Source organism: Pinus tabuliformis, chromosome 7 (assembly GCF_031772625.1).
Source record: "Pinus tabuliformis cultivar Carrire ecotype Pingquan chromosome 7, CPIR1, whole genome shotgun sequence".
In the NCBI taxonomy this organism is placed as follows: Eukaryota; Viridiplantae; Streptophyta; class Pinopsida; order Pinales; family Pinaceae; genus Pinus; species Pinus tabuliformis.
In genome coordinates this window covers 1,495,973,307-1,496,550,022 of record NC_142293.1, presented here as the reverse complement: position 1 = coordinate 1,496,550,022, position 576,716 = coordinate 1,495,973,307, and the positions used below count along the sequence as shown (strand labels likewise).

Here is a 576,716-nt window from a genome sequence, read left to right as displayed (position 1 = left end):
CCCCCGGATCCCAAAACCGGGACTACTAGCTTGATTTTTCATTATATTCCTTTCAATGTTACAATACATATTTATACAAGCTGAAGCATCCAATACCATGGACCAAAAACCATCACGTCTAAAACCATGGACCGAAAACAATCATGTCCAAAACCATGTGCAAAAATAATGCACAAAACCATAGGTAGGTTCGCCCAACCTAATATAGCGTCCAAAAACGAAATTTTCTGGGTGCTGTCCCAGACCCCATAGAGTGGGATTACCTGCACCCCTCAAACCCCCTATGATCTCCCCGCTACGCAATCGATGCAACAAAGAGGGGGCTCCGCCCCCCTCTAACCCCATGGTTAACTACGTGGGATAGTCATGGAAAGAATATAACACAACCCAACATTCTCCCACGTGTTGTTTTATTTCCACATGGAGCCACAAGAGAGCATAGTCATTTATACAACCCTACAACACCCATTGTTTCTCTACACCAAGAGAACTTCTCAGATCTCATAGATTTTGTCAATGCATATGCAGTATTCTTCGAAGTGTCCACCTTTACTAGCAACACATTTTTGTCTTCTATCATATCTTCACAAAGTGATACTGAACATCAATGTGCTTTCTCTTTAAATGATATGCAAGGTTCTTTTCCAAGAAAATTTCACTTTGTCTATCACATTATATCCTTATAGCTCCCTACACTAACCCCATACTTGAACACAATCTCTACACCCAAACTACTTCCTTGCTTGAATGAGTGGTTTCCATGTATTCTACCTCTATAGTTGATAGTGCCACTACAGGTTGTTTCTTACTCATCCAATTGATTGCACCTCCAAATAGGTTAAACACATACCCACTTGTAGATATTCTCTGATCCAAATCTCTAGCCCAGTCTGCTTCAATAAAACCATGAATATCCAACACTCTATCCAATCCTAGTCTTCGTTGGTATCACAAACCATAATCACTAGTGCTATGTAAACACCTAAAAACCCGCTTCACTATTGTCCAGTGCTCCTTCCCTGGTTTTGACATAAACCTGCTCAATACTCCCACTGCATGTGCAATGTCTGGTCTAGTACATACCATTGCATACATCAGGCTACCAATTTCACTTGCATATGGAACACGGGACATGTCCTCTTCCTCTTCTTGTGTCTTGGGACACTGTTGAACAGATAACCTCACACCTACAGAATAGGAACCTTCACCAGTTTACTATCCTACATATTAAACCTCTACAGTATTGTCTCAACATACTTCCTTTGGTTTAACCAAATCTTCCTCTTTTCCCGGACTCTTTTAATTTCCATGCCTAAAATATAGTTTGCAGCACCAAGATATTTCATGTTGAATTTGGAGGAAAATTGGGTCTTCAAATCCTAGAAAATTTCTTTATCATTTCCAACTAGCAACATATCATCCACATACAAGACCAAATAAATAACACGGTCACCAATTAATTTAAAATACACACAATAGTCTGCTTTGCTTCTGGTGAAGCCAAGTCCCCATATAATTGTATCAAATTTATGATACCACATCCTTGGCAACTATTTTAACCCATACAAAGACTTCTTTAACTTGCATACCATTTCTTTCTTACTCTTCACTGCAAAAACTTCAGGTTGCTTGATGTACATTTCATCTTCCAGATCCCCGTGAAGAAATGTTGTCTTCACATCCATATGTTCTACCTCAAAATCAAAAGCAGCAGCAATAGATAAAAGTGATCTAATAGAAGTTACCTTGGCAACAGGAGAAAAAATATCAACAAAATCAATTCCCGACACCTAGGAATAACCTTTTGCTGCCAACCGAGCTTTGTATTTCTCCACCTTTCCTTTTGCATTTGTCTTCTCCTTGAATGCCCATTTTTTGCCAATGGGTTTCCTTCTAGCCGAAAACTCCACCAGATCCCAAGCCTCATTTTTGTGCAAAGATGCCATCTCATCAACCATGGCCTCTTTCGAGAGTTTTCCATCCTCTGAATCTAGTGCTTCCTTCACAGTTTTGGGATCATCATCAGTAACAGATAAAGCAAAATTTGAACAGAAAGCAGATGGACTATACCTTTACGACTGCCTCCTTTCTCAAACTGATCTTCTCACACCCGAAGTTTGTGGCTCTTCATCTTTTGATTCCTCCTCTACTATAGAGTTTGATTCTTCCTCCTTAAGCTCAAACTCTATCTTCTCAGGTTCCTTTGGTTGGACTTCATATTTAATAGCATCTTTCACCTCTCTGAACACCACATCTCAGTTGTACACAACCTTCCTTGTTATTAGGTTTCAAAGCTTATAATCCTTTAAACCATCCTTATACCCAATAAAGATGCACTTTTCAGATTTACTATCCAACTTGGTTCGTTTCTCCTTTAGAACATGTACATATGCATCACATCCAAATACCCTCAATTGTGAAAGAGAGGGTTTATTACCAGTCCATACCTCTTGTGGAGTCTCATCCTCCAATGTTGATGAAGGTGATCTATTGACTAGGTAACATGTTGTCTCCACTACCTTTGCCTAGAATTCTTGTCCTAACGTAGCACTACTGAGCATGCTTATTGCCCTTTCCATCAACGTCTTGTTCATTCTTTCTATAACTCCATTTTTCTCAGTTTTGTCTGGAGTAGTCTTCTACCATGCTATACCACACTTCTTACAAAATTCTTCAAATTCCTTACTCCAAAACTCTCCATCATTATCTATCCTTAACACCTTTATCTTCTTCTTTCTCTGGTTTTCCACCAGAGCCTTAAATTCTTTAAACCTGTCAAAGACTTCAAATTTCTTCTTAAGGAAATATATCCATGTATTCCTTGAGAAGTCATCTATAAATGATACATAGTACATAGACTTACCCAGTGATGGAACCTTCACAGGTCCAAACACATCATTATGCACAAGTTTTAATATCTGTTTTGCCCTCTTACCACCAGAGGGGAAACTCACCCGATTCTGCTTCCCATATACACAATTTTCACAGAAATCAAAATCCAAAGAGATATTAGTCATACCTTCTACCATACCTTTACCATGAAGTATTCGAAGGCCCTTCTCTCCAATATGTCCAAGCCATTGATGCCACAACATGGTCTTCTCTCCAGAGACCACTAGATTTTCTGCTCCACTTTCAGGAACCACAGAACTGTTGCACTGTTATAGACATATTTGGGCATTGCAACCCCAATCTTATATGTCAATAAACCAAGGGCTATTTAACCCCTAAAAGTGTTGTATCATACCCTAAAAGAACATGGTCAACTGATTACATCATTCTCAAAAAATTTCCACCTGAAAAACCACTCAGAACTGGCCAAAACTAGACCATACTGACTGCTCCACTCTCAAGGCGTGATGCATACTGACTCCTAAACTAGCCAAGTGCAATGCATACTGAAGAGGCCTTCTGTGGGGTGTGATGAGAAAGAATGTACAAATGTCAGAGACAATTTGCTAACTGGATGATCATGGAATCTTCTAGAAACTTCTCCTATGACACTTGCCTCTCTGAATTCGCCCAAGGATGAGTAAGAGATCCAAGAAATCTCCAAGTGGAACCAAAACAACAAGTGGAATGACACTAATCAAAAACCCAGAGATGACTCACACCCTTGTAGACATCTATAAATGGATCCCTCATCTGAGAGATCTAGAGGTTGGAATTGGGTAATTTGTAAGGAAGTGTTGATAGTTTGGATGTGAGAAAGAGCATTGTATTGTTGGGTGATCTTGCTTTTCATGAGTTGAAGAGGGCTTTGATGCTGGGAGGATGATGCTAGATTAGATAGTTGGGTTGTAATTCTCCCTTCTATTATTAATAAAGTTCTTTGAGTTTTCCTCCATACAATCGTGTGTTTGTAAATGTGGTTATTTGTGAATGCTATTGTATGTTTAACATATTTCTGATTCTTCATTTCTTATGATATAATCGATCAAGATTCTTTGATGGTGTTTTGTTACTTCATCTCTACGGGCATTCACTGAGCGGGATAAGTAGGAGAAGAGGCGCAAGCTCTATCAAGGGAGAGAGAAATCAAGAAAGGAATTGAACCAAACATCCAGGTTGGTCCCTTTTCTTCTCTCTTATCTATCATACATAAAGGAAATCACAAATTGCTTTGATTGTTTGTTTCTAGGATAGCTACCAATCCTAGTGGGACTAGCAGATTGAAAAGACACTAGTTTTCCTGGAAACAAAATGGTGACTCCACTGGGGAGTGAATAGTTTGTTTGTTTGTTTCTAGGATTGTTTGTTTTATAAACTATAGATGGAGCCTAAAGTTAGCCAGATAGCCTTCGAACTGCTCTTGCTCTGCAATTGCAAAGTAGATGAATGTTGCTTTAGTCAATCTCTGATTTATTTTATGAACTGAACATCTGACTTACAAAAATTCTAGATTCCCTTGTGGTAGCTCAATAACCTCCCAAGATCATACCTCTGTACTTTTCTTTTTACTGTCTATCATAGCTCAGCTTAACTCACTGAAATCAACTGTAAATTTGAGCCAAAACCCACCTCAGTTGTGCTCCCTGGCCCATTTCATTGTCTATCACTGGAAGCTAGTATGCATCGCACTTCCCGAGTGTAGCAAGTGAGATGCATCCATGTTTCTATGAAGCATAGGTGCGATGACTGAGTAATCCTATTTCTCTCCTTGAAATTTGGGTTTTTTTGTCCTTGTTTTCAGCTCTGTTCAATTGTTTTGCTGCTTATGAACAGTATCTCATTGCTGAAGCCTCCTTGCTTTACACAGTTCAGCCTCCATTGATTAGGATTAGCAAATGCTTTTATGTATTTTTCCATCATTTTCAATCCTTTGTCAAAAAGTTGCTTAAATCGAACTATCGTTTTGGTGCAAAAAGTGTCGTAATTGTCGTTTTGTACCAAAAAGAGAAGTGTCATTGAGTCTTCCTTCCTTGGATAGTAAATTGAACTTTTTTTCATGTATTTTATTTGATTTGTTGATATTTTGAAGTATCGAAAGCATTTTCTATTCGAAATTGAAAAGTGTCATTTAAGTCTTCCTTTCTATTTTGAAAAGAAATTGTCGAAATGTTGCTTTGAAGAAAATATTTTAGATCTATACATAGTTTTCCTTTTTGGCATTTTTCACATTAAAGGGAATGAAAAACAAATACATGCATTTGCATTTGCATTTAGACTGTGTGCCAAAAATGATTTAGGAAAAGTGCATTTAGTATGTGCTCTTTCCTCTTTGTTTGAAAGAAATCGTAATCTTCTTTCCTTAGTAGCTAGGATTTTCATTGCTAAAAATAAACAATGATTGTTTATCATTTTCGATTTCATATTTAGGAATTTTACATCTACATCATGCAGTCAACCATTGAAAGGCAAACTTCTAAACAAGATCAACTTTAAAATAAATTTCAATGAACTTAACAACACTTTGGAACCTAACACAACACATCTAGAGGTCTAGGCTAGAGATGTGCTCCGGCGTCGTAAAATCTAGTAACTATCATTTTCATTGAAGGTTGGGTGATTCCTCCTCTTTGATACGACAAGTGCTAGTATAGATTTGTGCTCCCCGTACCGTCGAGTATATATTGGGAGACCATAATAGGCTTATATCCTTTATCCATAGGAAGCCGTGTCTGCCACCCTATCGATCGCAATGCACTGAACACGGCATTCAGGAAGGTTGACTACCATACATAAGTCCTTGGAAATTTCTCTTTAATTTATCACCAAGGTGTATTTTGCAGTTTTGTGATTGGTTTGGTAATCCCTCTGTCTAGATCTCCAGAGTAGTCACTTCGTTCCTTTACGAATCCTTAAAGAAAAGGTCCATCTAAGTACTTGTCACTTCAGGCTCATTAAAAATCGAAGGGGACTAGAGTCATCTTTAGCTTTCTCTCGAATCTTAAAAATTGAAAAAGAAAAGTTGTGTCAAAGCATCATTAAAATTTATTAATTTTGGAATAACATCCTTGTTCCTTCATTGGTCTTAGGTTGAGGTAATGGAGTCCACCAATCAAGGAATCCCTTTCGATGGGATTCCTAGTCCTTTTACATCTTGGGGAAATATTGGTGCACCTAATATGACCACTTTGTCCCTTTCCAGACTTATTATTGGCCTGCTAGTATGGCTATTCTCAACCTCTATGGTTCAAAATAACGTGATTCCTCAGCAATCGAAACAGCATCCAGTTGATACTAAAGTTGACCCTTCATCTTCCTCTTTGTTTGTTTCTCCCTCCCTTTCTTCATCTTCACTTGGTGAAAATAGTGATACTAGTAACCAAGTGCCTGAGAAGAAGAAGAAAGGGAAGGAGAAGAAGAAGAAGTCGATTAAGCAAGGCAGCAACCATGCAGCATCTTGTGAAAATCTGCACACTAAACTTTTCAAACCTAAAGATCCATGCATAATTTGTAGAGGAGACTATTTACATCGAGAATGTCTATGCATTCCTTGGATCTTGAGAGAATGGTGCCCCCGTTCACACCAAGCAGTGTCGTCAACCTCTGGTGATAAAATTCACAACACACCATCAACTAGTAATAATGGTTGGAGAAGAAAGGTCCAAATTCCATGTAAGTTATGTGAAGGGAACCATACTCTTCCCTGTTTCCATTTTTTGGATGAAGCCAAAGAAGTTTTGCATAACCATCCTGCTTCACTGCAGAGACTTCCCCCTGGATATAGGAAACTTTCCCCTGATCCTTTATTAGTTGAAAATTCGACTGACATAACTCAATTGTTGGTCGAAACACCTATTGTTGAAAGTGAATCTTATTAGTCCATATCATACCAAATTCAACAGGTCGAAATGGCAGTCAACCCAGTTTTTCCTTCAGAAGGTCCACCTTCAGATGATACCACTCCCAAAAGGAGTAAGAACCATACTATTCAAATTCTTTTTGTTACTTCAGAGTCCGATGAACTTGGGGGAAATCCACTCGTTCCTTCACAATAGGAAGAAAATCTCCCAGTTCCCACGACTCAAGAGGTTAATTCAACCATTTATTTGGTAGCCCTTCCAAGCAGTCTAGTTACATCCTTTGATTGGAATCAACTAGCAAGATCCAACGTTCCTTCTAATGTACCATTCCGGATCATAGTACGAGTTTACAAAATGATCGTGTCTGGAACTATCATAGATGAAGGGGCTTTAGTGAGTATCCTTTCCTCAACTGCTTGGAAAGTGCTTGGTTCGCCATTGCTTATGCCTGTTACACAGAATTTGTCAAGATTTAATAAAGGAACCACTCGACCATTAGGGATCCCTCCTAAGTTGCTGATAACTTTGAGAAGGAAAACTGTTCACTTGAACGTGATGGTAGTCCAAGGACCATTAGATTACAATCTACTCCTCGGACGTGAATATGTTTACAACATGGAAGCTATTATTTCAACACTCTTTCGAGTGATGTGTTTCCCGCATGAAGGAAAAATTGTCACTATTGACCAGCTTTCATTTCTTGGTTCAAACACAGCTTCAAGTCAAACATCATCCCTAAATGCTCCTTTAGCATTGAGAATGTCTCTTCAACCTTCATTCCATCCACCTAATTACTGCAAGTAATCTAGTGAATGTAATGAAGCTTGGGGGCATGCACCCTGGTCTGCTTAGGCAGACGAACCAAGCTAAAAATAGGTTTCTCTATAGGTTAGGTGATTGGAAGTGTTATCTCACACCATTCACCTTTGTATATTCGATGGACAAAGCCAAGGAAGTGTTTCGTTATCTCCGCTGAAAAAAACAATCCTACTTAATCGCAATGATTTCCATATGGTTACCTAGAGACTCTCCTTTTCTCAATGCCTAGGGACATGCAAACCTTCTTATGCAAGCAAAAAATGACCAATTTCATTTTTTTTTAGCTTTTTAGTTTTTCAACTTTTTAGGTTAGGTGATTCGTCTGATCCACCATTCACCTTTGTCTGCACCGTAGATGGAGCAAAGGAAAGGTTTTGTCTAAACTGTTGATAAAACCATCCCACCTAACCTCGGTAGTTCCTTAGATTTTTAGTGTTTTTTTTAGCTTTGTAGTTTGGTCATTTCTAGCCTACATAAAAAAGCAACGAGCATAGTTTCCGCGAGGTTCAAGCTCGCTAAAAAATGAACCCGCCTTCAATGAGCATAGTTTCCGCAAGGTTCAAGCTCGCTAAAAAATGAACCCGCCTTCACTGAGCATATTTTCCGCAAGGTTCATTAATATTCAACTCCAATTGAAAAGAAAGCTCCAAATTCCTAGAATCTAGAAAAACATTCTTCTCCAACCCCCACTAGATGGACACTCCAACACCCAAGATTCTTTAGTAGTCAACTGAACGGATTCCCCAACACCCAATGAGCTACAATTCATCCTAGCACCACCCTACCACCCTGAACTTTTCATAGGCTTCAACCTATTGGTGACTTCATACACCAACCTAGCACCACACTACCACCCTATATAATAATAAAAGAAGAATGGACTCTCGTACCAGGGAAAATGGTCAATTTTACAAAGACATAGAATGAGGTAGAAGAAGAAGACACACTAGACCATAAACCTAAAAATGACACAAACACCTAATGATGATCCAAGACCTCCCGACACTGCCTCTTCAACTTTTTGGCAGATAGGCACTTGTACAAATTTTACAATGATGCTTTTACAATGACTTTGTACAATGATACTTTTACAATGACTGTATGTAGTGCTGCCCACTTGAAGACTTCATGTGGTGAACTTATTGTTGTTGTTTTGCACCTTGATTGCTACTCTTGTCATGCTACCACTTCTCACTCTTCATAACATTAGATTATGCATTGAGTCTTCTCTTGATGAATATGTAATACCTGCAAAAAGTCTTCAAGGAAATACCTATGACATGATAATAGCAAAACTCAACTCATCTTGCAAAGCATATGTCAGTGCTAAACAAAAACAACAAATTAGAATACAAAGAACCTAATGCAATTAAGAGATGAACATGCATATACAAAATATACTTACCTATAGCTTACCTCTGCTGCATCATTTTTCTGCACCTTTCTCTTTGCTGCCCTAGAAATTCTAGTCCTTTGCAGCCCTTGAAAAAACTTGATATAGTTTTTTTTCTTGCCTTCTAGGAGCACGATATTGAATATGATGAATCTTTGTAATTTCAAATCCCCGGTATGTAATTTTTGGTCTTGTAGTATCCCTTTGAGTCTTGTTTCCAATGCCACAGGTCTGACTTGATTTGGATTCTTGAAGGCAAAGTTATGCCCAATCTCTCACAATGGCCTAATTATGGACTAGTTCAGTAGAGAAAACTTGCACGACGTTCCACATGTCATTGTTTCCTCCTTCGGCTCTGAAATTGATACACCGAACATTACAATCCATGCACTATCCTTCAATTTTTATAGAATTCCAATTCACTTCTTAGAGAGAGAGTTATGACTATTTTCCCTTGGTCGCCTCTTTGAGATGAAATTCGGGGCTTGCAAAACCCTAACTTCCACTGATCATATCTCTGAAAATATAGCGAACCAAGATCTAAAATTTGGACACGATGTTCATCAGGATTTAGGCTCAAATGAGTTTTAATTTTAGCATCTAAGACTTCACATCAATAATGTTATAGCAAAAAATCCACGATCACTACTTTTGGAGGATATATGAGATTTGTTTTTATAGAGTTGAGAAGGGCTTCTATAGAGAATGTTAGAGGGATTTTAGGAGCTTAAAAAATTATTAATTATTGACTATTCAATGACCAAAATCAATGATAAATTACATGCCACAACCCCATGGGTTTTTAGCCCACTAATTTGGGTTACTAAATTCAATCTTGAATAACTTACAAAACGTGAGGAATTACGAGGAGAGCTAAATACCAACAGAAATATATTTTTTAGTAGAGTATTCCTATAATGGTTATGAGACGAGAAACATGAATGATGATGCCCAATGTGCCATGGAAGTTCAGGGTCATCCTTGGTCCTACTTGGGTTAACATCAATGACAACCTCAAATCATATTTAGATCAACAATCTCCCCCTTTGGCATTGATGGCAACACAAGTACTCCCCCTACGATCAGGGCACCTCTTCCTACTACCTTCTCTCCCCCTTTTGACATCAATGGAAAAGGGTAAATCCCCTTGACACACAACCATCCTGCGGACCTATACACACTTCCACTCCCCCTTTATTTTCTGAATAAGGAAAATCTAATGAGAACTTGGGATAATCCCAAGCTTCTGGTGAAGATATTCAAATGCTTCATGAGGTAAGGTTTAGTGAAGATATCAACGATTTGTTCTTTTGTACCAACATATTCAAGTTTGATATTCTTTTCAACGACTTGTTCTCTAACAAAATGATATTTGATCGGAATGTGTTTTGTTTTTGAATGCATGACAAGATTCTTAGAGATGCTGATGGCACTGGTGTTATCACAGAAGATGGGAATAGGCTCACTAAATTGTATTTGAAGATCTTGTAAAGTTTGTTTCATCTAAAGGACTTGAGTACAACAAGCTGACACTACAATGTATTCTGCTTCTGCTGTAGATAATGAGATTTAGATTTGCTTTTTTATCGACCATGATACGAGACAACCACCTAAAGAGAATGGTGCTCCACTAGTACTCTTACGATTATCAATGCTTTCTGCCCAATCTGCATTTGTAAAGGCCTGAATAATGATATTGTTGCCCTTGGGATACCACAAGCCATATTTTTTTGTGCCCTTTAGATATCAAATAATTCTTTTGACGACAATAATATGTGATTCTTTTGGTGCTGCTTGGAATCTTGCTACTTGTCCAATTACTTGCATAACATCTGGTCGGGAGGTTGTTAAATATAGAAGACTACCAATCATAGATCCATACAACCTCTTATCCACATCCTTAGATAAGTCATCTATGCTCAATTTGCAACCTGTTATCGTTGGAGTAAGGTCGGGTTTGAAATATTCCATTTTTAATTTCTTGAGAATTTCCTTGATGTACTTGGATTGACATATAAATATTCCTTTCTCTTGCTGAGATATTTGAATCCCTAAGAAGTATGTCAACTCACCAAGTAAATACATCTTGAACTCACTTTGCATCTTTGTAGCAAATTTCTTACTTATTTGATCATCATTGCTACCAAAGATTATATCATCCACATATACCTCAATGATTGTTAAATTATCTTTATCTACTTGTACATAAATATTTCTATCAGAAGTACATTTCTTGAACCCTTGTTGATGTAGATATCCATCAAGATGAGCATACCATGCTTTGGGACCCTGCTTGAGACCATACAGAGCCTTCTTTACCCTACAAACATATTCTTCTTTTTCTGATAGTAGAAAACCTTCAGGTTGTTTGATGTAAACTTCTTCTTCTAATTCGCCATTCAGAAATGCTGACTAACATCCATTTGGTAGACTTTTATTTTTATTGAACATGCATAGGGGAGAAACATCTAGATGGCTTCCATTCTGGCAACTGGTGCAAATGTTTCTTCGAAATCAATTCCTTGCACTTGTGCATAGCCTTTACAAACCAATCTTGCTTTGTTTCTGGTAACCTATTCATCTTCATTCAATTTGTTCCTGAACACCCATTTAATCCCAATGACATTTTTTATCTTTTGGTTGTGGAACTAATTACTAGGTGTTATTCTTCTCAATTTGATCCAATTCTTCATTCATAGCTACTACCCAATGTTCATTCTGGTTGGCTTCCTCAAAACTACTAGGCTCAAAGGTTGCTAGAAAAGCAATGCGAGCTTGTTGTGATGAACAAAATTGTTGACCTTTTCTTGTTCCAATTCCTTCATTTATGTCACCAATGATTTTATTTGATGGATGGTATTTTGAATCCATTCTTTTGCTCTCTTTGGAGGAGCTTCTTGTTGTTGTTTCTGTATATATTGTTGACCATTATTTACTTCTTCCTGTTTGACAATTGCTTCTTGTTCTAGAATTTTCTTTGTACATTTTTTAGTCTCTATCTCAAGTTTCAAAGATTCTAGATCCTCATCATTATTCGTTAGAACACCATCTTCGTCAAATGTAACATTTATGCTCTCCACTATCTATTTTTGTCTTAGATTATAGCATTTATAGGCCATTCTTTTGCGTGAGTAACCAACAAAGATACCTTCATCAACACGTGATTCAACTTACCCAACTTTTGATCCTCTTTTGATATAACATTTGCTTCCAAAGATTTTTGAAATATTTTACATTAGCTGGTTTTCCTTTCCATAATTCATATGGGGTCTTGTTGCAATTATTTCTGAGAATAATTTTGTTGATAATGAAGATTGTCGTACCAATTTCTTGAACCCAGATTTTTTCATCCAATTTTGAGTCCTTCAACATTGTTCTACCCATTTCCTGTACAGTTTTTTTCTTTCTTTCAGCAACTCCATTTTGTTGAGGTGTTCATGCTGTTGAAATTTGTCTTTTTATTCCATTTTCATCACAATATTGCTGAAATAATTTGGAAGTGAATTGTCCACCATTATCTGATCTTAGATATTTTATTTTTAAATCAGTTTCATTTTCGACCAACTCCTTGTAGATCTTAAAGCACTCAAATGCTTTAGATTTTTTCTTTAGGAAACTGACAGTTGTCATCCTAGTATAGTCATCTATCATTAACATGAAATATAATTCTCCATCTAAGCCTTTTGTTCTCATAGGACCACATAGATCAATATGTATCAATTCCAATGGATGTGATGCAAAGTGTTATTTTGTTTTAAATTCTAATTTTGTCTGCTTGCCATGCCGACAAGCCTCACATAGTGTGTTGGAAGGTTTTGAGATTTTCAGCATTTCTCGTACTGCTTCCTTTTTGCTTATCCTGGCAAGATTGTCAAAATTTATGTGACCCATTCGTTTGTTCCATAACCAGCTTTCATCTTCTTTAGCTAGTAGACATGCTTTAGTTGCTTCATCCAGAACATATATGTCGTTTGGAGTTCGACTTGATGTAGCCACAATTTTACCATACTTGCCTTTCCTGATTTCACATTTTGTGGAGTTGAATAGCATTGTGTGTCCTTGATCACACATTTGTCCAACACTGAGCAGATTGTGATTCATGTTTTCAACCAATAGAACATTCTTGGCTAAAGCATATTTTCTTACGAGACTGACAGTACTTGATCCTATAACATTTTAATATCCATCATTTCCAAAGGACACGGTTCCATCCTTCTTCTCTTTCAAAGATACAAATTTCTTTATATCTCCAATCATATGTGTTGAGAAACTACTATCAACATACCACACATCTTTGTTGTTTTGAGCCTTGAGAGAGAGAGCACAATTATCTGTCTTCTTCTTCTTCCATGTTTGTTTGTTCTGTGGATTTGAAGATTCTTCTAGATGATTTTCAAGTTTGCATTGTCTGGCTATGTGTCCAAAGTTTCAACATTTGTAAAATTCAATATTATTTCTTAAATGTTCAAATCTATTGATGTTTCGTTGAGCCCTTGGAGGTTCATATTTGAGAGATCTCTTGGAATTGTATTGGTTCCTAGGGTACGTGTGACATTCTACAACTTTATGACCAAATTTTCCACATGAATAACAATAACCATGAAAAATATGTTGGTACCTGGATGGAAATCATCATCGGGGAATTGTATTCCAAGGCTGTTCTTGCGAATCTTGTCCAATGAAGTCTACATGTCTGTCAGATCTTGTAGGTTCATTTCATTTTGTTTTAGAAGGTCCTGCTTCTTCTTCTTTATAACTAAGTCCAGTTCTATCATTGTAAGATCGTTAATTGTTGATGAGTTCTTCCAATGCCCTTGAGTTGTGGGCATAGTTTTGGACAATTTTTCCCTTTTTCACTTCCTTACACAGCGAGACTACTTCGACTTCTAATGCTTCCATTTCTTGGTTGCTTTATTCCAACTTCTTTTGAAGTGACTCTTCAACACATTTGTGTTCTTCAACTTCAATTTTGAGACCTTTAACTTGTTATTCAAGAGTATTGGAACGGATCTTCTCAACCTTGAGCTCTTTTATAAGCTTGATTTCCTCCTTAGAAAATTCTTCTATGGTCAACCCTTCTTCTTCATTGTTTGATACCTCTTGTTTATTGTGCTTGGCCATAAACAATACTCTATCATTGGCTTCTTCTTCACTGTCACTGTCTTCATCGGATGATGAGCTATCTTCTTTAGAGAGAAAGTTCCTTTTGAATCCTTTATTCTTGCCTTTCTTGTTGAATTTATTAAAGCCTTTCTTTCCTTTCGAATTTCCATCACTTATGTTCGGACATTATGCTGCAAAATGCCCAACCTCACCACAAATGAAACATATCAATGGAATTTTGCCTTTGAATTTTACCTTACCAGTTTTTAGCTTTCTCATAAAATAAGCATATTCTCCATCTGAAGAACCTTCTTCATCATCTTCCTTTTCTTCACACTTGCAGGTGCAGGTCTTTGCCTTTGAAGGTCGTTTGTCCTTATCAATTTTATTAGATGCAGTGAATGTAATTTCTAGATGCGAAGTACCCTCATCTTCATCAAGTCTCATTTCATATGCTATGAGAACTCCATGTAATTTCTCTTTGCTAAGTTTGGCCAGATTTTCACTGTATTCTAAGACCATACCTTTGGGTTGAATCTTCCTATTAACGTTTAAATAATCTTTCGTATAATAGTCTTCTCGTCAACAGGCTCTCCCAATCCTTCCAGAGCATTGATTATTTCATCAACGTGTTGGAAGTATGCAACAATGTTGTCATCTTCTTTCATTTTGAGTTGCTCAAATGTTTCTCTGTAGATTTGAAGCTTTGCTTCTTTGACATTTGAGTCACCTTCATATATATTCTCAAGCTTGTCCCATACATTTTTGGCAATTTTACAACCCAACACCTTATGATAAGCAGATTCAATATGTCCACTGATAATAATATTCTTTGCTTTTGCATCATTTACCATATTCTTCTTACCTTGTTCATCTGCAGTTGGTGTAAAGCCATTTTGAACAGTGTCCCATCTTCGTAACCTTGCGCCAAGAGATAAACCTCCATTATTCCTTCCCAGAGTGCATAATTATTTTCATTAAACAGAGGTACACCATTCTTGGTATGCTCCATGATCTCCTTCCATTTGTTAAACTGTTATTGAAGGAACCAAGCTCTGATACCAATTGTTGGAAATACAAAGAGGCGGGGGGGCAGGGGGTGAATCAATATTCCTTTAAATTTGTATTATTATTAATCTTTCAGAGCATTAGTGAGTCTTCAATTATTATCAATGTTTGTACAATGATAACAGTAAACAAAAGGAACACAAATGCACACATTTTTTAAGGTGGAAACCCCCTCCGGGACAAAAACCACTTGAACGCTTTTCTAATAATTCTTTAATCCTCAACTCCAATTGAAAAGAAAGATCCAACTTCCTAGAATCTAGAAAAGCATTCTTCTCCAGCTCCCACTAGATGGACGCTCCAACGCCCAGGATTCTTCAGTAGTCAACTGAATGGATGCCCCAACACCCAATGAGCTACAATTCACCCTACCACCACCCTACCACCCTATAGAAGAATAAAATAAGAATGGACTCTCATACCAGGGAAAATGGTCCACTTTACAATGATATAGAATTATGTAGAAGAAGAAGACACACTAGGCCATAACCCAAACAATGACACAACCACCTAATGATGATCCTAGACCTCCTGACACTACCTCTTGAACTCTTGGAAGATATACACTTGTACAACTTTTACAATGATACTTTGACAATGACCATATGCAGTGTTGCCCACTTGAAGACTTCATGTGGTCAACTTCTTGCTATTTTTTTGCACTTTGATTGCTTCTCTTTTCATGCTACCCTTTCTCACTCTTCATAACATTAGATTATGCATTGGTTCTCCTCTTGATTAATATATAATACCTTCAAAAAGTCTTCAAGGAAATACCCATGACTTGATAATAGCAAAACTTACCTCATCCTGCATAGCATATTCATGCTAAATGAAAACAACAAATTAGAATACAAAGAACCTATTTCAATTAGGATATGAACATGCATATACAAAATATACTTCCCTGGAGCTTACCTCTATTGCATCATTTTGCTGCACCTTGCTCTTTTCTGCCCTAGAAAGTATGCTCATTTGCAGCCTTTGACATCACTTGATCTAGTTTTTGTTTCTTTCCTTCTAGGAGCACGATATTGAATCTGATGTATGTATGTGATTTCAGATCCAAAATATGTGAAGTTTGTTCTTGTAGTAGCCCTCTAAGTCTTATTTCCAATGCCATAGGTCTGACCCGATTTGGATTCTTCAAGACAAAGTTATGCCCAATCTCTCACAATGACCTAATTATGGATTAATTCAATAGAGCGAACTTGTACGGCGTGCCACGTGTCATTTTTGTCCTCCTTCGGCACTGAAATTGATAAAAATAAAACTACATTCCATTCACTATCTCCCACTTTTTACAGAATTCCAATCCGCTTCTCAGAGAGCGGGTTATGACAATTTTCCCAAGGTCACCTCTTTGAGATGAAATTCGGGAGCCTGCAAAAACCCTAATTTCCACAGATCATATCTCTGACACTATAGCGAACCAAGATCTAAAATTTTTTCACGAAATTCATCAGGATTTCATATCAAATGGGTTTTAATTTCAACATATAAGACTTCTCAGCAATAAATTTATAGCGAAAATTCCACGATCACTGCTTTTGGAGGATATATGAGATTTATTTTTATAGAGTTAAGAGGAGCTTCTATAGAGAATTTGGAGGGATTTTATAAGCTTAAAAAATTATTAATTATTGACTATTCAATGACAAAAATCAGTGGTAAATGCCATGCTACAACCCCATGGGATTTTAGCCCACTAATTGGGGTTACCAACTTCAATCTTGAATAACTTACAAACCGTGAGGAATTACGAGGAGAGCTATATACCGACAGAAACATATTTTTGAGTAGAGTATTTCTATAATGGTTATGAGACGATAAACCATGAATGATGATGCCCAATGTGCCATGGAATTTCAGTGTCATCCTTGGTGCTACTTGGGTTGACATCAATGACAACCTCAAATCGTCTTTAGATCAACATGGAAGAGCTGTCAATCTCTGCTTTCCAACAAATATTTGACACTGTGCAACTCCTAACATTTGCTCCCACCTGTGCAAAAAGAGTAGGCCAATAAAATCCTTCCCTTAAGATTTTGTATGTTGTGGCCCTCCAAACATAGTGGCCTCCACAAATTCCTGAATGAAATTCATCAATAATCCCTTTTGTTTCATTCTCTGTTAGGCAAAGTAAAAGGATATTAAGAGGATCCTTCCAGTACAAATTTTCATTTACAATACATATACAATACATTACTTTACAACCTTCAATTTCAGTGCTTTACATTGATTTCTACTAAATTCAGCTCGACATTCAAATTCTCTAAGGATGTTCACAATGTCAAAGTACCAAGCTGATAACAAAAATTTTTCATCAATGTGAATCAAAATTGTCTGATCAGATGCATAAGGTTCTTGTGTATTCCACTGTATGGGGATTTCAAAAGGCTCTTGTGGATTCCTCTTAGTTGGGCTCTTAGAAGGTTCTTGTGGATTCTTCTGTGTGGGGGTTGCAGAAGGTTCTTGTGTATTCTTCTCAGCTGGGATGTCAAAAATAGAATTTATTCCTAAGATATTGCAATTGGATTTAGCAAGGAGCTCGGCCAAGCCTTGACCTTTTACTAATTTGGTAGTCTTGATGATGAGGTCATACTCTAAAATTGTATTTTTCTATCTCCCTATCCTTCCATCAATGTCTGGCTGAGTTAGAAAATTTTTTACAACACTATTAGGTACATAGGTAATGATAGAAGAGTGGAGGAGATAGACTCTAAAGGATTTCAAAGCATGAACTAAAGAGTAGGCTTGTTTTTCAATGATGTCATACTTTAGTTCAACATATCTCATAACCTTGCTTAAAAAGGCAATGGGTTGGTCATCTCCATCTTTGTTCTTTTGCAAAAGAACAACTAATGTGGTTTCAGAAGCAAAAGAAAAGACACTGAAAGGTTCAAAGTAATCTGGACTGGCTAAGATGGGGGCTTCTGCAATGGCCTTTTTAATATGATCAAATGCATACCTAGAAGGAAAAGTCCATTTGATTTCATGATTCTTTTTCAGCATATTAGTTATGTCCTTAACTATTTCAGCATAGTTAGGGATAAATCTTCTTAAAAAATTACTTTTGCTAAGGAAAGATTGAACCTCCTTCTTGTTCCTTGGTAATACGAGTGTCTGAATTGCTGAGAATATTTTAGGGTCAATGACTACTCCTTCTTTGGAAATGATGTGGCTGAGCAGGTTTCCTTCTTGGAGTACAAACAGAGAATTCTTGGGATTAAGGGAAATCCCAAATTTTCTGCACTTGTAAAAAACCTTTCTCAAATGAATCAAATGCTTTTCATAAGAATTAGAAAAAAGATTTAAATCATCTAAATAAATAAATAAAAAATTGTTGGTCTTACCTACAAATGCTAGGTCCATGGCACATTGAAATGTGGCTCCAGCATTAGTTAACCCAAAAGGCATCCGATTATACATGAATGTGCCCCATGGAGTTGTAAATGCAGTTTTTTCTCTATCCTCTGGACTAACCATAATCTGATTATATCCAAAAAAACCATCTAACATGGAAATTCTCTAGGCTCCTGAAACTTTCTGAAGTAATTGATCCATCTTAGGTAATGGATAATTTTCCTTTAGGGAAGATTTATTCAAATTCCTAGAATCCACATATAATCTAATTTCACCATTCTTTTTTCCCACTGGAACTAGATTGGCTACCCAATCTGAATATCTTAATGGAAGTATTATTTTAGCATCCAGTAGCTTCTTTAGTTCTTTTTCAATTATAGGAAGAAGGACATGATTAATTCTCCTCAATTTTTGTTTGAAAGGTTTTGCCTCTGGTTTTAATGGAATTTTGTGTTCAATAAGAGATGTATCATATGTTTTTAATTCATTATAAGACCAGGAAAAAACATCTTTGTAGGATTTAAGGAGGGCTAAATATTTGTCTTTAGCTTCCATTGATAGGGATGCAAAAATTTTAACGTTTTTGATCTCTTCAGAACTTCCAATGTTATAAATTTCAATATTTTCATCAAGTGAATCAGAAAGTGGATTTTTGGGGACATCATTATGATCAAAGAGCTTCTCAAGAGGGATTAACCCTTTTGGAATAAAATTGTTAGAGAGTTGGATAATGTTATGATCAACAATTGTAGAATCAAATTGTGGTGTTTGATTTTCGTTGTTAATTTCAAGATTATCAAGTGGTTCTTCCTCAATTTGCATGTTTGAGAATCCATCTATGACTTGAAAAAAGGATTTTAGTTGCTCATCATCATCAAAATTTTCCATTACTTAAGATTGTAAAGAATAGATGGTCTATACTTGACTTGAATTTGATACTGGACAATCATTTTATCAGGGATTTCAAGGGAACTTGCAGAAACAACCAAGGAATCTGCATGCATGTTTTGATCTCTAGGAATAGTAGTAATATTGAATGTTGAAAATAAATTTTCAATTGAATCCCAAACTTCATTCCTATAAGATCTTAGTCTGTAGTGCTTGGTTTGACATTGATTCCTAACTTGTCTCACAATAAGTTCAGAATCACTGTATACACTTAAGTTATGCGCCTTAAGACTTCTTGCTAACTCCAACCCTAGCAAAAAAGCTTCATACTTTGCGACATTATTGGTTACATCAAATTCAAGTTTGTATGATTAGGTAATGTTTTATTTATCTAGAGAAATTAATACAATTCTAGCTCCTGCTCCTTCCTTTGAGCAAGAAGCATCAAAGTACATTTTCCAAATACCAGTTTCAATGGTTTTAGGTTGATCAAAAATATCTTCAGTAGTTAGTGGCATAAGATATATCCATTTGTATGCTTCCTCCTAACTTAACATAACAAGATATTGACAGCAGCATGCCAAATTTTGGAGGAATGTCAGGGACTACTATGTCTAATTCCACACTTTTGACAGGGATTTGAGCTAAGGTAACCACCAAATATTTAATGAGTCCAAGACAAGGAAATTTCTTGTGGTCAAAAGTGTAAAGATCATGGTAAGTTCTAGTGACTTCTAATTGCAGTTGATCCATGATCACTTTAGGAATTCAATTATGGGAAGCCCCATAATCTAACATTCAATTATATAGCAAGAAATCATGAATTTTCTGTCACATAAAATGGTGGTACATTCTCATCTAGCAAGTCAGAGTTAGGAAAAAAACTACTAAGGGTTTTTCATCCTGCAAGCTTATCACATCCCCTTCAGCATCCACACTGGATGATTGAATCCACTTTGAAAACTTGGTTCTTATATCCTGGATTTTTTTGACAATTCAGCTAGGGGAATTGGTATTTTAACTCTTTCCAGTTCTCTTTCAACATTGAAGGTTGTCAAAATAGTTTTATCAATTTGACTTGGTTCACATGTTTGATTCAATGGTTGAATGATAGTTGTCTAGGTTTCAACAGATTTTATCTGAGATTCATTTTGAATGGGACCTTTTGAAGGTCTACTAGTCCCTACCCTAGTTCTAAGATCATATATTTTGTTCAATTCTCCAATTAGGAATTCAGAGAAGGCCTGGTATTTAGAAATTTGATTGTCTTCTTGATTTTTGGAAGACTAATTTGAAGGGTGAGGAACAATATCATTATGTACAAATTAAGGATCAAAATTATTTATATCTTCAGAGATTAGAGGACCAATATCATATGGTTGTTGGTCATCAATCATCAGAGGAGGTTGTATCTATTGATCAGTGTTAGGTCTCTATAAAATTTGAGCTTGAGTCGCTCTTCTAAACTAATTATGTGGTCTGACAGTAGTTTGTTGTATGGTTCTAGGTTGAGTTTCAATCTTAGAAATCCTATTAGATAGGTTTTTAAGTAATGATGTTATCTCATCTATTTTTTATCATTGTTTTTTGACTTTGAGGAAGAACCTTCCTCCTTCGCCTTCATTTTTCTTTCAACCTTTGAAACCTTGGCTTTGAGTTTAGATGAAGTTGATCTTTTAGCCTCAACTTCGATAGCATTATTTTTCATATCCTGAAGGGTAGGAGATATCCTTTCCCTTAGCATGACTACAAAGTCATCATCAAAGGCTTTGGAAAACCTAACCTTTTTTGTTGCAACAAGAGGTTTACAATCAGGAGGCATTTTGTGGTAGAGTTTATTAAATCGTTTAATGAAATCTGCCATAGGTTCTCAATGGTTCCTTTTAAGCTCTTAAAACTCAGTAAGGTAGTAAATTGCATCCTTTTTGACACCTCACTAATTCTTGAATATAGTAGTTAAATCATTCCAGGACTAAATTGAATCATCCCTCAGTTGCCTAAACCATATCCTAACATTTCCCTCTAAAGACTGAACACATAAACACATATATACATCCTCATGCTCTATATTCATATTATTTGCAAAATCTAGAAATGCAGCTAGATGATCTTCTACAGACAAGCCAATTTCACCATTAAACTTGGGCATGTGTTTCAAATACCCATAAGGAAAATTGTTTAGCTGGTTGGGAAGATGCAGGGCAACATATCTAGCTTTAATTATAGGTCAAAATTTCATATCTAAAGATCAAGAAGAAGATGATTCAGTGGAAGAGGTAGGAGAGAATGTAGTGGAGGATGATGAGGCACGTGGTGAAGCAGTGGCTGAAGATGGAGGTGTAAAGGGGGAGGGAGGAGAATGCAAAAGAGGAGGATCCCCAAAATTTTTCAAAGGTGTTTTTATTACTAACTCCTGAACCTCTATTTCAACCTGCTCTTTACTTTCAAACAAAGGGTTTGAATATTCAGAGAAGGCTTCTTCAGGTTGGGTAGAAGTGGATGAGAATGTATAATGAGTGGGGGAGATCAAATCAGTTGGTTTTAGCTCCAGTAAATGTACATCTAGTTCTTCCTCTGACTTGGGAGAATCTGAAAATATTTTAGGAAGAGAGCTTACTATAGATCAACTCCTTTAGACAAAAATTCTAAGACCCTAGGTGTTAGATCAACCAAATCTAATTGGGATGGAATAGATTTAAAGGGATCAAAAGTTGGAATATCTTCAGGTTGTGATGGTACAAAAGAATAAGAATAAGCTTCAAGTCTCCTTCTAAATGAAGCCTCTCTCACCAGTCTCTCAGGATCAGATAAAGGAGATATAATTTGAGAGTTAGAGTGAGATCTGGTATGTTTTGAAGGAGTCATCTTGGTCTAGTGGAGTCACCAGGTGAATGGTTTTTAACCTATAATTTATTTATTCACCTTAAAGAAAGAAAAAAATTAATCGTTGTGCCATAGCATCTAAAATATTTTGTTGGTTTTAAATTTTATGGATGACCAATGATATGAATTATTGAAAACATGTGCTTAAGCCTTAACATTTACTAAGCTAGATGAAAGGGCTACTATTTGTCTTGCTATAGTTAATTGATCTTAAAGTGAAAGAATAGCAGAATGTTGTTGAAGTATAACTTGCTAAATATTCAAACAGAATATTTGATTTGTTATAAGCAAAGAATACATGGAAACAATGTTTCCTGTAGAACAAAATATATTCAAACGAATACAGATTTGTGTGACAATTAATTGATATAGGGGAGTTTAAAATAACAAAGTCTTATAAGCTAGTCCCTAGTTATTGTTGATAACTTCACAGGGGATTTAAGACTATCTAATACTCAGTATGATCTTACCCGGATCTCTGCATAAAGACTTAAATATATGAAACAATACATACTGAAATAAGCACATATGAAAACTTACAAGAAGACAAAACTATAGAAGGCAAATTTAGAATCCTTTCATTAACTTGGAAAATCTCCAGCTCGGTTACAATTCTATTCTCAAATCTCATCCAAGGGTTCAACCCTTAATAACTCGAAGGAGGAGTTATTTATATAGAAAATTCTACTAGATATTTTCAAAACAAAATTACAAAAATAGTACAAAATTGTAGGAATTTAAAAACTGCTAAGTGTTGGCACTATCCTTTAGGAATCTGTTGATGATGTGGTCCCCAAAAAGTGTTGCCCAACTGTCCTTTAGTTGTTGATGAAAGTTACTCAATAATGTCACACAAGTGATCCCATCGGTCTTCACTTGGTAAGGCAAGATTTACCAATTTTCTATAAACTTCATCAACCTCAGTGTATTTCTCAAAAGTGGGCTTATTTACAAAAAGACGTTTAATTTCGTGCTTAATATTCAAATCAAAATCTAAATATTCTAATGCTTGTTTCCCCACGATATCCCCCTTTATACCTTCAAAGTTTTATTTATCAGTGGCTATGGTATAAAGATTCTAGCAGTTTTCTTACAGACTGATCAACCTGTAATTTGGGGCCACTAATCCTGGCAGTCCTCTCTGATTTTAAATTAAATTTAAAATGAAAACTTTGGACAAAATTTTTTAAGGTTTGACACTTAGTTTCTAACTGAGTCATCAAGTTCTTTTTTTGCACCACCTTCTTGATTTCCAAGATAGTTGTTGTTCTGTCCAGAATTCAAATTTGCTCCAACTCAACCCTAATTTTTGAGTTAAAAACTTTGATCAATTCTACAACCTCACTTGTTTTATCTTTGAGAAGCTACTTGAATTCATCAATGGCTACTTGAAATATATTTATGAGTTCCTCCTGCTAAAAAATTATCTAAATAGAAGGCCATACTTTAGTTATGGCCTGACTGATATCTACCCATATGCTTTCCTTAGCTTGGGCCAAGGTCTAAGCCATCAATGACTGACTCTAAAACTCTTCAATTACTCTGTTCAACCTGTGTGTTTTCTTCATTTCCTCAACATACAAACTATCATTCTTTATTTTCTGAGCTTCTAGATTCTGGAATTTCTTATGAAGGCTTTCATTCTCTTGCTTCTGGTGAGTGAGCTCCTGTGAGAGTTTGTTCAAATCCTCTGTTGTCGATGTAGATTCGCCTATTGTTCTGGACACTGTGATAGGAATAGTTGTGATGGGGGCTATATATAACTAAGTAAATTGATCTTTTTCCTTAAGAAATTTCTCAATTTTCTCCTCCGTAGTTTCTATTTGTACATTCTACTCAATTATTAGTTTGAGCATTTCTTCCTTGTGCTGATCATTTTCTACTATCTCCTTGGTTTGAGGGTCCTCTATAGAAGGAAGTTTCAACTGTTTTCTCAATAATGCAATATTTGTGTTCTTATTTTTGATAATATCTTCAGCATCTTTGACATCAGTAGGGTCATATCCAATTTTAATTACTAAGTCCTCCAATGACTTAACCCTGTTGTCCTTAGCTAAAGATGACATTTTCTCAATCTTTAATTGTGACTGCACATTTGACAGAGCAGTTTTAAGCTTTGACAATGCCATAACAGTGTTGTTCATGGTTGAGAACAACATCTCACCAGACTTCCTATGCATGTCCATTTGATCAATTGGATGTATCTGATTTGCATCAAATGTAAGTATAGTTTTCTTGTAATTAGAAGAACCTTTAGGAAAAGGCACTTGACCCTGTAGAAAGGCCATTTGCATTCTTCCCTTATCGCTATCAAATGTTGTCAACAACCTATGCTATGAAGTGGAAGTTGACTTCCAAAACTGTGCATAAACATTAGCTTTCAAAGCTTCATTCTTCTGCTTGATTTCAAAGAAGTTAGTGAAAACATTCGACCCCTCTGTTTCACTTGCTTTTGCAGACTGACTAATTTCTATCAAATTCTGTGAAGTAGTAGAAGAAGAAGTAGTAATTACAGGTTCTTCTATCCTTACAGAAACCTATGAATCATCCAAATTGATGATGATAGGCTCCTTCTAACCCTGAGTAGTAGTAGTTGTAGTACCCTTTGATTTAGTCCTTGATTTCATCTGATAGTGGATGAATTCCTTTTCTCCAATTGCTGATGATAATGATCCTTCCCTAGGCCTTTTGTCACGCTTACTTTGAGAAGTAGGAGCCTGAAGAGTAGAAGGAGGTAAAACCTGTTCTTCTGCTTCTTGAAGAATATTCTCTTCCCACTGTTCCTTATTTATGAGCTTCTAAATCTCTGGCCTAGGTGTATGATTATAAGGATTGTTTTTGAGTTCCACCCTTAAGTCTGAAATAATGCTGAATAGATCATAGGACCAAGTGAAGCTGGGTTGGAAACCCATCTGTTTTAATATAGCATATGCCTCTAAACTAACTGATCTAGTGTTACAAATGAATGATCCAACCTGTGCCTTTATCATGAACTGTGATCTCCTCTTCCCTGAGATGAAATGAAACTCATTCATATTCATCATTTTCTTGATATATTCCAGAGAGAAAATTCTCATTGGAACATATTTTTCCAACTTATATGGAGCCAACTCGCAACCATATACTTGGATCTCTATGTAGTTCTGGTAAAGATACCAGTCTCCTATTCTGACTTGAACACTGAGGTGCAGAATCCTTTTAATTTTTGTGTTGATTCTGGGTTCACTCTGACTGCTGAGAAACTGCGCAACTAGGTGAATGAAACAATCTATGAAGTTAGAAAATCTGAACTCAATCAAGTTCTTTCTAATCAATGAGGTCCAGTGAATAATTGCTTGATTCTCTTTCTAATAATCCTGCTTGTGAAAAACAATAGGAAACATGTCTCCCTGCTTAAAAATAAACATATGAAATAGGATAGAGGAGTATTTAAACACTCCTTCAGTAGTGAGGTTCATCAACTTCTCATGCATAGCTTTAGCCAAAAATTGACTATAGTTATACATGAAGGAAGGCCTTTTTTCTTTAGAAAAGATAAACAAATAGCCTAGGATAGCTTCATCTACCCACTAGTTTGATTGGTAGCCTAACAAGCAAGAAATTAGGGAAATGATGTGCTTGGCTCTTTCAGTGAACATAAATGTTGGGTAAGGAGGATTCTTCTTAGGGAGCTCAACATCTTCAGGGAGAAAGATCTCAAAGATTTGAGCTTTCTAAGAGAAGGTCAACTTGTGATATAGGTCGATTAAGGCTGCAATGGAGAAAAAGCTAAGGGAGTCAATCTCGGGTATCAGAAACATTTTGTTTATGGTTTCTGCAGTGATAGTTATCAGAATGTCTCCATTCTGAGCTACTACTGTTCTCTGTAAAGGATTATACTTGGATTGGCACTAGATAACTTAATCAGGAAAGGAATAAGTCTGGGGAAACATGTATAGAGGTAGATTTGTTTCCCACAGGTTTATTTCATCCTTAGAATCAAAGTATGTATGCTTTAGCCAGTTGTGCAATTCAAACATGTTGAATTCACATTCAGTGTCTACAGTTTTAAAGTATTGATCGACTGATGGGATATGGTCCAGGTCCAAGGCATCAGAGGCCTTTGGGGTTTCCTGCATAGAGGGCTTGTCCTTTTTCTTGGGAGCCATGGTATCATAATGAAATGATGAATGGAAGAAAAGTGCAGAGGTAGGCTAAGAGGATGCTTACAGATACAGACTCAGCTTGGGCAGAGAATTTGCAGAAAAGAAACAGAGAATAGAAACAATGAAGATACATTTAGGAAAATCTATTGTAATGAGGGAAATGGATTAGGCTACCATTACAATAGAGGTCGTTTCATATTTCTAATTGGGAATTTAATACATTAATGAGAAAGAAGATCAACAACGTGAGGGAACTAATGGTGACAATGGATACGTGGGAACAGATAGGCAACAGCAGGTGAGGGCACGTGGCATGGAGCAACTGGAGGCAGATGGCATGGGAGGAGTGACCGTTGGCGCAGTATCGGGAAATGCGAGAAGTGTAGATGGTGTATTTCAGAGGGGGGGTAGCAGTAAGTGGTATGGAGTGAGGGGGTGCGAAGAGATGAGGAGGTGACATGTACATGAGGGCCTGCATGGGAAAAACCATTGTTTACACCCCCCACCACCACCCCCCCGCCATTATCTCATTTCGTGGTGAGGGGGTGCGAAGAGGCTTCCCCACCGTTGATCTGGGCGGGGAGGCCTATGACCGTCGATTCTTGCTCGAACTTTATCACTTGCCGACAAAACATTTTGTCGCATATGAATTTGACTAAAAAGCATTAGAAACATATTTATTTACAACGATTAATCTCCATTTTAACGAGGTAATTAAACACTAATGAAAAATTAATCTAACTAGGGTGCGTTTAGACTAGCTGCCCTTAATAAACTATTTGACTAATCTAAACCTAATCTAATATAACTTTAGGCCAATTTTTAAGCATATTAGGCCTTTTATTTGTCCTAATCTAACCTAATTTATAATGTTCAACCAAGATTAAACTATTTGGTTGAACTTATTCTCTAATCTAGAACAAAAATTTAAATGATCTGATCAAGGTTGAACAGTTTGATTTAGATCAGAAGAAAAGGTTGTGGCATAAAAACAAGCTCCACAAAGAAATTTATTTATTACAAATGGAATTTATTCATGAGGTGACATTTAAATAAGAACACTTATACAAATCTTTTGATTTATTTTGATGGGGTTTTATTTCATGTCTTTTTTTTTCATATTTTCTTTATTTTTTCATACCCTCTTTTATAAAATAAAAACTAGCTTAGAAAAAAATAAAGCATGTTACAAAAGGGACCTTTTTGGTCCCTCCACTCTCCCTAAAAAAATATTTTAGTCCCTCAAAACAACTTCGAAAGTTTAGGAACCGAAAAAATGCCAAAAATAGTAAGTTGTGCTATAATTAAGGAAACTTAAAAGAGATAACGGTGGGGGTCTAAGTGGAATAGGCGGGTGGCCAGTAATATACACCTGGATCAACACATGTACAACTCTAAGAATTCGTGGACATGGGATGACAGTATTCCCTATGTGTAACACAACTATAACAAAGCTCTCAATAGCTTGATTGGTCACAACCCCTTCGAAGTGGGCTTGGGATTTCAACCATTATGTCCCCTTGATGTTGCACTTCCTTTTGCAACTACAAAGGAAGAATTTTCCCGTGTTCAATCTGAATTTGATAAAGCCACCAAGTTTATTGAGCACATTCAACACATCCACCAGTAGGTTCATGACATACTAGAGAAAGCCAATGCCAAATACAAACAACAACATGATCAACATCAGGTGCCCTATAAGTTTTAGGTGGGCGACAAGGTTTGGTTACATTTGTAGAAAGAGTGCCTCATTGGATCCCATCGTAAGCTTTGACCACTTTGATATAGGCCTTACACCATCACCAAGGTTGTGGGAGACAACAATTTTGAGCTTTCACCCCGTATTCAAAATGGACTGCCTTCGGCCATACTTTCTACCATTGTTGGACACATCAAACGTTGTTGAGAAGTTGACACCAACAAAGCTCAACCCGAACTACATTGTACATTCCACAACTTATTGTATCATAGACACATAGATTAAGAACCCTCACAAACAGAGGATCTAACTGCATCGAGTTTTCAAAGCTGACAAACTCTTGCACTAGGGCAAGTGGCTCACTAGGGACCAAGTTTAGTATAAATTTCTCCATCTCATGGAGGCATTCAACGCAATGGAGACCATTTCTTCCTAAGGGTAAGGATTGATCCAGGTGGATATTGGTGGCCACCCACCTATTCCACTTGGATCCCCATCACTATTTCTTTTAGTTTCCTTAATTGTAATAAAATTTACTAATTTTTGTAGTTTTTCGAGTCTTTAAGTTTCGGATCCATTTTGAGGCCCTAAAAAACGTTTTTTTTTGGAAAATGAGAAAAATACTATCTTTTGTTAGGGGTTTTTAGTTGAAAATTGTATTCCTCGTGTTAGTGTCAGTCTTTCCAGCCTTCCTCCTGTTAGCGCTTGAGATTTCACCCTAGGCTGAGGAAGGTAAACCTTCAAGGCAACATCAAACCATTTCACCTCGTAGCTAGCCCTACGGGGTATGAGAAGGCTCTCTCCGGTCAAACTCGATAGATCTTTCAATAGGATGAGCTGACCCAATTAGGAACACTGATATTAGGCTAGTAAACTGATAAGGAGGGTTGATTTAAAGTTTTTTGGGGTTTTTGGTGGCAATTGCAGGGAGTGCAATTCAAGGTGCGGGGATTGAGCTCAGTTTTTGCAGGTGGGTCTTTGGGGCAAGGTAGGAGTTTGTGCTGATGCCTTTAGCTAAGATGGATGATCAAGGAAGAAAAAAGAGAAGCTAAAAAGGGCAAACAATGACTTTGAATCCTCTCTAGACAGTGGAAAACATAAACATTAAACAAATTTGAAAGCTGAGCATGGCAAGCATGAATTCAAACTTTATCACTTCATTTGTTTAATAAGCTGCAGTAAAGAAAGAGATGGAACACATAAACACACTTACAATTACAATAAGAGAACACACCATCAACACAAGAGTCCACAAGAATCCCAATGATGTCTGCAAAACCCTGGTCTTCCTTTTCCTCAAATTGCAGAGATACAAGTAAAATATACAATAGGAGCTTCTCCCTCAAGAGTCCAACCTTCCAACCTCTGAAAATGATTGAGAAAATACATAATATAGGCAATCCAACCTCTTCCCTTGCCTCTAGGGGTCGAACTCATCCTTCTAGGAGATGTTTCAACCAATTCTAAACTGAGCACTAAAATCTAGGCAGTCAAAACAACTTGCCTCTATAAGCTAGGAAACCAATCCATTCATTAAATATTTACCCTTTACATCAAAGAATCTTCTAGAAGTGATGAAGGAGAGTAAAAGTATCTAAGTGCCATGAAAATTACATAAAAATCCATCATTTACATGCCTCAAAAGTCAACCAAGATGAAAACAGTGTTTTGCTGGCCGAACTGGTCAAAACAGGCAAATTTCCCTGACAGGTCGCGCACATTCACAGCTCTGTTTGAGGGCCTTCCCCGTGTCCAAATCAGGTGAAAGATAGCTCTTTGGAAAGGTATATGAGTCTAATTTCCAACCCCACTGGAATTTTTGAATTTGGAGTTGATTGGACCCCTCAAAAGTTATTTCTCCCAAGACAGCTTTCTGCAACTCAAAATAGGGGCAGAAAGTCAAAATTTGCATATATTTTGAGCTTTTGGAAGCCCAAATCTCCATAAAATCTGAAACCCATCCATAGGCAAGTGTATTTTTGCATGAAAATTCCAAAAATGCAAAGTTTTCCCCGTTCTGAGTTGCCCCCATGTATGGTCGCGCGCGGGGTGAGACCAGTCAAATGGCCAAAACCTGTAAAATTCCCAAAAATGCTAAAAATGCCTCAAAACTCTCAAAATTTCTTGGGCTCCTCTCTTTTATGATGACCACCTTTGCCTCCCCTATGAGGCCTCCGCTGTACCTCAACCTCTGTGGAAGAAGACCGGTCATCACCTTGCTCATAGGTTTCAGTGGTTGACATGGTGCTTTTGAGCAAAGTGGAGAAAATAGATAAAGTAAACTGCTGCCCTTGCCTGCAAAAACACTGAGTTGTATGTTGTTTTCAAGGGGAACAAAATCATGAAGGAAATGTTAGGGGAGGGGATTTTTCATAAGGAAAGGGAAACATATAAAAATAGGGAATTTCTAAGGGACAATTCACAAACTGTCAAACATACAATCTCATCTTAATCACCGGGAAATCATTTGCAAAGAAATGTTTTTATTAGGGAAACATGGATGATAATAACCAAGGGAAAGGGTATACATGCTCAACAGGGAGTAAGGGACAGCATGTATAATAGGGGTATGGGACAGCATTGTTCATTTGATTTTTTGTCTTCTAATGTACATCATAGCGCAAACTCTGTTTTTTCAAAGGGATTCATGTACATTTGATCATAAGGGGAAATGGGATTTTATTTAAACAGGGATATTAGGGATAAAAGGGAAAACAGGGCTTATGGTTTTGGGAGACACAGCAACATGATTTTGTAATCACCATTCACAGCAATATGTCCTCTGTTTTTGTAAGGAACATGCACAACAATCTGTGCTCTGTTTTTTGTTTTATTATTTTACCATTATATTGCTCTTTTCTTTTTGCACATCATTTTATTCTTGCTGTGTTTATTTGTTATCCTTGTTGTGTGAAGGACGTTATGGTTTTGGGTAGATTAGATGGAGGGCATTAGGGTTTAGGGAATGTATGTGAGGGAGGGATAGGGTTTAGGTATTGGGGATGGGAAATTTAACATTCTTTGCAAATGACATAAGATAGAGACATATCATAACAATTGTGAATTTAATGGGAAACAATGGAGGGAATAAATGGGAGTTTAAAACCTTGAAAAAGAACACCAACCCTAGCATAATGCCTACATGAACAAGCAATAACTAAAATCCATTCCTCTTTACATTTTGGGTAGCAAATATATATAAGCACAAGCCCAACATCCTTGATTTCAAGCATCCAGCATGTTAGAAGACCCTACCTCGATCAATTTAGCAAGCAAGAAGGCGATTGAGCAAATTTGAAGTGGTTTTGTGGAAGACAGTTTGATTGGTCACGCACGGGCTTTGACTGGTCACGCACAGCCTGACTGGTCGCGCCCGTTAGGAATTAACACTGCGGAGGAGCTGCTGACTGGTCGCGCACTGCCCAACTGGTCGCGCACAGCTCCTAAGTGGTCGCGCACCTGAAAATGACCCAAATTCTCTGCAATTCGCCTCCTTTCGCCTTCTTCGCCCTCTCACTCTTCTTTGCAAGCTCTTAGATGCACAATGAGGGTGTTTTAGAGGGAATTTGACTCTTTATAAGCCCAATTTGAAAAAATTTACTTACCAAACCCACTTTCTAATGTTTTGTTTTGGCACTTTCTTTTAACACTGTTTTGAGTTTGCTTTGTCCTGAATTTGACTTTTTGGGTGCTTTAACTCCGTTCTTTTTGCAGGTTGACCATCTGATGGACTCTAGTGAGGAGACCAGGGTTATTGCCGGCATTGTGAAGAATTTTTGAAATTTCCTTATTTTTTACAAAATTGACATGACCTTGGCTTTAAAAACATGGTTTTTAAATCCAAGGTATAAATGAGCTGTACCTGATGAAAATATCCATGAAACATATTTACATACCTCCTTCCGGCTTGCTGGGGACCCATGGACCTCTGACTCATGATCTTGCAATGACATTTGACTGAAACCCTAGACCTAAGACTTTGGACTTCAAGACAAAACAAAACAAGCGTGACACAAGTTCATTAGCTGATATGACCTGATCCAGCAAAGCCAAGAAGGGAACAAGGACCAGCTCCTCCATCAGTTTTATGGCATGCCTAATGGAATGCAAAACTGACATCGATGAGACACCTACTTATGCATATGCAAAGAGTTTTTTGATCACTGATGGAGGGCATCAAGACCGACACTAACATTGGCTCCAATGGGGATGGTAACTCCTTGGAGGTGCCAAGAACCTTAGACATCTGGGAGAGCAGACCAGTGCTTTACTCATTGGGCAATGGAGTCATAAACTCAAGCTGAAATGCATGACTGAAAACTGACACAAACTAACTTAACAACAAGACTAAAAATTGACTCATAAAGGACTCATGACTCAACTAGAAACTGACTCGATACTTAAACACAATCGACAAACTGAAAATGATGCTCAAAGTGGAGCTTATTCATCACAACCTACTCTAACAGTTTCATTCATCACCTGATCAAGTGAAATGAAACAACCAATGCAACCAAGTAAGTATCCCGTCTGCTGTTCGAATTCTCCACAAGTGTTCGCTTATGAACAACAAGAGAGAACTACTGAAAGGCAACTCTGATGGCAACTTAGAAACAGATCCGTTGAATGATACGAACTCTCGATCTGCCTCCAAAAACACTGCATAAGGATCTTGAAATTCAAGCTCACTAGAACTTAGCTCATCCAATGGATTACTTCTCGTTCCCTCATACCATGAATGCAAGCTTTGATCTGAGCCTTGTGATGAGACCTCTGCTGAAAATGACAAAGAAACCGGTTGCCGGATCAAATTCATATCAGCACATGTTTCAAGCTCACATGTTAATGGAGAAAGACTTTGACTGCAAACCTCATCCAAAACATCAGCTATTGGATCATGAAAAACTTGAAAAGACTGCTGTAATGTATCCATTGAAAATGCATGACATCCTTCTAGCTGTTCATCTTTTTCTTGAGAGATTTTATGAGAATTCTGCCTTATAAACTGAAATGCTTCAAAACAAAAGGGTATAGAATCTTCCTGTATCATCAAATCATGTATTTCGGCTGCCATACCTTCATCTATAATCTGCCCTTCAAGTTCATTTGGTGGCTGCAAATCTGATGCTACAGGCTGCTCAAGCATTTTGTTATTTGTCTCGTCCTCAACATTAACACTGAGAGATTGCTGATTTGTTATAGGCTGTCCATTTAAAGATTTACTATACAACCTACCCTTCAAAAACTGAAATGATTCGAAACAAAAAGGTAGGGAACCTTCTTGTATCATTTGATCAAATATGTCAACTTCCATGCCTTCATCTGCAATTTGACAACCAATGGCATTTGGGGACTGCAAATCTGAATATGAGAAGTCTGGAACACGGTTTTTATTGCCTTCAAGATGGTCTAGATCAAGACTTGTTGACAGCTGATTTCTAATTTCATGGAAGTTGTCTCTAATGAACTGACATGAATAAAAAAAAAAAGGCAAAGATCCGCCACTTACTTCAAACTGTGCTGCACTTTCCTCGTCAATGTCATAGCTGATATGTGATGGCTGAACATTGTATTCAAGCTGCTGAAAATGAACTTTTTCCTTCCACAAACTAGCTGCTTGTTTGATTGCAAAATTAGCCTCTGTTTGGAGAACATAATCATCATCATACTGATCAAAACGAGGCAAATCATCATCAAACATACACATCATATCAACAGCTCTCTCTTCTTCACAATGATCTATAAAACAATCACTACGACAACTAGGGTAAGAAACAAAATGTTTTGGATCAACAACTTGTTCTTCTTCAATCAGCGAGCCATGGGCTTGAACATCAGAAGCATTTCTTGCGTTGATCTTGTCCATCATCTTTTCCACTGCACTTACCAAAATGTCAAGCTTTACCTCTAAAGATGCCGATTTTTCCGGATCTATGTTTTTCATTTCTTCTTCCTTCATCCTTTCCCTTCGGATCAGCAGATGAGCTTCTACATTTACTGCGCTGTTCTGCATCTCATGAAGTGTTGCAATATCCCTTTCTCTCAGCTGAAACTCCATCTCCGGATCAAAGGCACCCGGGTAGTGTAAGAGAGCAGATCTAGGAGTAGGTCTTATATCAACTGGCATCGCATAATAAACTTGGTTAAATCTGGCCGAAAACTGTTGTACTGTCTCACCTGGCAATCTTTTCAGCTGGTTATACTCTTCTACAATCAAGAAAAGGTTCTGCCCGATCATCCACCTATCGAGAAAAACTTTGACGAACTGCTGGAAATCTGAGATGCTTACATCAGGCAGGGTTTTGAACCAACTCTTAACTTCAGCTTGCAAAGAAAGAGCAAAAAGCCTCATACTAACATCTTCATCATCGACTTCAAAAAGGTCAAGAAATAACTCAAAATTCTGCACATGTTGCTCAGCGTTGACATCCTTACTTTCACCATCAAACCTCGGCAAGTATAGATCATAGCTTTTGGGGAAAGCATGAAGAACCGAAGGTAAAACAAGAGGTTTATACCGATCTGGAATTTTACAAGGTGTAGGGTTATGTACAGCAGGTATAGGATCAGTCTTGGTCTCTTGGGGCTCATCAATTTGAAGATGGTCATCACAAAATTCGGAAAAAGAATCTTGATCAAGCTCAAAGGCATGCAAATCTTTGGTATTCACAATCTTCGAAGGGAAAGAATCAACTGCAGGTCGAGGATCTCTTCTCAAATACAATATGCTTTGCAAAACAGTCTTGACATTCTCGGGAAAAGAGAAGAAATAATTTACAACAAAGAACAAAATGTCCTGGATGAAATTCCAACTTGAGTACCTGATCTTGCCATATTCTCCTTTCATGTTTCTGCTGGTCGGGATCATCCTCCAGTGGAGTCTTTGGATCTGATCTTGAAACTGATTTAGAGTCGCTAAGTGAATGATTTCAGCCTTTCAAGTGTCTGATCGTTGTCCACTATCAACAATCAGATCTGAACTTGATACATGTACTGGGGTAAAATGCAAATGAAGTGTTTCATTCACAAGCTCACGGAGGTCGACCGAAGGAGCGTTTATCTACTTACGCTGATGTAAAACAAAAGCGTTTTCGAAGGCTACCTGGCGTACCTTCAGACTCCGTCTAAGCTTATGAATTAAACACGCCAATAAGAAAACAACCAATTTGTTCTCCCCAGTATGGTCGCCACTATGTTAGCGCTTGAGATTTCACCCTAGGCTGAGGAAGGTAAACCTTCAAGGCAACATCAAACCATTTCACCTCGTAGCTAGCCCTACGGGGTATGAGAAGGCTCTCTCCGGTCAAACTCGGTAGATCTTTCAATAGGATGAGCTGACCCAATTAGGAACACTGAAATTAGGCTAGTAAACTGATAAGGAGGGTTGATTTAAAGTTTTTTGGGGTTTTTGGTGGCAATTGGAGGGAGTGCAATTCAGGGTGCGGGGATTGAGCTCAGTTTTTGCAGGTGGGTCTTTGGGGCAAGGTAGGAGTTTGTGCTGATGCCTTTAGCTGAGATGGATGATCAAGGAAGAAAAAATAGAAGCTAAAAAGGGCAAACAATGACTTTGAATCCTCTCTAGACAGTGGAAAACATAAACATTAAACAAATTTGAAAGCTGAGCATGGCAAGCATGAATTCAAACTTTATCACTTCATTTGTTTAATAAGCTGCAGTAAAGAAAGAGATGGAACACATAAACACACTTACAATTACAATAAGAGAACACACCATCAACACAAGAGTCCACAAGAATCCCAATGATGTCTGCAAAACCCTGGTCTTCCTTTTCCTCAAATTGCAGAGATACAAGTAAAATATACAATAGGAGCTTCTCCCTCAAGAGTCCAACCTTCCAACCTCTGAAAATGATTGAGAAAATACATAATATAGGCAATCCAACCTCTTCCCTTGCCTCTAGGGGTCGAACTCATCCTTCTAGGAGCTATTTCAACCAATTCTAAACTGAGCACTAAAATCTAGGCAGTCAAAACAACTTGCCTCTATAAGCTAGGAAACCAATCCATTCATTAAATATTTACCCTTTACATCAAAGAATCTTCTAGAAGTGATGAAGGAGAGTAAAAGTATCTAAGTGCCATGAAAATTACACAAAAATCCATCATTTACATGCCTCAAAAGTCAACCAAGATGAAAACAGTGTTTTGCTGGCCGAACTGGTCAAAACAGGCAAATTTCCCTGACAGGTCGCGCACATCACTCTGACTGGTCGCGCACATTAACAGCTCTGTTTGAGGGCCTTCCCGGTGTCCAAATCAGGTGCAAGATAGCTCGTTGGAAAGGTCTGTGAGTCTACTTTCCAACCCCACTGGAATTTTTGAATTTGGAGTTGATTTGACCCCTCAAAAGTTATTTCTCCCAAGACAGCTTTCTGCAACTCAAAATAGGGGCAGAAAGTCAAAATTTGCATATATTTTGAGCTTTTGGAAGCCCAAATCTCCATAAAATATGAAACCCATCCATAGGCAAGTGTATTTTTGCATGAAAATTCCAAAAATGCAAAGTTTTCCCCGTTCTGAGTTGCCCCCATGTATGGTCGCGCGCGGGGTGAGACCAGTCAAATGGCCAAAACCTGTAAAATTCCCAAAAATGCTAAAAATGCCTCAAAACTCTCAAAATTTCTTGGGCTCCTCTCTTTTATGATGACCACCTTTGCCTCCCCTACGAGGCCTCCGCTGTACCTCAACTTCTGTGGAAGAAGACCGGTCATCACCTTGCTCATAGGTTTCAGTGGTTGACATGGTGCTTTTGAGCAAAGTGGAGAAAATAGATAAAGTAAACTGCTGCCCTTGCCTGCAAAAATACTGAGTTGTATGCTGTTTTAAAGGGGAACAAAATCATGAAGGAAATGTTAGGGGAGCGGATTTTTCATAAGGAAATGGAAACATATAAAAATAGGGAATTTCTAAGGGACAATTCACAAACTGTCAAACATACAATCTCATCTTAATCACCGGGAAATCATTTGCAAAGAAATGTTTTTATTAGGGAAACATGGATGATAATAACCAAGGGAAAGGGTATACATGCTCAACAGGGGGTAAGGGACAGCATGTATAATAGGGGTATGGGACAGCATTGTTCATTTGATTTTTTGTCTTCTAATGTACATCATAGCGCAAACTCTGTTTTTTCAAAGGGATTCATGTACATTTGATCATAAGGGGAAATGGGATTTTATTTAAACAGGGATATTAGGGATAAAAGGGAAAACAGGGCTTATGGTTTTGGGAGACACAGCAACATGATTTTGTAATCACCATTCACAGCAATATGTCCTATGTTTTTGTAAGGAACATGCACAGCAATCTGTGCTCTGTTTTTTGTTTTATTATTTTACCATTATATTGCTCTTTTCTTTTTGCACATCATTTTATTCTTGCTGTGTTTATTTGTTATCCTTGCTGTGTGAAGGACGTTATGGTTTTGGGTAGATTAGATGGAGGGCATTAGGGTTTAGAGAATGTATGTGAGGGAGGGATAGGGTTTAGGTATTGGGGATGGGAAATTTAACATTCTTTGCAAATGACATAAGATAGAGACATATCATAACAATTGTGAATTTAATGGGAAACAATGGAGGGAATAAATGGGAGTTTAAAACCTTGAAAAAGAACACCAACCCTAGCATAATGCCTACATGAACAAGCAATAACTAAAATCCATTCCTCTTTACATTCTTGGTAGCAAATATATATAAGCACAAGCCCAACATCCTTGATTTCAAGCATCCAGCATGTTAGAAGACCCTACCTCGATCAATTTAGCAAGCAAGAAGGCGATTGAGCAAATTTGAAGTGGTTTTGTGGAAGACAGTTTGACTGGTCACGCACGGGCTTTGACTAGTCGCGCACAGCCTGACTGGTCGCGCCCGTTAGGAATTAACACTGCGGAGGAGCTGCTGACTGGTCGCGTACTGCCCAACTGGTCGCGCATAGCTCCTGAGTGGTCGCGCACCTGAAAATGACCCAAATTCTCTGCAATTCGCCTCCTTTCGCCTTCTTCGCCCTCTCACTCTTCTTTGCAAGCTCTTAGATGCACAATGAGGGTGTTTTAGAGGGAATTTGACTCTTTATAAGCCCAATTTGAAAAAATTTACTTACCAAACCCACTTTCTAATGTTTTGTTTTGGCACTTTCTTTTAACACTGTTTTGAGTTTGCTTTGTCCTGAATTTGACTTTTTGGGTGCTTTAACTCCGTTCTTTTTGCAGGTTGACCATCTGATGGACTCTAGTGAGGATACCAGGGTTATTGCCGGCATTGTGAAGAATTTTTGAAATTTCCTTACTTTTTACAAAATTGACATGACCTTGGCTTTAAAAACATGGTTTTTAAATCCAAGGTATAAATGAGCTGTACCTGATGAAAATATCCATGAAACATATTTACATACCTCCTTCCGGCTTGCTGGGGACCCATGGACCTCTGACTCATGATCTTGCAATGACATTTGACTGAAACACTAGACCTAAGACTTTGGACTTCAAGACAAAACAAAACAAGCGTGACACAAGTTCATTAGCTGATATGACCTAATCCAGCAAAGCCAAGAAGGGAACAAGGACCAGCTCCTCCATCAGTTTTATGGCATGCCTAATGGAATGCAAAACTGACATCGATGAGACACCTACTTATGCATATGCAAAGAGTTTTTTGATCACTGATGGAGGGCATCAAGACCGACACTAACACCTCCAGTGATCAAATGTGCTCTTACAAAGTGATTTTGAAGTGTCAAGGTCAAATTTTGTTATTTCAGTGAGTCTTCAAGCAAAATTTGGTCACTAGGCATTAGGTCTAGGGTTGGCTCTCACTCTTTGCAAAGTTGCCCAAATGCCAATCTATGTCACTATTCAGCTGAGTTTATCATCATTCATAGGGTTGTCACTATCATGTCAATGTCTAATGAGTCATTTTACATCTTGTTCATGCTTCAGTTACGCCTAGGCAAGCTCATTTCCCTCTCCTAGGGTTTTGATGGCAATATCTCTTGGACAGTCAAATCATTAGCAAAAATTGTATCCAGATGTTCATACACCTTCCCCTATCCTTAAAATACCCTATCAAATGCTTCCCATCCCTTAGATCCCCCAAATTCCTCATTTTTGCACAAACCGTAGTTTCTAGCTACAACCTGGCAATTTTCTAGGTTTGGCCTGTGTTTTTCGCTTTTGGACTCCTTCCCCTCGCTCAATCTCTGAGATTTCACTTTCCCCTGCTTCCTAACATCCCTCCCTACTTCCAAAAATTTCCCCAAGAATTTAGAAGCCCCTTATCCCCTTCATTTCGCTTCATTTCGACAAAATTCCTTGTTTCACACATCGGGATAAGTTTCACTCAAAAGCTGTTTCAGAGCAATAAAAGATGAATTTTGGAAAACTGAGAGAGGTTTTTGTTTAAAACATGCCAAGGAATAAAAACCTCCTTCACTTTTTACACAGGTGTCATGGTTTGAGAGAAATGTCAAGAATACCGTTGCTTCAGGAGAATCAAAGACACCTCTGAAGTGACCTTGGGAAAATCAAGTTTTCTCCTAGATTGGTTGGCCAAATGATTTTCGTGATGGGTAAAATTATAACTAGACACAAATATCTTTCCAATGAGCTATCATGAGCTCAATTTGGGGTTGAGAAAGGCATTCAAAAGTTGACTGCAACAGCACTCTTCCTTGAGGCAGCCTCATTTGGCACTTTTTGACCAGTCTTGGGAGATTTGATTTTTGACAGGACAAATCAACTCCAAATTGAAAAATTCTAGTTGGGTTGGAAAGACTCAAAGCCCTTTCCAACGAGTTATCCTGCACCCCATTCTGACACTGGGAAGGTCTCCAAAAGCCTCTTGCAAAAGTGCACGACCCGTTGGGGATTTCTCCACAGAAATTTGCCAGTAAGCTGCTAAATAACCCAGGATTGCTTCAAGGTTGCAGGTAGGCCTCTCCTCATGAAAATACATTGTTTACCAAAGTTCGAAAAGCATGTGAATGTTGTTTAAGCCAATCATTTTGAAATAATGAGTCCAATGCATATTTGCTCAAGAAGGTCAAAGTGTTGGTTGAGCTAGGGTTTGTCTTGTTGTTTTCAAGGTTATCCTTTTCACCCCCACTTTTTCCCTACATCCTATTTCCACCTCCCTCATCATTTTACTCATTCTCCCTACCAAAAAATACCAAAAGCACTAAACCCTACCTCTCATAAAGCCTTTGCAAATCATAAATATGTGATGGGGTATATATCATGATTCCTTCCCTTAACTCCCTTTCATATGTATTTTCCCTAAATCCCTTCAAAAGTCCCCCTCCCTAACATCTCCCTTGTGTTTTTGTCCCCTTGAAACAGCATCTCAAACAGTCAAAACAACAGGGTATCCCATGGGAGGATTTTATCTCTCGTGAGTTTTTCACAGCACCACCGCCACATCCTGAGGTTATTCACGAGGAGGGAGGACCATCACAGCAGCATGACATCCCCGTGACTAGACATGTCACCTCCTCACCATTGGTCACCTATCAGAGAGGCCAAAGGGCCTTATTTGCAGCAGCTCGGCGAGTACTTTCTCCACAGCATGTGGAAGGGGTCTCGCCTTCTTCATCGGCCCAGCGAGTGTTATCTCCACATCAGGTGGAAGGGGCCTCGCTTTCTTCAGCAACACAGGTACCAGGGAGGGGCAAACAGCCCAAGATTGATGAGGGACCATCAGGTGTTCCGGATATAGAGCTTATTGATCTTGATGTCAGTTCTCTTAGCCGAGAGGCAAAGGAGATCATTCAGCACCTCAGAGCTGAAAATGATGCCTTGCAAAGGAGATTAGAGGGGGCACAATGGACCATCACATACCTCGAGCAGCGCAACAAACAGTTGGAGGATGAGCAAGCACTTGATGAGCTGTGGAGGATTCGTAGTGACCGCATTTTGAACCGGAGAAGACCCGGTGATCTATTGCCCGCTGAGCGAGAGTCCATGCTCATCTAGGTAAATGCACACTTGGAGAGGTTGTTGGCTAGGGCCAACCAAGAGAAGAAATTGCTGAGGAACATGAAGAACCATTATTGGGCAAGAGTGCACATGTGCAAGGCAAAGATGAAGATGTTCCAAAGGCGGTTGGCCAAGGCACAAAAAAGGAGAAAGAGGCCCGATCCCCTCCATATCTTGGTCGAGGCTTCACTAAAGGACCAAGGCACTAAATAGCCTAGCCACAGCACAAATCCCAAGAAATTTTGAACATTTTGGGTCAATTTTGATTTTTCAGGCAATTTACAGGTTTTTGTCCATTAACGGGTCTCACCCCCGGCGCGACCCTTCATCCCGGCAACTCCATTTTGCAAAAACTCAGCATTTCCAGATTTTTCATGAGAAGTTACATATGCTCATCAATGGACTTGAGATTTTATGAAGTTTTGGGCCTCCAGAAAGTCAAAAAACAAGCAAAAATTGACTTTCTGCCACATTTTTGAGTTGTAGAAAGCAGTCTTGGGAGATTGCAATTTTGGAGGGGCAAATGACCACCAAATTTAGCAATTCTAGTTGGGTTGGAAAGTAGACTCATAGACCTTTCCAACAAGCCTACTCTTGCTCAATTTGGCCACCTGGAAGTGCCCCAAATGTGGTCCCAAAGGCGCGCGACCCGTCAGGCAAACTTCTCCAGATTTCAGTGTACAGCTCAGAAAAACGCAGTTTGACCCTGTTTGACTTTTTGGGGTAGATTATTATCCTATTTGATGTAATTAATGTACTTTATTGACACTTTTACTCTTATGTACCTCTTCTAGAAGATTCATTCATGAAAAAGGTGAAAATTAAATGAATGAATTAGTTTCCTAGCTTATAGAGGCAAGTTGTTTTGACTGCCTAGTTTGTAGTGCTTAGTTTAGAAGTGGTTGAAACAGCTCCTAGGATAGTGAGCTCGACCCATGGAGGTAGGGAAAGAGGTTAGATGATCTATATTATGTACTTTCTTGCTCATTTTCATGGTTGGACTCTGGAGGGAGAAGCTATCATTGTATTATTCACTGTATCTCTGCAATTTTTGGCTAAGGAAGACCAGGGTTCTGCAGTCCTTTTTGGGATTCTTGTGGTTACATGTATTGATGGTGTGTTTCTCTATGTACTTGTAAGTGTGTTATGTGAATCATTTCCTTTCTTTTCCTTCTGCATATTAAGAAAACGAAGTGTTAAAGTAAGAATTCATGACTGTCATGCTCTGCTTTTAAGTTTGTTTAATTTCAATGTTTTCTACTGTTTAAGGAGAATTCAAAGTTATTGTTTACTCTCCTTAGCTCCTCACCTGTCATTCCTAATCATCCACCTCAATCAAAGGCATCAATACTGTCTCCTACCTCGCCCCAAAGAACCCCCTGCAGAAACTGTGTCCAATCCCCGCACCCAAAATTGCCATCCCCTCAATTTGCCACCAAAACCCCAAAAACCCCAAAACAACCTTTCTGATCAGTTTACTAGCCTAAAATCAATGTTACCTTATTGGTCATCTCATCCATTGAAGATTTTACCGAGATAGACCGGAGAGAGCCCTCTCCTGCCCCGTAGGGCTAGCTACGAGGCTAAGTGGTTTGATGTTGCCTTGAGGTTTACCTTTCTCAGCCTAAGGTGAAATTTCAAGCGCTAACACCTCGGATATATATTTCTAATGAGGTATTGTACGCGTCAAACATAGATTGTATGCCAAAGTTATGACCCAGGGAAGTTGGTGTACTGACTTGTTGAAAAATCTAACTAGGTTCAGTCTTCATAAATGTCTATATCAAAAGAATGAAAAATAATTTATTATTATTATTATGACTTATTAAAGCATGGGTTTCATGCTTGGGTCAACATGTTTTGGGTCAAAGTCCCCATTGAGGAATTCTAGGATTTATTTTGAGTCGTTAGGGTCATTGTTCGTTAAAAAACACCCTTCTTGGGCTTTTGAATCATGTAAAAAGAATTAATATTGAGTCAAAAAGATCCCTCCACACCAAGTCAGCCTCAAGGAGATCAACTAGGCCTCAATCTGGGTAATTCAACCTCACCATAATCCTATATATACAAGCAGTTTGAATTCATTTGGAAGATTTTCTGTCTCACACACAAGTTCGATATCCAAAAGAAAGATCTAGAAAAGTGTGAAGTAAGAAAGGAAGGAAAAAGCAGTGCAAAATTGGAGAAAGAGGAAGAAAAGGAAAAAAACAAAATTTTGGACAATCTATCTCTCTTTCATGTGGATTCCTTTAGAAGAACGAATTCTCTATTATCAGGTCGAAATTGTTGTTGTTGTTGTTGCTGCCAGCTATTGGGTTGAAGTTTTTGTTGCTAGGTCGAAGTTGCTATATTTGCAAGAAGGAAGAAAGGGCTAAATTGGTGTGGAGAAAGTGTGTGTCTAGGTCAAGAGTCTTTGATTATCTCAGGAAGTTATTAAGGAAGAGTTGTTGATTGGGTTTTCCCCTAGATAGGGGTTTTTCCATGGTTTTCCATCTATATATGGTGTCTATGATATTTGTGCTATTGTTTTGGTAACTGCTTGATGAGCTAAAAGATAAAATAATCACGAGTAATTATCTATATAAAGAAAATCCTTCTTCCTTTCTGATTTTCTAATATGGTATCAAAGCTAAGGTGAAGAAGGAAAAAGACAGTTTGAGGATCTATTGAAAGGAGTCTAAGAAACCTGAAAAGGTTGAGCAATGGATCATATAAGGAGATCCTAACACAATAAATGGAGAGAAAAAATTAGAAGGAGCATCAAATTACAGGTCATGGAAGAACATAATTGACCTCATTCTTGAAAAGAATAAAGTCTTGGATTTGGTCAGAGGAAAAGTGAAGAAACCTATTGAAGGATCTAGTGATGCAGATAAAGTGAAGTTAGAAAGTTAGAAATATTGGCTATGACACTAATTGTAGAAAATATAAAGGGCAATCTTGTCCCATACATTTCCAACATAGACCATGCTTAAGAAATGTATGAAGCCTTATCAAAATTGTTCACTATCAAGAACATTGGTCAAGTAGCATGTCTTAAGAATGAACTAAGGACCAAAAAAATGACAAAATATGACATTGTGGCTTCCTTCTTTGTAAGGATAGTTAGAATTAGAGATGAAAATTTATCCATAGATGAGATTGTACTGGGAAAAGAGCTAGTGATTACTGCATTATTGGTATTTCCACCTACATGGAGTGCTTTTGGTTCAAGACTCAATAGCTGGAAACAAACTCCATCATTTGAACAATTATGGAATTCCCACAGCCAAGAAGAGATGAGAATCTCATTAATAACCAACAATGAAGGAGAGAAAGTTTCAAATGCATACTCTTCTTATCACAAGAAAGGAAACTTCAAGAAGTCAAAAGGGCCAAGAAGGAAGGTAGACATGTCCAAAATAGAATGCTACCAATGTCATAAAATGGGTCACTATAAAAGTGAATGTCCTAACAATCCAAAGAATAAGGAAAGGAAGAGGGACCAAGCTAATGTTGCTGAAGAAGGATCTCCAAAAAAGAATAAAGCCGAAGTATTATATATAATGGACTTACACTACTAGTTGTTTCATTTTTTATTTCTAGTATTTGTAGGTTTAACCTATTTTGGAAAAACATTTTTTGTTTTTGTTTTATAAGGTTATAGGTATCCCTCAAGCTTGGAGGGAGCCCTCACCAACTTCCAAAGATAAATATCTTATTCCTTGTATTATCTTTTCATTTTTTGTTTTCCTCACTAATTTAAGTTTGTTTGTATAAAATACTAATCACATTTCTATTCATATTTTTCCTTTTTTAGGAAAAGCTTGTTGAATGCTCAAGGATTTTGGAGGAAGGTCTCACAAGACAAAGCATTGGAATTACAAGGTTTTTTAAACAAAAGGTATGCCTTAGACTACAAGTTTTTCTCTCTTCATGATAAAGGTATATTCATTCTTTATAAACTATTATACATTACTAACATTATTGTGTATAGCTCTCTTAAATCATAAAGATTCTTTATTGGGTGATTCATCAATAGATAAATTTGTCCTCCTCACATCTTTGATTATTCTTGTGGAACCCTTAAACGGTTCTTTGTAAACCCCTAAATTAAGGGTATGTCGATGATAATGCGTGAACTCCTAGCCTACTTAGGGTTATTCATGAGGTCTAAAGAAAATTTTTGATGCTTTGATGATATCATGTTTGTGGTTTTGGTATGGTTATGAAAATCGTAACTTTTTAGGGTTGAATGGTGATGTCTGAAATCCCAAACCTTTGAAGTATTGATTAGGGTTTACCGTGTTATGTATTGAAAACCTATATCGTTAGGGTTTGGTAGGGTGTATAAGCAAGAACCTTAATTTAGATAATGTCTTAGGAATCAAATCCTAGGTATATGTGTGTTTGTCCAATCGAAACCCTAGTCTGATCAAGTTTGTTATATGTCTAACTTTAATATATTGATATTTGTGTCAGTGGATTTGACTAACACATGTTATGATATGCTTGTGCATGATGATGGAATCATAGATATATGTGTTGACCTAATTGTTGATGATCATAAGTCATAGGTTTTGTAACTAAGCCCTAGTCGAAGATTGATTCTCTAGGATGATAATGTTTGTGAATTCTAGGGTTTTGTAACTAAACCTTAGTAGAAGTTCAATTCTCTAATATATGATGACAAGTGTGATAATTTGAGATTTGTGAAAGATTTTTGAAATATGAAATTAGGCTATGATTAGTTTTGATTGTTGAATCTTAATGGTTCATGTATGAAATATAGGATCTTGTACTAAATCCTAGTAGAAATCTAGCATATGAATTCAGAAAGTTGTTAGATGCATTGTTGAATTGTACTTGTTGCTTTGAGGGTTTTAAATGTGTCATAGAATATTTTTTTCATATCTCTGAAGGAAATATAGAGGCTCTAGATATAATAAGATTCATATCTTAATTAAGTTATTAGGGTTTGTAACAAAACTTGGGCAAGAAGTTGAAATATATAAGTATGGTCTCTTGTTGATTATGTGTGAAAATTCCTTAAACCGGAATCCCTACTGCAACAACTGATGATATTTTTGCTACTTGTTAGATTTACATGAACAAGTTATTTGCAGTTTCCTACGACAAACATCAAAATACATACACTGCAGCCTACACCATTTAAATAATATGTCAAGACAAGAAACTGAATAATAGAGAAAGATACACACAAGTGACATAGTTATTTTTGGACAAATGTCCCCAGAAAAACCTAATGCAGGAAAACCGGTGAAATAGATATAAGGGTTTTTATTATTATGCAGTAGTTTTGTTATGAAACCAGCTCAAGAAAAGATAGAAAAGATAGATCAAAGCCTTAGAATTCAGCTTCTTCGAGGGGGCAACCTCCTTTACATTACATAAATGAACAATTCTTGGATGATTCAAATGACGAAACCTCCTTTCTATATATAGGAGTCTAAGGAGTCACAATATAACCCAGCCGACCTAACAATAATAATATAAAGCCACCAAAATAACAATAGAGGGATTCTATGGGGCACAGTAATAACAATATAGGGACAATAAGGGCACAACAATATTAATAAGGGATACAACTACAATAGTAATGGGGTAATAACTAGTATTATAGGGACCCAACATGCCCCTCTCCTTCAAAAAAGTGTTGTCCTCAACGCTTGAGTAGTTTTGGATGCTTCTGTATAAAATTATCTTCCTCCCATGTGGAATCTTTAGCGGATAAGTTCTTCCACTTGATAAGATACTCCGAAATTGATCAATTTCGTAGCTGTCGAGTTCTTGTTTCTGTGACTGCTTCTGGTTCCAATATAATTTTTCCTTCCTCATCAAGTTCTGGCAATATTGTTTGAACTGGGAGCTTGTCGCCTATACCCTTCTTTAAACATGAAACATGGAAAACTGGGTGTAATTGAGAAACTGCAGGAAGCTCCAATTTGTATGCCATAGTACCAATCTTTTGCAACACCTTGTACGGACCATAATACTTTGGTGATAATTTATTATCCTTCTTAGCTTGCTTGAGGGAAATTTGCTTATATGGTTGTAGCCGTACGAATACCCAATCACCTACATCAAAACTTCTTTCGTTGCGATGTTGATCTGCCTATTGTTTCATTCTATTCTGTGCCAACACGAGGTTATCCTTTAAGAGTTGGAGGACTTGTTGTTGATGTTCGATGTGATATTCCACTTCTTGAACCTTAGAACTTTCTCTTAAATATGATGTGATGGATGGTGGCTGATATCCATAAAGTGCCATAAATGGGGTCATTTTTGTTGATGTATGGAAGGAAGTGTTATAACACCATTCAGCTAGAGGCAACCATTTGACCCATTATGTCTGTTTATCAAATACAAAGCAGCGAAGATATCCTTCCAAACATTTGTTTACTATTTCAGTTTGCCCATCAGATTGAGGATGATAAGATGAGATATGAGCTAACTGAGTACCAAGAAAAGCAAACAATTCAGTCCAAAAATTTCCAGTGAAAATGGGATGTCTGTCACTTACAATAATCTTTGGGTTTCCATGTAGCTTTTGAATTGTTTCCATAAATGAAGTAGAAACTGTACTGGCTTTAAATGGATGTGATAATGCACAAAAGTGTGCATACTTGGTAAGTCTATCAACTACCACCATGATGACACTCTTTCCCTCAGATTTGGTGAACCTGTGATAAAATCCATTGAAACCTCCTCCCAACATTGGCTTGGAATGGATAAATGTTGTAATAGACCCAGTGTCTTAATTGTTTCAACTTTATTTTGTTGGCAAACCAAACATTTCGTTACCAACTTTTGAATATCTGATTTAAGACCATCCCAAAAAAAATTCCTTCTTAACCCTGTGGTAAGTTTTTAAAAATCCTGAGTGCCCTCCTAAGGGAGAAGTGTGAAATTCCATAAGAATATTTTGTTTTAGCTGGGAAATCTTACAAAGGTATAAGCGATCTTTGTACCATAATGAATCATTTTTCCAGCTAAATGTATCAGACGTATTGGAATCTTGTTGTAACTTTCGAATAAGTGCCCACACTTCTTCGTCATTCTTCCATTCTTCCCTTGCTTTGTTTATCCAATCTGGTTGGATAATAGAAATGGCGCACAACAATGCTTCCACATCCTCATCCTTTCTTGAGAGTGCATCTGCCATCACATTTTGCTTCCCTTTTTTATAGATGATTTCAAAGTCATAACCCAACATCTTTGTGACCCACTTTTGTTGCTCTTCAGAGGATAATCTTTGTTCTAAAAAGTATTTAAGGCTATCATGATCCATTTTTACCTTGAAATGTCTTCCCATTAGGTAGTGTCACCATTTCTTAAGTGCATGGAGTATTGCCAACATTTCCTTCTCATAAATAGTTTTGTGTAAAAACTTTCGCTTGATTGGACGACTTTCAAAAGCAATGGGTCTTTCATCTTGCATTAAAACAACACCAATTCCATTTCTTGAAGCATCACATTCCACAATAAAGGTTTTTGTGAAGTCCGATGTAGCTAAGACCGGTGCTTGGCACATTTCCTCTTTAGGATGTTCAAAGGCTTTTATTGCTTTTGGAGTCCATGAAAATGCATCTTTCTTCAATAATGTTGTTAGAGGTGCTGCTATTCTCCCATAATTCTTAACAAACTTGCAATAATACCCTGTCAACCCGAGAAATCCTCGTAGATGCTTTATGGATGTGGGGATTTTCCATTCCTTAATGGCTTTAATTTTGCTAGGGTCTACCTTAACTCCTTCATGAGATACAATATGACCTAGATATTCCACCTCTTGTACTCCAAAGAAACATTTGGATCTGTTAGCACTCGAATTTGCCTCAGGCTGAGGAAGGTGAAACTCAAGGCAACATCAAACCAAGCTCAGCCTCGTAGCTAGCCCTACGAGGACAGGAGAGGGCTCTCTCCGGGTCTATCTCGGCAAAAGGTATTCAAAGGGGCTGAGATGACCGATATGAATACTGATTTTAGGCTAGTAAATTGATAAAGATAGTTTGATTTAAGATTTTTAGGGTTTTGTTGGAAAACAAGGAAAGGCAATTTTGGGTGCGGGGATGTGACACAGTTTTTGCAGAGGTCTTTTTGGGGCAAGGTAGGCAATCGTCCTGATGTCTTTAAAGGAATTGAATGGATAGATATGACTGGTGAGGAGCTAAGGAGAGCGAGAAACTTTCAGGAGTTCTCCTTAAACAAATGAAAACATAGATATTAAACAAACTTAAAGGCAGAGCATACAAGATTATGAATTCTACCTCAACACTTCATTTTTTTAATTTGCAGAAGAGAATAGTAGGAAAATGATACACATAAAAAACTTACAAGTACATGAGAGAAACACACCATCAACACAAATAACCACAGGAATCCCAAATAGTGCTGCAAAACCCTGGTCTTTCCTTTGCCAAAATTGCAGAGATACAATGTGTAATACAGTCTAAGCTTATCCCTCAAGAGTCCAACCATGAAAATGACTAAAAAAATACATAATATAGGCAAGCTAACACATTTCCTTGCCTCTAGGGGTCGAGCTCATCATCCTAGGAGCTGTTTCAACCAATTCTAAACAAAGCACTATAATCTAGGCAGTCAAAACAACTTGCCTCTATAAGCTAGGAAACCAATTCATTCATTAATTTTTTGCTATTTTATGAATGAATCTTCTAGAATAGGTAAATAAGTGTCATGTCAACATAAAATTACATTAATTACATCAAGGAGGGCAAAAAATCCCACCACAAGTCAAAACTGGTCAAACTGGCTACGTTTTCCTGAGCTGAAGATGAAAATTTTGGAAAATATCCTGATGCGTAGCGCGCCAAAACCCTACGCGTAGCGCGCCTTTCCACCCACTTTTGGGGCACTTCCAGGCATCCAAATTGGGCTCAGGTGGGCTTTTTGGAAAGTTCTGGATGTCTGCTTTCCAACCGAAGTGGAATTTTTCAATTTCGTGCCCATTTGCCCCTCCAAAAATGTATTCTCCCAAGACTGCTTCCTGTGTGTCCAAAAAGGGGCAGTGAGGTCATTTTTTGCATGTTTTTTGACCTTTTGGGGACCCAAAACTTGATGAAATGCCTTGGCAGTGGCTGAGTAGATGTATTTCATCATGACAAATCCAAAAATGCAAACCTTTCTTGAATTGGACCTCCCCATCTTCATGGTAGCGTGCGGCGCGCTACGCGTTGAGGGCAAAAACCTGTTTTTAATACAAAAATTTCAAAATTGACAAAAACTTCTCCAAATTTTTTGAAATTTGAGCTGGGGGTGTCTCATCAAGTACCATGCTCCTTCAAAGAGGCTTCGGCCAAAATTTGGAGTGGATCGGGCCTTTTTCTCCGTTTTAGTGCCTTGCTCAATCGCCCTTTAAGGATCTTCAGTTTCGCTTTGCAAACATGCATGCGGGCCCAGTAATGATTCTTCATATGGCGGAGCATATATTTGTCTCTTTTTGCCTTGGCTAACAATTTCTCTAAATGAGTGTTCACCCGGATGAGCATAGACTCTCGCTCAATAGGTGTCAAATCACCGGGTCTCTTGCGGGCCAAGTTTCGGTCTTCTCGGATTCGCCGCAACTCATAAAGAGTGTGTTCATCTTCTAGCTGTTTGTTGCGCTGCTCCAAGTAGTTGATTGTCCAATTGGACATTTCCAATTTCTGTCGCAACAAGTGATTCTCAGCCTTTTGTTGTTGAATGACCTCCTTTAACTCTAAGCTAGGAGAGCTGATATCAAGGTCAATAATATCCGTGTCCGGATCTCCTGAAGGTCCCTCATCAAACATGGATTGCTTGCCTCTGTCCTGTACCTGTGCCTGTACCTGTACTGCAGAAGGCGAGACCCTTTCCACCTAATGTGGAGATAATACTCGCTGCGCTGATGAAGTCAACGAGACCCCTTCCACCTGATGTGGAGATAATACTCGTCGTGCAGATGCAAATAAGGCCCTGTGGCCTCTCTGATATGTAACATATGAAGGAGCGCTAACATGCTCGGGCTTAGGAATGTCAAACTGATGTGAAGGCCCTCCCTCATCATGGACAATCTCGGGAGGTGGCTGTGGCACTGTGAAAAAGTCGCGAGAAATGAACTCCTCCCAAGCAATACCCTGCTGTGCCAACTGATGCATCACTATGATCTTAATCAGTGCATAATGATAGATGCTCTTATGCTGCTGTGCTGGGGCCTTCCTTTGTACTAAGGGCACCATCCTCTCTATGTTGCGACACATGTGTTAGACTCGGTCCTGTCAGTCCCTTGTCAGAATCAAATTCTCCAAGGTTCATTTCTCGTCATTCATTGATGTTACTGTGTTTTAACTGAGTTAGAGGAGGAGTTGCACACTTGCTGGCGAATTTCTGAGCAAAAATCCCAACGCGTAGCGCACCTCACCCAACGCGTAGTGCACCCCTGGTGCGTAGCGCACGAGTAAATTTACACTGAGAAAAGTGTGCTGATGCGTAGCGCGCCCCTGGTGCGTAGCGCGCCCACCCTGATGCATAGCGCGCACCCAGCTACATAGTGCATTTTGTAGGAGGCTTTTGGAGGCCTCCCCGGTGTTGACATCGGGCGCAGGATAGCTCGTTGGAAAGGGCTTTGAGTATAATTTCCAACACAGCTATAATTTTTCAATTTGGAGTTCATTTTCCTTGTCAAAAATCAAATCTCCAAAGACTGGTCAAAATGTGCCAAATGAGGCTGCCTCAAGGCAGAGTGCTGTTGCAGTCAACTTTTGAATGCCTTCCTCAACTCCAAATTGAGCTCATGATAGCTCATTGGAAATATATTTATGTCTAGTTATCATTTTACTCATCAAGAAATTCATTTGACCAACCAATCTAGGAGAAAATTTGATTTTCCCAAGGTCACTCCAGAGGTGCATTCGATTCTCCTGAGGCAACGATATTTTTGACATTTCTCTAAAACCATGACACCTGTGTAAAAAGTGAAGGAGGTTTTTCTTCTTTGGAATGTTCTAGACAAAAACCTCTCTAATGTTTCCAAAATTCATCTTTGATTGCTCTGAAACATCTTTTGAGTGAAACTTATCCCGATGTGTGAAACAAGGAATTTTGTGGAAATGAAGCGAAATGAAGGGGATAAGGGGCTTCTAAATTCTTGGGGAAATTTTTGGAAGTAGGGAGGGATGTTAGGAAGTATGGGAAAGTGGAATTGCAAAGATCGAGTGAGGGGAAGGGGTCTGAAAGGGCAAAACACAGGCCCAACCTAGAAAATTGCCAAGTTGTAGCAAGAAACTAGGGTTTGTGCGAAAATGAGGAATTTGGCAGATCTCAGTGATGGGAAGTGTTTAATAAGGTACATTAATGATAGGGGAAGGTGTATGAACATCAGGATACAAGTTTTGCCGATGATTTGACCGTCCAAGAGAAATTAGTTTCAAAACCCTAGGAGAGGGAAATGACCTTGCCTAGGTGCAACTGAAGCATGAACAAGGTGTAAAATGACCCAATGGAACCTGTCATGATGAGGAAAACCTATGAATGATGATAGGCTCAGCTGAATGATGACATGGACCGACATTTGGGCAATTTTGAAAGGAGTGAAAGCAAGCCCTAGACCTAATGCCTAGTGACCAAATTTTGCTTGAAGACTCACTGAAATGACAAAATTTGACCTTGACACTCTGAGACCACTTTGTAAGAGCATATTTGATCACTGGAGGAAGGCTGGAAAGACTGACACTAACAGGATCTTTTTGCATATAATTGTTTCTCCTCCAATAGTTGTAGCAGCCTGTCAACATGTTCAACATGATCCTTCCAAGACTTGCTGTAGATTAGTATATCATCAAAAAATACTAACACAAATTTTCTAAGGAATGGTTTGAAAATGGAATTCATCAAACCTTGAAATGTTGAAGGTGCATTGGTAAAGCCAAAAGGCATGACCAAAAATTCATAATGACCCTCATGAGTTCTAAATGTTGTTTTCAGAATGTCTTCAGTCTTCATTCTGATTTGTTGATATCCTTAACGAAGATCCAACTTGGTGAAGTAAATTGATCCATGCAATTCATCCAGTAATTCATCAATGGCAGGAATGGGAAACTTATCTTTAATAGTGAGCTTGTTGAGCTCCCTATAATCCGGACACATGTGCCATGATCCATCCTTCTTGTGCACCAATACTACTGGAGTAGAGAAAGAACTTTGACTCGGTTGAATTATACCAGCCTCTAGCATTTCTGCAACCATATGTTCAATTTCACTCTTTTGGGCATAGAGATATCTGTATGGCCTGATGTTTGGAGGAACACTTCCTGTAATTAGATGAATAGCATGATCATGATCACGAATAGGTGGGAGACCTTTGGGAGTCTCAAATAACTTGGAATGATTGTCCAAGATTTTTTTGAGATCTAGAGAAATAGATGATTCCAATGTGGAAACATTTAGAGAACATAATTGTGCAATTACACCTCTTTGTTCCTTTTTTAGAAGTTTTGTCATACCATTAGAGCTGATTATATTTCCCGGTTTCCCTGCAATACCTCTTAATTCAACTTCCTTTCCTTCCACAAAAAATTCCATGAAAAGTTCTTGAAAATTAAAAGTTATTGTACCCAAGGATTGTAGCCATTGGACTCCTAGTACAACATCAACACCTCCCATTGGAATGGAAAGCATTGGGCTAGTCAATACATATTCTCCCATGGATAGCTTGATATTATGGCACTTTCCAGAGCAATTTATTGTTCCTCCATTTGCAACCATCACTTGACACTCTGGTGCTAGATATAAGAAGCAATTCAATTCTTTTGCTACCTTACAATGAATAAAATTGTGGGTACTCCCTGAATCAATCAACACTATTACTTTTTTCTTCTTGATTTGTCCTTCTATCTTGATGGTTTGAGGAGTGGTAATTCCCACCAATGCATTACAAGATATGGTCGGATTCATTTCTTCTTTATCTAGGCTTTTTTCTTGGAGTATATCCTCTTCTTTTGACCTTTCTTGCTCCTTTTCTTCTTCCTCTTCACAATCTATGTAGAATAATTTCTTCTCGGCACACTTATGACCTTTAGTGTATTTGCTATCACAACTGTAACAAAGCCCTTTTGCTCTTTTTTCTTCCAATTTTTGTGGTGTCAACCTTATAGGTTGTGGAAGACTAAGGGCAACAACACTTCCATATTTATAGTTGTGAGTGGTATGCTTCCTGGTTGCCATAATTTTGCTTTCCATTTTTCTTGCTAACATTAATGCCTTCTCTAATGAATCAGGTTCCCAAAGGCGAACATCATGTTGGATATTATCCTTTAAAGTCCCTATGAACACATCAATCCTATGCTCCTCTGGAATATTTTTTACCCTTATGTTCAATTTTTGGAACTCCTCAATGTGCTCCATTATTGAACCCTTTTGTTTGAGACTTATCAATTGGCTAAAAAAAGTGTTGCTTTTTGTATCCTCATAATTTGCTGTCAATTCTTCCGTAAAAATTTCCCAAGTGATAATTTGTTTACAAGAGCAAAGCCATTGATACCATACAAACTGATTTGGCTCCAAATATAAAGTTGCAATATGTAACTTTTGTGTGTGCACATTATTGAGATCGAAAAATTGCTCCATTTGTAATATCCATGTTGCGGGATCCTTGCCATCACACTTCCTCATATCGATTTTTGGAATATGGTGGGTCTTTGAGCCCACATTAGAGTCTATGAAATCATGATTAACATTTCTTTTGTTCGCATCATGAGTTTCCTTTACTACCTTTTCACCATTAGTAAGTATTTCTTGTAGAAAATTTGTCAAATCTGTCTTCAAATCTGCCATGTCTCTCTTCAAATATGTATTTCAAATCTATCTACAAATCATCCATCTTAGCTTCCACACCCTTTATCTTAGCTTCTATTAGCTTTTGTGAGAGTTACATTTGTTGCACTTGGTCTTGTAATTTTGATATATCATGTAGCATTTCCTCCTCTTCTTCATGAGTCATGCTACAGCTTTCAGGTTGCTTACTAGGTGTTTGCATTTTCTTTCCTCGGGGCACCAGTTACCGATAATAATGCTCTACTATGCCCTTTGAATTCCTTTAAAATAAATTTTCAAACCAAACGTAAGCAAAAATTTAAAAAAATCTACACACCTTTTTTTCACTTTGTAGGAGCTCCATATTGCCTCTGATGTATCTATGTAGTTTCAGATCACCCAGTTCTGAAATTGTGACCTGCAGTAGCCCTTTGTGTCCTCTTTCCAATGCCACCAGTGTGATCCAAATAGGATTCTCCAAGGAAGAGTTATGCGAAATCTCCCACAGTGACCTGATTATAGACTAGTTCAGTAGATCAAACTTGTATGACATTCCACGAGTCACTGTTTCGACAAGAAACTACAATCCGTCCTCTTTATGTACCTTCGTACGAAATTTCAATCCGATGCTCAGAGAGAAAGTTATGACGATTTTCCCCAGGTCACCTGTTTGGAATGTAATTCAGGAGTCTGCAAAAAGACCAACTTCCTCAGATCATATCTTCACAAATATAGTGCGAAAAGATCTGAAATTCGGACCCAAGAATCAGCGCAATTTCTTCTCAAATGGATTTTTTTTAGCTTTTGAAACATTGCAGAAAAAAGTTATAGCAAAAATGCCACGATGACCTGTTTGGAGCAACGAAACCCTAGAATCCAAAGCTCTGATACCAAATGTTATGAAACCAGCTCATGAAAAGATAGAAAAGATAGATCAACGCCTTAGAATTTAGCCTCTACGAGGGGGAAACCTCCTTTACATTACATAAATGAACAATTCTTGGATGATTCAAATGACAAAACCTCCTTTCTATATATAGGAGTCTAAGGAGTCACAATATAACCCAACTGACCTAACAATAATAATATAAAGCCACCAAAATAACAATAGAGGGATTCTATGGGGCAAAGTAATAACAATATGGGGACAATAAGGGCACAACAATATTAATAAGGTATACAACTACAATAGTAATGGGGTAATCACTAGTATTATAGGGACCCAACAAGTTTTCTGAATACAAATGGTAGAAGAAATTTGTGGGATTACCTCAGTCTACCTAGTAAGTCCCGGCTGATCTGATAGCTGAACCAATGTGTCATCGGATATTTTTGTGCTGCCTCTGTGTAGGTTCATCATCAGCCTCTAAGGCTCTGTGTCTTCTCAACTGGGAATCGATTTGCCTTTTGGAGCAGTTTCTAGCCCTCCCGGCTCATAAATGTGAGCTCCCTCGGCAAATTTAGACTTTTGCTTAGAGAATTGCGCTACCTCTGCGTGAGCCCTTCTGGCTCGGCGTCAGCCTCTACGTGAGCACTTCTGGGTCAGTATCAACCCATCCTAGGTATACGCTACCTCCTTCTGGTGTCTCTTTGCCTCTTTGTTGCACATCATGGCTCAGGAGAAGATTCTCCAACCAAACTATCCTTGCCCCTCACTGCAAAAGCTCGCTATCGAAATTCTCCTGACAGCTACTCTGCTTCAGAAAATGGAACTTCTGAACTCACTTTGTGTCTTTCCAAAGCGCTTGAAATTTCACCTCAAGCTGAGAAAGGCAAACTCCAAGGCAACATCAAACCACTTAGCCTCGTAGCTAGCCCTACGGGGAAGGAGAGGGCTCTCTCCGGTATATCTCGGCAAAGATCTTCAAAGGGCGGAGATAACCAATAAAGAACACTGATTTTAGGCTAGTAAACTGATAAAAGGTTTGATTTGAGATTTTTAGGATTTTGCTGGAAAATCGGGGAAAGGCAATTTTGGGTGCGGGGATTGGACACAGTTTTCGCAGGGGGCTCTTTAGGGCAAGATAGGAGACTATATTGATGCCTTTGAAAGAGTTGGATGGATGAGAATGACTGGTGAGGAGCTAAGGAGAGCAAGCAATCACCTTGAATTCTCCTTAAACAGATGAAAACATTGATATTAAGCAAACTTAAAAGCAGAGCATGGCAATCATGAATTCTACTTTAACACTTCATTTGCCTAATTTGCAGAAGGAAAAGTAAGAAGATGATTCACATAAAAAACTTACAAGTACAAAGGGAAACACCCCATCAATACATGTAACCACAGGAATCCCAAAAAGGACTGCAAAACCCTGGTCTTTCTTCCTTTGCCAAAATTGCAGAGATACAATGAGTAATACAATAGAAGCTTTCTCCCTCAAGAGTCCAACCATGAAAATGACCAAGAAAGTACATAATATAGGCAATCTAACATCTTTCCTTGCCTCTAGGGGTCGAGCTCACTATCCTAGGAGCTGTTTCAACCAATTCCAAACTGAGCACTAAAATCTAGGCAGTCAAAACAACTTGCCTCTATAAGCTAGGAAACCAATTCATTCATTAAATTTTTGCCTATTTCATGAATGAATCTTCTAGAAGAGATAAATAAGTGTCAAAATATCATAAAATTACATCATTTACAACAAGGAGGATCAAAATCCACTCCAAAAAGTCAAATCCAGTCAAAACTGCGTTTTGCTGAGCTGTAGGTGCATTTCTGTGAAAATTGCCCAACGCGTAGCGCCCTGATTCTGAACGCGTAGCGCGCCTTTGGAGAAACTTTTGAGGCACTTCCAGGTGTCCCAATGAGGCAAAAGTAGGCTTGTTGGAAAGGTCTGGATGTCTACTTTCCAACCCAAGTGGAATTTCTGAATTTGGTGTCCATTTGCCTCTCCAAAATTGCAATCTCCCAAGACTGCTTCCTGTGTGTCAAAAAAGTGGCAAAAAGTCATTTTTTGCATGTTTTTTGACCTTCTGGAGGCTCAAAACTTGGTGAAATTTCTTGGCAATTGCTGAGAAAGTGTATTTTTGCATGAAAAATACAAAAATGCTGAGTTTTCCTGAAATGGAGTTGCCCATCTTAAGGGTCGCGTGCGGCGCGCTACGCGTTGGTGAAAAAAACCTATTTTTAGCTCAAAAAATTCACAAGTGACCAAAAATGCTCAAAATTTTCTGAAATTTGTGCTGGAGTTGAGTCATTTAGCATCATGCTCCTTCAAGGAAGCCTCAGCCAAGATGTGGAGGGGATCGGGCCTTTTTCTTCGTTTTAGTGCTTTGGCCAACCATCCTTGGAGCACCTTCATTCTCGCCTTGCATACGTGCATTCGGGCCCAATAGTGGTTCTTCATGTTCCAGAGCAGGTCCTTATCTTTGTTAGCCTTGGCCAGCAACCTCTCCAAATGAGCATTGACCTGGAGAAGCATAGCCTCTCGCTCAATGGGTACCAAATCACCGGGTCTCTTACGAGCCAAGTTGCGGTCTTCATGGATCCTCTGCAACTCATCGAGAGTGTGCTCATCTTCTAATTGCTTGTTGCGCTACTCTAAATATGTGATTGTCCATTGTGCCCTCTCTAATTTTTCTTGCAACAAGCGATTTTCAGCCTCCCGTTACTGAATGATCTCCTTAAGCTCCGAGCTAGGAGAACGGGTGTCAAGATCAATGATGTCGATATCTGGATCACCTGACAATCCCTCCTCAATCATGGGCTGCTTGCCCCTCTCTGATACCTGTGCTGCTGTCGGAAACGAGGCCCCTTCCACCTGATGTGGAGATAACACTCGCGGTGCTGATGAAGATAACGAGACCCCTTCCACCTGGTGTGGAGAAAATACTCGTCGAGCTGATGCAAATAAGGCCTTGTGGCCTCTCTGATATGTGACCAATGGAGGGGAGTTGACATGTCTGGGCTCAGGGATGTCATACTGCTGTGAAGGTCCTCCCTCCTCATGAACAACCTCAGGGAGTGGTGGTGCTGTGAAGAAATCTCGAGAGATGAAATCCTCCCATGGGATACCCTGCTGGGCCAACTGATGTATGACCACAAGCTTGATCAAACCATAATGATAGATGCTCCTGAGTTGCTGTGCTGGGCTTTTTCTCTGCATCAAGGGCACCATCCTCTCAATATTCCGGCACATGAAAAATGGTATGTTCATCATCCGTACCCGTGTGAAATGCATCAACAAGCGGATATGGTACGAATACAAACGTGAAAATCTACCCTCATAGGTGAAATAGAAAATGATGAGCCTCATCAAGGGAGCATACTCATCCTTCAAAAATCTGAAAGGAAATACACCAGTCATGTGCCTCATGTATACAGGTTTAATGTAGGGCTCATACTGAAATCTGTCCAACAGCTGGCGCTTATTCCACTCTTCTCCAACATTGGGTATCCCTGTTGCTTGAGCAACAATCTCAGGTAATAATGTAAAATCCACCCCTGCAAGATTCACATGCCCGTCATGCAAATGCAAAACAAACAAGCGGACCAATTCCCTATGGTGCTGAATTTGAGAAATCCTCTCGCAAAATTCATAACATGATTGATAGCAGAAACATGTGACTGCAAGTGGACAAGCCTGTAAATAGGTCAAAGAGGTGGGCTCCTCTCTCACATGGTGACCACCCTTACCACCCCTGTGAGGCCTCCTTTGTACCTCAACCTCTGGTGTTGATTCACGGTCATCACTTTGCTCATAGTCGGTTTCGGTTTCTGACATGGTTTCAAGAGCAAAGTGGCTGAAATGTACTGCTGCTTCTGCTCAAAAACCTGTTGTTTTAACTGTTGAAATGCTTCTTCAAGGGGACAAATAACACAAGGGAGATGTTAGGGAAGGGAGAATTTTGAGGGAACTGAGGGAAAATATAAGTAAAAGAGGATTTAGGGAAGGAATCATGACATATACAACATCATACAATTATAATTTGCAGGGGTTTTATGGGAAGTAGGGTTTAGGGTTATGTTATTGAATTTTAGGGATAGGGGTAGGGTTTTAGGGCTTTTGGTATTTTTGTTAGGGAGATTAGGTGAAAATGACAAGGGATATGGTAATGGGATGTGGGGAAAAAAATGGGGGTGAAAAGGGATAACCTTGAGCAGCAAAAGCAAAACCCTAGCCTTACTTGCACTTTGACATTTGTAAGCAAAATACACATGAACTTCTCATTTCAAAATGATGACATTTAAATGCTCATTCAAGCTTTATCAAGCAATATACTTTGATGTTTGGAGGCCTACCTGCAACCTTGAAGAGAGTTGGGGTCGATTTGAGGTTTGAAGGCAATTTTTCTGTGTGTAAACCCCAACGCGTAGCGCGCGGGTCCTGACGCGTAGCGCGCGCCCAACGCGTCGCGCCTGTGTCTTTTTCCCACTGCGATGACTGCCCCAACGCGTAGCACCTGCCCAACGCGTAGCGCGCAAGTCCTAATGCGTAGCGCGCGGGCTCTCACAGCAATTTCGCCCAGTTTTTTCACTAAGTCGCCTTTCACACTTGCTCTTGGAGTCTTGGAGGCAAATAATGATAAAATGAAGGGAGGGGGCTTTTATAAACTTGATTTGAATTAATTTCCCCTCAAACCCACTTTCTAATGTTTATAACATGACACTTTTCAAAATTTAAATGCTGCTGACTTATGGTTTCCTTTTTGTCCTGAAATTGGTTGAAATGATGCTTTTTCTTGAAAATTTTTGCAGAGGTAGCTTCTGAGGAGTCTTGGCAAAGGGGACCAGGGCCGCATGCTGACTTCCGAAGAGTTTGAATTTTTACCAATTTTACAAAAAATGAGAAAATGATCTTGTCTTCAAAAACAGGGTTTTTGAACTCAAGGTAAAAATTAGCTATACAATATGAAATCCTTTGAAGTGATGCTTTGATGGACATCCCTCTGGCCTGCTGGGCACTTATTGACCTTAAAAAGACATGACCTTAAAAGACAAAATTGGACTAAACCCTAGACCTAGTACTTTGACTTCAAGACAAGACCAATGACCCTGTAAAGAATTTATTGACTGAAACAAACTTAATCCAGCAGTGCCTAGAGGGGAATAAACGACACAAGCTCCCCCATCAGGGTTATGGCATGCCTAATGGAATGCAATAAGATGACACTAATGAGACACCTACTCATGCAAATGCAAAGAGCTTTGATCGCTGATGGAGGGCTTCTAGACCGACTCTAACATTGGCTCCAATGGGGATGGTAGCTCCTTGGAGGTACCAAGAACCTTAGACCTTTGGGAGAGCAGACCAGTGCCTTACAATCATTGGGCAATGGAGTCATTATTTACACATGTGACCCAAACCAGAACAGCTTTATTGACTTTGACAACTGACTGAAAATTGGACTAATTTTGACCCAAACTAACTCAACTAAAACAAGAACTTACAAAGCTTATTGAAGGGCAGCAGTCCATCAAGATTTGAAATCATGATGACTACCACCTGTGTTTCTTACAAGACAATATACATCAAACTATATCAAAATGCCAATGCAACCAATCAAGCATATGCCTTCTTGATTGATTCTCCTGATTAGATCTTCTGGTCAACAATGAATACTGGCAACTGGGCATCCAAAAATATAGTCGACCATATTCTCCTTCATCACTGAATACTGCAATAATCACCTTCACTGTTGACTGCAACAGGTCTGCCACTGGATCTTGAAAAACATGAAGATTTGCCACTACCACCTCCTACTAAAAGATCAAGGTGTCCTTTGTTTCAAATTCTGATCTGCTTTCATCATGTGCTTCAGTAAAAGTATGCTCATGGGCTTCAAAAAACTCCGAACAAATGGATGAGCAGATCTCTTCTTGGAAAAACATTTCAGCACATGAAACATATGAAGAATCTGAAAGGTAATCCTGTATGCTCTGATCTTCTATAGTCTGACAATATGGTAGGTCATCTTCAAATGATATGACAGCCGGATTATCATCTTTGTGAAGGAAAACATTATCTATTTGCTGATCTATAAGACAGTCATCTTCTTCAACAAAGGAAGAAGTTTCCCCAACACTTTCCTGACTATGTGTGCATTGCCAATCTGTTGTAGCTTGGGCTATAACAAGACCTTTCAAGAGCTGATCTATCTCCTCTTCAGACAAAGGAGACAATGCCTTTTGTTTTCTTCTACTTAAACAGTAATTATCTCCATATGACAGGGCACTCAGACTATCATTTATTACTGAGTTATTGAAAGGAGATTCATCACTTACTTGCACAAAGATCTCACCTTGCTGTTCATGAACTGACTGGATTGCTTCTTCATGAAGGCCGTGTTCTAATGATGGACTAACAGTATGAATTACTGTGTCTTCTGCATTCCAAATGATTTCAACAGAACCTGGAGTAGCTGACTAGACATTATCACAATCTACAATCAACACTGGACTTACTTGCATGCTGTTGTCTTCTATGGGCAGATCTGAAATGTCATTCTCCCTTTCATCATTTTCAGCCATATTATCTTCAACCTGCTGATCTTGATTTTGCTGCAAAATGTCCTGATCATCTTGATGGGAATTCTCTAAGTTTTCTTTATGCTGCTGAAATGGATTCTCATACAGAGCCTCCATAATCTCAACGTCCATAAAATTATCATCTTCATAATATTTCTCAAGGCTTTCAATAAAAGTTGAAGCATGTTTGCAACAGTCATGAACTAAATTTAATGATGGATAAGATGCTTGATATCTTTCAATAAACAAGGCATGAAAATCCTTTAAACAATAAATATAGGCCTGCGGAAAATTTTCATACCAGGATTGAGTTGCACCTTCCAGAGTGGCCAAGAATATCTTCATCAAGCAATCTTCAGGAAAATCCACCTTCAACTTGCGAATATGCATATGAAATCTAACTAGATGTAAAGCAGCATCCTTCTTACCATCATCATTAAATGTAGGCAAATTCCTTGACCAATCTACCTTCGGAATTTTATTTGGAAAACCAGGGATGTGATCTCGGCTCAGGGGAGCGTATCTTCTTGCAATCCGATCCATCTTGAAAAGCTCAAAGCTACTGATCTCTCTATAGTGAAGTCACCATGAAGCACAGGTGGCTGGATTCTTCAGTGAAAAGAGTCGCCAGGTGAATGATTTCAGCCTTGTCAGTGTCTGATCGTTGTCCACCATCAACAATCAGATCTGAACTTGATACATGTACTGGGGTAATTAACAAGTTAGATGTCACGTTTACAAGCTAGACCGGAGATTGACTGAAGCAGCGTTTATCTACTTCCGCTAATGCAAAGGAAAAGCGTTTCGAAGGCTACCTGGCATAACTTCAGGCTCCGTCTGTAGCTATAAAACAAATGACAACAACAAGCAAACCATTTGTTCTTCCCTAGTATGGTCGCCAATATGTTAGCGCTTGAAATTTCACCTCAGGCTGAGAAAGGCAAACTCCAAGGCAACATCAAACCACTTAGCCTCGTAGCTAGCCCTACGGGGCAGGAGAGGGCTCTCTCCGGTATATCTCGGCAAAGATCTTCAAAGGGTGGAGATAACCAATAAAAAAAACTGATTTTAGACTAATAAACTGATAAAAGGTTTGATTTGAGATTTTTAGGATTTTGGTGGAAAATCGGGGAAAGGCAATTTTGGGTGCGGGGATTGGACACAGTTTTCGCAGGGGGCTCTTTGGGGCAAGATAGGAGACTGTATTGATGCCTTTGAAAGAGTTGGATGGATGAGAATGACTGGTGAGGAGCTAAGGAGAGCAAGCAATCACCTTGAATTCTCCTTAAACAGATGAAAACATTGATATTAAGCAAACTTAAAAGCAGAGCATGGAAATCATGAATTCTACTTTAACACTTCATTTGCCTAATTTGCAGAAGGAAAAGTAAGAAGATGATTTACATAACAAAATTACAAGTACAAAGGGAAACACCCCATCAATACATGTAACCACAGGAATCCCAAAAAGGACTGCAAAACCCTGGTCTTTCTTCCTTTGCCAAAATTGCAGAGATACAATGAGTAATACAATAGAAGCTTTCTCCCTCAAAAGTCCAACCATGAAAATGACCAAGAAAGTACATAATATAGGCAATCTAACATCTTTCCTTGCCTCTAGGGGTCGAGCTCACTATCCTAGGAGCTGTTTCAACCAATTCCAAACTGAGCACTAAAATCTAGGCAGTCAAAACAACTTGCCTCTATAAGCTAGGAAACCAATTCATTCATTAAATTTTTGCCTATTTCATGAATGAATCTTCTAGAAGAGATAAATAAGTGTCAAAATATCATAAAATTACATCATTTACAACAAGGAGGATCAAAATCCACTCCAAAAAGTCAAATCCAGTCAAAACTGCGTTTTGCTGAGCTGTAGGTGCATTTCTGTGAAAATTGCCCAACGCGTAGCGCCCTGATTCTAAACGCGTACCGCACCTTTGGAGCAACTTTTGAGGAACTTCCAGGTGTCCAAATGAGGCAAAAGTAGGCTTGTTGGAAAGGTCTGGATGTATACCTTCCAACCCAAGTGGCATTTCTGAATTTGGTGTCCATTTGCCCCTCCAAAATTGAAATCTCCCAAGACTGCTTCATGTGTGTCAAAAAAGTGGCAGAAAGTCATTTTTTGCATGTTTTTTGACCTTCTGGAGGCTCAAAACTTGGTGAAATTTCTTGGCAATGGCTGAGCAAGTGTATTTTTGCATGACAAATCCAAAAATGTTGAGTTTTCCTGAAATGGAGTTGCCCATCTTAAGGGTCGCGCGCGGCGTGCTACGCGTTGGTGAAGAAAACCTATTTTTAGCTCAAAAAATTCACAAGTGACCAAAAATGCTCAAAATTTTCTGAAATTTGTGCTGGAGTTGATTCATTTAGCATCATGCTCCTTCAAGGAAGCCTCAGCCAAGATGTGGAGGGGGTCAGGCCTTTTTCTTCGTTTTAGTGCTTTGGACAACCGTCCTTGGAGCACCTTCATTCTCGCCTTGCATACGTGCATTCGGGCCTAATAGTGGTTCTTCATGTTCCAGAGCAGGTCCTTATCTTTGTTAGCCTTGGCCAACAACCTCTCCAAATGAGCATTGACTTGGAGAAGCATAGCCTCTCGCTCAATGGGTACCAAATCACCGGGTCTCTTACGAGCCAAGTTGCGGTCTTCATGGATCCTCCGCAACTCATTGAGAGTGTGCTCATCTTCTAATTGCTTGTTGCGCTGCTCTAAATATGTGATTGTCCATTGTGCCCTCTCTAATTTTTCTTGCAACAAGCGATTTTCAGCCTCCCGTTGCTGAATGATCTCCTTAAGCTCCGAGCTAGGAGAACGGGTGTCAAGATCAATGATGTCGATATCTGGATCACCTGACAATCCCTCCTCAATCATGGGCTGCTTGCCCCTCTCTGATACCTGTGCTGCTGTCGGAAACGAGGCCCCTTCCACCTGATGTGGAGATAACACTCGCGGTGCTGATGAAGATGGCGAGACCCCTTCCACCTGGTGTGGAGAAAATACTCGCCGAGCTGATGCAAATAAGGCCTTGTGGCCTCTCTGATATGTGACCAATGGAGGGGAGCTGACATGTCTGGGCTCAGGGATGTCATACTGCTGTGAAGGTCCTCCCTCCTCATGAACAACCTCAGGGAGTGGTGGTGCTGTGAAGAAATCTCGAGAGATGAAATCCTCCCATGGAATACCCTGCTGGGCCAACTGATGTATGACCACAAGCTTGATCAAACCATAATGATAGATGCTCCTGTGTTGCTGTGCTGGGCTCTTTCTCTACATCAAGGGCACCATCCTCTCAATATTCCGGCACATGAAAAATGGTATGTTCATCATCCGTACCCGTGTGAAATGCATCAACAAGCGGATATGGTACGAATACAAACGTGAAAATCTACCCTCACAGGTGAAATAGTGAATGATGAGCCTCATCAAGGTAGCATACTCATCCTTCAAAAATCTGAAAGGAAATACACCAGTCATGTGCCTCATGTATACAGGTTTAATGTAGGGCTCATACTGAAATCTGTCCAACAGCTGGCGCTTATTCCACTCTTCTCCAACATTGGGTATCCCTGTTGCTTGAGCAACAATCTCAGGTAATAATGTAAAATCCATCCCTGCAAGATTCACATGCCCGTCATGCAAATGCAAAACAAACAAGCGGACCAATTCCCTATGGTGCTGAATTTGAGAAATCCTCTCGCAAAATTCATAACATGATTGATGGCGGAAACATGTGACTGCAAGTGGACAAGCCTGTAAATAGGTCAAAGAGGTGGGCTCCTCTCTCACATGGTGACCACCCTTACCACCCCTGTGAGGCCTCCTTTGTACCTCAACCTCTGGTGTTGATTCACGGTCATCACTTTGCTCATAGTCGGTTTCGGTTTCTGACATGGTTTCAAGAGCAAAGTGGCTGAAATGTACTGCTGCTTCTGCTCAAAAACCTGTTGTTTTAACTGTTGAAATGCTGCTTCAAGGGGACAAATAACACAAGGGAGATGTTAGGGAAGGGAGACTTTTGAGGGAACTGAGGGAAAATATAAGTAAAAGAGGATTTAGGGAAGGAATCATGACATATACAACATCATACAATTATAATTTGCAGGGGTTTTATGGGAAGTAGGGTTTAGGGTTATGTTATTGAATTTTAGGGATAGGGGTAGGGTTTTAGGGCTTTTGGTATTTTTGTTAGGGAGATTAGGTGAAAATGACAAGGGAGATGGTAATGGGATGTGGGGAAAAAAATGGGGGTGAAAAGGGATAACCTTGAGCAGCAAAAGCAAAACCCTAGCCTTACTTGCACTTTGACATTTGTAAGCAAAATACACATGAACTTCTCATTTCAAAATGATGACATTTAAATGCTCATTCAAGCTTTAGCAAGCAATATACTTTGATGTTTGGAGGCCTACCTGCAACCTTGAAGAGATTTGGGGTCGATTTGAGGTTTGAAGGCAATTTTTCTGTGTGTAAACCCCAATGCGTAGCGCGCGGGTCCTGACGCGTAGCGCGCGCCCAACGCGTAGCGCCTGTGTCTTTTTCCCACTGTGATGACTGCCCCGACGCGTAGCGCCTGCCCAACGCGTAGCGCGCAGGTCCTGATGCGTAGCGCGCGGGCTCTCACAGCAATTTCGCCCAGTTTTTTCACTAAGTCGCCTTTCACACTTGCTCTTGGAGTCTTGGAGGCAAATAATGATAAAATAAAGGGAGGGGGCTTTTATAAACTTGATTTGAATTAATTTCCCCTCAAACCCACTTTCTAATGTTTATAACATGACACTTTTCAAAATTTAAATGTTGCTGACTTATGGTTTCCTTTTTGTCTTGAAATTGGTTGAAATGATGCTTTTTCTTGAAAATTTTTGCAGAGGTAGCTTCTGAGGAGTCTTGGCAAAGGGGACCAAGGCCGCATGCTGACTTCCAAAGAGCTTGAATTTTTACCAATTTTACAAAAAATGAGAAAATGACCTTGTCTTCAAAAACAGGGTTTTTGAACTCAAGGTAAAATTTAGCTGTACAATATGAAATCCTTTGAAGTGATGCTTTGATGGACATCCCTCTGGCCTGCTAGGCACTTATTGACCTTAAAAAGACATGACCTTAAAAGAAAAAATTGGACCAAACCCTAGAACTAGTACTTTGACTTCAAGACAAGACCAATGACCTTGTAAAGAATTTATCGACTGAAACAAACTTAATCCAGCAGTGCCTAGAGGGGAATAAACGACACAAGCTCCTCCATCAGGATTATGGCATGCCTAATGGAATGCAATAAGATGACACTAATGAGACACCTACTCATGCAAATGCAAAGAGCTTTGATCGCTGATGGAGGGCTTCTAGACCAACTCTAACACAAGTGACCCTCAAGCTTCCTTAAATAATCTCCTCGTTGGCATTTGACTACCTAGATTAGAAGCTAATCAATGGCTAAGATAGTTTATGCTTGATCCTCATCTTCTTCTAGAAGTAACACCCACATTTTATATTAGTACTCATTAATTATTTTATTTTCCCAAGTTTAGACTTAGGGTCCAATTAAAAATAATTAATTATTTTAATAAAACTCTTTCTGGGTTCTTTGGAATACATGTGCCCAAGCCTCCCTACAAAACTTAAGACTTACATCACATTCGATGCTACCAAAAATCAACATTATGTACCTAACTAAGTCTAGAAATTTGATGTATAAAGTCTAATGCTTCCATTATTGTATGATGTGGTTAACTTCATGCTTATATAGATTTGTTTGTACTTGCTATCTAAGTTATGCAGGTACATAGTCTTCAAGATTGTGAAGATGTTCAGTTGATATGATAAGCATGATGAAGGAAGTGATTTGAATGATTGAAGCCATAAAATATTCTCCAATGTCATAAGAAGAAGTTGATCTCCCTAAGTTAAGAGGGATCTTGGATAGATGAAATCTCCTTAAGTTAAGAGGGAGGGCATATTATGGTTATAATAGATACCTTGAAAGAAGAAATTGGAGAATGCATTTTGAGGGGCTGAAGAAATAAGGAAAGCAGGATCTGATTATAGAATATGTTGTCGCATGTGAAGTAGGAAAGGAAGATGTATGGTTGAAGAATCTTTTGTCAATATTTGTTTGAAAGTCCTACTATGATAAATTGAGAAGAAACATATAGTTGTCTGAAAGACTCTGAAGTTTTATGTTTACTTATGTACAATTGAAAGTTTGTTACTGATTGGGGTTGTCTTTGTACAGGTACATATCTCAGAGGTTTGATAGCATGCTGATTACTGATCAGTTTGATCGAGATATATTTGTTACCGATCTTCTTGATCGGGGAGGATTTTCTACCGATTGGAATAATCAGGAGTGTTGAGGCTTTCTGTTTAAGATATATTTCCTGGGAGGACATCTGGCTGACACTTTGTGTTGATTTATGGATCCTGAAGTAGGGAGGGTGCCATTGGTCATAGAGGTTTGACCTCGGATATGTACCTGGATCCCTAGGTTGATGGTTAATAAGTAAGCCTGATGGTACCTAGAGAGTTTGAAAGCTTTAGTCCATCTGAGTCCCACCCGGATAGATTTCCTTGGTTAGGAATCTAGTTCGTGGCATCGTGAGTTCCTAAATTGTTGGAGTATCTTGGATAGATTTCCCTAGTCAGGAATCTAGTCCATGGCATTGCATTTCATAAAATCTTCATAGTTCATATGTTTTTAGATCTTCCTTGTACTTGTTATTATGAATACTTCCCTAGTTCAGAGGGAGTGTTGAAAAATGTAACTAGGTTTGATCTTCATCAATATATTTATCAAAAGAATGAAAAATAATTTTATTATTATTATTATTATTATGACTTATTAAGGCATGAGTTTCATGCTTGGGTCATCATGTTTTAGTTCAAAGTCCCCATTAACAACTTCTAGGATTTATTCTGAGTCATTAGAGTCTTTGTCCATTAAAAGAGATCCTTCTTGGGCTTTTGAATCATGTAAAAGGAATTAATATCGAGTAAAAAAGGTTATTTATCCCCTCCACACCAAGTCAGCCTCAAGGAGATCAAGTCAGCCTTAATCTGGGTAATTCGGCCTCACTAGAATCCTATATACACAAGCAGTTGAAATTAATTTAGACGATTTTCTCTCTCACACACAAGTTCGTCTAGAAGAAAGAGCTGGAAAATTGTGAAGTAAGAAAGGAAGACAAAAGTAGTACAAAATTAGAGAAAGAGGAAGAAAAGGAAAAGTCAAAATTTTGGACTATCTATCTCTCTTTCGTGTGGATTCCTATAGAAGATCAAAGTCTCTATTGTCAGGTAAAAATTGTTGTTGTTGCTGATACTACTAGTTGTTGGGTTGAAGTTATTGCTACTAGGTCAAAGTTGCTATTATCTGTAAGAAGGAAGAAAGGGTTGACTTGGTGTGGAGGAAGTTATTAAGGAAGAGTCGTTGACTTGGTTTTCCCCTAGATAAGGATTTTTCCTCCGCTGTTTGCTTATATCTAGTGTCTATGATATTTTTTCTATTGTTTTGGTAATCTCTTGATGAACTAAAAGATGAAATAAGAACATAAATATAAAATAATCACAAGTAATTATCTATATAAATAAAATCTCTCTGCCTTTATCATTTTCTAACACAAATAATCCTAATAGGGCCCATAAACTTTTTCCGCTTCATCTCCTAGGGTTAGGTTTTTGGATGTTTTAGGTTTTCCCTTGTTTCTCAATGATAAAAAGGCATGTGAACCTCGGTGTAACACAATTCAAAGGCAAGTAGATGCCACATCTCTTCTCAGAGATAAGATACCATCGCTCGAGCTAGTTTATTTCCATTCTGCATGTAAACAATTTTCAGTATCTTGTTATCAATGAATTGAAGTTCAACTTTTGTTGTAGCTCTCTATTTATGTTTAAATATATATTTCATTTCGTTCCTTCATAAATCTAGATCAACAGTCCCTACTAAATTTGACTTTCAAACATTATCTCCAATGGCAGCTAGCTCATCACGAACTTGAGAAGTCTCGTCAGATACAGAGCTACAACTTCTCCATCCAACATATTGGTGCTCTTAAACTTCTCTCTCAATATCAACAATTGATTCTTGGTGTAAAGTGACCTTTGACACGATCTAGGATCATGAGCTTAGCCTTCACATCCAACTCTTCATACACTTCCAACTCCTTAGGGTATATTGTTTTTTGAATCTCTTTGTCAACAAACTCCCATAGCTATTGACCAATAAGACCAAATTGATCCTTTCCTTCCAATGACTATAGTTGGACAACCCATACAACCTATTCTCATACCTTAGACTAGTTACCAACTTTCCCATGCTGCCAATCCTTCAATAACAAGGAAACCAAATTCCTCTTGATTTGTTCCTTGTGCACACTTTAATTCAATTGTCCCTTCAAAGTAGCTTTGATACCATGTTGATTTTTCTTAGTACTTCAAAATCAAGTATATGTCTAATCATGATCATAAAAACTAAAATACACACAACTCCATTTCCTTTGCACAATGAAAATGTAATAACAGTGAATCAACAAAGTCTACAAAAAATTTGCAAACCCAAAACTTGTTTATATTAAAACTTTAATAAAACAAGCATAGGGTTCCCGTACCAGGGATCATGACCCTTACAATTAACCTTGATACAAGGAATAACTAGGTCTTGAGGTCAACAACTTATGATCCTTGATCTTCCCACACAACAAGAACAAATACAATGACTTGTTGGAGGTGCACTTCACTTACAACCCTTTGGTTCTCTTATTCTTGGTGTACTTGGAAGGTCCTTTGCCACCCTTTCTCACAAATGATATTTTTTCTCCTTTTTCTTTTAACTTAGCCATTCACAAGGGTCTTTTGCTGCTCTAAAATCCTTGCATGCATCAACTTAATTAGTCTAGCCTCTCACAGTGATTTTCCTATTCAAATGCACTATATAATTGACCTTCAATCTTCAACTCCCTCACAGTGGGTTAGCCCTTCGAAACCATTGTATATAGGCCTTGTGACACTCTATCCTATCCCACATTAAAGGGAAAAATTTCACCATTTAATATCTACAATAATCTACATATAAAACAAATCCATATACCTCTTCACTAGTCTCTTCTTAGTCATGAAGAATATTAGCCCTGTACAAGATATTTTGAGGCTTCTTTACCCTGTTATCAACTCCTATAGCCACTTTAGGCTTTGTTCTTTCCTAAAACCACCTCAAACTTCAAATCCTTGCATTCACCTCACGTTTCATCCTTTAAACATTTGTGCATGACCTTGAGGGAGCTCAACCCTCACTCCAACTACTCCATAGGCCTAACAACCTATCTATTCACAAAAAATAAGGGCCTCGACCCTCTCCAATGGCACAAAAATAAGATCAGCCTCTTCACAAAGATATCCCACACCCCTTATGCATAAAACCATAAAGAATAGACTCATCCAACCCTCCACAACTCGATCTCCTCAGAACATAAGAAATAATACTCATTTCCTCCTTCGATTTGCTTTAGCTTGGCCTCCTTGAGGGTCTGCGGTCTTCTTGGTTTGTTGTTCTTCTTTTGATGATGTCAAATGGATATGTCAGACCTCCTTGGTCTCTTCTATTTATCTTTTTCTAATTGATTGATATGGGAGCCCTTAACTCCATTCAAGGTGCCCTATTAAATCATTTAGACTAAAAAATTATTTATTTTGGATCTTTAGCTCACCAACATGTGCCAAAAGCCCACCTCTTGGGTACATTTCCAACAAAACCACTTTTTCGTGGGTCAAATCCACATAAATCCAATACTTGAAGGGTTATGGGAGTCCCTCCCAAGCTACACTTATCAACATATGTAAAATTTCTCATTCTAGAACCCATTAAAGGAACTTGCTTTCATGCATCCTTGAACTTTAAATATCCTATGAAAAAAGTCAATGTGGTTTCTAATAAAATCAAATTAAGCTTCCACCCTATCTATCCAATTCCTTCTATCATTTACCTCGCCCTACTTGACTCCATTTCCCAATTGAATAAACACACTAGTCTAGTCATGGGATCACCTTTTTAAAAATTCTCACTTTTCTTTATTTGTTGGTAACTAAGGTGAGGATTTGGTCTAAATTTGCATCTAATAACATTTTTTTTTTCTAATATGCTATTTCCTTTAGGTGTAAATTTCATTTATTAAGATTTTAAAAGAAAAATATTGCATATATTGCATGTTTTTACCCCAAAGTTAGGGCTAACATCTAGGGTTCATATACTGTTCCATACATTTTTTACCATTAGAAACCTAAGGTTGACCTATCCCTTGGTTAACTCTTCAATAAACTTCAATAATTTCTTGATCTTATCATTCATAGGGAATTTCTTTACTGTTATATGCTTTTGCATGTAGTAAATCTACATATAATGAAAACCTTAGCTTATAACAACTTTTCTATGATGTATTGGGGTTGGTTGAAGGTGTAATTGATAACTCTTATTTGGGCCTCTAAGGTTTTATTGGTACATTCTCCCATAACCATCAGACTTTTACGACCCTCAAGCCCTCCTTTAATGAAAAATTTTCCAAGTGATTTTATCTGCAAACTCTTTAGAGAGCCATTTGGCTTAGGACCCTAGTCATCTAACCTCCGAGTCTCACCACAAAAGCCTCCCTCTTGAGGATAATATCCAACCACAAAACAATAGGAGAGATGTTGTTGAGGTTTCAATGGTGGCTAATCTCTTTGTTTCCATATGACCTAGACTGCTAAGTGAGGATTTGCATTAGACATGCTAGATTTTGCGATAATAGTAAGCTAGCTTGGAGATTCACTATCACCTTATGTGATCCATAAAATGTCACGAATATTCCAATGGATATTTCATCAAAACAGATATATAAAACTATATTAAAAAATCTGAAATCTACACTATTAGGGTTTTATTTCTTTTGAGATTTATGGTTATGTAGATTATTATTAATTGCATATGCATGAAAATTAAAATTATGCAAAAGATTGAGAACAACGAAATAAAAACTCAAAAACCACGATTTGACACAAGTTATAAATTGGGAAACCCTTTTGAGAGAAAACCCAGCTAGAAGGTGAGGTTGCTCCTTTTTTTTTTGAATAGAAAATGGTTGCAAGTACAAAGAAGTATGGCTTGTGTCCAATGGGCTACTACAATGCACAAATCATCTTTATGTGCTCTATCTCCTATCCCTCTTGGCTATTTTTTTCATCTCTGAAACAAATGCATTAAAAAATAATGGAACTCCTTTTCCTCCTAGTGCATTAACAAATTATGGTGATGACGACAAGAAGGTCAATTTCTGAGTGGAATAACTTTTGCATACGAACTCCGATTGAGGTGATTATTGCACTGTTGGAAAGGTCTCTATGAGAAAATACAAAAAAAAGGGTGTGGCACTACAACGAAATTTTTTAATCCCCAAAAATATCATTTGATGCTTTAAATGCTCCCGAAAGATTTTAGACCCCAATTTTCCAAAATGAGTCTCGCTAGTAAAATGGTCCTGTGAGCTAATTCTTCCACTTTTTGCACTCTAAAAGAATCAAGATGGATGAAAAAAAATAATGATCCAATATAGATAACACCTCCCATTTTTGGGAGGCTTTTTTTCCCCAAAAGCTTCTACTGAATGAGGCGAGGAAATTTTTCCATCCCCTTTTCTTTGGCATGCCATTTAGCTTTACTCGGAAGTTGTCCTTTCAACCCAATCTTCCAAAGGTCATGCTGCCTTTGTCTGCAGTTATTGACGTATTTTGCAAAATCATATATTTTTTTACTTTTCCTAAGCATCCAGTGCCAAATATTTTACCAAAGGTAGGACTTGTTCCTCTTCCTGATCTAACATGGAAGGCTCATAGAGATTCAGATTCTCCACATGCACAATTGAGTAAATGTGCATGTATGGGGGTATATTGACTCTATAGGAATTATCTCCCACCTTTTCCAATATCTCAAAGAGGCCATACCACAGAGCCTTGATTTTCATACCAACACCTTGTAGCCTCTCCTTGTTCAATTGTAACCAGATTCTTTTTTCCACCTTAAATGACTTACTCTATTCTATAATGATAATGTATGACCTTGTATTTTTCATATGACTTATGTATTATCTATTGTATCTATATATGAATATTATTGATATTTTGTATAAATTTTTCAACCCTCAAGGCATCCATTATAAGATCCTTCCTTATTCCTATATGCTACCTATATGCTATATCTAACAATGAAGGTGAAAAATATTCAAAATAAGTTACAAATGGGGACATACCAGTAGAAGTGCGGACTGCTCTGTTATAAGTGTTGTATGTGTTAGCGCTTGAAATTTCACCTCAGGCTGAGAAAGGTAAACCTCAAGGCAACATCAAACCATTTAGCCTCGTAGCTAGCCCTACGGGGTAGGAGAAGGCTCTCTCCGGTCTATCTCAGTAAAATCTTCAATAGATGAGATGACCAATAAGGTAACACTGATATTAGGCTAGTAAACTGATCAAAAGGGTTGATTTGGGGTTTTTTGGGTTTTTGGTGGCAAATTGAGGAGAGGGCAATTTTGGGTGCGGGGATTGGACACGGTTTCTGCAGGGAGTTCTTTGGGGCGAGGTAGGAGACAGTATTGATGCCTTTGATTTGAGGTGGATGGTCAGGAATGAAAGGTAAGGAGCTAAAGAGAGCAAACAATAACTTTGAATTCTCTTTAGACAGTAGAAAACATTGAAATTAAACAAACTTAAAAGCAGAGCATGGCAGGCATGAATTCTTACTTTAACACTTCATTTGTTTAATGTGCAGAAATAAAATAAAGGAAATGAGTCACATAACAAGCTTACAAGTACATTGAGAAACACACCATCAACACATGAGTCCACAAGAATCCCAAAGAGGATTGCAAAACCCTGGTCTTCCTTAGCCAAAAATTGCAGAGATACAGTGAATAATACAATGATAGCTTCTCCCTCAAGAGTCCAACCTTCCAACCATGAAAATGATTGAGAAAATACATAATATAGGAAAGCCAACCTCTTCCCTTGCCTCTATGGGTCGAGCTCATCCTTCTAGGAGCTGTTTCAACCAATTCTAAACTGAGCACTAAAATCTAGGTAGTCAAAACAACTTGCCTCTATAAGCTAGGAAACTAATCCATTCATTAAATATTTACCCTTTATATGAATGAATCTTCTAGAAGTGTTAAACAAGAGTAAAAGTGTCTTAGAGTTACAATAATTACATCAAAGATAATCATCTTCCACCCCAAAAAGTCAAACTGGGTCAAAACTGCGTTTTCTGGGCTGTACAATGCAATCTGGCAAAAACTGCCTCACGGGTCGCGCGCCTTTGGAGCGATGTTTGAGGCACTTGCAGGTGTCCAAATTGAGCAAAAGTGGGCTTGTTGGAAAGGTCTGTGAGTCTAATTTCCAACCCAACTGGAATTGTTGAATTTGGAGTTCATTTTCCCTGTCAAAAATCAATTCTCCCAAGTCTTCTTTCTACAACTCAAAAAAGGGCCAGAAAGTCATTTTTTGGTAGTTTTTTGACCTTTTGGGGGACCAAAACTGCAAAAAATCTCAAGTCCATCCATGGGCATATGTAACTTTGCATGAAAAATCTAGAAATGCTGAGTTTTCGCCAAAAGGAGTTTCCATGATGAAGGGTCGCGCGGGGGGTGAGACCCGTTAATGGGAAAAACCTGCAAATGGCACAAAAAATTCACAAATGACAAAATTTTCTCCAAATTTCTTGAAATTTGGGTTGGGAGTCCCCAATCAAGTACCATGCTCAGTCAAAGAGGCTTTGGCCAAAATTTGGAGTGGATCGGGCGTTTTCCTTCGTTTTTGTGCTTTGGCCAATCGTCCTTGGAGCACCTTCGTTCTCGCCGGTATTTTTGACATTTCTTTAAAACCATGACACCTGTGAAAAAAGTGAAGGAGGTTTTTCTTCCTTGGCATGTTGTGGACAAAAACCTCCCTCAGTTTTCCAAAATTCATCTTTTATTGCTCTGGAACATCATTTGAGTGCGACTTGTCCCGATGTGTGAAACAAGGAATTTTGCCGAAATGAAGCGGAATGAAGGGGATAGGGGGCTTCTAAATTGTAGAAAATCCTATAGATTCACAAGCTAATCAATTTTCTAAAGCACGAGACAATAATCTACTTCTACTCTTTACAGTCGAAGCCCATAAACATCGAGCAAACAATAATAAATAGAGGAAGAGAATCAAAGGCACATAACACAATAAATATCCAGGGAAAGCCATAGCTCAAAACCCCAATATTTGTGTTGTATTAATCCGGAAAATTAAGATGAAATTACAATGCTTGTTCTCTCTAGAACAATCCCAGCACATAGCAAATTCAATCTCCAACTCATAAGCGAGCTCAAGGCCAAAGCTTAGCCTCTTCATGAGCTCTCCAAGTCTCTATTCCAATGTGTAATTCCTATGAAGGATAGCTTGTATTTAAAGGGAAATAAATACTATAAAAATAGCGCAATCCATCAAGGATTAGTTCCTAAATGCATGCACTATTAGTGAAACTCAAAAAAATCTAAAACAAATAGTACACTGTCCCTGCACTCTAGTCTTAACTGGGTCTTTCTCATAATCAACATTCATGAGTTTCTGATGAGTAAATATTTAGTTAACTAGAGTAGCATTGGTGGAGTTCATTAGTGTCACCATTGACTGTTAACTCACTATTAGTTCTCTCAATCAGTTTGAGAACTAATTTAACTGAACTGACTCATGCAACTGAGTCCTCTATTTTACAACTTGCAATTAACTCACATTGGACTCCTACAAAGTAGGGAGAACATATACATGACTTCCAAAAGACTTCCAACTGGAATTTCCTAAGTTAAGTAAGTTTAATAAACTTAATTTAACTATTTTAAGTTGCTATGAGAATAGAAGTCGAATTTGATTCACAGTTTAATTCAAGGAAAAATTAAATTGGAATTTCTTATTTCCATTTCTCAACACAAAGTATGCATACTCTTATGAACCTAGCTACCTACCATACCTTTGCAAGTTGGCCATTGTCTTCCTTACACCAAAGTGCCCTATAACCTTGGAGGCTTGAGCCTCTCTAATCAGTTGTAAATGCTCAACATTAGGAACACATAACCTGTCCAAACTTTAGAGTAACACATCCTAGAGATGGTAGTCAATAATGTTGTCACCATCATGCACATAATTTTGGTTCTACAACTACTAAAAGACCTCCTTGATGTCCTCATCCTTTGAATATGCCTGTGTATGCATCATGGTTGAATGGCTCCATGGGCATCAAAGTTCCCAAAGTTGTGATCTTTTTGATGCGGGTGGTCTTGAAAGCATGTTGGAAAACTTGTTTGTGTTTCCCTTATTATACTTGATCACTAAATGAAATTGTTGTTGTAACAATTTCTTCACCTCACTTGCTTCTTTAACATACTGCTTGTACAACCCAATGTTTGGCAATGGAAAGTCAAGAAATAGCTATATCTCGTGCTCCACTTCCCTCTTGAGTGGTAACCCTTTAGGATCACAAAACACATCCCTATATGCCTGTAGCAACTCTTTTAGTTGTTAGAACAAATTAGTTTCTTGGCTTGGTTGGCACTTACTAGCAAACTTTTCGACCTTCCTTTGTGCATGTTAATGGTGAAACATTTTCAATCCTTAATGAGCCAGTACCAGTTGACTCTCTACATGAATATTGCATTTCATATGTAAATGTAGGGACTTCCAAACACCACTCTATATACATCAAGGGGAACCACATCTAGTTCTACTTCATCAATAAAATCAACACTAATAGAAAATCTAATTTTTCATTATTTTGTTACCTTCAACTTTGAATCCTTATTTACCCATCCCAATATATATGGGCTTGGAAGATAACGAACTTCCAACCCCAACTTGTTGACCCAATCTGTTGCAATGAGGTTTGCCTGCGATCCTGAGTCAAATAGAGAATCAATCTTTGTCTTCTTGGCTTATATCATTATGTGGAAGAGTTTGGTCATTTATTTCTCTTCATGTTACCGAAGGTTAGATTTACCTCCTTTTATATTGATGTACAAACAATCTTCCCATCCATGTACAAGCTGATTTCAACTTGATTGCTGGAATCAGTGACCATGGGATTTTTCTTATTGTCTTTATTTTTGTTCTTCGGGTTAAACTATGAATTCAATTTCCAACACTCATGTTTATCATTGTCAATGTTGCAATGGTTGTTGAGATCTTTGTACTGGTGTGTTGTGGTTGTCGTATTTTTATCTTTCACCCCTTTCAACTTCTTCTTCACCTCCTTAGAAGCATCATGTTTCTCCTCTTGCTTCAATCCACTTGATTTCCCTTTCTTCAGGCATATGTTCTCCAAGTACTATGCATGTATACAAGCCTCCTCCACCAATCTAGACTTGAACAATATCAACTGCTTCCGCAGATGGCTGTGTGGACCCCCCAGATACTGGTCCTCTACATATTCATTAGGGTAAAATTGTGACTTTATGAGGGTTTTAAAGTCCCCCCACTTAGTCACTGGAGGTTCTCCCTCCAACCTCAAGGTTTCTGTGTGGCTTTCTCACCAAGTCAGTGCATGGCCCTCTAACTTCAGCCACACAAATGAAATATTTTGTTCTTCCTCAATATGGTAGAAATTGAAATACACTTCTAATTGCAACAACTAGCAATTTAGTTTTAGAGCATTGATCTCACCTTAATATAGCTTGATATCGACCTTTGCTTCCATTTTGAATAGGGACTATGAATGGTTCATGACACTTGATCTAGGTTGATCTCTTTCGGGTCCTTTCTTTAGATGGTTCTTCATGTCTTTTTGATCTCCCCTTTGATTTTTCCTCTGCGTTAGAATCCCCATCTTCATCGAGTACATTGAGCTTATTATTCAACGCTGACATGTGGAGATTCAAATTACGACTTATATCTGCAACTTGTGCTTCTAGCCACAAAAAGCTCTCCTTTGTAGGAGCAGAATGGTTATTCATAGAGTCATCGATCATGATCAGATTTTTACCACTTTTGGCTTAGTTGATATAGATTCCCTGCAAATCTCCACAACATACCCAAATAATCTTGCTATGATACCCTTATGATCCATAAACCGTCATGGATATTATACTAGACAATTCATCACAACATAACTAATAAAGCTATATATAAAAATGTAAAATTACATTATTACAATTTTATTTCTTTTTAGATTTATGAATACGTAGATTACTATTAATTACATATGCATGCAAATTAAAATTATGCAGAAAATTGAGAACAACGAAATAAAAAATCATAAACCACGATTTGACACAAGATATAACCCAATAAACCCTTTCAAGAGAAAACCCAATTGGAAGATAAGACCACTATACTCCCTTTCTTTGAATAGAAAATGGTTGTGAGTACAAAGAAGTATGGCCTATGGCCCATGGGCTACCACAATGAACAAATCCTCTCTGTGTACTCTAGCTCTTATCCCTCTTGGCTATTTTTTCTCATCTATGGAACAAATGCATTAGAAAAGAATGGAATCCCTTTTCCTCCTAATGGCTTGATTATAACACAACTCGATAGCCTAGGTTTAACAACTTAAAAGCCTCATTTTTTGACCCATCACACCTTGTCTTCTTGCAACTTACACTGTTGCATGTTGCATAACTGAGCAACTACATTGGCCATGGCAAGTTGCCTTTCGCTGTAGGTGCAATGATTCTAGAATTTTGGGAAAAATAAAAACGATTACGAAACTTTTCTTTTCAGAAGCTTTTAAGGCAGTTTTAACCATTTACTATTGATTGAGATCTCAAATTTCTATCCTATAGGTCTTATCTCTTATCCCTAGAGCTTATCCTCCCCCATATGTGGATCTAAGTCCTAGATTGATAAAACCCAAACTACCTTATTTACACTATAAATTCACTGCCTCCTATAGAGTCTGGGTTGGCTTTTGGAGACTCTTAGTTGTGCCCTGATGTTGTTGCTTTTTACCTAAGGATCCATTACCATTCTTGAGTTGTGATTGAAGGCTTACTTTGTGGCGAAGGACAAGTTTTGGTGGGAGGCATCTACATTGTTAAGAACCACAAAAAGGTTGTAATCTTCTCCTACATTTCATTAATACAAAAAGCTTTGTTTTCCTATACTTGTGTCTATTTGATGCTTATGTATTTCAATGTCCTCTTGACTCATTGATTAGAGATATTGGTCTATGCTATGTATATCTTGTAGTTCTCTTGCTTGTTGTAATTGTTTTGCAGGTCCCATTTATAGTAATTGGAGTTGGAGTTAAAGTTTACAAGACAAGAGAAGAGGAGGACTTGTGGTGGACTCCAAGTAGGTTTTCCCCTACATTTTCTAATTTCTTTAAGGAAAACATAAGTGCTATGTTTTATGTTATTTCTAGATCAAACCACTAGATCTAGGGGATTCACTTCTATTCATAGAAGATAATTTTCCATATAACACCGCCAACACCACATTATTGTTAGTATACCTGTCGAAGGCGAGATATAGTGGAATAAGTTAGAAGTCAAAGTAATTTGACTTCTATTAAATCTAAAAAATACTATAAAGTTTTTATAATGTTTCTGATAAAATTGTAGTAAAATAAATTTTTGAAAATAAAAATATATTTCGACTTTTTAAATAGTGAAAATTCTTATTTTTGATTGATACAGAACAATGACTTGACAATTTTTATCTAGTATAAAATAGATTTGTCAGATAAAAAGATAATTTTATTATTTATAAAATTTATAAAAAACTTCATAACTACACCTAGCTCACAGTGATTATTGTTATATGTACAGCTCACAGTGATTATTGTTATTGTTGTACATATATAGCAGAAGTAAATTGAAAATTTGGAGTGAATTAGAGTGGATTGTACGAAAAGGAATCATATGTAACCATAATTCACATTATGGATGGACGTACATCAATATTGTCTTTAATAGAGAATCTTGAGTGTTTTGCCTTAATGATGTACATTATTTAAATTCAGAGAATTAAATATTATCTATTTACTTTTGTTATATGAAAGTTTGTACAAATTGCTTTAAAATTTTTTGATTAGGATGTTGATACAACTAAGAACTGGTCATTGAAAAATCTAGCATTGACAAAATAAAAAGTGCAAGATATGATTTTTGTGATTTCACTACTTTCATTAAAGAATAAATCGTACATGATCTTTTGTTTGTAAAATATTTCTAAAAGATAAAAATAGTTTGTTAATTAGATTTATGAAAATATCAGTTTTTTTCGAGAGAAATGAAAATATTAATTATAATTATACATTAAAATAGACATGTTTATGCAATAGTACTTAACATTATAAATTAAAATTATAAAAATATTTATTTAGTATTGTTAATTTCTTTAAAATAATTTAAAATTAAATTTTAAAAATTTATATTTGAATTAAAAATATATTTTAAAATTAAAATAATAATATAAATAAATTTAGTAAATAAATATGAACACCATGAGATAAAGAATCAATATGTTTTTTCCGTAATATACCAATAAAGTTATTGAAATAATAAACATTGCTTTTTATTTAATACATAGATGAATATAAACTTATTCAAAGAATACATGAACTTATTTACTAAGTGAAAGAATTAATATGTTTTTCCATAATATACCGATAAAGTCATTAAAATAATAAACATTGCTTTTTATTTAATACATAGATGAATATACATGTTAAAATTGGCAACTAGGGCCAAACTCCATGTGGGTTATCTTATTTATGGTAGCTGATATTTTTCTTGGATTCCTCTCATTGACAGGTGTAGGATTGATCTAAAGATAATCAAATTCTGATAAATATTCATGGAGTTATGAATTTATTTGTGTTATAAGACAAGTCATCAAGGTCGGCCGCAACTAAATAATACCTACATGTGCTCAACGTTTTAGTATAAAAAGAGGTGGCTTGCTAGTCATTTGTGCACACTCTTCTTGTGATCTCTTCCTCTCCACTTGTCTTTGGCATTTGGTGGGAGGATAGATCCTAAGAGATACGCTGCCCTAAGAAGAGTTGCCCTAAATGCTATCATGGGGAAGAAGGATCCACACAACTCCTAGAAGATGATGCACTAACTCTATGTGCCCTAGATCTAGGACGTTGTCATGGTGAAGCTGCCTAAGACAAAGTCATGTTGAGGCTGCCCAAGTGACAAGCAAATTTGGAGGGTTGTTCGAGGATTGTTGAGAGGAGTTTAGGGCTGCCCAAGTGCCCTAACCAGAACAATTAGGAACAACAAAGTGACAAGCATATTTGGAGGGTTGTTCGAGGATTGTTGAGAGGAGTTTAGGGCTACCTAAGTGCCCTAACCAGAACAATTAGGAACAACAAAGTGACAAGCATATTTGGAGGGCTACTCGAGGACTATTGAGAGGAGTTTATGGTTGCCCAAGTGCCCTAACTAGAATAGTTAGGAACAACAAAGTGACAAGCATATTTGGAGGGCTGTTCGAGGATTGTTGAGAGGAGTTTAGGCTGCCCAAGTGCCCTAACTAGAACGGTTAGGAACAATAAAGTGACAAGCATATTTGGAGGGTTGTTCGAGGACTGTTGAGAGGAGTTTAGGGCTACCCAAGTGCCCTAACCAAAATAGTTAGGAACAACAAAGTGACAAGCAGATTTGGAGTAGTGTTAGAGGTGCGTTGGGTCAAGGATATTGACTAGATTTGGATCAGATTCGGAGCAGCCTGTGGGAGCCACGTGTTGGGTTAAAATGGAGTGTTGAATACCCCAAAGGAGTGCAACATGATGTGATGGATACAACAATATGGTATATTGCAGCAACATGGTGCAATAAGGTGCATGGAACATGTTTAGATGCAGCAGTTGGACAAAAGCAAGCAATGCAAGGGACAACAAGCTAATACATGGGACAACTGCAAGCATGGTGAAGCATGGACAACAACAACATAGTAAAGCATGGACAGCAGCAAGCACAGTGCTGCAAGTACATTGGGACAACAGTATAGTACTTGGTGCAGCAAGGACACAGAGCAGCAACGGTGCAGCAAGCACATGGGTGACAACATGGTGCGACGCGGTGAGGTGTAGCATGATGATGAGATGTAGCATAATGATAGGTGAAGGAGTCACCTTAGAGAATCAGTTGAAGCAACATCTCTTCAACTGATTTCACGTATCATCTTCTTAGAGATGATCTATGCTCTTATCTAGATAAGTCAAAGTGTTGACTTCTGTTGTAAATGTACTCTCTCTCTCTCTCTCTCTCTCTCTCTCTCTCTATTGAACTATTGAAGAACATATAAGAAGAATTGATTAAGGGTTTCCCCACATTGGGGTTTGTCCCTGGCTAGCGCCACATCTTGTGTCCTCTTGTCTTGGCTTGTCTTCTGTGATTTATATTTATGTTCTATCTGCACTTTACTTTAATGTTGATGTGATTGCTACTCTGGAAAAGATATTGAGCTAACTGTAAAAATTGAAATAAATTGCTCCAGCATAGAACATACCTAAACTTAACATGGTATCAGAGTTGAGGTGAAGACAAAGCCCAAGCAAGAGTGAAAGAGAAATCACCAAAGATAGTTGGGAAAGGACAAAAGGCTTATGGGTTCCTCATCCCTCTTCAAATTCACCGAGGGTGAAATCGAAGCAAAGAATACTATCAGAATGGCGCAGTGGAATTTTCTAATGGCCTATAGATCACTTCAATGGGAAGTCCAGATCTAAGGGTGGAAAGAAAGGCAAATGCCTTGTTTGTAACAAGTTCGGCCATTATGCGAAGGAGTGTCCGAATGGTAAGGACACATCACTTAATGATCATTCCTGGGACATCTTCAATGATCAAAGGAATGACAAGTAATGCAGGTCATCAAGGAAACAACTGACTCTTCAGAGAAAGCAAGGAACCCCAGGTATGAAGAATCAAATGTTGTTTCTAATAAGATAAAGAAGCGTTATCTTATATTGGCCCTCTCCGTCAGACTCTTTGGGAATCTGGCTTATTGATTGTAGTGCTTCAAAGCACTTCATCGGATGGAAGGGTGCTCTCTCTAAATTGGTAGAGATGGAAACAATCATGGAATTATACTTGGAGTCATTGCCACCTATCCTAGAAAGGGTGTAGGGAATGTTAACCCTCAAGTGAATGAGGGTAACTCGATTCATTTACAAGAATCTCTTTTATGTACCTGATCGCAAGAAGAACTTGGTGTCCATTTCGAGAATAGAAGTCAAAGGTTACAGGGTGGCATTCATCGATGGAAAGGTATGTGTTTGAAAATGGATTTTTCAAAGATGATTTTGAGTTCAGAGTTGGCAATTTGCATCAAGTTGCAGGATGGTCCATTGGAGACCATGTCAGTCGACACATCTCATCTCTAGCACCGGAGGTCTACTTATTATAGGACCCTACCCGATGTGAGTTAGATGGTGACTGGGATGCCTGAATTCAAAAAATAGAGCATGAAGGTACATGTTTGAGATGTACCAAAGGAAAATCTTACAAGGGGACCATTCCCCTCATGTAGCAGGTCCATAGGTTTGGAACAACCCGAGGGGTTTATGATTCATGATCGGGAATCTCATGTATGCAGATGGAAGAAATCCCTCTATGGCTTGAAGCTAACAACCCGGGCTTAATATGAGAGGATTGATAGCTGTCTGATGAAGCTGAGATTCACTATAAGTGAAGCCGATCCAAACCATTGCTTGAAGGTTGTGGATGAGAGACCTCTCATACTGGCAACTTCTAAGAACAAGCTATTTCTGACAGATGCAGACCCTCTCACTTGCAGAAGTAAGAGGGAGTTGGATTTTGGATGTGGAATGGTAAACTGCAAGCCTGTGACTACCTCGAGAATCTTAACTTTCAGAAGTTATATGGTGGTGATGCCGGACCAGATTTGGGAAATGCCTCTGAGTTTCATAAACTCATTTGCATTGATGTTCTTGGTGAATTTCCGTTCGGATATATGTTTTGCAGTTAGCATGGTGAGCTCATATTTGGTTGAGCATCATTGGATTGGTGCCAAGAATCTTCTAAGATATCTTTGGGGCACAATCTCTCATGGATTGAGATACACTACCAAAAAATGAAGCTGCATGATTATGCTAACTGGGTAGGCAGTATGGAGGATCATTAGAGCCCTTCTCAATGCTAGTTCTTTTTGGGTTCTGTTTCGATATCATGGATGAGCAGGAAGCAAAAGTCGGTTGATATAAGCATCGCCGAGACCAAATACATAGCCACGAGTATGATCTCGTATGAAGCTGCTTGTTTGTGGAAGCTCTTTAATGAGTTGTTTGTACACATGATGAATACTACCATACCCTTTGTGACAACCAGGGGGGATTCATTGTTGAGGAATCCCGTATTCGATGTCTTCGCTAGTAAATAGACATCAAATACTACCTTATCTGGGATATGGTAAGTCGATTAGCGAGGAGGCTCCATCACATTGAGACTGATGTACAGGTCACAGAGATTTTGTCAAAACCTTGGGGGAAGGTAAAATCTTTGACTTTCCCGAACGACTTGGAGTCGTTGAGAGACCTTCGTATAAGGGTCCTGCATGTTGCATGCATTGAACTTTGGGAGCTTTGGGGGCCTTGGGGTACTTACTGGAGCAACACAAGCCCATAGGGTGACTCGCCTCCCCTAATGGTGCATTGTGTACAAGGTGAATAGCTCAACCTTCCCCTATGATACCCCGAGGCGACGTTGGAATAGGATGATTCGTCCTCCTATGAGCCAGGATGATTAGTTCTCCTGTGGGAAAGAATGATTAGTTCTCCTGTCGAGGCATCCTACCCATGCAGTTTGGGACTCATGGGAAGTACCTCTCATTTGATCAATGAGTAGGGAAATGGGGTTAGGGACCATAGTAGTACTATCGATGGACACATCGTTGTATCTACCGTACTCCCTATGCCAGGATGACCTCCAACTGATCTGGGATCAGTATGAGTGGTTTGAGACACTCTCTTGTGATATTGATCTGAGATCAATAAAACTGACTTTGGGTCAGTGGAGAATGGTATGAGACATTATCGATCAATTATTCTTATTCATGGTTCAACATAATAGAGCAAAGCAGAGCAGAACTGAGCAGAGATTAGCAGAGCAGAGCAAAGCTCAACAACACAGAGCAGAGCAGAGCAATGTAGGGCACTAATGGCAGAAATAGTACAGTCGGACATATGGATCAGAGGATGGACTTCTCCCTAGTTGAGGGGAGTGTTAAAATGGGCAACTAGGGTCAAACTCCATGTGGGTCATCTTATTTATGGTAGCTGATATTTTTCTTAGATCCCTCTCATTGAGAGGCGTAGGATTGATCTAAAGATCATCCAATTTCAATAAGTATTCATGGAGTTATGAATTTATTTGTGTTACAGACAATTCGTCAAGGTCGGCCAACAACTAAATAACACCCACATGTGCTCAATGTTTAGTATAAAAAGAGGTGGCTTGCTAGTCATTTGTACACACTCTTCTTGTGATCTCTTCCTCTCCACTTGTCTTTGGGTTTTGGTGGGAGGATAGATCCTAAGAGATATGCTGCCCTAAGAAGAGCTTCCCTAGATGCTGCCATGGGGAAGAAGGAGCTACGCAACTCCTAGAAGACGATGCCCTAGCTCTATGTGCCTTAGATCTAGGACATTGTCATGGTGAAGCTACCTAAGACAAAGTCATGTTAACGCTGCCCAAGTGACAAGCAGATTTGGAGGGTTGTTCAAGGACTGTTGAGAGGAGTTTAGGGCTGCCCAAGTGCCCTAACCAAAATAGTTAGGAACAACAAAGTGAAAATCATATTTGGAGGGCTGTTCGAGGATTGTTGAGAGGAGTTTAGGGCCGCCCAAGTGCTCTAACTAGAATAGTTAGGAACAACAAAGTGACAAGCATATTTGGAGGGTTGTTCGAGGAATGTTGAGAGGAGTTTGGGGCTGCCCAAGTGCCCTAATTAGAATAGTTAGGAACAACAAAGTGACAAGCATATTTGGAGGGCTGTTTGAGGACTGTTGAGAGGAGTTTAGGGCTGCCCAAGTGTCCTAACCGGAACAGTTAGGAACAACAAAGTGACAAACATATTTGGAGGGATGTTCGAGGACTGTTGAGAGGAGTTTAGAGCTGCCCAAGTGCCCTAACCAGAACAGTTAGGATCAACAAAGTGACACGCAGATTTGGAGCAGTGTTAGAGGTGCATTGTGTCAAGGATATTGACCAGATTTGGATCACATTTGGAGCAGCCTGTGGGAGCCACGTGTTGGGTTAAAATGGAGTGTTGAATACGCCAAAGGAGTGCAACATGATGTTATGGATGCAACAATATGGTATATTGCAGCAGCATGGTGCAGTAAGGTGCATGTAACAACATGTTTAGATGAAGCAGTTGCACAATAACAAGCAATGCAAGGGACAACAAGCTAATACATGGGACAACTGCAAACATGACACATGAGATAGCTGCAAGCATAGTGAAACATGGGACAACTGTGAGCATGGTGAAGCATGGACAATAGCAAGAAGCATGGATAGCAGCAAGCACAGTGTTGCAAATACATTGGGACAACAATATAGTACTTGGTGCAGCAAGGACACAAAGCAGCAATGGTGCAGCAAGCACATAGGTGACAACATGGTGCAGCCGTGGCACTAAGTACAACAGTGCTAAACACTGGGACAACAGCAACATGAGGTCCAACATTGTGATGATGGGTGCAGCACGGTGAGGTGCAGCATGATGACGAGATGTAGCATAATGATAGGTGAAGGAGTCACATTAGAGAATCAGTTGAAGCAGTATGTCTTCAACTGATTTCACGTATCATCCTCCTAGAGATGATCTATGCTCTTATCTAGATAAGTCAAAGTGTTGACTTCCGTTGTAAATGTAATATCTCTCTCTCTCTCTCTCCTGAACTATTGAAGAACACGTAAGAAGAATTGATCAAGGGTTTCCCCACATTGGGGTTTGTCCCTGGCTAGAGCCACATCTTGTGTTCTCTTGTCTTTTGCGATTTATATTTATGTTCTATCTGCAGTTTACTTTAATGCTGATGTGATTGCTAATCTGGAAAAAATATTGAGCTAACTGTGAAAATTGAAATAAATTGCTCCAGCATAGAGCATACCTAAAATTAACAATACACTTATTCAAAGAATACATGTACTTATCTAATGAGTTGTAAATTTATAAATTTTAAGGTTTTTATAAACATATTTAAAGAATGCATGAACTTATTTAATGAGTTGTAAATTGATAAATTTTAAGGTTTTTATATTATTATATTTGTGGCTATATTGTATTAGTTAGTTGTAAAATGTTTAAACAAATTTTATAAGTTGTTTTTTTGTTTTTAATGGGTTAATGCTTAATTTTATGTGGTTATAAATTGAATTGTGAAATATAAAAATTATATTAATTTTTTTTTTACTCACCAAATGTCATAATAATGATTGTTTTGCACAACACAATGCCATTGTTTTGCACAACACAATGCCATGTGGATAACTGCCTAGCAGAATTTAAACAAGTGTTTGCATAAAAAATAGATAGGAACAAGATGTAAATAAGTTTAAAAATTATATTAAAAAATAAATAATCTAAAAAAGTTTCTATTCGACAAATGTCACCATAATGATTATTATTGGTCTTTGCACAACACAATGCCATGGGGATAGCTACATGCAATAATTTAAGCAAGTATTTGCATAAAAAATAGATAGAAACAAGATGTAAACAAGTGTAATATTTTATCAATTTAAAATTATATTAAAGTATATATATATATATATTAATTACTTTTTAGCGGGTACTAAACAGCAACACTGTATATCATACTTGTCAATTATTATCATCTTAATAAAAACATCACATGTCACAAATCCTTTAAGAAACATTTAAAAAATATATTGCAAACTAAAGATAACCGGTTTATACATAAAATTATGAACAAACCTCATTCCACATCGATTTGAAAAACAAGATCACTTTTGATTATGATGTTATACATCTTTCTTTGCAGTTGATTATTGTTTTTAACATAAATGATCCAATCCCAATCCCAGAATAAGGGAAAATGGACATGATTACAAAATATATAAAACAGATTGAACTATTAACACTAGACGCTACATTGTCAATGTTGGTTAAATTATCATACAAACAAGCTCGGGAGCCTATTATAAACAAACCTCATTCCACATCGATTTGAAAAACAAGATCACTTTTGATTATGATGTTATACATCTTTCTCTGCAGTTGATTATTGTTTTTAACATAAATGATCCAATCCCAGAATAAGGGAAAATGGACATGATTACAAAATATATAAAACAGATTGAACTATTGACACTAGACGCTACATTGTCAATGTTGGTTAAATTATCATACAAACAAGCTCGGGAGCTCATTTGAGAAAAAGCAAGAGGATTTCTCCCTTAATTATTATACAAAATCATAAGAAAATTTTCAAGTTGAGAAAAAAAGCGTTTTGTACATCTAAGGAAAGCAATAAACATACGTAGGTACCCCAACAAAAATCAAGTTGATTCTTCATTTGAATGCCTCTGTGTTGTTATCTTCTTTTGTAATTCAACATTTGAAAGCTTCTCGCCCTCTAGTGCCCTTTCCACCTTTGACATTCATAAGTTTAAATATGCCATCCAAAATACATGTGAGAAGTCAAAACATTGATGAAGTACAGTAACTTATGAACGACTCGTCAAATCATTGAAGAAAACTGTAGTGAATAAACAAGATTAGGGACTGTACCTTAGCAGCACGTGTGCTCCATTCCCTTATTATATCCCTGAGCCTGCCATTCTCGGTAACATACTGATCATTTAAATGAAAATTGTTAATGAAAGAGCATACACGCTTTCCAAGATTGTAGGTGATGCATAGTCTAACAAAGGAATACGCATATGCAACTATTCCAAGAAGTTTAATATTTTAGAAATTCTATTTATTCATGAAATAGCAAGTATCTTAGCCAAATGAAAATCAAGAATGCATTTTAATCAAATGAAAATCAAGAACGCAGTTGCATTTGGTCAGGAAAATTAGAGGAAGCTTTATTTTCCAGCTCAGTTTCCCCCGACTTTTCCTACATCTTTCTTATGGAGACAAGCATAAGTAGAGTTTCACACACTAAATATCTTTTAAAAGGAAAAGAGTGGGAAGGGATGTGCTTTAATGCCCTCATGTTGCAATGAATGACTTGAGCAGAGAGAAACTATGGACTACAGATCAGATCATAATACCATGAATATGAGCATTGAAAGAACAGGGCAATGGATAATAATACCGGCCAGCTGTGAAAGTCGTTATCCGAAAGGGAATACCTTCGTTGAAGAACACAACAGTTTTGCAAGGTTCAACTGTCTGGTTTTATTGACGATAGTAGATTATTAGAAGCAATCCAATCCTAAAAGTTCAATCGAATAGATGCCTATGTGAAGGTGAAACTGACCTAGGGAACTTCAAATGCTGATGAGCAGACCATATGACTTTAGCACAGCATATATCCTCTAAGAACAACCTAAATCAAGAAGAGATAAAAATTATTGGTCCCACTAGATACTGGACATCACATTCTAATGCCAATGCATGCAAAGAAGCCGAATAATATAGATCTTTAATGGAAACTTTCAAATAATTACATTTAGGAAAAGAAACCAATGAGAGCAAATTAAAACCTAGGATGAGATATGGAGATAGAAATTCTCAATAACAATACAAGTTTTCCTAAAATTCCTTTATTCAGGATATTTTGAAAAGCAGATAGCATATATATATATTCGCAAGTGTTAAATTTTTCAAGTAAAATAGATGCAGGTACTTTTATTTTTGAACTATGATAATTACTTCCAATGACGTAGATGTTGTTTAGTGCAGCAGTATGATCATTAAGTATTTATATTTCACAAATTCAACACCATAGAAAGTAAGACAGTAGAGATCACAAATGGACAAAGAGACAAGAAGATTTTACCCTAGGGAAACCCACTGAGGGGGAAAACCCAGCCAACCTTTTCCTTAGAGAATCAATGTAACAAGAGATGCATCAAAGTCAGCTGACCAGCAAGATGGCCATCCACCAGGAGCCAAGTCAATCCTCCACAATATCCAAGACAAGTGTCCTCAATTCTGTCCACAAAAGCTTCTGCAACAAGGTCTGCTTCAGATCTCCAAGATGGTCGAAATTCGTCCTGCAACTCTGCATCAGACTTTGCACTTATGTCACAGGAAAATATGCCACAGAAATCGTCCAAAACTTGGCCTCCTTTGATCAATAGTGCGAGGGCAAAGGAAACAAATCTCTTCTTTCTGTTTTTGGCCTTGTAGTCCTTGTCTTTCTTCACTTGGAACAGAGATAGACAAGCTGATTTTAAGTACACTTGGGAGGAGGTCGAATGGGCTATTTATAGTCTTCAAATCATGCGAATGGGTGTCTCTCATGGGCAGGCTGACATGTCTCTTGGAGGGCCAACTTGGTCACTTGTGGAGGCAAATACAAATTTCATATTTTCATTTTTCCCACTTTGAAAATGGGTCTCTCAAGGGCAGGATGACATGTCTCTTGGAGGGCTGACTTAGTCACTTTTGGGGGAAAATACAAATTTCAAATTTTCATTTTTCCCACTTTGAAAAGGGGTGTCTCTCATGGGCAGGCTGACATGTCTCTTGGAGGGATGACTTGGTCACTTGTGGAGGCAAATAAAAATTTCAAATTTTCATTTTTCCCGCTTTGAATAAGGTCATGAAGAACATACCTTATAAAATTTCTCTTGAATATAAAAACAAATAAATAATTTCTTTTCTTGCAAGCATGAAGAACATGCTTCAAATAAATTTTTCTTTTAAAAATACAATTTATATTTTCATCATTATAAGCACAAATGATGGATTATGAAGACCAACCATAGGTACGAAATTCAGCACTCCCTCTTAGCTATGGAGCTATTCATAATGACTATCTAGATGTTCTTTGTATACATGATCTCTCTAAAGAAGGGTACAATTCATCGATATCATCATCATCTAGGTCAACACTCTTGACTTCCATTAGCGTCATTATCATCAATAGGTACCACAACCCATTTTAGCACTCCTAACCAATGGTACTCACTCAACTAGTCACCATGATGCGATTGGCGCTGTTGAGAAATCAAGGGCAGCTAGATGAGGGTGATTTCTCTTATCTTTGTTAACTTCTTGTGATATTCTTTTACCTAAACTTGACGTTCTTGTAATTAGCTTCTTCTTCTCTTGATTATTATAATGTTCGTATTATCAAACAACTACCAAACTATGAAGATCAACAGAACAAGAAGACACAAGATATAGGCTACTAGCCAGGGCCAAAACCTCTCTTATAGAGGAAAACCCACAAGAATTATTTTCTTCTTATAGAATCTTCAAATGACGAATTCCAAGACCTTTAGACCCAAGATAAAGACCCCTCCAAGACCAAGTCAACCTTTTTTCTTGATGAGCTTTCCTTCCACAAAGTCAACGCTAGTCAAACAACTTCAAACTTCAGATTTCGACCTCTATTTTAGAATTTCGGCTACTACTTCAGGTCTACAACTTTTCAGCTTATACTACAGTTCTGATTTTCGCACATGTGAGTGATTTTAGGGCAGAATTAGGCCTTCTCTCTCCTTTGCTTAGGGTGCTTCTTTCTCCTTAGAAATTCGGCTTCCAGAATTGATCCTTTTGACACCCAACTTTGGCTTCCATGAGATGACTGCAATTCAGTCTTGCTGCAACAAAATGATGCCCTAATTCCTTTGCACGTGTGCGAGAATGTAGCCCAAAAAAAGTCTTAAAACTTCCATCTTTCTTCCTTTGGTTCTCCTTTTTTTCTACTTGTACTTTTAGGCTTATTTTATTTTTTTTGTCCTTTTAATGAACTTCTTTGATGGTCTCCAAATCAAGGTTACTTGGGAGAGGGATCAGGGAGTGACATTTTCAAAAGCTCTCGGTTCGAGAGTGATTTTTTATATAATACATATTTTTATATATTTTGATGCATATATGTCAACAAAAGCATTCAGAATGATGAACTAGATATAAAAAACATAAAAACATGGATTGAACCATATAACAACAATCATCTAGAAGTTATAATCCTCATCAACCAAGTCCACAAGATAGTAACATACAACATATCGAGCCTCGTGATTCATCAATCTTAAAGTTTCAAGCTTTGAAAATTCAATATATAGCATTTATCATCATTCATCACTAAAGTTGTACTTTTAACCAATACAACAAAGAATATCTAACATGAAATGAAATGTTTCAACTTTCAACATTCATGAAGCATCATATAATATATTTGTAATTCATTACTAATGAGTTATGATTGCCAACTTCAAACTTAAATTGTCATATAATGTTTACAAAAAATATCATAATAAATATGAAAGAGTCAACAATTACAAAAACTACTAGAAACTATAAAAGACAAGAAAATCCAATTTCTACTGCTAATGCTTGGGCCTCTTGTTAATTTTTCATACGGTTATATTGTTCTTTGCTTTGATAATTGCATTTCTTCATTAACACATTAAGTCACCCCATAACATCATAACTTTATTCAGATTTACATGATTATCAACATATGCAACTATGTAGAAAGAACAATATTGTCATCATCAATGCAGCGGATCATAACGGAACAATAGAAGAAAAACATTCACACATAAAGACACCAAGATTGGTCAGAGACCAAGGCAAAACCCACTATGGGGAAAACCCTTTCAAATTCTTCTTCTTCTTAGATTGTCATCAAATGATTTAGCAAAAGAGAGTACAATGATCCATATCTTCATCTATGTAACTAACTAGCAAAAACAACTACAACATCCATAAATGAACCTAACAAAGCTTACACTCAAAAATCTGATTCTAAAGATTGTAATGAACTATCATTGTCTGCAGTCAACTACCGAACCCTACAGTCACTGAGCGAAATCTTCGAAAAACTGATATTTCATCATTTAAGTCCCAATTGCATAGAGGAGGATTCATGCAGTGACTATAGCAGCCCAGTCGCACCCTTAAGCATGGCATGCAAGCGACTGGGGTCGGATCTGGTCTAAGGGAAGCGAGCAACTACGATTTTGAAACCCTAAATCCCAGTTGCATGGACGTAGAGTTGTCCATGTGACTGGAAGGCTCAAGTTGCACGGATGAGCTTTTGTGCAAGTGACTGAGGTCAATTTCTTCCTGTGTTGTGCTTGTGACAGTGGCCCAAAACCGTAAAACTGAGATGCGAGCTTCAGACCCTGCAATTTCACCTCAGAACAAACCTATTCCTCCACAAATGAGCCTCAGACCTATGCAAGCCAAAAACAAAGATAGAAGAGTGTCTCATGATGGTGTCTAAATGATATAGAGGTCACTTCTATTTATAGCTTTCCAAGGGTGTCCACTTTGCTTTAGGGCCGACCTTGTCAAATGTGCACATGTGGGATTTTCTTCATAAGTACACTTTCCCTTATCCGTTTTGTGTGATCTTTAGGTCGATTTTGGTCTTCTCCATCAAGAAAGATGTCCAAAGTAGAATTTGACTGAAGTTGCATATTTTTAACACCTCTTGCCACGACAAATGTCTAATTTTTGAGAAGGTCATGGTGGTCTAGTAGGAGTCTATTGAAAAATGTAACTAGTGTCGGTCTTCATAATTGTATTTGCGTCATGAAATTTTATTATTGAAGAAATTGACTTATTAAAGCATGGGTTTCATGCTTGGGTCAATTGTTTCTAGATCAAATCCTCCATTGTAGGCTTCTAGGGTTTATGTCAAGTGTCCTTGTCCATGTCATATTGTAAAGAAACCTCCTTGGGATTTATTTGTCAAAGAAATTTTTTATTCTATTGTAAAAGAGGTCAATTAGACCTCCTCCACCAAGTCGACCTCAAACTGGACAAGTCGAACTAAACTGAGGGGTAGAAACACCTATATAAAGCTAACAACTCGACCTCATTTGATACACTCACTCATCAATTTTGATTTGCAATTGCTGGGGCAGTAAAAAGTGTGAATTCAAGGAAGAAGGTGAAAAAGGGCTAGTGAAGGAGAAGGAGGTCTATCTCAAGCATAAGAAGTAAAAATTCTCTCTCTCTCTCTCTCTCTCTCTCTCTCTCTCTCTTGTGAAGCTACTACGCTGCAAGAAGGGTCGAAACTTCTGTTTTGTTGTTGGGCTGAAATTTTGTTGTTGGGGGTCGAAGTTCTGTAGCCGGGAAGTTGAATTTCTAGGTTGTTGTTGGGCTAAAACTGCTAGATAAGAAGAGGTCACTAAATCATCTTGAAAGACTGACTTGGTGGAGGAGGAAGGTCTGTTGGTCTAAGGTCTTGGTCCATCGCATTTTGAATTACTGAAGGAAGATTTTCTAACTGGATTTTCCCCTATATAGGGGTTTTAGCCCTAGCTAAGTGCTTACTTCTGGTGTCCCTGATCTTTATGTTTTTTCTTTGATAATTTCTTGATGAGAAGAAGATAAAGATGTTATTAAGAACATAATAATATCACAAGTAATTATCAACATAAGGAAATATTTCTGCCTTTCTGGTTTTCCAACATGGTTTTAGAGCTAAGATGAAGAAGGAAGGAAAAAGGCAAGTTGAAGATCTATTGAGAAAAAGAAGATCAAAGAGAGGTCATTAAGGAAAAAGGATCATATAAGGAGATAAGTCTACTATCTACAGGAACTATGTCAAACTCAATGAAGGGAGAAAACAAACTAGAAGGAGCCTCCAACTACAGGGCTTGGAAAAAGAGGATAGACCTCATTCTTGAAAAGAACAAAGTTTTGGATCTCGTTCAAGGAAAAATCAAGAAGCCTACAAATGAATCAAGTGAAGCAGAAAAAAGCAAAGTTTAGAGAAATTGAAATCTTGGGTATGAACCTTATAGTGGATGGAGTTAAGGATAACCTAATTCCATACAAATCTAACATAAATTCTGCTCAAGAAATGTATGAGGCTCTCACTAAATTGTTCAACATCAAGAACATTGGTCAAATAGCAAGCCTTAAAAATGAATTAAGGACTATTAAGATGACAAAATACAACACTGTGTCATCCTACTTTATAAGGATATCTAGAATCATAGATGAAATCCAAGCAATAGATGAAGTTGTCCTAGAAAAGGAGCTCGTAATTACTGCTCTTCTAGGACTATCAAAATCTTGGAGTGCCTTTGCATCAGGACTTAACAGTTGGAAGGATACTCCAACATTTGAACAAATGTGGAATGCATGTAGTCAAGAAGAAGCTCAAGTATTGTTAGTAAACAATAAGAAGGAGGATGAAGAAGAAAACACCTCTAATGCCTATTTTGCTCATCACAAGAAGAAGGGAACCTTCAAGAAGTTCAAAGGACCAAAGAAGAAGATTGACCTATCCAAGATCAAATGTTACAATTGTCACAAGATGGGTCACTACAAAAATCAATGTCCGAAGAATCCAAGGAATAAGAAGAGAGATAGGGATCAAGCAAATGTTACCAATGAAGCTCCACCCAAGAAGAACAAGACCGAAGAATCAGAAGTCAAGGACTTATACTCCTAAGTCCTCTCTCTCTCACATATCCCTCTTGGACTTCTATTTTAAATTTTGAGTTGTTTTCCTTTATGTTTTGATTTCTAGAGTTTGTAGGTCTAACATGTCTTGTTAGAACATTTTTGAATTTTTGATAAGTTGTAGGTATCCCTCAAAGATTGGGTTAAAAGGGAGCCTTCTAAAAAAGATAAGTATTTTGTTCTTTGTATCATCTTCTCATGTTTGGTTTCCTCCTCACATCAGTACTTGTTTATATTGTATACTAATAACCTTTCTCTATATAATTTCCTTGGTTAGGAAAGCTTGTGAAATGCTCAAGGGTTATGGAGGAAACTTCAAAAGATAAACTTGAAGCATGGTAGAAGTTCTATTGAAAAGGAAGCCCTTTAAGAATTGATGTCTTACAAGGTTTGTTAAGGAACAACTCAAGGTATGTCTTAGACTATAAGCTTTGTTATAAAGTTCTCTTCATGTAATAAGTACGATCAATTTTCTTTACATTACTGACATCGTCATGTCTAGGGTTTTGAATCACAAAGATTCATGTTAAGGTGATTAATCATTAGATTGAATCTAACCTCATGATATTATTTATTCTTGTGTAACTCTAACCTTTAGGGTTCACTATAAAAACCCCAGCCTTTTAGGGCTTGCTAATAATCCCTAAGTTGTGTATTGAAACCCTAGATATTTAGAGTTTGTTAAATTAGGGTTTATGAGCAAAACCCCTATAATATCTATAATAAGTTCCTAGGAATGAAACCCTAGGTGTATATTCATTCGATCAAAACCCTAGCCCAAAGAAAACTTTTGTGTATCTAAATTTGATATATTAATGTTTGTGTCTTGGGTTTACCTAGTAAATATTGATGTGAATTGCATCCTAGATATGTATATGCAAGTATGCTAACCTAATTGTTGATACTCATGTTTTAGTTTACTAGGTTCTATAAAACCCCAATAGAGATTGGTATTCTAGGATATGATGATATTGCTTTTCTATATGATTTAGTTTTGATGATAAAATCTAGGGTTTGCAACTAACCCTAGTAAAAGTATGACATGCAAAAGCATATTGTTAATGTATAGCACAATGATTGGATTGTTATTTGATTAAATCACTGATATCTAAGGATTTGTGTCTCAAAGATGAAGTCTAGGGTTTGTGACAAAACCCTAGCAAGAAGTTGAAGTCTAGTATGTAAAGAGATGTAACTCTTGTTGTTTATGAACCTAACTAAGTTTAGGTGTTTGATATCTAAAATCTAAATGCTTCCATTATAGTAACGTAATTTTGATATAGTTAACTTCATGCTTCTGTATGTTTGTATTTGGTTGTACGTGATATCAAAGTTTTGCAGGTACATAATCTTTAGATGATGAAGATGTTCGTATGATAATAATAAGCATGATAAAGGAAGTTATGATGATCAAGATGACCTTGATGTTGTAAGAAGGAATAGAGCCATGAAAGGCTCTCCGATGTTATAGAAGAAGGAAGTGTGTATATCTCCCCAGTTGAGAGGGAGGGAATATTATGACAGTGATTACCGTGAAGTAAGAATGGAACCAAATGAATGAAAGTATTATAGATAAAGGTTCGTGATTCATGAAGACTTGAGAAGTACTGAGGTTGTATTTGGTTCTGCTGAAGAAGTGAAAGAAGAAAACTTCTAACAAGATAACATCAAAATGATTGAGGACCCCAAAGATTTGTGTTTACTTGTATGTATATTTGAAAGTTTATTATTGATTGGGGTTTGTGTTTGTATAGGTAAATCTCTCCATAAAAAGGTTGAACACTCTGGAAGCATGCTTGGACAAATGGATATATCTAGTTTGATAGGGAGAGTTGAAGCATCTAATGGTGGATGCTTGGGAGGACATTTGGCTGACCTATGTGTTGATGTCTAGATCCCGAAGAGGGAGGGTGGCATTGGTCATGGAGATTTGACCTTGGATATGCACCTATATCCCTGGGTTGATGGTTAGCTAGTAAGCCTGATGGTACCTAGAGTGGCTGAAAGGTTGAGTCCATCTTAGTCCACTCGGATAGAATACCCTGGTTAGGTTTTTAGTTTGCAACACTGACTGTGCTAAAACTCTTCATAGTTCATTTTGGAGATATTCCATGTACCTCTATATATTTGTAATTATGAATACCTCCCTAGTTAAGATGGTGTGTTAAAAAAGGTAACCAGTGTCGATCTTCATACTTGTATTTGAATCATGAAATTTTATTATTAAAGAAATTGACTTATTAAAGCATGGGTTTCATGCTTGGGTCAATTGTTTATAGGTCAAAGCATCCATTGCAGGCTTCCAGGGTTTATGCCAAGTGTCCTTGTCCATGTCATATTGTAAAGAACCCTTCTTGGGATTTGTTTGTCAAAGGAGAAATTTATTTTATTGTAAAATTCGTCAATTAGGCCTCCACCAACTCAGCCTCAAACTAGACAAGTCAGCCTAAACTAAGGGGGAGAAACACCTATAGAAAGGCATATATCCATCGAGAAAACACGACCTCTCTCCCTGTAATGGGTACAAGTGGCCAAACTGTGCTACAAGCCCTATCTATGTACTCTTGGAGAGGGTTTCTCCCTAAAAATACTAGAGCTCTGCTAGATGCTTGTGCATCTACCTGCACCTCATCAGTGGGTCGGCCCAAAGATGGATGCACCACCATCTCCAACAGCTCCTCCCTCCTTTGATCGGAAATTCCATGCTCTTGCCATCTACTAGCCTCCCGCGAAACTACCCTGTCAACATCCAACACCTCCTAAGGACAACTGTCTGCAAATACTGCCACCTTAATAGATGTCTGTACACCTGCCTGCTCCTGATCAATGGTTGACCCCAAGGTTGGCTGCCCATCATGCTCCATCACAGGCTCAATATGAACTCTAACTAGCTCTCCCCAAAAGGCTCATCATGCATACTATGCACATCATCTTCCTTAGCTGACTCATGCTCCATCATATGCTACTCATGCTGACTCATCACTAGTGACACACCATCTTGAATGTCCCCCATAGGGTCGACTAACTGCTCATCATATAAATCTGGCCTACTGTCAACAACCTACATGACTCATGCTCCTCAGAGGCATCCTCGAATGAACCCATTGACTCGTCCAAAGAAGAATACACACCCTAAGAGTCAGAAGGAATCTCCTCCTGCTCTACCTCTATCATCTCCTTAGTGTCACTCAAGCATGAATGATCAGGTCCACAAGGTCCCCTGCAGATGAAGTAAAGTCCCTTCCTCAGCTCATTCCTGCTGCATGATCCCCCAAACCTGAGCAGACCCTCCCTGGTTAATTGTCTCCTAAACAACCCAATGTTCTGCTCAACCAACCTCTCGGTTAGTTCATAAGAAGCAGGTGAGACCAACTGTTCTCTCCTCCAAATGGACAGGAACTGAGACTGCAACTCACGGAAAATGGCATCGCGGCCTCTCATACATGATGACAAGATGGACTGTATGTGTGCTATGACTGTGTCAGGATGATGTTTCCTCATGCTGAAGAAGCATCAGAACATCTGCAGGATAAGATCATCACACTCAAGATCAAACATGACTTCATATGTTCTGACCATGGCCACGACTTCTAAAATCTGCAACTTCTTTCCAAAGGTAGAGCCTGCACTGTTGTCCAAGTCCTGGAAAGTCTCTACTATCTATCTGAAAACTTTCCTCATAACATCATCATTGTAAGGAGTTATAGGGGTGGTTAGTCTCATGATGTTACTGAGACAAGATGCAACTGGAAGTCGAACCCCTTCACAAGGTTCGTCCAAGAGCTTGTGTTGTATGAGAGCAAGCATAGCTAGTTTTAGAGCCTAAATTATTTTCTTCCCATCTAATCGGCTCACTTTGGAAAGGAGGGCATCTAGTTCATTAACTTTGAAGAGAACTTTCCATGTGACCCTCATGTGCTTCAAATCTGTCCCCCCAAAAGAAAATATTGTTCTATTTCCTCCCCCTTCTGCACATTCTTTGGCTATTCTCTCTAAAGAACAACATAAATCCCCTTTGAGAGGGGTCTCATGTTTGTTGTGTTGAACTTCCACGACCTTGGGTCTAGGTTAGAGTCTTAAAATCACTGACGCTACCAAACCAAGAATCTCAACCATAAACTACTTTGCATAGCGGAAATATAAAGCAATAAATCACACATGCACAAATATACACGGTTTTTAACAAAATTGTACAATTTGTACAATCCCAATCTTCATTATATTAAACAAACCGCGTAATACAACAGTCTATGGTTTACAAGATATAATGACAAACTTCATTGCGCAACTTCGATGTCGTATCTTGTCCTACTAGTCCTACGCTCTCGTACTGCTTACTAGTAGTGCCTTAGTCCATCAAGGCCACTACACATCGAGACTCCATGAAGGTTTCCACCTAACAAAGCTGCAAGTCACTTTCGTTGCATGTACACAATCTCATCAAACTGCTCTCTAGGCTGGCCAATACCTGATCACCAATCTGCCTTCTATTAGCCTATTACATCCATCAAAGAGCTACTCATAAGGCTCCAAACTTCACCCAAACATGCACCAACAATGTCCTTCTTGTCCACTGCTCTAGGGCTACTTTGGGTAGCCAACACACTGCCCTCTAATCCGAGCAATGGCACCTAATCCAATCATTGCAAGATCTGCACCTAAGGAGGCTCTCGATCACCCAATCAAGCCTCCAACTTGGTTCCTAGAGGCTGCAAAGTCACGATCCAATTTGATCAAACACTTTGACCCAACACTCCTCCACAAAACACCATTGTCCTTCACTGTTTGCTTGCTACTCATGCAACTTTGGCTAGTTCACAACTTCATCCCTTAACCCTCTACCTAGTCAGCAACAAATCCTCCTTAACGTTGCCATGGAACAACTCTAGTTGCTGGCTGTGGCTTGCGGCCTAGCCCAACAACAACTGTAGGTCTTCGACCTCCCTCAAAAATTGCTCAAACAACCCTTAAACAACATTGTCATGCTCCTATCTTCCTTGGCCTTGACTGCCTGTCTTCCTGCATTAAACCACACTTGAAACAACCCTCAAATGGATCTGTCTTACAGTTAAACAATCATATACCCAATCCGCACTCTCCTACAATGATTCGACCTTCAACCACAGGCCTCTCCCACATTGTCTAGGCAGATTTATCCACACTATCCCAAGTCTTATCTAGCCGCGACTAGGCTTCTCTAAAATTAGAGCTAACTTTTGAAGAGTGTTGCACACCAAATTGGATGTCTAAAATGAATCATTTCACCCTCCTTTTATATCCAAATGAGGGGGTTCAACGAATTATGAAGAAACCCATCTATTGGACGAATTTTACATCAAGCCTGCATGACTTGAAAACCAATAATTAATTAGTCAACTTCAAAGATTCATTTCTCTCTAACGCCAACTCGGAATCAAATGATTCTTGTTGCATTGGAATCATCTCGTCGAGCACTGTCATCCTCATCCATCACATGTCGCAAATCCCTCATGGTTTTGGCCCATACATCGATGAGTGCAAAACCCAACACTTGGGTTCTCAGCCCACAAGCTACCCTTGTGGCGCTTTTCCCTCTAAACACTAGGGTTTGGAGTACCTCCCAAGCTACACAAATTAACACTCCCTCTTAGCAAGGGAGGTACTTCCAAGACTAGGAAGTAACTCATCATCATCATCATCACTACTAGCAACACTAACCCAACTCTTGGTGCTCACCACTACAGCAATCCCTGAAGCATGAACTATGCCTCTCTCGAAAGTGTCGCTATCACTATTGGAAGCACCCTGCTTCTTCTTCTTATCCTGTAATGTCTTCTACTCTCTACATGATTCCTTCTTATCAATTGTAGCAGCACCCTTGCTCCCCACTAACCACGCTCTCTTCTTGGGCTACAGAGTATCCCAATGAATTTGCAAGCTCCCTCTCGAACTCGACTCCCTTTGAGTCTCTGGAAACTGGACCTTCTTCTCGAGAACTTGTACCTGCTCCTACACCAGCTCCTACTTCTCTGGAACCTTCATTTGCACCTGCTCCTATTTCTTTGGAACTTGTACCCGCTCCACCTGCTTCTTTCCATGATCCACAGGCTTGCCCATCAACCTGTAGAGACCATGCTCTCTAACTTCGAGTACAATCCCATTGGACTTAGAACCTCTAGGCCTGAGTCTTGCCTTATTGTCCTAGAACAAGACCCCAAACCCCTTCCTCTCGATCATCGAGACGGTAATCACGCTATATCTGAGTCCAGGTACAAACAATACATCTTGGACCCACATCACACATCCTGTCTCCATCCTGAATGGCACAACACCAGATCCTCAGTTCTCCAATTGACTCTTGTCACCCAACACCATGTGCAACTTTGAGTCCCATTCAGCTAGAGTCTCAAAAACATCCCGTGACCCTGTCATATGTTTCGTCACACCCCTGTTCACGTACCATCCATCCTCATTGACATTACCCTGTGAGAAATGAGATATCGTAGCAAAGTCCTCTTCCAATCTCCTGGAGAGATCATCTATCTCAGCTGAAGTGGCAATGCTAGCGGCCTGCTTTCCTTTCTTCTTCTCATCATTTACCTTCTTCTTCATCGGACATGTCGACGAAAAATGACCCATCTCGCTACAGTTGAAACACTTGACTTTACTCAAGTCCTTTTGCTTATCGTTCATTCGTGATGCAGGTGCCATGTCATCATCTGCAACCTTCTTCTTCGAATAAATATCCTCATCTCACAGCTCTTCTTGAATCAAGTCATCCCACAGCCTATCACAATCTGGCAGCTTCTCCCAGCAACGATCCCTTTGATGAAGGGCTTCCAATCCTCGGTGAACCCTTTCAACGCAATCCTTACCATATCTCCATCTGAGGCAGACATGCCGATGGCAGCAAGCTCATCTCTGACCTGAGACAATCTCGTCAGATACGAGGTCACACTTTCACCCTTTATCATCTTGGTGGACTTCAACTTATCCTCCAATACTAGTACCTGGTTCTCGTTCTTATTCTAGAACAAATTTTGAAGAGCCATCCACACCTTGTGTGCATTGTTGTTCCCGGACAAATGAGGTATTAGGGCATCCTTCACACCATCTAGGATGATCAATCTCGCCCTCGTATCCAAATCATCATATATTTCTAGCTCCTTAGGGTTGGTTGGCTTCTTGACCTCTTTCTCGCCAAAATCCCAGATCTTGTTGACCTTCAAGACCAACTTGATCCTTTCCTTCCAAGGAGTATAGTTGGACAACCCTTCCAACCTGTCCTCATACTGGAGACCTGCCTACAACTTCGATATTGTGGTGAGCCCTTCACTCACAATGTGACCAACTCCCTCTCACACTATACTTCCCTGCAAACAACTCTGATTTACTTACTTCCAAAGTAGCTTAGACATGCTCTGATACCATGTTGAGTTTCCACGACCTTGGGTCTAGGTTAGAGTCTTAAAATCACTGATGCTACCAAACCAAGAATCTCAACCATAAACTACTTTGCACAATGGAGATATAAAGTAGTAAATCACACATGCACAAATATATACGGATTTTAACAAAATTGTACAATCCCAATCTTCATTATATTAAAAAAACTGAGTAATACAACAGTCTATGGTTTACAAGATACAATGACAAACTTTGTTGCGCAACTTTGATGTCATACCTTGTCCTACCAGTCCTTCGCTCGCGTACTGCTCACTAGTAGTGCCTTAGTCCATCAAGGCCACTACACATCGAGTCTCTAAGAGGCCTGCCACCTAACAATGCTGCAAGTCACTTCTGCTACATGTAAATGGGCTCATCAAACTGCTCTTTAGGTTGGCCAATACCTAAGCTCCAATCAGCCTTCTAGTAGCCTCTTTCATCCATCAAAGAGCTACTCATAAGGCTCCAAACTTCACCCAATCACGCACCAACAACGTCCTTCTTATCTAGTGCTCTAGGGCTACTTTGGGTAGCCAACACATTGCCCTATAATCAGATCAATGGCACCTAATCCAATCACTGCAAGATCTGCACCTAAGGAGGCTCTCGATCACCCAATCAAGCCTCCAACTTGGCTCCCAGAGGCTGCAAACTCATGATCCAATCCGGTCAAACACCTTGACCCAACACTCCTCCACAAAACGTTGTTGTCCTTCACTGTTTGCTTGTTGCTCATGCTATTGTGGTTAGGGCACAACTTCAGCCCTTAACCCTCTATGTAGTCAGAAACAAATCCCTTCAAGGTCTGCAGTCCGCCAAGGATAGGCTTCTCCACACCCACGTTGTCCAAAATAGTGTTTGTCCTCCTCAACGTTGAGTTGGAACAACTCTAGCTGTTGGCTATGGCTTGCGGCCTAGCCCAACAACAGATGTAGATCTTCAACCTGCCTCAAACACTGCCCAAACAACCCTTAAACAACATTGTCATGCTCCTATCTTGCTTGGCCTTGACTACCTGTCTTCCTGCACTAGACCACACTTGAAACAACCCTCAAACAGATTTTTCTTACCCTTAAACAGTCTTTTACCCAATCTGCACTCTCCTCCAGTGATTCGGCCTTCAACCACATGCCTCTCCCGTGCTGCCTAGGCAGATTTATCCACGTTGTCCCAAGTCTTCTCTAGCTGTGGCTAGGCTTCTCTAAAATCAGAGCTAACTTTTGATGAGTGTTGCACACCAAATTAGATGCCTAAAACGAATCATTTCACCCTGCTTTTATATCCAAATGAGGGGCTTCAACGAATTATGCAGAGACCCATCTATTGGACGATTTTTACATCAAGCCTACTTGACTTGAATACTAATAATTAATTAGTCAGCTTCAAAAATTCATTTCTCTCTAACGACAACTCAAAATCGGATGATTCTCATTGCATTGGAATCGTCTTGCCAAGCACTATCATCCGCATCCATCACATGTCGCAAATCCATCATGGTTTTGGCCCAAACATCGATGGGTGCAAAACCCAACACTTGGGTTCTAAACCCACAAGCTGCCCTTGTGGTGCTTTGCCCTCCAAACCCTGAACCCTAGGGCTTGGAGTGCCTCCCAAGCTACACAAATAAACATGCTACTGCTAGTTTATTAAGGGAGTTTAGGAATGTGTGATCCATGTTTTAGTTTAATGTTTTAGTACCTCCCAAGCTACACAAATTAAAACTCCCTCTTAGCAAGGGAGGTACTTCCAAGGCTAGGAAGTAATTCATCATTGTCATCACTACTCGCAACACTTGCCCAACTGTTGGCATTCACCACTGCAGCAATCCCTAAAGCATAAACTACGCTGCTCTCAAAACTTTGACCCAACAGCTCCTTCCTCCTCTGATCGGAAACTCCATGCTCCTGTCGTCTACTAGCCTCTGGCGAAACTACCCTGTCAACCTCCAACACCTCCTGAGGACAAGTGTCTGCAAATGATGCCACCCTGCTAGATGTCTGTTTATCTGTTTGCTCCTCATCAATCGCTGACCCAAGGGTGGCTGCCCACCGTCCTGCATTACAGGCTCAATATGAACCAAGAATCTCAACCATAAACTACTTTGCACAGTGGAAATATAAAGTCGTAAATCACACATGCACAAATATACACGGTTTTAACAAAATTGTACAATATTTTACAATCCCAATCTTCGTTATATTAAAAAAACTGAGTAATACAATAGTTTATGGTTTACAAGATACAATGACAAACTTCATTGCGCAACTTCGATATTGTATCTTGTCCAACCAGTCCTTCACTCCCGTATTGCTTACTAGTAGTGCCTTAGTCCATCAAGGCCACTACACATCGTGACTCCAAGAGGGTTGCCACCAAAAATGCTACAAGTCACTTCTACTGCATGTACATGGGCTCATCAAACTACTCTCTAGGTTGGCCAATACTTGAGCTCCAATCTGCCTTCTAGTAGCCTCTTTCGTCCATCAAAGAGCTACTCATAAGGCTCCAAACTTCACCCAATCACGCACCAACAACGTCCTTCATGTCTGTTACTCTAGGGCTACTTTGGGTAGCCAACACACTACCCTCTAATCAGATCAATGGCACCTAATCCAATCACTGCAAGATCTGCACCTAAGGAGGCTCTCGATCACACAATCAAGCCTCCAACTTGGCTCCCATAAGCTACAAAGTCACGATCCAATCCAGTCAAACACTTTGACCCAACACTCTTCCACAAAAACATTGTTGTCCTTCACTGTTTTCTTACTGCTCATGCAACTTTGGCTAGGGAACGACTTCAGCCCTTAACCCTCTACGCAGTTACCAACAAATCCCTTCAAGGGTTGCGGTCCTCCAAGGATAGGCTCCTCGACACCCACGTTGTCCAAAACAATGGTTGTCCTCCTCAACGCTGCCTTGGAACAACTATAGCTGCTGCCTATGGCTTGCGGCCTAGCTCAACAACAGTTGTAGGTCTTTGGCCTCCCTCAAACACTGCCCAAACAACCCTTAAACAACAATGTCATGCTCCTATCTTCCTCGGCCTTGACTACCTGTCTTCCAGCACTAGACCGCACTTGAAACCAACCTCAAATAGATCTGTCTTACACTTAAACAATCATGTACCCAATCTGCACTCTCTTGCAGTGATTCAACATTCAACCATAGGCCTCTCCCACGCTGTCTAGGAAGATTTATCCATGCTATTCCAAGTCTTATCTAGCTGCGGCTATGCTTCTCTAAAATCAGAGCTAACTTTTGACGAGTGTTGCACACCAAATTGGATGCCTAAAATGAATCATTTCACCCTCCTTTTATATCCAAATGAGGGACTTCGAAAAATTATGAAGAGACCCATCTATTGGATGAATTTTATTTCAAGCCTACATGAATTGAAATCTAATAGTTAATTAGTCAACTTCAAAAATTAATTTCTCTCTAATGGCAACTCAAAATCGGATGATTCTCGTTGCGTTGGAATCGTTTCGCCAAGCACTATCATCCTCACCCATCACATGTCGCAAATCCATCATGGTTTTGGCCCAAACATTGATGGTTGCAAAACCCCACACTTGGATTCTAAGCCCACAAGATGCCCTTATGGTGCTTTGCCTTCCAAACCCTGAACCCTAAGGCTTGGAGTACCTCCCAAGCTACACAAATCAACACTCCCTCTTAGGAAGGGAGGTACTTCCAAGACTAGGAAGTAACTCATCATCATCACTAGTCGCAATGCTTGCCCAACTCTTGGCGCTCACCACTGTAGCAATCCCTGAAGCATGAACTACGCCTCTTGGAAGTGTCGCTGTCACTGCTAGAAGCACCACACTTCTTCTTCTTATCATGTAACATCTTCCACTCTCTCCATTATTCCTTCTTGGCAGTTGTAGGAGCACACTTTCTCCTCACTGACCACGCGCTCTTCTTGGGCTGCGAAGTCTCCTTCTGAATTTGCAAGCTCCCTCTCGAACTCGACTCTCTCTGAGTCTCTGGAACCTGGACCTTCTTCTCGGGAGCTTGTACCTGCTCCTCTGAAGCCTGCACCTGCACTTGCTCCTGCTTCTCTGGAACCTTCACCTGCACCTGCTTCTTTGGAACCTGTACCTGCTCCACCTGCTTCTTTCCATGATCCACAGGCTTACCCGTCAACCTGTAGAGACCATGCTCTCTAACTCCGAGTACAATCCCATCGGACTTAGAGCCTCTAGGCCTGAGTCTTGCCTTCCCATCCTGGAACAAGACCTCAAACCCCTTCCTCTCGATCATCGAGACGAAAATCACACTATATTTGAGTCCTGGTACAAACAGTACATCTTGGACCCGCATCACACATCCTGTCTCCATCCTGAATGGCACAACACCCGATTCTCGGTTCTCCAACTGACTCATGTCACCTAACACCATGTTCTGTTGATTTTTGGGTGGTATCGGATTTGCTCTAGCTCCAAAATTTTGAGGAGGGGCTAGAACACATGAGATCTCCAAGACCCAGAAATCCTTTGGAGAAATTCCACCCAAAGTGCATGTTATTCAAATAATTAATTATTTTTAATGGTGCCTAAGTCAAAACTTAGGAAATTAAAATAATTAAAGTGAATTAATGTAAATATGGGCCAGAAGCTTCTAAGTGACGAGGATCAAGTCTAATTTAACCTTAGCCATTGATTAGAGATTAGAACACGGTCATTGATTTCTCAACAAGAAAAGTATAAAGGAAGGCTTGGGATCAGTTGGAGAATACACACAGAGAGAGCAACACTTGTGCTAGATCGAAATTATGGGGCGTGGTTTGCTGAGAATTTCGGAGTAAGCTTCTAGTGCAGAGAGGGGCAGTTCGGCAGTGGGACTTTCGTCCAAGGCCGAGAATTCATAACAGAGAGGTTGTGCAGTACCAAGAAGAGACAACGCAGCTCCAAGAGGGTGACACAAAAGCTAGAGGGGCTGACGCAGTCACGCAGAGGCAGCGTTGGGGTTTCTGTGAGGCAGATCGGGCATCAGTTCAGCATACCGATTTCTGAGCCGGGAAGGTTCACTGGGAGGGTGACGCAGTTCATAGAGGAGGTGATGCAGTTCCAGCGCAGAGCTAGGAGCAACCATCGCTGCACAGCACTGGGGACAGTGCAAATGCCTGTGGGGTTTGTTCATCCAATTGCTGGATTCACCAAAATATCTGTCTCAAGATAGAGGTACTTCTGTCGGGTTTATTCTCTGTTGGGTGAGCCGGATTTGGCACCCTAGTTGTATCCATAAATATGCTTAATAACAAAACCCTCATATTTGCTGCAACGATTTTCCAACATTGGGTTTTTCCGGGGACGTTTAGTCCAAAAATAAGTGTGTCCTTTGTGTGGTTGTCTCATATATTTTTCAGTACTTATTTGTATATTGGTGTAGGCTATTGTTGATCTAAAGATGATCTGAGGTTGTCATTGACGTCAACCCAAGCAACACCAGGGGCTACCCTGATCTTGCAAGGGAATTTTGACTTGACAACTTACTCTATTTTGAGTCAAGGATCTTCTATATGGATTCTATTCCTCGACATGTTTCCATTGATATATGGCACGCCAAGTAATTCTTCACGGTTTGAGAGATATTCATGTTTGAAGTTAGTAACCCCAGTTAGTGGGCTAAAACCCTATGGCGTTGTGGCATGGCACTCATAATTGGTTTTGGTCATTGAATAGTCAATAATTAATAATTTTTTAAGCTCCTAAAATCCCTCTGACATTCTCTATAGAAGCCCCTCTCAACTCTATAAAAAGAAATCTCATATATCCTCCAAATGAAGTGATCGTTGCATTTTCGCTATAACTTCATTTTTGCGAAGTCTTAGATTCTGAAATGAAAACCCATTTGATTCGCAACCCTGATGAACGTGGTGACCGAATTTCAGATCTTGGTTCGTTATATTTTTGGAGATATGATCTGTGGAAGTTAGGGCTTTTGCAAGCTCCCGAATTTCATCTCAAAGAAGTGACCTTGGGAACATCGTCATAACTCTCTCTCTGAGAAGAGGATTGGAATTCTGTAAAAAGTGGTGGATAGTGAATAGACTGTAGTTTTATGTGTATCAATTTCAGAGCCGAAGGAGGAAACAATGACACGTGGCACACCGTACAAGTTCGCTCTACTGAACTAGTCCATAATTAGGTCATTGTGAGAGATTGGGCATAACTTTGTCTTGAAGAGTCCAAATCGGGTCAGACCTGTGGCATTGGAAAGAAGAATCAAAGGGATACTACAAGACCGAAGATCACATATTGGGGATCTAAAATCACAAAGATACATTGGATTAAATATTGTGCTCCTAGAAGGGGAGAAAAACTAGATCAAGTGTTGTCAAGGGGTGCAAAGGACTAGACTTTCTAGGGCAGCAAAGAGCAAGGTGTAGCAAAATGATGCAACAGAGATAAGCTACAGACCTTTTGCAGGTATTATATATTCATCAAGAGAAGACTCAATGCATAATCTAATGTTTTGAAGAGTGAGAAAGGGTAGCATAATAAGAGCAACAATCAAGGTGCAGAACATCAGCAAGAAGTTCACCATATGAAGTCTTCAACTGGGAAGCACTGCATACAATCATTGTAAAAGTATCATTGGACAGAGTCATTGTAAAAGCATCATTGTAAAAGTTGTACAAGTGTCTATCTGCCAAGAGTTGAAGAGGCAGTATTGGGAGGTCTAGGATCATCATTAGGTGGTTGTGTCATAGTTGGGGTTATGGTCTAGTGTGTCTTCTTCTTCTACATCATTTTATATCATTGTAAAGTGGACCATTTTCCCTGGTATGGGAGTCCATTCTTCTTTTATTCTTCTATAGGGTGGTAGGGTGGTGCTAGGCTAGTGCATGAAGTCACCAACATGTCCAATCCTGTGAAAACTTCAGGGTGATAGGGTGGTGCTAGGGTGAGTTGTAGCTCATTGGGTGTTGGGGCATCCGTTCAGTTGACTACTGAAGAATCTCGGGCGTTGGAGCGTCCATCCAGTGGGATTTGGAGAAGAATGCTTTTCTAGAATTCTAGGAAGTTGTTGCTTTCATTTCAGTTGGGGCTGAAGATTAAAGAATTTATTAGAAAAGCATTCAGTGGTTTTTGACCTAGAGGGGGTTTTCCACCTAAAATCTGTGCCTCCTGGGTTCTTTTATTTACTATTATTACTGCATAAATGTTAATAATAACTAAAGATTAACTAATGCTCTGAAAAGATTTAAAAGTGCTAATTTCTAAGGAATACTGATTCACCCCCCCTCTCGGTATTTTCCAACAGCTATAGTGTATTTGCCTTAATATTTTTTGAATATTTCTGAAAATAACTTGTTAAAATGAAGAACACATGTAGGTAATAGAAATCAGTTTACTGCAGTGGGGTTTCTGATTTGTTAGATTTAGAAATGTTCACATGGTATCAGAGTGATTGCAGATCAAGGAGAATTGGACCCATTAGCGAAAGGACAAAGGGAAATTTGTGCGTGGAGACAGTTGTCCCTTGAGACAACGCATTTTTAGGCCAAGAGAGTAGAGGAGGGGTGACACAATCACCAAGGGAGGCTCACGTAGAGCCTGCATCAGCCGATTGGGTGACACTATTGCTGCAGAGGGCAGCGCAGTGGTTGCTGGGCCAATGCGGACACTGCTGAGTCTTGTTTTTCTGATTTCCATGGCTAAAGGTGTAGCGCAGATTTCATCTGGAGTTGTTGGTGGGATGCTGATTTTGCTGGTGCAGAATAGTACCTAGTGGGGCAGAAGCAAAGTAGAGGGAATCAGTTCCTCAGAAGATTTCTTGCCAAGAAATCTAGATCCAGTGTTGAGCAGTAGCAAAGGGAGATCAGAGGGGTGGTTTGACAGTGGTTGGCAGAAGGATTTTTGTGAAGGAAATCGAAATTTAGAGGGCGCCTGTTCTTGAGAGGATTTCTAGCGCCAAAGAAATCTACATCCGATTTTTGTTGGGGTAGCAGCGAAAGAGGGAGAAGAGAACCAGTTTGACATTCCTTTGAGCAGAAACGGCCATTAACGGATTGAGGGGCCATTAACGGATTGAGGGGCCATTAACGGATTGAGGGATCAGGACAGGTTGGATGGAGCATCCAACTTCATCATCTGGAAGGCCAGGATCCTGGCAGTTTTGGACAAAAATCGCATCAAGGATTATGCCTTGAGGACGGTTGTTGTTCCGGTTGATGCTGATCCTCTCAAGAAGTACAAGGAGGCTTAGGCAAAATCAAAGTGCATGATCTTGGATAGGGTCAAGGATCATGTGATCCCACATATTGTTGAGAAAGACACAACAAGGGAAATGTGGGAGGCCTTGACCACATTGTACGAGGGAACTTCCGTTCAGCGAAAGATGTTGCTTGAGAGTCAGCTAAGACAGTTTCAGATGCAAAAGGGAGAAGAAATCGATCCCTTCCTTCTCAGGTTGCAAAGGATCCAGTGACTAGCTAACTTTCATAGGGGCTACACCAGATGCTGAATTTATGGTCAAGACTGCCCTGAATACAGTCACTGAAGACTGGGAAACCTTTGTCCAAAGCATCTTGGGCAGGGCTTCTCTTCCCAGTTGGGAGGAGATGTGGGCAGCTCTTCGACACGAAGAGATCAGACGATGGACCAAGGCGGGAAGCAGCAGCAAAGGGGTCAGAATCAAGGAGGAAGAGGAGGATGTAGAGCTCGCATCAGCGAGACAAGGGCAGCAGAAACGAAAGAAGGACATATCCAAAGTCAGATGCTTTAGATGTGGAGAAATGGGTCATTTCGCCATGCAGCGCCCTCAGAAGAAGGGCAAAGAAGGGAAGTCTGACTTAAAGGCTGCTCCAGCACAAGATGACAAAGAGGACGATGCCGATCGCGCCATGAGGCTCATGTACCTCTAGAGAAGAGGTGGGATGATGTTGAGCTGTAGTCAGGAGCACTACATGAGGGCAGGATCCTTGAGGTGCCCAAATTCTTGGATCACATATGCCTACGGGAGCCCTTAATGACAATAGCAAAATGACGAGAGTCAGTTGGTGCGAGGGATGATGGAGCAACAGTGGTAGAGCTAGAGTTCCAAACCCTGAAGCAACGTAATGGAGTGTTGCAGCAGTGCAGAAGGCACAGAGCAGATACAATAGCAGCGCAGTAGCATCAGAGGGTCAACACAGATTAGCAGCAAAGGTAGCTTCAGCATCAAAGGGCATCCAGACTGACCAGCATGTCAACTTTTGGGTGGTTTTTCAGTTGCTTACTTCTTAGCAATTGAGTTGCAGTGCAGCAATTAGCAGTGGTAGTGCTATGGGCAACATGATGCAGCATATGGAGAGGGAGTTGCAGTACAGATGCAACAGTGACAGTGGCAGTGTCATGGGCAGCAATACAAATTGCAACAGCGCAGTGGATGAAGGGCAACATGTCGAGCATCAGCAGCGCAGAGGACCGATGTCATGGATCAAGGTGATACTTTTGTTGGGAAGTATTGCTAGAACAGATTCCTTGCTAAGAAGGAGTGTTGATTTATGGGTAGCATTAGATGTACTCTAGCTCCGAAGTTTTGTGGAGGGGCTAGAACACATGAGATCTCCAAGACCCATAAATCGTTTGGAGAAATTCCACCCTGAGTGCATGTTATTCAAATAATTAAAAATTTATAATGGTGCCTAAGTTAAAACTTAAGAAATTATAATAATTAAAGTGAATTAATGTAAATATGGGTGAGAAGCTTCTAAGTGATGAGGATCAAGTCTAATTTAATCTTTGTCATTGATTAGAGATTAGATCACGGTCGTTGATTTCTCAACAAGAAAAGTATAAAGGAAGGCTTGGGGTCACTTGGAGAATACACACATAAAGAGCAACACTTGTGCTAGATCGAAATTCTGGGGCATGGTTTGCTGAGAATTTTGGAGTAAGCTTCTAGTGCAGAGAGGGGCAATTCAACAACGGGACTTTCGTCCAAGGCCGAGAATACATAATAGAGAGGCAGTGCAGCACCAGGAAGAGACAATGCAACTCCAGGAGGGTGACACAAAAGCTAGAGGGGCTAACGTAGTCACGCAGAGGCGATGCTGGGGTTTCTGTGAGGCAGATCGGGCATCAGTTCAGCAAATTAATTTCTGAGCCGGGAAGGTTCACAGGGAGGGTGATGCAGCTCCTAGAGGAGGTGACGCAGTTCCAATGCAGAGTTGGGAGAAACCATCACTACACAGCACTGGGGACAGCGCACTCACCTGTGGGGTTTGTTCATCCAGTTGCTGGATTCACCAAAATATATGTCTCTAGATAGAGGTACTTTTGCCGGGTTTATTCTCTGTTGGGTGAGCTGGATTTGGCACCCTAGTTGTATTCATAAATTTACTTAATAATAAAACCCTCATATCTGTTGCACCGATTTTCCAACATTGGGTTTTTTCGGGGACGTTTAGTCCAAAAATAAGTGTCTTTTGTGTGGTTGTCTCATTTATTTTTTAGTACTTGATTTGTATATTGGTGTAGGCTGCAGTGTTTTTGCATTAACATTTTCTAAATATTTCTGAAAATAACTTGTTAAAATGAAGAACACAAGTAGGTAATGCAAATCAGTTTATTGTAGTAGGATTTCTGATTTGTTAGATTCAGAAATTTTCACATGTGCAACTTTGAGTCCCATTCAGCTAGAGTCTCAAAGACTTCCTGTGACCCTGTCATATGTTTCGTCACACCACTGTCCATGTACTCCCTGCGAGAAATGAGATATCATAGCAAAGTCCTCCTCTTCCAATCTCTGGGAGAGATCATCTATCTCAGCTAAAGTGGCAATGCCAACAACCTGCTTTCCTTTCTTCTTCTCATCTTTTTCCTTATTCTTCGGACATCTCGACGAAAAATGACCCATCTCGCCACAATTGAAACACTGGACTTTACTCAAGTCCTTCTTTTGCTTACCCTTCATTCGTGATGCAAGTGCCATGTCATCATCTAAGGCCTTCTTCTTCAGATGAAGTTCCTCATCTCGCAATTCTTCTTGAATCAAGTCATCCCATAGCCTAGCCTAGTCTGGCAGCTTCTCCCTAGCAACGATAGCTTTGATGAAGGGCTTCCAATCCTCGGTGAACCCTTTCAAGGCAATCCTTACCATATCTCCATTTGGGGTAGACACACCGATGGCAGCAAGCTCATCTTTGACCTGAGACAATCTCATCAGATACGAGGTCACGCTTTCACCCTTTATCATCTTGGTGGACTTCAACTTATCCTCCAATACTAGTACCCTGTTCTCGTTCTTATTCAGGAACAAATTCTGAGGAGCCATCCACATCTCATGTGCATTGTTCTTCCCGGACAAATGAGGTATTAGGGCATCCTTCACACCATTTAGGACGATCAGTCTCACCCTCGCACCCAAATCATCATATATTTCCAACTCCTTAGGGTCGATTGACTTCTTGACCTCTTCCTCGCCAAAATCCCAGATCTTGTTGACCTGCAAGACCAACTTGATCCTTTCCTTCCAAGGAGTATAGTTGGACAACCCTTCCAACCTGTCCTCATACGGAGACCTGCTTGCAACTTCGACATTTTGGTGAGCCCTTAACTCACAATGTGACCAACTCCCTCTCACGCTATACTTCGCTGCGCACAACTCTGATTTACTTAGATGTTTTGATACCATGTTGAATTTCCATGACTTTGGGTCTAGGTTAGAGTCTTAAAATCACTGATGCTACCAAACCAAGAATCTCAACCATAAACTACTTTTCACAGTGGAAATATAAAGCAGTGAATCACACATGCACAAATATACATGGTTTTTAACAAAATTGTACAATATTGTATAATCCCAATCTTCGTTATATTAAACAAATTGAGTAATACAACAATCCATGGTTTACAAGATACAATGACAAACTTTCTTGCGCAACTTCGATGTCGTATCTTGTCCAACCAGTCCTTCGCTCTTGTACTGCTCTCTAGTAGTGCCTTAGTCCATCAAGGCCACTACACATCGAGACTCCAAGAAGGTTGCCACCTAACAATGTTGCAAGTCACTTCTGCTACATGTACACGGGCTCATCAAACTGTTCTCTAGGCTGGTCAATACCTAAGCTCCAATCCTTCTAGTAGCATCTTTTGTCCATCAAAGAGCTACTCAGAAGGCTCCAAACTTCACCCAATCACGCACTAGAAACGTCCTTCTTGTTTGTTGCTCTAGGGCTACTTTGGGTAGCCAACACACTGCCCTCTAATCAAATCAATGGCGCTTGATGCAATCACTGCAAGATATACACCTAAGGCAGCTATCGATCACTAAATCAAGCCTCCAACTTGGCTCCCACAGGCTGCAAAGTCACAATCCAATCCATTCAAACACTTTGACACAACACTCCTCCACGAAATGCTATTGTCCTTCACTGTTTTCTTGCTTCTCATGCAACTCTGGTTAGGGCACAACTTCATCCCTTAACCCTCTAAGCAGTCAACAACAAATCCCTTCAAGGGTTGCGGTCCTCCAAGGATAGGCTCCTCCACAGTCCACACCCACGCTGTCCAAAATAGTGGCTTTCCTCCTCAACGCTACCTTGGAACAACTCTAGTTGTTGGCTATAGCTTGCAGCCTAGCCCAACAGCAGCTGCAGGTCTTTGACCTCCCTCAAACACTACCCAAACAACCCTTAAACAGCATTGTCATGCTCATATCTTCCTCGGCCTTGACTGCCTATCTTCCTGCACTAGACCGCACTTGAAACAACCCTTAAACAGATTTGTCTTACCCTTAAACAATCCTGTACGCAATCCGCACTCTCGTACAACGATTCAACCTTCAACCACAAGCCTCTCCCACATTGTCTAGGCAGACTTATCCACGCTGTCCCAAGTCTTCTCTAGTTGCGGCTAGGCTTCTCTAACATTAGAGCTAACTTTTAATGAGTGTTGCACACCAAATTGGATGCCTAAAATGAATCACTTCACGCTCCTTTTATATCCAAATGAGGGGCTTCAACTAATTATGAAGAGACCCATCTATTGGACGAATTTTACATCAAGCCTACATGACTTGAAAACCAATAATTAATTAGTCAACTTCAAAAATTCATTTCTCTCTAACGACAACTCGGAATTAGATGATTCTTGTTGCATTGGAATCATCTCGCCGAGCACTATCAGCCTCATCCATCACATGTCACAAATCCATCATGGTTTTAGCCCGAACATCGATGGGTGCAAAACCCCACACTTGGGTTATTAGCCCACAAGCTGCCGTTGTGGTGCTTTGCCCTCCAACCCTTGAACCCTAGGGCTTGGAGTACCTCCCAAGCTACACAAATCAACATGCTACTGCTAGTTTATTAAGAGAGTTTAGGAAGGTTTGATCCATGTTTTAGTTTAATGTTAGCAAGTACATCAAGTTGCTTTCTACATGACTAGGGCTGCCAACAGAATAGAAGTATACAATAAATGACCAACTGACCCAATAAACAAACTTCCCATGTTTTACTATTAACAGGCTCAACTTTGCTATATTTCTGAAACATACTCAGCTATGTGGACATCAACATACTTGCACCCTACTAGTAGCAACTTGACTCAAATATAGTGTTAAATTTTGATATATGGCCAACTAACCTTACAAGGTAGCAAGACTAATAATATGGCTATTATGCACAAATTGCTCGAATCAGTGACTCTTCTATAGAATAATTTTCTCTTAGAAATAGTAAAATATACTTCTTGTTAGAACAAGACAATTTGTCGGCTTGGTTGGCACTTACTAGGAAAATTTTCAACCTGCCTTTGTGCATGTTGATGGTGAAAGTGTGGAAAAAGTTGGGAAAAAATCGGGATTAAATCCCCAAAATGCGATTTTTTTGGTTGGCCGATTAAATCGGCCAATTTTTTGCCGATTTTTTCCCAGTTGAAAAAGTCGGGATTAAATTGGGACTTTTTCCAAAAAATCGTGAATGAGGTAGTTTCTTTAATGATTTTTTAATTTTTTTTGAAAAAATCAGGATTTTATTGAAAAAGTCGGGATTTAAAAAAAATGAATATTTTTGTATTTTTTTAATTTTGTCGACTTTTTCAAAAAACTCCCGACTTTAACGACTTTTTCAACTTCTGGACCCTTGCCGATTTAATCCCGACTTCGACTTTTTCCACATTGGGTGAAACATTTTCCATCCTTAATGAGTCAGTGCCAAATTTGCTGCTGCGGGTCGAAGTTCTATCGCTGGGAAGTCAAATTTCTGGATTGTTGCTGGGATGAAACTATTGGGTAAGGAGAGGTCACCAAATCAACTTGAAAGGATGACTTGGTGGAGGAGGAAGGTCTGTTGGTCTAAGGTCTTGGTCCATCTCATTTTGAATTACTGAAGAAAGAGTTTCTGACTTGTTTTCCTCTATATAGGGGTTTTAGCCCTGATTAAGTGCCTACTTTTGGTGTCCCTGATCTTCATGTTTTTGCTTTGATATTTGGTTGATGAGAAGAAGATAAAGAATAAAAATAAAGAAGTTAATAAGAACATAATAATATCACAATTAATTATCAACATAAGAAAATCATTCTACCTTTATGATTTTCCAACTGTCTCCGTCCGCATAGTCGGACGACCGAATACAGAAGCCACATGCCCTCCATGTGCGGATGTAGATGGAGGTGCCAACAACAAAGGTAAATATGTTGGAACTCGAGCAATGCTACTGGATGGTGGGGTGGCATGGCTAGTGTTGCTTCATCATCATCTTTCAAAAGTTTTGTTTGCAATTCTACTAGATGTAGAGCATCATCCTCCAAATTATCTTCCTCGAGGTTGTTGTAGGAATTTACAGGGTAAGTTCCTCAGACAAAACACCAAAAGACACCGCTCACAAACAGATAACAGATCAATACACCAGTATTGTTGACGTGGTTAAAACCGTCAAAGAGGGAAATAGTCCACGGCCTGAGCCAATGCAGCCACTTTAGGCAATTTATTAATAAAAGAATGAAAATTTACATAAGCTTCTCTCATGAACGGTTACCCTACAAATGACCCTCCATGCTCTTTAAATAGAGATCATGGACCAATCAGGTGTTAAGCCACGGATCAAGTGTCAGTAATACCGAGGAGAGAATGAACCATCAGATCACTACATAACATGACCGTCGGATTGTAAGTTACAAAAGTATATATTAAAGAAATACACTTTACCTAACTCTACATTAGACCAAGTTATATTTAACTATTTCCTATGTGTTGAAATATCCTAACATCCCCCCTTAAGAACAACTTGGGATAGGATTGAAAGATGTACAAATATGACACAATAGGAGAAGGAAGGAGGCATTAGAGCCTATCCCCCCTTAGTGACAACTTCCTGAACTCCAACCATAAATCGATGTTTAGTAAACTTCGCCTCTCTGAGAGCCTTTGTAAAGATGTCTGCAACTTGATCATCTGTTGAACAATATTGTACTTCAAGAACATGGTCATGAATGAAATTTCTGATGAAGTGCATGTGAAGTTCAATGTGTTTGCTGCGCTGATGTTGGACTGGATCTTTGCATAGTTGAATGGCACTTTCATTATCACACCAAAGTGTAGTCGGATGCTGCTGTTGAAAGCCAAACTCTGACAGGATCTGACGAAGCCACAAGGCTTCCTTATTAGCTTCTACGGCACCACGATACTCTGCTTTTGCTAAAGAAAGAGAAATGGCACTTTGTTTCTTGTAAGCCCATGTAATAGGTCCTAAACCAAGAGTGAACACATAACTTGTAGTAGACTTCCGATCATCAGGGTCACCAGCCCAATTGGAATCAATGAAACCAACCAATAGAGGAGATGCTTCTGCACTGTAATGAATCCCAAACTGAACTGTACCTCGAACATAACGAAGTATTCTTTAGCTGCTTTCCAATGACTTTCATGTGGGTTTTGCATAAATCGAGCAATAAGGCCAACAGCAAAGGAAAGGTCAGGACGAGTATGGGTCAGATACAAAAGTTTTTCTACAAGTTGATGGTATAAGGTAGTATCAACTTCAAGGGAAGTACAAGTGACTGAAAGTTTGGCTCTAGACTGAAAGGGAGAAGGGGTTGGCTTACAATTTTCCATGTGAAAATGGCAAAGAAGATCACAGACATACTTGGACTGGGAAAGGGAAATACCTTCCTTGGATTGCACGACTTGAAGACCAAGAAAATAATGCAAGTGTCCTAAGTCTGTCATTTCAAACTTCTTTTTAAGGTTGGACTTCACATGGTTTATAAGGTTGGGATCACTACCAGTAAGGATAAGATCATCAACGTAAAGGACAAGAATCATAAGAGACTTTCCCACTTTCTTGGTGTAGACAGTATTGTCAGAATGACACCTAGAAAATCTAGTTTCTAAAAGAAAGCTATCCATTTTGGCATACCAAGCCCGAGGGGCTTTCTTGAGACCATAAAGGGATTTATTAAGCCGACATACAAGGATAGAGTTTGTTTGTATAAAGCTAGTAGGTTGTTCCATATAGATTTCTTCATGCAAGTCCCCATGCAAGAAGGCAGATTTAACATCCATTTGATGGACTTCCCATTTGAAAGAGGCAGCAAGGGAAGGAAAAAGGCAGATAGAGTTCATTTTGGCAACAGGGGAGAAGGTTTCAATATAGTCAATGCCTTCAACTTGTGAAAAACCCTTAGCAATAAGACGAGCTTTATTTTTATCAACTTTTCCATCTAGTCCAACTTTTGCATCTAACAAGTTTTGGTCCCTTTGGAAGGGGAACAAGATCCCATGTATCATTTGCCAATAATGAACGATATTCTTCATTCATAGTTGTGTCCCAATCTGGATGGCCTGAAGCTTCTGCAAAGGTGTCAGGATCATAATTTGCTGAAGCTTGAGCCAGTAAAGAAGAGGCTCTATTGAATTGAGAACATGTAAGACGTTGATCTGTAGGATCACCAGAAAGAGCACCTGCTGCAACCCGAGTAGCACAAACCCATTTTAGAAGTTGAGGAGCTGAAGGGGGATCCTGAGAAGGTAGGGGAGGGTTGTCATCCTCGCTGTCATCATCTGAAGAAGAAATATCTTCAGAAGTAGAAGGGATAGAGAGAGGTCACACATCCGCCGAACTAGGCTCGTAGGCCAATATATTTTCAGCAAACTTTACATCTTTTCTAATGATAACATTTTGGACTTAAGTGGAATAAGTTTGTATCCTTTGACATCTTCAGAATATCCAACAAAAATACATTTTTCACTCTTAGGTTCTAAAGCTTTATGTTTCTCATCTGGAATATGGGCCCATGCTTCACTTCCAAAAAAACAAAAGTGCCTTTACATCTAGTTTAATTGAGCTCCATGCTTCTTCTGGAGTGATATTCTTTAAAACCTTAGTAGGAGTGCAGTTTATTATGTAATTTGCACAGTTAATTGCTTCTGCAGAAAAATTAAGACTAAGTCCTTTAGATTGAAGCATACAATTAGCCATTTCCTTTAAGGTGCGATTCTTCCTTTCAGCTACACCATTTTGTTGTGGAGTATATGGAACAGTATGTTGCATTTGAATTCCATTCTCAGTGCAAAAGTTGATGAATTTGTTGTTAACATATTCTCCGCCATTATCAGATCTTAGCTTAAGAATTTGATGTCCAGATTATTTTTCAACAAAGGCCTTAAAGGCCAAGAACATGTTAAATACTTCACTCGAGTTTTAAGAAGTATATCCAAGTGCGTCTGGAGAAATCATCTATGAAAGTTAAGAAATACTTGCAACCAGAGAATGAAACAACTAGAAGTGGACCACATAAATCACTATGCACAAGCTGTAAAGGCACTGAGGCATGCCAAGAGGCACGTTTTTCAGAACTATCCTGATGATGTTTTTCGAGTACACATTCGGAACAAACACCATCTCTGCAAGATACCATTGGAAGCCCTGTCACCATATTTTCTTTACATGGATTCTGAAGGGAGCGATAGTTTAAGTGACCAAATCACTCATGCCAAAGTTTGCTCACTTCATCATTATGAGCAACAAATACCGAGGGAAGATTAGATGACCCAAAGTTGTTAAACTTATACAACCTTGTAGAATCATTAGCAATGCCAGTAGCTAAAATCTGTCTAGGATTTCTTAGGTCCTTAATTACAACATCATGAGGTGAAAATTCAATGATTTTACCTTCACCTGAATGAGTTATCTGATATACAGATAGAAGGTTGCAGGATAAGGTTGGAACACATATTACATCATTAAATTGACCATTGTCTATATGAACAGTTCCAGTCCCTAAAACACTAAGAGATCTATCATCACCAACATATATATTTTTCGTGTTACAATCATTTAAAGAAGAAAACATGGCTTTGTTTTTGGCCATGTGATAAGAAGCTTCAGAATCAATGAGCCACTCATAAGAATGAGAAGAAGAAGATACATTTAGTGCATAACTAGACCGAGATGCTTGACAACCACATGCAGAAAGTGCTATTCCTAAAGATAAAGCTGAAGTTGAAGAGTGCTCCAAATAGATGTTATGCTTCTTCATTGATGCTTCCAAGGCTTCCATCTTCTTAAAGCATTTGGATTCTAAGTGGCCATCTTGATTACACAATTGGCAATGTCTATTAGTCTTCTTCGCTTTGTTTTTATTTGCCTTATCATTTTGTTGAAATGATTTTTCATTTTGAGATTGAAATGGCTTAGGACCCTTGTTTGGTTTAGGAGCATTCTTTTTAGGATACGGCTTCTTAGGATTCTTTTTATTTGGTTGCTGTTGGGCGGCTAAGGCTTTCTTAGAAGAGTTTCCAAGATTAAGAAGACCAAGATGTAAGAGTTTTTCTTGCTCTCTTATTAAAGAATCACAAAAGGTTGTAGTCTTGCCCTTGAGAAATGAAGGCTTCTCTTGTAGAATGGCAGGTGGAAACAAACGCAGAGTAGGCTGGTCCCAACTTAGCAAGAATGGAATATATAAGGTTACCATCTTCTTTCTTAACCTTAACACCTTCCAAGAGAAGTATAAGGGTCTTGAACTTGGACAAAAAATCTTCAATGGAAGAAAAATTATTGGGGTCCAATGTAAGCAACTCATTTTCAAGTTGATGGGCTCTAATTTCATTTTTAATCCAAAAACTTTAGTGAGCTGTTTCATTGCTTCATTAGGAGAATCAAGTTCTGTGATATGGAATCTAAGGTCTGGAGAAATAGACAGCCCTATCAACCCACATGCTTGATCTTGCGTATTTTCCCATTTGGCTGCCTTATCTTCATCTTGAGGTTTGGTTTCTTGGCTTGAGGCTATTCTGTCAATACCTTTACTTCTAAGTAAATCCACAATGTAGGACCACCATTGGAAGTAGTTGGTGTTATCAAGAATAACTTGGCATGGACTTTCCATTTTAACAGAAACTGAAGCTATAGAGGCTGAAACTAAGTGTTCCAATGGAAAAATCTCGAAAAATTAGGCTGATTAAAAAAAAACAGCTTTGAAAACCAATGTGGAAAAAGTCGAAGTCGGGATTTAATCGGCAAGGGTCCACAAGTTGAAAAAGTCGGCAACAAGTCAGCAAAATTAAAAAAATACAAAATATTCATTTTTTAAAAAATCCCGACTTTTGCAATAAAATCCCGATTTAAAAAAAAAAAAAATTGTTAAAGAAATTTCCTCATTCACGATTTTTTGGAAAAAGGCCCGATTTAATCCCGACTTTTTCAACTGGGAAAAAATCGGCAAAAAATTGGCCGATTTAATCGGCCAACCAAAAAAATCGCATTTTGGGGATTTAATCCCGATTTTTTCCCAACTTTTTCTACACTGAAAACAGCTTTTGGATGAAGAAGTTATGGCTTTTTGAAGAAAAGTTGTTGAAAATGCCAACAAAGTGTGGGAATGTGCGGAAATGAATGATAATGTTATATTTAAAAAAAAATCTGCCCCCTTTCCAAACTTAATCTAATTAGCTCAACAAAAAGAAAGACTTGAACTTAAGACCTCTATTCTCATAAAGTAGCTTTGGACCAAGTGAGCTAGATTAAAAGGTTAGTAATTTTTGGAAAAGAGAAAGGGGTTTTTTTTTTTTTAGTCACTGGAGCTTTGGGGTACGTGCTTATTTGAGAAAGCTCTTTTTTGCCTACAAAACAAAAAACACAAAACCCAACATGGACATACAAAAAAAAAACAAACCTTACGGCTTGAAGTTACCTTTAGCCGGAAACTAAATATTTTCCTCAATGTTTCTGATTTTCTGAATCACATTAAGTCATGGCAGAAAAGAGCATACGCATGAGAAAAATCCTTCCTTTTTGTTTCTAATTTGCCCAGATCGCGCAGAGTCACGGGACAAAGAGCATACGCAGAAATTAAAAGTATAGATCCGGTAATTAAAAAACAAAGAGCTAAATAAACCGAAACAAACAGAGAGAAAATAACTAAAACTGCAAATAAACACTATATACCTCCAGATCTTAAAAATGACGTAGCTAGGGCTGCCAGAAACCTTTTCGCGTCAAACAAAAGGGGTTTCTCACTGAAACAGATGCTCCTAACACAATAGCACAGTCCTCTCGGTCCGAAAGCAGTCAGTAACAGAAGATCTAGGAAACGAAAGTCGAATGCAATTCTATCGGCTTCAGATTTGGATCACCAATGAATGCAACCCTCAAATAGCTCTGATACCATGTAGGAATTTATAGGGTAAGTTCCTCAGACAGAACACCAAAGGACACAGCTCACAAACAGATCACAGATCAATACACCAGTATTGTTGATGTCGTTAAAACCCTCAAAGAGGGAAACAGTCCACGGCCTAAGCCAATGTAGCCACTTCAGGCAATTTATTAATAAAGGAATGAACATTTACATAAGCTTCTCTCATGAACGGTTACCCTACAAATGACCCTCCATTCTCTTTAAATAGAGATCATGGACCAATCGGGTGTTAAGCCACGGATTAAGTGTCAGTAATACCGAGGAGAGAATGAATCGTCAGATCACGACATATTGTGACTATCGGATTGTATGTTACAAAAGTATATAGTAAAGAAACACAGTTTACCTAACTCTACACTAGACCAAGTTATACTTAACTATTTCCTATGTGTCGGAATATCCTAACAGTTGTTGTCCCAAGTTGTATATGATGTATCCTCACAAGCCTGATCACAATAATGACTCAACAACCTCAAGTTATAGTGCACATAAACAATGCTTTCTACCCGATTTTCATTGACTTTGTTTCTTCTCACATTATGGATGAAGTTGTAGGGCTCCACAACACCTCTCTTCAGAAGGAGTATTTACACCTTGTGAAAGCACTTTTTTTTGCCAATTTTGGCAAAAGTATATGCCCACCATATGTGTCACACCATGTGATAACATCAAATTTGCCCCTATCTTCCATTTCATGCAAAGAACCAAACACTCCAATAATAGTGAAGTATCTTCCTACTTAAAGACACAGATTAGCACACTCCTCCCTGTCAGGGACCAACTTGTCTAATGCTTTCATATATCCCTCTTGTACCTCTGGATCTGTATGGGGTTTGGCCCTAACCCCACCCCCAGGTGCAGGTTTGCCCAACCAAGATGGAGAGTAGTATTTTGGCATAAGGATATACACCAAGGCATGTAGTGGAACATTAAGTTTATTCCACCGTGCACACACACATTTGTGAATAATATCATACAAGTTGGGATCTTTTTCCTGAACAATATCTTTTATTTGCCCCAACATGTTATCCATTTGCTCATACACCTCCCCAATCACTGGTGCATTTGTATTTGTAAAATGAATCATGTTATAAATGGGCTTGGTGAATTGCAAAAATTCCCTCACACATGCCCAAAACAAACCATCAAGAACAGTTTCCTCTAGCTGTTCAAAACCTTGCTTGTCAACTGTAGTTGGAGCCCTGTATTTTAATACCTGCTAGAGTTGACTTCATACGATGCTAGCCAGTGACTCTCTTACCTTCAAAAGCCACCTGAAGGTGAGGTAATAGCTAGCAAATCTAGTCTTCACAATCTTCAACAACTCCAAACTTGAGGGACTGCAAGAAAGCCCATGGGAATTGCTATGATTGGTAATAAATTTTATCATTCTCTTGCCTCTCTTGTACAAATCACCAATCCATTTGTATTGAGGGTGTTTGTTCTTAATAATATCATGGATCAAAAGGTTCATTGTGTAAACCAAACACCCAGACCAAAATATGTTGGGGTATCTATCCTCAATAATCGCTCCCATTGCCTTACAATTAGAAGCATTATTAGTGATTACTTGAATGACACTGTATGGGCCAATACATTCAATTGTTTAAAGTAATGGTTCTGCAATGTTGACGGCAATCTTGAACTTTTCTAAATAATCATATGCTGAAAGGAAAGACTACACCACTAGTAGACACAACAAGAACATTTATCAATGGCTTGCCTTTTACATTTGTCCATCCATCAGATACAATGGATACCCCATGTTGATTCCAAGAATTTGTCATTTTACCCAAAGCATGTGCTATTTTTTCTTTTTCATGATCAAGTCCCTTGGTTCTAGCCCTATCATACCCAGGGCTCTTGTATCCTTTGGGGGCATCATTAATGGCGGAAACCATTTGATGCCAATAAAGTGAGCAAAGAACATTGAATGGTATTCCACATGCATAGAAAAACTGGAAATTTTTTGAATCCACATCATTCCTACACCCTTCGTCAAGGAAATTTGATATCGTTCTACACCTTAAAGGAATGTTTGTTCCTATGCCTCCATATCCATTGCCATGGGAGGATGATGATGGAATTCTTTGTCTATGTGATTGTGGGCCATCATGTTCAAAGTCACCCATTGATCTTTTAGATTTATATTGGGCTTCCTCCTCTTCCCTCATGTATTTGGCACTTTGTTGTGCTGTCACACTTACACAAGTTTTGATTCCTACTTGTTTACCTCCATCCCATGGCATTTTTCCACAAAGGTGCTTTCTGGCACGAGTGTATGAACCCGTGTAAGTGTTTTTGCAATGGAGGCATGTAAATTTATTGGTTCCACCCTCTTTCCTTGCTTTAGGCCTAGAAACATATTTCCACAATGGGGTTTGGTTTGCTTTCGTTTTTGTGCCCTCATCATCTCCACTCTCCTCTTCCTCCTCACCAAGGTACTCCTCCTCTCCAGGGTTTTCAAATCCACCACTACCCGCCTCTTCATCCTCTTCATCATGATCAAGCCTCCTTCTTCTACTCTCCAATGCCATGATAACAAGAAAAGGAACCAACATCAAGAAAATGCCAAGCCATATAGGCAAGCTATTTGATGTTTTGAACTTTGGTGGAGTTATAGTTTCTTGCCTGCAATAAAATGGAGGAATGAGAATGAGAAAGAGAGAAGAGAACATTTTCATTTAACAATGAACATATAAAAAATACAAATGCTAGATTAGAGTCAGGATCCTACCTCTTTGGCTTTCAATCCGAAGCTCTAATATCCCTTGTAAGCTCCTCAAGTTCCCAAGCAATCCTCTCAATCTTTCTCTCAATATTCCTCCTCCCTCAATATGCAAATGGTGAATAATGGGAGGGGAGAAGGGCATTTTATTTCTTTTGGCCCTTCCCCTCCCTCCCTTTCCCGCCGCACAACTTGGAAAATTCACCCACAGGGAGCAAAGTTTTCAAGGCAGAAGCAGTCGGGAGTGGTCGCTCCTACCTTAAAAAATTTGCTCTAGGAGCGAACGCTCCTTGACTGCTCCCTTGTTCGTACTCGACAAACCAGGGAGCCAAATATTTTTAAATGGAGTGCGCTCCTAAGGTCATTCCCTGTCTGCTCCTAAGCGGGTTCAAGGGGGGAGGTGCTCCCCCACAACCCTGCTCCAAATGAGGTCGAATTCTATGGATATATAGGCTTCTTGTGAGGGAGACTTTTGACTCTTTTGACTTACAATAAATTATTTTTACATGACACAAAATGCCCAATAGGGTCTAATACATAGACAATGACTTCTTTAACTTCACGAAAAATCCTAAAAGTGTTGAAGAATCTAGGGAAAATTAAGTTAATGAGATTCTTCTTGCCATGATAGCTATTTGTAAAGTATTTAAACTTTTTCTTCTTAGCAGAATCTTCACTTGTTATTATTAAAATGTGTCTTCTTAGTTCATCAAATAACTACCAAAACAAAAGAGACAAGAACACAAGATGTTGGTTTTCTGCCAGGGCCAAAACCTCTCACTCTTTGAGAGGAAAACCCACACAAAATTCTGTTGGAAATAATACTCAGAGGGGGGTGAATCAGTATTATCAAGTCAAATATTCCCTTTCTTTAATTCAGATGATATACGCTACTTCAGTTAATTAAACCCGCGTATATACGCAACTATGTCGAAATAAAACCGCGTATACAATGCAAACTTATAATTTACTTTATCTGTCAAATGTTGACTGTTAGTCTGTGTATCAGAATGAATTAAACAGTAACCAGGAACAGTAAAAACAGAGCAGAAGACAATCACACACAAGAACACAAGATATAAGGTGGAAACCCAATGTGGGTGAAAACCACCTGCTGCAATTCGTCTCTATCTTCTCTTTAATTAGAAACTTCTTTTTACAATTGTACTGGTGCAGTCCTTTACCAGTACACAGGCTGCAACCTGCAGAGAGCTACAACCCTCTCTCGTTTTCCAGCTTCTCCTGGAAGGGAGCTACAACCCCCTTAGCTCTTGCACTAGCCAAGATACTAGTACGTAGGTGCTGGCCTACAAAAGGCTACAACCTTCTCTTTCTTTCAGGGATCACGTTTCATAAATTTTCAGACTAGATCCACAAATAACATCAATCAAACATCAAGAATATCTGCATCACCCAATCACCTTTTCACCAATCAAAACTGAATCAAAATAAACACTTCTCTGACGATTGTACCCAGATCACAATAATAGTAACCACACACCAAATCTGAACCCAGAACACTACAGCAATAAACAGAAGCAGCAAGATCACAACTCAAAATATATACGCTACTTTAATAACCTGAAACCTGCGTGCATACGCTTCTGCGTATGGAACAACCTGCATATACGTTGTTTGCCTTCACTGAACCAGCGTATATATGCGCCTTCGCTTCACTGAACCTGCGTACAGATCTATAAAGGATAATTTGCTCTTTCAGATATTCAAACACCAATTAACCCAAAGTATCAGTTTTATAGATCAACCAAGCGCCACCTGTAACATATCAAAATCATACAAAGATACAATCATTCAAGCTTAAAGATTATGATCCATCAATAGAACTTATCCTTCTCTTTGCGCTAAGGTTCCTCCTTCATTCAGATCCAGATCTGCACCATAACCCAATTACCAGTATTCCAGATCTAGCACTTTATCAGATATTCAACAATAATTCAGATGATCTCTTGCCACATGATCTCCTTCCTCTTTTATAGTTTTAGGCCTTCCATAATACCACGGTCCAAAACCATAATAAACCAATACCACGGATCCAATACTTGGGATCAATACTTCTGACAAGGTACCATGGTCCAAAACCATAGGTTCAAATACCAAGGACTAACTACCACGGACCAAAGGTAAGTTCTCCAACATGTACGCGCTTTTCCTTGCATGAAAGTGCGTGTATACACATACACGCCTTTGAAACATCTAACCCGCGTGTATACGCGTATTAGTCCAGATGAACCTGCGTATATGTCTTTTCCTTCATTCTGAAATCCTGAACTTAGATCTGTTACCAAAGAGAGTTGCCATCAAGGACAACACCTGTGCCATAGCTCCGCCATAATGCCAACAATCTCCCCCTTTGGACTTGATGGCAACCCCAGAATCCTCAAAGTCAATCTCCCCCTTTGTCATCAAGGGCAAAGGGTTGTGCTCCCCCTGAGTACATGCTGAAATCTCTGCCCTGTTGTGCTGACCATGCTCCCCCTGACTGTAGGCAAGATCTGCAAAAGATGTTCTTCAAGAAGAACCATGACTTATACATCATAAAAGACCTTCCTATCACCAAAAGACTCAATACATACATCCATTTCCCAACCAAGTGGGGATCATCCACCCAACCAAGTGGGGATACATCAGAGATTTACATATGACAACCAAGATCATTATATATTCATCCCAGGCATAGTGGGGAAACCAAAATAGGCCGTTACATGACCTTGACAGTGTGACACCATAAAAGGGATATCACAAAAGAGATACATGACATAGAGACGAAATATCTAGAACAAGACTTATGAAAGTCACCAATAACTGATAGCAGCAGCATCTGTCAATCACCATTCAGATCAGCAACCAAGATTTCCTTCTGTTCTTCCTCTGCCTCTGTTCCACCTGAAACCAACAACAATTGTGAACTAGAACCAAAAGCTTCTAAGATAATGCCAACAATGCATTATTAGAAGATTATCTGCTCCCCCTGAACTTGTGCCGAATGGTCTCTGTCAGACCCATATCAGAATATCTTCAACCAGAGCCTGTCCCTACTGATATCCATCAAACCTCCATATACGCGACCGTCTCTGCACAAACTGACGTATGTACGCGGATCATCCTTAGGAAACTCGCGTACACCCATTTTTCTCTGAACCAGACAAGTTTTAACAGCAAGATGATGCATCAACTACTCCCAGCTTCTGTCTGAGGTATTCAAATGTCTCCCTGGGCAGTGGTTTGGTGAGAATATCAGCAACTTGTTCCTTAGAAGGAACATACTCCAATTTGACCTTTTGTTCCAACACTTGTTCCCAGAGAAAGTGATACTTGATCGGTATGTGCTTGGTCTTTGAATGCATGACTGGGTTCTTTGAAATGCTGATTGCACTTGTATTATCACATAAGATGGAGATAGGTGGTGTACAAGTGATTTGAAAGTCCTGCAAGGTTTGCATCATCCAAAGAAGTTGAGTGCAACAAGATGCAACAACCACATATTCCGCTTCAGCTGTAGATAAAGCAATCGAACTCTGTTTCTTGCTGAACCAAGATACTAATCTGGAACCCATAAAGAATGCACCACCACTTGTGCTCTTCCTGTCATCCACGCTTTCAGCCCAATCTGCATCTGTATAAGCATGAAGAGTGAGATCTGTATCTCTAGGATACCATAAGCCATAGTTTTGAGTTCCTTGAAGATACTTGAAAATTCTCTTCACTGCCTGAAGATGAGTTTCCTTTGGATTTGCCTGAAATCTTCCAACTATTCCCATTGCATGCATGATGTCTGGTCGGGTACCTGTCAAATAAAGTAGACTTCCAATCATAGATCTATAGGTTGGTTGATGTACTGCTGCTGATTCATCATTTGCACTGACTCTGCATCCTGTAACCATAGGGGTACATACTGGATTCGAATCTTCCATGCCATACTTCTTCAGAATCTGCTTGAGGTACTTGGTTTGAGACAAGAAGATACCATCTTCATTTTGTTGGATTTGCAATCCAAGAAAGTATGTCAGTTCTCCAAGCAAGGACATTTCGAATTCTTTTTGCATCACCAAGGCAAAGCTTTGACTCATAGCTTCTTCATTGCTTCCAAAGATAATATCATCTACATACACTACAAGTATTAGCAATTTGTCATTTTCAATTTTTATATAGAGATTGCTATCTGCTGATCCTTTTGAAAAACCTTGTTGATGAAGATATTTGTCCAAACGGTAGTACCAAGCCCTTGGACCCTGTTTAAGACCATACAGAGCCTTTTTTAGTCTGCATACAAGATTTGGATCATTCCCAAGAATGAAACCATTTGGTTGCTCAATGTACACTTCTTCTTCTAAGTCTCCATTTAGAAAGGCTGATTTCACGTCCATTTGAAATACTTTGAACTTCTGAAAGCTTGAGAGAGCAAGGAACATTCGGATGGCCTCAAGTCTAGCAACGGGAGCAAAAGTTTCTTCAAAGTCTATTCCTTCTTGTTGAGCATACCCTTTACACACAAGTCTGGCCTTGTTTCTAATTACTTCTCCATTTTCATTCAACTTATTTTTGAAGATCCATTTTGTCCCTATGACATTCTTATCCTTTGGTCTAGGAACCAACTCCCAAGTGTTGTTCTTTTCGATCTGCTCAAGTTCTTCATCCATTGCCTTGACCCAACATTCATCTTTGCATGCCTCTTTTACATTTTGTGGCTCAGTGGAGGAGAGCAAAGCCAAATAGCTTGAGGCTTCTGCAATTGTTCTTCTTGTTTGTACACCTGCCTCTTTCTGCTCCAAAATTTGAGATTCTGGATGATTCTTCTGAACATACCTGGATGGAGTCTTCTCTTCTATCCTTATCTGTTCCTCTGGTGCCTCTTGAGGTTCTTCTTCATCATCAGTCTGATTTGGAGAGTAGTCTTCATCTTCTTCGATATTTTCATAATTTACTTGCCTAGGAATGTATCCTTTTTCATCAACCACTACATCAATGCTGTCAACAATTCCTCCAAGTCTTTTGTTGTAACACTTATATGCTTTGTTGTGGGGAGAATAACCAAGGAGAATGCCTTCATCTGCTCTAGGTTCAAGTTTGCCAAGCTGTTCATCATTATTCTTAATGTAGCATTTGCTTCCAAAAATTTTGAAATGCTTTACTGAAAGAGTCTCACCATACCAGAGCTCATGAGGAGTTTGAGTGCTGTTCACTCGGACATTTGTTTTGTTGAGAATAACAACCGCAGCAAATGCAGCTTCACCCCAGAAGGTTGCGGGAGTTCCAAACTCATCAAGCATAGCACGAGCCATTTGTTGAACCATTCTGTTCATCCTTTCCACCACTCCATTTTGCTGAGGAGTCCTAGTTGTAGAGAACTCCCTTCTTATTCCATGTTCTTCATAGAAATCGAAAAATTCATTTGAGGTAAACTCCCCACCTCTGTCGGACCTGAGGCACTTAATTTTGTGATCTGATTCGTTTTCAGCCAAGGCTTTGTAAGATTTGAATTTTTCGAATGCTTCGTCCTTGTGTTTCATAAGTCCCAACCAAACCATCCTGGAGAAGTCATCAATGAATAATATAAAGTATTATTCTCCTCGAGGTGACCTTGTCCTAAATGGACCACATACATTTGTATGGACTAGTTCAAGAGGCCTTTTGGCTGATCCTTCCTTCTCAGGGAAGTTAGTTCTGGTTTGCTTACCAAACTGACATGATTTACATATGGTGTTGTCTGGAATTTTGATATCTGGAAGACCACGAACTGCCTGGTATTTGCATGCTTTCCTTATTTGTGAAAAGCTTGGATGCCCCAACCTCCGGTACCATAACCAGTGTTCATCATCCTTGCTCAAATAGCATTGTTGTTGTCCTTCCTCAAATATGTATAGATTATTTGGAGTTCTTCTGCCTTTGATCACTGTTTTTCTTGTATCAAGATCACGAACACTACATCCATTTGATCGAAATATTACCTCGGTTCCTTGATCGCACATCTGACTGACACTCAGGAGATTATGCTTCAAGCCATCAACATACAAAACGTTTCCAGCTTTGACCCTTTCTTTCAAATGAGCAGTGCCTTTTCATTTTATGACTGCAGGTGTATCATTTCCAAAAGAGACTTTCTTTCCCTTTTCTAAAACACTATATGATTCAAGTTTTTCTTTATCACCTGTCATATGCTTCGAACATCCACTGTCGATGTACATAGATTTTCCTGTCCTTCTGCATAAAAAGCTATCCCACATCTTTCTGGTTGTGGTTCCTTCATTCTCCATGTTCTAGCATTCGGGGTTTGTTCCTTCTGAGTTGTCTTCCAAAACTTGCTCCTGCATTCAGACTCTTCATGATCGAAGGTATTACAAATAGAACATTCAATTTCACTTTCAAGGGCGGAAAAATTGTTATAGGTCCTCTTCGTGATTCCATAAATACTTCTTTGTTTTTGAGCTTCTCTAGTCATGATTGTCTTATAGGCAACACGTTGAGCTGCTTTGTCACCAAAGTTATGGCAAGAGAAACATTGCCCATTGAAGAAACTTCTGCGATTATCAAATCTACCATCCAATCGATTGTAGTTTCTACCAACATCCATTCTTGAGGCAAATTGGGAAGATTTTACCCGTGGCTGGCTGTAGCTTCTGTTTGTCCTTAAAGTAGTTTGCCCCCGATTTTCTTGATAGTCTTTGTTCGTTCTTGAGGTAAACTATCCCTGATTTACCTAATGATTTCTATTAGGCCTTTGCTCGCTCCTCCTTGCTGCATCAAGATAACTTTTGGAGGTGGATGCTTGAGATGCTTCTCCATTATATCCCAGACCTGTCTTGAGCAGTGGAGAACGCTGCACATTGATAATCTCATCCAGAGTTTCAGATCCTTTAACAAATTTAAGATTAAGAGCTTTTGTTTTCTCAATCTCTTTTCTAAGACCAACAATTTCACATTCCAATTTTTCAAGATGTTTTTCCCTTTCAGCCAGTTGACATTGCAGAGAATCAATAATCACATTTTTCTCTTCTAAGCAGATTTTGAGATTAGAAATCTCTGCATAAAAACTTTCTTCATCTATAGCATCCATGTAATCATCATCTTCAAAATCCATTAAAAGTTTATAATCATTACCTCGTTCATCTTCGTCACTATTTGAAAGTCCATCACTATCTTCATGAGTGTAATAGCTTTTCTTATTTGCATTCTGTTTCTTGTTCCATCTAATAGGTTCCTTCCCCTTGTCAATCTTATCCTTATGAGGACATTTGGCAGCATAGTGACCGACTCTTCCACAAGCAAAGCATTTGAAAGGTAACTTACCTCGGAATCGTCCAGCACCCCGTTGAAGATTTTTGACAAAATTTGATTCTTCTTCTTCTTTTGACACGTGTCCTGACTCATAGTAATCTCCTTTGCCGGAAGCCTTGAAGGCAACTTCTCTCCTGTCTGATGGACCTCCTTTTCTCATTTCATAAGCAGTTAGAATTCCATGCAGCTGTGACATTTTAAGGTTTTGTAGATTCTATTTTTCTTCTATTGCAGAAACTTTGGATTCAAACCTAGGGGACAAAGATCTTAGAACTTTTTCAACCACAACAGCCTCTTTTATTTCTTCACCCAAGTTTTTCATACAATTAACAATCTCATCTACACGAAGAAAATAGTTAGCCACACTTTCATCATTGTACATTCTGAGATTTTCATACTGAATTCTGAGGGTTTGAAGTTTTGCTCGTTTTACCTGATCATCTCCTTCATAGCTCAGTACAATCTTGTCCCATATTTCTTTTGCGGATTTAAACTGCATAACCTTGACAAATTCTGATTGAGATAGGCATCCCAATAGAGTATTGACCGCCTTTGCATTTGTTTCATATTTCTTCTTCTCATCCGGATTTGTAGGAGTTGCTAATGGAAAAGTATACCCTGTTTCTATGATATCCCAGACTTCTGTACCAAGAGATTGAAGATAGGCAGTAACTCTTACCTTCCAATATACGAAGTTTGTCCCATCAAAAATCGATGGCCTGATTGATGCTTCCCTCAGGTAGTTGCTCATGATGAACGATCTTCCTTCAAGCGATCAAGCTTCTTCTGAAGGACCTGCTCTGATACCAATTGTTGGAAATAATAATGAGAGGGGGGGTGAATCAGTATTATCAAGTCAAATATTCCCTTTCTTTAATTCAGATGATAAACGCTACTTCAGTTAATTAAACCCGCGTATATACGCAACTATGTTGAAATAAAACCGCGTATACAATGCAAACTTATAATTTACTTTATCTGTCAGATGTTGATTGTTAATCTGTGTATCAGAATCAATTAAACAGTAACCAGGAACAGTAAAAACAGAGCAGAAGACAATCACACACAAGAACACAAGATATAAGGTGGAAACCCAATGTGGGTGAAAACCACCTGCTGCAATTCGTCTCTATCTTCTCTTTAATTAGAAACTTCTTTTTACAATTGTACTGGTGCAATCCTTTACCAGTACGCAGGCTACAACCTGTAGAGAGCTACAACCCTCTCTCGTTTTCCAGCTTCTCCTGGAAGGGAGCTACAACCCCCTTAGCTCTTGCACTAGCCAAGATACTAGTACGTAGGTGCTGGCCTAAAGAAGGCTACAACCTTCTCTTTCTTTCAGGGATCACATTTCATAAATTTTCAGACTGGATCCACAAATAACATCAATCAAACATCAAGAATTTCTGCATCACCCAATCACCTTTTCACCAATCAAAACTGAATCAAAATAAGGACTTCTCTGACGACTGTACCCAGATCACAGTAACAATAACCACACACCAAATCTGAACCCAGAACACTACAGCAATAAACAAAAGCAGCAAGATCACAACTCAAAATACATACGCTACTTTAATAACCTGAAACCTGCGTGCATACGCTTCTGCGTATGGAACAACCTGCGTATACACTGTTTGCCTTCACTGAACCAGCGTATATACGCGCCTTCGCTTCACTGAACCTGCGTACAAATCTATAAAGGATAATTCGCTCTTTCAGATATTCAAACACCAATTAACCCAGATTATCAGTTTTATAGATCAACCAAGAGCCACCTGTAACAGATCAAAATCATACAAAGATACTATCATTCAAGCTTAAAGATTATGATCCATCAATAGAACTTATCCTTCTCTTTGCGCTAAGGTTCCTCCTTCATTCAGATCCAGATCTGCACCATAACCCAATTACCAGTATTCCAGATCTAGCACTTCATCAGATATTCAACAATAATTCAGATGATCTCTTGTCACATGATCTCCTTCCTCTTTTATAGTTTTAGGCCTTCCACAATATCACAGTCCAAAACCATAATAAACAAATACCACGGACCCAATACTTGGGATCAATACTTCTGACGAGGTACCATGGTCCAAAACCATAGGTTCAAATGCCAAGGACTAACTACCACAGACCAAAGGTAAGTTCTCCAACATGTACGCGCTTTTCCTTGCATGAAAGTGCGTGTATACGCATACACGCCTTTGAAACGTCTAACCCGCGTGTATACGCGTATTAGTCCAGATAAAGTTTCGAGGAGTCTTTCCAGGAAATCCTGATTGTAAAGGTTCTGCTAGCCCTATCTCTTTTCTGATTCCAAGGTTCTCTTCTGCATAACGACCACACTCAACCGCCTCAGCTACTGATGACGATTTCCACATGCTTACCAAAGCTCTAATGCGAGGATTTAACCCAAATATGAAGCGTTCAGCTTGACGTTCATCAGAATCTAAGTAGTGAATGTATTTTACAAGCTCCATATACCTAATCTCGTATTCTTCCACCGTTTCATTTCCCTGAATTAATGTATGAAAGGCTCTCGCTTGCTGTTGTTGAAAGTATGGAGGTAAATACTTTGTGCGGAACCTTTCCTCAAATAGTTCCCAAGGGGCATTATCTGATGTAAGGTGTAGCTGCTTTTCCAGATTTCCCCACCAAATCAGGGCACTTTCCTTTAGTTGAAACACGGCAATTTTTGTTTTTGCCGAAGACGAATATTCTCTTAACCTAAAGCATCTGTTCATTCCTTCTAACCATGCTTCAGCGCGTTCACCTGCTCGACCTCCTGAGAATTCTGGGAGTCTAATTTTCTGAAGCTCCCTGGAAATGTCTTCTTTTGGTCTTCTGGGCTCATAATTATTTGGTTCTACTGAACTGGTGGCTACATGATGAAATTCCCCTTTGGTTCTGGCCTTAGTGGATTCCTTTAATGTCTCCAATAAGGCTTCCAAAGAGTTCATTATCACAGTCAATTCTGGCGCTGGAGCGTTTGATGTTGACAATGGTCTTGGTGGTGACGATGGTGATGGTGGTGGCGATGGGGACAATGATGGCGACGGTGGCGGCATTAATGGTGGTGATGCTGCCCGATCACGTCGTCGTCGCTCATACGTCCTTACCATTGTAATGGTTCCTGAACACATAATAAAATTTTATCAAAATTTTGAGGTAGACAACCGAATTTAACGCATAATTTTCTTTTGCGACTTCACATTCATAAACGGGTATAGTTTTGCTATTTTTACCCGCTAGGCGGATCTTACTGGTACCGAGGTCAAGGAGGGTGGTCTCGCGACCTCCTTGTCCTAATGCAGGGTATTCTATCCTAATATGAATAATGCAGAAGTGTAGGGTTATTAGCTCCTAAGGTAAAACATCTAAAGTTTATTTACCAAATAACATCCACAATTGAAAAATGTTAAATGTCTCGTTCCAATGTACGTCGGTAACATACCCGCCATACCTCAACCAGCCTCCAGTGATTCGTTCACCTAAGCAGTGACAACGCGGAGTTCGATGATGGTGAAAACTATACTGCTTTGCGGCTCTCACTATGAGTCTGCCCAGGGCACTGGAAAAGATGCACGGTGGAATAAGTATTGCATTAGCAGTTGAATACTAAATGAGGGATGTTAAATCATGAAGGTAATGTATACGCGGGTTATTCTAAACGGGTGAGTGAGGACAATGGGCCATTCAGTTTCACCTTAGGTATACTTGGGATTAGTTTATTCAAAAACAGGGATTTCGAATTGAAGTACAGAAGCACAAAACTGCATGTATGACCTTATACAGTGCATAATTAGGAAACATTGTGTATACTTTACAGCACATGACACTAAGATTAAGGAATAGAAGTCATTTCCAAATACATCTAATCAGTAGATCATAAAACTCCAATTTGGTCTAGTACACACTTCTATGCCCTTTATATATGCAACATATATTCTTTTAAATTGTAAGAGCTGGGTTTCCAATTAATGGTAAGTTCACACTAAGAAATAATCATGTCTATAAATAGAAGTAAAATATCGAAGCCATCACAGTGATTCTTACAATACAAAACTGAGTCTTATTTTAAGAGAGTCTGGTGCAAAGAATGAGGAGTAGGTACTTATCAGTTTTAGCAAAAGCAATTCACCTCAAGCAAAATAAGGATAATAAATGATGTCCCCAGAATCATTAACTTGGTTCCCAGGTATTTAATGAGATACCATGCCAGCAACTGCAGATATGGGTATCTGTGCTTTCAAATTTTTATAAAATAAATGATGAATCAAATCAAAGACAATCCAGAAATCACGCCCCATCTCTTCCCAATACATTAGTACTACCAAACCCTAACATCATATCAACACTGCTCAACAATACATGAAATTGACAAACCCTAGCAGCAACAAAATGCTCTCAATAATGTATTCTTTGGAGAACAGCTCAGCAACTATAATGCAGCCCCTAGAACTTCTAGCCATAAGCAAACCCTAAGTGTTGGTACTGCCAAACCCTAGCATCTTCAGTTAAGCCAAAACCATAGCAGCAACACACATCAATATTGCAATAGCAACAATATCATCAAGATGATCTAGTCACTGCATTGGCAACATATATCAACAAAATACAACCTTGTCGGCAATATAAACCTCTACTCAACACATGCATTAAACTATCAAACCCTAGCATTATACAACAGTTCCGCTCAATACATCAACAATTGCACATTTAGCATCTCTCATATGTATTCAAACACACTCAACCATACATGAGGTCATACTGACAACCACACTTAGTCACACAAACATTAGCACCAACAGCTTGGATCTAACATATCATCATCCACAACACAAACTCATGAAATAATAGCTACAGCTCCTACAATAGAAACTCAGTTGAAGTTTTTTTTTTTTTTTTTTTTTTTTTTTTTTTTTGCACTAAATAACATGTTCCTTGATATTATCTCCTGCAGACAACACTTCCAATATGACAAAATGTGGAATTTGCAGTTTTCTCATGTATCCCTATATTGATGTATTCACATGACTATGTTGCATGGTGTATGTATACTATGCCAATCAGTGAACGGGCTCTACGATATAGTTCAATCAATAAATAGTCAATAACATATCGCTGCCTACATATTCATATAGCAAGCAATCATGGGATAGTCAGTTATATATTTTCATACGTATACAAAGGTCCAATGTGTCAGTATGTATGTTCAGCCTACTCATCCCTTTTCACATCTTGGATATGTGTCAACCCCACATCTCAAATGTTGCCAAATATAACAGTGCTCCGCCAATTCCAATTACACGTTGTCAACAGTGTGCGTGGCACATCATCCAGCTTCCGCTACATGTAAACTTTTAATTGTTTTATGATCATTTCGTGGTTAGGCAAAGCATAGGTGCATTCTTATTCGTCTTATTGGCACAGTTGTATCACTTCATTCATTGGCAACCACATGATCTAATTATTAATGCATTCACACGACACGTTACTCGGTTCATATATAAATGCGCAGTGTCAAATTGGGATAGACCTGCCAGATTGCACCACAGTCCTCGAATACCCAGATCATCGAAATCAAACGGCAATGGCAATTAATTTAAAAGATTTTGTCACTGGATTCTTTCAACATGTATTGCTTCCTCAAACCCGAAACGAAACCCATTGCGACGCTACTTGCTACACGAATAAACAGAAACGTCCTTTTCTGGCCCGTGGAGCAGATGAAGAGACAACTTCCTTAATTGCAGCTAAAATTACCAAACGATTCGCGTTCGTAGAAGCTATTACAGAGGATTTAAATTTCTTATAACGAGAGCTTGGTGCATGGGGAAAAATCTGTGTGTAAGAAATAGTGTACTTAACCTAAGCTTTTACTCTCTGAGGTAAGCGACCCCGATTTTTGAACGGGTAAAAAGACTCCAGATGAAGAAAACTAAGAAGTCACCCGGCCTAAATTCTTTGGCACTTAAATAAAATGTGCAGAAACTCTAGGCTGCCTTCTGAAGCTTTCTTAAGCCTCTGAAATCGGGCAGTGTATACTAAAACAAAAAACACTGATGTACTCAAATTTACATCAGCCAAATTTGGATCATTTCAAATGCGGAATAAACGGAAAAACTTCGTATTGAATACCGAGGATTCAGAGTCCGTTCATTGAATCCGCCATTTCCACCGCATCGAATGAATATGAAGGGTGTCGGATAGGAGGTCACGGGTTTATGTAAGAACCAGAGACACAAAAATGGAAATCAACTAAATACCAAAACCAAGAACAGTAAAGAGCGTGGCATAAAATGAAGTGGCTGTGCAAAATCCCTTTTAACTATTCAAATGCATACGAAGGACGCAAATCCCACACTGGTGTTATGCAAAACCCTCGGTACAAGATACTGTTCTGTACCAACAGTGATGCGGAAGTTTTAAAATGCCAAAGCGAAATGGATAAGGCAGCAACACAGCCGTCAAGTGCCTTGGTATTGGCATTGACTCGTTTCTTTACTGTTACGATGAAGTGAAGCTTACACAGACCACAACGCAGGCCCTATGAGGTCGAAAGGGTTTGAACTTGGCTCTGATACCATGTGTAAAGACCATAACTGAAATAAGGTGATAAGCAGAACAGAAATACAGTAACTGTAAGGAATTTCGAACACCTACCTGAACTGCTGCCTGCTCCGATGTAGTTGATGACGCCGCGGTTATTCTGATCCAATTACCGGGAAACCAATTCCTCCCAGCCAATCCAGTAAGCTTCTCACCGAAGCTCACTGCCCCCGTGCCCAGAACCTCAAATCAATGTAAAGCTCCCTCTGGTTTGAACTCCTGATTTCCTGGTTCTCCTACCCTCCACTCTCCGTTTTTCTTTCCTCTTCTCAGCCCTATCTCGGTGATTTTATAGTCAGGGCTAAGCGGTGGCCGCCCTGTACACCAACGACTCCACCGCTTACTCTCGCGGTGACAGCTTCCTCCAGCTGTGAGTCATCCTCCCGTACAGACGTTTCTGCTTTGCTTAAGGTTTAGTTCTTTTTATGCGATGGTTTATATATATAAGATTGAAGGTATTATAACGTTTGATCATCATATATATATTAACACTATTATGTTATATGACATACTTTATATTACTTGATTATATTGATATGTACCTTATATATATATACTTTGTTTTATTTATATATATATATATATTTTTTCTAATATATAAAGTTTATTTATGTTTGTTTTAATATAACTTTAAAACTTTAGATTAATTAATTAATTATTGATACAATACTAAATCTTTATTCTATTTTATAATTATCATTTTTATTGCTTTATTCTTATATTTTAATATTATTATTTTTTATACAGGGGCACATAATATGTGCAATTAAAGATGGGTCGTTACAGAGAGCATGCCGAGAGTGTATTACTGAGATCCTCATCATCATAATTATGCCAAGAACGTGACTGTGTGTGTTACTATGGGATCCCTGAGATCATCTTCATCACCGAGACTATGATTGTGTTTTCTTCCTGCAATAAGATCTTCACCGAGACTGTGGCTGTGTTCTCCTTGCACCGAGAGCTTCATTATAGCAGTTATGCCGAAACTGTTACCACTGAGAAGGTTACATTGTAATTACTTACTGTAATCACCACCGAGATTTCAAAGGTATCCGAGATCTTGTACTCCACTATACCCATTGAAAATTACAGAGGAATCTGAGTTACTGTCCTTTCTGTGGTGACTCTAGCTGCCCACAAATTAGGAGGTCGAGCTACCCATGTGGGTCAAACTTCTCCCAAATCCTATACCTGAGGGTGTGGGAGTACCTCCCAAGCTTCACAAATCAACATCTTCTAGCTGATAATTACTTCTAATGATTTTTACTTTAAGTCCTCTTATACTCACATTCATCATTAAGCAATTAGACAGAAGATATTCAACAACAGAATGAAAAATGACAGTGGGATCATAAAGAGACAGCCAAACATAAGAGACAAAATATTTCACCTTGAGAAAACCCACTTGGGGGAAAATCCCAACAACCAATTCCTTAGAGAAATTATTCAATTCAAAAAGAGATACAATCTGATCCTTATAGTCAAAATGAAGTCAACCTGACTAATATCAAAACCTAGTTAATATACCCAGAGATAGGTCTACCCAGAATCCAACCTTCTACTCAATAGGTAGGTCTGCTTAGGATTTGCCTTCTTCCCAATAGGTCTACTAGAGTTCGACTTTCTGCCCAATAGGTTTTCTAGAGTACAAGCTTATGTCCAAAAGGTTTGCTCAATAAAATTCGCCTGGCTCAGAGATTCTCCAATCTTTCTTAGAAGAGACTTCCCAAGCTCCACAAATCAACATCTTCTAGCTGATAATTACTTCTAACGATTTTTACTTTAAATTCAATTCAAAAAGAGATACAATCTAATCCCTATAGTCAAAATGAAGTCAACCTAACTAATATCGAAACCTAGTTAATATGGCCAAAGATAGGTTTACCCAGAATTCAGCCTTCTGCTCAATAGGTAGGTTTTCTTAGGATTTTCCTTCTTCCCAATAGGTCTACTAGAGTTCGGCTTTCTGCCCAATAGGTTTTCTAGAGTACAAGCTTATACCCAAAAGGTCTGCTCAATAAAATTTGTCTGCCTCAGAGATTCTCCAATCTTTCTTAGAAGAGACTTCGATCTGCGCACAAATTAGGTCTTCTACGTTGAAAATTGGTAGCTAAGGGATGAATTTCCTAGAATAAAATTCTATTTCGAACTATTCTAGAGTGGTTTTCTGCTAATTTTTGGTACGTTCTATGCTTAAGAGCAATTTACTTCAATTTCTTTATTAGCCCAATATCAATATTCAATATAGCAATCACATCAGCATGATAGTAAAATGCAGATAGAACGAAAACATAAATAGTGGAAGACAAGCCAAGACAAGAGGACACAAGATGTGGCACTAGCCAGGGACAAACCCCAATGTGGGGAAACCCTTCATCAATTCTTCAATAGTTCAGCAGAGAGAGATAATACAAATTTACAAATCTGATCATTTATGACAACAACAGAAAAAGCCCTAACCAGAAAAGTCAACATTGTTCAAACAGGGCTGAATTCTTCCTCTAAGAAGCTCGGTCAAACCAAGTGAACTTCAGCCTCCAATAACAAACCCAAACAGTCCAAAACAACTCAGAAAAGTCCAATCAAATGCTGGTTAACGAAAGTCAAACTATAGCCAGATCTAGGGCAATCAACGTTGGTCAAATGGGAGTTCAAATCACCTCGATTTCAATGCCCAGATTTGTGGCCTGCCAAGGAAAAGTTGCCTTACCTAATGCACAGTCAAAAGAAGGTCAATGCTAGCCAACGAAGCCCAAAACAACAACCTCTGAAATTCGGTCAAACTGGTCAACGCAGCCAAACAGAAACGTCCTCCTTCCTTTTGCATGTGTGAGGGAAAGTTGCCAGATTTGCATACCCAATCAAGTGAGGAGAGAGAGATGAGTGAAGATGAGATGATGAAAGAATGACTTGAAGTCTCCTTTTATATGCAACATTGAGGATGAGTTGGGGGTTAAAATGCCTGTTTTTCTTGCTAGCCGACGGTGACAATTTGTCAATAATACAAATAAATTTGTATCTTCATTTTTACATGTCAGAATCGGATGATCTTTAGATCAATCCTACATCTCTCAGAGAGAGGAATCCAAGAAAAATATCAACTGTCATAAATAAGATGACCCATGTGGATTTTGGCCCCTAGTTGCCAATTTTAACACTCCCTCTCGACTAGGGAGAACTCCATCTGCTAATCCGTCTGCCAGTTGGTACTATCTTTGACACTGTTCTGCTGAACTATGAAGAAGAAGAAGTGATCGAGAATGTATCATACCATTCTTTATTGACCCGAAGTCAGTCCCCAAAAGAGAGTGTCTCATACCACTCTTATTGACTCGAAGTCAGTTCTAATCAAAAGAGAGTGTCGTAACACTCTTACTGAATTGAAGTCAGTTCCAATTGATCCTAGATCAATATCGGTCATCCTAACATAGGGAGTACAAAAGTACACGATGCATCCATCGGTAGTACTATGGTCCCTATCCTCATTTCCCTACTCATTGGCTAGATGAGAGGTACTTCCCATGAGTCCCAGACTGCATGGGTAGGATGTCTCAGTAAGAGAAGGATGAACCACTCATCTTGCCTACATGTCGCCACAGGGTATCACAGGGGAAGGCCGAACCACTCACCCTGTACACAAAAAACCACTAGGGGAAGGCTGAACCACCCACCCTATGGTTGCTCATCGCTCCAAGAAGTACCCCAAGCCCCTCGGAGCTCCCAGAGCTCAACGCCCATATCATACAGGATCCTCAAAAGAGGGTCGCTCCACAACTCCAAGTTGTTCTCGGAAGGCTAAGAACTTGACCTGCCCCAGGGGCTTTGTCAGAATATCGAAAACCTGCTCAACAGTTCAAATGTGATGGAGCCTTATTGTTCCTTGTTGTACCATATCCCGGATAAAGTGGTACCTAATATCTATGTGCTTGGAGTGATCATGAAATACATGATTCTTTGATAATCGAATCCCACTCTGGTTGTTGCAGAGGATCATGGTGGTATGCAACACATGTCAAATAGCTCACTGAAGAGCTTCCTCAACTAGACAGCTTCACAGGAGCCCATACTAGTAGCTATGTATTCGGCCTCAGCAGTGCTCAAGGCAACCGATTTATGCTTCCTACTCATCCAGGATATCGAAGCAGAACCCAAAGAAAAACGACACCCAAAAGTGCTCTTGCGATCCACCATACTGTTGACCCAATCAACATCAGAATAACCATGCAGCCTCACATCTCCGACAGTGTATCTCATTCCATGAATGATTGTGCCCCGAAGATATCTCAGAAGATTCTTGGCACCAATTCAATGTATATGATGAGGCTCAACCATATATTGGCTCAACGTATTAACTGCAAAACATATGTTCGGACAGGAGTTCACCAAGAACATTAGCGCTCCTATGAGTTGATGATACTTAGAGGCATTTCCCAATTCAGGTCCGACAACACTACCGCATAACTTCTTGAAGTTAAGTTCCATAGGGGTAGTCACAGGCTTGCAGTCCACCATCCCAAATCTTTCCAATATCTTCACAACATATTTTCCTTGAGATAGGAAGTAGTGCATCGGTCCTAGGTCCTTCATCTCAAATTCAGAGGCCAACTCCCTCTTACATTTGTGAATGAGAGGGTCTACACTTGACAAAAAGAGGTCGTCCACATAAAGTACCAGTATGAGAGGTTTATCATCTTCAACCTTAAAGTAAAGGTTCGGATCGACTTCACTTCTAGTGAATCTCAACTTCATCAGATAGCTATCAATCCTCTCATACCAAGCCCGGGGTGCTTGCTTGAAGCCATAGAGAGCTTTCTTCAACCTGCATACATGAGATTCCCGGTCATGAACCTCAAACCCCTCGGGTTGTTCCACATAGACTTCCTCTTTGATCGAACCATGCAAGAAAGCGGTCATGATATCCATCTGACGTAGGTTCCATCCTTCCGAGGCAGCAAGGGCTATGATCAAGCGGATGGTGGTGTATTGGGCAACAGGTGAAAATATCTCATCGTAATCTATACCTTCCTTTTGAGAGAAGCCTCGAGCAACAAAGTGAGCCTTGAACTTTTCTGCACTTCCATCAGCACCATGCTTGATTTTATAGAGCAACTTAGAGATGACAACTGATTAGGAACCACATCCTAGACATCATTCTTCATAATAGACTTGTATTCTTCATTCATAGCATCCTTCCATACTTGTTACCTCACGGCTTCTTTAAATGATGAGGCTCATTTTGAATGAATAGTGCTCATGGTGGTCAAGTGTCCTTGATACCTGTTCGGCTTCTTGCTCTCACGGAAAGTCCCCCTTGGTGCAATATGTCTCTTGGCATCTTTGAGAGTTTCCCTAAGCCATGAGGGTCTCCTCTTGGAGGAGGGCTCTTGGGGAGTTGGATCAATAGGATCCATAGGTTCATCAGGCATCGTTTTGTCCTCTTTTTCACCCTATGTTCTGGTGTCAGCTTCTTTGTCCTTCCTTGGGATAGGAAGGCTATTGATCTTGTTGAGGGCCATATCTTTGTCAAAGGTGACATCATGACTTATCAAGTTCCCTTTGACCAGCCGCATAAATTCTATAGCCCTTAGAATTTTCACTATAGCCCACAAAGATTCCTTTCTTTCCTGATGCACCCAATTTGCTTTTTTTCTCTTTCAGTACATGAAAATATATGGGACTTCCAAAAATTCTAAAATGAGAAAGATCGGGTTTCTTACTAGTGAACATTTCTTCGGGAGTCTTGGAGTCCAATGCTTGATGAGGGCATCAATTTTGAACATATACGACGGTATTTGGAGCTTCGGCCCGTAGAAACTTCAGAAGCCCTTGATCATGAAGCATGGCATGAACAACTTCCACAATAGTATGATTCTTCCTTTCAATGTGTTGTGGTCTCCCTCTTAATGCCAACTTCTCTGCAATAATCATGGAATTCATTTAATTCATACTCAATCCCATTGTTAGTCCTCAATATCTTGATTCTCTTCTCGGATTGGTTTTTGATCATGGCTTTGAAGTGGTGGAACCAGGTGAATACTTCATCCTTCTTTTTGAAGAAGTAAATCCAAGTCTTGCGAGAATAATCATCCGTAAAGGTGAGATAATATAAGTATCCTCCCAAATCATTTACAAGCATCACACCAGATATGTCGGAGTGGATCAACTGCCATATATCTGAGGTCTTGCTATTACTTGAGGGGAATGGTCCCCTTGTAAGTTTCCCTTCGGCACATCCTGGACATATACCTTCATGCTCTACTTTGAACTCAAGCATCCCTGTCACCATCTGTCTCACATCGGGTAGAGCCTTATAATGAAGATGGGCAAACCTTCGGTGCCATAGTTCAAATTGTAGAGATGTGTCGCAAGACATGGCTCCCAATGGACTTCCAACAACTTGATATAAAGTGTCAACTCGGAACCCTAGAGTAAAAGAATCTTTAAAATTCCTTTTCCAAACACGTACCTTTCCATCGATGAATGCCACCATGTATCCTTTGTCTTCCATTGCCGAAATGGACACCAGGTTCTCCTTGAGATCAGGTACATATAGAACTTCTTTTAAATGAATTGTGTTACCTTGATTCAATTGAAGGGTAACATTCCCTACTCCCTTCATGGGATAGGTGGCATCATCTCCAACAATAATCTCCAAGTTTGTCTCCTTCTCTGTTAGATTAGAGAGAGCTTCCTTGTATCCGGTGAAGTGCCTTGAGGCACCACTATCAATTAGCCAATTTCCCAAAGTGTCCAAAGGAGAGGTAGTGGAGAGGGCCGATATAAGATAGTACTCCTTTTGCTTATTGTTAACAACATTTGATTCTTCATACCTGGAATTCCTTGCTTTCTTGGAGGGTTGACCATTTCCTTGATGTATTGCATTCCTTTTTCCTTTGCCATTGAACCTGCCATTCCTTTGATTATTCTTGTTGAAGTTTCCCCTAGAATGATTATGATCATCATCATGTGATGTGTCCCTTCTATTTGGACACTCCCTCACATAGTGGCCAAAATTATTGCAAACAAAGCACCTGCCCTTCCTTCCACCCTTAGATCCAGGCTTTCCATTGAAATGACCTTTAGACCTTGCATTATTTCTCCTTTTGGAATGAGCAGAGAAAGCAGTGGGGTTGCCTCTATTAGAAGGCATTTCTTGCTCCACCATTCTTGTTTCTTCTTGAATGCATCTCGACATCAATTCTTCAAACCTTGGAATTCGATAATTATTGAGAATAGTGGTTCTAAATATATACCACTCGGGTGGGTGTCCTCGAAGGGTAGTGATAGTAAGTTCCCTATCAGGAATGACCTCTCCAATCAAAAGTAAATCATTTTTTATCTCAGTGATCCTTAAGGAGTAGGATTGAGTATCCTCATCCTTGCCCTTCTTAATATTCTTCAACTTATTTTGGAGAAATAAAATTTAATTTGCATCACTAACCTTGAACATGTTGACCAACCTGTCATAGATCTCCTTGGAGGTGTTCAAATCAGAGATGTAGGCCACTAGACGCTTGTCAATGGAATCTTTGATAATCTTATTCGCTTTGACTTCAGCCTTATTGTACTTGGACTTTGCAACAGCTGGTGCATTTGAAGAAGGCGCAGGGATTTTACCCTTCACATAATCCAACACTTCTTGTTCTTCCAAGTTCATATCAAGAGACATCTTCCATCCATGATAGTCAAACTTTTCACTCTGCTTGTATTCAACCGGGAATAGGGATGAGGAACCCATTGAGCCTTTTGTTCTTGTTCAACTGTCTTTGGTGATTGCTCTTTCACTCTTGCTTGGGCTTTGTCTTCACCTCACCTCTAATACCATGTTAATTTTTGGTATGTTCTATGCTTAAGAGCAATTTACTTCAATTTCTTTATTAGCCCAATATCAATATTTAGTTCAGAAATCACATCAGCATGATAGTAAAATGCTGATAGAACATAAACATAAATAGTGGAAGACAAGCCAAGATAAGAGGACACAAGATGTGGCACCAGCCAGGGACAAACCCTAATGTGGGGAAACCCTTGATCAATTCTTCTTATATTCTTCAATAGTTCAACGAAGAGAGATAGTACAAATTTACAAATCTGATAATTTATGACATCAACAGAAAAAGCCCTAACTAGAAAAGTCAGCGTTGGTCAAATAGGGCTGAATTCTTCCTCTAAGCAGCTTAGTCAAACCCAATCAACTTCGGCCCCCACCAACAAACCCAAACAGTCCAAAACAGCCTGAAAAAGTCTAGTCAAATGCTGGTCAACGAAAGTCAAACTGCAGCTAGATCTAGCGTAGTCAACGCTGGTCAAATGAGAGGTCAAATCACCTCGATTTGAGTGCCCAGATCTGTGGCCTGCCAAGGAGAAGCTGCCTCACCTAATGCGCAATCAAAAGAAGGTCAATGCTGGTCAACGCAACCCAAAACAGCAACCTCTGAAATTCGGTCAAACTGGTCAACGCAACCAAACAAAAAACATCCTTCCTTCGCACGTGTGAGAGAACGCTGCCGGATATGCATACCCAATCAAGTGAGGAGAGAGAGATGAATGAAGATGAGATGATGAAAGAATGACTTGAGGTCTCCTTTTATATGTAACGTTGTGGATGAGCTGGGGGTTAAAATGCCTGTTTTTCTTGCTGGCCGACCTTGACAATTTGTCAATAATACGAATTTATATAAATGCATATCTTCATTTTTACATGTCGGAATCGAATGATCGTTAGATCAATTCTACACCTCTCAGAGAAAGGAATCCAAGAAAAATATCAACTGTCATAAATAAGATGACCCATGTGGAGTTTGGCCCTAGTTGCCAATTTTAACACTTTCTAAAAATAGAAAGTCATGTCTATCATTACAACCATGACTTTCTGAAATTAGTAAGACACCTTGTTTCAATTGGTAATCATATATCTATGATGCAAAATCACTTAAGTACTCCCTAATCAATCTCAATTGTTTAATTTTTAATTTAATCATCAATATATATATATATAGAAAAGTCCATGTCACCCTCTCCTACTTGGCATTCAATCATGCCACTTCACATCTCTCTCTCTCCTTTAGGGAAAGTCAAACTCTCTCATTCAATAATACATTACTCTCTCTTCCCCTCTCTTTAATGCACTTACCACCTCTTACTCCCTCTTACACATTTTAATGACTCGTCATAAAAACATTCCTCTTACACTCTTTAATGCATATGTTACAATTCTCCTTAATGGCATGAGTTATACTCCTATTTTGTCATATGTAACTCCTCAAGGTATGGGAGCTACTCCCTCATGAATTTGACTTCCCTGCTCTTCTTATATATTTGTGCCTCTCATCCTCTCTATTACTCACTTGTGCATTGTGAAAGGAGAGTACAAAATTGAGAAAGAGAGAGTTAGGGAGACTAGAGAAGAATAGTGAGAGAGAGAGAGAGTTTTGAAGAGTAATAGCAGATCTTGATTAGCCAAAGTAATTCACTGTTTGCATCAACTACAACTATCAAAGATCATTTTCAGATTTGGATGAACTTCTTCTTTCTCTCATTGTGTTTTGTATCTCTGTTGAACATTTTATTTCTAATAGAAAAATAATTTGGTTGGGTTTTCCCCTTGTAGGTTTTTCCTTAGTCATTGGACCTGAATTCTCTGTGTGTACTTGTGTTCTTAGTTGTCTTCTATTTGTTGGAAAATTTGGAGACTTATAGATTATAACTTATTTTCCTTATCTTGATAATTACTTGTAAAGTTAGTTAGTCTTTAATTACTTCTTTGTATTTTGTTCATCAAGCAATTACCAAAAAACAATGAAGATCACAAGAGCCGGAATACACAAGATATGGGCTCCAAGCCAGGGCAAAACCCCTCTAAGGGGAAAACTCATAAAATGCTTCTCTTCTTCTTTAGAGTTTGCGTACAAAAGAGACTTGCAAGACCCAAAGATCGAAGCCAACAAACTCTCCAAGCCCCAAGCCAACCTCCAACAACATCTTCTTCGAGATAGCTTCCAGATCTTCGATATTGCTACACTTCTAGTGCAACTTTGATGCCTGCAACAAAATTTCAGCCCTGTAACTGCTACAAAACTTCGACCTCCTGTAACTGGCAGCTTCACAAACCCTAGCAACACAAGAGAGAGAATTCCTTGACAAATTTTGACTTCTGCTCCTCTTCTTCTCCTTCGATATTGCAAATCGAACTTGCTTGAGATGAGAGACCAAATGAGTCAAATTTCTCTTCTTTATATAGCCTTTCTTGATGGTCAAATCCCTCATTTTAGGCTGACTTGATCTGCTTCTTGGGACGACTTGGTCTTGGGATTATTCATGGCCTTTTCTTGACAAAATAAAATGCTTCTTTTCTTCTTTAGAGTCTGCGTACAAAAGAGACTTGCAAGACCCAAAGACTGAAGCCAACAAACTCTCCAAGCCCCAAGCCAACCCCCAACAATATCTTCTTCGAGATAGCTTCCAGATCTTCGATATTGCTACACTTCTAGTGGAACTTTGACGCCTGCAACAAAATTTCAGCCCTGTAACTGCTACAAAACTTCGACCTCCTGTAACTGGCAACTTCACAAACCCTAGCAACACAAGAGAGAGAATTCCTTGACAAATTTTGACTTCTGCTCCTCTTCTTCTCCTTTGATATTGCAAATCGAACTTGCTTGAGATGAGAGACCAATGAGTCAAATTTCTCTTCTTTATATAGCCTTTCTTGACAATCAAATCCCTCGTTTTAGGCTGACTTGATCTGCTTCTTGGGACGACTTGGTCTTGGGATTATTCATGGCTTTTTCTTGACAAAATAAATAGTTGTCCTCATTACAATGAGTCCAAATGGGACTATGACGCATGACCAAATTTATTCTTTATCCTATAAAGACCTAGAAATACCTAAAAGACCTAAAAGCATGAAGAACATGCTTTTGACTCGAGCTTGAGTATGAAACCCATACTCCAAAATAAAAATATAATTTCTTTTTCTTTCTTTTTCTTTCTTTATAAAGAGTATACAATGTTATGATTACAATTACATCATAACAAAGACCGAACTGAGTTACAATTTTCAACACTCCCTCTTAACTAGGGAGGTATTCATGGTACCAGGAATCTCAATCTTGAAGCATTCTCATAAGAAGAGTTGGATTGATAACTCATCTTTTATTAAGCATCTGTCATAACCAACATTGTCCCTAAAGGCCTTAATTGGACAAGCTCATCTTTAATTATGAGCATGGTGTTGGGAGGCTTTATGTGAGATGCCACACTACCTCTCAAGGCACAAACCCCATTCGGATGTCCACAAGGTTTGTCCTTTTAGGACTATTCTCATCATGGACTCTCAAACTTGGATCCTCAAAGAAAATCAGTCCTCTTTGACTACTCTTATCTTGGATGCCCTACCTCATCCTCAAAATGTATCAATTATCAACTTCTTTTCCTTGGATTCTTCAATCCATAAGAAGTTCTATTCTAGATGCTTTATACAATCCTCTGAACTCCATTCTTTATTTAAGGTCTTCACTCATACTTACGGTTGCTATCCCTAGTCTAGTGCTTGACCCATAAAGACAATAACTATCCAATATCACTCCCTCTCAATTAGGGAAGAGATATCTACCAAACCAAGCTTACCTCTTAGGTACTCAAGCTTCTTGTTTGGCAACATTTTAGTTGTTGAAAAATCTAGGGAAAAGCAATTAGGTGATTTTTCTTCTAATGATAACTGCTTCTAAATGCTTTTCACTTCTTTAGATTAGGATCTTCTCTTTACTTAGATTATTATTGTGTTCTTCTTCATCAAACAATTACCAATGCATAAACAATAAAGATACAAGAGACACAAAATGTAGGCGATCAGGTAGGGCCAAAACCTCTCCAACTTGAGAGGAAAACCCAAATGAATTCTCCTTCTTATAGAGACTTCAATTAACAAATACCAAGACAAAGACCAAGACCCTCAAGACAACCTCTCCAATACCAAGTCACAAACCCTTCTTTCCAGCTTCTTCTTCTTGATCAAGTCAACACTAGTCAAACTACCTTCCTTCACTACTACTCTCGGCTACTCTGAAATTTCAGCTCCTTTCCACATACTTGCAATCTTCGGCCTGGTTGTACCTTTGCAATTCCGCACGTGTGAGCTCATAGAGGGAGATTTGAGATGGTTTCTTCCTTCGCTTAGATTGTAGACTTCTTCTCAAGGCTTAGGCCAACAAGAATGATGATAGGTAACTTCCTTAGTGGTTTCTCTAGGGACTGTTATAATCCTACTGCAAAAACCCTAATTTCTGCCACATTTGTGAAGAGAAAATACCCAACAACTGTGCTAGACTTCTTCGCTTTTCTCTCCTTTCACTTCGTTGGTTATGAGAATGCTCCTTGTGATCTTCGCTCTTCTTCCTATTGCAGATTGCTTGACTGAAATTCTTTTCATCAAATGGAGGTCAAGCTGCCCTATTTATAGTGTTCTTCCCATGTAAATACGTTGACATTTCCTAGTGACAAGCCCGACATGCCTTTCTAGAGATATCTTTAGGCCAACTTGAAGGAGGTGCTTGAGCTTGGTCTTGAAGGGATTCTTAATGACTCATTTGCATATGTAACATGCCCAATAAGGGTCTTCAAACTTTGACATTGACTCAATGAAATTTATGACTTAATGACTAACCCTAAAGGCTCATAATGGGAGCCTTAACTAAAAATAAAATTCCTTGCTCATGAAACCCATGAGACAAGTATCACAAAAAAAAAATATTTTCTTCTTTACATCAATTACATAAAATCATAATTGCAGGTCATTATGAAGGCCGAACCTAGTTATACTTTTCAACATTAGTATGTTTGCTAACTGTTCATCTGTAGGTAGATAGTGCGACTCCACGACCTTATCTCGTACCAAGCTTCTGATGTAGTGGTACTTGTTGTTTATATGCTTCATCTTAGCATGAAATACTTGGTCTTCCATCAATCTTATGCAAATCTCATTATCACAATGCATCCATGTAGGGTTGAGTGGTCCTTCAAACAAGTTTGATAACAAAAACTTGATAGCAAATTCCTGAGCCATATTTCTACTCGACAAACTTCGCTTGCAACAACATATTCAGTTTCAGCACTTCTCAAAGCAATTGTATCTTGCTTTCTACTCACCCATGAGACCATGGAAGACCCAAGGCTAAAGCATCCTCCCATTGCACTTTTTCCATCAGTCTCACTGTCACCCCAATTTGAGTTTGTATATCCCACAAGTTGGATTTCATTACCAGTATACTTAAGGAAGTGATGTATAGTCCCTCGCAAATATCTTAGGATGTGCTTTGCTACAATCCAATGATCATGCTTTGGCTCTATCTGAAACTGACAGAGGACATTTACAACAAAACAAATGTTTGGTCTTGTATTTACCAGATAATCAAGGACCCAATCAATTGTCTATAGCAAGTAGGATCCATTGGACTATATTCATAACTCCTCAACTTCTTCAAATTTGTAATCATAGGAGTCATCATAAGGCTTGCAATCCATCATGCCGAATTTCTGAAGTATTTTGATCACATATTTTCCTTGACTAAGATATATCTCTCTCGGCTTCTACCATACTTCTAGTCCCAAGTAATAATACATAATTCCAATATCCTTCATATCGAGCTCAGTTGTTAACTGCGTCTTGCATTCTTGAATCCAACATTCCACCCCTGTGACTAGTAGATTGTCTATACAAAGAGTATAATAATTGGCTCCCCCTGGACTGCCTTGATGTAGAGGTTTGGATATGTGGAACTCTTCGTAAAACCAAGTCTTATTAGGTATGCATCCATTCTAGCATACAAAGCTCTAGGTGCTTGCTTTAAGCCATACAGAGCTTTCTTTAACCCGTAAACATAAGTCTCCCGCTGATTTATTTCAAATCCTTGAGGCTGCTCAATGTAGACCTCTTCATCAATAGTCCCATTCAGGAAAGTTGTCTTGACATCCATTTGATGTACGTTCCATCCCATAGAAGCAGCCAACGACACTAGTAACCTTATCGTTGTATACCTAGTTGTGGGAGCAAAGGTTTCCTTGTAATCAATCCCTTCCTTTTATAAGAAGCCTCTTGCCACAAACCTTGTTTTGTATTTATCAATGCTCCCATCTACAACATACTTTATCTTATAAATCTATTTTGAAGTGACTATAGATTTGCCACTTTCCCTGGGGACAATCTCCCAGACATCGTTCTTTATTATGGACTAGTATTCTTCCTGCATAACATCCCTACACTCTTGATGATCATCTCCATCTTCATAGGAGGAAGGTTTTGCTTCAATAAGCTTCGTCATATATGCAACATATCATAAATACCTCTTTGGTCTTGTTGTCGCACAGATTGTCACGACAACGCTCAGACCGGGGGCTGTCACCCTGATCCCCGATCTCTCCGTTTAAGCCTGTCTCCCGCGGCTAAGGGGGGGAGACCCTATGAGGTGATGAAGACCAACTGTGAACCAGTTGGGATGGGAGACACGAAAGAGCAAGCACTAAAAAGATTTTATTAAGTTAAAAGACCAGTGCCTTGTGGAGTTAATGTTTAATCGTTTAATTATCAGACGCTGCAGAAATATAAACCATGTAGAGCAATCATTTATCATCAAAGCTTAACTTTAGCAATTAAAATTTTAAAAGGTAAATGCTTTAAACAACCACCAAAATGCTAACCAGAGATCACATTTATGCAGTTAATCTACGAATGAACATTTAAGCACGATAAACATTAATTCCCACGTCAAAAAATTTTAGCCTTAGCATAAAAGATGATATCTAAGAAATTCTCTAGCCAAGACTGAAATTGGCAAAAAGCTTCCCAAATTTTTATATTTTTATATTTTATATTTTAATTTTTTAAAGTAAAAACAAAACAAAGCTAAATAAAAACTAAGCTAAAAAAGAAAGCTATTAAAAAAAAAGAAAAACGATACCCACTCACCTTTTATTATATTTTTCCATTTTTTTTTATTTAAAAAAAAAAATCTAAAGCTAAACGCTAACTGACCTAAACTAAACTAAAAGAGATCTACATTCGAATAAAGGCATAAATAAAATAAAGGGAAACCGAGACTTCGTTTAATAATCACCTGAGCATTGCTGGATGGAAAGATTTCGACTGAAATTGGATTTCTTACCTGGAGAGGAACGGTTCATGTTGAAAGGCTTTCAAACGATGCGTCTCTTACCTGATGCTTACACACAGCATGTTCGCGTAAACATCAGAAATTACCTTACGCCACTGTTTGAAGCTTGCAGCCTCCAGCAACCAGACGACGGTGATTGAATAAAACGCGTGGGTATTTTCAGGTTTGAGGCCGACGCTGCTATCCAAATCGTAATGCCTGCGGGTCGATTTTGAAGACGTGGTCACCAAGGTCGCTGCCCAGGTGGACAACGGGCCCTGCGCTTATTATGCGGGAGCTGAAGGTGTCAGGATTTTATAGAAATGCTTCACAACGGCATTGAGTATGGAGACCTGCGGCTGATCTCTGAGGCCTATGATGTGCTCAGATATGTCGGGGTTTTTGACAAATGAGGAGCTGTCAGAGACCTTTGCAGAGTGGAACAGAGGTGAGCTCGAGAGCTTTTTGGTTGAGATAAATGCAGATATTTTCACTGCATAAGGAATGAAGACTGGACGCAGGGATCCAGGGAAGCTGTGCGGATATGGCAGCTACGTGATGGATGAGAAGAGACACTGCGCAGGTTTTGAAATGCTACGTGGACAACTGGAACAGTTATGCCATGTAAAATTGATGACTGAGTGAAAATAGATTTGCAGGTTGGGCAGCTGAAGATGGCATCAGAAGAGATTCAAATCCAGTAACTTGATCACAAAATTTTCAATCTTTCCTGCTCTAGAAACCCTAAAGAATTCCTCAAAACCCTGTACCTGCAATTACAAGAAAACAAAACCCTAATGAAATCTGTGTATAAGGCAAAAATTTGAAACCACAGATCAGTTGAGTAATTTACAGATTTTGGCCCTTTAAAAGCCAGATTTAGCAATAACAACAGTAATATTATCAGAATTTAATTTTAAATGTAAAATGCTTCAGAAAACCCTGCATGCATTCATAAAAAATATTTCGAATGATAAGCCCGGGATCAAGAATTGGCTGGGCTCTTTCAGAAAACACAACCCGGCAGTTGGCTGGTTCAGCCGAGAACTTCCCCTAACGCCCGGTAATCTGAAAAAAGGATTTCCTGCACAGCTTAAAATCAACCATCAACATAGAAGGAGAAAACAATAGTGAAACCCCGATCAAATGGAGATACCTGCCAATATATTTCAGAATCTAAACTATCATTCAAACCTCAAAGATCAGACAAGATACCTGTGCCTAGATCAATCTTCATTAAGCTATCATTAATGGCTGAAAAATAAAATTATGCAGCACAAATAAAACAATCTTACAGCACTTTCAAAAGAGTAACACCAACAAGATTTTTAACCCCAAAGTCTTCTTTATTGCACAAGAAAAATGAACTACAAGAGAGCTTCTTCAGCACAAGACTCTCAGATCGAATCATCTCAAATGACCCCTAGCACCCTACTTAAAGGAAAAGATCCCAACGGCTAGTTCGAGTGATCCATGTCGAAATGATCTCGACCGTCGATGAGGATCAAGACATCTCTTAATCTCATCCGTCGAATTTGTTAATTCATGAAAATTTGCATTTATTTACTCAAAAATATTATTATTTTATTATTTTTAGGGTTTTTGCTTTATTTTATTATTTTTATTTTTATTTATTTATTTATTTTATTTTATTTTTTAATTTTTTAATTTATTTTTAAATGGATCCTCGAACTTAGCCTTTGGAAAAAACACCTAGGACCTAGGACTTAGGACTTATGAGGGGATTAAAACATTTTCTAACCCTCAAGACACTTTACATCATAACTTTTACAACTTTACATCCCAAGGGGGGAAAACCCTTTTGACATAGACCCTCATAAATCACCCAGTTCTGCGACACAACTATAATCTAGCAGATTAACACACTAGGATTCTCCTAAGATTCTAGTGACAAAAGCCATCCCGGCTTTGGGGTTAGGCTGAAGGAAAACTCTGCCGATCATGGATCGGTGAGATGAAAAACCTTCTGGGACGTAGATTATCACTTAGAAAATTAGGTCCACCTAGGCAATTTACAGACATGACTCATATCTGCTAAGATTATTTACAATTTATACATGCAGACTGGGTTTACAACATAAATTGATCAAGCTGTTGATGACTGCAGAATGGCACGGACACGTCAATCAAGCGCTATCCCTTTTGCGAAGAAAAGGGGGTGTACTGCTATGGGAAGTTGACACGTAATGGTCAACATCTGGCTCCACTTGGGGACATGTTGCTGCACTACAGGAATGTGAGAATCCAGAATCTGCATCCACGCAATACACAATAAAACATAAGTAGCATCCATCCAAAAATCAACATATAACATTAAGCACAAGAAAGATATAAGCTCTTCATGTATTAACTATCTAGAAAAGTAAATCTAATCCTAAAACAGAAATGAAAGTGCTGAAATGACAAGGATTAGGGTTAGAAATACAATACAAAGGATGCCCCATGGCATCAGATGTGTTCAATATAGTGTATACTGAGCATTTGCCTGCTTTCAGGCAAATCTGTCGGCTGCTTGTCGGATGTGCCATGTCCAATTCTACATATGGTAGGACTTTTTCCTATCCAAAAATCAAGCTGCTCGCGGCCGTCTGATGCATCAAATCTTCTTCTCATTTTCTTTCTCTTGCGCTTTTTCTTTGTGGCAGGTTGTATCACTGATGACATGGAACTTTCTGTTTCAAAGCTATCAGATGAAGTATGTAAGATATGCGTGACATGTCTTTCTTTATCCTGCATCTGATCTTTATCATTTTTAAGTCTATCTGGATCACCTTCAATTAACCATCTTTCAATCAAACCAATGACCTCCTCATAATAAGATGGAACTTGTTGCAACAAATGAGAAGGCTCCTGATCTGTTGATGTCCCTGGTTTATCTCATCCTTTGACCATTGTTGAAACTTTTGAACCTGTATTTTAATGGCATACATCTGACTAGAGTGTTCAACCTTTATAGCACTGATTTGCCTGACATGGTCTTCTTCCATATCTTTTATTACTTTATCGTTCTTTTCCTTTACGTTCATCAAGCAATACTGCATAGAGTTTATTTCTTCTTTATGATTTGCTTGCATGGTAGCCAACTAATTATTATGATTGAACGTCATGATAGTCATTTCTTCATCCATAGTTAATAACTTGGTCTGCATAGAATTAATTTCCCTATCATGATCAGCTTTCATGGTCGTCATATTTTCCTCTAAGCCTGACATCTTGCTTTGCATGAATCTAATTTTTGTGTCATGATTAATCTTCATGGCTTCAATTTCCTTACTATGTTGATTTTGCATGATCTCCATCTCCCTATTACGCTTTTCCAGGTGAGTGCATAAAGTTCTCACATCATTGGCGTAATTAGTTTGATTTATCTCCATATTTCTTACCAGTAGCAATAGATCTTGTATAATTTGCTTATGACCTTCCTTTTCATTGTCAACACTACTATGATCTGCAATGGTACAAGTGGATGGCACATTCTGATATGAAGAATTGTCTTGGACAGCTGGACCTTTTACAAGATTACTTTCATTTTGTTGCACAATTTTAGGGGCACAAGGCGAGCTATCTGGATCACCATATCTATCTTTAAAAGCATTGACAATGTCTTGCAAAGAAATGAAGGAATCTTCAAGAAAACTATTAAACCAGTTCAAAGCATCACCCTTTAAAGAATGGACAAAAAGACGCATCTTGAAATCTTCATGATTATATTGAGGAAGTCTACAATATATGATCATTACACAAGTAAACCTATTTAAATGTTGTCTAACAGCGACCGAATCACCACCTGAGAACTTAAATAATTTAGAAATGGACTCTTTCGGAAAATCATGGAGATTATCAGTAAAATGACATGGTTTAAATGAATAATCCATGATGAATAATAAGGGATCAAATGGATGATAGAAAGAGATTTCTGCTCAAGAGAATTAAGAGATGAAAGAAGTGGAGTCGCCACTTGAACAATGAATCTAATTCTAAGATCCAAAAAGCAACCAACAAGTAGATATGAGGGAGGCTTCTTGTCTGGGAAAAATAAGAAAATAGAGTCGCCACCCAAACAAGAAACAAATCGAAGAGAATTTGCTGATATGACGAAATATAAGGTGATGAAAGAGATCCAAATGATGCCAAAAAAATGTTGAATCTGCCAGCTCAAACGCGAGATGAGAAAGAATAATGAGAAATGAGAATATGAATGTCGTTGAAACGCCAGGGACAGAAAAACTCTGTCCCCGGCAACAACGCCAAAAAATGTTGCCGTTGTCGGGCTAGATGAAAAGATAAGAAATGAGAAGGATGATTGTCGTTGAAACACCGAGAATAAAGTATCCCCGACAACGGCACCAAAAAATGTTGGCGTTGCCGGCTCAAACGAATGATAGAAAGATGAACGATGAATGATAAAAAGTCGTTGAAACACCGAGAATAAAATATCCTCGGCAACGGCGCCAAAAAATGTTGTCGCACAGATTGTCACGACAACGCTCAGACCGGAGGCTATCACCCTAATCCCCGATCTCTCCGTTTAAGCCTGTCTCCCGCGGCTAAGGGGGGAGACCCTATGAGGTGATGAAGACCAACTGTGAACCAGTTGGGTTGGGAGACATGAAAGAGCAAGCACTAAAAGGATTTTATTAAGTTAAAAGACCAGTGCCTTGTGGAGTTAATGTTTAATCGTTTAATTATCAGACGCTGCAGAAATATAAACCATGTAGAGCAATCATTTATCATCAAAGCTTAACTTTAGCAATTAAAATTTTAAAAGGTAAATGCTTTAAACAACCACCAAAATGCTAACCAGAGATCACATTTATGCAGTTAATCTACAAATGAACATTTAAGCACGATAAACATTAATTCCCATGTCAAAAAATTTTAGCCTTAGCATAAAAGATGATATCTAAGAAATTCTCTAGCCAAGACTGAAATTGGCAAAAAGCTTCCCAAAAATATTTTTTATATTTTTATATTTTATATTTTTATTTTTTAAAGTAAAAACAAAACAAAGCTAAATAAAAACTAAGCTAAAAAAGAAAGCTATTAAAAAAAAAGAAAAACGATACCCACTCACCTTTTATTATATTTTTCCATTCTTTTTTTTATCTAAAAAAAAATAAAAAAAATCTAAAGCTAAATGCTAACTGACCTAAACTAAACTAAAAGAGATCTACATTCGAATAAAGGCGTAAATAAAATAAAGGGAAACCGAGACTTTGTTTAATAATCACCTGAGCATTGCTGGATGGAAAGATTTCGACTGAAATCGGATTTCTTACCTGGAGAGGAACGGTTCATGTTGAAAGGCTTTCAAACGATGCGTCTCTTACCTGATGCTTACACACAGCATGTCCGCGTACACATCAGAAATTACCTTACGCCACTGTTTGAAGCTTGCAGCCTCCAGCAACCAGACGGCGGTGATTGAATAAAACGCGTGGGTATTTTCAGGTTTGAGGCCGACGTTGCTATCCAAATCGTAATGCCTGCGGGTCGATTTTGAAGACGTGGTCACCAAGGTCGCTGCCCAGGTGGACAACGGGCCCTGCGCTTATTATGCGGGAGCTGAAGGTGTCGGGATTTTATAAAAATGGTTCACAACGGCATTGAGTATGGAGACCTGCGGCTGATCTCTGAGGCCTATGATGTGCTCAGATATGTCGGGGTTTTTGACAAATGAGGAGCTGTCAGAGACCTTTGCAGAGTGGAACAGAGGTGAGCTCGAGAGCTTTTTGGTTGAGATAAATGCAGATATTTTCACTGCATAAGGAATGAACACTGGACACAGGGATCCGGGGAAGCTGTGCGGATATGGCAGCTACGTGATGGATGAGAAGAGACACTGCGCAGGTTTTGAAATTGCTACGTGGACAACTGGAACAGTTACGCCATGTAAAATTGATGACTGAGTGAAAATAGATTTGCAGGTTGGGCAGCTGAAGATGGCATCAGAAGAGATTCAAATCCAGTAACTTGATCACAAAGTTTTCAATCTTTCCTGCTCTGGAAACCCTAAAGAATTCCTCAAAACCCTGTATCTACAATTACAAGAAAACAAAACCCTAATGAAATCTGTGTATAAGGCAAAAATATGAAACCACAGATCAGCTGAGTAATTTACAGATTTTGGCCCTTTAAAAGCCAGATTTAGCAATAACAACAGTAATATTATCAGAATTTAATTTTAAATGTAAAATGCTTCAGAAAACCCTGCATGCATTCATAAAAAATATTTCGAATGATAAGCCTGGGATCAACAACTGGCTGGGCTCTTTCAGAAAACACAACACGGGAGTTGGCTGGTTCAGCCGAGAACTTCCCCTAACGCTCGGTAATCTGAAAAAAAGATTTCCTGCACAACTTAAAATCAACCATCAACATAGAAGGAGAAAACAATAGTGAAACCCCGATCAAATGGAGATACCTGCCAATATATTTCAGAATCTAAACTATCATTCAAACCTCAAAGATCAGACAAGATACCTGTGCCTAGATCAATCTTCATTAAGCTATCATTAATGGCTGAAAATAAAATTATGCAGAACAAATAAAACAATCTTACAGGATTTTCAAAAGAGTAACACCAACAAGATTTTTAACCCCAAAGTCTTCTTTATTGCACAAGAAAAATGAACTACAAGAGAGCTTCTTCAGCACAAGACTCTCAGATCGAATCATCTCAAATGACCCCTAGCACCCTACTTAAAGGAAAAGATCCCAACGGCTAGTTCGAGTGATGCATGTCGAAATGATCTCGACCGTTGATGAGGATCAAGACATCTCTTAACCTCATCCGTCGGATTTGTTAATTCATGAAAATTTGCATTTATTTACTCAAAAATATTATTATTTTATTATTTTTAGGGTTTTTGCTTTATTTTATTATTTTTATTTTTATTTAAATTTTTATTTATTTATTTTATTATTTTTTTTAATTTTTTAATTTTTTTAATTTATTTTTAAATGGATCCTCGAACTTAGCCTTTGGAAAAAACACCTAGGACCTAGGAATTAGGACTTATGAGGGGATTAAAACATTTTCTAACCCTCAAGACACTTTACATCATAACTTTTACAACTTTACATCCCAAGGGGGGAAAACCCATTTGACATAGACCCTCATAAATCACCCAGTTCTGCAACACAACTATAATCTAGCAGATTAACACACTAGGATTCTCCTAAGATTCTAGTGATAAAATCCATCCCGGCTTTGGGGTTAGGCTGAAGAAAAACTCTGCCGATCATGGATCGGTGAGACGAAAAACCTTCCGGGACGTAGATTATCACTTAGAAAATTAGGTCCACCTAGGCAATTTACAGACATGACTCATATCTGCTAAGATTATTTACAATTTATACATGCAGACTAGGTTTACAACATAAATTGATCAAGTTGTTGATGACTGCAGAATGGCACGAACACGTCAATCAAGTGCTATCCCTTTTGCGAAGAAAAGGGGGTGTACTGCTATGGGAAGTTGACACGTAATGGTCAACAGGTCTCACTTTCCCTAGATGTTCCCAATGTTGTATGTCCTTCTGCCTCTTAAGAGTAGTTTTTAGCAAAACATGCCTCTTTCGATTTTCTGGAACAATTACTTGTTGTATAGGTTCACAAGGACCTTCAACATCTTGAGTAGGTCTCGGTTCCTGACCATCATTATCCCTAGAGATGTCTTCAAAGATGGGTATCTCTTCTTCAACAGAGTTAACTAGAACATCCTTTGATTTCTTGTAAGCTATACTCTCATCAAAGATGACATATCTGCTTACCTCAATTCGATTATCCTCCTTAATATAGATTATGTATGCTTTAGATGAAGCACTGTACCCAACAAAGATGCCCCTTAGACTGGTAGGATCTAACTTCTTTCTTTTATCCTTGGGTATATGAATATACACAGGACACCCAAATATTCGAAGATGATCCACACTTGGCTTCTTTCCTGTAAATGCTTCTTCCGGAGTCATGTTGTTGAGGATCCTATGAGGACTTCAGTTCTGCAAGTAAACAATTGTCATACATGCCTCTCCCCATAGGAATTGAGGGATATCCTGATCATGTAGCATAGCTCTAACACATTCTTCAATAGTATGGTTCTTCCTGTCTGCAACACCATTTTGGTCAGGATTCTACGGAACAATGAGTTCCCTCTTGATTCCTGCTTCCTTGCAGAAAGCTATTAATGCTTTGGAGGTATATTCTACGCCATTGTCTGACCTTAGAATCTTGATTATTCTCTCGGTTAGATTTTTTACTTCATTCTTGAACTCCTAAAACCTTTCGAATACCTCATCCTTGTTCTTGAGGAGGTATAACCAAGTCTTCCTTGAGAAATTATTAATGAAGGTTACATAGTATTGATGCGTACCAAGAGACTTGACTGCCATAGGTTCACATACATCTGAGTGAATGAGATCTAAAATCTCCTTAGATCTGGAATCACTACTTGCAAATGGTTTCTTCACATTCTTGCCTAGAGCACATCCCTTACAGGTCCCTTCATGATCTTCTTTTATTTCATGGATGCTATTGACCAGTTGACTAAGAGATGGAAAAATCTTATAATGAAGTTGTCCATACCTTCTATGCTATAGTTCGGAGGGACTCACTTCCAAGTGGACTAGGGCTTGAGCTAGAGGTGTATTGAGTCTATACAATGTCCCAATTACCATTGCTTCATTAATACTAGGACCTTTACCCCAAACTAAAACCTTGCCATCAAGAAAAGCAACTCTATCACCCTTATCCTCTAGACAAGAAATAGAATGTAAGCTTTTCTTCAAACCTAGAACATATAAAATGTTGTTGAGGTGAATGCTTCCACCTGAGTCAAGCTCCAATGATGTAGACCCAATGCCTTTCACTAGATAACTGTTGTTGTCTCCAAGTTCGATAGAATGAGATGAATTTCCTTTTAACAAGGTCTGAGGCTGATTGCATTCTCTTGTCATATGTTTGGAGCCTCCATTGTTAATGACCCAAACATTATCATCTTTAAAAGTACCAAATAGGGTACAAAACAAACTTCCTTTTGTTGCCTTCTTTGCTAGGTTGAAGATGATCTTCAAAAGTAATTTTTGATAGATGTAGCGAGGTTTCCAAGAAACTTGAAACCCCCCTTCATCACCCTTGACATAATGCTAACTAAACTGTGATATTCAGTCTCCTTGAAACTTAGCTCTGACACCATGTTGGAAAATATGGAGACTTGTAGATTATAACTTATTTTCCTTATCTTGATAATTACTTGTGAAGTTAGTTGGTCTTTAATTACTTCTTTGTATTTTGTTCATCAAGCAATTACCAAGAAACAATGAAGATCACAAGAGACAAAATAAACAAGATATAGGTTCCAAGCTAGGGCAAAACCCCTCCAAGGGGAAAACCCTTTAAATGCTTCTCTTCTTCTTTAGAATCTACTTACAAAAGAGACTTCCAAGACCCAAAGACCCAAGCCAACAAACCCTCCAAGCCCCAAGCCAACCCCTAACGAGATCTTTTTCGAGACATCGTCCAGATCTTTGATACTGCTACAACGCTTACTAACATTTCGACCCCAACAACTGCTACAAAACTTCGACCTCCTGCAACTGGTAGCTTCACAAACACTAGCAAGATAGGAGAGAGAATTCCTTGACAAATTCCGACTTCTGCTCCTCTTCTTCGACCTCCCATATACTCTTCTTCTCCTTCGCTATTGCAGATCGAACTTGCTTGAGATGAGAGACTAGATTAGTCAAATTACTCTTCTTTATATAGCCTTTCTTGAGGTTCGAATCCCTCCTTTTAGGCCGACTTAATCTGCTTCTTGGGCCAACTTGGTTTTGGGCTTATTCATGGCTTTTTCTCTACAAAATAAATATTTTTCCTCATTACAATGAGTCCAAATGGAACTATGAAACATGACCAAATTTATTATTTATCCTAGAAAGACCAAGAAGACTTGAAAGAACGAAGAACATGCTATTGGCTCAAGCTCGAGTATGCAACCCATATTCCAGAATAAAAATATAATTTCTTTTTCTCTCTTTATAAAGGATATACAATGTCATGGTTACAATTACATCATAATGAAGACCGAACCTAGTTACAATTTGCAACACTATGTTGCGTATGGTTTATATGGTGTATGTTCTATCTACAATTTCTTAGTTAATATTGAAAAAGAAAGAAATTTTGGAATAAGTAATTGTTGCAGCATAGAACATCATAATTTCAACATGTAATCTTCACAAGAACAAAAGAATATAACTATGAATAAGTGACCTGAATTGCCTCTCAAGTGATGAGGTTGAATGGGTATATTTAGTGATTGGATGAACCTGAATAAGTGTGTCTATAATGGTAGGTTGACTTGATCTTTATGAGGGCCAACATGATAATTTTGGAGCCAAAAATTCAAATTTAGAAATTCAAAATTCCCTATCTTCTGAAGAAAACATGAAGAACATGTCTTACATATATTTGAAGGGCTAAAACATTTAATTATGAAGACAGATCATAGATACAAAATTTAACACTCCATTTTAGCTAGGGACATATTCATAATGACTATCCAGATGTTCTCTTATTGAAAAAGTTCTCTAAGAAAAGTTTGAATGAGCTAGCTATGATGATGGATCTATTTAATGCACATGGAAAACATCCTACATCAGCAACTTATCACTTGGAGCAATTCACAAATTATCCAAGTCATCACTTGGAACCTAGTTAACACCTATGACTTATGCTGAAACCCTGGGTTATTATCATTCTTGCATGCCAATTGAATAGTAATTCTCCTGCCTGATGTTGAAGGCACTCACTCACCCACCTGGGGAGCAGTCCAGGCCTTGATGCTCTCTGGGCCATTCTCTTTAGCCACATTTTGTGGCTCCTAGTCAATTCTTTGACCTGTCTATATCCTAACCTTGGGAGAATGTTTTCCCCTTGATGCTACAACATAAACACTCCCTCTAACCGAGGGAAGCATTCTCAACTAATCTAAACCTGTCCCTAAATTATACAAACTTCACCCTGTTAAAATTCCTTAAACCCGAGAATCCCTACTGCAACAACTGATCAAATTTCTCCTACTTGTTAGATTTACATGAACAAGCTATTTACAGTTTCCTACAGCAAACATTGAAATACATACACTACAGCCTACACAAATTAAATAATATGTTGAAACAAGAAATTGAACAATAGAGAAAGATACACACAAATGACACAGTTGTTTTTGGACAAACATCCCCGGAAAAACCCAATGCGGGAAAACTGGTGCAACAAATCTGAGGGTTTTTATTATTAAGCTTAAGTATTTTTGAATACAACTTCTGGATGCCTTCCCGATAGTCCAGTTACAGAGAATATCACTTGGCAGAAGAAATGAGTGAGAATAACTCACTCTACACTGCAAGTCCTGGCTGATTTGGCAACTGAACCAACAAGTTCCCCAACTACTTTTGCGTTGCCCCTGTTGGGCCTGCGTCAGCCTCTAAGGCCCTGCGTCACCTCTACTGGAGATCGATTTGCTTCTAGGAGCTGATTCCAGCCCTCCTGGCTCAGAAACGTCAGCCTCCTCAGCAAATTCAGATTTCTGCTTGGAGGCTCTGCATAGGGCCTGCATGAGCCCTTTTTGGCTTTGTGTCACCCTCTCTGGCCTCTGCGTTACCTCCTTTGTGTGTCTCTTTTCCTCTCTACTGAGTATTCTTGGCTCTGGAGAAGATCCTCCAGCCAAAACTCTCTCTGCCCCTCACTGCATGATCACTACAAATCACTGTGCTGCCTCTAGCTTTAGCAATTCAATCTAACTGATCAACCTTCTGTGTGTTTTCCAAATGACCCTCAAGCTTCCTTAAATAATCTTATCGTTGACATTCAATGGCCCAGATTAGAAGCTAATCAATGGTTAAGATCATTTCTGCTTGATCCTCGTCTTCTTCTAGAAGTTACAACCACAGTTAGATTAATACCCATTAATTATTTTATTTTCCTAAGTTTAGACTTAGGGTCCTGTTGACCACTCCATGTCAACTACCCCATAGCTGTACATTTTTTCGCGCATGGATTTCCATCATGTCCGAGCATTCAGATGATCCACAGATTCATCATTATCAACTGTATGTACGCTGGATTTTTGTAAACCCATTCTGCATTTTGTAAGGTAAATGATCCTAGTAAGACAAATGTATGTAACAACAACTTAGGTAAATTTACTTTTCTGATGATGATTTCTATCTTAGGAGGTTTTTAGTCTCACAGATTCATGTGTGCTTATAAACACGGATGATCAGCAGAGTTTTTCCCTCCAACCTCACCCCGAAGCTAGGGTGGATTTTGTCGTCGGGATTTTAAACGAGTCAGTGTGTTATTTATCGAGTCTCTATAAAAGTAATTTGGGAATAATTCTAACTATTTGGTTAGATTATTTTATTACAAGTCACTTAGTCTACTAGATCATATTTTGTGTCGCAAAAATGGTAATTATTGAGGGTCTATAACGAACGGGTGTTCCCCCTTCTTAGGTTAGAATTGTAATATTTCATGTAAAAAATATTTAGTGCATGGTCCCTCATAGTTAGACACCATGGTTAAATATTAGAGGGTTGGAAAAATAAATAATCCCCTCATGAGTCAACTAATTAAAATTTCTAGATAAAATAAATTAAAATGCTAAAGCCAAAAATTTAATTAATTTAGGTCCTAGGAAAAATTAAATTCTCCAACATTTAAAATTCTTGGGTTTTAAAGTTCCTAATTTTTGGAGGTCTCCGACCAAAGGAATATTGAAAATTTCAAGAAATTTTGAACCTTTGGGCCATACTAGTTAAGTCAAAGTCAATTTTTTGCAGCAATTAACTCAAAATAATCATTTTGAGTTAATTAAAAAGAAATTAAAAGTGAAATTCAAATTTTCTCAAAAAGTAATTTTATTTCAACGGTGATGATTAAAAAATCATTTAATCTTCATCACCGGTTGAGATTTCTTTGACAGAGATCAAGCCAACTAGCCGTTGGAGAATTTTTCTATAAGTGAGAGGCTTCTCTCCATTATTTCATCTGATTTCTGAATCGTGTACTTGCTCTAAAAAAACTCTTGTAACTATTTTCTGGTTAATAACATGCAAAGACTTTGGGTTTTCAGATCACGGTGTCCTCTTTCAGATTTATGTGGTAATATTGTTCTTAATACTTTGTTGTTTTTATTTACATTTGCTGGTTAATAGCCTTTGAGGATTGTTTTGCGTACATGTATCTTGCATAGATTTCTGGGTTTTCAGAATATCATTTTGATTTGATAGAAGTAGCAGGTATCTCTATTTCTTGATGATTTTATGATTATTTTTAAATCTCTATTAATCTAACAATCAAATCTAAGTGTGCAGAAGTTATCATTGAAAATTTGGGCGTTTGGGGAAGTCCTCATCTGGACCAACTGACTCTCAGTTTGCAGAATCTAAAAGAGTCCACTATCTTTTTAATTTTTGAAGCCATTTTATAGAATATCTTATAGGGATTTTCTTGGGCTTGTGCCTCTTTAAAATTTCAAATTTTCTAAATATTGTGCAAAATTTGTTTAAATCTGGTTAATAGAGGGCTTTGATCTGCAGATCTGCTAAATATGTAGAATATTATTGTAGATTTGTAAATAGAAAATTTCTAATCCATTGGGGTTCTGGGTATTTCATAATTTTGTATATACATGCTTTGGGGTTTTCTGTATTTCATTTGTGCAGGAAAAATTATGAATATTGCAAGTAATTTTTGTGGATTTCCAATGATTCGAGCAGCATACCTCCAAGTGTCTTCAGACCCTTAAGGGCTGACTGGTCCACACCCTCTAACCTTTCCATTTTTAAAACAAGGTTAATACTGGCATAGATTTGCAATTAGTTGGAGATTAGCAACAGATTTAATTACATTTTTACTGTTGTATAATTGCAAAAATAGAAGTTAGTTTCAGTAACCTTTGCAAACAAATTTTTGAAAATTGATTTACTGTTGTTCGGTAGTTTATTTCTGAGTTTTTAGATCAAATACATTAATAGATCAGAAAGAATTAAACTCATATTTTTTTTTTTCTGAATTTAACAACAGATTTTATTTACATTTGTACTGTTGTATAATTGCAGAAATAGAAATTAGTTTCAATAACTTTTGCAAACAAATTTTTGAAAATTCTTTTACTACTATTCAGTAGTTTATTTCTGAGTTTTTTTAGATAAAATACATTAATAGATTAGAAAGAATTAAATTCAATTTTTTTTTAATTTAGCAGTAGATTTAATTTACATTTTTACTGTTGTATAATTGCAAAAATAGAAGTTAACTTCAGTAACTTTTGCTAACAAATTTCTGAAAATTGTTTTACTGTTGTTCAGTAGTTTATTTTTGAGTTTTTTAGATCAAATACATCAATAAATCAGAAAGAATTAAACTGTGAAATTTTCTGAATTATAGTTATCAATTTGTCATTTAAAATTTTCTGGTGCTATACATAGAAACTTCTGAATATTGCATGATTACTGAACTGTTGATTTAAAATATATTGTTGGTATTAACACTTGTTTTAAGAGCAGATTTCTAGACTGATATTTCATTGATGTAATCTGAGTTTAAGCACTTAGTTTAATTTTAGAAATACATTTTTTTTTACATGCTCATGCGAGTTTTACTTATGCATCTAATGATCTTTGATTGAGTATTTCATACAAATGAATTTTTGAATTTAAAGGTGTTTTATTCCAGCATTTTACATTTCAGTAATTATTTGTGTGGATTTTACATTTTGCAGTGTTGGTTTAAGTACCTGCTTTTACATTTAGATCACCACCTTTCTGAGCCTTAAGTTAAGTAACATTTAAGACATATTTCAAAAATAATTTTAGGCCCTCATTTAACTAAAATTAACCAAGTCCCTGCATTTCACATAGTTTTAAATTTTGCATTTGCATATGAGACAGTGGAGTTTTTTCAACAACAGTTTCCCATCTTTGAACCTTATTTTCTTCACAAGATAGTTGACTCCACAAGGCACTAGTATCACTTTCTTCAAATCATTTTGAATCCTTAAAATCTTGCACAATCTAGAACAAGTATTGGTTACTTAGTTGTGTCTCCCAGATTAGTTGATTCCCAACTAATCTTTCATTTTTCCATTTCCATAGGGTCTACCCCACTTAGTCTGCTATTGGGAGACAACTCAAATGGAGTGATTGGAGATCAGTGTGACAACCCCAGATCTAAGTTGTTGTTGCCATGCCTAGACATTTTGTGTGACAACAGGTCCCATTAAAAATAATTAATTATTTAATAAAACTGTCTCCGGGTGGAATTTCCCAAAACCCTTTCTGGGTTCTTTGGAATACATGTGCCTAAGCATCCCTACAAAATTTGAGACTTAGAGCACATCCGATGCTACCGGAAATCAACACTCCCTCTTAGCGAGTAATGTGCTCTAGCAATGCCTCCCAATGAAGCATCATCCTGACTTCATAACATCATCCTCTGCGCTGCTGATGTCTGACATGTTGTCCACCAACTACTGTGCAAATGTTGCATTTGTACTGCTATTGATCCTGCCACTGTCAACACTACATCCGTACTGCAACTCCCTCTGAAATTTTGCATCCATGCTGCTGTAGGCACTACCACTACCAACTTCCTTTGCACTGCAAACTATTGTTGTTACTACATCAACAACGGAAAAACATCCCAAATTACTGAACAAGTGTTTAGCATAAATGCATCTCAATGCGAAGATCTGATTGTTGCTCGTCCCATGCTATCCCTCTGAAGCCACTACGTTGCTGCTGCCACTGCAACTCTGCACTATGCTTCTCAGACATGGTATACTAGCCACTGCATATGTTGCTCCAACACTCCTTTGCATCATCTGACACTTAGTCCATCCTACTACTACTGATTTGGGCTCCCATAGCAAGGAATTGATCTGAGAGGTGGGCTCCTCAAGGATCCTGCCTATCTGCAGCTCTTTCAAACTACAACTCCAAATCAGCCAACCTCCCTCCTGGAAGTATCTCGGCTATCATGGTGAACTCCTCCTCTTCGATCTTCGGAAGTGTAGCCTTCGAATCATGCTTCTCATCTTTGTCCTTCTTCCTAAGAGGACATTGTGTTTCGTAGTGACCCATTTCACCACACTTGAAGCATTTGATCTTCGAGACATCCTTCTTCCGCCTTCGCTGCTCTTGTTGCCACTTGGATGCAAGGGTTGCATTGTTATGCTCTTAACCTGCAAGACGATACCAGAATACAGAATATGCGAAGAAATATACCCAGAACAAAGAATAGTGAGAAACAACAGCAAGTATTTTATTATTTTTATTATTCAGAAAGAAATGTTCACTTGCCTCTTCGAGTGGGCCACCTCCAATAGAGTAGAGTTCAATTACAAAATAAGACACGATGCTTCTCACAGGGAGTCTCTATCCTTTATATATGACTCATACATGCAATACCATGGATCAATACCATGGTTCTTATTAATACCATCTATCTAATACCATGGCCCATTTGCAACTAACTGTGGTCCCGTCATTAATTGCGGGTTAACCACTTACAATTATTAATATGGGCTTTATTGACTCCTTACTTAACTATAACTATGACTCGATCCAACTACATAAATAAGGGGGTTAGGGTGGGACCCTAACATGCCCTCCCCCTTAAGAATAGCCTTGTCCTCAAGGCTGAAGCTGCGGAAACTGCTGAAGAATAGTGGCTGGTTCCCAGGTTGCATCTTCCGAAGAGGTGTCTTTCCACTTGACGAGGACTTCCCTGATCATGCGGCCACGCAGGTGCCGTTCTCGTGTGTCTAGGACCTGTTCAGGTTGGAGCCAAATTGACCTTTCTTCATCCAATTCAGGTAGACTGGTTTGAATTCTGCAATTGTTCCCAATCACTTTCTTGAGGTATGAGACAAGGAAAACTGGATGGATTTTTGCAATGGGTGGCAAAGCTAGCTTGTAGGCCACTTCTCCAATGCGCTGAAGTACTTGATATAGTCCGTAGAATTTTGGAGATAGTTTATGACAACCCTTGTCTTTGAGTGAAGTTTGCTTATATGGTTGCAGCCTCAAAAATACCTGATCCCCTTCTTGAAATTGGCGCTCTGAGCGATGCTGATCTACCTGTTGCTTCATGCGGTTTTGAGCTTGATGAAGATTCTCTCTAAGATGGGCGAGCATGGTTGTGCGGTTTTGTAGGAGTTGATCCACTACTTGTACCTTTGAGCACCCCTTGATATACGAAGTAGGGGAAGGAGGGAGTTGACCATAAACTGCTTCATAGGGAGTCACTTTGGTGGTGGCATGATAGTTGGTGTTATACCACCATTCAGCTAGAGGCAACCACTGTACCCATAGATGTTGCTTTTCTGAAGTGAAACACCTAAGGTAGGTTTCCAGACATTTGTTGACAGCTTCAGTTTGACCATCCGTTTGTGGATGATAGGAAGTACTGAGTTTCAGTTGGGTGCCTTGTAGCCTGAAGAATTCCTGCCAAAAATTACTAGCAAAGATCGGGTCACGATCAGACACAATAGAAGTGGGCATGCCATGCAATTTGAAGATCTGATCCATGAAAGATTGAGCGACCAAAGTCGGTGTAAACAGGTGGGGTAGGGTGCAGAAATGAGCATACTTAGAAAGTCGGTCCACAACCACCATGATGATTGACTTGTTTCCTGACTTTGGAAGACCTGTAATGAAATCCATAGAAACCTTCGTCCATATAGATGTCGGGATGGGCAACGGTTGTAATGTGCCTGGTGCTTTGACTGTCTCCCCTTTGTGGCGTTGACAGACATCGCATTCTGCTACAAAAGTAAGGATGTCCTTTTTCATGCCTGTCCAAAAAAATGATCTTCTAGTGCGAGCATATGTCTTCTGAAAGCCTGAATGTCCTGCAATGGGGGATGAGTGCAATTCTGCCAAAATGCGGCTTTTGAGGGTGGATGTTGGTGATATTACGACTCTGTCCTTGTAGCGAAGAATCTCATCCTACCACGAGTAGCCCTTGGTGGAATTTGGATCCGCCTGTAATTGAGTAATGAGTTGGGAGAGCTAAGGATGTGAAAACCATTCCTTGCGAGCCTCTTCAATCCATTCTGGAATGGGAAAGGAAATTGCGAGCAAGGTACTTTCCTCCTCAAATTGGCGAGATAATGCATCTGCTACACTATTTTCGCGCCCTTTCTTGTAAATGATCTCATAATCATATCCCAGCATTTTGGCGAGCCATTTATTTTGTTGTGGGGAGGATAGGCGTTGCTCCAAAAAATATTTAAGACTGTGATGGTCTGTGCGGATTTGGAAACGTCGCCCCAGTAAGTAAGGTCGCCAGGTATCTACTGCATGTAAGATGGCCATCATTTCCTTCTCATAGGTAGATTGTCCCAGATTCCGCCCACTTAGTTGTTGGCTTGTGAAGGCCAAGGGTCGACCTTCCTGCATTAAGACCGCCCCAATACCCGTACCCGAAGCATCACATTCAATGACAAAAGATTTGGTGAAATCAGGTAGTGCTAAGACTGGAGTGGAACACATGACATTTTTGAGAGCTGTAAATGCCTGTTGTGCATCATCATTCCAAAAGAATGATTTTTTCTTGAGGAGTTGAGTGAGGGGCTTCGCAATGCGACCATAATTGCGGACAAATTTGCGATAATAGCCTGTGAGACCCAAAAATCCTCTCAGGCTCTTCAAGGTCTTAGGTTGAGGCCAATCCTGCATTGCCTGGATCTTTTTGGGGTCCACCTTGACACCTTCATGCCCCACAATGTGGCCCAAATACTCAACTTCTTCCATGCCAAAAGAACATTTGGTCATCTTAACAAATAATTTATGCTTGCGGAGCAGTTGCAAGAGCAGATCTACATGCTGAAGATGTGCGGCCCAAGTGCAACTATAGATGAGGATGTCATCGAAGAAGACCAGGGCAAATTTCCTGAGATATGGTTTGAGAAGGTGGTTCATAAGGCTTTGAAAAGTAGATGGGGCATTACAAAGACCGAATCGCATGACCAGGAACTCATAATGGCCTTCATGAGTTCTGAAAGCAATCTTTGGAATGTCGACTTCCTTCATGCGAATTTGGTGGTAGCCTGAGCGAAGATCCAACTTAGTGAAGAATTGAGCCCCATTGAGTTCATCCAGCAAATCGTCAACAACCGGGATGGGAAATTTATCTTTGATTGTCAACTTATTGAGGGCCCTGAAGTCTGGACACATCTGCCATTCCCCATCTTTCTTGAGCACCATGACCACCGGTGATGAATAAGGACTAATGCTGGGACGAATGACACCTGCTTCCAAAAGTTCCTTGATTATTTTTTCTATTTCATTCTTTTGGGTGAACGGATATCTGTATGGGCGCACATTTGGTGGTTGGGCCCCTGGAACCAAGGTGATGCTATGATCATGTTCCCCTCGCGAGGGTGGAAGCTCATGAGGCTTGTCAAAGACTGGCAGATGGTTATTTAAAATCTGTTGCATCTCAGGATGAATCGACAGAGAATTGGGTTCGATGGCCTGGATGGCATTAAATTGAGCTATAACTCCATGATGGCCCTTTTTTAGCAATTTTTCCATCCTATGTGAGTTGATGATAGAGGGAGCTCCCGCCTGGAGTCCACGGAGGGTATGTGTGGAGTTGTTCTGCTTAATTCTCATATATAACTCCTGGAAATCCATTGTGACTGGCCCAAGAGTGCGAAGCCATTCAGCACCGAGGACAATGTCGGACCCTCCCATGTGTACGACAAACATGTGGGTTTTCAACTAATAATCCCCCATTTGAAGTTTGACATTTTCACAGCGGCCTTCACATTTCATTGTTCCCCCATCCGGAATTTGGACTTGGAAGTTAGAAACTGCTCGTACAAAACAATGCACTGCTTCCGCGACTTTTTGATGGATGAAATTATGTGTACTTCCACTATCAATCAAGACTACTATTGGGCGATGTTTAATAAAACCTTTGAATTTGAGAGTTTGAGGTGAAGAAATCCTTGCCAAAGCATGCAGCGAAATAACTGGTTCGTCAAGGACATTGTCCTTCTGGTTGTCCTCTTCTACCTCCTCCGGTTCCTCAAGTGGTGGGGCTTCCTCCGATGAGCTGTAATCAGTGGGATCAATTTGAAAAAATTTAGGCTCCTTGCATTTATGACCTAGGGAGTATTTTTCATCACAGTAGTAACATAATCCCTGCTTTCTTCTTTCGGCCATTTCTGTAGGTGACACCTTTTGAACGTTAAGTGTTTGAGTCGTGCTGTGAGCCTGTGGGTGGCGATCCTTGGCGGTGAAATTTGGGCGAATGGACTGGGCTGCTAACGCACGTTCCACGTTATGAGTTACCTTGCAAGCCTCCAACCATGTGGGAGGGTGGTGTAGTCGGACGTGGGCTTGTATGGCCTCTTTAAGACCGCTGATAAAACATTCCGTGTAGAACGCATCTGGGAGATCCCTAGTGCGGAAAGCTAAGGCTTCAAAGTAACATATTCATCCACTGTTCCAGTCTGTCGGAGCTAAGTGAGACGACCCAAAAAAGAAGATTCCTGGTCAAAGCGCTCTATAAGAGCTTTTTCGAAGGTGGCCCAAGTCATAAAACTTCCATTGCAATGTTGATGCCATTCCCACCATTGCCATCTTTCATTGTCCAAGTACATGCTCCCCACCATAAGCTGAGTCTCATTATTTAAGATGTTATTCAGATTGAAATACTGTTCCATTTGTGCTACCCATGTGGCCGGGTGAGAACCATCATATTTATGCATATCCAGCTTGGGAGGTCGCGGACGGGATTGTTGGCAGGTGCCCCAGAGATGAAGAGAGTGGCTAGACTCACCCTCACTGTGTCCATTACCAATATACGCCTCCTTGCGGGCTTCCTCCTTGCCCTTAGAGAGTGCATCCGATAGTTTGTCAAGCTGAGCTTAGATGGCTTGCAAGGATTGTTCAAGCTTGTCGATCTTCTCATTGGCCATAGCTTGAGCTCTAGTTTCTACCATGCACCGATCCGATGTACTTGAAATTTGGGACCGCCCGAATTTTTTTCGCTAACAATTGAATGGTACCACCTTGATCAGCTCGTCGTCCTGATCCTTATGGGCTAGATCACCAATAAGCGCCCGGAGGGTCTCAGAATTTTTTATTTTATTTTTTTTTTTTTTTATATTATATATATATATATATATATATATATATATATATATATATATATATATACAAACTCCTAATGAAGTTTTACTCCTTGCTTAGGAATACTGCAGTAGCCGAATCCTTAAAAAGTCAATGCTACCAAAAGTCCTACGGAAATCACGCCCCGGTATAGGAACCCCATACAACTACTCAGATCTGCTGGATCTGAGAGATCTGAATGGCTAATCGGGTAGCTCTGATCGGCAGAACAGATTGCTGCTGCGGATTTGATGGATCTAATAGATCGGAATGGTTGGTCTGCTAACTCGGAACTACAGGACTTATGTCTACTGCTGCTACAAACCCCCTTGTGAGATCCGATCTGGCAGAGATTATGCGTGATCCCAAGTTAGAAAAGGGAACTATGGTCTCGAGGAGTGTCAGGTGCTACAGATCGCAATATACATAAGGGTCTGACAGTAGTACTTGGCCCAATGTTTCAGGGCTCTAACTAAGGAGGATCAACCGTACCCTTAGTCGTACAACCCGACTACCCTATCGTACGGGCGAGTAATCTCTCCGAGTGCTGTTCTCGGTGTACTGTAGCAGCAAGACGGCCAACGGTTTATCTATGGTGAGGTTTCAAAGGAGCTAGGGGGCTTCCGATATACCCAGAGGGTACTTGGAAGACAGTCCGTGCGCGGTTCTGTCTAATGCGCTACTACTCGAAGGGGTACCCACAGGGGTTACAAGGGAGTCCAACAAGCGTGACCACCTCTTGTATTTCCTGCGTGCATGCCTCCCCAAATCCGCAGGTTTATGCACTCAATGAAAGATCCCGTGGTTTAAAGACGCCGAAACATGTCTCTAGCCAAAAAAAATTTTTTGCTAAGAAATGGAGATCCCACCAGCCCTGGAAAGAGCTTTGATACCACTTGTTATGCTCTTAACCTGCAAGACGATACCAGAATACAAAATATGCGAAGAAATATACCCAGAACATAGAATAGTGAGAAACAACAGCAAGTATTTTATTATTCAGAAAGAAATGTTCACTTGCCTCTTCGAGGGGGCCACCTCCAATAGAGCATAGCTCGATTACAAAAGAAGACATGATGCTCCTCGCAGGGAGTCTCTATCCTTTATATATGATTCATACATGCAATACCATGAATCAATACCATGGTTCTTATTAATACCATCTATCTAATACCATGGCCCATTTGCAACTAACTGTGGTCCCGTCATTAATTGCGGGTTAACCACTTACAATTATTAACATGGGCTTTATTGACTCCTTACTTAACTATAACTATGACTCGATCCAACTACATAAATAAGGTGGTTAGGGTGGGACCCTAACATGCATTCTCATCCTCCTCCTTGGGCTTTGACCCACTCCTAGTGGTCCCGTCAAGTTTACACTCGACCAAATCTCTCCTCAGCTCCTCTTGCTTAAGAGTTGCCCACATCTCATTCCAATTTGGCAAAGTCGCCTTACCTAGGATACTCCGGACAAAGACTCGCCACTCATCTAGGATTGAATTGAGGGCCAATCTAACCAACTCAAACCCTTGAAGTGTAGACCCCACAGCTCCTAACTCATCACGCATCTCCTAAAGCTTTCTGAGGAACAGATCTATGCGCTCCCCCTTCTACTTGGAGGCTCTATGCAGAAGTATGGGGGAGCAACGCAGAGCCTACATCACCTCTTTTGGAGATCGATTTGCTTCCAGGAGTTGATTCCAGCCCTCCCGGCTCATAAACATCAACCTCCTCAGCAAATTCAGACTTTTGCTTGGAGGCTCTGTGTTGCTCTGAGTGGGGCCTGCGTGATCCCTTCCTGGCTCTGGGTCATCGTCTCTAGCCTCTGCACTGCCTCCTCTGTGTGTCTCTCTGCTGAGTATTCTTGGTTCCAGAGAAGATCCTCCAGCCAAAACTCCCTCTGCCCCTCACCGCGTGATCACTACAAATCACTGTGCTTCCTCTAGCTTCAACAATTCGATCTGACTGATCAACTTTTTGTGTGTTTTCCAAATGACCCTCAAGCTTCCTTAAATAATCTTCTAGTTGACATTCAATGACCCAGATTAGAAGCTAATCAATTGCTAAGATCATTTCTGCTTGATCCTCGTCTTCTTCTAGAAGTTACACCACAGTTAAATTAATACCCATTAATTATTTTATTTTCTTAAGTTTAGATTTAGGGTCCCATTAAAAATAATTAATTATTTTAATAAAACTATCTCCGGGTGGAATTTCCCAAAATGCTTTCTGGGTTCCAAGCTTCCCTGCAAAATTTGAGACTTAGAGCACATCCGATGCTACCATAAATCAACTGACCCTATGACAAAGACTTTGTGAGAATGTCAGCATCATGCGTGACTATAGAAATGCATTAGAGCCTCACTACTCCCTTATGTATCATGTCCCAAATGTGATGGTACTGTGATTTCGATGTGATTTGACCTGTCATCACAGTCGTCTCCTACACTTGATCAAACAATACTGCGATTACCTTTCGAAGCCACACTGCTTCATAACTCACTAAAGTAGCAACAATATACTCAACCTCTACAATCTTGAGTCTGATAGATGTCTACTTCCTGCCCAAGAAAAATCCAATCTAAATGATCATCCTAATGTGATCTTCCAGTCTTTAGCACTCTTTGCCAATTTGAATCTGTATGTCCCTACAACCATACTTCTCAATTCATCCAACTATACCATGCAAGTACCTTAGCACATGTTGTGCCATAACTATTTTCCAGTCACCCTAACTGGGTACTCCCTCTGACAATGAAACAAGGCGTTTTGTGGCAATTCGAGTTGTTCCCTCTAGCTTCTATCATACTTCTAAGAAGTAAAGTATCCAACCAAGATCTTTCATCTTGAAGCTAGAGGTCAACTCCCTCTATCACTAAAAAGGGCTTGACTACTCTATCTATCACATGAGTCTTTCTTCCCTTGTTAGAAACAGGTCATATGATGACAAGATCAAGCTTGATCCATTGATCCCAAAATACCAAGTTTGAGGTGCTTGTACAAGGCCTTCTTTTATTTGCAAGAAAGAGACTCCATGTCTCCCAAAACCCCGAGATAACACTATGTATACTTCTTCTTCAACTACTCCATCAATCTTTACATCCATTGGACGTAACTTTTAGTAGAAGCCATGGGGATATTACTTTTAACACAAATGTACTTGACAACTAGAGTAGTCTCCTCCTTGCTAGGAGAACCCTCTTGTCATGAGTCTCAATTTATGTTTTCATTTGTCGCATGCTAGATCTTGTAGATTTATCGACTTCTTTTTAGGTCTTCAACATACTTTCCTTCATCATGACATCCTTCAAACTTGCTAGCTTGTTTGCTCCCTCTGAACTAGAAGCTCTTATAGTCATCTAACATAGTTCTACATGTCTTGATCCATTTATCCCTCTTGAACGCACGTCCTTTTGCCACAATTTGGTTATGTTCTTCTTGATGTTTCCTCCTATTGCCAAAGTCTTAGCAGCCTTCATAATGTACCTGCAAATTGTTGAAAATTGTAACTAGGCACAGTCTTCATAATTATCGTTGTACTTATATCAATATGTAAAAGAAAAAAGAAGAAAAAGAAATTATTATTATTATGTTTATTTCTAGTCAAAGCATGTTCTTCATGCTTCTAGGATTCGCTGAGTCAAAGAACTGTAATTGAATCAAAGTCATATTTGAACTTCTTGTAAAGAAAAAGGAAAAAGAATTTTCAAAAATGAAATTTCGGTCAATTCACCTAAAGAAGCTAAGTTGGCCCTTCACGATGACAAGTCGGCTCACTCAGAAGACGTGTCTTTTCGCATATGCAAACAACTATATATGGCATACATCCTCCACCAAAATGGCAAGCAATTCGGTGCCTTTTTGTAACGACTTTTGAGGTGAAGACATGCAAAGTTCAGAGGTAGCACCATTGTGAAGACTTGCGAGTTCTTGAAGGTCATATATCTGAGAAGAAATGCAAGCTATTGGGTTAGATATCTAAGATAAAATGTGAATTTCTTTGTGGCAGATATTTGGGATTAATGCAAAGTTCTTTGTGGCAAATGTTTGAGATGAATGTGAGTTCTCTGTAGCAGATGATCTAAATGCAAGTTCATTGTGGCACATAAGAATTTTGAGGGCTTGACTTGGCATCTTGGTGGTTGGATTCTTGTATTAGTCTTGGGTCTTGGATTTCTCAATTCGATTTGATTCTATAAGAAGAGAAGATTGGTTGGATTTCCTCCTTGGGGGACTTTTCCCTCGCTTGGAGCCTATATCTTTGTGTCCTTTGTCTCTTATGATCTTCATGTTTTATGTTTTGATAATAATTTGATGAAGAACATAATAAAAGAATAAGAATCCAACAAAATACTCACAAGCAATTATCAAGTAAGAGAAATCAACCCTAATTGCTAGCCTATTGGTTTCTTAACACAAACATCTTTGAGAATTGAACAGAATTTGCCAACTCCCTCTTGATCCTTTCCTTCTTGCATAAATCATGGAAATCCATCTGCAAGTTGTTCATCTTTATCTGCCATTAATGCATGTACTTGCCTTTCCTTGCATGAATTAGGGTTTTTAAGTTCAACGAAATCATCAATAATTTGAATCTAGTTCTAGGGTTTTGTCCACCAACCTTAGAGTTTTTATTAAATATAACCTTCAAGTTTTTTCTAGGGTTTACATACCCTAAAACTACCAGCTCTTTCAAGAGTGAGGTCATTCTTTAGCTTAATTGATATGACTCCCTTCAACTCCCTCTTGCTGAGAGAGTCCCTTTGTTACTGACCACTTAAGGTTGGAGGAACTTTGGTTGATCACACTGTCCAGCCATGCCTACTTAGTGGGATTAGCAAATAGCTTGCTGAAGCCACCTACTCACACTCCTTTGGCCAGAACTTGACCAGATCATGACTGTTGTCTCTAATGGTGACTTGAATCCATGTTGATTTTTTCAAGGTCAAGGTCCTTATGATTACCAAGTGGGATTGGTGTCTTTAAAAGTTGCAGCCTAAATCACATATTTGGCATCATAAGGACCTCCCTTAACAAGGAGGCTAACCATTGTTGGACATATTCTCCAAGCCTCTCATGTGTACTATGTTTCTTGTTGGTACCCAAGCAAGGCTCAGTATTGATGGCTTGAGCAGATTCTCAAAGATTACTTGTGGTCTAAGAATGTTGGTGGATGATGTTTTCCTTTGGTTCCCTAGGAATGTTTGCAATATTCCCAACGAAGAGGAGCCTTAGGTTGATAGTTGTTGGTTCACAGTGAAGTTTTCTAGCAACCAAGTAGGAAATAAGATAACTCGAAGGATCCGCTCATTCACAAGTTTTGTTCCATTATTAGGTCCTTTTTGCTCGACATATTAGTGAATTTAGGGATGTTTTTTTGGTTGTGTGATATTATCTCATCTTTTTTAAGTGTCATTATCACTTATCTCTCAGAGCATTCATCAACATACAAAGTTGTTGTAGGCTCGATTCATTGGTAGTGGGAGGATAGTCAAACTAGCTGACATAAGTGTTGCAAACATCGGCAAAAAATCGCGAAAATTTGGCAACATCGCGATTTTTTCCAATCATCAAAAAATCCCCGGCTAAAAATCGTGATTTTTTCCAATTTTGAAAAAATAAATATATTTTGTATTTTTTTAATGTGCCATAGTTTGCTGATTTTTGCCAATGTTGCGAAAAGATGTTTTTGGGCGCTTGCCGATTTTTTCCGATGTCTATTTTTTCAACATGGGAACTTGGGATATTGCTTGCAAGCAAATTTGGAGTTGGAAGGAGTAGAAAGGTTGCATAGCAAAGTTGTCTTGTTTCCCAAAATGATATCTAATATAATGCACTACGTAAACCCACATACTTAAAAGGGCACCTTCCTCTGGCAAAACTTATGGAATCTTGCTATGTTCTAGTTTAAGGAGTGGTGGCCTCTTGCTCAAGAGTTTGGGCTTCTTTCCATTGATTGCATCTCACTCATGGAGTTGTGATCCCTTATTCTATAGATTGAGCTTTCCAATATCCTAGGCCTTTTTGGAGGGACTTGGGGTGGAGTTTTGGCTGCCCTCTTCTTTAGTAAGACTTCCATTCTTCATGTTATTTAGTTCATCTCCAATTCTTAATGCTTGTTGGGTATCTAAGGACCCAGAGGATTTATGGATTCACTAACTTCACATTGTTTGGATGGAGTGACTTTCCAAAAGGCTGAGTGTCTTTGCTTGGTTGATCATTTATCAAGGGATCCTTCCAAGGACAAATTCACTAAGGGTGGTCTTTTGGATGGAATCTACCCTGTTTGTCAACACCTATAGATTGTCAAGTATATCTTTTGGGAGTACCAATTTGGCAAGCAATGTTGGAGCTTGCATGAGGATTGACATTCTACATTGTGCCCGTGCAGTGTTTTTAAGCCCGGCCGGCTCGGAATCGACTCGGTCGAGTTGGTCCGAGCCGGTCAAAAAAATTTCAACCCGACCTCTAAACCGGTTCGGCTGGCCGGGTTAATACCGAGCCAGATGACTTGGCCGGCTCGACTGAGTCCATATCAACCCGGCTGGGTCACGGACAACGGCCAGTGAACTCCAAAAAATGCATTTTTTAAAATTTTTCTGTGTGGGGGACTCCAAATGGTTTTCTTAAATGGTTTGTTTCTCTTTGGGATCCATTCCCCTCTCCCAAACCCTATTTAACCCACTCAACCCCTCTCATTCTCTCATAGCCATCTCATGCATTTGAGTGAGAATTTCAGTGAGAGTTTGTGAGGAGTTGTTGAGTTTGTTTATGGAGCAGCAGTGAGGAGTCTTGGGCAAGCATTGTAGTTGGAGTGAGGAGCTTTTTGGGCAGCCATTTGGAGCAGCATTGAGGAGTTGGTTTCTTGGAGCAAGCTTGAGGAGACAGTTTGTGCCTGGAGGTATTTTTTTCACTTGTTCAAATCTGTTTTTGATTATTAAATTTTAGGTGCATATCTAGAAATCCTAAAGAGTGTTTTTTGTGAAAGAAATGAACATTGAACCAATGTTTTTTTTTTATTTTCAGATTGTTTGCTTTCATTTCCAAGTCAAAAAATGGCACCTAGAGTGAAAGATGCTGCTTGGGCATATGTTGAAATGGTTGATAGTCAAATGCATTGCAAATAGGAAAATTAAGGAAGTTCCTGGGGGCATTAATAGGCTGAAACAACACTTGGTGGGGATTAGAGGCCAAATTACTCTATGTACCTCACCAGAAATTGGGGAGATTAGGAAGGAATTGTTAGCCAGCTTTGAGAAGTTTAAAGAAGATAAGGCTAGGCAAAAAGAGTTAGAGGCTGCAATTGGGAGGAAGAGGTAGATACAAAAAATGATGGCTACCAACCCCCATTATGATTTTGAGGGTTCTTCCTCTATCCCTCATACTGATGCATCCAACCCCTTCCGATATGTTCCTCCCTCTCTGATTCTATTCAAGAAAAGGGAAAAGGTAGAATGAAAAAGGGTGATATGAATATCAAAGTTATTTCACTCCCTCCTCTCCATCAGATGCACATGGTCCTTAAGCTAGTAATGCAACCCACTTTAGATGACCATTGGAAGAAAGAATTGAGGGAGACTGCTTGTGATTACATAGCTAGATGGTGGTATGATGCTGATATCCCCTTCAATGCTTCCCATTCACCATATTATGAGCCTATGTTTGATGCCATACATGCTGCTGGAAAAGGTTTCAAAGGCCCTACTATGCATGAGCTAAGGGGGTATTGTTTGCAGAAAGAAATTTCATCCATTAATGAGTATTTGAAAGATTTCAAGGACTCATAGGCAAGAACAGGATGTACCATCATGTCAGATGGATGGACTGATCAAAGAAACCGTACCATCATAAACTTTTTTATCTTCTGCCCAGAGGGAACCATGTTTTTAAAATCAGTTGATGCATCTGATAAGGTAAAAGATGGGCAATTGTTGTTTCAGCTATTGGATGAGGTTGTTGAGGAGGTGGGGGTGGCTAATGTTGTTCAAGTCATCACAGATAATGCCTCTAACTATGTTCTTGCTGGTAAACTGTTAAAGGAAAAACACAAGACCATCTTTTGGACCCCATGTGTTGCACATTGCATAGACCTCATGCTTGAGGATATTGGAAAATTAGAATGGGTCAAAAACACTTTAGATCATGCCAAAAGCATAACAAAATTTATCTACAATCATTCATGGATTTTGAGCCTCATGAGGAAACACACTGGGGGCAGGGATATTATTAGGCCTGCCATCACTAGATTTGCTACTCATTTTTTGACATTGCAATCTATGCTTTCCCAAAATAAAAACTTGCAAAAGTTGCTTTCCAGTGATGAATGGAATCAAAGCAATTGGTCTCACAAACTAGAAGGCAAAGAATTGAAAAAGAAAGTTAATGAAGAAAGTTTTTGAAGAAAGGTAGCAGAGATTGTGAAGCTTGCTGAGCCACTGGTTAAGGTGTTGCGGTTGGTGGATGGGGAAAGATTGGCTATGGGCTTCATTTATGAGGCTATGGATCAAGAAAAGGAGCAAATAAAGAGGGCATACATGGATAAAGTGGCTAAGTATGGGCCCATTTGGGCAATCATTGATGAAAGATGGAACAATCAACTCCATCGCCCTATACATGCAGCTGGGTATTTTTTGAACCCACGGTATCATTATAAAGCTAAGGAGTCAGGAGCTTTGAGGGGGGAGGTTAGAGATGGAATGATTCACTGCATTGATCGCATGATCCCATTGGAGTCTGATCAGCTAGAGATACACTGACAGGTCATGACCTTCAGAAATGCCTCGAGTACCTTTGGGAAGAACCTAACAAAGATTGCAAGAGAAGCAGATGAGCCAGGTAAACAAAAATTTCAATTTTCAAATTCTTAATAGTTTTTTAAAATTTTGTTAAATCGTTTATAATTTGAAAGTTGGATATAATTTGTAATTTTGTTGAGCTAACTCATTACACTCCTATGTTTTTTGCATCACAATGGTTGGAGGCTTTTGGTGGCCATTGTTCTGAATTGCAGAAGTTTGCAATTCGTATTTTGAGTCAAACTTGTAGTGCTATTGGGTGTGAGCGCAATTGTTCTATCTTTGAGAGGATTCACACAAAGAAGAGAAACCGTTTGGATCAAAAACGGTTAAATGATCTAGTCAATGATCTAGTCTATGTCCAATACAACCTCCGACTCAAACACAACCAATTGCTGAACAAAAGACCTGATTCAGATCCCATTGTGTTGGAAGACATTGATCCAACATCAAATTGGGTAGTGGAGAGTCATCCAGCAGAGTTTGATTCTGATGTGAATCTTGATTTGGATTTACATAGGGAGGCATCACTCGAACATGATGTTCAGTTGAATGCAGATCCCGATCCACTTGTACTACCAGCCTCAACCTCATAGCCAGTAAGGATTCCAGTTGCAGGCGCTTCTTCTGCTCAGCGACGACAGAAGCGTAGCCGCATATCTTCTCTATCTCAGCTTGCATCTGCTGCACAGCCTGCTAGTGCTACCACTTCTACATTTGCAGTTGGAGATGATGATGAGGAGGAGCCATGGGGCCCCCTGTCTGATTCTGATGATGATCCAGAGATTGATCCAGATAATCTTGGCTCCTCTAGCAGTAGCTACTAGCCAGTGGCCTAGTAGTACTGGTCACAATTTACTGTTGTTGTAGAGGCCATTTCTAGCCTCCCCTGGTTATGTTTTTTTGTTTTGAATCTTTGATCATGTATGTATTGGACAGTGCAATGAGTGCCATTTTGATATAATGGATATATTCATGAGCCTACTTTGATCATATGTTGTCTTCCATCTATATTCTAATGCTGTGTGTTTGGAAACATGAATGAAAATCTTTAAAATTATGTTTTTTTATAAAAAAATTAAATATATAATGTATTTTTTACAACGACCGAGTCATTGAAATCGAGCCGGCCAAGTCGATACCGAGTCAGAGTCGGAGTCGGAGTCGACCCTCGACCGAGTCGGTGTCGAAGTCAGAGTTTTAAAACATTGTGCCCGTGTAGGGTGCATTAGTGCACTGTTTTATTTGGTGATGGTCAAACTCTTGTCCGCAAGGCTATATTTGGACTTCTATAGTAGTAACTTGTGCTATGGAAAAACAGGCATAAGTTTGTGTTGAGCTAGGAGGTTAGTTTAGTGTCTGCTTTTGATACATTGTGCAAAGATGAGGTACGCCATCGGTTTTCTGCAAATGGAGCTTTTTTTTTTTATCAAAGATGCTCAATCTTCAAATCCATTTGCGTATTCTACTTTATTTATGCTCTAGCTTCTCTTCAAAAGAGCCTACGAGTTTCATTATATATAGCCTTCCTTATTTTGCATATATGATTGTAAATATTTTTTATAAATATAATATGTATATTTTAAAAACAATATTAAAAACAGTTTATAGACTTTTCAAAACTATTATTTTTTTTGTAACGGAGGGATATTTGTTAATTTTCCACTGCTCTATGCTATATCAATTACTTTAGCGCAATTCACTTCTTCAATCAGCAGTCTTTTCAACAATAATTAATTCTTCCAATGATTAACAGTGACTAAAGATAAAACAGTAAATTCAATAACAATAGGAGACAATCAGGAACATCAACAAGAGACACCAAATTGGTCAAAGACCGGGGGGAAAACCCGCAAGGGGGAAAACCCTTTGAAAAATCTTCTTCTATTAGATTGTCATAAAATGTTTAGTAGAGAGTACAATGAGCCCAAATCCATAAACAAGAGTCAAAGTCAAAGTTTTCACTTATCCAACAAATCAACCATCCAAGATTCAAAATGCCAATGATGTAAAGTCAAATATGGTCAACTGTCATAATCTGCAATTCTGGTCAATGGTCAACAGAAGTCAACGTGCCCTAACCAGTCCACAATCTTGCGGTCAAAGTGCTCCAATCAAACTCAGTCAAAGGTCAAATAGTGTGGCCTCAAGAGTTGGTCAAATAGAGCCAAAAACACCCAGTCAAACTTGGTCAAATAAGAGAGAAACTTTTGTGGTCAAAGTCTACAATTTTTCCTGCAGTCACTCAAGTCAAATAGCTCCAAATTCCTTGGTTTTGTGCCAAAAGATGCGGCCTAGTGAAACAGAGATACCCCAGAAAAATCGAACCAAAATGATGCCAAATAACCCTTGGTCAACACTGGTCAAAGTGCAGATTAGCTGAGATTTTCATCCACCTGAAATCCATCCTCTTTCTTGCCCACACATGTGAAAATGACCTGCCCCAGACCTTTATGAACCAATCATATTGACAGAGAGAAGATGAGATGATGTGATGTGATGTCCAAATGAGCTTGAGGTCACTTGTATTTATATGCATTGGAGGAGGGGTCATTTAGCTTCTAGGCCGACTTGAACAAATGTGTCATTGTGGGCTTGACTTCAAAAATACACTTTCCCTTATCCAAATTCAGTGCTTCAAAGGTCAATTTTGGTCCTCTCGGAAAGAGGAATCTAGTCCAATGATTGGAATTTGTCACTGAGCTACCAAATTAACAATATTAACACTCCAAAAATATTAGAAGCCAAAAGTTAATGTTGAATAAATTTACATTTGTGTCAAGTGATCATAATTCAAGTGTTACTAGTTAAAGGAATTTGGTAGGCCAATGACCAAACATATGAATAAGGATGCATTGCCTTAAATATATCAATGATTCCAATCATGAATTTTTTTTGCATCCATCTCGTGTTATTTGCATGTGTGTGCAACCTCATATAATTTTCTAGATTTGCCCAAGCAATACTCCAGAAGGAAGCATTAGGCTCATACTTCGTGGTTGATGGGGTTGCAATTTCATCTGATTCTGAAACTCATTAAGGTCATAATCCTTCCTTGGCCTCTACTCATGATCCAACCAAACATCTATGTAACAGGATTACTTATTCTTCCTCCCTACTAATGTAGGCTCAGTCTCTATCACATTATCTAGAGCTTACTGATTTGGGTTTATCACATTGTTATTTTTCCATTTGCCATCTTGTTAATCTAGATTCTCGTTTTGTCTTTGTTAAATTTAGGTATGTTCTATGCTTGGAGCAATTTATTTCAATTTTCACAATTAGCTTAGTATCTTTTTCCAGATTAGCAATCACATCAGCATTAAAGTAAACTGCAAATAGAACATAAACATAAATCGCAGAAGACAAGCCAAGACAAGAGGACACAAGATGTGGCGCTAGCCAGGGACAAACCCCAATGTGGGGAAACCCTTGATCAATTATTCTTATATGTTCTTCAATAGTTCAACAGAGAGAGATAGTACATTTACAACAAAAGTCAACACTTTGACTTATCTAAATAAGAGCATAGATCATCTCTAAGAAGATGATACATGAGGTAGCTAAACTCAGTTGAAGACATGTTGCTTCCACTGATTCTCCCAGATGACTCCATCACCATGCTGCACCTATCATTGTGTTGCTCCTCATCATCATGTTGCACCTCACTGTGCTGCACCATGCTGCACCCATGTGCCACTGCTGCACCATGTTGCCACACTGCTGTCCCATGTGGTATGCTGAACCATGTTGTCATACAACATGTCTCATGTGCTTACAACACCATGCTTGTTGTTGTCCCAAGTGGCATGTTGTACCTTGCTGTTGTCCTAATGAGTTTGCAGCATCATGCTTTTGTTGTTGTCCCATTGTAGCCTTGCTGCCACATGTCATTGCAGTTGTTCCAATTGTGCCTTTGCTGCCATGTCATAGCTGTTGTCCCAATTGTGCCTTTGTTGCCATGTCTTAGATGTTGTCTCAATTGTGCCTTTGCTACACCATGCTAGCCATCCATAGCTGCTCCTATGATTGCTTGTTGTCCCATTGTTTGCTGCACCAAGCACCATGCCTAGCTGTCCCATTTATCTAGTTACCAACATACCATACATGTATGGACTAGTTCACTGTTCAAGGTCCACTCCTTTGTTGTCACATAGGCCTAGTTAGGGCATTATTACAGTCCCATATTCTGCCTTCAATTCTACTCAAATTTGTTGTTAAGGAGTGTGGTTGCCCTTTGTTAGGAGGATGACCCTTCTTGCTGTGGTTCTGGGTAGTCTAGCCCTCTTTAACAACTTCGACCTGCCTATAATTACTGCGGCACCCTACAGCAAGACTGTGTAGGGTTGTGGTTGCCCTTCCATGGATTTGCACCCCCCCAAAGTGCCCTCAAATCAGTCCTATGACTACGACTCTTCTAGCAAGGGAACACAACCCTCCTTCACCCTGAAACAGACCCTAAACCAACAGCGTTTACCCCTTAAGGGCTTGGCCTAGCACACCACATACTCAACCTCCATTAGGGAAACTCGAACCCCAAAAACAATCCTCCTATTCCACGTTGTTCCAGGCATCCTTATGCTGCGGCTAGGGCATGTTGTTATCCTCCTTGACTGCATCTTAGTAGGGACCAGTGTATAGGGCTATAGGTCTCCTTCTAGACTGCGTAGAACGAGCGTATAGGTTAGGGTTGTCCTCCTTGATAGCGTTAGGGCTGCTCTTCTTCTTGACTTGATTGCATCCGATGGTTAGGGCAGACTGCAGCTAGGGCGTCCTCCTCCTAGATCTCTCTTCCACTAAAACCCAAAGCGAGTGGAGAAAAATCAAGAGAGAAGTGTGTGTAGAAATGACTATCAAGTCACCTCTTTTTATACTAAATCGTGGAGCACATGTGTGGGTTATTTGGTTGCTGGCCGACCTTGACGAATTGTCTTATAACACAATTAAATTCATAACTCCATGAATACTTATCGAAATCGGATGATCTTTAGATCAATCCTACACCTCTCGATGAGAGGGATCCAAGAAAAATATTAGCTTCCATAAATAATATGACCCACATGGAGTTTGGCCCTAGTTGCCAATTTTAACAATCTTTCATCTTCACGAGATGCCTTTGGCACTCACATAATGTAATTGTCTTGTATGAACTTTTCAGTCCCTTTGACCTAATTTGGTCATTTGTGAAAATTAATAGAATATTTCTTTCTTATAATCAGAAATTGTTGGCAGCAATTATTCTAGAATACTCCTACTTGTAAATGCCAAGCCAAATATAGAATTCTTATGACAAATTCCCTTATCGATATAATTGGTTTTACACAAAAAATTCGCTAAAACTGGCTACAACAAATACTGTGACATTTTTCAATGCCTATAAAAGGGTTTTCCCCTTGTTTCCAGGCATTTGCACCAACTTAAAAAATAAGAAAGGCATTATTTGGACTTTTACAATAATGAAGAGAAATTTCCATCCGTAACAGGTTAAAGAGATCACATATTGTTTCAAGGAGGTACTGAAAAATTCACATTTCAAAGCAATTCCCAAGCCATGACATAAACATCTATGCTCAAATGAGATGTTTTCTCTTGCTAAATATCCAAGTGCAGGACAAGGAATTCTCCCATTGAGACAAAATAAAGCACTAGTTACTTAATGGATTTAATCCATCCGGGAAATGAATAATAGGGAATATTCAATATTCATTGTAAACTTTAAAGCATGACAATCATAATCATTTTCCAAAAAAACAAAAAACACAGTAGCTGTGCTTATGGGCAAATTTCAGATATCTGAAATTCCGTTGTTCACATTTTAAGTGATGAAACAAGGTCAGCGCATTAACATGGATAAAATTTGGACTCAGACCTTATCCTCACCCCTTGTTTGTATGAGCATGATGTCAATTACATCATTCACCACTAAATACTATTGCCAAATGTCATTTTATTTCCTTTCTAGTCCTATTTATAACAGTGCTCAGAGTAAATACAAGCTACAAATACCCTAACATAATCAGCACTTTCTAAGCTAGCCTTTTCCCTTTTTTATTAATGGACGGGAAAGTTTTGTAAATTTCCTTTAATATAAACTTCAAAAGAAATTGGTGTTCCCAAAGTATCAGCACCTGGACATCAAATTCAAACATTAAAGAGAAACAGAAGAACAACCCTACTTGGTCATTAGTCATCCGAATTTGTTGAATTTCAGTATCTCGTTCTTCAATTAATCTCCGTGCTAGATGTAACTCTGAGTGAAGTTGATCTCGCTGCATAAACAATATTTTTCTCACTGGAATCAGAAGATATGCATAAATGAAACCATTAAATTAAATTGCAATTTTACAACTTAATATTCAACTCAAATCTGATAGAAGTCAACATCAACTGAAGTTCTGTACAGATGACATTTAATTTATATCAATATTAATTATGCAGCAATGACATCAAAAGTGTGGTTGAAGGGAATGGAAGTGTGGATATTAGTGTTAGAGATAATGATCATATTGAACTTCATATTAGGACTTCAGACTCAGGAATTAGATATATAATAAAATATCACTAATAAAGTGATGAAATAATGAGGTATATCAATACAGCATGTTGATTTTCTAGTGCTAATTAGACAAGCACAATTTTCTGCAACTGATAATTACTTCCAATGATATATGATATTACTTTAGCACATTCCAGACTATCATTAAGCAATTACACTTCAGAAAATTCAACTGTAAATGCAATAGAAACAGTAAAGATCAAAGTAGAAAAGCCATGCACAGTAGACACCAAAAATTTTCCCTGGGAAACCCAAACTGAGGAGAATACCGGCGATCTTTTCTAGGAGAAATGTTCAGTTCAGCAAAACTACAAACTTGGTCAATCCAGACCAAAAATCCAGCACAGGTCAAGCTTGGTCAAATGCACTGAAATTCAGCCTTCTGCAACTGCCAAGAAATTTGGTCAACCTGAGTCAAACAGGCTGAAATTTGGCCTCTTGCAACTGCCCAGAAACTTGGTCATACTTTGCCCAAAAATACCCGGTCAACGTTGGTCAACACTCAGCTCCTCCTCTAAAATTCTAACCCTTGAAAAAGAACACAACCAGCACATACCACAGATCAGCAGATATAAGAACACCATGATCTAAACCACAAAGTCTTTCTATTATGATAGAAAATGTTCTCAGCAGAGTAGTAGCTCAGTAGAAGTGTTACAAAATCACATCATCCAAAGATCATGTGAAAAGAGAAGCGAGATATCTTCTTTATATAGAAAAAACTCCTCCAAGTGGAAAATAATGGCTAATTGGCTTGATCCTTGTCAAATTAATCTCGACTGTCGAAAATAACTTGATTTTCTTTTAATTTTCACCATTGAATTTTCATTTTTGAGGAAAATTTCGAATCTCTTAAAAACCATCTTTTATTAATCTAAAATTAATATTTTGTATTAATTTCCTCAAAAATTTGACTTTGACTTAACCACCAAGGTCCAAGTGCTCAAATTTTCTTAAAATATGCTTTTTTCTCTTAGTGGAGGACCTCCAAAAATTGATTTCTTTTTGACCCACGATTTTTTTGGTTATTTTCCACTTGGAGAGAAATTAATTTCTCTATAATTAATTTTTGACTCAAAATTAATTAATTTTCTAGCTTAGGGTTTTTACTTAATTTAGCCAGAAAAATTAATTGATTGACTCTAGAGAGATTAATAATTTTTCAACCCTCAAATATCTTAGCCATGGTATCTAACATTGAGGGACCATGCACTAAAATATTTTTATATCAAAATATTAAAAATATATTCAACCCTTAGAAGGGGAAATACACATTTAGACGAGACCTTCAAGAAATTTCCCAATTCTATGACAAAATATGATCTAGTATGAAAACAAGTGTGTTTATAATAAAATAATGATCAGGAATCCCATGTATGCAGGTGGAAGAAAGCCCTCTATGGCTTGAAGCAAAACACCCCGGGCATAGTATGAGAGGATTGATAGCTATCTGATGAAGCTGAGATTCACTAGTAGTGAAACCGATCCAAACCAATACCCGAAGGTTGTGGACGATAGACCTCTCATACCGGCACCTTATGAGCACGACCTATTTTTGACAGGTGCAGACCCTCTCATTTGCAGAAGTAAGAGGGAGTTGGATTCTGGATGAGGAATGATAAACTGCAAGCTCCTGACTACTTCGAGGATTTTGACTTTCAGAAGTTATATGGTAGTGATGTCGGACCAGATTTGAGAAATGCCTCTGAGTTTCATAAACTCATTTGCATTGATGTTCTTGGTGAACTTCCGTCCGGACATATGTTTTGCAGTTAGCATGGTGAGCTCATATTTGGTTGAGCCTCACTGGATTGGTGCCATGAATCTTTTGAGATATCTTCGAGACACAATCTCTCATGGATTGAGATATACTTCCGGAAATATTAAACTGCATGATTATTCGAATGCTAACTGGGCAAGCAGTGTGGAGGATCACTAGAGCACTTCTCAGTGCCGGGTCTCTTTGGATTTTGCTTCGATATCATGGATGAGCAGGAAGCAGAAGTCGGTTGCTATAAGCACTGTCGAGACCGAATACATAGCTATGAGTATGATCTCGTGCGAAGCTGCATGATTGCAGAAGATCTTAAGTGAGTTGTTTGTACACATGATGAATACCACTATGATTCTCTGTGACAACCAGAGGGGGGATTTGATTATTGAGGAATCCCGTATTTGATGATTGCTCCAGTAGATAGACATCAAATACTGCATTATCTGGGATATGGTAAGTCGATGAGCGAGGAGGCTCCATCGCATTGAGACTGATGTATAGCTCGCAGACATTTTGTCAAAGCCCTTGGGAAAGGTCAAATTTGTGACTTTTCCGAACGACTTGGAGTCGTTGAGAGACCTTCTTATAAGGGTCCTACATTTTTCATTGAGCTTTGGGAGCTCTGGGGGGCTTGGGGTACTTACTAGAGCAACATACGACCACAGGGCGACTCACCCTCCCCTAGTGGTGCACTATGTACAGGATGATAGGTTCAACCTTCCCCTATGATACCTCGTGGCAACTGTGGAACAGGATGATTAGTTCTCCTATGGGCTGGGATGATTAGTTCTGTGGGTCGGGATGATTAGTTTTCCCGTGGCAACTGTGGAACATGATGATTAGTTCTCTTGTGGGTCGGGATGATTAGTTCTCTCGTGGCAAATGTGAAATAGGATGATTAATTCTCCTATTGGCCGGGATGATTAGTTCTCGCGTGGAAACTATGGCAACTGTGGAACATGATGATTAGTTCTCTTGCGGGTCGGGATGATTAGTTCTCCCGTGACAATTGTGAAACAAGATGATTAGTTCTCATGTGGGCCGGGATGATTAGTTCTCCCGTGGCGACTCTGGGGCAAGATTATTTGTTCTCCTGTGGGCAGGATGATTAGTTCTCCTGTCAAGGCATCCTACCCATGTAGTCTGGGACTTATGGGAAGTACCTCTCATCTGATCAATGAGTAGGGAAATGGGGTTAGGGACCATAGTAGTACTATCGATGGACGCATCGTTGTATCTACCGTACTCCCTATGCTAGGATGACCTCCATTGATTTGGGATCAATGAAACTGATCTAGGATCAGTATGACTGGTTTGAGACACTCTCTTGTGACATTGATCTGGGATCAATGAAACTGATCTGGGATCAATATGAGTGGATTCAGACACTCTCTTGTGATATTGATCTGGGATCAATAAAACTGACTTTGGGTCAGTAAGAGTGATGTGACACACTCTTAAGATGAAACTGACTTCGGGTCAGTAAGGGTGATGTGACACACTCTTCAGATAAAACTGACTTCGGATCAGTAGAGAATGGTATGAGACATTCTCGATCAATTCTTATTCTTTATGGTTCAGCAAAGCAGAGCTCAGCAGAGCAGAGCTCAATAGATCAGAGCAGTGCAGGGCACTGATGGCAGAGATAGTACAGTCAGACATATGGATCGGCGGATGGAGTTCTCCCTAGTTGAGAAGGAGTGTTAAAATTGGCAACTAGGGCCAAACTCCATGTGGGTCATCTTATTAATGGAAGCTGATATTTTTCTTGGATCCCTCTCATCGAGAGGTGTAGGATTGATCTAAAGATCATCTGATTCCAATAAGTATTCATGGAGATATGAATTTATTTGTGTTATGGGACAATTCGTCAAGGTCGGCCAACAACCAAATAAACCCCACTTGTGCTCAACGTTTTAGTATAAATAGAGGTGGCCTTTAAGTCATTTCAACACACTTGGGATCTCTTCCTCTCTACTTGTCTTTAAGTTTTAGTAGGAGGAGAGATCCTAAGGGATAATGTTGCCCTAATACAAAGGGCAACAGTCGGAACTGCCAGAACAGCCGGGAAAGCTGACGCAGAGGGCAGAAGCCGAAATTGCCGGAACTGTCGAGAACATCGAGAACTACCGGAACTGCTGAGAACAGCTGGAACTGCCGGGAACTGCCAGAACTGCAGAAACTGTCGGGAACTGTCAGAACTACAGAAACTGCCAGGAATTGCCGGAACTGTCGGGAATAGCAGGAACTGCCGGAATTGCTGGGAACTGTCGGAACTGTAGGGAACAGCCGGAACTGCCAGAACTACCAGGAACAATAGGAACTGTCGGGAACAGTAGGAACCGCCAGGAACAGTAGGAACCGCCAGAATTGTCAGGAACTATCGGAACTACCGAAGCATCTGTCTTCGAAGGAGAGTAGCATGCAAGGGACAACTAATTAACATTAGGACAGTTGTATGGTACTTAGCAACAAATACACCAAGCATGCAATGTTACAGCTAGCATGCAATAGCAAGTATGCTAAGAACAACAAGCATGTTAGGGACAACAAGAATGCAAGGTGCAGCCAACACATAGGTTAGTATGGCAACATGGTGCAGCAATGGCACATAATGCAGGGTACAGTCATGATTAATAAAGCGTGATGAGATGCAGCATAGTGATGATGGGTGCAGCATGGTGCAACGGAGTGAGGTGCAGCATGATGATGAAATGCAGCACAATGATAGGTGAAGGAGTCGCCTTGGAGAATCAGTTGAAGCAACATGTCTTCAATTGATCTCGTGTATCATCTTCTTAGAGATGATCTATGCTCTTATCTAGATAAGTCAAAGTGTTGACTTCTGTTGTAAACGTATTATCTCTCTCTTTGTTGAACTATTGAAGAAAATATTAGAAGAATTGATCAAGGGTTTCCCCACATTGGGGTTTGTCCCTGGCTAGCACCACATCTTTTGTCCTCTTGTCTTGGCTTGTCTTCTGCGATTTATGTTTATGTTCTATCTGCAGTTTACTTTAATGCTGATGTGATTGCTAATTTGGAAAAGATATGGAGCTAACTGTGAAAATTGAAATAAATTGCTCTTAGCATAGAACATACCTAAAATTAACACCTCACCTTCCAGTACAACAATTCATTAGAGCAATTGAGTAAATAAGATTACAAACCAAGGACCCAAGTGAACACTTCATAGTGGCCTGCCCGTACAAGTGAGCTTTAGAATGTATAGGTGTTCCTAAAATCAAGAGGGAGGTTAATAAAGGACACTATTAGGTGGTTTCAACCTCTAAGAGAGTGGCAAGTCCATGGTACATCCTTCAAATGGTAGGTGTCATGTGAAATAGTGGTGGAAGGAAGAGGGGTAGCAGGAGAAGGCTCCAAGCCACATGCCATGGTACAAGGGCAACTATAATGAAGGAAGCCCACACATGGGTGTATAGATGTAGGAGGGAGCAATCGTGGTACATGAGTTACCCCCGACCTTTGTTTTTCCACCCTTCTTCATATGCCTTTTGCCTTTTATTGTTTTTTCTTTCTTATAACTGCTCAGAGCTCTAGGGAATGAGAATATGATGTGTATTATATAGTAATGGTTACCCCCTTAAGGTTGGGCAGTTCATCGCTCACCAGGGGTTGGGACAATCATGGGTTCCTTAATGACGCAGGGGGGCTCATATAGGGGCCCTACAAACCAGGGTGATGGCCATATTAATAAGGGGTAGAGCTCATGTTTTGCTTTTGCCCAAGCACTAAGTTTTTTATGTCCTGGCCATCTTTTGCATTTTATGGTACATTTCTTGTTGGAAGTGGCCAAATTATGCTTTTAACTTTCTTTTTAGTTGCAACAACCTCTGAGGCATCGTTCTAAGCCCAACCTAAAGTGTGGACAAAGGGATGGGGAGGCTAACTCTTTGTGGACCCAATGGACAAATGTAGACCCAGATGGGAAAAGTGCAAAAGAGGGTTATAATGAGCAGAGAGGAGTGATGTATATGATGTTGGGAAGTGGGACCACGCACCCAAAATCAAGGTTTCCCATGTAGTGCCACTCCTAAAGCAAGTAGTCAATAAAGGAGATCCCACGGGACTAGGATACAAGACTCACCAAGTTGGATAAGGGGACAAGGGTAGAGACCAAGCCCATTCTTTCCGCCGAATCTCCCCCACTAATCCATGTCTAAACGTGTCCATAATAAGTAAGAAAAAATAACCAATTACATAATGAAAATCCATACCTTTAGGGTTGGAAGGCCCACCTTCAAATATACAATCATAACAAATGGGCGAGGGCACATAATGGATGGCTCAGGTAGTGGAGAATGGTGCCACATCGAACTATCTAGTGGCTGCAAGGGGCTGCTGGCTTTCAACTAAAGATAAATCTTAGAGAAAAAAATTCTCCTATGGGGGTCACCCATTGGTGGTGGGTAACAGTCCCAATGTCATGCGAGTTAGCAAAATAAGATCAATACATATGCCCAAGTGGAGTATTATGCAAAAAATGAAGAAAATGTGATGTTGGTTAAACTTTTGGCAACAAATGAGATGTTTCCAAAAGTTCAAGTTGGTAATGATGAATTCGTCATGTGGGTAATCTACAAAGATGCATAAAATGTCAAAGGTAGACCATCTTCCTTAAAAATATGTTATTTTCAATTAAAATTAAGGAGTTTGACTACTTACAAGATCATTCATTAAAATTCAAGGATATTAAAGATCAATTGAAAGGACAATGGTAGAAAATCATACGGTGGCTAGAACCGTGAAAAGTTTGAGTTCTCCCTATGTAAATTTTAATGAGACCATGAGCATTACTAGTACTTATAGAGATCTAAAATTTGAGTAGTTGACCACTAAGCTCTTGCAACAAGACAAATGGAGAAAGGAGTATGAGAATAACAATGTGAGTGAGTCTTCAGAGGTGGTACTTGTAAATTTTAAGAGTAAAGCCAGTAAACAAAGTGAAGAGAATGAAGGAAAATTTTGAGTGGTAAATATAGAGAAGCTATTAAATTGCTTTATTGAGGCCAGCTAGGGAATATAAGTAGAGTTTGAAGAAAGTAGTTGTGAGATTAAAAACACAACTGCTAAATATAAGACAAATGGAACCTTGCATGGCCTTGTGTGAGCATGTTGATTGAGGATGAGGACATGCAGCACGCACTTATGTAACCTCATTATTGTAGTATTTTATGAAGTCATTTTGTTCTTATGTGGCACCCTTATGTATTATTTTAATCCTTGTTGTTTCTCTAGTATTTTCCTAGGAGAAATAAGTGGATCTAGAAACCACAAATACTATTTCATTATAGAGGTGTAAAGCTGAAGTCTACATAATAATTTGTTCACTCCATTTTAACTCTTGAGGCATGGCTAGATTAACAAAGGTCTTTGGAGACTAGTTAAATATCAATTTGGAGCAATTAAATCAACATGTCAAATTATGTGTAGTTGTTATTTCCCTTTCGTTTATCTGATGGCTAATTATGCTTTATGTAGAGTTGCTACATAATTTGATGCCAAATATAAATCAAGATGTACAATTATTGTCATACAAGAAGTTAGTGTGAGATTGTCATCCTCCCAGTTTCTTGATGTGGCTTTGATATTTGGGAGAGCAAACTAAAAATCTAGATCAAGTATGCTGCATATTTTTGCCTTATTTGTTCTTATGGGGTTGTAGTTGTTAAGTGTTTAGGATTTATCACTCATGAGAGGGTGTTCCATCTCAATCCTATTGGCTCATGATTCCATGGCAATGTTTCATTGTGATGAATCCCCCAAGGTTGAGGGCATGCCCCTCTCATTTATCACATTTTGAGGACTTGGGGATGCCTACGGATACATTTCCCCATGCCCCCCTTTTTTGGGAAATATAGGGAAACATGTCCCCTTTTTGGGGAGTATTCCAAAAAAGGGGGGCATTTGGGTATAAGTTGTTGAAAATAATGGTACCAAGGAGGTGTTTCCTAGTGCATTTATCCTTTCAGCGTAGGAAGACACATTAATGATGTTTTTGTCATGTGACATTATGAGTTCTATTAATGTCATGGAGCAAAGTTACTTTTTATGGGTTATGTACTATGTACTTTAATATATTAATGTCACTAGTGTTATAAAGTGACTTTATGAGAAAAGTACAAAGTACATTTTATTATTAAAGTGACTTTTATTTTTTAAAGGTGACTTTATGAGAGAAAAAATGCATATGCTACAAAAACATTAAAAAGTAAATAGGAGACTCATTAATTGAGGGGGACCACATGAGAGAAGGGGTCAAGAGAAGGAATGATCTCCACCCTTGATCTAATGAGCATAGGTTTAATCTCAATCATTAGATCTCAAGTGTTAGAGTTCTCTTCAATTTGAGAAGACAAAATGGAAAAGGAAAGGGATTATCTCATTCATTCTTCACATGAGAGCTTTGGAGAGAAGAAGAGGAAAAGGAGGAGGCTACTATAGCAATTGCAGGAAGAGAATTCTACAGCAAATAAGGATCTCGAATCCCAAGGAAGAGGCAGTGTAAATATGTTGACATGATTTTCTAGGAAACCTGAGTTTTTTGGCAGAGAAATCGAATTGTTTGCATAGATTTCGAGGCAACTACAAGAGGTTGTCTAGCCCGAAATTCCAAGACATTTGTTGTTGATTTCTGGTAGCATTGGATGTCCTCTAAGTCTCAAAATTTGCAGGGAGGCTAAGAAACATGCATTCTCCAATACCCAAAAATCGTTTTCGGAAATTCCACCCGAAGATAGTTTTATTAAAATAATTAATTATTTTTAATGGGTCCCTAGTCTAAACTTAGGATATTAAAATAATTAAAGGGTATTAATCTCACTGTGGGTGAAACTTCCAGAAGAAGATGGAGATCGAGTCCAAATGATCTGAGCCATTGATTAGAATATAATCTGGGTCGTTGGTTCTCAACTAGAGGATTATAAGGACATCGATGGGCACTTAGAGAACACATCGAGTGGAGATCAGAAGATCGAATTTTTGAAGCATAGCAGTTGTCGGGAGAGAAATTTGAAGTGATCTTTTGCAGTCAAGGGCAAGGATAGTTTTGGTTGGATATTTCTCCTGATTCGGGAATACTCTACAGAGGAGGCAGAGATAGATCCGAGAGAAGCAATTCAGAGCCAGAAGAGGCTAATGCAGGGCCACGCAGAGGCAGTGTAAGCTGACGCAAAGGTAGTGCAGAGCATTGAGGAGGTCCGAAAATTTGCTGGAGGAATTGATTTCAGAAGCTAGGATCCAGGGTGTGAGACTGGGAGGTGAAAATCGAAGTTCCTAAGCAGCAAATCAATCAGCAGAAAGGGTGACACAATCCTTAGAGGTTGTGACGTTGGGTTGATGTAGTGGCTGCGCAGAGGCAGCCAGGCATTGTTCACTCAATGGCTGGATCAGCCAGGATCTCCAGTGATAGTGTGAGGTAATCTCACTTATCTCGCAGTCAGTGATATTCTCTGCATTGGATAGCCAGGAAGGCATCCGAAGATTGTATTCAGAAATTAATACTGCTTAATAATAAAACCCTCAGCTGCTGCACCGATTTTCCCACACTGGGTTTTTTAGGGAACATTTGTCCAAAAATAACTGTGTAGATGTGTTGTATTTCTTTCTTGTTCAGTTTCTTGTTTCCACATTTTATTTAAATGGGTGAAGGCTGCAATGTATTAGTTTCGATGTTTACTGTAGGAAATAATAAATAATTTTGTTTAGTAATTAACAAATAGAAAAAACATAATCAGTTAATGCAATAGAAATTTGGGCATCCAAATTTTTACATTTGTTAGATGTCAAAGCACGGAGAATAAGGCGGGAATTTTGGCATGAATTTCGAGGTATGTTCCCGCAGTAGATTCGTGGACCAAAAGCATGAATTTCGAGGCACCTACAACTTGAATCCCGACAAGTTTTAGTCAAAATAGAGGCACACGTTTTTTGATAGTTTTCTGCTAAGTTTGACACAATTTCTGAAGCACTATCACTGGATGGTAGGCACAAAATTCGATGCAAATCACAGGCTGAGTTGGATGACTGTGTAGAGCATGAATTTCCCTACAAATATGAGCACTGACATCAGCAACTTTAGGGAGATAAGTCTGTTGTATTTTTTGTTGTGTATTAAATTTTCCGAAGAGCAAAATAATCCTCCTTGAAGACTGGTTTCCCCTTGTGGGTTTTTCCAGGGTCATTGGAGCAATAATAGATGTGTCATGTGTGATGAATGCTTGCATTTTATTTCCTTGTATCAGTTGATAATGTCAAAAGAGTAGAGTAGTCTCTTATGTTTTGAGTTGATTGTAAGTTTAACATGTGTATCAGCTATATGTTATGTTGGGTTTGTGCATTAAACCACATGCAAAACTTAAAACTAGTTTGCACATTGTTACCCACCACTTTGTGGGTGATATCCCTAGCAGAATTTTTTCTCCATGATGGACCTCAGCCGGCAGCCAACAACCCCTTTCAGCATCTTGCTAACTCATCGTGCCATTTATCTGCCACCTGAGCCAGCGATGTGGTCCCTCACCCACCTATATTGATCGTATGTTTGAAGGTGGGCCCACGAATCTAAAGGTATGTCTTGTCATTTGGTAATTGAGTATTGGGTTTACCTATCATGGATACTTTTGGGTATGGTTTGATGGTGGGATTTGGTGGAAAGGGTGGGCTTAGTTTGTGCTCTTATCCCCTTGATCTTTTTTCGATGTTACCATTGGATTTTAATCTCGTGGGATCTCCTTTATTGACCATTTGGTTCTAGGGTGGTACTACTTGGGAAACCCCGACTTTTGGGTGTGTGATCCCTCTCCCTTATCCGCACATATTACTCCCTTTCCACTCACTATACCCCTATTCATCATTTCTCCCACCTATGTCCACATTTCCATTCTGGGTCCACATAGGGCCAACCTCCCTATCCTCTTGCCCCCACCTTGGGTCAAGCCTGGAATGATGCCCAGGAGGTTGAAGCAGCTAAAAGAAAAAGAAACAAAAAAAAAGAATAATTGGCAACATTTAACAGGAAATTGTACCACAAAACGCAAAGGTTGGTCGAGACAAAATAATTAGCAAGTGGGCAAAAGCCAATACATGAGCTCTACCCCAATCCATGGTCATCACCCTCATTCCATAGGCCCTAGATGAGCCTCTTTTATCATTCAAGAACCCATGATTCTCCCAACCCCTAGAGGGCAATGAACCACTTTACCTAAAAGGGGGTAATCACTACTATATCATACACATCATGCTCTTGTCCTTTGAGCACAGAGCAATTAATTAAAGAAAATTCATAAAAGGCATATAGAGAAGGGTGGAAACATCAAGGCCGAGGCAACTCATGCACCACGATTGCTCTCTCCTACACATTACATACCCAGGTGTGGGCTTCCCCTTATCTAATTACCCCTATGCCCCAATATGTGGCCCAAGGTTGCCCCTTTCATTCCCTACTCCATTCCACCTATTTATCACCTGCCACCCCAATTAGAGGGATGTACCTTGGACATACTATCACCTTTAAGGGCTAAAACCATCTAATAAATTACTTGGTTAACCCTCTTTGGAGCTTGGAGACACTAGCACATGCCAAAGCCCACTACAGAAGAGCATGCCATTATGAAGTGCCCACTTTGTTATCCATGGTTTGCAAACTCTTTTACCCATTTATTTTAATCATTGGTTGTGCTGGAAGCCTAGGGGACGCATTGTATCTTATGCAGGATTACAGGTGGTTTACATTGGGGTTTGGTCTCCCTATATGGGATCCTAACCCCTAGAAGTCTACATTGGCACATATAGGGTGTGCATAGAGAGCCATTTCCGTCCACAACAACAGACAACGCTCCACGGATCTTCATCAATGCTCAAAGACTACTAGAAATCCACTTTTGGGATGATGGCGATATGCTTGGTACATTATGCCCAACAAGCCCCCACAGGAGCCCCACACTCTTGCCATGTGTCCCAGGACTTGTACAATGTCATAGAAGCATTCATTCTACCACTCGGATAGTTGCAGAGAATCTACAAGCATCTCTGATTCATATGGAGACCCATGGGGCCATTTATGTGCCCTCAAATACAATGGGAGCACCACAGGTCTACTACTTGGAGAACAAGGGGCCACCCCCTTGTCCATCATATTCCAAGGAACTTATTCCTCAGTATGGCACTTCAGGACATCATCAGGCTTTTGGAGGGCCCCACGACATGTACATATTATTATTTGGCCCCTTCTGAGACTTATTTTTACATTTGAGAGCTAGTTTGATGGGTTTCTCACTAATAGGCGTTTTATTTGCACATTATTTTATCATTAGGGGCTAATGTAGGCCCAAAGGCTAATTCGAACTCCTTAGGAGGCTATATATTGATGTTAGATACATTCATTTGGATCATGACTTGACTTGAAATCTCTCTAATCATAGAGAACTTCGCATTTTTCCTTGGAGGATATTTTTTTGGAGATGGATGAATTTTGACGTATGGATTTGGGCTATTTATCTTGTCTTGGAGCTTTGTCATGTAAACAAAATGCTAGTTGGATATACTCTATAATGTTGTAAGTAAATCTTGATGTTGTTATTATTGTTGTCGCAGACTGCTAAAATTAGGGTTAGTTGTTGCATAATCGAAATGTGGAATTGAGCATGTTTTAGCTAATTTAATGTATGTGCCAATGTTATATGAATGAAATGTCCTAGAGATTATTTGTCTCAATAAGCTTGAATTGTTTCCTTTGAAAAATAAATTCTTGGAGGTCACTTTTCTTTTCTTTCTCTCAACATTGGATGAAGCTGACTTTCTGGGCCTCCTCAATCAAGAAAACAAGTTCTTACTCATCATCATCCTGACTCCATATCCCCAAGAGAATTAGGGATTTATCCCTAAAAAAGGTGGTCATCTCCTTCACCTTTTTCACCTTTTTCCACTTTTCCCAAAGTCTAGCCCTCAAAGATCACCTAGGGCATCAATTTCCCGGGAATTGACCCAAGGAAAAACTTAGATGTCCTACAAGCTACTGCGTTGGTGGGTCCCCTCCCTCTCCTCCAAATTTGAGGGAATTCTAATGGTGGAATCTCTGGGAATTCCAAGCCCTAGCTCTAGGACCGAATTTTTCCTAGGCATCCCCAAGGCTAGACTTCAACAAGATCAATTCAACCCTTCGAAATAAATATTCTTCTTTGGTCTATGTTGCACGAAACGGAGAAATGGGTACGAGTTTCCGAAAGGGGCACGGGTACGAAATGCGACCTCCCCAAATTTTGGAAACGGGGAAATGCGAATATATATATATTAGAATTTAGGACATTTAAGAAATGTTATGTGCAATCATAAAGCATACACGATACATTATAATTTATCACATTTAAACATTATGATTAAATTTACGTCACATTTACTCATGAATGATCACATAATGAAAATAAAAATATCGGAATATCCAAAAGCAACCTTTATTATATATCCAAATCTCAAAATCAACCTTTATTATATATATGAGGTTGCAAGTACAATAAAGACTATAAGGCTGCAAGAACTATAGAGACAAAAGAGTAATCCTCATAAAAAATAGAAGCAGAACCATGCTTAACAGTGGATGGTGATGCTGAAGAAGATGATGGGCCAATTCCACTTCCAGTCTAGACCTCAATATTTAGGGCAGCAAGAAAGAGATCCAAATCAGGTCTTTCTGCATCCACATCCCATTCTTTAGAAGGACCACTATTGTATTCTGGACCCCTACGAGATGCAAGGCGAAGGTTGGAGTGCACATAAACAAGATCCTCTACCTTCTGTGAGCCCAACCTATTGCGCTTCACAGAATGAATAAAACCATAAGTACTCCAATTCCTTTCTGCGGATGAAGAGCTTGCCACTTGTGAAAGAATACGAATGGAAAGGTTTTGCAAATGTACACCATTTGCTCCATGACAAATCCACCACCTAAATGGATTCATGGTGCTTCTCTCCTCCAAAGTTGATTTATCTGCATAAGCATCTATTCCTACAGCAAAACTAGCAAATTCTTCCTTTACCTCCCTGTGTAGATGAGAAGAAAAAATTCTCGTAAGGGCTTTTTTCACCCCATTAGCCACCTCTCTATCCTTATGGGGTGCTTTCCTCTTCCCATTGCTTTGAGCAATAAGCCCCTCATCATTAAATTTGGGGTTCAAGGCATGTGCTAAAGAATGCAATGGAGTGTTGAAATTGTTCCACCTATTAACAATGATTTTCTTGACTAAACCAACAAAATGATCACCAACAAACAAAAGTTGTGGAGACTCTTGCGAAATGATTTCCATAGTTTTCTCAACCATGGAATCCATGCCATCATATACCTCTCTTAAGAAAGGTTGGTCAGTGTCAGCACTGCGAAGAAGCTCAAATGCAGGGGTTGTGAACTTTAGCAAGAAATCTACCTTGCTCCACCAATCCTCATCAAGGCACAATCTATGCACCATATATCCCTGCTCTGAATCTACTTGTCTCCACTCAAGCCAAAGTTGTCTCACCACCATAGAAACTAAAGCATGCTTAACCTCAAGTTTGAGGGATATCTTGTCTCAGCAACTTTTAACAACTCCAATTTGTAGTACTCTCAAAATATGGCCTGAGATTGGTGGTGGTTGGTGATGAATTTGACAATCTCCCTTGCTTTCCCTGTGATTTCCTTTATCCATGAAACTTTGTTGTCGATCTCCTCTAATATCAGATTCAGATTATGGGCAATGCATGGTGTCCAAAAGATGTGGTCATACCTCCTCTCAATAATTAAACCCGCAGCTTTTCAAACTAGTGCATTATCCGTGATAACTTGCACCACCTTGTTAGGCCCTATTTGTTCAACAGCTTTTATAATAACATCAACAATGAATTGTCACATTGTGCATATTTTACCTCTCTTGAGCAGTCTTCCGCCTTAATAAACATTGCTCCTTTGGGGGAAGTGGCAATGATATTTATCAATGGTCTGCGCCTTGTATCCGTCCATCCATCTAAGACTATGGTAACCCCATAGCTACTCCAAGAAGAGCGAATTGGTGATAAAATATCCTCCACAAGCTCCTTCTCATTTTTGAGAAGCTGAGTTTTGACTTTCTCATAGTTGGGCCCCTTGTACCGTTGAGGAGCTTTGTTAGTTGCCCTTATCATATCTTGCCAGTAAGGAGAGCAAACAACATTGAATGGGATACCACATGCATAAATGCACCTAGCCACTGTGGAATTAGTTTCTTCTCTCGCTTGCACATTCACCAATTTAGCAATTCTGCTATCCTGAACTGAAGGGGATGCCCCTCTGATATTTTTGAGTGCTGGTTGTTCATGTTGTTGAGTGGAACCGACTCTCCTCTTTCTTGCTTCAACTACAATCCTTGGCTCAATGTTAGATGGAGCTTGAGGAGTAGCTTGAGTAAGCTCATCATGCCTTCTCTTAATAACATCCGCCTCATCTTACTCTCTTTGATATGCCCTCCTTGCCAATGGGTCTGCTGTTTTTGTGCAACCCACAACCCCCTGTCCTCCTCCATGCAAAAGATGTGCCTTCACTCTTGGGTAGGAACCCTTGTACGAATTATTGCAAAGATTACATCGCCATTCCCATGAGCCACCACCTCCACATTTTTTAAGCTTCTGAACATGCCTCCAAAAAGGATAATATTCAGCCCTTGGGTTGGCCCTAGGGCTTGAACTTGCAGCTGCACTTTGGTTGGAAGCCATTGCTGCAAAAATAAATTAAAAAAAAAAACAAATTTGTAAATAAAAAACGTTTTTCATATTTTTGGCAGCATAAACCCTCGAAAAATTGAAGAAATAGTAGGAAAAAACTAAGAAAATGAATGTTGCTTACCCAAATTAATTTTCTGTAGCTGAAGCTACCCCAAAATGCCAGAAAAGACGAGAAATATGGTTGTAGCTGAGCCAAAAGCCAAGAATGCCGTAGCCGGAAACTCTGCACTCCAAATCTGCTGTTGAAATCTCTTTCTCTTGCTGCTGAAATCTCCTTTGCTCACTGTTGAAAATGCCCTAGCTGAAACCACGCTCTCTTCCTCTCTTCTCCTTTGCTAAAATCACCAGTCTCCAAGAGAAACGACTTGCTCAATTGTGTGATGAGAAAATGAGGCAAAGGTCACTTTTATAACTTGAGAGAGGCATTTAGAAGCAACGAAAAGCCACTTTAGTTCCCCAATAAAAAATAGAAAACAAAATAATAATAATAAAACATAAGAAAAAGTCAATTTGCGTGGGGAAACTCCGTCGTACGGCCCGGAAACATGTTTTTGTCCGTACTGGCCACATTTCCTCCTTGAGAAACAGGCCAATACGAACGGAAATGAGTTTCTGGGCCATATCGTATGGGTTTCCCCATTTCCGTTTCGTTTCCGTATGGAAACGAACCCTCGACCCACATTTCCTACAACTTAGTATTTGGTCCTTTCCCTTCACCTTGTCTAGGATAGGAACATCATTGGATGCTACATTCCATCCCCGAAATTGGACTTGGTCCACTTGGCCCTATTGAAATTTATAAGTATTACCTGTTAGAAATTTTATATGTATTCTTAGGTTTATTTCTCCTACTTGTTAATTACGAACAAGTTATTTAAACAAATAAATATCGAAATAAACACAATACAGTCTCAACCATCTACAAATCAACAGCTGAAAGAAATAGCAAACACACAAGTGACACCGTTATTTTTGGATAACTCATCCCCGAAAAAAAACCCAACTTGGGAAAACCGGTGCAACAATTCTGAGGGTTATTTTATTATGCAATCTATCTGAGTACAACTGAGTGCCAAACAGCTCACCCGACAGAGAAAATAATCCAGCAGTAATACCTCTCTATTCGAAAGCAGATATTTAGAAAATTTGCCCCACGAAACCCTCTCCAGCACAACTGAAGCACTATGTCAGCCCTCTTGGCCTTTGCGTCAGCCTGAAAACACCCCTGCGTTAGCTCTTTGAGGCTCTGTGCAGCCTCTCTGGCTCTCTCCGTCACTCCAGCAGCCTCTGTGTTGTCTCTGCTAGCCTCTGTGTGCCTCCTTCTGGCTTCTGCATCTGCCTCTCTGCCGCTACGCTAGTCTCCCGGCACTATCTCTGTCTCTTTGTCTCGTACTCACTGCCCCTCGCTGGAAACTAATCACTGATTCGACTTTTCTTAGCAAACACCGCTCTAGAAAATCGAATGACTGATCACTCTAGTGTCTTCTCCAACTGACCCTCAAGCCTCCTCTTATACTTTTCATGTTGGTCCTTCAACGGTCGAGATTACATCTCTAATCAACAACTAAGATTAGATTTGGCTTGATCCATGTCTTTTAGAACCTTCTAACCCGGTTTTATATTAATACCCATTCATATTTTATTTTTCCTAAGTTTAGACTTAGGAACTCCATTAAAAATATTAATTATTTGAATATCTCATAAACCCGGAAGAATATGCCCAAACCATTTCTAGGTCTTGGAGATCTCATGTGCTTTAGCCTCTCCACCAATTTTCATGGCTAGAGCAAATCTGATGCTACCCCAAATCAACACTCCCTCTTAGCGAGGAATGTGCTCTAGTAATACTCCGCCATTGAGCATCACCCTGATTATATGGCATTGGTACCTATGTTGATGCTAGGCCTCCCCACCCAGCATCCTCTGCACTGCTGCATCCTGTACTATTGCCCATGGCCCTGCCACCTATGTCATAGGGTTTGCCGAATTTGAACCTTGAGGTTCGAAATTCGATGAACCCAACAAAAAAAATAAAAATCGTTCACGTTCGGTGAACCTGATAGTTGAACCTCGAGGAATTCGAACCTCAAGGCGAACCTAAAGACAAACCTGAAGACAAATTTTATAATTTTAAAAAAAAATTGGCGTTTGAGGTTAGAGTTTAGGTTGTTTTTGTCAGTTGCTTTAAGGTTTATGAGAAAAACCAAGGGCAACACATGGTTTTCTCTTGTTTCGCTTCTTTCCAGTTAGTTTCCCATGGTGGCCACTAGTTTGGCTTTATTTACCATGGCTATCAATAGATTTTCACAATCCAACTTTAGTCCGAGTGTACTCGCTCTATTGTGCTCAGTGTTGCCGCTACTTGTTGTATTCTCTGCAATTTCATGAATTCAATTTCTAGATGTTGCTTGTCCCCACCATCTAAAGCGTGAAGTGAATAGTGGTCATGATTTGTGGCTCGTGGGCGCTCACTACTACTCATATAGCTTTATTGATTGATTTTGATTTTTTATTATTTTATGTCATATATATTTATATATGTTGAAAAATATGTAGAGTCAAACTTAATGTCGAACCTCATTGGAAAATTCGAAGTCGAATCGAACTTAACCATTGCCAAACTTGAATTCAAACCCGAACTGTGTGACATAGCCTACCACTGCCACTGCTGCATCTGTACAGCAGCTCCCTCTGCATCCGTGTTGCTGCTGGTCCTTTCTCCCAACACTGCATCTGCACTGCAACCCCCTCACCAAGTTGCATCATGCTACCGTTAACTGCTACTGCACTGCAACTCAGTCGCTGAGAAGTAAGTAACTAATCCACCCAACTACTGACATCCCTGTCAAGCTAGAAACACTCCCAATGTTGAAGCTCTCTCTACCGCTATGTCGTGCTCCCTCTACTACCTCTGCGCTGCTGCAACAACTCCTTGCCTCTCACACTGCTGCAAACCTCTCTGTGCTATCCTGCACTGTTGCAATCTCCTCTATGCCTCTCGCACTGCTACAGGCTGCTAGCTCTGCGCTACTTGAGACAACTGGACTGTAGCACTCTCTGCTGCTTCATTCGCATCTGTTTCTACCGATATCTGCCAGTCCTACTACTCTCTCTTCAAGGTTCCCGTAGCAAGGTATAATCCAAGAGTTTGTGTACCTCAAGAATCCTGCCCCTCATCCCCTGTAGTCCTCCTAACTACAGCTCGATGTCTCCCCACCTCTTCTCTAGAGGTACATGAGCGCTCACGGCACAATCATCATCCTCCTCTACCTCTTTTTCCACCTTTGTTGGTGCTACCTTGGAGTCAAATGCCTCACCCTTAGTCTTCTTTCTCAAACACTGGTTCGCGTAATGCCCCAATTCCCCACAGTTGAAGCACTTAAAATTGGAGAGGTCATTTTTCTTTCTCTTCTCTTGCTTCCCCACAGACGCCAGAGCTGCGTCCTCTTCCTCTTCCTTCTTGATCCAAACTCCTTTGCTACTACTTCCCGTCTTAGACAGCCGTTTGATCTCTTCTTGATGAAGAGTCGCCCACAATTCTTCCCAATCTAGAAGAGTTGCCCTACACAGAATGCACTAGACAAATGTCTCCCACTCCTTGGAGACTGCGTTTAGAGCGGTCCTCACCATCAACTCCTGATCCGACGTGGCCCTATGGAAGTCAGTTGATCTCGAATCTCCTTCAATCTGCTGAGGAAGTGATCTATTTGCTCTCCCTTCTGCATCTGGTATCACCACGGCTGATTCTCTAGTAACATCTTCCTCTGCATGGAAGTATGCTAGTACAACGTCTTCAAGTTGTCCCACATTTCCTTTGTTGTCCCCTTCTCAGCAATATGTTGGACAACATGATCCTTGACCCCATCAAGGATGATGCATTTCGCCTTGGCCAATGCCACCTCATACTTTTCAGTGTTAGCTGGGTCAACTGGAATAAGCCATTGTTCTCAAGGCGAAAGCCTTGATGCAATGTCTATCTAGAATGGACAGGATCATGGCCTTCCAGACCACAAAGTTGGACGCCCCGTCCAGCCTGTCCTAATCCCTCAGTCCATTCATGGCCATCTCTCTGCTCTCCTTTCAACTCCTCCAAGTCTCTACTTCCCTCTGGAAGTTCATTCTTCGACTTCCTTTGAGTCTCTACTTTTCGTCTGCTAAACTCCCTCTAAGTCTCGATTTCCCTCTTGGAAATTCGCCTGCGAACTGTCGAGTCCCACCTCTCCGATCTCCTATGCACCTGCAACACTGATCTGGATTTCTTGGCTAGAAATTCGCCTAGGTAGCGACTCCCTCTACCTTGGTTTTGCCCCGTTAGGTACTGTTCTGTCTCGACAGCAATAGCACCCCACCAACTTCACTTCTGGCAAACTGCCCACAGCTTCCTAAGCCTTAGCAACCGAAGGAATGAGCCTCTAGGCTCTACACAATCTCGGCACTGGCTATAATGCTCCCCAAGGCAACTGCGTCAACCCTCCTGGTCTTTATGCGGCTCTCCGTTAGCCTTTTTCTACCCTCCTCGACCTCTACACTGCCCTTTCTCTGACTCGAACTGATGACACAGTCCCTCTGCGTCAACCCTTCTCTGTCGCTTTCTGCTAGAAATAGCTTCTGTCACTCGAGACAATTGTTTTTGCTGCAAATGCTCTACTTCAACTCTCCTGTGATCTGCAACCACGCTTTGATACCATGTTGAAATTTCTAAGTATTACCCGTTAGAAATTTTATCTGTATTCTCAGGTTTATTTCTCCTACTTGTTAATTACGAACATATTTAAACATATAAGTATTGAAATAAACACAATACAGTCTCAACCATCTATAGATCAACAGCTTAAAGAAATAGTAAACGCACATGTGACACCGCTATTTTTGGACAACTCGTTCCTAGAAGAACCCAACTTGGGAAAACCGGTGCAACAATTATGAGGGTTATTTTATTATGCAGTCTATCTGAGTACAACTAGGTGCCAAACCAGCTCACCCAACAGAGAAAATAATCCGGCAATAATACCTCTCTATTCAGAAGAAGATATTCAGAAAATCTACCCCATGAAACCCTCTCCAGCACAACTGAAGCACTCTGTCAACCCTCCTGGCCTCTGCGTCAGCCTGAAAACCCCCTGTGTCAACTCTCTGAGGCTCTGCGCAGCCTCGCTAGCTCTCTGCATCACTCCAGCAGTGTCTACATGGATGACGCGGGCCCTCTTGACCTCTGCTAGCCTCTGCGCGTCTCCCTCTGGCTTCTACGTCTGCCTCTGCACTGGTCTTCCAACACTATCTTTGTCTCTTTGTCTCGTACTCACTGCCTCTTGCTGGAAACTGATCATTGATTCGATTTTTCTTAGCAAACCCCGCTCTAAAAAATCGAATGACTGACTTTAGTGTCTTCTCCAACTGACCCTCAAGCCTCCTCTTATACTTTTCCTGTTGGTCCTTCAATGGTCGAGAATACATCTCTAATCAATGGCTAAGATTAGATTTGGCTTGATCCATGTCTTTTAGAACCTTCTAACCCAGTTTTATATTAATACCCATTCATATTTTATTTTTCCTAAGTTTAGACTTAGGAACTCCATTAAAAATATTAATTATTTTAATATCTCCTAAACCCGGAAGAATATGCCCAAACCATTTATGGGTCTTGGAGATCTCATGTGCTTTAGCCTCTCCACCAATTTTCATGGCTAGAGCACATTCGATGCTACCCCAAATCAAAAGGCCCCGTGTGGTCCCACTTCTCAATAAAGATGATTTGTCAAGAACCATTTGGGAATCCAAGCTTCCCAAGGATTATAAGGATTGAGAACCTCGTTTATAAGCTTATTCCTTCCCCCTCAACCCTCCAATCCTCACCCCTTACCCCTGGAGAATCAAGTCCCTTGCTTAAAGAGAAATCAAGTTCCATTCTTCACTCCATCCTTGGGGAGGGTTTCCAAGGTCACTTTCTACCTATCCATTGACATATACTTACAAGTGATCCCTACACTACTGGGACTCCTCCCATCAGTGAAAGTCCGTAAAGAGAAGAGTGACTTAGCTGTGGTGACAGTGGGCTAAGCCTCCACCGTTCCCTTAACCTAGCAGTTGCCCTCTTAAGAACCCCTTGTAGGTCCCCCACTGGTTTGAGTGGTAACATTTTTGGCATCGTTGCCGGGGACATGAAACGTGTGTTTTTCCCCTATACAACATATTGACATATCATTATTGCTGACTCCATTGGAAGAACGAAGCTCTAGTTCTTCATTGAACTTTAAGGTCAATGCTTGTAGGGTGAAGCAAGCATTTTTCTAGGCATCTTTAATTTCACCCTGGCGACTCCTACATATGTTTCATGTATACCTCAAATAGGTTGTCATTCTTTTGTAAATTTCCCGCTTTGGACGTTTCTAGCATCCCTGGACATCCTAATCATGTCGTGGGAAGAATGGCACTTGGGGTGCTCGTGTTTGATGGTGATCCACTCTCCGCAAATGACCACATAGAAAGATTTAATGCACATGCTTCAAGAGAGAAGGTTGTTCACCAAGATGTCCTTATGTTATTATTCATGGGATCTCTTGGTGGTCATAACTCATGGTTGCATGATCATGAACCTAGGAGCATCTATTGAAGAGTTCGTTAATAGCTTTCTTAGACATTTTCAAGTACACACTGCATTAAGCATCTAAGAGGAATCCCTCATCGAGCATCATCAAGACATTAAGAATCTAGGTAATGAGCAAGAAGATGGGTCCTCCTTGGGTCTACATGACGAAAATGATGATTCTGAGGACACATGTTGGGAAGCATGAATTTATGGAAAGTGAAATTGAGACCAACCCTACCTTTCTCAACGATATTACTCCCAATGAATCCTCTTTTGAAAACCTTGAGAGAGATGATCCCACTAGCCCTTTGAAAGATGACATTGAAGATTATTTCCACATTGAAAAGGAGAAATGGGAAATTGTTGGTCCTCAATTTGATTTTGCTCCCATTTACAACACTGACAAGGAGGATGAGGACGAGATTGGTCTCCCCTTCCCCTCGGTCATTATTTACAATGGCATGCCCATTAATACCCTTGTGAAGGAGAATCTTCATTTTCCTTTGCATAAAGAGGGGTAGTTGGAAGCGATCAACTTTCCTTTTAGGAGAGACCAAATATTCGATACTAAGGAAACTGATAAGGCTCCCACTTCTCCTGAGTATGATTCTATGTTCAAATCACTTGAGCCTGTAGATTATGATTTTGGGAAAGCACAACCCGTTGAATACAATACCTCTTTCTCCCTTTTTCCAATTGGTCATCATCTTAAGTCTTGATCAAATGATTCCCTCACCCCTAATTATATGATCTCAAGTTATTGTGAGCCCTTCCCCCCTCCCAAGTATAGTGTAGTCATCATGTGCAACCTACTTGCGTTTCTCCATCTCGTCAACCTACCTTTCCTACTAATCATAACCCAATGAAGGCCATAAGCAATGACGTAACTAATAAGGACAATGGTGCAAGTAATATGCCAGAGGTTTCCATCCACATCTTGGTTGTTGACATCTCTATATTTTGGTTGCAAGAGAATATCTCACGGACCAGATTACATCCTTTTCCTACCTCTTCTCAAATAATCATCCATGTATGGCCACCATATTTTCCCACATCCTGGCCGCAGCATCCTCTGTGTGTTTGGGTTTGCATTTGTTGTGGGATTTGCTGCATGAGTAATCATATATGCAGTGATATTTATATTGACTGGATGATATGTTGGTTGCACTAGCTTTATAATTACACTTAGTATTGCTTCATCATATGCATGTTAGGTTAGGATGTATTGCATGCTCATTTTTTTGCATTAGAACTAACCGCATATGATGTTTCTCATAATAGATTAGATTGCATTTAGGTTTAAAAACAAAAATTGCATATTTTATTTTTTGTTGGTTTATGGGCTAACATTAAGCATAGGTGATCATAAGGCACCATCAAAAACATGTTGCCCCGTGACTTTGATCTTTGACATGTGCAAATAACAAATCTACGATGACCATGAGATTGTTGGAGTTCTCGTGACCTCCCATTCAAGCAGCCTTGTCCATGTCTTCAAGAGATCACGTCCCAGTTGGAGACAAATGTTACCCACCACTTCGTGGGTGATATCCCCAGGAGAAATTTTTCTCCATGATGGAGCTCAGTCGACAGCCAACAACCCCTTGCAGCCTCTTGCTAGCTCATGCCATTTCTCTGCCACCTGAGCCAGCCATGTGGTCCCTCACCCACCTGTATTGATTGTATGTTTGAAGGTGGGCCTCCCAAATCTAAAGGTATGTCTTCTCATTTGGTAATTGAGTATTGGATTTAGTTATCATGGATACTTCTAGGTATGGATTGATGGGGGGATTTGGCAGAAAGGGTGGGCGTAGTTTGTTCTCTTGTCCCCTTGATCTCTTCTAGGCATTACCCTTGGATCTTAGTCCTGTGGGATCTGCTTTATTGACCATTTGGTTCTAGGGTGGTAGTACTTGGTGGTCTCACTCCTTTATCCACACATATTACTGTCGTTCCACTCACTATATCCCTACTCATCATTTCTACCACCTAGGTCCACATTTCCATTCTAGGTCCACATAGGGCCAGCCTCCCTATCCCCTTACCCCCACCTTGGGTCACACCTAGAATGATGCCCCAAAGATTGAAGTAGCTAAAAGAAAAAGAAAAAAGCATAATTGGCCACATTTAACAGGAAATTGTACTACAAAATCAAAAGATGGTTGCGACAAAATAATTAGCACATTGGTAGAAGCCAATACATGAGCTCTATCGCAATCCATGGTCATCACCCTTGTTCCATAGGCCCTAGATGAGCCTTCTTTATCATTCAGGAACCCATGATTCTTCCAATCCCCGGAAGGCAACGAACTGCCCTACCTAAAATGGGGTAATCACTGCCATATCATACACATCATGCGCTTGTCCTTTGAAACTCGAGCAATTAATTAAAGAAAAATTCATAGAAGGCAAAGGCATATAAAGAAGGGTGGAAAAATCAAGGTCGGGGCACCTCGTGTACCACAATTGCTCCCTCCTACACATTACATACTCAAATGTGGGCTTCCCCTTATCTAATTACCCCTATGCCCCAACATGTGGCCTAGGATTGCCCTCTCATTCCCTACTCCATTCCACCTATTTTGTTGATTTGGGGTAGCATAGGATGTGCTCTAGCAACGAAACTTGGTGGATAGGCTAAGGCACATGAGATCTCCAATACCCAGAAAGGGTTTGGGTAGATTCTAAACAGTTTGGGAGATATTAAAAGAATTAATATTTTTAATGTAATCCCTAAGTCTAAACTTAGGGAAAATAAAATATTAATGTGAATTAATATGAAACTGTGTTAGAATGGTTCAAAAGTCATGGATCAAGCCAGATCTAATCTTAGTCGTTGATTAGGGACTTAATCTCAGTCGTTGATTTGTCAACGAGAAAAGTATAAGAGGAGGCTTGAAGGTCACTTGGAGAACATACTGAAGGAGACCACTCAGTTCAATTTTTGGAGCAAGGTTAGCTGAGAAATTGAAACAGTGGTCTGGTGAGCAGTCAGGAGGCAGCAAGTACGGAACAAAGAGACGGGAGATCAGCGTAGAGGCAAAAGAGGCAGACGCAGGGCCAGAGGGAGCCATGCGGAGGCAATAAAGACTGCGCAGAGCCAACAGGGCCTGCGTCATCCACGCAGAGGCTGCATGAGTGACGCATAAGGCCAAAGATGCTGCGCAGAGTCTCAACAGGCTGATGCAAAGGGTTTCAGGCCATGCAGAGGTCAACAGGGCTGACTGGAGAATTTGTCTATCTATGGATAAGCCAGTTTGGCACCATGTTGTACTAGAAAATTGTTGAATAATAAAATCCTCCCTTGCTGCACCGGTTTTCCCACATTGGGTTTTTCCGCGGACATTAGTCCAAAATATCTGTGTCAATGTGTTGATTCTTGTGCATATGTTTGTTTCTGTATTACGGTGTGATATCTGCAACAGTATTTATTTTAAAGTTTATTGAAGTGATTTCATGAATAACTTATGGTGGAATAAGTAGGAAAAGTAAAATCAGTTGCTGCAATGATAGGATTTTTACATGGTATCAGACCAAGTAATCAGAGACAGGAAGGGAAAATCAATTATGGGTCGAGACCACGATGCAAAGGCATCCACGTCACGGGACTCACACAGATTTTTAGAAGATTCCACAAGAGAAAGAGATTTCGATTTCTCTATGTTGGCTTCCAGGGTGGAAGAAGAAGTGGCATGTATGACTAGTGTTGCATCATCAGAAGTATGGTATATAGACAGTGGAGCCTCGTTGCATATGACGGGAATCATGGAGTGTTTCTCAAAATATCAAGAAGAGAAGATGAACTTTCAGATCACTTGGGGAACAAGGAAAAGTGTATTCCAGTAAGGAAGGGTACCACAGTGTTTCAGAAAGAATCAAGAGAGCGGTTCCATGCCACAAATGTGTTGGATGTACCAGGATTGGGGATGAACTTACTTTCCGTGTCACAACTACAAGGCAAGGGCTATGACGTCTACTTCATCAAGGAAAAGGTATACATCAAACACCCGAGCTGGAAAAAGAAAGTGTTGATTGGGATCAAAAGTAATCGGTTGTATAGATTACAACTAAAATCACCAATGGCACTAATAGGCAGTGATGGGGACAAGGACCTGAACGAACTATGGCACAGAAGGATGGGTCATTTGCACCATGGAGCTCTGAGAATTTTCAGGAACACTGTCACAGGAGTTCCGGATCTGAGTACTGAACGAGATGATGTATGCAGGGGATGTGCTCTAGGAAAGTATGCCAAGGCGAAATTTCCTAGGAGCAAACACAGGGCCAAGAGTGTACTAGGACTGATACACTCAGATATCTGTAGACCTATGTCCGTCAAAGCTCTCAATGGTACCGAGTATTTCCTTACCTTCATTGATGACCACTCGAGGAAAACTTGAATTTATTTTCTGAAAGCCAAGGATGAGGTTTTCTATCGATTCAAGGAGTTCAAGGCTATGGTGGAGAATCTAACTAGGAAGAAAATAAAAGTTTTGCGCTTAGATAATGGTGGAGAGTATGTCGATAAGAACTTCACTGATTATTACGCTAAGGAGGGCATCAGAAGAGAGTGGACAGCTCTCTACAATTCGGAGCAGAATGGGGTAGCAGAAAGAAAGACGGGACTATTGTCGAAGCAGCTAGGACCATGCTATATGATCAAGATATGCCAAAATTCCTGTGGTCGGAAGCATGCAACACAACTGTCTATGTTCAGAATGGGACTCCTCATCAGGCACTGGGTAAGATTACTCCAAAGAAAGTCATCACTAGGAAGACACTTGAAGTCAGTCATTGCAGGATATATGGGAGTTTAGCATATTGCCACATACCCGAAGAAAAGAGGAAGAAGCTGGATCAGACTGTGGAAAAGGGATATCTAGTGGGATATAGCGAGAACATTAAGGCATATAGAATCTATCTTCTAGGGAGCAGGAAGGTAGTAGTATGACGAGATGTAAAGTTCATGGAGGACAGAGCTTTCAGAAGATCTCACGAAATTCCTTCTGAGGAGCAGTCGAAAGAGGATCCGTTGGTCATGCCTCTTCAACCAACAGAAGTGAAGAATTCTCCCTCAGGTCAGGAAAATTCTCAGGATGAGGAGGAGCGAACAGAAGCACCTGCTGGCAGAGGAAGAACTAGCAGGGAACTTCGTCAAATTCTGCGTGTTGCAGAGAACTTCATCAATGAGCCAAGGAACAGAAAGGGAGCGAAAACAGCCAGACAGATATTAGGTGTTAGTAGCTAAGGATGGAGTTCCTGCCAGTTTCAAGGAGGCAACTCAGCATTAGGTCTATCTAGATGTGATGGTAGAAGAGTATAACTCCATAATGGTGAATGATGTCTGGGAGGTGGTGTCATGACCTCAAGACAAATCAGTGGTAGGTTTGAGATGGATCTACAAGATCAAATATGTTGTGAACGACAGTGTTGAGAAATACAAGGCCAGATTTGTGGCTAAGGGGTATGTTCAAAAGGAAGGGATTGACTATGAGGAAACCTTCGCCCTGGTAGCCAGGTATACATCTATTAGGACCGTGATATCTCTTGCAGCCCAGATGGGATGGGAGATCCTTTAGATGGATGTCAAGACGGAATTTATGAATGGGGTAATAGAAGTAGAGGTATTCATTGAACAACCAGAGGGCTTCGAAACTCATGAAAAGAAGTCCCATGTATGCAGACTAAAAAAAGCCTTGTATGGGCTGAAGCAGGCACCAAGAGCATGGTATGGTCGAATAGATGGCTACTTGCAGAAGATTGGGGTTTGTCAAGAGTGACACGGATTGGAATCTCTACTATCTGGTCGTAGAGAACGAGTCGCTTATCTTAGTATTATATGTGGATGATCTCTTTCTAACAAGATCATCCAGACTCATTGAGGACTGCAAGAAGAATCTAGCCACATAGTTCGATATGAAGGATGCACTACTTCCTAGGGTTGAAAGTTTGGTAACGGAAGGGAAAAATCTTCCTTGGGCAAGGGAGGTATGCTACAAAAATCCTGAAAATATTCAGGATGGGAGACTGTAGACCCATGGCTACGCCAATGATCACCAACTAGAAGAACATTGATGCATCAGAAGATAAGGATGACGATCCCACCCTTTACCAACAACTCATAGGGTCCCTGATGTATCTGGTCAATACTAGGCCTGATATTTGCTACACTGTCAACACCCTCAGTCAGTTCATGGTAGAACCAAAGAGGGCACATTGGGTAGCAGCCAAACACGTTCTCAAGTATTTACAGGGAACAGTTGATTATGGGCTCTTGTACACCAAGGGGAAGGATATCAGGCTGAGTGGATTTACAAATGCAGATTGGGCAAGAAGTTCAATGGATCGGAAAAGTATCTCTGGGTACTATTTCAACATTGAATCAGGAATGACCTCCTCGTGCAATAGGAGACAAAAGTTTGTGGCTCTGAGCTCATCTGAGGCAGAATATATGGCAGTAAGCACAGCTTCGTGTAAGGCCCTATGGCTTAGAAAACTACTGGTGAACCTATTCAAAAGAAATGGAGGCGACTAGGATCATGTGCGATAATCAGAGTTGCATCAAACTCTCTGAGAATCCAGTGTTTCATGATAGGTCGAAGCATATTGATATCGGTGTCACTTTGTCAGAGACTGTGTCCAACGAGGAGATGTACAGTTGAGCTACACTCCTAAAGGAGAACAGGGGGCAGATATCTTCACCAAGGCCCTTGGAAAGTCAAAATTTGACTACTTCAGGGAAAAAATGGGGATGGTAAAGAACCCCTTTCAAAAGAAGAAATGAGTGTGTTAGCAGCACGAATGAAGAGGGAGTTGCAGTGTTGGGAGAAAGAAACAACAGCAGCACAAATGCAGAGGGAGTTGTCATACAGATGCAACAGTGGTAGAGCCATGGGAAGCAGTACAAGATACAGCAGCGTAGAGGAGTTGGGCAGGAAGGCTTAGCATCAGCATAGGAATCAATGTCGCATGATCAAGGTGATGCTCAGTGAGGAGTATTGCCAGAGCACAGTCCTCGCTAAGAGGGAGTGTTGATTTGGGGTAGCATCAGATGTGCTCTAGCCACGAAACTTAGTGGAGAGGCTAAGGCGCATGAGATCTCCAATACCCAGAAAGGGTTTGGGCAGATTCTAAATAGTTTGCGAGATATTAAAATAATTAATATTTCTAATGTAATCCCTAAGTCTAAACTTAGGGAAAATAAAATATTAATGTGAATTAGTATGAAACTATGTTAGAATGGTCCAAAAGTCATGGATCAAGCCAGATCTAATCTTAGCCGTTGATTAGGGACTTAATCTAGTCGTTGATTTGTCAACGAGAAAAGTATAAGAGGAGGCTTAAGGGTCACTTGGAGAACATATTGAGGGAGACCAGTCAGTTCAAATTCTGGAGCGGGGTTAGCTAAGAAAGTGAACCAGTGGTCTGGTGAGCAGTCAAGAGGCAGCAAGTATGGAACAAAGAGACGGGAGATCAACGGAGAGGCAGAAGAGGCAAACGCAGGGCCAGAGAGAGCCATGCAGAGGCAGCCATTGTTTTAAGATCCGGCCGGCTCGGAACCGACTCGGCCGAGTTGGTCCGAGCCAGAAAAAAAATTTCAACCTGGCAGAAAATTCAGTTCTGTCGGCTGAGTTATGACTGACCCGGCCAAGTCAATGGTGCACGAAGCGGGGACGCGGAAGCGTCATTTTCCAAAAATCTAAGAAGCGAAGCGTCTGCGGAAGCATCTGCTATATATATATATATATATATATATATATATATATATTTTATATTTTTTTGCATTTATACTCAAAACAAACATCCCAAATACCAAATTAATTATAAGACATGAAAACATGCATATTTTTGCATAAATCAAGATAGATATGGCATCCATGATTCCATTGTAGTTACTAGTATGTACAACAATCATCTATATTCTAGCTATTACAAACATACATCAAATTTTTAAGCATATTATAAAACATAAAACATTTAAGCATATTATAAAACATAAAACATAGAGCATATTATGATTTATCTAGCAAGTGAGCAACTGTCAACATTTGTCATGTCCAAAGTTCAAATAATAATGTTTACAAAATATGTCACTTGGTCACCGCCAAGACAAAAAAGGTTCAAAATTCAAATTCACAAGCCTACAAGTCTAATGAGTAATCTATGACAAAAAGTAGTAGATTGTGAATATATCTCATAATCTCTCCTCCTTCCACCACAAAGAGAACGTGGCGGCGGGCCTCCACGTGGTGGCGGGCTTCCATGTGGTGGCAATGAAGAAGATGGTGCCTGTGGAAGTTGTGGCACTGAAACTAATGAAGAAGAACCCCCTGCTGTTGGTGTTGAAGTTGAACCATGGAACCTAGGAACCAAGGGACCAAATGGGGGTGGGGGTGGCATATCAACACGATTATCATCATCCTGGAATCGCTCAAAAAATTCATGCAAAAAAAAACACTAGTTAACAAAAAAATAAAAAACATGAATTAGAGAAATGCTTTATAAGGAAAAATTGGAAAATTCATACCACAATGGACATACCTAAATAAGAGCATCCTCTAATTGCTCTAATCGCAACACTCCATCCTCCAAATTGGGCTCCTCTGGATTCTTGTCCCAAATCAACAGGCCTTTATTAGACTTTGCATCTTCACAGTAATGGGACAACAATCGCAAGTTGTAATGAACATAAACCAAGCTCTTTGCCCGGTCTAAACTCAACCTGTTCCTTTTAACACTGTGGATGAAAGAATAAGAACTCCAACACCTCTCTGCAGAAGAAGTGTTTTCCACCTGTGATAGCACCCACAATGCCAAAGCCTGCAGAAGTGGAGTACCCCCTCCATGCATGTTCCACCACTCAAGAGAAGAAGAAGTCTCTCGATATTTAATTGCATGCATGCTCCCAAATGGACCAGTGTTAAGCGTATAGTTGCTCACCTGTCTTCGTACCAATGCAGTGTCCTCCTCATCAGGGATTAATTTACTCAATGCAACCATATATTTTTTGTGAACCTCTTAATCTTGGTGTGGTTTTCTCCTGCTTCCCCCCCCCCAGGTGCTAGTGTTGAAAGCCATGATGGATGATAGTATTTAGGTGTCAAAACATATGCTAATGCATGCAATGGAACATTTAGCATTTCCCATCGGTTTTCCACCTCTGCATGAATATAATTGTACAAGGTGGAATCTCTAGGCTCAACAATGTCTTTAATCTGCCCCAACATGCTATCCATTTGCTCATACACCTCCCCAATTACTGGTCGATCTGAATCTGCAAACTTGATCATGTAATAAATTGGTTTGGTGAATTGCAAAACATATTTAACCTGTGCCCAAAAGTAACTGTCAAGAACAGTGTCCTTGACTGCATTAGCACCATCTATGTCAGTGTTAATTTCATCCCATGATTCAGCACACACCAGATTAGTTAAAGCTTGTCTCACCTTCACTAGCCGCCTAAAGGTGAGGTAATAACTAGCAAATCTTGTCTTTGCAATTTTAAGCAACTGCAACTTGGAGTAAGTGCCATAGAAGTAGTTTACCCTTGTATGCCCTGTGATGAATTTAATGAGTTGCTCCCCTCTCATGTAAAGTTCAGTAATCCACCCACATTCTTTGTGCTTCACAATATCATGCATCAAAAGGTTCAATGTGTGAACTAGGCACCCAGACCAAAAGATGTGTGGATAAGTACGTTCAATAATTTTTCCTGCTGCCTTACAATTTGCTGCATTATCTGTGATCACTTGAACCACATTATTCGGACCAACATCTTTGATTGATTTCAATAAAAGATTTGCAATGTTTTGTGCAGATGCAGTGATGGAGGAGTCATGACATGTAATAAATACTGCACCACTAGAAGAAACACCAAGAACATTTATCAAATGTTGGTTTCTAATATTTGTCCGCCCATCTGATATAATGGATACCCCAGAATCTACCCACTCATTTGTAAAACATGTCAAAGCTCTTTGAACCTTAGCTTTTTCTCTTTCTAATAACATTGTTCTAGCTTTCTCATAGTTGGGGGCCTTGTATCCTTTTGGGGCTTCATTGATGGCCTTTACCATTTCATGCCAATAGGGAGAGCGAAGCACATTGAATGGTACACCGCAAGCACAAAGAAAACAGACTATCTTTCCATCCACATCATCCCTCCCAGCAACATTAAGGAAATCCCCTATTGTTATTCTACCTCCAGAGCTTGCAAAAGTACCATGAGGAGATGAGCAACTACCAAATTTAGAGGTTGCACTTGATTCAGAATTACTTTTTTCTTTCTTTTTTTTGTTGTGCAGCCTCCTCTATTTGGATGTATTTTCTTCTTTCTTCAGTTGAAATGTTTGGGCAAATTTGTACCCCCACAGGACCCCCTTTTCTCATCACTGCCCAGCACCCCACAAAGATGCCTCCTCACGCGGGTATATGAACCACAATATGGTTTTCCTCCATGACAACCATGAGGGCACACAAATTTGTAAGATCCACCACCCTTTCCCCCATCAAGTTTGGTCACATAGTTCCACAAGGGTGTTAATGTAGCTTTCCCATCTTGTGTTTCAGTGTCCCCTTCAAGTTCATCCCCTTCCTCTTCAAACCCTTCCTCCTCATCATACATTGGGTCACTCGTATTGGGACCACTGTCCTCTTGTGTTTCTTCCCTTCTATTCCTATTCCCCTTTGCCATCATTAAAACCAATAGTGGAATGATACATAGAAGACAAAAGAACAACATCTTCGAATATGGATATAGGTAGTGGACAACTTGTAAGTAAAAGAGCAAATAGAAACAATGGGAAAGAGTAGGAGAGGGAGGAGAAAAATACAAAAACATTGTCAAAAAAATAAGGGAGTTTGAGGTTTGAACTTACCTCTTTAACTCTTGTAGATGGAGTCCTCCAAGCTCCTCCTCTTTCACTCCTCCAAGCTCTCCTCTCTTCTCCTCTCCTTTCCTCTCTTCTCTTCTCCTCTCCTCTTTTCTCTTCTCCAACTCTCATAAACTCAAAGTGAGAAAATGAGGAATGAATGGGGGCTTTATTCTCTTCATTCCTCACCTTAACCTCACTCTAACCCACCCCCTTTATGCTAAGTTAACATAAATTAAAAAAAAAAAATGATTTTTTGCCTTGCGTGCGGCCTCTTCCGGAAGCGTACGCTTCCTCCTCCGAAGCGCCACACTTCCGATGCCCGAAGCGTCGTACGAAGCACGCTTCGAAGGCCTAGAAGTGGCGCTTCCGTACCACGCTTCCGAATTTCCAGGAAGCGGCAAAAAATTCGGAAGCGGCGCTTCCGAATTTCGGAAGCGCGCTTCCGGCCAAGCTTCCTAGGCACTTCCGTACGGGACGCGCTTCGGGGTTTGGAACGGGGGGGGGGGGCGCTTCGTGCAACATTGGGCCAAGTCATAGCATGACTCGACCGAGTCAGTCATAACTCGGCCGACTCGATCGAATCCGTAACTACTCATTCGGGTAGTTGACAGTGGCTAGTGAACCATAAAAACACGCCTTTTTCTTTATTTTTTTAATTTTTCTAAGTGTGGGGGACTCCAAAGGGGTTCATGAATTAGTTTGCTAGTCTTTGGAGTGCATTCCCCTCTCCTAAACCCTAGTATTTGATCATATTGCCCTACTAAGGCTATGCTATTAATGTTAAGGAGAATGTCACTTTTACCATCCTTTTACTTAAATGTAATATTCCTAATTAGCCATGGCTAATTGGAATATTCAATTTTGCTCAGTTTTTGCCTTCTATAGTTATTTGTACATAAAAAGGTGACGAAAAGGGGACATGACTCACTTTTAGAATAAAAGTCACTTCCTAGTAGCACAACGTTGTGACTTAAAGGGGAGCCAAGGGGACCCAAGGACCACGCAGAGATGGGGCCCACGCAGACACTTGGAGGGACTGCGCAGATGGGAAAGGAACACGTGGCAAGAGGAGATTACGTTGGAAGAGGTGAGCCTTGGGATTGAGAGAGGCCAATGCTATAAAGGAGAGAGGAGCCTCCTCATTTTGGCATTCGATTAAGTGTATTTGAGCTAGTCACTTCGACTTAGAGCACGTTGGCTGTTTAGCCTGTCTATAGCACTGTTTAGTGCAATGAGTGTCTCCGTTCGGAGATCTCACCCTTAGCCCCGGGGGACTTCGAGTGCCTACTCGGGCAAGGTACTTCCATTAGTATTTTTGCAGTGGTTTCATCAGTAGTTTGCAGGAGGATTGAGCACTTTGGATGAATGTGCAGTCTTGAGAGAGATGACGCAGTTCTTTCTAGCAAGAGTTTCGGATTGGGGTTTGGCAGGAGGATTTGTGCTAGGCAACTGAGCAGGCGATCAGCCCTTCCATATTGGAGGATTTTGGCAGAGTTTCAGGCAGATTTCTGGGGGGTTTTCTTCAGTAGCAGCGCAAAGCATTGGGGACTGCGCAAATCCCCAAGGGGGTGATTTTCGAGGGTCAGCCATTCCAGAAAAGCTTTCTGGGTTTTTCTGGGTTTGTTGAGTAGAGGCAGATTCCAGAGTTTCAGTGTTTTCTGAGGAGGGGAACAGCCCCAAATCCTCATTTGATTTCCAGCAGCAGCAGCATGGCAGTGTCCCAGCAGCATCCATGCAGGTCAGAGAGAGGCCATTCCTTGCTATTCTGAGTGTATTTCTTCACTTGCCTGGTGCAAGTCGAGGTGTCATCTTTTCTGATCACCTCCTGTACTCATTCCATTACTCAGTATAATAAAATGGCTTAGCATTTCTTGAGTATCTGTTTATATTTCACATATACATTATGATTTGTTGCACTACTGTTATATCTCTGTGATTTTCTCGGCTACTATACCACTTGTGTGTTTTTTGGTTGGGGTTTTGCTGGGGTTTGAAGAACATTCTTGGAAAGGGATATTACAGTGGTATCAGAGCATAGATCTGGCTCAGCCTGTGAAGCTAGCAGTATATGACACCGAGGGAGAAACCCTACATCTGTTACAGAGGTAGGAAATACAGAGACAGTGAGCGTAGGTTTGAGAACACCTATGGAGAGGGAGAATGTGTTCGGGTAGAGGACACAGAACAGGAGGAGCCTGTGGTGGACGCAAAGCAGAAGGATCAGATGGCAGACGAGGATGGGAAGAGATTGCAGATATGCTCCTCAAATCAGTGCAGGATTTGTCGAGGCAGATTGAGGTGATGGGGCAGAGATTCACGGCAGTAGAGGCTAGACAGCGTGAGAGCCCATGGGTTTTCCAGGTTGGTGAGGGATCGGGTGCATCCCACCATTTGCCAGAGCAGCGTGATACTACTCAGCAGGTGGCCTCGCATGTCCCTACACGCTCTGCCATGCCCACTTTCTTAGGAGCAGACACAGGGGCCAGAGCCCAGCAGGAGGCAGAGCTCGGTCATATGGGCAATTATTTTGCAGAGTACCAGGGCTATGGGCAGGATTTCAGGGAAGCCCTCTCATTCAGAGACTTTGTTCAGCTCCAGCGGGATAGTAGACCCCGCGATCATAACACAGGATACCAGCATTATCATGATGGCGACACCCACCGTGCAGCTAGTAGATTCCACTTGCCTACGTTTGATGGCTCATCAAACAGTTCGGCAAAGTCTTGGGTGGAGAAGCTGGACATCTATTTCCAGCTTAACTAGATGTCAGAGACAGAGGCCATCAAGGTGGCGACATTACATTTGGATGGTGAGGCCCAGGATTGGTGGTTTCATGGGATGGTTACACTCGAACACTCCACAGTGATGACATATGTTGAGTTCACCAAGAGATTGATAGAGAGATTTGACCGGAGGGATCCAGAGCAGCGTTTTGTTGAGTTGACGAGGCTCAAACAGGCCGGGAGCCCAAAGACCTACATTGCAGATTTCTTGAGGGTTTCAGTGATGGTGCCAGATCTATCCAGGCACGGAGGATCTATATGTACGTTGAGGGGTTATGTAACGACCTATTTATGAAAATAATATTAAATAAATTATATTAATTAAATTAATAAAATAATAAAAATAAACTAATGATAAAGTATTTTTTATATATAAGTCTAACCTTTATATTAAAATAAGATCAGAAAAAGAAAGTTATTTAAAAATTAACTATAGTTTGTTTAAAAAAAAAGAAATATACATGACACGACATGGGAAGGGTGTCGTGAGGAAATGAAGTGGTGGATGCTAGGGGAAGGACAGTCACCGCCCAGAATCAATTTATAAACCAGAAGGAAGAAATTGGGAAGGGGTGATCGGAAGGAAGAAGGAAGAACGAAGGAGATACGGAAGAAGAGCTGGTTGTTCTGAGATTTTTGGGCACGGGGGACAGTCTGCTTCAACTGAGAAGCTTACTGGACTGAGCAGCGAGGTTCTGCTCAGTTTGGCTGGGTGGTTTTAGTCTTTTGGTAACACAGCAGGAGCAGGAGTCGCGACAGAGCAAACAGGTTGGTACTCAATAGAAGAATAGTTAATTTGTATTACAATTTCATATTTGTGAGTAGAAATATTGTTAAACTATGTTAAATATCGAATTGAAAGGATTCACAGTTTACTGAACATAAATTTGTTAGACCTTGTTAATTTCTGAATTTTACAGTTCTTACATTCGGTATCAGAGCCAGGTTAGAACCCTGTGAGACCTTACAGGCCCATTAAATATCGTTTTCAAGCTTCTATATCTTAACCAACCCCAATTATTTTGTTTCATTTATGCATATCAATATGATTGATGAGATAGAAATCAAAGAATGATTACATTTTAAGATGAAAGTTAATGACATGAATAGAATATGGCAAAATATGTTATATTGTAGTTGACATGTGTGAATTATACATAAGCTAATTATCTTTGAATATGTTAATACACATTTTATGAATGCATGGACAAGTGTTTATGATTGCAGATAATATCCATTACCAAAATGACCACGTGATGACAAAAATCTCAGAACAAATAAGGCTCAAAGAGATTTCATGATAGGGTATTAACCCTAGTTCCACTAGGAGGGGTGGAGGTGTTGCCCACCATTTATCCTCCGAACTCTAGAGTCATGGGAGGACTGTGCGAGTCACGCTCCCCTAGACATGTGATGATGACTGCCAGATGCCTACTAGGAATCAGGTCGGTATAGCCGACGTTGTCATCCTTAGAGTTTAAGTATGGTTAGGTCAGTATAACTGACGCCATGGCATACTTCAGTAGAGGATGGATAGGATGGGAGTGGAAGAGATTAGGAAGGATAGGATGATTTTGTAATAGCTGGGGAACCTAATGAAATAAAACATGATCATTAAAGTTATAAACCTAAAGTATTCAAAACACCAAAATTGTAGTGCTCTTACATTAAGTAAGAATTTAACTTCAATAATTGCTATCATGAATATTCATATAAGATAAAACTCTAACTTCGGGACGAAGTTTTCTGAAGGGGGTGTATGTAACGACCTATTTATGAAAATAATATTAAATAAATTTTAATAAATAAATTATATTAATTAAATTAATAAAATAATAAAAATAAACTAATGATAAAGTATTTTTTATATATAAGTCTAACCTTTATATTAAAATAAAATCAGAAAAATAAAATTAAAAATTAACTATACTTTGTTTTAAAAAAAGAAATATACATGACATGAGATGGGAAGGGTGTCGTGAGGAAATGAAGCGGTGGATGCTAGAGGAAGGACGGTCACCGCCAAGAATCAATTTATAAACCAGAAGGAAGGAATTGGGAAGGGGGGATCGGAAGGAAGAAGGAAGAACGAAGGAGATACAGAAGAAGTAAACTTGATTTACCTACGGAAGAAGAGCTGGTTGTTTTGAGATTTCTGGGCACGGGGGACAGTCTACTTCAACTGAGAAGCTTACTGGACTGAGCAGCGAGGTTTTGCTCAGTTTGGTTGGGTGGTTTCAGTCTTTTGGTAACGCAGCAGGAGCAGGAGTCGCGACAGAGCAGATAGGTTGGTACTCAATAGAAGAATAGTTAATTTGTATTAAAATTTTATATTTGTGAGTAGAAATATTGTTAAAATCTGTTAAATATCGAATTGAAAGGCTTCACAGTTTACTGAACATGAATTTGTTAAACCTTGTTAATTTCTGAATTTTACAGTTCTTACAGGTTAGCAGAGCCACATCGGGGTTTAGTTCGATCCACTAGACCAGCCACACTCCAAGATGCTATTAGCAAGACCCAGGACTTACAGGATGTCTTACCCAGGACCCGGACACCTTACCCCCAAACACAGGCCTTCTAGCCTAAGGGGAAGGATTTGAGGATTCCCCCTCCAAAGGGGAATCCAGGACGTGCACAGATTGACGATGATGCCAAGAGGGCGCTGAAGAAGAAGCGGTTGTGCTTTACCTGTCAGGAGCCATGGGCACCGGGGCATATGTGCAATTGGCAAAGCACATTTTATTGAGGTCTTCTCCGAGAGTAGCAGGGAAGAGGATGAGGAGGATGAGGTGGAGGCAGGAGATAGTCATGTCGTGCAGGGTCCTCTGCCACCTCCACCGCCGGCAGCAGGTGGTGCAGCTTTTGCACCTACCGAAGGGGCCCTTGCAGCATTGCAAGGAGTTCCCAAGTATTTGACGCTACGCATACGGGGGACAGTACGTGGCCAGCGAGTATCAGTTTTGGTTGACAGTGGGGCGACCCACAACTTCATCGATGCACAGATGGTTGAGTGGAGAGGTATACAGATAGAAAGCTTCGATGGGTTTTCAGTTTTGGTCCCAGGAGATCAGACCATGATGTGTGCTCATTATGTTCCAGAGCTATCAGTGACAATGGGCACCTACACAGTAACTGACCACTTTTTCGTGGTCGATATCTCAGACACCAATGTGATATTGGGTGTTTAGTGGCTTATCACTCTAGGAAAGGTCACGACAGATTGGAAGACCCTAGAGATGGAGTGGGATGATGAGAAGACAGGGAGGCATGAGAAGATACGGGGACAGCACACATATCCACCCCACACTGTGTCAGCTCATCGGATGGAGGCAGTCTTCCGAAAGGGAGACATAGAGTAGGCAGTGGAGTTGCGTGCATCAGAGGCAGGGACTACACGGCAGACGGTACATCCAGAGATACCGTCCATCCTTGACCGGTATGCCATAGTGTTTGGGGTCGGACTGGGGGATTGAGCACACCATTGAGCTTGAGCAAGGTATATAGGCAGTGATTACTACCCCCTATAGGCATCCCAAGGCCTATCGAGATGAGATTGAGCGGGCCATTCAGGAGTTGTTGGCTCTTGGGTACATTCGGCAGAGCACGAGTCCATTTGCTTCTTCTGTGGTGTTGGTGAAGAAGAAGGACAGCACATTGAGGATCCGCATTGACTACAGGGCCCTGAACAAAAAGACACTGAAAAACAGGTACCCCATATCCAGGATCGACGAGTTGATGGATGAGTTGAGACGAGCATGGTTCTTCTCAAAGATTGATTTGAGATCAGGGTACCATCAGATTCGCGAGAGGGAGCAGGACATTCCCAAGACCACCTTCAAGTGCCACTATGGGCACTTTGAGTTTTTGGTGATGCCCTTCGGGCTAACCAATGCTCCAGCTACATTCCAGTCCTGTATGAATCACATCTTACGCAGTCACTTGAGGAAGTTTGTGTTGGTATTCTTTGACGATATCCTCATTTACAGCAGGACTTGGGAGGAGCATCTCCAACACATCGAGACAGTGTTACGCATCTTGCAGGAGCAACAGTTCTATGCCAAGCTCTCCAAGTGTGAGTTTGGGTTGACGGAGATGTTATACTTGGGACACATCATAGGGGTGGACGGAGTGAGGGTCCATGACGAGAAGATCAGGGCCATCAGAGATTGGCCAGAGCCGAGAAACATGACAGAACTTCGAGGATTCATTGGCATTTGCACTTACTATCGGAAGTTCGTCAAGGGTTTCTCACAGCTTGTTGCACCCCTGACAGAATTGACAAGGAAGGGGGCATTCAATTGGTCAGATACAACGCGGTGAGCCTTTGACAGGCTCAAGGAGGTTATGAGTAGTTGCCCCGTGTTTGCATTGCTGGATTTTACGCAACCATTTGTTTTGGAGTGTGATGCGTCGGGAGAGGGGATCGGCGCAGTGTTGATGCAGGGAGGTCACCCTATAGCCTTTGAGAGCTGGAAGCTCCTTCCGCACGAGAGGTTGTATTCTATATACGACAAGGAGATGTTGGCCATCATGCATGCATTGGCCAAGTACCGGCAGTATTTGGTAGGTAACAGGTTCAAGGTGAGGACTAATCACAACAGCCTCAAATTCTTTTTGGAGCTGAAGCAACTACAGGAGAGGCAGCAGAAGTGGATCAGTAAGATCCAAACGTATGACTTTGACATTGATTATGTCAAGGGTAAGAACAACGTGGTAGCATATGTCGTTTCACGTAGACCAGCCACGTTGTCTCTTATGAGCTTGGACGCAGACTGGAGGGCTCGACTCCTAGTAGAGTACTCCAAAGATAGATTTGCATGTGAGGTTATGGATGGGCAGGTGGCAGATGACAAGTACAGGGTCATCGATGAGATCATCTACTACAAGGACTGGATCTTCTTGACTGAAGGATCTCAACTCAAGAAGAAGATACTTCAGGCGTCACATGATTCACCATTGGCAGGTCATCAAGGGTTTACCAAAACCTACAGGGCCATTAGAGAGAAGTTCTTATGGAAGGGCCTCAAGGAGGACGTACTCCAGCATGTCCGAGAGTGTGATGTTTGCCAGAGGAACAAGGGGGAGATGAACGATCCAGCAAGAGTATTGCAGCCTCTTCCCATTCCGGAGGGGAAATGGGAGTGTATTTCGATGGACTTCATCACAAGCTTGCCCATGGTACAAGGCAAGGACTACATCTTTGTCGTCGTTGATTGGCTGACAAAGTACTCACACTTTTTTGCCATATCCGCACACTACACAGTAGCGCAAGTGGCCAAGTTGTTCTTCAGAGAGATTTTCAGGTTACATGGTCTTCCCAAGACCATCACCAGTGACAGGGACAGCCGTTTCATAGGTGGATTTTGGCAGGAGCTTTTCCGGTTGGTGGGGACGGAGTTGACACTAAGTACCAGTTATCACCCACAGACGGACAGGCAAACAGAGATAGTTAAAAAGTGGCTAGAGGGCTACTTGCGTAACTATGTCAATGGGCAGCAATGAGCATGGTTGAAGTGGCTGCATCTGGGTGAGTACTGCTACAACACTACACATCACATGTCCATTGGTATGTCACCATTTTATCCTTTGTATGGATATCATCCCTTACCTTTTGCTAGCATTATGTTTGGTGCTAGCAAGGCTCCGAGAGCCAAGATTCGGATCCAAGAGAGTCAGGATATTCTCCGATATCTCAAGGATAATAAGGCTATAGCGCAAAACCAGCAAAAGTTGTATGCTGATAGGGGTCGAGTGGAGAGACATTTTGAGGTAGGGGACTTGGTCTACCTATGATTACAGCCATACCGACAGTCATCACTGAAGCAGAAGGGGGCTGAGAAGCTCAAGCCCCGCTTTTACGGGCCATACAAGGTGATACGCAAGATTGGACAGGTTGCGTATGAGTTGGAGCTGCCCCAAGGTAGCAAGATTCATAATGTCTTTCATGTATCATGCCTGAAGAAGGCATTGGGGCAGCATGTGACAGTGATAGATAAGCTACCACCCATGGATGATGAGGGGCATTTGGTGTTGCAGCCAGAGGCTATTATTGATACCAGGGAGAGGCAACTACGGAACAGGACAATTCGCGAATTCTTGGTGAGGTGGAAAAATTTGCCATATGAGGATGCCACTTGGGAGAGTGAGAAAATTTTGCAGCATCCATCACTTCAGTTGCTTGAGGACAAGCAACATTTTGCCAGGGGAGACTGTAATATTCCTAATTAACCATGGCTAATTGCAATATTCAATTTTGCTCAATTTTTGCCTTCTATAGTTATTTGTAAATAAAAAGGTAAGGAAAAGGGGACATGACTCACATTTAGAATAAAAGTCACTTCCTAGTAGCACAATGTTGTGACTTAAAGGGGAGCCAAGGGGGCCCAAGGACCACGCAGAAATGGGGCCCACGCAGACACTTGGAAGGACTACGCAGATGGGAAAGGAACACGTGGCAAGAGGAGATTACGTTGGAGGAGGTGAGCCTTGGGATTGAGAGAGGCCAATGCTATAAAGGAGAGAGGAGCCTCCTCATTTTGGCATTCGATTATGTGTATTTGAGCTAGTCACTTCGACTTAAAGCACGCTGGCTATTTAGCCTGTCTGCAGCACTGTTTAGTGCAACGAGTGTCTCCATTCGGAGATCTCACCCTTAGCCCTGGGGGACTTCAAGTGTCTGCTCGGGCAAGGTAGTTCCATCAATATTTTTGCAGTGGTTTCATCAGTAGTTTGCAGGAGGATTGAGCACTTTGGATGACTACGCAATCTTGAGAGGGATGACGCAGTTCTTTCTGGCAGGAGCTTCGAATTGGGGTTTGGCAAGAGGATTTGTGCTAGGCAACTGAGCAGGGGATCAACCCTTGCATATTAGAGGATTTTGGCAGAGTTTCAAGCAAATTTCTGGGGGGTTTTCTTCAGTGGCAGCGCAAAGCATTGAGGGACTGCGCAGATCCCCAAGGGGGTGATTTTCAAGGGTCGGCCATTCCAGAAAAGCTTTCTGGATTTTTCTGGGTTTGTTGAGTAGAGGTGGATTCCAGAGTTTCAACGTTTTCTGAGGAGGGGAACAGCCCCAAATCCTCATTTGATTTCCAGTAGCAACAGCAGCACGGCAGTTTCCCAGCAGCATCCATGCAGTTCAGAGAGAGGCCATTCCTTGCTATTCTAAGTGTATTTCTTCACTTGCCCAGTGCAAGTTGAGGTGCCATCTTTTCTGATCACCTCCTGTACTCATTCCATTACTCAGTATAATAAAATGGCTTAGCATTTCTCTCTGCATTTCTTGAGTATCTGTTTATATTACACGTATACATTATGATTTGTTGCCCTACTGTTATATCTCTGTGATCTTCTCAGCTACAATACCACTTGTGCGTTTTCTGGTTGGGGTTTTGCTGGGGTTTGAAGAATATTCCTGGAAAGGGATATTACATTAAATTTTTAACATTACCATGAAATGACTCAGGATGTTTGAGAGTGGTTCCAGTCTCATTGGATTTCATATGGAGAAAGTAGAATTTTAGATTTCATTCAAAATCCAGCAGACTTATCGATTTTTTAGGATTTCAAGATTGGGGGATTGCAATGTTTCCATTGAATTTTGTCATGTATTAGGGTATGGAACTCGTATTTAATCAAGAGCACCAATCACTCTATGTACCTTGACGTTAGTGACATTGGTTGTCGAACTCCTCTGGGATTCGCTCCCAAACCGAGAGCTTCCGAAAATGTCGCTCCCGCTTCCGTTTTCGCTCCCGCTCCCCGCTTTCGCTCCCGCTTCCGTTTTCGCTCCCACTCCCCGCTTTCGCTCCCACTCCCAAGTAACACTGAGCCAGATGATGTTGGCAACTCTAGCAGTAGCTAGTAGTACTGGTCATAGACTTTTGTTGTAGAGGCCATTTCTAGCCTCCTTGGTTATGTGTTTTTGTTTTGATCTCTATATCATCACCGTGTATGTATTGGACAGTGCACTGGGTGCCATTTTAATATAATGGATATATTCATGAGCCTACTTTGATCATATGTTGACTTCTATCTATATTCTAATGTTGTGTGTTTGGAAACATGAATGAAAATCTTTAAAATTATGTGCTCTTATAAAAAATAAATATTTAATGTACTTTTTACAATGACCAAGTCATTGAAATCGAGCCAGCCGAGTCGATACTAAGTCGGAGTCGGAGTCGGAGTCAACCCTCAGCCGAGTCGGAGTTTTAAAACATTGGAGGCAGCAGAGACTGCGCAGAGCCAGCAGGGTCTACATCATCCACGCAGAGGCTGCAAGAGTGACGCAAAACGCCAGAGAGACTGCGCAGAGTCTCAACTGGCTGACACAGAGGGTTTCAAGCCACGCAGAGGTCAACAAGACTGTCTGGAGAATTTGTCTATCTATGGGTAAGCCAGTTTGGCACTCTGTTGTACCAGAAAATTGCTGAATAATAAAATCCTCCCTTGCTACACCGATTTTCCCACATTGGGTTTTTCCAGGGACATTAGTCCAAAATATCTGTGTCAATGTGTTGATTCTTGTGCATATGTTTGTTTCTGTATTACAATGCGATATCTGCAACAATATTTATTTTAATGTTTATTGAAGTGATTTCATGAATAACTTATGGTGGAATAAGTAGGAAAAGTAAAATCAGTTGCTGCAATGATAGGATTTTCACATATTTATCACTTGCCACCCCCATTAGAGGGATGTACCTTGGACATACTATCACCTTCAAGGACTGAAACCACCTAATAAGGTACTTGGTTAACTCCCTGTGGAGCTTGGAGACACTAGCACATGCCAAAGCCCACTACGGGAGGGCATGCCATTATGAAGTGCCCACTTTATTATCCATGGTTTGCAAACTCTTTTCCCCGATTATTTTAATCACTGGTTGTGCTGGAAGCCTAGGGGACGCATTGGATCTTATGTAGGATTACAAGTGGTTTCCATTGGGGTTTGGTCACCCTATATGGGATCCTAACCCCCACAGATCTACATTGGCATATATAGGGTGTGCATAGAGAGCCATTGGCCTCCACAGCAGCAGAAAACACTCCATGGATCTTCATCAATGCTCAGAGACTACTAGCAATCCACTTTTGGGATGATGGTGATATGCTTGGTACATTATGCTCAGTAGGCCCCCACAGGATCCCCACACTCTTGGTAGGTGTCCCAGGACTTGTACGATGTAATGGCAACATTCATTCTACCACTCAGACCCTTGCAAAGGATCTACAGGCATCTTCGATTCATATGGAGACCCATGGAGTCATTTATGTGCCCTCAGACACACGGGAGCACCACAGGTCTACTACTTGGAGAATAAGGGGCCACCCCCTTGTCCATCATATTCCAAGGAACTTATTCCTCAGTATGGCACTTCAGGACATCATCAGGCCTTTGGAGGGCCCCACGACATGTACATATTATTATTTGGCCCCTTGTGAGACTTATTTTTACACTTGAGAGCTAGTTTGGTGGGCTTGTCACTAATAGGGGGTTTATTTGCACATTATTTTATCATTAGGGGCTAATGTAGGCCGATAGGCTAATTCGAACTGCTTAGGAGGCTATGTGAAAAATCGGTGACCCAATTCCTACTGCAGCAAACTAATGATATTTCTCCTATTTGTTAAATTCCTTTAAACAACTTACTTGCGGTTTTCTACAACAAATATCAAAACACATACACTACAGCCTATACAAAATAAAATACTGCAGAAACTAAATACTGCACTAGAGAGAAATAAACACACACATTAACACAATTGTTTTTGGACAATGTCCCCGGAAAAACCTAATGTGGGAAAACCGGTGCAACAGCTGAGAGTTTTAATTATTATGCAGTAGTAAATATGAGTAAAAATTGTTGGATGCCCAAAATGGCTATCCAATATAGAGAAATTATGGCAAAGAGTTAGTGAGAAAAATCTCACACTGATCCGGGAGATCCGACACTGATCAGGGGCTGGTTGGCTGGCCCCACACTATCTCTGCACAGCTCCTACGTCGATCCTGCATAGATCTGCGTCACATAGGCTGGGCTCTACGTCACCTCCTCTGTTGACCTCTTGTTGTCTAGAAATTCGACCCTCCGGCCTCACACCCTATCTTTTGACACTAGATCTAGACTCTCCCAGCTGAATTTCAAACTCCCTCTGAAGGTTTGCACTGCCTCACTGAATTGTTCTATGCCTTCTCTGCTTTGCATTCTTTGGATCTGGAAAACTCTCCTCCGGACTACTATCCATGCCCCTCACTGCAAGAAGATCACTCGATCTCACTCTGACAACTCAACGCTGCTACTATTGAGAAATTCGATCTCTAATCTCTCATTCAGTGTGTTCTCCAAGTGCCTATCGAAATCCTTATAATCTCTCATTGGAGCTCCAACAGCGAGGATTAAAACATAATCAAGGGCTAAAATTAACTGGGAGTCGAACCTCGTCTTCTTCTAGAAGATTCACACATGATTTAATTAATACCCTTTAATTAACTAAATTTCCTAAGTTTAGACTTAGGGAACCATTTAAAATAGTTAATTATTTTAATCAAACCATCTCTGAGTGGAATTTTCCCAAACGATTTTTGGGTATTGGAGAATGCATGTGTCTTAGCCTCTTTGCAAAATCTCTTGGCAAGAGCACATTTGATACTACAGAAATCAACACTCCCTATTAGCAAGGAATGTGCTCTAGTGCTACAACGTACTGAAGAATCACTCGATTTTTGCACCGTCTCTTGTTGTGTTGTTGATGTCTGGCTCTACTACCCACCAACTACTGTGCAACTCTGATATGAGCTGCATCTGTGCTACTGTTGACCCTGTTGAATTGTCATCAACTACTGCATCTGCACTGCAACCCTCTCCATCTGTTGTTGCTGCAACTGCAACATCTGCAATGGAAAAACACCCAACATACTGAACTAGCTGTGTTCAGTATGATGCATCCGTCGTCTGAGTTCTGACTGCTGCTAGTATTTGCGTTGTCACTGAAGCCTTTGTGCTACTGTTGATTCTGCTTTGTGCCAACTGCACTGCTGCCGACTATGCTTTGTGCCAACTCTGCTCTGCACTACTCAGTCTCTGACTGCTACTAGCTACTCCATCTGTCACTCTGACACCTGACTGCACTAAATGACACTGGTCCATCCTGCTACTACTGATTATGGGCTCCCATAGCAAGGTTTGGATTCATGAGGTGGACCTCCTCAAGAATCATCCCCATCCTGCAGCTCTCTGGGCTACAACTCCAGATCACCCCACCTCAATCCTTGAGGTATTTCAGCAATCATGGCAAACTCTTCCTCCAGTCTGGAGGACAGCTTGTCAATCTCTGCAGATGCAGCTTGTTGATCCTACTTCTCCTCCTTGTCCTCCTTTCTGAGAGAATAGTGAGTGTTGTAGTGGCCTAGCTCACCACACCTAAAGCACTTGATCTTTGAAATGTCCTTTCTTCTGCACTGCTCCTGTTGCCCCATTGATGCAAGGGTCGTGTCCTCTTCTTTCTTCACTACTTTCACACCATTGCTGTTACTACCACTGATGGTGGCCTTCACAAGATCACGCCTCATCTTCTCCTGCTACAAATCAACCCATACATGTTCCCAATCTGGCAGTTTTTCTCTACCCAGAATGCTCTGGACGAAAACTTGTCAATCTTTTGAAACACTATTCAATGCTAATAGTACAAATTTTGAGGGTTGGGTGTTGATCCTACTGAAGATCGCTGGTCCCAGACGTCCTGAAGCCTCGTAAGGAAGGGGTCTACTCGCTCCCCTTTCTGCATCCTTGTGCATCTCAACTTCTCCTCTAAGTACATCTTTTGTTGCTCGAAAGATCCTTCATATAGTGTAGTTAAGGCTTCCCACATCTGTCAGGCAGTATCCTTGCCGACTATATGGGATACTACATGATCTCAAACCTCGTCGAGAATGATCCTCTTAGTCTTCGCCATCTCAGCCTTGTACTTCTTGAGCAGATCTTCATAGGTGGGTATAGCTACCACACTATCAACATAAGTTTTGAGATCATGCTCATCTAGAAGGCAAGAAATTCTAGCCTTCTAGATCACATAGTTGGAGGTTCCATCCAACCGATCTTGATCTCTCAACCCAACTAATGCCATCTTTTTGAAAAAGTCGAATTCCTCCTTTTCTCCTCTACACAGTTGTTGCCCAGCTATTCGCACTCCCTTCTAGAGTGAGAAATCCTACACACAGCTACTGCTTCTCTACTGGGACAAGTCGAACTTCTTGGCTAAAAGCCCTTGAGGAAGAAATTCCCTCAGTATGTGCTCTTTTCTCCCTTTGATGCTATTCTGCCAGCAACTGCTACAAAATATCTGCATCCCAGCTGAAGATCCCACTCTGCAAGGAAATACATTGTTCCCTTCTGCCTCTGGAAAGCTTGGATCTAGAAACCAAATTTCTCTATTGATTCGCTCAGAGAAATCGATTTCTCCTAAAAAATTCAACCTCCTTGGCCCAAGGACTACGCTTCCTCTAGGGTTTCAAATTGTTGCCTCTATAGTAATTTCGAACTCCCTCTTCCTTTCTGCAACTGAGCTCTTCTGCTCACAATCTGTGCTCCGATATCATATGAAAAATCGGTGGTCCGATTCCCACTGTAGAAAATTGATGATATTTCTCCTATTTGTTAAATTCCTTTAAACAAATTACTAGCGGCTTTCTACAGCATATATCGAAACACATACATTGCAGCCTACAAAAAATAAAATACTGCAGAAACTAAACACTGCACTCGAGAGAAATAAACACACACATTAACACAGTTGTTTTTGGACAATGTCCCCGAAAAAACCCAATGTAGGAAAATTGGTGCAGCAGTTGAGGGTTTTAATTATTATGCAGTAGTAAATCTGAGTACAAATCATTGGATGCCCAAACTGGCTATCCGACACAGAGAAATGTTGGCAAAGAATTAGTGAGAAAAATCTCACACTGATCCAGGAGATCCGACACTGATCAGGGGCAAGCTGGATGGCCCCACATTGCCTCTGTGCAGCTTCTGCATCAATCCCATGCAAATATGTGTCACACCGGCTGGGCTCTCTGTCACCTCCACTACTAACCTCCTGTTGTCTGGAAATTTGACCTTCTGGCCCTCCAATCTCACACCCCGGCTTCTGGCACTGGATCTAAACTCTCCCAGCTCTATTTTGAACTCCCTCTGAAGTTCTGCGCTACCTCTCCGTGGCACTGTGCTGCTCACTGAACTACTCTATGCCTTCTCTGCTTTTCACTCTCCGGATCTGGAAAACTCTCCTTCAGACTATTATCCCTACCCCTCATTGCAAGAAGATCACTCAATCTCACTCAGGCAACTCAACGTTGCTACATATGATAAATTCGATCTCTAATCTCTCATTCGATGCGTTCTCCAAGTGCCCATCGAACTCCTTATAATCTCTCATTGGAGCTCCAACGGCCAATATTAAAACATAATCAATGGCTAAGATTAACTGGGAGTTTATCCTCGTCTTCTTCTAGAATATTCACACCTGATTTAATTAATACCCTTTAATTAACTAGATTTCATAAGTTTAGACTTAGGAAGTCAGCTGATCCCGGATCTCCTTCAATCGACCAAGGAAGGGGTCAATTTGTTCTCCCTTCCGCATCTAGTATGATCACAACTGATTTTGTAGTAACATCCTTCTCTACACAGAAGTATGCTAGTACAATTTCTTTAGGGCCTCCCACATCGCCATTGCCTCCTCGTCCTTGTCGTTATCAGCTGGGTCAATTGGGATAGCTATCGTCCTCAAGGCGAAGTGCTTGACACGATTCCTATCTAGAACGGATAAGATTCAGACTTTGAAGTTTGAGGCTCCGTCCAGTTTGTCTTGGTCTCTTACCCCGTTCGTTGTCATCTCGCTGCTCCTCTACTTCCCTCCTGGAAGTTCTCAGTGTGACTCCCTCTGAGCCTCAATTTCCCTCCTGGAAACCCTTCTGTGTCGAGATGCCCCCACTCTAATCCTTAGTGCTGCTGCACCACTGATCTGGATTTCTCGTATAGAAATCCTCAGTAGCAACTCCCTCCTCCTTGCCCTTGCCTTGTTAGGTATTGTTATGACTACAACACCCCACCAGTTCTACTCTACAACTTACCCACAACATCCTAAACCCCAGCAAACTGAAGATTAGACCTCCTAGGCTCTGCGCAATCCCGACATTGGCAAATCAGCTTCATCAGCCAACTGCGTCAGCCCTCTTAGCCTCTGCGTGAGCCTATCTTTGCCTCCCTTAGCCTCTGCGCTGCCTCTTCCTGGCTCAATCTTGATGTCGCAGGCACTGCGTCACCCCTTCCTTGCTGCTACTCTGCTAGGAACAACTTTTGTCACTTGAGACAGTTGTTTTCTGTTGCTGCTACTCTGCTCGGTTGATGTCCTCAGTTCTCCTGTGATTTGCAACCACACTCTGATACCATGTTGGAATTTCTAATTCTAACCCATTAGAAACCCTTCATGTACTTTCTGATTTATTCCTACCTACTTGTTCTGTTAATTAACAAGTTATTTACCCTGTAAATACTGGAAATAAATACAAGTGCATGCTCAACACATTACAGATCATCAACTGAAGGAAACAGAAACAAACACAAAAGTGACACCGTTGTTTTTGGACTACTGTCCCTGGAAAAACCCAATGTGGGAAAATAGGTGCAACTATCTGAGGGTTTGATTTATTAAGCAGTTTCATAATACAATCTGTGTGCCAAATCCGGCTCACCCAACAAAGAAAACCTCAGCAGTAGTACCTTCCTACTCGGAAGCAGATATTCCGGCTGAAACCCCGGATAAACACTATGGCAGTTCCACAGCTCCAATCTGCCCCAGGAAACCCCAGAGTCAGCCTCTCTCTGGTCCAGCGTTAGCCCAATGTCACTCTAGCTTGGCCTGCATCAGCCTCTGGAGGCACTACGTCAGTCCTTTGGCCCTCTACCTCACCCACGCTGGCCCTTTGAGGCACTACGCAGCTCCTAGCTGCCTCTACGTGAACCCTTGGCTGCTTCTATGTCCCTCTCCCCGCTACTGCGTTGATCCTCCCGGTGCTATCTCTACCTCTTTCCTTCTATATTCACTGCCCCTCAACTGCAACTCTGATCACTCTCTCAACTTTCTTAGCAAACCCAGCCCCAGAAACTCGAAATCTTGATCTCTTGGTGTGTTCTCCAAGTGACCCTCAAGACAAATCAACGACCGAGATTAAGTCCCTAATCAACGGCTAAGATTAGATCTGGCTTGGTCCATGCCTTTTGGACCATTCTAACTCAGTTTTATATTAATTCCATTAATATTTTATTTTCCCTAAGTTTAGACTTAGGGACTCCATTAAAAACATTGATTATTTTAATATCTCCCAAACTGTTTAGAATCTCCCCAAACCCTTTCTTGGTATTGGAGATCTCATGTGCCTTAGGGACTCCATTAAAAACATTAATTATTTTAATATCTCCCAAACTGTTTAGAATCTGCCCAAGCCCTTTCTAGGTATTGGATATCTCATGTGCCTTAGCCTCTCCACCAATTTTCGTGGATAGAGCACATCCGATGCTACCCCAAATCAACACTCCTTCTTAGCGAGGACTATTCTCTAGTAATACTCCACCCTGATCATCCGGCATCGGTCCCTGTGCTAATGCTAGGCCTGCTACCCATCATCTGCACTACTGCATCCTATAATGCTACCCATGGCCCTGCCACTACCACTGTTGCATCTATATTGCAACTCCCTTTACATCTGTGTTGCTGCCCATGGCCCTGCCACTGCCACATCTGCGCTACAACCCCTCTCATCATGCTGCATTGTGCTGCCCATAGCACTACCACTGCTAATTGCTACACTGCAACTCAATTACTCATAAGTAAGTAATTGATCTCCCAACTCTGACATCTCTATCAGGCTAGAGACACCCTCGATGCTAAAACTCCCTCTGTCGCTGACAAGTGCTCCCTCTGACCTTTGCATTGTTGCAACAATGCATCTCACATTATTGCACACCTCTCTGTGCCATCTTGCACTGGTGCAACACTCATGTGCTTCTCGCACTACTGCCTCACACTATCTTGGGAATCCTGCACTGTAGCTCCCTCTGTCACTCCATCTGCATCCGTCTCTACTGACTTCGCCAGTACTGCTACTTCTCTTCGGGGCTCCCATAGCAAGGTCTAATCCAAGAGGCTGGGTACCTCGAGTATCCTGCCACTCATCGCCTGTAATCCATCTAACTACAGCGTGATGTCTCCCCACTTTCGCTCAAGTGATGTGTGTGCACTCATGGCACAATGATCGTATGTCTCCACTTCCTTCTCTGCCCTTGTTGGCGCAGCCTTGGTCTCGGAGGCCTCTCCCTTGCCTTTCTTCCTTGGACACTGGGTCACATAATGACTCAGCTCCCCACAGTGGAAGCATTTGACCTTGGAGAGGTCCTTCTTCTTTCGTTTCTCCTGCTTTCCCTCAAATGCTAGCGCAGCATCCACCTCCTCCTCCTTGAATTTGATCCCCTTGCTGCTGCTTCCCGCCTTGCTCAGCCTTCTGATCTCTTCTTGGCAAAGTGCAGCCCACATTTCCTCCAAATCTGGAAGGGTTGCCCTGTCCAGTATGCTCTGGACAAACACCTCCCAGTCTTCTGAGACTACATTCAGGGCTGTTCTCACCATCAATTCTTGATCCGGCATGGCCCCTATGGAAGTCAGTTGATCTCGGATCTCCTTCAATCGACCGAGGAAGGGGTCGATCTGCTCTCCCTTCTGCATCTGGTATGATCACAACTAATTTTGTAGTAACATCCTTCTCTGCACAGAAGCATGCTGATACAATTTCTTTAGGGCCTCCCACATCTCATTTTCCATTTCCTTTTCGGCAACATGTGGTACTACAAGTCCTTGACCCCGTCAAGAATGATGTTCTTGTCCCTCGCCATTGCCTCCTCGTACTTGTCGTTATTAGCTGGGTCAACTTGGATAGCTATCGTCCTCAAGGCGAAGGTCTTGACACGATTCCTATCTAGAATGGATAAGATTATGGCCTTCCAGACTACGAAGTTTGAGTCTTCGTCTAGTCTGTCCTGGTCTCTTACCCTGTTCACTGCCATCTCGCTGCGCCTCTACTTCCCTCCTAGAAGTTCTCGGTGTGACTCCCTTTGAGCCTCGATTTCCCTCCTAGAAACCCTTCTGCCAATGTCGAGATGCCCCCACTCCGATCTTTAGTGCCGCTGCACCACTGATCTGGATTTCTCAGCTAGAAATCCTCGATAGCAACTCCCTCCTCCTTGGCCTTGCCTTGTTAGGTACTGTTCTGACTACATTACCCCACCAGCTCTACTCTGCAACTTACCCATAGCTTCCAAAATGCCAAAAAACTGAAGGTTAGACCTCCTAGGCTCTGCGCAATCCCAGCATCAGCAAATCAGCTTCCTCAGCCAACTGCGTCAGCCCTCCTGGCCTCTGTGTGATCTTGTCTTTGCCTCCCCCAGCCTCTGCACTGCCTCTTGCTAGCTCAATCTTGATGATGCAGGCACTGTCTCACCCCTTCCTTGCTGCTACTCTACTAGGAACAGCTTATGTCACTCAGGACAGTTGGTTTTTGCTGTCGCTGCTCTGCTTGACCGATGTCCTTGTTGGAAATACTGAGAGGGGGCTGAATCAGTATTTCTTTTTCAATTATTATTTATATTAGTTAAAAACATTTATATTTGGAACACAGAAGTAGAGAATAGGAATAGATGCTTTTATTAATGTAATATTTACAATAAATCAAGTACAATATAATATATATATATATATATATATGGTTTCAATCAGTTGCTAAGCACCAACTTGGACTCTTTGTGAGGCTCCAACCTCTAGAGCACCAACTCTGTCTTATCAAGGCACCAACCTTGAATTTAGGAGCACCAACTCCCAAGGACACCAATCCTTTCAGTTCTGAGGCACCAACCTCAAGGGCTCCAACCCTCTACTGCAAACCGTCTGGATCTGTTTGGTTGTAATTCTCTGCTCCCAACCCTGCTGGGCCTATGACTTACTTTTGTCCTCCTATTCCTTCCACTCGGTGTTGCACGAAGCGCCCCCCCCCCCCCACGGTTCCAAGCCCCGAAGCGCGTCCCGTACGCAGTGCCCAGGAAGCTTGGCTGGAAGCGGCGCTTCCGAATTCGGAAGCGCCGCTTCGGCTTTTTTAGCCGCTTCCTGGAAATTTGGAAGCGTTGTACGGAAGCGCCGCTTCCGAAGCGCCGAAGCGCGCTTCGTACGGCACTTCGGGCGTCGGAAGCGTGGCGCTTCGGAGGAGGAAGCGTACGCTTCCAGAAAAGCTTCCGAAAAAGCGTTAAGAAAATCGTTTTTTTTCAAATTTTTTTTTAATTTTAGGTGAGTTTGCTTGTTGGGGGTGGGTCCACCTTGGGTTAGGGTGACGAATGAAGGCAAAAAAAAAATATAAATATAGCAGATGCTCCCTCATGGTAATGTTAAATTCTTGAAGTAAAAGTGACATTCTCCTTTATTTTTCATTTTCATCCTTTTACTTAAATTTTTAACATTACCATGAAATGACTCAGGATGTTTGAGAGTGGTTCCAGCCTCATTGGACTTCATATGGAGAAAATAGAATTTCATATCCTATTCAAAATTCAGCAGACTTAACAGGTTTCAGGGATTCAGGATCAATGGGATTGTGGCATTTCATTAGATTTTATCAAGTATGAAGGTATGCGATTAGCATTTAAGAGCACCAAGCCCTATATGTACCCTAGTGTTGGTGGTGTTAATTGTTGAACTCCTTTGTCATGCGGCACGCCCTTAGCAAAAAATTACCTTTCAATCAAGTCAAAATCATCGATCAAACATGTTAAGCTTTTTCTACCATATTTTAAGTCTTGAATTAGGTAGTTTGATCAAAATTGGGCAATGTTGACTAATATCCCTAGACAATCGAGGTAGAGGCAAAGGCTAGACAAGAGGAGAAGAATCTAGATTCTAGATCATTAATGTACAATGGATGTTATATCTATCTTGATTTATGCAAAAATATGCATGTTTTCATGTCTTCTACAATTAATTTGGTATTTGGGATGTTTGTTTTGAGTATAAATGCAAAAAAATATAAAAATATATATATATAGCAGACGCTTCCGCGGATGCTTCGCTTCCTAGATTTTTGGAAAATGACGCTTCGGCGTCCCCGCTTCCAAAAAACACTTCCGCTTCGCTTCTGCCTGAGCTTCGGCTTCCTTTCTTTTCTTACAGTTTTTCAGTAACACTAAACCTTCCTTGTTCTCTGTTTTATATCCCCGATACCCCTGACCTTTGGCTTCCTTTCTCCGCTGGCTATTCAGCTTCCTCAATGCTCGCTTGATCTTTCAGCTTCCTTTGCGCTCACTCTTCGGCTTCCTCTGTCTATTCAAATCCATCAATACACAGGACACGTTAATGTGGAAAAGAGGCCAAATTACAATAATGTTGCATATTAAAGAAAATATCAGAGGCCCCCCTTTTATAATATTCATACAATATACAATAGTAATCCCGCAATCGCAATGGTTCAGGCCCACTAAACTATCAAAAGCGTTAATTTAACTTTAAACCCTAGGCAACACATTTATCATAACCACGGGAATACACTGAAATACACCCTCCAAACACATAAGGCCGGATTTCAAATGCATTACGCCTGCGTCTATAACTTCATCGAGTCCACTCCTCCACAACTTTATTGCAATCGGCAGATTTGCACATAACATAGCCAATTCCCCGATACCCGGACGCGATATTATTATAAATTGTTTTTAATAACTCCGTCGGGTCCATATATATATATATATATATATATATATATATATATATATACATATATCGCAATTGGTGGTTTGGGGGCGACAGCCCTTTATACATTGTGATTACCGCAGATGTGACATTTGATTAAGCCATTCTATAATGGTGTAGTCGGGTCCGCAATTATATCGCAATCAGCATTTTAATGTGGCAAGGCTTTAAAGAGGCTTGCGATATTGCGACGAACGCGATATTATATTACATCATATTGTAATGGTCCTGTGGGTCCATATATATATATATCGCAATCGCATTTTTTAATGTGGCAAGGCTTAAAGCCGAAATACAAGGATACATATGAAATACACTGAAAACCCTGCTCCAAAACACTTAGCCGGACTTCAACTAGTTATACACCCGGACATATATATCGTTCGCACATGCACATTTTCTGATGTTTGCCTTTTTCGGATCAATCCTCCACCGTAGATCTTACCATCCCATCTGACGGTTGATATTACACCCAACCAACAAAGTTGCTCGGTGATCTTGCACCGTAGATCAAAATGCATTTGATCCAACGCTCGACAATGATATCGGGTGAGTTACATGCACGAGGATTACTCGCCTCATAAGGCGGTTTTCTCTCTCCTTCTCCTGCCATGCGTCAGTCGATGAATAGTATCGAGTGAGTCCGCCCGAAAACCACTTACAACCTTGAGTTTGCCCGAAAACCATTGTCACTATTTTAAACCTGCTTTTTGGAATATAACCACGTGCATTCACTCTGCATCTGTATTCTTGATTTCTGCCTATATTATATACTCCTCCGCTCTTTTGGCTCCTCTATTGACTTCTTTGTATCTCGATATGGCTCCTCCTCAATCTCCTGCTCTTACACTTACTTGGTTTTGCTGTGGCTTTTAATACCACTGTTTATGCTTCTCCGCTACGTGTTCCTCTTTGTTTATTCCCTTGAACTTCTTCCTCTGGCTTTTCTCTGACTGCTCTTGTTCTGATATTCTGCATTGTCTTGACTTCTGCCGCTCCTTTGCTAACTCCTCTATTAGCTCCTCTGATGCTCTATTGCTCTTTGTTCTTCCGATAGTGCTTTCCCTTGGACATATCTCTCTGTGACTTCCGATGACTCTGTTTATGTACTTTCGCTAAAGCGATCCTCTTTCAAGTGGCTTTGCTCCTATTCTTCACAAGTCTGTTCTGCTTCTCCTTGGCTTCATACTGACATTAATGGCAATCTAGATCAACAATCTCCCCCTTTGTCATTGATGGCAATATTCTTCTTCTCTCCCCCTTTGACATCAGTGGAAAAGGAGTGCAATAGGACTCCCCCTGTCAAACTGCTCCCTCTGTCCTGCAACCTCTTTATGAATCAACTTAAATGATGCTAAAGAGATAACGCCCATCTTTTGACGAAGATGTTCAAATGCTTCTCGAGGAAGAGGTTTTGTGAAAATATCAGCGATCTGCTCCCTAGTATTGATATATTCCAAGATGATGTTTTGTTCAGCTACTTGTTCATGAAGAAAATGATACTTGATTGGTATATGTTTGGTCTTTGAGCGCATCACTGGATTATTGTTAACACTGATCGCACTTGTGTTATCACAATAGATGGTAATTAGTTGATTTGTACCTATGTTGACATCTTTTAGAGCTTCCTTCATCCATAATATTTGAGTACAACAATCTGCAGCAGCTATATACTCGATTTCAGTTGTAGATAGTGATATGGATGTCTGTTTTTTGCTGAGCCAAGATACTAAACAGTCTCCTAGGAAGAATGCATTTCCACTAGTACTTTTCCGATCATCAACACTTCCGGCCCAATTAGCATCGGTGTATGCAGTCAAAGTAAGAGTTGAGCTCTTAGGGTACCAGAGACCGAAATCAGGAGTTCCTTCAAGTATCTGAGAATTCTTTTTACAGCCAACAAATGGGATTGTTTAGGAGCTGATTGAAATCTTCCCACCATTCCTATTGCTTGCATAATGCCCGGTCTTGTAGCAGTTAAGTACAGAAGGGCTCCAATTATTGACCTATAATGAGTTGCATCTACCGGAGGGGAGTCATCATTTTTGCTCAATTTGCAATTTCTGGTCATAGGTGTGCTCATGGGTGCACAGTCTTCCATTCCATATCTTTTAAGCATGTCTTTAAGATATTTGGCTTGAGATATAAACAAGCCTGTCGTGGTTTGAGAAACTTGTAGTCCAAGGAAGTGAGATAAATCTCCTATCATCGACATCTCGAACTCTTTTCACATGTTTTGAGAAAATTCATGGCAAATCTCATCATTATTACTAGCAAAAATCAAATCATCAACATAAACAAGTGTGACTAGTAACTTATCCTCATCTGTGTTTATGTAGAGATTACTTCCTGCCACCCCCTTCTTGAAGCCTTGTTGTTGTAGATAGTGATCCAATCTTGTGTATCAAGCTCTAGGAGCTTGTTTCAACCCATATAATGCCTTTTTCAACTTACAGACAAAGTCTTTTCCTTCTGTTAGATTAAACCCTTCTGGTTGCTCCATGTAGACTTCTTCCATGAGTTCCCCATTCAGAAATGTTGATTTTATGTCCATTTGATAAATTTTGAATCCTTTTGAGCAAGTAAATGCCAAGAACATCCTGATAGCTTCCATACGAGCTACTGGTGCAAATGTTTCTTCAAAGTCAATTCCTTCTGTTAGCGCTTGAAATTTCACCTCAAGTTGAGAAAGGTAAACTCCAAGGCAACATCAAACCACTTAGCCTCGTAGCTAGCCCTACGGGGCAGGAGAGGGCTCTCTCCGGTCTATCGCAGTAAAGATCTTCAAGGGGCGAGATGACCAATAGGGAAACACTGATTTTAGGCTAGTAAACTGATTAAGAGGTTTAAATTTGGGATTTTTAATGTTTTGGTGGAAAATTGGGGAATGGCAATTTCGGGTGCGAGGATTGGACACAGTTTTCGCAGGGGGTTCTTTGGGGCGAGGTAGGAAACAGTATTGATGTCTTTGATAGAGGTGGATGGATGAGAATGACTGGTGAGGAGTTAAGGAGAGCAAGCAATAACCTTGAATTCCCCTTAAACAGTTGAAAACATTGATATTAAGCAAACTTAAAAGCAGAGCATGACAGTCATGAATTCTACTTTAACACTTCATTTGCCTAATTTGCAGAAGGAAAAGTAAGGAAATGATTCACATAACACACTTACAAGTACAAAGAGAAACACACCATCAATACATGTGACCACAAGAATCCCAAAAAGGACTGCAAAACCCTGGTCTTCCTTTGCCAAAAATTGCAGAGATACAGTGAGTAATACAATAAGAGCTTCTCCCTCAAGAGTCCAACCTTCCAACCCCTGAAAATGACTAAGAAAATACATAATATACGCAAGCTAACGCCTTTCCTTGCCTCTAGGGGTCGAGCTCATCCTTCTAGGAGCTGTTTCAACCAATTCTAAACTGAGCACTAAAATCTAGGCAGTCAAAACAACTTGCCTCTATAAGGATACATAAGTGTAAAAGTGTCATAAATTTACATCATTTACAACAAAAAGGATAAAAATCAACTCCAAAAAGTCAAACACAGTCAAAACTGCGTTTTGCTGAGCTGTAGGCTGAAATCCTGAGCAATTTGCCTGACGGGTCGCGCGCCAAATCCTGACGGGTCGCGCGCCTTTGAGAGCACTTTTGGGGCACTTTCAGGTGTCCAAATGAGGCAAGAGTAGGCTTGTTGGAAAGGTCTGTGAGTCTACTTTCCAACCCAACTGGAATTTCTGAATTTGGTTGTCATTTGCCCCTCCAAAATTGCAATCTCCCAAGACTGCTTTCTGTGTGTCAAAAATGTGGCAGAAAGTCATTTTTTGCTTGTTTTTTGACTTTCAGGAGGCCCAAAACTTCATAAAATCTCTTGGCAATGGGTGAGCATGTGTAACTTTTCATGCCAAATCCAGAAATGCTGAGTTTTTTGAAAATAGAGTTGCCAAGTGAAAGGGTCGCGCGGGGGGTGAGACCCGTTGAGGGGACAAAACCTGTTTTTTGCCTGAAAAAACCAAAAATGACCCAAAATGCTCAAAATTTCTTGGAATTTGTGCTGGGGCTGAGCTATTTAGTGCCATGCTCCTTCAAGGAAGCCTCGGCCAAGATGTGGAGGGGGTCGGACCTTTTTCTTCGTTTTTGTGCTTTGGCCAACTTCCTTTGGAGCACTTTCATTTTCGCCTTGCATACATGCATCCGCGCCCAATAATGATTTTTCATATTCCTGAGCAAGTCCTTATCTTGGTTGGCCTTGGCCAGCAACCTCTCCAAATGAGCATTGACCTGGAGAAGCTCACGGTCATCACTTTGCTCATGGTCGGTTTCGGTTTCTGACATGGTTTCAGGGGCAAAGTGGCTGAAATGTACTGCTGCTTCTGCTTTGAAATCTGTTGTTTTCACTGTTTTGAAATGTTGTTTCAAGGGGACAAGTAGCACAAGGGAAATGTTAGGGAAGGGAGACTTGGAAGGAAAATTGGGAAAAATATATGAAACAGGGGTTAAAGAGAGGAATCATGACATCAAGATCATCATACAATTTCATTTGCAAGGATGTTATGGAAGGTAGGGCTTTGGGTTTGATTTTTGATTTCTTAATATTTTTGGTAGGGAAATTAAATAACAGTGATAAGGGAGTGAGAAATGGGAGGTGGGAAAATGTAGGAACAATAGGAATGAAAAGGAATACCTTAAAACAACAAAACAAACCCTAGCAACTTTGATATTTTGAAGCAAAAGCACATGGAGTCTTTACTTGCAAATGAAGGCTTTTAAAATATTATCATGATCTTCTCAAGCTTTAGCAAACCATAATTTATATGATTGAAGGCCTACCGGACAAGCTTGAACAATTTGTGGTCGCTTGGCAAGTTTGCTGGCGGTTTTGGCAGAGAGAGTGCTGATGGGTCGCGTGCCTCACCCAGCGGGTCGCGCGCCTTCAACGGGTCGCGCGCGTTATAACTTAACACTGGCACAGGACGCCTGACAGGTCGCGCGCCTAGTTCAACAGGTCGCGCGCTTTCCCAACTCACACAATTCGCTCAAACTCTCTTGGAAACAATTGCTCTATCACTTGAATGCACAATGAGGCTTGATGGAGGGAGATTAGGGCTTTTATAGCCTTGTTTGAATTAATTTCATGTCATAACCCACTTTATAATGTTTTTTCATGACACTTTATAAACTTGACTTTTTTGGTTTCCTTTTGTCCTGGAATTGATTGATTTGATGCTTTTCTTTGATAATTTTTGCAGGGATAGCATCTGAGGGATCTTGACAAGGGAGCCAGGGTTACATGCTGTCCTTTGAATCATTTTGAATTTTTACAATTTTTACAAAATTTTGAGAAATGACCTTGGCTTTAAAAACAGGGTTTTTAAATCCAAGGTGAAAATTAACTGTACAAGATGAAATTTTTCGAAGAAACACTTTGAAAATCATCCCTCTGGCTTGCTGGGCACTTATTGACCTTCAACGACATGACCTTGAAGACAAATTTGACCTAAACCCTAAACCTAAAAATTTTGACCTAAAGACAAAGACAAGTAACCTTGAACAGTTTAATGACTGAAACAACTTGATCCAGCGGTGCCAAGAGGGGAATAAAGACACCAGCTCCTCCATCAGGGTTATGGCATGCCTAATGGAATGCAATAAGATGACACTGATGAGACACCTACTTATGCAAATGCAAAGAGCTTTTGATCGCTGATGGAGAGCTACTAGACCGACTCTAACACCTTCAACTTGTGAATAGCCTTTACAGACAAGCCTTGCCTTGTTTCTGATGATTTGTCCATCTTCATTCATTTTGTTTTTGAATACCCACTTGGTTCCTATTATGTTTTTGTCCTTTGGACGAGGTACCAACTCCCATGTCTAATTATCCTCAATTTGAGACATTTCTTCTTCCATGGCTTTTACCCAATGAGGATCCTTGCTTGAGTAAATGTTTATGGTTCTATCATGGATAGAAGAGCAACATCATTTTCCCTTGGTGTGTTTGTCATTCTTCTTCGTGTCCCCATACCTTCATCTACATTGCCAATAATCTGCTCTCCTGGGTGATATTTTTGGAGAACCTTCATCTTTGAAGGGGTTTGAGATGGTTCTTTTTCCCTGGGTTTTTCTTGATCTATTTCTTCTTTTTCAGGTTCTTCTTCTTCAATGAAAAAACCAACTTCGTGTTCTTCAATTTCTTTTTCTGGAAGTTCTTCATCATTGTTTACGTCGATGCTTTTTGTTGACCACTACGTGTCAACTACCCATAGCAGTACACCCCCTTTTTTCGCAAAAGGGATAGCGCTTGATCGACTTGCCCATACCATTCGATTATCATCATCGGCCTGATCATATTATGTTGTAAACCCAATCTACATGTATAAATTGTAAATAATCTTGGCAAATCTGAGTCATTGCCTAGGCAAACCTAATTTTCTAGTGATAATCTATGTTCCGGAAGGTTTTTTGTCTCACCAACCTATGGTCGGCAGAGTTTTCCTTCAGCCTAACCCCAAAGCCAGAATGGATTTTTTCATTAGAATCTTAGGGGAATCCTAGTGTGCTAGGTCGAGTCTATGTAAAAGTAATTTGGAAATAATCATAACTATTTGGTTAGGTTATTACAAATTGCTTGATCTGCTAGATTATATTTGTGTCGCAGAGCTGGGTGGTCTATGAGGGTCTATGTCAAATGGGTTTTCCCCCTTGAGATGTAAAATTGTAAAAGTCATAATGTAATGTGTCTTGAGGGTTAGAAAATAATTAATCCCCTCATGAGTCCTAGGTCCTATGTGATTTTTCCAAAGGCTAAGTTCGAGGGTCCAATAAAAATAATAAATAATAATAATAATAATAAAATTAAAAAATTAAAGAAATAATTAAAAAATAAAAAATAAAATAAAATAAATTAAAAAATAAATAAAATATTGAAAAATAAAATAAAATAATAAAATAATAATAAGTCAAAGTTTTGAGGAAATAAATGCAAGATTTTAATTTTTTAATATATTTAAAATTTCAACGGATGAGATTAAAAGAGATTTTGATCCTCATCGACGGTCGAGATCATTTTGACATGGATCACTCGAACTAGCCGTTGGGAATTTTTCCTTTAAATAGGGTGTCAAGGGTCATTTGAGATAATTCGATCTTAGAGTTGTGTGCTAAAGAAAGCTCTCTTGTAGTCATTTTTTGTGCAATAAAGAAAGACTTTGGGGTTGAAATCTTGCTGGTGTTACTCTTCTGGAATTGTTGTAAGATGTTTTATTTTTCTGCATAAATTTATTTTCAACCATTGATGATAGCTTGATGAAGAGTGATTTTAAACACAGGTATCTTGTTTAGTCGCTAGGGTTTGAATGGTAGTTAAATTTCTGGATATGATGGCAAGTATCTCCATTACATTTGGATTTTAGTATCGTTTTCTCCTTCTTCGTTAATGGTTGATTTAAGTTGTGCAGGAAATCCTTTTTTTGAGATTACCGGGCGTTCGGGGAAGTTCTCCGCTGAACCAGCCAACTCTCAGATTGCATTTTCTGAAGAGCCCAGCCAGTTTTGATCCCGGGCTTATCATTTGAAATTTTTCTTATGAATGCATGAAGGGTTTTCTAAAGCATCTCACATTAAATTTAAAATTCTGAAAATATTTTTGTGGCATACCGACAAATTTGGCTATTTAGAGCCTTTAAACTGTGAATATTGTAATTATTTAGCTGGCTTTAGGGTTTTTAGTTTTGTTTCTTGCACATTTTACTTTTGGGTGTTCTGTTTTTGCCATTGCAGGTTGCAGGTCTGAGGAAAAATTTTTGTTTGAAACCAGATCTAGGCCCTGGAGGGTAAGATCTGGCCTCAAAACTAGTTTTTGCAGGTGCATCGTTTTGTAGTCCAGGGTTTTAGATCTTGTCCAAATCTGGAGAATTTTTTGGGGTTTACTAATAAATCCTGAAGAAGAATATAACATTTTAATCTGGAAATTCCAAGGTTTTATTTGGCAGCGATTTTCCATTTGTTTATAGTCCAACAGAATTATTTTCAAAATTCATTAAGGGTTTTGTTGTTGTCATATTTCCTTCAAACCGCACCCATACTTCTTCTCTCACCTGCATTCAAAATTTCTTTTCCCTTTCCACGCATCTCATGGCTGTCAATTTTTGCGGCCTTCTTCACTGAGCCTTCACGCTACCAGCATGCTCCTGTCCATCTCACGTAGCTGCATCCATCTCCTCGTCACTGCTCCACGCCTTTTGCCCTTCACTTCCACGCAGTCTTCACTATCTCTCAGCTCTCCTCTCTGCGTGATCTCAGCATTCCTCACATCGCATTCTATTGCTGCCTTTCCCTTTCACCGTCTAGTCCTCACGCTCAACCCGCAGCCATTCACACATCCTTACCTGCATTGTTGCTCGCTGCTCAGCTTCATCCAAACCTTCAACGCTTTTACCTGCTACGTATATCAACCCTGCCAGAAATCCATTCATCTGTTGAATTCCTTCTGCGGACCCTTCGCCTTCCATCCACGCTGTCTCATCTTGTCCTCCTGCGTGTTGCTATCCTTACCGCATCCCCTTGGCCATCCGAACTTCACTTCTCCTCCATCACCTGCGTATTTTTCTTCCGCCGTCAAACTTCATTCGATCTGCAACTACACACTACAACGCGTTTTTCACTTTTTTTCTATTCAATAGGTTTAGCATACGTATGGTGGTTTAGTTTTAGGCTAGTTTAAACTTTTATTTGATTTTAAATTTAAGTCTGAGTTTTATTTAGTTAGGATTTAGATTTAATTTTCATTTTTGTTATAGATTATGTGTTAGTTCTTTCATTTTGATTTTAGCTTAGCTTTTAGTCTTAGGTTTTAGTTTTAAATTAAACTTTCATGTTGCTTTAAAATTCAAAAAATTAATAAATAAATAAAAAGTCATAGAAGGTTTAAATTTTAGTTTTTGTTTTGATTTTTAGATTTATTTAATTTTAGATTTAGCTTTGTTGATTTCAAGTTTTGTTAGATTTTGGTACTAGTTTAATTTAGGATTTGATTTTAGAGTATAGAAAGTTTAATTCCTAGGTTTTTATTTAGTCTTGTTTTATATTTTAGTTTATATTAAAAAATAATAATAATAATAATAATATTTGAAAAAAGACTAATTAAAAATTGAAGATTCCTTTTAAAGTCTTTTTTCTATTGTGTTATAGTTAAATGTGCTTAAATGTTTATATTTGAAGATTAACTATTTGAATCTGGTTAGCATTTAAATTTTATGGTTGTTTAAAGCATTCAATCTTTAGAAATTTAATTGCTGGATCATTATTAAAGCATTGTGAGTTTATTGAATAGCTTGTATTGCTTGGGATATTTGATGATAAATGATTGTTTTACAAGGTTCATATTTCTGCAACATTTAATAAATAATCATTTAATCATTAACTCCATAAGGCACTGGTACATTAATTTCTAAAATCAATCAGGTGCTAAATTGCCTTGCTGTGTCTCCCAACCCAACTGGTCCACAGTTGGTCTTCCTTTATCCCATAAGGTCTACCCCCCTTAGCCTTGGCAGACGGCTTAAACAGAGAGATTGCAGATCAGGGTGACAGCCCCCGGTCTGAGCGTTGTCACGCTGCCTAAACAATCTGTGCGACAACATTTTTTGGCGTCGTTGCCGGGGATATTTTATTCTCAGCATTTCAACAACATTTCACCATCATTTTTCTCTCTCATCTGGAATCTGGAATCTTTTCATTTGAGCCAGCAAAGTCAACATTTTTTGGCATCATCTCATCTTTTCCGCCATTCATTACCTTGTCAAACGGCCAACATTCTTGGGCGTCATTTGATCTTTTCATCACCTTATCTTTCGTCATATCATTTAATCGTACCTTCTGCACCTACTCTTCAGTTCGTTTCTTATTTGGATGGCGACCCCATTTCTTTTCATTTATTTTTTCCCAGACAAGAAGCCTCCCTCATATCTACTTGTTTGTTGCTTTTTGGATCCTAGAATTAGATTCATTGTTCAAATGGCGACTCCACTTCTTTCATCTCTTGACTTTCTTAAGCAGAGATCTCTTTCTATCATCCATTTGGTCCCTCATTATTCATCATGGATTATTCGTTTACCCCATGTCATTTTACTGATGTTCTCCATGATGTTCTGGAAGTGGCCATTTCTAAATTACCTTTGTTCTTGGGCGGTGATTCAGTCGTTGTTAGAAAGCATCTAGGCAAGTTTACTCATATAATGATCATATATTGTAGATCTCCTCAGTATAATCATGAAGATGTCAAAATGCGTCTATTTGTCCTTTCTTTAGAGGGCGATGCATTGAATTGGTTTAATAATTATCCTAAAGATTCTTTCACTTCCTTACAAGACATTGTCAATGCTTTTAAAGATAGATATGGTTATCCAGATAGCTCACCTTGTGCCCCTAAAATTGTGCAACAAAATGAAAGTAATCTTATGAAAGGTCCAGTTGTTGATGAAAGATTTCAAGACAATTCTTCATATCAGAATGTGCCATCCACCTATACCATTGCAGATCAAATCCATGATAGTGGAAAAGCAGGGACAAATTATAAAATCAATGTCAACAATGAAAGGGAAAATCAGAAGCAAATTATAAAAAAACTAATGCGGCTGGTAAAAAATATGGAGATCAATCAAACTAATTACGCCAATGATATGAGAACTTTATGCACCCACCTGGAAAATCGTGATAAGGAGATAGAAATCATGAAAATTAAACACTCTGATCACGTAGCCGACATGCAAAGTCGGCGTGCTAAGGAAATTGAAACCATGAAAGCTAATCATGACAGGGAAATTAATTTTATGCAAAGCAAGTTATCAGGCTTAGAGGAAAATATGACGATCATGGAACTCAATCATTCAAATCAAGTGACTGCCATGGAAGCAAGTTTTCAGGAAGAAATAAGTATTATTCAGAACCAATTGTCAACTATGGACGAAGAAATGACCATCATGACATTCGATTATAATAATCAGTTGGCTAGCATGCAAGTAAATCATAAGAAAGAGATAAACTTTATGCAAAATTGTTGGATGACCATAAAGGCAAAGGATGATAAAGTAATAAAGGATATGGAAGCTAATCAGATATGTCTTCAGAATAAGTTATTGACCATGGAAGAAGACCATGCCAGGGAAATCAATGCTATGAAGGTTGAACACTCTAGTCAGATGGATGCCATTACAATACAGGTTCAGAAATTTCAACAGCGGCCAAAGGATGAAAGAAACCAGGGAACATCAATAGATCAGGAGCCTCATTATCTGCTGCAACAAGCTCCATCTTATTATGAGGTCCTTTGTTCCATGTTAGGATATTCCAACACATAGGAAATAGTTAAGTATAACTTGGTCTAGTATAGAGTTAGGTAAAGTGTGTTTCATTACTATGTACATTTTGTAACTTACAATCCGACGGAAATCAATGTGAAATCAATGCTATAAAGGTTGAACACTCTAGTCAGATGGATGCCATTACAATACAAGTTCAGAAATTTCAACAGTGGTCAGAGGATGAAAGAAACCAGGGAACATCAATAGATCAGGGGCCTCATTATCGGCTGCAACAAGCTCCATCTTATTATGAGGTCCTTTGTTCCATGTTAGGATATTCCGACACATAGGAAATAGTTAAGTATAACTTGGTCTAGTATAGAGTTAGGTAAAGTGTGCTTTTTTACTATGTACATTTTGTAACTTACAATCCGACGGTCACGATATGTAGTGATCCGACGGTTCACTCTCTCCTCGGTATTACCTACACTTGATCCGTGGCTTAACACCCGATTGGTCCATGATCTCTATTTAAAGAGCATGGAGGGTCATTTGTAGGTTAACCGTCCATGAGAGAAGCTTATGTAAATTTTCATTCTTTTAATAAATTCCCTGAAGTGGCCGCGTTGGCTCAGGCCGTGGACTGTTTCCCTCTTTGAGGGTTTTAACCACGTCAAAAGTACTGGTGTATTGATCTGTGATCTGTTTGTGAGTGGTGTCCTTTGGTGTTCTATCTGAGGAACTTATCCTGTAAATTCCTACATGGTATCAGAGCTATTTGAGGGCCGCGTCCGTTGGTGATCCAAATCTGAATCTGGTAGAACTGCATCCGACTACCGTTTCCTAGATCTACTGTTTCTGACTGCTTTCGGGCTGAGAGGACTGCTCTGTTGTGTTGGGAGCATCTGTTCCAGTGAGGAACCCCTTTCGTTTCACACGAAAATGTTTCCAGTAGCCCTAGCTATGTCATTTTTAAGATCTGGAGGTATACAGTGTTTATTTGCAGTTTACAGTTATTTTCTCTCTGTTTATTTCGGTTTCAGTTTATTTAGCCCTTTTTATTACCGGATCTATACCTTTCATTTCTGCGTATGCTCTTTGCCCCGCGACTCTGTGCGATCTGGGCAAATCAGAAACAGAAAGGAAGGATTTTTCTCATGCGTATGCTCTTTTCCGCTGCGCTTTAGTGTGATCTCGGAAAATCAGAAACATTGAAGAAATTATTTAGTTTCCAGCTAAAGCTAACTTCGAGCCGCAAGGTTCGTTTTTTTTTGTATGTCCATGTTGGGTTTTGTGTTTTTTGTTTTGTAGGGAAAAAGAGCTTTCTCAAAGCAAGCACGCAACCCAAAGCTTCAACCCCCCTCTCTCTCTTTCTCTCTCTCTCTCAAACTTTTTGTATAGCTCACTTGGTTCAAAGCTAATTTATGAGAGTAGAGGTCTTGAGTTCAAGTCTCCGTTTTGTGTGGGCGGATTTTTCATTTCCGCACATTCCCGCACTTCGTCGGCATCTTCCTCAAATTTTTTTCAAAAAGCAATAACTTCTTCATCCAGAAACCGTTTTCAGAACCGTTTTTTTTTAAACAGCCTAATTTTTCGAGATCTTTCCATTGGAACACTTAGTTTCAGCATCTATAGCTTCAATTTCTGTTAAAAAGGAAAGTCCATGCCAAGTTATTCTTGACAGCACCAACTACTTCCAATGGTGGTCCTACATTGTGGATTTACTTAGAAGTAAAGGTCTCTACAGAATAGCCTCAGGCCAAGAAACCAAACCGAAAGATGAAGATAAGGCAGCTAAATGGGAAAATAGGCAAGATCAAGCACGTGGGTTGATAGGGATGTCTATTTCTCCAGATCTTAGATTCCATCCTGAAGAAGCAATGAAACAGATCACTAAAGTTTTTGGAATTAAAAATGAACTTAAATCCCATCAACTTGAAAATGAGTTGCTTACATTAGACCCCAATAATTTTTCTTGCATTGAAGATTTTTTGTCCAAGTTCAAGACCCTTAGACTTCTCTTGGAAGGTGTTAAGGTTAAGAAAGAAGATAGTAGCCTTATCTATTCCATTCTTACTAAGTTGGGTTCAGCCTATTCTGTGTTTGTTTCCACCTTCCATTCTACAAGAGAAGCCTTCATTTCTCAAGGACAAGACTACAAGTCCCCTTCCTTTGATTCTTTTTGTGATTCTTTAATAAGAGAACAAGAAAAACTCTTACACCTTGGTCTTCTTAATCTTGGAAACTCTTCTAAGAAAGCGTTAGCCGCCTAGCAGCAACCAAATCCAAAGAATCCTAAGAAGTTGTATCCTAAAAGGAATGGTCTTAAACCAAACAACGGTCCTAAGAAATTTCAGCCTCAAAATGAAAAATCATTTTAACAAAATGATAAGACAAATAAAAACAAAGGGAAGAAGACCAATAGACATTGCAACTTTTGTAATCGAGATGGCCACTTAGAATCCAAATGCTTTAAGAAGATGGAAGCCTTGGAAGCAGCAATGAAGAAGCATAACATCCATTTGGAGCACTCTTCAACTTCAACTTCATCTTCAGGAATGGCACTTTTTGCATGTGGTTGTCAAGCATCTCGGTCTGGCTATGCACTAAATGTATCTTCTTCTTCTCATTCTCATGAGTGGCTCATTGATTCTGGAGCTTCTTATCACATGGCCAAAAACAAAGCCATGTTTTCTTCTTTAAATGATTGTAACACCAAAAATATATATGTTGGTGATGATAGATCTCTTAGTGTTGTAGGGATTGGAACTGTTCATATAGACAATGGTCAATTTAATGATGTATTATGTGTTCCAACCTTATCCTACAACCTTCTATCTGTATATCAGATAACTCATTCAGGTGAAGGTAAAATCGTTAAATTTTCACCTCACGATGTTGTAATTAAGGACCTAAGAGATCCTAAACAGATTTTAGCTACTGGCATTGCTGATGATTCTAAAAGGTTGTATAAGTTTCAAAACTTTGGGTCATCAAATCTTCCCTCAGTATTTGTTGCTCATAACGATGAAGTGAGCAAACTTTGGCATGAGCGATTTGGTCGCTTAAACTATCGCTCTCTTCAGAACCTATGTAAAGAAAATATGGTGACAGGTCTTCCAATGGTATCTTGCAGAGATGGTGTTTGTTCCGGATGTGTACTCGGAAAACATCATCGGGATAGTTTTGAAAAACGTGCCTCTTAGCACGCCTCAGCCCCTTTATAGCTCGTGCATAATGATTTATGTGGTCCACTTCTAGTTGTTTCATTCTCTGACTACAAGTATTTCTTAACTTTCATTGATGATTTCTCCAAACGCACTTGGGTATACTTCTTAAAACTCAAGAGTGAAGTATTTAACATGTTCTTGGTCTTTAAGGCCTTTGTTGAAAAACAATCTAGACATCAAATTCTTAAGCTAAGATCTGATAATGGCGGAGAATATGTTAACAACAAATTCATCAACTTTTGCACTGAGAATGGAATTCAAATGCAACATACTGTTCCATATACTCCACAACAAAATGGTGTAGCTGAAAGGAAGAATCGCACCTTAAAGGAAATGGCTAATTATATGCTTCAATCTAAAGGACTTAGTCTTAATTATTGGGCAGAAGCAATTAACTGTGCAAATTACATAATAAATCGCACTCCTACTAAGGTTTTGAAGAATATCACTCCAGAAGAAGCATGGAGCTCAATTAAACCAGATGTAAGTCACTTTCGTGTTTTTGGAAGTGAAGCATGGGCCCATATTCCAGATGAGAAACATAAAGCTTTAGAACCTAAGAGTGAAAAATGTATTTTTGTTGGATATTCTGAAGATGTCAAAGGATATAGACTTATTCCACTTAAGTCCAAAAATGTTATCATTAGAAGAGATGTAAAGTTTGCTGAAAATATATCGGCCTACGAGCCTAGTTCGGCGGATGTGCCACCTCTCCCTATTTCTTCTACTTTTGAAAATATTTCTTCTTCAGATGATGAAAGTGAGGATGAAAATCCTCCTCCACCTTCTCAGGATCCTCCTTCAGCTCCTCAACTTCCAAAATGGGTCCGTGCTACTCGGGATGCAGCAGGTGATCTTGCCGGTGATCCTACAGATCAGCGACATACACGTTCTCAGTTTGGTAGAGCCTCTTCTTTACTGGCTCAAGCTTCAGTGAATTATGATCCTGACACCTTTGCAGAAGCTTCAGGCCATCCAGATTGGGAAGCAGCTATGAATGAAGAATATCATTCATTATTGGCAAATGATACATGGGATCTTGTTCCTCTACCAAAGGGACGAAAACTTGTTAGATGCAAATGAGTTTACAGAACCAAGTATGGACCAGATGGGAAAGTTGATAAACATAAAGCTCGTCTTGTTGCTAAGGGTTTTTCACAAGTTGAAGGCATTGACTATACTGAAACCTTCTCCCCTGTTGCCAAAATCAACTCTATCCGCCTTGTTCTTTCCCTTGTTGCCTCTTTCAAATGGGAAGTCCATCAGATGGATGTTAAATCCGCCTTCTTGCATGGGGACTTGCATGAAGAAATCTATATGGAATAACCTATTGGCTTTATACAAAACAAACTCCAGTCTTGTATGTCGGCTTAAGAAGTCCCTTTATGGTCTCAAGCAAGCTCCTCGAGCTTGGTATGCCAAAATGGATAACTTTCTTTTAGAAAATGGCTTTTCTAGGTGTCATTCTGACAATACTGTCTACACCAAGAAAGTGGGTAAGTCTCTTATCATTCTTTTTCTTTATGTTGATGATCTTATCCTGACTGGTAGTGATCCCAACCTTATAAACCATGTGAAGACTAGCCTTAAAAGGAAGTTTGAAATGACAGACTTAGGACACTTACATTATTTTCTTGGTCTTCAAGTCTTACAATCCAAGGAAGGTATTTCCCTTTCCCAGTCCAAGTATGCCTGTGATATTCTACGCCATTTTCACATGGAAGACTGTAAGCCATCCCCTTCTCCCTTTCAGTCTGGAGTCAAACTTTCAGTCACTTGTACTTCTCCTGAAGTTGATGCTACCTTATACCGTCAACTTGTAGGAAAACTTTTGTATCTAACCCATACTCATCCTGACCTTTCCTTTGTTGTTGGCCTTGTTGCTCGGTTTACGCAAAACCCACGTGAAAGTCATTGGAAAGCAGCTAAAAGAATACTTCGTTATATTCGAGGTACAGTTCAGTTTGGGATTCATTACAGTGCCGAAGCATCTCCTCTATTGGTTGGTTTCACTGATTCCGATTGGGCTGGTGACCCTGATGATCGGAAGTCTACTACAGGTTATGTGTTCACTCTTGGTTCAGGACCTGTTACATGGGCTTGCAAGAAACAAGGTGCCATTTCTCTTTCTTCAGCAGAAGCAGAGTATCGTGGTGCTGTAGAAGCTAGTAAGGAAGCCTTGTGGCTTCGTCAGATCCTGTCAGAGTTTGGCTTTCAGCAGCAACATCCGACTACACTTTGGTGTGATAATCAAAGTGCCATTCAACTATGCAAAGATCCAGTCAAACATCAGCGCAGCAAACACATTGAACTGCACATGCACTTCATCGAAATGCTCATTCACGACCATGTTCTTGAAGTGCAATATTGTTCAACAGATGATCAAGTTGCAAACATCTTTACAAAGGCTCTCACAGAGGCGAAGTTCACTAAACTTCGATTTATGGTTGGAGTTCAGGAAGTTGTCACTAAGGGGGGATAGGCTCTAGTGCCTCCTTCCTTCTCCTATTGTGTCATATTTGTAAATCCTTCAATCCTATCCCAAGTTGTTCTTAAGGGGGGATGTTAGGATATTCCGACACATAGGAAATAGTTAAGTATAACTTGGTCTAGTATAGAGTTAGGTAAAGTGTGTTTCTTTACTATGTACATTTTGTAACTTACAATCCGACGGTCACGATATGTAGTGATCCGACGGTTCATTCTCTCCTCGGTATTACCGACACTTGATCCGTGGCTTAACACCCGATTGGTCCATGATCTCTATTTAAAGAGCATGGAGAGTCATTTGTAGGTTAACCGTCCATGAGAGAAGCTTATGTAAATTTTCATTCTTTTAATAAATTACCTAAAGTGGCCGCGTTGGCTCAGGTCGTGGACTGTTTCCCTCTTTGAGGGTTTTAACCACGTCAAAAGTACTGGTGTATTGATCTGTGATCTGTTTGTGAGCGGTGTCCTTTGGTGTTCTATCTGAGGAACTTACCCTGTAAATTCCTACATTCCATTGAAAAGAGGATAAATGAAAGTGACCTGGATAAAAGGGAAATTAATAATTAGGTTGATGCTCACACGGTTAATCCACCAGTGATAGAAGATCAAGTTATAACTCATGACACCTATGAGATTGATCCATCATCCTTGACAAAGCAGATGCAAAATGAAGAAAGACATGTCACGCATATCTTACATACTTCATCTGAGAGCTTTAAAACAGAAAATTCCATGTCATCAGTGATACAGCCTACCACAAAGAAAAAACGCAAAAGAAAGAGAACGAGAAGAAGATTTGATGCATCAGATGGCCGCGAGCAACTTGATTTTCGGATAGGAAAAAGTCCTACCGTATGCAGAATTGGACATGGCACATCCGAGAAGCAGCCGACAGATTTGCCTGAAAGCAGGCAAATGCTCAGTATACACTATATTGAACACATCTGATGCCATGGGGCATCCTCTGTATTTCTAACCCTACTCCTTGTTTTTTTAGCATTTTCATTTCTATTTTAGGATTAGATTTACTTTTCATGTTACTAAATAGTTAATAAATGAAGAGCTTATATCTTTCCTGTGCTTAAAGTTATAAGATGATTTTTGGATGGACGCTACTTATGTTTTGTGGTGTGTTGCGTGGATGCAGATTCTGGATTCTCACATTACTACAATGCAGCAACGTGTCCCAAAGTAGAGCTAGATGTTGACCACTACGTGTCAACTACCCATAGCAGTACACCCTCTTTTTTTCGCAAAAGGGATAGTGCTTGATCGATGTGCCCGTACCATTCGATTATCATCATCAGCCCGATAATATTATGTTGTAAACCCAGTCTGCATGTGTAAATTGTAAATAATCTTAGTAGATCTGAGTCATTGCTTAGGCAAACCTAATTTTCTAGTGATAATCTACGTTCCGGAAGGTTTTTTGTCTCACCGACCTATGGTCGGCAGAATTTTCCTTCAGCCTAACCCCAAAGCCGAAATGGATTTTGTCATTAGAATCTTAGGGGAATCCTAGTGTGCTAGGTCGAGTCTATGTAAAAGTAATTTGGAAATAATCCTAACTATTTGGTTAGGTTATTACAAATTGCTTGATCTGCTATATTATATTTGTGTCGTAGAACTGTGTGGTCTATGAGGGTCTATGTCAAATGGGTTTTCCCCCTTGAGATGTAAAATTGTAAAAGTCATGATGTAAAGTGTCTTGAGGGTTAGAAAATAATTAATCCCCTCATGAGTCCTAGGTCCTAGGTGATTTTTCCAAAGGCTAAGTTCGAGGGTCCAATAAAAATAATAAAAAATAATAATAAGAATAAAATTAAAAAATTAATGAAATAATTAAAAAATAAAATTAAATAAATAAAAAGTTGAAAAATAAAATAATAATAAGTCAAAGTTTTGAGGAAATAAATGCAAGATTTTATTTTTTTAATATATTTAAAATTTCGACAGATGAGATTAAAAGAGATTTTGATCCTCATCGACGATCGAGATCATTTTGACATGGATCACTCGAACTAGCCGTTGGGAATTTTTCCTTTAAATAGGGTGGTCAAGGGTCATTTGAGATAATCCAATCTTAGAGTCGTTTGCTAAAGAAAGCTCTCTTGTAGTCATTTTTTGTGCAATAAAGAAAGACTTTGGGGTTGAAATCTTGTTGGTGTTACTCTTCTGGAATTGTTATAAGATGTTTTATTTTTCTGCATAAATTTATTTTCAGCCATTGATGATAGCTTGATGAAGAGTGATTTTAAACACAGGTATCTTGTTTAGTCGCTAGGGTTTGAATGGTAGTTAAATTTCTGAATATGATGGCAGGTATCTCCATTACATTTGGATTTTAGTATCGTTTTCTCCTTTGTTAATGGTTGATTTAAGCTGTGCAGGAAATCCTTTTTTTGAGATTACCGGGCGTTCGGGGAAGTTCTCGGCTGAACCAGCCAACTCCCGGATTGCATTTTCTGAAGAGCCCAGCCAGTTTTGATCCCGGGCTTATCATTTGAAATTTTTCTTATGAATGCATGAAGGGTTTTCTAAAGCATCTCACATTAAATTTAAAATTCTGAAAATATTTCTGTTGCATACCGACAAATCTGGCTATTTAGAGCCTTTAAACTATGAATATTGTAATTATTTAGTTGGTTTTAGGGTTTTTAGTTTTGTTTCTTGCACATTTTACTTCTGGGTGTTCTATATTTGCCATTGCAGGTTGTAGGTCTGAGGAAAAATTTTTGTTTGAAACCAGACCTAGGCCCTGGAGGGTAAGATTTAGCCTCAAAACTAGTTTTTGCAGGTGCATCGTTTTGCAGTCCAGGGTTTCAGATCTTGTCCAAATCTGGAGAAATTTTTTGGGGTTTACAAATAAATCCTAAAGCAGAATATAACATTTTAATCTGGAAATTCCAGGGTTTTATTTGGCAGCGATTTTCCATTTTGTTTACGGTCCAGTAGAATTATTTTCAAAATTCATTAAGGGTTTTGTTGTTGTCATATTTCCTTCAAACCGCACCCATACTTCTTCTCTCACCTGCATTCTAAATTTCTTTTCCCTTTCCATGCCTCATACGCTGCTCATGGCTGTCAATTTCTGCGGCCTTCTTCACTAAGCCTTCACGCTACCAGCATGCTCCTGTCCATCTCACGCAACTGCATCCATCTCCTCGTCACTGCTCCACGCCTTTTGCCCTTCACTTCAACACAGTCTTCACTATCTGTCAACTCTCCTCTCTGCGTGATCTCACATTCCTCACATTGCATTCTATTGCTGCCTTTCCCTTTCACCGTCTAGTCCTCACGCTCAACCCGCAGCCATTCACACATCCTTAGCTGCATTGCTGCTCACTACTCAGCTTCATCCAAACCTTCAACGCTTTTACCTGCTACGTATATCAGCCCTGCCAGAAATCCATTCATCTGTTGAAGTCCTTCTGTAGACCCTTCGCCTTCCATCCACATCGTCTCATCTCGTCCTCCTGCATGATGCTCAAACCCTGCGTGCTGCTATCCATACCGCATCCCCTCGGCCATCCGAACTTCACTTCTCCTCCATCACCTACGTATTTTTCTTCCGCCATCAAACTTCATTCGACCTACAACTGCACACTAAAACGCGTTTTTCACCTTTTGTCTATTCGATAGGTTAAGCATGCGTATGATGGTTTAGTTTTAGGCTAGTTTTGATTTTTATTTGATTTTAAATTTAAGTCTGAGTTTTAATTAGTTAGGATTTAGATTTAATTTTCATTTTTGTTATAGATCAGGTGTTAGTTCTTTCATTTTGATTTTAGCTTAGCTTTTAGTCTTAGGTTTTAGTTTTAAAATAACTTTCATGTTGCTTTAAAATTCAAAAAATCAATAAATAAATAAAAAGTCATAAAAGGTTTAAATTTTAGTTTTTGTTTTGATTTTTAGATTTATTTAATTTTAGATTTAGCTTTGTTGATTTCAAGTTTGTTAGATTTTTGTACTAGTTTAATTTAGGATTTGATTTTAGAGTATAGAAAGTTTAATTCCTAGGTTTTTATTTAGTCTTGTTTTATTTTTTAGTTTATATTTAAAATATATATATATATATATATGAAAAAAGACTAATTAAAAATTGAAGATTCCTTTTAAAGTCTTTTTTCTATTGTGTTATAGTTAAATGTGCTTAAATGTTTATATTTGAAGATTAACTATTTGAATTTGGTTAGCATTTAAATTTTATGGTTGTTTAAAGCATTCAATCTTTAGAAATTTAATTGTTGGATCATTATTAAAGTGTTGTGAGTTTATTGAATAGCTTGTATTGCTTGGGATATTTGATGATAAATGATTGTTTTACAAGGTTCATATTTCTGCAACATTTAATAAATAATCATTTAATCATTAACTCCATAAGGCACTGGTACATTAATTTCTAAAATCAATCAAGTGCTAAATTGCCTTGTTGTGTCTCCCAACCCAACTGGTCCACAGTTGGTCTTCCTTTATCCCATAGGGTCTACCCCCCTTAGCCTCGGGAGACGGCTTAAACGGAGAGATCGGGGATCAGGGTGACAGCCCCCGGTTTGAGCGTTGTCGCGCTGCCTGAACAATCTATGTGACAACACTTTCCACTATTTTCCGTAGTCAATTATTATAGCACTTGTAGGCTTTGCTTCTTATAGAATATCCAAGAAAGATCCCTTCGTCAACCCGAGAATCAAACTTTCCTGGTGAGCCATCATTGATTTTTATGAAGAACTTGCTTCCAAAATCTTGAAGTATTTTACTGAAGCAGGTATTCCTTTCCATTATTCATAAGGAGTCTTTTCATTATTTGGTCTTCATTGAGTTCGATTCAAGGTATAGACAGTTGTCCCGACTGCTTCTTTCCAGAATTTTGTCTGCAAGTTAGCTACTATTAACATTATTCTTGCCATTTCTTGAACTGTTCAGTCTCTTCTTTCAACTACCCCATTTTGCTTTGGTGTTCTGGCAGCAGAGGGTTCTCTTTTGATTCCATGTATTTTATAGAATTCATCAAATTCTTTTGATGTGAATTCTCCCCCTCTATCTGTTCTGAGACACTTAATCTTAAAGTCCTTTTCATTTTCCACAAGAGCTTTAAGATTCTTAAGACACTCAAATGTTTCAGATTTATATTTTATAAAATATACCCACATAATTCTAGTATAATCATCAACAAATAAAGTAAAGTACCTTTCTCCTTGGAGTGCCGAAGTTCTAGTTGGTCCACATAAATCAGCATGAATGATCTCCAAAGGCTTTGATGTAGAAAACTCCTTGGTCTTGTGACTTGTTCTAGTTTGCTTTCCATGTTGACATGGGCTACATACTCCTCGATTTGGTTTGAATAACTTTGGAATGTCTCCTACTGCATTTATCTCGCTGATATTGATCAAATTATCGAAGCTTGTATGTCCAAGTCGCTTGTGCCACAACCAACTTTCATATGTTTGACTCAAGTAGCATTTGTCTTCTTGAATCTTGTTTAGAATGTAGATGTTGTCTGGTGTTCTAACCCGTTTCGCCACAATTTCCCCTAAGGAAGAGTTCCTTATTTCACAGTCTTTGGTGCTAAAGACAACATTATGTCATTGATCATAGATTTGGCTAACACTCGGAGGTTGTGTTTGAGCCCGTCTACTAGCAAAGCATTTTGAGCTTTTCCCTTTCCATTAATAAGAGTAACAGTTCCTTTTCCAGCAATTTTGGCAGATCCACTTCCAATGGATACATTTTGTTCCCTTTTGTTCAATGAGACAAACTTCCTTTTGTCCCCTGTCATGTGTCTGGAGCACCCACTATCCACAACCAATGATTTTCATTATTTTGAGCACATTGACCTAGGCCACATTTATCTGTGTTGGGATTCTCACTTCTTGCTTTTCCTCTTTTGAGTGGGCAATTTTGCTTATTGTGTCCATTATTATTACATAATGAGCAAATCAGATCAAATCTGGCCAAGGGATCAAAAGACTTGTAGGTCTTGATTGGTCCTTGCCCTTTGGGGCCATATGGTTTGCTTATTTGATCCTTCAGTTTTCGTGTGTCATTCTTACGAGCCATGCAATATCTAGCTTGATGACCAAAATTTTTACAATGGAAACAATGCCCAAAAAAGATAGTTTTGTACCTGTTGTAATAGCCACAATTTGAATCAACATTCTTCCTTCGAGTTACTCCCGCTTCATTCTTTGAATTTGAGATGGGTCTTTGATGAAATACTATTTTGTATCTGTTGTAGCATCCATGATTCGAATCAACATTCTTCCTTGGAGTTATTCTCTCTTCATTCTTTGGATTTGGGATGAGCCTTTGGTGAAATAATCTTTCTTCCTTTGGGTTGCTACAAAGTACATCGGCATAGCTTTTCGCATTATTCTTAGTGCTTGATGATTCTCCTTTAAAACCTATTCCAGATTTATCATATTGAGGTTTTCGATTATTTAGGATAGTGTCAAGTATTTGAGATCTTTTCCAACACTTTTTAACTTGCTCCAATTCCTTCCTCAGAGATACTATTTCGGCTTCACGTTCTTCGCAAGCTTCTTCTTTTTCTTTTAGCTTGTTTTTCAAGAGATCTTCCCTTCTTTTTGTTTCCTCATTTTCTACCTTGAGAGAAATGATTTTATTCCATAATTTCTCATTTTCTTCAATGGCACTTATTAATAATTCATCTACAATTCCTTCTAGCCCTGAGTCATCATCACTTGTGAATGCCATGAATAATACTTCTTAGCTTCCAGCATGGTCATTTTCTTCATCTGATTCTTCGTTACCTCCTTTGTGGTGAGGGAACTGGTTGGTTGATTTCTTTTTAATGACTACAAATTCATCTTCATCAGACTCATCTTGCTTAGAGAGGAAATTCTTCTTGTTGAACCCTTTCTTTTTGTATACCATCCTTTTAGAATTTCCTTCATCATCACTATCATGCTTATGAGGATATTTTGCAACATAATGACCTATTTTTCCACATTTGAAACAAATAAGAGGGTATTTACCTTTTAGCTTAGATCCTTTCTTCGGCCTTCGTACAAATTGCGCCAATTCGGATTCAACATCGGAGTCATCACTGCTCACATTGCTTTCTTTCCCCTTTTTTGATTTTGAGGCCTTGAATGCTGCATCTTTGGAGCTTGGGCAACCTTTTCTCATCTCATAGGCAATGAGGATTCCATGGAGTTCATCCATCTTCAGAGTATCTAGATCCTTCACTTCTTCTATGGCACTTACTTTGGAGTCAAATCTGTCTAGGAGAGATCTTAAGACCTTTTGAACAATGGTGCTTTCTTTAATGTTTTCATCCAATCCTTTAAGAGAGTCGACCACTTCAGCTACTCGGAGAAAGTATGATGCAATATCTTCTTCATCATCCATTTTCTGACTTTCAAATTGCCTTCTATGTGTTTGAAGCTTTGCCTTCTTGACTTTGGAGTCCCTGTCGTATAAGCTAATTAACTTATCCCATACTCCTTTGGCAGAGTTACAATTCATGACTTTTGTAAATTGGAGTTTAAGGCTTTTGCATTTGCAACGTAGACTTTCCTCTCGCCTTGATCTGTTGGAAGAGTGGAAGGAGCTATGTACTCATTTAAGACTGAATGCCAAACCTCAAGTCCAAGGGACATTAAGTAATAGGACATTCTCTTTTTCCAGAAACCAAAATTTGTGCCTTCAAACAGAGGAGGTCTTCCTGACACTTCTTGATTTCTCGTCATGACTAAGAATTCTTCTTCAAGCTGTTAGGTTGATATGAAGAAGCACGCTCTGATACCAATTGTTGGAAATACTAAGAGGGGGGTGAATCAGTATTTTCTTTTTCAATTATTATTTATATCAGTTAAAAACATTTATATTTGGAACACAAAAGTAGATAACAGGAATAGATGCTTTTATTAATGTGATATTTACAATAAATCAAGTACAATATATAAATATATATATATATATGGTTTCAATCTGTTGCCAAGCACTAACTTGGACTCTTTGTGAGGCTCCAACCTCCAGAGCACCAACTCTATCTTGTCAAAGCACCAACTCCCAAGGACACCAATCCTTTCAATTCTGAGGCACCAACCTCAAGGGCTCCAACCCTCTGCTGTAAACCGTCTAGATCTGTTTGGTTTTAATTCTCCGCTCCCAACCCTGTTGGACCTATGACTTACTTTTGTCCTCCTGTTCCTTCCACTTCTGCCAGAGCTTCGGCTTACTTTATTTTCTTACAGTTTTTCAATAACACTAAGCCTTTCTTGTTCTTTGTTTTATATCCCTGATACCCCTGACCTTTGGCTTCCTTTCTCCGCTGGCTATTCGGCTTCCACAACGCTCGCTTGATCTTTTAGCTTCCTCTGCGCTCACTCTTCGGCTTCCTCTGCCTCTTCAAATCCATTAATACACGGGACACGTTAATGTGGAAAAGAGGCCGAATTACAATAATGTGGCATATTAAAGACAATATCAGAGATGCCCCCCGTTTATAATATCCATACAATATATAATAGTAATCCTGCAATCGCAACGGTTCAAGCCCACTAAACTATTAGAAGCGTTGATTTAACTTTAAGCCCCAGGCAACACATTTATCGGAACCATAGGAATACACGGAAATACACCCTCCGAACACATAAGGCCGGACTTCAAATGCATTATGCCCGCATCTATAACTTCATTGGGTCCGCTCCTCCACAATTTTATCGCAATCAGCTGATTTGCACATAACATAGCCAATTTCCCGATACCCGAACGTGATATTATTATAAACTGTTTTTTTTTTAATAACTCTATTGGGTCCATATATATATATATATATATATATATATATATATATATATCGCAATCGGTGGTTCGAGGGCGACAACCCTTTATACATTGCGATTACCGCGGATGCGACATTTGATTAAGCCATGCTATAATGGTGTAGTCGAGTCTGGAATTATATCACAATCAACATTTTAATGTGGCAAGGATTTAAAGAGGCTTGCGATATTGCAACAAATGCAATATTATATTACATCATATTGTAATGGTCCCGTGGGTCCATATATTAGTGTGGAAAATGTCGGGAAAAAATCAAGATGAAATCCCCAAAATGCGATTTTTTGGCTGGCCCATTAAATCGGCTGATTTTTTGCTGAATCAAAAAAGTCGGGATTAAATCGTGACTTTTTCCAAAAAATCGTGAATGAGGTAGTCTCTTTAACGATTTTTTAAATTTTTTTTCTTTTGAAAAATCGGGATTTTATTGAAAAAGTCTAGATTTTATTGAAAAAGTCAGGATTTTTTTAAAAATGAATATTTTTGTGTTGTTTTTATTTTGCCAACTTTTTCAAAAACTCCCAACTTTAACGACTTTTTCAACTTCTGGACCCTTGTCAATTTAATCCCGACTTTGACTTTTTCCACATTGATATATATATATATATATATATATATATATATATATATATATATAGATATCGCAATCGCATTTTTTAATGTGGCAAGGCTTAAAGCCGGAATACAAGGATACATATGAAATACACAGAAAACCCCGCTCCGAAACACTTAGCCGGACTTCAACTAGTTATACACCCAAACATATATATCGTCCGCACATGCATATTTTCCAATGTTTGCCTTTTTCGGATCAATCCTCCACCGTAGATTTTACCATCTCATCCGACGGTTGATATTACACCCGACCAACAAAGCTGCTCGGTGATCTTGCACTGTAGATCAAAATGCATTTGGTCCAACGCTCGACAATGATATCGGGTGAGCTACATGCACGAGGATTACCCGCCCGATAAGGTAGTTTCCTCTCTCCTTCTCCTGCCATGCGTCAGTCAATGATGGTATCGGGTGAGTCCGCCCGAAAACCACTTACAGCCTTGAGTCCGCCCGAAAACCACTGTCACTATTTCAAACCTGCTTTTTGGAATATAACCACGTGCATTCACTCTTCATCTGTATTCTTGATTTCTGCCTATATTATATACTCCTCTGCTCTTTTGGCTCCTCTGTTGACTTCTTTGGATCCCAATATGGCTCCTCCTCAATCTCCCGCTCTTATACTTCCTTGGCTTTCCTGTGGCTTTCGATACTGTTGTTTATGCTTCTTCGCTACGTGTTCCTCTTTGTTTCTTCCGTTGAACTTCTTCTTCTGGATTTTCTTTGACTGCTCCTGTTCTGATATTCTGCATTGTCTTGATTTCTGCCGCTCCTTTGTTAACTCCTCTGTCAGCTCCTCTGATGCTCTGTTAATCTTTGTTCTTCCGATAGCGCTTTCCCTTAGACATATCTCTCTGTGACGTCCGATGACTCTGTTTATGTACCTTCGCTGATGCGATCCTCTTTCCAGTGGCTTTGCTCCTTTTCTTCACAAGTCTGCTCTATTTCTCCTTGGCTTCATATTGATATTAATGACAATCTAGATCAACAGTCCTCAGTTCTCTTGTGATCTGCAACCACGCTCTGATACCATGTTGGAATCCCTGAGTCTAACCCGTTAGAAACCCTTCATGTACTTTCTGATTTATTCCTACCTACTTGTTTTGTTATTTAACAAGTTATTTACCATGTAAATACTGGAAATAAATAAATGTGCATGCTCAACACATTACAGATCATCAACTGAAGGAAACAAAAACAAACACACAAGTGACACCATTGGTTTTGGACTAATGTCCCCGAAAAAACCCAAAGTGGGAAAATCGGTGCAGCGATCTGAGGGTTTGATTTATTAAGCAGTTTCAGAATACAATCTGGGTGCCAAATCCGGCTCACCCAACAGAGAAAAATCTCAGCAGTAGTACCTCCCTACTCGGAAGCAGATATTTCGATTGAAACCCCAGATAAACACTCCAGCTGTTCCACAGCTCCAATCTGCCCCATGAAACCCCAGTGTCAGCCTCTAGGGACTGCATCAGCCTCTCTCTGGCCCAGCATTAGCCCAACATCACTCTGGCTTGGCCAACATCAGACTCTAGAGGCACTGCGTCAATCCTCTGGCCCTCTGCGTCACCCACGCTGGCCCTCTGAGGCGTTGTGCTGGCTCTGCATGAACCCTTGGCTACTTCTGCGTCCCTCTCTCTAGCTACTGCATTGATCCTCCTAATGTTATCTCTGTCTCTCTGCTTCTGTATTCATTGCCCCTCAGCTGCAACTCTGATCACTCTCAACTTTCTCAGCGAACCCAGCCCCAAAAACTCGAAATCTTGATCTCTTGGTGTGTTCTCCAAGTGACCCTCAAGCCTCCTCTTATACTTTTCTCGTTGACAAATCAACGGCCGAGATTAAGTCCGTAATCAACGGCTAAGATTAGACCTGGCTTCATCCATGCCTTTTGGACCATTCTAACACAGTTTTATATTAATTCAAATTAATATTTTATTTTCCTGAAGTTTAGACTTAGGGACTCCATTAAAAATATTATCTCCCAAACTGTTTAGAATCTGCCCAAACCCTTTATGGGTATTGGAGATTTCATGTGCCTTAGCCTCTCCACCAATTTTCATGGCTAGAGCACATCCGATGCTACCCCAAATCAACACCCGAATTGACCCACGGAAAAACTTTGATCTCCTACAGGATATTGTGCTGGTGCGCCCCCTCCCTCTCCTCCAAATTTGAGGCAATTCTAATGGTGGAATATCCGGGAATCTGAAGCCCTAGCAGTAGGATCGAATTTTTCCTAGGCATCCCCAAGGCTAGACCTCAACAAGATCAATTCAACCTTTCAAAGTAAATATTCTTGTTTGGTCCTTTCCCTTCACCTTGTCCAGGATAGGAACATCATTGGTTGCTACATTCCATCCCCGAAACTGGACTGGGTCCACTTGGCCCTATGTGGTCCCACTTCTCAATAAAGACTATTTGTCAAGGACCGTTTGGGAAGCCAAGCTTCCCAAGGATTATAGGGATTGAGTACCTCTTCTATAAGCCTATTCCTTCTCCGTCAACCCTCCAATCCTTACCCATTACCCCTGGAGGATCAAGTCCCTTGCTTAAAGAGCAAGCAAGATCCTTTCCTCACTCCATCATTGGGGAAGGGTTTCCAAGGTTACTTTCCACCTATCCATTGACATATACTTCACAAGTGATCCCTCCACTACCGGGAATCCTCCCATCGGTGAAATTCCATAAAGAGCAAGGAGACGTAGCTGTGGTGACAGTGGGCTAAGCCTCCACCGTTCCCCATAACCTAGCAGTTTCCCTCTTAGGAACCCCTTATAGGTCCCCTACTAGTTTGAGTGGTAACAGGCATTAAACCACACACAAAACTTAAAATTGGGTTGGGGATACAACATTAAAAACTTCTACATGGTATCAAAGCCTATGAACCTATAGTGAAGTTTTCCATTAGCTAATAGAAGAGACCAACAAGCAAACTTCTATCATATCAATGAACAACAAGCCTAAAAGCTTAGTCAAAAACCCAAAGAATTATTGGTTTAGAGGAAGGAAGGTTTCCGAGTAACAAAGTCACTCATTTTGTGTTGGTTGTGAGGGTCATGGCGACTAGTTTGAGGGTGGAGGACAGATTGAGTGGGGATGATAATTTTGGCCCCTGGAAGGAGAGGATGATGCTACTGCTTGAAGAGGTTGAAGTGTGGGATATAGTGGAGAATCTTGTGTAACCTCCTACTGACCCAACTCAATTGTTGGACTTGAACAAGAAGAACGTGAAGGCAAGGAGAATCATTCTTGATGCCATCAAAACCACCTTTTCCCTCATGTGACAAGAATGAAGTTTGCCTACAAGATGTGGGATTCCCTTGTAACATTACACTAGAGTTCCAGTGAGAACAGGAAAATGGTGTTGAGGCAAAAGCTAAGAAACGCCAAGATGACCAAGACTGACAATGTGACCTCATACCTAACCCAGATCACACAGGTGAGAGATGAGTTGGCTATCATGGGGGAGGCTATCCTAGAGGACCACTTGGTCAAGATCACACTAGATGGTTTCACCAAGTAGTGGGATGGATTCAAATATGGCATTATGGCTAGAAATCATTTTCCAAATTGGAGGAGAATGTGGGATGGTTTCATCTAGGAGGAGACCATGAGGAGTGCCAAGAGTGGCAATGAACATGGTGGGGGAGGTGAGGAGGAGAATGTTTCCCTTGCAGTGAATTGCAAGAAGAAGGCCAAAAAGGGGTCTTCTAGTGGAGTTAGGCAGAAGAATAGGAAGCAGAAGGCAAAGGAGAAGGACATGAGAAAAGCTAAATTCTTTTCTTGTGGGAAGTTGGGTCACTATGTTGTTCAATGTCCCAACAAGAAGGCAAGAAGAAGGAAGTTGTAGCTTCAACATAAGTGGATGAGTTCACCTCCAGATTTGACATAGAGTTTTCCTTAGTGGTGAGTCTTGCCACTCATGTCACATCTTCCGATGTATGGTTTGTAAGCAGTGGAACATCCTACCATATCAGTGAGAGAGCACTTCACGAGTCTGGCAGAGGATGATATTGACTTGGAGGTTGTGCTTGGACATAACTCTAAGGTCAAAGCAACAAGAGTGGGGGCAATATCCTTTCAGAGGGAGTCACTACCTCCTCTTAAAGTGACAGATGTTCTTTATGTTCCAGGGTTGAAGAAGAACTTGATTTCAGTCTCCAATGTTCAGAAATGTAACTAGTTTTGGTGTTCATAATTGTTGTACTCATTTCAATATGTATCCTATGTAACAAACAAGAAAAGGAAAGAAAAAGTTATTATTATTAAAGCATGGGTTTCATGCTCTTTATTGATGGCCTTCTAGGTAAAAGCATGCTCTTCATGCTTCTAAGGTTTGTTATGTCTTAGGATTTATTGTCATGAGTCAAAAAAGTCAACATAATACTTATAAGACCCTTCCGGGCATAAATGTATTTGTAAAAAGACTTATTTTTGAGTCTAGGAAGTCCTTGAATCTCCAAGAGTGCAAGTCGGCCCTGGAATCATCAAATCAGCCTAAAGGATGGAATTCAACCCCTTGAGAAGGCTATATAAAAGAGCAGTTCGACCTCATTTGAGACACACACAAGTTAGATATCTCAAGAAGTTCGATCTATCGCTGGGAAAAGTAGAAAAGGAGAGCGAAGGCCAAGGAAGAGAAGGAAGGATGAAATTTTCTTTTTTGGGTTCTATCTCTCTCACACGAGCGAAATTTTAGGGTTTTTGGGTTGTAGAAAGTGGCCGAAGTTGCAGGACCGAGTTGAAGTAGGACGAAGCACAACATCTTGTAGCTAGGAGGAAGGATACTTTGTCTAGACCTCATTGACCTTAGGAAGAGTTGTCTTGCTCTAAGAAGGTCTCAGGAGGAGGTTGATCTAGGGTTTCCTTGGAAGTTGTAAGACCGAAATTGCAGGGTCGAAGTTGCAGGTTGAGTAGCAATATCGAAGTTGGCATGTCAAAGTTGCAATGTGTACTAGTGTGGTGTAGAATCAGGGAAGGACTTGAGAAAGGGCTAACTTGGCACTGGGAAAAGGACTTGGTCTAGGGTTTGGCTTTTTGTATCTCATTTGAAGCAGATTCTAAGAAAATAAGAGTTTTTGGGTTTTCCCCTTGTAGGGGTTTTGGCCTGGCTTAGAGCCTATATCTGTGTCCTCTATTGTTGTTTTTATTCTTGATATTTGTTTGATGAAAAGTAATATCTAAAGAACACAAGAAAGATAATAAGCTCACAAGCAAACATCAATGTTAAAAGAAAATAAGATCTAATAGTTGCCACTTCACATTTTCTAACATCCATTATTGAGGATAGGGGGTATGTAGTGTTGCTCCGAGGAGGACAGATACTCATATATCCCAAGGGATCTAGTGTTGAGTCTACTAGAGTGATTGGAGTTTGCAGTGGGAGGCTATACAGGCTTATGTTTCAGCCCACTGGAGCCTTGGTGGCGCAGACAGCGAGGGTGGTCAATCATCAAAATATGAATTTTTTTCATTGATTTGCCAATGAAAATACCAACCATAGCTACCAATTTTCAACACTAGTCTCAGGCCTCCATCCACTTTCTCTCCTATACTACAAAAATATGTTTACTAATGCTTCTCTTTATATCACTTTGAACCAAATGCATTAAGATTTAGCAATACTAATGTAGGGACACCACTCTTGTACCGAAGGAGAGCCAAACTTAAGCGAGAAGAGGGCGTATGACGTGACATTGGCATCCCTCTTGAGATACCCATTGGCTTGCACCAATCTTGGAATTAAATTTCAAGTACTAGATCAATTGGAAACACCCATGAACAAGATAAATTATAAGATGGACACTCAAATTGGATTTTGAAGAAATTCAAATTGAGGTGCTGACAAAGAGCATGCCTCAAACTGAATAAGGACTTGAGAAATGTACTCCCATGTATGTAGAGAAACCAGTGATCTCAGTCTCTTTCCCTCTAAAGAAGAAATGATGATCTGAGACAGCTTTCTTCAACCCATTGATCATCATAACCTTGGTTTTATCTAAGTTGGCCATCAACCACCACACGTATCAAAAAAGGGCCATATGTTCTATGGAACTTACTCACAAGTATGGTAATTTTTGGGTTTGTTCTGTTGTGTGGTAAGGTAATAAAACCCTAGGTATTTGCAACATATCTACTCCCTAGTATTCTCACACATCATTCACTTTTATTCTCTGTGATTGCAAGTATGAAAAGAGGGATCAAAGTTTCAAACATTTCATCATTAGCATAATGAAGAATGAAGATTATATTATTCAAGTAATATTTCTCTGATAGAGAAATGTATTAGAACTAATTTATGTATGAAGGCAAGTTATCAGAACTATTACTTATGAAGTCAAAACAATTATTCTAATTCAATTTGCAATACCTCAGCCGATAATGCACGGAGTTCTTGTTCACGAGCTGCTAATAGATGGACAACATCTACCTATACAGGAAAATGTTGAATCAGTACATCAGCTCCACATGATATGAATCTTTTCCATCACATTCGAAGCTCAAACATCATCTAGGGTACCATAGCAACAAAAATCCTATCCATGAGATGAAAAATAAAGATAAATGAAATGAAAATTGACATGGTAGATATTAAAATTTATAAAGATGCACATGGCTGCAACTAAGTACTACCATTAAGGTAGCTAAGACATTATATTGTGAAAAATCATTTAAATAATAAATTTGCAGAAGCCAATAGGGTACACCACATAAAATATTTCCATCTGTGTTCACATACTCTTTCATGCTCCTCTAAAATTCTAACATATTCCATCAAATCAGAGAGAAAATTCAAAATAAGAATGAAAGCAGGGAAGCTAATTATTGACTAGAAAAAAAAAAATTGAATAGTTGCATTTCAGATAACGAGTTTATGTAGCAAGATTTCTGGTCCAATGATTTCTGAACATGAAGTTCGTGTCTGACTAATAGACTATAGGCCTATAGAAGATTCCCAACTTATCATTACCATACACGACAGGCTACCTATACCAAAGATTTTAAGTGGTAAGCACCTACAATGGCCGTCTTTAAGAGATTTCAAGAAATGGATAAGATTTCTCCACCAAGTTTACTTTCCTCCCAGAGAAATATTGTAAAAAATATGTTCATCCTAGCAACTATGTTAACTCTATATGCATAACATTGATGAAACCATCAATACAGCCATAATGATTGACTTCGGAATCCATTGCTTACTCATGTTTGCCACCACTAGATGTGTATATATTAGTAAATATGCTTTAAGGTCTTCTAAATAGATCTTTGAGATAGCCAGGCAATGCTACAAGTAACATGAAAAGAGCTAGGCACATTTGCAAACCAAAAGATTATACTATTGTGAGACAAAACCTGGGAAGGTAGAGATTACTGAAGACATTATGGATAATGAAACCAAACTCATAATGTAAATGGCATAGTTATTCCAAAGGATACACCGCCACAGATCTCGAAACATGAATTAACAGGTGAATCTATGAAAGATGCACAATCAATTCATGGAAAAGTGAAACACCGGCTAACTTCCTATCTTTACCAATTCCAAAAGCACACACCACTGTATCAGTTCAATGAGGGACTAGGATCAATGTATTTTCTCAACTGGAGAAATAATTCCAAGACAAATTTGGCAAGGGAACTCTTACATCATGCTGTAGAAAATGCCATGGAACCTTCTTGAAAATAACTAATGTCAAGCTAAAATTTACATTCCTTTCAATGTTTGTCAATAGTGTCAATATCAGATTAGGTCCATAGTGGTTGAAGATTCTTGGTATCTGTTATCCACCAAAATGGGTAAACCCTTAGAAGAAAACTTTTTCCTCGTACATTTGCCAACCAGCCAGCAGCTCCTAACCAATGTTATTAGAACCAGACTGAACCAGTTAGAACTGGCCAGTCCGGCTGGTTGGAGGGCAAAACCGGTTCAAACAGGTGAACTAGATTGTTTTTGGCCAGTTCGGTACCATTTTTCATTGAACCGGCCGATTTTGTACAATGCTATCAAGGACCCTCTGAACACAATTTTTTGTTTTTAAAAGTAATGGTTTATGACTGGGAAGCCTATCTTTTTACCATATTTCCCTACTAATACTATTCAATTAATGGTAATGTTAAATTCTTGAAGTAAAAGGAAGGATGAAAATGGAAGATGTTGAAATATCTAGCATACACAAACTAGATCCATTTTCTTCAACAAAGAACTACCTCCAATGATTAGTTAGCATCAAGTAAATAAACATTATCCAATATTATTAAGCAGTTATACAAAAGAAAATTCAGCCATTAACACATTAAAAGAGCAGTGGAGATAATAGTGCAACAATGAGACAAGAGACACAAAAATTAGACCTGAGGCTAGTGCAAAACCCACAAGGGGAAAACCTAGAAACTCTTATGCGTGAGAGAGAGAGAGAGAGAGTTCATCATCAGCAACAACATCAAGAGAATAACAAAACCAATACCCAAGAACAAAAAGAAATCCCAAACCCTTCTGAAATTTCAGCCCTCCTTTTCTCCTTCTGAAATTCGCTAGATCGAAGATATACAAGACAAATTCGATGTGTACAAATGATGGAGGAAGGCTCCTTTATATAGTGATCAAAGGGGGTCGAATGGGTGCTTCTTAAGGGCCTAGTCAACCTAAACAAAAGGGTGGTCGAATTGAATAATTTTATGACGGAAAATATAAAATTAAAATTTTCCAATTTTTTTCTTTTATTTTCATTGATGGAAATACTAACCATGGCTATAATTTTCAACACTCCCTCTTAGCCAAAGAGGTATTTTCATTCTCTCTCATGTGTCTCATCATAAGGAAAGAAAACAACATCACAATCCAATTTCAACACTCCCTCTCAGCGAGGGAGGCATACTTTCAGCTACACCATAGATCTCATCTCGGCTGAACAATGATGTCTCAAATCATCACTGATGATAGGGGAGATCGATTTACCACAACCAAGTCCATGGAAATCATATTTGACCTTGGTAAAGATCACACACACCCTACTAGTCTCCAATTCAAGCTCCATGACCTAAAAGGGCATATCATAAGTCTCATCTCAGATGTACATGTCTCATCATAAGGAAAGTTGATAGTTGCATCATCATCTCGTCTCAACTGAACGTTAGATTTTTGTAGCATTGGAAGTTAATTTTCCTTAGGGCTACATTGATCTTTGCTTTGATGATTGTGTTGCATCATTTACACATTAAATTTATTGTAAGGACATAACTCAAACACAATTTAAACCACTAATTTCTACAGAATTTACCAATTACAATCTAGGCATAATTTATCAATTTAATTCACATATACATACCTGGTTTCCGAGTTTGACGTTAATTCTGTGTTGATGTATCCCCAATTGCTCCCAATACCAAATGACCAAATCCTCCCAACCAAGATGAGCACAGCCTTGGTAGCCAGCTCCAAAATACTTCCCAATTGGAGTATTTTGGCCCCTGTGCCCAAAGGCTTCAAGAATAATTGCCCAAATCTCAAGTTTCCATTCGAATATCCAACTTTGAATCGAATCTCTAGCTCTAATTCAGAAATCATGTTCTCCTTCCCATTCTCCTTCTAGTCTTTCTTTCCCCCCAAAACCCCTCCCCCAATGTCTCTGCGTACTCGAGATAAATACCCTTCCTAGGCGGTCACTGCCCTCTTCCACTACCTCTTGTCATATTTTATTTGACAGTCACAACTTTACGTGTAACCAAGAGGTGACGGTACGTATGCATATATTGTTATGTTGTTATGCTTAAACTTAATAATTTTAACTTTTATAAAATTTAATTATAATATATAAAAAAAAAATGAATAGTTACACACACACATATATATATAATGTTTGTTATATTAATTTAGTAATTTTAACTTATAAATATATATTTATATACATGTATATATTAACAATAATTAACTTATAACTTTAACTCTATAGTGATCAATATTTACATTAAAAGGATTGGAATTGTAAATTTTATTTAACAACCTTATAAGTACGAAGTATTTAATATGTATATTTTGAGTTTCGAATTTTAGGTAATATCTCTCTTCTCAATAATTTAGGTATTTAGCACCTTTTCATTCATTTAAACATTTTTCCTAATTACTTAATAAGTATAATAGTGCAAGGCATGTTGTTGGGTCCCTATAATACTAGTGATTACCCCATTACTATTGTAGTTATACCCCTTATTTATATTGTTGTGCCCCCATTGCCCCCATATTGTTATTAATGTGCCCATAGAATCCCTCTATTGTTATTTTTGTGGCTTTATATTATTATTGTTAGGTCGGCTGGATTATATTGTGACTCCTTAGACTCCTATATATAGAAAGGAGGTTTTGTCATTTGAATCATCCAAGAATTGTTCATTTATGTAATGTAAAGGAGGTTGCGCCCTCGAAGAGGCTGAATTCTAAGGCGTTGATCTATCTTTTCTATCTTTTCTTGAGCTGGTTTCATAACATTTGGTATCAGAGCTTTGGATTCTAGGGTTTCGCTGCTCCAAACAGGTCATCGTGGCATTTTCGCTATAACTTTTTTTCTGTGACGTTTCAGAAGTCGCAAAAAAAAACCCATTTGAGAAGAAATCGCGCTGAACCTTGGATCCGAATTTCAGAGCTTTTCGCGCGATATTTTCGGAGATATGATCTGAGGAAGTTGGTCTTTTTGCAGACTCCTGAATTACACTCAAAACAGGTGACCTGGGGAAAATCGTCATAACTTTCTTTCTGAGCATCGGATTGAAATTTCGTAAGAAGGTACAGAAAGAGGACGGACTGTAGTTTTCTTTTATATATTTTTTAGAGTCAAAGGTTGAAACAGTGACACGTGGCACTTCATACAAGTTCGCTCTACTGAACTAGTCTATAATCAGGTCACTGCGGGAGATTGTGCATAACTCTTTCTTGGAGAATCCAATTTGGATCAGACTAGTGGCATTGGAAAGAGGACATAGAAGGCTACTACAGGTCACAATTTCAGAACTGGATGATTCGAAATTACAGAGATACATCAGATTCAATATCAGGCTTCTACAAAAAAAAAAGGTGTGTAGTTTTTTTTTTAAATTTTTGCATAAGCTTGGTTTGAAGGAATTCAAAGGGCATAGTAAAGCATTATTATCGGTAACTGATGCCCCGAGGAAAGAAAATGCAAACACCTAGTAAGGAACCTGAAAGCTCTAGCATGACTCATGAAGAAGAGGAAGAAATGCTACATGATATATCAAAATTACAAGAACAAGTGCAACAAATGTCACGCTCACAAAAGCTAACAGATGCTAAGATAAATGGCATGGAATTTAAGATAAAGGGCATGGAAGCTAAGATGGATGATTTGAAGGTAGATTTGAGGACAGATTTGAAGACAGACATGGTAGATTTGAAGACAGATTTGACAAATTTTCTACAAGAAATACTTACTAATGGTGAAAAGGTTGTAAAGGAAACTCATGATGTGAACAAAAGAAATGTTAATCATGATTCCATAGACTCTAATGTTGGATCGAAGACCCACCATATTCCAAAAATCGATATGAGGAAGTTTGATGGCAAGGATCCCGCCACATGGATATTACAGATGGAGCAGTTCTTCGATCTCAATAATGTGCAAAACACACAAAAGGTACGTATGGCAACTTTATATTTGGAACCAAATCAGTTTGTATGGTATCAATGGCTTTGCTCTCGTAAACAATTTATCACTTGGGCAATTTTTACGGAAGAATTGATAGCACATTATGAGGATACAAAAAGCAACACTTTTTTTAGCCAATTGATAAGTCTCAAACAAAAGGGTTCAATAATGGAGCACATTGAGGAGTTCCAAAAATTGAACATAAGGGTAAAAGATATTCCAGAGGAGCATAGGATTGATGTGTTCATAGGGTCTTTAAAGGATAATATCCAACATGATGTTCGCCTTTGGGAACCTGATTCATTAGAGAAGGCATTCAGGTTAGCAAGAAAAATGGAAAGCAAAATTATGGCAACCAGGAAGCATACCACTCACAACTATAAAGACGGAAGTGTTGTTGCCCCTAGTCTTCCACAACCTATAAGGTTGACACCACAACAATTGGAAGAAAAAAGAGCAAAAGGGCTTTGTTACAGTTGTGATAGCAAATACACTAAAGGTCATAAGTGTGCTGAGAAGAAATTATTCTACATAGATTGTGAAGAGGAAGAAGAAAAGGAGCAAGAAAGGTCAAAAGAAGAGGATATACTCCAGGAACAAAGCCTAGATGAAGAACAAATAAATCCGACCATATCTTGTAATGCATTGGCGGGAATTACCACTCCTCAAACCATCAAGATAGAAGGACAAATCAAGAAGAAAAAGGTAATAGTGTTGATTGATTCAGGAAGCACCCACAATTTTATTCATTGTAGGGTAGCAAAAGAATTGAATTGCTTCCTATATCCAGCACCAGAGTGTCAAGTGATGATTGCAAATGGAGGAACAATAAATTGCTCTGGAAAGTGCCATAATATCAAGCTATCCATGGGAGAATATGTATTGACTAGCCCAATGCTTTCCATTCCAATGGGAGGTGCTGATGTTGTACTAGGAGTCCAATGGCTACAATCCTTGGGTACAATAGCTTTTAATTTTCAAGAACTTTTCATCAAATTTTCTACGGAAGGAAAGGAAGTTGAATTAAGGGGTATTGCAGGGAAACCAGGAAAGATAATCAGCTCTAATGGTATGACAAAGCTTCTAAAAAAGGAGCAAAGAGGTGTAATTGCACAATTATGTTCGCTAGATGTTTCCACATTGGAATCATCTATTTCTCCAGATCTCCAAAAAGTCCTGGACAATCATTCCAAGGTATTTGAGACTCCCAAAGGTCTCCCACCTATGCGTGATCATGATCATGCTATTCATCTGATTCCAGGAAGTGTTCCTCCAAACATCAGGCCGTACAGATATCCCTATGTCCAAAAAAGTGAAATTGAACGTATGGTTGCAGAAATGCTAGAGGCTGGTATAATTCAACCGAGTCAAAGTTCTTTCTCTGCTCCAGTAGTATTGGTGCACAAGAAGGATGGATCATGGCGCATGTGTCCGGATTATAGGGAGCTCAACAAGCTCACTATTAAAGATAAGTTCCCCATTCCTGTCATTGATGAATTACTGGATGAATTGCATGGATCAATTTACTTCACCAAGTTGGATCTTCGTTCAGGATATCATCAAATCAGAATGAAGATTGAAGACATTCCGAAAACAGCATTTAGAACTCATGAGGGTCATTATGAATTTTTGGTCATGCCTTTTGGCCTTACCAATGCACCTTCAACATTTCAAGGTTTGATGAATTCAATTTTCAAACCATTCCTTAGAAAATTTGTGTTAGTATTTTTTGATGATATACTAATCTACAGCAAGTCTTGGAAGGATCATGTTGAACATGTTGACAGGGTGCTACAACTATTGGAGGAGAAACAATTATATGCAAAAGATCCAAATGTTTCTTTGGAGTCCAGGAGGTGGAATATTTGGGTCATATTGTATCTCATGAAGGAGTTAAGGTAGACCCTAGCAAAATTAAAGCCATTAAGGAATGGAAAATCCCCACATCCATAAAGCATCTGCGAGGATTTCTTGGGTTGACAGGGTATTATCGCAAGTTTGTTAAGAATTATGGGAGAATAGCAGCACCTCTAACAACATTATTGAAGAAAGATGCATTTTCATGGACTCCGGAAGCAACAAAGGCCTTTGAACATCTTAAAGAGGCAATGTGCCAAGCACCGGTCTTAGCTACACCGGACTTCACAAAAACCTTTATTGTGGAATGTGATGCTTCAGGAAATGGAATTGGTGTTGTTCTAATGCAAGATGAAAGACCCATTGCTTTTGAAAGTCGTCCAATCAAGGGAAAGTTTTTAAGAAAAGCTATTTATGAGAAGGAAATGTTGGCAATACTCCATGCACTTAAGAAATGGCGACCCTACCTAATGGGAAGACACTTCAAGGTAAAAACGGATCATGATAGCCTTAAATACTTTTTAGAACAAAGATTATCCTCTGAAGAGCAACAAAAGTGGGTCACAAAGATGTTGGGTTATGACTTTGAAATCATCTACAAAAAAGGGAAGCAAAATGTGGTGGCAGATGCACTCTCAAGAAAGGATGAGGATGTGGAAGCATTGTTGTGCGCTATTTCTATCATCCAACCAGATTGGATATGTTAGCGCTCGAATTTGCCTCAGGCTGAAGAAGGCGAAACTCAAGGTAACATCAAACCACTTAGCCTCGTAGCTAGCCCTACGAGGACAGGAGAGGGCTCTCTCCAGTCTATCTCAGCAAAAAAGGTTTCTAAAAGGGGCTGAGATGACTTTAAAAGAAACTGATTTTAGGCTAGTAAATTGATAGAAAAAGGGGTTTTAATGGATAATGGGGTTTTCTGGGCTGCATGGGGCAAAGAAACAGCTTGAATCTCAGGGGCCAGAGCTGTGTATTTTCATTAAAATATTTGTCAAAGACTGTACAATGGAAGCTCTCTGTTCTCAACCAGTTCTCAGAACTCTCTCCCTCACACACCACTACTAACCCTTACAAATGATTTTTTAATACATAAACAACTCAGAAGAAAACCGATCCATGAAAAGATGAAACTGTTTCAACTGGCACTATGAAAAATAGTAAAAAGCCACTCATCTGTTCCTAATGATCAGCGCATAGACCAAAAAAAAATTTCCTACAGGTCGATAAAAAAATGAGTTGTTCAGCTATAATTGCAAGAATCCCTCTGATGGCCGACAAACTGGAGTGCAGATCCCGTTAGGATCAAGACTGAAGTCTTGAAATAGGAATCGAATCCTATGCCTTCTGCTGTTTTGGCTCCGTTTGAATAGCGCTCGTGGGCCATATTCATGAGCCAGTTGTTGCTACCCAAAGAGTGCAAGCAATGTAAATGAAACAAGCTTGTTGAAAAAGGCAACATTCAAGTTAGCAAACACGATAAATGGAAAAACGAATTGTCTAACAACAAGAATCCAGGTACATATTCCAGTAAATCTCATTGAAAAGGCCCAGGAATAAACGTCAGGTTGATCGTTGAAAAGGAATCCTAATAGAAAGGGCTTAGAATATGATCATACAAAAGGGTCAAATGAAAAAGATGAACAACTCCACGATCTTTCATTTGTTTCCAGCTTCGATAAGAACGTCACTGGGTTTAGAATTCTCAGTCAAAATTGCTCCATTGAAAAATCTCAGAATATTCCAAGACTCGAAGATTTGCGAGTTGCAGCTTCAATAAGACGATACATCCATCGATCCAGCATTCCTGTCAGAGCAAAAGTGCCCCCAAGAACAGCACAAAGACGCGTAATAAAGTGAGTGAAACTACGCTTTTCCTTCCTGATGGTAACAGTGATAGGAGAAAGATCATACAAAAAATAGACAGCTGGCCAGCTCCGGTCAGAATCCTTCATTGCCACAAAGTATTCTGTTACAGAAAATTGATTTGTTGGCAATACTTCCTTTGACAGATATCTGTATTCAGTGGAAACAATCTTGATGTAATATTTGAAGGTGCAACTTGCATCGCGAAGAATGCGGACAGTATCATCAAGTAGATTGTGTATTCTAGGGTATTTGGGCCCAAATGATAGATCATGAATTACATGGCTCACATTAACATGATTTGCACCCTCGAATATCTGTTGAGCAACAATAATATTCAAGCCATGCACCGAAATGTGGAAATTTCCAGCGACCCTTTGAACATCCAGAACACCAAAGACCCGACATCCTTCACCAACATCTATTGCATGCTTAACATCCTTTATCATCTTTACAAGATCGTTTCCAAGCCGAAACAAGCAATTGTCCATAACTGTGATTCCACCTGCAAACCTTCATAGGTACTCTGCACCTTGACACAAAGTATCCGAAATACCAAAAACTGAAACAATAGATTGAACAATGTTTACATCATTTGCATTTGGGGCGCTCACGTCCACTGATGATACCAGCGGATACTTTTGTACCTACATGACCAGAAACATTCAGTGCTCAATGGAACTTGAAAAGAAGATCCAGAAAAAGGAAAGAGAGCCACCCACGCACAAGCTTTTATGATCTATCTCCTCTGTCCATCAAATCAAATCTAAAGCATAGATTCCTGGAGAACAGCGACCCCTGAAATCAAAACCACTACATATAAAAGCAAAATGCAGTAGGCTAGGAATGGAGAAACAAAAACAGTAGTCATCGACACATTTACAAGCCCCGTTAATATATTTGCCAGGAGGAAAGTCACAAGCACATTCTGATCAAAGACTTCCTCAATGACCAATGATTTTCTTGTGGGGACCAGATCTGAGAGCATAAGCATCCCAAGAACCTCAAAGTTTTGTGCCAGAACAAAAGTTACATATGCCAAATTGCACATGCGACGAGAAATTTTTCTCTACAAACTTATCCAAAAAGATTGTTAGCACCCAAAGGAAACCGTCAAGCAGCGAAACTTCGATTGCAATACTTGATTTCCCTCCAATTGAAGCTACTCTAGAACTAATGGGTTTCTTTAGGAAGAAGAGATGATAGCCTAAGTTGACACTGACAAGGTATAAGCCCCAATATCCAAATAAACTGAAGATGCCCTCTTTGTTCAGACTAATGATATTTGCACCCCTCTGATCTGAAATGAGGTAACGATTTAATCCACACAACAGGACTGCTTGATAAACTGTGAGAATTGCACATCCAAAGAAGCCACAGTATTGGGGATGAATATTGATTATTGATGTCACAATGGCCACTGCTGCAAGAGTGAAAAAGAAATTCCAGTGTACACCATATTCCCCAACATGGACACCGAATCAATGTTGCGTGCCTGTTTTGAAACTAATGCATTTGCAACTGCAAAAGATCCAACCCCGAGATCCATTAATCCTGTACCATACGTTTCTGTCTTAGCAAATCGCCTGGGAAATATTTTGAAGTCCACAGCCAGGATTGACACATGTTACCAGCATCATTGCAAATCGATATGATGAGAGGCTTTTTCTTTGTCTGCTTGCAGGGATAGGAGTTGATGAAACCACTGCCATTTGAAGAGCTGGAGAATTTGATACATATTCTAAAAAATACATTTAATGATTTCTTCTTCAAAATAGGGTTTTGAAGAAGAATCAATCTCACACTGACATACAAGACAGAGTCTAACAGGATAAATGAAGCAAGGGAGGAATGGAAGAATGACGAAGAAGTGTGGGCACTTATTCGAAAGCTACAACAAGATTCCAGTACGTCTGATACATTTAGCTGGAAAAATGATTCGTTATGGTACAAAGATCGCTAATACCTCTGTAAGAATTCCCAGCTAAAACAAAAGATTCTTATGGAATTGCACACTTCTCCCTTAGGAGGGCACTCAGGATTCTTAAAAACTTACCACAGGGTTAAGAAGGAATTTTTTTGGGATGGCCTTAAATCAGATATTCAAAAATTTGTGGCAGAATGTTTGGTTTGCCAACAAAATAAAGTTGAAACAATTAAGACACCGGGTCTATTACAACCTTTATCCATTCCAAGCCAACGTTGGGAGGAGGTATCAATGGATTTTATCACAGGTTTACCCAAGTCTGAGGGAAAGAGTGTCATCATGGTGGTAGTTGACAGACTTACCAAGTATGCACACTTTTGTGCATTATCACATCCATTTAGAGCCAGTACAGTTTCTACTGCATTTATGGAAACAATTCAAAAGCTACATGGAAACCCAAAGATTATTGTAAGTGACAGAGATCCCATTTTCACTGGAAATTTTTGGACAGAATTATTTTCTCGTCTTGGTACTCAGTTAGCTCATAGCTCATCTTATCATCCTCAATCTGATGGGCAAACTGAGATAGTAAACAAATGTTTGGAAGGATATCTTCGTTGCTTTGTATCTGATAAACAGACACAATGGGTCAAATGGTTTCCTCTGGCTGAATGGTGGTATAACACTTCCTTTCATACAGCAACAAAAATGACCCCATTTATGGCACTTTATGGGTATCAACCACCATCCATCACATCATATTTAAGAGAAAATTCTAAGGTTCAGGCGGTGGAACATCACATCGAACATCAACAACAAGTCCTCCAACTCTTAAAGGATAACCTCGTGTTGGCACAGAATAGAATGAAACAACAGGCAGATCAACATCGCAGTGAAAGAAGTTTTGATGTAGGTGATTGGGTATTCCTACGGCTACAACCATATAAGCAAATGTCCCTCAAGCAAGCTAAGAAGGATAATAAATTATCACCAAAGTATTATGGTCCGTACAAGGTGTTGCAAAAGATTGGTACTATGGCATACAAATTGGAGCTTCCTGTAGCTTCTCGATTGCACCCAGTTTTCCATGTTTCATGCTTAAAGAAGGTTATAGGCGACAAGCTCCCAGTTCAAACAATATTGCCAGAACTTGACGAGGAAGGAAAAATTATATTGGAACCGGAAGCAGTTATAGAAACAAGAACTCTATAGCTACGAAATCGATCAATTTCAGAGTACCTTATCAAGTGGAAGAACTTATCCGCTGAAGATTCCACATGGGAGGATGAAAATTTTATGCAGAAATATCCAGAACTACTCAAGCGTTGAGGACAACACTTTTTTGAAGGAGAGGGGCATGTTGGGTCCCTATAATACTAGTGATTACCCCATTACTATTGTAGTTATACCCCTTATTTATATTGTTGTGCCCCCATTGCCCCCATATTGTTATTAATGTGCCCATAGAATCCCTCTATTGTTATTTTTGTGGCTTTATATTATTATTGTTAGATCGGTTGGATTATATTGTGACTTTTTAGACTCCTATATATAGAAAGGAGGTTTTGTCATTTGAATCATCCAAGAATTGCTCATTTATGTAATGTAAAGGAGGTTGCCCCCTCGAAGAGGTTGAATTCTAAGGCGTTGATCTATCTTTTCTATCTTTTCTTGAGCTGGTTTCATAACACATGTGATGTATGCATATGTAGCTATCATATGCATGCTAATACTCTTTTGCTTATAGATCGAAATGGGTCATTACATTTACCCCACAACATTATAACATTATTACAATATATGCAATTATGTATAAAGAATAACATTATTAGTAATGCAGTGGAACAATAAAAAGGAACATCAGAATAAAAGCATGCTCACAAAGAGACACCAAGATAGGTCGGAGACCAGGGCAAAACCCCACTATGGGGAAAACCCATCAAATCTTCTTCTTCCATTAGATTTAATCACTTGTTCAACTGAGATAAAATTACATCATCGTGAGACATCATATATATATCCGGCTATCCAGGGCCTATACAAGACTTGTTCACAGCTTCGTTTGTGAACAAGTTACATCGATAATACAATTGTTGTTATCAATAACCTCATCATACTGTTAGTATACCAATGCTGCCACTTAACATATACCAATGTTGCTCTGCTAGCTCATACTGTTAGGATTACCAAGGATTTTTGCACATAACTCAAGAATATATAATATGATGCCCCTAGTGTTATGTGCTCCAACAGTGACATAATGCTTTACACATACTGTACAATACTCATATTGTACTGAATATAATACCATACCAATATACAACATTTTGAAATCATATCATACATAAACGCAAAGACCATGTCAGTTTGATATCAACTAGATTAGAGCATAATGATTGCCCCAAAGGAATCAAACACATTAGTGTGCTGTCAAAACTATAGGACCATAATCATAATGTTGAGGGTGTCATTTAATTAACTCAGAAAAACTATGCATCAATACCATTCTTACAATGTAGAGAAACTGTGCATATTGATGCCATATCTAACTGTCACAGAGAAGCTATGAGTATAACCGCATAGACCCCAAGACATAACGTTGAAGAATCCAATATATCAAGATATAACGATGAAAAAGTCAATATAATCTAATGCTAAGATCAACCCTATAATGTAGTATCTAGAACAACCATTTGTATACTGATGTGAGCTGAGACATACATACATACATGGATGCCATATATCCATTGTAGTGAGACCATAGCCGCAGTGTGAGGTAGAATATTGATCATTATGAATGACTCACGGCTTACAGTACATATTAGTAGACAAATAAATAGAGTATCGTAGTCAATAGTGAATCTATGCTAAATGCTACAGAGGATAATTGTGAAAATTCAGAATCCTGAATCCTAGTGTAGAAATTAGAAATTATTCTCCTAATTGTTAATTAAATTTAACAATTTATTTAATGTTTCCTACAACAAATATTGAACAACTCACACTACAACCTACACAAATAAATGCTAGCACACACACATGAAATTTACACAGTTACTTTTGGACAAATGTCCCCAGAAAAACCCAACTTGGAAAAACCGGTGCGGCAGTGAGGGTTTTATTTTAATTTGCAGCAATGAAATCTGAGTACAATACATCTATGGATGCCCAACTGGCAATCCAAACAGCAAGAAACTCTTGCAGAGATATTCCCTAAACAACTCCGACACTCGTAATTCCTACACTCATGTTCCTGCACTCGCATGTTCCTGCATTGGCGCGTTCCTACACTTGCGCATTCCTGCACTTGCGCTTTCTTTCACTTGCGCTTTCTTGCACTTGCGCGTTCCTGCACTCGCGCGTTCCTACACTCGTGTTCTTGCACCGGGAATAACTCAGCCTCTTGTTGCTGCCTCTCCGGATCTAGAAATCTTCCTCTGAATCACTATCCCTACCCCTCACTAACACTGCGTCCCTCTCTGGCTCGAACTCTACTACTGCTAGCTCGATCTGCACAAGGAACTGTTGCTCAAGTGTACTCTCCAAGTGCCCATCAACTTCTTATAATCATCTGTTGGGACTCCAATGGCCAAGATTAAATCTTAATCAATGGCTAGGATTAACTAGAAGTCGATTCGTGTGAGTTTCTAGAACATTCACACCTTGACTTAATTAATTTTGATTAATTAACCATATTCCCTAAGTTTAGACTTAGGAAATATTTAAAAACTAGCTAATAATCTAATTAAGTCATTTCTAGGCGGAATTTGTAGAAATGATTTTTGGGATTTGGAGATCTCATGTATTCTAGCCTCTCCACAAAATTTTGTGGCTAGAACACATTTGATGCTACAAAAACTAACACTCCCTCTCAGCGAGGAATGTTTTCTAGTGTTCTACTGCACATCCTGTGACAGCACACTGTCTCTACATCATCTCCTGTCACGTTGTTGATGTCTGGCCATACTACCCACCAACCACTGCGCAACTTTGATATATGTTGCATCTTTGTTGCTGCTAACAGTGCCATACTGCTGCCAACACTACATCTGCATTGCAACTCCCTCTCATATGTTGTTGTTGCAACTGAGAAGCATCCTAAATACTGAATCAACTGTGATCAGTATAATACGTTTGTCACCTAAGTCTCTGACTGTTGCTAGTATCTACACTATCACTGAAGAATATGAGATGTTGCTGACTTTGCACTACTGCCAACTCTGCACTGCTTTCCCCAGCATCTGACTGCTACTAGTCTCTGCAACTGTCACTCTAGCATCTGACTGCATCAACTATCACTGATCCATCCTGCTACTGAATACTGTGGGCCCCCGTAGCAAGGTATTGATCCATGAGGTGGACTCCTCAAGGATCTTTCCCATCTGTAGTACTCTGGGGCTACAACTCCAAATCACCCGACCTCATTCCTGGAGGTATGTCAACGAACATAGCGAAATCTTATCTACTCCTACTATTGTTGCTACTACTCTACTAATGCTTCCGTGCTGCTGCTGCAACTACTACAATAATGATTCTGATCTCCCCAAATCTTGAAGTACTAGCTTCCATAGGGATGCTCCCTCTAAACCTCAATCTCCCTTTGGGAAATCTCTCTGCTCCCTCCTGGCAACTCGCACCGTCCTCCTGCACTGGAAACTGGACTGCAAATCTTTGCACTGGGAATCTTCTGGCTGGAATTGCACCTACATATTGCAACTGGGCAATTCACATTGCCTATGTCACTACATCTAGCTCTGCAACTATCTCCTAGGTACTGACTGCAACTAGATTTGCAACTGTCTAATGACAGATTGCATCTACTAATACTAAACCTGCTGCTATGATATTGTGGGCTCTTGTAGCAAAGGTGTGGTCCTGCTGCAATAATCTGGAACTGAGCTAACCAATCTCCTTGTTGAAACTGCGCAAGACCTTGCCCATCTGGCATACTGGAGTCTCATACTCCTCCTCCACCTGGATCTAGTGCCCCACTATCACCTATCGAGCCTAATCCATGGCTGGGACCCTTCCTTTCTTTGCAACTCCTACTAGACAACTCACACTTCCTCCAGCATCTGCCTTCGGCAATTGGAAGTTGATCTGCTGCCCAAATCTACATTTTGGCTAACTGCTACCACTGCAAAACTGCAAAATCTGGAAACTCAAAACTGGAGAAAATAAACTTGAAAATCTCCCCCTTTCCCACTGCTCAATTACTGGATCTGTTACTCGCACTCCCTTCTAGAGTGAGAATATATGCTTGTTGAAAAAAGTGTAACTAGGTTCAGTCTTCATAATGACATGTAATTATGATTTTATGAGATGTAAAGAAGAAAAATAAAATTATTATATTGACTTGCTTCATGGGTTTCATGAGCAAGAGATTTTGTTTTTGAGTCAAGACTCACATTGAGAGTCTTTAGGAATTATTTGTCATCTAGTCATAAAATGTTAAAGTCATTGTCATGTAATGAAGTCATGTTACACTTTGTAAAAAGCTCAAATTTTTCTATGTAAAGTATCCTCCAAGACCTTGTCACTTATCCTCTTCAAGTCGGCCCACAATGATGGAAGAACATGCTAGAAGAAGTTGGCCCAATTCTTGAGATCATGTCAGCCTAAAGGACATGAGAAGAAGTGTATATATAGCCTAACTCGACCTCACTTGAAGACAAGCAATTCGACAAGCAGAAGTGCGAAGAAGAAGTGAAGAAGGGCAAGCAAACGAGGACTCTTCTGGGCAGTACAAAGATAGGTTTCGTCTGGGCAAGCAAAGGAGGACTCTTCTAGGCATAACGAAGAAATATTCTTCTGGGAGCAACGAAGAAGAGGTTTCTTTTGGGGCAACGAAGAAGAGGTTTCTTCTGGGGCAACAAAGGAGGTTTCTTTTGGGACAATGAAGGAAGGATTCTTCTAGATACTTACTCTAGGTAACCAAGATAAAGATCTAGAGACCGATATTCTCTATAGGAAGCCAGTGAGATCATAGAGACCAATGTTGTAGTAATTGTTATCGGGATATTATCGGCGAAGGGAAAAAATCAGAAAAAATCATAAAAATCGGGAAAAAATCAGTAAAAATTGGGAAAAACACGTAAAATACAAAAATATTCATTTTTTTTCAATTTCTTTAATATCTAAAGCATCTACAACATAAAATAAATACATTGACACATAAATATGATAAAAGAACTAATATGTAAGTTGTGTAATATCATTTCTAGTCCTACATCACACATAACAGTGAATCATGTCCTGAATAGTAAGTCCTAACTCCTGAGTCCCAACTCAGCGTCAAAATATCAACAAAAAATATAATAATGTATCTCATATCATGAGTCATAATGTCATATAGAATGAAGTGAACCAAATAACTAAAGTCTAATACTACTATTTCCTCTGCCCCTCTAGATGTACATGCCAGTGGAGTTGGCAATGGACTATGTTGTGCTCTAGAAGTTGAAGAACTAGGAGCTACAGGAAGTAGACCACGTCCTCTACTGGTGACAGGGGTAGCCTGGGTAGGTTGTATCACCTCCTCCTCCTGTTACTCCTCCTCATCAAAAAATCGGAGAAAAAAAATTCCAAAGATTTTTCCCCAAAAATCGCAATTTTTTCGTCAAAACTGCGATTTTTTCATGATTTTTTGTGAAAAAAAATTAGCATAAAAATCGGGCGATAATATCGCCAAACTGAAAAAATCGCGATTTTCCGATTTTATTGCGATAATATCGCGATTTTTGCAACACCGATAGAGACCGACTTTCTCTAACGAAAGTTGAGAAGAAGCAGTGTGAGGGACAAAGACCAAGTTTCTCTAGAAGAAGCCGAGGAACATAGTTCGAGATCAAGAAGAAAGTCGAGGAAAGGAAGAGGCAGAGCATCAAGGTTAGTGACAAGGTTCTTGGGAGGATACTAGAATCAAGGGTCTGTATCATGGTCTTGGTACTCGTCAATTGAAGATCTAGTAGAAGAATTTTGATCGGGTTTTCCTCTCTAGAGGTGAGAGGTTTTGGCCCTGGCTGGGAAGCCTACATACTGTGTCACTTGTCTTTTATTGTGCATATTGGTAATTGTCTTGATGAAAAGAACAAAATAATAACATAAGGAAGAAAAGACTATAAGCTAAGAAGTAAAAGTATATCACAAGCAATTATCAAGCATTGAAATCTTTTAACTATTCATGCCCTAGATTTATCAACATGGTATCAGAGCTTAGGTGTTGAAGTCAAGAAGAGGCATTCAAGCAAGTAGACACATGAGAATCAAGCTTCAAAGAAGGGTCGTAGGAAATCCAAGGGCTACCAAGGGCAAGATCTTCAAAACCCTAGATCGGAGAAATCTACACCAACAAGAGTCTTGAAACCATATTCAAGAAAGAAGGCTAAATCATTCAAGAAGGATCATGAATCAAGCTCTCTCTTATCAATCTCTCAAGAAGCAAATCCTCTATCAACATCAAGATTAAGGAGGAAGCAAGCATCAATCTCTCAAGTAAGTCTATATGACTATATCTGACAATAACAAAATGTCTTTTTGCAAGGAAAGCAAAAAATTGGTTGGGCCTGCAAATTTCCTTGCATGGAAGAGAAGGATAGACCTAAATCTTATTAAGAATGAAGTCATGGATCACATCAAGGGATTGATAACCCAGCCTACAAAAGAAGATACTCAAGCACATGCTAGATTCACGAAGGGAGAAGTAAGAGCTAAGAGGATTCTTATAGAATCTATAAAAGACTCTCTAATCCCATATGTATCAAACTTGGAGACTGCAAAAACTATATGTGACAAATTGGTAAGAGTTGTTTTCCATAAGTACTACAAGAGGCGTAATCTCATTAAGGCAAGAACTCTACAAACTGAAGATATCCAAGGAAGATGGACTAGCCTCATAGTTTATGAGGATATCAGAAATTCGAGATCAACTACAAGAACTAGCAGAAGTCGTGTCTGATAGAGAGATGACCACAATGGTACTAAATGCACTACTGGAAGAATGGGGTAACTTCACTTGAAGTTTATATGGGAAGAAAGAAACTACTCCATTTCAAGATCTATGGTCACTCTATAAGATCGAAGAAACCAGACTGAAGGCAAAGGTTGATGTTGGACCAAATGAGTAGAATCCAGCATATGTTGCTATGGAAAGAAGAAAAATGGAAATTTGGAAAGTTTGGTCCTCAAAAGAAAAGGAAGAACATGGATAAGGTAGGATGCTATGGAGGTCAAGAACTTGGGCACTATGGAAGAGATTTTCCTAAATGTAGTAAGGACAAGAGGGATAGGGAAGAAGCCCACATTACTGAAGAAGTGAAAGAGCCTGAGACAAAGAAGTGTAAGAATGAAGAAGTAAAAGACCTCTACCATGACAGAGATGATCTTCTTCACTAGAAGGTACTTTTCACTTGTAATTTATAGATAGGAAGCAATGAAAATAAGATAGGATGCATCAGATTAGAAAATAGCATTCTAATAAAAGCATTAGAACGTGACATGGGAAGCAGAAAGAATGTCTGGAATAAAAATTGTATTGTTTACAAAGAATGGGAGCTCTTGGAAACCTCATTGAAGTAGAGGTCATCATCGACTGGGATCATCATACAATAGTTAATAAGGAAACATATGATGGGTGAGGATATGAAATATCCTCAAGTTTCTCTAATGGAAGTCTCATCAAAAGATTCACCGATCTAAAAGGAAAACAAGTGTTTCATCAAGAATTCCAACTCGTGGGATTCAAGAAATGATGGTATGATGATATAACAAGAAATAAGGTCTAAAGGATAAATCTGTTTCGTTCAAATGAAGCTACTACAAGAAGTTTGGATGACCGAAAGGAAAGATGAGGTATGTATGCTTACATAGGATATTATGAAAGTCATGCCATATGGTTGCAAATAACATGGATCATTATTTCCACCTAGGGAAACATGATCAAGAGAAGAAGGGATATCCTCCTCTGAGAGATTGCAGGAAAACATAAGCCACACTAGATGAAATCAACACAATATGTTATCATATGAATCATGAGGAAGCTGACCACAATTGAGAAACTTTGATTGAAAGCTCCTAGGAATGAAGTGTGACAAGAAAGGAAGAGATCGTGAAAATATGCAAAAAAGGTAGAAGGCATTCAACATCCGAGACGAAGAAGAGTTGACTAGAATATCTCCTAAAAAGATATGAAGGCTCTGATAGGAGTCGGAAAAAGATGGAGACCCTTGACAATGAATATCTTTGGGAAATGTGTCAACTTGTATGCGGGATGTTGACACCTACAGGAAGATGTCATGATGAAAGACCATCAAAAAGGTATGTTTGATTTAAGTCTTCATTCATTTGTGAACTAATATCTGGATGGGCTTCTGTAGGACTGCCAAAGGGAAGATATGTGGATGACTTCCAAAGAGGACCATATTGAAGGATGTAAGATTCTTCTAGAAAATATGGCATGAAAGCAAAATGACATGAAGCAAAGCCAGATGGATCACTTTATGATGAAATGAAGACATGACTAACTCATAGATGAAAGTGATGGATGGTTTGTGCCCTATGGAAAAGGCCCAAAAGATGAAGACTCCATGACAAAAAAAAATTATGACATCAAGGAAGAAAGGAGTTCTTCAAGCAGCTAGTTGTTCCATATGAGGAGCTTTTGTAGGTCCCTAGTTAAGAGGGACCCTGAAAAGAAGATTCTTACTTGGATGAAACTTCGAAATTCCTAAGCTAAGAGAGAGCTTCGGTACATTCCTTTTTGGTAGGAATGAGTACATTCCTTTATTGGAATATATCCTCCCTATTTGAGAGGGAGAGATAGACATGTCATTCTGGTCTTCAATTGGGAAGGTAGAATGAAGGATTGGGTAATCATTTGGCATCCGATACTCTTTGAGGATAAGATAGGGCATCCAACAGAAAGAGTAATCGTGGAGGATCGATATTCTTTGAGGGTTGAGGAGTCCAAGATAAGAATAGTTCTCATGGAACACACCCTGAGTACTCGGGTAGGGGATGTTCCGAAAGAGACAATGATGAGAGTGTCTATAAATCATTGGTCTTGCCAGCGTTGAGCTCAGATCTTGTGGAGAAAGGGAGTTGTTAAACAAGGCCTTGCTATGCAACAATGCTGGCTGATATGATGCTATACAAATGAGTTACCAATCCGAATTCTTCTTATGAGAAATTCTTCAGATTGAGAAAGTCCAAGTATCATTATGAATACCTCCCTAGTTAAGAGGGAGTGTTGAAAAGTGTAACTTGGTTCAGTCTCATAATGACATGTAATTATGATTTTATGAGGTGTAAAGAAGAAAATTAAAATTATTATATTGATTTGCTTCATGGGTTTCATGAGCAAGAGAGTTTGTTTTCGAGTCAAGATTCCCATTGAGAGTCTTTAGGAATTATTTGTGATCTAGTCATAAAATGTTAGACTCATTGTCATGTAATGAAGTCATGTTACACTTATCCTCCAAGACCTTGTCACTTATCCTCTTCAAGTCGGCCTACAACGATGGAAGAACATACTAGAAGAAGTCGGACTAACTCCTGAAATCTTGTCGGCCTAAAGGACATGAGAAGAAGTGTATATATAGCCTAACTCAGCCTCATTTGAAGAAAAGCAATTCAACAAGCATCTCGACAAGCAAAAGTGCGAAGAAGAATTGAAGAAGGGAAAGCAAAGAAGGACTCTTCTGGGCAGTGCGAAGATAGGTTTCTTCTAGGCAAGCGAAGGAGGACTCTTCTGGGCATAGCGAAGGAGGACTCTTCTGGGCATAACGAAGAAAGTTTCTTCTGGGATCAACAAAGAAGAGGTTTCTTCTGGGGCAGTGAAGGAGGTTTCTTTTGGGACAATGAAGGAAGGATTCTTCTGGATACTTGCTCTGGGTAACTAAGATAGAGATCTAGAGACCGAGATTCTCTATAGTAAACCAGTGATATCATAGAGACCGAGTTTCTCTAGAAGGAGCCGAGGAAAGCAATTTGAAATCAAGAAGAAAGTCGAGGAAATGAAGAGGCAGAGCATAAAGGTTAGTGACAAGGTTCTTGGGAGGATACTAGAGTCAAGGGTCTATGTTATGGTCTTGGCACTCGTCAATTGAAGATCTAGAAGAGGAATTTTGATTGGGTTTTCCTGTCAAGAGGTGAGAGGTTTTGGCCCTAGCTAACAAGCTTACATACCATGTCACTTGTCTTTTATTGTGCATATTGGTAATTGTTTGATGAAAATAACACAATAATAACACAACGAAGAAAAGACTATAAGCTAAGATGTAAAAGTATATCACAAGAAATTATCAAGCACATCAATCTTTTAACTATTCATGCACTAGATTTCTCAACAATGCTCACAACAACTGCCAATCTGCATCTGGGGAAATTAGATATCTAAAACTTGAGATCCCCTAGAGAAATTTTCCCTCAGTGTGTGCTCTTCTTCCTGCAACCTGACGCTAGCTTTGCTCTAGCAAACTCCTGCAAAACTACTGCGTCCAGCTAGAGATCTTTTCTGCGAAAATATCGGGTTGCTCCCTCTGCCTCTGGAATCACTCGATCTAGAAAATACATGAAGGATTTCTAACTGTTAGACTTAGAAATTCCAACACGGTACAAGGAAGAGGTCTCCTCCCTTAAATCTCAACTAGAAGAAGCAAGGAAACAAGCAAAAGGAGCTAAGAAGGTGATGGAAGCTTTGACATTCATAGAAGGACAAGTTGATGAAGCAGAAAAGGAGAGAAACACCATGATATGCGAACTAGAAGAAAAGGATGATGACATCACAAAGTTAAAATCAGAAATTACTTCTCTTAAGGCCAAATCATGTGAAGAAACCAAGATGATGGAAGAAATGAAGAAGCAACTAGTTATGAAAGATGAAGATTGTGAAAAGTTGAAAGGAGAAATTGTCTTTCTTAAAAAGGAAGTTGACTTGCTGAATAAGAACTTGAAAATCTCTCAAACCCTAGATGACATCTTAAGTCATCAAAGGTCTCCCCTTGATAAATCAGGTCTTGGCTATGCAAGTGAATCCTCAAGCAAGAATGATGCAAACCCTAATGCTTCAAACAACAAGGATGTGACGAAGCCTGGAAGAAATGTTAATGCTCCTAGTGCCAACAAAGGCAAGGAGAAGAATCAAGACAACATTAGAAGAAATCCTACTCCAAGAAGACTTGCAGATAGTATCAAGAATACAAGAAGCAATGGTTATCATTAAAGGATCCCAAGGCAAAAAGACTTCAAAAGTACATTAAGGAAACCTTCTTCTCCCAGGTACCAAAGTTTATTTCTTGGTTATTGTTATGCTCGTACAAACTTTGGACACATGGCAAAAGATTCACTGTGGCACACATGCCCAGTGAATCATATAAATAAAAGAGAGGTTGATTCATTTTCTCATCATCTCATCTCACTCATTCTTCTCTCTCTCTCTCCCCTTAGCTTTGGGTTATACAAGGACCAGCTCACACGTGAGAAGAAGGAAGACGCATTAGGGCAAGGAGGACGCTGAAAGGAGGACGCAAAAGTTGTTGAAGGTCTCTTTGACCTGCGTTGACCAAGCGTTGACTCATCAAGGGTGCGGTTTTGGTGTGGCTACCTCTCCTAGGCAAGCTGCAGATTTTGGCACAAAAATCGAGGCAATATGTCCATAGGTTTGACTAGCATTGACTGCCTAGTTTTGGGTAGTAGGTTGACTTCAGTCAACAGAAGTTTGATTGCGTTTTTGGTGTTGTTCAAGGGCTGTTTCTTCAGGCTGTTCAAGGGCTAGTTGACTGGAAATTTCCCAAGCATATTGGATGTCAATTTCAACTCATTTGACCAAGTTTGACTTCGCTGATCTAGAGTTTGCTACTACTGATATAAAATTATGGAATTCTGATTTTGTACTATTTCTCTCTGCTGAACTATTGAAGATAAAAGAAGATTTGATCAAAGGGTTTCCCCGCAATGGGGTTTGTCCCTGGCTAGCCACCACATCTTGTGTCTCTTGTCTTGGCTTGTTTTTTGTTGATCGTTTAATGTTCTATCTGCACGTTTCTTAATGTATATGTGATTGCTAATCTGTGGCTAACATGAAGAAAAGAAGTAAACTGCTCTAAGCATAGAACATACCATAATTTAACAATGGCACATCAAGCTATCTGGGGGCTGCAAGGGGTTGTTCGCTACCAACTGAGGACCATCTACGAGAAAAAATTCTCCCATATACAGTACCCATAGGTGGTAGGAAACACAGCACACATTCGATCTGAATTTTTCGAGTCCATATTTCTTCTTTATTTCACAAAGGTTATGAGAATCTTCATGCATGGCTCAGAGTCTCGCATCTCTCCATGTCTCAATGTTTCACATTTATCTATGGCGCAGGGTGTCGTATCTCTTCTTGACACAGATTTTCATTATTGGCATAAGGTTACAGCACACGCTTTATGGACCTTCGTTCCTGGCATAACTATAGTGGTTACAGGACTCAAGTCTTTCGCTCTTGGCATCGTCTTTTTTGCTCATGGGACGGTCTTTTGTTCTCGACATGGCTCAGGTATTACATTCTAATGGTTCTGTTCTCCCACATCACTCTCTCGCATATGGTAATACTACTGGACTTGGTTCTGACTATGCTACAGGACTATCTAACATCTCTGAAAGAATGGCATCTCTGCTATATGTTTCTCTGCATTCTTTATATGGCATTGTTACTCAGTCTCTGCATATAAGTATGACATCTCTAGTTGCCATCCTCTACATCACGTTATTCGTATCTTAACAATATGTATGGCTTTGCTATTCTACAACATATGAATGGTTTCACTTCAGTATGGTATATGTTCTCGCCACAGTAATGCATTATATGTATAGCAGTATGATTGATCTCAACACTATTATATACATGTCTCAACATAGTTTCATAGATGAGTCTCAAATCTGTTGTATAGACTGGCCTCAGCACTACCATATAAATTGTTCTCAACACTGGCACTGTGTTACATGTCAGTCTCAATACCTTCCTAATGAACACAGTCTTTCCACTCTGAAGTAGGTATAGAAGGTAGTGGTTCCAGATTGCAGTATCCTATTACTCTGACAGTGTTGCCTTGTAGTATTATCAATAATGATGCAGGAATGTTCAATAGCCTTGATGATAGAGATAAGATTGAGAGTGACAGTACTTTGCTCCTTAGTATATGATGTCAGTGCTACATATATGACAGTGATCTCGATGAAGACTTTCCTTATGTTGATAGTTCTCTTAGATGAGTCTCATATTGTTCACAAACGTAGTTGTGAACCCCTTTGGATTGGCCCTAAATGGCCTGATATGGTTTATGATGTCTCATGAAGATGTACTTTATATCACAGCTAAACAATTGGTGAAATCTAATAGAAGAAAAAGAAGAATTTCGCGTTTTCCCCCTTGTGGGGTTTTGCCATGGTCTCTGACCAATCCTAGTGTCTCCACATGTGTGCGCTTTTCTTCTGATGTTTATCTTATTTCCATTGCATTGTTGATGATGTTGTTCTTTCTACATAATTGCATATGATGTGATGATGTTATTGTTGTAAAATGTAACTAGGTTTGGTCTTCATAATGACATGTAAATGTGACTTTTGTAAATGATGTAATGAAGAAAAATAAAATTATTAGTGAAAGCCTTGCTACATGGGTTTCATCAACAAGTGATTTTATTTTAGATGGCTCCCATTGAGAACCTTAGGATTGATCATTAAAAGTCAAAGAGTCCATGTCATGTATGAAGAGCAATTCTTGGGCATGTAACAAATGTATTTGAGTCAATGTTGTTAAAAGCGCGATCGGGATTAAATCGGCGCCGGGAATAAAGCGGAAAAAATCGGCAAAAGCGGGAAAAAAGCGGGAAAAAAGCGTTTGGCACAAAAATATTCATTTTTTTTCATTTTTTTTCAATTTTTTTAATATCTAAACCATCTACAACATAAAATAAATACATTGACACATAAATATGATAAAAAAACTAATATATAAGATGTTTAATATCATTTCTAGCGCTAAAATCACACATAACATTGAATCATGTCCTGAATAGTAAGTCCTGAGTCCCAACTCAGCCTCAAAAATATCAACAAAAAATATGATAATGTATCTCATCATGTCATAATGTCATATACAATAAAATGAAAGTCTAATCCTATTGATTTCCTCTGCCCCTCTTGCGAGAAAATGGCACAACTTTCTCTTTCCCTCTAGATGTAGAAGCTGGTGCCTGTGCTGGTGGAAATGGCAGTGGAGTCTGACGTGCTCTAGAAGCTGAAGAACTAGTAGTAGCAGCTACAGGAGACTGAGGTAGACGGAGACCACGTCCTCTACTGGTGGTAGTGGTAGCCCGAGTAGGCGGTGTCACCTCCTCCTCCTGCTCCTCCTCCTCCACCTGCTCCTCCTCCTGCTCCTGCTCCTGCTCCTCCTCCTCCCCCTCCTCCTCCCCCTCATCCTGCACTAACCAATCATCAGTGGGATCCATGAGAGGTCTCTCGGTCTCAACCCTCCATTCAGCAGTGGTGTCAATCCCATCCAATGAGATGGCTTCCGTATCAGGTGTCCTCTCTAGTTGTCTCACCCACAATCGAAGATTGTAGTAGACATAGACCATGTCATTAAGTCTATGGGACTCCAACCTGTACAAAGTTCATGAAATAATAATTATTAATTAATATTATAAAAAAATATTGTTTAAAACTTTAATGAATTCAAAAATTTATTTGGAAATTTGCAATATTTTAAATGTTTAAGTGTTAACCTATTGCGCTTCTTGTTGTGTATTTTTTCAAATACACTCCAATTGCGCTCACATCCTGAGGAGCTGCATGTTTGGCTAAGGATGCGTACGGCAAGCTTTTGCAAAAGGGGTACTCTGCCACCATACATCTTCCACCATGCGTCTACAACAAAATTACAAATAAAATTTTAAATAAACATAAGAAAAAAATGGAATTTGAAGAGACAATGAAATTTGAAACAAAGTTACAAAGTACAAACTAAAAAATACCTGGCATTTTAATCGTCCTATCAGTGACAGCCATCTCAAAGCCAAATGTGCCACCTGACATCTTATATGTCTCAATTTGTTTAGAGATCTCTATACGTTGTTCTGGAGATCTCACCATCTTCTGGACACAGGTTAATAATCCTTCCACGACCTCAGCATCAAAATCAAACCCACATGCATAAGAAAATGCAGGGTTCAGGAAAAGCCCAGCAGCATGAATGGGACGATGGAGTGTGTTGTTCCATCGCTCATCAATCACTTCCCATAGAAGGAGTTGTCTCTGAAACCCATCATCTCCCTTATCATCATAGTAGGACCGAATGGCTTCTTTGGCCCTGTCCATGGCTTCATACAAATAGCCCATTGCGGGCTTCTCACCATCAACCAACCGAAGAACCTTTACCAAAGGTTCAGTAACGGCGCACACCTCCTGCACTCCCGCCCAGAAGTCTTCCTGGTATGAAACTAGTCTGCACACGGCCTCTCCTTCTGGTTTGCGGCTCATTGACGAAGCACGCCACTCCTCTGAAAGAAACATTCTCTTCAAATCCCACATAGAATTCAAGAGGGATTGAAGAGATATGAAACTCGTCGCAAACCGTGTAATGGCGGGGCGCACCAACTCTTTGTTGTTGGTGCATTTTCTCATCAAGCTAAGCACAGATGTGTGATTGTAAATAAATTTTGTGATGCTTTTTGATGAGTCAACAATATCTTTGACAAAGGGAATTTTCCCTATGTCCTCTAACATCAAATCAATACAATGGGCAGCACAAGGTGTCCAAAATAAAGTAGGATGCCTGTCCATAAGCATTCTACCAGCAGCAACATAATTTGCAGCATTGTCCGTTATGACTTGGACAACATTTTCAGCACCCACCTCCAAAATAAACACATCCAGCAAATCACATAAAGTTCTTGCATCTTTGATTTGATGAGTTGAATCAATAGATTTGATAAACATAGTCCCCTTGGGACAACTAACCAAGAAGTTTATAAGGGTTCTCCCCTTTTGGTCAGTCCAACCATCTGACATAACAGTGCATCCTGTTTGTGCCCATGATGCCCTAAAATCCTCCAATCTTTGGGTGCAGTCACGCTTTTCCTCTTGAAGAATCCGGCCTCTGAAATCATGAAGAGAAGGGATTTTGTACCCCGGGCCAACACTGGCAATAGCATCAACAGTAGGTTGGAAAAATGGATTATTCCTTACAATGCTGAAAGGAATATCACTCCAGAGGAGAAATTTTGCCATCAACCTATCAGCTTGTTCTTTTTCAGTTCTTTTTAGCATTGAACCGATAGTTGGTTGTGAACCAGGTGTGGTTCGAGGAACAAAAAATGATGATGCAGCTACCGGATTGACTGACGCTGCAGTAGAACCAGTGCCACTTGGCCCACTTCCTTCAGCTGACCTTTTTAGTTGCCTTTTGAGTTCTTCTTTGGCCTCTCTAGTGTGCTCTAATTCTCCCAATGCTCTCATGGCTCTTTGGATAATTTCAGGATTTGTATTTATACAGGGCCCCACATCACGTCCAGGGATTTGTGCAAGGTGGAACTTCAACCTGTACACCCCCCCCGGCTTATCTCCTTTCCACACAACTTGCAATTCAAGTTTTGTCTATCATTCGGAGCTTTAGGTTCACCATATTCCCAGAAAGGATCCAATTTCCTTGGCATGTTTGTTTTTGAATTTTGAATTTGCAAACCTATGGAAAAATAAGGATTAGGAAATAGGAATTTAGGATTACATAATACAAATTACAATTTAGCATTTACAAAATTACAAGTTAATTATTTCCAAAATCCCAATTTCCAAACCCAAGTTACCCAACCAAATGCCAATGGCAAATGCCAAAAAACAATGAAAATTCAAAAAACATAAACAATGTTTAAAAAAATGAAAAAATAAAAATAAAAAATTGGTTCTCATAGTCATAACAAATTACCCATCCCAAATCAATGAAAAATTACAAAAAATTCTTTAAAAACAATGAAAAACAAAGTTTTTAAAGAAGCAAAACAAAAAAAAATTAATCTACATACCGTTTTTATGGACAAATTGGTGATCTTGTCTTGGATTTCTCCTAAAAACACTTGGATTCGCTCCCAAAGTCGACCCAAACCCTTCAGCTCTTCTCCTTCAGCTCTTCTCCTCCTCCTCCGCGCGGCGACAGTCAAATGACATAAAAAAAATTCATTTTTCCCTATTAAAAGCCCGCTGCCCGCGCCCTCGGCGATTTTTTCGAAAAAAATCGCGATTTTTTCGGAAAAAATAGCTATAAAAAAAATCCGGCGATTTTTTGGGATAAAAATCACGTTTTATGCGGAAAGGTGAAAAAATCGCGATTTTATCGCGATTTTAACAACACTGATTTGAGTTAATAGGATTGTTTAGAAGCTCTCCAACAACAAGCACTAGCTCTCTCTTCCTCATGTTAGCTTCAAGTTAAGGTAAAGATCATGTTGGCCTCATCCTATGGAGTCACAATGATTCACATGGCTCATGTCGGCTCATTTATGTAGACCAACCACTATATATGCAAGGTAAAAGCACTTCGCATAAACACAGTACAAAACTCAAATACCTCTGAGATTTTGGTGATAGTTACAGTCAACAAGTTCGGATATTTTGGATGAAGAGTATAGTGATTAATTCGGACTCCTAGTACAATCATACAGCAATTCGGATCTCTGTGTTGATGGACAGTTTCGGGTGTCATATCACAATACATAGTTCGGACAAAAGAGAAGAGATAGTGAAGGTTTGTCTAGGATACAGTTCGGATCTCCATAGTAAAGAAGCTCGAATGTATCTCTCCATAACCACGGGTAAATAGTGACAGTATGAAGTTCAGATCTATGGGTAAAAGGTCTCATTGCTACAGCAGAAAGATAGAATGTGAATAAGGGTATCTATACCACAACTAGATGAAGTATAAAAGCCACAGTTTGGTAATGTGAAGGAGCTTCCATTAAGAGAAGTATTACAGTGTCTTGCTAATGTTGCAATAAGGACAGTTTGGTGACAAAACAGTGATATGGTATAGTGCCATCTCAAGTGTGTCAAATGTTCGTTGCTATCATATTATGCTCAGAAAGGAGATGATCTCAATATGTAAGAGGAACCGAAAGGAGGAAGGAGAAAACAATCAAGAGAGCTAGTGTCTTGGCTTTGGAAGCAGCTAATAGGTCAAGGGTCTCGGTCTTGGTATTCTCGATTGGAATCTCTATAAGAAGAATTTGTGTGGGTTTTCCTCTCAAAGAGTGAGAGGTTTTGGCCCTAGCTCATAGCCTACATGCTGTGTCTCTTGTCTATTTATGTGCATGCATTGGTTACTGTTTGATGAAGAAGAATACTAATAATCTAACATGAAGAAGATCCTAATCTAAAAGAGTAAAAAGCATTCACAAACAGTCACTAATCTAAGAGAAATCACCTAATGCTAATGCCCTAGATTTCTCGACATAGGATCAGAGCAAAGGTGCTAAAGTCAGAGGAAGGGCATCTAATCAAAGAGACATTCAAGGTTCAAGTTTCAAGAAAGGCATCTAAGCAAGTCGAAGATCAAGATCTACATTGAAGAATAAAACCCTAGATCGAAGAAGCAGTCTACAACAGCAAAAGTTTTTGATCCTCTAGTCATCATCAAGAGACCACAAAGACCCTCATCAAGTTATCTACAAAGCAAGGTAGCTCGAAGGACTTTAAAGATGAAGATCACATCATCTTGGAGAAAATCAAAACCCTAGAAGCAATTCTGATCTACACACATTCACTACCAAAGTAGCTGAAGTATCTTGAAAGCTATAAGGCAAGTTCCCTCTCATTGAAGCAAGGATCCTCTCCTTGCCCTTGAAGAAGATCATCCAAGAGGGAGCACTAATACATCTTCTTCAACCATCATCAAAGTGATCAAATAGAAGATTCCATCTTCACTTGTCAAGTAAGTATCTTTCATTCTTTAATCAATTTGGTAAAATGACTTCGTGTTTGCAAGGAGATCTATAAGTGGGTTGGGTCATTGAAATTCCTTGCATGAAAAAGAGGATAGACATAGTCCTCGAAGAAAATGAAGTCATTGAACATATCAAAGGAAAGGTCTCCTTTGAATACATGGAAAGGGATCAAAGGGCTCAAGGGACTCTTATGTAATCAGTCAAAGATCCCTCATCCCTATATAGCAGTATTGGAGACATCAAAGAGATATATATAGGCGGGTAGAGCTATTCTCTGAAGATGTGATAAAGAAGGTCACATCACTTAGATCTGATTTACACAAATTGAAGGTATCAAAGGATAAAGGGATATCTTCATAAGATCTCAACTGCAAGATCTGGGAGAGATGATAAGAAGATAATCATCATTGTTCTAAAATTCACTAACTGATGAACAAGGTAACAAATATCCATGGGGATAAGAAAGTTACCTCATTCGGCAACCTGTGGTTTTGATGCAAGATAGAAGAAGACAAATTGAGGGCAAAAGTGTTGAACGTTAAAGAAATCAAACATTTGCAAGAAGGAAAGGGAAGTTTGGAAAATTTGTTCCTCAGAAAAAGAAAGAAGAGCATAGCTGAGATTCAATGCTAACGATGTAAAAACTATGGACATTACAGGAAAGATTGTCCTAAAGAGACAATAAGATTGTCCTAAAGAGACAATATCAAAAGAGGAAGAGAAGAAGCACATATCACCAAAGAAGAGGCCGAAGAGAAGAAGTCCAAGAAAAGAGGAAATAAGAGATCTCCATTATGCTAAGATAGTCTCCCTCACAAAAGCTCTTGTCATAGCTCCAAAATATTATAGGATGTGGCTATAATAAATAATAAAGATGCATGGTGACATCATGGAAGCATTAAAAACAAAAACTCGTGACATCACCATAGGAAACATGAGGGATGTCTAGAACAAAATCCATGCAATCAAATATGAAGGATGTAGCTCTTGGGAACCTCATTGCAAATTTAAGAAAAGAAAGAAGTCATTCAAGACAAGGCTCATCATACATCAAGTCAAAAAGGAAAAACATCTGTCAGATAAGGATATACAAGATCCCCAAGATTCTCTAATGGAATCCTCATCAAAGGGTTCACCAATCTAGAGAGGAAGAAAGTGTTTCATAAAGAACTCCAACTTGTGGAGTTCATGGAATGATGGTATGATGACATAAGAGATTAAGTAGATCAAGGGGTTGAAGAACTTTTCAATCAAGGTAGTTGTTGAAAGAAGCGTAGATGACCTAATGGTAAATGAGGTATGTATGCATGTATTTAATATTAAAATGTCATGTCATATGGTTGCAGGTAACATGGATCACTACTTCTATCTTGAGAAGCATGATCACGGTAAAAGGATCTCCCCCTCTGAAAGGATGTTGGAAGGCATAAGCCACACTAGATAAAATCAACATAATATGTCCTCATTTGAAATATGAGGTGGTTCACTACAATAAAGGAACTCTGATTGGAAACTACTGGGAATGAAGTGTGTGAAGAGAAAGGAAGAGATAGTAAAATATGCAACAAAGGTAGAAATCATTCAACATCCAAGACCAAGAAGAGTTGACTAGAATATCTCCCAGAAAGATATGAAGAGTTTGATAGGAGTTGGAAAAAGATGGGGACCCTTGACAATGAATATCTTTAGGAGATGTGTTAATCTTCATGCAAGATGTTGATGCCTACAGGAAGATATCATGATGAAAGACCATCACAATGGTAATTTTGATTTAAGTGTTCATCTCCTATTTTTGAACTAATATCTGGATGGGCTTATGTGGGACTGCCAAAGGGAAGATCTGTGGATTGTTGAAATTTCTAAGTTTACTTAATTTAGAAATCCTTCATGCACTTTTTCTGATTTATTCATACCTACTTGTTATTTTTCTTTAACAAGTTATTTACAAAGTAAATACTGAAAATAAACACCAGTGCATGCTCAACACATTATAGATCAGCAACTAAAAGAAAGAAGAACAAACACACCACATGACACCATTATTTTTGGACCAATGTCCCTGGAAAAACCCAATGCGGGAAAACTGGTGCAGCTATCTGAGGGTTTTCTTATTAAGCAATATCAGAGTACAATCTGGGTGTTGTAATTGGCCTACCCAACAGAGAATTTCCTTAGCAGCTATGCCTCACAGTTTGAGAGAAATCTCCTGGCTGAAACCCCGGAAAATCCTTTCAGTAGCCCCTCAGCACAAAACTGCTCTGCAACCCCACCGTCTGCCCAATCTAGATTGCGTCAGCCCCTCTGTCTCACGCTAGCCCTACATCAACCCCTCTCTATCTCACGCTAGCCCTGCATCAGCCTTTCTTGGCCTACATCAACCCCAAGAGGCCCTGCGTCAGTCTCCTTGGTTGTTGCGCTGCTCTCCCGGCACAATCTCTGCCTTCTCTGTTTCTCTGTACTCATTGCCCCTCAGCTGCTCTCCCGATCACTGATTCTATCTCTCTTAGCAAACCCTGCTCTAGAGAATAGAATGATTGATCATCTAGTGTGCTCTACAAGTGACCCTCAAGCCTCCTCTTATACTTTTCTTATTGACATCTCAACGGCCGAGATTAAGTCCCTGATCAACGGCTAAGATTAGATCTGGCTTGATCCATGTTTCTTGAACCACTCTAACATAGATTCATATTAATACACATTAATATTTTATTTTCCCTAAGTTTAGACATAGGGACATTAATATTAATTATTATAATATCTTCTGATTTGTTTAGAATTTTCCCCAACCCTTTCTGGATATTGGATATCTCATGTGCCCCGGCCCCCAACCTCTCCACCAAATTTCGTGGCTATAGCACATTCGATGCTACCCCAAATCAACACTCCCTCTTAGCAAGGATTGTGCTCTAGCAATACTCCTCATTGAGTGCTACTCTGATCATCTGGCATCAGTACCTGTGCCGATGCTAGGCTTTCCTACCCAACATCCTCTGCACTGTTGTCTCCTGTACTGCTGCCCATGGTTTTGCCACTGCCACCGCTGCATCTGTACGACAACTCCCTCTGCATTCGTGTTGTTTCTCGTCCTTTCTCCCAACACTGCATCTGCACTGCTCCTCCTCTCATCATGCTACATCGTGCTACCTATTGCAGCACTACAACTTAGTCACTGAGAAGTAAGTAACTGACCTCCCTGTTGGGCTAGAAACACCCACTGATGTTGTAGCTCCCTCTACCGCTGACAAGTTCTCCCTCTCTCTGAACTCTGCACTGCTACAACAACTCCCTGCATCTCACACCATTGCACACCTCTTTGTGCCTTCTTGCACTGGTGCAACACTCCTGTGCCTCTCGCACTGTTGCAGCCTGCTAGCTCTGTGTTGTCTCGAGACTCTTGCACTATAGCTCTCTCTGCCGCTCCATCCGCATCCGTCTCTACCCACTCAGTGAGTCCTGCTACTCCTCGTCAGGGCTCCCGTAGCAAGGTCTAATCCAAGAGGCTGGGTACCTCAAGGATCCTGCCCCTCATTGCCTGTAGTCCACTTGACTACAACTCGATGTCTCCCCACTTCTGCTCAAGTGGTGCATGTGCACTCATGGCACAATCATCGTCAGTCAAAACTTCCTTCTCTGCCCATGCTAGCACTACCTTAGTCTTGGAAGACTCTCCCTTACTCTTCTTCCTTGGGCACTGGGTCACATAATGACCCATCTCCCCATAGTGGAAGCACTTGATCTTGGAGAGATCTTTCTTCTTCTGCCTCTCTTGCTTTCCCTCAGATGCTAGGGCCACATCCTCCTCCTCTTCCTTGACCTTGATCCCTTTGCTGCCGCTACCCGTCTTCAACTGTCGTCTGATCTCTTCCTGGCGAAGAGCTGCCCACATCTCGTCCCAAGGTGGGAGAGTCCCTCTGCCCAGGATACTCTGGAGAAACACTTCCCAATCTTTTGAGACAGCATTCAGGGTTGTCCTCACCATAAGCTCTTGATCTGGTGTTGTTCCTATAGTAGTCAACTGGTCTCGGATCTCATTCAGTCCTCCGAAGATGGTGTCAATCAGTTAACCCTTCTTCATCCGATACGACCTCATCTGGTTCTCGAGTAGCATTTTTCTCTACACAGAAGTATGCTGGTACAGGTTCTTGAGAGCCTCCTATATTGTTAGGCCCCTATACTACTAGTGTAACCTCTTATTGTTATTAGTACAACCCCCTTATTATATTGTTGTACCCATATAGTCCCCATATTGTTACTATTGTGCCCCATAGAAGCCCACTATTGTTATTATTGTGCCCTTACATTATTATTGTTATGTCGGCTCTGATTATATGATGACCCCTTAGACTCCTATATATAGAAACGAGGTCTTTTCATTTGTATCATTGAAGAATTGTTCATTTGTGTAATGTAAAGGAGGTTACCCCCTCGAAGAGGCTGAATTCTAAGGCGTTGATCTATCTTTTCTATCTTTTTGTGAGCTGGTTTCATAACACACATCTCAATCGTCGTTTCCTTCTCGGCTATATGTGGTACCCTAAGTCACCAAATTCGTCCTAAACCCCCTACGAATCCCGAATCCAGCGAATCCGACACGATTCGGTCCGGATTCGTGTCCAAATCATATGACACGTCATGTCTATTTCCGACACGTCGAATCCGAGGTTGTGTCACAATTTTCAAAAGCGTGTCGCGATTTTGGGACACGTGTCCTGTTTCCAGGACTCGCTAAGCTCAGTGCGGGAAAAAAAAGGGTGTGTTTGCTCATTAATATTTTCATTTGGCAAGTGATTTGTGTTGTTGCAGCAAGGAGTAGAGCATTTTGGCAGCTTCATGATCAAGTCTAGGCCCTAGTATTGATATGCTATTCATTGTAATGTTAAATTCTTAAAGTAAAAGTGACATTCTCCTTAATCTTCATTTTCATCCTTTTACTTAAATTTTTAACATTACCATGAAATGACTCAGGATGTTTGAGAGTGGTTCCGGCCTCATTGGATTTCATATGGAAAAAGTGGAATTTTAGATTTCATTCAAAATCGAGCAGACTTATCAATTTTTCAGGATTTTAGGATTGGGGAATTGCAATGTTTCCATTGAATTTTGTCATGTATTAGGGTATGGAACTCGTATTTAATCAAGAGCACCAAACCAAGAGCTTCTGAATATGTCGCTCCCGCTCCCGCTCCCCGCTTTCGCTCCCGCTCCGAAGTAACATTGTTCCTGATGATATGGCTCTGGACACCACTGTTGAGTTGGCATTGGCCAACATGGATCTCAATGATCCAGTGCTAGAGCCTGTTAGCTTTGATGACTTAGATGGGTCAACCTCCATACCAACAGATGCAGAGGCGACTATGGATACAGGGGAGGAGGATGTAGAGGAGAGCAGTGGGGACCATGATGATGGGGACAGTGATGCTGATTCTAATGCTGATTGATGCCTTGAGGTTTGTATACCTGTAGTAGTTTTATATTTTCTATTTCTATTTGCCATTGGCATTGCACCAACACTACCTATGTAACACATTTTGATTTGATGACTTAATGAGAAAACTACAATTGTCAGTGTGTTTATTTTACTATCTTTTAGTTGTAAGTTGTCTTTCAGTTATGAATTATGAATCATGATTTAAATTTCTAATAGATTTATCATTTATGTGACCAGTACCACTGACATTTATTTGAATTTTGTATGTACTATGCATGCTAATAGCTATAGATGAAGATCTATGTTTGAAATCAATAAATTTGTATCATTAATTAAAATTTCTGTAAGAAATATGATAATATCTAATTTTTAATATATATATATATATATAACGTGTCCTGTTCCAAGGGGTCAGCGTGTCCGAATCCGACACCACGAATCTCGAATCCTACGTGTCCCGAATCCCCGTGTCAGGTGACTTAGGTGGTACCACATGATCCTTGACACCCTCAAGGATAATGCACTTGGCCCTCGCTATCGCCTCTTCGTACCTGTCATTTTCATTGGGGTAGATTGGGGCAACTATTACCTTTAAGGCAAAGTTCTTGACACAATTCTTGTCAAGCACTAATAAGATTTTGGCCTTCCAGACTGTGAAGTTCGATGCTCCGTCCAGTCTATCCTGGTCTCTTACCCTGTGTAGTGCCATGATGTTCCTCTACTTCCCTCCTAGAAGTTCTTTGTTCAACTCCTCTGAGTCTCTACTTCCCGTCTGGAGGTTCTCTTCTGGACTCCCTCTGAGTCCTGATTTCCCTCCTGGAAATCCTTTTGTTGCTTGTCGAGATGCCCCCTAATCTGATCGTCTTGTGTAACTGCACTGCTAATCTAGGTTCCTCGGCTAGAAACCCTCAGTAACAACTCCTTTGTTCTTGCTCTATCAGGTACTGTTCTCACTACAGTACCTCACCAGCTCCACTCTACAATGTTCCTGCAGCCTTCTAGACTCCAACAACTGCCTCTCTATGAACTGCGTCAGCTCCTCTCTGCCCCACGCTGGCACTACATCACCCCGGATGGGTCTGCGTCAACCCTGGTATGCCCTGCATCAGCCCTCTGGCCCTCTATGTCAACAGCGCTGGCCTCTCAGAGGCTTTACGTAGCTCCCAGCTTCTTCTGTGTCGCTCTAGCTGGCTCTACGTCACACTTTTTGGCTTCTGCGCTGCTAGAAACAACTTTTGTCACCTTGGGACAACTATTTTCTGCTACTATTGCTTCGCTCAGCTGATGTCTTTTAGTCCTCCTGTGATCTGCAATCACTCTATGATACCATGTTGAAATTTCTAAGTTTACTTAATTTAGAAACCCTTCATGCACTTTTTCTGATTTATTCCTACCTACTTGTTATTTTTCTTTCACAAATTATTTACAAAGTAAATACTGAAAATAAACACCAGTGCATGCTCAACACATTACAAATCAACAACTAAAAGAAACAAGAACAAACACACCACATGACACCATTATTTTTGGACCAATGTCCCAAAAAAACCCAATGCGGGAAAACCGGTGCAACTATCTGAGGGTTTTCTTATTAAACAATATCAGAGTACAATTTGGGTGTCATAACTGGCCTACCCAACAGAGAATTTCCTTAGCAGCTATGCCTCACAGTTTGAGAGAAATCTCTTGGTTGAAACCTCGGAAAATCCTTCCGGCAGCTCCTCAGCACAAAAATGCTCTGCAACCCCAACGTTTGCCCAATCTGGACTGCGTCAGCCCCTCTGTCTTACGCTGGCCCTACGTCAGCCTTTCTTGGCCTGCCTCAGCTCCAGGAGGCCCTGCGTCAGTCTCCTTGGTTGTTGCACTGCTCTCCTGGCACAATCTCTGCCTTCTCTGTTTCTTTGTACTCAATGCCCCTCAGCTGCTCTCCCGATCACTGATTCTATCTCTCTTAGCAAACCTCGCTCTAGAGAATAGAATGACTGATCCTCTGGTGTGCTCTCCAAGTGACTCTCAAGCCTCCTCTTATACTTTTCCTGTTGATATCTCAACGACCAAGATCAAGTCCCTAATCAACGGCTAAGATTAGATCTGGCTTGATCCATGTCTTTTGGACCACTCTAACACAGATTCATATTATTACACATTAATATTTTATTTTCCCTAAGTTTAGACTTAGGGACTCCATTAAAAATATCAATTATTTTAATATCTCATGATCTGTTTAGAATCTGCCCAAACTCTTTCTGGGTATTGGAGATCTCATGTGCCCCAACCTCCCCACCAAATTTCGTGGCTAGAGCACATTCGATGCTACCCCAAATCAACATGGATGACTTCCAAGAAGACCATATAGAAGGATGTAAGATTCTTCCGAAAATATGGCATAGACAAAGCAGCATGACATGAAGCAAAAGCCAATTGGAAAACTAATGGATCACTTTCTGATAAAAGAAATAAGGACATGACTAATTCATGAATGAAAGTGATGGATGGTTTGTACCCTATGAAGAAGTCCCAAAGATGAAGACTCCCTGACAAAAGAAATTCATGACATCGAAGAAGAGAGGAGTTCTTCAAGCAACTGATTGTCCCATCATCTCCACTTGAGAAGTTGTAGGTCCCTAATTAAGAGGGAGCCTAGAAAGTTTCTTACTTGGAAGAAACTTGGAAATTCCTAAGCCAAGAGGGAGCTTAGGTACATTCCTTTTGTAGGAATGAGTACATTCCTTTATTGAAATATGTCCTCCCTATTTAAGAGGGAGAGATAGAAACACCATTTTTTCATGTCCCTTCTCAAACACATTTGTAACAGGGTGCTGCTACACAATTGTGCACAATTTTGGCTAAGGAAGAGAACCCATCATTTTTTACTTAGGTACTTAGGAGGCAATTCAACTTAATTTTGGTTGCTAGTGGAATGTGGGGGCCACCCACACGGGAAATCGAATTGGCCCATTTGAATAGCTTGGAGGGAAAGTCGAATAGGTGGATGGGGGGGGCCCACATGAGGCAAGGGAGGCCCAAGGAGTTATAAGGAGGGAGAAAATCTCATTTTGGCAATCACTCATACATCTTGCATACAAAATCACGTGACTGTTCACTCTGCTGTTTAGCTGAGTCAACTAGCTGTTTAGCTACGAATCTCTCAAGCGGGAGATTCAACCTCTACCTCAGGGGACCATCTGTGCCCGCCCTAGAGAGATAGTTCTACAAGGATTTCAGGAGTTCTGGGGCAGTGACATAGCACCACCAACCAGCACAGAGCAGGGAGTGTGTATTTCTGGACAGCCAGAGACTATGCAGAGGGAGATAGAGACCAGCAAAGATCAGATTGTTTGCCAGAGAGTTAGAGAGTTGAGATAGCAGTAATAGACCAGCATTCTTGTTGAGTTTTACAACCAGCAGAGCCAGCATTCCAGCAGTTCGAATTGCTAGGCTAGGGGACAGCGCAAAGGCCACTCAACAGTTTTTCGTGGAGCTTAGGAGCAGGTGTCTTAGGCCAGGAGCTCACCTGGGAAGTTAGGGATTGGATAGCAAGGGTCAGCCAAACACTTTGGGGGCATTTCCGAGAGGATTTACAGGCATTTTCCAGCTGGCCGAGTTTTGTAGTTGCAGTTGAGGTTGGGCTCCAAGGGGGTCGAATTTCAAAAGTCTAAACCAGCGAAAATCCTTTCTAGGTTTTTCTAGGGTTTTGACAAGGATCCCAAATATAAAGTTTCATAATTTTTTGAGCATTGGAGGTGCGTTTTTAAGCCGTATCTTTGCAGCAAACAGTATAGAATTGTTGGGGATTGAATAGTGCCTTTGGGGGTCAATTGTGGGAGGTCCAAATCGAGCCAAACCATTTCTGGCTTTTTGCGGGTTTTGGCCAAGGAGTTTGTGGCTGAAGTTTCATCATTTTTTTAGCACCGGAGGAGGAGTTTCTTGCATTCCCTTTTCAGGGAACAGTGAAGTTTTCTAGGCAACGCAGAGCATTAGAGGAGCAGTCATTTCGAGCATTTGAGATCATTGTATTATCATCTGGGTTCTATCATGCTCGCCATTGAGGCAAGCCCAGGTGCACTCCTCCATACTATTGTACTTGCTCCATTGATTAATAAAATGGCTCGGTCGGTTCTTAATTCCAGAGTTTTTATCAGCATTTGCTGATTGTTTAAAATTTTTGTGTTGTAAATCGTTTTTGCTTTGCATATCACTATTTATTTAAGTTTGGAACATTACACATTTGGCATTCGATACTCTTTGAGGATGAGATAGGGCATCCAATAGAAGAGTAGTCATGGAGGACTGATATTCTTTGAGGGCTAGGGAGTCCAAGATAAGAATAGTCCTCATGGAACACACCCTGAGTACCCTGGTAGGGTAAGTTCCAAGAGAGACAATGATGAGAGTGTCTATAAATCATCAGTCTTGCCAGCATTGAGCTCAGATCTTGTGTAGAAATGGAGTTGTTAATCAAGACCTTGCTATGTAACAATGCTTGTTGATATGATACTATACAAATGAGTTACCAATCCGAATGCTTCTTATGAGAAATTCTTCAGATTGAGAATAACCAAGTACCATTATGAATACCTCCCTAGTTAAGAGGGAGTGTTGTAAAATGTAACTAGGTGTGGTCTTCATAATGACATGTAAATGTGACTTTCGTAAATGATGTAATGGAGAAAAATAAAATTATTATTGAAAGCCTTGCTACATGGGTTTCATCAGCAAGTGATTTTATTTAGATGGCTCCCATTGAGAGCCTTAGGATTGGTCATTAAAAGTCAAAGAGTCTATGTCATGTATGAAGAGCCCTTCTTGGGCATGTAACAAATGTATTTGAGTTAATAGGACTGTCTAGAAGCTCTCCAACGACAAGCACTAGCTCTCTTCCTCATGTCGGCTTCAAGTTAAAGTAAAGATCATGTCAGCCTCATCTTATGGAGTCACAACGATTCACATGGCTCATGTCGGCTCATTTATGTAGACCAACCACTATATATACAAGGTAAAGGCACTTCGCATAAACACAGTACAGAACTCAGATACCTCTGAGATTTCGGTGATAGTTACAGTCAACAAGTTTAGATATTTTGGATGAAGAGTACAGTGATGAATTCAGACTCCTAGCACAATCACACAGCAGTTTGGATCTCTGTGTTGATGGACAGTTTCGGGTGTCATATCACAGTACACAGTTCAGACAAAAGAGAAGAGACAGCGAAGGTTTGTCTAGGATACAATTCGGATCTCCACAGTAAATAAGCTCGAATATATCTCTCTGTAATCTCGGGTAAACAGTGACAGTATGAAGTTTGGATCTCTGGGTAAAAGGTCTCATTGCTACAGCAGAAAGATAGAGTGTGAATAAGGGTATCTATACCACAGCTAGATGAAGTATAGAAGCCACGGTTTGGTAATGTGAAGGAGCTTCCATTAAGAGAAATACTACAGTGTCTTGCTAATGCTGCAGTAAGGACAGTTTGGTGACAAAACAGTGATATGGTACAGTGCCATCTCAAGTGTGTCAACTGTCCATTGCTATCAAGATGATCTCAATAAGTAAGAGGAACCAAAAGGAGGAAGGAGAAGACAGTCAAGAGAGATAGTGTCTTGATCTTGGAAGCAGCTAATAGGTCAAGGGTCTCAGTCTTGGTATTCGTCAATTGGAATCTCTATAAGAAGAATTTGTGTGGGTTTTCCTCTCAAAGACTGAGAGGTTTTGGCCTTGGCTCATGGCCTACATGCTGTGTCTCTTGTCTATTTATGTTCATGCATTGGTTACTGTTTGATGAAGAAGAATATTAATAATCTAACATGAAGAAGATCCTAATCTAAACAAGTAAAAAGCATTCACAAACAGTCACTAATCAAAGAGAAATCACCTAATGCTAATGCCCTAGATTTTTCAACAGTTATGGGGTAAATGAATATGTAAATGATGAAAAGTATATATAAATGCAATTATCAAAGCAACGAACAATATAGCCCTAAGAAAAATTAACATGCATTACAGTATTAAATTCAGCAGTTTGTTGTATATAGCTGAGATATTTGACCAGCATTTTGTTATTCTGGATGTTATGGGTAAATTATCAGAGTAGGACTAGCCTCAGTACTGTTTTCAACAGTTAACCAGTCTATTAGTTTGGACAGTACAGGTAGATGTTCAACGCTACAGTTTAACTTTGATTAACATGACCCCATGCTTCTACACTTGTGAAATTTAATAATTTTTTCATCTCAAATGCAAATTACAATTTTTTCCTTCGCTAGAAAAAAGTGACAGACAGAGTAAGAAAACCCTGAGACTAAAACAAGCCATTTAAATTCATTATTTTTTCAGATATGGGAAAGGCATAGGAAAATAGTCCTTCCCACTTTCTTCCTCTGTGGGTGCGCGCAGTCATTTCGCTAAATTTACTCTTCTTTTTTTAATTTTAAGTGGCAGACAAGAATGGCAATCTATTCAGTTATTCCTAGCATTTGTAAGAAGCTATATTACCTGTGGAGTATTTCCATTCTCAGAGCGCTCATATTTACTCAAGCTTTCCTGCAAACGAAGAATCTGGACCAAACAAACAATAATGATTTGCCTGATACTAACAAAGACAAAATACAAGGTGTACACAAAAAGAAAAAGCTTCAGCAGCAAACAAAACAGTTTGTCGATTCAGAGACACTCACCTGCAAGTTTGCCTAAAAGAATATTCATTCAATTGCAATATAATATTTCTATTCCACTGGAATGACAGAACTTCGCATTCTTAAAATATGATGGCATGAACAATGTACTACCTCAAAGGATCTAAGCAACATCAACATTAAATTAACCTGATATAATGCCAAACTATACCTCCTCACTTAGGTAGTGTAGGTTCTCCCGCTGATATTGTAACAAAGCAGTTTGCTGTTCTACTAGTTTTCCTGTATCACCAGATCTGCAAAGTCAAGCAGGTCCTCGTAAATCTTTCACCATATGAGCACATCTGATAGTGTGGTCCCAAATTTAAGGTAAATGGCAATGGAATTATATTAGGGGCCAGACTCATAAAAGGGTAAACCATGTGCAATAGCAAAATTCTAGATAGAACAGAGCAAAGTTGCCAAACTTTGAATTGGAAAACACTCTGAAGCAGAAAGGCCAAGAGTTTGACATGGAACAGGAAAAAATTAGGAAAAATTTGGCTAGTACAATATTATAAAGATCTACACAAATTTTGATGACAAAAAGAAATATTCATTGATATTCAATAAAACCATGTTCATACAATGCACAACATCAATATATGTCCAAAATTTAAAATACCAATAGGTATCCCATATATGATGAGTCCAGAATGATAAAAAATGGGACTTGGAAGCATCCACTTATAAGTTATAACTTTATAATATCTATAAAATTGACCATATAGTTATTGTGGATAAGGTTTCTACTGGAGACAGGGACAGACTTAAAAAGGACTTCTTGAAAGAGGAGCTTCATATGGCTCTTAGTTCTATGAAGATTGGTAAGTCATCAAGATAGGATAGTCTTCTATTGAGAGTTCTACAAGGCTATGTGGGACATAAGATAAGATAAGATAATTTTATTAATGTCCAACAAATGACTACAAAAGTGGGTCAAAAGGACTGGAAAATACATCCAATATGAATATAAAGTGGGATTACAAATGCAACTCTGAGAAAATGCAAAGAGTGCTAAAAGGAAATACACACATATAATGCTAAAAAGAAATATACACATAGATAAAGGTAGCATAACGAATGAAGGATATCTACAATAAGGGAGTCTACCAATGTAAGTAACAAGGCTGTGAGTCCAATGAAATCAACGTTGCCTAGACCTGATGGCCAAGGGCGAGGAGGTCGAGCTAATCTTTGGCTCACCTACAGAGTCTGCTAAAGCTATCAGAGGTGGGCCTATTTGTACGATCCTGGGGCGATGTAGGAGCTAGGGATAATCCTAACATACAAGGTTGAAGGGAAGAAACTCTGAATATATCTCTAGTTTCTTGCTATGAATATAAGTTATATAATAAAATGAATATAAATAAATATAAATAATAAATAATCAAAATAATGATTATCTTAAATAGCCATTAATTAAGTGAAAAGACATGCCCAATGATGAAAAGACACCTACCTAGGTATATAAGTAGGGCCTCATTGTAACATTCAACATCCTTGTACATTTTCACATTATTAATAAAAATATTATTTATAAATACATTTCTGTATTTTACATTTAAAGTCAACAAGCTACAGTTTTGTTGTTTCAGTGGTCTTAGAGCATTCCTCTGAGTATATGAACTTTGTTCGTTACATTCATATCAGAGCCATGCGAGGCTTCAGATGTTATCCGCTGCACAATATGTCGTTAAGTTTATATCCTGAATTCATTGAGCAGTTAAGTGAAATTCGATAATCGTTTCAGCAATTCAAAAAATTATCTGCAGAATTTTCAGCATGTCTAAAAAACGAAACATTGACATGAAGGGAACTAAAATTAAAGAATGTTCTAATCAAGAAAATGATGTTGAACATGTTGAATTGGGATGTTCTCGGGCTGACATAAATAAGGTTGATAATCAAAGTGGATATATGACAATCGAATATGAAGAAGCTAAAAATGAGGTTGATGTTATTATATTGGAAGAAAAAACAAAACTTCTGTCAGCAGAGGCAGCAAGGGCAGTTGACGATTAACATTCAAAGGATTTTGTACTTTCACCTTCTAAATTTTCACCTGTTGTTCAGACCTCAACATTGTCAGCGAAAGGTGGCAGGGATGTTGATGTGTCTGCGGAAATTCCAAGGAAGCTTGAGAATCTCCACACAATACAGACTCTTCAAGGTCCAAAGCCAGCTGAGTCTCTTGCAATTTGTGCTAATCATGTCAACATTGCGAGAAATGTTCAGAAAATCTTGCAATCGAGGCCTCCATATTTTCTTCAATGGAAACTGCCTTCAAAGGCCTATATGAGTGCTCTGATATCATGCCAAATCTTTAAGATTAGTGTTACTGATATAGACACTATACTGGTTTGTGATGCTTGTGAGAAAGCAGTTCACTTAAAATGCCTTCAGTCATATAACCAAAGGGGTATCCCGAAGGGTGACTGGCACTGCCCTAAGTGCTTGATTGCTAGCAATGGACATCCATTTTCCCCCAAGTATGGTCGTGTTGGTAAAAGTACTAATGTTTGGAAAATGCCTGCAAATAAGAATAGCCATCAAGCTTCTCCTGTGAAGAAGTTAGAAACTTCCCATCCAAAGACTCTTCCGCACACAGTTGTATCAAATGGCCTGAATGCTGCTCCAGAGGTTCCTATCTAGGTTGAGATAAGTCGCTCAAATAACATGCATATCCTTCAGGAAATAGGAAATGCAAGTGGAGACCTAAGGCCAGACTTTGAAATGTCTTTTGCTGAAAGCAAAAAGAATGCAAAAGAAGGAGCACCTTCGTTTCGTTATTTGGTATCTGGTGCAGGCCTCTTCTTGATTCAATTCACCTTTCTCAACTCCATCTATGTCTACAATCCTCTCAGAACAAAGTACTTCACACTTTCACCAGTGATAGAAAATTCGTTGATACGAGAGATAGGCATTGTTGAAGAAGGGAAGACAGGTACAAACTATTGGTGGTACGCTACTCTAATCTTCATCAATAGAATATAGTGAAAATATACGATTCCACTGACAAGGCATGGACGATGGCGGGACTCCTGCCGAGTCATTTAGTGACATTTGAAGAGATGGATGAGATGAGTCCTGGAACGGTATGTTCCGGAGGTTATTTCTATTGTTTAATGGTGGTGGACGAGGATGAAGATGACGATGACGATGACAACAGTGTAGCCACAGGCATAATTATGGGTTTCAACATGGTAGATGAGATGTCCATATTTGTGCCATTACCTGAATTAGATCACAATGGCATTAATTATTTCAATCAGTTAGTCCACTGCGGGTCGCGAATTCTATTCGTGGAGGGGAGGCAATTGAAACTCAGAGATGAAGATGAGCTGATTATATGGGTGTTTAATAAGGACGCAGATAATGGAAAGGAGCATAGACAAGAAAGAGAGGGTGCATTATCCATTCCCATACAAAAATTGAGGCGCGGTGAACCATTGGATTGTCAAGCTAGGAGGCATAATTTAGTGAACAATTGCCTTGGTTGTGGTAAGATTATCTGTGAGCAGGAGAGTGAAGGTCCCTGCAGTTTTTGTGGGAGCAAGGTTTGGCACCATGACCGACCCATTCAACATTTGAGAGGGCTTTCAGAACTGATATCAGAATCAGAAGAGAAAGCGAATGTTTTGAAGAATAAACTTCTAGCTTACGACCGCAATGAAAAGTCACAAACAACTATTGTTGACGATCAAAGTGATTACTTCAAAATTGATGGGAATTATTGGTTATCACCTGAGGAGAAGAAAAAGATGCAGAGAGAGGAACTTGAGAAAGCTGGAAATGTAAGTCAAAGAAGAACAGTTATGTTGTTGGATCCAGCTGGTGGAAAGGTTTCAATTGCTACTCAAGATGATATTTAGCAAACAGATGTATCTCCCCATGTTCCAAATACAGAAAATTTCCATGTACAGCCAAGTCCATGTTGAAATTTCTAAGTCTAACCCATTAGAAATCCATACTACATCCTCTGGTTTAATTCCTCTACTTGTTTATTACATTAACAAGTTATTTATAAATATAAGTGCTGAAAATAAACACAAATGTAGCCTTAACTCATATACAGATCATCAACTGAAATACTGAAACAAACACACAAGGGACACCGTTATTTTTGGACAAACGTCCCTGGAAAAACCCAACGCGGGAAAATCGGTGCAACAATTCTGAGGGTTTTATTATTATGCAGATTTCTTGAATACAACTAGGGTGCCAAATTGGCTCACCCAACAGAGATTTTTACACGGCAGTAATACCTCTTCTCGGAAACAGATATTTAGCAAGTCTGCCCCACGAAAATCCGTCCGGCGCTTCTCCAAGGCTCTGCGTCGACCCTGCTAGCCTCAACATAGCTCTAGAACCCTATGCATTAACATTCTACCTCTCTGCGTCAGCTCTCTGGCCTTCTATGTCACCCATGCAGGCCCCTCAACCTCTGCGCAGTCTCTAGCTATCTTTGCGTGGCTCCTGTTGCCTCTTCATAGCTCTGGCTGCCTCTGTGTCAGCCTCTTTAGTCACTGCGCTGAATCGTTGGCACTATCTCTACCTCTCTACTATGTACTCACTACCCCTCGCTGCAACAAATCATTTGTTTGACTTTTCTCAGCAAACCCTGCTCCAGAAAATCGAACTAACTGATCAATCTTTGTGTATCTCCAACTGACCCTTAAGCCTCCTCTTATATTTTTTCTGTTGAGTCTTCAATGGCCGAGATTAAGTCTCTAATCAATGGCTAAGATTAGATTTGGCTTGATCCATGTCATTTAGAACATTCTCACCCAGTTTTATATTAATACCCATTAATATTTTAATTTTCCTAAGTTTAGACTTAGGAACTCCACTAAAAATATTAATTATTTTAATATCTCTCTAACCGGGTGGAATTTCCCCAAACCATTTCTGGGTCTTGGAGATCTCATGTGCTTTAGCCTTTCCACCAATTTTCATGGCTAGAGCACATCTGATGCTACCACAAATCAACACTCCCTCTTAGCAAGGAATGTGCTCTAGTAATGCTCCTCCACTGAAGATCACACTGATCCTTCCGCACCGGTACCTGTGTTGATGCCTGGCCTGCTGCCCAACATCCACTACACTATTGCTTCCTGTACTGCTGCCCATGGCTCTGCCACTGCCACTGCCACTGATACATCTGTACTGCAGTTCCTTCTCAACATGTTGCCCATAGCACTACCACTACTAACTGCTGCACTATAACTCAGTTACCGAGATGTAAGTAACTAATCTACCCAAATCTTGACATCCTTGTCAGTCCGGAAGCCTCATGATGCTAAAGCTACCTCTGCTGCTATCCTATGCTCCCTCTGCTGCCTTTGCACTGTTGCAAACACCTTTGTGCCTCTCGCACTGTTGCAACCTCCACTGTGCCTCTCGCACTGCTGTAACTATATATATATATATATATATATATATAGTTACAAAGTTTTTTTCCAAAGTTATATAATATAATTATTAAAAAAAATCATAATAATAATAATATTATTATTATTATTATTTAAATAATAATTAAAAAAAGGCCAATATTACTAGCAAAAATAAATAAATAAAAATAAACCCTAGTTTCAAGACAATGTTACGAGCGAATTATACAAGTTGAGGTACCAAACACATAGAGTTACATATGCCAAAACGACAAACGCAAGATGATGCTGAGATGACAAATGCAAGATGAAGAAAATTGTCAGCAATATAGCTTTGAGGACAAACTTTCAAAGGAAGGGCAATGTTACGAATATAAGTTAAATAATGAAATGAATATAAATAATAAATACTCAAAATAATGATTATCTTAAATAGTCATTAGTTAAGTGAAAAGGCATGTCTAAAAGACATGCCCAAACATGAAAGAACACCTGCCTAGGTATATAAGTAGGGCCTCATTGTAACATTCAACATTCTTGTACATTTTCACATTATTAATAAAAATATTATTTATAAATACATTTGTGTTTTTTACATTTAAAGTCAACAAGCTACAGTTTTCACTTCTCTAGGACGCTGGAGTATGTGGACAAGAGGAAGGCCCTTGACTCTGTATTCATTTGGAACTGGTACCACCCATTCTCGACAGATGTGTAGACTGATGTATCGGTCGACATCCCCAAAGCAGCCTTTTCTTCTATAGCATTAAGGGAATATCTTAACCAAGGCCTTATTAAACTTATTCCAAAGAATGTATCTAAGGATAAGTGTTGTGAACATCACGATTTAATCGGGAAATAGTGACATTTTTAATGCACAAATATTATCGCCCGATTTTTACAACACTTTTTCACTTTGATAAAATCGTGGCTTAGTCATAAAAATCGCAACTAAATCGTGCGTCGACCCTAAAAAATCGTCGGTGCGCGCACAACTTACTTATGCAGAGGGTTTCAGGCCACACAGAGGCCAGCAGGGTTGATTCTAAGTTCAGAAGAAGTGTTGGAGAATTTGTCTATCTGTGGGTAAGCCAGTTTGGCACCCTGTTGTACTAGAAAATTGTTGAATAATAAAATCCTCCCTTACCGCACCGGTTTTGCCACATTGGGTTTTTCCGCGGACATTAGTCAAAAATATCTGTCTCAATGTGTTCAATCTTGTGCATATGTTTGTTTCTGTATTATGGTGTGATATCTGCAACAATATTTATTTTAATGTTTATTGAAGTGATTTCATGAATAACTTATGGTGGAATAAGCAGGAAAAGTAAAATCAATTGCTGCAGTGATAGGATTTTCACATGGTACCAAACCAAGTAATCAGAGACAGGAAGAGAAAATCAGTTATAGGTCGAGACCACGATGCAAAGGCATCCACGTCAGGGGACTCACAGATTTTCAAAAGATTCCGCAAGAGAAAGAGATTTCGATTTCTCTATGTTGGCTTCTGGGCTGGAAGAAGAAGTGGCATGTATGACTAGTATTGCATCATCAGAAGTATGGTATATACACAGTGGAGCCTCGTGGCATATGACGAGAATCAGGAAGTGTTTCTCAGAATATCGAGAAGAGAAGATGAACTTTCAAATCACCATGGGGAACAAGGCAAAGTGTACTCCAGTAGGGAAGGGTACCATAGTGTTTCAAACAGAATCGGGAGAGCGGTTCCGTGCCACAAATGTGCTGCATGTACCAGGATTGGGGATGAATTTACTTTCCGTGTCACAACTACAAGGCAAGGGCTATGACGTCTACTTTATCAAGGAAAAGGTATACATCAAACGCTCGAGCTGGAAAAAGAAAGTGTTGATGGGGATCAAAAGTAATGGGTTGTAATATGTATAGATTACAACTAGAATCACCAATGGCACTAATAGGCAGTCATGGGGACAAGGACTTGAACAAACTATGGCACAGAAGGATGGTTCACTTGCACCATGGAGCTTTGAGAATTCTCAGGAGCACTATCACAGGAGTTCTGGATCTGAGTACGGAACGAGATGATGTATGCAGGGGATGTGCTCTAGGAAAGTATGCCAAGGCGACATTTCCTAGGAGCAAACACAGGGCCAAGAGTGTAGTAGGCTAAGGTGCAGGAAACGTGGGCAGGGGAGGAGCTTCCGTATGGAAACGGAAACGAAACTCAGAAACGCGTACGGTATGGCCCAAAAACGCGTTTCTGGCCGTACTGGCATGTTTCTCGAGGTGGAAACGTGGCCAGTACGGCCGGAAACGCGTTTCTGGGCCGTATAACGCCGTTTCCACATGCAGTTTGACTTTTTTTTTATTTTTATTATTATTATTTTGTCTTCTAATTTTTAATTAGGTTATTAAAATGAACTTCATGGTAATGTTAAATTCTTAAATGAAAAATAAAGGAGAAAATCACTTTCATTTAAATTTTTAACATTACCATGAAATGACTCGAGATGTTTGAGAGTGGTTTCGCCCTCATTGGATTTCATATGGAGAAAGTAGAATTTTAGATCTCACTCAAAATCCAACAGACTTATATGCTTTTCAAGATTTCAGGATTGGGGGGATTGCAATGTTTCCATTGGATTTTATCATGTACTAGGGTATGGAACTTGTATTTAATCAAGAGAACCAAGCCCTCTATGCAGGGGAGACTCCCAATAATCAAGAGCATGTAGGGTACTAAGGTATGAAAGTTATATTTCATCAAGAGCACTAAGGTCGTTCAACTATGTAGGAAGAGACTCCCAATCAAGCACGAGACAAGAAATTAGAAATTTCTTGTGGTTGATTTTGGATATTTCTATTTTCATTATGTGATCATTCATGAGTAAATGTGATGTAAATTTAGAGACTTATAGTTTATGCATTGACAATCGACAATTTTATCATAATGTAATAAATTAAAATGTATCATATGTGCTTTACGATTGCACATATTTCTTAAATGTCCTAATATATATATATATATATATATATATTCGCGTTTCCCCATTTCCAAAAATTGGGGGGGTCACATTTCGTACCCGTGCCCATTTCGGAAACTCGTACCTGTTTCCCCGTTTCGTGCAACTTAGGTACTAGAATTGATACACTCAGATATCTGTGAACCTATGTCTGTCAAAGTTCTCAGTGGTGCCGAGTATTTCCTTACCTTCATTGATGACCACTCAAGGAAAACTTGGATTTATTTTCTAAAAACCAAGGATGAGGTTTTCTATCGATGCAAGGAATTCAAGGCTCTGGTGTAGAATTTGACTGGGAAGAAAATAAAAGTTTTGCGCTCAGATAATGGTGAAGAGTATGTGGATAAGGACTTCAATGATTATTGCGCTAAGGAGGGCATCAAAAGAGAGTGGACCGCTCCCTACAATCCAGAGCAGAATGTGGTAGTAGAAAGAAATAACAAGACTATTGTAGAAGCAGCTAGGGCCATGTTGTATGATCAAGATATGCCAAAATTCCTGTGGGTGGAAGCATGCAATACAGCTATCCATGTTCAGAACAGGACTCTTCATCGGGCATTGGGCAAAATTACTCCAAAGAAAGTCTTCACTGGGAAGACACCTGAAGTCATTCATTTCAGGATATTTGGGAGTTTAGCATATTGCCGCATTATACCCAAAGAAAAAAGGAAGAAGCTGGATCAAACTGCAGAAAAGGGATATCTGGTGGGATATAGCGAGAACACTAAGGCATACAGAATCTATCTTCCAAGAAGCAGGAAGGTAGTAGTACGACGAGATGTAAAGTTCATGGAGAACAGATCTTTCTGAAGATCTCGCGAAATGCCTTTTGAGGAACAGTCGAAAGAGGATCCGTTGGTGATGCCTCTTCAACCAACAGAAGTGAAGAATTCTTCCTCAAGTCAGGAAGATTCTCAGCAAGGGGAGGAGGAGCAAATGGAAGCACCTACTGGCAGAGGAAGGACTAGCAGGGAACTTTGTCAGATTCTACATGATGCAGAAAACTTCATCGATGAGCCAAGGGACAGTAAGAGGAAGCAAAAAAAACCAGACAGATATTAGGCGTTAGTAGCTCAGGAGGGAGCAGTGTTGCGGGGGAGCCACCCCCCTTCCTCGACCCCGCTCCCAATCCGCACTCCACGCGAGAGCGACTCGGGATTGGGAGCGGGTCGAGAGCGCGCTCCCATTAAAAAAAATTGCGCTCCCTGCCATTTTGCGGAGCGAAGCAAGGAGCGTCGCTCCTGGAGCGACGAGAGCGACCGATGGGAGCGATTGGCGCAGGGAGAAAAAAAAATGGTTTTTTTGATATAAACTGAGGGAGGGAGGGATGGACGGTTTCATTATCATTGTGAGAGTGAGAGTGAGAGCTCAATTGAGATTGAGAGAGGGTGAGAGTGAGGACTCAGGAGCAAAGAGAGAGAGAGAGAGAGCAAGGAGAGAGTGAGGAGAGAGCAAGGAGCAAGAGAGTGAGAGAGCAAGAGAAAGCAAGGAGCAAGGGGAGATTGGACGCCAAAGAGGTAGGCTCTACAATATTTAATAGAGCGTTTAGCAATTTTTTTTTAATGTTTATTAAATTATTCCTAAATAAATAAATAAATTTTTCTCTATTCCCCATTCCATTTTTTTTAATTTTGCAGATTCAAAACTTTAAATTTCAAACATCATGGTTATATTTCTTAGCATTTTCTTCTTCTTGGTTCCTTTTTTGGTTATTATGGTGCTAGAGAGTAGAAAAAAGAGGGTTGAAATTGAAAATGAAGAAGGGGGAAATAGTGGATTTGATGAAAACCCCAGTGAGGAGGAGCTGGAGGAGAGTGAACATAAGTCAACTCAAAAAACTAAACAAGACCAACCCCCATTGTGGAAATATGTTAACAAGCCTGAAGCAAGAAAAGGGGCTGGAACCACTAAATTTCATTGCTCCCATTGCAACAATAATTACACAGGTTCATACACCCGTGCCAGAAAACACCTCTGCGGGAAAATGCCATGGGATGGAGACAAACAAATAGGAATCGAAACTTGCACAGGTGTGTCAGCAGTAGATAGAGCCAAATACATAAGGGAAGAGGAGGAAGCCCAATACAAATCTAAAAAATCAAAGCGTTTCTTTGAACCAAGCTCACAATCACATGCACAAAGAACTCCTTCAAGATCCTCCCAAGGCAGTGGATATGGAGGCACAGGGTCACCAAGTTTAAGGCGTAGAACCATATCAGATTTCCTTGATGAAGGGTGTAGGAATGATATGGATTCAAAAGTTTACAAGTTTCTCTATGCATGTGGGATACCATTCAATGTTCTTCACTCACCTTTTTGGCACGAAATGGTTTCTGCCATAAATGATGCCCCTAAAGGATACAAGGCAAGAACCGTTGGACTTGATCATTAAAAAGCAAAAATATCACATTCTTTGAATAGAATGACAATTTCTTGGACTGACCATGGGGTGTCCATTGTATCTGATGGATGGACAAATGTAAAAGGCAAGCCATTGATAAATGTTCTTGCTGTGTCTATTAGTGGTGCCATCTTTCTTTCAGCATATGATTACTCAGACAAGTTCAAGACCGCCATCAACATTGCAGAACCATTACTTGAAACAATTGACCGTATTGGGCCATACAATGTCATCCAAGTTATCACTGATAATGCTTCTAATTGTAAGGCAGCGGGAGCAATTATTGAGGATAAATACCCCAACATATTTTGGTTTGGGTGTTTGGTTCACACAATGAACCTTTTGATGCATGATATTGTTAAGAACAAAAACGAACAATACAAATGGATTGGTGATTTGTACAAGAAAGGCAAACAAACGATAAAATTTATTACAAATCATAACAATACCCATGGCCTTTTCTGCAGTCACTCAAGATTGGAGTGGTTGAAGATTGCGAGGACTAGATTTGATAGCTATTACCTCACCTTCAGGCACCTTTTGAAGGTAAGAGAGTCATTGGCTAACATGGTATCAAGTCCACAATGGCAGATATTAAAGGAAAGGGCTACAAATGTAGCTGACAGGCAAGGTTTTGAACAGGTGGAGGAGGCCGCTTTTGATGGTATGTTATGGGCACATGTGAGGCAAGTATTGGATTTCACCAAGCCCATTTATCACATGATTCGGTTTGTAGATACAGATAAACCAGTGATTGGCAAGGTGTATGAGCAGATGGATACCATGTTGGGGCAAATAAAAGATATTGTTCATAACAATGATCCCAACTTGTACAAACTAATTCACGATTGTGTGTGTGTACGGTGGGATAAACTTAATGTTCCACTACATTGCTTGGCGTATATCCTTACGCCAAAATACTACTCTACATCTTGGTTGGGCCAACCTACACCAGGGGGTAGGGTTAGGGCCAAACCCCATATAGATGAAGAGGTATCTACAAGATATTTGGAAGCATTAGAAAAGTTGATACCTGATAGGGAGGAATGTGCTAGTGTGTGTCTTGAAATAGGCAGATACTTCAGTTGCACTGGTTTGTTTGGTACCTTTCATGCAATGGAAGATAGAGACAGATTTGATGCTCTCACATGATGGGAATCATATGGTGGCCATCGACTTTTGCCAAAATTGGCAAAAAAGTTCTCGCATAGGTTGTAAATACTTCTTCTGCAGAGAGGTGTTGGAGCACCTACAGCTTCATACATAATGTGAAAAGAAACAAACTCAATGAAAACCGGGCAAAAAGCTTGGTTTATGTGCACTACAACTTGAGGTTGTTGAGTCATTACTGTGATTGGGCTTATGAGGATCCAACATATAAAATTTGGGACAACCACCCAGAGGATGATAATTTGGAGGATGGCACTATACATCTTGAAGAACTGGAAGTGGAACTTATAAGAGAGGAAGATGAAGCAACAACCATGCCACCTCCACCATCCAGTAGCAGTTCTCGAGGTCCGAGTCTTGTTCCTTTGCTGTCGCTGCCTCCATCTACACCCTCACGTGGAGGGCATGTGCCTTCTGGTTCTAGTCGTCGGTCTATGCGGGAGACTCCTAGAAGATCACCACAACCACTCATACATTAGACACTTATCGTGGCAAGGGCCACATGTAGTAGTAGATAATAGATTACAGTTTACTTGTCTTTTCTAGTTTCTATTAGTTTTCATAACTGTTAGAGTCTTGACTCTTTCATATCATAATGATATTTTTTGTAAACAATATATGACTGTGACAATTTAAGTTTGATGTTTGAAGTTGGCAATTATAACTCATTGGTAATGATTCTGAATTATGAATATGATGCTTCGTGAAAGTTGTTTCATTTCATTTCATAATTCATTTTATAACATTTCATTTCATGTTAGATATTATTTCTTGTAATGGTTAAACTTAGCTTACAAGTACAACTTTGGTGATCAATGATGATAAATGTTAATATTGAATTTTCAATTTTGAAAGCTTGAAGTTGAAACTTTAAGATTGATGAATCATGAATCATGATTCACGACTACGAGACTCAATATGTTGTATGTTACTAACTTGTGGACATGGTTGATGAAGAATCAAGATTATAACTTCTAGATGATTGATGTTATACAGTTATATGGTTGATGGTTCAATGATCAATCTATGTTTTTTTTATGTTTTTTATATCTAATTCATCATTCTACATGTTTTTGTTGACATATATGTATCAAAATATAAAAATATATATATATATATTATATAAAAATCGCTCCAGGATTCGCTCCCAAACCGGGAGCTTTTGAAAATATCGCTCTTGCTCCCGTTTTCTCTCCCACTCCCCACTTTCGCTCTTGCTCCCGTTTTCTCTCCCACTCCCCACTTTCGCTCTCGCTCCCAAGTAACACTGGGATGGAGAGCCTACTAGCTGCAACGAGGCAGCTCAGCATCAGGTCTGGCTAGATGCGATGGTAGAGGAGTATAACTCCATAATGGGGAAAAAGATGTCTGGGAGGTGGTGTCAAGACCTCAAGACAGATCTATGCTAGGTTCGAGATGGATCTACAAGATCAAATATGCTGCAGACGGAAGTATTGAGAAATACAAGGCCACGTTTGTGACTAAGGGGTATGCTCAAAAGGAAGGTATTGACTATGAGGAAACCTTCGCCCCGGTAGCTAGGTATACATCTATTAGGACCATGATATCTCTTGCAGCCCAAATGGGATGGGAGATCCATCAGATGAATGTCAAGACGACATTTCTGAACGGGGTAACAGAAGAAGAGGTATACATTGAACAATCAGAGGGCTTTGAAACTCATCAGAAGTCTCATGTATGCAGACTGAAGAAAGCCTTGTATGGGTTGAAGCAAGCACCGAGAGCATGGTATGGTCGAATAGATGGCTACTTGTAGAAGATGGGGTTTGTCAAGAGTGACGTGGATCCAAATTTCTACTATCAGGTCGTAAAGAACAAGCCACTTATCTTAGTATTATATGTGGATGACCTCGTTCTGAAAGGAGCATCCAGACTCATTGAGGACTGCAAGAAGAACCTAGCCACAGAGTTCGATATGAAGGATCTGGGACGAATGCACTACTTCCTAGGGTTGGAAGTTTGGCAACAGAAAGGAAAAATCTTCCTTGGGCAAGGGAGGTATGCTACAGAAATCCTGAAAAGATTCGGGATGGGAGACTGTAGACCTATGGCTACGCCAATGATCACCAACTGGAAGAAGATCGATGCATCAAAAGACAAGGATGTCAATCCCACCCTATACCGGCAGCTCATAGGGTCCTTGATTTATCTGGTCAATACCAGGCCAGATATTGGCTACGATGTCAACACCCTCAGTCAGTTCAGGGTGGAACCAAAGAGGGCACACTAGGTAGCAGCCAGGGAACAGTTGATTATGGGCTCTTATACACCAAGGGGAAGGATATCAGGTTGAGTGGATTTACTGATGCAGATTGGGAAAGAAGTTCAATGGATTGGAAAAGTACCTCTGGGTACTGTTTCAACATTGGATCAGGAATGACCTCCTGGTGCAGAAGGAAACAGAAGGTCGTGGATCTGAGCTCATTTGAGGCAGAATATATGGCAGCAAGCACAGCTTCATGTGAGGCCATATGGCTTAGAAAACTACTGGTGAACATATTCAAAAGAAATATGGAGGCGACCAGGATCATGTGCGATAATCAAAGTTGCATCAAACTCTCTGAGAATCCATTGTTTCATGATAGGTCGAAGCATATTGATATCCGGTGTCACTTTGTCAAAGACTATGTCCAACGAGGAGTTGTACAATTGAGCTACACTCGTACAGGAGAACAGGTGGCAGAAATTCTCACCAAGGCCCTTGGAAAGCCAGAATTTGACTACTTTAGGGAAAAGATGGGGATGGTAAAGAACCCCTTTCAAAAGTAAAAATGAGTCTGTTAACAGCTCGAATGAAGAAGGAGATGCAATGCAGATGCAGTGTTGGGAGAAAGGACTAGCAGCAACACAAATTTAGAGGGAGTTGTCGTACAGATGAAGTAGCACAAATGAAGAGGGAGGGAGTTATCGTACAGATGCCGTAGTGACAGTAGCAGTGGCAGAGCCATGGGCAGCAGTACAGGATACAGTAGTGCAGAGGATGTTGGGCAGGAAGGCTTAGCATCAGCACAAGAACCGATGCCAAATGATCAGGGTGATGCTCAGTGAGGAATATTGCCAAAGCACAGTTCTCGCTAAGAGGGAGTGTTGATTTGGGGTAGCATCAAATGTGCTCTAGCCACGAAACTTGGTGGAGAGGCTAAGGAACATGAGATCTCCAATACCCAGAAAGGGTTTGGGCAGATTCTAAATAGTTTGGGAGATATTAAAATATCTAATATTTTTAATGTAATCCCTAAGTCTAAACTTAGGGAAGATAAAATATTAATGTGAATTAATATAAAATTGTGTTAGAATGGTCCAAAAGTCATGGATCAAGCCAAATCTAATCTTAGTCGTTAATTAGGGACTTAATCTCGGTCGCTGATTTTTCAACAAGAAAAGCATAAGAGGAGGCTTGAGGGTCACTTGGAGAACACACTGAGGGAGACCAGTGAGTTCAATTTCTGGAGCGGGGTTAGCTGAGAAATTGAACCAGTGGTCTGGTGAGCTCCAGAAATTGAACCAGTGGTCTGGTAAATAACTTGTTAATTAACAAAACAAGTAGGTAGGAATAAATCAGTAAAGTGCATGAAGGGTTTTTAATTGTTAGACTTAGAAACTTCAATAGTTGTTGGTTTAAACATCACTTTGGATTGTTGATTGATCTACTTTCCAGCTTGTGATTCATCTATGCTCGTGTGTTCCCTTCTAAGTTGAGTACTGCTACAGTTTGCCAGGGGGCGCACTCATCTCACCTCCCATGTGTTAGAACCTCTCATTCACCTTCTTTGACTCACTGCAGCAGTCACACCCTTGCTAATGAAAGAGTTATCTTACTTGCCTTTGTGCGACATCGCATTCAAGGCATTACCTTACGACCCACCACTGGGACTCCACCAAAGGGTCCGAGGTCTAATTGGGACTTCTTACCGGGGAGATCCCCTTGACATGTTGGCGGGTCCAGCACCGTCAACAAATCACAAGAATTTGCCATCACAAACACTGCCATATTGACATTAATGACAACCTTGATTAACAATCTCCCCCTTTGTCATTGATGCCAATATTCTTTCCCTTTCAACATTCTCTCCCCCTTTGAAATCAATGGCAAACGAGGTGCCTAAGTACTCCCGCCGTCAAGCTTCTTCTCTTCTTCATGGGTATGTTACTCCCCTTGTCCTAGTGCTCTTCTTTTTACTCAAGATAGAAGGATTGTTGCCTTATCATCAGCTAGCACATTATCCCTTCTTCATGTCTCAAAAACTACTTTATCATGGCTTCAACAATGCTTAAAGATGCTCCTCTTCAATGCTCCCAAACAGATTCCAAATAGCCACACACCAAATGTTCAAGTCCAAGTTTTTATGCTTCTACAATCCGTATTCTGTTGTCTCCATTTTCAGAATTAAGAGGTTTTCATAGTCTGAATCAAGAGAAGATGCCACTGAAATTGTCTTTCTTGCTATCTTTCTTTAAATCAGAGTTCCTTTGTATCTCTGTGCTTCTCCTTAAGTCACTTCCATCCAACATTTCAACATCATTGCATTTGGATGAAATGGTGAGAGGTTGTGCCTCACTGTTTCTATTTTTCTAAGTGACTAGTATCAACCTGAGCTATATTCGACTGCACAACATTCTCCTTTCTATAGTCCTTTTGATGAGCCATTTTTCCTTGTGTTCTAGTAAAAGTTTCTGCAAGTTATCTCCACTAGTAGATTTTGATATCCAATCTGTGACTGTCTTTTAAATTCTTTCTACTAATTGATGACTTTTTGCAATGCTTCAATTATGTTAGATGCTGCCAACTGCTCTTGCTTCAAGCTCCATTCCCAGATGTATCTGTTTGTTTGAAGGTTGCCTCTATTGTGTCCATAATTTACCTGTTCTTACATCATATCCCTGAGTCGAGACATTCAACTTCTGTAATAACAACAACATAGTTCTTTGCCCCATTTCTTTAGCATTAGATGGCCTTCTCTGCTGCTCCAATTTCTGCTTAGTGATCAAGTGGAAAACATCTTCAACAACAGTCCAATGGATAGATAAGAGATCATGTTCTTTCTAAGGAGTGTTCCTGAGAAATGATCTATCAAAGAATGATTGTCAATATAGCTCATCAAGGATTTCATAGGGACCCTTTCACGCATAGCTTCTGCAATAATGATCAAGATTCACAAGCTCCCCCTAACTGTATGCATGGTCTCTTTTTGGTAGAATCTGTTGAATTTTCTAATTCTATCCGTTAGAAAATTAATTTGTATTCTCCTGGTTTATTTCTTCTACTTGTAAATTCTGAACAAGTTATCTAAAACATTTAAATACCGAAATAAACACAATACAGTGACAACATCTACAAATCATTAACTGAAAGAAAACAAGCACACCAGTGACACCGTTATTTTTGGACAAATGTCCCCGTAAAAACCCAATGTGAGAAAATCGATGCATCTATTATGAGGGTCTATTATTATGAAATATTTTCTTGAGTACAACTGGATGCCTAACTGGCTCACCTGACAGAGAAAAATACACGGCAACAATACCTCTATATTCGAGAACAAGTATTCAGAAAATTTGTCCCACGAAACCCTCTCCGGCGACTCTGAAGCTCAGTGCTGGCCCTTCTGGCCTCTGCGTCAGCGATCTGAGGCAATGCGCAACCTCTGGGACCCTCTGCCTCACTCCAGCAGTCTCTGTGTGGATGACGTAGTCCCTCTCGCCTCTGTGCTATCTCTACAGGGCTCTGCGTCGCCTGAACTGGCTGCTACTCTTGCTCTCCCTGCTTCTGCGTTGGTCTCTCAATATTGTCTCTGCCTCTACGTCCAGTACTCACTGCCCCTCGCTGCTGATCAGTGATCCACTTTTGCTTAGCAACCTCGCTCTAGCAAAATGAATGATTGATCACTCTGGTATATTCTCCAACTAACCCTCAAGACTCCTCTTATACTTTTCTTGTTGGTCCTTCAACAGCCGAGATTAAATCTCTAATCAACGGCTATGATTAGATTTGGCCTGATCCATGACTTTTGGAACCTTCTAACCCAGTTTTATATTAATACCCATTAATATTTTATTTTTCCTAAGTTTGAACTTAGGAACTCCATTAAAAATATTAATTATTTTAATATCTCCCAAACTGGTTAAAATCTGCCCAAACCGTTTCTGAGTCTTGGAGATCTCATGTGCTTTGGCCTCTCCACCAGTTTTCATGGCTAGAGCACATCTGATGCTGCCCCAAATCAAGGATATCTTCATCAAGTTAACAAAATGTGTTGTTGGCGGGAGCGTTCAAGAGATTTTCAGATCCAGTTCGCTTCTTTCTCCATACTTGTATAACTTTCTTCTCTGGCATGGATCTAGCTTGTGTAGGAGCCCAAATCAAGTTACAATCACGTGCCATATGACCAATGTTATGACACTTGAAGCATTCTATGTTGTTCATGAATAAGAATTCATGATTTCTTGCAAAATTGCTTCTTGGAGATTGTCAGGGACCAAAATATCTATCTTTGTGATATGCCCTACAATCTTTTGCCATGTGTCCAAAGTTTGTACAAGCATAACAATAACCAAGAAATAAACTCTGGTACCCGGGAGATGGAGATTTCCTTGATGTACTTCTGAAGTCTTTCTGCCTTGAGATCCTTTGATTATAACCATTGCTTCTTGCATCCTTGACACCATCTGCATTTCTTCTTGGAACGGGACTTCCTTCATTGTTGACTTGACTCTTATCCTTGCCTTTGCTGGAACTGGGAGCATCAACATTTCTTTCTGGCTTCCTCACATCCTTGTTGTTTGAAGCATTATCATTCTTGCTTGAGGATTCTCCTTCATAGCCAAGACCTAATTTATCAAATGGGGATCTTTGATGGCTGAGCATGTCATCCAAGGCTTGAGAGCTCTTCAATATTTTGTCCATTCCTTCAACCTTTTTCCTGAGGGAGATAATTTCTTCTTCCAATCTTTTGCAATCATTATTTTTCTTAGCAAGTTGTTTCTCAATCTCTTCCTTGATATAAGTTGCTTCATTTGCTTTTGTTTTAAGGGAGATGATATATGATTTCATTCTGAAAATTTCTTCATTTTCCTTTGCTAGACTGCTCTCCATTTCTTCCATGATTCTTGTAGCTTTACATGTTTCGGCCTTGAGAAGGTTGAGGTCAGATTTTAGTTTAAAGATTTCTTCATCTTTTTCTTTTAGTTAACATATCATGGTGTTTTTCTCCTTTTCTGCTTCATCAACCTGTCCTTCTATGATTTCCAATGCTTCCATTGTCTTCTCAACTCCTTGTAATAGCTTTCTTGCTTCTTCTAGTTGAGTTTTAAGAGAGGAGACCTCTTCCTTGTATTAGCCAATCTTTGCTTCAAGTTTATTCAAGCTTTTGTGCCTTTGTTCAAGGTGGCTTGGCAAGGTATCTTCTCATTTCTTTGCCTTATCCAATTGATTTGTCATGGATATGACTTCTTCATGATGCTTTCTTTTGTTTTGATGAAATTCCTCCTTAATCTCAGCAAGCTCTTCATCCCTTTCTTGAAATTGAAGCTTGACAAGGTTAACTTCCTTCCTTGTTTGGTCTTGGTCACCAGCTAGTGCTTTCTTCTTAAGTTCCTCATTTTCCTTTTTCAAATTGATAATCTCTTCCATGGCAGCCATAATTTTAGTGAGGGGATCTTCTTCAAAATCATTTTCATTCTCTTCATCTTCTAGGTCTTCTTTAGCCTTGATTTCATCATTCTTATTTTCAGCTTCCATGATAGGTTCTGGATTTCCTTCTTGCTTTCCATCATCTTCTCGACTAGTGGTCATGGTCAATGCTCCTTTTGAGTGAAGGTCATGAAGTTTGTCCCATATACCCTTTGTTGACGAACACTTTTCTAAATTTTCCTTTATAGAATCTGGTAGCCCATTCAAGATTGCCTTCATCATTTTTGCATTGTACTCCTTGGATTCTCCATCCATCATGCTATCAGCAATCACTGATTTCCATACTTCAATGCCTTGAGTCTTTAAAAAATTCCTCATTCTTGCTTCCCATATATCAAAGTTTCCATTGAACAATGGAGCCTTCACAAATTGATTGATTTCAACTTCGGTGGTTAAGGGAGACACATCTTTAGGAGGATTGGAGACTTTCTTCCTTGGATTCACCATTTGTGTTCTAATTGATCAACCTTCAAGTTGTTAGGCTTTGAGTGAAGGTACTATCTCTGATACCACTTGTTGGGAATCACGATTGTTGTTAGACCAAAACCCGCAAGTTTTAGTCAACGATCGCATTGCCAGAGATAAGGATCCACGAGAGGTGGTTAGTCCATGTTGCGAAACACATAAGGAGCATTGGTTTATCCAACGTCCAATAATCTCACCCCAACGCGCGCTGGGTGTGTATCGAACTCGTGACCTACACTCTGATACCACTTGTTGGAAACACTGAAAGGGGGGTGAATCAATATTCCTTTTCAATTGTTACTTTTATCAGTTAAATCAATTATATTTAGAACACAAAATGAGCAATAGGAATAAATACTTTTATTAATATAATCTTTATAATGAATCGTGTATTACTATCTCCGAGAAGAGGTATTACTGCCGTGTAACAATCTCTATTGGGTGAGCCATTTCTGGCACCCTAGTTGTACTCATGAATCTGCACAATAATAAAACCCTCAAAAGTGCTACACAAGTTTTCCCGCATTGGGTTTTTCCGGGGACAATTGTCCAAAAATAACGGTGTCCCTTGTGTGTTTGTCTCGGTATTTTTCAATTGTTGATATGTATATGAGTTAAGGTTGCATTTGTATTTATTTCAATATTTATAGTCATATAAATAACTTGTTAATGTAATAAACAAGTATGAGAAATAAACCAGATAATGCAGTAGGGATTTCCAATGTGTCAGACTTAGAAATTTCAACAGAGAGAAGATGTTGGTCAACGCAGACAAAAAAGGTTCTCCTCAAATTCCTTCACATGTGTGAGAGATCCCCATGATTTCAAATTGAATTTGATTGATGTGATGACTCATGAGTTGATGTGATGCTCCAAATGACCTCCAACGAACTCATATTTAAATGTGTTTTAGGAGGGGAGATTTCCACTGTGGGGTCGACTTGATGGTCTTGGGGCCGACTTGGTCAAACCCACAAAATTTAATTTTCTTCATTATTTCCCCAATGAAATCCGGACCATAGCTGCCAATTTTCAACATAGTGGACTTAGGCCCCAATTAGGTTGCCCAACCCATGACGAAAACCACCTACCAATCACACATAATGTCCAGCATTGCATCTTCACCATTAGGTGCAATAATCATTAGTGCATCTAAGTGGACCAAGCTTGTTAGTCAAAGAAAAATTAACACTTCATACAGGGCTTCCGTTCCAAATTTGGGGCTTTGATCACGTAATAGTGTTACCTCCCTAGGTAGGAGTGGGTAATGGATGATTCTATTAGGTGTTTCCATCCCCTAAGGGGAAAGACAAGTCGTTGGCACATCTCTCAATCAATAGGTGTCATGTGAACAATGATGGAACAAAAGGAGAACAAAGGGGTCTCAACGCCAAATGTCATGGTCAAAGGAGTAGCTATAATGAGGAAATCCACATTTTGGGCATACAAATGTGAGGAGGGAGCAATCATGGATGCATGAGTTACCCCGGCCTTTGTTTTTCCACTCCTCTTATTGCCTTTTACCTTTTCTTGATTTTTCTTTTTAAAATTGCTCAAGCTCTAGGAAATGACAGCATGTTGTGAATGATGTGTAGCAGTGGATCACCCCCTTAAAGTTGGGGCAGTTCATCACCCACCACGGGTAGGACATGCAAGGGTACCTTTTTAAAGATGTGATGGGGCAAAATTGGCCCAAGTAACCAAGTGATGGTCATAATTACAAGGGGTACAGCTCATGTTTGGCCTTTGCCCACTTGTTAATATTTATGTCCCAGCCATCTTTTGCATTTTTATGATTTTCTTTCTTTTGTTTCTTTCCTGTGGCCATGATATGCTTTTTTACTTTTCTTTTAGCTGCATCAACCTTCTAGGGGAAAGTTTCCAAGTCTGATCCAAATATGTGGAAAAGGGGAGGGGGTGTGCTAGAACTCAGTGGACCAATGGTCATGTGGATCCAAAGATGGGAGGTGGACTATATGGCTTGTAATGTATGGAGGGAAGAGATAAGTATGGAATGGGAAAAATGGGACCACGCTATCTCAATCAGGTTTTCAAAATAGTGCCCTTCCTAAAGCCATGGGCCATTAGGGGAGGTTCCACTAGACTAGGATTGACGATTAACCCCCCATTTAAGGTGAGGATACAAAACCACGGTCAAAACCCTTCCTTCTTCCAAGTCACCCAATTATCCGTGCAAATTGCAAATGAAAAACAAGCATAAACAATTGATTGCACAATGAATAACAAACCTTTTGGATCAGATTAGCCACCTTCTAACATGTGCTCTTGACAAATGGGTGAGGAAACATATGGTTGATGCAGGTGGCAGAGATAAAATGGCACATCACATCAGCGACAAGGTGACTGTTAGGGGCTGCTAGCTGACGGCTGGGAGAAGAGGATTGAGAGAAAAATTGTCCGAGGGGTACCCACTTTTGTTGGATTACACATCCTATTAAAAATATCCATTTCAACTCATGCTGTTTTGCTGCTTCATTTCATGGAAATATTGTCTAGGCTCCGATATGTACATTTTTATATTTTGTTTTTGAGCAAAATTACTTATATGAACAAGAAAAAAGGCTATGTACAAATAAACATCTACAAGAAAACTACCAATTGTCAAGAATCTTTCTCAACGCCAGAAGGACTAAGACAAGATCCAATTATGAAAGGACATTAGCATTCTTAACATCCCTAATCAATAAATAACCTTTAGCTAGTCAATTAGAGCATACCTCTTCCCACCACAATCTATGGAAAGAGTGAATAGAGCTCTCGCATTTATAAAAAATGTACTTGCATTGCATTATCCATGATCAATAAATAATAATTGTCATGGGGATGCTTTGAAGACACAACATTCACGTATATTATTGTCGTTCCTGAAGTCGCATTGGCCTGTTTTGACCAGTAATGGAGATAATATTAAAATTATATTTATCGTTTTGTATTTTTTGCAGTCTCACTGCCCTATTTTGACCAGTAGTGACATAATATTAAATTTAAATTTATATATATCTTCTTGTTTTCATCTCCTTAGTACCTTGCACTTTTTCGTTTATTCTTCAATAAAGTGTCTGAATCTCTTGTGGATTCATCATCAAGATGCAAAAAATCATCAGTGAATCATGTCATTTAAAGGCCAAGTTGCAGAAACTTGCCCCAGCTTCAATGCATTAAAAAGGACTTCATATTATCTGATAAGTTTATTTTAGGTGGAATTTCAGTGTTTTGAAAATGTATCCTAATAGGGAATCTCTATCAAAATTCAACTCATAATTTCCAAATTATGATCATAGGTCAAGAACATCATAAAATCATATTTGCCATCACCAATGCCTATTGAAGATCAACTTGATTATGAAACAGTGATGAACTGTAGAATAAGTACATCAATTCTGATATTATATCATGTACCCAATCGGAAGACAGCAACACATTTTGTCTCCATATAATCCATTTTAACAAAAAAGATATCCATAACATAATTTGTAATTGAGAAGGTTTCCTAATGCTTCCCAAAAAAAACAAAAACAAAAAAAGGACCAAAACGGTTACTACCAATATTTCACATATGCAACCCGCAATAGGATTTTGAAAGTGCTACTTTCCTTTTCCCATCACTAAATTATTTGCGAATGATGACTAAAAGTAAAAATTAGTAAACAAAAATATTACAATCAGAACCTAAATTGATTCTTTAATCCAGTTGTACATAAGTATGAATTGTCAAGTGTGAAAATAAACCTTAATTCTTCTAGTGAGTCAAATGGTTGCAGGGCGGAATATAGTGAGTTCGCGACATCCGGTTGGATGTCCATTGAATTGTGTCGATGAATACACCCTGCAAACAAAATTATGGGAAAATAAAATTTATATATATATATATATATATATATATGATATGCGGTTCAGAAAAATATAATTTATGTTGCCTACGAAGAGCCCATTGGCATACATGCTCACTCTCTCATTAATACAGAATAAAAAAAATAAAATATAAATAAATAAATCCATTTTTAATTTTTTACTTGGACATCACTGAAGTTGGTTTAATCCCAACGAAGGACCAATAAAAGTATTAAACAATCATTACAAGGTATTTTGTTCTCAGCAGCTCCATCTTACAATGTCACCAAAATGTAGGTTTAAAGTTTTCCAAATTAAGCCAACACAACTATTCCATCCAAATTCATGTTTGGCATACATCTTATTTTACACGGCACTTTAATGAGCATCAATCAAGATTCCAGCAACAACGATTTAAGTGAAAAATACATCTTGAAACCAGAACTGAACAAGCATCTCTCCCCATATTTCTTGCACTATAAAACAACTATAAAATTTGAGTTTCTAAATGTGAGAACCATGTCATGAAGTAGCATGCAATGTTGGCCAATGAATCTCCAAGGGATTCCTTGTGGCTTTCATACAACAGTAATATCCTCCGTACCCATATCACGATCAAACAATCTAACCATCCTCAATATTTACTACCTACATCTTAGGAATAATATTACCATGGGGATTATTCACATACGATAGGCACGGATTCAATGGTATGTATGCAAATCATCATCTTTATTCCCTGGCAAATCCAACTTCATCCTTATGCCACAACTTATGAACATTCCTAGTATTTCTAGCCTAGAGTTAGAGGCACATACATCACATATGAGAGATAAACAGTATCTACATCGTATGCATTAGGCCACAACATCTAAAATTGTCATATATGTACATTTAACTACAATTGCTGGAGGAATAAATGTAGATGATAGAACCCAAACATAGCTCTCTTTGGTACAAGGAACTAGCTAGCTACAAATCTCTAAGCTATAAAACTGCATGAGTACATGGGTACGCTAGCACATTGGATATCAGTGAGGGGAAACTGATATGATTTTGTAAAAATTTGGTAAATCTATAGGAGATTCAACAAGTACATTATATGCATCAATGTTCCACCAGTTTCTGGGATGCAGGACTGTATGAGCAGGGAAACGAACATGAGTTACATGTGGAAACAACCTCTAAGCTTTAGGTAGTTCATGGAGGGTGGGAGAATGTCGAGGTCCCTACCATAGGGGATCTCGTCTCTAAAATTATAAAATAAAAATAAAAATCCCAGCATAACCATTCATCCCTTGTAAATTCATCATTGCGCAACATAAATACTAAATTCAAAGTCACTAAACAATACAAACACAAATCATGATTCATCAATTGTCATTGTTATTATGAATTATCATCTATCTTACGTGAATACTATCGTGGTCATCTCCACAGTACCTGTGGGTGCTTTGAACTGTTTTTCAACATTTACTAGTTCCCATGTTTTCCCCATATACACAAAGACTTTTACAAAAAGGTTGAAGACAACTTTACTGTTTAGCAGATGATGAGTCTTTATTTTCGCATGTTTTTATCCTGATTTTCCTTTCTTTTACATCCTTTTGGCCATTGTAGTTGACAATTTCCTAACCAAAAATGCCACAAGTACTCATTCAATCATAGTTTGGTGCCATGTTATCGAAACAGAACCGGTGATCGAACCAAAATACCCTCTGGATTGAGAACTGCATAAAAAGCCGGACCAAAAAAATGGTCGACCGATAACACAAAATTTTCAAATTTTAAAGAAAAAATATATATTCATGTGCAAAAGTTCTGATTTATATAGCGAATAAGAGTGCATATAATTAAACTAACAGCAGATGTTGTTGAAAAGTGTAACTAGGTTCGGTCTTCATAATGACGTGTAAATTGTGATTTTATGTAATTGATGAAAAGAAGAAAATAAAATTATTTTTGTAGTATTTGAATCATGGGTTTCATGATCAAGGAATTTTATTTTAGTTAAGGTTCCTGTTGACCACTACCGGTCAACTACCCATGCAGTATACCCCCTCTTTTCTTGGCAGAAAGGGGTAGCACCTGAGCGACGTGTCCGTGCCATCCTGCAGTCATCAGCAGCTTGATCTTTTTAATTGTAAACCCAGTCTGCATGTATAAATTGTAAATAATCTTAGCAGATATGAGTCATTTATGTAAAATTGCCTAGGTGGACCTAACTTTCTAATGATAATCTACGTCCCGGAAGGTTTTTCGTCTCACCGATCTATGATCGGCAGAGTTTTCCTTCAGCCTGACCCCAAAGCCGGGATGCATTTTGTCATTAGAACTTTAGGAGAATCCTAGTGTGTTAATCTACTAGATTATAGTTGTGTCGCAGAAACTGGGTGATTTATGAGGGTCTATGATAAAAGGGTTTTCCCCCTTAAGATGCAAATTGTAAAAGTCATGATGTAATGTGTCTTGAGGGTTGGAAAATGTTTTAAATCCCCTCATGAGTCCTAAGTCCTAGGTCCTAGGTGATGTTTCCAAAGGCTTAGTTCGATGATCCATTTAAGAAAATAAATAAAATAATAAAATAAATAAAAATTATAAATTATAAAATGAAATAAATAAAAAAAATTATAAAATAAAGCAAAAACCCTAAATAATAAAATAATAATATTTTGAGTGAATGCATGCAAAATATTATTTTTAATAATAAGTTAACAATTTCGACGGATGAGATTAAGAGATGTCTTGATCCTCATCGACGGTCGAGATCATTTCGACATGGATCACTCGAACTAGCCGTTGGGATCATTTCCTTTAAATAGGGTGCTAGGGGTCATTTCAGATCATTGGATCTGTGAGTCTGGTACTGAAGAAGCTCTCTTGTAATCTGTTTTCTGGTTAATAAAAGAAGACTTTGGGGTCCAAATCTTGCTGGTGTTACTCTCTGGAAGTGTTGTGAGCTAATTTAGTTTCTGCATATTTTATGTTTCAGCCATTAATAATAGCTTATTGTAGAGTATTGTGAGCACAGGTATCTTGTTCACTTGCTAGGGTTTGAGTGGTGTTAGGGTTTCTGAAGTAATGGCAGGTATCTCCATTACTTTTTGAGATCTAGCAGCATTTTTGCCCTCTTTACTGATGGTTGTTCTGAGCTGTGCAGAAAACCCTTACCGAAGAAGATTGGTGGGCGTTTGGGGAAGTTCTCGGCTGAACCAGCCAACTCTCGCAAGCATTTTTTGCTAAGCCCAGTCGGATTTGATCCTGGGTCTATCATTCAGTTTATTTTTCCTAATTTGCATGAGAGATTTTCTGAAGTTCTTCATAGTGAAAATCTGAAATTTTTGTTCTTTAAACTATTTCTGTTCTTATTGCTGAATCTGGCTGTTAAGGGGCCAAAATCTGTAAATTAATCAACTGTCTCGGGGTTACAAGTTTTGCTTTATATACAGGTTTAATTAGGGTTTTGTTTTCTTGTACAGGATTTTCATCAAGATCAAATTTTCAGAAAGAGATTCTCGAAATCATAAAGGGGTTGATCAAATTTCGGAACCCAACAAGCCTGCACTCCAATTCAGATATTCAAGGTCACCGTCACTGTCTATCAAACCAGCATGTCTGCATTCTGATCCAGCCCGCATACCTGCAAACAACTCAGATGATTTGCCTAAACGCCTCCATCTAGTGCCGGAAACTGCAAAACCGTGGGCCTGGGTATCAAAACCGTGAGAAGATAATAGTGTGCAGCTCCAATTGCCATTGTATAAAGGTCGAACGCACGTCCTGAGAATTTTCTCAGCGCGTCAAATTCTTCCTTTGGTTCTGAGGCTGGGTCACGTTTTCCTTTTCTCGGTGGCTGAGGCTCAAAGTAAACTTCAAAACAGGGCAATCAAAGGCATAGAGCGTGGCTGCCGCCGGCTTTCATTCACGCAGACAAACAAAACACACATGCGTGGATTCGATTTAAGTTTGTTTAACGCCAGCAAATCAAAGTTTTTCAAATGCAGTGCTCAGGTTTTCATTACATGACTATCACCATCGACTGAGAGTGCTGAGAACGAATTCATAGAGTGCTGAGAGCGTAAGGGTTCGTCGATTTCAATCATATCCAAATCGAAAATTTTCAACGCAGGATTGCTCAGCGCCGTGCGTGGAGGTTGCCGCCGTCACCTATCTTCTCTCTGTCCGCCATCGAAAATTTCAACCGACTAGCAAAAATTCGATCTTACGCAAGCCAGTCAATCTCCATTCACGCTGACGGAGGGTCACGATTTCATTGTTTTGTCAGCGTTCAGCTATTTTGGATTTAACGTCGTGATATGATCGTGTATGAAACCCGATCATTCGCCTGGGTTTTCAGTTTCGATAGGGTCCCTTTTTTCGTAAGAATTAAATTCATTTGTTTTAGGAACTATTTCATTTTTGGTGATTAGCGTAGTATGTAGTTTAGTTTTTTTTGGGCGTAGCATATAGTTAGTGTATTATATGGTTAGCGTATTATATAGCTAGGGTAGTATATAGTGTTAGCGTAGGTTATTTTTGTTTCTTAGTTTAAAGTTTTATATTTTTCTCATTAAATGTTTAGTTTTTTTTAGATTTAGGTTTATATGTTTGTGTAGTTAATTGTTAGGCTTGTTATATTAAAGTTTTAGATTAAATTAATTTAGATTTTTTTTGTGTTAGACTTAGGTTTTCATTTAATGTTTTAGTTCAGAATTTTCTTAGGTTTTATTTTATTTAGATTTTAATTAAGTTTTAATTTTAGATTAAAAAAAAAAAAAAATTAAAAATTTAAGTTTAGGAATTTAATTTTTGATTTAGTTCATTTTGAATAAAAAATAAAAAAATAAAAAAAAATTGAAAAGCATAAAAGCATCGTGGATATTTTTGCCAGTTTCAGTTGTTTTACTCAGGGAATTATCATGTTATATCTTTTATGCTGAGATTGAAATTTTCAAGTCTAGATACGAATATGATATCTGGTTAATGATTTATGATTCTCGTGGTGGTTTAAAGCATTCATCTTTTCAAAATTCTCAGTTGCTGGATATCGTTTTGGTCATTCTAAGAGCATTGTGAGTTTAGCTGATATCTTGTGATGACAAATGATTGTTGTTCACGGTTTATGTTTCTATATCATCTAACAAGTAATCGTTTTAACAACAATCTCTTAAGGCACTGGTCTGCTAAATTAATCAAATCCTTTTAGTGCTTATCATATCGTGTCTCGTGTCTCCCAACCAACTGGTCGACAGTTGGTCTTCGTCATATCATAGGGTCTACCCCCCTTAGCCGCGGGAGACAGGCTTAAACGGAGGGATCGGGGATCAGAGTGACAGCCCCCGGTCTGAGCGTTGTCGTGTCAATCTGCGCGACAACAGTTCCCATTGTGAACCTTTAGGTTTTTCCATCTAGTCATAAAAGTTAATTTGAGTCAATGGCATGTATGAAGGACCTTTCTTGGGCACGTTACATTTTTTTAAGGCCCTCCAAGACCAAGCAAAGACACCTCCTACAAGTCGGCTTCAAGAAGAATAATGAAATCTCTCAAATAGACATGTTGGCTCACACTCAACTCATGTCGGCCTATATACATGGGCAAACAACTATAAATAGGCAGCTTGGCCTCATTTCAGAAGGCAGAATTTTGGTGAAGCAAGTTCAGTCTGAAATCAAGTGCGAAGATCACTTATGAAGGAGCCTAATCATCAGCGAAGAGAGAAGGAAGAGGAGTGAAGTCTTTAGGAGTGTTTGGGACTGTTTTTAGGGTTGATCTCCACTCACATGTGCGAAGGAAAGGACTGTTATTGCTGCAGAAAAGGCCGAAGTTTGTCTTGCTATGCTAGAAGCCAAATCTAGGAGTATACAAGCAAATACATCAAGTCGAGTTGAAGAAGAAAGCCTTTCTACCCAAGCGAAGGAGATTAAGGGGTTAGATCACCACATGTGTTGCAACTAGGGTTTCCAAGGAGATCGAAATAAGGTGCAGGTCTGAAGCAGAAGGAAGTCGAAGTTGAAGAGTAGTCGAGGAAGAAGGAGCAAAAGGTTGACTATTGTTGACTAAGGATCTCATCAAGGAAACTTTGTTTCTTGGTCTTGGAATGGCAAATAGGTCAAGGGTCTTGGTCTTGGTATTCATCAATTGGAGTCTCTATAAAAAAAAGAATTTGTCTGGGTTTTCCTCTCAAGTGGGAGAGGTTTTGGCCCTCGCTGATACCCTATATTCTGTGTCTCTTGTCTCTTTATGGTTTATGCATTGGCAGTTGTTAGATGAAGAAGAACAGTATAACAATCTCATTAAAAGAAAATCCTAATCTAAGAAGTAAAAAGCATTCACACGCAGTTATCAATAGAAGAGAAATCAATTAGTCTCGATGCCCTAGATTTCTCAACAAATGTGACATGTCATTCATATCTCCGCCACCTGCATCAGTCATATATCCTTCGCCCATTTGTAAGGATCACATGTTGGAAAGTGGGCTTCGGGTCAAAAGGTAATCTATTCAATTTGCATTCGGGTGCTTATGCTTGTTTGTATTTTGGACATTTAGCATGAATTATGAGGTGACTTGCAAGAAAGAAGGGTCTTGGTCGTCGTCTTGTTCCCTCACCTTAAATGGGGGGATTAATCTTCTATCATAGTCTGGTGGGACCGCCCCTAATGCCTTATTTCTTTAGGAAGGGGCACTACTTGGGAATCCATGATGAGATAGTGTGTCCCATCTATCCAGTTTTTATACTTATCACTCCCCTCCGTACATTACGAGGCCTTATTCCACCTCCCTTCTCCGAGTCCACTTGACCATGGGTCGATTGGGATTTAGCACACCCCTTCCCCTTTTCTACATATTTGGGTCAGGCCTAGAAATGTTGCCCCAGGAGGTTGATGCAACTAAAAGAAAACAAATAACATATCATGGCCACAAGTAAGAAACAAAAGAAAGAAAATTATAAAATGCAAAAGATAGTTGGGACATTAACATTAGCACATGGGCAAAAGCCAAGCATGCGCTCAACCCCCTTATCATTATGGCCAACACCTGGTTCTTGGGGCCAATGTTGCCCTATGACATCATTGAAAAGGAACTCTTGCATGTCCCAACCCCTAATGGGCGATGAACTAACCCACCATTAAGGGGGTGGCCACTGCTACACATCATTCAAAGCATGCTCTCATTTCCTAGAGCTTCAAGTAGTAATACAAAGAAAAAATCAAGAAAAAGAAAAAGGCAATTAGAAGGCTAGAAAAAAAGGTCAAGGTAACTCATGCATCCACGATTGCTCCCTCCTCACATTTGTACACCCAAAATGTGGAATTCCTCACCACTGCTACCAGTTTGACCATAGAATTTGGCCCTGAGACACCTTCCTCCTCTTTTGTTCCATCATTATTCACATGACACTCATCAATTGAAAGGAGGATTGCAAACATGTCACTTCCCTTTGAGAATTGGAAATGCCAAATAGGGTTGTATATTAGCCACTCCTACGTAGGGAGGTAATACCATTACATGACTAAGGCCTCAAATTTGGAAGAGAAACCTTGTGACTAAGGTCCCAATTTTGGACGAGGAACCTTGTACGAAGTTTCACATTGCCCATTACTTGCAAGCTTGGTTCGCTTAGATGTAAAAATTATTAAATGTACTTGATGTCATAAGTTGTAGCACTAGATATTGTGTGTGATTGGCAGGTAGTTTCATCATGAGGTGGGCCACTTAACTATGGCACAAGTTCGCTAGACGATCATATTGACACCAACAAGTTTAGCATTGAGAACCATGGGTCCCTAAACATTCATAGAGTGTCATTTACATTCAAAGGCTTCAACACCCACAACTTTTGCACTTTTTCCCTGTATGATTCATGGGATGACGCACATGGACTAGTTTAGGTCTAGGTCTCCTCATAGGCCCTTCTTGGAGGGCCATTAGCTTCTTCTTGAAGCATTGATCCATAATTTGAGCTTCTCCTTTGAATGGGCCTAGGATATCACATCATACCTTGCCATTGATCTTACCATTCAAGTGATTTCCCTCATACCGAGCCTCCTCCCATCGGTGAAAGTTCGTGAAGAGCAGGGGGCACTGATTGAGGTGACAGTGGGTCTTTGTCCCATTGTTGTCATTTGGTCTAGTAGTTGTCCCTTAGGTACCCCTCCTAGGACCCCTGCAAGATTGTGTGGCAACATTTTTGGTGTCGTTGTCAAGGACACGAGACGTGTGTCTTCCCTTATGACAATATTGACATATCTATTAGCGACTCCATTAGAGGAACAAAGCCCTAGTTCCTCGTTGAACTCCAAAGTCAATGCTTGTAGGGTGAAGCACGCATCTCTTTAGGCATCTTTGAATTCACCCTAGCGACTCCACAATTACATGTTATGCAAAGGCCAAAGAAATGCCTCACATTGTTGCTTCCCATGATGAAGGGGATGAAGACGAATTCAATCTCATTGGAAAATATTTTGATAAGTATAGGGAAGACTATAGGCATTTCGTCAAAGCATGCACAAATGAAAGTTACCTACTCAATTTATGCATTTAGGGAAGAAATGAAGTACGTGAAATGCAACTCCGATACAAGAATAATCTCCTTCAAAATAATGGTGTCACTTGTGTGCTTGTTTTTCCTTCAGATGATGATCTATATGTGTTGAGACTGTATTTGTATTTATTTTCAGTATTTACATGGTAAATAACTTGTTAATTAACAGCACAAGTAGGAAGAAATAAATCAAAAAGTATAGGAAGGATTTCTAATAGTTAGACTTAGAAATTCCAACATGGTATCAGAGCGTGGTTGCAGATCACACGATAACTGAGGGCATCAGCCAAGCAGCACAACAGCAACTGAAACAGTTGTCCCAAGTGACAGAAATTGTCCCCAGCAGAAAAGCAGCAAGGAACGGGTGACACAGTGCCTACATCATCAGTTCGAGCCAGGAAGAGGATCAAAGCAGTGGCAGAGAGGAGCAAACCTGACCTACACAATGCTCGGACATCTTTCTCAGTGAGGAAGGATTGACACCCATGGCCAGGAGGTGGGATTTTGCTGGTGCCGAGATTGCGCAGAGCCTAGAGGCTCTAACCTTCAGTTTATTGGGGCATAGGTGGTTGTGGGTAAGTTGCAGAGTGAAGCTGGTGGGGTACTGTGGTCAAAACAGTACTTAACAGGGCAAGACCAAGGAGGTGGGATTTGCTGCCGAGGAATTCTAGCCAAGAAATCCAGATCAGTGATGCAGCTGCACTAACGATCGGAGTAGGGGCATCTTGACATTAGTATAGGGTTTTCCAGGAGCGAAATCGGGACTCAGAGGGAGTCACACCGAGAAATTCCACGAGGGAAGTAGAGAGACTCGGAACAGTAGAAAGAGGAGCAGCGAAATGGCAGTGAATGGGGTAAGAGATCGGGACAAACTGAACGAAGCCTCAAACTTTGTAGTTTGGAAGGCCTGGATCTTGTCCGTTCTAGACAAGAATCGTCTAAAGCACTTCGCCTTGAACACGATAGCGATCCCAGTTAACCCAACTAAAAACGAAAAGTACGAGGAGGCAATGGCGAGGACCAAGAGCATCATCCTTGACGAGATCAAGGACCATGCAGTACCACATATTGTCGAAAAGGACACAGCAAATGTGATGTGGGAGGCCCTGACGAAATTGTATCAACATACTTCCCTACAAAGGAAGATGCTACTAGAAAATCAACTGTGGTCATACCAGATGCAGAAGGGAGAACAGATAGACACCCTCCTCGGTCGATCGAAGGAGATTCGAGATTAGCTAACTTCCATAGGGGCCGCACCGAATGAGACCCTATGGGATGAATGAAGACCAACTATGGACCAGTTGGGTTGGGAGACACAGCAAGGCAATTTAGCACTTGATTGATTTAGAAATTAACGTACCAGCGCCTTATGGAGTTAATGATTAAATGATTATTTATTAAATGTTGCAGAAATATGAACTTTATAATTCCATGATTAACAATCATTTATCATCAAATAACCCAAGCAGAATGCAAGATATTCAACAAATGCTCAACGCTTTAATAATGATCCAGCAATTAAATTTTTAAAGATTGAATGCTTTAAACAACTATACAATTTAAATGCTAACCAATTATCACTTTCATATAGCTAACTTGTAAATAAACATTTAAGTGCATTTAGTTATAGAAAAATGGAACATAAATACCACAAAAGACGCCCAAAATGATTTTTCAATTTTTAGCTAAGCTTTCAAAAAAAAATTAATTTTTATACATTTTTATATAATTCTAAGCTAAAAAAAAAAAAATCAAAATAGAACAAAATTAAAATCCTAAATTAAAATCTAATCTAAAACGAGGAACTTTTTATATTTTTTATGATTTCCAAGCTTAAAATGAAATAAAACTAAAATCTAAATAAATCTAAAACTAAAATTAAAATCTAAACTAAAAGGAACTCTTTGCGCTTTTTTATAATTTTCTAATTTTTATGATTTTGTCATTGTTATATTCTTTAGTTAAATGAAAAAACTAAACAAAATTAAATAAATCTAAAATTTAAACTTAAATTTAAAATCTTATTTTTAAACTAATCTAACTCTACCCTAACTATCCCACACTAACATATATACGTAAACTAAAAGAATCTAACCCAAAACCTACACAACGCATAAAAGAATCAAAACAAAATCAAACTTTGCTTTGCGTTTGGTGTTTTCAGAGTCGGACGAGCGTGAAGAGTTTCCACAGCAAAAAAAAAATGAGCTCGATGACTGCAGCAAGGGAGCGAGAGCTTAATGCAGGTTCAGGGGATCCGCAAGGGGTGACGGAGGAAGATGAGCGAGGTCGAGGAGGCTCGGGGGAGAGGATTTGATGAAGGAAATTGACAACAGCGTGGGGAGACGGCGTAAAAAGTGGATGAAGAAAGGAGGAGTGAGCAGCGCTGGCAGCGTTTGGAAATATCGAGGGCAGACGGAGAGGTGGATACAGGTGCGTAGGTAATAGAAGAGTTGCGTGAAAGCTGGCTGCAGATAGGTTGATGGAAGAGTGAGTGCATTTGAGGAGCAAGCTTGTGCAGGTTGGAGCTAAGATGAAGACGCAGAGGGCAAGATATGGCAACGTGCAGGCAGAAGCATATGCGTGGAGAGGGATACGTGAGAATTTTGCAGCGATGGGAGGACACAACAGGTCAATGAAGCTGGATGATAGTCGCAAAGATGGTTGACTGCGTGAGAAATGCAGGTCCAAGGGTTTGGACACTTGAAGAAAAGAAATTTCGAAATTTTTCCCAAAAAATTTGAAGACCCCAGGCAGCAGCAAACAAACTGTCCTAGAAAACCCTTAAAACTTTCCACAAAATCAAAGAAATTTAAATTCTTTGTTTCAGATTTTTCTGCAAGAGCTGATAGATAGAAAGCTGAGCTGAAAGATGACAGTGCTGAAACTTGGCAGCAATCCAGGAGGCTCTCTAAAAAAAAAATCGAAAACTTTCCTGCAGAAATGAAACCCCAGCAAGCAGATAGCTGACCCTCTTCAGAAAAATTGAAAAACCTGCACCTGCAACCTGAAAACAATGAAAACAAACAGCCAAAACCTGAAAATGTAAAAAATAAATGAAACCCTAAAAACCCTAAGAACCAACTAAATTACAGCATTCACAGATTTATGACTCTAAGCAGCCATATTTGTCAATAATCCATAGAAATATTTTCAGAATGTTAGATTTACTATGAGATACTTCAGAAAATCTCTCATGCATTCAAAAGATAAATTTAAATGGTAGACCCAGAATCGAAACTGGCTAGGCTCTTCAAGAAAATGCTTTCCTGGAGTTAGCTGGTTCAGCCTAGAACTTCCCCAAACGCCCGCTGATCCTTACAATCTAGATTATCCAGCACAGCTCAGTTCAACTATCAATAAAGAGGGAAAAAACAGTAGTAAAATCCAAATCCAATGGAGATAACTGCCATTATTTTCAGAAAGTTTATTACCATTCAAACCCTAGTGAGTAAACAAAATACATGTGTTCAACATCACTCTTCACCAAGCTATTACTAATGGCTATAAATTTATGCAAAAAATGAAGCAGCTTACAACATTTCAGGAGAGTAAAACCAGCAAGATTTCAACCCCAAAGTCTTTGTTTATTGCACAAGAAAAAGTTTACAAGAGAGCTTTCTTTAGCACAAGACTCACAGATCGAATGATCTCAAATGACCCCTAACACCCTATTTAAAGGAAAAATTCCCAACGGCTAATTCGAGTGATCCATGTCAAAATGATCTCGACCATCAATGAGGATCAAAATCCCTTTTAATCTCATCCGTCGAATTTTTAGATGAATTTTAGTCTATTAAAAAATTGAAATTCTGCATTTATTTACTCAAAACTTTGACTTATTATTATTTTATTTTATTTTTTCAAAATTTTCTATTTTTTAATTATTTTTTTAATTTTTAATTTTATTATTATTTTTATCTATTTTTAAATTTTTAAATTTTTTAAATTTTTAAATTTTATTTTTTATTATTTATATCTTTTTATTATTTTTTTATTATTGGATCCTCGAACTTAGCCTTTGGAAAAATCACCTAGGACCTAGGACTTAGGACTTATGAGGGGATTAAAACATTTTTTAACCCTCAAGACACTTTACATCATGACCTTTATAATTTTACATCTCAGGGGGGAAAACCCATTTGACATAGACCCTCATAGACCACCCAGTTCTGTGGCACAACTATAATCTAGCAGATCAAGCAATTTGCAATAACCTAACCAAATAGTTAGAATTATTTCCAAATTGCTTTTCAATAGACTCTAAGCACACTAAGATTCACCTAAGATTCCAATAACAAAATTCATTTCGGCTTTGGGGTTACGCTGAAGAAAAACTCTGCCGATCATGGATTGGTGAGACAAAAAACCTTCCAGAACATAGATTATCACCAAAAAATTAGGTTTGCCTAGGCAGTTTACATACATGACTCAGATCTGCTAAGATTATTTACAATTTACACATGCAGACTAGGTTTACAACATAACATGATCAGGTCAACGATGACTGTCGAATGGCACGGACATGTCGATTAAGCGTTATCCCTTTTGCAAAAAAAGGGGGTGTACTGCGATAGGTAGTTGACACGTAATGGTCAACATCTGGCTCTACTTGGAAACACGTTGCTGCACTGTAGGAATGTGAATCCAGAATCTGCATCCACGCAACTCACAACCAAAAATAAGTAGCATCCATCCAAAAATCATCATATAACATTAAGCACATGAAAGATATAAGCTCTTCATTTACTAACTATTTAGTAACATGAAACATAAATCTAATCCTAAAAACAGAAATAAAATGCTGAAATGACAAGGAGTAAGGTTAGAAATACAATACAGAGGATGCCCCTTAGCATCAGATATCATCTTTGAATAACAACTTGAGCATTTGGCCATTTGCAGGTAGATCAAGTGGTTCACCATCCAATTTGTTCAAGTGGAATGAGTTTGGTCCAGCTATATCCCAAACGATGTACGCTCCCAACCACAAACTGTCGAATTTCTTATGTTTTCCTGGTCATTCATTCTTGCGATCCCAAAGAAATACCATATCTCCCACCTGCAAAGATCTAGATCGAGAGGATTTATCAAAGCTTTTCTTAACGTTAGATTGATTTTTACATATAGCATCAAAAGCTATCCTACGAGCTTCATCTAACTCCACAATCTGATCTATTCTATTCTAAACAACATCTTTATTTGTAGAAAAATGTTGAAGGAGTTAATAAGCTGGCAATTTTAGGTGCACAGGTAAGGTTACATCCAAGCCATAAACTAATTCAAAGGGAGATTTACCAGTAGCTTTCTTCTTAGTGATCCTATCTGCCCATAAAGCATACTTGATTTTGCTATCCCATGATCTCTTATTATCTCCTACTATCTTCTTGATAATGGTTATGAGATTCTTGTTACTTGATTCAGTCAGACCATTACCCTAAGGATAGTAATTTGATGAATGAGATAAGACAATGCCATACTTGAAACAGAAAGTCGAAAACTCTGAGGAACTTAAAGCTTTCGCATTGTCAGTAGTGATCTTAGCAGGGACACTAAATCTAGTAATGATATTATTTTCAATAAAATCCATAATAACCTTTTTAATGGCATTCTTAGCAAGAATGGTTTCAACCCATTTAGTGAAATAATCAGTAGCAGTCAAAATCCATGAGTAGCCATTGCTAGAATTTTCATGGAACTTCTCGATGAAGTCCAGACCCCAATGTTAAAATGGTGCTTCTACAATGACAGGTTGTAGGGGCAGGGCAGCAAGCTTCTGTTTCCCAGTGAACAGTTGACAGGCTTGACAAGTCCTAACAAACTTATGCACATCAGAAAAAAGTGAAGGCCAACAATAACCAACTCTCAGAATTTTGTGGGCAGTAGTTCTAGGCTTCTAGCAGCATAACAACCACCACAAAATCCTGAATGAAACTCAGAAATTAATTTCTTGGACTTGATTTCGTCAACACCCCTAAGTACTATGCCCTCAGGATTTCTCCATCCAAGGCCATCCTTCATAAGGCAATACTTAGTGGCTTTTAGTCTAAGAGCCCTTCTCTTATGAGCAAATAAATGGTTACGACATGTAAGATTCATCAAGTAATAAATAATGTCCTTGTACCACTCATGCTCTCCTAACCTTTGCAACTCAGGTGAAGATGGATCGCTAAGACAAAACAACCCAAGAGTCTTTTCGTTACCTTCACTCAACATTTGAGCCAAACCTTGGCCTTTGACTAGCTTGGTGGGTCTGATCAATAAATCATATTCTTGTATTTTAGTAACCCACCTGGCGCGAGTCCCTAAGCAATCGGTTTGAGTTAATATATCTTTAACAGCAGAATGTGGGATGAAAGCAATGATTTTAGAATAACCCACATAAGTTTTGAAGTGCTTAAGAGACTTGACTAGGGAATAAGCTTGCTTTTCCATGGTATTGTACTTTAATTCGAAATTCTGAAGTGCTCTACTCATCAAAGCAATAGGTTGCTTCTGACCATCTTTATTCTTTTGTAACAGGACACCAGCAATGGTATCTTTGGAAGCGAAAGAAAAAATCATGAAATCCTTGGAATAATCGGGACTAACTAAGACAGGGGCTTTTGCAATAGCACATTTGATTTCCTGAAAAGCCTTTTTGTCGTCTTCTTGCCAAACAAATTTTACATCTTTCTTCAGAAGACTTTGAATAGGCTTAGCTACTTCTGCATAATTTGTAATAAACCTTCTAAGAAAATTTGTCTTTCCAAGGATTTAAGATTATGAGGAAGAGGAATCTTTTGGATTGCTTCAATTGTTTCAGGATCAATCTTGATTCCATCTTTAGAAATGATATGGCCAAGTAATTTCCCTTCGGTTACTCCAAAAACAGACTTAGCTGGATTCAAAGAAATCCCGTATTCTCTAGATCTATCGAAAACCCGCCTAAGATGATTTATATGACTGATACCATCTTTAGAAAATACAGTAAGGTCATCTTGGTAAATTTCAATCAATTTCCCGATTAACCCCTTGAAGGCGTAATCCATAGCCCTTTGAAATGTAGCCCCAGCGTTGGTTAATCCAAACAGCATTCTAATGTATTCAAAATTACCCCATGGTGTGGTGAATGTGGTTTTATGACTATCTTCCTTTTTAACCCATACTTGATTGTACCCAGAAAAACCATCTAGCAACGACATCATTCCAGAACCGGTTACTCTTTGCAACAAAGTCTCCATGTTTTGCAAAGGGTAATTATCTTTCTTGCATGCTAGATTAAGATTTTGAAAATTGACACAAAGCCTTATCGTATCGTTCTTTTTCCTAACAATCACCAGATTTGAACACCATGTCGAATGCCTTGTTTGAGCGATAATTCCTGCTGCAAGCATTTTTGCAAGCTCTTTCTGAACCAAAGGGGCTAACTTAGGATTAATCTGCCTAAGCTTCTAGCAAAAGGGTTTAGCATTTTCATCTTTTAAGGGGATAGTATGTTCCATGACATCTTCCCTATAGCCCTTTAATTCATCATAAGAAAAAGCTTTAAAATATTGATATTTGCGAAGTAAATTAGTTAACTTTTTTCTTAACTCCACACTAGTACCTTTACCAATTTTAACAATCTTTGGGTTCTTAGGAGTACCAATGTTTATCTCGAGATATTCGCCTGAGTCCATTTTATTTTCCTCTCTCAACTTCATGGCATCATGACGATCAAAGTGTTGCTCTAAGGCAACCACAGTCCTAGGAGTATGATTTATGATATGCTCATGATTTAAAGATCCATCCTCCTCAGAATCTATCCGGAAATCTTCAAACTCATCCAGACTATTAAGAAAATGAATGACTTGCTTTTCATCATTAAAAACTTGCCAATGCTCTGGGTTATCTGGAACAGATGGTCCAAATATTACTTCCATTTTGATCTTATCCTTAATTAGCTCATCAAATAACTGGAAGGTAGTAGCAGCTACGGCAAGTTCATCCGCCAAACTATTTTGCTCTCTTGGGATAGCTTCGAGGTCAAGGGCATCAAAGTGTTCCATAGTATCCCACACAGCATTTCGATAATTCCTTAATCTTTGATTTTTACATGTGAATTTATTTTTAAGCTGCATGATAATTAAATCAAAATCGCCCTTAATGCTAAGCAACTTAATTTTCAAAGACTTTGCCAACTCAAGACCCAACAAGAAAGCCTCATAATCAGCGACATTGTTGGTTGCTTCAAATTCTAATCGATAGGCAAACTTGAAAACGTGACCAAGGGGAGATTTAAGCACTATTCCAGCACCTTTACCATGCCTAGACGATGCACCATAAAAGTACATGTACCGAACTCTATCATTGAGATCCTTAATCTTATCAGCAGGAGGAATTATGAAATTAGACATGATAGCGTAATTCCCAATGTCAGATTGTTCTTTGATTATCTCATTGTGAAGTCTCTTACGATCTTCAACATGGAATTTTCTTTCGGGTTCTCTATTAAGTCTTACAAAACCATCACCTCTAGGAGAAGGAATCATAGCATATGACCAATTCATTTGAATACTTCCTCCTAGATCAGAGGCCCACTTTCTGGATAAAAGCACACCCCAGGCATCAGGCAGATCAACAACAACAATATCCATAACAATCATGATGTCTGGGTAAACTGATAGATGAACTTGTAAATCTTTGATCAAACCATGCACTTTAATTTTTTTAAAATCCATGGCACATATACTATAATAGGGTCTAGAAACTCTTAAGTTAAGTTGTTCCATGGCCCTTTTAGTCATGACACAAGCTAATGCACCAGAATCCAACATGCAATTATTCAATTTATATCCATTAACCAACAAGGTGATAAAGAAAGGTTGGTGATCTTTGTTATCCGCATCTAAGCTTCACAAATATATGGGAGCATCGTGATAGTCAACTTCCTGGGTCTTCTGTTCAGAAATATTTACTCGAGGACCCTGAATAGCTTTTAGTAACTTATCTCATTGGGAAGGGATTTTAGCAATCTCGAAGACAGGAACCCAGATTTTCGCATTGTTAAACCAACTTCCCAAATCAACATCTAATCCAGAGTTTAAACCAAGGTTAAAAGTTCGAGAGGGAATTTGATTTCCGCTCTGATCTTTATCCCTTCTCTGATAGGTTAAACCTTTATCTCTAGCAATTTCCATGATTTGCTTTGGAGAGGGTTTTTCACCATATAACTTAGCCAAAATGTCATCTTCATTTTCAAAGTTATTTATACTAAAAGCTGAAGAAGGATTCATAACGTCACAACTATTTTCCTTGACCTCCATTCAATCATCCATAGAAAAAGGAAACTTGTTACCCACTACATTTATTTGATCACCTGCCCCAAACATTCCATTATCTAAAATTCTTCTAACAATGGGACAAGTGGCTTCTTCATGAAGAGCATCACAAACCCGACAGTAAGGCAGAGCATTATCGACCAAATTAGTAAATGGATTAGGAGGTCTTTGCTCACTAGATTGACCCTTCTTTTGCCAATTGTTATTTTTGTTATTATTATTTCGAGGTTGGAAATTTTCCGTTTGTGCTCTTTCCATTTGGACCAACCTATTCTGCAAAGTAGCTATCTCCTTATTATGATTAATTTCCATGCTTTCGATCTTTTGGAGCATTTTCTGAACAAGCTCGCTTTCAGGCTCTTGAACTGCTTTTCCTTTAGGTTCTTTTAGTTTCGTAGCAACCCTATCGAAACCTGGGATCTTAGACTTCCCAGATGCCACCTTGTCCTTTTCAAGCTCTATAGCTAAGGCTTGGCAATCCCTATAATCATTAAGTCTAGCACGCCTAAATTCATAAAAGGGCTCAGGACTAAAGGCATCAATGCAAAAATCTCGAAGAGATTTGTCGGTAGGTTTATAGTCTTGAGGTAATTCTCTAACAATATCATTAAACCTTTTGTTAAATTCTTCAACAGTCTCATTTTCTCTTTTTTTTATTATGCTAGTAGCTTTCACAAGGTGTCTTCCTTCTCTCTTATCTCCATACTTTTTCGTAAAGGCATCAATGATCGATTGTAAGGAATTAAATGAATTCTGAGGCTTTTCTGCAAACTAGTCATGAGCATCGCGCTCCAAGGTTATAATAAAAAGAGTCATTCTAACATCTTCATGATCTAAATCAACAGACCTTGCGTACTTAGCCATCCATATACTAAAAGCTCTCAGATGTGAATTAGCACTAATCGCATTATCTCCATGAAAGCTAGGCAGCTTATCTATCCCAAGCGTTGGAAGATCATTGGGATAACCTTGAATGTTAGAAAAATCGCAAGGAGCATATATATTCATGATGTCGTGCCCAACCGGACTGGTAAAAAGCAAATGGATATCAGAGAGTGCTTCTTGTCCGAGGTTAACAAGAAGAGAGTTTGTGTAATTGTACCCTGAGAGCCCTTTCAGGATCAGGAGCACAATTGCACAAACTGCTTGGATGCCTTCTAGTATACACTCTTGCAAATGATATATGAAGTGGAGTCGCCACCCAGACAGGAAGTGAAACACGGAAAAGCTCGAAAGGAAAGGACCAAGGACAGAAAAAACTCTATCCCCGACAACGGCGCCAAAAAAATGTTGTCGCACAGATTGTCACGACAATGCTCAGACCAGTGGCTGTCACCCTAATCCCCAATCTCTCCATTTAAGCCGTCTCCCGAGGCTAAGGGAGGTAGACCCTATGGGATGAATGAATACCAACTGTGGACCAGTTGGGTTGGGAGACATAACAAGGTGATTTAGCACTTGATTGATTTAGAAATTAATGTATCAGTGCCTTATGGAGTTAATGATTAAATGACTATTTATTAAATGCTGCAGAAATATGAACTTTATAATTCCATGATTAACAATCATTTATCATCAAATAACCCAAGCAAAATGCAAGATATTCAACAAACGCTCAACGCCTTAATAATGATCTAGCAATTAAATTTTTAAAGATTGAATGTTTTAAACAACCATACAATTTAAATGCTAACCAATTACCGCTTTCATATAGCTAACTTGTAAACAAACATTTAAGTGCATTTAGCTATAGAAAAATGGAACATAAATACCACGAAAGACACCCAAAATGATTTTTCAATTTTTAGCTAAGCTTTTCAAAAAAAAATTAATTTTTATACATTTTTATATAATTCTAAGCTGGAATAAAATAAAAAATAAAAAATAGAACAAAATTAAAATCCTAAATTAAAATCTAATCGAAAACCATAAAGGCACTTTTTATATTTTTTATGATTTTCTAAGCTTAAAACGAAATAAAACTAAAATCTAAATAAATCTGAAACTAAAATTAAAATCTAAACTAAAAGGAACTCTTTGCGCTTTTTTATAATTTTCTAATTTTTATGATTTTTTTATTGTGTTATATTCTTTAGTTAAATGAAAAAACTAAACAAAATTAAATAAATCTAAAATTTAAACTAAAATTTAAAATCTAATTATTAAACTAATCTAACTCTACCCTAACTATCCCACACTAACATATACACGTAAACTAAAAGAATCTAAACTAAAACCTACACAACGCATAAAAAAATCAAAACGAAATCAAACTTTGCTTTGCGTTTGGTGTTTGCAGAGTCGGACGAGCGTGAAGAGTTTCGACAGCGAAAAAAAATGAGCTCGATGACTGCAGCAAGGGAGCGAGAGCTTAATGCAGGTTCAGGGGATCCGCAAGGGGTGACAGAGGAAGATGAGCGAGGTCGAGGAGGCTCTGGGGAGAGGATTTGATGAAGGAAATCGACAACAGAATGGGGAGACAGCGTAAAAAGTGGATGAAGAAAGGAGGAGCAAGCAGCGCTCACAGCGTTTGGAAATATCGAGGGCAGACGGAGAGGTGGATAGAGGTGCGTAGGTAATGGAAGGGTTGCGGGAGGGATGGTTGGACAGAAGAGTTGCGTGAAAGCTCACTACAAATAGGTTAATGGAAGAGTGAGTGCATTTGAGGAGCAAGTTTATGCATGTTGGAGCTAATATGAAGACGCAGAGGGCAAGATATGGCAACGTGCAGGCAGAAGCATATGCGTGGAGTGGGATACGTGAGAATTTTGCCGCGATGGGAGGACACAACAGGTCAATGAAGCTGGATGATAGTCAAAAAGTTGGTTGACTGCGTGAGAAATGTAGGTCCAAGGGTTTGGACACTTGAAGAAAGGAAATTTCGAAATTTTTCCCAAAAAATTTGAAAACCCCAGGCAGCAACAAACAAACTGTCCTGGAAAACCCCTGAAACTTTCCACAAAATCAAAGAAATTTAAATTCTCTGTTTCAGATTTTTCTGTAAGAGCTGATAGATAGAAAGCTGAGCTAAAAGATGACAGTGTTGAAACTTGGCAACAATCCAGGAGGCTCTCTAAAAAAAAAAAAATCGAAAATTTTCCTGCGGAAATGAAACCCCATCAATCAAATAGCTGACCCTCTTCAGAAAAATTGAAAAACCTGCACCTACAACCTGAAAAGAATGAAAAAAAATAGCCAGAACCTAAAAATGTAAAAATTAAATGAAACCCTAAAAACCCTAAGAACCAGCGAAATTACAGCATTCACAGATTTATGACTCTAAGCAGCGAGATTTGTCAATAATCCACAGAAATATTTTTAGAATGTTACATTTACTATGAGATACTTCAAAAAATCTCTCATGCATTCAAAAGATAAATTTAAATGGTAGACCCAAAATCAAAACTGGCCAGGCTCTTCAAAAAAATGCTTTCTGGGAGTTGGCTGGTTCAGCCTAGAACTTCCCCAAATGCTCGTTGATCCTTACAATCTAGATTTTCCTACACAGCTCACTTCAACTATCAATAAAAAGGGAAAAAACAGTAATAAAATCCAAATCCAATGGAGATAACTGCCATTATTTTCAGAAAGTTTATTTCCATTCAAACCCTAGTAAGTAAACAAGATACATGTGTTCAACATCACTCTTTACCAAACTATTACTAATGGCTGAAAATAAATTTATGCAGAAAATAAAGCAGCTTACAACATTTCAGAAGAGTAACACCAGCAAGATTTCAACCCCAAAGTCTTTGTTTATTGCACAAGAAAAAGTTTACAAGAGAGCTTTCTTCAACACAAGACTCACAGATCAAATGATCTCAAATGACCCCTAACACCCTATTTAAAGGAAAAATTCCCAATGACTAGTTCGAGTGATCCATGTCAAAATGATCTCGACCGTCGATGAGGATCAAAATCCCTTTTAATCTCATCCGTCGAATTTTTAAATGCATTTTAATCTATTAAAAATTTGAAATTCTGCATTTATTTACTCAAAACTTTGACTGAGAAACAGTCTGCTTCAACTGAGAAGTTTACTAGACTGAGTAGTGAGGTTCTCTTAGTTTGGCTGGGTGGTTTCGGTCTTTTGGTAACCGAAGCAAGAGTAGTTTGAGGAATCATCGACTGTAGGATTACAAGTAAGTACTTTCACTGGTTCTGTCAGTTAAATTTATAAAATTCAGGAATTTTTATCACATGATCATGATGTTTAATTTTAGAAGTCCTTACTGTCTCTGCAATGGCTGTAATATTTTGTTATTCATATTCTGCTCATAGGAAATAATTGTTTAACTTATTCACAGTTCTTACATTTGAACAGTGTTTTCCACAAATATCTTGATCAATTTGTACAAGTCTTTTTAGATGATATACTCATCTATTCCAAGAATAAGAAAAAGCATGAAGATCATTTACGGATAGTATTGTCTTACCTTAGAAAACATCAGTTGTATGGAAAATTATCCATGTGTTTATTCTTTCAGGAAAAGATTCATTACTTAGGTCATATCAAATCAGGTGAAGGGATTTCAATAGACCCTGAGAAGGTAGAAGCAATCCGGGAATGGCCAATACCGAAAAACACACATTAAGTACGAAGCTTTATGGGTTTAGCTGGTTACTACCGAAGATTTATGGAGGGATTCTCCAAAATTGCAAAGTCGATTACAACCCTTCAGCGTGAAGGTGTTAAGTATGAATGGAATGAGGAATGTAATAAAGCATTCTCTGAACTCAAAAGACTATTGACCAGTGCACCAATCTTAAGAGACCCTGATATGGACAAAGATTTTACAGTATGTATTGATGCATCCAAACAAGGGCTAGGTGCAGTATTGATGCAGGATAGAGGAGTAATAGCGTATGTCTCAAGAAAGTTAAAGTCTCATGAAGAACTCTATGCTACTCATGATTTAAAGTTCGTTGTAGTACTAGCTTTAAAGATCTGGAGACATTATCTAGTGGGACGAAGTTTTACACTTAAAAGTGACCATCAAAGTCTACAATATTTGTTCACCCAAAGAGACTTAAATGTTAGACAAAGACGATGGAGTGAATTCCTAAGTGAATATGACTTTGGAATATCATATATTAAGGGAAAAGAAAATGTAGTAGTAGATGCTTTAAGCAGAAAACCACGGATATTTTCTCTCATACCTATCAAAATAGACTTAAGGCAACAAGTACTAGAATATCTCATAAAACATCGCTGGTATTTAAAGGTGAGATCTAGTCTTGAGGGTAAAAAGCCAAAAGAATCTAAATTTGAAGGATATGAACTAGAAGATGATGGAATCTTACGATTCCATGGAAGGATGTATATTCCTGATAATAGGGATCTTCGAGAAATTATCCTTAAGGAAGCCCACAGAGCAGTGTATTGTGCACATCTTGGAGTAAAGAAAATGTATGCGGATACCAAGTAACTCTTCTTCTGGTCGAGCATGAAACGTGATATCGTTCAATTCGTTGGAAGATGTTTGGAATGTCAACAAGTAAAAGAAGATCATTGTCATCCAGCAGGTCTTTTACAACCTCACGACATTCCTATGACCAAATGGGAGATTATTTCTATGGATTTTATCACTGGGCTACCTCTTACTTCTCAAAGACACAATGCCATTCTGGTAGTAGTGGATAAATTAACAAAAAGCGCTCATTTCATTCCCCTAAGAAATACTTATGAAGTTGTTGACATAGCTCGATTATTCATAAATGAAATTATCAGATTTCATGGAGTACCTAAGAAGATTATATCAGATAGAGATTCACGATTCACTTCAAGATTCTGGACTTGCATGCAGTCAGCCTTAGGAACTCAATTAAATTTGAGCACAGCTTATCATCCTAAAACTGATGGACAAACAGAAATGGTAAATCAAGTACCTGAAGATATGTTGAGAATGTACATTATGGATCAGCAATCACACTGGGAAAAGTACTTATCCTTAGTCGAATTTTCATACAATAACAGTTACCACAGCTCAATCGGAAAGCCTCCATTTGAAGTATTATATGGCAGACCTTGCAGAACACCATTAAGTTGGGACAGATTAGAAGATCGGGTGATAATAGGACCAGAATTAATCCAAGAAATTGAGGAGCAAGTAAAACAAATTAGGCAACAACTAAAAGAAGCACAGGGTAGACAAAAGAGTTATGCTGATGCTCACAGAACTAATAGGAAGTATGAAGTAGGAGATCAGGTTTTCATCCGCATTAAACCGAATAAAAGCACTATTCGATTAGGAAAAATGACAAAGTTGTCACCCCGATTTATTGAACCATTTAAAGTCATGGAAAGAGTTGAACCTGTCACCTATCGTCTTGCACTGCCACCTCACTTGCATAAAGTTCATAATGTATTTCATGTATCTATATTAAGACATTATATAGCTGATCAATCTCATAACCTTCAATGGAAGGAACTACATGTATCGGATGAAGGAATCATATCGGTCGAACCATTACGTATACTGGAACGTAGGGTTCGACAGCTCAAGAATCGTCTGGTAGACCAAGTTAAGGTCCAGTGGGACAAGTATAGTCCTGGAGCGGCTACTTAGGAAGATACAGAGAACAGATGTCCAAAATACCCCAATCTGTGTCAATTTTGAAGAACTTTAAACTATGTTTTACATATATTTACTTTATTGTAAATCAAAGACTAAGAACCATTTTTGAATGACCATATATAAACATGAACTTTTATGACATAATATCTGTTTAATTCCGCTAGTAAATGGATACCAAAACGGAATATGTTATTGATCTTACTAAATTATAGTTATCAAAGTAAAGTTTAAATATTTGAGTAATTTTGCTTCTCATGAGAATTAAGATATTATAATTTTGTTTTATTTATGCATATCAATATGATTAATGAGATAGAAATCAAAGAATGAATACATTTTGATATGAAAACTACTGACAGGAATAGATTACGGCAAAGTATGTTATAATGTAGATGATATGTATGAAATATACATAAGCTATGTGTCTTTGAACATATTAATGCACATTTTATAAATGCATGGGCAAGTGTTTATGATTGCAAATAATATCCGTTACCAAAATGACCACGTGATGACAGAAACTTCAAAACAATTAAGGCTCAAAGAGATTCCATGATAGGGTATTAATACTGGGAGGGGAGGAGGTGTTGCCCACCATTTATCCTTCGAACCCTGGAGTCATGGAAGGACTGTGCGAGTCACGCTCCCCTAGACGTGTGATGATGACTGTCGGATACCTACTAGGGATGAGGTTCGTATAGCCGATGCTGTCATCCTTGGAGTCTATGAATGGTTAGGTCAGTCTAACTAACACCATGGCATACTCCAGTAGAAGACGGATAGGATAGGAGCAGAAGAGATGAGGAAGGATAGGATGATTATAGAATAGCTGAAAATCAACTGAGGCAAAACATGAATATTATAGTTGTAGAATATTAAAAATATTAAATAAACCAAATTCAATTTTGTAATATAAAGACCTATATACTCATAATAATCATTAATATATTTATAAACCCTAACTTCAGGACGAAGTTTTTGGAAGGAGGGATGTATGTAATGACTCGCTTATAGTAAATTAAAGTTTATGAAATCAAATAAAAATAATTATAAATTAAATTAATTAATTTTTAATCATTAAAATAAGTAAATAAAGTTTATTTCAAATTAAGATATTCAAATAAAATCAAATCAGATTTTGTTTATAAAAAAAATCAACACGTATCATACTTGGGACACGGTGATGGAGGATGTCGATAAATAAAAAATTATAAGAAGGAAGGGACGGTTGGAGGCAGGGGGAGAAAAACAGGATAAAAGCTTATACATAGAGTTTCGTATACACAAAGTTCGTTTATCATCAGGAATAGTTGGGCCTTGCTGTTTTGAGGTTTCTGGGCATGGGGGAAAAAGTCTTGTAAAGTTTTGTAGATGTTCTATGCTAAGAGCAATTTCACTTTTCTCACAGCAATCATACAAGTAGATAAGCAAAATGCAGATAGAACATATAAGCAGATCTTACAGAAGACAAATCAGAAACAAGAAAAATGTATGTGTTTGTTTCGGCGGTCAACAGGATGCTTCAACCAGCAAAGTCTCCTTTGGTCAGCCAGCCCAGCATGTGTCACAACAACCCTCCAACCAGTAGATGAGTCAACCCAAGTCAGTTCTACAAAAGTCAACGCTGTCCTGAAAAGTCAACGCAGGGGCAGCAAGCTAAAAGTCAACGCAGCAGCAAAACGGTCAACCCTTTGACCTCGATTTTTGTGCCAGGTAGTATGGCCTTCAAAAATCGAACCTCCCACAAGTTTTCAGCTTGTTTGGACCAAGCGTTGACCAAAGTCAACGCTGGTCAAACTTCTGCGAAACCCTAGCAGCAGAAAAATCCTCTTCGTCCTTCCCACGTGTGGCTGAAATTCGTCCTCCAGGTAGCTCGTACTTTTAGGATGAGAGAGGAAGATGTGAGTTGTTTTTGTGATCAAATTCTCTCCAACTTTTCCTGTATATATATATCCATCAATGAGGGTGTGTGACACATCTGTTGGGCATGTGAGCCTACATTACAAAACTGGCTGACCTTTGCACATATAATTTATTAAGAATAATAAATTCAAAATATAAGTTCTGCTCATCGGATTAAGACTATTTTTATATGGATTTTACACCTCTCAGAAAGAGGAATCCAACAAAAATATTAGCCTCTTAATCTGAGCATCAGAACATGGAGTTTGGACCTAGTTGTCCAAATTTAACACTCCCTCTCAACTAGGGAGAACTCCATCTATTAGTGCAATTAACATCGTGAGTCATCCCGCCGAAACTTGCTTTGTTGGCTTCTTTATTTCAGAACAGAAGTGGGTCAGTCACAAAGACATCATTCCCCGACTGACATAATCAGTCCAGAGGTCCCAGACCTCACAAATCTTGATCCCAGATCAAGTGGTTGGACCATGCCATCCTAGATAGAGAGTACGGCAATCTCTGATGCGTCCATCAGTCTTTGCTAATAGTCTCTAGCTTTTCCACACCTCATTGGCCAAATGAGAGGTACTTCCCATGAGCCCTGAACTCAATGGGTAGGATGCATACGGGGCACAGATTAAATGAGTGGCGAACCAGCTCAATAATCACAAGGGTGGGGCAGAAGCATTATGAGTGCTTATAGCTCCGAGAAGCTATCCCCAAAGCCCCCCAGAGCTCCCAGAGCTCATTGTCCAACAGGACCCACATCATAGGGTCTTTCCACGACACCAAGACTCTCACGGAAGGTTAGGAACTTGACCTTCCCCAGGGGCTTAGTGAGAATATCCGCGACCTGCTCATCAGTTCCTATATGATCGAGCCTTACGGCGCCTCGCTGTACCATATCCCGGATAAAGTGGTACCTGATATCAATATGCTTGGATCGGTCGTGGAACACAGGATTCTCAGTCATACGAATCCCACTCTGATTATCACAGAGTATTACAGTGGTATCTAGCACATGTTGGAACAGCTCACTAAAGAGCTTCCTCAACCAAACTGCTTCACAACAGGCCATACTAGCAGCAATGTATTCGGCCTCCGCGGTGCTCAAAGCCACCGACTTTTGCTTCCTGCTCATCCATGAGATCGAAGCAGAACCAAGATTGAAACAGCATCCAGATGTGCTCTTACGATCCACCACACTGCCAGCCCAATCGGCATCAGTATATCCCCGGAGTATCACACTCCCGGCAGTGTATCTCAGCCCATGGTTTATCGTGCCCCGAAGATATCTCAAAAGATTCTTGGCACCAACCCAGTGAAAATGATGAGGCTCAACCATCTGTTGACTCAAAGTATTCACTGCAAAACATATGTCCGGACGGGTGTTCACTAAGAACATCAAAGCTCCTATGAGTTGACGATACTCAGTAGGATTGGCCAAGATAGGCCCTGCAGCGCTGCCACTCAACTTCTTAAAGTTGAGTTCCATTGGTGTCGACACGGACTTACAATCCACCATCCCAAATCTTTCCAGAAGCTTCACAATATACTTTCCTTGAGAAAGGAAAATCTCTCCAGGTCTCTGCCAGACCTCCAGGCCTAGGAAATAGTGCATCAGTCCTAGGTCTTTCATCTCGAACTCAGCAGCAAGCTCCCTCTTACATTGATGAATGAGAGGGTCATCACCTGTCAGGAAGAGGTCGTCCACATACAGCACTAGAATGAGAGGCTTTCCTTCCTCAACCTTAAAGTAAAGGTTTGGATCAGCGTTGCTTCGAGTGAAGCCCAGCTTCATCAAGTAACTATCCATCCTCTCATACCAAGCTCTGGGTGCTTGCTTTAACCCATAGAGGGCTTTCTTCAACCTGCAGACATAAGTGTCTCGATTTTGAACTTCAAATCCCAGAGGTTGTTCTACATACACCTCTTCCTTTATTGCACCATGCAGAAAAGCAGTCTTGACATCCATCTGATGAAGACTCCATCCTTGCGTAGCAGCAAGGGCTATGATGGATCGGATGGTGGTATATCGAGCCACAGGTGCAAATATATCGTCATAGTCAATTCCTTCCTTTTGAGAGAAGCCACGGGCAACAAATCTTGCCTTAAACTTTTCAGCACTCCCATCAGATCCATGTTTAATCTTGTAGAGCCATTTAGCGGTGACAACAGATTTGTCCTTCGGTCTCGGGACCACATCCCAGACATCATTCTTCATAATAGCCTCATATTCTTCATGCATAGCATCCTTCCAGACTTGATGCTTGATGGCTTCTTCAAAAGATCCAGGTTCAGATTGTATAATAGTACTCATGGCAGCTAGATACCCTTGGTATCTACACGGCTTCTTGCTTTCTCGGAATGTTCCCCTTGGGGCAGCATGACCCTCAGCATCTTCGAGGGTGTCCCTGAGCCATGATGGCCTCTTTCCTAGAGAAGGGGAAGGATCAATAGGGTCCGTTGGCTCTTCAACATCAGGCATAGTCTCATCCTGGGGTTCTTCCAGATTTCCAGGTCTTTCTTCATGGTTTTCTTCAGATCTAGGAAGATCTACTACTTTCTTCAGGGAAGCATCTTCGTCAAAAGTGACATCATGGCTTATCTCTACTTCCCTTTGACCAGGTACATAGACTCTATATGCCTTAGAAGTCTCACTGTAGCCCACAAACATTCCTTTCTTCCCAGTAGCGTCCAGCTTACTTCTCTTTTCTTTCGGCACATGAAAATAGACAGGACATCCAAAAATTCTAAAATGTGAGACATCAGGTTTCTTACCAGAGAAAACCTCTTCGGGAGTTTTGGAGTCCAAAGCGGAATGAGGGCATCGGTTTTGAATGTACACAGCAGTATTTGCAGCTTCTCCCCATAGAAACTTTGGAAGACCCTGGTCACATAGCATGGCACGGGCAGCTTCCACAATAGTCCTATTCTTGCGCTCAGCAACACCATTCTGCTCAGGAGTATATGCAGTGGTAGTCTCCCTCTTAATGCCAGCTTCTCTGCAAAAGTCTTTGAACTCATTTGACTCATATTCAGTGCCATTGTCAGTCCTCCAAATCTTGATCTTCTTTCCGGTCATATTTTCCACCAAGGCTTTGAAGGTACGGAACCACATGAAAGCCTCATCCTTCTTCTTCAAGAAGTATATCCAGGTTTTGCGAGAGAAGTCATCAGTAAATGTCATATAGTAAGAACATCCCCCCAGGGATGTTACAGGCAACATACCGGAAAGATCAGAATGGACCAGTTGCAATATCTCAGATGTCTTTGTGACACTTGAGGGGAAAGGTCCCCTTGTATGTTTTCCTTCAGCACAGCCCTTACATACACCTTTATGATTATTTCCAAAATCAGGCATCCCTGTCACCACCTTCCTTGCTTCGGGAAGAGCCTTGTAATGAAGGTGTCCAAATCTTCGGTGCCATAGTTCGGTTTGACGGATAGTATCACAAGTCATAGCTCCCAATGGACTCCCTCCAACCTGGTAGAGTGTACCAACTCTAAAACCAATTGAGATAGCTTCCTTGAAGCTCTTCTTCCACATGAGTACCTTTCCATCAGAGAAAGTTACATTGAATCCTTTGTCTTCCATGGCAGATACAGACACAAGGTTCTTCTTCAATTTGGGTACATAGAGTACATCTTGTAGATGGAGGACTTGTCCTTGAGACAAGTGGAGGGTCACAGTCCCGGTCCCTTTCACAGGATAAGTGGCATTATCCCCAAGGGTAATTTCTAGATTAGTATCCCTTTCAACCATGTCAGAAAGTGCTTCCTTGAATCCGGTGATGTGTCTTGAGGCACCACTATCGATTAGCCAGACATCCATAGTGTCGGGCGGAGATGCAGCTGAGAGAGCAGATATTAGAATATACTCATTTCTTTTATCAACAACATTAGACTCCTCATACCTGGTATTTCTGGTCCTTTTAGAAGGTGGATGGTTTCCTTCAAAGTGAGCCTTCCTCTTTCCTTTGGATTTGTCATTTCTTTGATTCCCATTCCTTCGGTTGTTGTTGTTGTCGTCACTATCGGGAGAATTCTTCTGGAAGGGGCATTCTCTAGCATAGTGTCCAGTCCTATGGCAGGTGAAACATTTACCCTTCTTCTTTTGAGTCTTAGTCCTTCCTTTGTCCTTGGAACCACCAGAGTTCTTCTTTCGGGAATGAGCAACATAGGCAGCATTTCTTTCATTATCAAATTCCTTCATCCTTGTTTCTTCTTGCATACATCTAGACAGAAGCTCATCAAAGTTAGGGATGGTATTATTGTTGAGAATGGTAGTTGTGAATACTTGCCATTCATATGGAAGTCCTCCAAGTGCGGTGAGAACCATCTCACGATCAGCTATTGTCTCCCCAATAGCTAGCAGATTGTTCCTGGTTTCGGTCAACTTCATAAAGAACGTTTGAATAGACTCGTCTCGGCCCTTCTTCATATTCTTCAACTTGTTCTTGAGGAATAGCACTTGGTTCACATTGTTTACTCGGAACATAAGTATCAGTTTGTCATACATCTCCTTGGATGTGCCTAGTTCAGATATGTAGGCAACCAGACTCTTATTTATGGATTCCCTGATCAGCAGTTTTGCTCTGATTTCTCCCTTCTTATGCTTGTGTTTAACAGCAGCAGAGGCATTTGATGGAGGTTCTTGAATCTTCCCTGTCACATGATCTAGGAGATCATGATCTTCTAATTTGAGATCTAATAACATCTTCCAGGCATGGAAGTCATCACTTCCGGTCAGCTTGTCATTCTCCCTGAATTCAAGCTTAGAGGAATCCATTTCCTTCGATGATGATTGCTATAGATAGAGTTTGTCTTCACCTCAGCTCTGATACCATGTAAAGTTTTGTAGATGTTCTATGCTAAGAGCAATTTCACTTTTCTCACAGCAATCATACAAGTAGATAAGCAAAATGCAGATAGAACATATAAGCAGATCTTACAGAAGACAAATCAGAAACAAGAAAAATGTATGTGTTTGTTTCGGCAGTCAACAGGATGCTTCAACCAGCAAAGTCTCCTTTGGTCAGCCAGCCCAGCATGTGTCACAACAACCCTCCAACCAGTAGATGAGTCAACCCAAGTCAGTTCTACAAAAGTCAACGCTGTCCTGAAAAGTCAATGCAGGGGCAGCAAGCTAAAAGTCAACGCAGCAGCAAAACGGTCAACCCTTTGACCTCGATTTTTGTGCCAGGTAGTATGGCCTTCAAAAATCGAACCTCCCACAAGTTTTCAGCTTGTTTGGACCAAGCGTTGACCAAAGTCAACGCTGGTCAAACTTCTGCGAAACCCTAGCAGCAGAAAAATCCTCTTCGTCCTTCCCACATGTGGCTGAAATTCGTCCTCCAGGTAGCTCGTACTTTTTAGGATGAGAGAGGAAGATGTGAGTTGTTTTTGTGATCGAATTCTCTCCAACTTTTCCTGTATATATATATCCATCAATGAGGGTGTGTGACACATCTGTTGGGCATGTGAGCCTACATTACAAAACTGGCTGACCTTTGCACATATAATTTATTAAGAATAATAAATTCAAAATATAAGTTCTGCTCATCGGATTAAGACTATTTTTATATGGATTTTACACCTCTCAGAAAGAGGAATCCAACAAAAATATTAGCCTCTTAATTTGAGCATCAGAACATGGAGTTTGGACCTAGTTGTCCAAATTTAACAAGTCTGCTTCAACTGAGAAGTTTACTGGACTGAGTAGCAAAGTTTTACTCAGTTTGGCTGGGTGGTTTCAATCTTTTGGTAACCTAAGCAGGAGTAGTTTGAGGCATCATCGACCATAGGATTACAGGTAAGTACTTTCATTGGTTCTGTCAATTAAATTTATAAAATTCAGGAATTTTTATCACAGGATCATCATGTTTGATTTTAGAAGTCCTTACTATCTCTGCAATGGTTGTAATATTCTGTTATTCATATTCTGTTCATAGGGAATAATTGTTTAACTTATTCAGAGTTCTTACAGGCTGCGCCAACAAGGGCGGAGAAAGAAATGGAGACAGATAATGATTGTGCCATGAGTGCTCATGCGCCACTTGAGAGGAAGTAGGGAGAAATTGAGTTGTCGTAAGACGAACTACAAGCGGTGAGGGGCAAGATCCTTGAGGTACTTAACCTCTTGGATTATACCTTGCTACGGAGCCTCGAAGAGGAGTAGCAGGACTAGTGGTTGTCGGTAGATACAGATGCGGATGGAGCGATAGAGGGAGCTATAGTGCAGAAGTCCCAGGACAGCACGAGGCAGCAGTGTGAGATGCAAAGAGTTGTTGTAGCAATGCAGAGGTCAAAGAGGGAGCACTTGTCAGTGACAGAGGGAGCTTCAGCATCAGGAGTGTTTCTAACCTGACGGAGATGTCAAAGTTGGGATATCAATTATTTACTTCTCAGTAACTGAGTTTTAGTGCAGAAGCTAGTAAGGGCAGTGCTAGGGGCTGCACGATGCAGCATGATGAGAGGGGTTGCAGTGAAGATGCAGCAGTGGTAGTTGCAGGGCCATGGGTAGCAACACAAATGCAGAGGAAGTTGTCGTACAGATGCAGCAGTGGCAGTGGCAGGGCCATGGGTAGCAATACATGATGCAGTAATGGAGAGGATGTTGGGCAGCAGGTCTAGCATCAGTACAGGGACCGATACCGGATGATCAGGGTGATGCTCAGTGAGGTATTACTAGAGCACAGTCCTCGCTAAGAGGGTGTGTTGATTTGGGGTAGCATCGGATGTGCTCTAGCCATGAAACTTGGGGGAGAGGCTAAAGCACATGATATCTCCAATACCCAGAAATGGTTTGGGCAGAACCTAACCAGTTTGGGAGATATTAAAATAATTAATATTTTTAATGGAGTCCCCAAGTTTAAACTTAGAGAAAATAAAATATTAATGTGAATTAATATAAAACTAAGTTAGAATGGTCCAAAAGTCATGGATCAAGCCAGGTCTAAGCTTACCCATTGACTAGTGACTTAATCTCGGCCGTTGAATTGTCAACGAGAAATGTATAAGAGGAGACTTGAGGGTCACTTGCAGAACACACCAAGTTGATCAAGAATTCAATTTTCTGGGGCAGGGCTTGTTGAGGAAATCGAAAGAGTGATCAGAGTTACAGCTGAGGGGTAGTAAATGCAGTAGTAGAGAGGCAGAGATAGTACCGGGAGCATCAGCGCAGAAGCCGAGAGAGGGTTGACACAGAGCCAGCTAGAGGCCACGCAGAGGCAGTCAGAAGCTGCACAGAGCCTGAGGAGTGCCAGTGTGGGAGACGCAGAGGTTCCAAAGGCTGACGTAGAGGCTCGAGAGGCTGACACTAGGCTAGAAAGGCTGACGTTGGGCTAGAGAGGCTGACGCAGACCTTAGAGGCTGACACTGGGAGATTTCGTGGGACAGATTGGGGCTGATATTTGTCTCTGACTAAGAGGTACTACTGCCGAGGGCATTTTCTGTTGGGTGAGCCATTTCTGGCACATAGATTGTATTTTGAAACCGCTTAATAATAAAAACCCTCAGATAGCTGCACCAGTTTTCCCGCATTGGATTTTTCCGGGGACATTAGTCCAAAAATAATGGTGTCACTTGTGTGCTTTTTTTCCTTCAGTTGATGATATGTATGTGTTGAGACTATACTTCTATTTATTTTCAGTATTTACATGGTAAATAACTTGATAATTAACAGAACAAGTAGGAAGAAATAAATCAGAAAGTACAAGAAGGATTTCTAATAGTTAGACTTAGAAATTCCAACATGGTATTAGAGCGTGGTTGCAGATCACAAGATAACTGAGGCCATCAGCCGAGCAGAGCAGCAGCAGCTGAAACAGCTGTCCCGAGTGATAGAAGTTGTTCCCAACGGAAAAGCAGCGAGGAAGGAGACACGCAGTGCCTACGTCATCAGTTCGAGCCGGGAAGAGGATCAGCACAGTGGCAGAGAGGAGCAGACCTAACCTACACAATTCCCGATGACCTTTCTTAGTGAGGAAGGATTAACGTCCGTGGCCAAGAGGTGGGATTTCGCTGGTGTCAGGATTGCGCAGAGCCTAGAGGCTCTAACCTTCAGTTTGCTGGGGCATAGGAGGCTATGGGTAAGTTGCGGAGTGAAGCTGGTAGGGAATTGTGGTCAAAACAATACCTAACACGGCAAGACCAAGGAGGAGAGATTGATGTCGAGGATTTCTAGCCAAGAAATCCGGATCAGTGATGTAACTGCAGTAACGATCGGAGTAGGCGCATCTTGACATTAGCAGAGGGGTTTCCAGGAGGGAAATTGAGGCTCAGAGGGAGTCCCATCGAGAACTTCAACAAGGAAAGTAGAGAGACTCGGAAGAGTAGAAAGAGGAGCAGCGAAATGGCAGTGAATGGGATAAGAGATCAGGACTAACTAGACGGAGCCTCAAACTTCGTAGTCTGGAAGGCCAGGATCTTGTTCGTTCTATACAGGAATCGTCTCAAGCACTTCACCTTGAACACGATAGCGATCCCAGTTAAACTAGCTGAGAACGACAAGTACAACGAGGCAGTGGCGAGAACCAAGAGTATCATCCTTGATGGGGTCAAGGACCATGTAGTACCACATATTGCCGAAAAGGACACGACAAATACGATGTGGGAGGCCCTGACGAAATTGTATCAGCATACTTCCGTAGAGGAATATGCTATTAGAAAATCAGCTGCAATCATACCACACGCAGAAGGGAGAACACATAGACACCTTCCTCGGTCGATTGAAGGAGATCTGGGATTAGCTAACTTCCATAGGGGCCACGCTGGATGACGAGATGTGGATGAGGACCGCATTGAACCCAGTCTCAGAGGATTAGGAGGTATTTGTCCAGAGCATACTAGGCAAGTCGACCCTTCCAAATTGGGAGGAACTGTGGGCGGCTCTTCATCAAGAATAAATCAGAAGGCTAACCAAGGCGAGAAGCAACGACAAGGGGGTCAGAATCAAGGAGGAATAGGAGGATGCTACCCTAGCATCTGAGGGAAAGCAGGAGAAGTGGAAGAAGAAGGACCTCTCCAAGGTCAAATGCTTCCACTATGGGGAACTTGGTCACTATGCGAGCCAGTGTCCGAGGAAGAAGAGCAAAAGAGAGGCTTCTGAAACCAAGACTACGCCAGCAAGGGCGGAGAAAGAAGTGGAGACAGATGATGACTGTGCCATGAGTGCTCATGTGCCACTTGAGAGGAAGTGGGGAGACATCGAGTTGTAGTAAGACAAACTACAAGCGGTGAGGGGCAAGATCCATGAGGTACCCAACCTCTTGGATTATACCTTGCTATCGGAGCCCCAAAGAGGAGTAGCAATACTCGTGTATGCAGGTAGAGACGGATGCTGATGGAGCGACAGAGGGAGCTATAGTGTAGGAGTCCCAGGACAGTGTGAGGCAGTAGTGCGAGATGCACAGAGTTGTTGCAGCAGCGCAGAGGTCAGAGAGGGAGCACTTGTTAGTGACTGAGGCAACTTCAGCATCGGGAGTGTTTCTAGCCAAATGGAGATGTCAAAGTTGGGAGATCAGTTACTTACTTCTCAGTAACTGAGTTGTAGTGTAGCAGTTAGCGGTGATAGTACTAGGGGCTGCACAATGCAGCCTGATGAGAGGGGTTGCAACGAAGATACAACAATGGTTGTGGCAGGGCCATTGGCAGCAGCATAGATGCAGAGGGAGTTGTTGTACAGATGCAACAGTGGCGGTGGCAGGGCCATTGGTAGCAGTACATGATGCAGCAGTGCAAAGGATGTTGGGCAGTAGGCCTAGCATCAGTACAGGGACTGATGTCGAATGATCAGGGTGATGCTTAGTGAGGAGTATTACTAGAGCACAGTCCTCGCTAAGAGGAAGTGTTGATTTGGTGTAGCATCGGATGTGCTCTAGCCACGAAACTTGGTGGAGATGTTAAAGCACATGAGATCTCCAATACCCAAAAATGGTTTGGGCAGAACCTACCCAGTTTGGGAGATATTAAAATAATTAATATTTTTAATGGAGTCCCTAAGTCTAAACTTAGGGAAAATAAAATATTAATATGAATTAATATAAAACTAAGTTAGAATGGTCCAAAAGTCACCGATCAAGCCAGATTTAACCTTAACCGTTGATTAAGGACTTAATCTCGGCCGTTGAATTGTCAATGAGAAAAGTATAAGAGGAGGCTTGAGTGTCACTTGGAGAACACACCAAGTTGATCAAGAATTAAATTTTCTGGGGCAGGACTTGCTATGGAAATCGAAGAAGTAACCAGAGTTGTAGCTGAGGGGCAGTGAATGCAGTAGCAGAGAGGTAGAGATAGTACCAGGAGCATTAGTGCAGAAGCCAGGAGAGGTTTGACGCAGAGCCAGCTAGAGGCCACTCAAAAGTAGACAGAGGCCACGCAGAGGCAGCCAGGAGCTGCGCAGAGCCTAAGGAGGGCCATCGTGGGAGGCGCAGATGCTCCAGAGGCTAACACAGAGGCCCGAGAGGCTGACGCTGGGCTAGAAAGGTTGACGTTGGGCCAGAGAAGCCGACGTAGACCCTAGAGGCTAACCCTGGGAGATTTCGTGGGACGGATTGGAGCTGATATCTGTCTCTGACTAAGAGGTACAACTGTCGAGGGAATTCTCTGTTGGGTGATCCATTTCTGGTGTCCAAATTGTATTCTGAAACTGCTTAATAATAAAACCCTCCAATAGTTGCACCTGTTTTCCCACATTGGGTTTTTCCGGGGACACTAGTCCAAAAATAACAGTGTCACTTGTGTGCTTGTTTTTCCTTCAGTTGATGATCTGTATGTATTGAGACTGTACTTGTATTTATTTTCAGTATTTACATGGTAAATAACTTGTTAATTAACAGAAGAAGTAGGAAGAAATAAATTAGAAAGTACAACAAGGATTTCTAACACTTAGACTTAGACATTCCAACATGGTATCAGAGCGTGGTCGCAGATCACAGGATAACTAAGTGCATCAGCCGAGCAGAACAGCAGCAACAGAAACAGTTGTCCCGAGTGGCAGAAGTTGTTCCCAACAGAAAAGCAGCAAGGAAGGGGTGACGCAATCCCTACATCATCAGTTCGAGACAAAAAGAGGATCAGCGCAATGGCAGAGAGGAGCAGACCCGACCTACATAGTGCCCGATCATCTTTCTTAGTGAGGAAGGATTGACACCTGTGGCCAAGAGGTGCGGATTTTGTTGGTGCCGAGATTGCGCAGAGCCTAGAGGCTCTAACCTTCAGTTTGTTGGGGCATAGGAGGTTGTGGGTAAGTTGCGAAGTGAAGCTGGTGGGATACTGTTATCAGAACAGTACCTAACAGGGAAAGACCAAGGAGGAGGGAATTACTGCAGAGGATTTCTAGCCAAAAAATCTAGATCAATGGTGCAGTTGCACTAACGATCAGAGTAAGGGCATCTCAACATTGGAAGAGGGGTTTCCAATAGGGAAATCGAGGCTTAGAGGGAGTCACACTGAGAACTTCCACGAGAGAAGTAGAGAGACTCAAAAGAGTCGAAAGAGGAGCAGTGAAATGGTAGTGAATGGGGTAAGAGATCAGGACAGACTGGACAGAGCCTCAACTTCGTAGTCTGGAAGGCTAGTATCTTATCCGTTCTAGATAGGAATCGTTTCAAGCACTTCGCCTTCAACACAATAGTGATCCCAATTGACTCGGCTGAGAACGAAAAGTACGAGGAGGCAATGGCGAGGGCCAAGAGCATCATCCTTGACAGTATCAAGGACCATGTAGTACCACATATTAACGAAAAGGAAACGGCAAATGCGATGTGGGAGGCCCTAACGAAATTGTATTAGCATATTTCCGTGCAAAGGAAGATGCTACTAGAAAATCTACTGCGGTCATACCAAATGCAGAAGGGAGAACAGATAGACACCTTCCTCGGTCGATTGAAGGAGATCCGGGATCCGTTGACTTCCATAGGGGCCACACTGGATGAGGAAATGTTGGTGAGGACCACATTGAATGCAGTCTCAAAGCATTGGGAGGAACTGTAGGTGGCTTTTCGTCAATAAGAGAACAGAAGGCTAACCAAGGTGGGAAGCAACAGGAAGGGGGTCGAAATCAAGGAGGAAGAGGAGGATGTTGCCCTAGCATCTGAGGGAAGGCAAGAGAAACGGAAGAAGGACCTCTCCAAGGTCAAATGCTTCCATTATGGGGAACTGGGTCACTATGCGAGCCAGTGTCCGTGGAAGAAGAGCAAGGTAGAGGCTTCTGAGACCAAGGCTACACCAGCAAGGGCGAACAAAGAAGTGGAGACAAATGATGAGTGTGCCATGAGTGCTCATGCACCACTTGAGAGGAAGTGGGGAGACATCAAGCTGTAGTAAGACGAACTACAAGCGATGAGAGGAGGGATCCTTGAGGTACCCAAACTCTTGGAATATACCCTACTACAGGAGCCCCGAAGAGGAGTAGCAGGACTGTCGAATGTCGGTAGAGACGGATGCGGATGGAGCAACAAAGGGAGCTATAGTACAGGAGTCCCAAGACAGCATGAGGCAGCAGTGCGAGATGCACAGAGTTGTTGCAGCAGCGCAGAGGTCAGAGAGGAAGCACTTGCCAGTGACAGAGTGAGCTTCAGCATCGGGAGTGTTTCTAGCCTGACGGAGATGTCAGAGTTGGGAGATCAATTACTTACTTCTTAGTAACTAAGTTGTAGTGCAGCAGTTAGCAGTGGCAGTGCTAGGGGTTGCACCATGTAGCATGATGAGAGGGGTTGCAGTGAAGATGCAGCAGTGGTAGTGGTAGGGCCATGGGCAGCAGCACGGATGCAGAGGGAGTTGTTGTACAGATGCAGAAGTGGAAGTGGGAGGGCAATACATGATGCAGTAGTGCAAGGGATGTTGGGCAGCAAACCTAGCATCAACACAGGGACCAATGTCGAATGATCAGGGTGATGCTCAATGAGGAGTATGACTAGAGCACAGTCATCGCTAAGAGGGAGTGTTGCTATGGGGTAGCATCGGATGTGCTCTAGGCACGAAAATTGGTGGAGAGGATAAAGCACATGAGATCTCTAATACCCAAAAATGGTTTGGGCAGAATCTAACCAGTTTAGGAGATATTAAAATAATTAATACTTTTAATGGAGTCCCTAAGTCTAAACTTAGGGGATTTTTATTTTTAGCACAGATGAAAGGGAAAACTAAAAGCATGATATGGGATTTGAGCGGCTCTGCAACTCTCTGACCTAGGGTTTTGGATCGCAGTCTGTGCACTATTACCCACTCTGGCAGGGGGCAGTGCCCTTTTCACTGATCTAAGGTAGCGGGGGCTTGCCCTGGCCCAACGGATGAAGCAAGCGGGGGCCAATGGGGCCCCTTCCTACAAACAGATAATGATGGACAAAGGTAAAAGCCCATTGGAAGGAGTGCAGATCACGGGTTCAGACACTACAGGAAAAAATGAGCTCAGCAAAAAGACAAAGCTGGATGGCAATACTAAGGAAACCCAGCATCCAAACCAGACAAAAGGCATCAAAATTCTGGAAGGAAAAGACAAACCAGATCCCACTCGAGAGCAGGTACCTCGAGGAGCAGGAAAGAAAACCAAAGGAGTGGAGGCAGCTGAAACCTCCCCCCTAAACGGCTCCGATCCAGAAGGACCGGCCACTGAAGACAAACAATAGAGAGACCAAGGGCGTTGCAAGCCAAAAACCACAGAAAGCCTGAGGGTTATCATTACCGACCCCGAACTGCAAGCCTATAGGGATCATATGGCTATTCATGTAGTGATCTGCAAGTTTATGGGCTTTTGGCCCACAAAAAAAGCCTTATGCCAATGGATCAAGCAAACTTGGAAGCCGAAAGGAGATGTGAAACTCCACCTGGGGGCCAAAGGTTTTTTCACAGTTGTCTTTGCAAACCTTGAAGACAGAGACCGCATCTTTGATGGAGGCCCTTATTTCTATGCCTCTGCAGGCCTCTACATAAGACCCTAGAAACCAAATTTTGCACCAAAACAGGAAACATTCAAGCATGTTCCTGTTTGGATTCACCTGTTTTCCCTCCCCATCGACTACTGGAGACCGACGGCATTGATACAAATCGGCAACAAACTGGGCACCTTCATCCAAGCTTCTGAAGCTATCCTCCAAAAAAGGTACACATCTTGCGCTAGAATCTGTGTTGAAATGGACATTTCAGGTGCTCTTCATGAAGGTCTATGGTTGGAATATAGAAATGAAGTCTTCTTCTAAGCCATAGACTACAAACAAATACCCTTCAGATGTAGAAAATTCCATGAACATGGCAATCTGATCTGGGAATGTCCCCTGCACAGGCCCGTAGAGAAAGCTAAGGATCTCCCAAGCAAAAATCAGGATGGTTTCGTCCGACCCATGGGCAAACACTGAACCAACCAAAGACAGGAAACACCAACAAAGGGTCTAGGAATGCATTTGAGGTGCTTGGACAGGAAACTGGGGCAGATGAGGATACCCAAACACCAGCATCTGAGCAGGAAATCCCGGAAATGACCAATCAGAATGTCCAAATGCCAACTCCAATCTCGATTGATGACTTTCTCCTAGATCCAGGATTGAGGAAAGACACAGAAGGGGACGAGGAAATGACATTAAGTGAAGTGGGCATAGAGGATCGGGACCTAAACGACACTATAGAAAAAGAAGGAATGGACCTTAATACCATAGTTGAGCAATGGAGACAAAAAGGAGTGAATCACATTCCAGAGGAAGAGATTGACAGAGTCAACTTCCTCTTCCTATCAAGGCAGGATGCAGCCCTGAGAGGGTAGAAAAGGGATTTGGGCGCGACAAAGGGTCTGGGCATCAAGGCACAAAACCTACACCAAACACATTCTACTGCAAAACACAGAAAGAAACGGGGTAGAAGAACAAACAATGAAGCGCTCCATGAGCTCAGCGAAATGCTCATCAACTCAGGCAAGATGAAAGCCCTTGAGGCTTTCCCATTTTCCTCATAATACCTGTTTAAATATGAAGATACTCTCATGGAATGCAAGAGGGCTAAACAGCCAAACCAAACAAAGATTATTGAAAAAGAAAGTCACAAAGGAAAATCCAGACATTGTTTTCCTACAGGAAACCAAATACTCCAAACTAAAGCTGGAAGAGATAGGCAGGAGCCTGGGAAAGAGAATGGAGCACACGGAGGTAGAAGGTAATGGTATGGAAGGGGGCTTAGCCATCTTTTGGAACCCCCACTCCCTACTCCTAAACGTCGAGGCCTCCAGATCTTTCATTTCCCTTGAAATGCAGATCCTGGGAGAAGCTGGCACATACTTATTCACTAATGTTTACAGCCCCCAAAGGCTGGAGGATAAGCTACAGTTGTTGGACAACATATCCAAGCTGCAACAAAGACACTCTAATGCTACAGCCATCTATGGCGGCGATTTCAACATAATTACCTCTCTGGGGGAAAAGAAGGGAGGGCTTCGAACCCTAAACAGAGATGTAGAGGACTTCATTTCTTTCATCAAAACAGCTAACCTGGTGGACATCCAACCCAAAAATGGCATATTCACTTGGAATAATAGGAGAGGAGGGGATAGGCTTATTGCAGCTAGGCTTGATCAGTTTCTGATCTCGGATACCATTCTCCTTGAGGGAGTCACGGTGGAATATGATATTATTCCATCTGAAGGATCGGATCATTGGCCCATCTCTTTGAATGCAACCATCCTTGGCACTCCTAGAAACAGACCTTTTCGCTTTGAAAAATTCTGGCTCAGTCATCCGGCTTTCACCACCAATATCCAACTATGGTGGAACGAGCACTTGGACGCTAGAGGTACCAAAATGTTTCGGCTCCAAGCCAGACTGAAGCACCTAAAGGCAAAGCTACGAACTTGGAACCAAGAGATCTTTGGCAATATTTTTGAGGACAAACAAGCCCTGGAGAATCAGATGGGACTAATACACAACAATTGGATCAAGGGGGACATCTCCTAGAACTCCATTAACACGGAGCGTGACCTCCTGCAAAAGTGGAATGAGAGATGTCACCAGGAAGAGACATTATGGAGACAAAAATCCCGTATACAATGGCTGAAAGAAGGGGAGAAAAACACCAAATTTTTCCATCGATCAGCCATGGATTATAGATGCACTAATAAGATAACCAAGCTTAAGGATGAACAGGGGACCTCCTTTCAGTCTCATCAAGAGATTGCCTCCATCCTCAGGAACCACTTTAGTCTTATTGCTACAGAACCAGATATCAACAAACAAGAGGCTATCAATGCAGTCATAACCTCTATTCCCAAGTTGATCACAGAGGAGCAGAACAGATCCTTAGACCACTCAGTTACACTTCTGGAGGTAGAAGAGGCAGTCAAACACATGGCCAATGGTAAGGCTCCAGGACCAGATGGTTTCACCATTGACTTCTTCAAAGCTTGCTGGGACATTGTCAAGCAGGACATATGGGCGGTGGTCGAGGACTCTAGAAGATCCTCCTCCATACTTAAATCCCTAAACTCCACTTTTATTGCCCTCATCTCCAAGGAAGAGGATGCCTGCACACCTAAATTTCGACCAATAGCTCTCTACAATGTGTTGTATAAGATCATCTCCAAAGTCATGGCCAACGGGTTAAAGCCTATTCTCCCCTTGATCATCTCAGAAGAGCAGTCGGGTTATGTGGAAGGCCGGCAAATTATGGACAATGTCTTATTGGCACAAGGAATGATCCACACCCTTCAGTCTCAAAAAAAGGCTAAAATGATCATTCAACTAGACCTCTCAAAAGCTTATGATAAGGTCAGTTGGAATTATCTTGAAACTGTTTTGAAAGCTTTTGGTTTTGCCCAGCGTTGGATCAGATGGATTTTGGCCATGGTCAAATCTCCCAGCTTTTCTATCTTGTTCAACGGCGCCCCTTCGGACCCCTTCTTTCCATCTAGAGGCATTCGTCAGGGTGATCCTATCTCCCCTTTCCTTTTTGTTATCTTAATGGAAGGCCTGAGTTGCATCATTAAAACAGCTAAGGATAGGAATGTCATCAAAGGTTTCCAACCCCTGAATCACTCTCCTGCAACCACTCATCAGCAATTCGTGGATGACACCATGCTGCATGGTACCCCTACAGTTAAGGAAGCCCAAGGTTTCAAAGCCATTTTGAACCTGTTCAGCCAAGCATCTGGTATGGATCTTAACCTGGATAAATCCTCTGTTTTTTTTCTTCCATTCGCACTTGGCGGTCTAGAGGCGCCTCAATAATATCCTTGGATTCAAAAGACGCATCCTTCCATCTAAATATCTTGGCATTCCTCTCACTGGCAAGCCTTGGCAGAAACTCCACTAGGAGCATTTGCTCTCCAGGCTAGAGGACAGGGGCAATTATTGGACCAACAAAGTCTTGAACTTTGCAGGAAGACTTGTAATGACTAAGGCGGTTCTTCAAGCCATTCCTCATTATATGCTTTCTATTCTCCCAGCTCCAAAAATGGTGCTCCAGAAAATCAAGAATATTCAAAGGGCCTTCCTTTGGTCGGGCAAAGCGGATAAACACAAATGGGCTCTTGTAGCCTGGGCTAAGTTATGCAAACCCAAAAACCTGGGGGGTTTAGGGCTGCAAGACCTGGACACTGTCAACAAAGCTTATGGAGTAAAGCTTTGGTGGCGCTGGATCAAGGAACCCCATACACCTTGGACAAAATTGTGGAAAGCCAAATATGCCGAGAATTGGAGGACTGAGGATCTTATCAGAATGGCAGATGCCCCTGAAGGATCCCCTATTTGGAAATTGGCCAGAGCTAATAGAAAACTCATTCAGGACCACTGCTTTTGGGAAATTCGCAATGGCAACAATGCTTTATTCTGGGAGGATGCATGGCAACAGCTACCTAAATTAGAAAACGCCAATTATCTTACTCTACAGAGATGGTTTCAGGCAACAGGCAAGATAAAAATCCATCCGTATCTGTCTGGTAGCAACAAGAACCAGCACTGGAGGAATTGGAACTTAGAGACTACCTCCCCAGAGGATGACATGATAGACCTCCTCAACACCCTCAACTCCGCTCTAGATAAGAGAGTGATCTGGTCCACTCAGGAGGAGGACCAACTCAGGTGGGGTAAACTCAACGGGGGTACCTTCAACCTCAAGGAGGCCAGAATGTATCTCGAGCACAAGGAACTTGAAGACAAAGTAGCTTGGCACTCTAATGTCTGAGACAACACACTCTAGCCAAAAACAAAGTCTTTTCTATGGCTTCTCATGCATCGCAAAATCCTCACCTGGGAGAATTTAGTGAAAAGGGGCTTTATTGGACCATCCAGATGCCCCCTCTGTGAAAAGGATGAGGAAACAATGAACCATCTCCTTAACGACTGTGACTGGACAAATAATCTTTGGGAATGGATGAAGGAAATATTCAAACAAACAGACAGACACAGAGATTTTATTCAAGACTCCATTGCGAATTGGCGCACAAAATATTCCAGTTGTAATACGGTTAACACCCTTTGGAGACTCTGCCCCGATTTTATAGTCTGGACCACTTGGAAAGAGAGGAACAAATAAATTTTTCAAAAAGAAGCCAGGCAACTTGAAGCCATCAAAACAGTCATCATGCAAAGTTTAAAAGACACTGTCCTTACCAACTACAAAGCTGAGCAGGCCAATTCGCTCACCCCTAATGATTCACGCATCCTGTTGTTGTTTGGCATGAATGGTCTATTGGGTAACTAGGCTCAAGCAAACCACCCTCGGCCAGCTCCCTCTCCTTCGGCCTGGCTGCCCCCCATCCCGAGGTTCTGCAAATTGAATTTTGACGGGGCCTCCAGGGGTAACCCTGGTCCTGCAGGGCTTGGAGGTGTCATCCATAATGACAAAGGAGAAATCCTTCACATTTTTTGCAAAGCGCTTGGGGAGGCCACCAACAATGAAGCAAAATTTGTAGCCCTGGAACAGGGGTTGCACATCCTCATCCGTCTGGGTAAAGGCTCTGTAATTGTGGAAGGAGATTCCCTCTTGGCCATCAATGCAGTCAGGAGAATACAAAATGGCACGCAGCCGAAGAAAGCTACAAAGCACTGAAGGTTAGCCATGGTTACAACGCTCATTGCAAAACATCTCTCCTCCCTCAGCAACATTGTTCTACAAGAAGTTAGGTGGAAGGCGAATGTCTTAGCGGACTGCCTTGCCAACCACGCGGTCAATCATTTGATGGAGATCATTGACACTGGTTGGCAAGACATCACAGGAGATTATCTTAGGAATCAATGCACTCTCATCTCGAGGCAAGACCTTACAGGAGGATCGAGAGCAGATGACAGACTACAGGATACGACTCATCAGTAACTTATGCGAACTAACCTTACACTTAATGCCAAACGAAGGTACCACTGGTGACAATCCTATGGGGTACCTGGGTCAGGGTGGAAGATCATCCAAAAGGACGAAGGATATTGGACGGGGAGTACAATCTACAAAAAGAATGATCGGCACAGTGAGCAAGAAGCAGATGAGGACACATGGCATTCAACCAGCAGCCACAAGCGTGGCAAAGTAATGGCTCTGGATCGAAATCATGAGAAGCTAGGAAATCAAAACGATAGTTATTATGTCAGGAATAACGGATCTTAGAAGGATCTCAATCCAGAACATTATACCTTCAGCGATAACTAAGGTAATCCACCAGGAAACCAAGACATCGCATTCTCCTCCCTCGATTCTTGGCAATCTAAGCTCTGTCAGAAAGTTCGTTGTCTCTTCAACCCATGCCAACACCTGCAACAACACAATGGCAAATGAGGGCAGTCGTAATGAGTTTGCTAACCAGGACCTAAAAAAAGCCCGTGAGGCTTATGAGACCTCGGTCTCTAAGAAAGAGAAATGGAATATTGCAGAGCTTGAAGCTACGGTCATCGAGGAAGAAGAAAAATTGGACATACAAGCAATGGAGAAGGAAATAGACTAGATCTCGGACCCAGGCACCGTGTCAACCAGAGCCACGCAATTCGTAAGAACTCAAAGCGAAATATGGCATATGAAAACCATGCTTGCCAAAGCGCTCAGCATGCAGGCAGAAGCAATAAAGGATGCGCACCAGGCCACATCGCTCGCTTCAGCTGGAAACTCAGCAAGGTTAGACGCCATGGAGTTCAGCATTAGTGCTTTGACTCAGGAACTCAAAATGTTGTCGTATAATCTGGGAGCTTTCATCAGACTCTTCAAGCTCTCCATCCGACAGGGGACAAATATTGAAGTTGACATCCCGGTGGAGGAAACCGACACCAGCACGGTGAAGCGCCCCATTCCTCAAAGGATTTCGAAGCCTGACATAGTTACTGCAACGGTCGGCCCAAGTGACACCAGTAAGGATTATGTGGTATTGGAGCTGTAATGGCTTCAAGGTTCTATGTTTTTCTCTAATGTCTCTTTCTGTCTTGGTTATGAGGTCCCCCAGACCCTCTCTCGTTTTGTGTCCTATGTCAGGCAGCCCTGCGTGGTTAGCCTTTGTTCTGAAGTTGCAGGATCAAGTTCTGCTAGTCATTTTGGTCGAACAAGCTGGAAGTGCTTTTCTCTGTCTGTTCATACAGACTTTTTGTATCTTATGTAACTTTGTGATATAATATACATTTGTTGATTTACACAAAAAAAAAGTCTTAACTTAGGGAAAATAAAATATTAATGTGAATTAATATAAAATTGAGTTAGAATGGTCCAAAAGTCATGGATCAAGCCAAATCTAATCTTAGCCGTTGATTAGGGACTTAATCTCGACCGTTGGATTGTCAACGAGAAAAGTATAAGAGGAGGCTTGAGGGTCACTTGTAGAACACACCAAGTTGATCAAGAATTCGTTTTTCTGAGGCAGGGCTTGCCGAGTAAATCGAAGGAGTGATCAGAGTTGCAGCTAAGGGGTAGTGAATACAGTAGCAGAGAGGTAGAGATAGTACGGGGAGCATCAGCGCAGAAGCAGGGAGAGGGTTAAGGCAGAGCCAGCTAGAGGCCACGCAAAAGTAGCCAAAGGCCACGCAAAGGCAGCCAGGCGCTGCGCAAAGCCTGAGGAGGGCCAACATGGGAGATGCAAAGGCTCTAGAGGCTGACGCACAGGCCCAAGAGGCTGACGCTGGGCCAGAAAGGCTGACGCTGGGCTAGAGAGGTTGACGCAGACCCTAGAGGCTAATGCTGGGAGATTTCATGGGACAGATTGAGGCTGATATCTGTCTCCGACTAAGAGGTACTACTGCCGAGGGCATTCTGTGTTGGGTGAGCCATTTCTGGCACCCAGATTGTATTCTGAAACTGCTTCATAATAAAACCCTTAGATAGTTGCACTGATTTTCCCACATACTATGCAACAGAATGAAAGTGACCTTGTAAAGGACCCAATCGTCAATGAAATATTTCAAGACAATTCTCCATATCAGAATGTGCCATCCACTTGTACCATCGCAAGACAAATCCATGACAGTGGAAAAACAGGGACAAGTTGTCAAATCAGTGTCGACAATGAAAGGGAAAATGATAAGCATATTATAGAAGAACTAACATAACTAGTAAAAAATATGGAGCTTAGTCAAGAAAAATTGATAGCTCATTACGCCGAGGATATGAGAACTTTATACACCCAACTGGAAAAACGTGACAAGGAGATGGAAATCATGAAAATTAAACACTCTGGTCACATAGCCAACGTAGTCGCAAAGTGTACTCAGAATATGGAGGCTCATCATTAGAAAGAAAGGACTTCCATGAAAAACTATTTACTTGTCATGAGAGAAAAACATGCCAAGGAAATGGAAACTATGAAAGCTAATCATGACAGGGAAATGAGCTCTATGCAAAATTGTTTGATGACCATAAAAGCGCATAATGACAAAGTAATAAAAGATATGGAAGCTGGTCAGATATGTCTTCAGAACAAGTTATTGACCATGGAGAAAAACCATGCCAAGGAAGTCAGCGCTGTGAAGGTTGAACACTCTAACCAGATGGATGCCATAACAATACAAGTACAGAAATTTCAGCGTCGGTCAGAGGATGAAAGAAACAAGGAAACATCAACAGATTAAAAGCCTACTTGTCTGTTGCAGCAAGCTCCATCTTATTATAAGGAGTTCATTTGTTCCATTGAAAAGTGGCTAATTGAAGGTGACCCGGATAAAATGGAAATTAATAAGAATCAGGTTGATGCTCACATGCATAATCCACCAGTCATAAAAGATCAAGTTATAACTCATGACACTTGTAAGACTGATCCATCATTCTTGATAGCAATGTGGAAAAAGTCGAAGTCGGGATTAATTCGGCAAGGGTCCAAAAGTTGAAAAACTCGGCAAAGTCGGGAGTTTTTCGAAAAAGTCGGCAAAAAGTCGGCAAAATTAAAAAAATACAAAAATATTCATTTTTAAAAAAATCCGGACTTTTTCAATAAAATCCCGACTTTTTCAATAAAATCCCGATTTTTTCAATAAAATCCCGATTTTTTCAAAGAAAAAAAAATCATTAAAGAAACTACCACGATTTTTTGGAAAAAGTCCCGATTTAATCCCGACTTTTTCGATTTAATCCCGATTTTTTCGTTTCTTAAAAAGTCGGCAAAAAATCGGCCGATTTAATCCTTTTCTTGAAAAAATCGCGTTTTGGGGAATAAATCCCGATTTTATCGGGACTTTTTCCACACTGCTTGATAGAGCAGATGAAAAATGAAGAAAGACATGTCATGCATATCTTACATACTTCATCTAAGAGTTTTGAGGCAGAATGTTCCACATCATCAATCATATAGCTTGCCACAAAGAAAAGACGCAAAAGAAAGAGAATGAGAAAGTGATTTGACGCATCAAATGGACGCAAGCAGCTTGATTTTCGGATAGGAAAAAGTCCTACCTTGTGCAGGATTGGACATGGCACATCTGAGAAACAGCTGACAGATTTGCCTGAAAGCAGGCAAATGCTCAGTATCCACTATATTGAACACATCTGATGCCATGGGGCATCTTTGTATTGTATTTCTAACCTTATAACCTGTTATTTCAATGTTTCATTTTGTAGTTAGATGTGTTTTTCATGTTGTTAGATAGTTAATAAATGAAGAGCTTATATATTTCCTGTGCTTAATGTTATATGATGATTTTTTGGATGGACGCTACTTATGTTATATTGTGTGTTGCGTAGATGCAGATTTTGGATTCTCACATTCCTCTGTTGCAGCAACGTGTCCCCAAGTAGAGCCAGATGTTGACCACTACGTGTCAACGACCCATACCAGTACACCCCCTTTTTTCACAAAAGGGATAGCGTTTGATCAATGTGTCTGTGCCGTTCAACTATCATCATGAACCTGATCATCATATTATAATGCAAACCCATTCTGCATGTGTATAATGCAAATAATATCAGCAGATCCATGTCGTGTATGTAATTGCCTAGGTAAACCTCATTTTCTAATGATGATCTACATTCCGAGAGGTTTTTTGTCTCATCGATTCATTCTCGAATGGCTGACAGAGTTTTCCTTCAGCCTTACCCCAAAGTCGGAATGGTTTTTGTCACTGGGATCTTAGGCGAGTCCTAGTGTTATAGATCAAGTCTATGTTAAAGTGATTTGGGAATAATCCTAACTATTTGGTTAAGTTATTTTATTACAAATTGCTTGGTCTATTGGATTATATTTGTGTCGTAGAAATGGATAGTATCTGAGGGTCTTTTTCAAATGGGTTTTCCCCCTTATGATGTAAAAATATGAAAATTATGATGTAAAGAATCTTGAGGGTTGGAAAAAATAATTTATCCCCTCATAGTTAATTAATTAAATTTTCTGGCCAAAAAATTAATTAAAATCCTAAGCCAAAAATTTAATTAATTCTAGGTCCTAGGTAAATTTAAATTCTCCAAAGGAAAAATTCGTTTGTCCTTAAAATTCGAATTTTAAAAGGTCCCGGGACTAAAGTAAATTAATTATTTTGCCAAATTTTAAGCCTTTGGTCCCTAGGGCAAATTCAAAGTCAAAATTTTGAGGAAATTAATTCAAAAATTTAATTTTTGAATTAGTTAAAATGCATTTAATTGAAAAGTTCGAATTTCCTCAAGAATTTAAAATTTCGACGGATGAGATTAAAGGAAATTTTGATCCTCATCAACAATCAAGATTGTTTTGACAAGGATCACTCAAACTAATCATTGGAGGATTTATCTTTAAATAGGAAGTCATTTGTCAGTCAATTCATCTAATCTTTGGATCGTGTACTAAGCTCTCAAGCTCTCTTGTATACTTTTTTGAATTAATGCAAAAGTCTTTGGAGTTTCAACATGCTGTAGTGTTCCTCTTCATGAATTTATGGTAACATTGTTTTAATTTCTGCTTAATATTATGTGAAAACTATCAATCAATAGCTCTCTTAGAATAATCTGAAAATAGGTATCTTATTCAGTGTGTTGGATCTAGGGTAACATTTTTAATTTTGATTGAAGTAGCAAATATCTCTATTTCTTCATAATTTTATTGTTGTTCTATTTCTCTACTTGATTTGATGGTTGATCTAGTGTTTGCAGAAGATCTCTCAGGTTCTCATTGAGCATTTGCGGATAGTCTTCACTTGGACTAGCCAACTCTCAACACATATTTTCTGAAGAGCCTACTTCATATAAGCTTCAAGATTTATCTAACGATAATGTTTTTTCCGCAAGGTGTTTTTGGGCTAGTAACTCTCTAAAATTTCAAAATCTTCTGAATATTTTGTGGAAATTTTGATAGATCTAGCTATTAAGAGCCTTAGATTATCAGATCTGGGAGCATTGTTGGACTCATACTCCTCAGATCTGATAGATCTATAAATTATTTGTATAGATATGTTATTTACTTGTGTAGATTTGAAATTTTGTAACATAATTTTGAATTTTAACACTTGGATTTTTGGGGTTTTCTCTATTTTTGTACATAATGGGAATTGGATTTTTCTCTTTTCACTTGTGCAGGAATAGATCTGAGAAATCAGCCAAGAAAATCTTCAGATCTGAGCTATATCTAGACCCTAGAGGACAAGATCTGAGCTCAAAGATTGTGTGCGGGAATAAATTTGAGCAATCAGCCAAGAAAATCTTCAGATCTGAGCTAGATTTAGACCCTGGAAGGCAAGATCCAGACTCAAAGATTGTTTGCATGAATAGATCTGGGAAATCAACCAAGTAAATCTTCAAATCTGAGATTTTTTCAAGCAGATCTGGGGGTTTTGAGACAGATCTAGGCCCTAAAGGGAAATATCTTGTCCCAAATATTTTTGCAAGGCCAGCCATTAAAGATTTTGCAATAAATCTGAAGATCTGAAGCAAAATAATTTTTTCAGAGCAAGGGTTTCAAGTTTTGGGGCTCCTAAGCCCAGATCTGCCTTCTCCTAGCCCAAGTGCTAGCTCTCATTGGCCCTAGATTCCCCTTGCTCCATTTTTTATCTGAATATTTAATTTTCTGAAGCTAATCATTGGTGGGTTTTTGCAGAAAATTTGGTAAAAAATTGTGTTTCATATATTTAAATTTTTTTTGGAAACTTGGGAAAATGATCTTCAAGGCCTAGGGCCTAAGGGTTTGATCTCTAAACCAGTTTTTTCCTCACTATTTGCTACAGCAGTCATATACCTTTCTAATAGTGGTGAAAAACACATCTAAGTGGTTTGAAATTAACTAAAAAAATTGCTAATTACATTAATAAGTCAATTATGTTTGATGTGTATCAAAAATTTGGCCTAGATCTACATTTTGGGTGACTGTTATCTCTAAATAATTCTATTTTTGAAGTCTGAAATATAACAGTTGCAAAATTTCATGTGGATTAGTCTAAAATCAGTTCCTAAGTTGTCTAATACATTAAGGAATTAATTTCTTGAGTTGGATATTCATCATTAGGCTTATTTCATGTTTTAATTGTTGGTCATAATAAGTATATCAGATCTGATATAATTATGGAAATCACATCATAGCAGACTGAAAATTTTTGATAATTCATGTGGGCAAGTTTGGAAAATTTTCGGTAAATTTTTGGCATAAAGATATCATTCATAGCTTATTGTTTTCATTGTCATATTGCTGTTGTCATAAAGTTTTTCTTGCTGCTGTCTTAAAAACTAATTTCTGAAAATTAAGTACTCTGTCAAGGAATTGTGATAAAATGCATATCTTTTGTTTCATAAACTAAGTATTTTTTGTGCATCTGTTGACATTGATTGCAAAGAAGTTTTTGTTCTCTTTGAGCTATAATTGTATTAAAAAGATTTGAAATAAGCTTGTGGTTTAATTGTAATATTTTCAGGGGTTTATTTTAAAGTCTTCATCCAATAAAGCGAGCATTTTATTTTGGTGATTAAGGTCTTTTGCGACACAAGTGTTTCTAATCCTCGGGTCTAACTTCTTCTCATCATCTGGTGCATTTGCATATAAGTTAGCTTTGCATAAATAAAATTTACTTCCAAGCATAAGCTTAGTCGATAGAGAGATAGGCATACATCCATCTTTGCTTGAGAAGCCTGCTTTTAATAGTACTTAAAACGGTGACCTTGCAGTTGTCAGAGCCACAGCTCTTTGCAACGCCGGAGGCACCGGGTATGTTAGATTTTCAGGAAAGGTATTGTTAATCACACCTTAGTATGCTTCACCTTATCTTCTTTCTGCCAATTACTACGAGATCAGGCTCAATATAGAAAGGATCGAAGGGTTAAAACTTAGATAGGCATTTAACTAAAATTAATCAAGATTCTTGCATCTCATATTAGTTTTAGGATCTACACTTCATATAAGATAGTCATTCATCCAAAAAGCAATTGCAAATCAATTACTTAGTCCTAAATTTCCTAGCAAGATAGTTGACTCCATAAGGCACTGGCATCAATTGCTTGAAATCTAATCAAATCCTATAAATCTTGCTAAATCTAAATCAAGTACTTGATCGGTTCACTGTGTCTCCCGAACTGGCTGGTTTCCAACTAGTTCTCCTTCATTCCATTTTCGTAAGGTCTACCCCCTTAGCTTGTTGTAGGAAAACAGCTTAAACGAAGAGATTGGGGATTAGGGTGACAGCCACCAATCTGAGCAATTGTCACGGTGCCTAGACATTCTGTGCGACAACGGGCCTACCTAAAGATCGCTTCAATGGGAAGTCTGGATCTAAGGCTGGAAGGAAAGGCAGATGCCTTTCTTGCAATACGTTTGGCCATTATGTGAGGGAGTGTCTGAATAGAAGGGACACATCACTTGATAATGATAACAATCATTCCAGGGGCATCTTCAATGATCGAAGGAATGACAAGTTCCACGGCAAAGGAGAAAGGAATGTAGGTCATCAAGGAAATGGCGGACTTGTCAAAGAAAGCAAGGAACTCCAGGTATGAAGAATCAAAGGTTGTTTCTGATAAGCTAAAGAAGTATTATCTTATATTGGCCCTCTCCACTACTTCTCCTCCAGACTCTTTGAGAATCTAGCTTATTGATTGTAGTGCTTAAAGGCACTTCATCGGATAGAAGGGTGCTCTCTCTTATTTGGTAGAGGTGGAAACAATCATGGGATTATACTTGGAGTCAATGCCACCTATCCTGGAAAGGGTGTAGGGAATGTTACCCCTCAATAGAATGAGAGTAACTCGATTCATTTAAAAGAAGCTCTTTATGTACCTGATCGCAAGAAGAACCTGGTCTCCATTTCGACAATGGAAGTCAAAGATTTCAAGGTGGCATTCATCGATGGAAAGGAAGTCCATTGGGGACCATGTCAGTTGACACATCTCATCTATAGCACTGGAGGTCTGCTTATTATGAGGCCCTACCCGATGTGAGTCAGATGGTGATTGGAATGCCTGAAATCAAGAAGAGCATGAAGGTACATGTCTGAGATGTACCGAAGGAAAATCTTCCAAGGGGACCATTCCCCTCATGTAGCAGCTCCACAGGTTTGGAACAACCCGAGGGGTTTGAGATTCATGATCAGGAATCTCATGTATGCAGGTTGAAGAAAGCTCTCTATGATTTAAAGCTAACACCCCAGGCTTGATATGAGAGGATTGATAGTTGTCTGATGAAGCTGAGATTCACTAGGAGTGAAGCCGATCCAAACCTTTGTTTAAAGGTTGTGGATGACAGACCTCTCATACTGGCACATTCTGAGGACAAGCATGTTGCAGATATTCTTACCAAAGCCTTACCACGGGGCAAGCATGTCTACTTCAGAGACAAGATGGGTGTGGTGAGGAACACCTTCCTCGGTAAGAGGGAGTGTTGAAATTTGGTATCGGAGGATAGGTGGTTCCCTTAGGGTTTGATCTTTGGCCTAGGGAAAAGCGTCCAAAAGAATTTAATTTTTCTCCTAAAGTGACTTTATAATTTTATAAAGTTAAATCTAATTTAAAAGTGACTTTAAGTGATAAAGTTACTAAGTCTAATTTTAAAGTAAATGAAAAATTAGAAAGGAAAAGTGACTTTGGAAATAAATGACTAAGTGGGTCTTTATTAAAGTGGGGTGAATTAAAAAATAGAAAGTGAGATTTAAATGAGCATTTAATCTCAACCATTGATCTAAATCTATTTCAGCCGTTGGATTTAGAGATCACCCAAAAGTCACTTGGAGTTATATTAAAGGAGGAAAAAGAGGAAAAGGTCATTCATTCTTTCATGAGCAGATTGGGAGAAGGAGAGCAAGAGAGCAAGAGAGATTTCTGAGCAGGGAGGAGAAGGAGACAGCAGCTTGGCACACATTCCAAGGCAGCAGTTGAGCAGATTTGTACAGCTGATTCAGCACATAGTGAAAGGCAGATTTTTGCACAAAAATCGAGGAGCAGTTCGCTGATTTTTCTGCACACAAAACGGAGGCCGTACAGCATTTATTGTTGTCCTGTTTGCTGTAATTTCCAGATTGCTGTGAGGCACGGGAAAGGAGATAAGTTGTAAATTTGCTTGCTGATTTTTTGCTGAATAATTCTCACTGTAAAAAGGCAATTTTCAGAAATAAAGAAGAGCTCTCAAACTGGTTTTCCCCAAGAGTTGTAGGGGGTTTTTCCAGGGTCAAGTTGACCAAAAATATCAATGTTTTAATGTGTTTTAATGGCTGTTTTTGATTGCTGATTTTTAATTCTGCAATTTCCAGCATTCTGAAAAATTTCCAGAATTTGTGTTTTCAGCAATATTTATTTTTTTCAGTCTGTTAAATGTATGGTTATGGGAATGGGCATTTAACTACATAGGAGAAATAAGGAGAAACTGAAAACCGGGGTGGGAAAACAGAAATTTCTACACAGCGGGGATTTCTCTTCTTCTATAATTAGACCTAAAATTGTTGCTACAATTGCTGTAGTTGGATCTTGGTGCTCTTCTATTTTATGGACAGTCACGAGCATAGTGACCATGCTTATGGCGATTGTACCATTGAACTTTTGATAAGTACATGTTCCATTTATAGGAACTTTTGGATCTAGGATTAGGTTTTCTTGAAAAGTGATGACATGCCTTTAATGGGTGTAAGAGGAATATGCCATGTCTTTAATGAGTGTGTAAGAGAGTGTAATGTATCATTAAGAGAGAGAGAATTATGCAGTGCCATGTGAGCCATCAAGGAGAGAGGTATGAAGTGATTGAGGTGATGTAGGTAAGGGGACTTGCAATTTCTTTTGGTAATAATATCATAAAGGATAATAATAATAATATTAATAATATTCATGATTAAGTCGAGATTGAACTACTAGGATTGATTAATGATAATTTCAGTGATTTTCCTTCAACTATACTTGATTACCAATTGATGCAAGTTGACTTACTATTTTTGGAAAGTCATACTCGAGATGCTAGACATGACTTTCTATTTTCAGAAAGTCACTCCAGAATTGTCAAAAATGAGATTTTATTCAAGGAAAATTCATCCTTGAGCTGCCAATTTTCAACATCAACAACATCAATCTTTGGCTCAGTCACAGGTGGGCCTTCTTGATTATCCATATCGTCATCCTTCTTTTGAACAATGGCAGGGGGAGGAGTGTCCCTTGCTTTCCCAAGGGCGGCTTCTTCATCAAATGTCACATCCCTGCTAAACTCTATACTCCTTTCACCAAGCACATATATTCTAAAAGCTTTAGAATTTTCACAATATCCAACAAACATACCTTTCTTCCCTGAACCTTCCAACGTGTTCCTCTTGTCCTTCAGCAAAAGAAAGTAAACAAGGCAACCAAATATCCTCAAATATGCAACATCGCGATTCACACCTGTGAAAACTTCTCCATGAGTCTTATCACCCAAGGCTTGATGAAGAATCCTATTTTGAATGTAGACATTTGTATTAGCAGCGTCACCCCATAGAAACTTCAGCAACTTTTAATCATGCAACATGGCTCGGGCAGCTTCCATGATTATCTTGTTCTTCCTTGATCTGCTTCATCATGTCATTAGTCCTTCATCTCATGATTTCCATAACTTGGAATTTCTGATGAAGCTCTTGTTGCCTTCCCAGACTAGGGGATCCTCCGTTGAGGTTTCTATCGGAGACTCTTCAGGATCTAGTATATCCTTATCTGGCAAATGTTCTCTTTGACCTAGATGACTTTGTCCTTTCCTTTGATATTCAATGAGATTCCCAAGAGCTATGTTCCCATGATGCCATGATGCATCTTCTTACCATGATCATATCTACAAGGAATTCTGATAGGATCCTATTGAGAGGGATACCATCTCATTCATACTGGAGATTTATTACTCCCTCTTTCCTTTAGCTTCCTCTATCCTTCAAATGACATGAATTCTTATCCATAATCTTCCCATAGCACTGAATCTTAGCTACACTAAACTGTCTTGTTTGAGGACCAAACTCCCCTTCTCATGCTTTTGTCTTTTAACCTTCAGCACTTTTGTCCACAACTTATCCTTTTTCCATTTTGCATAGGTACCATAAGTTGTTAGATGAGGAAGCTTCCTTGTCCCAAGGACACTTGACATCTTGCTTATTAAGAAAATAAATGATTGTCTTCTTATCATTTTCTCAGATCTCCCAATTGAGATCTCATGAAGATGACCTTCCTTACTGCATTTCAAAGAGTACGTCTTCTAGCATTTCAATTAGGTCACTGCTACACCATTACTGCAATCATCCTTGTTGCTCCTTCACCCAAATCATCATTGTTGTACCTTTATTGAGGTCATAACAATGAGGTCTTTATGATAGCTACATCGAGATAGGGATCAGGACCTTGCCTTCATCATAGCTGAGATCATGCCCATGACCTTTTCTTCATCACAGAATAAGATCATGGCTGCTATTTTATTGTCACATCTTCACTGAGAACTTTACTGTTCTTTTATTGAGATAATCTCTACGCTCTTACCGAAACCATAACTATAACACTGAGATCTCGGTATATATATATTTATGACAGCAATACCAAGATCTTCTCATAATCAATGCTGAGACCAAGATCATGATACAAACTCATTCTGCCACCCCAAGACCAAGATCATCAATCCCTTTCTCAGACACTGCTAAGATGATCATCATCATTGTTGCTACACTGAGGTCCCTCTGATTTCATCACTGATATCATCACTGCCTGTATCATCAATGCCATCTCTACTATATTCCTGCACATTCATCCAAATCAGTACTGCTTCTTCGCATAACATTTTTTGCCTCAAAATCTAAATATATATCTCTGGGATCTATATGAAGATCTTCATCAAGAATCTGATCTTGAATTGGACTATGACCAAGATCATGATTACCATCGACCATACTATATATACCAAGACAGATTATTACTGTAAAAACTCTGCATATGCTTACAGCATTTATAGGTCGAGACTAGGTGAGTCACTTGTGAGATCTTTATATTACGTGAATATACCTGAGACCTTAGTCATTATATGTATTGCGTCTATCTACAGTGCCAAGGAAAAATCTGCACTTACATTCTTATCATCACAATTGAGACTCTGAGTATGCCGAGAGGATGTAATGGATTTGACATAATTGTGTGTTGTTTGTGGGATCATCATGATCCTATCCATTGAGATTACAGAATCCTCGACATTGTATCTATCCATCCATACGTAGTTGCGGTTTTCTTCTTTCATCGAGAGCTTCAATATTATGACGTGAGTGCTGCCACCGAGAGGATTCTGCTGTAGATGCTTACTGCAAGGATATATGAATTTGCCAAGTCTTATATGTTTTCTCCTACACCTCACCCGAGATCCTACCATACTGAGATTGACTGAGAATGTGAGGAGGCCGAGAAGGTTTCTATGGTGCCTACAGAGATGCTGGCTCGAAATCCTTTCTACCTGCACCTTAAACCCGTCCGAGGACGCAGGAAAATCCGATCTTCTTTCACAGCCTTTGTAGAATAACCCTCTAATACCATGTTGAGAAAATTAAGGGTAATTTAAATATTCGATTTCTCTTAATTGTGATAACTGCTTGTGATATTATTTCTTTAGATTCTGCCTCTTATTGACTACACGAATTACTATCATCAACCAACTACCAAACAAGAATATAAAAAGCACAAGTACACAAGATATTGGCACCAATCTAGGGCAAAAACCTCTCCTAAACTTTGAGAGGAAAAACCCTTTGAACTCTTTCTTATAGAATCTTTATTGAGAAATTACATGACCCAAACATTGACTCATAAATGCCTTCAACATCAAATGACAATACCTCAAACATGACAATACCTTTGCAGTTTTGGACAGTATGTTGGGTCTGCAACAAAATTATGACAGTCAGCGAATATGGTCTAGGACAGGGTCATCTAGCCTTCTCTTATCCTCGCACTTCATGTAGACCCTTCATGCTTTTGACAAAGAGCTTGATCTGAGATATTGTGATGTTGAGGGAGCGACTGTTCTAGGACAACGAGAACAGAACCTTTTGTTTCAGATAGTAGGCACTCGTACTAGGATGATTAGGGCTCCTCTAGCCCTACGATTCCTTCGATCTCTTCAGCAGTGGCTTTCACCTTTCAACTGCGGCTAGAACAGACCTTCAACCCAACAATATAATCATAAAACATGAAGCCCTAGACCAATTCAGATTGCCGCATAAGAGAGCAAACTTGATGATGACTTCGCATGAGGGAACAAACCTCCTCAATGACTATAGCTACCTTCCTTTCTTTGACCCTTTCATTTCTGCTTTTCTTCATGAACGAATGAAGGTTAATGTAATGTGAGGAGAAGCCAACGCAGCTTTTATATAGGCTTGCCTCCTCACCTATTAGGTCGATGTGTTCCTTGATTAAGCCAACGTGATTCTTGATTAAGCTGACATGAAAACAAGAGGCTTCCAGAATTTCTTCAAGCGGTTTCTTTACATCAATTTCGTGGGTACATGTTTGAGTATTTCATTGATGATCTAGAAGGATTTTTGACATGCAACAATTCCATTTACACGTGTAACAATACATGTTTGTATTTGTTTTACATGACTCATCCTAAGGCTCTTCAATTGGAGCCACAACTAAATAAAAAATATAAAAGAATTTTGTTGATACAAAATCACATCGTTACAATATTTTACATGATGAAGACCGAACCTAGTTACATTATTTTCAATATATTAAACTTCTGATCCTTGTGCTTCAAGAAGAATATCCAAGCCTTGCGAGAGAAGTCATCCACAAAGATTATGTAGTACAAGTAGCCACCAAGAGAGGACATTGGCATAGGTCCACATATATCAAAATGAATGAGTTGTAGTATTCCACTGGTTCTGCTCCTACTTGAAGGGAATGGTCCCATCACATGTCTTCCATTGGTAGATCCTTGACAAATTTCTTCTTGATTTATTCCAATTTCAGGCATTCCAGAGACTGTCTTTCTTACTTTGGGCAAGGATTCATAGTGTAGATGTGCGAATCTTCGGTGCCATAATTCACATTGATGAGAGGCATCATGTACTAGGGCTTGCATAGGGCTCCCACAAACTTTATATAGGCCTTCATTCCTAGACCCAAGAGTGAAGGCATCTCTCATACTAGATCTCCTTGGCCATGCAAGAACATTTCCATTGATGAATGCAATCTTGAAACCCTTGTCCTCCATGGCAGAAATTGAGACAAGGTTCTTTTCAATCTTGGCACATATAAGACATCATGTAGATGTATGATTTGACCATAGTTCAAATTAAAAGAAACAGATCTAAGCATCTTCACTAAATAAGTAGAGTTGTCCCCAAGAATAATCTTCAAATTTGTCTCCCTCACAACTAGGTTTGAGAGAACTTCACAATACCCAGTGAAGTGTCCAGAAGCCCCACTATCCACTAGTCAGTTATTAAACGAATCCAAACGCGAGCAACTAGAAAGAACAGAAATAAGAAAGTATTCAAATTGTGTAGCAACTACATTATTATCATACCTTGAGTTCCTCGATCTCTTTTGAGGACGGTAACCTTCTTCTTAATCAACAAGGGCTTCTCTTCTTCTTCTATCATTGAACCTTTGTTGTTGTAGCCACGATTGTTGTTGTAGTTGGACCTTGGAGCACTTATCCTTTCAAGATAGTCTCGGGCATAGTGACCATGCTTGTGGCAATTGAAGCATTCAATTCTTCTCCATCTTATATTAGAGTCCTTGGATTTAGGGGTGTTGACCACTGGAGTGGCACCTGAAGATTATCTAAAGACTCCATGCCCAATGATGTACCAAAGGATGCTTGTACCATCAGAGATCGTCATATTACCATAGTTTTTCAACTCTACTTCTTCTTATCATTTTTTGTTGTACCAAGATTCCACAAGCCTTACGGAGATGATGTAATGTGATGCTAGTATGATGATTTTGAGTCATGTAATAGGACTAGGTAGCTTGGGACCTTGTCATCAAGTGAGTATTACTCTGGGAGGTTTTTTTCACTTGGTTAATTATCATCTCCTTACGAGGACTTAATAATTAATTGATTTTTTCCTCCAAGTATAACCCCAAATTCGGAGTACGGCTTGATGGTGAGGCCTTGGGTGAGTAATAGTGTCTACAGTCATGTATATTACCATACTAGATCACTCGTAAATTCGCATGGAATTTGGTTAGGTCTAGGGGTCATTTTTTAATTTTTTTAATTTCCCGCAGGGCAGAAATTGTTGAGAAATCTTAGGGCTTGATATGTTAATGATTTCTCGATCTTAGATAACTGCTTGTGAAGTATTTTATCCTTTTACTTATTCAAACAAGATCTTTTGATATTTGTGTGTTTATTAACTTCATCAACCAGCTATCAAGCACAATAAACAAAAGAACAATAATACAAGATATAGGCAGCAGCCATGGCAAAACCTCTCCAACCTGAGAGGAAAACCCACGTAATTCTTCTTATAGAATCTTCACTTGACAAAATTTCCAAGACCTGGACAATTACCCTTTGACCAATGTGTCTCCAAGATCAAGGCTAGTACCTTCTGCTACTACTATCCTCTGACCTGTTGTACCATAGATCAGATCTGCAACTATAGATGGAAGGATCAACTTCCCTCTCCCTTCTTTCTTCCTCCAAGCTTCACTTGTCCAAAATAGTTCACTTGTCAAGTTGTTGTCCTCAAAGCTTGTCTTTAGACAAGATGATCTGCTTCCTTGACTTGAATTGTTCAGTAACCCTAGCAGCAGACCTGAAGATGTCACTATTTTCGCACATGTGAGTGAGCTACATGTTCTTGTAGCCTCCTCCTTGCCTCGCTATACTTGGAGCTTCCTTCTAGATCAACAACCGAACTCTTTAGGCCTCAAATCAACCCTTTTCATGAAGATGACCTAGGACTGTAATGCAGCCCTAATTGTGACATGTTCCTTCGCATGTGTGAGAGGTTTAGGGCTCTTCTAGCCCTCCTAAACCTTCGCTCTCATAGTCTCTTCTCTTCAAGTAAATATTCCCTTCAAATAGCCTCAAGATCGAACTCTTTCCTTGCTAATGAGAGCATATAAGATGATGCCCTAGCCTTGCACGTGTGGATAGATTTCTTGCGGTTATAGATGGCAGAATAGACTTCCTTCTTGTTGACCTGCGGTTCCTTGACTTGACCCTTTCTTCGCACCCTTAGACAGAATTCTTCGCATAGGAGAGACCGAATTGATGTGATGATGGTGTATTCGAATGAGGGAGGAGAGCCCCTTATTTACAGTCCTCTCAAGGTTGTCCATTAGGCTGACATGACTTGTCTTTAGGCCGACTTTCATAATTGATTTAGTCGACATGAATATAATACATTTTTGCTGAAATTACAATGCCTTTTTATCTTCGCTTGGAGGATACTTTTACTAGCCATTTGTACTTGAACTTGGAGGAGACATTCCACATGGTTCTGCCCTTGATCTTGGAGACACAAACTATATAATTTACAAGTGTAATCAATGACACAAACCTATCAACTAGCCTACAGCTGTCAATGGGAGCTACTATAAACAAATTTTGAGCATGAAACCCATGACTCAAATTTACAAAATATTTTGCTAGATGCAATTTACATCAGTTACATTGGAATGTGTCATTATGAAGACCGAACCTAGTTACACTTTCTTCAACATAAATTGGAATAAAATTTGTATCCGAAATGTAATAAGTGATGTCTAGGGAAGTTGTATGGGGTGTGAGTAATAAAAATTGCACTTCTCACCCTCAAATTTCTTATAAAGCACACTTTGAGGGGTTAAAAAAATGTTCTATACCCTCAAAACCCACTTGTGCTAAGTTTAGTGAAAAATGTGGCAATAAATTAAGCCAACAATTAAATAAATGGAGAAAAATAAATATCCACACATGCCAAATGATGTGGAAATGAGGTGGAAAATCACAGAGTTAAAAGTGAAGTCTCAAGGTGATGCAGACTCCTCAAATCAAGGAAAAGACATGTGCTCCAAGAAAATCAATTTTTTGGAGGCGACCATGAGTTTCCCAAGGAAAAACGCATTTATTAAGAAGAGGAATTTGAATTTCTTTGATGAGTCATCTTTTTGTTGAGCTTTGCTTTGGAGTTTCACTAGAGATGGGTGTAGAATGGTCTCTTAGCACTCCACTCCCATATACACTTGTCCCTCCTCAATAATGAGTTAGCTCCTCTCAAGGATTGTGTGGGCCTCTCTGAGGAATTCAAATTGCATGAGAGAGCTTTGGGATTGTCATCATCACACTTGGCATTTGGTTTTTCATTGGGATCTCCACCCATTCTCCTATATAATTGAGCCTTGGGCTCTCACATTGCAGCTTTTGCAACGAGCTATTGTGCTTGGGGAAGCTCTGCTTCTATGTACACTTGTTCTTCATTTGAATAAAAAGTTTTGGGGGTTCATTCATGATTGTTATTCCATTGGAGCATGTGCTTGATTCATTGATGGTATTATCCTCTCTACTTGTGCTTTTGAGTAGTATTTCATTTGCTCAAGAGCTTTTATAGAATTGTAGATGTATAGCTATCTTACACGTACAATTGGTTTATGAATATGCTCTAGCTGTAAGCTACCTCTAATTGTTTACATATAAATTTTTGGAGTTATCTCACCAGTGTTTATTGATTTAATCCATATGAGCTAATGTGTGTTGGAAGTTTTGTAGAGGATTATTGTTGAATCAACTAGCAAGCGTGAGGGGAAGTTTTCAAGAGACCAACCTACTCTTGGCATTGTTTTTAAGGAGCTCTCAACTTTATTTGAATTTCATATGTCTAATCCTTAGAAGTATTTGTTCTTGCAGGGTTCTCTTTTTACATAGTTTATGCATAAGTCAAAATATCAAGAAAACTTTTATATCTTTTGATCTTGCGCTTTCATCTCTTTACCTAGCTAACTAAGAGCTTCTTATAAGATAGACAAGTGATGGGGTCTTTTCCCATCACTTGATTTAATTTTTGTATATTATTTTGTAGTTTTATCACCCACTTACATGCTCTCTTTTTGACACTAACTTTTGTTATAGTTTTATAGCCCTAACATTCTTTCTTATAGGTCCTCTCAAGCTTCAAGACTCATTCCAAGGTGGTCGTGGGCATTAGGAGTGTTTGTGAAAGAGGCTAGGCCGTGTATCATTTTGGAGCTTGTATTCTCTAATTGTAGAACCTCTTCATCTCTTTCGAGGCTTTCATACTTGAAGGGATTTCCTTGTTGTTTCAAGATCTCACATTGTATTTTCCCATCAATTCCTTGGGAAACCCTCTAAGACAATCTAACCATCATTGTAAACTATAATAATAAAATTTATCTTTTATGGGAGCATGGGTCCTACCCATCGGCATCCCTATCTCTCCATTTTAGGAAGAGAATTTGTGGTTGGATTGAGTTGTTGGCTTTGACATTTCCATTTTCTTTCATATCATATGCATGCTCTAATTGGGAAGTAACACAAATCACATTTCCCTTTCTTCAAGTTTGCTACATGCTTTAAGCTTGCACCACTTATCATTGTTGCTACAAGTTTCAAGTTTACATTTCCATTTGAAAAGCAATTTACCTTTACGCAAGCATTTCTATTATTTTTTAGCAAATTTTGATACATTTAGCTTGGCACTTGTCTAAATAATTCCTGTTTTATTGTTATGTCACATTTCCAATTTGAGTATATTGAAGCATTGTGTATTCGACAAGTTTATTTTCCAAAGAAACTATTTACTTTCATGTCAAACTAATCTTCTTTTCTCAATTTTAAAAGTTCTTTTTACAAAGTTATTGTGGGCATCAATCTTATCTCAAATTTATTTTCAAGGCATTGCAACTTACATTGAGAAATTTTACATGCATTTTATTTGCTCATTTTGCAAGCACATACATTTCAAGCTTCATTTGCTTTAGTTTGTAATTGGTTCATCATTTATCTTTAGCAACTCAAAAATTTTAATTGCTCATGAAGCTTATGCATCTTGTGTTTACTTGAGCAAATATACAAGTGATCTTGTGGAGCATATTTACTTGAAGCAATTCTATCTTTTACATAGCACTTGCAAACTCACTTGCATATCATATTAGGCATTCTAATTTAGTTGCATTTTAAACAAATTAACCTCCAAGCATAAGCTTGGTTGATAGAAATCATAGGAAAAAGACTTTCTTGGAAAGTTCTCTCACTTGGTACGAAGTAAGGTAAAAGCGTGTGACCCTGCAGTTATGAAGGTGGTTTGTCCTCTTATAGGAACAAAGGCACACGCTGGCTAGTAAGACTCATGGGAAGGGTATCGTTAATAACAACATCGTGTCCTCGACTCCTCCTTCTTACAATCACCGCAAATTTTACCCTTTGGCAAGAGCTCAAGAGGAAAATCTCTCATCTAGATTAGGCATTTAGATTAAAAGTAACCAAGATAATTACATCCAATTTTAGTTTAGGTGCATTTCATATTAACACATCTTATTGTTTTACTTACAAATAATCATTACACTTCTCATTTATGAATATGTGTTGAATTGGATACTTTGGGCAAATATTATCTCATTGTGCAAGTAGAATTCTAATTGGTTTCCTTTGCAAGATATTATTTCCTTGTATGCTTTGGATTAATAAGTGATCATATATCTTTAAATCATTTTAATATCTTGCATTGATTTTGCTAACATCTTTTGTTTAATTTTCAGGATTACTTGTGTTTCAGTTTGAACTTTGAAGCACCTTATTTTATTTTTGAGCAAGTATCATTCATTTTGAGTAATATTTTGAAGGCATTGGCTTTACATATGCTTATTATTATATCATATTATATTTGCTTGTAATCTCAAAAAAGTAATCCATTTCACTCTAACATCTCCTAGAAACCTCACATCTTTTAACTTAGTTTTCCATTTAGGGACCACCCCCCTTAGCTAACCTAGGAGATAAATTAAACGAAATGTGTAAATTTCTAAGTCTGACAAACCAGAAATCCCTACTACATTATCTGGTTTATTATCTCCTACTTGTTCTTTCCATTAACAAGTTATTTATTAATATAAATACCGAAATAAACACAAATGCAACCTTCACACATATACAGATCAACAACTGAAAAAAACTAAGACAACACAAGGGACACTGTTATTTTTGGACAATCGTCCCCAGAGAAACCCAATGCGGGAAAACCAGTGCAACAGATATGAGGGTTTTATTATTATGCAGTTTTTTTAATACAACTAGCGTGCCAAAAATGGCTCACCCTTCAAAGATTTTCCTTGGCAGAAGTTCCTTTCTCTGGAGACAGATATTCTAGCTAATCAGCAACTGGATGATTGGTCCCACGGCAACTTCGAATGTTCCTTAGCTGGATAGCGAAAGCTACTCCAAGTTATCTTTTGGAACTACGTCACCCTCCAAGGACTACATCACCCTCTATAGCTCTGAGTTTGCCTCTCAGCTCTCAGTCTGCCCCACGAAACCACCACACCGCAGCTCTTTCTGCCCAGCGTCAGCACTACGTCAGTTTCTCAGGCTCCTGCGTCGCCAGCGCTAGCCCTCCAAACCTCTGCGTCAGCTCTGGCTTCCTCTGCGTCAGCCAAGGTTGCCTCTGCGCTGTCTCTCTGGCGCTATCTCTGCCTCTCTGATATGTATTCCTAGCCTCCTACCGAACTGCCCCTCGCTACAACAGATCACTAACTCGATTTCTCAGCAAACCCTACCCTAGAAAATCGAATTGACTGATCAATTTGGTGTATCTCCAACTGACCCTCAAGCCTCCTCTTATGCTTTTCCTATTGACGATTCAACGATTGAGATTAAGTCCCTAATCAACAGCTAAGATTAGATCTGGCTTGATCCTCGTTATGGTCCACGTTAATTAGAACTTTTTCACCCATATTATATTAATACAGATTAATATTTTAATTTTCCTAAGTTTAGACTTAGGGTCTCATTAAAAATATTAATTATTTTAATATCACTCCATTTGGGTGGAATTTCTCCAAACGATTTATGGGTCTTGGAGATCTCATGTGCCTTAGCCTCTCCACCAATTTTCATGGCTAGAGCACATTTGATGCTACGAAAAATCAACATGGAGAGAGTTTGGAATAGGTGACAACCCCTTCGCTTAGTTCTTGCCACCAACCACACCTTGTGGGGTTAAAGGCTTTTCTCACTAACTGGTAGGTGTAGGTGGCAAGCTCAACAAGGGACAAGCTTTCTTGAATTAGATGGTCCTCCTCTTTCTAAGTTTTTATAAGCTTGAGCAGCAAATGCAAAGGGTTCTCCATCTTCATGCTTTTGAATCCTTCCTTTAGAAATCATCCTGGTCTTTTCTTGAGTGCACTTGCCAATGAGCTCATCAAGTGAATGAAAGTTGTCATTGTTACTAATAGTTGTGATAAATGTCTCCCAAATTGGAGGAAGACCTCCAAATACAATTAGTACCAGCTCTCTATCAGAAGTAACTTCTCTGGCAGACAACAGTTGATCCTTGAGTTGGGATATCCTCATGAAGTATGACTGCACAGTCTCCCCCTTGTTCATCTTAATGTACTCGAGTTGATTCTTCAAAGAAAGAATGTGGCTCAAATCGTTGACTTCGTACATCCCAACTAGCTTATCATACATTTCCTTGGATTTCTTCAACTTTGAAATATAAACAATCAAATCATCTCTTAATGAATCAATAATAATCTTCCTAGCTTTTATCTCACCTTTCTTGTACTTAGCTTTGATAGCAACAGAAGCATTCTCTGGAGGCTTAGGTGCCATGCCTTGATCATATTCCAAGGCATCATTTTCATCCAAAGTCACATCCAACCTGGTTCTCCAAATTGCATAGTTAGACGAGTCATTTAGCTTCTCTTCAATCATGAAGTATGAGGTAGACATCTCGGCCAAGTCAAATAAGCTTCTTCAAATCCAATTCTTTCAAAGGTGGTTGCCCTTGTCTCCTTGGGCTTGTCTTCACTTCAGCGCAGAAACCATATTAATTTTCAAGTGTTCTATGCCAATACAATCACTTATTACAATTATTTTTCAATTAGCAATCACTTTATCCAATAAATTCGATATTCCAATAACAATAAGCAATTGTATATAGAACAGTAAACCGAATGCACAATAGAAGATAGCCAAGAACAATAGAGGCACAGTTGTTTGGTCAAAGACTAGGGAAAAACCCAACAAGCGGGAAAACCCTTTCGAAATTCTTCTTGTATTAAATTGTCATCAAATGTTCAACAGAGAGATACATAATCCAAGTACATCAAAAATGAGTCAAAGGTCAAAGCCTTGACTATACAAATCAACCATCCAATATCCAATCAAAGATAAGCCCAAAAGTCAAATCTAGTCAAACTTGAATTCTGCAATTTCTGGTCAAGGTGAACAACAGTCAATGCACCCCTAACTAGTCCTTGGTCAACAGTGAAATGTTTGGTCAAACAGTCAAAGAGTGTGGCCTTCTTTCCTTAGTCAAACCATGTCAATGCAACTTCAAATTTTTGGTCAAAGGAGAGAGAAAGTCACAATTCAGATTTGCGGTCAACCCTTGTTGAACTTGCAATCAACCTTTGTCAACTAGCCCAAAAAAGTTCGGTCTCTTTCCCAGTCAATGTGTGTTAATTTGGGTATGTTCTATGCTTAGAGCAATTTATTTCAATTTTCATAGTTAGCTCAATACCTTTTCCAGATTAGCAATCACATCAGCATAATAGTAAATTGTAAATAGAACATAAACATAAATCGCAGAAGACAAGCCAAAACAAGAGGAGACAAGATGTGGCACTAGCCAGGGACAAACCCCAATGTGGGGAAACCCTTGATCAATTCTTCTTATATGTTCTTCAATAGCTCAACAGAGAGAGAGGGAGAGAGAGAGAGATAGTACATATACAACAGAAGTCAACATTTTGACTTATCTAAATAAGAGCATAGATCATCTCTAAGAAGATGATACATGAGGTAGCTGAACTCAGTTGAAGACATGTTGCTTCCACTGATTCTCCAAGGTGACTCCATCACCATGTTGCACCCATTATAGTGCTGCTCCTCATCATCATGTTGCACCTCACTGTGTTGCACCATGCAGCACCCATCATCACTATGTTGCATCTCATCATGCTTCACTAATCATGACTGTACCCATCATTGTACTGTTGTACTATGCTGAGCTATGCTATGTATTGCTACTCCTGTGTGCACTATGTTGCATTGTACAACATGTACTCGCTACAGCTCCCATTGTTGTAACAATGTTGCACCATGTACCAAAACCATTGTTGCACCATGTACTTGTTGCACCAAGTATCATTGCTGTCCCAAGTACCATTGTTGCACCATGTACTTGTTGTCCCATGTACCATGTTGTCCCAAGTACCATTGTTGCACCATGATTGTTGCACCATGTACTTGTTGTCCCATGTACCATGCTGCTATGTCAAGCCACCAATTTGGCTCCCACAGACTGCCCAACAATCTGATCCAAACTGACCCAAGGAATGGATCCAACACACATCACAATTGTTGCTCCAAGTCTGAGTTATTGTTGTAATGTCTGTGACTAGTTAGGGCATATTTGTCTGCTGTAATAACCCTTGATCAGCCACCAAAACATCCCTACTTGACTGCGGCCTACTCTTGAAGAGGTGTTGGAACCCTTGGTTGTTGTCTTGGGCATAGATAGCCCCTAAACAGCTCCACGCTGCACTCCAAAGAGAGTTAGGACCTGTGGCCCACCTACAACATCATACGTTGCCCTTCCTTGCACCCAAGACACCTCCACGCATGTTGAACCAGCCTCTCCTTGCCTCGGCCCTCTGGGGAGTTGTCTCGGCCTCCCCTCACAGCAATTTGGCCCTCAAACATACCTTAGAAACAGCCCTAAAACACCATGTTATTTTGTCCCTTTTTGCTAGTTAGGGCATCCTTAAAACAGCGAGTTAGGGAGCCTCGTTACTGCGGTTAGGGTCATCATTGGGACAGTGTATAGGTGAGGGCAGTGTTCCTTGATAGCGTAGAGGATTAGGGCATATCTTCTTTACAACATGACAGCGTCTTCCTTGCTAGAGCATCATCTAGGATTGCATTTAGGGCTTCCTCCTCTTAGACTTCTCTTCCACTAAAACCCAAAACAAGTGGAGAGAAATCAAGAGTGAAGTGTGTGTCCAAATGACTATCAATTCACCTCCTTTTATACTAAAACGTTGAGCACGTGTGGGGGTTATTTGGTTGCTAGCCGACCTTGATGAATTGTCCCATAACACAAATAAATTCATATCTTCATGAATACTTATCAGAATCAGATGATCTTTAGATCAATCCTACACCTCTCAATGAAAGGAATCCAAGAAAAATATCAGTTGCCATAAATAAGATGACCCACATGGAGTTTGGCCCTAGTTGCCAATTTTAACAATGTGGCCTTCCAAATCAAAGATAAATTCAGAATTTCCAAGTCAAAATGAACCCAAGTCAAATGAAGTCAAAACTGGTCAAAGCTATCTTATCACAAAAAGTCAACGAACCAAACAAAAAAGTCTTCCTTCACTTCACACATGCCTGCAATTTCAGACCAAGTGAAGCTAATGAAGAAGAATGAATGATGAGTTGATGCCTCCAAGTGATGACCCATTAGGTGTATTTATATGATGTTGAGAAGGTCAAATTTCCTTGCCTAGTCCAACTTGAAATTTTGAGAAGATGTGGGTTTCACATAAAAAATATTATTCTTCCTTGTGCAAATTAAATTCTTCCAACGGCTATTACGGTTTCCAAAGAGTGAGGAGGGTTTCCCAAAGGAAGGAATTTCTCCTTGAGCTACCAATTTTCAACATTTCCAAAGACATCATTTGACAATTGATAAGGGGGTTTTTATAAGCCTTATGTTCTTCCTTTCATCGAGTTCAATTCCTAATGGTTACTTTAAATTGTACTAGTATTCTTTTATATCAAGAATTTGAGACTAAGTTGTTGGGTTTAAATCCCAGCTTTCACTCATTAGATCAGCCCATGCGAGTTGATCTAGTGAGGGGCTTATCGTACTATAAGTGTATTATAATCTCATTTCATCCATAAGCCTTTAATCACATGCAAGTCAAGTCTTCCTCTCACATATTTCAGCATTGTTTCTCTTGAATGCTAACTTTTTCTCTTGTCGTCCTATAGGTGTTCTTGGAGACAAATTCAAGCTAATAAGGGGAGCTAAAGCGCATGCCTTGGAGCCCTTTCAATTTGAAACTTCAAGATCAACATTCTCTTCTCACTATTCATCATTTCTTCTTCTAGAACCTCACATGCTTGAGGAGTTGTGACTCTTGTACTTCATCATTCACTCAAGGCTTTCAAGCCTTTTATCAGGTAACAATTTCTATAAGTGACTATGATCACTCATTTGTAACTTCTTTTTGGGAGAAAGTATCCTTGACCATCAAGAATATTGTAAGCTCTTCTCAATTTTATCTCTCATCTCTATAAGAGGGCTATCAAATCACTAACTAAAAATAAAAGGAACTAATTTTTCTTTGGGAGCTTGGGATTTTCCCTTGGCATACCATCCTTCTCTCTTTGAGAGAAGGAGATTTTGGTGTGTTTGTCACTTTTCTATTTCTTCCTTTTCCTTTTCATGCAAGTAGATTAATCTCATTTCCATCTTGTTTCACTTTAATGCTAATCATCTAATTGCATGCAACTTTATCCATTTACTAATACTTCTTCATATTTAGTTAAGTCGTTACTTCAACTTCCATTTCACTTAGCTATCTCTATTTGCTAGTTGTTCATTTTTGCATGCTAATTTCCTCAAGAAAATTCAATTTCATTTCTATTCTAATGTCCTTCTACAATTTAGTTTAGTTTCATGCAATTTCTAATTTCATGCTAATGTATTTGATCTAGTTTCATGCTTATTTCATTCATTAATTTGGACTTAAGTGGTTATCTTGTGCTTCATTTATTTTAGCTATCATTACTTGCTAATTCTCACTTAATCATTCACTTGTGTATGCTCTCAATATTTTGATTTCATATACATGCCAGTGATATCTAATTGGTTAGTTTAGTTTTCATTTACATCCTATAACATATATTTCCAATTAGCATACTCATTTATATTTGCTTACATAGACCATGCACAACTTGTTTCACTTAACTTATTTTATTTACAAGTGCAATTTAGCACTTTGCACACTAGAATTAACCTCCAACATAAGTTGGTTGTATAGAGACTAGGACCCCTTCCTCAATACTCTTTTCCCAAGTTTGTGAGAAAGGTAAACATGTGACCAAGCAGTTCAGGTTCGGCTTGTCCAGCATTGGAGCATTGGCACGTGGGTTGACTTGAGGGACTAGGTGGATACTCATTAATGAAGCTAAGCTTCTCCACTTGAGGCCCCTTGCAACTATCCCTATCCTTACAAGGGTAAAAGTTTAAAGAGGAAGTCTCACCTTAGAATAGGTAGAATAGGCCTAATAAAATAAACCAAGAGCATTTCTACATCACTTTACTTTCCTTGCAATACATTTCATGTTCATGCTATCTTGAAGATCAAGTTTTATTTGCAAGTATCATTTACTTTTCAAGAAGCATTTCACATTTTGCAAGTATTGTGGATTTACTTTTGCAAGCATTTATATTCTTGTACTTGGAGCATTTCATTTGAAGTTCACTTGTGTATCTTGAAGCATTTGGAGTTCATTTACTTATCTTGGAATATCTTTCATTTCATTGGTGCAACTTTTCCTTCAAGTATATTTCATGTGAACACACTTTACATTTCAAGTGCAATTGTATCTTTACTTGCTATCTTCCATTACATGTTCTTAATTTGCAAGTCCAATTTCCTTCCTTGAGCATTTATCTTTTGCAAGTTACTTATTTGGCACTGGTCTTATCATTTCAATCATTGCTTATCTATTTGCTTTACATATTTGATCATCTCTACATGCTCATGGTTATATCATTTACTTGTTAAAATATTTACATGTTTTAATTTAATGGTTGATGTATCTCTTGATTGACTAATCTTTTATCTCCTAGAACTTGTTTAGTCTCACTAACCATGCCTTAGATTTCCTTAGGGCCTACCCACCTTGGCTTCATCTAGGAGAAAGCCTAGATGGTAGAGTTGGGAATTGGGTGACAGCCCCAACTCACACCTTGCCCCCTAAGGGCACACCAAGTGGAGCTAAGGATTTTCTCCACGCTAACCTTAGGTGTAGAATCAGGCAGCAACATGTTGTATATGTAATTTCTTAGGATTCAAGGTAATTGTTGTATATGTAATTTCCTCAAGGTTCATTATCCTAGTAGGGGAGCCCAAGAAGGTTTTGACAAGAATTTAATGAAGACTTGATTGGGCAAAACTTGAGTGTAATATGTTACTGTGCATGATCTAATTGCTAGTTTTAAAGTTTCCACTATGTAAAAGTTAGAAACATCAGTGTGTTCCAGTTCATTAGCTATGTAGAGTTAGTAGGAAGTTGTTACCAAGTTTAGTGTGTGTATGTGTGCACTGAGTCTAGTGCCCAAAATTCTAACAATATTTACAATATCAAAATATTCAAAACAGATCTACAAGTTCACAAAAATATCATACACTTGCATGTCAAGCATCTTTCTAATTTCTTCTTATAAAAAACCTTATTCCAAAATATTGTTGCATTACGCACTTACTAAAATGTACAACTATAAAGAAAATGTATAAACAGATGGAATTCCAAACTCACAAATGTACAAACTAACTGAAGCTCCAGCCCAAAGAATTTCTGCAAATATCACAATCCTACAAAATAAAAATTCGTACTTGCATCAGTAGTCTTACCGTTACACATCTATTACTGAAAAATAACAAGATCTAATTTCCCTACTACAACTGGGTGTCAGCAAATGCTTTGAGGGCTACCCAAATCATATATTATCCTCTACAGATATAGGAAAAGAAAATATATTTCATAGTCAAAATTAGTGGTCACCTTGACCCTGCAAACAACCAAATAAAACACGCAAAAATCCTGGCAGTTCAGTGCACATCTACATAGTTTATAAACACCTTTCCCAGCCTCCTCCATGGTTAAACTCTTTCATAATCAACTCCTTGCTATTCAACACACCTTAGACAGATATAGCAAAAGGAGGCAAAAATCCTGGCATTTCAGTGCATATCTACATAGTTTATAAATACCTTTCCCAGTCTCCTTCATTGTTAAACACTTTCATAATCAACTCCTTGCAATTCAACACAACTAAGAAAGCTGAGTGAAACAAGGGCACAACATACAACAATATATCCTTATGACAAAAGCACCCAGTCCCTAGAAATCTGGTGGGAAAATGTATCTATTTATATTATTTTTAAAAATCTAAATATCATATAAATTGCATTCTTTTGTCCCATGAAAAACTTTCAACAAACTTACGAAACAATGCCGCCATGTCACTCAGTATATTGAATGGCAAAATAAACATTAAAAACTGCAATGTCCACTCTGTTATGGATCCTAAGATATGCTTAACCAGTATTAATGTCCAACTATGCCCATTCATGCCATATGGGACTATAAAAGTTACAAAGATGAATTGACATTTGGAGATCTAAAGCATCTTCACGAGAATTGCTAAAATCAAGTGTAAATAGTAAGTACAAAAAGAGATACGATTGAAAACTAGAAAAACTAGAATGCCAAAATGGTCAATGGTCTAGTGGGCTTTGTTACCGGAAAATCTAGCACCTTAGTGCAAAGCCTCACTAATCATTCTAGGGTAAGGGTGACAATAGGACCAGCTGTTAGTTTTTGAAGTTTGAGGTAGCAGCTGATAGGTGTTCTAGACTCAAATGTGTCTAAGAGGCTAAAGAACACGAGATCTCCAAAACCCAGAAAAAGTTTCGCTAGATAAGCTTGGGAAACACCTTAATTAAATTAATTAGCCATCATTTAAATATTTCCTAAGTCGAACTTAGGAAAAGTGGTTAATTAAAGTTAATTAATTAAGGTAAATCGATTTTTCTCTAGAGGCTTCTATTGATGAAATCAAACTGATCTAAGCCATCAATGAAGATTAAATCATGGCCATTGAGACATCAAAGAGAGATTATAAGAGCAAGTCGAAGGGGCTTGGAGAAAACAGAAAACATTTGAGCAATTTGACAACCCAGTTGTAGGCATTCAATAGGGTGCAGTTAAAGCTAGGCAAAGCATCGAACAAAGGGAGCAGCAGAGATTCTGGAGTAAGATTTATTTAGTATTTCCAATGTCCGAGAGGCAAGAAAGAGGAGGTCGAATTATCTACAAAGGAGGTTGTACAGAGCAGTGCGAATAGCCAAAAACCCTAGGTTGAGTTGCCAAAAAAAGCATCATTTCTGCTACTAGTGTCCGAATCTATTCCCGAGAGGCAAAGCAAATTGTTTCCAGTGGAAAACGGACCTTCGGTCTAACAGTTCCAACCTCTTGTCTTTGAGGTATGATATATCAACATCTCACTTGGAGTTGGCTCGCCCCAATTTGTTTGAACTTCTTTGCATGCCTGGGTGCTTGCATACGTCAATCCTACTGCAATGCCTCCCTCTCATATGGCAACCAAAATTGTAAAGAACTCTAGTCTCCCCCTAGTTTTAATTGATTTGCAGCCACCCTACGAATTCTCAACAACTCTCGACGGCGCATTTTGACAACACTCTAGCTCGACCTTCAACCCCTCTAACGAAACATGGCAAACATGATAATACAATAAGGTTTGCATGAAAAATTAAATAATAGAGATTTAAATAACACACATGGGCTACATATAGTCCAAATAAATTGGTTACACATACAACCTCTCAGGGCCTAATAACCCCCTCGATTTGATCTATAATGTGTTAAGTCACTTTTCAAGACATTCATAGGCTACCCATATAACAAGAAGAAAACAAGCCCTAATAGAAACGAGGAATCCCATCCTCTTGCCACGTCATGCCTTCAAGAGGCTTCAGATATTTTTTTTCATTTTACACAAAATTAGAGGAAATCGTATCCTCTTACTCGAGTGCCATGATACTCTTTCCCGAGGCTTTCGGGAACCAAATTTGATTCTGGTGGAAGGGTGGGGTTATGCCCCTGCATCAACAAGGCACATGAGAACTTATCCACTTCCACTTACTTCATCACAAGTTAACCAAGGGATATTTCATGAGATGGACATCTTCTTTGGGAGGAGGAGAATTCCATAAAGAGGGGTCAAGTGGCCATTATTTGGTGGTTTCTTGAGAGTAGTCAACAGAGCTTCTTTTCCATCACATTTCTTTCTTCCTTTCTCTCTATCTAAACTTTGCGCAAGGCATTTTTATCATTATCTATCTTTTATTTTGTCTTAATGATGTAACCAGCCTTTTGGAAAATACAAAGACAAAGTTTGACATACCTTTTTTCTAGCTTTTGAGCTTATGAACATGATATTTCATGTTCTATATGGTGCTATAGATAGTTTTGCCTCTACTTTGATTTTATCAGTCACTTAGAGCATATTCTCCTCTTTATTTCTCTCATATTTTGGTGAATACTGATTAAAATTCTCACATTTATTTCTATTAAACAACCATTTTTATCCTTGGGTGTCTGATTACATGCCAAGTACCCATATTATATGTCAATTTCTTGCGCTAATCTGCAGATTTTTAGATGATTTTCAGCACATGACAAGCTAAGGGCAACCCCTCGATATTGGCAAGCACCAACCTCAATGGAGAGACAATCAACTAGTGACCCTCTAAGAAACCGGATTCGTTCCTAAGCCCTCATGTGTCCCGAATCGGGCGAATCGGACACTATTTGGTGGGACACGTGTCCTCCAGATCGTGTCTAAGCATGTCCCATCGGGGCATGAACGTGTCCCGACGGGACACGTGTCCTTTTTTGACCTCCATGCAGCCATAAAAGGCCAATCTAGGTCATTCTAACATCACAATACTCATTCTCTCTTGTTGTGGATTTGTTGTGGGTGTGTGAGAGCAAAGATAAAAGGTGTGGGAGCATTTTGGAGGCGATTCAAATAACAAGTAAGTGCATTTTGTCTCTATATTTTTTGCATTTTTATTACAACAGTTTGCATGTGCTTTTTTTTTACAAGTTTGTGCTTTTTTTCTTTGTTTTTTAGCATTCATGGCTCAATCAAGAGCAGCAAGGAAGGGGCAAAGGAAGGGGAAGAATGTCCCCATTGGAGATGCCCCTCCTCTTCTAATTTCATCAGGGTCTGCAAGTGTTCCCTCTATTGGAAGTGGGGCTGCAACAACAGCTTCAAATGTTGAGGGAAGACAGCATCTCAAGATAACAAATATCCCTTGTGGAAATATGTCACAAGAGAGCAAGGGCCAGGCAGCAAGATGAAGGGAGGAGGCAATGTTGCTTGGAAATGCAACTATTGAAACAATCATTTCATGAGCACATATTACTGCATTTGTTGGCTTTACCAAGTTTTGAATTACAGCATGTACACAAGTGTCTTTAGCTAAGAGGAAAGAAATGGAAAAAGAGGACAACGTTGGTATGGCAAAAATGGTTGCAACATCTAAAAAAACAAGAATGATAACCCCCTTCCATTCTTGAGGATAAGCAACAACAAATTTCCATTTGAGAATTCTGGTGGAGGACAAACAACAAAAACAAAGGTAATGGCACTTGGTCCAATGGACAAGATTTTTCAGAAAGAGAAACGGGAAGAGCTTGATCTCACTATTGCATTTTTTTTCTATCTGACCTTCATATCCTTTACTGTTGCACGCTCCCCTTTATTTATTAAGATGTGACGAGCTCTAACTCAAGGGGCTCCATCAAGCTATGTGCCTCCTGGGTCAGAGAAGGTTAGAACCACATTGATGACGAAGGCAAAAAAAGAGGTGGGCAAAATGCTTGAGCCTATTAAATCAGCATGGCCAACATCTGGTGTTAACATTGTTTCTGATGGATGTACAGATCCAATAGAGCACCCACTAATCAACTTCATGGTGTCTTCCTTGAATGGTCCAGTTTTCTTGAAATCAGTGGATGCAGTTGGACAATACAAGGATGCACAATATATGGGTGAGTTGTTTATTAAAGTTATTGAAGATGTAGGTGTTGATTCTTGTGTGCAAATCATTACAGATAATGCACCTGTTTGCAAGGTTGCTAGCATGATTGTGGAAGCTAAATATCCACAAGTCTTTTGAACACCTTGCATTGTCCATTCTTTGAATTTAGCACTTAAATGTATTGCTTTTGATGTGCTTTGGATTGGAAGTATTATTGAGGATGCAGGGCATATCGGCAACTTTGTACAAAATCATACAAATGCCCTCACTATCTACAAGGAGTACACCAATCTATCATTGTTGAAGATTGTGGATACAGGGTTTGCCTCTTCATTCATCATGTTAAAGAGGTTGAAGGAGGTCAAGGCCGCTCTTGGGGCCATGGTTATTTCAAAGTTTGGTCTTTTGGGAGAAAGATGTGAAAATTCCTGGACTAGAATCCCTACTGCAGCAAACTGATGTTACTTCTCCTACTTGTTAATTCATGCAAGTTATTTACTGTGTTCTACGGTAAATATCGACGCAAATACATCTACAGCCTTCACTCAATTATATATGCGGAAACAAAATACTGAGCAAGAAAGAAAAATACAACACATAGGAAAAATGTTTTCCAAATGACCCTCAAGCCCCTTCTTATATCTTCATGTTGGACAACCAACGGCCTAGATTAAAACATAATCAAAGGCTCAGATCGTTTTGGCTTGACCCGTGGATTTTTCTAGAGGTTCCACCCCTGATTAGATTAATACCCATGAATATTTTAATTTTCCTAAGTTTAGACTTAGGAACCCCACTAAAAACATTAATTTTTTTAATAAAATCACTTCTGGGTGGAATTTCCCAAAACACTTTCGGAGTTCTTTGGAATACCTATGCCCAAACCTCCCTGCAAAATTTGAGGCTTAGAGCACATCCGATGCTACCCCAAATCAACACTCCCTCTTAGCGAGGAATGTGCTCTAGCAATACACTGCCTCTCTACATACTTCTCTGACTCTGAAGCATCATCTTTGCGCTATTGATGCCTGACATGTTGTCCATTAACCGTTGCGCTATTGTTGCTACTGTACTACTGCCTTTGACACTGCCATTGTCAATGCTACATTTGTACTGCAACTCTCTCTCAAACATTGCTTCTGCGATGCTGCCAGCACTGCCACTGCTAACACCGCAACACAGTTGCTAAGAGAAGCAACTGAAAACACCCAAACTGTTGCTAATCTCATGTTTCCTTTGAAGCCACTGCACTGTGCCTCCTCGCACTATTGCCTCTCTACTCTACGCTGCTCAATCTCTGGCTCTCCTAGCTAATGCATCTGTCGAATCAACACTCCATGGTACCAACTAAAACTCCACCATCCCGCTACTCCTGATCATGGGCTCCCGTAGCAAGGTGATGATCCAAGAGGTGGGCTCCTCAGGGATCCTTCCCATCTGTAGCTCTATCGAACTACATCTCTATATCAGCCCACCTTCCTTCTGGAGGTATCTCAGCTGTCATGGCGAACTCCTCCTCATCGATCTTCGCACCTGCAACCTTGGGATCATGCTTCTCGTCCTTGTCCTTTTTCTTCGAAGAAAACTGCGATGCATAGTGGCCCATCTCGCCACAACTGAAGCACTTCACCTTGGAGACGGCCTTCTTTCGACTCTGTTGCCCCTGTTGTCCCTTCGATGCAAGGGTTGCGTTATCCTCTTCCTCCACTTTGGGCTTCAACCCACTGTTGTTGTTGCTCCTGTCAAGTTTGACCTTGGGCAGGTCTCTCCTCAGCTCTTTTTGTTTCAGAGCTGCCCATATCTCATCCCAATTTAGCAATGCGGCTTTCCCTTGGATACATTGGACAATGATTTTCCAATCATCTGAGACGTAATTTAGAGACAGTCTCGCTAACTCCAAATCCTGAGGTGTATGTCCCGCAGCTGATAGCTCATCACGGGTCTCCATTAGTTTCGTGGGGAACAGATCCACATGTTGTCCCTTCTACATATAAGTAGATATCAGCTTCTACTCTAAGTACATCTTCCGCTGCTCAGAAGATCCCTGATACAATGTGGCCAAGGCATCCCACATCATCTTAGCGGATCCTTTGCTTGCAATGTGGCACACCACATGATCCTTGACTCCATCTAGGATCATCCTCTTCGCCTTAGCCATCTCAGCTCTGTACTTCTTCAGCGGATCTGCATCTGCCGGGATAGCTACCACATTATCAACATGCATCTTAAGGGCATGCTCATCTAAGGAAAGTCATCCTAGCCTTCCAGATGGCATAGTTGGAAGCCTCGTCCAACTTGTCTTGATCCCTCAAGCCACTGGTTGCCATATCCTCTGAAAACTGTCGAATAGCTCCCTCTTTCTCCCTACTGTGTAGCTCCTAGGTTACATTACGCACCCCCTTATAGAGTTGGTAAGTCTGTTGCTCCTCTGCTATTCAGCAAACGAGAAATATTGATCTCCTCGGCAATAAATCACTGAGCAAGTATTCCCTCACTATGTTCTTCTTCTTTCTTCTGACGTCTTTCAGCCCCGCAAAACTGCCCACTAAAAAATCTGCGTCCCACCAACTGCTCCTTACGTTGAGGCTCAGTGCTGCTTCCTCTACCATGGAAAAATTCGAACTAGAAGCTCTTTCTCTCTGTCAACTCACTCGAAGAGAGACTACATTGAATTTTCAGCCCTCCAGCTAAAACTACGCAAACCCTTTAGGGTTTCGACTTGCTGCCTTCTACAGCTTTTCGATTTCCCCTTCTGCTCAGCGCTGGGGTTTCTAGTTCTGCTCTTCTTGTCTCACCTGCACTAGCTCTAATACCATGTGAAAATTCCTTGACCGGAATCCCTACTGCAGCAAACTGATGTTACTTCTCATACTTGTTAATTCATCCAAGTTATTTACTATTTTCTATGGAAAATATCAAAGCAAATACATCTACAACCTTCACTTAAGTATATATGCGGAAACAAAATATTGAGCAAGAATGAAAAATACAACACATAGGACACAGTTATTTTTGGACAAAACGTCCCCGGAAAAACCCAATGTGGGAAAACCGGTGCAGCAACTCTGAGAGTTTTATTATTATGTAGGAAAAATTTTGAGTACAATTCTAGGATGCTCAACTAGAAATCCGATACAAAGAGAATACTGAACAAAAGACTGGTGAAATGATCTCATCCTGTTACCAGAGAATCAGTGACTAATCCTGCTGCTCTAGAGGCTTTGCGTCACCCTCTACGCACAACTGCATCAACCCTCTTGGGTATTATGTTGCTTCTCCTCTAGATCCTCTATTGGCTGAGAAATCGACTTTCTACCTCCCAAAATCACACCCTGGCTTCCAGCAACTGAATTTCGACTTCCCTCTGCAGGAACTCAACTTCCCCTCAAGGACTGCGTTGCCTTTGCATCAACACTGCGTAGGCTAGCGTCAGCCATCCTATGGACATCTTTATGTTCTCCCTCTGCCTCGTACTCTCTAGAAATTCCTTCTCCCGTATTCTCACTGCCCCTCTACTGAAAGATCTGCTCAATCAATTTTCCTACTGAGAACTTCTCACTTCAGAAAATCGATTTTCTTAATCTCTATGTGTGTTTTCCAAATGACCCTCAAGCCCCTTCTTATATCTCCCTGTTGGACAACCAATGACCTAGATTAAAACATAATCAAAGTCTCAGATCGTTTTGGCTTGCTTCGTGGCATTTCTAGAAGTTTCACCCCTGATTAGATTAATACCCATTAATATTTTAATTTTCCTAGTGTCAAGGCCGACAAAGCAGGTGTAAAGCAGTGAAGGAAATTTTATGCTAAACCTGTAATTATGTTCCTGAGCTCTTACAAAATTTATTTAATAGATTATCTAACAGAACTGTTGAGGGTACCTACCTGTGCCCTTGCGGTTGCTGATGACTCCAACTCCCTGCTTCGGTTACCAAAATACCGAATCCACCCAGCCAAACTGAGCAGAACCTGGTTGCTCAATCCAGTAAGCTTCTTAGCAGAAGCCCGTTGTTCCCCCGTGCCCATAACCTCAGAACAACTCAAGCTCTTCCTGTGGATCATTTCCGTACATGATGTTCCTCCTCCTTCCCATTTTCTTCCCTTCGTTTTTCTTTCTCCTTCCCAAATCACTGTCTCGTGGTTTTATCCTGTTGTTTGGCAATGGCCGCTCTTCCATCTGCAGTCCATCGCTCAGTCTGCTGGTGACACACTCCTCCCTTACGTGTTCCTCCCTTATCTCTTTTAAAGATCACGTATATATGTCACATTAGGTTTTATTAAAGTATTCATTTAATATAAACATAATGACTTTATACTTAGTGCCCCTTTTAATTTCTTATATATATTTTAAAAATCAATTTATTAATTTATTAATATGATTTATTTATATTATTAATTTATTAATATAATTTTTATTAATAATCTAGAATATATATAATTTATATAGTCCTCTTTTAATAGTTACCCATACATTAAACAATGTGGGTGTTGATGGATAAGTAGAACCTCTATTCGAAGAAGTGTCATGATATTTGTTACTTACAATTAATTCTGTATATAAATACTAGTGTGGGTCTGTGACACATGCATATGTAGCTATCATTTGCATGCACCGTATGCCTACTATTATTCTTGCGTTTTTTATATTTATAGATAGGTCGTTACATACACTCCCCCTTCAGAAAACTTCGTCCCGAATTTAGAGTTTTTATCTTATCTCATTTCTTATGATAGCAATTAGTACATTCTTTTAGGATTGTAAATCAAGTTTTTTTTTTTTAAATAAGGATACCATTAAATTGGTGTTTTGAATACTTTTAGGTTTATGATTTTAATGGTCATGCCTTGACCTAACCAGGTTCCCAAGATATTCTAAAATCATCCTATCCTTGCTAATCTCTTCCGCTCCCATCCTATCCGTCCTCTACTGGAGTATGCCATGGCGTCAGTTTTACTAACCTAACCATTCATAAACTCTAAGGGTGACAGCGTCGGTTATACCGACCTTATTCGCAGTAGGCATCCGGCAGTCATCATCACACGTCTAGGGGAGCGTGATTCACACAGCCCTCCCATGACTCCAGGTTCGGAGGATAAACGGTGGGTAACACCTCCACCCCTCCCAATAGAATTAGGGTTAATACCCTATCATAAAATCTCTTCGAGCCTTAATTGTTCTGAGGTCCTGTCATCATGTGGTCATTTTGGTAATAGATATTATCTACAATCATACACTTACCCATGCATTTATAAAATGTGCATTAACATATTCAAAATAACTTATGTATAATTCACATTTGTCAACTACAATATAACATATTTTGCCATATTTTATTCATGTCATTGACTTTCATTTAAAATGTAATTATTCTTTGATTTCTATTCCATCAATCATATTGACATGCATAAATAAAACAAAATTATAATATCTTAATTCCCATCAAAAGTAAAATCATTTAAATGTCTTAAACTTTACTTTGACAACTATAATTTTAGTAAGATCAATAACATATTTCGTTTTGGTATCCATGTACCAATAGAATTTAAACTTATATTATCATAAAAATTCATGTTTATATATGATCATTCAAAATGGTTCTGAGTCTCTGATTTGCAGTGAAGTAAATATATACTAAACATAGTTTAGATTTCTTCGAAATTGACACAGATTAGGGTATCTTTGACATATGTCCTCTGTATTTTCCCAAGTAGCTAATCCAGGACTATACTTGTCCCATTGGACCTTAACTTGGTCTACCAGGCGATTCCCGAGCTATCAAACCCTACGTTCCAATATACGTAATGGTTCGACCGACATAATTTCCTCGTCCGATACCTGCAGTTCCTTCCATTGAAGGTTATGAGATTGATCAGCTATATAATGTCTTAATACAGATACATGAAATACATTATGAATTTTATGCAAGTGAGATGGCAGGGCAAGACGATAGGCGACAGCCCAACTCTTTCCATGACTTTAAATGGTCCAATAAATTGGGGTGACAATTTTGTCCTTTTTCCGAATCGAATAGTACTTTTCTTTGGTTTGATGCGGATGAAAACCTGATACCCTACTTCATACTTCCTATCAGTTCTGTTAGTATCAGCATAACTCTTTTGTCTATCCTGTGCTTTCTTTAATCGTTGTCTAATTTGTCTTACCTGCTCTTCCATTTCTTGGATTAATTCTGGTCCTATTATCACTCGATCTTCTAACCTGTCCCAACTTAACAATTTTCTGCAAGGTCTATCATATAAAGCTTCAAATGGAGGCATTCCAATCGAACTATGGTAACTATTATTGTATACGAATTCGACTAAGGGTAAGTACTTTTCCCAGTGTGATTGTTAATCCATAACATACATTCTCAACATGTCTTCAAGTACTTGATTTACCCTTTCCGTTTGTCCATCAGTCTCAGGATGGTAAGCAGTGCTTAAATTTAGTTGAGTTCCTAGGGCTGACTGCATGCAAGTCCAGAATCTTGAAGTGAATCGTGAATCTCTATCGGATATAATCTTCTTAAGTACTTCATGAAATCCGATAATTTCATTTATGAATACTCGCACTATGTCAGTAACTCCGTAAGTATATCTTACGGGAATGAAATGGGCGTTTTTTGTTAATTTATCTGCTACTACCAGAATGGCATTGTGTCTTTGAGAAGTAAGAGGTATCCCAATGATAAAATCCATAGAAATAATCTCCCATTTGGTCATAGGAATGTCATGAGGCTGCAAGAGAGCTGCTGAATGACAATGATCTGCTTTTACTTGTTGACATTCCAAACATTTTGCAACAAATTAAGTGATATCATGTTTCATGCCTGACCAGAAGAAGAGTTTCCTAGTATCCGAATACATTTCTTGACTCCAGAATGTGCACAATATACTGCTCTGTGGACTTCCCTAAGGATAGTGTCTCGAAGATCCTTATTATTAGGAATATACATCCTTCCATGGAATCTTAAGATTCCATCATCTTCTAGTGCATATCCTTCAAATTTAGATTCTTTTGGCTTTTTACCCTCAAGACCAGATCTTACCTTTAAATACCAGCTATCTTCTATGAGATATTCTAGTACTCGTTGCCTTAAGTCTACTTCAATAGGTATGAGAGAGAATATCTGAGGTCTTCTGCTTAAAGCATCTGCTACTACATTTTCTTTTCCCTTAATATATGATATTCCAAAGTCATATTCACTTAGGAATTCACTCCATCGCCTTTGTCTGGCATTTAAGTCTCTTTGGGTGAACAAATATTGTAGACTTTGATGGTCGCTTTTAAGTATAAAACTTCGTCCTACTAGATAATGTCTCCAGATCTTTAAAGCTAGTACTACAGCGGCTAACTCTAAATCGTGAGTAGCATAGAGTTCTTCATGAGGTTTTAACTTTCTGGAAGCATATGCTATCACTCCTCTATCCTGCATCAATACTGCACCCAGCCCTTGTTTGGATGCATCAGTACATACTGTAAAATCCTTGTCCATATCAGGGACTCTTAGGATTGGTGCACTGGTGAGTAGTCTTTTGAGTTCAGAGAATGCTTTATTACATTCCTCAGTCCATTCATACTTAACACCTTTACGCTGAAGGGTTGTAATCGGCTTTGCAATTTTGGAGAATCCCTCCACAAATCTTCAATAGTAACCGGCTAAACCCATAAAGCTTCGTACTTCATGTGCGTTTCTCGGTATAGGCCATTCCATAATTGCTTTTACCTTCTCAGGGTCTACTGAAATCCCTTCACCTGATATGATATGAACTAAGTAATGAATCTTTCCCTAAAAGAATAAACACTTGGATAATTTTCCATACAACTAATGTTTTCTAAGGCAGGACAATACTATCTGTAAATGATCTTCATGCTCTTTCTTATTCTTGGAATAGATGAGAATATCATCTAAAAAGACTTGTACAAATTGATCAAGATATTCACGGAAAACACTGTTCATAAGATTCATGAATACTGCTGGTGCATTTGTTAATCCAAATGGTACCACAATAAATTCATAATGTCCAAAACGTGTTCTGAATGCAGTCTTAGAAATATCGTTTTCAGAAATCCTTAGCTGATGATAGCCTGATCAAAGATCAATTTTTGAAAAGACAGCGGCTCCTTTCATTTGATCAAAAAGATCATTGATTCGAGGCATAGGATATTGATTTTTTACGGTAGCTCGATTCAAGTCTTGATAATATCTGCATAATCTTAAGGATCCATCTTTCTTCTTAACAAAAATTACAGGAGCAACCCAAGGTGATATATTGGGTCGAATATGTCCTATATCCAGTAGTTCCTTCAATTGAATTTGCAATTCTTGAAGTTCTGGAGCTGTCATTCTATAAGGTGTTTTAGAGATTGGTTGAGTACCAGGTTTCAATTCAATAGTGAGATCCAGCTCTCTTACAGGGGGTAAACCTGGTAGTTCCTTTGGAAATACATCCGGAAATTCGGTTAACACCGGATATTGTTCTAAGGATGGCACTTTTTCTTTACTTATTTCTTGAATCACATATGCCTGACAACCTTTTCTTAAGCAACGCTTCATTTTCATTGTGGATATGTAACGTAAAGATACTTTTCTTTTGATTCCTTGAATTTGGATCGCTTCTCCTTTATCATTTATACCTAGAATTCTTTTCCCATAACAGTCTACCCAAGCTTGATGAGCTTCTAGCCAATCCATACCTATGACAAGATCATAAGTTCCTAAGGTTGTGACATAAACTTTCAGTTTAGTCGTACAGACCCCTAGGTCAATTTTGCATTGATCCACACTTAAGTCTACAGATTGGAGTTCTCCTAAGAACATTTCCACCTGTTTGAAATCATTTTGTCTGCGAGCTACCAACCCACATTTGTTTAATGCATATGACGAAATGAAACTATCTGTGGCACCAGTATCAAATAAGATTTTGAGTTTTATACCATTAATAATACCTGAAGATTCCACTATAGTGGATTGATGCGATGCTTGGTCGTTGTTAACTACTGCATGAATTCTATGATTACCTTGATTATTTGATATTGGTTCCTTTCCAGTCCTATGCAATATATTTGACGAAGCTGCTGGACAATCACGTTGAAAATGCGGTCCCCCACATCCCCAACAATTAAGCTGGGTTGATCCTCTTGAATCAGGACGTGAATTTCTAGATAAAGAGCTTCGTCCTCTCATGTTGTTTCCTCTCGAATTTCTTCCTCTATTAGCAGTTCCACGAGATGTACATGGAATGGTGTTTGAAGATTCAGCGGCTATAGTGTTAACTGCCATGGGAGCTCTTGTTCTTACATTTCTTTGGGTAAATCTACTACCATAAGGTGGCCTCGAGCTACCTCCTCTAAAGAAATTTCAGGGAGTCTTTCCCGGAAATCCTAATTGTAAAGGTTCTGCTGGCCCTACATCTTTTTTGATCCCTAGATGTTCTTCTACATAACGACCACATTCTACTGCCTCAAATACTGATGATGGTTTCCACATGCTCACCAAAGCCCTGATGCGAGGATTTAGCCCAAATATGAAGCGTTTGGCTTGACGTTCATCAAAATCTAAGTAGTGAATGTATTTTACAAGCTCCATAAACCTTATCTCATATTCTTCCACTGTTTTATTACCTTGAACTAATGTATGGAAGGCTCTGACTTGCCGTTGTTGAAAGTATGGAGGTAAATACTTTGCGCGGAATCTTTCCTCAAATAATTCCCAAGGGACATTATCCGATGTAAGGTGCAGTTGCTTGTAAGGTATGAGTCTATCCCATACAATATACCATACAGGTTAGACTCAGATAAAGTCGTATCTTGGTACGCTGTAAAAAAAGCATTACAAAAGATTTTGGTTCACGTGAGAGAGTCATTCAAAAGACTTAGCGGTCATTCATTCACATTCATAAGTCAAGGTCGGTTTAACAAAGCAACAATAACCTCCCGCTCTAAGCAGTGGAAGGATAACGCGGCATTTAAGAATAGGCTTTCTATTTGCAGAATTTTGTTTTAATCTAATGTATAATTTAAAATTGCGTAATTACTCCTTTTCTGTAACCATGAGTTCACGTGAGTTCAGTGTAAAGAGCTTACGCACCCGGTAAGTTGTGTTAGGTTTGCAGTTTTCCTAAATGTGAAAGGAGTGTTAACGCATGGTCGACATTGGGGTTCGTCGGCATGACCTTCCAAACTCATAATACATTCACCCCCCCCCCACACACACACACATATATATATATAGATAACACAAATATTGTTACGAGCATGAGGTAATATAGTGCAACGCATAGTGTGAATGCTACGCCTCCATAAAAGCGATATAAGTGGGGAATAATACCACTAGTTCTGACCGCGGGATTACTCCTTGTCATACAAACCTATGTGTGATACAAGTTGGTCGCAACGAGGTCAGGTTCTAATTTCATGAACTATTAAGACATTAAGTACATAAGGATGCTCAATGGTTTTTGGAATATATTGACACTTTTATTCACAATCGAGGGCCAAAGACTATTGTGGCATCAGTGAGCATATTTCCCCTAACAATGCACAGTTAAATTCATTTCCCATAACCCGAATACAATCATAGTAAGTGGAACGTACGGAGCATAGGAGCAGTTGTTTGAATTTCCCGGTGTGGTGGCAGTGTCGATGCTACGTGGAAGGTAGTTGGAGTAACACCATGTAGTATGTGACACATAGCATCTTATAATGTTACACATTTCAACCGGTGGTATCAGAGAGCCTAGCCTCGAGCACCATATGTCTCATTGACTGCAACAATGATCAAGGTGAATTCGAATGAAAGGACACGTCTCCGTCAACTATGGACGTCGTTGATGTAATGTATCTAGATCAATAATTTACATATATTCAGGGAAGATAACCAAATATTAAACCCTCAAAAGGTCAGGTAGTGTCGCCCTGGTGTGATAGTATTAGACCCAACTATTTGTAGTGAACAAATTCATCAGGAGAAAATGGCAAACCCCCATTGTCATTCAAAACATCGCACTCTCTATGAAAACTTGGAGCTGCATAGAGGCATCTGGAGGTGTGAGAGGCATGTCAAAGAGACTCGGGATTTCTTTTCTCGGTATACCAGCAGTAGGAAGGTTGGAGGAACGACTGGGAGAGAAGGAATGCATTTGAAGCCAAGGAAATGCAAAGGCAAATAAATGGTATCAAATTTCAGATAGACTCAGTTGAAACCAGCAAAGGCAAATTGGAATCAGTTCAGAAAACAACACTCTGAAGATTGATGAGATAGCAGATAAAACAGGCATGTTGCAGGCCAGGATTGAGAAGATAGAGCTGGAGAAAAAATATGTTAATGAGGGGAATCAGTCATGGGTACATCATTCCTTTTGTGTTGGTTCATTTGAAATGGACATTCTAATGGATAAGGAGTATGCCATTGTGCAACAGCCATCAGCTTAAGCAATGAAACAATCCTCTGTTGTTCAGTCAACCAAGTCCGATAACAATTTAAAAGCCAATAGTGAGCATGAACATCACTAGTTTTTGAATTATGCAATGTTTTGGAAAATTGTTATTTTGCTAAGACAGTTTATACAGCTATATACTTGCCAGATAGATAGTGGTAGAACTGGAACCTTGCATCAAGCGGTTAGAACAGAAAGTAGTGCTGATATTTGAGAAACTATTCTTCAATTTTGATTCTGGACCTCCTAATGCTTTGTATTATCTTGCTAGACAGTTAGGTTGTAGCATAAAGACCAATTTCCACGAACCAGTAAGGAATAACTTACTTTCTATAATTCGAATACAGGCAGGGCAGGGCAGTGAAGAATTTACAGACAGTAATACCATTGTATACCATTATTCAAGTCAAAATTCAAGAAAACGCAGGTGGGTGTAAGGCCTATAAGGTCAAAGGGTTTTAATAATTTGAGGTCGGAGGATTAATGGCTCTGATACCAAATGTCAAGGCCGAGAAAACAGGTGTAAAAACAATGAAGGAAATTTTATGCTAAACCTGTAATTATGTTCCTAAACTCTTACAAAATTTATTTAATAAATTATCTAACAGAACTGTTGAGGGTACCTACCTGTGCCCTTGCGGTTGTTGATGACTCCATCTCCCTGCTTTGGTTACCAAAAGGCCGAATCCACCCAGCCAAACTGAGCAGAACCTGGCTGCTCAATCCAGTAAGCTTCTTAGCAGAAGCTAACTATTCCCCTGTGCCCAGAACCTCTAAACAACTCAAGCTCTTCCTGTGGATAATTTTCGTACATGATGTTCCTCCTCCTTCCCATTTTCTTCCCTCCATTTTTCTTTCTCCTTCCCAAATCACTGTCCCGTGGTTTTATCCTGTTGTTTGGCGGTGGCCGCTCTTCCATCTGCAACCCACCGCTCAGTCTGCTGGTGACACGCTCCTCCCTTACGTGTGCCTCCCTTATATCTTTTAAAGATCACGTATATATGTCACATTAGGTTTTATTAAAGTATTCATTTAATATAAACATAATGACTTTATACTTAGTGCCCCTTTTAATTTCTTATATATATTTTAAAAATTATTTTATTAATTTATTAATATGATTTATTTATATTATTAATATATTAATATAATTTTTATTAATAATCTGGAATATATAATTTATATAGTCCTCTTTTAATATTTACCCATACATTAAGCAATGTGGGTGTTGATGGATAAGTAGAACCTCTATTCGAAGAAGTGTCATGATATTTGCTACTTACAGTTAATTTAATATATAAATACTAATGCGGGTATGTGACACATGCATATGTAGCTATCATTTGCATGCACCGTATGCCTGCTATTATTCTTGTGTTCTTTATATTTATAGATAGGTCGTTACACCTAGGTTTAGACTTAGGAACCCCCTTAAAAATATTAATTATTTTAATAAAATCACTTGTAGGTGGAATTTCCCAAAACGCTTTTTGGGTTCTTTGGAATACCTGTACCCAAGCCTCCTTGCAAAATTTGAGACTTAGAGCACATCCAATGCTACCCCAAATCAACAAAAGATAGATAAAGCAACCTCAAAAAGAGTAAAGGACACAATGTTAGATGATGCTTGGTAGGAGAGGGTAGATCTACTTATTCAGATCATGGACCCTATCATTTCTTTGCTTCCATTTGCAGACACAGACCAACCCATCCTAGGAGAGGTTTATGAGAGATGGGATTCCATGGTTGAGTCTATGAGGAGCATTATTTTACAAAGTGAGTGCCCTGAGTATGAAACATCATCAGAGACCTTCTTCACCACCATACATGATATTCTTCTCAGCGGATGGAGCAAGAATTGCACAACTTTACATTGTTGGCTCACTCATTGAACCCAGAATACTACAGCCATGAGTGGCTGAATGGTGGACCTTCAACCAGATTCCCTCCTCGCATGGATGGTAAAATTTCACAGGGGAGGAAAGATGCATTGAGGCATATTTTTTAGGATAGAGCACCCATTGATTGGGTGGAGGATGCCTTTGCAGAGTTTTCCACTGGCATTGGTCGATTTGCAGGATATGATGTGATTAGAGACAAGGGAGCTAAGAAGCCCTATTCTTGGTGGGCAACTCATGGGGCAACAAGCCCTCCTCTACAGTAGTTAACCATGAGGCTCCTCTCTCAGGTGACTTCATCCTCTTGTTGCGAGAGGAATTGGAGCACATATGGGAATTTGTAGTGTCAAGAAGAGCAGGCTTGAGCAGTGCAAGGCAGAGACAATGGTGTATGTGCACACCAACCTTTGTCTTATTTATAAGCAGAGGGATGAGTGGTTGAAGGGAAAGACAAAGATGTGGGATGTCTTTCCTGATGATATGGGTTTAGACAACAGTGTTGAGTTGGCATTGGCCAACTTGGATCTTAATGAGCCAGTGCTAGAGCCTATCACTTTTGATGATGGTGATACTGTAGAGGGGTCATCCTCCACACCAGCAAATGCAAAGATGACATTGGATACAAAGGAGGAGGATGCAGCAGAGGAGAGCAGTGGTGACCATGATGATGAGTATAGTGATGCTGATTTTGATGATGAGGATTGATGACTCATGAGCTACCTACTGCCTTGAGGCTTGTCGTTGTTTTGTATTTGCTATTTCTATTTGCCATTGGCATTGCTACTACCTATGTAACACATTTTATTTTGATGACTTACTGAGAAAACTACAGTATCTTGTCTTTCCCCTATTATATCATTGATGAATATGTATTATCTCACAATTGTATTTTTATGCATAATGTTACTTTGTAAAACCTTACATCTAGATGAAGATCTATGTTTGAATCAATGAATTTGTATCATGAATGAGAGTTTGTTTAAGAAATATCTAATTTTTAATATATATATATATAGAAAATAATATATAATGTGTCATGTTTCGGGGTGTCAACGTGTTTGTGTCTGACACTCGAATCCTCGTGTCCTTCGTGTCCTATGTCCACGTGTCAGGTGACTTAGGTGACCCTTGGGCTGATTTCATGTGGCACAAATTTGTGCGCTATCAGGAGATCAATGATATTCCCAACCAAGATGTATTGTCTCCAAGCAAGAACATGATGTATGCATCTCAAGCTCACCATCATCCTTACAAGTATATCTTTGCCACCCATGTAAATATGAGGGGTAACACTATTCAAGAGACATGACTATAATAAGAAACTCAACCCTACACTAAATAAATATAACTTATGTAATGTAATTTATGCTACTTACACCATGATGGCAAAAGCACAACAAGGGTAACTAATGTAAAAAAAATATGTAGGACAACATGCAACAAGTGTATAAGATCAACAGTTGAACAAGCCCAAATGGACCAATGTGGCAAGACTGTAGACCAACATAGCAACATAGTAGAGGGTTTGATGTGGCAATTTGGTGGAGTACGGCCTGTTGCCACAATCTAGCAAGCTTGGTACAAAGACTCACTAGGCATTGCCAGATCTTACAATAACAAGAGAAAAGGTTGCCACTATCACCTCAACAACCTTTCATCTAATCTTTAGTGAATTTAAACGACAAGGGAGGCTTCCTTAAATCACCTAGAAAGATGCTCTAATGCTATGGTTCAAGTTGGTGAGAAAAGGATTACTGCAGTAGAGAGTACCAGCAACGCCTAAGATGGTCTATGTATTCTATATTATGGTTCAAATACTCTATGCTTAGACCAAGGAGTAGGTTGTTATAAGTTAAAGCTTGTAAGATATGCAATGATGAGGCATTCAATGTCATATAGCAGCCCAAGAAAATATCTTCAAATGATATTCAACAACCAAGGAGCAAGAACTTCCAATAGAGATTCGGTTTATACTAGGGAATTCTTTCTATGGCTGTTAGGTATGCATAACTAGCAATAAAGAGATCGACATAAGTCATATTTAGGAGGTTTAGATCATGCGCTATGCTAGATTTTGCTTTTAGACAATTTAACGATGCAATCCCTAAATTATGAGCCACCAACATGCACTCAAATATCACTTTTATGCACAATACTTTCCTAGAAAACTAGTGGATTCCATAGCCATCTAGGAGAGAGAAAAAGGAGATGAATTGTAATTGATTTTATGGACGATCAACACTCAAGACAAGCGCCTTACGCTACTCAGGTTTAATGGAGTCTTTAGGGCAAAAATTCAAAGGAAATTGATGGAGTAAGGCAAGTTGCCTAGGGCATCCACTTTTGAAACCCTAGTTATTGCTCATGGGAGGGTAGAAACTAAATATGGGGTTTGTAGATTGAGAGTTTCCCTATCCTTAAAGAGAACATTTTTACATGCAATAATGAAGCAAAACATCAACAATAATCAAGCTTTTAGTCATACCATAATAGAAACCCTACTTTAACATTAAGCATGCAAAATATCAATGATAAGACAACAAATTATTGAAAATTGGCAGCTGAGGGAGCAATTCCCTCCTTGGAGAAGCCCTGCAAGCCCTAGGAGACCCCTCTTCCACTTGGGAAAAATTGATTTTCACATGGAAAACTTTTATTATTAATGTTGGTTGGGGTCAACTCAAATTTGTCAAGTCGACCTAGGGGAGAAATTCGACCTCCTAACCCTCATATAAATAGACTTAACTTGACATCACTTGGAGGCATCACATCATCTTCAATTGGTTTAATCTCCTCTTAAAATTGCAGGTCTGAGTTCACACATGCGAAGGAGAGAGAAGGATTATGATTTTACTGCGTTGACTTTATATTTTGGGCATCTTTGACCAGCATTGACTTGGGGTTGTTTTCACTTGGTTGACCAAATTTTTGGATCTGTTTTGGAAGGCCGAATTCAAGGAGACTGACCAATTTGACCTGGGCACTTTGCTCATCTTTGACAGCAGATCTGAAGCTAGGATTTCCATAGGTTGACTGTTGACTTTGACCAAGTTTTGAGGCAGATTTTAGGACTGTTTTGACTGGTTTGACTCAGAAAGAGAGGCTGAATTTATTGTTTCCTTGACCGAAATTTTCTGAGCACTTTGGACCATTGGCTTTGACTGGTTAGGGCTGCGTTGACTGTTGTTGACTGAACTTTGACAAGGCCGAAAATTGCAGAACTGGTACTTTGACCATATTTGACTTTTATATTCATCTATGATTGGTTATTGGATTGTTGACTTGGGCAGTCAAGGCTTCGACCCTTCACTTCTTGTTGTATATACTTGGACTATGTTTCTCTGCTGAATATTTGATGAACATCTAATAGAAGAAGAATCTGGTTGGGTTTTCCCCCTTGTGGGGTTTTTTCCTTGGTCTTTGACCTAAATCTCTGTGTCTCATTGATCTTGGTTGTTTTCTATTGTACATGTTGTTTAATGTTCTATCGAAAATTGCTTAATGTGTTTGGGTGATTGAAATAAATTGGAAAAAGTGATTGTTACTAAAAGAAGAAATTGCTGAAGTAAGTGTTACAGTATAGAACATTGAAAAATTAACATGGAACCAGAGTTGAGGTGAAGACAAGCCCAAGGAGACAAGAGTAATCCCCCTTGAAGATACCTTTTCCGTTGCTAAAGGTCATTTGACTAAGTCAAGATGTCTACCCCATACTTCAAGATTGAGTAGAAGCTGAATGACTCATCCAACTTTGATGTTTGGCGAGCTAGAGTGGATTTGACTTTGGAAGAGAATGATGTTATGGAATATGTTGAAGGCAAGGTACATGAGCCTCTAGAGAATGTTACTGTTGCTGCCAAGTCCCAGTACAAGAAAGGGGACATCAAAGCTAAGAAAATTGTTACTGATTCTTTGAGAGATGATTTGATCACTTATGTTTCAAAATTGAAGGAGTCCAAGGAAATGTATGATAAGCTTATTGGGATGTATGAAGTCAGCAACTTGAGTCAAATTCTTGCTTTGAAGAATCAACTCAAGGACATCAAGATGAACAAGGGTGAGACCATTCAAGCATACTTCATGAGGATATCTCAACTGAAGGATCAACTTTTGACTATTGGTGAGATTGTATTTGATATACAGTTGGTGTTGATTGCCCTTGGAGGTCTTCCTATGATTTGGGAAACATTTATTACAACCATTAGCAACAATGACAGGTTTCCCTCATTTGATGAGCTATTAGGAAAGTGCACTCAAGAGGAGTCCAAGATGATCTCTAGAGGAAGAATTCAAAAGCATGAAGAGGGAGAACCTACTGCATTCTTTGCCCAAGCCAAGAAGAGGAAAGAAAGAGGAGGACCATCTAATTCAAGAAAACCTGCTCCAGCATTCAAGAACTCCAATAGAAGATCTAGAAGGGACGTATCAAAAGTTCAATGTTTCAAATGCCACAAGCATGGTCATTATGCCCAAGACTCTCCGAAAAATGGAAGTGCTCCAAGGTCCAACAACAACAATCGTGGCTACAACAACAACAAGTCTAACAATAGAAGAAGAAGAGAAGCTCCTGCTTCCCATGAAGGTCATCGTCCTCAAAAGAGATCAAGGAACACAAGGTATGATAATAATGCAGTTGAAACTCAATCTAAGTACTTTCTTGTTTATGCTCTTTCTAGTTCCTCTCCTCCGAATTCTTTTGATAGTTGGTTGGTAAATAGTGGGACAGCCCACCAACCTAACACCATCACCTCGAGCATATCTGTTAAAATTGGCAACTGAGACCAAACTCCATGTGGGTCATCTTATTTATGGCAGCTAATATTTTTCTTGGATCCCTCTCATCGAGAGGTGTAAGATTGATCTAAAGATCATTCAATTCCGATAAGTATTCATGGAGTTATGAATTTGTTTGTGTTATAAGACAATTCGTCAAGGTCGGGCAGTAACCAAATAAACCCCACATGTGCTCAATGTTTTAGTATAAAAGGAGATGACTTGAGAGTCATTTCTCACACACACTTCTATCTTGATTTCTATCCACTTGTCTTGGTTTTTAGTGGAAAAGAAATCTAGGAGTGGAAGCCCTAGACTTTGGAGGATAAGAAGCTGCCCTAGCCGCAGTCAAGAAGAAATACGCTACCCTAATCTAGAGGACACAGTCATGAAGAAAAGCCCTAACACTATCAAGGAGGAGCTCTAAACCTATACAATGGTCCCTAACACAGACCTAAAGGCTGCCCTAACGCAAACCTAAAGGCAGCCCTCACTAAGACCTAAAGGCAGCCCTAACAAAGCTATCCTAAGGCAGCTCAAGAAGAAGGAGGACGCTAATGTGAAGGGTCAAAGGGACAACATGGAGGCTACCCTAGACAGTGTGAAGGGATGTGTGGACAGTGGAGCCTTAGCTTCAGCATGAAGGATCAAAGGGACAGCGTGGGGACAAGATGGTTAAGTGCACCATAAGCAAGAAACCAGGCTGAGGAGAATAGAAGCAATATGCCACTGTTTGTGGATTGATAGTTAGGTGTGTAAGCGCTGCCAGATGCCCTAACCAGTCACCATATAAGTGACAGTAAAGGCAGCATTGGAACAGCAGTGTTGTGGACAATAGCAAAGTAAATAGGACAGCTGGGCTACAAGGTGCTGCTAATTAGTGCAGGAAAGTAAATGGGACAGCAGGCTACATAGCGCTGCTACAATGCATGGGACAGCAAGATGGTATAGTGCTGCAATGTTCAATGGGACAGCTGTAAGATGTTGGGACAGCAGTATGATATAGTGCTGCAATGTCCAATGAGACAGCTGTAAGATGTTGGCACAGCAGTATGATATAGTGCTGCAATGTTCAATGGGACAGCAGTATGATATAGTGTTGCAATGTTCAATGGGACAACAGTATGATATAGTGTTGCAATGTTCAATGGGACAGTTGTAAGATGTTGGGACAGCAGTATGATATAGTGATGCAATGTTCAATGAGACGGCTATAAGATGTTGGGACAACGGTATGATAAGACAGAACAATGATGGGACAGAGATGATATTGTGCCACAATGTTCAATGGAACAGCACAATGATGAGGCAATGGCACAATGGGACAGCAATGACATTGTGCAGCAGTGGCACAATGGGACAGCAAGTATGGACAACATGGCGCAACATGGCAAGCATGTATAGCATGGCAAGCATGGTGCAGCATGGCAAGCATGGACAGCATGGATAGCTATGGCAAGCACATGAGATATGTTGTATGACAACATCGTTCTACAATGGCACATGTGACAGCATTGCAACATAGGGTGCAGCACAGTGAGGTGCAGCATGATGACAAGATGCAGCACTATGATAGGTGAAGGAGTCATTTTGGAGAATCAGTTGAAGCAGCATGTCTTCAACTGATCTCATGTATCATCTTCTTAGAGATGATCTATGCTCTTATCTAGATAAGTCAAAGTGTTGACTTCTGTTGTAAATGTACTCTCTCTCTCTGCTGAACTATTGAAGAACATATAAGAAGAATTGGTCAAGGGTTTCCCCACATTGGGGTTTGTCCTTGGCTAGCGCCACATTTTGTGTCCTCTTGTCTTGGCTTGTCTTCTGTTATTTATGTTTATGTTCTATCTGCAGTTTACTGTAATGCTGATGTGATTGCTAATCTGGAAAAGATATTAAGCTAAATGTGCAAAGTGAAATAAATTGCTCTAAGCATAGAACATACCTAAAATTAACATGGTATCAGAGCTGAGGTGAAGACAAAGCCCAAGCAAGAGTGAAAGAGCAATCATCAAAGACAGTTGGGAAAGGACAAAAGGATCAGTGGATTCCTCATCCCTCTTCAAATTCACCGAGGGTGAAATCTAAGCAGTGAATATTATCAAAATGGCGCAGCAGAAGCTTCTGATGGCCTACCTAAAGATCACTTCATTGGGAAGACCAGATCTCAGGGCAGAAGGAAAGGCAGATGCCTTGTTTGTAATAAGTTCGGCCATTATGCGAAGGAGTGTCCGAATGGTAGGGATACATCTCTTGATGAAGATAACAATCATTCCAAGGACATCTTCAATGATCGGAGGAATGACAGGTAATGTAGGTCATCAAGGAAACGACCGACTCTTCAAAAGAAAGAAAGGAACCACAGGTATGAAGAATCAAATGTTGTTGATAAAGAAGAGTTATCTTGTATTGGCCCGCTCCTTCAGATTCTTTGGGAATCTGGCTTATTGATTGTAGTGCTTCAAGGCACTTCATCGGATAGCAGGGTGCTCTCTCAAAATGAGCAGATATGGAAACAATTGTGGGATGATACTTGGAGTCGATGCCACCTATCCCGGAAAGGGTGTAGGGAATGTTACCCCTCAATTGAAAAAGGGTAACTCGATTCATTTACAAGAATCTCTTTTGTGCACCTGATCACTAAAAGAACCTGATGTCCATTTCGGTAATGGAAGTCGAAGGTCTCAGAGTGGCATTCATCGATGGAAAGGTATGTGTTTAAAAATAAATTTTCTAAGATGCTTTTGAGTTCACGGTTGGCATTTTGTATCAAGTTGCAGGATGGTCCATTGGGGACCATGTTAGTTGACACATCTTATCTATAGCACCGGAGGTCTACTTATGGGGCCCTACCCGATGTGAATCGGATGGTGACTCAGATGCCTAAATTCAAGAAGAGCATGAAGGTACATGTCTGAGATGTACCGAAGGAAAATCTTATAAGGGGATGATTCCCCTCATGTAGCAGGTCCACAGGTTTGGAACAACTCGAGGGGTTTGAGATTCATGATTGGGAATCTCATGTGTGTAGGTGGAAGAAAACCCTCTATGGCTTGAAGCAAAAACACCCCGGGCTTAGTATGAGAGGATTGATAGCTATCTGATGAAGCTGAGATTCACTAGGAGTGAAGTCGATCCAAACCTTTGCTCAAAGGTTGTGGATGATAAACCTCTAATATCGGCACCTTCTGAGGATGACCTATTTCTGGCAAGTGCAGACCCTCTCATTTGCAGAAGTAAGAGGGAGTTGGATTCTGCATGTGGATTGGTAAACTGCAAGCTCGTCACTACCTCGAGGATCTTAACTTTCAGAAGTTATATGGTAGTGATGACAGACCAGATTTGGGAAATGCCTCTGAATTTCATAAACTCATTCGCATTAATGTTCTTGGTGAACTTCCATCTGGACATATGATTTGCAGTTAACATGATGAGCTCATATATGGTTGAGCCACACTGGATTGGTGCCAAGACTTGTCTGAGATATCTTCAGGGCACAATCTCTCATGGATTGAGATACACTGCTGGAAATATGAAGCTGCATGATTATTCGAATGCTAACTGGGCAGGCAGTGTGGAGGATCGCAAGAGCACTTCTGAGTGTTGGTTCTCTTTGGATTCTGCTTTGATACCTTGGATGAGCATGAAGCAGAAGTCGGTTTTTATAAGCACTTGTGAGACCGAATACATAGCTATGAGTATGACCTCGTGTGAAGCTGCCTGGTTGTGGAAGCTCTTCAATGAGTTGTTTGTACACATGATGGATACCACCGTGATCTTCTGTGTCAACCAGAGGGGGATTCGATTGTTGAGGAATCCCGTATTCTATAATTTCTCCAACATATAAACATCAGATACTACCTTATCTAGGATATGGTAGATTTCAATGAGCGAGGAGGCTCCATCGCATTGAGACTGATGTACAGGTGGCAGACACTTTGTCTAAGCCCCGGGGAAATGTCAAATTTGTGACTTCCCGAACGACTTGGAGTCGTTGAGAGACCTTCTTATGAGGGTCCTATCGTCCTGCATGTTGCATGCATTGACCTCTAGGAGCTTCGCGGGCTTGGGGTACTAATTGGAGCAACTAGCAACCATAAGGCGACTCAACCTCCCCTAATGGTGCGTTGTGTATAGGCTGAATGACTCAGCCTTCCCCTATGATACCTTGAGGCAACTTAGGGACAAGATGAATGGTTCTCTTGTCGAGGCATCCTACCTATGCAGTCTAGGACTCATGGGAAGTACCTCTCACCTGGCCAATGAGCATGGAAATGGGGTTAGGGACCATAGTAGTACTATTGATGGACGCATCATTGTATCTACCGTACTCCCTATGCTAGGATGACCTCCATTGATCTGGGATCAATGAAACTGATCTGGGATCAGTATGAGTGATTTGAGACACTCTCTTGTGATATTGATCTAGGATCAATAAAATTGACTTCGGGTCAGTAGAGAATGGTATGAGACATTCTCGATCAATTCTTCTTCTTCATGGTTCAACGGGGCAGAGCAGTGCAGGGCACTGATGGCAAAGATAGTACAGTCAGACATATGGATCAGCGGATGGAGTTCTCCCTAGTTGAGAAGGAGTGTTAAAATTGGCAACCGAGGCCAAACTCCATGTGGGTCATCTTATTTATGGCATCAGATATTTTTCTTGGATCCCTCTCATCGAGAGGTGTAGGATTGATCTAAAGATCATTCGATTCCAATAAGTATTCATGGAGTTATGAATTTATTTGTGTTATAAGACAATTCGTCAAGGTCAGCCAGCAACCAAATAAACCCCACATGTGCTCAACGTTTTAGTATAAAAGAAGATGACTTGAGAGTCATTTCTCACACACACTTCTATCTTCATTTCTCTCCACTTGTCTTGGGTTTTAGTGGAAGAGAAATCTAGGAGTGGAAGCCCTAGACATTGGAGGATAAGAAGCTGCCCTAACCGCAGTCAAGAAGAAATATGCTTCCCTAATCTAGAGGACGCAGTCATGAAGAAAAGCCCCAACGCTATCAAGGAGGAGCCCTAAACCTATACGCTGGTCCCTATTAACGCAGACCTAAAGGCTGCCCTAACAAAGCTATCCTAAGGCAGCTCAAGAAGGAGGACGCTGATGTGAAGGGTCAAAGGGACAGCGTGGAGGCTGTCCTAGACAGTGTGAAGGGCTATGTGGACAACGGAGCCTTAGCCACAGCATGAAGGATCAAAGGGACAGGGTGGAGGTTGTAGGGATAGCATGGGGGCAAGACGGTTAAGTGCACCATAAGCAAGCAACTAGACCGAGGAGAATAGAAGCAATATGCTACTGTTTGTGGATGGATAGTTGGGTGTGTAAGGGCTGCCAAATGCCCTAACCAGTCACCATATAAGCGATAGTAAAATCAGCATTGGAATAGCAGTGTTGTGGACAGCAGCAAAGTAAATAGGAAAGCTGGGCTACATGGTGCTGCTAATTAGTGTAGCAAAGTAAATGGGACAGTAGGCTACATAGCGCTGCTAAAATGCATGGGACAACAAGATGATATAGTGTTGCAATGTTCAATGGGGCAGCTGTAAGATGTTGGGACAGCAGTATGATATAGTGCTGCAATGTTCAATGATATAGCTATAAGATGTTGGGACAGCAGTTTGATATAGCGCTGCAATGTTCAATGGAACAGTTGTAAGATGTTGGGACAACAGTATGATATAGTGATGCAATGTTCAATGAGACAAATATATGATGTTGGGACAACAGTATGATAAGACAGAACAATGATGGGACACAGATGATATTGTGCCACAATGTTCAATGGGATAGCACAATGATGAGGCAGTGGCACAATGGGACAGCGATGACATTGTGCAGTAGTGGCACAATGGGATAGCAAGTATGGACAGCATGGCGCAACATGCCAAGAATGTATAGCATGGCAAGCATGGACAACATGGATAGTTGTGGCAAGCACATGAGACATGTTGTATGACAACATGGTTCTACAATGGCACATGTGACAGCAGTGCAACATAGGGTGCAGCACAGTGAGGTGCAGCATGATGACGAGATGCAGCACTATGATAGGTGAAGGAGTCACCTTGGAGAATCAGTTGAAGCAGCATGTCTTCAACAGATCTCATGTATCATCTTCTTAGAGATGATCTGTGCTCTTATCTAGATAAGTCAAAGTGTTGAATTTTGTTGTAAATGTACTATCTCTCTCTCTCTCCCTCTCTCGAACTATTGAAGAACATATAAGAAGAATTGATCAAGGGTTTCCCCACATTGGGGTTTGTCCCTGGCTAGCGCCACATCTTGTGTCCTCTTGTCTTGGCTTGTCTTCTGCGATTTATGTTTATGCTCTATCTGCAGTTTACTTTAATGTTGATGTGATTACTAATCTAGAAAAGATATTGAGCTAACTATGCAAATTGAAATAAATTGCTCTAAGCATAGAACATACCTAAAATTAACAATATCTGATCCCATATTTGATAGTGTTACGCAAATATCTCAGCACATGTTTGCCGCCATCCAATGCACTCGCTTCGGCTCCACCATGAACTGACTGAGAAAGTTTATTGCATAGGATATATATGGCCTAGTGTTGACCAAATACATGAGGGAGCCTATTAACCAAGTATACAATGTGGGGTCCACATCCTTCTCCCTAGATGCATCTATCTTCCTCCAATTCGTGATCATGGGAGTAGACATGGCTCTACAATCTTCCATCCTGAATCTCCGCAGGATCTCGATACAGTATAATCTTGCCATCTGTCTACCATACTTCCATGCCTAGAAAATAGTGCATTAGCCCCAAGTCCATCTCGAACTCAGCTACAAGATCCCTCTTGCACTCTTCTATGAGCCCTAATGAACCTGTCAAGAACAAATAGTCCACATATAAGACAAAAATGAGTACATCACCCCCAAACACCTCATAGTAGAGGTTTACGTTTGCCTCACTCTTCATAAATCCCATGCCCTGCAAGTATCTGTCGATGCACTTGTACCATGCCCTAGAAGCCTGCTTGAGCCCGTACAAAGCTCGCATCAACCTACACACGTGGGTCTCTCTGTTGTGTGCCATAAAGCCCCTTGGTTGTTCAATGTACACCTCCTCCAATTCACCATTCGAAAATGTCGTCTTAACAACCATCTGATGGATCTTCCATCCCATCATTGTTGCTAATGAGATCATAGCTCATATATAAGTGCACCTAGCCATAAGATCAAATGTCTCCTCATAATTTATTCCCTCCTAAGAGAACCCCTTCATCACGAACCTAGCTTTGTATTTCTTAATGATGCCATCTGCACCATGCTTGATCTTATAGATCTAGCATGATCCAACCACCACCCTGTCTATTGGTCTCAATACAACCACCCATACATCATTCTACATGATTCAAGAATACTCCTCAACCATAACATCCTGCCACACTTGTTGTTGTGTGGCCTCCTAATAGCTGGAAGGCTCGCTATCTACCAACTAACTAACCAAATCCATGTAACGAGTGTACCTTTTTGGTTGTCTTCGCTCTCTCCTGCTTGTCCTACGAGTCCCCACAAACACCTGAGCATCCCTGAGTGTTTGTTGAACCTCCCGGTTTCTCCTGCCAATAGTGGGGTTAGGAATATCCACCTCCATATCCTCCTAATGCATCTCTCTCATCTACTGCTCCATGCTCTACAAACACTCAAGAACACCTGCACTTGAGCTATTGCTCATACTAGTGATTGTACTCGTGCTCTGTTGCCACTGATCCTACTACTCAACTCTAGGAGTTTTTGCTAGTTGCTCACTTTGATCTTCAGTTATCGCCAACTCGCTAGATCTCTTATATGTGTTGTCCTCCATGAATCTGACATCCCACCTGACTATAATCCTCCTGGCCCCTAGGTTAAAGAGCTTGTATGCCTTAGAGGTTTTGCTATACCCAATGAAGTAATGTCGCTCTGCAATCCAATCCAACTTCAAACATGTCTCTCCTAGAATGTGACAATATGCTAAGCAGCCAAATATCCTAAAGTGACTAACAAGTGGCTTCTTCCCCATGAATGCCTCCTCAGGTGTCATCTTGCAAAGTGCTCTATGTGGGACACTATTCTAAATATAAACCGACATATTGCACGTCTCTGCCCAGAGATAACATGGGAGATCCTGGTCACATAGCATTGCTCTAGCTGCCTCTGAAATACAGCAGTTCTTCCTCTCAGCAACCCCATTTTGCTGAAGATTTTAAGGAACCATCCACTCTCTCTTGATTCTTGCCCTAGGACAAAACTCCTAGAATTCTTTGCTCGTGTACTCACCTCCATTGTCTAACCCAAGAGTCTGAATCTTTCTACCAGTCGCATTCTCCACTAGAGCCTTAAACTCCTGAAAGCGATTGAATACATCACCCTTGGTCTTCAAGAAATAGATCCAGGTCTTCTTGGAGAAATCATAGATAAAAATCGGAAAATACTCATACCCTCGGAGAGATTTCATCAACATCGGCCCACATATATCTAAATGCACTGAGTCAAATATCCTCGGTGATATGTTGTCACTTCTTGGAAAAGTTGCTTTCACAAACTTCCCCAACACACAACCTCTGCAAACATCATCGTGCTCTGTGTTCACTTCTAGAACACATGTCACCATTTCACGAAGCAGTCTAAGTGCTCCATGATGAATATGGCCCATCTTCCTATCCCATAGCTCCCCCCGGCATCCCGAACTGCTGCTACCAACTAGTGCCTTAGGAGTGTCCATCTACAAGTTGTACAATCTATTGATTTTTGGTAGCATCGGATGTGATCTAGACATGAAAATTGGTGGAGAGGCTAAGGCACATAAGATCTCCAAGACCCAGAAATCGTTTGGGGAAATTCCACCCGGATGGAGAGATATTAAAATAATTAATATTTTTAATGGGGTTCCTAATTATAAACTTGGGAAAATTAAACTATTAATGTGTATTAATATAAAATGGGTGAGAAAGTTCTAAATGACGAGGATCAAGCCAAATCTAATCTTAGTCGTCGATTATGGACTTAATCTCGGGCGTTGAATCGTCAACAGGAAAAGTATAAGAGGAAGCTTGAGGGTTAGTTGGAGACACACAAAGTTGATCAAGAATTTGATTTTCTAGGGCAGGGTTTGCTGAGAAATCGAGTTAGTGATCTATTGCAGCGAGGGGCAGTTCGGCAGAAGGCTGAGAATACATATCAGAGAGGCAGAGAAAGTGCCGAAGAGACAGCGCAGAGCCTTAGAAGGCTGACGCAGAGGCTGAGGAGGCCAACGCAGGTGACATTGAGGGGCAAGAGGCTAACGCAGAGGGAGCAGAGGCTGACGCAAACAGCGCAGAGAGCTGCAGCACTGACGCTAGGCTGAAGAGGCAGCGCTGAGGAATTTTTGTGGGACAAACTGGGAGCTAAGAGGCATACGCAGAGCCGTAGAGGGTGATGCAGTCTTTGGAGGTGACGCAGTTCCAGAAGGGTGCTTGAAGCAGCTTTCGCTGTCCAGCTAAGGAACTGTCTAAGTTGTTGTGGGATCAATCATCCGGTTGTTGATCAACCGGAATATCTATCTCCGAGGAGAGTTACTTCTGCCAAGGAAAATCTCTAAAGGGTGAGCCATTTCTGGCACCCTAGTTGTATTCAGAAACTGCATAATAATAAAACCCTCATATCTGTTGCACCGGTTTTCCCGCATTGGATTTTTTCGAGGATGAATGTCCAAAAATAACGGTGTCCATTGTGTGATTGTCTGAGTTATTTCAGTTGTTGATCTATTTATGTGTGAAGGTTGAATTTGCATTTATTTCGGTATTTATATTAATAAATAACTTGTTAATGGAATGAACAAGTAGGATATAATAAACCAAATAATGCAGTAGGGATTTCTAATGTGTCAGACTTAGAAATTTCCACACAATCGGCCACTCCTCACTCCAATTGCTATAGGTGACCTCCAATCCTTGTGCTTCAACAACACCTTCACCCCAAAGGATCTCTTGCAACCAGGTTGTACTTGGATCTGTTCCCCATCTAAATTTAGAATCTGATGTCCTCCTCCTTATAGTTGGAGAAGTACTCTCTAACTCTTATCATATGGAATGATGGTCCACAATCTGTATACCAAACGCCCTGTGAAGTTTAGCTAGACAGGCAAGCAATCAATGAGAATTCTTGTTCCATCCTGCTGGAGAGCTCATCTACATCTGTTGAAGTTGCTACTTGCTTCTTACACTTCTTCTTCCTATGAGGACAATCGTTGGCATAGTGGCCAAACTCGTGACAACCATAGCACTTGACCTTTGATAGGTCTTTCATCTTCTTCTTTCCTTTTGAGTCATATACCTTGTTGGACCCCTTCTTCGCCTCTCCTTTTCCTGCTAAGGCCACATTTTTTTGCTCCTTCTCAACCTTCAGATTCTTGTCGTTTCTATTACCATTAACCAAGTTGAGCCTAAGCTCCTCCTAAGTGAAGTCACTCCATAGGCGATGCCATCCTGGAAGTGTATCACACCCATTGATGACTTGGACGAACACACTCCACTCCTTGGAAAACCTATTCAGTGTTATTCACACCAACTCATCATCACTTGACTTATCACCAATTGCATGTAATTCATCTCTGACAAGTCGAACTCTGGTAAGGTAGGAAGTCACATCTTCACCTTTCTAGATCTTGATGGTCCTTAGCTTTTCTCTGAGAATCAACTTCCTGTTTTCTTTAAGATTCTAGTACAAATTTATAATTGTGTCCTATATCTTCTTCGCTATGTCTAGCTCTCTAACATGCAGAACAATATGGTCCTCGACTCCAACAAGGATAATCCTCTTTGGTTTGGCATTCTCCTTTTTGTAGGTGGCTAGTTGTTGTGGATCTTTCGGTATGACAATAACATTCTTTGCATACTCCTTTAGTCCAAACTCATCCAATAGGAATGATAATCTGGCTTTCCAAATGCCAAAGTTGGAGGCTCCATCCAACTTGTCTCGATCTCTCAAACCTGTTATGGCCATCTCTTGAAATCTAGAAATATAGCCAAACTCAAATCAACTAGAGAACAAACTAAAGAGCTCAAAGTGGGAAAAACCCCTAGTTTTTCTCTTCTTGTGCCTACACAGGTCATTCTTCTGCGCTCAAATCTGCTCTGGTACCATGTGAAATTTTAATTTTTATTGCAGCTAGCTGGTTATTTTTCTTCTATCAATCAATTATGTCTTCTACAAAATACTTGCGGAAAATACTAGATAAAACACAATTGAAACTTCACAAAACAATAAATAACCACAAAAACTGAGAAAATTATGCACACAGACACAAATAATGGACGCCGATATTTTTGGACAAATGCCCCTGGAAAAACCCTAGTGTGAGAAAAACCAATTTTGTAGATGAGGAATTTTATTATTCTTTAGCAAATATGTGATGGAAAAAATTACAAAATCGTTTGCCAAAATGTAGCAAACCTTCGGAAAAATATTTTGATCACTTCTGCAATTCAATTTGTCTTCCTAGAGAAACTTGGCCTCCCTTCGGCTCGCTAAATCTAGCCACACGTGTGGCCTTCGCAACTCAACTCACCCTGGAAAACTCGCACTAGCTCGAAATTAACTCGGCCCCCACTGGAGTTCGATTTTAACTAGCAAATCGATCTCTCTGTGCAAATCAATTTCTCTTGCAATCACACCAAGAGAAATTTGTGTTGAGAAAATGGTACCAAGGAAGTGTTTCCTAGGCATTTATCCTTTTCGCCTAGGAAGACACATTAATAACTTTTTTGTCATATGGCATTATGTTCTTTATTAATGTCATGGAGTTAAGTCAATTTATGTTTTAAATGTGACTTTAGGAGAAAAAGTACAAAGTGTTTTTCAATATTAAAGTGACTTTTATATTTTAAAAGTGACTTTAAGAGAGAAAAGTGCACATGGTACAAAACATGTTAAAGTGACTAGGAGATCAAGTGAGGGAAACTACATGAGAGAGGGTGAGGATCAAGTGGGGGACTTGATCTCAACCATTGATCTCATGGGCTGAGATTTAATATCAACCCTTGATTATTAGATTTAGGTTTTCCCTCTCCAAGAAAAGACAGAGGAAAAGGAAAGGGTTTTTGCATTATTATTCCTCATGAGATTTGAGGAGAAGAGAAGGAGGAGCGCCAGTGAGTAAAGAGCAAAGAGGAAGAACGAAAATCGCTAAGGAGCAAGGAGGAATAAGGAAAATCCTTAAGGAGCAAGGAGGAAGGATGAAAATGGTTGAGGAGACTGTGTACAGGAAGGAAGCAGACCTGAGTTTTTTGTTGTGGTTCTCTGTTGCACAAATCAAAATTTTTGAGCAAAGATTCCAGGCAGAGAGGCCAAAATTTCAGAAAGCCAAGTTTCAAAGCAATGGCAGCCTGATTTGCGTTGCAAGAAAGACAGTGTTGATTTCTGAGAAGGCTGAGTGTGATTCTCAGAGGTTGAGTCCAAACTTTGTCTATTGTGGGACTAAGTTTTTTTTTTTAATGCTAAAGGACTGTTATCTCATTATCAAGAGGGAGAGATAAGTCTATTAAATTTCTGCCTTGTAATTATTTTCTTAAGAGCAATAATAGCCTCCTTGAAGATTGCTTTTCCCCTTGTGGTTTTTTCAAGGTTCATTGGACCAAAAATAACTGTGTTAATTTTTGTGTGTATGCTTGCAGTTATTTCTCATATCAACTAAAAAGTTAATGATAGAGGTAGCTCAAACGTGTTTCAAATAATTTGCTGTTAAGGTTTTTATATCAGCGAAAAATTCATTGGGGTTGGGGGCATGAAACTTCGAAAAAACTTTGAGACCTGTGGACAACCTTCCTCATCCAGAGAAGACTCTCTTTTCCCTTGAAAGAATTTAATTTGGTCAAGGAAAAATATATTTTTAATGAGAAAACCCACATGTGCATAAAAGTTCAGGTCATCCTATACACAAAATTGGGTCTCCAAAAAAACATATAAATATAGGACAAGGCAACCTCATTTGGACATCACATCAAGCATCTTCTTCTTCTCTCTCCTTCTTGGATTGGATCATACAGGCCTCAAGTAGGGCAGCTGAGTTCACACCTGTGAAAGGATAGAGGCAAATCTGAAATTTTGCGTTGACTTTTTGTAAGGGTGACCGTTGAACATGTTTGACTTCGAGTTTTGACTTGCTTTGACTTACATAATTCCAATTTTTGGAGGCCAAGATTCTTCTCTTTGTTGATTGAGTTTGACCAAGTTGTTTGGGGTTGTTTTGACTGTGATTTGACCAACAAGAAAGGCAGAGTATTTTGACTGTTGACCGAGCTCTTTTAAAGAAGTTTGACTGCTGACTTCACGGTTGATTAGGGCATCTTTGACTATTGTTGACTTTGACAGAATTGCAGACTTTGACAGTTTGACCAAATTTGACTTTTGGGCTCATCTCATGGATTTTGGATATTGGTTTATTGGAAAGTCAAAAATGTTACCTTTGACTCTTGGTTGATGAATTGAATCATTGTAATCTCTCTGTTGAACATTTTATGACCATCTAATAAGAAGAAGAATTTGAAAGGGTTTATCCTCTTGTGGGTTTTTTTCCCTGGTCTTTGACCAATTCTTGTGTCTCTTGCTATTGCTCCTGATTGTCTTCTATTGTACATTGCATTTATTGTGCTATCTACAATTGTTATTTGTTACTGGAAGATTAAATTGATTGTTAATTGAAGAAAAGAATTCAGCTAAGGTGATTGTAACAGCATAGAACAGTGGAAATTTTGTGAAAATTTATGAATCTACACACAGAAATCCTACTGGAATCACTGTTTAACAGGCCAAAATTCAGCCTTCTGCAACTGCCCAGAAATTCAGTCAACCTCAATCAAACATGGCCGAAATTCAACCCCCTGCAACTGCCCAAAAAACTTGGTCAACCTCAGTCAAACAAGCTGAAATTTGGCCTCTTGCAACTGCCCAGAAAACTTGGTCGAAGTCTGCTTAGAAAAGCTCAGTCAACGCCGGTCAAGACATGTAAAAGCTGATCAAAACTCAACTGCTCAGAAATATTCGGCCTCTTCGTCAGACTGCTTCCCACGTGTGAAGGAGAGAGAATGAAAGCGCGATGAGTGATGAAATGACGAGGTCAAATGTTTTTTTATAGTGTTTTTACTGTTCCTAAGAGACATGTCTTTTAGTTGCGCCGACCTGTACTTTTTGGGCCGACTTGAGCAATTTTAATTTTCCCTCTTTCAATTGAGCTGACTTGTAGCTGGGAAATACCTCCCAAAGCTACCCAAAAATCAACAATATTTACCAGTATTCTGAAAATCGTTATCGGGAGTAAATCGGGGGGAAAAAATCGGAAAAAATCATAAAAATTGGCAAAATTAAAAAAATAAAAATCAAGATTTTTTTCCCAAAAAATCGCGATTTTTTCCATGAATTAATCGCGCGATATTATCGGGAAAATGAAAAATCGCGATTTTTTTATGTTATTGCGATAAAATCGTGATTTTTGCAACACTGATATTTACTTCAATGATTAATATGCCATGCATACAGCTCTACAAATATTCAACATGCTATAATCAGATTTTACAATCACTGTATCAAGTGCCAGAAGGCCAAAAATACCTGAGCAAAGTAGAAACAGGTAACCCAGCAACCCACGATATAGGCTGCCATGCCATGATCAACAAAATTATTGCAGTTCCTGCGAACATGCATGAACATTATTTCTTCATGAGACTGCATTCACAAGTAACAACAGTTTCTAACCTAATAGAACTAAAACAGTCGCCAAGCTGCATGCATATTCTTGCCACAAGTAAAATGGTGCCAGGACAAATATAAGTGATATATAGACAAATGCATCCAATTAAAAATTGGCTAAATTGCAAATAACCTATAGAGTTTGATCAAGGATATGTCATGCAAAATGTCATTAAAGCATGGAAATCAAAAATATCTGCACCAGGAACATAACACCAATCAACCTGCTGCCCCTAGAGGCTTCCACAAGCTTAATTTTGATGAAGACTCCTCAGAAAAGGATCCAGAACAAGCAAGGATAAAGAATTATTTATGACCATGAAAGATGGCCAATTTGAGACTATTTTGTTGTTTAAGGTCCAACCTTTGATTACAAAGCTGAATTGGTTGCACTAGTGCTGGGAGAGAAGCAATGAAAGACCAGTTGTTTCTTTTCTTTTCTTTCCAGTCCCCACTTAATAGCTCAGTTCCCTCAAGCGCTCCCTTGTTTTGATTATTAATATAGTATTCTATAGCCCAATTAAGCAACTGTTTCTTTTGTTTCATTTCCTTTTCTTCAGTTTAGAATTATGTTTCTTCAAGTGCTCTTATGTCTTTGACTAAGTATATAGTAATTATAGTCTCATTAACGATCAATGATTAAAAGTTTACATTGATGAAAAAAAATCAATGCTTTCATATCATGCAGAAACAAATATATCAGATTCCTGGAGACAATTGGCACCTTGTTGAACTATAAAAGAGAAATAAAAATGACAGTAACAATCCAAGTTTGCACAGTGGCCTTGACATGGTTCAAATAAAATGAAAAATTAGAAAAGAAAGAGAAACTCACCATATGAGATAGCTGCAAATGGAAGATGGACCATTCGCTTCAATTTCTGGCTGAAAATATAAAAACCCTACAACATAGCGATCCTTTGATGTAAAATGCCTTAACCAATGTACTAACTCCACCAGAAAAAATAAGAAATACCATAGTTTACAGGTATGAGATGAACCAGATAGAAGTAAGAAAAAAGAAACGCAGGAAAATGGGACAAAAATTTGGACTGAGATGCTTGGAAACAATTACAATGTAATGGCAGAGAAAAGACAAAAGCACAAAGAATCTTTAACTAGGAGGCTAAAATAGAAATAATACATAGAAATGAATATCCAAAGATACAAGTAATAGCTACAAGATATGTAACATAGAAATAGTGCATAGAGGTCGGATCAGCCACCAATTTGAGAATCTTGCCAAACAGTCTCTTGGCTTCGGCCTATGATGCTTTTTCCTTACTGTTTTAATTATTAGTTTTTAGTTTTATCAGCAACACAAACTTACTTTCATGTTAACTTTGGTCTTTGAAAACAGATAATGATTTGGGCAAATATACTTTTGTCAAACTGAAAGCTGACCATACTCATGTTTGGGCTGTTTTCCTCTATGAGGAGGCCCGGGAATGGTTCAGACTCCAGCGCTTCCTTTTGGTACAAAGTTTTTTCAGATATCAGTTTATGATGATCTTTTTTGGGGTTTATATACTGAAAGCTGATCAGTGTCCTTTTTGGGCTGTTTTCCTCTTTGAGGAGGTCCGGGATAATGAATTCAGCGATCTTGTTTTAGCAAAAATGAGATGGTATAGTAAGAGGACACTCAAACTTGCCATTTCAGAACAACTCTATGCTTTGAACAAAAGTCATACAGTTTACTGAATGCTTAAATGCATATACTCTGTAACTTTTTATTGCCTTAATAAAAAGTTCGATTTTTTCTTTGGAAAAAATAAATAATACATAAAAATGAATAGCCAAAGATACAAGTAATAGCTACAAGATATCTAAAATAGAAATACAGAGGAATTAAAAGTCAAGATATGGGATACAAGAAAATGCTCCATATGCAAACTAAAAAAAAGAAGAAAAATAAACTGTTTGCCATTTTATTGACATGGATGGAAGCACAAAAGGCATCCAAAATTACAAAGAAAAATGGAATTGCACCTGTTAATTTCTCATCATAGGCTATGTCCCAAAAACATTGCCAAGAAAAAATAAAATTGCACATAATTCTTCATATAGACATATTCAATAACAGTGAAAAATAACGATCTTGGCTCCTTAACTAATTCAAGTAACCTTAAACAAATGTGGTTTGCCAGGAAATTCTTTAGAAGGAAGAAGCTCTTGTGGCATTCCCAGTGCTCCAAAGGGATGTGCCCCCCAGGGTTGGGGACGCACTTCCTCGCTCCCCCACGTTCCAGAGACAGGGAAACTCTTGGGGAATGTTTCCCCATGTCACCATTTTTGGGTAAACTTGGGGAAACTCCGGGGGGACTTTTTCCTGGTGAAGAAAAGCGTACCCCCAAATTTTTTTTGCTAATAACAATTAAAAACATAAAAAATTACAAATTTCAATATAATTAAAAAAAAGGATAAATAAAAACTTTAAAACATAATCATTCAGATTTCTCATTAACCGTACAATTTTACCTTGCCCCCTAACATTTTCCTTCTACTGTTGCTCAACATTTTACCTTGCCACTCGAAATTTTCGTACTGTCGATGCTCGACATTTTCCATCTGCAATTTGTTGTAATTCAGATTTACCATCGACCAAGGGCTTGAGACATTTGGAGCTGCGATTTTCATTTTGTAACTTGGACTTGTCGGATTGGAGTTGCAATTTTCATTTTGTGACTTGGAGCCATCAGATTGGAGCTGCGATGTATTATTTAGTAATTTTTGAGAAATTTACTAGTATTTCAATGCTTTCAACGTAGTTTAGTATTCTATGGCTATTTTAGACTTCAGCATAATGTGATTGTCATATGATGAATTAACTTTTGATATGCATTGTGTAATTTCAATTGTCAAATGATTAATCTAATTTAGATGTACCTTGCATAATATTAATGCCCATTGCCAAATGATGAATTTAGATGGAACATTGCATAATGTCAAATGATGGATTCAATTTAGTAATTTACTTTTAGATTTACAATTTTACATTGATGATTGCAGAAATGTCAAATGATAATTATGATTTATAATAGTATGACCATATTTAGATGTACAATTCATAATTATTAAGATTTATTATTTACTAACTTAGTTATTGACATATTGTTGGGATTTTATTTTTATTTTTTAGATATTAAAATTTTTAATAATTTTATAATTTTTTGACTCTGACGTCCCACCATTTCCTCGAAATTTCCATAAATTTTGGGGTTGCTTATATGCATCCCCCTTGTGCGTATCCCCACTCCCGTGTTTCCCCGTCCTGGAAACTCGGTGAACATTGAGCATTCCAATAGTTTAAACAGTGATCCAGATTATGAAGGGAATCCAGTGGACACAGATTAATTTGGAGAATTAATGTGTATAAAAGAGAGATGAACTAAAGATAGATAACATAAACAAACAAACCAAACTACACACATGGAATTGCCATGAAATAAACCTGAGGGGTTTGCTCATGGCTCTTGAAGAGGTTTGTCAAGAGGCAACACAAGGTCGCACAGATCTAGAATCTAATGTCTATTGTGTTGATGTTTTCAGTGGCATCGAGAGTATTCTCACATGTGGGGCAAGTGAGTTAAGTGATGGGGTTTTCACCCATATAACCATGGTATTTTGGTGACCCATGGTGTAGACCTATTGTATTCTAATGACCCGTGGTATTGCACCTTTTGGAAAAATATAAAGTACAAGGGTCAGTGGTTCATTCTTGTGGCTTGGCAAGAGAGCCTATGGAGGGTCGAGAGACCCTAAGAAGGGCCCAGAGGGCCAAGCAAGGCATAAAGATATGCAGGAGTACAAGATATTGAGAGAGAGATTTTTTCAAGTAAACAAGAGATTTGCATAAGTAATATTGCAGGTTTGCTATGAGTGAGAAACTCAGTTGTGCCAAGTTCGAGGAAGAGCACGAAGCAGCAAAGGAGATCCAAATTAGCCAGATCAAGGACAAGTCCAAGGCTTGATCTGTTGGATCAAATACAGGGTAGTTCTTGTATATGTAATTTCCTTGAGGGCCACTATACCAGCAAGGAAGCCCTAGTAGGTTCTAAGAAGAATTTAATGAATTGTTGATTGGGCAAAACTTGTGCACGATATAATTGTTGGTTTTATAAGTTCCGTTATCCTAAATTTGTTTCTGGTTAGATAGATCAATGTGTTTCAGCTCATTAGCTATGTAAAGTTAATAGGAAGATATTACCATATCTGGTCTATGTGTGTGCACTGAGTCTAGTGCCCAAAATATCTAACATGATGGATCATTCTTAACCACTTATTGTCTCAAATAGACAGACAACCTAAAAGTATGAAGTAGCCCTCCTAAAGGCCTCCAGCTAGGCATGTAAATACTAGGATCCATGTCTAAATAATTCTCTCATGATGAGTACAAGAAATCCCTAGTCGGGTTTGTTACCCACCACTTTGTGGGTGATATCCCCAGGAGAATTTTTTCTCCATGATGAGCCTCAGCTGGCAGCCAGTAGCCCCTTGATGCCTCCTATTAGCTCGTTGTGCCATTTCTCTACCACATGAGCCAGCGATGTGGTCCCTCACCCACCTGTATTGATTGTATGTTTGAAGGTGGGCCTCCCGAATCTGAAGGCATGTCTTGTCATTTCGTAATGAAGTATTGAGTTTACTTATCACGGATACTTCTGGGTACTTTTTCCCACCTTGGGTCAGGTCTAGAATGATGCCCCGGAGGTTGAAGCGATTAAAAGAAAAAGTAAAAGGCATAAATGGCCACATTTAACAAGAAATTGTACCACAAAATGCAAAAGATGGTCAGGACAAAAATAATTAGCACCTGGGCAAAAGCCGACACATGAGCTCTACCCCATCCATGGCCATCAGCCTAGTTCCATAGGCCCTAGATGAGCCTCTATCATACAGGAACCCATAATTGTCCCAACCCCTGGAGGGCAATGAACCGCCTTACCTCAAAGGGGTAATCACTACTATATTATAAACACCATGCTCTTGTCTTTTTGACCCCCGAGCTGTTAATTAAAGAAAATTCATAAAAGGCAAAAGGAATATAAAGAAGGGTGGAAAAATCAAGGTCGGGGAATGTCATGTACCACAACTACTCCTTCCTATACATTATATACCCAAGTGTGGGCTTCCCCTTATCTAGCCACCCCTATGCCCCATTGTGGCCAAGGGTTGCCCCCTCATTCCCTATACCATCTCACCTATTTTTCACTTTCCACCCCCATTAGAAGGGTGTACCTTAGAGATACTATCAGAGATACTATCCCCTCTGAGGGTTGAAACCACCTAATGAGGTACTTGGCTAACTCCCTTTGGAGTTTGGGGACACTAGCACATGCAAAATCCCACTACAAAAGGGCATGCCATTATGAAGTGCCCACTTTGTTATCCATCGTTTGTAAGTTCCTTTACCTGATTATTCTAATGGCTAATTGTATTGGAAGCCTAGGGGATGCGTTGGATCTTATGCAGGATTGCAGGTCGTTTCCATTTGGGTTTGGCTTCTTTATATGGGATCCTGACCCCCAGAGGTTCACATTGGCACATGTACGATGTGCATAGAGAGCCATGGGCCTCTACAGCAATAGACAACACTCCACATATCTTCATGGATGTTTAGAGACCATTAGCGATCCACTTTTGGGACGATGGTGACATGATTCCTACACTATGCCCAGCAGGCCCCCACAGGAGCCCCACACTCTTGGCAAGTGTCCCAGCACTTATACAATGTCATGGCAGCATTCATTCCACCACCGGGACCATTGCAGAGGATCTACAGACATCTCTGATTCATATGGAGACCCATGGGGTCATTGATGTCACTTCAAACCCACTAAGAGCACCACAATTCTACTACTTAGAGACCAAGGGGTCACCCCCTTGTCCATCATATTCCGAGGAATTTATTCCTCAATATGGCACTTCAGGATGTTATTAAGCCTTTGGAGGGCCCTATGACATGCACATATCATTATTTAGCCCCCTGTGAGGCTTGTTTTTACATTATGAGCTTGTATGGTGAGCTTGTCACCATTAGGAGTCGGTATTTGCGCCTTATTTTCTCTTAAGGGGCCCATAGGCTAATTCGAACTCATTAGGAGGTTATATATTGATGTTAGATACATTCACTTGCATCATCACTTGATTTGGGATCTCTCTATCTTTAGAGAACTTCGCATTTCTTTTTTTGGTGGATTATTTTGGAGGATGGATGAATTTTGATGTATGGATTCAAGCTATTTCTATCTTGGAGCTTCTTATTTGCAAACGAAATGTTGGTTGGATATATTTTATAACGTTATAATTAAATTTTGACGTGATCATTCTTGTTGCTGCATACTGTTGAAATTAGGGCTAGTTGTTGCATAATTGAAATGTGGAATTAAGCATGTTTTAACTAATCTAATGCATGGGCCAATGTTATATGAATGAAATGTCGTAGAGATTTATTTGTCTCAATAAGCTTGCATCATTTTCTTTGAAGTATAAATGCTTGAAGGTCACTTTTCTTTTCTTTCTCCCAACATTGGACGAAGTTGACTTTTTGGGCCTCCTTGATCAAGAAACCAAGTTCTTACTCATCATTATCCTTGACTCCATATCCCCAAGTGAACTAGGAAGTGATCCCACAAAAGGGTGATCATTCCAACCCCCTTTTTAACCATTTTCCCCTTCTTCCCCAAGTCTAGCCCCATTAGGTCACCTAGGGCATCAATTTCCCGGCAATTGGCCCAAGGAAAAAATTCGATCTCCTCTAAGCTACTGCACTGGTGGGTCCCCTGCCTCTCCTCCAAATTTGAGGCCATTCTGATGGTGGAATCTTCAAGAATCCCAAGCCCTAGATCTAGGACTGAATCTTGCCTAGGCATCCAAGCGACCAAGTACTTGTTTTATATTTAGCAAGACCTATAGGATTCGATTAGATTTAAATGATTGAACCTGGTGCCTTATGGAGTCAACAATCTTGCTAGGAAATTTAAGACCAAGTAGTTGATGTATAACCACTGCTTGGATGAATAACTATCTTATATGAAATGTAGATCCTAAAACTAATGTGAGATGTAGTAGATCCTAAAACTAATGTGAGATGTAGGAATCTTGGTTACTTTTAGTTAAATGCCTATCTAAGTTTTAACCCTTTGATCCTTTCTATATTGAACCTGATTCTGTAGTAAATAGCAGAGAGAAGATAAGGTGAAGTACACAAAAATGTGATTAACGATACCTCTCCTGAAAATCTAACATACCTGGTGCCTCCGACACTGCAGAGAATTGTGGCTCTCACGAATCCAATGTCACCATTTTAAGTACTACTAAAATCAAGCTTCTCAAACAAAGATGGATGGGTACCTATCTTTCTATCGACCAAACTTATGCTTGGAAGTAAATTTTAATTATTGAAGGCTAACCTAATATGCAAATGCACAAAATGATTAGAAGCGAGATGAAGCTAAATCAAGTTGTAAACGCTTACGCCACGATCTATTTCTGAGTTATATATCAAAGTCATTAATTGCCAAAATGAATGTTTACTTCACTACATTGAAAGATAAACTTCTCAGTAATATGCTTAAAATATCACAATGTAATGCCCAATTAAATCACAAGCTTATCACTTCAATTTATTTAAATTCTTTCCAATCCAATTATAGCTCAAAGAGAACAAAATTTTCTTCGTAGATCTTCAAAATCACCTTCAAGATAAATGCCAATTATATAGATGCCCAACTACTCAATTTAGGAAACAAAGGATACGCAATTTATCACAATTCCTTGAAAGAGTATTTAATAATTACTTGAAAATTCGGAAAAAATTAATATGCAATAAATATCCAATAATTCAAGTAATTAAACCATGCTTAGAGTTAATTAAATGACGAGCAATCTCAAAAAAATGTTCAAAACCCTTAACATGCAAAAGACTTGAGCAATTAAATTTTGAAGATTAATTACCATGAGGAAACATGAAATTCAAATGCTAAACACTTCAAACAATTCCGGATTTTATAATTTTCTTAAGTGCTCCAATCCAAGAAAAAATTCTTATTTTCCTATAGTCAAACTTTAGATATAATTAAAATTTAAAAGTGCTTTGACTATAGAAGAATTTTTAAAAAATAAATTTTACCCCTAAAAATGTTTCAAAGATTTTAAAACCCCCAGTCCTTTCATAACATAAAACTTATATCATAGTTTGAAATTTCTTTTCTTAAGTATAAATGTGATGGGTTAATAAAATCAAAAGGAAAAATTTAATTTAGAAATATTAAAGTTAAAACTTGCTTTTTCCTTCTTTGTTGGCCAAAGGCCACACAAAAATTAGATGGGCAAAAGAAAATGTGTGAATGCAAAGTCGACTTAGGGAAATAGAAAGGGAAACGGGTCTTGAAGCGTAACGTTTCAAAGGAGAGGAGGACGAAAGAGAGGAGGTAATGCGATGAAGAGGAGGGCAAGCTTGAGTAGCCGATAGGGAGGAGAGGAACGTAGACAGTAAAGGAAACGAAGGATACGGGTTGCAGAGCGAGGAGATGAGGGGAAGAAGGAGTTGCGGGTTAAGGAAAGAGAACGAAGGGATGTGTGGGAGAAAGGTTTGCATGCAACGGAAGAAAGGAGGATCGAGGCACGCGGAGGAGAAAGATGAGAATGGAGGGTCGCGGATGAGGAGAAGAAGCCGATTTAGGGAGAAGGGAGAGTCGAAAAGCAGCTGCGAGGGAGAAAATGACAATGCGCAGAGGGAAAGAAAAGTTAAGGAAAGAAGGGAACGCGGAAGAGGGGCTTGCGTGGATAGAGAAGAGGGAAGGAGATGCAAGGACGGGAACGTAGGGAAGGAGAGCGGACAGATAAAAAAAACGCAGATAATAATGAGCAGAAAAATGAGGGCAAAGAGGAGAACGAGGAGCAGAGAAAATGCCAGGAGAGGACTAAGACTTATGAAATCCTCAGAAAATTTGAAACCCTTTTAAATAATTCTCTGAACAATCTTCCTTGCTAATTTTTGTTGAGGCTAGGTCTTGTCACCATTAGGAGTTATTATTTGCACATTATTTTATATTTAGGGGCCCATAGGCTAATTTGAACTCATTAGGAGGTTATATATTGATGTTAGATACATTCATTTGCATCATCACTTGATTTGGGATCTCTCTATCTTTAGAGAACTTCACATCTCTTTTTTTGGTGGATTATTTTGGAGGATGGATGAATTTGATGTATAGATTTGAGCTATTTCAATCTTGGAGCTTCTTATTTGCAAACGAAATGTTGGTTGGATATATTCTATAACGTTGTAAGTAAATTTTGACATGGTTATTCTTGTTGTTGCATACTGCTAAAATTAGGGTTAGTTGCTCCATAATTGAAATGTGGAATTAGGCATGTTTTAGCTAATCCAATGTATGGGCCAATGTTATATTAATGAAATGTCCTAGAGATTTATTTGTCTTGATAAGCTTGCACCATTTTCTTTGAAGTATAAATGCTTGAAGGTCACTTTTCTTTTCTTTCTCCCAACATTGGACGAAGTTGACTTTCTGGGCCTCCTTGATCAAGAAACCAAGTTCTTACTCATCATTATCCTTGACTCCATATCCCCAAGTGAACTAGGCACTGATCCCACAAAAGAGTGAACATTCTAACCCCCCTTTTAACCGTTTTCGCCTTCTCCCCAGGTCTAGCCCCATTAGGTCACCTAGGGCATCAATTTCCCTGCAACTGGGCCAAGGAAAAAATTCGATCTCCTCTAGGCTACCGCGTTGGTGGGTCCCCTGCCTCTCCTCCAAATTTGAGGCCATTCTGACGGTGGAATCTCCAAGAATCCCAAGCCCTAGCTCTAGGACCGAATCTTGCCTAGGCATCCCCAAGCCTAGACACTAATAGGATCAATTCAAACTTTTAAAGTGAATATTTTTGTTTGGTCCTTTCCTCTCGCCTCGTCTAGGATAGGAACATCATTGGTTGTTACATTCCATCCCCGTGTGGTCCCTCTTCTCAACAAAGACTATTTGTCAAAGACCATTTGGGATTCCAAGTTTCTAAGGATTATAGGGATTAAGAAACTCCTTTGTAAGCTTATTCTTTCTCCCTCAACTCTACAATCCTCACCCCTTACCCCTGGTGGACCAAGTCCCTTGCTTAAGGAGCAAGCAAGTTCCATTTTTCATTCCATCCTTTGGAAAGGGGTTTCAAGGTCACTTCTCAACTATCCATTGACATCTACTTTACAAATTGATCCCTACACTACCGGGACTCCTCCCATCGGTGAAAGTCCGTAAAGAGCAGGGAGACTTAGTTGTGGTGACAGTGGGCTAAGCCTCCACCATTGCCCTTGACCTAGCAGTTGTCCCCTTAGGAACCCCCTTTAGGTCCCCTACTGGTTTGAGTGGTAACATTTCTGGCGTCGTTGTTGGGGACACAAGACGTGTGTTTTTTTCCTCATACAACATATCGACGTATCATTATTGCCGACTCCATTGGAAGAACGAAGCCCTAGTTCTCCATTGAACTTTAAGGTCGATGCTTGTAGGGTGAAGCAAGCATTTTTCTAGGCGTCTTTAATTTCACCCTAGTGACTCTTACATATGTTTCATGTATACCTCAAATAGGTTGTCATTCTTTCATAGATTTTCGGCTTTGGACATTGCTAGCATCCCTCGACATCCTAATCATGTCGTGGGAAGGATGCTACATGGGATGCCTGTATTTTATGGTGACCCAAGCTCTGCAATTGACCATGTGGAAAAATTTAATGCACATACATCAAAGGAGAAAGTGGTCCACCAAGATGTCCTTGTGTTGTTATTCTTTAGTTCCCTCTATGGTCATAACTTATGGTTGCAAAATCACAAACCTAGGAGAATCTCATCTATTGAGGAGTTCGTTGACGGCTTTCTTACACATTTTCAAGCATGCCCCACATTGAGCATTCAAGAGGAAGCCTTCATTGAGAAGCATCAAGATCCTAGGAATCTAAGTAATGAATGGGAAGATGAGTCCTCCTTGGGTCCACAAGATGAAAAGGATGATTTAGAGAACACATATGTTGGGAAGAATGAATCCATGGAAAGTGAAGTTTCTCAAGGATATTACTCTTGATGAATATCCTTTTTATAACCTTTAGGAAGGTGATCCCATTAGCCCCTTGGAAGATGACATTGAAGATTACCTCCACATTGAAAAAGGGAAATGGGAAATTGTTGGTCCTCAATTTGATTGTGCTCCCATTTATGACAACGACAAGGAAGATGAGGTTGAGAGTGATCTCCCCTTTCTCTCAGGCATTATTTATGATGATATACCTATCAATACCCTTGAGAAGAAGGATCATTATTTTCCCATATATGAAAAGGATGATTTTGAGAAGGACAAACTCATTGAAAATAATACTTCACCCTCTCCTTATCCTCTTGTTCATCACTTCAAGTCTTCAACAAGTGATTCCCTCAACCCTTTTCAAATGATCCCGAGTGACCATGAGCCCTTTCCCCCTTCTGAGTATGATGTCAAGGAAGAACCCCTCATCAAATATACTTTATCTCCTTTGACAAACCCTCATGATTATGATCACCCCACAACCTCCCCTCTGCAATGTGACCATCACCATGAGAAACCTACTTGTTGAACTCCTCCCTTCCCTCACCCTTCGTTCCCCCCTCATCACGACCTCATGGCATCTACAAAGCATAAGATTGTAAGCAATGATTGTGATAGGGATTTCTTGAGAGTGATCATTTATTACACCATTGTATACTTGGAAGGAAACACCCGCATTTTTAGATTGATCTATTGTCTTTCTCCTAGGGCTTCCATTTACCTTGAATGGAGATCATGTTTTCCCACCTCCTACCCACTTCACCCTCCATCTGATTATGTTTGCAGTTGCTTTAGGTTTTGTTTCATGAATAATCATACTAACAAGAATATGTATATTGATACGATGATATGTTGGTTGCACTGGCTTTATGATTACACTTCGCATTAGCATTATCATATGCATGTTAGGGAAGGATGCATTGCATGATAATTTTTGCATTAGAACTAACCACATATGATGTTTCTCATGATAAATTAGATTGCATTTAAAAGGAGAAAAAAAAATTCATGTTTTATTTCTTGTCGATTTATGGGCAAACATTAAGCATGGGTGATCAGAAGACACCGTGAAAAACATGCTGCCTCGTGGATTTGATCTTTGACATGTGCAGATAACAGGTTTACGATGACCAAGAGATTGTTGGAGTTCTCGTCACCTCCCATTCGAGCAGCCTTGTCCACTTCTTCAAAAGATCACGTCCTAGTTGGAGCCAGATGTTAACCACCACTTCGTGGGTGATATCCCCGGGACAAATTTTTCTCCATGATGAACCTCAGCAAGCACCCAGCAGCCCCTTGATGCCTCCTACTAGCTCGCTATGCCATTTCTTTGGCATGAGAGCCAGCCATGTGGTCCCTCACCCACCTGTATTGATCGTATGTTTGAAGGTGGGCCTCCCGAATCTAAAGGTATGTCTTGTCATTTGGTAATGGAGTATTGCATTTACTTATCACAGATACTTCTGAGGATGGACTGATGGGGCGATTTGGCAGAAAGAATGGGCTTAGTTTGTGCTCCTGTCCCCTTGATCTCTTTTGGTTGCTACCATTGGATCCTAGTCCTGTGGGATCTCCTTTATTAACCATTTGGTTCTAGGGTGGTACTACTTGGGAAACCTCAATTTCGGATGTGTGGTCCCGCTCTTTTATCCGCACATATCACTCCCTTTCCACTCACTATACCCCCATTCATCTTTTCTCCCCCTGGGTCCACATTCCCATTCTGGTCCACATAGGGCTAGCCTCCCTATCCCCTTGCTCCCACCTTGGGTCAGGCCTAGAATGATGCCCCGAAGGTTGAAGCGATTAAAAGAAAAAGTAAAAACCATAAATGGCCACATTTAACAAGAAATTGTACCACAAAATGCAAAAAATGGTCGAGACAAAAATAATTAGCACGTCGGAAAAAACCGACGCATGAGCTCTACCCCATCCCAATGCTTTAAAAAATAGCTGGCTCGGAACCGACTCAGTCGAGTTGGTTCGAGCCAGCCTTGGATTTTTTGACCCGGCCATTGAACTAGTTCGGTCGGCCGGGTTAATACCAAACTAGCCAGGTTAATGCCGAGCCGGCCGAGTTGTTACACAACTCGACCGGCTCGATATTAACCCGGTCGGCTCGGCCGAGTCCTTATCAACCCGGCTGGGTTACGTACAGCGGCCAGTGAACCCAAAAAAGGCTTTTTTTTTATTTTTGGGGACTCCCTGGGCTTCCCTGTCTGACTCATGGGTTTCCCTATCTGACTTTGATCCCTAGTATTGATATGCTATTCATGGTAATGTTAAATTCTTAAAGTAAAAGGATCTCCTTAATCTTCATTTTCATCCTTTTACTTAAATTTTTAACATTACCATGAAATGACTCAGGATGTTTGAGAGTGGTTCCGGCCTCATTGGATTTCATATGGAGAAAGTAGAATTTTAGATTTCATTCAAAATCCAGCAAACTTATCAGTTTTTCAGGATTTCAAGATTGGGGGATTGCAATGTTTCCATCGAATTTTCTCATGTATTAGGGTATGGAACTCGTATTTAATCAAGAGCACCAATCCCTCTATGTACCTTGATGTTAGTGACATTGGTTGTCGAACTCCTCCGGGATTCGCTCCCAAACCGGGGGCTTCTGAAAATGTCGCTCTCGCTCCCATTTTCGTTCTCACTCCCCACTTTCACTCCCGCTCCCAAGTAACACTGAGCCAGATGATGTTGGCAACTCTAGCAGTAGCCAATAGTACTGGTCATAGACTTTTGTTGTAGATGTCGTTTCTAGCCTCCTTGGTTATGTGTTTTTGTTTTGATCTCTATATCATCATCGTGTATGTATTGCACAGTGCACTGGATGCCATTTTGATATAATGGATATATTCATAAGCCTACTTTGATCATATGTTGTCTTCTATCTATATTCTAATGCTGTGTGTTTGGAAACATGAATGAAAATCTTTAAAATTATATGTTTTTATAAAAAATAAATATTTAATGTATTTTTTACAACTACCGAGTCATTGAAATCGAGTCGGCCGAGTCGATACCGAGTCGGAGTCGAAGTCGGAGTTTTAAAATATTGCCCCATCCATGGCCATCACCCTAGTTCCATAGGCCCTAGATGAGCCTCCTCTATCATTCAGGAACCCATGATTGTCCCAACCCCTGGAGGGCAATGAACCACCCTACCTCAAAAGGGGTAATCACTGCTATATTATACACATCATGCTCTTGTCCTTTGAGCCCCGAGCAGTTAACTAAAGAAAATTCATAAAAGGCAAAAGGCATATAAAGGGTGGAAAAATTAAGGTCGAGGCACCTCATGTACCACAACTGCTCCCTCATATACATTATATATCCAGGTGTGGGCTTCCCCTTATCTAGCTACCCCTATGCCCCATTATGTGGCCCAGGGCTGCCCCTCTCATTCCCTATTCCATCTCACCTATTTGTCACTTGCCACCCCCATTAGAAGGGTGTACCTTGGACATACTATCCCCTCTAAGGGTTGAAACCACCTAATGAGGTACTTGGCTAACTGTGAAAATTCCTAGATTTAACAGTATTAGGAATCCTACTGCAACCAACTGAATCTACTTCACCTAGATTGTAAATTACATTACAAGCTTATTTCAGATTTCTTCATGAAACATTGAAGTAAATCACTGAAGCAGCCTACAACAATTAAATATGATTATGAAACATAGAAACTAAGCAAGGAAAATAGAAACACATAGGACACAAAAAATTTTGGACAAAAGTCCCGGAAAAACACAATGTGAGAAAATCGGTGTAGTAGCTCTGAGGGTTTATTATTATTAAGCAGTAGCAAATTCTGAATACATCACTAAATACCTCACAAGGTTATTTAGTTACAGAGAGAAATACTGGCAGAAGCTTTGTGAGCTTTACCTCATACAATCACTGAGAAAATGACCTGGCTTTTAGATGAGGTGCCCCTGGCAAGCCCTGCGCTGCCTCTACGCTGGCCCAGTCTCAACCCTCTCAAGCACAGCGTCACCCAACTAGGGAAACAATCAGTAGCCCAGAATCACTGCTCTCAGCCTCCCGGTCTCACACCCCGGTTTCCGACTGCTGAAACTGAACCTCTGCTCAGATTTTCGACTTTCTCTCTACCCCTCTGCGTTGCTTCTGCGTGGCACTTCTGGCCCTGCGTTGGCCTCTGCACCAAGGCTACTAGATCACTCTCTGCCTCTCTCTATTGATGTATCTTCGGCTGAGAATCTCCCTCCTCAGAAGCTGCTATCCTTGCCCCTCAACTGCAAGAGATCTCTTCAATCGATTTTTCCTCCTAAGAACTTCTCACTTCAGAAAATCGATTTCCTCAATCTCTCTGTGTGTTTTCCAAATGACCCTCAAGCCCCTTCTTATATCTTCCTGTTAGACAACCAACGGCCTAGATTAAATCATAATCAAAGACTCAGTTAGTTTTGACTTGATCCATGTCTTTTCTAGAAGTTTCACACCTGATTAGATTAATACCCATTAATATTTTAATTTTCCTAAGTTAGACTGAAGTACTCCATTAAAAATATTAATTATTTTAATCAAATCACTTTTGGGTGGAATTTCCCACAACGTTTTCTGGGTTCTCTGGAATACATGTGCCCAAGCCTCCCTACAAAATTTGAGGCCTAGAGAACATCTGATGCTACCCCAAATCAACAGTCCCTCTTAGCGAGGAATGTGCTCTAGCAATACACTGCTATTGCATACTGCTCTGACTCTAAAGCATCGTCCTCTGCGTTGTTGTTGTCTGACACGTTGTCCACCAACTACTACGTTGTTGCTGCTACTGTATTGTTGTCTTCGACACTGCTACTGCCAATGCTACATTTGTACTACAGCTCCCTCTCAAATGTTGCATCTGCTATGATGTTAACACTGCCATTGCTAACATTGCATCCGTACTGCAACTCAGTTGCTGAGAGAAGCAACTAAAAACACCCAAAACTGGACAAGTATCTAGTGGATACACCTCGGTGCTGAAATCCTGACTACTGCTAGTTCCACGCTCTCTTCTAAAGCCACTGCACTGTCGAAGCTCTACACTATGCCTCCTCGCACTATTGCCTCTCTGCTCTGTGATGCTCACATTCTGGCGCTACTAAACACTGCATCTGTCGAATCAACACTCCATGGCACCAACTGAAAACTCCTTCATCCCGCTACTACTAAACATGGGCTCTCGTAGCAAGGTGATGATCCAAGAGGTGGGCTCCTCAAGGATCCTACACATTTGTAGCTCTATCTTATATTAGCCCACCTCCCTCCTAAAGGTATCTGGGATGTCATGGCAAACTCCTCCTCCTGTTCGATTTTTGCGGCTGCAACCTTAGGATCATGCTTCTCATCCTTGTCCTTTTTCTTCAAAGGACACTGGGATGCATAGTGGCCCATCTCGCCACATCTGAAGCACTTCACCTTGGAGACGTCCTTCTTTCGTCTCTGTTGCCCCTGTTGTCCCTTCGATGCAAGGGTTGTGTTATCCTCCTCCTCTACTTTGGGTTTCAACCCACTACTGTTGTTGCTCCAATCAAGTTTGACCTTGAGCAGGTCTCTCCTTAGCTCTTCTTGTATCAAAGCTGCCCACATCTCGTCCCAATTTGGCAATGTTGCTCTGCCCCGGATACTCTAGACAAAGACTTGCCATTCATCCGAGACGGAATTTAGAGCCAGTCTCACTAACTCCAAATCCTGAGGTGTGTGCCCCGCAGCCAACAACTCATCATGGGTCTCTTTTAGCTTCGTGAGGAATGGATCCACATGTTCTCCCTTCTACATCTGAGCAGATCTCAACTTCTGCTCTAAGTACATCTTCCGTTGCTCGGAAGATCCCTGATAAAATGTGGCCAAGGCATCCCACATCTACTTAGCAGTCCCTTTTCTAGCAACATGGCACACCACGTGATCCTTGACTCCACCCAGGATCATCCTCTTGGCCTATGACATCTCAGCCTCGTACTTCTTCAGCGGATATCCATCCGCAGGGACAGCTACCACATTATCAACACACGTCTTGAGGGCATGCTCATCTAGAAGGAAAGACATTCTAAACTTCCAGATGGCATAGTTGGAAGCCCCATCCAACCTGTCCTGATCCCTCAAACCACTGGTTACCATATCTTCCGAAAAATGTCAAAAAACTCCCTCTTTCTCCCTACTGCATAGCTCCTAGGCTGCCTTACGCACTCCCTGATGGAGTTGGTAAGTTGTTGCTCAACAAATGAGAAATATTGATTTCCTCAGCAAAAAATCATTAAGGAAGTATTCCCTCACTATGTGATCTTCTTCTTCCTTCTGGTGGCTTTTCTGCCCAGAACTCGGCTTGCGGAAAACTGCGTCCCTCTAGTTCTGTATGGTTTTACATAGCTCCCTCTACCTCAGCAAATTCTCGATCTGGCAGTCTTACCTTTGTCGACTCACTCAAAGAGAGACACCCACGAAAATATAGCCCTCCTGGATAGAACTGCACAATCCCTCAGGGGATTCGAGCTGCTACTTACTGTAACAACTTGGCCCTTGCTTCAGTGCCAGATCTGCTCTTCCTATTTCACATCAACAGCTTTGATACCATGTGAAAATTCCTAGATCTAACAGTCTCAGGAATCCTATTGCAACCAACTGAATCTACTTCACCTAGATTATAAATTACATTACAAGCTTATTTCAGATTTCTTCATGAAACATTGAAGTAAATTACTGAAGCAACCTACACGAATTAAATATGGTTCTGAAACATAGAAACTGAGCAAGGAAAATAGAAACACATAGGACATAGTTATATTTGAACAAAAGTCCCCGAAAAAACCCAATGCAGAAAAACTGGTGCAGCAACTCTGAGGGTTTATTATTATTAAGCAGTAGCAAATTCTGAATACATCATTGAATACCTCACAGGGTTATTCAGTTACAAAGAGAAATACTGGCAGAAGCTTTGTGAGTTTTACTTCATACAATCACTGAGGAAAAGTCCCAACTGTTCCAGCTGTTGGATGAGGTGCCCCTCACAGGCCCTGCGCTAGCTCTACACTGCTTCTATGTAGTCCCAGCGTCAACCCTCTCAGGCACAGCGTCACCCAACTAGGGAATCGATCAGTAGCCCAGAGTCACTACTCTCAGCCTCCCAGTCTCACACCCTAGCTTCCGACTGCTGAAACTGACCCTCTGCTCTGATTTTCAACTTTCTCTCTCTCCCTCTGCGTTGCTTCTACGTGGCCCTTCTAGCCCTGCGTCAACCTCTGCGCTAAGGCTACTGGATCACTCTCTACCTCTCTCTACTAATGTATCTCCGGCTGAGAATCTCTCTCTATGGAAGTGTTATCCCTGCCCCTCAACTGCAAGAGATCTCTTCAATCGATTTTTCCTCCTGAGAACTTCTCACTTCAGAAAATTGATTTTCTCAATCGCTTTGCGTGTTTTCCAAATGACCATCAAGCCCCTTCTTATATCTTTCTGTTGAACAACCAACGGCCTAGATTAAATCATAATCAAAGGCTCAAATCATTTTCGCTTGATCCGTGTCTTTTTCTAGAAGTTTCACCCCTGATTAGATTAATACCCATTAATATTTTTATTTTCCTAAGCTTAGACTTAGGGACCCCATTAAAAATATTAATTATTTTAATAAAAGCACTTCTGGGTGGAATTTACCAAAACGCTTTCTAGGTTCTCTGGAATACATGTGCCCAAGCCTCCCTGGAAAATTTGAGGCTTAGAGCACATCCAATGCTACCCCAAATCAACACTACCGCCCTTTGGAGTTTAGAGACACTAGCACATGCAAAAGCCCTCTACGGAAGGGCATGCCATTATGAAGTGCCCACTTTGTTATCCATGGTTTGTAAGCTCCTTTACCCGATTATTCTAATGAATAAATGTAGTGGAAGCCTAGGGGACGCATTCGATCTTATACAGGATTGCAGGTGGTTTCCATTTGGGTTTGACTTCCCTATATGGGATCCCGACCCCTAGAGGTCCACATTGGCACATGTAGGGTGTGCATAGAGAGCCATGGGCCTCCACAGCAGCAGACAACACTCCACAAATCTTCATGGATGTTCAAAGACCACTAGCAATCCACTTCTGGGACAATGGTGACATGACTGCTACACTATGCCCACCAGGCCCCCATAGGAGACCCACACTCTTGGCAGGTGTCCTGGCACTTGTACAATGTCATGGCAGCATTCATTCCACCACCTGGACCATTGCAGAGGATCTACAAACATCTGTGATTCATATGGAGACCCATGGGGTCATTGATGTACCCTCAGACCCACTTAGAGCACCACAAGTCTACTACTTAGAGAACAAGAGGCCTCCAACATATTACAGGGAATTTATTCCTCAATATGGCATTTCAGGATGTTATTGAGCCTTTGGAGGGCCCTACGACATGCACATATCATTATTTGGCCCCTTGTGAGGCTTTTTTTTACATTTTGAGCTAGTACGGTGATCTTGTCACCATTAGGAGTTATTATTTCCACATTATTTTATCTTTAGGGGCCTATAGGCTAATTTGAACTCATTAGGAAGCTATATATTGATGTTAGATACATTCATTTGCATCATCACTTGATTTGGGATCTCTCTATCTTTAGAGAACTTCGCATTTCTTTTTTTGGTGGATTATTTTGGAGGATGGATGAATTTTGATGTATGGATTTGAGCTATTTCTATCTTGGAGCTTCTTATTTGCAAGCGAAATGTTGGTTAGATATATTCTATAACGTTGTAAGTAAATTTTGACATGGTTATTCTTGTTGCTGCATACTGCTAAAATTAGGGCTAGCTGTTGCATAATTGAAATGTGGAATTAAGCATGTTTTAGCTAATCTAATGTATGGGCCAATGTTATATGAATGAAATGTCCTAGAGATTTATTTGTCTTGATAAGCTTGCATCACTTGCTTTTAAGTCTTGAAACTTTGTGGAGAGGATAAAACATGAGTTCTCCAAAACCCATAAATCGTTTCTAGAAATTCCACCTAGAGATACCTCAATTAAATTAATTGACCATCATTTAAATTTTTCCCAAGTCTAACTTAGGAAAACTGGTTAATTAATAGTAATTAATTGAGAAAGGTGAGAATTCTCTAGAAACTTACACATGTCGACTTAGAGATTATCTCAACCATTGATTAAGTTTTAATAGTGGTCGTTGAAGTCTCAACTGGAGATTATAAGAAAAGGTCGATGAGTAGATGGAGAATAAAACAGTTGCAGATACTCAGTGATCAAGGCAATTCGATTTTCCATTGCAGGGGATTCAGCGAGAGAGATCGAGCCAGTGATCGAGTAGCAGGTGGCAAAGGGGTAGCGTAGTAGAATTCTAGAGGAGGTTCCAGTTCAGGAAGAGTCAAGAGAGGAGGTCGAGTTTTAGCTCTAGAACGTTGCGCAGGGGTTTGCGCAGGCAGTTCAAATTGGCTAAAGGGAAGGCAGTGTCAAGTCATAGTGGCCAAGGAAATTTCTAGAAGGCCAAGCCAAAGATTTCCAGACCAGCAGCGGTCAATCAGAGGAATGTTTGAGGTAGTTCCAGCTAGTGTGTACTAGAGGTTGCATAGGGGCCTGCACAAGGTTTGTTGGAGAGCCACTTTGAGTGGCTAGACTGAACCTGGATTGCTTGGAGTGAGGGTAAATTTTCCTCAGAACATTTTGCCAGTATTTCTCTCAGATAGAAACGCCAATTTGGCCTCATTTTATTGTACTCGGAATTTTTGCTACTGCATAATAATAAAACCCTCATTTGTTGCACCGGTCTTCCTACATTGGGTTTTTTCGGAGACAGTTGTCCAAAAATAACAGTGTCATTTTTTATGTGTGTGTGCTAACATTTCTTAATTCCTTTTTTTGCTTCCGTTGTAATTTTTTTTATCGTGAAAGAAATTGCAGTGTGAATTATTCATTATTTTGTCGTAAACAAAATAAACTGCATAATAAATTTATCAGTTAGAAGAATAATTTTCCAGTTGTTGCATTTCAAGGAATTTTCACATGGTATAGCGCATTTTTGACAAACACGAAGCTCAGAGTCGAAGAAATAAAATTTCGTTGTTCAAAGGGAGCAACGGGATGAAATTTTCAGAGGTTGCATAGTGCCTAGCCAAGCAGTGTGAATTGTTGGACAGGGTTCGATTTTCTAGTTGTAGGTGGCAAGAAAGTTCGATTTGTCTGGGGAAGCAATGGCAGTAGGAAAAGGGAGCAGCAGCTCATTATCCTTTCAAAAAGTAGATTTCTTGTCTGTGCATAGAGGGTTTGCAGTAGTTTGCTAGCGTAAACTAAGTGCCAAGTGGAAGAGAAATTGCACACACAAAGGGATTTTCTCTCAGAAGGTTTCCAGTTTCAAAAATCCAAAGCAGGCGGTAGCAGTAGGCAGATTTCTCACTCCAGAACAAAGTACGAATAGCAATGCTAGCAGCCGAGCAGGTGAAAGAGAGGGATTTCCATCCTAGGTCGAGTTTTTGCAAAAATGGCCACAGTCGGGCTTAGAGATCAAGACAAGCTAGAGGGAGCATCCAACTATATCATTTGGAAGGCTAGAATGTCCTTCCTGCTAGATGAGCATGGCCTAAAGACCTATGATGATAACGATGTGGCAGATCCTACAGACCAGTAGCAACTAGCGAATTTCAGAAACGAAATGGCCAAGGTGAAGTAGATGATTCTCGATGGAGTTCGAGATAATATAGTCCCTCACATAGCGACCAAGAACACAGCTAAGGAGATGTGGGTTGCTCTCGCAGGGTTATATCAAAATCCTTCCTAGCAGCAGAAGATGTTTCTGAAAGAAAAGTTGTGGAATGCTAGGATGCAGAAAGGTAAAGGCATCAACCCCTTTAAGCTTGCAACTGTGGGAGAAACACCTCCACCTACAAAAATGGTGAGATTGACACTCAATAGTGTCACCGAGGATTGGGAGAATTTCGTGCAAGGCATTCTAGGATGAGATACATTGCCTGGGTGGGACTGGATGTGGGTTGATCTTGCTCAAGAGGAGATGAGGCGAGCTCTAGTAAAGAGTTCCATCAGCGGCAATAGCAGCAAGGGATCGAATGGTGCAAAGAAGGAAGACAATGTAGCACTTGCATCGAAAGGGAAAGCAAAAGGTCCCAGTCGAGGACAAGGCTCACAGGGAGAGAAGAAGAAGAAGGATTTGTCCAAGATCAAGTGCTTCAGGTGTGGCAAGTTTTGCTACTATCATACTCAATGTCCTCAAAGGAAGAAGGACAAGAAGGAGAAGCAGGATCAAGCGCAGCATCCACAAAGATAGACCATGTGTCCTCCAAACTAGAGGAACAATTCGCTATGTATACAACTATACCTAAATGAGAGAGGTGGAGCGAGATGGAGCTTTAGTCCTAGAGTTGCGCAAAGATTTGGGCAGGGTCCATCGAGGTGAGCGTCGGATGGTGTTTCCTCGTTGATCATTACATTTGCTACAGGGACTCACAGTATTCAGTAGCAGGAGGATCAATGTCAGTTGGTGTAGTCAGTTCCAAAGGGACAGTTGCAGTCAGACGTTGAGGAGTGCAGAGTAGTGCAGAGTAGTGTTGGTAGCAGTGCAGTGGGCACAGTGCAATATCAATAGGAGCGCAGATTTCCTAGTAGACAGTACAGAGGCTAGTAGCAGTCAGAGACTCGGGAGACAGTTGATTCAATATTTTGGATGCTTCTCAGTTGCAGCAGTAGCAACAACAGTGAGAAGGATTGTTAATTGGGTTGCAATGGAGATGCAAAGTTGGCAACAGTACAAGTTGTATAGTGTAGTGTCAACAGCAGCACAAATGCAACATGGTTTAGCTATAGCCAGCAGCAAATGAATCAGAGTTAGCTCAGTGGTTGGCGGACGGTGGCAGTTAGCTACAGTGGTCAGACATCAGTAGCATATATGGATGGTGTTATGGAGACAGTTGGAGAACACCTTCCTCGTTAAGAGGGAGTGTTAGCTTTTGTAGCAACGGGTGTTGTTCTAGTCTCAAAACTTTGTGGAGAGGCTAAACCACATGAGTTCTCCAAAATCCAGAAATCGTTTCTGGAAATTCCATCTAGATATAGCTCAATTAAATTAATTGACCATCATTTAAATTCTTCCTATGTCTAACTTAGGAAAACTAGTAAATTAATAGTAATTAATGAGAAAGGTGAGAATTCTCTAAAAACTTACACGGATCAACTTAGAGATTATCTCAACCATCAATTAACTTTTAATCGTGGTCGTTGAAGTCTCAACTGGAAATTATAAGAAACGTCCATGGGTAGATGGAGAATGCACTAGTTGCAAATACTTAGTGATCAAGGAAATTCGATTTTCTAGTGCATGTGATTCAGCAGGAGAGATCCAACCAGTGATCGAGTAGAAGGTGGCAGAGGGGCAGCACAATAGAATTCCAGAGGAGGTTCCAATTCCAGATGAGTCAGGAGAGGAGATCGAGTTTCAGCTCCAGGAGCTTGCACAGGGGTTTGCGTACAGCTTCATATAGGCAGCTCGACTTGGCTGAAGGGAAGGCAATTTCAGGTACTAGTGGTCGAGGAAATTTCCAGAAGGCCAAGCCAGATATTTCCAGACCAGCAGTAATCAGTCAGAGGCAAATTTGAGGCAGTTCCAGCTAGTGCAAATTAAAGGTTGTGCAAGGTTTTTTGGAGAACCAGTGCGAGTGGCTAGACTAAGCCTAGATTGCTTGGAGTGAGGGTTAATTTTTCCTCAAAAAATTTTGCTAGTATTTCTCTCAAATAGAAACACCAGTTTGGCATCATTTTATTGTACTCAAAAAAAAATTGTTGCATAATAATAAAACACTCATTTGTTGCACCAATTTTCTCGCATTGGGTTTTTCTGGGGACAATTGTCCAGCAATAACGATGTCATTTTTTATGTGTGCACGTCTTAGTTCCTACTTTTGCTTCCGCAATAAAAAAAAATTATGGTGAAAGAAATTGCAGTGTGAATTATTCATTATTTTGTCGTAAACAAAATAAACTGCATAATAAATTTATCAGTTAAAAGAATTATTTTCCAATCACTGCATTTCAAGATATATTCACAGCCCTTAAGACTAAAGGTGCTCAAATACCATGTTAAGAATCAACACAAGCAAGACAAGACAAGTGAATGGCAGGAAGGGCTTTTGGCCATCTTCTTTTTCATAATGTATTGATCTCATGATATCAAATTATAATTCATGATATTTACCACTTCTAGATCTCGATCTCACTAATAACTCATCAACAGATCATGACAACACTTCATCAATAGATAAGGTTTACAACTCATATCTGTTGATTTTTGGTAGCTACGGTCAGTGTTCCCCAGCTACACAACTTAGCCAAAATAAAAGAAAGAAAATTTATTATTTATGAGCTCATGGAGGCTCCAAAAAGTCAGGTTAGCCACACCATGTGAATGGGTGTGACCCTTGGTCAAATGCCCACCTCCTTTTACCACTATATATACACATTCGACCTCCTTCATTTGGCATCAATTGGAATCATCACAAAACATATATTCTTCTATTCACACATGCGAGAGAGGAGGAGTCTTCTAAAGCTTGACCGAGCTCTTTTGGAGTCTGTTGACCAACGTTGACCTGATATGTTTGACCGAGTTCTAGGGAGAGTTTGACTGAGACTTTCTGGGTAGTTTGACCGAATTTTGAGCAATTTGTTTAACCTCAATTGGACCAAGATTCTAATCTATTTGACCAAGTATATTTTGGGCAGTTTGACCAAGCTTCTAGGCAGTAGCTGTTGAGAAATCTATAGGGCAATAGTCAAGATGATTTCTCTTTACTTGGCAACCGGTTGTGATATCTTTTTACATTTCTACTTATTAGCTTCTTCTCTTATTATTATGTTTATTTGTATCATCAAACAGCTACCAAAACAAGAAGAACATCGATACACAAGAACACAGGGTATGGACTACAAGCCAAGGCCAAAACCTCTCCACATGAGAGGAAAACCCATACATATCCTCTTCTTATAGATTCCTCAATTGACGAATTCCAAGACCTGTTGACCAAGACTAATACCCTTCCAAGACCACGTCCAGCCTCCTTGATTACATGCTCCTTTTTGCCTAAGTCAAACCCATTCAAATCTCTTCCAGCAGCATAACTTCGACACCAGCAACAGAATTTCGGCCTCTACTACAAAACTGAAATTTTCGGCCATCCCAGCAGCAATAGCTTCCACACATGTGAGCTTATTTAGGGCTTCCAAGACTTCTTCAAACCTTTTCTTGGCTTTCTCCTTCTTCTAGGGCTTGAGGATGACCTAATTCGACCTTCTTCCTACTCCTTTTCCAAGTTCAATCCTGTAGCAGCAAAACCCTAACCCAGCAGTAGAAACCCTACCTTCCTTTCTTCGCACGTGTGAAGAGAGAGAAAAAATAGCCCAAACACTTGATCCTTCTCCTTCTCCTTCTTTGTTAGCCTCTTTCTTCTTCTCCTTCGCTTGCTTGATGAGAGAATGAATTGTGTCTCTAGGAGGTTGAGTTCCCTCCTATATATAGGCTTCCAAGGTGGATGAAGATCCTCAAAATAGGTCGACTTATTTGCTAGCAAGCCGACTTGGTCTTGAAGGGTATTTTGAAATTTTCAAATACAAAAATAATTCTTTTTAAAAGTTACAATGTGCCCAATGGGGTCTTCAACATATGACAATGACTCTTTTGACTTCTTAACCTAGGACAAACCCTAAAAGCACTCAATGGGTGCTTAACCTCTAAAATAAAAGACCTTGAGCATGAAACCCATGCTCCAAAAATAATAATAATATTTTTTCTTTCATTTTACAATATAAAAGAATCTAAAAGTACATTTCATATTTATGAAGACCGAACCTAGTTACACATTTTTCAACACTCCCTCTTAACTAGGGAGGTATTCATAAATGGTACATGGACATTCTCAATCTAAAGATATCTCATAAGAAGAGTCGAATTGGTAGCCCATTTGTTTAGCATCATAACAACCAGCATTGTCACATAGCAAGGCCTTGACTAACAGCTCTATCTCTCCACAAGAGAATGAGCACAATGTTGGTGAGACCAATGATTTATAGACACCTTCATCATTGTCTCTCAAGCTACATATCCCACCCTGGTGTTCACAGGGTATGACCTTCCAAGACTATTCTTATCTTGGATTCCCAGTCCTCAAAGAATATTCGTCCTCTACAATTACTCTTATGATTTATCTCGGATGCCCTACCTCATCCTCAAAGAGTATCGGATGCCAGATGCTTAACCAATCCTCCATTTTTTCACCCCAAGTGAATACAAGAATGATGTGTCTATCTCTCCTTCTCAACTAGGGAGGATATATCAACTAGTCCAAGCTTGTCTCTCAAATACACAAGCTTCTTATTAGGAAGAGATTTTGTCAAGATGTCAGCTACCTGTTCATCAGTGGAGATATATTGTAGCTGCAACACACCATCCTGCACCAGCTTTCGAATGTAGTGATACTTGTTGTTCATATGCTTTGTCTTTCCATGAAACACTGGGTCTTCAGACAACCTTATACAATTGGTGTTGAAACAATGTATCATTGTAGGCTCCATTGGACCTTCAAACAAGTCGAACAACAGCATTCTCAACCAGACAGCTTATGTGCTTACTTCACAAGTTGTAATATATTCAGCCTCAGCACTACTTAAAGCAACTGATTCTTGCTTTCTGCTCATCCATGAGACCATGGAGGATCCCAAACTAAAACATCCTCCTAAAGTGCTTATTTCATCCTGCTCTCTGCCTCCCCAGTCGGAATCTATATATCCAATCAAGTGGACATCATTCCTCCTATCGTACTTTAGGCAGTAATGGATTGTACCTTGTATTGGTTCACTGGGACCTCCATCTTCATTATTTGGTTCTTCTTCCTCCCTTGTTCCTTCCTCTTCAAATAAAGGAAGTTCTTCATCATCAAAGTCCATCGGGAGATCATTTGATTTCTTGAATGCAATATTCTCATCAAATATCTCATCTCGACTAACTTATATTCAGTGTTCTTCCTTTATGTAGATCTTATATGCCTTTGAAGTATTATTGTAGCCAACAAATGTTCCTTTCATGCCTGAAGGATCCAATTTCTTTCTCTTGTCTTTCGGTATATGAATATAAACAGGACAAGCTAAAAATTCGGAGATGGTCCACACTTGGTTTCTTCCCAGTGAATGCTTCTTTGGGAGTCATGTTATCTAGTGACCTGTGGGGATTTCGATTTTGAATGTATACAACAATCTTAGTTGCTTCACCCCACAGAAATTTCGACAAATCTTGATCATGTAGCATGGCTTTTACACTTTCTTCAATGGATAGATTCTTTCGTTTTGCAACTCCATTTTGTTCGGGATTGTATGGGACTATCAGCTCCCTCTTAATCCCAACTTCCTTACAGAAATCTATGATTCAAGATCCCTCATACACAAGCTTCTTATTAGGAATAGATTTTGTCAAGATGTCAGCTACCTGTTCATCAGTGGAGATATATCGTAGCTGCAACACAACATCCTGCACCAACTTTCGAATGTAGTGATACTTGTTGTTTATATGCTTTGTCTTTCGTGATACTTGTTGTTTATATGCTTTGTCTTTCCATGAAACATTGGGTCTTCAGACAACCTTATACAACTGTTGTTGTCACAATGTATCATTGTAGGCTCCATTGGACCTTCAAACAAGTCGAACAACAACGTTCTCAACCAGACAACTTATGTGCTTACTTCACAAGTTGTGATATATTCAGCCTCAGCACTACTTAAAGCAACTGATTCTTGCTTTCTGCTCATCCATGAGACCATGGAGGATCCCAAACTAAAACATCCTCCTAAAGTGCTTATTCCATCCTGCTCTCTGCCTCCCCAGTCGGAATCTGTATATCCAATCAAGTGGACATCACTCCTATCGTACTTTAGGCAGTAGTGGACTGTATCTTGCAAATATCTCAGTATGTGCTTGGCCACTATCCAGTGATCATGCTTTGGCTCAACTTTGAATTGACTAAGAACATTTACTGCAAAACATATGTCTAGTCGAGTATTCACCAAGTACATCAGTGAGCCAATCAATTGTCTATACCTAGTAGGATCCACTAGGCTTGATTCAGAACTTCTTATCATTTTCAAGTTTGTGATCATGGGGCTTGTCATAGGTTTCCAATCCATCATACCAAACCTCTTTAGCATCTCGATCACATACTTTCCTTGACCTAGATAAATCTCACCAGGTCCCTACCAAACTTCCCGTCCCAGATAGTAGTGCATCAACCCTAGATCCTTCATGTCGAATTTTGCTACTAGTTGCTTCTTGCATTCTTGGATTCAACCTTCCACACCTGTCAAGAGAAGATCATCCACATATAGAAGAATGATTACAGGCTCATTCTTCACAAACTTGATATAGAGATTTGGATCAACAAAACTCTCTGTGAAGCCCAATCTTTGTAGGTATGCATCCACCCTTGCATTCCATGCCCTTGGTGCTTGCTTAAGGCCATATAATGGCTTCTTCAACCTGCAAACATAAATCTCTCTATTCTTGACTCAAATCCCAAGGGTTGCTCTATACTTCTTCAGCAATCGTGCCATTCAAGAATGCAGTCTTGAGTCTTGACATCCATTTTATGAATGTTCCATCACATTGATGCTGCCAAAGAGACTAGTGAACGTATAGTTGTATACCTTGTTGTAGGAGCAAATGTCTCTTCATAATCGATGCCTTCTTGTTGAGAGAAGCCCCTAGCCACAAATATTGCCTTATACTTATCAATACTTCCATCTGTCGCATGTTTAATCTTGTAGAGCCATTTGGAAGTTACCACAGATTTGTCTTCAGGCCTAGGTATGATCTCCCAAACTCCATTTTTCATTATCGATTGATACTCTTCATTCATGGCATCCTTCCATTCTTGATGTTTGACAACCTCTTCAAAGGTGGATGGCTCTGCTTCTATCAGCTTTGTCATGTATGCTGCATATCTAGAGTATCTTTTGGGCTTCTTACTTTCCCTGAATGTGCCCTGGGCTGCTCCATGTCCTTCTGCATCTAGTAGAGTAGACTTCAACCAGTTAGGTCTTTTCTAGTTTCGGGGATGACCACCGATTGTATTGGTTCACTGGGACCTTCATCTTCATTATTTGGTTCTTCTTCCTCGCTTGTTCCTTCCTCTTCAAATAAAGGAAATTCTTCATCATCAGAGTCCATTGGGAGTTCTTTTGATTTCTTGAATGCAATATTCTCATCAAATATCTCATCTCGACTAACTTCTATTCGGTGTTCTTCCTTTATGTAGATCCTATATGCCTTCGAAGTATTATTGTAGCCAACAAATGTTCCTTTCATGCCTTAAGGATCCAATTACTTTCTCTTGTCTTTCGGTATATGAATATAAACAAGACAGCCAAAAATTCGAAGATGGTCCACACTTGGTTTCTTCCCAGTGAATGCTTCATTGGGAGTCATGTTATCTAGCGACCTCTGAGGATTTCGATTTTGAATGTATACAACAGCCTTAGTTGTTTCACCCCATAGAAATTTTGGCAAATCTTGATCATGTGGCATGGCTTTTACACTTTCTTCAATGGATCTATTCTTTCGTTTTGCAACTCCATTTTGTTCGGGATTGTATGGGACTATCAGCTCCCTCATAATCCCAGCCTCCTTACAGAAAGCTATGAGTTCTTTTGAAGTATATTCTCCTCCATTGTCAAATGTTAAGATCTTTATGCTTCCTTCTATAAGGTTCTCTACCTCAGCTTTGAATTCTTGAAATTTGTTGAATACTTCATCCTTGGATTTCATCAAATAAACCCAAGTTTTCCTTGAATGGCCATCAATGAATGTTACATAATATAGATGACCTCCAAGAGACTTTGGATTCATGGGACCATAAACATCGGAATGAATGAGATCCAGAATTTCTTTTGACCTTGAAGCACTGCTTCCAAATGGTCTCTTGGTGTTTTTGCCCAATGCACATCCCTTGCATACTCCTTCATGATCTTCCTTGAGTTCAGGGATGCCATTTACTATTGTGTTTAGAGTTGGTAAGATTTTGTAGTGAAGATGACCAAATCTTCTATGCCAAAGTTCACATGGGCTTAATTTGATGTGAACCAAGGCTTGAGCGAGGGGAGTTATCATTATGTAAAGCCTTCCTTCACGAATCCCAATCATCCTGGCTTCCTCTACGCTTGAGTTTTTATACCATACTACTACCTTTCCATCTATGAAAGCAATTTTACCACCATTATCTTTTAGACATGAAATGGAAAGTAAATTCTTGTGCAAACTTGGAACAAACAGGATATTGTTGGAGATGAATGTTTCCTCCATTCTCCAGCTCTAGCGAGGTTCTCATAGGGTGGCTCTTGTTGTCACCGAGCTCTATGGAGTAAGAGGACTTTCCTTTTGACAATGTTTTTAGTTGCTTGTGTTGACCAGTCATATGTCTTGATGCTCCACTATCGACTACCCAAATATTCTCGTCTTGAAATGTGCCAGTAAGTGCTGAGAATAGTCCTTCGCGTTGAAATATGTAACTAGGTTTGGTCTTCATAATGACATATGTAATCGTGATTTTATGTATTTAATGAAAAGAGAAAAATAAATTTATTATTTTTGTTCCTGAGGCATGGGTTTCATGCTCAAGGGAAACTTATTTTTAGGTCTAGCACCCATTGAGTGATTCTAGGTTTGTCATAAAGTCAATCGACTCATTGTCATTTATTGAAGACCCATTTGGGCATGTTACGCATTGTAAAGAAAAAAATTATTGAGTCAAAATAGAGTCAAAAGACCCACCAAGACCTCGTCATGGCACAAAGATCAAGACGGCTTACATGAAGGGACAAGTCGGCCTCAAGATAGCAATTCGTACCCCTCACAAGCCTATAAATAAGAAGGAATTCGACCTCATTTGGATACTCACTCAAGCAAGTTCGATCTCCACAAGATAGAAGTTGGAAAAGGACGTAGAAGGAGAAAAAGAACACGTTCGATGTTTTGGGTCTCTCTCTCTCTCTTTTGTCAGGGTTTCTACAGTTACTAGGCAAGACGAAATTTTGAAGCTACATCAAAGCTCTAAAACTACATCGAAGCTATGAAGCTGCATCGAAGCTGGGAAGCTGCAAGGTCGAAGCAGTGAAGTTGCATCGAAGCTATGAAGTTGCAAGGTCGAAGCTGTGAAACTGCAAGGTCGAAGTTGTGAAGTTGCAAGGTCGAGGTTATAAAGCTGCCTCTAAGTCGAAGCTATGAAGTTGCTTCTAGGTCAAAGTTGTGAAGTTGCTAGGTCGAAGTTGTTGAAGCTGCATCAAGGTCGAAGTTGCACAAATTGTTCTTGGGGTCGAAGTTGTTGGAGAAGTTGCTAGAAGTTCGAAGTTTGTTGTTGGACGCTGTTCAGGAAGGAAAAAGTTGACTTGGTCTTCGAGGGTCTTGGAATTCGTCAATTGAAGTTATATAAGAAGAGAAGAATTCTTATGGGTTTTCCTCTCAGTTGGAGAGGTTTTGGCCCTCGCTGATCGCCTACATCTTGTGTCCTTTTGTCTCATTGTTCTTTACGATTTGGTAGTTGTTTGATGATAAAGAATTGTTGGACATTGGTTAAACCAACACTCCTCGTGAGTTTCATGACATGGACTAACCGCCTCTCGTGGATCCTTACTCTGGCCATTAGATTGTTGACTAACACTTGCAGGTTTTAGTCTAACAGCAATCGTGATTTCCAACAATTGGTTCTGAGCCTGTGCCTTCACTCAAAGCCTAATAGCTTGAAGGTAGATTCTTAGAACACAAATGGCAAAGCCAAGGAAGAAATCCTCCAATCCTTCTGAAGATGTCTCTTCTTCAACCATGAAAGTAGAATATAGTTAAATTGCGAAAGCTCCATTGTTCAATGGAAACTTTGATATATGGAAGGCAAGAATGAAGAATTTCTTAATGGCTCAAGATTTTGAAGTCTGGGAACCAGTGATTACTGAAAGCGCAATGGAAGGAGACTCCAAGGAGTATAATGCAAGAGCAATAAAAGCAATCTTGAGTGGGCTACCATATCCTATAAAGGCCAAAGTGGAGAAATGTTCATCGACAAAAGGCATGTGGGACAAACTTCAAGATCTTCACTCAAAAGGAGCATTGACCATGACTTTTATTCATGAAGACGATGGAAAGCAAGAAGGAAATCTAGAATGCATAAAGAAAGCTGAAAACAAGAATGAAGACATCAAAACCAAGGAGGACCTAGAAGATGAAGAAATTGAAGATTATCCCAAAGAAGATCTCAAGGCAAAACTTATAGCTGCCCTAGAAGAGATAAGCAAATTGAATAGGGAAAATGAGGAGCTCAAGAAGCAAGCACAGGATGGTGACCATGACCTTGATAAGACAAGAAAGGAAGTTGACCTATTCAAGCTTCAAGTACAAGAAAGAGATAAGGAGCTCACCAAGCTTAAGGAGGAATTTCATCAAAACAAGAAAAGGCATCATGAAGAAGTCATATCCATGACAAATCAATTGGATAAAGCAAAGAAAAGGGAAGAAACTTTGTCAAGCCATCTTGAACAAAGACATGAAGACTTGAACAAACTTGAAAGAAAAATTGGTCAATACAAGGAAGAGGTTTCCTCCCTTAAATCTCAACTAGAAGAAGCAAAGAAACAAGCACAATGGGATGAAAGGGCAATGGAGAAATGCCATGACATGCCAACTAGAAGAAAAGGATGAAGATATCTCCAAATTAAAATTAGATATCACCTCACTTAAGGCCCAATCATGTGAAGCAACCAAGATGAAGGAAGAAATGGAGAACCATCTAGCAAAGAAGGATGAAGAATGCAAGATGATGAAAGAAGAAATTGATCTCCTAAAGAAAGAAGTTGATCATCTAAACAAGAGTCGAAAGAGCTCCCAAACCCTAGATGACATTCTAAGTCATCAAAGATCTCCTCTTGATAAAACAGGTCTTGGTTAAGCAGTTGAACCCTCAAACAAGAATGATGCAAACCCTAATGATTCAAACAAGGATGTGGAGAAGAAGCTTGGAAGAAATATCGATGCCCCCAATACCAACAAAAGCAAGGAGAAGAGTCAAGATGACATTGGAAGAAACCCTAATCCAAGAAGATATGCAGATGGTGTCAACAATACAAGAGGCAATAAATTTTATCAAAGGACCCCAAAACAGAATGAATTTAGAAGTACATCAAGGCAATCTCCATCCTCCAGGTACCAAGGTATATTTTTTTGTTATTGTTATTTTTGTACAAATTTTGGGCACATGGCAAAGGATTGTAGGGCATACCACAAGGACAAATATAATGGTCCACATCAGCACCCTACAAGCAACTATGCAAGAAGAAGTCACAATTCCTCATTCACGAACAAGATGGAATGCTTCAATTGTCATAACATTGGATATATGGCTTGTAATTGTAACTTGACTTGGGTCCCTAAACAAGCTATAAGCATGTCTACTAAGCAAGAAAAGAAAGTTGCACAAGTATGGAGAAGGAATCAAACTGGATCCAAAAGTCCCTTGAACACTCAAGACATCCACTCATGTTGTTGATCTGATCAATGCATCTTTGGCAGATATGATATTCCAAGTTTTGAGGATGAAATTCTGCAAAGAAGAAGACCATGCATACTATTGGGGGGCTTATGATTCTTGACTATTCTTCCAGAAGCTATTCGTGAAGAGCCCTCTAAAATTCTTGATGAGCCACACATAGACAATCATCTTTTGAAATATCATCTCTCGGGAGCAACTCCTTTGAAGAACATGATCCTTTACTCATCTGATGGACCATTATTGAATGTCTTCCACTTGATCACAAGACGGCAATCTTTCTTGACTTGGGCAAAAAGAAGAGCTAGAGGAGCTTATGCAGGCAGGGGGAGTTGGTTGATCATCTACCTCATCCATTTCCATGAAGGCATGCAGAGGCTTACAGAGAGAAAGTACTTTAAAGAAGAACACTATGGCAGGGGGAGCAACATATCTATCATGAAGAACTATCATTGATGAAGAAAATACGATGAAGAGAAGTAGCATGTTAGGGGGAGTACTTTGCCAACCCATTTTCCACTGATGTCAAAGGGGGAGAAATTGTTGAAAGAGTATGAATATTGCCATCAATGACAAAGGGGGAGACTGTTGGTCAAAGTTGTCATTCATGTCAAGAAGGCATTATTGGAGATGGAAAATATTCTTGTGATACATGAATAATCCTAACCTCATACAAACCCTAGGAGAAAACCCTATCCATGAAAATGATGCATGATCCAATGATGAACAATGAATCCCTAGATGCCCATGATCTATCTTGAATGATCATTGATGCCTGATAAATCCCTAGCCCTAATCCTTGATGCAAGCCCTAGAACTAATGCTTGATAGGTGATGTGCTAACCTAGATATGTGAAGGAACCCTCTTCTTGTTGTCATAAACTTGAAGGCCTAATATATAAAAAACAGAAGCCTTATTCCTAATGTCAAGTCCTGAATGAAGAAGCCTAACCTTGAATGCCAAAAACATAGACATAAAATACTAAACGCTACCATTAGAATGACAGTCTCACAAACATAATTTTATTGATGGTAAAATGACCTCATTGAAGGATGAAATTGACACCATCTTGTATAGGACAATTTTCCCTTTCTAACGAGCTATTACATGCCCTCTAACTCCTAGATTGATAGAAAATGATAAGTTAAAATATAATATATTTTCTCTGTTAGCCAACATGAACCTACATGTCCAAGTCGGCTCTCCTCCAAGGGACACGCCTTTTCATTGAAGATCAAAACTAGTATAAATATGAGCTTGGACACTTCATTTTCATCATTCATTTTCAATGGAGAGGACATAGTAGTTTACTGTTTGGGCTGATCTTTGTGTTGGGTTGTCATTCAAAGCTAAATATACATAGGTCAGATCACAAAATTGTTGGATATTGGATAAGCCAACGTTCCCTTTGTGTTTCGCGACATGGACTAACTGCCTTTCATGGATCCTTATCTTTGGCGATGCGATCATTGACCAACACCTACGGGGTTTGGTCTAACGGCAATCGTGATTCCCAACAAGTGGTATCAGAGCGTAGGTCACGAGTTCGATACACACCCGGCTCGCATTGTGGGGGAGATTGTTGGACATTGGATAAACCAACGCTCCCCATGTGTTTCATGACATGGAATAACCGCCTCTCATGCATCCTTATCTCTAGTGATGCAATCGCTAACTAACACCTACAGGTTTTGGTCTAATGACAATCTTGATTTCCAACAAGAACACTAACAATAATAAATGAAAGAAGACGCTAATAAGTAAGCAAGGTCCAAGGGTCCAATTTATCATTTAATTCCATTTTTATTAGCTCAAAATAATTATTTTGAGCAAATTTCCTCAAAAAATTGAGTTTGACTTAACCACCAAGGTCCAAGGATCCAATTTTTCTTGAAATATCCAATATTCCCTTGGTGAAAGACCTCCAAAAATTAATTCTTTTGATACCCACGAATTTTCCACTTGGAGAATTTAATTTTCCTAAGACATTTTAATTTCGACTCTAAATTAATTAATTTTATGGCTTAGGATTTAATTTAATTTTTGCTAGAAATTTTAATTAATTGATACTTGAGGGGATTTAATATTTTTTCCACCCTCTAATATTTTAGCCATGATGTCTAAGTATGAGGGACCATGCATTAAAATATTTTTTACATAAGATTTTTTACAATTCAACCCTCAAAGAGGGAATACCGTTTGACTTAAACCCTCAAATTACATATTCAATCTGTGACACAATATGATCTAGTAAAACATGTGATTTGTAATAAAATAATTTAGCCAACTAGCTTAAATTATTCCCAAATCACTTTTACATAAAACTCGATTAAAACATTAAGACTCACCTAAGACTTTGACGAGGAATTCCACCCTAGCTTTGGGGTGAGGTTGGAGGGAAAAACTTTGCTAACCATCCGTGTTTAGAAACACCAATGAGTCAATGAGACGAAAAACCTCCTAGGATGAAATTATCGCCAAAATAATAGGCTTACCTAGGTTGTTACATACATTCATTGTCTTACTAGCAGCGTTTACATTACATAACTTGCAGAATGAGTTTACAATGACACATAATGTTGATGGTTGATGATCTTGATCGTTTGAAAAAATAGGTACATCTGCTTCCTCGGAACTTTGACAAAAATGAGTGCAACAAGTACCTCAGTACCCCCCCATTCTCTCACCCTTGGTTGTTAGGCTCATGAGAACTTCATATCATCTATATCCCTATCTTTCCCGCTAGCTCACCACCAAGATCTCCAAATTTCTAGTCTTGGACTCTCCTAGAATATCACAACAATTATACTATTGTTATAAATATATATATTCTTTTCGTTGGAGTTGAGCATAGTGATTTGCTTAGCTAGACACTTCTTTATTCTACACTTCATTTTCTTTCATTCTCTTCTTTTTCAGCATCATCAAGGAGTTGTTAAGGCTCTCCCACTTTGTAATTCAAAGCAGATATATCTTTGAGTCCCAATGACCTAACTTTATGGTCCTTTGTTGGACATTAAAAAATTTATCTTATGTTATTGTAAATTTTCCATTCCCCCAAGAAGATTACTAGGATAGGCTAGTATATAAATTGCATGCCCATTCAACTTTCAAAATAGCACTATTCTAATAAATAGACAAGTATTGAACACCCCAATTAATCTAAACTATATGAAATATAAAAGAGTATATGGGCACAAACACCACATTGAAATCGAAAGAGAAAACATTTGATACCCATAAAAAGATATTAATTTCCAATGTTCTCGATAAGAAAGATGTCTTACATATAGATCTACATACCTTCATCTGTTCTTTCTTAACTTGGTAAAGTAAGTAATGTTGCAGAAAACCTATTAGAAACCACATAATGTATTAGTACAAAGAAAACACTAAGGCCAAAGAATAATAAAAATGAACTTCTGCAACTCAAAAATTTAAGCAACAAGAAACCTAGAGCTTCAAACAAAAAACAGAAACATCTAGATTTCTTAGCCATCAAGAAATACACTTTTTCCAAAAACTTGTTGAAACAAATTTCAGTTCTAAAAAAATCCTCATGAAGTTGTGATTTTCCATTAAGGTCATCTAACAAAAAGTTTCAAAACCTCAATTGAAATCCTATAGAACATGGCCATTTTATTTACAACTTATAAATGACCTCCACCTTTTTATTGTTATATTCAAATTTCAACATGACAACAGCTAAGATGAAAAAATCAGGATTGAAAAGAAGAGCACTTAGAAGCTCCCATGCAATAACAATGCCTTGAATATAAATATCGAAAAGGGAAATTTACACCTTTTTGGTTCCTAATCCATATATACCCCTATTGACTCCCTTATCTGGAAGATTGAAGCCATGTTACCAGGAGTGCCACCCAGGGCCAGCTGCCCCCCTCAAAATTGTGCCCCTAGCGGAAGCATCGAAGGAGAGCCCGTGGGAAATTCAAGAGCATGGTAAAAATGAGTTTGAGATGCTTCCTACCCTTTTAACAGCATGGCACTCTCTACAATGCTCTAGAAGCCAAGGAGTGCAATCCCAAGGCACTCCCTGGATGCTCTATGGGCACTCCCTAGATGCTCCCTAGACGCTCATTGCATGCTAGCTGGGCACTCCCTAGATGCTTCGTGGACGCCCACCATGTGCTCCTTATATACATTGAAAGATGACTTTGGTTTTTGGAGTAGGTCTGACCAAAAATGTTCGCAACTAATGGTAATGTTAAATTCTTAAGGTAAAAGTTCAAAAAGGAAAGATAAAGGAAATGTCAACTTTTACTTAAATTCTTCACATTACCATTAATTGTTTCAAGATGTTTAGGAGCAGTTCCAACCTCATCTGACTTCATGGAGGCAGTACAATTCCATATCCAATTCAAAATTCGACAGACTTAATAGTTTTCAGGATTGATGGGATTGCAATATTTTCATTGGATTCTATCACATATGAGGGTAGATAGTTGGAATTTAATTAAGAGCACAAAGCCTTTTATGTACCCCAATGTTGGTGGTGTTGAATGTTGAACTCCATTGTCATGGCCTTCGAAAAAATGTACCATTCACTCAAAATAGAATCATTGATTAGGCATGTTAAGCTTTTTCTATATTTTAAGGCTTGGATTTAGTTTCATCACAATTGGGGGGTACCAACTGATGTCTCTCAAGCGTCAAGGTAGAGGCAAAGAATGAAGGATGATATGATGAGGATCCCAATGTAAGCAATGGTGGAAAATTGCTTGTCATTTATGTTTCTCATTTAAATGTTCTTGCTTGTTTATTCATAACTCCTTCACTCAATGTTTCAATATAATCTTTAATGTATTATGAATAGCATTGATAACTTCATAATAATGTTGTATTCATCTACAAGTAGCATAAATATGCATGTTTTCATATATTCTGGAACTAATTTGGCTAGTCCACTTGATATGGTTTGTGAGCTGTTATATTGAGCCAAGAGACTACATTGGCCGCAGTTTAATGCAATCTCTAGCGGCAAGGATGATAGTGTGTTCTAGTTATTGACTCCCATTTGTGTGTGTGTGTGTAAAAGATACTCTGCTCCTGAAGATTTTTGGAATATGATGCTCCTGCTCCGCTCTGCACTCTAGCAACTTAGGAGTGAAGGAACTGACTATGATGTAAATATTAGAAAAATGACGTTTAACTACATATCCTCCATAATAATGACTTGGATAAGCTCACGGAATATTATGAAACATGTTTGAGTACTTAATTCACAGATACTGATATTTATTGTTTCCATGCTTAAGAACCATGTTATATAAAATACAACAGTGCCATACTGGATTAGAATTGACATAGAATTTCTTAGAAAAAAAAATAACCAACATAGTAGATAGTAGATACACAGGAATCCCTTGGAATAGCCCTCCATTATCTAAACTAGAACCATGCCACAACATAAGGAATTCTCAAATTACAGCTGACGGAAAGTATATTTCAATTTTGATGAAGTGAAGAGTTGGAAATTTTTCTACTTTGGAAGAAAAGAAAAATCATCAGACAGTCTCCCTCTGCCTCACCCTCTTCGTACTCCAAGCAATCCATGAGGGACATTCATTATAACAACTTAGCCAAAACGCAGGTTTATGATCACTAATAACAGCATCCGAGGCTGCATAAAAGGTGTGTAGACATCTCATCGTCTCAGTCAGGTTTGAAGCAAACCAATAGCATTGACTCATCAGCAAAATGATTATTGAGGACCTCTTTATCTCTGGTGATCTAATCCCCCATATTTTCCCATGTACCCTTGCTGATTCCAGCAGATAACCAAGAGCATCATATAAGTACAGCATGAGAGGTCAGTCAAAGCTACTAGCAGATATCCATCCTAATAGTGGATTTATTAAGCAACAAGAGAAATCAATGAACCCTTGGTGCAAACTTTCCACACTTAATAGATCTGGGCTTTAAGATGGGTCTATGCTAGTATGTATGTTTTTATCTGGATTTTTTAGCATTGCATTCACATATTAAGTAATGTGGATCTCCCACCACTCAAAATATAGAGCACCTCATTCCCCTTGACGCAAATAAATATCCACGAGAGTCCAATCAAACAAGATCCCATTCATTGGGACAAAAGCAAAGGCTTCTGAGAACACAGATTGCAGACAGTCCTACAGAATTTGGCTCGAAAGTTCAGCCATATCAACATCTAGAATCCTATCTGTTCCAACTATGACATCATGCTTCAAATTGGATAAGACGTTAAGGTCTTTCTTGTAGGACAAATATGGAGAAAACAAAGGGCTACCTATAGTTCGTTGGCATTTATTGCACTATGCCTATGTAGGTCTTGGAATTATTGACAAGTAAGATTTTGGCAGTGTTACCCCTTGATCCACTCATTTTATCAAAGTTCCAAGGAAGCAAATGTACCATATTTTTCTTCAAAGGATCGTGATCATCAGCTGTCAGCATTATGTTATTGTAAACCCTTTTTGCAAATTTTTAATGTAAATGATGCTAGTAAGAACATGAATGTATGTAACAACCTAGGTAAGCCTATTATTTTTGCATTAATATCATCCTAGGAGGTTTTTCGTCTCACTAGCTCATCTGTGTTTCTAAACACGAATGGTCGGCAGAGTTTTCCCTCCAACCTCCCCCCAAAGCTAAGGTGGAATTATTAGTCAAAGTTTAATATAATCCTAGTGTTCTAGTCGAGTCTTATGTAAAAGTGATTTGGAAATAATTTAAGCTAATTGGCTATATTATTTTATTACAAATCACTTGGTCTACTAAATCACATTGTGTCGCAAAATTGGGTATGTAATTTGAGGGTCTAAGCCAAATGGGTGTTCCCCCTTTGAGAGTTGAATTGTAAAAATCTTGTGTAAAAAATATTTTACTGCATCATCCCTCATGCTTAGACACCATGGATAAAATATTAGACGGTAAAAAAAAATATTTAATCCCCTCAAGTGTCAATTAATTAAATTTTCTGTCAAAAATAAATTTAATCCTAAGCGAGAAATTTAATTAATTAGGGTCAAAATTAAAATGTCTAGAAAATTTAAATTTTCCAAGTGGAAAAATTCGTGGGTCTCAAAAGAATTAATTTTTTTAGGTTCCCCATCAAGGGAATATTGGAAATATCAAGAAAATTTGGACCCTTGGACACTGGTGGTTAAGTCAAAGTCAAATTTTTGAGGAAATTAGCTCAAAATAATTAATTTTTAGCTAATAAAAAGGGGATTTAATAAGAAATTTGAAAATTCCTCAAAATAAATATTTTCAACGGCTAATATTAAAAGATCATCAAAGATTTATCAAGGGCAAAGATTATTTTGACAAGAATCAAGCCAACTAGCCATTATTTCTCCACTTGGAGGATTTATCTATATATAGAGTCATTTGTATGTCAAAGTCATCTGATGTTTGGCTAAGAAATTGTCGCAAAAGCATTGATGTAACACTATTAGTATTGTCCCATTATGAACGTTTATTTGAATCATAAGACTTTGGGGTGCAGTTCAAGGCATTCAATGTTCGTTGATTTGTGGTATGTGTTGGGTACGAGCTTTCCTATACTGTGTTGATTAATGTAAAAATTTGTTTTACATTAGATGGGAATAAAGCCATCCTATTGATAGATTTTGGATTTTTCTTAGATGATTTGATTCGCCATTTGTCTAACAATTTTTTTGAGAAATATATTAGTGTTTATAAGTTCCCCAATCCTTGGTCTCCAAGTTCACAAACTGTGGGTATGAACCGAATTTGTTTGGACTCCAAATATTTATGTGGTTGATTTAACTTCACTAAAGCTATAGTGGGCATCAATTTTCCAAAGTATTATTAGCCATTTATCAAAGAAAAATTAATAAAAAATTATTTTAAAACCCTTGTATATTTGTAAATTTTGTAAATTATTTTTGCTAATTAGGGTTTTGGGGTTTTGAGATTTTATATATATTTGGGATTTTGGGTATTTGTAAATCTATTTGTGCAAGTGAGACCAAGTGGAGAAAGCTAGAATAGAGCTAGATCTAAGCCCTTGAGGGTAAGATCTAGCCTCTACAATTTTTTGCAAAGTCAGCCATTGAAGAATTTGCAGAAAAATTCAGATCTGAAGCAAATAAATTTTTTTGAAGCTGTGATTTTGAGTTTCAGCCTTCCCAGGCCCAGATCCAGCCTTTCCAAGGCCAGTGTTCGCCTTTATCCTCCCTGCGTTAGCCTTAAATCCCTCTACGTTAACATTTTTAGGCCTTTTAGGGCAGGTCGTAAGCCCTAGAGGCCTCGGCCTCCCTCCCTAGCCCCAACGTTAGGGGTTTTAGGGGCCTAGCCATGGGCCCTACGCCACTCGGCTCCCCTCCTAAGCCCTAGACAACTGCCTCAAAGGCTAGTCGTGACCTTATAGGGCCCTAATTTTCCCTATCCCCCCAACGTCAAGCCCTTTAAGGCTTCCTCTGCCTCCTTTTCCCTTCGCTCTTTGATCTGAAAATCACTCGTGGGTGACCTCAGTTAATTAATTAATAAATAAAGATATTACAGACTCGTGCTGATGTGTGTCTATGTTATCTTAGGCAACGGATCGATTAGATTGCAAAATACACAGACACTAGAAGAATGGAAAACAATAAGAGAAACACAGTAAGCAAGTACAAGAACACAACAATTAATAAGGAGTTCACCCTATCCTCTAGGGCTACGTCTCCAGTCCAGTTTTCAATGGTGGCCTTCTTCTATTGTGTCTTTAAAGCAGAGCCTTTTACAGTGAGGAGCTTAATTAGAGTCTCCTTAAATAGATGATGCTTGGTAGGGTGGTTCTTGGATTCCCCAAGCCACTAGAGTACACAGACTCTTTTCCTTACCAAATCTTGACCTCTTTGGTCTTTAATGGGAGAAGCCCAATGTGGTGCTCAATTCCCGACAGATCCTCTCAAGGATTGCTTGAACGTCTCAAGCTTTCTGTCTGCTCGATGCTGCCTTAGGTCAGCTCGGCTCTCTGTTTTCTGCGTTTTGCTTCACTATCTCTTCTTTACTCTCGCTCTCTCTGTCTTCGTTCTCTTCTCTCTTCTTCGTCGTCGTGTTCTGTTCTCTGTTTGTTCATGGACTAAAGCCAATCTGTTCTTGACTGTTCGATTCCTCTTCCGCCCCTTCGGATCGCCTGCTGCTATTCGCTTGGAGTTCCCTGCCTCTGCATCATCGTCAATGGCTTAGAGGGAGCGGCCACTTTTCCTCTTGCGAACTGCGCCAGCTCTGTCTCGACGGTTCGGTAATCTAGTTACACTGTGGAATGACTCATCCGCCAACTCAGCGACCAAATCAACTTCAAACTTCTTTACGTTGCGGCTTAATTCCCCTGTCAAATCTGATTTCTCCATCGGGCGCAATCTCCGCCGTCAGATCTGGAGCCCCCGGATCCTACGTTATTCGCTCATTTCGCGCGGTTGACTTTCTCGACCGTTAGCATGCAATGAGCAGCGGTTTTCTCTCTCATCTGCCGGACACGTGTCGTGCGATGAATGGAATCGCTCGATTTCAGCCAAATCCACTTACCACCCAAGGGTGCCCCCAATATACCGCCGGTTTTGGAGCGCGGGACCCGCCTTTCGCCTTAGCGCTTTCCCCGCGGTTTCCCGGATTCCCATGCGACCGAGCACTCGGGGCCTTTCCTTCTCAAAGGGTTTTGCCTAGCCTTAGCGCAAATGGCCTCTGTTCCCCGATCCGGGCTTCCCAAGTGCCAATTTTGCCTCCTGCATGGACTCCATGGGCCTCGGTCAGCGCACTTTGACCGAGGTCCTCGTTGTTCCTTGTTGACTGCAATCTGCCACTGTCCAGAGGTTTTTCTGACCGCTCTGTGTTCATAAATTCGAAGTCTATCTTGTCTTAATACAGTCATGGCACTTTGATAATCTTCATGGATCCAATTCAGATCACTTCCTAGGCTTTTTTTGACCCCTTTTCAGCCCTCTCCGACTTCTTCTCCCTAGCCGCTAGCTTTTCTTGAGCCTCTAGCCCTAATTTGACTCTTAGCCATTTCTGAAGTTTTTCTGCACTGAATACTTGGTGGGTTTTGCAGAAATTTGGCTCAAAAATTTTGATTTGCAGGTAGCAACTTCATTGCAAAATTTTGACAAGTTTGGGCAAAGTAATCTTCAAGGCCTTGGGCCTAAGATTTGCTCTCTAAACCCTAATTTATCACTGTTTTATTTCAGTTGTAAATTATGATTCATAACAGTGATATATGTGCCCTAAAAATAGATCTAATTGGTCAAAATACTTCTAAATTGCAAAATAACTTTTTTTCTAAAATTTTGGCTACTTGGGTATTGCATATCTAACCTAGATCTAAGTTTTCGCTTGCTATAATTTCTCTGCATAATTACCAAGTCAGATCTGGAGTTTTCCAAATCACGCATCTAAAAGGGCTCAAAATTTAAATTTTTCAATTTTGGCAAATTTTTCCAAGTTTTGGGCCAGATTTATTACTTGTTGTAGCATAAATACCTCACTGACTTTCTGATCTAAATATAGAGTAGATTTTTCTATTCTAACAAGATTGACTATGTATGCATGATGATTTTGATTTTGAATGGACATCTATTTGATGTACTTTTGTTTTCTTGGACGCAGGGATTCTGGGATTCTCACGTTACTTCAAGGAAGCAATGTGTCCCCATATGGAGCCAGATGTCGCACTCATTTTGTCAAAGTTCCAAGCAAGCAGATGTACCATATTTTACTTCAAAGGATCATGATCATCAGTCGTCAACACTATGTTATTGTAAACACTTTCTACAAGTTTTTAATGTAAATGATGCTAGTATCATTAATCAAGCCTTTGTTTGCTTCTCGTTGGCTTCCATCCCATGGCCTACTCTGAAGATTGTTTCTCAAAACAGTTAAGTGAAAGGTTCCATTTAGATTAGGCATATAATCTAAAATTAACCAAGATCCTTGCATCACACTTAGGTGTTAGGAGTTGCATCTCATATAGGTTAGTCAATCATATAAGCAACGGTTGTCCATCTGATTACTTGGTCATAATTTATAATAAGAAAGAGCTTTTGACTCCATAAGGCACTGCTCTCAATTCTAAATCTAATCGAATTCTTGATCTTGGTAAATTTTCACCGAGTAGCTAGGCCACTCAACTGTGTCTCCTGGGCAAGTTGGTTCCCAACTTGCTTTCCATTATCTCATTTCCATAGGAACTACCCCCCATAACCCGTTGTTGGGAGACAACTAGAACAGAGTGGGCAGGGATCAGAGTGACAACCCTTGCCCTGAGCTGTTGTCACAGTGCCTGTACAATCTGAGTGAAAACACCCCTCATTATGCATGAGGACTTTGATCCAAATTGAAGACCTTGCCCAAACAAGTTGTGTATGAAATATGATGACTTCTAAGCCATTTTTCTTATTTGGATGCACAAATATCATTCAATATCAAATTGACATCATCATTACACATGGCATTCTCCTAGACAATTCACTTGTGGCAATTTATTTGTTGACCACTTTGTGGGTACCAAGGTGTCATGTTGAGGGTTATCTACTTGCACACTTATTCATCTATTATTGTTGCCCCCACCATTATCCCTCATATTGGATGAGGCCTATACATATGATTTTGTTGATTTTTGTAGCTCGTGTAGGTACTTCTGTATAGACCTTGTGTTTAGCCATGTAGAAGTCACCCACATTCTCCTTAGAACACTTGCTCTAGGTTGAGTGAGCTGCTAATGTAACTTAGCCTAAGTTTAACTTAGGAAAAAACACATATTAATATGTTGGCTTATTGAGCTAATAGAAGCTTAGCAAGAGTTAAGTAATTTGCTTTAGAGAGTAGTTTTTAAACTTAGCCATCGATCTCAAGTGAGATGAGATCTAATCTCAGTCGTCAATCACTTTAAGATTAAGGTTAGGGTTAGGGATTTCACTCAATGTAAAATTATAAAATCAAGGGTAAGGAAAGGGAGAAGACACACAACAACATCACAAGATTAAGAGCGGCATCTCAGGTAGTGGTGTGTTGGCTCCGAGGGAGTGCAAAGCGGCTGGAGACCTAGATCTGCAGGAGAGATCGAGCACCAATCTAGAGCAGATCTATTGGATCAGATCTAGGTTATTGTATTCTGTAGTTTCTCAGGTGGGCCATTATTCCACAACAGGAGCCCAGATCTGGTGTGTGTGTGTGTGTACACTGAGTCTAGTACCCAAAATCTAATGATGCTTTTGATCACAACACTTCAGATTTTTTTTCACATGGATCAAGTTTGCAAGTTGACAGTGTGGGATCATTTGATGGACTATGGATGCATGTGTATTTTGGCTTATATTCTTTGGTTTCATTGATGTTTGTGTGGTAGCTAGTGTTAAGAAATCTAGGGGCAGCTAGATTAGGTGATTTCTTTTACTTTGATAACTGCTTGTGATGTTTTTACTCTTAACTTGGTGTACTTGTAGTAATCCCTTCTTTATTTGATTATTATTGTGTTAGTTAATCATCAAACAGCTACGAAACAATGAAGAACAATAAGACAAGAGGACACAAAATGTCAGTTGCAAGTTAGGGCCAAAACCTCTCCTCTTGAGAGGAAAACCCACAAGAATTCTTCTCTTCTTATAGAATATTTAGATGACGAATTCCAAGACCTATGACCCAAAACCAAGACTCCTCCAAGACCAAGTCAAGCCTCTTCTTGATGAACTTACTTCTTCAATTAGTCAAGCTTTTAAATTGCCTCAACTTCAAAAATTTGGATCTGCACCCTTGACTACATAGTCGAAGTTGTTGGAAGAGAGGATGAAGATCTGGGAGGTTGACTTGGTGTGGAGGGAAGGTTTGGTCTTTGTCTAGGGTGAAGAGTCTCAAAGAATACCATTAAAAAGAAGAAAATTTTGACTAGGTTTTCCCCTGGAGGGGGGTTTTTCCCTGGCATATTGCCTATATCTAGTGTCCATTATTTTATGTGCTTTCGCTTTGGTAAATGCTTGATGAACTAAAGAAATAAGATATAAAGAAAACATAATAAGAAGTCAAGAACATCACAAGTAATTATCAAGTATAAGAAAATCGTTTTGCCTTTCCGATTTTCTAACATGGTATGAGAGCTTTGGTGAAGAAGAAAAAAAAGGCAATCTCGAGCACTTGATCAAGGAACCATTCAAAAGGATTATATCAGGGGAGAAGTCTACTATAATGATGTCTAACACAATCAAGTGAGAGAACAAACTTGAAGGAGCCTCAAACTACAGGTCTTGGAAGAAGAAGATTGACCTCACCTTGAAAAGAACAAGGTACTTAACTTGGTCAAAGGAAAAGTAAAGAAGCCTACAGACGACTCTAGTGATGCTAACAAAGTAAAGTTCAAGGAATTGGAATTGGTGGCCATCACTCTAATGGTAGAAGGAATAAAGGACAACCTTGTCCCATTCATAGCCAACATGCTCAGGAAATGTATGAAGCCTTGTCAAATTTATTCACTATTAAGAACATTGGTCAAGTAACAAGTTTGAAAAATGAGTTAAGCACCACAAAGATGACTAAAGAAGACACAGTGGCCTCCTTCTTTGTGAAGATAGCAAGAATCAGGGATGATCTTTTGGCCATTGATGAAATTGTTCCAGAAAAAGAACTCATGATCACTGCTCTATTAGAATTTCCACCTACTTGGGGTGCATTTGCTGCAGGACTTAACAGTTGGAAGGAAGCTCCCACTTTTGAAGAACTATGGACTGCCTGCAATCAAGAAGAATTGAGGATCTCACTAGTTGCCAATCCTGAAGGAGTATCAAATGCCTACATTGCAACATAAAGGAAAGAAATCGAAAGGACTAAGGAAGAAAGTTGACATGTCCAAGGTGTTAGCGCTTGAATTTGGCCTCAGGCTGAAGAAGGCAAAATCCAAGGCAACATCAAACCACTTAGCCTCGTAGCTAGCCCTACAAGGACAGGAGAGGGCTCTCTCCAGTCTATCTCAGCAAAAAGTTTTCTAAAAGGGGCTGAGATGACTTTAAAAGAAACTGATTTTAGGCTAGTAAATTGATAAAAAGGGGTTTTTAATAAAATGATGAGGTTTTTCTGGGCTGCATGGGGCAAAGAAACAGCTTGAACAGAGAAATGTAATCAAAAACACAGATTATCTCCTGAGGCAAGGTAGGCAAGAAATTTTAAAATCAAATTGAGATTAAATGGAATGGCAAGACTATTGAGGAGCTGACAAGGGCATAGAAGATGAATCCTTGTCAAACAGAAGAAAACATTAAATATGAACAAACTTAAAGGCAGAGCATATAAATTATGAATTCTACCTTAACACTTCATTTGTTCAAATGGAAACGATCATGAAATGACATGAACACATAACAGGCTACATATGAAACAAAAGAGGACACAAATGTTAAATCTCATACCACAGGAATCTCAGGGGTCAGAGTTGCATTTTTTAATTAAAATCTCTGTCAAACAGCGGTACAATGAAACTCTCTATTCTCCACCAGCGCTCAGAACTCTCTCCCTTTCTAACTTTTACAAATGATTTTTTAATACATTAAATAAACGCTGCTAGGGGAAAAACAAATCGACCCCAAAACAGGGATTTGTTTTATCATTATTAATAAATAAAACTAAGAAAGAAACAATCAGCGCTTCTGAAGATAGAATAGCGCTCCTTCTACTCGAATCTGTTGATAACTGATGAAGAGGTGGCTTTTACAGGTGTCAATCCCATTACTAAAAATAAACATAGGCAACCGAATCTTGTTCAAGTTGAATGTAATGAAGCAGTGTAGAATTCTTATCTTTCAACAGGATAATAATGATTTGTGCGAGAATCTAGTCTGACAATTCTCTCTTCCATGTGCTGAGATGGAAAAAGTGGCTTGCTTGGAGCTACAGGGTCCTTAAAAAAAAAACTTTTCAATATCCTGAACCAGGAACTCAGCTTCCTTTGATGTCATATTACCTGAAACATAGCATTCAAAGAATGTCCGTGAAGTTATCCGTGGGATAAATTTCAGAAGGTTATCTGTTTCAATATGGGGAAGAACCTCAAGGAAATCATTCCTTTGCCACATGCGATGATTTATCAGTAATGAACTGTAATATAAAGCCTGCTGATATGGCTGCTGAAATTTATAATTTGGGTACTCCTTCAAAATGTTTTCCTTGATCACGAAAAATCTATCCTCCTTGACTTCGAAGTGTACCATCTTTTCCAAAATCTTCTCCAATAAAATTCTCATCTTATGATTGTAACCGACAATAGTCACCTGGAACTTCGTACCAGTGTGATGAATATCATAAGAAAGTCCAGCAACCCTGGCATAATAAGCATATTCATTTAAGTAATCCATCAATAACATTGTAAAAATTTGTGTTAGAACTTCTGCTTTCTGGTGAACAATTTGATGTAGGACAGTTGAAATCCAGCTTGACGTAAGCCTTCGGTGTAAAGAACATTGTATCTGGCTTATACCATAACCTTGAAAATTCAGATTTCCACAGCAACACAGGATGTTCGACCCTTTCCTCCATTTGTTTGAGCATTAAGTCTGTAGGTATAAACATATTTGGCAAGGGTAATCCTAATCTTGCATCTGGTTGTGAAACTTCCCATTGCTTAACTAAATCATCCTTTATTTTCTCAACTGAGAAAGCAGTTCCATACCATGGTTCAATTTCATTTGTCTGTCTCTGAAGATGGCTTTTGACATTCAGAAGGTTCATCATCTGCAGACTGGGGAGGCCCATCAGGTAGTAAGAGAAGTACTCGTTGATCTTAGAGTCTCCAGAACATCTGCAGGACAGTGGTGAGATAGATTTGGGCAAAGAAGATGCAAAAGTGGACGCCGCCCATACTTGGCTAATGCCAATTCTTTCAAATCTTTTTCTAGCTCACGAAATATAAACTTAGAAACAAGACTGGTGTCATCAACAAAACTGAGAATGCCCATGAAGAGAAGATATAATTTCTTGAAATTGTTCCTTGTTTGCATGATCTAACATCTTTGTCACAAGATGTACAGCATAAGTATTTCGTGCCAGTTTTAAAAAATGTGGACGCAGCTCCTGATAAACACTGTCCCTCTCTGCTGACTGACAATACTTGATGCACGTCTGTAAGACGCGTGAAGAAATGTGGGAACCCATATTTTGTTCATTGTCTCTAATAACTGCATCATGGTCATCTATTTCTCGACCAAACTCATTTTTCAGTAAATCTCCTGAGTTTCCTACAACTGCACGTCTCATATTGACGTGGATGAAATGGTGGTTTGGATGGTAAAACCAAGCTTAGGTACTCTTCACAAAGAGTTTGATTGTAGCATTTGTCCATGCCCAATGTTGCAATTCGCTTTGCTACATAATCCATCCAACCCTCAGGCCGAGCATCCAGGTACTCTCTTGTCAAGACTGTGGTCATGTTGCGATACTGTTCCTAGAGCAATATGGTCTCACAAACATCAAATGGGTACTTCAGTGGTTCATAAAATTTGAATTGTTCATTATACCAGGTGCTGTTTGTGCCTTCAGGGCATGCAAGAATAATTTTACAGTGGTCCACTATAGTTGCCGTAAGCCCCAGACCATTCCTTTTCACGCATTGTTTGACTTGTTTCTGGAAGTCATAGAAAGTCTTCGTATTGTTTGTTTCATGCAATCCACAGTTTCAACATTGTGCTTAATCAAAACCAAAGTTGACACTTGTTTCAACTGTTCGCTCTGCCGTTCTGGAAGAAACTCCAGCAATGAATTTAACAGCCTTTTTATGCTATAGCGCTGATCTGAAACAGAATCAGGTGTTGATGTGAAATCGATGTTCTTTCTGTTTGTGTTTTTGCAGGGATAGGAGCTGATGAATCCTGGCAAGGTGACCAGGGCCTGCTTTGACATTCTTCATGAGGGCAGACTTTTAAAAATATACTTATTGCAAACCACTAATTTGCCAATTTCTTCTCCAAAACAGGGTTTTGGAGAAGAATTATCCTTTTGATCTTTGAAACCTTTGAAATAATGAACCTTCTTTTGGCTTTGCACATGTTATTGAAACATTAGCTCTGCAAACATCTAAGTTGTGGTTGGTGAAGGCTGGTTGACATTAGCCTGCATATTGAAAAGAGACTTTGACAGCCACCTGTCTGAATTGGACTCTGACAGAGGACTTGAGAAGACGGAGTCTAACATTGGCTCCAATTGGGATGGCAGCTGCCGCTTCGTGGAGGTGCCAAGAACCGCAGAACTTTGGGAGAGCAGACAGTGCCTCCATCCACTGGGCAATGGAGTCCATTATTTCAACAAATCAACACAACTGAAGACTCAACTTATTAACTGGAAACTGACTGAGTTGATTGAAAGACTAATTCGGCAAACTTCAAACTAAACTGTAATGAAACTGGAACAAAATGTTGCCTTTTGGCTGCTTATTTATTTACAAAATCTACCCTACTTTGTTGTAAAAACACTAGATCAAGTAATACTGAAGTGCCAGATCAACCATTCAAGTAAACCTGAAAATGATGTCGCCTGAAAATGTTTCCACGAGGCCACAGATGTAATTGCTGGCAGCCCTTCATGCACGTAATGAGCCTGGTCACGTACAAGACAGCCTGATCTATCAATCAAACTGAAAAACGTGTCCATGTAAGTTGCCATTGGATCGCGGAAGCCGGACTCTGTTAGCTGCCCCAACTCTGCAATGCATATTTCCAGCTGCTCACTGTCAATATAAACATCTGTAGACAATTCTATGATTTCTTGTTTCAATGGAGGAAGGATTTCCAAGAACTTTTTAGGGTCTTGGAAATCATATGATTGGATCTGCTCATCTAAACATTGAATCTCCTTTTCAATTCTTTCAACAACTAACTCACAAAATCTAGTTTTGAACCAAGGGAACTTTGGAGATTTCAACCAATGAAGCAAGGCACTGAAAACATCTTCATCAAATTCAGTATCTGCTAACTCATTTCTTATTTCTTCTACAGCTTCACACAGGGCAGGGTTTGCCACATACCCCACCATTGCGTAAATGGATCAGCGAGCACTGGACTGTCTGGATCGAATTGGAGTCGCCAGGTGAATGGTTCAGCCTGCATATGTGTCTGACTGCTGTCCACCATCAGCATCAGATCTGCAATTTGATTTCATGTACTGGGACAAGACAATCAACAAGTCGAATGTTCTCCCCAGTATGGTCGCCAATATGTTAGCGCTTGAATTTGGCCTCAGGCTGAAGAAAGCAAAATCCAAGGCAACATCAAATGACTTAGCCTCGTAGCTAGCCCTACGAGGACAGGAGAGGGCTCTCTCCAGTCTATCTCAGCAAAATTTTTTCTAAAAGGGGCTGAGATGACTTTAAAAGAAACTGATTTTAGGGTAGTAAATTGATAAAAAGGGGTTTTTAATAAAATGATGAGGTTTTTCTGGGCTGCATGGGGCAAAGAAACAACTTGAACAGAGAAATGTAATCAAAAACACAGATTATCTCCTGAGGCAAGGTAGGCAAGAAATTTTAACATCAAATTGAGATTAAATGGAATGGCAAGACTGCTGAGGAGCTGACAAGGGCATAGAAGATGAATCCTTGTCAAACAGAAGAAAACATTAAACATGAACAAACTTAAAGGCAGAGCATATAAATTATGAATTCTACCTTAACACTTCATTTGTTCAAATGGAAACGATCATGAAATGACATGAACACATAACAGGCTACATATGAAACAAAAGAGGACACAAATGTTAAATCTCATACCACAGGAATCTCAGGGGTCAGAGCTGCATTTTTTAATTAAAATCTCTGTCAAACAGTTGTACAATGAAACTCTCTATTCTCCACCAGCGCTCAGAACTCTCTCCCTTTCTAACTTTTACAAATGATTTTTTAATACATTAAATAAACGCTGCTAGGGGAAAAACAAATCGACCCCAAAACAGGGATTTGTTTTATCATTATTAATAAATAAAACTAAAAAAGAAACAATCAGCGCTTCTGAAGATAGAATAGCGCTCCTTCTACTCGAAACTGTTGATAACTGATGAAGAGGTGGCTTTTACAGGTGTCAATCCCATTACTAAAAATAAACATAGGCAACCGAATCTTGTTCAAGTTGAATGTAATGAAGCAGTGTAGAATTCTTATCTTTCAACAGGATAATAATGATTTGTGCGAGAATCTAGTCTGACAATTCTCTCTTCCACGTGCTGAGATGGAAAAAGTGGCTTGCTTGGAGCTACAGGGTCCTTAAAAAAAAAAAACTTTTCAATATCCTGAACCAGGAACTCAGCTTCCTTTGATGTCATATTACCTGAAACATAGCATTCAAAGAATGTCCATGAAGTTATCCGTGGGATAAATTTCAGAAGGTTATCTATTTCAATATGGGGAAGAACCTCAAGGAATTCATTCCTTTGCCACATGCGATGATTTATCAGTAATGAACTGTAATATAAAGCCTGCTGATATGGCTGCTGAAATTTATAATTTGGGTACTCCTTCAAAACGTTTTCCTTGATCACGAAAAATCTATCCTCCTTGACTTCGAAGTGTACTATCTTTTCCAAAATCTTCTCCAATAAAATTCTCATCTTATGATTGTAACCGACAATAGTCACCTGGAACTTCATACCAGTGGGATGAATATCATAAGAAAGTCCAGCAACCCTGGCATAATAAGCATATTCATTTAAGTAATCCATCAATAACATTGTAAAAATCTGTGTTAGAACTTCTGCTTCTGGTGAACAATTTGATGCAGGACAGTTGAAATCCAGCTTGACGTAAGCCTTCGGTGTAAAGAACATTGTATCTGGCTTATACCATAACCTTGAAAATTCAGATTTCCACAGCAACACAGGATGTTCGACCCTTTCCTCCATTTGTTTGAGCATTAAGTCTGTAGGTATAAACATATTTGGCAAGGGTAATCCTAATCTTGCATCTGGTTGTGAAACTTCCCATTGCTTCACTAAATCATCCTTTATTTTCTCAACTGAGAACGCAGTTCCATACCATGGTTCAATTTCATTTGTCTGTCTCTGAAGATGGCTTTTGACATTCAGAAGGTTCATCATCTGCAGACTGGGGAGGCCCATCAGGTAGTAAGAGAAATACTCGTTGATCTTAGAGTCTCCAGAACATCTGCAGGACAGTGGCGAGATACATTTGGGCAAAGAAGATGCAAAAGTGGACACCGCCCATACTTGGCTAATGCCAATTCTTTCAAATCTTTTTCTAGCTCACGAAATATAAACTTAGAAACAAGACTGGTGTCCTCAACAAAACTGAGAATGCCCATGAAGAAAAGATATAATTTCTTGCAATTGTTCCTTGTTTGCATGATCTAACATTTTTGTCACAAGATGTACAGCATAATTATTTCGTGCCAATTTTAAAAAATGTGGACGCAGCTCCTGATAAACACTGTCCCTCTCTGCTGAATGACAATACTTGATGCACGTCGGTAAGACGCGTGAAGAAATGTGGGAACCCATAATATCTGGAATTTTTCCTTTCATTTTGTTCATTGTCTCTAATAACTGCATCATGGTCATCTTTTTCTCGACCAAACTCATTTTTCAGTAAATCTCCTGAGTTTCCTTCAACTGCACATGTCTCATATTGACGTGGATGAAATGGTGGTTTGGATGGTAAAACCAAGCTTAGGTACTCTTTACAAAGAGTTTGATTGTAGCATTTGTCCATGCCCAATGTTGCAATTCGCTTTGCTACATAATCCATCCAACCCTCAGGCGGAGCGTCCAGGTACTCTCTTGTCAAGACTGTGGTCATGTTGCGATACTGTTCCTGGAGCAATATGGTCTCACGAACATCAAATGGGTACTTCAGTGGTTCATAAAATTTGAATTGTTCATTATACCAGGTGCTGTTTGTGCCTTCAGGGCATGCAAGAATAATTTTACAGTGGTCCACTATAGTTGCCGTAAGCCCCAGACCATTCCTTTTCACACATTGTTTGACTTGTTTCTGGAAGTCATAGAAAGTCTTCGTATTTTTTGTTTCATGCAATCCACAGTTTCAACATTGTGCTTAATCAAAACCAAAGTTGACACTTGTTTCAACTGTTCGCTCTGTCGTTCTGGAAGAAACTCCAGCAATGAATTTAACAGCCTTTTTATGCTATAGCGCTGATCTGAAACAGAATCAGGTGTTGATGTGAAATCGATGTTCTTTATGTTTGTGTTTTGGCGAGGATAGGAGCTGATGAATCCTGGAAAGGTGACCAGGGCCTGCTTTGACATTCTTCATGAGGGCAGACTTTTAAAAATTATACTTATTGCAAACCACTAATTTGTCAATTATCCTTTTGATCTTTGAAACCTTTGAAATAATGAACCTTCTTTTGGCTTTGCACATGTTATTGAAACATTAGCTCTGCAAACATCTAAGTTGTGGTTGGTGAAGGCTGGTTGACATTAGCCTGCATATTGAAAAGAGACTTTGACAGCCACCTGTCTGAATTGGACTCTGACAGAGGACTTGAGAAGACGGAGTCTAACACAAGGTAGAATGCTATCAATGTCATAAGAAGGGTCACTACAAGAGTGACTGTCCCGACAACCCAAGAAACAAGAAGAGAGAAAGAGATCAAGCCAACATTGTTGAAGGAGACCCACAGAAAGTCAAACCCGAAGAATCTGACATAAGGGACTTACACTACTAAGTCCTTTGCTTTTAGTCTTAGATATTCTATTTTATATTTTTGATGTTTTAGAATTTATAGGTTTTAACTTGTTTTTGGAAAAGACTTCTTCTTTTGTTTTATAAGTTTATAGGTATCCCTCAAGCTTTGGAGGAAGCCCCCAACAACTCCCAAAAATAAGTATCTCATTTCCTTTCAGTTTTTGGTTTCATGTACTCATTTAGTTTTGATTATATTAATACTAATCACCATTCTCCCTCTATTGTTTTGATTAGGAAAACCTCTGATATATCCTTAAGGAGTATGGAAGAGAGCCACCCAAGATAAGGTTTGTCAACAAACAAAGGTATGCCTTAAACTACAAAAACATTGACTTCTTTAGTAAATGTTCATTCATTTGACAATCGGTTACTAACATTGTTGTGTTTAGCTATGTTGAATCATATTGATTCTTATTCTGGGTGATTCATCAATTGGTAAATCTACACCACTCCTATTCTTAACTGATTTTATTGTGTGAAAGTTTGCTGCAATAATTGATTTATTTCTCCTACTTATTTATGATAAGTTATTTACCAATACTTCAGTAAATACCAAAATAAATTCAGTTGCAGGCTTCACAAACTAGAACTGAAAATTAAATGGCAAGAGAAACATCAACATATGAACAATCATATTGACACACTTGTTTTTGGACAATCATCCCTGGAAAAACCCAATGTAGGAAAACCGTTGCAGCAGATTTGAGGATTCTTATTATTGACAGTAAATATCTTAATACAATCTAGAATGCTCATCTAGCAATCCTTTACAGAGAAAATACTGGCGGAAAATCTAAGTGAGTTTTACCTCACTTCACCCAGCAGAATTCTGGTTGATCTGGCACAAGACTGGCTAATACTAGTTATTTCTGCAATGGCCCTGCGTCAACTTCTCAGGCTCTATGTCAGCCCCGCGTCACCTTCTCTACCATCTGCATCATCTCTCCCGGTTGTTCCGACAGTTCCCGACAGTTTCAGTTGTTCTAGCAGTTCTGGATTTTGCGTGACAAGCAGCTTTTCTGCGTAATCTCTCCCTGCTACTGTGTTGCCTCTGCGTTAGATCTCCCGGATGTTTAGGCAGTTCTCGGCAGTTCCCACCAGTTTTGGTTGTTTCGACAGTTCTGGATTCTGCGTGACAGGCAGCTTTTCTACGTCAACTCTCGCGGCTACTGCGATGCCGCTTTGCAAGCTCTCTCCGTTATGTATTTTCTGGAAAGTATTTCTCCCGAATGCTCTCTGCCCCTCAGCTACAAGATCTCCCCAATCGATTTTCCCCCTGAGAACTTCTCACCTCAGAGAATCGATTTCCTCAATCTCTCTGTCTGTATCCAAATGAACCCCAAGCCTCCATTTTATACTTTTCCTATTGAGTACTCAACGACCATGGTTAAGTCTCTAATCAACGGTTAAGATTAAAACATGACTTGATCTGCCTTCTAGATCATTCTCACCCATATTTTGATTAATACCCATTAATATTTTAATTTACCTAAGTTTAGACTTAGGAACTCCACTAAAATATTAATTACTTTAATAAAATACAATCCAAGTAGAATTTCACCAAACAGTTTCTAGGTTCTTTAGAACTCATGTGCCTTAGCATCTCCACCAATTTTCAAGGCTAGAGCACTTCCGATGCTACCAAAAAAATAACAGTCCCTCAACAAGGAAAGTGCTCTAGCAATAATGTCCACCTGCATGCTGCTCTATTTCTGAAGCACCTCCTTTCTGCACTGTTGATGCCACCAACACTGTGCTACTATTGCCACTATATTGCTGCCCATGACACTGCCACTGCCACTGTTTCATCTATACTATAGCTCCCTCTCAAACGCTGCATCATTCTATTGAAATGGATTTTCCAACATACCCATATGTTCCCGAAATTGAACAAACTTGGCTCTTCCTAGAGCCTTGGTGAGTATGTCTGCCACCTGATTTCCTGTGGGAGTGTACTCCAACTATACCACTCCAGAGTCCACGCTGAGCCGAATCTCTGATAAAGTGACACCGAATATCGATGTGTTTGGAGCAATCATGAAATACTGGATTTTTAGAGAGCTTGATACAACTCTGATTATCAAAGAAGATCCTTGTCACTTCCATCCTTCTCCTGAATAGATTTACAAGCAGTTTCCTGAGCCATATAGCTTCACATGTTGCTTTGCTAGCTTCCATATACTCAACTTCAGCAAAGCTCAGAGCTACAAACTTCTGCTTCTTACTGCACCAGGAGGTCATCCCAGATCCAATACCGAAGCAATACCCAGCAGTACTTTTCCTATCTACTGAACTTCCTGCCCAATCTGCATCAGTGAATCCACTCAATTCGATATCATTGCCCTTGGTGTAACTTAATCCAAAATTTACTGTTCCACGCACATACCTGAGAATGTGCTTTGCTACTGCCTAGTGTGCCCTTTTTGGTTCCACCATGAACTGACTAAGGGTGTTGACAGCATAACACAAGTCTGACCTGGTGTTGACCAGATACATAAGTGACCCAATGAGTTGTCTGTATAAGGTGGGGTCCACTTGTCTCTCGAAGCATCTATTTTCTTCCAATTGGTAATCATAAGCGTAGCCATAGGTCGACAATCCTGCATTCTGAATCTTTTCAGAATTTTTGATGCATATCTTCCTTGGCCAAGGAAGATCTCACCATCCTACTGCCAAACTTCTAATCCCAGAAAATAGTGCATTAGCCCCGAATCCTCCATATCAAACTCAGTTTCCATGTTCTTCTTACAATCCTCTATGAGTCTGGATGATCCTGTCAAAAATAGACCGTCCACATACAATACCAAAATCAACGGCTCACCTTCTACTAGCAGATAATAAAGATTGGGATTGGCATCGCTCTTGATGAATCCCAATTGTTGTAAGTAGCTGTCAATTCGACCATACCAAGCTCTGAGTGCTTGTTTTAGCCCGTACAAGGCTTTCTTCAACCTATACACATGAGTTCTCTTTTCATGTGTTTCATAACCTTCTGGTTGTTTGATATATACCTCTTCTTCTATCACCCCATTTAAGAACGTTGTCTTGACATCCATTTGGTGAATCTCCCATCTCATTTGTGCTGCAAGGGATATAATGGATCCGACAGAGGTATATCGAGCTACTGGTGCAAAGGTTTCCTCATAGTCTATTCTTTCATTTTGCGCATATCCTTTTGCGACAAACCTAGCCTTGTACTTATCTACGCTGCCATCTACAACATACTTAATCTTGTAGATCCATCTTGAACCTACAACTGATTTGTTCTCTGGTCTTGGTAAGATTTCCCAGACATCATTTGTCATGATAGAACTATACTCTTCTACCATGGCATCCACCCATACCTGGTGTTGTACGGCTTCTTGAAAACTAGAGGGTTCTTCGACCTGAGCTACCAATGCTTGGTACCTATCAGGTTGTCTACGTTGCCTTTTCTCGGCTCTAGGAGCTCCAACGAATTCCTTTGCGTCCCTCAGAGTCTGTCGTACTTCTCGGCTAGTTCTTCCACTAGTGGTGGGAGGTTCCATCTATTCCTCTTCCTGTACCTATTGTGACACTCTTGGCTCCTCTTCTCTTGAGGAGATGCTAGTACAAGTTACTACGCTTTAACCAGATACTTGTCTTCCTGCCATATTCCATCCCTATTGCAGGACTAGAGCATCCTCATCCTGTTCTTCAAATGGCATCTCACAAGATTTCCTGAAGGTTCTATCATCCATGAACTTCGCATCCCACCTTACTACAATCTTTTTGCTGCTCAAAATGCAGATCTAATACGCCTTTGAAGTCTCGTTGTAACCTACTAGATACCCAACTTCTGCAGTCTGCTCTAACTTGCTCCGCTTCTCTTTTGGAATATGGCAATAATCTACACTTCTGAATATCCTGAGGTGACTTACTTCCGACTTCTTTCCCATGAAAACTCCCTCTGGTGTCCTCTTTCTTTAAACCCTATGAGAAGTCCCGTTCTAAATGTGTACAGTCACACTGCATGCTTCTACCCATAAAAACTTGGGTAGATTATGATTGTATAACATCACCTTTGCTGCTCCAACAATAGTATTGTTCTTCCTTTCTGCGACTCCATTTTGTTCTAGATTATAGGGTGTTGTCCATTCTCTTTGGATCCCTTCTCTTGCACAAAAATCAATGAAGTTCTTATTCGTGTATTCTCCGCCATTCTTTGAACACAATATCTTGATCTTCCTTCCTATCAAGTTTTCCACTAGAGCCTTAAACTCTTTAAATCGATCAAAGACCTCATCCTCGGTTCTCAAAAAATAGATCCAAGTTTTCCTGGAATGGTCATCTATAAAAGTAACAAAATACTCAGCACCACTGATGGCCCTTGTTGATTTGGGGTAGCATCGGATGTGCTCTAGCCATGAAAATTAGTGGACACTCGAGAGCCTAAAGAACATGAGATCTCCAAGACCCAAAAATGGTTTGGGCAGATTCTAAAAGGTTTGGGAGATATTAAAATAGTTAATATTTTTAATGGAGTTCCTAAGTCTAAACTTAGGAAAAATAAAATATTAATGGGTATTAATATAAAACTGGGTTAGAAGGTTCCAAAAGACATGGATCAAGCCAAATCTAATCTTAGTCGTTGATTAGAGATGTAATCTCAGCCGTTGAAGGACCAACGGGAAAAGTAAAAGAGGAGGCTTGAAGATCAGTTGGAGAAGACACCAAAGTGATCAGTCATTCGATTTTCTAGAGCGGGGTTTGCTAAGAGAAATCGAATTAGTGATCAGTTTGAAGCGAGGGGCAATGCGTACTGGACAGAGAGGTAGAGATAGTGCCGAGAGACCAGTGCAGAGGCAGAGGGGCAGACGCAGAAGCCAGAGCAGGCCATGCAGAGCCCAGCAGAGACAGTGCAAAGGCTAGAGGGCATGCATCATCCACGTAGAAGGCAGCAGGAGTGACGCAGAGGGTCCCAAAGGCTACGCAGTGCCTCAGAGGGCTGACGCAAAGGGTTCTGAGGCTAACGCAGAGGCCAGGAGGGCTGACGCAGTGCTTCAGTGTTGTTGGAGAGGGTTTCGTGGGGCAGATTTTCTGAATATCTGCTTCCAAATAGAGAGGTATTACTGTCGGTTATTTTTCTCTGTCGGGTGAGCCAGTTTGGCACCCAGTTGTACTCAAGGATAGACTGCATAATAAATAAACCCTCAGAATTGTTGCACCGGTTTTCCCAAGTTGGGTTTTTCTGGGGACGAGTTGTACAAAAATAATTGTGTCACTTGTGTGTTTGTTATTTCTTTCAGTTGTTGATCTGTAGATGGTTGAGACTGTATTGTGTTTATTTCGATGTTTATATGTTTAAATAACTTATTTGTAATTAACAAGTAGGAGAAATAAACCAGAAGAATACAGATAAAAATTCTAACAGATAGACTTAAAAATTTCAACAACCCTTGTAGACATCAGACCGCAAATGTCTGAGTGTATTAACCCCAATACACTCTTAGCTCTATTGTTGCTTTTGGATATGCTGCTTTAGTGTACTTACTAGCACGCAGCCTCTACATGTATCATCATGCTTGGTAGTAAGCACTGGAACCCCCATAACAGTTTCCTTGAGCATTTGTAACGCCCCATGATGTAAATGTCCCATCGTCCTATGCCAAAGCTCATTTAATTCTTTTTCTCCCTCGACATTACTGCATATCAGTGCCATAGGAGACTCAAGTTGAAACGTGTATAATCTGTTGCTTCAAGTTCCAATCTGGGTCCTCTTTTTCCACCTTGGATGCTTGACATATACTCTATTACCAATGAAGTATACATCATATCCCTTATCTTGTAATTGAGAGACAGAAATCAAATTCATTCCCATACCTGGCACATGCAGTACATTCGTGGCCTGAAGACTATCTCCTGTTGCTGTCTGGAATATAACGGTTCCTTTTCCTACTAGGGTGCACTTCGTCTTGTTACCCATTGTGATTTGAAAGTTCATTTGTTCCTCCTGATAGCTCGAGAAATATTCTCGTTCTCCAGTCATATGAGCTGAAGCCCCACTATCAATGTACCAGTCCTCGACTGATGCAGAACTTGATAGGCAAGCAAACTCCTCTTCCAGCCTGGAAGCTAATTCGGAAATATTCTGATCCCTACTGTTCTCCATGCCCTTTTTCTTTGCTTCCATCTTGCCTAAACCTTGCTTTGAAACCATGTGAAGATTTGTTGCAATAATTGAATTATTTCTCCTACTTATTTATGATAAGTTATTTACCAATACTTCAGTAAATACCAAACTAAATTCAGTTGCAAACTTCACAAACTAAAACTAAAAATTAAATGGCAAGAGAGACATCAGCATATGAACAATCACATTGACACACTTGTTTTTGGACAATCGTCCCCAGAAAAACCCAATGTGGGAAAACCGGTGCAGCAGATCTGAGGATTCTTATTATTGGCAATAAATATCTGAATATAATCTAGGATGCTCATCTAGAAAACCTTTACAAAGAAAATACTAGCGGAAAATCTGAGTGAGTTTTACCTCACTTCACCCAGCGGAATTCTGGCTGATTCGGCACAAGACTGTCTAGCCCCGGCTATTTCTGCGGTGGCCTTGCGTCAGCTTCTTAGGCTCTGCATCAACCCTGCGTCACCTTCTCTGCCCTTTGTGTCAGCTCTCCCAGTTGTTCCAGCAGTTTCAGTTGTTCCGGCAGTTCTGAATTCTGTGTGACAGGCAGCTTTTCGGCGTCAGCTCTCCCGGCTATTGCGTTGCCTCTGTGTCAACTCTCCCGGCTGTTCCGGCAATTCCCAGCAGTTCTCAATATTTCTGGAAGTTTCGGATGTTCCAACAGTTCTAGATTCTGTGTGACATGCATCTTTTTTGTGTCAGCTCTCTTGACTACTGCACTGCCTCTCTGCAAGCTCTCTCCGCCTCTCTATTCTGTATTTTCTGGAAAGTCCTTCTCCCGGATTCTCTCTGCCCCTCAACTACAAGATCTCCCCAATCGATTTTCCTCCTGAGAACTTCTCACCTCAGAAAATCGATTTCCTCAATCTCTCTGTGTGTATCCAAATGAACCACAAGCCTCCATTTTATACTTTTCCTATTGAGTCTTCAACAGCCAAGATTAAGTCTCTAATCAACGACTAAAGATTAAAACATGACTTGATCTGCCTTCTAGATCATTTTCACCCATATTTTGATTAATACCCATTATTATTTTAATTTCCCTAAGTTTAGACTTAGGAACTCCATTAAAAATATTAATTATTTTAATAAAATACAATCCATGTGGAATTTCACCAAACAGTTTATGGGTTCTTTAGAACTCATGTGCCTTAGCCTCTCCACCAATTTTCAAAACTAGAGCACCTTAAATGCTAATGTGAATGTTTGAAACCCTAAACTACTTAGGGATATTGTGAAATGATATTTGAAGTTCTTGTTGATAATGTCATCTTTGGGATTTCGATATGATCAAGAAATATTAACTTGTTAGGGTTGAATGATGTTTGTTTGAGATCTCGAACCTTTGAAATTTTGGAATAGTAGGGTTTGCTTTGCTATGTTATGAAACCCTAGATCTTTAGGGTTTGATTGGGCCTATAAGCAAAACCTACTCATATATATATATGTGTGTGTGTGTGTGTGTGTCCATTGGTTGAAACCCTAGCTTGGTTTAGGTTAGTATATGTCTAATGTATTAATGATGTTTAACATATGATATGCTTATGCATGATAATGAATTTTTAGATATGTGTGTTGACCTAGTTATTGATGGTCATAAGTCTTAGGATTTAATATAAGTCCTTGTCTGAGATTCTAAGATGATGATATTTATCTAGGGTTCTGCAGCCAAACCCTAGTAGTAGTTAAATTCTCTAGAATGTATGATATAACAATCTGAGATCTATTTAACGATTGTTGAGATTGTGAAAATGGAATTCTAGGGTTTTGGAGTTAAACCTTAGTTGAAGTAAAAATCTCTGATGTATGATGACAATGTGATAATTTGAGATTTGTGTAAGATTGTTGAAATCTGAGTTTTAGTTGTAATTAATGTTTGATTTAAAATCTAGGGTTTTCAACTAACCATAGAGGAAGCTAATCATGTTAATAACAAAGTTGTGATTGGTTTTGATTGATTCTTTTGTATGAATCCCTAGTGGAAAGTCTGACATATGAATTCTGAAAGTTGTTAGATACCTTGTAGATCAATATTTGTTTGAATTGTTTCTAGGGTTTGCTATATGTTGTAGTAGGGTATGTCACACCTTTGAAAGAAACATTGAAACCCTATATGGAATGAAATTTGTTATGAAGTACTCTAGGGTTTATGACAAAGTCCCTAGTAAAGATGTTGAAGAGTATGTGTCTCTTGTTTATAATTATGTTTGGGTATCTGATATATATAAATTTGAAATGCTTCTATGATTCTGATATCTAACTTCATGCTTCTATAGATTTGGTTGTACTTTCTATCTAAGTTGTGCAGGTACACAATCTTCAATATGGTGAAGATGCTCGTTGATGTGAAAAGCATGATGAGGATGACGATAACTCTGATGAAATGGTTGGAAGCCAAGAAAGGTTCTCCAATGACGAAGAGAAGAAGTTGATCTCCCTAAGGAAGCCTAAATAGAAGAGATCTCCCTACAGTTAAGTGGGAGTCTGGATAAAGAGATGCTCCTTGGTTGAGAGGGAAGGCATAGCTTGGTTTTGATTGAAGAATGAATTTCGAAGGATATGTTGTTGAATGAGAAGTAGAAAAGAAACGTGTATGATTGAGGAATCTTTTGTCTGAGATTCGGTTGATAGCCCTACTATGAAAAGTTGAGAAGCAACATCAAGTTGTCTGGAAGACCTCGGAGGTTTGTATTTGATTATGTACATATGAAAGTATATTATTGATTGGGGTTGTGTTTGTACAGGTGAATCTCTGGAAGGTTTTGATAGCATGCTAGTTACCAATCAGTTTGATTAGGAGAGATTGTTGAGGCTTTGTGAGTGAAGCATTGCTTGGGAGGACATCTGGCCGACACTTTGTGTTGATGTCTAGGTCCCGAAGTTGGAAAAGGTGTTGTTGATTATAGAGCTCTATTTTTGGATACACACCTGGATCTTTGGGTTGGAGGTTAGCAAGTAAGCCTAATGGTACCTAGAGAGGCTAAAAACTTGAGTACATCTTATTCCCACATGGATAGATTGCCCTAGTCAGGAATCTAGTTTGTGGCATTGTGGTGCCTAAATTGTTGAGAGACCAATGGATAGATTGCCCTGGTCAGGAATCTAGTCCATGGCATTGCGGTGCCTAAAGTTCTTCATGGTTCATATAGTTGAGATCTTCATTGTACTTGTATATGATGAATACCTCCCTAGTTAAGAGGGAGTGTTGGAAAATGTAACTAGGTTCAATCTTCATTTAATGTATTTGAGTAATCTTGTAATGTACTTGTCAAAAGAATAAAGAAAATAATTTTTGTTATTATTATTGTGACTTATGAAAGTGGGTTTCATAATTGGGTCACCATGTTTTAGGTCAAAGTCCCCATTGAGGACTTCTAGGATTAATTCAGAGTCAATAGAGTCATTGTACTTTTAAAGAGACCCTTCTTGGAATTTTGAATCATGTAAAAAGATTAAGTATTGAGTCAAATGTAATTTATGTATCCTCCACATCAAGTCGGCCTAGAAGAGATCAAGTTGGCCTAAGGACATCAATTTGACCTCCCTTGAAGCCTATAAATAGAAGCAAGTCGAATTCATTTGGAGCACACTCTCTCACAAGAAAGTTCGATATCTCTTGAAGCCGGAAGAAGTGCGAAGTAGAAGAAGAAGGGGAAGGAAGTGCGAGTTGGGTGGAGTCTAAGGAGAAGAAGAAAAATGAAATTTTGGTGCCTCTCTCTTTGTTTCGTGCCCTAGTTTGGGAGATCGAAGTCTTCCAAGTTTTGTTGATGATGGAAGCTGCTACATAGTCGAAGTTGTTGGAAGCAGATCGCGATCGCGATTTTTTCAAAAATCGCGCTTTTTTCACCAGACCGCATAAAAGCGCTCGCCGGTTTTTTTTGGTGTGGATCGGAAGGTTTGGTCTTTGTCTAGGGCGAGAGAAAGTCTCAAGAGAATACTATTGAAAGTGAAGAGAATTTTGACTGGGTTTTCCCCTCGATGGTGGGGTTTTGCCCTGGCATAGTGTCTATATCTGGTATCCATTGTTTTATGTGTTTTCGCTTTGGTAATTGCTTGATGAACTAAAGAAAGAAGATATAAAGAAAAAAGAAAACCTAATAAGAAGTCAAGAACATCACAAGTAATTATCAAGAATAAGAAAATATTTTTGCCTTTCCGATTTTCTAACATTAGTAGGCCAATGGCCCCATAGCTTGTAGCATTGTTTTTGAACTTTATATGCCATTTAGATCCTCATTGATTATGTATTTTGTCACTGATATGTATTGCACTTAGTGCCATTTTGATATATTCACCTTTACATGGTATATAGATGAGCAAATTTTACATAATTTGTCCCTATTGGTATGGAATCATGGTTTTAAATCTCAAAAAATGTTAATTTTTCTTAAGTTCTATGTTGTTATAATTGCTTAAACAATGTAACATTCAATTTCATTCACCCCAAAACAATTAACCAATTATAGATAGAAAAGTAACTAGTAATGCACAATAGAAGATAGCCAAGCACAATGAGACACAAAGATTTTTGGTCAAAGACCAGGGAAAAACCCCACAAGGGGGAAAACCAAAATCAATTCTTCTTCTTCTTAGATATTCAATCAATGTTCAACTAAGATACATAATCCAATTTGTACATCCATGAACAGTCAAAGTCAACCTTTGACTTTCCCAAGTTAACCAAGTCAAATCCAGTCAAAGCTTGCAATCAACGAGCAAGAACAGGAGTGAATATCATGGTCACAGATGGTCAATGTATCCCTGCAATTTTTGTCCTCTTCCAACAATCAAGATCTCGGTCAAACAGTCCCTGAAATTTTCTGTCAAAGGAGAGATAGTTGACCTACGATCAACCTCATTCAACATGCCTAGAACAGAGATGAAAAGTGTGGTCAAACAAAGTCAAAGTCTCTTGCAATGTTTGACCTTCAACCACAGTGAAAATCTCAATCAACAAAAGCAGATTAAGCCTAGGTCAACAAAAGTCAAACAAATAAAGATATGTTGCTTAATGCAAAGAAGAAAAGTTCCTTTGACACCTTCAAATGTGTGGATGTACCCAGTAATTTTCAGATCAAATTGATGTGTGATGAGATGTGCCAAATGAGCTCCAACGAAGTTGTATTTATATGTGTTTGGAGAGGTGGCTTTTCACACATGTGGAGCCGACTTATCCTTCATGACGCTGACTTGGTCAAACTTGTAACTATGAATTTTCTCCATTATTTTTACTAATGAAATTTTGACAGAAGCTGCCAATTTCAACAGTCCCTCTCTCAGCTAGGGAGGAATTTCCAGCTACATCATAAGTCTCATTTCAAATGTACATGTCTCAACATAAGGGAAGTCAATAGTTGCACCATCATCTCATCTCATCTCATCTCAACTCAACAATGATGACTCAATCCATAGAAGAAGAAGAATGATCCATACTGACAATAGGGGAGATCGATTTACCACAACCAAGTCCATGGCAATGATAAATGAGCTTGGTAAAGATCACATACCTTATGTCCATTGACATCAAGTGGTAGAACACCTGCATCCAACACTTAGGGGAGATCAATTTACCACAACCAAGTCCATGGCATTCGCATCCGACCTTGGTAAAAATCACACACTTCTAAATCTCCTCACCCATTGGCCAGATGGGTGGCAATCCCAATAAGCTTAACCATCTCAACATGGCCCTTGGTCAATAATAGCACGAAGGTGACTTATGGGTAGGATGCATATTGGGGCATGTAATCAGTCAAGATCGTGGCTCCAAGGAGTACCCCCACACACAAGAGCCTCACTGCTCATCCCCCCCACCAAGTCCATGGCTAGTAGAAAGACTGGGGAAAGAGCATATGATCAATGTTCTCAATCAACAGTGTCCCTTCCCAAGGAGTGATACATTCTCCTGCACTCCAAGTTGCTCTCTGAAGAATAAGAACGTCGTTTTCGGGAAAGGCTTGCTGAGATGTCTGCAACCTATTCATCTGTCGATATGTGTTGGAGCCTCACTGCTCCTCTTTGTACCATATCTCTAATGTAGTGGTACCTGATCTCGATGTGCTTCGACCTGTCATGAAACATTAGATTCTCTAAAAGTTTGATCCCACTTTGATTGTCACAATATATGTAATATTCCTAGGCGGAAATTAACAGTAAATAACATAACAATGAACTAGGAACCAATGAAGCACGACCCTTACGAAACCCGTGGGTAAGAACGAGTCACATGCCGGGACGGGTCAATCGCATAGAACCCGTGGTCTAGACCCTTACCCTGCGGGTTTTGTACAAGACCCAGCTACCCGCATCAAACCCGCGGGTAGCCCATTAAACTCTCATCAAACCCCTATAAGACCCTCTGGGCATCAAAACCCACAATCTATCCAAAAATTCGAAATATTTTTTTTCTTTTTTCTTTTTTCTTTTTTCTTTTTTCTTTTTTGGAAATGAGGTGGAGGAAAAGGGAAATTGGAGGGAAAAAAAAGCTTTATAAGCACCTCTCTCCCTTCCATTTCTCATTCACTTATCATTTGAGTGTTTGGCTAATTTGTGTGAGTGCTAAAACTTGAGAGTGAAGCTAAAGAAGCGTGGAGGAGTTGTTGGAGGAGGCTAAAGGAGGCTTCGTTAGATCAAACTAAGCTTCAGTTAGGCTTCATGAACCTAGTTAGAATGTTTTCCATGTTATTTATTTTTGTTTTTTCTTTGTTTTTAATTTTTTTTAAAGTTTGCAATTCTTTTTGTTTGGGAATGCTTGTGGTTGAGTTTCTCAGCCACACAGGGCCTGTGTACTAGATTTATAGACTTGAATCAGAGGCGCGGATTGACCTTAGCAAAGTCTCAGACTCAATACTTCCTAAGAGTCCCGCCACTTTAGGTTCACATATGCATCAAAGTGCACATGTGCAGGCTTGTCGAACTCGACCTAAGACAGAATGACACAGAGCTTTTAGAAAGAGAGAGCTCCAAAACCCTGACTCAAATGCCTAAATGGCAATACATTTTCTTTATTTATAGGATTTCAAGAGAGCATCCAGTCTCTTCTCGAAATCTAACCTATCTACATAAAGTGTACAAACTATAGATCTCAAATCTAAACTTTTCCGTAGATTCTCTGAAATGTGGGTCAAGTCCCACCAAAAGTTGGAGAAGTGCTCCGAGTTTCAGATATTCGTCCGGAAAGTTAACCTAAGATTTTACTTTGGAGGACAGACCCCTCCACTTAGTCATTTAAACTGTCCTAAAAATATCTTCTAAGATTTACACAGTGGAGATTTTATCGGAATCCCACAATACCGGTCACACTCACTGTCAGGTGACTAGACATGAAATACAACCCACCATGCTTCCTTACAAAGATTCTGTCAGTCGCTTGGATATCCATAATTATCACTGTCACTTGAGTAATATAGATGTTGCAGGCTAGGTGACAAATGAGCTTCTGCATGAGGTGGCATGATATTATAGCACGGAAAGAAAGGAGATCCATACATACTAGGTACCCTCTCATCTATAGGATTACAAATCGATCCAAAGAATTGAGATATTTCCTTGTAGACGGGTTTCTCTGGTGGCTGAGTAGTATGTACTTTAAGTGTGTTGAACAAATGCTCTATCTGGAAGCAAAACCATGCCTCAGACTGTGCTGTTGTTCTAATATCTTCTCGAAGATAATCAATAAATTCATGTCTTCTGATGGTCCAGAATATTCCTTCTCTTGGGCACCAATCATGTAGCAGTATTTTGAACCAGGGCAGTGATTATAGGGGTTACACATAGAACTACATTCGAACATTAGCCAAACTCTCTTGGCATATTTGGTGTACAACAAGATATTACAATAGTCTACATAGCTTAGCCATGGCTCATACAGACAAATATATCTTTGTCCTGCAAAAGGTGCAAATCTAATGGCCCCTTGAAACATTATGGGCGACTCTATAAAATACATAATATTACTTACATTACTATGGCTACTATTAACCCATTTTTCAAGGATGTATTCATACGCAGGACTCTCCTTGACCCTATCTACAAGACATTGAAAACAAAATGACATATGACAATATTTACATATTAGAACCCATTGAAAACCCTCTGGAGCAAAGGGAGGTGTTGATGAAGTTGAAGCTGATGAACAACTGAACATCTTGATTTCTTTCGGAGCTACTTCTCTTGTAAAAAAAATCTGCTAAACAATTATCTTGCCCTTTTTATACTCGATCTCAAAGTCAAATCCATCCAACCATAAGCTCCATCTTAGTATCCTATTATTTCCTTGTTCTAACAATCTTTTGTTTCTAATCATCCCAGCCATATGTTTGAGATCTGTTCTTATAATGAATCTTACTGGCTTCGCGAACAACCTAAATCTCTTGACTCCATTTTTTACGGCAAGGATTTCTTTATGAGAAGATGGATACCTGAGTTCAGTGCCACTGAAACATCCTGATGCATATGAGCAAACTTCTTCCATTTTTTCATGCTTTTGCATCAAAACTCCCGCCCATACTTCATTGGATGCATCTATTTCTAAAATATAGGGCAATTCATGTCTTGGAAGAACCAGACTTGGCAGATTTTGGACCTTTTGTTTAATAATTTGAACTGCAATCGTCATAGATGGGGTCCATTCTATTCCTCTGAGCCTCTTCTATAGGACCTTGACATCTTTGGCTTGATTTTCATAAAACTGCCTAATGTAATTGAGGCTTCCCAAGAACCTCTGCAATTGTCTGCGATCATAAATGGCATCTGGAAATTCTATTAAAGCTTTCAACACATGTTCTTGTAATTCAACTTTGCCTTGGAATAGGATTAGTCCTAGATATTCAATTCTAGTTTTTGCAAACTCAAGCTTAGGCTTGCTGAGGACTAACCCATGCTTAAACTATCTCCAAGTGCTTTCTATGTTCTTTTAAGTCAAAAGAACAGATTAATAAGTCATCAATATAAACAATAACAAATTTCAAGTCCCCAAAAATATCTTCCATTCTTTTCTGGAATTCAGAGGGTGCATTCTTCAATCCAAAGGGCATTACTCGCCATTGGAACTGCTCGTGTGGTACCACAAAACCAGTCTTGTATCTATCAGATGGTTTGATCCCTATCTGCCAGAATCCACTCTTAAGGTCAAATTTGCTAAACACATTATTATTACTGATTCTGAAATAAAGCTTCTTTAGATGGCAGAGGATACCTGATAGGAAACAAAGCATCGTTTAATTCTCTATAGTTAATCACCATCCGAGGTTTACCTCTCTTTTGCTCTGAATGCTTGTTGACATAGAATGTTGGGCAAGCCCAAGGGCTTTTGCTTGGTTCGATCAACTTTCTTTCTAATAGTTCAACAATCTCCTTTTTACAAAGTTCGAGCTCTGGTGGGGACATCTAGTTTGCTGATGATTTCTGAGGTGTTCCAGAATAATTTTCTTTGTAGGGAAGATCCACAAAGTATTGCTCTCTTTGCCAAAATGCATTGGGTGCATTTGTTGTACATTCTGCTTCAATTTTCTCTGATGTCTTCTGGCCCTTGGATCTCAGCATTTCTGAATACTTTATTGATCTTTGCTAGCTTGTCAAGAGAACACTCAACTATATTTGGGATAGGGTCTACAATTTTATTTACATAACTCGACTTGCTTTGGATTTTTACAATTCTTCCTTGGATGTTGAGGAAAATATGGCTTGCTTCTACAACAAGAGGAAGATGTCTCCTTACAAAATCTTGTCCCAACAAAATATCACTACCTGTATCAAAACTGTACAAATTTACAGAAGTAGGAATTCCATTAAGAATAATCGGGAAATCAGGAGCCATAGCTCTGATAGTCATTAATGTCTTATTTACAGCTCTGAACTGCAAGTTTGTGGGTTGCCAATAATATTCAGGAATGGCACTATGTTTTGCACAGGAATTCATAGCTCCTGTGTCTAGTTGTGCATCCAAAGAATATTGTTTATAACCACTTACTTTGACATCTACTCTAATAACAATCCTATCTTCAAATCCCTTCATCTGGAGAATAGATGTACCTGGTTCTGGCTAGTGGTCTTCTGGTATGCATTGTAATGCTTGTTACTCCCGGTTATGATCTTCTTCTTCTTTGAGCATATCTTCAAATTCTTCTATCATCATTGAATCTTTCAGTTCTGCAAGTTGTTTCTGTTTTTTGGCCAATTCCTTTTGGTCAACTCTCATACTGGTTAGAATTTCTTTAACCAAACCTCTTTTTTCTTCAATGGTGGTTTCTAGATGCAATATTTCTCCTTGCAGTTTACTAACCTGGTCTGATTCTTCTTCTTCGTCTGAGAGATTCTCAATGATGGGAGTAGCTTTCTTAAACCCATAGGATTTCCTCTGATGAAGAAAGCTTACTTCTTCTCTGCTTACAATAGACCTGCGGGGAAACTGCTTCTTTGGTGGAATGTTGGATGAGGGTGTAAAGGAAATCTGTGCAGATGTGGTAGGTGTGTCACTTGGATAGTAGGCACCAAGATTCACCACGCTTGGCTGCGTGATTTTGGCAAGTTGGTGCTGGAGGGTTGAGAGATGTTCCGTGAGTCGGTGTCGGATGGCGAAATCTCCTGGTGTGAGAGAAGAAATACAAGATTGTATAGATGCAATTTCAAAGTAGAGGTCTGCGGGATTTTCTAAATGAAACATCTTGACATTAGAAATGAAGTCAAGATCTGAGGTGGATTCAGAGCAGAATGAGTCTTCAGGATGTGGAGATGGAGGGTTGGACTCATCTGAATCTGTGACTGAAAAATATTCTTCATTTTGTGGGGGTTGATCTACTTGCTCCCATTCAATCAGATCATAAATATTAGAAAAAATGTCAAACAATTTATTTTGGAAACGAGTTTTACCCTTCAAAGGACATTTGCTTGCCCAGTGGCTCGGCTTCTTGCAAATGAAACAAGTTCCTGATTGTGCTCTTTGGGCACCTTCTTGCCTTTTCTTGAAATATCCTTTTCTCGGTCTCTGAAACCTTTGTCTCCTAGGGTAAAACCTTCTAGGCTGGCTTTTCTTCATGCATTTCGACATTGGCAATCACTTCCACATTGTCCTTTGCTAGCGTTCTTCTTTTTGCTTTTGCAGCCAAAATGATAGGTTTCTGCATAGATATCACAAACACTTGCATTGAAGCCGAGTTGTTTCTTCATTGATTTGGTTGTCTTCTTTCGGAGGCATTCTTTCTGTAGAGTAAATACAATTTGTTCATGGAGTCCTACAAGAGAAAGATTTTCAATATCTATATTTTCAGCTTCAAATCTGGCCCTGACAAGGTCTGGGATCCTGCCAGGCATTGCAGACAAATATTTTCTCAAATAAGTTGTATTATGTGGGTCTCTTGCCTTATAAAGAAGATCCTGCATTGTACAGAAGAACTCAAGAAGTTCTTTTATATCACAAAGTCTTTGGCTCATGAACATATCTGCATAATGATGGCCATCAACCTTAATTTCTCCATAAAACTCATGGAGAACTACCTTGACAAGTTTAGCGACTAGCTTATCACTATTCATAATATTGAGCTTGTCAAATTCATGCATTCTAGACCACCATAATTCTAAGTTACCTTGGAAACTCCAAGTTATCCTTAAAGCTAATTCTGACCATGAGACTCTGTTTTTGTGAATGGACTTTTGAGTACTTGCCCATGCACTCCAAGTATGGATTGCCATGAGGATTTCATTTTTAGATTTGCAGTTCAAATTTGTCATTGGAGCTTGATCTATGTTAGCTCGACTAAGAGTAGGGAACTCATCGATGTTTGAAGGATCATATGGAGTTTTGCCAGGAGAACCATACTTAGCATTACGCCACTTTTCCCATGTAGATTCAAAAGGTTGGTTTGGTCTATCGCTGTCTACACTTTTAGGTCTTTTACTGGATCCTTCTCCCTCTTCTTTTACCATTTTTATTCCTGATTTGTTTTGTGGTGCCATATCAAAGACTGGTATTTGCGATTGGACGAGAGCTAATTTTTCTCTAGCAAATGAAATAACATTTTCGAATTGAAAAATTACGGGATTATGTACAAAGAATTGTTTGAGCAACAGTGGAGTATTTTTCTTTTTAGGGTTCTTTTCTTCTCGCTGTAATGTTTGGCTATAAACTTTTGCTGCATTAACTGCTTCTTCTAACTCGGGATTTTCTTTCTCTAGACTCAGCTTTAAATCTATTACTACTTCCATAATTTTCTCTAACTTCATATTTACATCTTTTAACATATCAAAATGCTCAGAAGCTTTTTGACTCAAATCATCTAAACTAGAATGGAGTCTTGACACATGGGACTGTACTTTTAGCACTTCTTGTGATAGGTCATCTAAATTTTGTGCTACACATGTTAGCTAATAATTGTTGTAGTTTTGAAGCCTTATAATCTCTTGGGGCTTCTCATCTATCACTTTCCTATGATGTAGGAAATCCACATCAACTACAACATTCCCATCTTTGAATTTTTGTACAAAATTGCCAGCAGCCCTGTGTGGCTGAGAAACTCGGCCACACAACCAAAAAAAATTGCAAATTATAAAAAAAATCAAAACCAAAAAAAAAAAAAAATTTATTTTTCTTCCAGAGTTTGTCATCATGCCACCAAAGGGTTTCAAACAGTCTCGTGATCTGGCATGGGCACATGGTGAATGAATCTTTCCTGGTAATGGCCACAATATCAAGTGCAATTATTGCAGTGCCACAATGCATGCAGGCATAAACAAGCTGAAATACCACCTAGCCAAAATTCCTAGGCATGGTGTGGGATGTTGTCAAAGTTGCCCTAATGAAGTCACTACTGAAATGGTAGCTGCTTTGGAATCCATTAAAGAAGCAAGTTCTAAGAGGGAAAGAAGGAAGGATTAGATTGTTGGAATAAGTAGATCTTCATCTCAGAGTGAAACACAGTTTCAAATTCCAAGTATTGGTAACTCCTCTTCAACTGTTATGGCAAATAGGAGTATAACCTCTTCTTTCTTCGGTCCACATACAACTCCAGGATCTCAACCAACCTTGAACAGTTTCAATGATAAGAAGAGGAAGAAAGCAAATATGGCAGTGAGGAGGTTTTGGTAACATAACAGTCTTTCATTCAACTATGCAAAGTCTTATTTTTATCAGCCCATGGTGGATGCCATTGCATGTGTTGGCCCTAGATACAAAGCCCCATCTTATAATGCACTTAGGGGGAAAGAGCTAGATGAGGAGCTTGAGTGTGTCAAGGAACAATTGGAGAGCATTAAAATCGCACGGAAATTTATAGGTTGTACGTACACTTATGTCTGATGGGTGGACAGATCAGAGGGGTAGAACAATAATAAATTTTGTTGTAGCTTGCCCTAAAGGAACCATGTTCCTAAAATCCATTGATGCTATTAAACACACATGGACAGCAAGAGAAATATGAAAGATAAAACATGAGTGCAATTTTTATTAACAAATGATTTACATTTATAGTACAATATGTGACCGTTGGGTTTCACATCCCAAGGTCTCTTGGACTCCTTTTGTCCATTCGGCTTCCACACTAACCCATTGAGGATTAGGTGTCCAACATTCCCCCCTTAATCCGAAGGGTTATGTATGAGTCCAAGAAGAGAGCTGTAATACAAAATGTGGCTGAATGTGCTCTCTGAAATGTTGGTATAAAGGGCGGTGGTTTAAGGATGACCACCAACACTGGAACACTTAGTGCAGTTCCCGGAACTCTTCCAAAACTGGCAAGAAGCTGAAGTCTTCTGCTAGAGGAAGTGCTCCTATTGTTTTGAAGAGGGAAACCTTCAACCAATAAAAGGAGGTTTCACCCCACATAAAAGGGAGAACTTCAACCTGAAAAGGGAAGTCTCAACCTGTGATGGTTTAAGGATCACCACCAACTCTGGAATGCTTAATGCAATTCCTGGAACTCTTCCAAAACTGGCAAGAAGCTGGAGTCTTCTAGTAGAGGAAGTGTTCTCAATTTTGTTCCTGGAATTCTTCCGAAACTGGCAAGAAGCTGAAGTCTTCTACTAGAGGAAGTGTCCCAGATTACCCATTGAGGGCATGTTCACGGGCATCTTTGTGTCTGGCTACAACTCTGAAACTGGTGTGGCAGGTTGTGGCTGAGGCTCGCTTGATGTGACTTTTAAGTTTGTAGATGACCATCATTTCCCCCCTATCAGATACAAGGTGAGATGATGGAGAAAACTCAACTGCAAGACTGTTCAATACTTTGGAACAAGTTCTGACATGTGTTTGGAATATCTTCTTGGTTGTTGATGCCCATTGCCAAGAAGCGATCCATCCAAGATGAATCTTTGTTCTTGCAGGACGTTTGTTTCTGAAGCATCTGTGTGAAGAATGGGTGGTTTTATGACAGTGCTTACATGGATGAAGATCAAAACAGTGATCTTTCAAATGGCCAACTCGGTCACAGTGTTGGCATTTCACAATTTGTTGTTGTTGTTGTGGAAGAGGGGCAAAGTCTGGAACAGCTGAAGTTGAACTGTCATGAGGAGCAGGTGAACTGTCATGAATGAATCCAGCACTCTGAAACTGAATGGGCTTTGAGTAGTCTAGAATATGAAAGGACAAGTCCTTGTCATATCCAAGACCAGTTCTGTGCTTGTTGTGGACAAGTTGTTCCCAAGGTTTGATGATGGGCTTGGGAAGTGCAAACTGAGTTTCTATATCTGCATGTGCAACTGCTGCTTTATTGGGTACTAAATATGAACCAGCTGTAACATTATTGACTTGCTTCTAATAGGTTGCAGTCTCAATGTTCTGAACAGAAACATGTTCACAATGATGACTCCGCTGCTGTAATTCTTCCTGCTATAGCTTTGTCTCAAGCTGCAAAAACTCAATATTCTCTTGTGCATTTTGTAGACAGACCTGAATGTCTGTGAGAGAAACTTTGCTGAGTTTTAATGTATCATGAGTAGTAGACAATATGAGAGTTTTGAGGAACTCTAATACTTCACTGATTCTGGCCATTTTTTTTATTTTTTTTTAATGTCAGATTTACACCTTAAAAACTGATCACAACTACTACTCAATGCAGAAAAGTAATACCCACTCACAGTACACAGCAATATCCTTTATAAATGTGCAGCAAATGAATCAAGGAATCAATGCATATATATGTAGACAGAGACTATAATGAGTTTTAATACCATAACTGGGGCAGCAGCAACTGCAAACTTGCTTGGATCCTTCAAATACTCCTTCACTTTCAAATCAGAAATGATGGCTATCAAAACTTCAACAATTATAACACAATTCTCTGATCTTGCCACTTTCTGGCAATGAAGATAAGCAATGAGAGTAAATTCCAACAAGGACTTTCAGACCCAGAATGCTGCTCCAACACTTACTCAGGTCATAGGCATTGGAATGAGTCTCTAGCACGCTGAAACAACAGTGATAGACCTCCTTAGATGTCCAAATACTTAGCAAATTGTATAGTTGTTAGCAGTCCCTCTGGATAAAACAATCGTAAGTCAAAGTGTTTTGATTCTCAAACTGATAGTGGAGCCCTCCACTCTGAAACAGTAATTTCATGGAAAGTAGAACCCTTCACTCCGAAGCAATAAATTCATGGAAATCCGGACACTGCTATTTTCACATAGACATCCTCCTCAACTTTTCAAAACACGCGCAGAGTTTCAACGTTCAAATAAGTATGGGACAGCGCATTTAATTGAGGTTTAACGTAGCGCAGCAAAAATACAATGGAAGAATTCAGCATGGACCAAGGAGCAGCGCTAAGGTAATACACAAAAAATTGTTTATCAAAAGGTATCAACGTAATACAGCGCTCCAATAGAGGTATATACTATACAGCGCTCAGCGTTCAACAGAGTTTGACGACGGGAGCTATTTTCATAATGCACAAGTTTGTGTCAAAATATCATGACGATGTTGCCTACCTGGAATCTTTCACCATGATGTGACAGAGATTATCACGATCAGTCCACAGTATCAATGATCCAATGGTCTGGCACTGCTCCTCGAACTCTGTAGTGAGTCTACGCCCTCAAAGAACAGGATGAAGAATTTTAGCGCGGACAGTGTCTGAGGTGAACATCAACTGAGGAAGTGCAGTCTCGCAAACCAGACTGCCCGAGTTCTGTCAACCATGACTGCATTTCTTTCAATCCCCATGATATATGTTGCATAAAAGATAATTGCAAGATCTGCGATTGGAGGTTTCTGTTTAAAATCACAAACAGAGAACATACATTGATTTCCTATGGGAAATGCCCTCAGATTTCTATGTGGGGATTGCTGTAGTCCCCAAGCTGCAGAAAGGTCGACTAGTTTGGAAAACTAAAACAACGAACAGAAAACACGCACATTTTCGACCATTGTTCAAAGCCTGCAGTTCACCATTCAATGCGCATACTGGAATGGCTTTCAATGCACCATTCCCACGCTACATTCCCAGGGGCCAGCATTCAATGTTGTATTCAACACTCCATTCCCATGTTGTATATGAACCAACACATGTACTTCAACAGAGTTCAACCAACGCACAGAGAATAATATACGCACTGAGATATTCAACGCGTCTTCATCGCACATACCAGAATGCAGACTCCTCTTGTGGCGGTGATCTGAAATTATGAGGGTCACTTTGCCTTTTCTCTTCTCACAACATTTGTTGCTACGCAATTTACAACGCTCACTCTGACGTAGTTTTAGTGTTACAATCAGCGAAATAATGGAAACAGTGAAACAAAGGGAGCACTGGGACCTGTCATAGTCAGGTCATGATTTATTTACATTTCCAGAATGCAGAGATGATTTACGATGTGAACAAATGGAGAGCGCTATTTTTAGAAGAGTGGGTGAGATCAATGATACATAAAATGTTCTTTTCAGTAATGGACAGATGCCAAAGTAGCGGATGGCAACATAAGGAGTTACAAGGGCAGTGGGATGCTAAATTGAGACCTGCGCTCCGATACGCAGAGGAGTTCAACCGGTTTTTTGAACCGAATTTTTTTTTTGTTTAGGAGTTCAACGCGCAGGAGCGGCAGAACATATGGAAGCTTTCGGGCAAATCCCTTATTGAGAATACTATATGCATATTAACAAAATTGTAACTGTATTAATACCAAAACCACAGGTAATAACAGCAAATACCAAGATCGTAGGTAGAGTGGGCGGTGTAACCATGAACCATCACACAGTATTCAACGCATATGCCAAAAAACAGCATATAGCCAAAACACATTCAACATATATATATACCAGTGTTCTTCAAAATGGGAGCAGCGTTCTCCACCTGAAGCAGCATTCAAATCAGGAGCAGCGTATTCAATACAAGGTTACCATCTCGACTTCTGAAACCCTCGGTCCAAGAACATTTCCTTTGTCATCGCTTCGTATGACACAAGCTCAAGCGTGATTCCTCAGCGAAACAGCGGTCATACATTCCTTCGGCATGGAGATAGACTGTAGAGCACTCAGTGATTCAGGGCACGCTCGCAGAGAAAACGTTAACAGTCCAGATGGAATATGGCAGAGGCAGCAGCATTTATGGATAGTCGCCTTCTGGCAGATAGAGAGCGCAGGAAAGGAATATGGCAATCAAAGGTCAGGTAACGCAGAAGAGAGTCTTAAAATAGCCAAAGTCAGGTGCAGCGTATACAGTGCCAGAGGTCAGGTAGTCAGGTAGAAGAGGCAGCAGATTTCTGGCAGACAATGAATTAATGGAGCGTTTCAGGTAATGGGCAGAACTGACATATATATATAGAGACCACAAAACAAGTGGCTCAAATTGGAGCAGGACCAACAATCGCCTGCTCTGATACCATGTTAAACACACATGGACAGCAAGAGAAATATGAAAGATAAAACATGAGAGTGAAATTTTTATTAACAAATGATTTACATTTATAGTACAATATGTGATCGTTGGGTTTCACATCCCAAGGTCTCTTGGACTCCTTTTGTCCATTCGGCTTCCACACTAACCCATTGAGGATTAGGTGTCCAACAGATGCATCTGCAAACGTAAAAGATGCACATTTGATTTTTTCATTGTTGGCCGATGTGGTGGAGGAAGTTGGGGTTGCAAATGTTGTCCAAGTAATCACGAACAATGCAACAAATTATGTGGCAGCTAGAAGGTTTCTTTCTGCCAAATATCCCACCATTTCTTGGACTCCATGTGCTACCCATTGGATAGACTTGATGCTAGAGGACATTGGGAAGTTGGAGTGGGTGCAAGACGTTGTGCAAGAATGCAAGCATATTACCAAGTATATTTATAATCATGCCTGGGTGTTGAACCTTATGAGGGAATTCACACAGGGTGAGCTTAGTCGCCCAGCTGTCACACGGTTTGCTACAAACTTTCTTTCTCTCCAAAGCCTTTTGTATGAGTACCAAGCTTTGAGAAGAATGTTTTGTAGCCAGCAATGGGTATTCTAGAAAGATATCACAAAGCCGGAAGCAATGTCTGTGAAACACCAAACACCCAGAGGTACCAACAGATTCAGGTATCAGGCTTCAGGTAGCTCCACCTGAAGGGGGGGAAGATGAGACTCATAGTTTGGTGATTTCTACTCCTGAAAGTCTGATTCAACAGTCAGATGATATTCCTACAGGAAGCCCAAGTCATGGTGGCAATACTGATTTGGGTGGGGAAGATCCCAAGACAAGACCAAAATGGTGGCACAACACCATTGGTGATGTTCGGATAGGAGAAATGATCGAGGGACGATCATCCAGAGGAAAGAGCATACAACAACCATCTATGGTTAACTTTGCTCTTATGGCTAACCTACAGGAAATCTATGAGCCACAACACTTTGAGGAGGCAAAAGGAAGACCTGAATGGGAGAAAGCCATGGCATCTGAACATGAGAGTTTGATGAAAAATCAGACTTGGGATCTCACATCTCTTCCACCAGGGAAGAAACCCATAGGCTGCAAATGGGTCTACAAGGTCAAGTACAAAGCAGATGGTACACTTGACAAACACAAAGCACGATTGGTTGCAAAAGGATTCTCTCAGCGAGAAGGCATCGACTATGAGGAAACCTTTGCTCCCACAACAAAGATGAGCACCATTCATCTTGTTCTAGCCATGGCAGCACAGTTTGGCTAGAAAGTCCATCAAATGGACGTGAAAAGTGCCTTCCTCAATGGAGATTTGCAGGAAGAAGTCTACATGCAGCAACCACAGGGGTTTCAGGTTTCAGGAAAGGAGCATTTGGTTGTCGACTGAAGAAGGCTCTATATGGCTTGAAGCAGGCACCTCAAGCGTGGTACATTAAGATTGACAGATATTTGGATGAACAGGGGTTCCAGCGGAGTCCTTCAAATTCCAACATGTATGTCAAAAGAGTTGGTAATGATATCATCCTTCTGGTTATATATGTAGATGATATCATTGTCACAGGTAGTGAAGAAAAGGCTATAGAACAAATAAAAAATAATATAAGAAAAGCTTTTGACATGACTGATCTAGGCCTCCTACACTACTGTTTAGGTGTAGAAGTCTGGCAAATAGGTAGCAACATCTTCATATCACAATCAAAATATGCCAGAGGTTTGTTAGATAGATTCAAAATGACAGATTGCAAAATCTCATCTACACCTATGGAGAAAGTGTTGAAACTTTCAGTCCAGACGGACCCTAAGGAAGTTAATGAGTCCATACACAAGAAATTAGTGGGGAGCTTGATATACCTTACAGCCACTAGACCTGACTTATGTTTTGTTGTGAGCTACATTTCCAGGTTCATGACAGCGCCAAAAGTAGAACACTGGACCGTAGCAAAACGAGTTCTGAGATATGTGAAAGGGACACTTGACTTTGGCATTCTGTATAACAGAAGCAAAGAATCCAGGTTGAGTGGATATACAGATTCATATTGGGCAGGTTCTGTTGATGACAGAAAATCCACTTCTGGATATGTCTTCAGCCTTGGCACAGGTGTAGTCACATGGACCAGCAAGAAACAACATGCAGTAGCCCTTTCCTCAACAGAAGCAGAATATCAAGGAGCAGTGAAAGGAGCATGCAAGGCAATTTGGCTCAGGAGGATGCTTTCAGATATGCATATGCAACAAACCAAGCCCACACCGCTCTTCTGCGACAATCAAGGGGTGATGAAACTTGCCAAAAATCCAATCTTCCGTGAGCGATCAAAACATATTGATATACACTGCCATTTTATCAGACAACTTGTAGAAGATGGATCAATTCAGCTACAGTACTGTCCCACAGAAGATCAAACTGCAGACATTCTTACCAAGCCTTTGGGTCCTGAAAAATATGTAAAGTTTCGGGATAAGCTTGGTGTAGTTAGTAAATTGACCATTAAGGGAGGGTAATAAATTATGTAATAATGGTCAATAATAAATTAGACTTAGGCATTTAACTTGATGTTATATTTTTGCTTTTTGTCTTATTGATCAATCCCACATTCATAAAGTGGATTGACTCAGTGTTAATGTAACACATATAAGAAAGTGTTTGCTCTCTTATTAATTACACTGAATACAAAGAACTCTTTCAAGTTATTTCTTGGCTTTCTCTATGCTCGTATTTTCTTTATACTCATGAAGTAGGTTGTTATGGACTCTGACTTGGACATCTTGATGTCATAGAGTTGACTCTTCAAGGCAATAATGTGGCTGAGATCGTTGACCTCCTACATCCCAATCAATTTGTGTTGACTCTTCAAGGCAATAATGTGACTGAGATTGTTGACCACATACATCCCAATCAATTTGGCATACATCACCTTTGACTTCAGCTTGGACACATAAGTGATAATATGATCTCTAAGAGAATCAAAGATGATCTTCTTAGCCTTGATCTCACCCTTCTTGTACTTGGATTTGACATTGCCATTGGAATTTGCAAGGGATTCAACTACCTTGCCCTCCACATACTCCATCACATCATTCTCTTCAAGGGTAAGATCCAATCTAGCCCTCCATGATGCAAAATTGGAGGTATCATTCAACTTCTCTTCAATCTTGAAGTAGGAGGAAGACATCTTGTCCAAGAAATTTAATCACCAATTAGCAAGACAAGTGTCTCAAGGGGTGTATTCTCTGTTCTCCAATGGTTGATCTTCACCTCAGCTCTGATACCATGTTAATTTTTCTCAAGTTCTATGTTGTTATAATTACTTAAACAATGTAGCATTCAATTTCATTCACCCCAAAACAATTAAGCAATTATAGATATAACAATAAACAGTAGTGCACAATAGAAGATAGCCAAGCACAATGAGATAGAGATTTTTGGTCAAAGACCAAGGTAAAACCCCACAAGGGGTAAAATCCAAATCATTTCTTCTTCTTAGATATCCAATCAATGTTCAGCTGAGATACATAATCCAATTTGTACATCCATAAATAGTCAAAGTCAACCTTTGACTTTCCCGAGTTAACCAAGTCAAATCCAGTCAAAGCCTACGATCAACAAGCCAGACAAACCAAGTCAACAAGCCCGAACAAGAGCGAATATCACAGTCAAAGATGGTCAGTGTATCCTTGCGATTTTCCACCTTTTTCAATAGTCAAGATCTCAGTGAAACAGTCCTCCAATTTTCGGTCAAAGGAGAGAGAGTTGACCTACGGTCAACCTCAATCAATGTGCCCAGAGTAGAGATGAAAAGTGCAGTCAAACAAAGTAAAAGTCTCCTCCAACGTTTGGCCTTCAACCACAGTCAAAATCTCGGTCAACAGAAGCAGATTAAGCCAGGTCAACGAAAGTCAAAAAGAGATAGATATGTTGGTCAATGCAGAGAAGAAAGGCTCCTTTCACTCCACAGGTGTGGATGTACCCTGTAATTTCAGATCGAATTGATGTGTGATGAGATGTGCCAAATGGGCTTCAACGAAGTTGTATTTATGTGTTTGAAAAGGTGGCTTTTTGCACATGTGGGGCCGACTTGTCCTTTATGAGGCCGACTTGGTCAAACTTGTAAAAATGAATTTTTTCCATTACTTTTGCTAATAAAATTCTGACTGAAGCTGCCAATTTCAACAAAAAATAGTTTCATTGAGATCTGACCAGTTCCGGTTTGAAACCCGGTTTATTAGGTGGACCGATCCAGGCACCAGTTTCGGTTTAGAATACTATGCTTCCAATGACCCACCTTCCTTCAAGAGGCATTCCAGACGGGAGCGAGCAATAACTGTAGCATAAGTGGAGAGCTCCAATGTAAAGCTATAAGTCAACCATCATAGAGCTGTTGGCTGGCCGGCTGTCAAATGAGGAGAAAAATTCTCCTATGGATTACCCACTTTTGGTGGGTAACAGGTACCTTTGAAGGTGCCAATCCACCAAGCCATTTCAACTTTGTCTATGATCAGTTACAGGACACTAAGCAAGCAACAAATAGATGAGACCCATATGAAAAAAAAGAAATACTAGGGATTTGTCTCTATGCCTTTAATAATAACTGAATCAACTCAAGTACTCATGCATCTTCCTGGGATGCCTTCAGGTGTAAATGTTTTCTTGCTGATGCTTTGACGAAATGGAGCTAAATGTCCATTTTAATAGTAATAATGTTGTCATTTTGTTGTATATACCTACAATAGGAGGTACGATATTAAAAGCTTAGGGATGAACTGTCTTTCTGTCTGCATCTATTTTAAAATGCAAACAATATTTCGATCTAAATAAAGTAATTAAAATCATCACTCAATTAAAAAATCTGGAAAAGAACAACACGATCTGATAAAATTACACTTAAAAGACACTAGCAAGCAATTAGTATCATAGATAAAGAAATTAAAAGAATTTAGCAAGAAAACAGCCCCGACTATCACCTTATTGCTGTGTCATCCAAAATATATTAAACCACCAAATAGATATGTCTGTGCCAGAAAACAGAGTGATTTCTAGATAACTATATTATCTAGAAATTGAAAGAATTTAGCAAGAAAACAGCCCTGACTATCAGCTAATTGAAATGTCATCCAGAATATATTAAACCACTAAGTAGATATATGTCTGTGTCAGGAAACACAGCGATTCTAGATAACTATAATATCAAAGATGATGAATGGATCTAAAAACTATATGATTTCGATTTGAAGTTGAAAATGTCATAGTAATCTTATCAAGGATGCATTGCAAAGTTCAAACATACTTTTAGGTAATGAAAACATGAATTATATTAATGCATCAGCAAAAACATGAAAATGATCACATGAATTATTTTAATGCATCAGTAAAACATGGTCAATGGATTCAAAATTCACAAACATGTAAGTATAATGCCCATAAATTAAGCCAACAAACAGAAGAAAATAAAGCATTCCTTATCTCACTTTAAGCCATATAAAACATTTCAAATAAATAGAGGCAATAGGAGTAATCAATGTATAATACCTGTGACAATCAAAAGTACTACATTGCCACTGGAAAACAATGCTGGAAGTAATCTAGTCAATGAAGAAAATATCAACGGTGCCAATCCAACCACAATAGCATACCCTACCTGCAAAAGAATCCAATGAATATAAGAACCCCAGGAATGCTAAAGGTTTAAGAAGAAATTAGATACTTATCTCAAAGACCACCTTCATTTGCTTGACATGCAAAATCTATGCATTAAATAGGCATACCAGCAAAAAACAATATAAAAGGCCTCCTAATTTACTAGCAGGCTGCCGATGACCAAACAAAGGGACCTCCCGTAGAGAGTCAACAAACCTGCAAAAGAGAATACTTTTATGTATCAGTATGACCTCTGAGATTCGTTGGAAAGAACCTAAAACAAAATATATATGTGTGTGTGTGTGGATACAAGTGCAAGGACTGAAGCACACACATAATAAGGCATTCCAAACAATGCACTTTGCACTATAAATAACAAGTAAAAATACATAAGGCCTAGCAACCTCCATTAGAGGCTGCCAAGAGACAATTTCCACATGTCATACAGCATTACCACTAACAATATAGCAATGTTCCACCAAGACTCTGGGACAGGGGGATGTGGGTGCAGGAAGACACACATGAGGGACGTGCGGGAGTACCCTCAAATTTTAGGGAAATTTTTGGGGGATGGGAAGACATCGGGGTATATAATTTATTTTTCATCTATATATATATATATATAAGTTACCGGAAACGCCTAAAGAATTTGCCAGAAACGTGGATCCCCGTTTCCAATACGGAAACGGATACGATTCTTGTCCGAAACGCTGTAAAAACGTTTTTGTGCAGTTTCAAAAAATCGGAAACTTCAGATTTGGAATTGGATACGTTTCCAAGGGATTTAATTTTTGTTGGATCCGTTTTCGGAAATCCAAAAATGGATCCACGAAATTCATGATCTGAATCCACCCTTAAAATGTTACAAAGCCTGAAAATTTGTGTAGCATAAATAAATAATAAAAATGAAGAAATCAGATTTGCAAATAAACTCACTATAAACACAGTGTCATCAACGACACTCCATATATTTATCAAGGATTCTTACTAAGAAAAAGATAGATGTTCAAAAATGCAAACAAAAGGGTCTGATGAATGTCTTCGTAAAGAGATTTATTTGAGCAATTAATTTCCAGTTTGGTTAAGGTTTTGTTATTTGTCATTGATTTTGTTCTTCATTTCATAAATCCCTCCAATATAAGAAATCTTCTCTAGCCAATTTTTTGCCTGCATATAGTCAAGAGACCAAGCTGACGTTGAGAAGATTGAAATGTTCAAATAGGTCTTGACGAAATATCCCAATGATCCCATGGGCCTTTTAGTTGCCATGCATGACACGTTCTCCGAAGGAGTTGGACTCGAAAGCACAAAGGCTGTAGCATTTCTGATTACATTACTAATGATGATGATAATATGTTGATTGTTATAATAATCACTAATGATGATGACAATGTTTATGCTGAATTGATGATGATGATTTGTTTATGTTGAATTCATGACGATGATTATGTATTTTTAGATATAGATTCTAGATATTAAAAGATGAATATATATATATACATGTCGTTTCCTTGTCGTATCGTATCCTGATTTTTTGAAAATTTGTCGTACCGGTTTCAAACCTTGTATCTGTATACATATATATATATTTCAAATTCATATTCAATAATGAAAGCATAAATATATTGATCCATACATAATTGAATAAGATAATGAAATGCACTAATCCATATTCATCGTTCATGTTGGGACATACATCATTCACACTCATCATTCATCCATACACCATGAGATTCAATAATGAAATGCATTGATCCATATGTTGAGAAATCTAGGGCATCAATAGTTAGGTGATTTCTCTAATTTATGATAATTTCTTGTGATAGACTTTTTACTTCTTGATTAGATCTTCTTGCTTGAGTTATTATTGTGTTCTTTTCATCAAGACAATTACCAAATCATGAACAATAAAGAGACAAGAGACACAATATATAGGCTTGTCAACCAGGGCCAAAACCTCTCACTCTTTGAGAGGAAAACCCAAACGAAATTCTTCTTATAGAACCTTCAATTGATGAATACCAAGACCATGACAAAGACCCTTGACACTAGAGTCCTCCCAAGACCAAGTCACTAGCCTCCTCTTCTCTTCTGCTCTTCCTCTTCCTCTTCTCGGCTTCCTTTAGATTCTCGGCCTCTTCTTGTAGGTCTGCAACCTTACAACATAAACCCTAGATGATTTTCGCTCCTTGAATAGTCTCCTCAAGAGGGAGACTCCTTTTACTTCCCTACTCGGCTTCCTAGAGCGAAGTCCTTTCCCAAACTTGATCACCCTTTTATGACTGCAAACTTCGGTCTATCCTTGCCAACTTCGGACCTGCAATTTCTTGCACGTGTGATGGTAATCTGGCCCAAAAACAGTCCTCCAATGATGACCCTTTCCTTCGCTATCTTCTCTTCCTCCTTCGCTGATCTAGAGGCTCTTTCTTCGTATGTTTCTCACACTTCTTCTTAGACTTGCTTCACCAAATTGCTTGTCTCCAAATGAGGCCGAGTATGGGTATATATACTTGTTTGTCCATGTCCATTAGGCCGACATGATCTCTAGAGTAGGCCGACATGATCTTTCTCGAATCATCCTTACATTGTAAGCCGACTTGAGTGAGGGCTAGTGACAAGGTCTTGGAGGGTTCCTTACAAAGACAAATATCACTCTTTACAATGTGTAGCATGCCTTCATTTCATAACAATGACTCTTTAGACTTTTATGACTAGATGACAATATCCCTAAGGGCTCTCAATGGGAGCCTTTACTAAAAATAAAATCTCTTGCTCATGAAACCCATGATGCAAGCATTACAATAATTTTATTTTTCTTCTTTACATCTCTTACATAAAATCACAATTACATGTCATTATGAAGACCGAACCTAGTTACACTTTTCAACACTCCCTCTTAACTAGGGAGGTATTCATAATGGTACTTGGTCATTCTCAATCTAAAGAATTTCTCATAAGAAGAATCAGATTGGTAACCCATTTGTATAGCATCATATCAACCAGCATTGTTACATAGCAAGGCCTTGACTAACAACTCTATCTCTCCACAAGATCTGAGCTCAATGTTGGCGAGACCAATGATTTATAGACACTCTCATCATTGTCTCTCCCAGAACATACCCCACCCAGGTTCTCAGACTATTCTTATCTTGGATGCCCAGTCCTCAAAGAATATTGGTCCTCTACGACTACTCTTATCTTGGATGCCCTATCTCATCTTCAAAGAGCATCGGATGCCAAATGATTACCCAATCCTCCATTTTGTCTTCCCAGGTGAAGACCAAAACATAGTTTTAAAAACTGGAACCGGTGACCAGACCAGTCCACCTAATAAACAGGGTTTCAAACTGGAACCGGTGAAACCAAGACTGGTCAGGTTTAAATGAACCAGTGTTTAGAAAAATACATGAAATAATTAGTTTTTAATAATAAACAAAAAAAAAAAATATTTTTAAGATTTAAAACCATGATTCCAAACCAATAGAGACAAAATATGCAAGGTTTGCTCATCTATATACCATGTAAAGGTGAATACATCAAAATGGCATTGAGTGCAATACAAATCCGCAACAAAATACATAATCAATGAGGCTCTAAATGGCCTCTAGAGTCCAAAAACAATGCTCTAAGCTATGGGGTCACTGACCTACTACAAGTCTACATATCAGTGATCAACAACATGATCACTCTTGATCATGATCAAACTCATCACCACTACTAGACAAGAGATCATCAACATGAGCTACATAAATAATATGGGTCAGAGTTTGAGGACTCCTAAAACTCCTCTAGAACTTTAGTGGTAGTAGCAAAAATAGACATCAAAACTACAAATCACTGATCAACATGGTCACTCATGAAACTCATCATTGACTCAACGCTACTAGAAATACATAAACATCATCAACAAAAGATACATAAACATCAACTAGCTCAAAGTCTTCAGAGATGGATTACTCAACCTTATAACATGATAGAAATTGAAAAGGTTTAACATGCCTAACCAATGATTTTGGTTTGAGTGAAGGGTTCATCTCCTCAACCTTATAATGTGGTAGAAAAAGATTAGCATGCCTAACTAGTTGTTTTCCTTTGAGTGAAGGGTGCATTCTTGTTAAGGCCATGGTAGAGGAGTTCAACAATCAATACCACCAACATCAACAAAGTTCAACAATCAATGCCACCAACATCAAGGCTCTTAAAGGGCTTCATGTTCTTGATCAAATGCCAATCTCATACCCTCACGCGTGATAGAATAAAATTGAAACATTGCAAACCCCCAAACCATGAAATCCTGAAAACCATTAAGTCTGCTGAATTTTGAGTGAAATCTAAAATTCTAGTTTCTCCATATGAAATCCAATGAGGTCGAAACCACTCTCAAACATCCTAAGTCATTTCATGGTAATGTTAAAAATTAAGTACATTTCCTCTAATTTTCATTTTCATCCTTTTACTTTAAGAATTTAACATTACCATTAATTGCCAACATTGCTAGGGTTGAGATGTGGCGGTCAAATGAGAGGGTAGGCATGTTTTTCTTGGAGGGATTATTATTAGAGGAAAACAACCTCAAATTTCCCTCAAAACAGCTTCAAAACTCACAAAATGCATTATGTGGGGTTTATAGTTGCCTTGGCAATAAACCAGCCGGTTTATGATGGAACCGATCGATTTGACCATAAACCGGCCAGTTTCATCCTAACCGGCCGGTTAGGACAGATTTTTCTAATTTTTTGGCGAAGGGAGGCGTTCTGGACCCTGCCGCCTACACCTACCTACAAGTTAGTGAGAAAAGCCTTCAACACCACAAGGTGTGGTTGGTGGCAGGGAACTCAGAGAAGGGGTTGTCAAACTAATTCCGACTCTCTCTGTTTGAGTTATCTCCTAGGTTAGCTAAGGGGGGTAGTCCCTAATGAAAAGTTAAGTTAAAAAGGATGTGAGTTTCTAGGAGAATTGTTAGAGTTAAATAGATTATTTCTTTAAAATTTATAAGCAAAAAATTGATATGAGCAATAACCATCATAAGATAAACATGAAATACATAAACAACCAGAGCTTTCCAAGCATTTTCTCTTTAAGAAATGAAATTGTATTTTGCTTATTGAAGTGAAATGCTTTCAAATGGAAAAGCCAAAATCACCCTGAAAAGTGAAACACTAAATTGTTAGCACAAGATATTATAAATGCTTTCAAGATGAATAAGTCTACAAATTAAAGCATGGAAACTATCTTGCTCAAAAGGATACAAAAATAACTCAAATGTTAGACCAAGATGACAACATAAGAGTACTTGAAAGTGAAATCAACCATTCATGACAATATGCAATTAAACCCAAAGATAAGTCAATTTCCGAGTACAGGAAAATTAAAACTTATTGCAAAATTTAAAGGGATTAAAATGCTTGCATCCAAAGCGCCTCTTGAAATAAGATTTGAATTGGAGACTTTAAACCATCAGGATAGCAAGATATTTAAGAACTTTGCAAACAAAGCAAATGTGATGGAATGTTTTTCTTGGTTCATTTTATTTGATTAGTGTTAAGGCAAAGTTACAGTTGAACTCTAGTCCTCAGATCTCATCCTCGTCCAAATATTGGGATCTCACAATGAGGAGTCAATAGAGGTATAGGGTCCTTAAAAGTCTATTCTACCAACTTAAGTTGGAGGTAATTTTTAGTGATGCTTGGGCAATGTAAATAAATTGACCAAACAATGGGAATTAACTTCTACTTGAAATGTACTTGCTTGACATGAAATAAAATGTTACTTTACGGAGAGAATTTGTCCAAATATTTGATGCATGTAAAATGTGCTTAATGGTGAAGCATAAGTAAACTTGGAACTATGTTCAAGCCAAATAAGATCAAGTAAAAATGCTTGCATGCAAAAAATATTAACTTGTTATGGATTTAAAACATGTAGTAAGTTAAAATAAAGTGCATGCAAAATGAGTGTGATGCATGTTGTGCTAATTTCTCAATTAGATGATATGCATGCAAAATGAAATAAACCAACAAAATCAAACCGCCAAGCCTCTCCCAAAGGTGGAGAGATAGGGATACCAATGGGTAAAACCCACGCTCCCAAAATCAGAAAATTTATTAGTTGCTACAAGAAGGAAAAGACAATGAAGTCTTCTCTTAAATCCAAGGAAAGCCTTAACAAATTGGAATCAAACCATAGAGTTTTCCTCACTGAAGATTTCTGCAATTTGAGGCCCACAAAGGCTCAACAAAATGCAGATTTTCCGAAGAAGAAGAAGAGAAGATAAGCCTCCTCTATGGCCACAGCCAAGAGATGGCCAAAATGAACTCAGCCCTCCTCAAGAAGAACACGGCCTTATTCAAGATGAATCTAGCCTAAAGGTGGAAGTAATCGCTAAATCTGAGCCCCAAGGTCATGCATGCAAACTTGTAAGTAATTTTCCGATGATAAATCCCACAAGTAGCTGCAAGGAAACAGGTTAAAAAAAACTACAACAACAAATGTTAGCTAAAGATAACTACAAAGTATGTTACAAAAATAATCTACAAGACGCTAGGCCAAAGATTATGAGCAAGCTCTCCTCTTTGCCTAGCAATGACTTAGCTCTTTGAAATAGCCAGATATTGATAAATGAAATACAAAACGTTTAAAAAAAAAAAACCAAGTTTGATATTTTGATGCAAGAAATAGAAGCTTGAAGAAACTTGAAAGAATCCCTGCAAGACATGAGACTTTGGAATTCAAAACATGCGGGTTCTCCTTGAATATTTTTCAAGAATGTGTTGATTCCTCCGAAAATTTCCCCTCATGCTCGAAAAGCTTGACCAAACAAAGGGACCTCCATTCTTGGTGTGTGACAGCTTCTTCAAAGGTGGATGGCTCTGCTTCTATCAATTTCGTCATATAAGTTGCATACCCAGAATATCATTTGGGCCACTTGCTTTCCCCGAATGTGCCTTGAGCTACTCCATGACCTTCTACATCTAGTGTAGACTTCAACCAGTTTGGCCTCTTTCTAGTTTCGGGGATTACCATAGCTTATATAGATTCAGTGGGACCTTCATCTTCATGGTTTGATCTTTCTTCCTCCCTAGTAACTTCCTCTTCAAATACCAAAAGTTTTCCATCATCAGAGTCCATAGGGAGATCCTTTGATTACTTGAATGCAATACTTTCATCAAATATCACATCTCGACTGACTTCTATTCGGTGTCCTTCCTTTATGTAGATCCTATAGGCCTTAGAACAGTTACGTTAGCCAACAAATGTTCCTTTCATGCCTGATGGATCCAACTTCTTTCTCTTGTCCTTAAGTATATGAATATAGACAAGACAACCAAAAATTAGAAGATGATCCACGCTTGGTTTCTTCCCAGATAATACTTCTTCAGGAGTCATGTTATCTAGAGACTTGTGGGGACTTCAATTTTGTATGTATACAATTGTCTTCGTAGCTTCACCCCACAGAAATTTTCCTAAATCTTGATCATGTAGCATAGCTTTTACACTTTCTTCAATGGACTGATTCTTTCGTTCTGCAACTCCATTTTGTTCAGGATTATATGGGACTATTAGCTCCCTCTTAATCCCAAACTCCTTACAGAAGGCCATAATTTCCATGGATGTGTATTATCGTCCATTATTAAACCTTAATATCTTGATTCTTCTTTCTATAAGGTTCTCTACTTCAGCTTTGAATTTTTTAAATTTGGTAAATACTTCATCTTTGGATTTCATTAAGTAAACCCAAGTTTTCCTTCAATGGTAACTTATAAATGTAACATAATATAGATGACCTCCAAGTGATTTAGGAGTCTTGGACCACAGACATCGGAATGAATACGATCCAAGATTTATTATGACCTTGAAGCACTGCTTCTAAATGGTCTCTTGGTGTTCTTACCCAATGCACATCCCTTGCATACTCCTTTGTGATCTTCTTTCAATTTAGGGATTCCATCTACTATTGAATTTTCAATTTAGGGTTAGAAGGATTTTGAAGTGGAGATGACCAAATCTTCTATGCCAAAGTTCACATGGGCTAATTTCAATGTGAACTAAAGCTTAAGCAAGGGAGTTAGCAGCCTGTAAAGTCTTCCTGCATGAATTCCAATCATTCTTGCATTTTCTTTGCTTGAATTTTTACCCCATGCTACAACTCTTCCATCTATGAAAGCCACTCTATCACCTTTATCTTCTAGACTTGAAATGGAAAGTAAATTCTTATGCAAACCTAGAACAAATAGGATGTTGAGATGAATATTTCCTCCATTCTACAGCTCTAGTGAGGTTGATCCAATTCCTCTCACGGGATAGCTTTTATTATCACCAAGCTCTACAAAGTAAGAGGACTTTCCTTTTGACAGTTTTTTTAGTTGCTTGTGATGGCTGGTTATATGTCTTAATGCTCCACTATCGATCACCCAAATGCCCTCATCTAGAAATGTGCCAGTGAGTGCTGAGTGCTGAGAAGAGTCCTTCGTCCTTTGTCTTGATCACTTCCTTCTTTGGAGTAAATAGAAGACTCCATACTTCTTTGAAGCCCTTCTTGAGATGACTTGATATCTTTGAACACTTCTTTAGAAATTTCTTCAGCGTAGTAGAGATCTTCATAATGCCCTTAGCACACCTTAGCTCTGATACCATGTTGACTAATCTATAGGGCAAGCATTAGAGTGATTTCTCTTTTCTTAATAACTGCTTGTGATCTCTTTTCACTTATTAGCTTCTTTACTTATTATTATGTTTGTATATCATCAAACAGCTACCAAAACAAGAAGAACAAGAACACAGAATGTAGGCTGCAAGCCAGGGCCAAAACCTCTCCACTTGAGAGGAAAACCCGCAAATCTCTTCTTATATATTCTTCAATTGACGAATTCCAAGACCTCTAGACCAAGACCAATACCCTCCAAGACCAAGTCCAACCCTTCCGGATGATGTGCTTCCTTTGTCCAAGTCAAACCCAGTCAAATCTCTTCCAGCAACACAACTTCGACCCCCAACTTCAAAATTTCGGCCTCTACTGCAGGTCTGAAATTTTCGACCCTCCCAGCAACAGTTGTTGCCACACGTGTGAGCTTATTTTGGCCTCCCAAGACTTCTTCAGACCTTTGCTTGGCTTTCTCCTTCTTCTGGTGCTTGAGGATGGCCTAATGTGACCTTCGCTAACCTTCTTTCTCTTCCTTCTTCAAGATCGAACCTGCAAAAGAAAAACCCTATACCGGCAGTCGAAACCCTAACCTTCCTTCTCGCATGTGAGAGAGAAATAGCCCAGAAACAAGTCTTCTTCGTCCTCTTCTTTCTTCGATGCCTTCTTCCACTTCCTCCTTCGCTTGAATGAGTTAGAGATCAATTTCTTCCAAGGATGTCGAGTTCCCTCCTTTATATAGGCTTCTTAAGGTGGACATGGCTCCTCAAATTAGGCCGACTTCCCAGCTGCTAGGGCGACTTGGTTTTGAAGGGTATTTTTTTAGAAAATTAATGATTTGCACCCCAACCCACATGTTTTGTCATGATGATATAATTTTCAATATGCATTCATTGTAAACATTTAATGTGTGCTTCTACTATTTTTCACATTTCCCAACAGTTGTAGTTAAAGCTAAATTTATGCAAGCATTTCAAGCATGAGACACTTATTTTTGGTCAAGGTAACCCCGAAAAAACCCCACGGCCTTTTGGGGAAAACCAGTCTTGAAAGGATCATTTTATTGCTCGAGAAAATTAGTCTAAGTACATAAAATTAACCACAGTACTTATCTCCTTCAGCTGAAGCATTTAATTCAATTTTTGGAAATTTGTGCCCACTAAAAATAATTTACAAATTTCATGCCATAAATGCTACCTTGATATCAGTGCCAAATCTACCTCGAAAATAGTGCAAACTCAGCCTTAACATCTGTGTTGAAATACCTCGAAGGTGCCTAGATTTCTACACTGGAGGTGACTATTGTCCCTCGATTTTCGTGCCAAGAAACTACCTTGAAATCAGTGTTGCCTATAGCAACAAACCCGAGATTTCTGCCTCAAAATTTGGGCCCAAACAATGGAGGAACAGTCCTCGAATTATGTGCACAACCTTCAAACTCGTGCCTCTGCCCTCGATTTTTGTGTTGTTGCTTCCTTGAACTACGTGTTGACTGTCCCCTCGATTTTTGTGCTTGCCTCCTTGAAAATCATGCTTCTCAATGGCTGCCTCCACCTAGAAATGTGTGCTTCCTTTCTTTAGCTGCAAACCCTCCTTGAAAATCTCCTTTTCTCCTCTCCTCTTGCTCTCTCAATAATCACATGAGTGAATTATGAAGAATGAGCTCTCCCTTTTACTTTTATCTCTGGAAAAGATTGAATCCCTAACCCTAAGATTCAATGGTTGAGATTTAATCTCCAAATCTCAAGATGTGCGGCTAAGATCACTTTTCCCAAATGACCCCCCTCATACATTAGCCCCATTACTTAAAAGCCTCCTAGTACCTTTTTCAAGTTGTATTCCTTTTTCTAATTTTCTCATAAAGTGATTTTCTCAACTCACTTTAATATTAGAAAAAGTGAACTTAGTAATTTACACATAAAGTCACTTTATGAAGTGCAAGTGACTTTAATATTAGAAAAGTACACTTAGTACTTTACACATAAAGTCACTTTATAAAGTGCAAGTGACTTTAATATTAGAAAAGTACATGGTACACCACTTTTAAGTATCTCTTTCATCCATGACATTAATATAACTCATAAATGTCACCAAGATAAAAGTCATTAATGTGTCTACTAGGCTAAAAGGGATAAATGCCTAGTAACACCTCTCCTTGGTATTATTTTCAACACTCCCTCTTACCGAGGAAGGTGTTGTTCACCACTCCCATCCTATCTCTGAAAAAGACATGCTTGCCTCTTGGCAAAGACTTGGTGAGAATGTCTGCTACCTACTCATCATTAGATATATACTCAAGCTTCACAGCTACTCGCTAAACCCAGTCTTTGATGAAGTGGTATCTGATCTCTATATGCTTTGACTGATCGTGAAATACTGGATTCTCGGAGAGTTTAATACAACTTTGGTTGTCACAGTAAATCGTAGTTGGTCTCAACATCTGACCAAATAGTCCATGAAGCATCTTGCGAACCCATAATGCCTCACATCCTGCCCGACTAGCTGCGATATACTCTGGCTCTGTGCTGCTCAACGCCACTAACTTTTGTTTCCTACTGAACCATGACACAACTGTCGAGCCCAATGAGAAACAACATTCGGAAGTGCTCTTCGGTCACTGACACTGCCAGCCCAATCTGAGTCTGTGCAACCAATCAATTTGACCCCATCACATCTGACATAGTCCAACCCATAATCCACTGTACCCTGCAAGTATCTCAACACATGTTTTGCAGCCACCCAGTGTACTCTCCTGAGCTCCATCATATACTGACTCAATGTATTGACTGCAAAACAAATATCCAGTCTAGTGTTGACCAGATACATCAATGAACCGATCAGCTAACGATACAAGGTGGGATCCACCAACTCGGAATCAACATCATGCAGCTTCTTCCAGTTGGTGATCATAGGAGTAGCCATAGGCCTGCAACCATCCATATGGAACCTCCTCAAGATATCTCCTACATACTTGCCCTGGCCCACAAAGATGTGCCCATCCTCCTACCAAACCTCCATCCCCAAGTAGTAATGCATCAGCCCCATATCAGTCATATCAAACTCTGAAGCAAGATCTCTCTTGCAATGTTGGATGAGACTGTCCTCCCCTGTAATAAACAAGTCATCCACATATAGTACCAGAATGAGTGGATCGTCACCTACCAAAATAAAGTATAGGTTCGGATCTACATCACTCTTCTGGAAACCCAACTGCTGCAAGTAGGCATATATCCTCTCGTACCATGCCATCAGTGCCTGCTTCAGTCCATACAAAGCTTTCTTTAGCCTATATACATGAGAATCACTCCCATGCAACTCAAAGCCCTCAGGGTACTCAATGTACACCTCCTCCTGTATAACACCATTGAGAAAGGCGGCCTTCACATCCATCTGGTGAATCTGCCATCCCACGTCACTGTTATAGATATAACTGCTCTAATGGAAGTATAACGAGCAACCGGTGCAAAGGTCTCCTCATAGTCAACTCCCTCTACCTGTGAGAACCCTCGCGCCACAAACCGAGCTTTGAACTTCTCAATGTTGCCATCTGCAGCATGCTTGATCTTGTAGAGCCACCTGGAAGTCACAACTAACTTCCCATCAAGACGTGGCACTACCTCCCAGACATCATTCTTCATGATAGAAGAATATTCCTCCATCATGGCATCCCTCCAGATCTATTGTCTAGCGGCCTCCTCAAAACAAGTTGGTTGTCTCTACCATAGTTTTAAAACTACGACTCCGACTCCGACTCGGTCGAGGATCGACTCCGACTCTGACTCCGAAACGGCAATGACTCGGTCGTTGTAAAAAATACATTAAATATTTTTTTTATAAAAAAACATAATTTTAAATATTTTCATTCATGTTTCCAAACACACAACATTATAACATAGATGGAAGACAACATATGATCAAAGTAGGCTCATGAACCAATCCATTATATCAAAATGGTGCCCAATGGCAATACATAGTCAACTGTCATACATGATCAAAGACTCAAAACAAAAAACACATAACCAAGGAGGCTAAAAGTAAATTGTGACCAGACTCCAGTACTAGTACTACAGCTACTGGCTAGTAGCTGCTGCCAGAGAAGCCAAGATCATGTCGATCAATCTCTGGATCATCATCAGAGTCAGACAGGGGGCCCCATGGCTCCTCATCATCATCATCATCTCCAACTGCAGCTGTAGAAGTGGTACCACTAGCAGGCTGTGCAACTGCAGCAGATGCAAGCTGAGATAGAGTAGATATGCGGCTGCGCTTCTGTCGTGGCTGAGCAGAGGAAGCACCTACAACTGGAGTCCTTGCTAGCTGTGAGACTGAGGCTGGTGGATTGGGATCTGCATTCAACTGAACAGCATGTTCAAGTTCAACTGATGTCTTGATATCTAAATCTAAATCAAGATCCTCATCAGGATCAAACTCTGCTGGACGACTCTCCACTACCCAATCTGATGTTGCATCAATGTCTTCCAACACAATGGGATCTGAATCAGGTCTTTTGTTCAGCAAATGGTTTTGTCTGAGCCGGAGGTTGTATTGGACATAAACTAGATCATTTAACCGTTTTTGATCCAAACGGTTTCTCTTCTTTGTGTTACTTGGGAGCAGGAGCGAAAACGGGAGTGGGAGCGACATTTTCAGAAGCTCCTGGTTTGGGAGCGAATCCCAGAGGAGTTTGACAACCAATGTCACTAACATCAAGGTACATAGAGGGATTGGTGCTCTTGATTAAATACGAGTTCCATACCCTACATGACAAAATTCAATGGAAACATTGCAATCCTCCAATCCTAAAATCCTGAAAAACTGATAGTCTGTTGGTTTTTGAATGAAATCTAAAATTCTACTTTCTCCATATGAAATCCAATGAGGGCGAAACCACTCTCAAACATCCTGAGTCATTTCATGGTAATGTTAAAAATTTAAGTGAAAGGATGAAAATGAAGATTAAGGAGAATGTCACTTTTACTTTAAGAATTTAACATTACCATGAAATTTGAATAGCATATCAATAGTAGACAGCATTTGAGTGTGTTAAATAGGGTTTGGGAGGGGGAAATGGACCCCAAATAACATTTAGCTAATTCATAAAACACCTTGAAGTCCAAACCAATCAGCAAACCCCTTAAAATTTCATTAAAATAATGTTAAATCGTTGTTTTAGTGGGTTATGGGCCGCTGTTTGTGACTCGGCCAACCAAGCCGTTTTTGTACTGAGTCACTCTGGAGGGCAATGGAATGGACCAACTCGGCCATTTCCGTTTCGAAACGGTCGTTTTTTAAAACTATGGTCTCTACAACATCTGCCATGAAGCCACCCAGCCTCTCTGGCAGTCTTCTCTCCCTTGCTAACCACTTGGGTCTCCCCACTGCCTCTTGAGCCTCCTTCAGGGTCTCCCTAAGTCATCTTGGCTTCCTCTTCCCTGCACTAGTCTCATGTGGAGGTATGGGAAAATCCTCATCTGGTGCCTCTCCTCCTGGCGAGGAAGGCTCTGTAGTAACCAAAGGAGATCCTGAAATCTAAGATACCGTGCCTAATGAACCTACATTAGGTGATCTAGTACCAGGCAAAGCTATGCTCTGTGAACCTGTCACCCCTGAAGAAGGTGAACCTCCTGATCCTGGTGTACCACCTGATGCTCCTGAAACCTGTGGTGTGGCCCCCTGTTGAGGAGCTTGCTGCTCTACCTGATCAATCTCCCGAGACCTCCTCAAAGCCCTCTCCTCCTCAAATCTCACATCCCACCTCAAGACAATCTTCCTCTGTGCAGGAAGGTATATGTGGTAGGCTCTGTTGGTCTTGATGTAACCCATCAGTATACCTCTCTCTGTTGGGGGGTCCATATTCGTCCTCTTCTCCTCATGGACATGTGAATATGTAAGGCACCCAAAAATCATGATGTGCACAACTTTCGACTTCTTGCTGGTATATATCTCCTCAGGAGTCTTGTTCCCCAAGACTCTGTGTGGGCTCCGGTTCTGCAAATAAACAATAGTATTAACCGCCTCAGCCCACAAGAAGAAAGGTAAACTTTGAAAATGTAGCATCGCTCTAGCTACACCCATAGGGGTCATGTTCTTCCTTTCTGCCACCCCATTCTGCTGAGGGTTATAAGGCACAATGAGCTCCCTCTTTATGCTGGCACTCCCACAAAAGTCTCTTATCTCTACTAAAGTGTACTCTCCCCCATTGTCTGATTTCAACACCCTGATCTTCCTCCCTCACTGGTTCTCCACAAGAGCCTTAAACTCTTGGAATCGCCAAAAGACCTAAACCTTGGTCTTAAGAAAGTAAATCCAAGTCCTCCAGGAGTGGTCATCAATGAACATCACATAGTACTCATATCTCCTCAATGAGACATGGGACATGGGACCACATACATCAAAATGAATCAAATCAAGGACACATCCAGCTCTACTGGCACTACTCTATAAAGGTGTCTTGGTGTACTTTCCCAAAGCACACCCCCTGCACACATCATGATGATCAGTGCTAAAGTCTGGCAACCCGGTAACCATCTCCCTCAACATCCTAAAAGCCCAATGGTGCAAGTGGGTCATCCTCTTATGCCACAGCTCATATAAACCACTACTACTAGTCTGAGCCACCATAGCTCGAAGAGGCTGAAACATGAGTTTGTATAGTCTCCCGCTGCGAGCTCCAATCACACGAGCAGACTCGATACTGGATCCTCTAGGATACAATAGCACTTGTCCCTTTTGGAATAGTACCTCATACCCCTGTCCTCCAAGCTGGAAACTGATATCAAACTCTTCTTCAACCCTAGAACATAAAGAACATTTGTCACCTTCAAAGGGGGTAATGACTCCCTCTGAAATGATACTGTCCCCATACCTGTCGCCTTGACTTTGGAGTTGTCCCCAAGCACAACCTCCAAGTCAATGTCATCCTCCAAAAGGCTCGTGAAGTGCTCTCTAACTCCGGTCATATGGCAAGATGCTCCACTATCTATGAACCATGCACGTGAAGATGTGACATGAGTGGCTAAACTCACCACCAAAGCACACTCTGAGTCAAACATAGTTGCAAACTCATCCACATTTGCTGTAGTTGCAAATCCTTGTTTCTTCTTACCCTTCTTGTTGGGACACTGTACGGCATAGTGACCCATCTTCCCACAAGCAAAGCATTTCACTTTGCTCATGTCCTTCTCCTTAGCCTTCTGCTTCCCCTTATCTTGCTTTGCTCCACTAGAAGACCCCTTCTTGATCTTCTTTGTCCTCTTTCCCTTTGCCGCAAGAGCAACATTCTCCTCTTCACCTCCCCCACCACTCTTGCTGCCACTGCACATGCTTCTCTTGATCTCCTCCTAAAGGAAATCATCCCACATCCTCCTCCATCCAGGAAAATGCTCTCTAGCCACCAAGTTGTGGATAAAACTATCCCACTTCTCGGTGAACCCCTCTAAAGCAATGCGAACCAACTGTTCCTCTAGAATAGTCTCTCCAATAGCAGTCAACTCATCTTTCACCTATGAGACTCTGGTGAGGAAAGATGTAACACTGTCAGTCTTGGTCATCTTGGTGTTGCATAATTTTTGTCTCAACACCATCATGTTCTCATTAGAACTTTGGTGCAAAGAGACTAAGGACTCCCACCTCTGATATGCATATGTCATTCCTAAAACATGAGGGAACAGATGATCCTTGATAGCATCTAGAAGGATCCTCTTTGCCTTCACATTTTTCTTAGTAAACCCCACCAATAGAGCTAGATCAGTGGGCGGTTGTACAACTGTTTGTACCATATCCCACACTTCCACCTCCTCCAGTAAAAGCATGGTCCTCACCTTCCATGGGCCAAAATTTTCAGCCCCCACCAATCTGTCCTTTACTCTCAACCCAATAGCCATGACCCCACAACCAACCAAATGAAGCAAAACTGGAAGCTAAAACCACTCTCCCTTTGAACTGTTGAAATATTTGGGTTTCTGGCAAAGTTTCAAAGGTATGGTTCACTGTTTGAAGACTTCGGTAGCTTGCTGACCTCTTATCATTTGACTGAAATTGTAGATCTAAGCCTCAACTTGGCTCAACTAAGCTCTGATACCATGTAGAAAATTAATGATCTACACCCCATCCCCAGTTTGCAATTTTGCAAGCGTTTATTTGACCCAGCCCACATGTTTTGTTATGCTCATATAATTTTCAATATGCATTCATTGTAAACATTTAATGTGTGCTTCTACTATTTTTCACACATCCTAACAGCTGTAATTAAAAATAAATTTAGGCAAGCATTTCAAACATGAGAGACACTTATTTTTTGTCAAGGTGACCCCGGAAAAACCCCACAGCCTTTTGGGGGAAAGCAGTTTTCAAAGGATAATTTTATTGCTTGAGAAAATTACTCCAAGTACATAAAATTAACCACAGTACTTATCTCCTTCAGCTGAAGCATTTAATTCAATTTCTGGAAATTTGTGCCCACAGAAAATAATTTCCAGATTTACAAATTTCATGCCCATAAATGCTACCTTGATATCAGTGCCAAATCTGCCTGGAAGACAGTGCAAACTCAGCCTTGAAATCTGTGCTGTAAATGCCTCGAAATTCATACCTGAAGGTGCCTCTTTCTGCATTGGAGGTGACTGCTGTCCCTCGATTTTTGTGCCAGGAAACTGACTTGAAATCAATGCAGCAAACCCGCGATTTTTTGCCTCAAAATTCAAGCCCAAACAATGGAGGAACAGTCATCGAATTCTATGCACAGCAGCCTTGAAACTCATGCCTCTGCCCTTGATTTCTGTGCTTGCCTCCTTGAAAATCGTGCTTCTCAATGGCGGCCTCCTCCTAGAAATGCATGCTTCCTTTCTCTAGCTGCAAACCCTCCTTGAAGATCTCTTTTTCTCCTCTCCTCTTGCTCTCTCAATAATCTCATGAGTCAATTATGAAGAATGAGTTTTCCCTTTTACTTTTATCTCTTATAAAAGATTAAATCCTTAACCCTAGGATTCAATCGTTAAGATTTAATCTCCAAATTTCAAGATGTGTGGTTGAGATCACTTTTCCCAAATGACCCCCCTCATACATTGGCCCCATTACTTAAAAGCCTCCTAGTACTTTTTTCAAGGTGTATACATTTTTCTAATTTTCTCATAAAGTGATTTTCTCAACTCACTTTAATATTAAAAAATGTAAACTTAGTACTTTACACATAAAGTCACTTTATAAAGTGCAAGTGACTTTAATATTAGGAAAGTACATGGTGCACCACTTTTAAGTATCTCTTCCATCCATGACATTAATATAACTCATAAATGTCACCCAGATAAAAGTCATTAATGTGTCCACTAGGCTAAGAGGGATAAATGCCTAGTAACAACTCTCCTTGGTATTATTTTCAACAATTTTGAAACTTTTAATGACAAGAATAATTTTCTTTGCAAGTTACAATGTGCTCGATGGGGTCTTCAACTTATGACAATGACTCTTTTGACTTCTTGACCTAGGACAAATCCTAAAAGCACTAAATGTGTTCTTGACCTCTAAAATAAATGTCCTTGAGCATGAAACCCATGCTCCAAAAATAATAATAATATTTTTTCTTTCATTTTACAATATACAAGAATCAAAAGTACATTTCATATTTATGAAGACTGAACCTAGTTACACATTTTTCAACAAATGTACCTTATAATAAATGATCCACCTTCCTTCAAGAAGTAGCTAGGTGAGAGAGAGCAATGATCGGACATATGTGGAGAGCTCCGTAGCATAGCTATCTGTGGATTGTGATAGGGCTGTTGGCTGTCAGGCTGATCATTTGGGAGAAAAATTCTCTCCTAGAGGTTACCCACTTGGGTGGGTAACAGGAACAACTCACCAATGAGAACAAGAATGCAACAAAAGATGGCTTAGAAGTGACATGTGAGAAAAAAAGTTAAGTTTTGCTAGTCCTTTGATATTTGACTTGAAGATACAGAGTTTAAGCAATCTCATGAAGGAGAATTTGAGGAATGAACAAGACAATATCATGCTGACTCTCAAAAAATCTTGATTATTAACAACAAGATGCATAAAATTTCAACGTCTCAAGGGACAGATGGGTTTAACATCATGGTGACCTGCCCAACCTAATAGCCTTTACATCCAATGACATCAAGACCACTCCCAGGGATGTTGCTTGCCGTTGCTCCTCAATTTTGTGTGGAGAAAAATCCTACAGAGAATACAGAGACTCTCTTTAATTCAGTGAATCTGTCTATGGCCAGAAAAGGCCAATAAATGTGTTTGTCAATGGTCTATATATCTATCTAGCATAATTCTATGCTTCTTCTTCCAATGTCTCTGTAATCATCTGTCAACCAGTAGCATTGGCAGTGACCTTTGAATGTTTTGAATGTTTTGGGTTCGAACAAATGACTAGTATTTATGACATCTAGTAAACTGGGTTCTGACTTCTGCCCCATTAAAGGAACTTGGTAATATAAACAGTTGCCAACAAATTTATAAACCCAAACTGCCCTCGCAAAATAGAAAATAATAGAATAGATCAAGTTCAATCGTGAGAAGGCATCCATAAACAACCAAGGACATGCAGGGGTTGAATTTTTTAAGCGACTTCCAACATAAAGTCATTGCTGTCTCATACAAATTTCTAGGAGACAAAACAAACAACCAAGTTCAGATTGAAGCCTTGGTCATGGGGATTATGGAATTTCTTAAGCAAGGTTTTAAAAATGACATCTTTGAAGGGGACTTCAAGGTCGTCATTGATCATTTAAATGGTCAGATCAACAAAGTTCCTCAGAAATAGCTATCCAGCTGTCTCAAATTCAGCAAGCCGTATCAAATTTTGACTCATTTGGGTTTAAACATGTGATGGAAAATTGGCTCACCCACAGAACAATTTCTAGCCAAAGTGATCAATTTATGATAATAACAAACCACAACACACTAGAAGATGGTAAATGGAAGGGATCTCTACCTTTTATGTTAACCCCGAGTGGACCATTGCTTCTCCCTTAAATTATCCCTCCATTTCTGTTTAGCCTAAGTTCAAACTCATTAACACCCCCCTACTCAGGGTAATTATGATTTCCATCCTTCCAAGAAGATTTTATTCTTGCTCTTTAATCACATTTTGTCGCCATCATGGGAGGGGCTCCCATGTGCTGAAGGGATGGCCTGTTCTGCCTCCAGCAGTTCATCTGTAAAAATCCAAACTGAAGAGCTCCACATTGTCGTCCTTATTTATTGCCACCCCCCTCTTCAATATTTTTAATATGAACTCTGCCACCCTCTACTTATTTCCTTTTGCTTTTTCTTGGGCTTTGTTTCAACTCCATCCCACTTTTCCTCCAGCGACTGGCCACTCCGTGCTACCCTTTGACTGCTTCTGATGCCTCCCTTTACATCCATATATCCAGAATGTCAATCTAGAAAAGAAGGGCAACTCCGAACTAGGCTTCACATTTTCTGGGACACCCATGCTACAGCGGGGAGCAGTCCTCTGAATCCTTTTAATACTCAGGCCAGGTTCAATGAGTTCTTGAAGTAGCATGGTCCAAAACCAATGCCTTCAACCCCAAGCAAGTGCTTCCTTAATAAAGTATCAATGACAGGATCCCTGATGCAGTTAAGCAGTTGAAGTCATACCTGCAGGTTTAAAAGAGACTCAAAACCAGTTTGAACAGGATGTGCATCAGCCCCTGTATCACCCAGGAGTTGATATCCAAGTAGTTGACATCAGCCACTCTTGGTAAAATGATGACGATTTCAAAAAGAAGATTTTTACAATTTGGATGTAATCATGGAAGAGGTGAACAGTCAATAGCAGCCAACTATCATTGCAAAGGAACCTGCCGTGGAGGATAGGGTCAACTGCCTACTGGCTACAGCCAATGCAGAATGGTCCATACCTGAAGACTAGATGAGGTTGCTGACAACAAACTGTTTTATATCTCAAAACTTCTGTGTTGATCTATTTGGATTCTGTATTTAAGTTTGCTACTGAACAGAAGATCATAGTGATAGATAATTTGCTCTGTTTTGAAGTATTAGCACTTGGTAGTGTGGCCCATGGTAGCAAGATTAGGCTGTATTGGCCTTTGCTATATGGAATTCGGCTATAGTACAAAATTCTGCAAATTTTCTATACAGTACAGATATGATATTGTCAACCTACTTTTGACTGTGTTTGATAATATACCTTATGTCTTTTATACAAGTAAACCCATAAACTAAAAAAATACAGCCCAAAAACACCAAAAATATTTAAAAAAAAAAAAACAACTTGAAAAAACTATAAATATAAACTACATTGCCAGATTTTCCAGGAATGGATTATTTTTTCTGATTTATTGTGCAGTCCTGAGGCTAAAATTCTTCTAAAAGTTGAACAAAATGAATATTTACCTATCTATGAGATGAATAGCATATACTTCTGTATTGGAGCCATACTAGATTTTTTTCATCATGTATTTTCTCCATACCAAATCATATTTGAAATCGTATTCAAATTCGAATTTTGCTACTATGGTATGAACAGCTCTCTAATCGTATAAATGTGATCTATTGTAAATTTTGTAAACTTTGCTCTTCATAGCAATGACAGTAGCATATAAATGCTACCTGGACAGTATGGATATCTCTTTGGAAATAATTGTGTATATAAATAAATAATTCATTATCGATATCCCAGTACCTCGATATGGTTACCTTGCCAAATGCCCTGCTCTGGCTTTTTGGTTATTAACCCATATCCACAGGTAGTTGATCTTGAGTTCAATCCCCCTGCAGTGCTGATGCATTTTTACAACTCCACATACAGCTCCATGGATTGAATTTCTACCAATGACATGGATACTTTGCTGAATATCCCGGTCTGGAATTTTAATTAGTAACCATATCCACATATAGTTGGTCACAATGTTGCAATTATCATTTCAGGGATATATTACCAAGTGTCTAGAAATAAGCTTATGGAAAATATCACGGAAATATTGGAAAAACATAAAAATGGATCAAAAAAATCAGAAAATATTTGAAATATCTGCAACTTGAAAATTTTAGGAAAAACAGTGTTATCAGAACCAGACTGAACTGGACTGAACTGGCCAGTCCGACCATTTTTGAGGGAAAACCAGTCTGAACCAGTGTCACTGACCGGAAAAAGCTGGTTCAGTACCGAACCAGCTGGTTTTGTACAATGCTGCCAAGGACCCTTTGAAAGCAACTTTTTCTTAAAAAAACAATAATTTATGAGCGGGGAAGCCTAGTATTTGACCATATTGCCCTACTAATGCTATACAATTAATGGTAATGTTAAATTCTTAACATTTCCATTAATTGACTCAAAATGTTTGTTAGTGGTTCCAACCTCATCAGATTTCATATGGAGAAAGTAGAATTTTAGATTCCACTCAAAATCCGGCGGACAATATGGTTTTTCAGGATTTCAGGATTGTGAGGATTGAAACATTTCCATTGGATTTTGTCATGTACGAGGGTATGGAACTAGCATTTAATCAAGAGCACCAAACCCTCTTTGTACTTTGATGTCAGTGCCTTTGATTGTTGAAATCCTCTATCATGACCATACTAAAAATATACCCATCACTCAAACAAAATCTTGACTTGACACACTAAGCTTTTTCTATCTTATTTTAATGCTTAGAGGGTGATATCGATAACAAATATCCCAATACAGGCAATGATTTTGATGATGTGTAGGTATTTGTTGTCACGTGATTTTTTGGGATATTAGAGGCCATCTAGGGCTTGTTCGTTATGTATTTCTAGTTCAGAGATGGATTGCACTCGGCGCTATTTTGGTTAAGTGCACCCTTACATGCGATATAAATGAGAACTTTTGCTTATTTGTGTATAAATGGTTTGGACTCCTATGGATGCACATGAATATATATGTTTTTCTTCAAATTTTGAATATTTTACGTGTTTTTGGTTGTCAAGCTCTTTTACCAGTTTTGGTATGGTTTTGACCAGTTCCCAGTTCGTGGTGTTAACCAGTTCGGTTCTGATAACATTGAGAAAAAACAGAAATATAAGGAGAAATTGGAGATATTTGCAACATTCAGTCTGACCATCCAACCTAACTTGGTCATAGCTGAAAGGAAAAGGTAAACTGGGTGATGATAATTGCTTCTGTCGTGCATATGTTACTCTAGTTACGGATGGGGTGATAGCATTGTTTTAAGAAAAGGCCGTTTCGAAACCGAAACGGCCGGGTTGATCCGAGCCAATACCATTTTCTATGACCCGGCCTTTGGAACGGTTCAACTGGCCGATTCAGCCATGACTCGGCCGAGTCATGGCTGACTCGGCCAACTCGGCCATTTCCGTTATGACTTAGCCGAGTCACAAAAAAACGCCCAGCGTCACGTCAAACTGCGATTTAATAAAATTTTAATGGATTTTTAAAGTGTTTTTTGGTTGGTTTGGACTCCAAGCAGTTATATGAATTTGCTAAATGATTTTCGGGGTCCATTTCCCCCTCCCAAACCCTATTTAACACACCCAAGTGCTCTCATTCACTCATAGCAATCTTATGCATTTGAGTGAGAGTCTTCTTTGAGAGTTAGTGAGCAGTTCTTGAGCTTGTTTTGGAGCAGCAGTGAGGAGTCTTGGAGGAGCATTGTAGCTGGAGTGAGGAGCTTCTTGGGCAGCCATTTGGAGCAGCATTGAGGAGCTGATTCTTGGAGCAAGCTTGAGGAGACAGTTTGTGCCTGGAGGTATTTTTTTCACCTCTATAAATCTGTTTTTGCTTAGTAAATTTTAGGTGCATATCTAGAAAGCTTAGAGAGTGTTTTTTGTCAAATAAATGAACATTGAATCAAGGTTTTTTTTTTTCATTTTCAGATTGTTTGCTTTCATTTCCTAGTCAAAAAATGGCACCTAGAGCAAGAGATCCTGCTTGGGCATATGTTGAAATGGTTGATAGTCAAATGCAATGCAAATTTTGCCATAGGAAAATTAAGGAAGGTCCTGGGGGCATTAATAGGCTGAAACAACACTTGGCAGGGATTAGAGGCCAAATTACCCCATGTACCTCACCAGAAATTGGGGAGATTAGGAAGAATTTGTTGGCCAGCTTTGAGAAATTTAAAGAAGATAAGGCTAGGCAAAGAGACATACAGGCTGAAATTGGGAGGAAGAGGGAGATACAAAAAATGATGGCTGCCAACCCCCATTATGATTTTGAGGGTTCTTCCTCTATCCCTCAAACTGATACATCCAACCCTTTCTGATATGTTCCTCCCTCTTTTGGTTCTGTTCAAGATAAGGGAAAGGGTAGAATGAAAAAGGGTGATGTGACTATCAAAAGTTATTTCACGCCCTCCTCTCCATCAGATGCACATGGTCCTGAAGTTAGTAAAACTCAAATGCAGCCCACTTTAGATGACAATTGGAAGAAAGAATTGAGGGAGACTGCTTGTGAGTACATAGCTAGATGGTGGTATGATGCTGATATCCCCTTTAATGCTGCTCGTTCACCATATTATGAGCCTATGTTTGATGCCATACATGCTGCTGGAAAAGGCTTCAAAGGCCCTACTATGCATGAGCTAAGGGGGTTTCGTTTGCAGAAAGAAATTCAATCCATTAATGAGTATTTACAAGAGTTCAGGGACTCATGGGCAAGAACAGGGTGTACCATCATGTCAGATGGATGGACTTATCAAAGAAACCGTACCATCATAAACTTTCTTGTCTTCTGCCCACAGGGAACCATGTTTTTAAAATCAGTTGATGCATTTGATAAGGTAAAAGATGGCCACTTGTTGTTTCAGCTATTGGATTAGGTTGTTGAGGAGGTGGGGGTGGCTAATGTTGTTCAAATCATCACAGATAATGCCTCTAACTATGTTCTTGCTGGTAAACTGTTAGAGGAAAAACACAAGACCATCTTTTGGACCCCATGCGCTGCACATTGCATAGACTTCATGCTTGAGGATATTGGAAAATTAGATTGGGTCAAAAACACTATAGATCATGCCAAAAGCATAACAAAATTTATCTACAATCATACATTGGTTTTGAGCCTCATGAGGAAACACACTGGGGGCAAGGATATTATTAGGCCTGCCATCACTAGATTTGCTACACATTTTTTGACATTGCAATCTATGCTTTCCCAACATAGAAACTTGCAAAAGATGTTTTCCAGTGATGAATGGAATCAAAGCAATTGGTCTAACAAATCGGAAGGCAAAGAATTGAAAAGGAAAGTCCATGAAGAAACTTTTTGGAGAAAGGCAGCAGAGATTGTGAAGCTTGCTGAGCCACTAGTTAAGGTGTTGCGGTTGGTGGATGGGGAAAGGTTGGCTATGGGCTTCATTTATGAGGCTATGGATCAAGCAAAGGAGCAAATAAAGACGGTATACAAGGATAGAGTGGCAAAGTATGGGCCCATTTGGGCAATCATTGATGAAAGATGGAACAATCAACTCCATCGCCCTATACATGCAGCTGGGTATTTTTTGAACCCACGGTATCATTATAAAGCTAAGGAGTCAGGAGCTTTGAGGGGGGAGGTCAGAGATGGACTGATTGATTGCATTGATCGCATGATCCCATTGGAGTCTGATCAGCTGGAGATACAGCGACAGGCCAATAACTTCAACAATGCATCAGATACCTTTGGGAAGAACCTAGCAAAGATTACAAGAGAAGCAGATGAGCCAGGTAAACAAAAATTTCAATTTTCAAATTCTTCATAGTTTTACTTTTTTTTTAAAGTTTGTTAAATCGTTTATAATTTGAAAGTTAGATATAATTTGTAATTTTGTTGAGCTAACTCATTACACTCCTATGTTTTTTGCAGCACAATGGTGGGAGGCCTTTGGTGGCCATTGTCCTGAATTGCAAAGGTTTGCAATTCGTATTTTGAGTCAAACTTGCAGTGCATCTGGGTGTGAGCGCAATTGGTCTGTCTTTGAGAGGATTCACACAAAGAAGAGAAACCGTTTGGATCAAAAACGGTTAAATGATCTAGTTTATGTCCAATACAACCTTCGGCTCAGACGAAACCATTTGCTGAACAAAAGACCTGATTCAGATCCCATTGTGTTGGAAGACATTAATCCAACATTAGATTGGGTAGTGGAGAGTCGTCCAGTAGAGTTTGATCCTAATGAGGATCTTGATTTAGATTTAGATATGGAGACATCAGTTGAACTTGAACATGTTATTCAACTTCAGCCTGTTCAGTTGAATGCAGATCCCAATCCACCAGCCTCAGTCTCACAGCCAGCAAGGACTCCAGTTGTAGGTGCTTCCTCTGCTTAGCCACGACAGAAGCGCAGCCGCATATCTACTCTATCTCAGCTTGCATCTGCTGCAGTTGCATAGCCTGCTAGTGGTACCACTTCTACAGTTGCAGTTGGAGATGATGATGATGAGGAGGAGCCATGGGGCCCCCTGTCTGACTCTGATGATGATGATCCAGAGATTGATCGACATGATCTTGGCTCCTCTGGCAGTAGCTACTAGCCAGTAGTACTGTAGTACTAGTACTGGAGTCTGGTCACCGTCACAGTTTACTTTTGTTGTAGAGGCCATTTCTAGCCTCCTTGGTTATGTGTTTTTTGTTTTGAGTCTTTGATCATGTATGACAGTTGACTATGTATTGCCATTGGGTACCATTTTGATATAATGGATTGGTTCATGAGCCTACTTTGATCATATGTTGTCTTCCATCTATATTATAATGCTGTGTGTTTGGAAACATGAATGAAAATCTTTAAAATTATGTTTAAAATCTTTAAAATTATGTTTTTTTATAAAAAAATAAATATTTAATGTATTTTTTACAACGACCGAGTCATTGAAATCGAGCCGGCCGAGTCATTACCGTTTCGGAGTCAGAGTCAGAGTCGATCCTTGGCCGAGTCGGAGTCGGAGTTTTAAAACTATGGATGATAGCCCTAGGAAACCCATGTTTTTTGTCGGAATGCACCATGATCACCTGACAGGGTACCCATATAAACCAAATCCCTTGTCTTTTTTATCTATCAAAAAAATTTACCTGCCAGGAGAAAAAAGGCTTTAACTCTGACAAAGGTATTTTAAGGAATTGTAAGCATGCAACTATATGTCTGGACTCTGTTTCTGTGGTCTAGTAGTAAGTGGGATGCTTACCACTGCAATGACTCGCGTTTGGGTACTGGTGGACTTACCCCACAAATAAAGGGCTGGTTTAAAGCAGAAGAGAAGAAACGACAGTTACAACAGTTGTCTCATAATCTCATAGTTTCTCATAAGAATAATAAAACTAATAAGTAATAATTTATTTACAGAACCTTTTTAATGAAAATAGGCCACGCTTTTCCACCATCCGAGTAAATTTAATGTGCTCGGAAAACCAAATTCGCAAAAATTTCCAACTGCTCATCTAAAATCACGACCGAAAACCAAGAAAAGAAGTTCAAATTTCTAGAAAACTGAGAACTTAATCAAATTCAAATTTGTATGGTAAATCAATCCCCTGGCACGCTATTACTGTCATTGCAATCTGCTAAGGAGCCCTAGATTAAAGGTTATTTCATGCATATAAGAATTTGTAATCTCTGCTGAAAAATATATTAGATCACAAACAATTCAGGTGTTAAGATATGACACGGATCACGAAGAGAAATTGCATTGGCTTAAATTCTGATTGTAAAGCCCCGACTGGTAAATCTTTAGCAGAACGGAATATTTAAACAGTGGAATCAGCTGAAAAGCTGAAGGATTATTTACATACATATTGGCATTTTCAGATGTAGTAGGGAGGGCGAGACTCGCTTGCCTCCCGCTAGACGCGAACCAGCGAGACATTGTTCCTGCTATGCAATAATTTCTGCAATTCCTCCTCTGAATCCTCTCGCCATTAACTTCCTTAAGCGATCACTCTCTACTGATTCTGGTTCGGCTCGCGTGATATTACACGTGGGCGAAATATGCTGTCTACATATATAGATATTAAGGCTACAACATAGTTTGATTCAATTTCGAAATGATTGCGGTAGTTTTCGATGGCCATTCTTATTTCCTTCACAGTTTTTTAATTAATGTCCCCGATATAGGGTAAGATAGGGAAATATAACGCGAGAAAAAAATTAGAGGAGAAAAAAAATAGTCTTGCGTTATATTTCCTTATGGCCCCATGTCAACGGACATTAATTAAAAAACTGTGGCAGAAATAAGAATCGCTGTTTTCGACCTGAAAAAACCACTTAATAATTTATTTTGTTGGGTTTAAATGCATCCCATTAACGCCAACGAGCAGAGCATACTTAATTGATTTAAGACATTTAAAAAATGAAAATGTATATAATTACGAGCGTAAATTTTAAATCAATTTTGTTTGCTGAGGGAAATTAACTTCTTCCATAGTTAATGGTTTATGTAGCAATACCTCATCTTAACCATTATAGACTGTTTAATGAATTATAAAGTGTTTAATAATCAATAAAAAAAATTATTCGGTCTATTTAAAATAAATATATTTTTCACAATGACACTTCCATCTAAAGGGTGAAGGTTGAATATGTTACTTGAAGAATCGAATCTTAATCTATAGATTTATTATTGGAATATAGTTTCGAGAATTATATTTCAAATAGGATAAAGTATATTTGCATATATGATATTCATCATTTTATGTGGATATATTATTTTGATTTTGATTTTATTAAAGAAGAATCAAAAGCATATTGATAAAGATGATGTTAATATGAGACTTATTGAGGATGTCATTGCATCTACTTAAGATACCAAAGTTAATTTCGATGCATGTAGTGTTTCACAAACTAGTTTTCTTTCATAAGTATTATCAATAAAGGGAGTTGTTTATAGTGTGATTTTTTGAACTTTCCAGTACTGGAATCCAGCGGAAGAATTTGAGGAGAAATCTTGATTTGTGGTATTTAAACTGGTTTTTTGACAGTATATATGGATTCAGTGCCATGAAAAACCCCTAGGGCACTTCGATTGTGTAGGGGTTACCCATCAAACTTGTGATTTCAATAAATTCTTGCCGGATTTTAGAGAAATTAGACCGGAAAAACCACCTGAAAAGCTTCCAAAAAGTCACACTAAAGACAACTCCCTAATAAAGTCCTCAATGAAAAAGACCACACATAAAGGGACCCGCCATCCACTACATAAAACACACCTCCCTCAACCATTTAGTGAATTATCCCCTTAATTTCATACTCTTTTTCCTTATACTCTTCAAACACATATAATTGCACATCCAACTCATTAACTTTTTGCTAGCATAACTAATTAAAGAGCTTCACCTTCCATATTTTATAAATAACTTGTATGGAAATTTGGATGTATATCCGTTTCTCTTACTGTTTTATTCCCATCTTATCCTCCTTATAATACTTTGGTTGTGTAGAGGTTGGTTGCCTCCCCCACAAGATCCAACTAAACTACCTTATTGGGGTAGGGAACACATGTCTAATCATTTCAACTACATCTCACAATCTTCATATATAATCAAAGAGTCGTTGAAGATGAGGAAAGCCCTAGACTCACATTGAAAATCACTACTATTGTGCTTACTAGTGATTCAAACACAATAATAATCAAGTCTCCATCCATTGGACATTCACTTGTAGAAGAGGAGGCCATTGCATGTGAATTTGCATAAAACCTACCATGACTAGCTTAGCATATATTCAACGAGTACCACATTGGCAGTTAGACCATGTGTACCACACTATGTGTGCATGATTTTTTTGACTCAATGAAAATATTTAACACACTCAATAGACTTTTACAATTGATCCAAGCATGTATTTCATTGTCATAAAGCAATGTTTCACATCCTCCAACATTATCTCCATCCCACTTAACCATGTTGAGAATCTCCCCCAATTGCCCAATCAATAGGGAAGTACTTAAGACGACTAACAGGACAGTTGTGTTTGCATAATTAGATCACCGAGGACATAAACTAAATAGAAGCCCCACAACCTTTGTAATCGCATTATTGCCATAAAAAAGTAATGCAACATGTGGTTCATGTTGAGAAATGGCAACAAGAAATTCCAGTTTAATTTGTCCTTGAATTAAACCGTTAATTAAATTCGAATAATATTCTCATAGCAACTTAAAATAGTTAAATTAAATTTATTAAACTTACTTCACTTAGGAAATTTGAGTCGGAAGTCTTTTGGAAGTCATGTATATGTTCTCCCTACTATGTAGGAGTCCAGTGTGAGTTAATTGTGAGTTGTAAAATAGAAGACTCAGTTTCATGAGTCAATTCAGTTAAATTAGTTCTCAAATTGATTGAGAGAACTAATAGTGAGTTAACAGTTAGCGGTGACACTAATGAACTCCACCAGTGCTACTCTAGTTAACCGAATATTTACTCATTAGAAACTCATGCATGTCGATTCTAAGAAAGACCTAGTTGAGACTAGAGTGCAGGGACAACGTAATATTTGTTTTAAATTTTTTTGAGTTGCACTGATAATGCATGCAATCAGGAACTAGTCCTTGAGGGAATACGCTATTTTTAGAGGCTTTATTTCCCTTTAAATACAAGTTATCCTTCATAGGAATTACACATTGGAATATAGACTTGGAGAGCTTGTGAAGAGGCTAAGCTTTGGCCTTGAGCTTTCTTATGAGTTGGAGATTGAATTTGCTGAGTGTTGAGATTGTTCTAGAGAGAACAAGCATTATAATTTCATCTTGATTTTCCAGATTAATACAAAACAGATAGTGGGGTTTTGAGCTATGGCATTCCCCGAATATTTCTTGTGTTATGTGCCTTTGATTCTCTTCCTCTATTGATTATTGTTTGCTCAATGTTTATGGGCTTCCGTGTAAAGAGTAGAAGTATATTCTTGTCTCTTGCTTTAGCAAATTGCATTAGCTTATGAATCTACAGGATTTTCTACATGGTATCAAAGCAAGATTGTTTTTTGGGCCAAGAGTTTGCAGAGCAGATCTGAGAATTTTTGTGCAAAATTTTTAGAAACAAATTGCAGATCTGGATTCCTTCGGAAACGATACCCAAATTCAAAAAAGAAAATCGGCCGAATCGGAGTTCGGATGAGGGAGATATCATTGATTTAAAATCATCTCTATAAAGGAGATTTCGAAGTTTTGAGTTTCTGGGTTATAGGTGAAAGTCCAATTTGCAATACATGCTTCAGGATCGGCAAATGACATTTCGTGGGTTGAGGCTTGAGTATGCCTTGGAAGGCAGCTCGGATTTCATAGCCTGGAGGGACAGGATGGAGGTTATGCTAGAGGACAATGGCTTGAAGGAATTTGTTGAACAAGCAATTCCTAAGCCAGTAGCTACTGATGCACAAAACTTGGCCGAGTGGAAGAAGTGTGTGGCGAAGGCAAGGTGGATAATCCTTGAGGGAGTTCGAGATCATATTGTCTCAAGTCTCCATGGAAATGAAACCCTACATGCTATGTGGAAAACATTGACGGACTTGTATCAGAATAGCAGTGATCAAGGGAAGTTAACACTGAAGGATAAACTTTGTAAAATCAAAATGGATAAAGGCGAGATGATTCCAAAGTACTTGACCAAGTTCACTCAATGTCGGGATGAACTTGGAAGTGTTGGAATCACAGTTGCCAAGGAGGATATGGTGAGCCTTGCTCTTCTTGGACTCCCAAAGAGTTGGCATAGTTATCAGGACTCTGTCAATGGTCGGGAGAAGCTGTCAGACTGGGAACAACTATGGTCGAATTTGATGCAGGATGAGTGTTAGGTCCCTATAATACTAACGATTACCCCATTACTATTGTAGTTGTATCCCTTATTAATATCGTTGTGCCCCTATTGCCCCCATATTGTTATTAATGTGCCCCATAGAATCCCTCTATTGTAATTTTTGTGGTTTTATATTATTATTGATAGGTCGACTAGGTTATATTGTGACTCCTTAGACTCCTATATATAGAAAGGAGGTTTTGTCATTTGAATCATCAAGGAATCATTCATTTGTGTAATGTAAAGGAGGTTGCCCCCTCGAAGAGGTTGAATTCTAAGGTGTTGATCTATCTTTTCTATCTTTTTGTGAGCTGGTTTCATAACATTTGGTATCAGAGCTTTGGATTCTAGGGTTTCACTGCTCCAAATAGGTCATCGTGGCATTTTCGCTATAACTTTTTTTTCTGCGACGTTTCAGAAGCTAAAAAAAAAACCAATTGAGACGAGATCGCACTGAAGCTCGGGTCTGAATTTCAGAGCTTTTCATGCTATATTTGCGGAGATATGATCTGAGG

General features: G+C 39.5%; 2 protein-coding genes and 1 pseudogene across 4 annotated transcripts; all 3 read right to left on the bottom strand.

Annotated features, from left to right (window-relative positions):
* Positions 1-89,572: 89,572 nt before the first annotated feature.
* Positions 89,573-572,485, bottom strand: LOC149253499 (protein FIP1-like). Of its 3 annotated transcripts, XR_016267076.1 has the most exons (15): positions 572,206-572,485; positions 544,957-545,044; positions 544,721-544,829; positions 496,813-496,862; positions 460,679-460,745; positions 459,706-459,784; positions 422,674-422,729; positions 348,710-348,806; positions 324,990-325,074; positions 324,639-324,701; positions 281,805-281,864; positions 193,000-193,092; positions 90,838-90,906; positions 90,138-90,200; positions 89,982-89,998 (listed from the first exon to the last, which is right to left on the bottom strand). XR_016267076.1 is itself a non-coding variant. In XM_089459926.1 (14 exons), the coding sequence occupies exons 1-14, from the start codon at positions 572,277-572,279 to the stop codon at positions 89,906-89,908; spliced, it is 1,077 nt and encodes a 358-aa protein (XP_089316052.1). In that variant the 5' UTR covers positions 572,280-572,484; the 3' UTR covers positions 89,573-89,905. The 3 variants fall into 3 exon arrangements, 2 of the variants coding, with proteins under 2 accessions (XP_089316052.1, XP_089316053.1); XM_089459926.1 differs by lacking the exon at positions 90,838-90,906 and having other exon boundaries at positions 89,573-89,998; positions 572,206-572,484; XM_089459927.1 differs by lacking the exon at positions 89,982-89,998 and having other exon boundaries at positions 90,176-90,749.
* Positions 290,425-291,299, bottom strand: LOC149253501 (uncharacterized). Its single transcript, XM_089460909.1, has one exon. The coding sequence runs from the start codon at positions 291,297-291,299 to the stop codon at positions 290,676-290,678; it is 624 nt and encodes a 207-aa protein (XP_089317035.1). The 3' UTR covers positions 290,425-290,675.
* On the bottom strand, positions 291,575-292,520 carry LOC149253500 (uncharacterized protein At4g17910 pseudogene; annotated as a pseudogene).
* Positions 572,486-576,716: the final 4,231 nt, after the last annotated feature.

Excerpts from the sequence above, each read along its gene's own strand:
- LOC149253501 (XM_089460909.1), bottom strand. The coding sequence starts at position 291,299 with ATGGACAATTGCTTGTTTCGGCTTGGAAACGATCTTGTAAAGATGATA.
- LOC149253499 (XM_089459926.1), bottom strand. The coding sequence starts at position 572,279 with ATGTCTCGCTGGTTCGCGTCTAGCGGGAGGCAAGCGAGTCTCGCCCTC. Across the intron at positions 281,865-324,638 it reads AGAATGGAAATACTCCACAG|GTAGATGTTGTCCATCTATT; the intron begins GTAATATAGCTT and ends TTTCCTGTATAG. Across the intron at positions 90,201-192,999 it reads TTCGGATGACTAATGACCAA|TATGTTACCGAGAATGGCAG; the intron begins GTAGGGTTGTTC and ends TTAAATGATCAG.